Source organism: Equus quagga, chromosome 14, assembly GCF_021613505.1.
Source record: "Equus quagga isolate Etosha38 chromosome 14, UCLA_HA_Equagga_1.0, whole genome shotgun sequence".
Classification (NCBI taxonomy): Eukaryota; Metazoa; Chordata; class Mammalia; order Perissodactyla; family Equidae; genus Equus; species Equus quagga.
Window position 1 is genome coordinate 21,232,575 of NC_060280.1, and position 481,445 is coordinate 21,714,019.

The following is a 481,445-nucleotide window of genomic DNA, read 5'->3' on the forward strand; positions in this document are numbered from 1 at the left end:
GAAATAGAACCGGTCTACATCGAGAGGTAAATGATGATACTGTCTCTACTGCCTGTAGTCTCAGATTAAAATGAGAAAGAAAGAGTGCTCTCTTGTAGAATCTCCTAAAATAGCAATTTTATTGAAGTATAATTTACAGAGACACAATTTAAGTATACAGGTTGATGACTTCTGACAAATGTATGCACTTGTATAACCACCACCTCAATCACAATATACAATGATTTCCTCACCCCCAAGAATTACCTCTTGTCCCTTTGCTTTCAATTTCTTCTCCAAAACTCTACTACAGGTAAGTGCTTCACAGAACCTGAGAAATGTCAATGACTTCATAAGTCCCAATCCACTTCAGAAGAAGAAAATTTTCCTGCAATTTATATAGACTGAGAACCTTTTAACAACACAACAGTTTAAGATCTTTTACAATTTCTCCCAGTTCAAATCCCTGCCTTCTAAGTAGCAATCTGCAATCCATAGTAAGCAGGAAACTTCCAAAAAGAAGTCTTATGAAAGGAGTTTTTGATTGTTCCCACAGAGATATCCTTGATCCTTATTTTTTGACACACTGCTGGGGGAATATGCTTTTTACCGTTCCTAATATTCCTCAACCTCTTTTTGGAGAGACATCCACTAGTATAATACACCTGACATCTTTCTAACCCTTCACTCCCTCCTCCCCTAGAAGGATTAGATTAGCTGATGGTAAATTGGAGGGGAATCTAATATCCAGTGCAATAGTATTAGTTTGTCAGGGAAATTGTAACAAAGTACCACAAACTGTGTGGTTTAAATGACAGAAATTTATTGTCTCAAGTTCTGGAGACAAGAAAGTCAAGATCAAGGTGTCAGCAGGGTTGGTTCCTTCTGAGGGCTATGAGATCTGTTCCATGCCTCTTGCTTAGCTTCTAGTGGTTTGCTGGCAATCTTTGGAGTTTTTTGGCTTGCAGAAGTAAAACCCATATCTCTGTCTTTATTTTCACATTCTATTCTCCCTGTGTGTTGTTTGTGTCCAAATTCTCCCTTTTTTTAAAAGAAGAATATCAGTCATATTGGATTAGAAGCCCACCCTACACCAGTAGGACTTCATCTTAACTAATTACATCTGCAACAACCTTATTCCAAGAGAAGGTCACATTCTGAGGTATTAGTGCCTAGGACTTCAACACATGAATTCTTGAGGGACAATTTCAACCCATAACAGCAATCCCAGGCCTTCTTCTTCCTGCTTTCTCTTGATAGTGAGCCTGTCCTCAGTGCTCCTGGCTGTTCTTGGCCATGCTGGAAGCTGATGGGCAAAGGCCTAGTCTGACTGGAGAGACCTAAGTGTTTCCAGCACCACCAGTGACAGAGAAGGAAAGAGCATCAAATTCTGGGACCAGAGCACAAAAACACATGAGTCCACACATGTGTGCCACATTCTCTAATATCAGCTCTTTCGTTTGTACAGGTAATATTTGCTCTCCTATGTACCTTCTCTTTTTTGTCATTCCCTCAGTTGATTTAGAACTTGGGAGCGGAAAATGATTATCAACGTATGCCCTCTCCAGTAAGGACTCTAACAGTGCCACACCACACCTTCTACATCCAGGTGATTGAATTATCTGAATCTCTTAGAGTGGAAATACAAAGGAAAAGTCTCTGCCTGGACTTATCATAATTAACTTGGGAGTCTTGAAGCCCCTAGATAAAAGAGACTTAGATAAGGAAGTGGTCAGTATGCGACATGCCTTCCATGTGAGAAAAGGAAAGAGATGGAGGAAAGCAGACCATTTTGACGGATATGCCGTGAGGATTGCCCCAAATTTCTTGGAATACTAGACTTCACAAAGAGTTGCCATTTATTGGGAAAGGAACAGAGGAGAAGGAATAGCTTGAGGATAAATATGATAAATTCAGTTGGGGCACACTGAGTTTGAGAGTCTTGGGAAAAGGCCCGTGAAGAAGTTCATCTGTCCTCTAAAGAAGGTTGTATTTGGAGATAAGGATACTGTCAACATACAGATAGCAGCTGAGTTCATGGGAGAATATGAGGTTACCCAAGGGGACCATGGGTGATGGGGAGAAGAGTAGAGGGCAGAGGATGGACCCTGGTGAAAAGCAACGTATAAGGGGAAGGATAAAAAGGAAGAGTACTAGAAACAGTGAATGAAAACTTCAACCTCCAGAGTGCAGAGCTCCCACCACAACTCTAAGATAGCACTTTCCAAGACTGGAGTGACACCTTTAAATGCCCTCTCTCTACAAATGGCCATGTCTACACTGACTTTAGCCCAAAGTTATTGCACTGGTTGGATTATACACCCATAATTGATGCAAAGAGATACAAACAGGGAAACAGAACCAGAGAAATTCCACAAAGTGACTTCCAGGCAGGAAAGCAGGAGGTTTCCTTCCTCTGGTCAGTGAAGAACCCAGGAGTACGAGGTCAGCTTGTAAAGTGTTCCCTCAAAACTGTCTCAGAATTTGTCTGACACTATTAACACGTTAATAATAAAATATATTAGCTAAAATATTAATCATGAATCATTGTTAATGGAGTGCAGAGGGCAGGGAATCAATTTAGAAGCCATTGCCATAAGCAGATTGGATCACAAGCACCTTCAAAAAGGTCAGCAGAAGAAGCAGTACCGTGGACACCTCCTTAGGAGACATTACAAAATGTGTGTAGATATATTCTTTGCCTGAACCATCATTTCATGCCTCCTATCTATCAACTATTGTTGAAAGGAAGTCCCACCGTCCCAGGATCCTACTCCAAAGAAATGCCAGCTTCCAAATCCTACCCTAGTACTCATGTGGTAAGACTTACATTATGAGAAGAGTCAGCTGAGATTTATACAAAGTTTCTTCTGTATTATCAGGGTTGGAGCTCTTAGTGGTCATACAAGATCATGATCTTTGCTCTGGTTACATAAAGTGAAAATAAACAGAATCTTTTCTAAGACACTAGCATCAATGTTTCCAAAAGTTTAAAGATCCATCGACCAAGACAGGGAAGTACCTTTAAAGGAAGTGAGCTGAACTGCCTGACTTGTCAATAGTACATGTCTGTTGTGGAAAAATTTCTTTCCAAAGTGTTATTTTACAAGAGAGAATTCAATGAAATGTGATCTTTGGCTGAAATATATCTCTATTTAAATAGGACTCTATAATTGGTGAATGAGGTTTTTAAGTAGAAACTATCTTCCAAAGGTATTCTTACCTTGAAAAATCTATATTTAATTGAAATCAAGCAGATATCCATATTAATGATATATTTAACTTTATAAATGGAAGTAAACATTGGTTCCTTATATTTGTGGGAGTTCTTCACTATAAAAGTGATAAAGTTAATGAGAAATATCATTAAGATATCCATCACGAATGTTCCCAAAATCATTGGTTGGTTATTTACAGATTTATATCTGATTTAATTTAGGAAAAACAACGTGTTCTAGACATTAGTTTTCTCATGGCTTCTTTCACTTCCTTGTTCCTCAGACTGTAGATGAGGGGGTTCAACATGGGGACCACCACTGTGTAGATCACAGATGCCACTTTGACCTGATCAGCTGAATAGCTCGATTTGGGCATCACATAAACAAACAAAACTGTCCCGTAAAACAAAGTGACTGCTGTGAGGTGGGACGTGCAGGTAGAGAAAGCCTTCTTCCTCCCTTCAGTTGATCGCATATTCAGGATTGAGTGCAGGATGTAGCTGTAGGACACAATTATGGTGAACAGTGTGCTTATAAGGACTGAGGCAGAGGAGATGGCAGGAGAGATTTCAGCAATATAAACATGACCACAAGAAAGCTTCAAAAGTGGGAAGAGGTCACAGAAAAAATGATTGATTTTATTTGGTCCGCAGAAGGATAGATTCATCAAACAGCCTGTAAAAGATGAAGCATTCATGCATCCACCCAGGTAGGAGGCCCCCAGTAGGAGGAAGCAGACCACGGGGGACATCTGTGTGGAGTAGAGCAGGGGAGAGCAGATGGCCACATAGCGATCATAGGCCATGGTGGCCAGCAGGAAGCACTCTGTGGTCCCAAAAGTGACATCAGAGCCAAGCTGGGCTATACAGCCAGTGACAGGGATAGTAGTTCTTTCTCTTAAGAAACTCATAAGCATGATTGGCGTGACTGATGTGGAATACCCAATGTCCACAAAGGCCAAATGGCTGAGAAAAAGGTACATTGGGGTGCGAAGTTGTGGGCTGCTTTGGATTAAAATGATTATGCTAATATTTCCCACTATGGTAACTATATAAACTGCTAGAAAAATCACAAAGAAGATGGCACGCAGTGTGGGATTATCTGTTAGTCCCAGAATAATGAACTCTGTCACTGTTGTATGGTTTTCAGTCTCCATTTATCCATTTAATGGTGCCTATTGAAATCAGAACCAGAGGAGATTAAACTGGCTAAAATGACACCGCATTTAACGTATGTACCTAAACATAATCTTACAAAGTTTTAAATGGTAAATTTGTCTCACTTATAGAATATTTTGCGCACACAAATTTTCCTTTCAAATTCCATGGAAAGCTTAAAATTGAAGACACAATTACCTTAGGACCCAGCTATTTTACTCATATTTGTATACCATGGAGTAAGTCTTTCCCTTGTGAACAAGAGATATGTAAAAGAATGTTTACAGCAATATTGATTTAATAACATAAACTGTAAATAAACTAATTGGTCATAGAAAAGCCAGCTCTTGATTTTCCATCCCCATGCCAAATGAGCCTCTACCCTATAATGTCCGTCTTAGTAAATGCTATCTCCATTTTCCAATTGATCTGGACAAAAAATATGATCTCAACTTTGATATCTCTTTATTACTTGATTCTTTTCCTGAAATAAAAAAGAAATCACATCCTTAGTTATAATAATTGACACTAAGGGCTAGAAAGTGTCCGTGTTAAAAATGAAAAAGCCAAATAGAATTTATACTGTTGTTATGAGTTAAAAATCCTGACCATTTTGCAAAACCTTCCAGGGCTTATCTCCTATACCATAGAATTTCATATTTATAGGATTGCATGAAGCAATAAGAGTAGCCTAGATATTTTCATTGACTAGGATTAAATGAATAGTAAACTGAAACATTTGGGGACCTGCATTACATAAATTTTGGTTTCATCAATCTGTTAAGCAACTATAAGGAAATAAGAAAAGGGGCCATGTGATAGGGAAAGGGGGAATAGTCAGGGAGGTAGGGATGGAAGCAGCTAGCTAGGAAAGCTAGGGAATTAGATTGAAAGAAAGATGAGCATTTCAAAATAATATTCCCTTAATTCAAACTAGAGCACAGAATCAAGGCCAAGGAGAATATACTAGTCACATTCAGTCATTCCCATTGCTCCTTCAGTTTAAAGACCAACATATTCTTAGGAATAATCTGCTTTTTCCTCAAGAACCTCCATCTGAAGAAGAATTAAGAAAACATACATACATACCTGTTAGCAACCACGCACATTTTACTCAATGTTACATGTGAATCATGACAATGGTATGAATAGTCCTAGGATTATGTATCTGAGTTCTCAAATTCTGACTTTTTAATGACAAAAAGACCCAAACCTGAAATAGATTTCATATTTTTAAGGAAAACAGATGTACGACAGACACAAATGTTTTCAAAGTTGGATATGACTGCCAGCGTGGAAGGCAAAGTGATGGGCAGAAATATCATGGGCTTGAAGCCATGCAAACCTGGGATCAGTCTCTAGCTGTGCCTCTCACTGTCTATGGAATCACAGGCAAGTTACAAAAATTTTTGATCTTCACTTTCCTTATCTGTAAAAAGAGGATAATAATACATACCTCATGCGATTTTGTGTTAAATGATATGATCTGGGTGGAAACACCAAGCCCTGTTTATCCAGCAAATAAATGCTCGATTACTAATAATTTGCGTGAAATAATCAACTTGTAACTTCTGGTATATATGAGAGAATAAAATATTTCCGTATCCTTAAAAAGCAACAAGTATAAGCTAGTGACACATCCACTGCAACACTAGGGATAGGTTCCAAGCAATTGTTACTCTACAGCAATACCGTATTTAAGAGGGATTTATGTCATTTGAGATAAGGCTCAAATCATTTACTTTACCTACAATTACAAATTAATTACCTCCCTTGTTTTGGAAAACTACATTGAGAATCCATTGGGATAGAGAAATTACATGTACACATCTGTTGGGACTGAGAAATAACATGTAAACATGATTATGTAAAAGTGTATGCATGAAATATTTTCTAAATACCCTGAGGTTCCATTTACTTTTTAATTAAATGAAAAATTGAAAGTTTCAACTTAATTCAATTGAAAAAAATCATAACATTTTACTGTCGTTGACATTTATCATTAGATTAACATGGCTAATATGGCTGTGGCAATTTGTAACATTTCTGAAATGTGGCTATATTCAGTGGTGCAGTTTTTCACATAACCTATGTTTAGAGTTAATTTGGGTTTGCTAGTAGAGTCTGGTTTATAAACATGCATCCAATGTAATTGAAATATTATTTTCAACATGGTAAGTGATATACATTTTTAAAAAATCATATGTATTTTATACGTATGTTATAGATTTGTCCTACGACACTTGAGAAACACACCATGCTTGTTGGGAGTAGATATTTCTCTAACACATGCTCTTCCCTCTCCCCATTACCAACTCTGATCCATCAACATTGACGCTTCTAATATAACAATGAAACTCACACTAACATTTTTCTTATGACTCTGCCACCTACAGCTGCCTCGCTGACTGGCAGGTTGTCAGAGACACATGGCCATAATTGTTTCTGGTTGTGTTCCTGAACCATGACCGTGTAGCAGAACATTCTCTAGGTTGAAGGTCAGGTTCCTTTGATTCTGGGATTGAGGGAGCTTCAGAACAAAGCTAAACTTGATAATACACATTAGAAGGATCTGACAGCTCAAATACCTCAAGTCCAACAAATTATGAAATGGACATGCTGTGAGGTTCCACCTCTCCTAGAAAGACAATTCCTTTACGTGTTAAGGAAGCCCAACTGTGGCTAATGAATGATACAAATAGGTGGCCATTGATTCCACAAAAACTTCCCAGATCACATCTGGGAGAACTAGATCCCTTTCACCCTGTCCTCTTCCTAACATTTTGTTCACACCACTTGATAGTACCCAATATAGTTGAAGATCTTGCTCTTCCCCTGGTGTGAAGGTACAGTGTCTATGACTAATTATTTTTGTATCCCTCTTTAATGGATCAGTGCTGGTAATATAAGAGGCACTAAATAAATATTTGTTGAATTAGTATTAAACCATTAAAAAATCTTTCTATGTATCAGACACAGTGCTATGAACTAAAGATAAATAGGTAGTCCCACATCCTTATTTTTACTCAACTACAAACCATTTTATGGTCATATTCATTACTCCACCCTCTTCCAGCGGAAGACTAACTCCTTGTTACCTTAGATCTCTGGGTTTAAGTTTATTTCACCATTGAAGCCCCTCCTGATACCATGGACTAAGTTATATTCTCCTGGTGAACAGTTTCAGATAACCATGAAATATGTTTTGCACTTATCACACTTTTAATTATACAGGTACTGTTGTATGTTATTGCTCAATATCTTTTTTTGCCTACTGTCCTACAACTTCCAAGAGTGAGGGGTCACATCTGCCTTGTTCAACACTTCATTCTTAAAACATTGCAGAGTGCCTAGTGCACAGCAATACTAAATGAATGAATAGTGAATAAATGAAGGATCTACTCAAAAATTTTTATTTTATTGTGTTAAGAACATTTAGCATGAGACTAATCTTCTTAACAGGTTTTTAAGCATACAATATGGTATTGTTAACTATAGGGACAATGTTCTCCAGCAGATCTCTAGAACTTATTCACCTTGCTTAACTGAAATTTCATGCCTGTTGATTAGCAACTCCCCATTTCACTCTAACATCAGCCCCTGGAAACCATCATTCCACTCTTGAGTCTACGAATTTGACTATTTTAGATACCTCATAAACTGGAATCATGCAGTATTAGTCCTTCTGTGACTGGCTTATTTCGCTTAACATAATGCCCTTCAAGCTCATCCACGTTGTCACGTACTGTAGAATTCTCTTCTTTTTTAAGACTGAATAATATTTCGTTGTATGTATATACCAAATTTTTTATCCATTTATCTGCTGATGGACATTTAGATTGCTTCCATATCTTTGCTATTGCGAATAGTGCTACAAGGAACATGGAAATGCTGATATCTCTTTGAGATACTGATTTTAATTTTTCTAGATAAATATCTAGATGTGGGATTACTGGATCATATGGTAGTTCTATTTTTGATTACTTGAGGAACCTCTATACTGTTTTCCATAGCAGCTGCACAATTTTGCATTCCCAGCAACAGTGTACAAGAGTTTCCTCTTTCTTCACATCCTCACCCACACTTGTCTTTAGTGGTTTTTTTTATAGTAGCCATCTCATTGGGGTTTTGATTTGCATTTACTTGATTATTAGTGATGTTTAGCATCTGTCCATGAACCTCTTGGCCTTTTCAATGTCTTTTTTGAAGCAATGTCTCTTCAAGTCTTTAGCTCATTTTTTAATTAAGTTATTAGTTATTTTGCTATTGAGATATATGAATTTTCCATATATTTTAAATTAACCTCTTATCAGATGCATGATTTACAAATATTTTCTCCCATTGTGTAGTTGCCTTTTACTCTGTTGCTTGTTTCTTTTGCTGTGCAGAAGCTTTTCAGTTTGAGGTAGTCTCACTTGTCTATTTTTGGTTTTGTTCCCTGTGCTTTTGGTGTCATATCAAAGAAATCATTAAAATCAATGACATGAAGGTTTTCCACTATGTTTTCCTCTAGGGTTTTTTTTTTATTACAGTTTTAAGTCTTATATTTAAGTCTTTAATCTATTTCAAGTCGATTTTTGTGTATAGTATGAGATAAAGTTTCAGTTTCATTCTTTTGCATGTGGATATCCAGTTTTCCCAGCACCATTTATTGAAGAGACTATCCTTTCCTCACTGTGTATTCTTGTTGCCCTTGTCTAAAGCTAGTCAACTGTATATGCATGGGTTTTTTGGCTCACTAGTCTACTCATTGGTCCATATATCTATCTTTATGCCAGAACCATACTGTTTTAATTATATGTTGTATGCTGTATGTTATTATGTATGTTGTATTATGTATGTTGTAGCATATGTTGGAGTCAGGAAGAGTGATGCCTACAGCTTTGTTCTTCTTTCTCAAGACTATTTTGGCTATTTGGGGTCCCTTGTGGATCCATATAAATTTTAGAATTGTTTTTTCTATTTATGTAAAAAATTCCATTGGGATTTTGATATGAATGCATTGAATCTGCTTTGGGTAGTATGGATACTGATATTTTAACAATATTAGCTCTTCCAACCCAAAAACACAGTGTGCTTTTACATTTGTTTTCATCTTGTTTAATTTCCCTTGTCAATATTTTGTAGTTTTCAGTAAACAAGTCTTTCACTTCCTTAGTTAAGTTTATTCCTAGGTATTTTATTCTTTTTGGTGTTATTGTAAATGGGATTGTTTCCTAATTTCCTTTTCAGATAGTTCATTATCAGTGTATAGAACTGCACCTGAGTTTTGTATCCTGCAACTTTACACTTTCAGTATATGTGTGTCCTTGATTCTAAAGTGAGTTTCTTGTAGACAGTATGCAGCTGCATCTTGGTTTTTTGTTTGTTTATTTGTTTGCAGGGAAAGATTCACTCTTAGCTAACATCTGTTGCCAACCTTCCTTTTTCTTTTTCCTCCGCAAAGCCCCAGAGCATAATAGTATATCCTAGTTATAAGTCCTTCTAGTTCTTCTATGTGACCAGCTGCCACAGCATGGCCACTGACAGATGATGGTGTGGTTCTGCAACCAGGAAATGAACCTGGGCTACTGAAGTGGTGAGAGTGCCAAACTTTTAACCACTAGACAATCAGGACTGGCCCTTGGATCTTGTTTTTTTACCCATTCAGCTACTCTGTGTCTTTTTCTTGCAGGGTTTAGTCAGGGGCAGAGAGAGAAAAAGTATGTGGGCCTAACATCCTAGTTTTTTGGTGTAGAATGTGGGAGCCTGAGATTTAGCAGACTCATTCTTTACTACTGAACTTATAAGAGTAGAAATTTAAAGCACAGGAAGAGAAAACTCTAGATGCCCAAATGGTCAGTTGTCTAACGAGCCCAGGGGTGGGGGGTCTCCCTGGGTCTCTGTCTAGTCCTGTGGCCGGCAATGTGTTTATTCAGGATGGCAATCTTTGAAGTGGATGCCTCAGCAATCAAAGCTTAAGTCAGGCAGCACTTGCAATACAAACAAAAAAGAAACCAACCTTCAAGCCTTACAGTACACATGTAAAATAAAGCAGTGACAGAAGTAGCAATGAACACCATCTTGATAGATACTATAAAGAAGGATTTTGGCAAGTATATTCCATGCCTGCATCAGCCTGGGTGTTTTAATCCATAATTCTATGACCCAGTAATACCAACCAGCTTGCTGAAAGAAAGTTCCACTGTGCCCTAATCACCAACTCTTACCACTCCCCAATTAGATGGGAATGAAACTTTTGTAAGACTTCAGCATCTCTATTTCCAAAGATTATGATAATCTTGTATATGAGAGGTCAAGATCTTCCAGAGAAAAATGACGTGGACTATCAACACTACCATAAATTCCAGTTCCATTGAGTATATGATGCTTTCCAAGACATGATGTTAATTTACAAGATGACATTTTAAAAATATGTAACTTAAGAGAAGACAAAGAAACCCTCTCCAATCACAGACTTCCTAAATAACGAACAAAAAGAGAAAAAGTGAAACTATATTCTACAAGTATCCTGGTCTTGAACTATACACATGTAATGTGGACCCAGCAAATTTTCATTAAAATGATATATTTTGTGACTTTAGAAAATTATAAATTAAAATTGGCATTAATCAACATACTGACATTTTTTATTTAAGATAGTTCTTCACATAAAATGATAAGACTAATAGAAGACGTAAATATCTATCACATGTTCCTGGAGCTATCATTTTGCAGTTTCTGAAACAACATCGGCTTTCCTTCAACATGACCAGTGTGTTCTAGCCATCAGTTTTCTCATAGCCTCTTTCACCTCTTTGTTCCTCAGACTATAGATCAGAGGGTTCAACATGGGGATTACGACTGTGTAGAACACAGATACTACTTTAATATGGGCAGGTGAGTGGCTCGACTTCGGTATGACATAAACAAATGTAACTGTCCCATAAAACAACATGACTGCAGTGAGATGGGAAGTGTAGGTAGAGAAGGCCTTATGCCTTCCCTTGGTAGAGTGCATCTTCAGAATCAAATGGAGGATGTATAGATATGAAACAACTATGATAAACAGTGTGATTACAATGATTGACCCAGCTGAGATGGCAGGAGATATTTCAGCAACATAAATATGGGTACAAGAAAGCTTCACTAGTGGTGGGAGGTCACAGAAGAAATGGTTGATTTTATTTGGTCCACAGAAAGTCAGGCTCAATAAACAGCTGGTAACTGATGAAGCATTCACACATCCACCCAGATAGGAAGCAACCAATAGGATGATGCAGACCTTGGGAGACATGTGGGTGGAGTAGAGAAGTGGGGAGCAGATGGCCACATAGCGATCACAGGCCATAGCAGCCAGCAGGAAGCACTCAGCTGTTCCAAAGATAACATCAGAGCCAAGCTGGGCTATACAGCCAGCAACAGGGATAGTAGTTCTCTCTCTTAGGAAACTAACAATCATAATAGGTGTGACTGATGTGGAATACCCAATGTCCACAAAGGCCAAATGGCTGAGGAAAAGGTACATTGGATTGTGAAGCTGAGGGCTTCTTCGGATTAAGATGATTATGCTGATATTGCCCAATATGGTAGCAATATAGATTCCGAGAAAAACCACAAAGAAGATGGAAAAAAGTGTAGGATCCTCTGTTAACCCCAAAATAATAAATTCTGTCACCATTGTGTGGTTTCCAGTCCCCATCTTGTTTCGAATGATGTCTGTTAAATAAAAAAATCAGTGGATACTAGAATAAATCGAATGATCTCATATATTTACTTCACATCCAGTCTATTAAAAAATCAAAATATAGATCTCACTTTTGTCTAATGCTTACACCTTACAAAATTTTTCCAAACTCATTTACATTATGCATGATTTGAGGATGTTAATGTCCATTATCTTGAGGCCAAAGATAGTCACAAAGGGACCAATGACTCAGATCAGAACAGTTAGCACTCATATTTACATCATTTGATTAATTTAGGTTGTTTATTGAACACTTACAATAATGATGTTTTGAGAGCCAGAATGGTCAAAGTGCTTGACCTTACGCTGGTGTTTAGCCATATCCAATTTTCTTCTATTTCTTGGTCATATTGGAAACCTCACTTCCAAGCTCCCTTGCAGTTAAATGAGGCTTTGAACAGTACATTCCAATGGGCTATGAAAGAAAATATCATGTGTCTCTTCTAGGTCAATTTAAATTACAGTTGGCAACTCTCTCTTCCTCTCCCACAGTAGCATATTCTGCATGCCATGACTATAAGATAGTGATACTTCCCACCAGCCTGGGATTTGAGGGAATATGGAGAGCAGAGACTATACTGGAAATATACTGGAAGTGCAAAATAAATCTATGTTATGTTATACTACATTGAGTTTCCAGAGTTAATTTGTTAGAAGAGAATAATATCACCTAACATGCTTAATATAATTACAGATTGGCTGTAAAAGGAGAGTCTCAGCAAAGAAATAAAAAATACAAATAAGATGCAAATGGAAATCTTAGAACTGAAAAATATAACTCAAAAAACTTAATGAGTGGGTTCAACAGCAGAATGGAGAAGGCGTAGGAAAAAATGAGTAACATTGTGGCTGGAACAAAAGAAAGAACCCATTTTAACAGTGAGAGAAAATAGATAGAAAGTAAACAAAGACTCAGAGAACAATGGGACTACAACAAAAGATCTAACATTTGTGTCATCAGAGTCCCAGAAAAAGAGAAGAAAAAAGGAGGGGCTGATAAAGTACTCAAACGTATAATGGCTTAAAATTTTTCAAATTTTGCAAAAGACCCAAACCTACATATTCCAGTAGTGTTACAGAAAATGACAAACAGAATAAACTCAAAGACATCCACATCAAGATGCATCATAATTGAATTTCTGAAAACTAAGGATAAAGAAAAAATTTGAAAGCAGTAAGAAAGAAATGGCACCTTACCTATAAACAGAAAACCAGTTCAAATGATAGCAGAATTCTTATCAGAAATCATGGAAGTCAAAAGGAAATTTTTTAAGTGCTAATAAAGGAAAGGGTCAACTATGAATTTTATATGCAGCAAAAATACCTTTCAGGAATGAAGAGGAAATTGAGACATTCTCAGATGAAAGAAAACTAAAAGAATTGGTTACCAGCAGATCTACCCTAGAAGAATGGCTAAAGGAAGTTCTTTAAACATAAAATAATTAACATAAGAAAGAATCTTGAAACATCAGGAAAAAGAAAAGTAAAACAGGAGAAGTGAAAATACAGATAAGCACAATACATTTTTCTTCTTCCCCTAAGTTTTCTAAATTATGTTTGATGATCACAACAAAAATTATAACACTGTCTGATGTGGTTCTCAATACAGGCAGAAGAAATACTTAAGACAATTATGTTATAAATGGAGGAGAGTAACGAGACAAAGAGTCATAAGAGAGAAAAGGCTTCTACTCTTCACACCCATTCATTCACATGATCATTCCATAGATTTTTGACATTACCAATGTTTACTAACTCCATAATAACACTTCATATATCTCACTCTCTCAGTATCACCTACAGGTCTATTATTCAAAATTTCTTTGACTCCACTGGAAGCACCAATCATTGATGAAAGCATATGTTCACAGTCGTCTCCATCCCTTATGAGTTCTCCACATCTCTACTTACCCAGCTAGGGTTTCACAAACCATCATTATAACTATTCCTTTGGTTACATCTCAATTTTCTTGCTGCTCTTCTCTGTTGTTCGCACCTAACAAAAGTGACTTCTGGCTAAACGTAACTTTCAGCTTACTCTACATTTATATTTTTAGACCAAATTGTGTCTGGAGAAAAATACTGACTGATCTTACTTTAAGTTGTGACCACAAATTTCAAGTGAGCCTACACAGATGCCCAGTTACATGATATTTTCCTAGTAAATTTACTCTCTTATCTTTCCATTGTAACCTCATATTTAATAAAGAGTGGGTAAATTGTGGCCTACAGAGATTAGAAAATTTTATCACTATTGCATATATTATTAATAACTAAGCTTGAAACTAGAACCTGTATTTCTTTCCCTGATTGATGACTACAGTTGAACAGCACATAGCTTCTATGCAATTGTCCAAAGAAGAAAAGCAAATATCAGAATGCACACTTCATTCATTATATCTGGGAAAAATCCAAAGGCACAAATTATTTTTCATTTAAAAATATTCATTGAGCATTTTCTATTTATCAGACTCTTGTGGATGTACTTACGAGTTTCTGCTAAATAAGACAAGAACATAGCCCTCATGTGTCATACATTCTATAGTGGAGGGCAGACAATTCAAAAAGAGTAAAACGAAATGTAAATAAGCAAGAAAATTTTAGACAATGATAAATGCTATGCAGAAACTTAAAATAAGGTGATTTGATTTAGTGTTTGTGGCTAATTTTAAATTGGTCACGAGTAAGCTCTCTGTGGAAGGGGCATTTAAAAGAAAGCATAAGTGACACAAACAAACAAACCATGCTAAGTTAGAGGGGAAGAACATTATAGTCTAAACAGCCAGTGCAAGGGCTCTGAAGTACGTGATAGCTTCGTACATTTAAAGAACAGCAAGCCAATGTGGATAGAGTGACACAAGATTAACTCAAGAATTAGGCAGAAGCTAGATCATTTACAGCTTTGAAAGCCACGATAAAGAGTTTAAACATTATTCTAAGTGCAAGAGGAAGACAATGCAAAGTTTTAAACAGAATGACATGATCTAATTTACATAATAATAAGATAACTCCCTACCTTATGGGAACTAAATTGTAGAGTAAAACAATTAACAGAAAGGCATGTCAGAATGTAGTCCAGGTGCATATGGTGCTGTATTGGGTGGCAGTAATAAAGATTGAGAACAGTGGACAGATCAGAGAAATATTTAATGTATTAGAGGGGAATTTGTCACTGAGGCAAGAGAAATGTGAAGATGATGCCAACATAGGATTTTTTTTTTTTAGATTGGCACCTGAGCTAACAACTTGCTTATCTTTTTTTTTCTTTTTTTTGCTTTTTCTCCCCAAATACCCAAAGTAGAGAGTTGTATACTTATAGTTGTGGGTCCTTCTAGTTGTGGCATGTGGGACACCGCCTCAACATGGCCTGATGAGTGGTGCCATGTCTGCACCCAAGATCCGAACTGGCAAAACCCTGGGCTGCCCCAGCAGAGCGCGAGAACTTAACCACTCGGCCACAGGGCCAGCCCCAGGAATTTTTTAAAAAATAAGGAGCTCAACTAAACTGCAACTACCTTAGTTTTGAGGTCATCCCAGCATCCCAGTAAGAAACAAGCTAGAACACCGGAAAAGCAAGTACCAAACAATGAAAAGAATCAGCAAGTATTATCAAATCAAAAAAACTTTGAAACGTCAAATAACACTTCAGAAGTACTATCAAATGTCAGAAGCCTGCAACTTGAGGGAGAAAAAATGTCATTGTTTTTGAAAGGAACAGAGTTGACCATGTGTAGACTCTTGAATTTCCAAAAGGAATGTTTGCTACTTTTTAAGAGATCTCAACATTAAATTTTTTTTTACAAAATATAATAATAATTATCAGTACCCTATTCTCAGTCAATCTTAGGATGAAAAACTTGTTCTCTATGTGGTGATGATTACACCAATGTATTTAATCAATTTTTCATATGAATTAACTTGATAAAATAACGTAAGAATGCTAAATCTCTGGCTTCATTAATTAGTCTGAGGAGTATGTCAGAGGTTTAAAAAGCATAAATCTGAGGGGCTGGCCCTGTGGCCGAGTTGTTAAGTTCGCGCACTCCGCAGCAGGCGGCCCAGTGTTTCGTTGGTTCGAATCCTGGGTGCGGACATGGCACTGCTCGTCAGACCACGCTGAGGCGGCGTCCCACATGCCACAACTAGAAGAACCCACAACGAAGAATACACAACTATGTACCGGGGGGCTTTGGGGAGAAAAAGAAAAAATAAAATCTTTAAAAAAAAAAAGCATAAATCTGAAACAAATCTTATATTTTTATAAGAAAATATATACATGAAAGACTCAAATGAATTCAAAATATGATAGGAGTGCCAGTATGATATAGAAAGCATGGCATACAGAGCTGCAATGAAAATAATATTTCAGAGCCAAAAGCTCTGGGTATAAATTCCAGGTCTGCCACTTACTAGCTAAGTGATCTTGGAAAAGTTACACAACACTTCTGAGACTCAATTTCCTTATTTTTAAAATTGAGATGATAATGTTTACTTTGCATGGTCGTTGTGTTAAGTGAGATGATGTATGTTAAAACACCTAGCAATGGATGGCAATGAATGAATAATCCATAAATGAGAATCTACTTCAAATATGCAGCTATTAGCTTCTACTACAAATACGAAAGTCATTTATAAATCCATAACAAAGAATGAACGTTATCTGCTGTTCAAATATTATGATGGGACAGACTCCAAGAATCATACCTGTACAGCAGAGCTTATTTATGCAGGATTTAGGACCATTTGGAATATAAGACCTTAAGTACCTCAGCATCAGATATGCACATGTCTGCTGACATCCTATTGAAAATCCAATGGGAGAAAATCCATTGAGATTGAGAAAATTACATGTGTTTACATCTACCTGCACAATTATGCTGGCTGAGATGTTCATTAAGGTCTCAGGGGCTTCATTTATTCTTGTCATTATTTGTACGTAGGTTCTAAAACTACATAATCTAATTAGTTTTGAAACTTGATTTGGACCAACATAATTAATGTGGACTATGTTTTGATCTTCTGTGGTATTTCTGAAAAGCAGCCATGACCGGGTGCCTGAAACTATTTTCTTGAGCTCTCTCCTGTGATTCACATTTAGTGGCACCTTAGGGAGATTCAGGAAATCCATGATGCTTTCTCTATGTGAAAGTGACCCATGATTCAATTCAGCGTGAGCATTTCCCGCTTATCATATACAGCCCCTCCCTAATCCTGGACTCTTTAAGTAGACGAGATGAGTTAAAGTTATTTCTTCCTTTCCCTGACCCATGTTTATCTCTATCCCATCCCTCCCTTTCTAGGTAAGCCAACAGTGTCTTCCTTGTTTCTAATTTCCATGTAGTTTTTCATGTGAGTTATTGTTTGTATTTTCTAAAATTGCTTTTTTTCACTCAAAAATCTTTTTTAGATAATTCTGTGTATTTATTAATCTCCTTCATTCTTTGTAATGATTCATAGTGCTCTACAGTATTTAATTAGTATTTATTGAACAATATCCCTCCTAACACTTCATTGTGCTTGTACACTAGTAGTTCTCTTGGATGTACTCCAAGAAGTAGAATTACTGGGCCAAAAGGTTTGCACAATTTAAATTCTAATAGTTACTACCAAATTGCACTTAAAGAAAACTAGCATCATTTTTTAAATGATGTTTCATGTTAACAATCTATTCTATCAAACTCATTTTGTTGTTTATTGTACCTACCCATTTCTGAAAGTCTTGCGTTATGATTATGGGTTTTTCAATTTCTCAAATTCCTATCAGAGTTTGCTTTAAATATTTCAACGCTGTGTTATTAGGTATATAAATACTTAAGACTGCTATAAATTACATGTAAATTATACCTTTTATTTTTATAAAACCTTTAAAAATATCTGTGTCAATCTACTTCCCACCAGCAGTATCTGAGAGTACATATTCTCTCACTCCTTAGTTAAGCTTTGATATTATCAAATTTGTTCATTTGCAATAAACAACGTGATCTAATTCAAGTTTTCTACTTACTGCAGTTTCCTTGTTCTTCTTTTTGTTGTTGTCCTGTCATTCGCTTTAGTTAGATTAAATCAGTTTTCTTTGTACTATTTTTAATCTAATAATACAGAGTGTATGCATCTTATTTATACTCTTCTAATAATTTTAACTCTTCAATGTTTACGTTTCCTACCAATTCTGGAATTAATTTCTTTCTACATCAACCTTCAAGTTAGAAAGGAATCCGAACATGCCTTTACTTCTCTTTCTTCCTTCTCTCGGCACTCCCCATCTCGCTTGTTAAGTCATTAAGAAATTTAGCTACAAACTACTATTTTTGATCAACAATTATTTAGACTAATAAATTAGTTTTATTTGTCCCTTTGATCACTCCTGCTTCTTGTGTTTCATATGTCCCCTTAGGTTCTCTCTCTCTCTTCATTCAGAAAGATACACAGAAAGTGAGTAGTCATTACTATTGCTAGCACTTTATTTTTGTCATTATTAGTACCTCTGAGTTGATTCTGACTACTAGCGACCTTGTGTACAGCAGAGCAGAACTGGGCCCAGTGTCTTTGTGCCATCCTCTCACCTGCCAGCACTGTATCAGACAATACTCCACTGTTATTCACGTGGGTTTCATGGCCAATGTTTTGGAAGTGGGTGGCCAGGTCCTTCTTCCTAGTCTGTTTTGTCTGGAAGCTCTGCTAAAACCTGTCCACCACGGGTGACCCAGCTACTGTGAGAAATACCTGCCACATAGCTTTCAGCATCGCAGTAACATGCAGCCGCCACAGTATGACAATCAAGAGACAGGTGGTGTGGTTCCCTGACCAGGAAATGAACCCAGGCTGTGGCAGTGAGAGCACCAAATCTTAAAGACTAGACCACCATAGTACTTTATACTTGGTTAGATTTACACATATCTTTATCAGTTTTTTTCTTTGTTCATCATTGCCTCTTGCATCCCTCTCCTTCCTTCTGGATTTAATTTCTTTTTTCTGATTTGATTTCTTCATTTAGTGGCTCCTTCAGCAATGGTATGTTGATATTAAATTCTTTCAAGTGTTTTTCCTTGCAAATATCTTCATTTCACTCTTATTCTTAAACAATCAATTGTCTGGGCATAAAATTCTAAATTGATAGTTATTTTTACTCAGCACTTTGAAGATATTTTCTAGTTTCCATTGCTATTGATAAACCATTTGTCAGTCTAATATATTTTAATAGGTAATTTGTCTTTCTCTCTTGCTGTTTTTAAGGAGCTCTATTTGCCATGTTGTTATAAAGTTTCACAGTAAATTGGGGCTTTCTTTTATTTATCTTGTTTAGGAATTTTTGTTCTTGGATCTGAAGCTTAATATCTTTCATTAGTTATGAAAAATTTTAGCTATTATGTTTTGTAATATTGCCTGTCCACTATTCTTTCTATAATCTTCTTCTATTATTCCTATTAGGCATATGATGGACTTTCTCATTCTCTTCTGCATATTTCATAAATTCTTTTTCATTCTATGTATCTGTTTGTCTCTGTGTATGATATTCTGGGTAATTCCAAAGATCTATCTTCCAGCTCGTTAATTCTCCAGTTATATATAACCAACTGTGTAATCTATTTTTTTCTGAGAATATTTTTTATTTCTAGAATGCCTCTTTGTCTTTTACCCCCAAATCTGTCTGGTCCTTTCTTTAAAAAAAATAGTTGCTTTCTTGAGTTTCATATTCTTTTACTTTTTAAAAATATTAACAGATATCATATTATGTCTATTAGGTCATTCTATTTTCTGAAGTTCTTAATGGCTTAAATCTGCTCTTTAATGTGTCTGTGGATGTACTCTTGGTTTTTTCTGTTCATTTTTGTTTTTTGTTGTTGCATGATTTTAAATTGTGAGCCCTTCTTTCTTCAGTGAGTGTTACCTTTGTCTAGCCTGGATTGAGAGTATGTCCTCCAAATAAGTTCTGTTCTTTATTTCTGTCAGCTGCCATCTGTATCACTAGCTCAGGATAAATTGTGATACAATTTCTCAACTTGAAGGTGTACAGATAAGGAAAACAGTATAATTTGAATCCTAAAGCTATGTTTGGTGCAGTCTTTGGTCCAAAATTGCCAAGACAGATTTTTCACCCTCCAAAAAATTTACCAGTCTTGCAAATGAAAAACTGATTTTCTACTACCATGCCAAACAATATTTCACTATATCCCTTTCTGCAAGTGACTATTATGTACAATTATAATTTATAGAACTCTGCAAGGCTTGGGTAGCTGACCTCACAGAAACTTAGTATCCCAGAACCTGGTATGCTCTCTCTGAAGATGAAAGATTTTAACAGCAAGGGGATCAGAGCTTACACTCTCAAGAGATGAGAGATGTGAATGAGTGCATATACTGATGGTTGTGTTTTGATATGTGTTGAGTTGAAGGAATAAGCAAGATCCCATCACATTTATGTGTAGCAGCCAATAAAAATGCCCCCCTCTTGCATGATACAGGAAAACTCATAATTTTTCATTTTACAGTCAAATTTCTTTATTCTATGATACTGGAAACCAAGAGTAGGTCAAAAGCTCAGAAGGCTCTGTGCTTTAAATGAATCTCTATTTCTACTTTAGGCTTATCAACCTGGCACATCCCAGGCCTATGCTAAACTTTTCTGTAATTTTTACATTAGTAGCACACAATATATGGACAGAATATAGTGAATTTCGAGTCAGGAGGGCCACATTCCTATTCAAATTGCTCTGGAAAGTGATTGATAAGATATAATAGAACTTTCAAGATCATCTGTTGTCAAAGAAAGATTGAGATTTTGATTATAGTTTGGACTTTGATTGATTACTTGTTAGGACTGACATCAATCCCCATATCAACAGTCAAAATTTCCCAGCTACAGAATTAAAGTATTTGTGGATAAAGCCTCAATCAGGGATTTGAGTGTCCTTTCCGTAAAGCTACAATCTTGACTGGTGCCTAAATTTGCGGTTCTCACAAATTTTAGTTATTAGAACTTCTTTGTTTTGCATTTATATTATTTGTATCTGTTATGTTTTTATAGATTTATTTTGTACTAGGGAAAAATTTGCCACAAAGAAGTTAGGAGCTTCTGGTTTGACATTTGCTATTTTGGGCAGCTAATTTGTAAAAGTTGACAGAAAAATCTCATATTCCTGTGTGGTCAGAGATGGCGTTGGCCAATCTACAAGTGTTGCTCACACACTGACCATGGGCCAAGAACTCAGCCAGGGAAGAAGAAGACTGGCATTTAATCAAAGCCACCTATGTGTGCCACATCATTTACCAGGTGTAGAAGCAAAGGATATTTAGTGTTTACTTTCTGTAAATACAAAAAATGGTGAGAGAACGCAAATTCACAAATGCCCTAATGGACCGTATCCTAAATCACTGTCTAGTAGCATGATATCCTGAGTGTGCTACCAAATTATCTGTTCTCATCTCTTCTTCTCTACTACATGGTATAACTATCCATTTACATTTGGAAAATAAGAAAAAGAAAAACGCTTTAGCTCATTCTGATGAGTTGTCTGCAAGCATGTCGGAAAGTCTAATCTTGAAAACAAGGACAACTTTGATATTCAGTCCTCTTGTATTAACCTGTACTAAGAAGCAAATGATGTTTGCAAATAAAAGCCTTAGCCACCAACCACTTGGCTAGCCAGATACACTCTGAGTGAAGCAACATATTGATGTGGGTATAATGGGGCATGTAATATTGCTTTATCAAGAGTTTGCTTCTGTGGTTGACTTCCCACATCTTGCAAAGATCTTTGCAAGAAACCACATTCAGAAACATCATATAGACATGGTTGAATGCCTCAAGTCTTGGTTAATGAATAACTTTCTTTTAAATTGGCTTATTGCTGGTCTCACAGTCTTCCTATTTTGGTTCTCCTTAGTCTCTCTAAAATTTCAGGGAAAAACTCTGAGTCTCAAAATGCCTATGAGCAAGAATAAGCTGATTTTACTAATTGGAATGATCTGTTTGGAACAAGGGAAATCTGCAACTCTGTCTCTCCCCAAAGGTAAGTTCCGCACAAACTCTATAACTACCTTTGCCTGAAGGAATAGCCTCTGCTGGCAATGGGCATCACATCTTCACTCTATATTCCTTTGGGAAAAGAGGAGAAGCAAATGTATTTTGGAGATCTAACTGATTTTATTGTAACTTTTTTGACGTTCTCTCCTGCAATCCGCATATGAAACGGGGTGAAACATTTATGGAATACAACTTGGAAAAGTTGAATTGATCTGAAGAAAACTAGGATTGTTCAATTATTTGGACACGCTATACAATCCCATCCTCTTTCATGGAACAAATTCTAGAAAGAAGCATAAATTTGGAAACATTTGTAATCTTTTAGAAAATTATGTTGCTGGGAAATATGAAGCATGTTCACTGTGGTGTATTATAAGTGGTCTTTTTTTCCTCAAGTAACATAAGCTGAGAACAGTTCTTAGCAGGCTTCTCCATAGTCATATTTGTGCCGGTGCCAAGAATCATCATGTTTTCTATCCTTGCTTAAATGAGTTAAGGAAATAGTAAATTTTGTGTCTAAGGTATTTGTGATTTTTTCAGCTGAAACAGTTAAATAATAAATATTTGATCCAATGTCATGCCTTCACTGGGTTCAGAATCAAAAGGCTTGGTTTTACATCCATGCTTTGCCATTAATTAGCTGTGCATCTCTTTGATTTTTTGTTGTCTCAACTGTAATGTGGGGATAATAAAGCTTGATTCATACGCATAGAATGGGGATTAAATGAGAAATTATTTGAAAGAGCTTTGTATATTTTAATTATTGATCTAAATAATTATGCTCTCAATGATACCTTCTCAAGAAAAACATTTTGTTCATCCATTCAACTCTTCTAAGTGTCTACTGTATGCTAGCAATAGTACTAAACTTTGGAAATACAGAGATGAATAAGACATAGTTTTGTTTCCTCAAGTATTTCATAGTCCAGTGAGGGAGACAGATGAACAATTCACTATCACAACACTACATGGCAAAAACCATAAAAAGGGAGAGGAAAGAGTACTACACATACAGGGATGAGACACTTAGCACAGTTTGATGAAATCAAGGAATACTTCTCAGTTGAGGTGATCTTTAAACTTGAAGAATTAGGATTAGAGGATTCCGCTAGGTAAAGTAGTGGGTTGAGGTGCCAGCCCCATGACCAAGTGGTTAAGTTGGCGCACTCTGCTTCAGCGGCCCAGGGTTTCACCAGTTCCGATCCTGGGCACAGACCTAGCACTGCTCAACAAGCCGTGATGTGGCAGCATCCCACATAGCAGAGCCAGGGGGACCTACAGCTAGAATGTGCAGTTGTGTACTGCGGCGGGGGGCAGGGGGTGGGAGGTGGTTGGGAAGAAGGAAAAAAAAAGAAAAGAAGAAGAAGACTGGCAGCAGATGTTGGCTCAGGTGCCAATCTTTAAAAAAAAAAAAAAGTGGGTTGATTGTGAGGCAGGTATTTCTAGGCCCTCTTAGAAAACATGTAGGAAAGAATGACCTGCAATAGGAACAGAAGATGTGTCATCCTTGAATTTCTGAGGAGTCATTAAATATCTTTAATCTAGCCCATCTATTAGATGAGTAGTCAAAAAAACCATTGAGGATAAACAAGTAAAGGCACCGTTTTCAGGGGTAAAGTCTTTTCCACCAAGAGGAAAGAGCTCTTTCTTCCATTACCTGGCAATCCTTCTACCTTAACACCACTCTGGTATGTGAATCAGGACAATGTCTTCTCTCTACTCCACTCTCCTTGAAAAACCTGCCACTTTCCACCCTCATGGAGAATTAAATCCAATATCTGACTGTGTGCCAGGCGGCATAGACAATGGTTTCTGACTCAGTCTCCTGGGTGGAGTCGAGAAGAAGATGTACACACATTTACAGTCTAAGGTGTTACAGTCTATGGCATCATCCATTCAACCAATTAATTGAGCAACTTCCATGCATCGGGAACTGTGCTAGATATTGAGGTTATAGACGTTCCTAACATTAAGATTCTTTCTTTAAGGAGCCCACAGTCTAGTTGGATTGAAAGACATAGAAATAACCATAAAGACATGTGATACATATCATAGAAGTACAGAGTGCTGCGAGGAATCTCTAAGGGGCCAGAGTGCTCAGAATCAAGGAGGCTGCACCCCTGCTAACCTAGTGGAGATCTACATCTGAGGCCCTTAATCTTCTTATCAGAGAAGTAGATCTCTTCACAATATGCCTGTTCCATATGACCAAAGCTGAACAATCCCCTATACTGCAAATCACGGCAAATTCCACAATTAACTTAAAGCCATTTTGTAATCTTTATACATACTCCATGTCCTACAGTTTTTTCTTGCTCAGAAAAGTTTCCTGTACCCTGAGTGCTAGGAACTATCTAATTACTAAATTTTTCTCTTTTCTTTTCCCAGCTCCCACTTGTGGGCAGAGTTTGGTGAAGGCACGGCCTCAGAATTACTTTAACATTTTCAGTCGCATTGTTGGGGGAAGCCAAGTGGAAAAGGGTTCCTACCCCTGGCAGGTAAGTCCCAGGGAACATTCTCTTGTGGGTGGACTATGAGCTGTCTTAGGATTGGATCTCCCAGAGTCACATTCTGCCCATCAGTGCATTCCATTCTGCCTAGCTCATCACCAGAGATTCCATGAGTGTGTGCAAGGCCAATTCCCTCATGATGTGTACCAGTTGAGTTCCAGAAAAGGTGTATTTAGAGTAGCCACATGCACTATTGGCTTGCTCCAAAAATTAGAAATGCCATCCCAAACTTCCAACCCCAGAGAAAGAAATCCCACTTCAAGAGCTGAAAAACTTTTGAATTTACAATTTTAAAAATAGTTTTCTGATTCGATATATATATTTAAAATATGTGTGTCTCAGTATAGTTTAAGACAACCAGGAAAGACAAAGATGTCATATCCATAAGTCTGTTTTTTATGTTTTGGGTATAAGGCTTGTACCTATACCATAGGACCCCTCAGGGAATAGTCAAGAGTACCACCTTCTTAGTAGCTAGTGTCCTAAGAATTCAAACTCAATCTAATTTTCTGGTCCTCCCATGCCATAGAAAGGCCTTTCTGCTTCTGCACCTAGCCTATGGTGTTTACATGTACTGCCTTTGAAAGTCTCCAAACTTTCTTTACCGTGGGAGCCATGTCATACTCTTGCTTCTTAATTTTGCAAGTAAAGGGATAGCTCTTTATTTTTACTTCCCTGAGTCAATCATATTAACTTTATGGCAGTGGATATTTGGTAATTGTTGGTTGCTTGAGTTTGTGTTCAGTGGGTTGATTGAATGGCTGAGTCATTGTCATTTGATTAACTGATGAATTGATTATTTGGTAGAAGAGTTGATTGATCAGTTGCTTACTTGGTCAATTGGTTGGCTAGTCAATTCAGAAGTCCATATTCAAATCATAGGGGTGACTCATTGACTTTTACTTACTTGCTCTTTATTCCATTCTTAGGCTTTATCTTGTATTGAATATCATTTTATATTGCTCATTGAATAATTTTTGTTCAAAAAGGAGACAATTGTAATAAATCGCATCTTTTCTAATTTCAACAGTGGATTTAAAAGTATGTAATTGTATCCTGTAAGTTGTTTTAGAGTGAAATCAAATTCATAAACAGGATAAACCAAAGATAAAAAGTATATTGTAGAGGGAGATTTAAAAATAGGCTTGGATGGAAACTAGACTTTTGGTGGTAAACACAATTCAGTCTTTACTGAAGCTGAAATTTAATGATGCACACCTGAAATTTACACAATGCTGTGTGACCTCAATAAAATAACGTTTAAAAAACAGGCCTATAGGAGTTGTAGAGGTCAAATAGTTAAGAGTATGAGAAATTTGTAGGTGCATACTATTTCTCTAAGATGCTTGGAGGAATTAGAGCTTGTGTTGAAAGACACCCTTAGCTCTTACCTGGCCTGTCTCCCAAACGTCTTCATCTGGACTCTACTGTATCTTATGCTTTGTTTCCTTTCTCTTCACTCACAGATATTGTTAATATTGTTACAGTAACAGTCTGGGTCAAAAGTATTATAAAAATAAATAGATTAGATAGACAGATAGATAGATAGGTGATAGATAGATGATTGATTGATATATAGATAGATAGATACCAACAATTTTTACCGTCAACTCTACTGAAACCTTATAGCCAATCATCTGAAATTAACTACCTCTCTTGGGGACCAGGGTTGGGAATGTTCTATCTCCAGCACTGCTATTTTTCTGAGCTGTGATGAGGTGGGTTTTTCTCCTTCACAGTCCATGGTTTCTGATATTTATGAATAAGATATCCAGATCTGTTTTTCAGAATATGCTCAGTTTCCAGGTTTTGGGGGATCCCAAGGCATTAACTTGCTCCCATTTAAGGTCTTTGCAATTCAGGTGTCACTGAAACGAAGGCAGAAGCATATCTGTGGTGGGACCATCATCTCTCCACAGTGGGTGATTACAGCTGCTCACTGCGTTGCAAACAGGTAGGGGAAGGCCGAGCCAAGGATAAAGGACAGTTTACCCTTCTCCCTTGGCATCAGCAGCAACAACTCTATCAAAACATACATCTGTGTGACATATGCTGTAGTAGGGGAATATCTTAACTTCATAACACAAATAGGGCTCAGTGACACTGTCAGAGGATACTCAACTTGGTAGAAAACATACATCCCTTGAAGGAGCAGAATACTTTACTTACTTAACATGACTGGAAGTTAATAAAGGATAATATCTAATTGAGAAAAGAAGTAACACAAAGATAGATTTGTGAAAGTTCTTTCCTAGTTTTTTTAAATTTCACAGAAAGAAAATTATCCAGTTCATTATGTATCTTAAGAAATGGATAAAAGAAAACAATGGGAGGCCAGTAAAACACAAAGAATTCTCCATGTCTTCTTTCCTCTTGATCCTGCCTCTCTGTGCTTCATTCCAACAACTTCCATCCTTGACCCAATTTCCTATGTGCTCCAAAAGTTCTACTGTTGTCAGGGCTCTTGCTACTCACCAGGCTATAACCAAGATCATGCCCTCATATTTTCTCTCTTTCATTTCAAGTCTGCAAACATCTCCTGGATATTTACTTGGTGCTAGACACTAGTGGGTACCAAAGATAAAAATATGAGTAATACAGAATTTCTGCCCCCAGAGAGTTGATAGTCTAAGGAAGAGTCAACTGATGATTTCACACAATGTGGTAGGTGGTTAGGCTAGAGAGATGCTATGTTTTAGGTTAGGTACATACAACAGCCACGAGCCCAGGGAAGCATATCAAGAGAAAATTATACCCTTTCTAATTTTATTTAAATCATCACTCCTGGGAATGAAGTCTCCCAAAAGATGGCAAGCCCAGAGCTCTTAATCCATCTCAATGCATCCTACGAAGTTCCTTTCAGACAACTTTATTGTAGGAAAAAAGGTAGTAGAATGGTTTTCCCATGTCGCGCCGGGGCTCTAAGTTACAAACATAAAGGAGTTAAGGATCCTTACCTCCCATTGTTATAATTTGTCCCAAATCCCTGAGTATTCATGCTATCTGGGACATAAGCGTTATGGTGCTCATGTGTCTTTCACAATATACATTATGCATTAGATCTCTGACATTAAAGCAGCATACCTAGTGTGCATCACAAATCATTCCCAAAGGATCTCACTGATAGTCAGTCCAGACTAACCCCCAGAGATGCTGAATAAAGTCCGCTAACAGCTTTAGACCCCTAAATTGCAATGTATATACTTTTTTAGACATTTTACAAATAACATTGCTAAGTATTCAATTTATCATATCATTGGCTCTATATGAGGCCACTCTTTATTAGTATCCCACTTGAATTGGGAAACTCTGCATTTTTACTGAAAGTGTTGGAATCATTCTCACTTTCTCTGTTTAGCAGCCTCACACCCCTCATTATCTACCCATGTCATTTTGAAGAGGCCAGTTTGTCAACCATTTCATCTATACTCAGAGGCTCAATGAAACCCACCATTTTACTGCTTCCTCTTCATAGAAATATTGCATTAACTTTGAATGTTACTGCTGGAGAATATGACTTGAACCACACAGAGCCAGGAGAGCAAACTCTCACCATTGAAACCATCATTGTACACCCACATTTCTCCACCAAGAAACCAATGGACTACGATATTGCTCTTTTGAAGATGACTGGAGCCTTCAATTTCGGTAAACATTTGAGGCCAACTCTGAATTGTCTATCCCATGTTCTCCATAACTTCTGTTCCATAGCACATTCCCTACAGTATATATTATGTAGCATATGCCCAACAGTTCTGGGTCATGGACTTTAAGATAGAGATTTGGAGTGGAGGCTTCCCTATCTGAAACTCTTTTTGCTTGTGGCTTCAGATATAGTATTACGTGGAGTCAGGAGAGGATCTTTCTTTGTCTGAAAAGTGACCCCTGGAGACGCCAGGTGAAACTATCACAACTCTTACAAGGTCTCTGGGGAACCACCTAGATGCCAATTGGTGAGTGGCTTATGGTGTCCTCTCCTCCATGGATGAGACAAGCCCTACCTTGCTCTTTTCTTTAGGCCAGTTTGTGCAGCCCGTGTGTCTTCCAGAACCAGGGGAACGATTTGAGGCTGGATTTATTTGTACAACTGCAGGCTGGGGCCGCTTGACTGAAGGTAAGGTCTTCTATGCCACTACTCTTAATCAGACGTCAGAACTTTCTGGTAGACAGTAAGAAAATAGAATTTTTTTAGTTATTTTATTGAAGTCATATTGGTTTATAAAACTGTGTAATTTCAGGTATACACTATATACATCAGATTCTGTATAGACTGCTCCATAGTCACCACCAATAGTCTAGTTTTTATCTGTTACCATACATATGTGCCCCCTTACCCCTTTCACCCACTCCCCCATCCCCTTCCCCTCTCTTAACCACCAATCTGTTCTCCTTATCCAGGTGTTTGTTTATGATTCCACATATGAGTGAAATCATACTATATCTATCTTTCTCTGCCTGGCTTATTTCGCTTAACATAATACCCTCAAGTTCCATCCATGTTGTCACAAATGGCACAATTTTGTCTTTTTTTATGGCTGAGTAGTATTCCATTGTATATATATATATATATACCACATCTTCTTTATCCATTCATCAGTTGATGGGCACTTGGGTTGCTTCCATATCTTGGCTATCGGAATAATGTTGCAATGAACATAGCGGTGCATAAATTTCTCTGTATTGTATTCTTGTAAAACAATTGTGTAAACATTTTTAAAAACAGAGAATATCACATGGTGCTTAGAAATTCAGGTGTTTCCAAAAGGCACAAGCCTGAATGGGGCATCTTCAACTCAGAAATGGTGAAAGAGTGCTTCGCTGGGGCTCTCATCTGTGTGTTTTCTAGATGGCATCCTCTCGCAAGTCTTGCAGGAAGTGAACTTGCCCATTTTGACCCAGGAGGAGTGTGTGGCAGCTCTGTTAACCCTAAAGAAACCCATCAGTGGGCAGACCTTTCTCTGCACAGGCTTTCCAGATGGAGGGAGAGATGCTTGTCAGGTAGGTGGGAGTGGCTGAGCTGACAGGGCCCTGGCAGGGCTTCCCTCAGCTTTGTCATCACGTGAGGGACTGAAAGAAGGCTGTAGGTAAGACTAGATTCTGGAAAGAAGGGTCAGAAGTGACAGGGGAAGTCAAGTCAAAATATAGGGACAATTTAAACAACCTGTTTTTACCAGGCAGTATGAATTCAGAGGAGGTCTTCTGCTTTTTCCAAAAGACGAAATCATAGACATAATGCAAACAATGAGCTCAGGGTTCTCCCCTGCTGGAAGATGCCTGGCACTTTCCTCTATAGAGATATCCAGTTTGTCTATAATGGGAACTTTACTTTCCCTCCATTCTTCCTGCTGACCAAGACCCGAGGTCAATTTTACTACTGGGAAAGAATTCTCTGAGTCTATAGGATGAGACAGGAGAGGGAAATACATCTGCTTGATGAAAGCCTAGGATGGGGGAGGAGGAGGTGGAATTGATAGGCTCCAATGATATTTGAGCAGCTATTATGAATTGTAGTTGGCTATTCTTCCAGGCTCCTGAGTCCAAATTATTAGAAATGAAGAAATATCATTGATTCTTACCTAACATCTTTGTGGGGGAAAAAGATTGAGTGCTTTGGGGAACAGACACTGGCAATGATAGTAACTGAGGCTTTTTCCCCCTACAGGGCGATTCAGGAGGTTCTCTCATGTGCCGAAATAAGAAAGGGGCTTGGACTCTGGCTGGTGTGACTTCCTGGGGTTTGGGCTGTGGTCGAGGCTGGAGAAACAATGTACAGAAAGATGATCAAGGATCCCCTGGGATCTTCACAGACCTTAGTAAAGTGCTTCCCTGGGTCCACAAACACATCCAAATTGGTAATGAAGCCAGCACATAAGGTTAACAAGCTAGGGACGGAGAGAGAATCAGCAGAGTCCAGACAAGTGAGGACCACTGAGCAGACAGGCTCTGCTTCTGTTCTTCGTGTCTCACATAAGGATTGTGATATTTACTAAGTCCAAAGCAAGAGTAAAATACGACGTGTGGTACAGCATACAAATATTCAATGAAATATGAATATATCCATCCTAGACTTTGTCAAATTTGCCTTTAATTGAAACTATCTCCTCTGGTGATATGTTTTCACCACTTATTTCTCGACTGTGCTAGCAAGATTCAGCAAGCTATAGCATAAATCAGCAGTTATCAGCCAGGGGAAATTTTGTCCCCCAAGGGACAATGTCTGGAGACATTTTGGGCTGCCACAACTGGGAGAGGGGGATGCCACTGGTATCTAGTGGGTGGGGACCATGAATGCTGCTAAGCATCCTACAATGCACTGGACAGCCCTTACAACAAAGAATGATGCAGCCCCAAATGTTAGTAATGCTCTGGTTGAGAAGGTGTGGCATAGGCCTAAGTACTACAAGTCTGAAAAGACCCAGTCTAGTAGATTGACCAGTAAGTTAATTGAAATTTGATTTCTGCCTCCAAATTCAACTTCACTGTTTTCTTAACTGGTGGCTTCCAGCCTCAATAGGACTTCTTTCCCAAAGAGGGAAATTCAATTAGTTAAATTAATTCAAATTCGTTCCATAAGAACTTGGGTTTATTTTCAAGTGTATGGCACAGTGGCAGGTATCCAAGCCCTCACTTCAATTTGTGGTTATCCCAGCAATGCTTTTGTGATTGTGGAGAGTTATTTCCATCACTAGTCTCTCTTCTCATGTGAAATGAGAGAGGTAGAACAGATGACCTCTTCCTGATCTGCATAACCTCCAAGCTAATCATGGCCTGATTCTTAATTAGCCCACTTAATAAAGTGTTTTAGTCATCTCACTAAAACACCAAGACCACTCTCCTGTTCTGTCAATTTATCCCTTCTGTTCTTTCCATAGATTAGAGTTTTTTTTAAGGTATGCTTTTTTACTTTGGTGAGAAAGATTGGCCCTGAGCTAACATCTCTTGCCAATCTTTCTCCCTTTTTTTTTTTTTGTCCCCAAAGCCCCAGTACATGGTTGTATATCCTAGTTGTAGGTCATTCTAGTTCTTTTATGTAGGATGCTGCCACAGCATGGCTTGACAAGCAGTGTGTAGGTCTGTGCCCTGGATCCAAACCAGAGAACCCCAGGTTCCGAAGCAGAGCGCATGAACTTAACCACTCAGCCACAGGGCCGGTCCCACAGATTAGATTTTCATTAGTTGCATATTGACTTAAAAATCTCTGCACTTTTGAGCCAGGGAAATGCTAACTTCTTGAAATATTGTTCAGGATACCACAAACCTTGAATTGTATCTTTCTTTTTCTTTCCCAGGGAAGCGGAGAAAGATCTCCAGAGGTGGGTGTTTCTTGAAGCTTGCTCCAAGAGCGTGAATTAATATCTAGCATTTCTGAATATCTGTTCCCTTTGTGATCAAAAGCTTTCCTCTGCAAGAGCTCTGCTTGCTCGTAAAACCACCTCTTGAAGCACCTACAGCATTCCCTGCCAGCCGGGGCAGTCCCTTGCCCAGCAGGAGCCCCGGATTCCCTCTCATCTCACTTCTTATCAATCCAGAACTCCATCTCAATTCAGTAAACATTTGCCAAATCCTAGCTTTGGATCAGAGACTCGAGGGAGGAGGGTGAGGTGGTAAGAATGTGGTCCATAAACTGTCCACCTTACCCTGAAAGTGTCCTTCCTTATACAGGGGACTCAGTCACCCTGGGTGTTACATTGCAAGCCTGCAATGAATTTACTCTGTGACTTTGGGTAAGCTCCTTCCCACCTCTGGACCTCACTTTCCTCATCCATAAAGAAAAGAGTTTGATTTGTATTGTAATTGTATTGTAATTGTATCTAAGGCATCTTTAGCTCAACTCTTCAGTGGTTCTGTGAGTCTCTGGAACTATATACAAATAAGTAATGTGGGAAAAGAGCCCCCTGAGAGCTCAGAGGAGTGAGCAGCTGCTTCTAGCTGAAAAAAAGACAGGGGAGGCATTTGAGCACAGACATCTTTTAAGCTGAACCTTAAATGACAAAGGACGAGTAGGATTTTCTCAGGTGGAAATGGGATACAGGTAAAGAAAACTGTTCCAGCTCAAGGAATCATCCGTATCAAAGGAGGAATATTAAGGATAAAGATGGGAAAATTTAGGATGTTAGTAGAGGTCAGTACGTTAGTCAAAGCAGCTGAAGTGTAAGATATGTGATGGGGAGAAGATTAGATTGATAACTTGAGACCAAATTATGGAAATTTTGAATGCCAGTCAAAAAAGTTTGAACTTTATTGAGTAATAGGAAGTTGATTAATTAGATAAGTAGAGCTATCCTTTAGTGATATAAGAACAGCACTAGATTGGAGGATAAGTGATAGATTGGAGGGGAAATAATTGAAGGTGGATTTATGAGATTGTGCATGAGAAATGGTGGCCTGAACTAGAGCAATGGCCGGAGAATGAAAAGGAGAGAATAGAAACCAGAAGAATGAGGGCTTGGTGGGCGCGTAGATGAATGGTGGTGAGGGAGGGGGAGGAATCAAGGATGGTACCAAAGTTTTGAGCATGAGAGACTAAGAAAAGGGCACATAAAAGTAATCAAATCAAAAGTGGAGGCAGTTTTGCAGACCCAGAGGAATTCCACTTGTCACATGTTAAGCTTCAAGGGAGCTCTCTAGGAGACAGTTGAAAAATCAGGTCTGAAGTTCGGAAACGTAGAGACAATAATAATTGAAACCGAGGATATGAATGAGGCCGGTCAGAGGGATCGTGTAGAAAGATGAAAACCAGGGATAGAATCTGGGAAATACCTGTATTTATAGAGTGGAGTTATGGAGTCAGAGAAAGAAGAGTGAAGGAGAAGAAACCGTAAATCTCAAGATTAGGCAGGATCTAAATGGAACAAAAAGAATAAGGCATCATAGACGCGAATGCAGGAAGAGGTTCCGTGAAGAAAGGAAGTGCACATAAAGAAGAACCAGGAGCTTCCAGTGTCTGCGCAGGTTCTGGAAGGAGGGAGCTGTTGTGGCTAGGCATCACTGTCAGCCCTGATTCTCCTGGCTTTCCCTTCCAGCCTCATGCAGTGAGCAGGATCATGTGGTCAGCAATTCTGAGGGGCAGCTGCACTTTCCAGAAACCTCCTACCTATATTATGAAAGCAAGCAGTGAGTAGCCCCCTCTGCCTCTCCTCTGCTGACTCCCACTCCGAGTCTGACTGAGCCCATTAACTGGACTGTGACAGCCGTTTTCTGTGTAGACATAATACCCTCTCAATGTGTCTGCCGCAGACTGTGTGTCTGGACGCTGCTGGTACCAGAGGCAATGCATGTGTTACTCACCTTTTCCCATTTGGATGCAGAGTCCTGTTACCACAATCACCTGTCAATATATTCTTTAGAAGACAGACTTATTGGTGAGTAGATTTTCACATCATCAAATGGACATTAGTGTCAGGAGGGCTTAATGAGGCCTGGTGACAATATGTCTGGCACTGAGGCATCTGCAAACAACATACTTCCTGTCTGCAATTTTGAGACTCAGAATTGATAGTGGAAAGGAACTGAATCAGAGCCTGTGTGATGGCTGTAAGGCCCCAGTGCATTTCATTTGCTGCATCTGCTACCCATGGAACCAGGCCCCTAGTCTCATTTGTCAGACCTGGAGCCCTTCAGGTGTAAAATGTAGACATATTGCAGGGCCTCTTGGGGCCTCCCAGGCAGAATACTGCTTTCCTAGGCATGAAAATGACCTTTACCTGCCTTAAGCAGCTAAGAAAAAAAATACCAACGCATAACCATGAGTAGGAGCCAAAGGCTACTTACATAAGAAGCAGAAATGGAGGAGCATTTCTGTGGTTCTTAATTGGAGGTGATTTTGCTCCCCAGTAGACACTTGGCAACGTCTTAGAAGCATTTTTCATTGTCACACTGGAGGGAGCGTTACTAGCATCTAGCAGGTAGAGGCCAGGGATGCTGCAAAACATCCCTAGAATGGTCAGGACAGCCTGAACACAGAGAATGTTCCAGTTCAAACCTCATTAGTGCTGAGGTTGAGAGACCCTGTTTAGGTAATCCTGCACGATTGTGACAGGTTCCATTCTCCTTAAGTCTTTTAATGAGTGCTGTTTCCTAGACTCTGAACAAAAAATATTCCATCTTATGTTGCAGGGAAATTCTGTGGAGAAAGCCTCACTTCATCAGTTCTGGTTGGCGCCAACTCTATCAGGCTGAAGTTCAGCTCTGACGCCACAGATTATGCTGCTGGGTTTAATCTCACCTATAAAGCTCTTAAACCAAACTACCTTCCTGGTAAAACCATTTACTTCTATCACACACTTTCCAGGTCTTTTGTAGAAGTTGAGGCCCCATAAGAATTAGGTGGCAGGCGGGGAGCTCTCTCCCAAGGCCCCCTGGGCTCTATAGTGGAGAGAAGCACAAGGTCAGCGCGGTGCGGACGCAGGCACTCCTCCTACGTCCTGCTAACTCATGAGTTAAGAGGGTCTAATGAGTTCCGGAAAATCAGTGCACAATGTCTTCCTTCTTGGTGGCTCTGCCTGAGAATTCAGCTCAGGCATAATTTGTGGGAGACAGGAGGGAGAATAAAGAGGATTCCTCTTTGCTTGGATGATGCCATTGTTTGAACGTTCTCCCTTGTATTTCAGATTCAGGTTGCAGTTCCTTAACTGTCCTTTTTGAAGAAGGCCTCATACAGAGTCTTCACTATCCTGAGGACTACACTAACATGGCAGACTGCAACTGGATTTTTCAAGCCCCCAAACATTACCTAATTAAGGTACTGACTCTGGTTACCTTTACTTTGCTGTGGTATCTCCACAGAACACCTAACATAAGCACTATGAGGGCAGAGATTTTTACCTGATTGATTCACAGCTGGATCCCTAGTGCCTAGTATCCGGCACACGAGACTGGGTAAGCACATAACAGACCAGCCTATTTTCCCCTGTAACTACCCACATTTACCACTAGATGGCAACAGAGCACTTTACTTTTTGCGGGAGTGCTGCCTTAATCTGTGTACTTGGTAATTTATCAATGTCTAGTCACTTCTAGAAACAAGCAATTCTTCTTTATTAATTAAACTGCTGACAAAACACTTTGTAAGTAATGGATAACAAAATTCGATGACAATAAGGGCCAAATCATCAAGCTTTCCAAGCAGAGGGGACAGGGCAAGCACAGAGGAGCCAGCATAGAACAGGTTCAGGGACTTGCTGGTATAGGAGTCATACGGTGCCTGGAGGGGTGGTAGAAAGTGAGGCTGAGGTTAAAGTATAAAGGGTTTGGAAAGGCAGGATCCAGGGTTTATTCAGCATCTGATTAGTGTTTGTGGTCATTTGTTTGTTTGTTCATTAAACCCTAGGGGGCCATCTGCAGAGAGATGCTCCTAGAGAGCTGAAGGTGAGACTGCAGCCAGAGTGAGGTTGGAACCAGGCATTTAGTTAGGAGTCTTTCTCTTAAAATAATAATTGAAAGCTAGAGAGTGTATGAAGGAGAGAAAGTAAAGCAGAAAATAAAGGGAGAGGAGTAAGGGTGGACAAGACCTCAAAGTTCTCGTATATTTAAGAGGCCAAAAGACATCTGAGACACAGGAGGAGAAGCAAATTGGTATGATGCTATGGCAGTCCAGAAAATGGAGGTTTTAATTTAAAACAAGACAAACCAAACAAACAAAAAATTGTGGCCGCTAGTTTGGATTTAGCACAAAAAGTTAGAATTTAAAGAAGATGAAACTGATCATTTGTTGTCCAGTCCCCACTTCATCCCCCAATAAAAATGTGGAATAATTGCATTGGACAATTGAACAATAGACAGGAGGGGGGAGTGGTGGTGTCTGAAATATCAAGTTGAGTTGGATGTTAAGAGCAGACAAAAGATCACACAGGTTTTACAAGAGAGTGGGAGAAGATGACACAGAGGATGCAAGCATAGATCTTCTCTTTCTAAGAGCTTCTGAATCCCAAACAGAGTTGAGGCAGAAGTTTCAGGAAGAAGCAGAATTAAGGGAAGATTTGTTATTTGTGATGGAGGATAAAAGTTTAAGTATGAGCGTATTTCTGGAAAGAGAAAGAAGAGAAAATTTAGTTGAAAATCTGAACATGCCAGAGCTGGAAGTGATTCAAAAGCATCTATTCAATGAATATACATTGAGTGCTGTGCCTGGGTGAAATGATGCTCTCATACCTATGACAGCATCATCTCGCAAGACTCACCCAAGACAGTAATTTGGAAATTAGTATCAAAGTCATAACTACATGCATATTATTTGACTTGGAGATTAAAAAGTCTATTTCCGGAAAGTATGCCAGTAAAAGTTTAAGAAATGTTTGAACAAATCCTGTTTCTCATGCATCTCCTTCTCTCCATGGCTATATTCACCATTAATGATCATTTGTTTCCACTTTTGTCCCATCCATGCAGTCCTCTGTGTCTTTTGCCAAGTGCTCAGGCTCCACTGTATCCCCGTCATCTGTGTGTTTAAAATCCGAACTCCTACCCTGTCAGCCCCATCTCCCATGGCTCCTCACTTCAAATTCAATTTGCCAGTGCTACCAAATTGCTCAAAGATCACTCTCTGCTGTTTCCTTTCTCCTCCTTCACATGGCTCCCTCTATCTAGATACTTCCCTTCCCTTTGCCTAACACAGAACAGGCTCCCCTTTCAGGAAATAATATAAAAGAAGGAAAAGGCAAGTGTATAAGTATATTCACATGTTTAAGAAAGAAAAACAGTGGGATTTTCATAATTGTTCAAGGATGGAGATAAATGGAATATTATGCTACCACTCAATATTATAATTATAGAAATGGTGGAAATAAGATTTGTCATGATTTATTCTTGGTGAGCCCAGGCTGGTCCCAAGTAATCATCTTTCTTTTCTAGAGTATTACACATCATGTGTTTAAGAATCTACTCTAGAATTTTGCTGAAGTTTACATTTAAGCTTAGTATCCAAAATCAAATGTCTCTAACCCATACTAGGATTTCCGTTTTCACACATGTCCATGACTTCTCAAAGTTCTCTGTGTTGACTCTGAGACCACCTTTGCAAATGCTCTTAGTAGCTCAGATGATCTTTTGTTTTACATCAGCACTCAACACTCACTGATATCTGTGCCATATCAGAATTTGTCAGTGAGTCATAGAGATTTGTTGGCGGCAAGACAAGGCGCATGGGAATAGGGGCCAAATATATCCTGCCAAGTAGAAAGACACAGTCTCCAAGGGGAACAACCACCTTCAGTCTTGATTCAGGAGAACTGGAGGTTCAAGATGAAATATCAGGGACCAAGTGTACAACAGTAAGATGTTCAGAGAAGCAGCTGGGTGTCCACAGATTTCTTGTATAACCCAAAGCCTAGTTGCTTCCAGTGAAAAATCTCCATGGGGTGGCTCTTCTGGTCTCTTAGAGCTGTGAGGGAGCTCAAATATTTGCACATTTCCCCACCCTTATATTCAGCCCATATTTGGTAGCTTAGATATCTCAGAAGGTTTGGGAGCCCATGATGTAGTATCTTTTCCTAAGTAATTTAACCCATTCATGAATGCCCCACTCACTTGCTCATCTGAGGTCACATTCCAGAGCAAGTTGAGCAATCCACATTTTTCTGATTAATCAAAATCAGGTAATTCATTCATATTATTTACTCTGGATGTAATATTGAGTCTTCTCAGCTTTCCTTTCAGAGCCTGGAAATAGAAGAAAGTGGAGACTGCTCTTCCGACTTTGTGACCGTGCACAGGGATGTAGAAGGGAAGACGGAAATAGGTTTGTTCCCCCAGAGCCTCAGCTTCCCTAGTTTGCATTTGGACCCATTCCTTTCTAAGGATAAAAAGGATCTGGCTCAATTTTCCTTCATTCCTCTGCACTACCTCCATCCCTCCCTATGGTCTCATCACCATTCCTTCTCCCACATCAGGGCCAGGAAGAGTGAGATGGAGAATCAAAGAACCATTTGAACAGAAAATGTGGAAAGCCACAATGAACTAGGGGTCATGCCGCAAGGGGAAAGTGCCATTGAGATAAACCCAGTGGCTAGAACCAATTCCCTTAGTGGCATTCCCAGTGGGAGCATTTGGTAGACAAACAGAATTGAAATGTTGATGGGATTAAATACATATTAAGAAGAAGCAAACTGCTTTTCTATTTTGAAAATGAATTGTGACACCCACCAGAAAATTTATTTCTCAACAATTACCTGAAGGACAAATTTTTTCTTCTATCCAATGCCATATCTACTTGCTGTACTCTTGACCCTGTCTTGCCTGGGCTGGGTTTGATCCAGCTCGGTTGTGTGGCTTTGATGCACCCGCCCCTGTGCTGAGCTCCTCCGGTGTAATGCTCATCAGTTTCCAGTCGGATGGAAATGTGACCTTCAGAGGCTTTCAGGCCACAGTCTCGTTCATTCCTGAAAAAGGTAAGAAGATAGGGGCACCAATGCCTCGGGTTTCAATTCTCATCCTCACAATGCGGTAATAAAGGGCAGCCTTTAGAGCCCAACATGGATACAGTCAATTCTCATTGTCGGCAGCAGTTCTGTTCTATGAAGCCACCAGGAACACTGAATTAGTGAATATGAGCCACTGCTCCTTGGGGGGAAAACAGAGCTAGGTTCCTATGATCCTGGTTTTATATGAGTTTCTGTTTAAAGTCACCTTATTTAACATATATTGTTGATTCATTAACATTGAACTCACAGCCAATATAGTGAACTCACCACTATAACTTGTGCCTGAACAAGGCTTACCTAACACACTTATTTTCTCCATAAGGCACATCCCAGCCTCCTCACACTTAGGAACACAAGAGGCACTTCAGCACTGTTTAGGACAATTTTAAACAGCCAAATCACCAACAAAAAACACAAAAATGCAAGAAAAAAATTGGTGGCACTAAACAGACCATGGAAAGAACACTTGTTTAGAGTATGAAAGCTGAAACAAGAAGGCAGAGTGTCACCTCGTTAGACCTCAGCTAGGAACACGGGCATCAGGTGACTCAAATTTTTCACTGCTCTGCACATGTCCATGAGTGACTGTGAAAGCACCATGAGTACTGGTTTTGAGTCACAAATAAATGTTAGCGAGTAGATGAATTTGCAAATATAGAATCCATAAAGAAAGAGGATCAACTATATGTCTGAATCTTGGCCTATTTTTATAAATGTGTGATCTAAGAAAGAGTCATCTAAGATATTTTCTTCAACCTTCCAATGGGAGAATAATACATGCCTGGTAAGAATGTAGTGAGGATCAACTCAGTTAGGGTATGCTTGGCCACATAACAGAGGCTCAGAAATGCGAAATATCTTCACCAACCCCCAGTCCCTAAACACCTGAGCTACACAGCTTCCTTCCACGCCCTCACACCCATGAGCATTCTGTCCAAATTCCACAAAGCCAGTTATCGGCTTCTCAAGTTGTTCATTCTTGTTAGGCGGTAAGCAACTGCTTATGGCAAAGCAAGGTTATAGTTAAAATACTGCACTTTACAGTTAAAATACCCATAGAGTTCAGCTGACTGAGATGCCCCAGAATCCTAACAATAATAATTTTCTGATAAGTCCCAAATACTGGCCTTGTCTGTGATCTGAGCAATTGTATTATGCTTACATCCAGATTTAAACATCTCCAGATCAGAGGATGAGTCAATGTTTGTGGAGACACAGAATGTACTATCTGAAGAATCCAATGCTTCTGGTAAGCTCTTTTTGGGAATGGGACCAAGAGATACACACAGAGTGTATCAGCCGGGGTTCAACCAGAAATCCCCAAAAAGATACGGTGGAGTCCTAACCTCCAGTACCCCAGAATGTGACCTTATTTGGAGACATAGTCTTTATAGAGGTAATCAAGTTGAAATGAGGTCAATAGTGTGGACCTAATCTGACTGATGTCCTTATAAAAGGGGAAATTTGGATGCAGACAGAGACACACACACAGGGAGAACATCATATGAACATGAAGCCAGAGATCAGGTGATGCATCATCTACAAGCCAAGGAATGCCAAAGATTGCCAATAAACTACCAGAAGCTAGGAGAGAGGCATGGAGCAGATTCTCCATCACCACCCCCAGAATGAATCAACCCTACCAACACCTTGGTCTCAGACCTCTGGCCTCCAAAACTGTGACCCAATAAATTTATGTTGTTCTAAGCCATTCAGTTTGTGATATTTTGTTATGACAGGGCTAGCAAACTAACACACCAGGAACTGGCTTACACAATTGTGGGGGCTGACTAAGAAGTAAATCCATAGGGCAGGCAGTCAGAAAGGGAAGGACACCAGAGTTGCCCAGGCGTGGGCTGAAGCTATTCTCTACAGGCAGAAATTCTTCTCTCTTTTGGGGATGCCTCAGCTCTGCTTTTAGATCCTTTCTAATTAATTAAGTGAGGCCCACCCAGATAATCCAGGATAATCTTCCTCACCTAAAGTCAGCTGACTAGGGACCTTTATTACATCTGCTAAATCCCTTCACAGCAACATCTAGATTAAAGTTTGATTGAATAACTGGGGGCTGTAGCCAAGCCAAGTTAACACATCAAAAGAGCCATTGAATAGAGCTCTGTGGGCTGTGGTCATTGTCCCTCTTGCTCAAAGCAATGCTGAAATATTTCCAGTCACAAGAATCAAAATTCCCATCCCAAGTCATTCATTTGGTGGGAATTGTTAAATCACGTGCCAAATTGTGGCTTGACTCATAAGATCCATCCACTGAAAAACAGTGAGGATACCACTACTTTTTAATGCCATTAAATGACATTAAGAAATGACCATTGAGAAGTGCTGAACTTTCTCTTCTTGTTTCCGCCACCACATCCACTGATATATGTGTGTGCAAGATCTTGGTCCATGTGGACAATGTGGTGAGGGGAGCAGGCAGAGGATGAGGGTACAGAAACTTTTGTAGTTTGTCATTTTGATAGTTTGTCAAGAGAAAGATCTAGCACATTATTTTTAATTTTAGTTTTAATTTTTTTTTTTTTAGTTTTACAAAGTATCTGACATGTAAAACACAGGATAATAGAGAGTATGGAAGGTGAATATTCCTTTTAATGAGAAGAGATGGATGCAGTCTGAGTCGTTCTGTTCTGGCTTCTTGGACCTCATGATACGTCGATGCCCTCAGTATAAAATCCTGGTAAAGTGTGGCTGCCGCAGTTCCTTCTCTTGCCACCGTGGGGGTACAGTCAGCAAAGTCACTTTTCTCAGCTTAAACCAAGCACAATATTTTCTAAGGAGTCTCATTACAACACTCTGCAAGATTTATTCATCATTTTGTCCCCAGCACCTACCGCAGTGCCCAGAACACAGCAGATGCCAAATAAATATTTGGTGAGTAAAATTAAATAGTCCACGAATAGCTCCTGATACAAAACCTCAATAAGAGAGACTCCTGATTTTCTCTCTCTGAACTCACACCTACTTTAGGGCCTTCTCCGTTTGTACAAATACGCATAACAACTTGAGAAGGACAAGAAAAAGAGTTTCCATGTGCCCTGTTGTAAATAGCACACCTAACCTGGGTTACGTAAGTCATTCAATGTGCAATTTTATCCTTCACTTTTTATTTTGAAATTTTGCAAATCTACAAAACAAGTGAAAGAATAGTACAATGAGCACCTATTTATCCTTCACTAATATTCATCGATTGTTGACATCCTGTCACACTGGCTTACTACTCATTTGGTGCCTTCTCTGTACAAATCTCTAGGGCATAGGGTAGGAGGGTACATAGAGGAACAAGATATAGTGCCTATCTTCAAGGAATTTATATCCTAATAATGAAAATTAGGTGTACAAATAGTTGATATTGTATGACTTCCATTTACTTAAAACTAAAATCATTCAAAACTAACATATAGTGTGAGATGTCAAGAGAGCAATTACCCTTCGGAGGAGGAGTGACTGGAACAGCTCTTGATGGGTCTTCTGGGATTCTGCTAATCTGTTTATTGATCTGCGTTCTGGTTATGCTTTTTGAAAATTCATTCAAAGTACTTTACTACTTGAGTATTTTTCTGTGTGTATGTAATATTTCAATAAAATTCACAACAAAATAAAAAAGTGTACAGAAAACCATAATACAAGAAGACACTGAAATAACTTCTGGATGAGATGATTAGGAAACTGGCATTTAATTTGGACCTGCAAGGGTAAGTAGGATGTCAACATGATTCCATGTGCTGTGGGGAACCTTGGATGGTTTTGATCAAGGGAGTGACACAACCAAAACAGCACTTTGGGGAGGTTAATTTGGGAGTGTGAGGAGGACAGGAAAAGATTAACTGCAGGGAGAGTAGTCCAGGTGAGCAATATTGAGGATCTGAGCCCAAAGGTAAAAGGTGGATGCAAGATATATAGGTACAGAATCTGAAGGGTTTGGAGACTGCATAGTTGGAGCAAAAAAAAGGGAGACGTCAAGGGTGAGCCTGAAATGTTAGTGGTTTTCTTGAATATAACACCCACTTTCAGTAGTGTGTATATATTTTTTTATCTCTCTAGAATATAATAGGTATTTCTAATTAATCCGAGTTGTCTATTAGAGTGCCTGGCACAAGGGTGATGCTCAGAGATTGTAATCTGGGCTTGATGGTGAGGAGGATCCGTGAGTAATAAACATGGGTCTTCTTGGCCCCTTCCCAGGTGGCCTCTGCAGAGCTGCTTAACCGTCCCCTTCCAGATTTCTTTCCAGCCAGACTGTGGGAGGCAAGGAGGCCACAGCCAGCTCATGGCCAATGTAGGTTAGTCTGCAGATTGCCACCAGGCATCTCTGTGGAGGGACCATCCTTGGGAAGAGCTGGGTAGTCACCGCTGCTCATTGTACCAATATGTAAGTACCCTCAGGGAATGGAACATGGTGGGAGCTGATGGTTTAAACTAGGTAATCATTCATTCTTCAGCTGCCGCCTCCAACATCCATCAGGGTCTGCTGCTACTTCCCCGTTCACCGCAGTGATGGGCAATCCATCTCCCCAGGCAGAACTTGAGCTCCTGGAGTGCTCAGGAAAGTTTTGCCCCCTCATTGTGTCTCTGCCATATTTTAACTAAACATGAGGCTGGCTGTTGGATAGGGATGTATTTATTTTATCGTATCTCCTTTCCTATGATTTTTCAATAAGAATTAATATTGAATTTTGTGAAACACTTTTTAGCATCTACTAAAATGATTAAATTATTTTCTCCTTTGATTTATTAATGTATTAAATCCATATTAATAGAATTCCTAACATTCCTACATTCCTGAAACAAATCCCACTTGGACATAATACATTCATCTTTTGACATACTGCTGGATTCTGTTTACTAATATTTCACTTAGATTTTTGCATCAATATTCATAATTGAAATAGACCTATAGCAGAGGTTCTCAAAATGTGATCCGGAGACTGCTGGGGACTTCCAAGATCCTTTCAGGAGGATCTGCAAAGTCAAAACTACTCTTATAGTAATGCATAGACATCATTCTTCCTTTTTACTCTCATTCTCTCAAAAGTGTACAGTGTTTTCCAAAGGCTACATAACTTGTGATATCTCAACAGACTGAATGTAAAAAGCAGAAAATCCCGCTTGTCTTTTATTTTAGCCAGACATTAAACAGTTTCAAGAAAATGTGAAACAATACCAGTCTTATTTAAATTTTTTCTTTTTGAAGATGTAGTTATTTGAGTAAATATGTTGTTCATGTTAATACTTAATAGTTTTATTATGGTTATCTTAAATAAATTAACAAATATTTCTTTTAACTTATGCTTTAATTTCTAATATGCTAACTATTGGTAAATATCACTCACAGGAAGAGAAGGTCTTTAGAATTGTCAATGATTTTTTCAAACTGTAAAGGTACCCTGCAACCAAAAAGTTTGAGAACCGCTGCCCTATGGTTTTCTTGTTATTATCTGCCTTTGTGAGATGAATATCAGTTTTATTCATGAAAAGAACTAAAGAGATGTCCTTCTTTTTTCATTGGGATATAATTAATGTATAACATTATATTAGTTTCAGGTAAACAACATAGTGATTTGATATTTGTATATATTGCATAGTGACACCACAATAAGTGTAGTAACATCCATCACCACACCATAGCTATAATTTTTTTTCCTTGTGATGAGAACTTTTAAGATCTACCCTCTTAGCAACTTTCTCTTAGAGTTTTCCTTCTTGCTCTATATTTTGCATACAATTTATGACGTGAGAATAATAAAACATAATGTCATGAAATTACATATTTTAAACATCTATTCATTGAAGGCTCAATGGTAACTTTCTCAATTTCCTTCAGTATTATCGGTTTTTAGATTTAAAAATTTCTCCTTCAGTCAATTTTGATAATTTATAATCTCCTAGTAATAGTTCAGATTTTCCTACTAACTGCTTTGAGTGGTACAAAACATTTCCTTATAATTAATACCTTCTGTCTTTGTGATATTTTCCACTTTCCTAATTTTGTGTATTTTTAAAATCTTTTTTTAAAATTAGACTAGCTAGTGTTTTGTCATCTTACAGAGGTTTTATTTTTATTCTAGAAAACACTCAAATTTTTTTAATGAACCTATTTCCTCTGACTGCACACTCTTGAGTCATTTCAGCTGACCTGGACAGGCAAGCTGAACAGGGCCAGGGACCGAGGCTCTGAGATACTTCCTGCCAATGGCTGATGGGCACAGCTATAATCTGTGCTGACAGCAAAATGACGCTGCAAGACTTGATTATGTTCCCATTAGAGCTCTTAACCCATTGAGTGATGTCAGACAGATTGCTTCATGTTTCTGAGCCCTAGAATCTTTTATAGACAAGGAAGAGAGAACATTCTCTATAGCTTTGCTGTGCTGGTGGAAGGGTTGGCTGCTGCTTTCATTGCCATGGTCAAGATGGTGGCTTTGCTTTCCCTCTGATCCCAGGGCTCCTTAGAGAGCCACTTTCTAACTTCACATATTTCAGTGAGGCCATATCTGAGATTCCTTTTCCTCTCACCTTCTGGGGACTAGCATGCAGCTGCCTGAGTGGTGAATGCAAGCGTCCATGAATTGGCCAAAGGTTCTCCCCAGGTAAGAGAACCCTGAGCCTCCCTTCTCTCCAACTAGCCATGACTGCCGCAGCCTGACTTGACTGTAATTCGCAGTGTTAGCTAGGGGTTGGTCATAGATGTTTCTGTCATGGGGTACAAAATTTGGACTGAAATTTTTTCTCTTTATAAGTAGAGACATGGGAGTGGGGTGATTCAAGAGCCACTTCCAAGTTTGTCCACTGTGTCTAGCTTCACAATGGAGGCCCTTTCTTCTCCAGAAACCTACCACTAAAGAATTGTCTGTGGGCCAGCCTTTCTTTGTTTCCAGCCCCAACAAGACTTAGAATGAGCAAAGGCCATTTAGGAAACTCTTCCTGAGGCCCATGTCCACCTGGTGCCATGCTGGGCACTTGCAATACAAGGGTGAGTCAGACACCATCCCACAGGGTCACCAGGTACCTCTTTCAGGGGAATTCAAGCACCCAAGCTCCATGTGCCTTCCTTCTTCAGGGGATCTATTTAATGCTCCTTTTGACTTATCAGACAAGGTCCATCCAGCGCATTATAATCCACCCTGCCTCCTACAGCACTGCTGTGGCCTATGAGTTGGCACCATTGCAGCTGCCCATCTGCTTCAGTTCAATTGGCGTGTTCATTTGGCCTGGCTGCCTGATACAGGCCAAGGGCCGCCTGCTTCCAGGGTGTGCACAGTCACAGGATGGGGCCCGTCATCCAGGTCTGTGATCAGCTCTCACGCTGGTGTCCTTGAAACCTTACATCTCTGCAGCACTTCATAGACTCCTTACTTATACACTTCCTCTCACTTGCCTCTCACATTGCCCCTGTGGGGTGAAAAGGTGAGGACACCCCATGTTCAAAAAAAATAAAAGAAACTGAGACTTCTGAAGTTGAAGTGACAGTGACACAACTGCTAGGTGAGACAGAGCCTGCACTAGATTCACCTTAAGCGCAGTAATCTTTCTGCTGCCCCCACATTACCTGTCTCAGAGAATGAGCCAATAATTCTACACCATCCTGATGCCATGTTGCCCTTCCCTACCCTATGATTAATCACTTGATTCATTCATTCTTTCAGATGATCACATGCAAGTCTTCACTGAGTACCATCTTCTTGCCAGACTATCTATTAGGCTCTTGGGCCGCAAAAGCCAATAAAACTCAACCCCTGATTCCTAGCTTAGGATTTGAGAACTGAGTGCAGCTGCTCCCAGTAGAAGGTGATAAACGCCGTAACAGATGTAAGCAATAAGTTCAGAGGAAACGCTGAGAAGCGAGTGACATCATAGGAATAGCACAGAAGGGGTTACTAAGGAGTAAGCATTTATGCTGTGTTTTAAAAGAATCAGAAGTTTTTCGGGTAAACAGAGGAGGGCAGGCATTCCATTCAGAGGAATTAGCATGAAGTAAGGATCAGAAAGTCTAGCAGAGGGATATTGAGGGCCAAGGGGGCAGATCTGTGTGACTGGTGCTTTGACAGGGAGAATGGAGGGGAAATTATTTAAAATTACAGCTTGGGTTCCAGTTGTGAAAGGCCTTATTTTGGTGCTAAAAAGGTTGGACCCTATCTTGCAGTCAAGTGATGGAAACTATTGCCGTTTGAGTGCAGAGGAGAAAAAAATTAATCAGACTTGCACTAAAGAAAAGTCAGTCTAGCAGAAGTCAAGAGGATGGATGGATAGAGCGAGAGTGGAGGCAGGAAACAGTTGAGGAGATGCATAGATATAAGAGCCCAAATAAAATATGATGAGGACTACAAGAGTGACAATGAGGAGAAAGTAGGTTCACAGAATCAACAAGATTCAATGACAATTATGTTTTAAATGGAGGAAAGAAAAAGTCACATGAACACAAAAATGACTCCCAGGTGTCTAACTCCAGTGATTGCATAGCTAAAAGCTAATAGCAATAATAGTTAGAATTTATTATTTACTCTGGGCCAAATCCTTTACATGCATGATCTCATACAATCCTCTCAGTAAATGTGAGAAATAGGTACTATCCTTAACCCTAATTTTACAGATGAATAAACTGAAGCTCAGTGATCAATTCCTTTGCCAAAACAACTGGCCTAACTGGGATTCAAACTCCGGAATGTCTGAAGTCAAAAGAAACTGGTGCTCCTAACCACTATACCATACTGCATCTACTTCTACTGTTAAGCAAAAAAAAAAAAAAAGAGACTATCACAGCAGTAGTAGATTTGGAGACGGTGTGAGAGGGTGAAGATGAATTCAGTTTGTATCTGTTCACTTTTTGAGGTACCCGTGGGATTTCCAGCTACAGATGTCCAAGGGTTAAGAGTGTAGCTTGGGATGAGATGATCTAGGAGATAGCAGATACGAGTGAGAGTTGCAGCCTTGAAGAAGGCAATTTTCAGAGGAAAAGGAGTACAAGGACGAGAGGAGAACTCGAAGAAAGAAGCTGAAAGGAGCAAGTAGAAGGGGAGGAGGAGAACCAGGAGAGAGCATGAAAGCTGAGGAGAGAGTTTAGGTTTCAAGAAGGAGAGAGGGTTAATACTGTAAAATGCTGGACAAAAGCTACTAATATAAGAACAAAAAAAAAGAGGCCTTTTGATTTGGTCACTGGAAGGTTGTGGGTAATCTCAGTAAGTCAGGATTCCATGGTCTGATTGCTAAAAATGGAGAGTGGATGGGAGGAAACAAAGAGGCAACAACAGAAATAGATTTCACTTTCAGGAAGAATGGTCCCCAGCACAACTGCAGCCTCAGGGCTCTGCCGCCTGATGCTGTTGGGCTTCAGGAGTCATGGATGCAGGTACTAATATACTAGCATGCTTCCAATAACAATTTATTTCTCAGCCTTAGTCTTCAAAGGGACTACGTTTTCTCAAAGTCATGTAGTAGGCTCCTCTTTCTTATTCCCACAGCTATCGTTTCTTATAAATGTTTCTGATAATATAATTTTCTTTGACAGCTTGCCCAGAAACATCACATACCTTTTAAACCACATAGTAGAATCCACTTTCCTCTTGTCTATGTGGATAACATACCCAAATATCCCCTGAAATAATATTCTGTTTTTGGTTTTCTTTATTGGACCTTAATTGACTTTAACAAAAGAGATGCCTTGCCTTCAAGGTGGAGAGAAGTCCAATAAGCTACTGCAGCTTAACATCGCATCCTTGCCTCTGACGCATGCCAGGAGTGCTGTGCAGCCCTCTCTCTAGGGATGCTCCAGAGAGCACTGGGTGCTGACTCCCCTCCTGAGGGAGGTAAGGATTCCTGCTGAGAAGGCTCTCTACCCACCGTCTCTCTCCTCTCTCACAGTGCTTGTGGGGGACTAGGGAGCTGGCAGCCTGTGGGAAATATTCTGGTTATCACCTGGTGGCTTGACAAAAGGGCCTCTACTGGAGCTGCTTTGACAATGGGAGAGGCTAGAATCTTCAGGATCCTGAGGGGCCCAATATAGACAATTTTAAGAACCTTCTTTTGAGAATTGAATGGTTCTTAAAAAAAAAAAGCTTCCTTTGGTTGTTCAGAAACATTCTATTCCCACATAGAAATTAAGGAAAAAGGTCCTCCTTTTATATTTTCAGGATTTGTGTTTCCTTTCTCTTTGCATCCAGATTTGAATCACTATTGGTCATGGACTGAGGTAGGGCAGGCAACTCTACAGTTTCTCAAGATCTATCTCATCCTATTTGGGGAAGTGGACTATAGTTAATGTATCATACCTTCTTTATTCCTCCTCAACCCTCACCACATTTATTATTAACATTCAGTTAAAGAAGTTATATCAGCAGACAAAGTATATCACAAGATTAAATCTACAGTTTACATATCAAGACTGATGGCCCACAAACCCCTAACTGTGATCAGGGGTCCTTGTCAGTTTGCAGAGAGAAGGCTGTGGCATAATCAGCTGTTTCAAGGGTCCAACCATCCTGAACCCCAGCAGGAATACTCTCCTGTCCTTTCCCAGAACCTCTTTCTATTCTTTTTCTGGATCATCACCACCTGGTCCTATTTTTTCTCCCTTCACCCTCAGAGAATAGCCCAAACATCTGAGGAGAGCTTGCACATTTCACCATGGTGAGCACTAGTGCCACTGCTTGATCAAGCCCTTTTCTATTCTAGAATGACTCTAGGGGCCCCTAGGTCTGCCTCCTGGAAGTTTCTGGGCACTATGCCATCTTTGGGATAACCAACTAGAGCCTGGGCTATAGACTGATTCACCACCCAAATGCATCCATGAACATCTATGATTGGCTCTGCCTGCACCTCCATGACAACGGAACTTTAAAAGAATAAGTTTTCTGAGTTGATGAAACTCCTTCCCATAATGTTCTCCACAAAGATGGCACTGGCCTATCTCCCCACAGGTCTCAAAGGAAGCCTTGAAGACTACTGTCTCAAGGGACGCCATATAGAACTCATTTCTCTTCATATTAGCAAGGATGTTCAATACTTTGCAGACTGGGATCATGCTCAGTGCAGATAAATTTATTTGTGGGAATGAGCGTTCTTACTTTCCTCCTCTGTTTTGATAATTTTTAAAAATCTATCAGTATTTGCTTGTCCATCATGAGGAAATGGAAACTATCACATATTGAGTGACAATTGCTGTTATGGGTATTTTACATTCATTTTTTTCATCAAAACTTCTTTAAGAATAATATTGGCTAATACTAATCTATAACTTATTATGTATTAGGATTTATTTTAACATTTTACATTAACTTATATAATCATCATACAACCCTACGAGGTAAGCATTATTATCAGTATCATCCTCATTTTAAAGATGGAGAAACCAAGGCATGGAAATGTTCAGAAATAATTTCCAGTCAGATCATTCGTAAATTGGTTAGAGCAGGGATATGAACCTCAGCAGTCTGGTACCAGAGTCTTGCACAGCGCTATGCTGCCTCTCAGGTAGGCATTCTTGATGTAAGCATCCCCAACAAGCAGATGATGAATCTGAGTATGAGAATGGTTGGGCCATACAATGAGGATCCACACTGACCTTTGTCTAAGAAATCCTGTTAGCAAGTAGGTCCCATGTTCAGTTCAGTTCAAAAGAATTATTTTTTGAATTAAGAGCTGGCGTTTGGGTCAATTTCCTTCTCCAAGGACACTCCAAGGAACCACTGAGACACCTTAGAGTTTCCTTCTTCATCTACATTGAGTATAATCAGAAAGCCAGCTCTGTAAAGGAAGCAATCAGCAAGTAATTACCAAACACCTGTGATATGCCCAGGCAAGCTGGATAAGTACAAGAGAAGGCAGAGATACGTCCCTGCCTCAAGAGCTGCCCAGTTTCACTGGAGGCATAAGATAAATGGATCCTTTTATTGATAATAATATCAATTAATATCCTCAGGATAAATGTATCCTTTTATTGATAATTATTATTGATAAATGCAATAATCAGGGAATAATGGAAGACAGAGTATGGTCATGGGCAGGAGCTGTGCCTGGACATCTGGTGGGAGCTGTTCCAGAGCAGGTAGAAAAAGTGGATTGGAGTGATACAGAAATGCTGCACAGAGAGGGAAGGACTGGGTCTGCTGGACAAGCTAAGGAAATTTTTCTGAAAATATGTTTGGTCGATGTACTTGTTAATATTTAACAAATTTATTATGCAAGTTAAAACTTTTTGTAGGTGTAGAAGGTAATTTGAGTTTCCCCAGGTCTCATCAGCCTACGGATAGAAACAGAACCACCTTAATAAGAACACTCCATGTTCCACTTATTCCTGTTCCACCTGTTGTGAAGGATCTCAATCCTTGCAAAATGCCCTTCTAATGTCCTGTAGCCCTAAGAGGTGTCTCACATGTAGTTGGGAACAAGTCTGCTCCCATGCGGAAGTGCGGTTCTTCCACCTCCCACACTAGGTCCACCAGGAACTGCATTTCCCTGCTCAGCCCTCCTCAGAGCCTCCGCCACTACACTCCTCTGTGTGCCCCACTCTCCTCCCAGCTCCACCACTGAGTTACTGGATCCCTGGTGGAGTCAAAACTGTCATGTTCTTTGGTGAAATGAAGCAGAATGCTACCCTCCATGAGCACTGCTCGGGCCCTACTGTTTAATAGGGACTTTAGTGAAACACTTCTTTCAGTTTCGATTTAAAGACCTCACATTTCTTTCCTTGGGATGAGTCTGATATTTGTACACCCCTGTTCTCAGCAGCATTATTCCTAAGAGCTAAAAGATGAAAGCAACCCAAGTGTCTATCAATGGATGAATGGCTCACCAAAATGTGTATTGCAACAAAGATCAGGCATCATCCTCAGGAGCATCTCATCCAGGTATGAGAGAGACCTGTAGAAGCATTCTCCCCATCACCTCTCCAGTAAGCAGAATGCTCATGACTGCTGGGCAGGGTAGCAAACACCAGCGTTGAGTCCTGCTCTCTGATTTCTCTTCTTTCAGGCTCCATGCTTACCTATCTCATGTTAACACTGTCTATCTTCAGAGTAGACTATACTACAATGGTTCAGACCATTGATTTCTTAACTATAGACACATGGTGGTGCCATCCACAGACTACTGCACCTAAACAATGTGATCAGACACAGGTATTCCTAATATACTTAATCATGTATTTATAACTAATGTCCTGGGTTGTTATAAGGCTATCCCAATGCCTGCACATAGTAGGCACTCAACCAATGGTTGCTAATAAGGCCATACCTATCACAGAAAGCTAGTCTCATTCATTATGCTCTGATTCTTGGTCATACTCAAAAATTCTAGGGCCATGTGAGTTTGCCCCTATATACAATCAACACACATAGCAGACATTCTGTTTTTTGTAGAATAATGTGTTTATTTTGAACAAATTAACACATGTGGCTTAGGGAGGATTTGAACTATTGATATATGACTATAGCAATCTCAAGTTTTCTCATCCGAAACCCATACTAACAAGACTGTGGCTCCAAATTGATTTAACTGAAACCAAATTGACTTGAAACAAGATTGTGAACAGGACAATTTAGTTTAAATGACAAGTTTGGTCAAAAATGAGTGTTTCCAACCATTGCCTTTTATTGATCATTTTAATACACCCTAGAGCATTTTATATCTCTTTTTGCATCTTGAAAAAGTTTGGTCCATTTTCCCTACTTTAAGGCAGGGGAAGGGACTGACTTGCTTTTATGCAACTCATTTACATCCAACACAGACTATAAATATCCAAAAATAAGAGCTCTAGAAGGATGTATCCAAAGGGGCTAGTAAGGATTTTCTCTGGGTGGATAGGATATGGGTGTTCTTTAGGTTCTTATTAGGCTTATTTCTTCATTTATTCAGCAAACATTTGCAAGTGTCTCTATCTGCATCAGGCATCTAGGCACAAGGGATACTTCAGTGAGCAAAATAGACAAAAGTCTAATTGGGGCAGGGAGAGAGATAATAAGCAAAGAAGTTAAAAATATAGCAATTGGTGATAAATGATACTGAGAAAAATAAGTCAGAGATGAGGGATAGTGAATGCTGGATAGGGGGGTATTAGCAATTTTAAAAAGTGACATTCAGGGGCCGGCCCCGTGGCCAAGTGGGTAAGTTCGTGCACTCAGCTTTGGTGGCCCAGGGTTTCGCCGGTTCAAATCCTGGGCGCAGACATGGCACTGCTCATCAAGCCATGCTGAGGCGGCTTCCCACATGCCACAACTAGAAGAACCCACAACTAAAATATATATATATACATACACAACTGTGTACTGAGAGGCTTTGGGGAGAAAAAGGAAAAAATAAAATCTTAAAAAAAAAGTGATGTTCAAGGAAGAGCTGTTAAGGAGACATCTGAGCAAAGATCTGAAGGGGGAGAGGGTGAAGGTTATGCGTATATCGGGGATTCAAGCATTCCAGGCACAGATAATATGAAGTGCAAAAGGCCTGAGGTGGGAGCGTGCCTGATGTGTACAAAAACCAGCCAAAGATCAGTGTGTCTGGAGAGGCATGAACATGGGGGAATCAGAGAAGTTAGGTGCGAAGGGCAGCTTGTGCAGGACTTTATGAGCTAATGTAAAGACACTGGCTTTTACTCCAAGTGGAATGAGAAGACATTAAATGGAGAAACAGGACCTAAACTCATTTTAACAAGATCACTCTGGCTACTATATTGAAACTACTGTGGGAGAGGGCAAGGGAGGAAGCGGGGAGCTCGCTTGGAGACTAGGGCATTAATCAAGGCAAGAAACTGACATCTGAATGGCAGCAGTGGACAGGGTGAGAAGTCAGATTCTGGATATACGTTAAAGTCAGAGCCAACAGGATTTCCAAATAGATTGAATGTGAGGTGTGAAAGAGAAAAGTCAAAAATTATCCCAGTGGTTTGCCTAGAGCAACTGGAAGTATGATGTGCCATTTCCCAAAATTAGAATTTTTGAACCGTGTGAGTTAACAAATGTGGCACAGGAAGGCTTCGAACTATTTATATAACTATATTAATCTCAGGTGTCCTCGTCCTGAGACGACTTCCTCAGATGACTAAGATTTCAGAATTCTGGGGGAAGATCAGGAGTTTGTATCTGATAATGTTAAGTTTGAATTGCCTGCGGCCATTCAAGAGGAGATGTCAAGTGGGTAGATGGATGTACGAATGTTGAGTTCAGGGGGAAAGATCCAGCCTAGTTATATAAACTTCAGAACCATCAGCATATTGTTGATATTTAAACTTGTGACACAGAACGAGATCATTAAAGAAGCTGTCTGAAATTTGAGTCGTGGAGAGCTCCAACATTTACAGGGAGTGGAAGTGAGGAGGAATTGACTGAGAGCTGACCATTACATTTAGCAATGTGGGGTACTGGTGTCTCAACAAGGGCAGTTTTAAAGGAGTGGTGGCAGTGAAAGCTTTTCTGGAGTAGATTTGAGAGAATCTGATGAAAGAATTGGAGACGGCAAGTATAGATAACTCTTTCAATAAATTTTATCATCGCTAGGAACAGAGAAATGGAATAGCACCGAGAGGTGGATATGGATGTCAAGAGAAGGCCTTTTTTTAACATGGGAAAAATTACAGCACATATGTATACAGTAGGAGTTATCAAGGAGAAAGAAGGAACTGATAATGAGAGAAAGAGAGAAGAATTGCTGGGGAAAGTTCTTTAGCAGGTAAGAGGGGACAAGAACTAGCACATACAGGAAGCATTTGGCTAGATGGGAACATGGCAGGTGAGACACAGTAACAGGACAGAGAAAAGAGGTGTATTTTCTCTATTTCTATACTTCCTGAATTCTCTTCCACCATGGAAGAAACTTACACTTGCTCTTCATCAAAATGCAGGCTGTGAAAGACTGACCCCTCAATACAATTGATCACACCCTTCCTCCAAAGCATCATTTCACATCTCTGGGCCTCAGCTTTGTTGGCTGAAAATGGAGCACTTCCTTAAATTTGAAGTCAGGAATTGAGTTTAATTTAGCGTGGCATCACAAACAAAATGTTTTGTATGCATTGACTGCACCACAGGTTGGCGTGGTCTAGGGGGAAGAACAGTAGGCTGGAGTCGGAAACATGGGCATGCGTCCTAGCCTTGCTATTTTCAAGCCCTGAGACCATAGACAAGGCATGGAATCTCTCTGATATTCTTTCTCCACATTAAAGTGGTTATAAAAGGATCACAACAATTTCAAAGGACTGTATTCCATTCCAGGAAATGCTTTATAAACTCCATAATTCTATGAAAATGAAAGTTTCATAATTACTCTCAGAATGGAGGCTTTAGTCCAGCTTGCTCTATCTTCACTTGTTCTTGCTTTCAAAAAAAAAAAAAAACAAGAGACAGAAATTGTCCCCACAAACAAAACTCTGTTCTGAAAAACTCCTGCTTTTGTCCCTATAAGAGACATGGAAACAGAGGCGGGGGCAAGTTAGTGAACACCCAAACTCTTAGCTGTGTTCCAATGAATGCTTCCTTTCATTTCTTTCTTTTGGACATTTTCCCCTTCTCCCTTCCTGGAGGCCGGCCTTTCTCCTATTATATGTCTGAGGCTCGCAGCCCCAGCCTGGCAGCCACACCCCATCTGTGAAGGTGGAACTCTCTCCCAGAAATTGAATTTGCTGCCCCTACTTACTCCCTATTGTCTCCACAGCCCAAGCTGTGAATTCACAATTCCTACCTTCTGGAGGCTCTAACCCAGACGGTGCCACAACAGATGCTGTTTGGGAAGAGTTGAAGCTACTGCTGTAAATATTGGTAGGAAACTTAACTAGCATAGTTGGTGTAGCTCTGCAGACATAACTGTTCAGAAAGGATTCCCCTGGGTGTGGGAGGGATGACAGGAATAGGACTTTGCAAGCTGTTCTTTTGACTCTTCCCAAACACACTGTTTCTGGCGAACTCTGGTCACTCGTGGTGTTTCCAGCCTCTTGCCTTACAGTCTTACTCCATCAGGCCTATGTCAGTCCCACATTGCCAGGAGCATGCAAGGTTTTACATGCTACATTTTTGTTGTGCAATTCAAGGTTGAAGACATTCCAAAAAGCAAAGTGTTACCATTGCTTTATGCCCATCTGCAGTGCTCAGTGAGGAATTCTGATCAGGCAGCATCAACATACTTTTGTTTAAAATCCCTGAAGAGGAAAACCAAGGAACTTCCAATTTAAGAAATCTTCTGCCTTGGGGCCAGCCCGGTGGCACAACGATTAAGTGCGCACATTCTGCTTCTCGACAGCCTGGGGTTCGCCAGTTCGGATCCCAGGTGCGGACATGGCACTGCTTGGCACGCCATGCTGTGATAGGCATCCCACGTATAAAGTAGAGGAAGATGGGCACGGATGTTAGCTCATGGCCAGGCTTCCTCAGCAAAAAGAGGAGGACTGGCAGTATTTAGCTCAGGGCTAATCTTCCTCAAAAAATAAAAAGAAAGAAAAAAGAAAAAAAAATCTTCTGCCTTGGCCATGGTGTTGAGTGCTTGGAGTGGGTTACGTGCTCCATCAATGTACTCTCATAAAGCTCACCCCAGGCAACCAGATTTGTCTGCTAAGATCCTTTGTTAAGGATGACATTTTCGCATAATACACAAAGGAAAGGCGAGAGTCAGAACGAAGAGGAAGGGATGGAGTGGTCAGGCTGCTAGTGTGGCCTGGCAGAGACAAGCTGAAGACATGGCCAGGCAGCAGGAGGCTGCTGAGGGAGGTCATTCATGTTAAAAAACGAGACCCACAACTACAGCAAGGAGAGGATCAGAACCAGAGAGGAGGGCCACCTCCTGGCTTCTCTCATCCAGATCACAGGAAATGTATTTTTGCAATAAATCCCGGGATAATTAAATAAGCCCTAAGAAACAAAAATACAAGCTCTTTTAGTGTAATAGTTTTCTATTGCTGCTGCAACAAATTACTACAAATTTGCTGGCTTTAAACAGCATAAATTTATTCTCCTATAGTTCTGGAATCCAGAATTATAAAATCAGTTCTCTGGGCTAAAGTCAACATAATCAACCAGGCGGATTCCTTCCAAAGGCTCTGAGGGGAAATCCTTTTCCTTTTCCTTGCCTTTTGCAGCTTCTAGTGGCCACCTGCATTCCTTAGTTTGTGGCCCCTTCTTCCATCTTCAAAGTTTGTCACTCCAGTTGCTGCTTCTATCTTTATATCATCTTCCTCTCTATCTTCTCCTGCATTCTTCTTATAAAGAATATTGTCATCACATTGGGCCCGCAGGACAATCAGGATAGTTTCCCCATCTCAAGATCTTTCACTTAATCACAGCTACAAAGCCCCTGTTGCCATGTAAGGCAGTATCCACAGGTTCCAGGATTTTGGAGGTGGGTATATTTGGGGGGCCATTATTCAACCTACCACAATTTGGGCTTAACAGTGAGGATCCCGTAGATGGTTATTTGTTCAGGGGGTAAAATGGAAACAAAGCATTCTCAAGGTTAAAAGCCGAAGAAAAGGCCACAACAGCCTAGAAATTGTTTAGAGAACAAACACTGAGGATCAACTTGGTCACGGCATCGGTTCCCCCAAGGGGAATCTCAGCAGTGAGGGAGGCTTGGTCCCCCACAGGAGAAGCTGTCCAGTGGGGGCAGAGTCTCATACAGGCACAAACAGTGACAACAGACGCTCATTCTTTCTTTTTTCAGCAAACACTTGCTGAGGCCCTACTCTTTGTCAGGCACTATGACCAAGCTGGGGATTTAGAGAGTGAGACCTGTGCTCACGGTCTATTTCAGGAGATTAGTAGAAGATGAGCCAAAACCCAGGCAGCACACGAGCATGTGAGGGACAGGTACAAAGTGTGCAGGAGTGCTGAGGAGAGAGGGGAATCATGCCCTCTCGAAATTACTGGGAGCCCAGTAAATGCCTGCCTTTTATCCTGTTCCAAGATTAATAAAGGAGAATATGCTGTCTGCCTTTCTAGTAACACAGAAGGACTGTGCAGGGAAAATAGGAGAACAGAGAGTAGAGGCAAGTACTAACAAAACCACAGGAAAAAGTGAGGCACCCTTAGATCCTAAAGCCAAAAATAAAGACTTTTGATTGAATCAAAAGAAGAAAATGAAGTTTATTCATTCATTCATGCATTCATGCAATAAATATTTATTGAGCATCTACAAATTGCCAGGCACTGTTCTAGGTCTGGGGTACAGCAGGAGTTAAAAGAGACAAAGCAATTCCTGTCCCCATGGAGTTTACATTCTGGTGGGGAGAGACAGACAGTAAGCAAGTAGGTAAGTTATGTGATATGTCATCTGGTGATATCTCTTACGGAGACAAATTAAGCAAGGAAGGGGCATGGAGTACTGACAGCAAGGATCGTTCCTCTCTTCAGTATTTATGGAGCATCTACCATGTGCCAGGGAGTGTGCTAAATCCTGCAGGGCAGGGATGAATTCATTCATTCATTTGTTAAATATTTATTGAACGTCATCTATGTGACAGTCATTGTGCTAAGCCCTGGGGAAACAAGGTCTCTGCCATAATGGAACTTCCAGACTAATGCGAGAGTCAGCCATTTAACAATTAAATATTCAGGATGTATAATTACAAACTGAAATAAAAGCTATGAATAGAATGTAATGTGTACATCTACTTAAATAGGCAGACCGGAGAAGACATCTCTAAGGAAGTGATGTTTGAACTGACACCCAAAGAATGGATAAGAGTGAGAGATATAAACAGTTGTTATAAACTATTGTAATTAGAGCAGTGCGGTATTGCCACAGGATTTGGGCAACTAGATTAATAAAAGAGAACAGGGAGACCAGAACCAGATTCGTACATATATGAAAACTGACATATGACAGGGGTGGCATTGCAGGTGAGTGGCCTGCAGGTATGAGTAATTCAATAAATATCACCAAGACAACACGTTATCCATACAGAGAAAACGAAATTGGATCCCGGTTTCACATCATACACAGAAATCAGTTTCAGGTGTTGAGAGACTTAAATGTGAAAGGAAAAACTTGGTCTTGTCAGAGAAAATATGGAACACCTTTATGACCTTGGGTAGGAAAAGACAGGGGCCGGCCAGGTGGCAAGGCAGTTAAGTTCGCATGTTCAGCTTCTCAGCAGCTGGGGTTCCTCGGTTCGGATCCCGGGTGTGCACATGGCACCGCTTGGCAAACGCCATGCTGTGGTAGGCGTCCCACGTATAAAATAGAGGAAGATGGGCATGGATGTTAGCTCAGGGCCAGTCTTCCTCAGCAAAAAGAGGAAGATTGGCAGTAGTTAGCTCAGGGCTGATCTTCCTCAAAAAAAAAAAAAAAGAAAAGAAAAGGAAAAGACAAGTAACAAAAAGCACAAACCATAGAGGCAAAAGATTGAAGATTGATACATTTGACTACATTGCAATTACAAACTTCTATTCATCAAAGAAGAAAGGAAGTAAGGGAGGGAGGGAGGAAGGAAGAAAGGAAGGAAGGAGAAGGAAAGAAAGAAAGGTAGAATAAGTTGCATGCCGGGAGAAAACGTTTGTAACTGATATAATTGGCAAATAAGAGGTCTCTACAGTATATATATAAAAGACTCCTAAAGATCAGTAAGAAAAAGACAACTCAATAGAAAAACGGGGAAAAGTCAGGAGCAGGCATTTTTTTCAGAAAAGGAATCTCCATAGGAAATAAATATATGAAAGATATTCAACGTCTTTAGCAATTAGATAATGTAATTAGGTTCACAAGCCATCATTTTACACTCACTAGATTGTAAAAAATTAAGACACCTGACAATAATATTGTGGCACCTGCGAGTGCTAGGGGAGGTGTCCACCACGCATGTGCCCGCGGTGACGTGTGTTTGGGGGATGGGGGTAGGTGGGAATCTCTTTCTCGTCTTCTCAGTCTCACTCAGGCCCAGCAGGCAGGGATTTACCTTTGCCACCGGTAATGGAAGAACTGATGGGGGAAGGCGAGGTTCTGAAATGTACTCTGAAGAACCCCCATAACCGTCTATGCCTGCCATTCTGCCTCCAATTGGTCTAGTGTTGGGTCTTGTCATCTCTCTCCCAAAAGAGAAGAAATGAATTAGCGCTTTGAATGAATGTCTTCTTTAGCCTGATTACACCCTCCCCACTCCCGCAAACACCTGGCCCTGGACCAGGCTCAGAGTGGGAACTCATTATGTGCGTCTAATGAATATATTTATACGCTCTTTGAGGGAGGCTGAATGCCCATTTCTTACACCAGCATCCCCTTCCTCGCAGTCACTCGATCGCCCCTCCCTTCCTCCAGTTCTGCCACAATTTAAACAAGCTAAGGGGCGAGAGTCCTCCGCCACGGCTGCTCAGAGCGTTTGAGGAGACGACCAGGATGGAGAAGGGGTCACGTAATACCAAAGGATGTTTCACCAGGAGCGAGGACGCCCCTGCTGCACCCGGGACCTCAGGCCGGCGGTGGGAGCCCCGAGCTTGCGCGCGGCGCTGGGGCAGGGCGGGAGCAGAGCCAGAGTCCCGCGAGAAACAACCTTCTGACCCTGGGCCCTCGCGGGTCGGGTCGGCGCAGGCGTGTCCGCCGCGCGTCCCCGCGGTCCTGCGCGCGCGTCGGCCGGCCGGTCTGCGAGGCTCTCCCGTCCGCCAGGCGGAGCTGCGGGGTGGGGAGACGCGCGTCGGCCTCCCGGCCGCCCCACTTCGACGACATGTTCGGCGTCTCGTTGCGGGTGGGTCCCCAGAGTCGGGACGGCCCGACGGGACGAAGCCCGAGATGCGGAGGCGGCGGGAGCCGGGAAAAGTCCAGAAGGGCCCCGTGGCGCCGGAATGGGGGACAAGGGAGAAAGAGGCCCGGGATGCCGGCGTCGCGTCGGGTGCGGGCGGGCCGCGAGGGGCGGGGAGCGGGGCGGGCCCCGGGCGGAGCTGGAGGGGCGTGCTGCGGGGCCGGTTATCTCGGCGCCTGGTGTGAGAAGAGGGCTGGTGGACCTTTGCCGAATCCCGCCGAGTCTGGCTGGTGTCGGAAACGTGCAGGCCGCCTAGCGGGGCGGGGTGGCGGGGTGGCGGGCTTGGGGGCGGATACGGGAGGCTGGTCGAGCCGTGTGTAGGTGAGTTCACAGCGGTGAGTTTTTCTGCCTTGGAGGGTGTTGATGTCCCGAGGCGCTAAGGTATTGGAGCATCCCCTAGTGAGAGCTATTCACCCCACCCCTACCCCTGCCCTAGTAGGACCTAGATGGGGGAGTTGGGTGGTGGGCCCCATCCCTGGCCCAGCTTAAAGCCACAACCACCTCTGGGAGGACACGGTGTCCATCCCCCTCTCTAGTTCTGTCTTTGCGGGGTGGGGCCTTGATTCCAGATTGTGTTAGAAGCAATGCCATCACCCGCTCCACCTCAAGGAGGAGACTCCCAGGGCTTGCACCCTTGGCTTTAGCCAGGGTGGAGGCAGATGGGCAGGAAAAGCCTGGTGACATTAGTACTCCGAGGCCATCTGCCTGGACTGGTCCAGGAGACCTGCAACATCCAGCCTTGTCTCACTGCAGCTGACCCTTCCCTACCCTTCAGGTCCACTATAGACTCAGCCTGCCTTCCCCTTAAGTACCTTTCCTTCTGCCTAGTTTCTTTGAGGCACAGCCGAGCTTCTTCTCTGCCTTCCGTGTGGGTTGGGTGACGCTGTGCTTGAGTTACCCTGCCTAGGGCAGTCAGGACCTGAGGTGCCCTGCTCACATTGTGTCTGGCTAGGACCCATCCCTGCTCCTTGCCATCACCGTTATCGGGGTTACAGTGCTCCTGTTCACCCTGAAGAGCATGAACTCAAGAAGGAGACGTCTTATCACCTTACAGAACCCTGAAACCAAGTACCCACTGCCCTTGATTGAGAAGGAGGTAATTGGTCAGCCCACCCCCTCCACTGTCAGTGGGTGAAAGAGAGGAAGGCAAGAGTGGTGGGGAATGTGGTGGCCAGGAAGGCTGGGCAGTGGGACAAGCATTTCATGGCCTCCAGTTTGCTCCCCACTCATTGTGTGTGTGTGTACACGCTGGGATAGCACTAAATGGAGTTCCTTTCCCAGGCATCTGAGCTGCCCAACAAGACTTCTAGAAAGCTGACAGAGCCTGCTTCTGTTTTCTGTTTTATTAGCAAATCAGTCACAACACCCGGAGGTTCCGCTTTGGACTGCCCTCGCCAGATCACGTCTTAGGGCTTCCTGTAGGTGAGTGGGGTCTGGTGTCATCACCAGGACTGGGGCCTTGCAGGCACTCTGCTGCTACCAGAAACTCAGCTGGGGTGCGGGGGTTACCCTGATAACCTTTCCTGAGACACATGAGCTCAGAGAACTAGGGAGATGGGCTTGGGGACAGTCCATTCCCTTTCTCATTGTTCAATTTGGGCTGATACAAAAGTGTTATCTCAATGAGCATTGAAAAGAAGTGAGTCTAGAGTAAGAGGGTCTAAGATCTCATTGCAGGCTCCTTGCTGGGCAATCTTAGGCAAGTCCTTCCTCTCTGAGCCTCAGGCTATGAAAGAGGGTTTCCCAGGCCTGCCTGCCATTTCAGTTTTTGTGAGGGTAAAGTGATTGAGGGATGTGAAGATTCAGAAACTGCAGAGTACTGTGCACATTGGGAGGGATGGAAGGAACTGATGTTCCCCTACAGTCGGGAAAAGCCCAGAATGTGTGGAGAGGCAGGAGGGAATCAGGTGCCTCCCACCACCATCACGTGGATTCTCAGCAGGGGCCTCATATCCACATAAGAAGGGACCCATTGTGAATACCAGCCCTAGCATTCCTAGAGTTCTGAGTTATCTCGTTTCTAGTCTGCAACACCACAGATGGCTGAGTCAGTCTTAGTGAAGTAGTAAACCTCTGCTAGGTCCACAGCCTGGGGATCCAGAGCTTTGTACAAACTGCTAGTGTTACTCTCCTGCCTCGTGGAGATCCTAATCCATGGCCTACTTGTCCTGTGTGCATGGGACAAAACCTCGACCTTACCTCAGGCAGGTGATGAAATTACACACTAGGCAGCCAGCCTGGCCCCTGAGCCTCCTTGCTGCTTCCTCTGTCTTTCTCCATCCGTGAGAGCTGTGTCAGCCTGCCTTCCAGTCCTCTGCCTGACCTGTGGGACCAGTCCTGTTAGCAACGAGGCTAAAAGAAGGAAAACTTTGAGAAAAAGAATTTCTTAGAATCTGCCACTTAGACCCACTCTCTCCTCAGCCCTGGTGTAGGCAGTGCAAAGTTAGTGAGTCAAGGTAATTTAGAGGCATCTCGGCGAGGCTGCTTTGAAGACTCAGAGATTGCAGATGCTTCCCAGCTCTGCTGAAATGAAGCTGGTTAGAGGTGGGGCCTAAGGGACCGGCTGGGGCAGCCCCATTTTCTCTGGGCACACTGCCACCCCAGGCCTAGGTTGGCTGCATCTAAAAGAGCCTTTCTAAGGTTTGCAGTTTCAGATTAGTTCTCACAGGGAAGCTGCCTCAGGCATTTATTCCTGAGTATCCCTGGTGCCTGTCAATGAGCCTGACCTTTCTTAACCCAGAGTGTTTGCACCTCAGGCTTCACTGCGTCCTCAAAGGCAGGCTTGTGTTCCAGAAGCAACTGGAAGGGCTGGCCCCTTCAGCATTCTCCTCCCCCTCCCCAGTCCCCCAAATGTCTCACTTCTGTCTGTGTATCTTGTGCGTACACAGTTTCTACTCCCTCAGGTACTCTGGCGCAGAATTTCCTCTTGCTTCTCTCTCATAGCAGCTCTTGATTACAGCTTCTGCCCTCACCACTAACTGCCTTAGTCACTGAAGGCTCCCATGTTAGATGCAACAGAAATCTGAGCGGCCCAGCCCATCATGTGACACTGGGATGTAGTCATGATCTGTAGTTCTCAGGCCGTAGCTGGTCCATTCATTTCTACCCTTGAGGGGCAGAATTACATGGTTCGGGGGTGGCCCCATGGCCCAGTGGTTAAGTTTGCGCAGTCTGCTGCAGGCGGCCCAGTGTTTCGTTGGTTCGAATCCTGGGCGCAGACATGGCACTGCTCATCAAACCACGCTGAGGCAGTGTCCCACATACCACAACTAGAAGGACCTACAACGAAGAATATACAACTATGTACCTGGGGACTTTGGGGAGAAAAAGGAAAAAATAAAAATCTTAAAAATTAAAAAAAAATTAAAAAAAAAATCCTTACTGCTTTCCCTCAGCAGAGCCATCAGGCGAGGAAGACACAATGTTCTTTCTAGAACTCCTGGTCCATGGGTGTCCAAATCCTGGGGGCCTGCATACCTGTGAGCCCAGGCCTGTTCTGTACCAGGCAGCAGGATACAGATGAGGGGGCTGTGACTCATTCATAGACCCCAGTGATACATCCGCTTTAGGAAGAAATGACTTTGTGAAGGCAATATATTTTGCTTTAAGAAGGAAACACTCCTTTCTGTAGTTTTTAATACTCAGGCTTCAACTTTAATTAGCTCTTCCTGCTCCACAACATACTTTGACACAGTAAGCACGTACGGGCAGTTGGTTTCCTGTACGTGAAACTCACAACTACGCTATGATGGAGGGAGGGCAGGTTTACCGTCCCCATTCACCGAGAGGTGAAGTGACTTGCCCAGGCTTGCACACAGAGTGACAAGGGCAGGCCTAGGACCCAGGCATCCTGAGTTTGGGTTCCTTCCCTACTTGGCCCTCCTCCCATGCACCTGCCACACTATGCACCCACCTCCCTGAAGCTCAGTCCTTTACGGGAATCCTGGGTCCTGTTTAGGCCGGCCATGCTTAGACTTAACATTTGATGCTGTTTCTGCAGGTAACTATGTCCATCTCTTAGCCACAATTGATGGTGTTATGGTGGTCAGGGCTTATACGCCTGTGTCCAGTGATGATGATCGAGGCTTTGTGGACTTAATTATAAAGGTAAATGATGCCCACCATGTCCAGCTGCCTCACCCTCACAAGCCAGTTAAGGGTGGTAGGGTGGAGAAAGGACATGTCCTGGACATGGCTTTCCAGCAGTGGCATTTAACAGTGAAGCTGTCAACCTGGTGATGTCTTTGGGGTTTGCTTACAGCAATTATGAGTGCAGAGGATTTTTCTCTGCATAGCTCCAGTGTCAAACGCATTTTTGAGTCGTGTGCAGCTGTGGTCTGAGGGTGTGAAAACTGTGCTGCCTTATTTTTCAGATCTACTTCAAAAACGTACACCCCAATTATCCAGAAGGGGGGAAGATGACGCAGTACTTGGAGAACATGAAAATTGGAGACACCATCTTTTTTCGAGGGCCAACTGGGCGCCTGTTCTATCATGGGCTAGGTACGGGTGGGGGCGGTGGGGGGTTCATACTGGACCTCCATCTGGGGAGGAAGAAGATTCCTGCAGTTCTTCCATTGTTCTAGAAAATTCCTCAGATTTGAGTCCCATCGACTTATCCTTAAAGTCTTCAACATTCATTCACACACCCACTTTACAAGATTGTAAGCCTCATTAAGGTAGGGGAGTGACTTGTTTTTCCCTCATCACTGTATTTCCAGCACAATGCTCGATATATAAAAGGTGCCTGCTAATGCTGAAAGATGGATGGATGGATGGAGTCCATGCTCATTCATTTATTCACATATTCATCATTTACTCACTCATTGACTGCTGTGAGTGGGAGTGTTCTGTGAGGCTCTATATAAACTTCAGTGTGCTTCCCTCCCTCAGAAGGAAAGGGCCAGTGATTCCCCAAGGAGGTCCAGGCTCTATTCCCACTTTGTGCACTGGTACAACAGGGCTGGCAATGGAGGCTACCCTGGCCTGCTCCTCTGACCTAGAATGGTGGAGCCACTTCCTTAGGAGGAGTCCTTTCTCCTTTCCTGGGCGTCCCAAGGAAAGTCAGTGATCTTTTGCAGGCTCTCAGGCAAGAGCTGCAGAAGTCAGATGTATCCTCTTGTGTTTCCAGGGACGTTTTCAATCAGACCACAGAAAACATGTGAGACTGAAAAAAAGCTGGCCCATCACCTGGGAATGATTGCTGGGGGCACAGGTAAGAGGCTTCTGGGGGCTTCATCCACAGGGTGAGCCCTGAGATGTTTCTGACTTTGGAGTCATTTGATCCTATAGGGTGTGATGTGAGAGATTCCTTCCCTGGCTGTTTGAGATGGGAACTCATGGGGAGCCTCGAAAGTCAGGCTGGGGAACATGGAAGAATCTGGGGACCAGACTGGGCAGGCCCACACATGGTCCCCAAGGGCTCCTGGATCCTGTTCAAGCCTGACTCCCCTTCCTTTGAAAATGAATGCCTGAAAGAAGAGAACCAACTTGTAAGGAGACCTACAACGTGCCAGGCACCATAACAGTCACTTTTAAAACTACCACATTTACTCTTCATTAATTCTGTTTTATAAGTGAGGGCACTGCAGAGCTCAGACGAGTACCTGACACACCCTGGTCAGACAGCAAGGGCACTGGGTGTGAAATCCAGTTCCACTTCCAAAACCAGTGCTGCTTCCGTCTTGCCGCATGAAAATGAGAAAGGGCTTTTGATTTATTGTTGTGTTAGAAGGGAAGACCAAAATGAAGGGCAGTTCCTCACTTTGAGTTTTGGGGACAGAAGTGAGAAAGGTAGAATTGGGGCCAAGGAAAACATAAGCTGCTACAGACCAGGGACTGTGGGCGTCAGAAAGGGAGGGAAAGCTGGCCTGCCCCCTAACTGTGTTCCAGGGATTACCCCCATGCTGCAGCTCATTCGCCACATCACCAAGAACCCCAGTGACACGACCACGATGTCCCTCATCTTTGCCAACCAGGTCAGTTCTGCTGAGTCAGCCCTGCGCCAGGAGGGGCAGGATGGAATGTTTGCTGAGCATTCATTCCTTCCCACTGACGGAGCTCAGGCTGCTAGGGGCCTGCGGCCGTGCCAGGGCTTCATAGGCTCAGCTCAGGCAAGGCTGAATCCAGGCCTGTTTTTCCATGTTTTTGTTTTTTTTTAACTTTCTGTCTCCCCAGCTAACCCTATGCACTAAACTTTTCTTCCTTCCTTAATAAATCGTTCTGTGTTTTTCTGAGTATAAAATCATAGATGCCCTTGGTGGAAATTTTGGAAAATACAGAAGCATATATTTATTTTTTATCTTGTTTGTATACATGCTATATATTTACAGTTATATATATATATTTGTTTTGTTTTGTTTTTTCACTCAACATTACCACATAGGCATTTTTTTCTCATTAAAACTCTATAAATATTTTCATCATAGTCTATCAAGTTGTACCATAATTTACTTAATCTTCTACATTTAGGTTGTTTTCAGTTTTCACAGTTATAAGTGATAGAGTGATGAATATTGTGCCTAGGCTTGATGACTTTTAGATTATTTTCTTAAACAGAATCCCAGAAGTGGAATTACTGGGACAAGCATTGTGAAGTTTTAAGATCCAGGTCTTCTGTGCACTATCTCTGAGCCTGTGACAAGTTCCTTTTGGCTTTGGCTCCCTTTTCCCCAATGAGGCTCCAGCCTTTGTTTTCCTCTCCTTTAACTTTCCAGCCGTTGTCTTCTATATTATACTATGTATGTCTGCCTTAGCCCCTCACATGCCCTGCAGAAGGTCCTGGGCCCTTACTAAGCCTGTTCCAGGGGATCTGCCATGTCTGGTGCTCAGTATGGATGTAGGAGGTAGGGCTGGGACCTCTGAGTGAAGCCACCCCACCCTGTGGGCTCAGCCATGGCCTTCGAGCTGGAGGGCAGACACTGCAGCTCTGCGGGAGCCTCCCAACTCCTCCACCTAGAGGAGAGGGTTTGCTGTGCAGGAGCCACAGCAGAGCTCTCCTCTGTCCTGGGGGTCTGCAGCGAGCACTCGGCTAGAGTGATGGCAGCTTGGGCAGGAATGTGCTGACCTGTGTGCTCAGTCTGAGGAACAAGCAGGATGGCTCTGCAGGGGCTTTGCTCATGTTGCTTCTTTTCTAGACAGAGGAGGATATCTTGGTGAGGAAGGAGCTTGAAGAAGTTGCCAGAACTCATCCAGACCAGTTCAAACTGTGGTACACCCTGGATAGGCCTCCAGTTGGTACGATCCCCGTTGTCCCCACTGTGGGTCAGCTCCAACCCTTGACCCACCTGAGGAACTAGTCCCTAGGTTTGTTGGTTTGCTTTTTAGGACTGAGCTTAGGGGCTGAGACCTTTGGCTCTGTCTCCCTGTGGGAAATGCAGGAATTTGAGGGAGAGAGGATTTGGGACAACCTGCTGGTAAGGGCAGTCTGGGACAGGTGTCTGATATCTCAGCAGCACTCCACACACTGCAGTGAACATCAGGAGGGACACTGAAGCACTGGGTCATGCAGAATACCTATCCTACACTGCATTCTACACGGCATCCCACAGCCATCACACACACTGTCTAACACAGCCATGGACCTCTTCACCTCACACTTCACCTGGACAGCAGTTCCTCACATGCTGAGCCCCAGTCAGCACCCAGCCACCACCATGCACACCACACCCCACATGGCCACCACCTTGTCAACCAGCCCACTGCCCAGCAGAGGGCACTACCTGACTGAGCCAGTCCATAAACCCCACAGCACACGGCCCTGCACAGCTCCCGTTCACTGCCTTGATTCACACCACACCTCAGTACATCGCACCTCACTGTCATGATCCCCATCCTCGCCAGTGCTTACTGCAGGCAGACACCAGCAGTGAGCCTGGAATCTGAGGAGAACACTGAAGAGGGCTGCCTGGGCACCCCCATGTCCTCCACTTCCCAGCTTTCTGCAGGTAACAGCGGTGCCGACTTCTAAGCCATGGAGAGCAGCCTTGCCTCCCTCTCCCTGGCGTGAGGGAGGGTGGGAGGGAGGCCAGGGGTCAGGAACTTGCCCTTCCCCGCCCCCCAGCTTTTTCTGCTTCTGCTTAATCTCAGGCTGGAAGTACAGCTCAGGCTTCATTACTGCTGACATGATCAAGGAACACCTCCCTCCTCCTGGGAAGTCAACGTTCATCCTGGTGTGTGGGCCTCTAGCCCTGATCCAGACAGCTGCTCACCCTAACCTGGAGACACTGGGTTATACCAAGGACAGGATTTTCACCTACTAGCACCTCCCTCACTCTTTGCAAACTTGCCTGGTCTCTTTCATCTGTTTCAAAGTGAGTTCAGTTTCAGCATGTTAAACTGGCATGTGTTCAAAAGTGCCCTGTGATGTATCCTTGGGCACAGTAGCACTCCTCTCTGTTGGGTGAGGGCCTAAGAAGAAGGGTTCAAGGAGCTGGAGATAAAGTGGCTTCTGAGGCCTCCTTGCTTGGGAGGCTTGAAGGAACTCCATTTCAGTATCTTTTTCTCTAGTTTAGTGAAATAAACTTCAGTACAAAGCAGACAGCCCATGAGGTGTGGCTCTGTGGGGGACCGACTAGGCAGTTTGAAGGCCTGTCCTCCATATCAGTTGGCTTTTGTGTGTCCATGGGAGGTCAGAACTAGCAAAAGTGCCAGGGCAGAATTCCAGAAGAATCCAAGTGGGGTCACATCAACTCCCAGTAATCTCTCTTGAACCTCGCTCTCCAGAGTGTTCTGTTTTTAAGCCTACTAGAAGGCTTAGGCACCCTCCACGTGCGCTCTTCCTTCTCTTGTGGGAGGCCCTTGAAATGGGAATGGTGTTGAAAACACACACATCAGGGCAGTAGTAAAGCCATAGGGTAGTTGGGCTTCAAGAATCCTAGACTCCCTGTACCTTGCACAACAAATGGAGGCAAGGGGCACATTTTTTGTGTTTGTTTTCAGCATCCTCTAAATGCCAGGCCCCATTCTGGTATGCCAGGGTAGGGGTGGATATGTACAGAAGCTTCTGAACTTGCAAACAGAACTAGGTCCCAGAAGCTATTCATTAAATCCTTCATACCACTAAACCCGAGTGATACAGGTAACCACTATCGCCTCTGCCGTTCTTGGCCAGGATGATACGCTGCCGCTCTGTGTTACCTGTGAGTAGGTAGAACCGCTTTTACACTTTTGTGGTTTATTTCATATAATTCTCAGAAACCAGGGATTCTGTGGGGATTTTGTTCTGCAAGTTATAGATGAGGAAACTGAGGGTCAGAGATGAAGTTACTGTCCCCAAGTCATTCAGCCGGTAGGTAGCAGACCTGGGCCTGCTTAATTCCAAGTCATTCCCTTTTCACAAAAACTGGCATAGTAGCAGCATTGCTTGGATCTCTCTCTAAACGTGTATGTCTGGGGGGGGGGGGGGGGGGCAGGGTACAGGAGAGAGAGAAGAACATGGCTCTAGAGAACTCTCTGACTTACAGCCGTACAGTGTCCACAGGATGCCAAACCAGGGATGGCCTCACAGAGGGCCAGCAGAGTGGGGGTGCTGGGAGGCGGCTAGCCGCCATCCATCTGCTGGTGAGCTCATCCTCAGTGAATCCCCTACTTGGAGAAAGAGGCTCTGCTGGGCACCGCACACAAAGTAAGACCTTAATCCTCAGATATTTTTCATAAACACAAATCTTACCATGCTTATTCCCTCTCACTGCTTTTCACCCTGGTCCCCACCTGACCGACCGCCCATGTCTCCAGGACAAATTCCAGGAGCCTGGTTTACAAGGCACTTCTTGATCTGGCTACAGTTGACCTCACTAGATTTTTCCCTTCTCCGAGCCTCCCACTCTGACCCTATTCTCTGGCCCCATGCTTCTCAACTCAAGGTGATTTTGCCCCTCCCAGGAACAACTGGCAAAGTCTGGAGACATTTTTGGTTGTCACAGCTAGAGGATGGGTGCTATTGGCATCTAGAGGGAGAGGCCAAAGATGCTGCTAAATGTCCTACAGCCCATGAACAGCCCCCACCACCATAAATTATCCAGCCCAAATGACAACAGTGCTGAGGTTGAGAAACTTCGGTCCAATCACACCACTTTGGGCACTTCCTAGGATGTGCCGGGATGTTTCAGGTCTGCCTCCTGGAGTGCCTTTCCCCCCGGCACCCTTGGGGAACCTGATTCATCTTTCAAATGCAAGTATCACCTCATCACTGAAGCCTTTTCAGTCTCCGCCCCCAGCCCTCCATTAAAAATGACAACTTGCTGTTTTGAGCTGTGGAGACTTCTACGGAGCATCTGTAACGTTCAGCGCACTCTTGTCTCCCCCACTAGACCATCACCAACTGTGTTTCTTGGCATCGTGCCGATATCTCTAGCCCTCCTTAGCCCAGCATGGAACATACTTAACCTGCGCATTTGACGGAGTGAGTGGCTGGGAACATAGCAGCATGGGGACCAGTATTGTGTCTTACTCCTATCTGTATAGGAGCCCACTTGTGGCAGGTGCTTGCTGAGTGTGCATTGAAGGTGCATATGGTATGGGAGAAAGACGACACATTACTTCGAGGTGAGCTCGGGCTCAAGGGCAAATGGCACTGTAGGACACAGACCTGCAAATGAAACACCAGTGAAGGCTTCCTGAGAAGGTATGTCTTTTCTGGGCCTCGACAGACAGGATTTGGCCTTGTGACAGAGACGAGGAGGAAAAGACATCCCATAGTGAGGGAAAAGCAGGAGCACAGGCTGGAGTGCAGGTTCATGAAGCCTGAAGAGTCAGAAAGCCTCAGGTGCTGACTAAAGTTTTGAACTCTACTCTGGTAATTATGGAACTGAGGAGTTCTCAGCAGAAAGCTAACAGGATTAAAACAGTGCTTTGGGAAGGTCAACTTTGGGGATGGGGTACTTTGTCTGGAGGAGACCAGCTGTGGAAATCAGATGAGGCCTAGGGCCAGAGCCTTCACAGGGAGGAAGAGGAAGGGGCTGGTCACTAAGGGGGAAGACTGGTTGAGAGGGGACTGTGTGGGCGAACCTCCCTGAGGGAGGTACCAGGCTTGTCTGGGAGATGGTGAGTTGTGGTGGAAATGTTGACTTGGGTTGCCCAAGGGCCTTCCACAAGGGGGAGCTGTTTGATCATCTGAGGCTGATGCAGGGAAGGCTTTGGAGACTGTTCTCCATGTGTCAGCTATGGGGGAAGGAGAAGGCCCTGAGTGTGTGTTTGCTGGAGACGCCTCTGCTCAGATGCTGGAGGCCTACAGCACTGAGGACCCGGAGACACCCACTGTAGAGGAGGGTAGACTCAGGGCAGCCAGGACAGTGGGAAGGAGTCTCACTGCTCCTTCCCTCCTCTCACCCTAAACACCCTCACCTCAGCCAGGTTCCTGTGCACTTGGGAAATATGTGCTTCTGTATGGAAGCAGCACAGGAGGGGCTCCCTAGTATCATTCCACCCAGTTCAGTCACTACAGAACATTTTCTCAGAACCTTCTTCCAGCAGAGCTTTTATGAACTACTAGCCCTTCCCCTTTGGTGTAAGAGCCTTGCAGCTGTTACCAGGAACAGCACAAGCCATTGAGTCTGTGCTGATGTCACATTGCCCTTCCCACAAGAGTGGTCTGCAATCCACGTATGAAAGTACAAAAGGTATAAAAGCTGTGGTGAGGAGCACAGCACGGTTGAAAACACATAGGGACACTGGGGCCCCCTCCTGGACGTCTGTTCCACAGCCCCGCTTCACTCCTGCCAACACCCATGTCCCACATGCCCTGCCAGCCACAGTCTGGGCTCTGGAGGTGGCTGTGTTCCAGTTCCCCATTGAAGCAAAGGCTCAAGGCCCCCACACGTGCCTGTCTGGGCTCTCAGCCATGAAGAAAGTCATCTCCAGTCCTCACAGTTGGGAGCAACCAGGCGAGAGTCATTCAGCAGCTGGTCCTGGCTCAGCATAGTCTGAAAGGACACAGTCAAAGGGGCAGTTGAACAGGGTTTTGGTCAAGGCTGCCTATGTGGGAAGCCACGTGGGAAGCAGCAGGGCACTGGGTGTGGTCCCATCTGACAGTACCCTGTAAGTTCATGGTGTCCCAGGGACCCCACGTTTTGAGTCAGAATAGACGCTATCAAGATAAGGATAGATTGCTCATAGCTTAGAGGTAAAGTTGCTAAGTCAGGGCCACCAAAGGTCTATTTGAGGTGATAAGGGCAAGGCTGGGTGGACTCATTTCAGTGTGTGAGCCAAGAAAAGAAAATTGAATAAAAGTGATCCTGTTTGGATTAAGGGAGACCCCCCCCTGGTCTTGCCCTTGGATACAGCTTTCTTAATATGCCTCGATAGATCAACAAGCAAAGCACAGTGATGGGGGCCTCAATGGGGGCATTCACTCCAGCCAGTGGGCTTAGTGATGGGGCAGTCCAGGAACTAATGCCCTTGGAAGGTACACCGCCTCAAAAATGTGAACCTTCTCTGTCACTGGCCTTTTACTGCCAGCTCTAGTCTGCCTGTGAGTCTTGCAAGGAGGATATTAGCCCTGCTTTTCAGATAACTAAGCCAGGGCTCAGAGAGAGGACTTGCCCGCATCCCAGGGCAGGGGCTTAAACAAGGTTGGCCTCACTCCAGAGTGGCTCCTCTCCCCCTGAGACCAAGCTGCCCCCCCATGGTATGGTCTGTCCTCATTGGGGAAGCCAGGATGTGTTCACATGCCTGTGATATCCATGGAGTCAGAGGCATAATAGGAAATACGTGTGTCTCATTAACAGAGAGGGCAGAATAGTGTCCCCAGGCCAAAGATGACTAGGCAGGTGACCCAGAGCTGCTGATTTCCTCACCAGCTCTAAGCCTGGGAAGAGGACCTGAGATCTAGCTTCAGCTCAAGCCCCATGACCCCTCCCAATGCCCTTAGCAGCACAAGGCCCAACAATGTGCCAACAGAGGCCTCTGAGCCACTTTCTCTCTCAGGGCTGGCCCCAGCACCAGCACCATCCTTTGCTCTACCCTAGCAGAATTGCTGATGATATAGGCTCTGTAGTAGGGACAGGGGCTGTCCCAGGCCTTGTGCACGACCACACCAAACCAGGGTGCTTCCCTGACACCTGTCCTACTATGGAGAGAGGGTCAGAGTCCTACCGTGAGACGGTGAATGTCTTGGGAGAGGAGCCCTATCTGCGTCACAGTGCCTTCTGAAGGAGCCATCTGTAAAATGGGCAGCAGCCCAGTCAGCACACACAGACTCAGCTTGTCATTTGCAGAGATGGCATGCAAGTTCTGTCCTGCTCAGGCATGCTTCCCTGGAGGAGTGGGCAAGGAATGGGCCAGGCCCTGAAGAATGACAGGTGAAGCACATGCTGCTTCTGCCCCTAGGGGAAAACAGCTTTTTCCCTAGGGGCACAGTATCCCACACTGCCATGCACACACACTCTGGGGGCCCCACTGCAGTACCTACACTAAGGATACACGGGGCAGGGCACAAACAGGCATATCAGAAACAGCCCTTTAGCATGTGTTCAGTGCTCCAGCTATTCCAGGAGTAGAGAGGAAGGGATGAAGGCCTTCAGGATGCTGAATACACTGGCAGTTTCTGGCACCAGCATGACTCCAGACCCTGATACCCTGGTATAGGTATAGGTGGGCATCCTCAGGGAGCTGCTCATGGAGCTTCCTCACTGTCAGGACCTGCCCTCACTCCCCTCCTCAGGTAATGCTGGCCTGCTCCTTCTTCCTTAAACCTATTTAGATTGTGTAGATTTGGAAGCATCCTCTGAGGGCATCAAGTATAACCATTTTACAGGCAGGAAAACTGACACAAAGGCCAAGAGGCCTTGCTTGAGACTGAACAAAGAATTAATGAGATAATTCCATTCAGAGCTGGAAAACCGGAGCATGCATGGATTCTCCCCAGGACACGATAAGAAATAAGGGACACAGCTGCCCTGATGGTGGCTCTACAACAGCAATGCCCAGGTGTCAGCCTTGAGGAGCACCTGTCATGCAGTGGTCCTGGGCACTGGGATCAAACACCGGCCAGCTTGTGTCCACATCTCACTACTGAACTTCAGGGAAGGCCAGGAGGCCATGGCCTGAGGTTACAGGCCACGTTTGAAGCTGCTGGTAGTTTAAGAAGCAAATCTTAGCATGGCCTCCATCTGGGACAGAGTCAGAGAGCCCTCAATGGGGTCATCAGGCCCTGCCCCAGCCGCCAGTTATGATGCTGCTATTATGCTTCGGCAGATGAGGCCCAGGAGGACCCAGTGGAGCCAAAAGCTGCCTTGGGACAAGCAGGAATCTGCTGAGCAGGAGCTCAGACTGCCAAGGCGTGTCTCTCCCTCCCTCCTCGGCCAGACAGGGCCCATCTGGAAGACCCATTATCAGTTAGTCAGCCTCTAAAGCAGGAGGACAGGTCTGTTCCGGCGCTGCCAACAGACCAACCCCCAAGACGGTTATGGGCCAGCTAGTTCAATAACAGAGAAGCTGGCAAAACACATGGTAAGAAGAGGTCTTTCCAGCAAGGCCTCCTTCTTGTCTCCCACCACCCCCTTCACTAGGTGGCTCATGCCGCTGAAATGGAAACCAACTTTGGGGTCTGTACCGCAGATGTGATCTACAGTCAGGATGTGCGCGAGACATGAGGTTACCCTCGGCTTCACAGAGGGAGGTGGAGCCTGAAGTGGTGAGGCCAGAGACCTCTTGTGAAGGACCCGGAGGTCCCTCATTACTCCAAACCCTTGTCCACGACACTTGGCCAATCCTGCGTGTGCAGTGGCTCAGTGCTGTCGGCTCTCAAGCTGCACAGTGAGCAGGACTCCTCTCCAGCTGTGCCCAGCTGTCTTCCCCAACAAGATTAAAGATATGCTGCACTGTTTGCTTTCTACATAAATATTGTTTTTATTACCAGAAAGAAGTGACCACCTCTGTAGTAAGGCACAAGACAGTTACATTGTCACTGCAACAGAAATCCCTGCTGCTGTCCCTTGGGTCTCAGCCAAGACTCTGTGGCCACAGGCCTAAGGCACTTGAGATTGTCCCTTAACTGAAACACAGTGGAGGGGCCTGAGAGCTGAGCCTCTTGGGACCGTCCATGGTCTCTGGACCTGTGTCCAAGTCTGTGTTTCCACTGGTGCTGAAGACGGACATTAAGAATTACTAAAAATGTACGCGCATCTTTAAGTGTTTTTCCTCCTGAGTCCACCTTTGGCAACAGTCCCCAAAGCCTGGCCCCTTGGCAAAAGTGCAACTCCATACCCTGGCCACCCTCAGGGTTCAGAGAGAGACTGGCCCAGGGGTACACAATTGCTGGAATGTTCTCTGCGAGGCATGCACTTGTGCGGGGGGTGAGGTGCAGTTACATGGTGACACACATGGTGTTACTGTGAGCTCTCAGTGTGCACAGAGAGGACAGGTGACAAGGGCATCAGCTAATCTGTCCCACCTGGTCCAGCCCATCCAGTTCAGGGGCATCAAGGGGGCTGAGGCCCCGGTAGCCACTGTAGACCCTGTGACTGTCACCAGTACTGTCACTGGGCTCCATTGGGCAGATGTAGTCCGTCGATTCATCGAACTTCTTTTTTCTTATATTTCCAAAATGTGAAAATCCTAGTTTCCTTGGCTAAAACACAGCAAATGCAAGATCATGAGAAGGAGATTATCAAGCTGGTGTGCAGACATGACTGACAATACATTTAAGAGCAGCCCCATGAGGCAAACTGCTTCTAGAAAACAGAGCTCCTGAAGCAATTTCTATGCTGGGGAAAGACCAACAGATAAATAATCTTGAACAAGGAAAGCTGCTTCTCCAAGACTGTGTCTGAACCTCATGCCCTTCTGTCCCACTGATCATGTTCCTATTTCCCCAAGGGGACGGGGAATTCCTAGAGGATGCCACAGTAGAAGACCTGCCCCACCACAGCTGCTGCCACCACACGGGGGAGCACTCCCTTCCTTCCACTCATAGTGCCTCGTGCCCTCAGGAAGCCACACTGGACAGCCCTAGGTGGCCCTTCCTCCTTGCTGTAACTTCACCCAGCACTGTGTCTGCTTGTCTCCCCCAGACACGCTTCCTGTCCTGCTCGCCTGGGGAAGTCTGCATTCTAGCTGGACCTGAGGCATCACCGTGCTGCTGAGGACAGGGCCAGTCTGGGCTCCAGAGATTCGTCAGTGGGCCTGCAGTCTGGGAAGGCCAGGGTCTGAGGATGGTGTGGCTCAAGCAGATTGAATGGGCTTTGTGGGATTCAGAGACCCCCAGTGAGTGGTGCCTCAGGACCTCTGGACAGCTACAAAGCCACCAGGGCAGCTGGCAAGAGGATCACTGTCTGCGTTGGCAGGACAGCTTTGACAAAGATCCCCCAGGGCAGTGTGGCATGAAGATGGGCCTGATTGAAGAGAAGCAGACTCAAGAATTCATCTGCGTTGTAAGATAAGTCAAGGCAGTATTGGGGTAGAGGACAGACTCCTAGCTGCCTGAGAACAGATGCTTCCTACACATAGTTTCTGTGTAAAGAAACCTGCACTCTCTTAGGCTCAGGAGTGGCAGGGAGCTGGCCTGACAAAGACTAAGAGACAATGAGAACAAGGTCCCAAGGAAGAAGCCAAGAGCCTCCTTGTCCAGGCAGCACACCCTGGTTTGGCTCTAGGTATTGAGTCAGCTGCTGCACAACATGAGCGCCAGAAGGGAGGCCTCTGTGACTACCCCAGAAAGGGTATGGCAACTCACCCGGACTTTGGCTGTGGTGGTCAGTGGTGTGTAAGCTGGTGAGGTCATTTTCTCACGCTTTTCCTGTTCAGCCTCAGGACCAATCAGGGCATTGAATTTGGTGGTTAGGTGGCGCCTGAGGAGCGTCTTTTGTGGTGGGATATTGAGAAGCATAGCCAAGGTGTCCCCAGTGAAGCGTGGCTCCAAGATCTAAGAAGAAACCACAGACAAAGCCACTCAGTGGTGACCTCAGATAGCTCCAGGTAGTGACACTGAGAAATGGGCCCCTGTGGGCCCGGGTATCCCTCCAGGGCAGGGCTGAAGCTCGTCCACTTATACTGTGTCCCACTCCTCTCTCTACCTGGCATAGGGTCTGGCTCTGAGGAGACACTAGCACATTTATTGACTGACTACCTCATTTTCACAGACCAGCAGCGAACTGTGACCTGGTGGATAAGGCTGTCTCCCAGGGTCCACTCTGGAGGACATCCAAGCCACCCCTTCCTCATTTCCCTGCTGACTCTGCCACTTGACAGATCTGAGTGACAGTACAGATCCTATCATGACAAGCAGGAAGTTATATTTTGGTGCCCCCCGGCCCCCACTTCCCCAGCCCTCATGTTCCTCTGGCAGCAGGCGGAGCTGCCTTGTTAAGGGTGGATTCTCATGCAACCCCTTTGTCCTGGAATCCTCTGGGTCTGCTGCCAGGGAAGTCCTTCCAGAAGCCATTGTGTGTCCATGAAGTCTGTTAATTCTTAACCACAAATTATCAAAATACTTTGAGACTTCAATTTATGCAAGGGTTTCAGATGAACTATCAGTGTTTTTTCTAGGATTTATGTCTAGCCCTTAAGACATCAGTTTGCACCAAGACAGATGGGCTAGTCCAAAGAGCCACTCACAATGAGACCTCCGTGGACACCACTCCCACGAAGGTTGGGCGCATACTCCGCCAGGTCCACGGATCGCAACCACTCCATCACCCTGTGGTTGGACCACTGCACAACTTCTGAAGGAGAAAGGTTACTCTGTGAGAGGGAGAAGGAGAGTGTAGATGTTAGGTCTAACAGGCCCTACCATGGTTCTCCGTGGGGACAGCCCCTGTGAATAAGCCTGCCCCAGATGCCTCGCCAGAAGATGACCCTCACGTCAAATGACCCAGGCAGCCAGACCAGCTGCCTGAGAGCCTTCCAAGTTTCCAAGGAAAAGAGCTCTCCAGTGAATCTTACAGGACCCTCTACACTGAGATATCTGATTCCAGAATCCTGTTATTCCCTAATTCTCTGGTTAACTTTGGAACTAATAGTCCCTAAAGGCATACAATCATTCATTCAATGATTCAACAGAACTATAAAGAGGACTATCATTTATGAGCTGAGTGTCTTATAGATAAAAGATCTTCCTGGTGTGGGCAAATATTTTAGGAGGGCATACATTAAGATCCTTGTGCCTAAGTGCCCTCAAGTGGCATCTGGGTCTTGAAAATGCCCAGCACTGTGCCTGATATATAGAAGGCATTCAAAATATATTTGTTGAATAGGGGAAATAAAGGAGATGGAGGGCAGAGATATGAGATTTTAATCCCTCAGGAAGCTAAATTAATCTTACAGCAGGGTTAGACTTAGTTCCTTAGAATATAGGAGATGATGTATGACTGATAACCCTTTAGCTTGAGGGCCCACCAAAAACTCCAGAGTTCCTGGAAAATATCAAGGATCCTCCAGGATCTGGGTTGCCATGTTTACCTACACTATTTCTTCTCTAGCAAAACCTGCTCATGGATCCCCTGTGCACCGGGCACTGGAGGTTGGTTAATTTTATATCTACCAGTAGGGAGAACTACTCCAAAATGTCTGGCTCCGTATGGGCTCCTCCTTCCTCTCCTCTCCTCTGCCTACTTTGACACCCATCTTTCCATTTCGTCTTCCCCCTCCCTCTCCTTTGCACCATTTCCTCCTCTCCTTTCATCACTATGATGGCATTGAAAGACTCGCTGCTATGACCCTCTGAACCACAGCCTGTGTCTGCCAAGGAAGGTGGGGGCTTGGAGGTCTAGTGGCTGTTGTGGGTCATATTGTACAGGGCACAGAGGTGTTTGGGGCACCTGGAAGCACTAGCAAATGAAAGAATCCCAAGCACTGTGGTCTGAAATGCAGCCATTTCATGATGATGTCATCCTTGTTTTCTCACACCCAATCTTACAGGTGTCCTGGCTCAGGGCTACCTGGATGGGTAGTACTGTGCTGCCCTCACCTCATCAGCTGGCCTCCGGTGCAAGCAGTGGGGGTTGAACTTGTTGACATGGAGCACATGAATGGCACATTTGATGCTGAGATGATGTAGTTGGCTGGTGACTTTTAAAAAGAGTAAATCATTCTGGAAGAGGAAAGTTTTGGTTAATGAACCAGAGTTTCCAAAGTGACAAAAGACCCCTGAGGTTCCTTCCCAGACCAAACACAGACAAGTCTACCACATCTCAGGAAGGTGCACATGGACACACCAACAGCTTTTCTTAGCACAGTGGTTTGTACTCTGCTACTTGGGACCTCTTTATGTGGCAAACGATGCTATTTTAAGACCTTAAAAATATGAGGGAGGTGGTGGAATCAAGTTTAAAGTAACCACTATAGGGACACCTGAGCTGAATGCCCACAGGGACAAGTGAAATATTGAAAGGAGAAATCCTCACCACAGTTAAGTATTGCAGCATTCGTCCATCAACTCTGGATTCATGAAATTGGTCTTTGTACTGGGGTAAGCCAATATCATCGAGCCAACCTACAAAAACAGGAAGAAACAAGTGTGTTAAGATTCATGAGAATGGGAGAATGTGGATGCCAAAAAAAAAGAAGGCATCAAAATATCATTTTGAAGCTCCAGCTGTATTCCCCATAAGGTTTAATAATCCATCTGCCTTTCCCAAGAAGACAGCTGTCTTTGAAGTACTCATTCACAGGGAAACTCTGTCTACCCTGAGGAGCTGCCAGAAACCTAACATATGCCTGTCCTTACGTGTCACCCAAATGTGGTCTAGCAGTGCAGACTTCTCCTCCTGCTTGGTGTTGATGGCTTTCACTGCTAAAACCAGCTTCTTCCTGTGAAGAGGGTGCTTGATTCCTAGCTCCTGAAATTGGAATATGAAGACAGATGTGAAATTTTGGAAATCAATTTGGCCCCCACAGGATGCCATGTCTGAGTGTAGACATTCCACCTGGGTGGAGTGTGGCAAGGGACCTCTGCACAGCCCCCAGGGATGAACTTGGAGTGACAGAGGGAATCTCTCGGGCTCCTCCATCCACTGTGTGTGTTGGGCAGGGGGTGGAGGAGCAGGGGGCCTCACCTCCCCAGGCATTGGTTTCGGGAGAAATGGGAGCTTTCTCACCCAGGGCTCAGCCCTTACCTTTTCCATATCCTGAGGGGTAGCTGTCAGTAAAATGTGGCCAGAAGTCACCCACTGCCTGGCAAAGATCACATACTGACCCAGGCCGAAGTCCTCCAGCCATGCGCACACCCGCTCTGTGCTCCACTGGGCGAAGGGGGCATTGGCGTCACTGGGAAGCAGGAGAACAGCATGTCCCTGTTAGTGGGAGGGGCTGAGGCTCGATCTGAACATAACAGATCCTCACAAAAAAGGGAAGTACATTTCAACAAACAACCCCCATCCTGGGATCTTGTTGAGCAAAATTCTGCTACAACACAATCAGTTGAGGTTTGACTCCATTTGATTCTGGAGTTTCCTGTGATAACGCCTGGCCTCAATTTCAAATCTGCAGCTGCTGAGAGCATGGGGCAGCTATATGATCCACGTGAGGCTGTGTTTATGTGTGCTGTCAGTCCATGTGCACGTGCACATGTGCCACAAGCCCTGAGTCCTGGCCCATCAGGATGAAGATCCACAACTGAATCATGTTTTCAACAGGATTCAACACCATTTTTAGGAAAACACTTAGAAAATAGGAAAAGGTGTCAGTTCTCTAACATGTAAAAATAAATAAATAAAACCACCAATTAACATCAGCTAATACCTTATTTATTAATGAAATACTAGGGGCATTCACATTAAAGTCAATAAAAAGACAGTATTTTTTACCAGTACTAATAATACTGGTCTGAGAGTTGTAGCCAATATAAGAAGAGATGAAATAACAAAAGAAGTATAGCGATTAGAAAGGGAGAAATAAAAGAAAGCCATTCTTTTCAGATGATATGACTGCCAACCTAGGAAACCCAAGAGAACTCAGTAAGGTAGCTACTGATATAGTACTCACACACATAATATTTATGACATACACTAATCTACAACTTTCTTTCTTTCTTTCCTTTTTTGGTGAGGAAGATTGGCCCTGAGCTAACATCTGTGCCAATCTTCCCCTTTTTGCTTGAGGAAGATTGTCGCTGAGCTAACATCTGTGCCAGTCTTCCTCTATTTTGCATGTGGGTTACCACCACAGCATGGTTTGCTGAGCAGTGTCTAGGTCTGCGCCCAGGATCTGAACCTGTGAACCCTGGGCCACTGAAGTGGAGCACGTGAACTTAACCACTATATCACCAGGCCGGTCCCACAAATCAATAACTTTCTATATACCATCAATGCAGAGATACTAGCTTTTCTTAAAATAACTTAAAAATCCCACTCATAGCAACCAAAATTATAAAATATCTAGGAGCTGCATTACATTACAAGGACTGTGTGGGTCTTGTGTAACTGTGTGTGGGGATTGGGGGGCGGGGCATGGTAACTGTAATGCTTAACTGAGTGACATAAAGAAAGACATGAATAAGTGAAGAGCTAGATCACGTTCCTAGACAGGATGACTGGGTATCACAAAGCCATCAATTCTTAAAGACATCAATTTTTCATTTAAAGTGTGAATATACTGGCACACTTAAAATCCCAATAGAGCCTTTGGGGGGGGAGTGATAAACCAACTTTATATTCATTTTTTAAAATAAACAGGGATTTATGGAATACAGAAGACTATTAGAATACTACTAATATAGAAGATATTTCAAAAGATTCCTTCCAGGAAAGTACCCCTAAAATGCTAGTTAAAAAAATTTTTTTTTGAATGCCTAGTTGAGTTGTTCTTTAAGTGAAGAAATTCCTTAACGGGCCAGAATGACAAGAAAGCATCCTTCTAGAACAGATGCTACAGATGACCTGTACCCTGGAGTAGGTGCTGGTCACTCATTGCCTGGAGTGAGGGTTTTCATGAGCCACGAATAGGTGTAGATACAGGTTTTGTGAGACCTAGAACTTATAAAATCTGGGGAGCCCTCTTTAAGAAAAATATAAAACTTAAATATAAAATTAGGAACAAAGTGAATATTTAAAATGAAAAAACAAATCTCAAAAAATTACAAATTGGATCAAATGGAAAAACATGATGAAATCCAGAAAAATGATATATTTATTAATTAACTCCTAGATATATCTCTAACTAGTTTTTTACCTTCATATTTTGGGTGCATACTCTTTCATTCTTTTTCATATGTCAACAACACTATAATATTTTCTATGAGAACAGGAGGTTACGTCTTTCTTCTAGCATGATAGATCAATATTTATTTGTTATTATGATAGTTTTTAAAAATTTTTCCATAATTTATAATTGGTATTGTCAAGTGAATTTTTAGAATCATCAAATTTAGGAAAACCTCTATCAAGTGTCTTTTAGATTTGAGCTGTAAAATTACATAGCATTCAAGTTTTCTAGTGCTCTTGGAAAATCTTAAATATTCTCTCAACCGATAACATTTATTTGATGTCCCTGTGGCTGTTGCATATTATGAGTTTCATGTGATGTTTGTTGATGTCAGTCTATTGTGCAAAATCAGCAAGAAATTTTAATCTTTTTTCAAATGTATTCATATGATTCACTCTATATGGACAACAATCTAGGAATCTATTCACTATTTTTGTTTGGAATTGATCTCTTGTTCTTAGTGAATTACTGCTTGTGGTATGATCTGTAATTTTTTTGTTTATATATTTTTTCTTAATGGCAGAATAATTTCTCTTAATTTTGATACTCATTTTCTCACTGTTATTTCATATTCTATTAGATTTGTTTCATTCATTTTCTGATTTCTGGGAATTAGGAAAGACAAACTATCATAGGGATAGTTCAGTTCTGAAAGGGAAATGTATTTTTGAGATAATTTGAAAACCTCTGTCCTGTAGACCTTTTCAAAACATCCCAGAGCTCTGATGCTCATCTTCAGCATCTTCCTATCTCCTACTTTGTGAACTACCTTCACCCTCCTAAGCCAGTGCTGTTCACACAGCATCAGACCCAGCTTCTCCATCGCCTCAGGTTCTCTCTGTGACAGGGTCTCCCATACTCGCAGCCAGAGCCATGGCTGAACACACTATTAAGTAATTTAGAGATGAAAGAGAAGGTACCTTTCATGTACAGCCAAACCACTTGTTTTATTGACATGAACCAAAAGATCTTTCCAAATTTCAGTTAAAATGTGGCAACTGAGATTTATCAAATACACCTTTCCCGTGGTAGAGGGAGAATATATGGTGGATTTATAATTGTATACACTTCATTAGTTAGTGTATTTCTGACAAGGGAAAACTTCTGTTTTGATTAAGCATCCAAGAGAACCAAATCTGCTTAGGATTTTACAGATCTGAAGACTGGAAAGAATTTCCACAGACTAGCTTCTGGTTTGTACATTTCAAATGTTGTTTCTTTTCCACTACCCCATACTGCTGATACTGAGTGCCAGGGGACACGTTCATACTGGGACATGATCTCAGACTTTGCCTCTTTGTATCACAATGCTGGGCAAAGTGGCACATTGGGAAATACATGTAATCCTGGAAGCCATTTTTACATAAGACAGCTAGTTAACTAAACCTAAGTAAACTTAACTAAAGATGAAGTGGCTGCAAACCACATACACATATCCTACTAAACCAAAGCTAAATGGATCCCCAACTCAATTTCTCCTTAGCCAGATCCTAAAAATACCATGGCCACTCCAACATCACATGACAGAAGAGAAGGTGTAGACCAAGGGAAAGTTGGAGTAAAGAGTCAGCAGGCTTAAGACTGGTTGTGTTATTTAACCAACTCTTATGGGATGCAGTAAAAGTGGTTCTAAGAGGGAAATTCATAGCAATATAGGCCCACCTCAACAAACATGAAAAATCTCAAATAAGTAATCTTAAACTATACCTAAGAGAACGAGAAAAAGAAGAGCAAGCCCAAAGTCAGCGGAAGGAGAAAAATAATAAAAATTAGAGCAGAAATAAATGAAATAGAGACTAAAAAAAGCAGTAGAAAGGATCAATGAAACTAACAGCTGGTTCTTTGAGAAGATAAACAAAATAAACAAACCCTCAGCCAGACTCACTAAGAAAAAAAGAGAGAAGGCTCAAATAAATAAAATTAGAAATAAAGAGGAGAAATTACAACAGATACCACAGAAATAGGATTATAAGAGAATACTTTGAAAAACTATATGCCAACAAATTAGATAACCTAGAAGAAATGGATAAATTCTTAGACTTATACAACCTCCCAAAACTGAATCAAGAAGAAATAGCGAATCTGAATAAACTAATCACAAGGAAAGGGATTGAAACAGTAATCAACAACCTACTAAAAAATACAAGTCCAGGACCAGATGGCTTCTCTGGAGATTTCTATCAAACATTCAAAGAAGATTTAATACCTATCCTTCTCAAACTGTTCCAAAAAATTGAAGAAAGCATAATGCTTCCTAATTCATTCTATGAGGCCAACATCAGCCTGATACCAAAACCAGACAAAGACAACACAAAGAAGGAAAATTACAGACCAGTATTGCTGATGAAAATAATAGATGCAAAAATCCTTAACAAAATATTGGCAAACCAACTACAGCAATGCATTAAAAGGATCATACACCATGATTAAGTGGGATTTATAACAGGGATGCAAGGATGGTTCAACATCAAAAAATCAATCAATGTGATACACCACATTAACAAAATGAGGAATAAAAAATCACATGATCATTTCGATAGTTACAGAGAAAGCATCTGACAAGATCCAACACCCATTTATGATAAAAACTCTGAATAAAATAGGTATAGAAGGAAAGGACCTCAACATAAAATATCTAGGAATAAATGTAATCAAGGATGTGAAAGACCTATACACTGAAAACTATGAGACAGTGAAAGAAATCGAAGAAGACAGAAAAAAACAGAAAGATATTCTATGCACATGGATTCGAAGACTAAACATAGTTAAAATGTCTATACTACCTAAAGCAATCTACAGATTCAATGCAATCCCAATCAGAGTCCCAATGACATTCTTCACGGACATAGAACAAAGAATCCAAAATTTATATGGAACAACAAAAGACTATGAATAGCCAAAGCAATCCTGTGAAAAAAGAACAAAGCTGGAGGCATCACAATCCCTGACTTCAAAATATACAACAAAGCTATAGTAATCAGAACAGCATGGTACTGGCACAAAAACAGGCACACAGATCAATGGAACAGAATGGAAAGCCCAGAAAGGAAACCACACATCTATGGAGAGCTAATCTTTGACAAAGGAATCAAGAACATACAATGGAGAAGAAAACTCTCTTCAATAAATGGTGTTGGGAAAACTGGATAGCCACATGTAAAAGAAGGAACGTAGACCATTAACTTACACCATATACAAAAAGTAACTCAAAATAGATTACAGACTTGAATGTAAGACCTAAAACCATAAAACTCCTAGAAGAAAATATAAGTAGTACATTCTTTGACATCGGTCTTAGTAGCATCTTTTCAAATACCGTGTCTACTCAGACATGGAAAACAAAAGAAAAAACAAACAAATGGGACTACATCAGGCTAAAAAGCTTCTGCAAGGCAAAGGAAACCATGAACAAAATGAAAAGACAACCCACCAACTGGGAGAAAATATCTACAAATCATATATCCAACAAGGAGTTATTCTCCATAATATATATAAAGAACTCACACAACTGAACAACAACAACAAAAACAACCCAATCAAAAAATGGGCAGAGGATATGAACACACATTTTTCCCAAGAAGATATATAGATGGCCAATAGGCACATGCACAGATGTTCAACATCACTAATTATTAGGGAAATGCAAATCAAAACTATAATGAGATATCACCTTACACCTGTCAGAATGGCTGTAATTAACAAGACAAAAAACAGCTGTTGGAGAGGATGTGGAGAAAAGAGAATGCTCATACACTGCTGGTGGGAATGCAAACTGGCGCAGCCACTATGGAAACAGTATGGAGAGTTCTCAAAAAACTAAAAATAGAAATACCATATGATCCAGCTATCCCACTACTGGGTATTTATCCAAAGAATTTGAAATCAACAATTCAAAGAGATTTATGCACCCCTATGTTCGTTACAGCATTATTCACAGTAGCCAAGATGTGGAAGCAACCCAAGTGCCCTTCTACAGATGAATGGATAAAGAAGATGTGGTATATATATATATATATATATATATATACAATGGAATACTACTCAGCCATAAAAAAGACAAAATTGTCCCATTTGCAGCAACATGGATGGACCTTGAGGGTCTGATGTTAAGTGAAATAAGCAAGACAGGGAAAGACAAATACGGTATGATTTCACTGATATGTGCAAGATAAACAAACACATGGATAAAGAGAACAGATTAGTGGTTACCAGAGGGGAAAGGGCTTGGGGGTGAGCAAGAGAGGTAAAGGGCCACATATGTATGGTAACAGGTAAAAATTAGACTTTGGTGATGAGCACAATGCAGTCTATACAGAAATTAATAAACAATAATGTACACCTGAAATTATGTGATGTTATAAAGCCTTATGACCTCAATAAAATAATTGAAAATAAAGAAACAAAAAATACCTTACTTATGAAAAATTTTCAAAACACATGCCTTGTCAACACATTGATTGGACCCTCTCTGGACCCTGGAAGGGGCCCATGCAAGTAAGGGACCTTGCAGCTTAAGCTTCCTTACATTCATGATAAATGTGATGCTGACCATGAATATGGGAGAAAGGCAATAAAAAGGGGCCAGAGGCAGGGAAGCAGTCTGATTGGAGACTCTCAGAAAGCCCCCAAGGGAAATACACTCAGGAGACCAACTCTGACAATCCCTCCAACAAAGATGGGATCCCATCATGTGGCTTTAGTGTCTGCCTGATTTAAAGATTACATCCACTGCTTTTTCTTGAAACAAACAGAACTCCCATTACATATCAAAATAAATCCCCAAATAGATGATTTTAAAAGTTAAAACAGGGCCCTGCCCCATGACGTAGTGTTTAAGTCCAGTGTGCTCTGCTTTGGTGGCCCAGGTTCACAGGTTCGGATCCTGGGTGTGGACCTACACCATTTCTCAAGCCATGCTGTGGTGGCACCCCACATACAAAATAGAGGAAAATGGGTACAGATGTGAGCTCAGGGATAATCTTCCTCAGCAAAAAAAGAGGAAATTTGGCAACAAATGTTAGCTCCGAGTGAATCTTCCTCACCAAAAGCAAAAAAAAGTTTAAAACATTATTTTTTTAAACTCACAGTTCAAAATTGTAGTTTAAAAAGATCATTGAAAACTTGTAAAACAAAATAATGAAAGAAATTACACAGGAAAAGTTGATGAATGTCATTATACATAAATCTAAAAATTCCATATATCAAAGTAAAACTGCAACTTAAAATTTTAATAACTTGTCACAATTATTAGACATGGCTTCATATCTTAATATATAGAGAACAGATAGAAACTTTTAAGAAAGACATTAAATAACTAAATAAAGATGGGCAAAAATGAAGACAATTCACAAAAGAAGAAATAAAATGACAAACATATGTAAACTAAATTAACAATAAAAATGTAGTTTTTGAAGGTCTATAAAACTGAGGAAGTTTAAACAAAGAAAACCTATAAAGACTTAATGCTAAGAACAAGGTTGTGGGTGTAACAGGCACTCGCTGTACAGCAGTGCTGACTGGAATATAAATCAGTAAAACCTTACGTGGGGGAAAAAAGACAATAAAATTCATTTGTCTATAACCTGAGAGTTCGTTCCTACAAAATGTCATTATCAAATGTTAAATTTAAAAAACAACTGTTTCATTGGAAAAAAGAGGATTGGGCCTGGAGAATTTCAATAACAAAGTACTTTTGCTATAGGAATATTGGTGACAATATTTTCTTAAGGCTATATCTGAATATCTATAAATTATAAACACCAGAGGACATCAGCATATAATTATGTCAAATTTCTGCTTAAGAGTATATAAAGGCCTTTCTTTTCCACAAGCAAACTCATTTTGTTACCACAAGCACTGTTGTGATAAACATTACAATCTCCTCAGGACTTCTTCATTTTCATCTCTTTATCATCCATTGTCATGGGTAACAAAGCACAAAGATGTCTAAACAAAGTAGCCCTGTGGCTGTAACTGCAGTTTTTCCATCTGGCAGAGAAAGTTGCTGATGTCGGCTACCCGGTGCCAGAATGACTGGCAGAATGTAAAGGGCTCCCTAACCATGCAGTCCTGCTCTGAGAAAAAAGGCCCAAGGGTCTTAGAAAGGTTCTTCTATACTGACCAATCTTTCCCCTTCAAGAATCAGTCCCAAAGAAGTAGCCAGAATCGGAACAAAAATTAATTATTCAAGCTTTATTTTTTCATTTCGGAAAAATCAGAAACATTAATGTCGAAATTCTGAAAACTGCTAAGTAAATTTGAACAGTGCTATCATAATATATAGGTCAGCTTTCTCTGGCTCACTTTCTAATGGCTCTGAGTTGGTCTCTGCCTTCTCAGGCCTTGTCCTTAGATTCTCTTGCCTCTGAAAGCTGACAGTTACTGAGCAGTTCCATTTGTGCTGAGGAGAATGAACACTGACTCCTTGATCCCCGGGGAGCAGGTGCAGGTACAGGTCTACACATCCTCACCTTTCTCTGCAAGGTATCTGGAGGATAGATCTGGGGACACCCATCAAAGCACAGACGGATCTAGAAAGGCTGTGTGTGTGTGTGTGTGTACACGGGAGCACCTGGCAAAGCCTAGAAACCTGAGGGCGGCAGGGTGGGGAAGGGGGGCGTGCATCCACGTGCTCTCTTCCACGGTGCAGGTCTGTGAACAACAGATGCACCAGGGACACACTCTTCTTCCTTCGTTGGGATCTAGACCGTATTGTTTCTGAGAATATCTGAGTTGTGCAAATCTTGCTCAGCAATTACCTGCACTTGGCACTGGTGTATGGCAATCTCAAAGGGATGAAATTTAAGAGAATGAAACCTTACTTTTCACTGTTTGGTTAGATTTAAAATGTCACAATCCAACCCTGAGGAAGGCCCCCAGAAGCCTGATCTTGGCTGAGCGACTGAGACTTTAGGAGATATTCTGCTGGAGATGATGTGCGGGAGGGATCATCCGAAGGGACCAGAGGACATGGAAAGGGAGTTCTCCAAAACACAGAAGTAAAGATTCGCCTCGGGCAGGTCTGAAGGGAGACGCTCTTCTCAGAACAGGGAGATCTAAGGAAAGGGGTTGAAACTAGGAACTGGATGGAGGGTGCCCGTCATGGCAATCTCTGGAAAAGTTTAATTCTTTTATCCTTTTTCATTAGGACATGATGAGACTGTCATGAGAAACTTCCCATTTTCATCCCTTTGCACCCTCTTCAGTCAACACACTTCAGGAAAGTTTGGTACAATGTATTATGAGGTACAACAGTAGGTGCTGCCTGCTCCAGCGACACCTTCTGTGGAGGTCTGTGTTGAGGAGGGCACTGACGCAGAGGCAGGAGAGAGGATGCTCTTTCCCAAATATACTGGAGGAAGGGGAACCTTGAATGGCTGACAGCTGCCGTTGGGGTTACACATGCAGTAGTTCATATAATCTTCATAAGAACTTTTACAACGTACTTGTTTTTGACCCCCTACTCCACAAATGAGGAAACTGGGGCATAGAGAACTAATGTAGCTTGGGTAACTTGGCTTAGGGCTCACTGCTAGGAAGTGGGTGAGACCTTAAGAACAGGTCTGTCATTCCAGAATCTGTGTTCTCAGTGGCTGCACCAGAGCTTCTCAATCCAGCATGCAAAGGCACTGCTGAGAATGATAGAGATGTGCAGAGCTGCTGAGGTCCTCAGAGAAGGCAGAGGGTCCACCTCCACCCCAGCCACCTCTGCTGTAGGGAGCCTCTTGTCTTTTCCTCAGTGTACCTACAAACACGATGGTACCTACTCATGTCAAACGGGAAAGGTTGAGAAGCTCTGCACTAGGGGCTCCTGCTTTCCATCTCTGGATGCTAGTACCCACTCCACCCTGGCCAGGATTTCATATAGATCTTTGTAGATGGACTGGAAGGAGCCTTACCTTTTCTGACCCTTGGAGTCTCTGGTCCTAGAGAGTCGCGGCCCTGCGGTTGCCCGGAGGCCACCTCGTCGAAACTCTGCCATCCCGGGTGCATCAGTGTTGAAATTTCCTGACTGAGTTCTTCGGATTCTGTGTGGAGAGGCATCCATGGAGACTGTCAGGGGACAGTCTGCAAGCACGAAGTCACTGCACCCCCTCCTACACAGGGCTACGCAAGACAGACCTAGAACTCTTGATGGCTCTGCCTCCTAGTGCCTCCCCAGAGGTCAAGGATCATGACCTGAGACAAGCTCCTTGGCCAGATCCAAGCCTCAGAGGCCAGATCCTGCCTCTAGGATTTTGCCTACTCCCCATGGGCATCAAGGTTAAGGCTGATGCCTGGTAGGAGGCCCCAGTCTTCAAAGATTTCTCAAGACACAGACTGACCCCTAAGAAGGAAGAACTTGGTCTCATCCATGTGTCTGTCCTAAAGCACATGTGGTGTAAGCTGCAGAGAATGTGTTCAGGGTCTGAGGGATGGGTGGGATGGATGCCTGGAATGAATGACATGTAAGGCAAGAGGCTATATTTAATAGATGCCTTTCATAGTTCTCCTTCTCTGGGCCCTAAAAAATAACTTGAATTCTTCTCTCTAAACATGACAACTTTGTTTTCACTGCTGTCCCAACATTTAATTGAACAAGGGTTTACGCAGACTCTTTGGCCAGTCAAGAAGAAGAGTAATTCCCAGGAATATAATTATGATCATCACCACCAACTTACTTTCCCCAGAATTTCTTGATGCCTTTGGGACTCCGTTTACCATCTGGTGTCAGGGGAGACTGGGGGCCCGACTCAGTACCAGATGACGTGGATGAGAGGTCATTGGCCATGGCAGTGTCGTCCCAACCACTTTCTGTGTCTCCTGAGATTGAAAGAATGTAATGATGTGTGAATGAGAGGAAGGGACACACCCTCTAGAAACCTTCTCCCCGAAGCCTAGGCCATCTTCCAGGGAGAGTTGGGAGGAGTCTGCCCAGCTCTGCCTTTAGGGCAGAACTTTACACCAAGACCTCAGTAGAGGCTCATGCACTGTCCAGGTTCTGGCTCTGAGGAATCAGTGAGCTTAAGGTTTCAAATCTTGGTGAGCTAATGTTTTCGAATTCTAAGGGTTTTGGGTCCCAGTACTGGTAGGTAACTCCAACAAGGAGCTTGCTCTCTTTTCCCCAGGGGAGATGCGGACATGCAGGCAGGAGGGGGACCTGCTGACTGTTCGGGAGGGGAGGGTGTCAGGGTAGGGAAGCAGGGGCTTTCTCACTCTCCACCTCACCTGGAAGGGTACAGTACCTAATACAGGGGCACTGACACTCCGGCCGCGATCTCCAGCCAACCAAGAAGCAGAGAAGCCACATGAAGAAGCAAGAGAGGCCAAAGTCCAGCCCACCAGAGTTATAGGGAAGCAAAGAAATAAACAAAAGAGTCATCGAGCAAGAGAGAAAAACTCAAACAGAAAGAAAAAAAAATCCCACGAGGAAGGATAGAGGGAAAGGTGACTGAGCTCGGCCCACAGGGTCAGCGCAGTGAGGAGGCCTCATGTGAGGGGACCAAATGCTCCTGGTGCCACTTCCTGGCAGGCTGAGGGATCCACATGCAGGGAGAGGGAGGGAGAGTAGCAGGGACTGAATATACTGGGCCACACGCAGCTCTTGTGCGGGTGCTGGGCTCACTTAGATCAGACTAGAATAGTCTGAAGCTGCTGCAAGTGCATAGTCTGAGTGTCACGAGGACATTCTCCATACTCATCCAAGGGCTTATCTGGAGTTCCTGCAGCCAAAGGCAGAACTGGCCAAGGGAAGAAGCCAACACCTGGGCTGGGACAGGGAAGAGCCACGGATGAGAAGTCAGGGGTAGGAAGAGCTTTGCCTGGACCAGAACATTCCTTCCTGGGCCACACTGGTCTGCTGCTGTTCAGAAAAGATAGCCTATGATACATGAAAAGCAGCAAAACCCTCCATGGTTTCAGGTCCTAAACACCAAAAGGATCCCTGTGGACTGACATCCTTGCCCACTGGCCACTGCCTCCATTTCTCTAAGGAAATGCTCTCCCTTGGAAGAGTGCATAATATCATCCTATTGGTAATAGGGAGGCTGCAGAGAGGAAGGCAGAGACAGGAGAGAGAGGATCAGGACAACAGAGGAAGGAAGAGTGAGGGACAGGAAGCAGGGAACAGGGTGTCTAAAGAGGAGGGAAAAGAGGAATGATGGGAAGGCAGGAAGGGGTCAAGAAAGGAGAAATTGAAAAAGAAGGAAAAATAGAGTGGACTACTTGCAGCTGGAAAAAAATGAGGGTGGGCACACACCCTAGTTTTCTGGGGCTCTAAAGCGTTTACTGAAGGAAACAGAGCACCAGTCAGTGAGCCATCATCTCTGAAAGGGGGACCTCCCTGAGGGACGACTTGTCCCATCTACCCCACCCCCACCATTCTCCAATTGTGGGCTCAGTGGTGGGCACAGGGATCTTGTGCAACAATCGGAAATGCTAAGGCTGCTGCTCCGGGGCTGCCAGCCCAGGGGCCTGGACACTCACTCAGCTTCGGCAGGCTGCTCCCTGCCGGGTCAGGCTGGGAGGCAGTAGAAGTAGATTTGGCAGCCTCTCCATTGGGCGTGGCTCCTGAAAGCTTCCCAGGTAATGTGGGGTATTTTTGCTCTACCAGGAAAGGACTGTCCTATGGGAAGAGGAGAGAGAGAGATGCTGAATTAGCCGTCAGTCTCAGACCCATCCTAGTTAGGAAATCTTTGGATGCAGGAAGCACTCCCTGTTCTCCAAGAGCCATTTTTCACTCAGGCCGACTCAAAGACCCCTCAAAGATCATTTAGTCTAGGACAGGAAAGGGGACCAGAGTTCCGAGAAAGGAAGAAACTTCCCCAAGGCCACACGGTGAGATAGGGACAGAGTCAAGCCTAAATCCAGAGCTGCCTGCAACTAGCTCTAAGCAGGAAGTGAGGCATCTTGCAAAGGAAGACACTGCCATTTAGCCTGCTGCTCAGAAGCCCAATGAACTGACAGCCATGAACTACCCTTTGAGTTCTTTGAATATATAAATCAGAATTCTAATCAAACTATACCTATTGCTTCATTACATATTTATATTATATAATATTACACATTATATATTAATTTTATTTATGGATTATGATAATAGTTATTTTGAAAAACATCAGGTTAAGGCAAATTCAGAAGATATGCGCACTCTTGGGGAGATGACAACAGGAAACAGGCCAGAGAGCTACATGCTCACACAGAGGTCCCTTAGGAACTTGGGATCAGAGTTTGCAGTGCAAGGGGCCCTGTGCTCAGACCCTGGACGTGAAAGGGTCCCAAAGAAAGAAGTCCATGTAAAGGGGAAGAGGAACTGCACTTACTCGGTCAAGAAGGATATAATGGCCCCTCAACCCCAGTGGAATGCATTTGAGTGAAAATAAGAGAGAAATTGAAGTAACATTACCGAGGGAATCAACTGTGGATCACTTGATTGGACCCAGAGGAAAAGTAACACGAAAGACAAAACCAATTTCAAAACTGACAAGTCAAAAAAGTCATAGGAGGTTTCAGTGACTGAGGTATCTTTTGAAGTCTCATTTAGTAAAGAGCCCAGTGCCCAATAAATTTCTGAATTCAGTTTGTTTATAAATGCCTGTCCTAGAAATTGTTTGAAATCCAACTCATTCGCTGAACACGGAGTACTAACCCCCTCTTAAGCTCAGAAAGGAGAGACATGGGAAAAGTAGACTAAATTCTCAAGGAATTCTGAAAAAACTGGCTAGTGAAGTAGAAATAATCAGATCCTTGAAAGATGGAGACTACACAGTTTTTAAGTTCATGATGACTCATGAGGTCAAGATTGGACCTGATCAGACATGTGGCTAAGAATGCCAAATGCTAGTCCATGCACCAGCTGCTTCATAATCACCTGGGACACTTACAAAAACCATATAAATTCCCAGGTTCCACCTGATCCTACAAATCAGCCCCCCTGGGAGTCTGTATTTTTATCAAGCATTTCAGATTACTCTGATGCACAGTCAGACCCAGGAATCACTGACTGTAGGGAAGGCAGCATTCAAAAAAGCTGCAGGACTGAAGGGCATGACTCCACATTCGATGTTATACAGGAAGTACGGCAGAGAGGAAGGGCTCTCAAAAACAGATTTCCGGTTGAGTCATCCCACATGCCCACCTAAGACAGGGCAGAGACCACCAAGGCCACCGAAGTGGGCTGCCCTGGAAGCTCGCTGAGGAGCTGAGATGTAAAGAGGGCAGTACCTAATCCAAGGATGGGCTTCAAAAGGTGGCCCAGACCTGTAAGAAAGACAGAACAGAAAAACAGAAGGAACTGAGGGCAACAGAAAGGGCTCTTCGCTCTGTTCAGCCCAGAAGAAAAGCTGGAAAGGAAGGACTCACTGCCGGAGAAGGTCGTGCAATGTCAGGACGTGACACAGAGGAATCAGAAATGCTTGGATCCAGGCCTGCTTCTGCTTTCCCAAGAAGAATAAGCCTGGTTATAGGGAAATGGAAACCCCAGCCAGAGAGCAGCATGTAACTGATGACCCAGCTGCCCTAACTTAGCACAGAGAGAGTCAGCACAACAGAGTAGGAACAGCACAGGCTGTGCATCAGACCGATTGAGGCAAAACTCTTTCTCTTTAGCCTCTCAGAACCTCTGTATTATTGTTTCTAAATAGGGAACAATAATTCCTGCCTCAGGCCTAACACACGAGGACAGCACATAAATAGAGGCACAAAAAATATCCTGTGCCCAGGGCCTGGAGTGACAGCAATGACTACAAGAGCAGTCCCCAGATGAAGGAAGGCACAGGTCAGACCCCATCTAGAATGTCACATTCAAGTGTGGTCCAGGGCACAAGTTAGAGGAGACATTGAGAAACCAGTGCTGATCCTAAGGACCCTGGATAGAAACTGTAAAGGCTTGTGATCTGTGCACATGAGAAGAGGATGTTTAACTCAGAGAGGGCCAGAGAAACTTAAATTCTAGAGCTGGGAGGAGCAGGGCAGACTGACTTATTGCATGGGCTCCCGAGGGAGAGCCAGGATCAGCAGATGTACATTTTAGGGAAGTCCAGAGACGTATCGAATAGACAGAGGTGGAAAAGAATACAGGGGGTATCTTACAATGGAACGAGCTCTCAGGCCCACAAAGCAAGGGCCGGACACCAACGTTAGGGACGCTGCAGAAAGATTCTTGCACCTGTGGCTGAGTGCACTCCCGTGTTTTTTAACCACAACACATCAGCACAGAAAGGATGAGAGCTGTCATATTCCTCTAATTGTATGCTGAGATCATAATATCCCCCTTCCCAGCAATCAGATCTACACTGCCTTGTTAAAGATGAATTTCTCTGAGCCTATAAAATGGAGGAGATAAGAATAAATCCTACCCCACAGATAATGGAGGTGAAAGCACATTACACAGCTGGGTGCACATGTGAAGAAAATGGGAGAAGAAGTTTTGTCTTTCCTCTTGCTGTCTTACCCCCTACAGTTAACGTATTTTAAAGGTACAAAAGCTGTAACTCATCAAATGAAAACACTCTAGCAAACAATGCAACCACAAATACGTGACAGGGACACGCAGGTAATATACCTTGGGTTCTACCACTGGGGAGAGTTGGTTCCCATCGACAGACTGTGGAATGGCAAGAAGGATGTCAATTATGTGGAGAGAAAGAGACCTGTGTTAGTCACAAACAACAACTCAGGACCCCCTGCCTGCTTAAATCTACAAGGCTCATCCCCTCCCTCCCCATCTTTATGCCAGGGAACCAATATCCATGAAGGAAACACAGCCCACATCATGGACGGATGCCCAGGGCAGCTGCCAGCAGTCTAATGGGGGGAGCAAGAGGCACGTGACGATGGGAGCAAAGACACTGAATGGGCCCGTGGCTCTGCCGGCTCCAGCCTTTATGGTGTTCCATTGTATCATGAGGGCTGGTGCACTGCTAGAGACCAGAGACTGTGCCGCAGGTCTCAGTGAAGGGGCTCTGTCAGGGCGGGACTCCTTGGTCTCCAACGACCTCGCTCAAGACCCTGCGACCCTCCCTCCAGCACGGGGGTATTGACTGCTCTTGTAGTCATTGCTGTCACTCCAGGCCATGGGCACAGGATATTTTTTGTGCCTCTATTTATGTGCTGTCTTCGTGTGTTAGGCCTGCGGCAGCCATTGATCAATGGCTACCCCCTATAAGTGGCGACAAAGCCCTCCTCATATCTTTCTAGACTCTCAAAAAAGCTTCCTCTCTCCATCCTGTAAATCATTCCATAACTCGCTCCTGTGATCATCTCCTGTATCCACATTACTTCCTCATTCAAAATCTCTGCAAGGCTTCCCAGTGCTCTGGGGATACAGGGCCGGTATTCAAGACCCTCTCAGGCTTGAACTGATTCCTGGCTCTGAACTTACCTCTTCCTGCTCCCCACCACTTCCCAAACCTGCCTGTGCCTGCCTCACCATCTTCTCTTGCCAGCTCCAGGCAGCATTTCCTGACTTGCCCTGCTCTGGGATGCCTTGGGCTGCACCTGACTGGTTTTCTCAAAATCTTCATGTAATTCCTGCCTCCCCATCAACTTTATAAAACCCTCTACAAAGTAGGGAGCAGGACCTCTCCTGTATATCCCAGCACTGCTGGGCACAAAGAAGTAACTCGGTAATCTTTACGGATAGACATGGGCTGACCTTATCCACAGATTCACTTCTCAGGTCTTCTAGACTACAAGAGAGTTTTTTCTGAGCCCTGGAAAAACACAAAAGAAAGTGAAGAAACAGTTACTAGAAAGGAGGTATATGGTATCTATCGTTCATGCAGAGTTTATTCCAAATGTTTAACCAGGAGTCTCTTAAGTGGGCTTAGGGTCAAGGTCAGGAAAAAAACCACACTCTCCTCATAACTGTTACACATGAGATGAGGCTTGCGCATCTTGGGGGAATAGTCTGGTCTGACAATGTGTTGGCGAGGGCATGAGAGCATCACTTAATTCCAAATCAGAAGTCCTTGGCATTCCTTGAAAATCTAGAATACACTCAATTCGAGCCTCAGTGGGAGCTGACTGTTGTGTGGTCGTAAAAGAAGACTCGCAGTCAAAAGAGAGGAAAGGTGCCAACACTGCCTTGTCTGTGAGCCTAAGAGTAATCCAGGGAGGAGGGAGCTGCGCCACCTCAGAGTGGAGACGAGCACATCAGCCTCCACAGCTCCAAAGCATCACCTGCGAGGATTCTCCAACCCTCTGCTCTGGCTCTGTACGCCCTGACTAATCTGCTCAGAGGGATTTACTTTCTCATGGGCTGTTTTGCAGAGAAGGGCACCAATTAGATAGAGAACAGGCAATATCACCAGTGGTCACAAGGGTTACCTTGCGATAAGTCTCCTTGGCAGTGATATTTCTCAGTTTATACGAATAAATCAGTATCTGGTAGTACATTAGTCTCTTGTGAGTCTGGTCAGTATGAGTTACTCAATGTTGACTTCCTCCTGAGTGAACGCGTAAACCAAATTTCTTATTCTACAAAATTAACTGGGCAAGTGTTCTCTTGTACACTGCCATACTTCTCTAGGGCTAAAGGCTCAGGGGAACAATGGCTCTCTGGAAAGTGGGGTTCTGAGAGTGTAGGAGCTCTAGAGACTCAGCACTATTCTGGGGAAGCTTCCATCATGCTTATGACCATCTTTTTCAGACACCCTGGCTGAAAGGCAGCCTGTTCCTGGCGGTGGAGCCTCCATATCTCCATTACAGGGGGCCTACCTTGGAAATGAGTTTGAAAATACTGACATAGGGAACTAGAAATAGGTTCATTTTAGAGGGAACCAGTGGCAGCCAAATGACTCCATAGGCCGGCCCATTATAAGTTCATTGCCGTGTGAAGCCTCCCCAACACAAATGGACCAACTTCCCTGTAGGAGAGATGACTCCCCTTAGATGGCCTGGATTGTCACAGGGCTAGAATCACCCTGAGACCAGGAAGCCTCCTTCCAGAGAGGCTGAGAGAAACAACAGACACACGGCACAGGATGCTCTCAGCTCCAAGGAGCCACTGGAGGGCACAGACACGTTGCAGCCACCTCTACTTTGAGGCTCCAACCTCTGGCTAGATCTCTTCTCAGTGACTATGACCCAGACCTTCAGCCTGGGTCCCTGGAAGGGACTCTGCGGCCAGGGAAGGTAGGCATGGTTCATGAGTGCTCCATGGTTTGGGCCCCACTGTGGTCACTGCTGGGGCCTGGAGTGATGCCCTGACAATGGAAGGGTGGGTGTGCGCAGGACATGGTGGCCATGCTCACCACACACGGCCAGTCCCTGCCATGTCAGGACCCCGAGAGGAGCCTGAGGGCACAGTGGCTCCAGGGAAATGCTCGGGCCTCCTACCTGGTTTCCAGTGATTTCTGCGGTAGTGGAGGTGGCCCCACTGTGGGAGAACTACATCTCGGAGGCATCTGCACCAGAAACAAAGGAGTCACTGTAGAAGACGGTTACTGTGTGGAGACCCCCCACATCCTTTCCCCTTCTTTGGACGATTCCTCTTGAGGAGTTACATTTCTGCCCCTGGGTACAGTCACGGTGGCTATGTCAATACAGGTGGTTTGCTCTTTCAAGATGCCAAGGAGGTGGGCATAGTGAACAACCTGGGCCAACCTGTCTCTCCTTCTTGGGCCTATGTTCACATCCTGGAAGTAGAGCCCTGAGACCGGAGTCCCTGGGGCTCTGGCCGCCCCTACCCTTTCTGAGCTTGGTTCTTCAGCTTGCCTTTCATTCAGTGAGCAACTGCACACACTTTCAAAAACCTTCTTTTTTAGCGTAGGTTAGCCAGAGTAGTTTGCAATGAGCAACACTGCGATTGACATAGTCACTCAACAAACAGGAGTAAAATCTACTGCCTGCCAGGTTCTGTGCTAGGTCTGGAGCAAGCACTTCCCACACCAGGGAGGCAGATAAATTAATTAGGATAAAAGATCAATGTAACATGTGCTATGGCACTGATACCTAGAACATAATATGGGGATACAGGGGAGAGAGAATACTTCTCATTGGTGGGAAGGTTAGGAAGGCTTCAGAGGGGAGAGCACTCGAGCTGAATCTTGAGGAATGAGAAGGGCTTGGCAAAAAGGCAAGAAAGGCAAGAGCATTACAGGCGGAGTGAACACGAGCTAATGGTGGTATATAAGGACACAGTCTGGTGTCTTCAGCGCTGCACTAACTGCAAAGACCACCTCTTTTCTCTAGAGCCCAGTACCTTTTTGGGCCACTACAGGAAGAACCCTGGCATTATAATACAGTTGTTAAAAGCCTGGGCTTTTTGGTCAGATAGACCTGTGTTGAATTCCAGGTTCTGCTATCCACTTGCTACGTGACCAAGAGCAGATTACTTACCCTCTCTGAGCCTCAGCTTCACCACAATAAAATAAGGATCCCAATGGGGTGTCATGAGGTGTAAACGAAGTGAGCTATGAACAGTGCTCATCACAGCGCCCACGCAGAGGTACCGAGCGTCAGTTACTGCTATTTTATTATTGTGAGCAATCTGGAATGCTTGTTCTGATGTGATAACGGGGTCACTTGGTGACACTTTTTCTCTCCCCTTAATTAAAAAGGTTGAGCTGGACCACAAAGATCCTTTTCAGTTTGACCATTCTGGAGTTTCACAAACCTTTTAGATTCTGGGCTGAAGCCCCTTCTCCACGTTAGATCTGTATCTATGAGTTTATTTGCTATTAGTATCTAGCCTATGTCCAGAGAGATGCAAATAATAGGATCAAATTTTAAACAAGCAAAAGAGAAAGAAAATCTGTATGCTGGTTACAGCGGCTGGAGGGGATGTCTGAGAACTAGGCGTGGACCACTTCAAGAGCCGCAGTGCTCTCTCTAATTGAGGAAGACACACTCATTCATTCAGCAAATATTTGTTGAATTCTACTGGGAATCAGGCATTATTGCAGACCCTGCAGAAATAGTGGTAAAAAAACGAACACCACCTTTGGTCTGTGCTTACCTTCCAGAGAGGAAAGACAAAAAAAAAAAAATAAGCAACTGTATTAAAAAAGAAAATTCCTATCCTTGAAAGGCCAGTATCCACTATGCTGTCCTTGTCGACCAGATGACAGGCCCTTTCCACCTCAATTCTCTCCCCAAGGCCTCTGGGGCAACTCTATTGATTTAACTTTTCACCTGTCAAGATTTATACCTGACAGGTACCTGCGAGATTCTCCCTCAGCCTCAGCATAAGCTCCTAGGGCCTCCTGAAACCCCACAGCATGGATGGAAACAGCACCTCTGGCTTAAATAAGTCTTCAGGGCCTTTATTTGCAGTGTTCCACTTTCTGAAACTTCCTTCCAGTTCTTCCTCATTGATTGAGAGAGTTCTTTCTGAAGGCCCTGAAAGCATCAATGCAGAGGATGATCACCACCATATGATTTGTTTAGAAACCTGTAATTGTACCACAAAACCCTAACATTGTTTCCCAAAAAAACACAAAAGGGACATTAAGAGTGTAATTCGGAACATTTTTCAGGGCAGTGGAGCAGGGACTGCCTTAAGGGTCATCTCAAGGTGAAAGCTCATGTGGAACAGAGAGACGGTACCCCCTAGTATTCCTCTCCAACCTTCTCATTCCTTGGCCACAGGCAATCAGGCTCCAACTTGACCCAAAGGATTAGAGAAAACATTGCTGCAATGTGGGTGTGTGAGGCCAGAAGTGGCCCTGGGTGCCGACCAGTCAGTCATAACCCAGGCTGGGACTCCGCTTCTCCCCAAGATGAGGCAGAAACTCAGCCAGAAGCCAGAAATCAGAGATTGCTGAATACCCTCAAAGCAGCCCTCTCCCATGTAACATCTGCTTCCCGGAATCTGTGATGAGAGCCTAGGTCAATGGCCTGAACAAGGCAGGCAGCCTGGCATATGCCCCACCAGGCCCATAAGACTAACGCTGCATGCGTGTTGCATCCAGTCTGGGCAGCAGACATAAACACATACAGTTCTCCCTGCCCTGTGACTTCCTGTGGGGACCCAGGTACCCAGAGACTCCAAGAAGATCCCAAAGCACTTGGAACCTACTGGGGGAGCTTGTAGATTCTCTGGGAGGCAGACAAGATCTAATCCCCAATGAGGGTACTGAACTGATTTGCAATCCAGGTTTGACCACACTGACTGAATCTGAGGGCTTTCCTGGGAAGATACAGAGAAAATCTTCAAGGGTAGGGATTCCCAAGGGCTCAAGTTGAAGGCTTTATTTTCTTGGTGATCTGGATAGTCCCTGGGAGTTCTGAACTGCCTGCCATTTAAAATTTTTGGAAATCAACAGCTGCCAATTTGCCACTATCCAGAACAGTCTAACCAGCTCCATTCTCCAGCAGAGAATCTTCTCCAAACGAAGATGAAGAATCTTCTGGCAGGACTGCCCCTAGATTTAATACAGCAAATGGAATGAATGTCTTTGGGAGAAAATGGTAGGCTCCCCCTTGCTCTTACCTTGAGTTACCATCACAATCTCCTTCACCCTTCGGTACTGGTTTAACAGCCCTGTAAGTTCCTCTATCCGACGGTCCTGTCACAGTGCGAGAAGCATATGTCAACACCACCACTGCCACCTCAGGTGATTTCATTTTGGGGCCCAGGCTATGTTCTGGGCACAGTGAGAAGAAATGCTGTGTGGAACAATGGAGTGTTCCAAAAGGAAACACAGTGTCCAGGCCCCTTCCTGGAGCCTGGGTTCTCAGTGGTCTGCTTCCTAGGCAGCTGCAGGCAGCACTCTTGCATCTACCTGAAGGCTATCAGTCCAGCTCTCAGCCATAAAACAATCCCTGCTGGACGTTGCCTTCAAGGGGCTTACACATTTCCAGAAGGAGGAAACTCACTGTCTCCCTACGCTCCTGAGGTAGCCATTGAAATTTGCCTCCTGATCTGGGCGTTGCCCTCTGGAGCTACACTCATAAAAAGACTCAGATAAAGCTGTTGTACATATTGCAATATCCTCACCTGTTCCTTAGGAGTCTGAGGTTCCTTCTACAACAGAGGAAATTCCTAGAGGGGATTATTTCCTTTAGCAAAGGCCTAGGGACTTGGGAGGCCACACAGATTTTCACGTTAGACAAAGTTAGGTGTGAATCTTGGCCCTGTCATCTACTGTCACCCAACCTTGGGCAAAATTACTTAAGCACTTTGAGTCTCAGTTTCCCCAATTAAAATGCAGGGTTGTGATCCTCACAGTTGATATGAGGTGCTCTATAGTCACAGAGGCAGCTGTTTTATGATTATGCAGGAAGAATGTCAATTATGCAAAGAATATATGAAGACACAGTAAACTGAAACCCTGCATGCTGCCCAGTGTCCCTACGATGGGTCTATCACTAGATCGTGCACTTGGGAGATTGGTGGACTGTTCTTGAGTTTTTCCAGGAGTCTAAGCAGCAGCTATGACATTGGCAGTAACCACAGTGGTATTTTTTTCCTCACACCAGCACAGACGGGCACAGCCTTAATTTGCCTTTGGGAGATTCCATTTAGGCAAAGTTCCCAGGCATCAAAGCCAAGAACAAGTGGCTGAGCCAAGTCTCTGGTAGACAAAGGCTGTTCTTCTGACACATCCCTGAGCCACTGGCCTGATGGGCATGGCCCTGTCCAAAATATCAGAGACAAGCAGGGACCAAACAGAGCCAAGGATGTCGGCAGGGAAAGGACAGGGCTGCCCAATGACCGTCTTACCTTATCTTCATTGGCAACAAGCAAAGTTTCCATTCCCATTTTCAGACGTTGAATTTCTTGGTCTAAAAGAATTTAGGTGTAGAAAGAATCACTTACATAAATGCAGACAACTATCCCCACATGCTAAGATGTGAAGACTTTCCATGTGAATAAATTGACATGGTCTCCTTTATGTCTTTAAAGAACCCATGATGGTGTCTGACATAGAGTCAGTCTCATGAAATATTTGTTGGAATACCCAATGAAGGGACCTAATATTTTGCCTTCTCTTTATAGACATTTGTGGGAAAAATCAAAATGCCATTTGCTCAAAAGTGACACAGAAAAACCCCCAAATATTTCACAACCAACAGCTCACATGAAAACAAACATTCATCCTTTATAACTTGAGTAGGCATATACCTGGGCTGCTAACTAGTTTTAGGGAAAATCATAAAGTCCCATGGATTGTAGCAGAGGAGAATTTAAAATAAGGGGAAAAAAGTCTACAGCTGAACACAGACTGGAAAAGTGACTATGTAAAAGGGTTGGATGCTTGGCCTAATTTAGAGGTATAGTCAGAATTGACTAACAAATCTTTAGATGCATCTATAAATATATTAAAACAAGCCCTACGGTTAAGGAAAACAATCTTATTTCATCATAAACCTAAAGAACTTCCCTATGGGATGAGGGATCTGTGTCAGTCTGTGGTGAACAACACATGGCATTCTCTCACTTTAGACTCAACAAGGACTCTCTTGACTTCTTCCCAAACTAGTCTAGTGAGTCAGGTCAAAGGCCAATGCTGAAAGGAGCTGGAGGTCATTCTACCAAATATTTGTAGGTCTAGAAATTGGCACATAGTTAAGTTTTCCCAAAAGGACCTACACCCATCCCCAAATTGGGTATTGCAAAAAGAGAATAAGATGCCTCGATAAAAAAGTACAGGAGAAAAGGGAACAGAAGTATAGGCACCCCATTTCCTTTTCAGATGCTTGCCACATCCAACAAGAATAGGAAGAACAGATTTATAGGCTTTGTGTGAATAGTTGTAGGGATTCATTTTCAGAGGAAAGCAAGGATCAGCTCTGCAGCCCAGTTTGGGGTTAGGGGAAAGCCGTAAGCTCCAGATGAAGACTGGCAAACCTTGATGCTTTGGGCAAGACCCAACTGAGCAGCAAATGACAAAAAAAAAAAAAACCCAAACAAACAAAAAACAGCTCAAGAGATGTCTGATGATAGAATGGCATAGAGCCTGGAAGGCTTAGACTGTAAGGAAGCATGGGGTGCTGTGGGAAGTCTGCCTGGCCCAGAAGTCATGGCCTGGAGTGCTCTCTGGCACAGAGAGGCTAGAGTATCTTAGGGAGACCCAACTTCCACATTAGGCCCTGGAAGGTAGATGACACACTCAATGACCTAGAAAGACACTGAGAAAGGCTGAGCGATGGATGAGAATATTGGTCACTAATTTCCATCTCCAGCTTAAGCCATTGTTTCATGGCTATATGGTTTGCCATCTGAGTCAGGGATCCAAGCTAAGCAGTGCTGAAGCGAAGGCGAGACTCAGTAGTGGGGCCAACCCACAAGGCTACATAATCTCCCCCAGCTCTGCAGCCTGGTGGTAAGAGGAGAAGTTAGAAGGTGTGTCATCATTTTGTATACAAGGCAAATAGCTGTAAATATTAAATATGTGTTAAGAGTATTTGAGGATTTATCCTCTATTTTTAATCAGCAAGACTGGAACTCCTCAAGGACCATTCACTATTTTTTCATGTATTCAATAAATACTTCTTAGGAGCCTATCATGTGCCAAACACTGTGCTAGGCTCTGCGGATATGGTCTTAAACAAGACAGACACAGTTCCTGACCCAGAGTGAGGTCAGCAGTCTGTTCAAAGAGATCTCCCCAAATATAACACAGATAAATTATAAAAAGTGCTATGAAGGAAACAAAGAGTGCTCAGTTAGAGAAAAATAGGATTGGGGGCACCTACTTGAGGTAGGGTAGCCAGGAAAGGTCTTTCTGAGAGGTAACATTTAAGTTGAGATTCAAAGAATGAGAAATAACTGACTTGTTTCTGTAACCTTAGGGCCTTATACGAGAATCAGGCAGGGATCCATTAAATGACTGAATGAATTGCCACAGCCTCCCCTTTAGTGATGACACAAAAACAAATCCTTTCAATCAAGTGAAAGAGTAAAAACTCCAGAGGTGGCTGCACAGAGTTTCAATGATCAGACTGCATCTGAGAAAAGCCTTCGGAGCTGTCTTCTGGACAGGGCAGGGGTTCATGGCAATGATTCCGCAATAGAGCTGTGCTTTATGGGCCATTCACGCACACACATGCATGCATCCATTCACTTGGACACGTTCACATGCATACACATGTACATGCACATTAGCATGCCTACTCACACCGGCATACACATACTCAATCATAGACACACAGAAGAGAGGGCCCAGGGGCCACTACATTCTGTCACGGTGTCAAGCTAGGTACCTTTTTCTGCATGGTTGCTGTGGAGAGCTGCAGTCCGGGAGAGCTGGCTGTGCAGACGCTCAATTTCTGCATCCTTCAGGGCCACCTGCTCTTGAAGCTGGGCTACCTCAGCCTGGAAGAACAACAGAGGATCCCTACTAACAGACCATGATAAAGTGCTTCAAATCAGAGCCCAGGACCAATGAGTCCTAGGACATGTTAGGAAGTTAGCAGCAGAGGTGCCAGAGGTCAGCAGTCAGAGGTGCTCACTACCCTCTCCACAAGGTGGAGCTCTGCCGAATGAACTCACTCTTCCTGGCCAATCTGGACCTGCCCATGGCGCTGGCCATCCACCTGCTTTTTCTCCTGCATCCTCTTACTTGACCAGGCTATTTCCCTGCCCTGATCTCTGAAGCCCAAACACCACTGAGATCCGAGGAGCTGGAATTGTGTGCTCCTCACACAATGGGAGGGCTGCCCTTGATCCAAAGATGGATATTCTCTTTCTGGGCATGGTCTTCCTTCTCCCAAGATATTCCTGCAATGGCATGTGTGCACACTTGTAACAAGCGTCTGTATCTTTCATTTTTCCACCCCACACAGGAAACACAGTGGAAATCAAATCACCACCAATAAACAGAGTGAGCCAAGAGTCCCCTGCCTCAAACACTCTCCCACCCTTTATGCATAGTCACTGCCTCTGCCCAACCTCCAGGGACCTGTGAACCCTCACCCACATGTAATTACATGCAAACATTCAGATGGGTTGAGCATACATACTTTTATAAATAAAGCATGTAAATACAGCCACAGAAGTGCATACACACATTCATATATGTACACACATGGGGAGCTGCATTGGGTGGTTCCCACATCTCTACTAAGTACAACAGTTAAATTTCACACATAACAGGCATGGTTGTCCATCCCTTCCCATAGTCATTAGAAGATCAGAACTGTGGAGGTGCCATCCCAAAAGGCACACTGGCTTTGGGGTCAAACTTGGATTCTCTCATTTCCCAGTTGGGTGACCTTGGGAAAGTGAATTAACACTTCTGAGTCTTGGATCATGTATAAAATGGGAAAAATAGCATTTACCTCATGGCGCTGTAGTGAGGATTAAATAAGATAATGATCACAAACAACTTAGCCTAGTGTTTGCTAGGTAGTAAGTGCTCAATAAATGGTACTACTACTGCTGCTCTCATCTACTCCTTCTTCCCTTATAGATAATGAGCTAGTCCTCTGAGCAACAAAGCAGACTAAGAAAGGGGGTGAGAACTGACCCCCAGCCAGTCAACCCCTTCCCCGTGTGGTAGCCCAATCTTGTCCCTCCTTCATCTCTCAGGGTTATGCAACGGGCTTGTCCTTTCCCACTGAGGCCCGAGTTAATCTCTGAACAACTCCAAGTAAGCAAATGAGCACAGGCCCTGCTGTTGGCTCCTCCACCAAACAGGCCTTGCATTCAGTTTTAGGACACATTGACGGAGCACCCACTCTCCATCGGCCCCTGTGCTCACTGCTTTCTTGCATCAAACCTCAATCCTCATAGGAAACTATGGGAGGAAGCAACATCCCTGCATGTCACCGGGGAGAAAACAGGAGTGGTGCAGGACTCAAGTCCAAGTCACAGACCCTTTCAGTGCCCAGGCCAGGATGCAAACCCGCCTGCTCCAAAGCCAGGGCTCCACTCACCCTACCCCTTCTGCATCTGAGTTCAGAGCTCAGATGACAGCCACTCTTATAGGGCTTGGGCTCCCTGAGCCCACCTCGAGGGTTTCTGAATAAACTTTCCCTGACATCCCCCAAAATGGAACAGAAATGACCACGTAAAGAAAAAAAAGATGGCAAGGGGTGGGGTTTCCTTACTCCAAAGTTCCCTGTGAGCCACTGCCTCTCTGCCCTGGTTTCCACCCACAAAGGCAAGAGCGCCAAGCCCAGCTGTGCCAAATTGCTTGCTGAGACTCGTAGGCATGCAGCAGCTTTTCATAGCTCACTCTGGGCCTCAGTGCCCATGGGCTGACGATTAATGGCGTCAGTGGCTTCTGAGGTGCTTGGCCTTGGGACTCTCAATCCAAATGCCTTTCATTTCTACAAGGGCCAGACTATTCTTGGAAGATATTCTCTTAAACTTTCTTGCACCTTCCACACCCATTTCTCCCTTTCTTTGCAGACAGGGTGAGAGCTGGTCTCTGTTAGGAGCCTGGATGCCTGATGCTCATCCGCAGTGGATGCCAGTGATGCAGGCCTACGGAGGCGGAGCACAGAGCATGGCATGATGAGGTCTCTCTTCTCCCAGGCCTGCCTCTGGGTGAGGTCATCTATTTAAAATCCTACAGGCCAAGTGGCAAGGCCCAACCTTGTGTGTGCCAATTTCCACAGAACAGGCCAGAAATGACAGGTGTTCTGTTATCCTTAGAGTGGGAGCTGTCCCCATAGCTGGGAAGTCCACCACAGCCCAGAGGCTCTCTACCTGACCATGAGGGCAATGTGTGCAACTGCCAAGGCCACTGAGGCTAGGGCTGGGTGGCAAGAGATCTGAGACAAAGACATGGAGACTGGTGTCAGGCAGAGGTGGGCACTCTGGCTGCTGGGCCTCATTAAACCCAGGGACCACAACCCACTGTCGCTGCACCAGAAGATCAGCCACCTTTAGGGACCCAGAAGCTTTACACAGAAAACTAAAGAACTTTCAAACAGTACAGGTTTTTACTGCAGGGAATCAGGATGAGGTGGGGGAAAAAAATCATGAGTTTTAGAATGACACAGATCCAGATCTGAATCTCACCAGGGCCACTCTGAGCCTCAGTTTCCTTACCAGTAAAATGAGGATAATAAACCAATAAGCCTTGCTAGGTAGTTTTATGCATCAAATGGGAAGATGTGTGCAAAGGGGTTGATACACTCTGGCACATAGGAGGTGCTCCACACCTGGCGGTTATTAAATAACCCGCCATATCTCGAAGATCTACATGCCAAGGCAAAGAGCTTAGGTGATTTAAAAAGAAAAGAGTTGTTTGCTTTTATAGGAGAAGGTGTATCTTAAACTTCAGGGGTTTCACCAAGACAGGACTCGCTTGAGTGGAGCACTCTGATAGAAGGTTCTGAGCTATGTGAGGAAAACAGTGCTCCTAATGGTGACTGTGAAGCATAGAATGTATAAGGGTACAGGTAAACAAAAACGGGGCTGTGGATAAATGTGTTTGGATTGCCTACGATTGGTGCTGACTGGCTGTAAGACCTTGGGAAAGTTACTTAACTGCTCTGTGCTTCAGTTTCCTCATCTGTAAAATGGTTAAGAAAATTATTTTATATTTATGTATTATTATATAGATATAAACATCATGTTCAGAATTTTCTTTTAGTAGTGTGATTTAAAACTGTATATAAATTATCAACACTGGAAATTAAGAGAGAGAGAGGGAGTGAGAGAGACTGACACCACCCCCCCCCCCCCCCCCCCCCCGCCTCAATGAAATGCCTGGAAGGAAATATTAATAGTGGTAGCTCCTGGGTGGTATATGAGTGATTTTTATTCCTTTAATATTTTTATGGTTTAAAAATTCTCTATAATGAGTATTAACTTTTTATGATTATAAAAACAATAACTTGCAGAAAAAATAAAACTAAAAGTACAAACTAGAAGTTAATAAAACTCCAATAAGAAGTATTTTTAAAAAAAACTCTAGGAAGCGAAAATGAGGGGCTGGCCCCGTGGCTGAGCGGTTAAGTTCGTGCGCTCCGCTGCAGGCGGCCCGGTGTTTCGTTGGTTCGGATCCTGGGCGCGGACATGGCACTGCTCATCGAGCCACACTGAGGCAGCGTCCCACATGCCACAGCTAGAAGGACCCACAACAAAAAATATACAACTATGTACCGGGGAGCTTTGGGGAGAAAAAGGAAAAAATAAAATCTTTAAAAAAAAAAATTTTAAAAAAAATTAAAAAAAAAAACTCTAAGAAGCGAAAATGAAAATGCCTACAGGGGCCACCAGGTAGCACCCATGGGTGGCGCTGCAGAGACCTTAGTGAAATGGCAGGTGTGCACCCCACCCAGAGGCAGCCCTGCCCAGGCTCCCTCAAGCTGAAATGCTGCTCCAGGATTGTTAGAGCTTCCTTCCCCACCCTACTTCCCCCGACCCCACCCCACCCCCCAGGGCAGCCTAACTCTATTTTAATGTGAAATTCTCTAAAGCTTAAGTGACAGCTAATTTGACACTTTTAAATACAATGTTCTGGCCAAAACAATAAATGTGTGGGCTGAATCATCTCATCTATTAGAGGAAATGAAGAAAGAAACAAAGGAGGGAGGGAAGATATTTATTGCACAAAAGAATTTATCGCTGGCATCCTTTAAATAGCAAGCTCCCCAGTTCCACAGAAAACATGATTTGGTTAAAAAATATTCAAAATATATATCATTTTTTAGAAATACATTCATTGCTAAAAATAAAGCATGCGTATTTTTAAAAATGGATTATTAGAGGGACTGCTAAATGTAAAGTGATGCAGCCAATATAACACTGGCATTCTTCTGCCTTAGGACTCAGCACTCACTCACAGAGCCCCTTCTTGGCCCAACATGGGCCTGGTGGTGCCATGGGACACAGCAAGAGGAAAGACACTCGGTTACTTCAGCAGCACATAATCTCACGGGCTTTCCCCATGAGAAGAGCCCTCCTGGATCAAATCTGTCTGCTGCACCATCTGCCCACTGTTGCGAGTGCACGCAGTAGGGTCAATTTGCAATTCTCAAGCTTAGGCTACTGCAAACCCAGAGCTTGATCACAGACTCTCCCCAACGGACATCAACACCGCTCCGTAAACAACAGAACAGATTTTTACCTTAGTGGCCTTCAGCTTCCACTCATACTGATTCCGTTCATTTTCCAACTCTTCCACCTTGATTTTGAGGTGCCTGAGCTCTTGCAGTAACTCCTACAGGGATGAGAGAGAAAAACGAAGTTCTGATGGTTAAAGAGCAGCACATTCCCTGGATCTACAGCCCTGGTTAAGCTCATGCAGCACAGAAGATGCCAGAGGCGGGAGCAACCACATCACGCTCCACAATGCAGCACAAATCTTGAAACATGGTTCTCATTTCAGGAAAAGCTGTGTGGCCGTTAAAAAACAAAGCCAGGGAGTTTCAGACATAAGAAAGAGAAAACTTTTTCTTATTTTTAGAACCTGTTCTGCCCGCCCATCTCTGACATCTGCCTCCTCTGCAGGGTGTGCCCAAATCATGCACATATGTGTAGGGGGCAGGACAGACAAGACTTGGGATCTAGAGGAACAGAGATGCTGAAAGGAGGCAGTTTCTTACAAAGCAGCAGAAGAGGCTAGTTGGGAGCATCTCTCTGTGCTGGGGGTCAAGGAACCTAAAGAGGGTCCATGATCCTGGAAAGCTTCACAGAGGAAGTGACAGCCAGCAGGAAAGAAAGAAAACAGGAAGGGAAGAAATGCCAAGTATCAAATACAGAGGCCAGTCTGGGAGTTCCATTCAGGGGAGGGGGTTGGTTTGAAGTAAGGAGGGAGGGAGCAGGCATCCAGGGAGATGGCAGAGGCAGGGGCCAAAGGGAATAGGCTGTCGGGCTGGATCAGAGGATGAATGGCATGTGGTGGGATATGCGGCTGGGAGGAAGAGGGGCCCTACTGAAAAGGCTTTTAGAGGAGAACATCAGGAGTTCTGCTGCCATTCTTTGGACGGTAGGGAGCACTGAAGGTTGCTGAGTTGGGAAGTGATATTTAAACAACTTGCCCAGGGTGGAGCTGGAATTCAGGCCCATTTCTTCTGACTCCAGGGCCCCTGCTTTCTAAACCACCCCTTCAGTAAAGACAAAACCACTAAGCACCCTTGTCCCAAACCAAGATTCCTTTAATGGACAATTGGTCTTGTTAACTGGTTCCTACCAGAAAAGAATTAGCATAAAAGTGATTACTTCCATAGACTTTCTGAACTCTAGACTCATATAACAAACTCCCTACTTAAGATCTCCACGTGGATGGCACATAGGCATCTCACAACTGTCATGGCCAGTGCAACTCTTAATTCCCCTTCTTAGACATCCCTGTTCCACTAAGTGGCATCTCCATCCGCCTCATCACCTGTGCCAGAAACCTGGGATCCACCGCTGACATCTCCTTCTCTTTCCCCTACATACACAATTCATCCCCAAGCCTTGTTAATTCTACCTCCAAGGAAATAACTTGAATCTCCATTTCTCTCCAACTCTACCACCACTTCTCTGATCTAGCAGTTAGTGTTGATAGCCTGGATGGTCTCTTCATTGGATGCTCCTTTATCGTCTTGCCCTTTTTGAATCCACTGACAACCACTGCATCCAGGGGACAATACAATTAAAACACATCTGATCCCAGCACTTCCCTGCTCCTCAAAGCTCATAAACTTGAACTCAGGACCAACACAGCCTGGGCTGACTCAGGCCCTGCCTGCCTCTTTTTTTTTTTTTTTTGAGGAAGATTAGCCCTGAGCTAACTGCTGCCAATCCTCCTCTTTTTGCTGAGGAAGCCTGGCCCTGAGCTAACGTCCATGCCCATCTTCCTCTACTTTATATGTGGGATGCCTACCACAGCATGGCATGCCGAGCGGTGCCATGTCCGCACCCGGGATCCGAACTAGTGAACCCCGGGCCGCCGAGAAGCGGAACGTGCGCACTTAACCGCTAGGCCACCAGGCCGGCCCCAGTGCCTGCCTCTTGTATTACTCTCTCCCCCTGGTTATGCTCGAGCCACACCGCATACTTTTTAGGCCTTTACACTTGCCACTCCCTCTGTCTGGAACCATCTGCAGGTTTATTCCTGCCCATCCTTCAGGCCTCCCCTGAGCAAAGCTATCCCCACCTCCACACTCCACCAAGCTCCCCTGCTATACTCTCTCGTGGCATCCTGTGTATCTCCTACATCATTTGCAATTAAACGTTAACTAGTATGACTGCCAGTGGCTAGTTCTCCTCCTATATTGTAAATTCCATGAGGAGTTTTGCTAACTCCAAGTCCGTTTTGCTAACTTCTAGCTAGTAGGTCTGCATTATTTCTTGATGAATGCACACATGAAATTCAGGTCATCATTTAACATGCCTGGAGTCTTTGCATTCTGAGACAATCCACCAGGAAGTTACGTTGCTTACAACTGAATTTTGTAAGGTGATATATTAATATTTTCTTACAGCTGAGGTCAGTATTTGTTGATGCCCTTTTAAAAAAATGTCTTCTAGGGGCTGGCCCCGTGGCCGAGTAGTTAAGTTCGCTTGCTCTGCTGCAGGCGGCCCAGTGTTTCGTTGGTTCGAATCCTGGGTGCGGACATGGCACTGCTCATCAAACCACGCTGAGGCAGCATCCCACATGCCACAACTAGAAGGACCCACAACAAAGAATATAGAACTATGTACCGGGGAGCTTTGGGGAGAAAAAATAAAATCTTTAAAAAAAAAAAAATGTCTTCTAAGCTAAGGTTATTGCATCCAAGATCCGCAGCATTAGACTCTAAGGCCTGTTGTGACCTGCAGCAGATCCAAGATCACTTTCTGAGAACATTTCTGGCCCTGCCTAAGGGAGCGCCAGGTCTGCTGAGGGCAGGACCGGAAATGTGCAGGTTATTGCCCAAGGGGCTGCCACTATGGGGACACAGAGCCTGATGATCTCCAGGGTCTTGTGACCTCTTTGGCACGTTCTCCTCCTAAGCTGTTTGTTGTCCATCATCAGCTCTAAAAACTGGTGTAAATTTTCACTTTTAGCAGTCTTTCTAGGTTACCCCACTCAACATGGGGCACACTCCAGCACCCCCTCAGGAGTTTCCTATCCAAATCTACGCTTACATCTTGACTCTCACTTATTCCCCTTATCCTTTAACGTAGACAGAAATTTTCCCCACTGAGCCCCTCCCCTAATGCCTAAGTCTGGGTAGAGATCTTCAACATGTTCTATAGTTGAGTTTGGATCATGGTAACTTCCGACAGAACCAAGGCAGACCCTCTGCAGTGCTCATGGCTACCATGACATTGACCTTCCCTTGGGCTTCTAAGTCCTTTTTGATGGCGGGCCTTGGAGGCGCAGGCTCATGTCTGTGTAGCTACCATCACCAGGCCTCAACCAGGTCACACAGGACCCAGTCACACCAGTGTGAGGGGACAAGTCCAGAATCCTAGTCAGATATAGCCCACAAGGCCCAGAGGTCATGAAATCCCTCTAGTATGTTTATGTAGGGGAATTTTTCATGGAAATTCAGAAGATGACTTAATTGTCACAGCAAATGGAAACTTGTGTTCTATTCTCTCACCAGAAATAAACCTCTTTAAAAATAAATTTGAAAGAATTCTTTCATGATGCTATTTTTTTCTTTAAAAAAAAAATCACATGACATGAAACTTCATTTAATCTCCCAGCTCAGGGAGAAGAATCAGTGTCTGAATTGTACATAGGATGGGGAATTCTGAGGCTTCCTTTTGTATAAATGCCCATCACTCAGGGCACCTGACAACCTCACTCCCAGCCCAGAGTGAGATGAGAGCTGCCGCCTGTCCGAGTGTTGGCCTTATTTGCTCAGACTTGGCTCGTGAGGGTCAGAGAGCTCAGCTCACGTCCTGAGAGGGTGAGTCCCAAGCTGTGCCCAGAGGTAACAACAGATCCATGTTAAGCCACGGCACTCTGTTCTGGTTAGGAGAAACCCCAGCCCCTCCACCAGTTAAATGCCCCACACACATGCTCTGATATACTTAAGTGTGGCTCCTACAGGTGACCCCTCCCCACAGGCATTGTCCTGGCTGCAGGGCTGGGGCTCGGCCGCACCATCACCGGCCACCACCTCCTCAGGGTTGTCCCTACTGAGTAAGAAGCGCTCTTGAATCTGCCTGTGGATGTCCAGCTGCAGCCTACACATCTGCTCCTGCAGCTCACTGATCACATTCAGAACCGACTGTAGGAAGGAGAGAAAGGAGAAAAAAAGCATTCAGGGTCAGTCAGCTCTCCGACACAGAACTCCTTAGGAGAGTAGCATGGAGGGGAGGAAGTGTGCAGAGAATGAGCGACAGGTGGCACCCCACAGTCACTGTCCATGACCACCTGGTTTCTTCACAGGAAACAAAAGCCATGGCATTTTTCCTGAGGCCTGCCCCATCCATAGGCCTGTCTTGTAGTTTGAACAAACCCCCAGCAGCTCCTTTATGCCATCCTGGGGGATCGTTCCTCATGTCAATCTCTGAGGCATGGAGTCTAGCAATAGCAGAGATGGGTGCACAGATGGACACATCCCCTCTACACATACGCCCACGCTACACATGCCAACTCCACCCTAAACATGTCAACACCCATGCACAGGTGACATACACCACGCTCATGCATGCTAATATATCCCCAACCCCAAACTCTCCCTCACACCCTATAACAAACCTGACTCCTTCACTTCCCCCTCCAAACCTGACTTCTTTGTAGCCTCAAGAACATTTTGACCTTTTATGGCAACTTTGAAAAATAACTGCAACTCTTGGAATTCATACTTCCTCAATTCTGAGTTCCTTTCACTAGCAGCTCTACTGGGCTTTCCTTTGTCTACTCCATAGACACTTAGTGTCCCTCTGCAGAGACCCAATGGCTTTCACTGGTGAGTGAGGAGAGACACACAAATAACCACAACAAGGTGGAAGTGCTACAGCCAAGAATACCACAGTGCTCTCAGGGAGCAGTGAGTGACATTCTGCCTGGGTCAAGAGGAAGGGAGGGGGTGAGTCTAAGTGATGTCAAGTAGGCACATTCTAGACCCCCTGCCTGGGTGTGGGAATAAAGGAGATGAAGAGTCATGGGCCTGGGTAACAGGGTACATGATGGTGCTACTCATGGCAGCAAGGAACCTCAGAGGCTGGGGAAGACCATGGGCAGCCTGTGCGGCAGTGATATGACTTTAAGGGGGCAGTTGGCAATAGAGCAGAACAGAGCCATGGCTGGGTGGGGTGGCAGCCAATTAAACTCTTTAGCCCCTCCCTGCCCACCTTTACTGATACTCTAAGCCCTGCATCTGAGACTGAGAGGTCTGCCCACTGGTACCATGGGAACCACCCAGGCATGCTAGAAAGAGGTTTTCTACCCCCAATAGTGACAGTGCTGTCTAAAAGAAGAAAAGGTCCTACCCCATGTCTTGATGTTTTGTGAACCTCCTTTTCCAATGTAGAAGGGAAATTGAGAGTCTGCATGGCAGCTTGGGGCTAAAAGGGCACTGGGATAAGGCCCGCATGCCAGTCTGCTCTCCTTTCTGGTGACACCATTCAGAGTGGGATAGCCGCGATGCAGTCATTGCTGTCATTAGCAGGTCCCTGGCCTTTCAGCCACTCTCCCCTTGAGCTGGCTCACTTGAGTTAGCCCACAGACAGCCCCAGGTTGTCTTCCCCCAGGGTCATCTGCTAACAAGGTATTTCTCTACTGAGACCAGAGGATTGGTTTGAGAAATCAAGGTGATTCTTGTGAGCCTGAGTAAGTGCCCTGGACCTCAGATCTTCACCCAGCTGCACTGCTCCTGGTCCTGAACCCTGATGGGACACTGACCAATGGACTGGGACCATACCGGTCCTCTGGGTTCTCACCAGCAGTCCCAGTACAGACCCTGGGCTCTGACTTGGCCTTTGCTGTGTCCCTCTGGGTTGTGAATCCCTGGCTGGCTTAGCTCAGATGCTGACAAGGGTAAAGGGCTCCTGCCTGACTGGCCCCAGGCACTAGGAGTCACAGCCTAGCTCTATCTCTGCTGCTCCTGGACTTGGCCATCACTGGGGGATGCCACATGAGAAAAAGACCAACTACATTTAGTTTGTTCATGCTTTTTCTTCTGAGAAGACTCAAAGTCTTTTAGTGCTTTAATTGTTTAGCAAGTAGGTCCCTAGGAATACTGACGAGGACTGAGAAGCTGGAGAAGAAGGAATTAAAGAGGGAGGAGAGAGCTGGAATCAGCAGCCTCAGGTGGAGGGATCAGCTAAGCACAGAAGTGAAAGCAAATTGCGGTCCAGGTAGGTTTCTAGATGAGAAACAGGAAGTTGAGGGAGATCCTCCCTAATGGGCTTGATCTTCTATGTAAGGGAAGAGACAAGGTTGCCTGGGAAAATGACACACCAGTGAGGCAAAAGCAGGTACAGATTTAGAATAGTGACTGTGAGCCATGACTGATGGTAAGACATGAAAAGAGGAAAGTTAGGGGTGGAGAAAAGCAATATGAAGGGGAGGGGAGGATGCAGCCTAGGCTGGAAGTCAATTAGAACAAAGGTAATTTTTTTTTTTACATCTAACCTTCCAACCAAGAACCTGGGGCAAAAGGACGGTGGATTAATCAAGGATGGAGTCAAAAGCAATTCCTCAAGGTAACAACTGACCATCATCTCCCCAAAGAGGGAGACGGCCTGTTAGAGGCATCTAAGCTATAATGGGCGACAGCATGATACAGGGAAAAGCGCATAGGCTTCAGACTCGTCCAGCTGCTGGGTTTCATTCCAGTCCTTCAATTTTTCGTATGTGACTTTGGACAAATTATGAAACTTTTTCAAACTTGATTTTCAAATTAGTAGAATGAGGGTCTCACTACCTCACAGGGTTCTTGGGAGGATTAAATCAAGCGAGACTCAGGTAAAGCCCCTGGTGGGGTGCCTGGCACACAGGAGGCATCCCATAATGTGAGTTCACTTTCCTGTACTGCTTCTCCTTTTGCCATCAAGTGTTTGCTTCATAAGAAATAAAAGAAACTGGAAGAACCACAGAAAACATCTGAAGGTCACGCGGCACAGTTAAGGCCTATGTGACGTTGATCACTGACAACAAAAGCCCAGCCTCTCCGCACAGCCCTGGCATGCTCTTATTGGTTGCTCTTTTCCAGAATCTCTAGTCTCTCCAAGCCCACTGGCCCTGCCTGTCTTCAGGCCTGCTCTTCTCTTCTATATAAGTTTCTAGAACTTCACTGCCCTCTCCCTTCTTTGTTCCCTCCATCCTTAAACCTCTCAAATGAAGAGTCTAGATCTGCCATCCCTGATTTTCACCACCTCGTTCCCTGCCCTCGATCTCCAGGAAGAAAGCTCTGTCTCCACCACACGAGGGTACCATTCCTCCTCTGTGCCCCGCCCCTGGCCAAATCACAGGTAAGTTCTCTGTCTGCAAGCTGCTTGGCTGCTTCTGGAAGTGTTTCATTCCTCACCTTCAGCAATTTTGCACTACTCAGGTTCTTCTGATCGCTCTTTCACTCTTTCTGATCTCCTGTGTATCACTCCAGTCTGTGTAGGTTTCTATCCATTCCAATGTCAACTGATCCATATAGTTTTTCTTTGGCTTCCTGTTATCACAACGTCAAAGCCTTCTATATCAGCATCCAAATTAGGGACTAACTATGCTAAACAGGCAGGAGGGCTAAGAGCAGATTACTGCTGCCTTCTACAAAAAAATCTTCCTAGAGTTAGTCCTTAGGAACTATTCTTTATCATTTAGGTACCGATATACCTATTTTAGCATTCATCCTATATTCCTCCATCTTATCCACAAGACTATCCAAGCAACATTTTTACAATGCCTCACTAAAGTGCAGGTTTACCAGTCTACCATGACGAGATGTGTTCCTGGCCAAACCAATGAGGTCAACGTGATATAACTCACTCTTAATGGACATGGATCCCTACTTTGCCTTCCTGCTTCTCACAAACCATCACAGGGCTGACCCCAAACTCAACAGACTAAATATTATAGAATCCATCTTTCTTTCCCATTCTGGAAAAAAAAAAAAAAAAGAAGAAAATGGTTCACTTTCCAGTTTTCTAGCAACTCACTTGCTAGAATTTTCCTGATTCATTAAAATTCACTTACAGCAAGCAGTTTGGAGACTGCTGTCCTAACTTCTTTGCGCCTATCAGAGGCATCAGTGGAATTGAGCCCATTCTTTCTTTGATCTTCTTATTGAGAACGTAACTTTTTTAAAAAGTCTTTCTATTGTCCTTAGTGTGTCCTTTTGTTTGGGGTTTGCCCTTCCTGATGCTGTTCATGCAGGTGCATTTTTATTTGTTCTTTCTATCTTTTGTACAAGCCCCTTTGAAAACTAGTTTCTCTCAAGGTACCTCTAAGCTCTTCCTTTTTACTGGTATTATTCGTGAAACTGTACAGTCAGACATATTGTTAAGTATAGTTCAATATTCATGAGTCATCTTCTATTTTATTTCTGAACTTTCAAAGTCATGATTTACCAAAGTCTACAGTGCATGTCTATGAACTCTCCCCTCCCTCACTTTCATGAACTCTCAAACAACAATAACCACCCTCTTCAAGGGACCCATCACTTTTACTTCATAAACCAGTTTCTCCCTTTGCTTCAACATTAGAGCTACAGTGGCATTTTTCTCAGTTTCTTTCTCTACCCTCTCGCTAGAAGCTATAACAAGTGGGGAGTGGGGTGGGGGAGATTTTTAGGAGCTATCCAAATTGCTGCTCCCCTCTCTTGCTGCCCCTTGTCTGCCCCAGTCAATCTGGGGACCTGTATCAGGAGCTCATCTATTTTCCTCCTCTGCTCAGTGTGACTATGTGGTGCATCCCAACATTTCGGGGACACTCTCCTCTAATTCTCCCTATACATGTGGTGATGGTATTTTCCAGTCTGTCTATCCTCAGGCTCAGCATTTCAACTTACTTTTGTAATTCTTTTTCTCCAGGGCTAGCCCATCTCCCCTCTTAACAGGGCTGTTTCTCTTATGGGCAGAGCCTTTTGCAGCTGTGTTCCTTTCTTGGGTGCCACACCATGAAGTCCAGGTGACATTTATGAAGTTCTAATTGCTGTTCTGTGTTGTAATCTCAGCCTGCTTTGTTTATTACTCCTGTTTTGCCGACCTTCAAAGTTCTTTTTTGTGGTTCTTTGCTATGTGAAACTTCTGGGCATCTCCCATAGTCACAGTCTTTCCCACCCCACATACCTGTTAAAATTGTTCACAATTTTACTTAGTTCTTTCTCTCCCTCTTCCTTCATGCTCAGTTTGACACTGTCCTTGCACTCTTACACATTGCGGGTGAGACTATAATCTCTATATTCCATAGGACAATTTGGAAATATCTATCAAAATTTCAAGTGCATGTACCCTTGATCCATCAATTCCACTTCAATATCCTCACACATGTACAAGATTATTCAAGCAGCATTATTTGTAATAGTAAACACTTGGAAACAACTTAAATGCCCATCAAAAGAGGACTGGTTAAATAAGGGCATAGTCAGAGAGTGGAATAATACGCAGACATAAATACAAATGAGGAGGCTTTTTTAATGTAATTGGTATGAAACAAATTCCAAGACTACTAAGTTGAAAAAAAGAAAAGGTCTAGAATAGTGTGCATTTGTGCAAAAATGGGGGAAAGAATACTTATGTGTGTGTATGTGCGCACGCACGTGCATGTGTCTCCACATAAAATTTGCTTGTCCGTGCATAAGATACCTCTAGAAGGATACAAAAACTGATAACATTCGATTGCTGGCTGGGGGACAGGCGTGGAAGGAGACTCTGCTGTACACACCTTTTAGAACTCTTGATTTTTGAATTGTTGAAGTATACTTCCTATGCTAATAAAAATGAATAAATAAAATAAAATAAGAACACAAAATATAAAAACTCCCCTTGTCAGGCCAGCTCTCCTCTGAGCAAATACAATCTTTCCAGCCCTTGGTCTCTACTCCAAGTTTATCGTTCTGGTCGCCCCAGTTCAGAAATCAGAATCTCTCCCTTCCAATTCTTCCCTAACAATTGGAAGAAAGAAGGGATGATAACACTACCCGAGCTCTAAGACATTTTCTACCAGAAAATCCTAAAGATTCTTTCTGGTTCTCTTCATGTTTGTGTATTTCCCTGATCAATTAGGCTGATTTCACTTCCCAGCACATGCTGGATCGTTGCTCTCTCTTTACAGGCTGCTCTGGTGCTACGTGCGTGCGTGCAGAACCCTTTGGATCTCACAAAGGGATCCTGTCACAGGCTTTGCTGCATTCCCGGCGCTCAGGGAAGCCAGACTCCCTTCACCAAGGAAGAGCCCTCCTAGGGACACACCTTTGATATGGCACACCACTCAGAAGTTTTCCTTTGCCTCTGGATCTCTTTCTTTCATGTTCTATCCTCCTAATTCTGGTATTTACTTTCCATGTCAGTCACTCTTCTGCAGTCCTGCTTTTCAGTAGTAAACCTAAGTGAACCACTCTTGGGTCCCCTGAAATGACCCAGAACCACTGCAAAACGCTCACGAGAGAAAGGTAAATAGGAAATCCAGTATTCACCATATCTCATTTGGGTGCCACTAACTGACTCCTGAGCAAGGCTGGCTGTCAGGATTGTCTCTATTTGACAAGAAATCTGCACGTTAAAGTCCTCAGGTTTATAGACAACCATCCATAATCACTTCTACAACTTAGAACAAGCAGCAGGAGATTGGCTTAGCCTGAGATCAGAACCAGACAGAAAGAGCAGTCTGCATGCTCTTAACAGCATCCTTTTTTTATTGAAACATAAAATGGAATTTGAGGATAAAGCCTGAGCTACACGGAGGAAGTTTATTTCAGATTTGCCTACCTTAAAAAAAAACCAAAACAGGTCCTGCCTTTTCCAAACCACAAGGAATCAGGCCTCAGGCTAAACACATTCACTAGAAAAACCAGGGGCAGTGTAGAGGCAGCATTCCCTTTATCCATGGAGCTACAACCTCTAGTGACCTTAGCTAGCTAAATGTCTCCCTCAAAATAAACATCTCTGTGCACGTGACAAAAGTGCAGCTTAAGCAGCACTCTGCGTGGTTTTAAGCCTCTGCTGCTCCAGATAGTTACAAACGGTGGTGGAGGTTCTGGGCATACCAGCAAAGATTATGTTCAATTACAAGCATGAGAAATTTGTTTCAGGTCATGTGGCTGTTCACTGATTATCACAGGTTTGAACAGCCTAAAACATTCCTCTGCATGGAAACCTAATGTTTGTATTAGCAACTGGGAAGGGCTGTTATCTGGTAGGACTGAGGCTAGCAGCTCAGGGTCCATGTTGCCTCATGCATGAACAGCCTAATGGAAAACAAAAACCAAAAACTCAGATTGAAAAACAATCCTTCAGAAAAGACAGAAATAAAGCAAACAGCAAAATGACTGCTTTAGCTATACTTGGCCCAGAAGTGGGAGCTGTCCTTCCTTCTCATCTTTCCTAGAAAGAAACTGAGCTGCCCCAGCTTGGTACTAACGCTGCTCTCTTCCACAGATGGATTGACTTTCACACTCACACACCCCCATGTGTGGTCCATGCTCCCTATAGTGACTGATTCAGAACCAGGCACATGACCCAAATTGGCCCAATCAGACACAACCCTGGGGATTTTTCTGGAATCTTTGAGAAAGAGAACCTCTATCTCTCTGCAAGGGTTGCCAGGCTGGTAAAATCTAAAGCTAATGGCCATCTCTGTCACCAAAGGGGAGAACCTTCCTGAGAATAAGTCTAAAACAGAACCAAGTGATACACTGAGGCTGATTTCTAATGACATCGTGAGGTCACCTGGATCTAGTAATACTGGACTTTCAAAATCCTGGATTATTCAAGTTGTGTGATCTAATAACCCTCGCTCCTTTTTTCTTTTAATTTAAGTGGTTTTGTGTTGTCACTATCACTTTAAGCCTTCTCAGAGTTTACTGAATTCTGCCCACAAAGCCTTAATGTATGTTCACATGTAATCACACATCTTAAAACATTGGTAAAGTAACTCTAAACCTGGAGAAAATTCAATTGCTTCTTTCTCAACATTTAATAAGTAGAGTCTATTCAACTAACACTTCACACAGATAAGTTTTCAGTCTGCATGACCTTTGCTATATGCAAATAATGTATGTAAGTCTACATTTCCATTTCCAGCATGCTTAACAAGAAAGTATTACTATCTCCATTTTACAGAAGAAGAAACAGAGGTCTGGGAGGTTAAATTACTTGCCTAAGATCACAAAGCTACTGGGTAGCTGAGCTTGGATTACAGCCAGGAAATCTGATTCAAGAGCCTGAACTCTAAATAACTAGATGATATTGTCCTCTGTTTAATGGAGATACTTTCTTTTGGCAACGATACTTCTCACTAATGAACATGTTCTCAAAAGTAATGCAAGGCAGATGGCCTACACATTAAAAATGCCTCAATCACCAGTGTTTACCCAGTAAACACAGAAATATGATAGGTTTCAGTACACAACGTTAGCACTTAATAGAAAGAAACAATACCCATCTTTAGATTTTGAAGATGCCTAAATGGAGGAAGGGAATGAAGATAAACCAAGTACCTACTAAATGCAGATACTATGATAGGGACTTAACTTTTGAATTTTATTTGGACTCTACCACACAGTTACCCATTTTATAGAGAAAGAAATTGAAGTCCAAAGAGATTAAGTAGCTAACTTGTTGAAGTTCAAAGAGCTATTAAGCAGTTAAGTCAATAATTGAGCAAAGCTGTTTGTCACCCTAAAGCCTATCTTCTTTCCACATCTCACATGGCCAGGTGCGAATACAGGGACTTGTAGGTAGAGGCACACGGAAGGTGGCTATCTAAGGTTAAAGCAGGGAGTTCTCTCTCAAATAAGGGACCTCTGAGCCTAAAATTCATCCAAATATTTATCCAAAAAAGAAGTCTGGCATGCTCTAGACAGATAGAAGGGCATATGGAACCTGAAAACAAAAACGATATAGGAAAACATTCTCTTAGAGAAGGCCTGTGCATGGGCTCAACCATATGGCCTATCAGGAGAAAAGAAACACATCATCTAAGGGTTCCATCTGGGTCAACGAAATGCATATCAAAGAATGTCTCCAAACTCCTTGGATATAGTGACAGTGGCCTGTTGGGCAGCTGACTTCATCCAAGTACACCGTCCTTACCTTGGCTCTCACGGAAGACATCTTGTGTCCCTCCACATCTTGTCTGATGCTTCCCCCACTACTGCTTCTCTTTCTATCCTTGTCAGCAGCTTGAGGAAGGATAAAGCTTTAGAGCCAAAACTGGGTGGTTTGGGTATTGCTGAAATCTGCAGCCACAGCAAAACCTGATAACTTGGTATTAACAGATCATTGCGTCTCTACTACATGTTTCTGGCACCCAGCAGTTGCCAGGCTTAGCGTTGACCAGATGGCCCGCGTCCACATTAGGGGAGTGTCGCCTGGTCTGAGCTTAGGATAGTATGGGTCCCTGGAGAATTTGGTACATCACACTCACCTCTGCCTTTCTCTGCTTCTCCTCCTGCTCTCTCTGTTCCTTCTCCATGCCAACTAGCTTGAGCTTCAGCTCAGACACTTCAGTCATCAGATCAAGCTTCTGGGTCTCAAGAGATGTACGACTTAGCAGCTCCTGCAAGCAAAAAACAGATATCAAAGTGATAAACCTCCATGGCAACAAGGACAAGGCTAGCTCCAGCCACACAGCATAAGGCAATCTCTAAGTTGTGTGTTGGACAACACAGAGTTGAGATTGCTGCATATGAGCCACAAGTCTATTAGGGACAGGCCTGGGCTGATACTGGGTCACTCATGGGTAGCACAGCCCCTGCTACTATCCACTGTGCTCTGAGAGACAATGGGAGCTACATTTCTCAAAAAACACATTTGTCCATAGAAACCTTTATTCTTTATTTCCTAGCAGAGAAAAATGGAAGGGTCTACTCAAAGAGCTAAATTTCTCCATCTCTATTTTTAAGGCAAAGCAGCAGGTGCTCTCCACCAGAACAAACAAAAAAACAAGCTTATGTTAACAGCATATTATGTTAACATAACATAATATATATCTTATATTACATGTTATGTTAACAATATATTTTTCAAAACCAAAATTTCCATATCACCTCCTGGGCTCAATCAGTGCTCAGCCCAGTCTTCAACACATCCCAGTGTAAGACCTCACTGCAATGAACCCAGAAGGGAGCTGCAGCATATAGTAGATATGCAATGAGTATTTACTGAATGATTATATTAGAATTCTGTTTATGTGATATGGATCTTTCCCGGCCACTATGGGATGTAAGCAAGAAATTATTCTTTCCTTACTGTGAGGACAGACCAGGAGAGGTCATTAGTAGTCCTGCCACCACTTGAACAGTAGTAGACCACAACCTGCCATTAATATATACACTTAGACAAAAAATAAAGGTGAAAGGCAAAACACCTGCTCAGAGCTACCAGGAATTATGAAAGACCTCAGAAACCAGGAGCATTTCCCAAAGTCCAGGGGCAACGTTTCTCCATTGGCAAAAGGCAATGTTCCATGAGCTCCAAAATCCTGACACATGGTAGACACTGGATACACAGGTCCTAGCAAAGAGACTATAATATGGCAACTGGGAGAGTAATCAGGCAAATGAGCAGACAGAAAAGATACAATATCCTGCCATGGTCTGAACATTCTGTACCATCTTGGGCAACCCAACCCTAGCACAAGAGTGGTGATCTCAACATTCTGACCCAATAGCTGTGATTTCACATATTCTGAGCAGTCTTCAGATCATAAACCAAACCAAGTAGGACAGAGATTTTAACTTGGAATACATGATTCCCCAGGCCAAAGACCCTCAGTACCTCAGAAATCCAGGCCACACACCGTCCATCTGCTAATCTGAGGGGATGAGTATCTAGAAGTCACCAGTTCAGCAAAATGAGCTCACTGAGCACTGGGCTGAGGAGGACAGCTCTTCCTGGGCCAGGCAGACTTGAAGCTGGCATAAAGAGCAGAGGCAGCAGCATTGCCAGCCAGAACCGTGGGCTACTTGGTCACGAGGAGTCAGCCAGATAAGTGTGTCCAATATAATGGAGAGGGGAGGACATCAATTCACCGAGCGCCTCCTCAGTGCCAGACACTGTGGGGTATTTTACCTACATCCTGTCAATAAACCCACTCAGTGATTTGATAGGAAATAGTTCTTCTCGATTTTACAAATGAGGAAACAGACACAGAGATTAGCCTGTCTTGGCCACGGACACATGTCAGTCAACAGCAGAGTTAGTTTTCAAACCAAGCTTTGTTTGATTCCAAAACTCATTTCTGTCTAATGCATCACATTGTTTTCCAAACAGAGGAAGAAGTCCCAACTTTAAGGGTAATCAAAAATACACGCCAAGAAAAGCCAATGAACAAATACTCACTGGGCCCAGGAAATAGCCACTCAAATGATCAAGATTTTGTTGAGCACATACTATCTACTAGGGCCTGGTCCTAAGGCTATGCAGATTATAAAAGACCCTAAAAGGTTCTTCCTTGGGTGAAGAAGATAATTTCTGGGTCTTGAGTATCTTAAGATATAATCCCTGATACCACCCACTCATTCCCACCGCCTTCTTCCTCTTCCCCACCTTCCTCTCTGCCTCCACCACTTCATTTTATGTTTATCTCTCCATCCTTTCATCTACCTGCTTTGTTCCAAAAATGATCTGAGGAGGCAGTTTGCAAAATAGACAATTCAAGTTAAAAAACAAATCATAAAAACTAAAGCAGGTAGGAAAAGAAGTTGAAGCCAAAGTTCAGTTGGTATAAAACTCACACCCTAAAGTTCTATACACAGCTAGAGATAGACTACAATGTGTATGCGAGCTTCCCAGCCACCAGTGCAAAGGGAAAAAGGAGCAATTCTACAAATCAAGGTCCATGAGATAATAACAATTGCTTTGGAGTACTGAGAACTGAGAAGATATGCTTGCATGAGACTTCAATCATTTATTCAACAAATATGTTTTAAATATCTACCAGATGCCAAGGCCTAGGGATATGACAGTCAAAAACACAGCCCCTGTTGAGTGCCTGAGTATCTTAAGACAATATTCATGCAGTTTGTCTACAGACCAGCATTTAAGTCACTGCCTTCATGGGGTTCAAAAAAGCCTCAGAATCTATCCCTCCTGAAAGCTAAGAATCTACTCAACTTCCACTATTGCCAAAACCCCTCTAGCTGCTTTAACTGCTGGGCTATAATTGATCACACCATCTTGCAGCTGACCAGGATAATATTCTACTTGGTTGCACTAAAGTTCCAATAGCCATTCCAATTGGTCATGCCAGGGTTCCAGTTGGTTACACTAATATTCCAAGTGGACATTCCAGTTGGACACACCAAAGTTTTAAGCTTAATTTCATATAGTCCACCGATAACAAAACTTTTACGTACTTTCTCCTAGCTTATATCTATTAGCATGTGCCTTTCATTTCATTATCATTACCCCTCATCCTTCTCATTAATAAGTACTGTCCTACTCCCTGAACTCAAAACCAGCCATCAACAAGATTACCCCAGTCCAGTTCTACTTTCCCATCCCCAGGCCTGGCATGGCCTCCAGCCAGTATTATGTACTGTAACCTCTATCATATGTGTCCTAGTGGGATTTAACTACCCTACATTCTCAACTGCTCCTTCTACTTCCAGCATAAACTGAATTTTGACTTTTGTATGATACAACACATCCTTCTCAGTCATCTCAAGTGGAGATCACTCTGCTCCAACAACCCAACTTACTCCAACAACAACTTACTACAGAACACCTTTCTCCCTGTTTCAAGATTGCTTCCAGACCATTATTTGTCCCTATTGATCGTCTACGTCTGCCCTCCTCATTCAGTTATATCACACTCTCCCCGAATATCCAGAACCCAAGACAGTCTCCCACTTTCCTTGAGGCTTTTGTCTTTTGGTCAACAGATTCTCTTCTTATTTTGGGTGCATTCCATCTCCTCAGTAGCTTCAACATCCTTGTTAATCAATGTTTCACTCAGTATCCACTCTGGCTTCATGTTTCTTGACCTCACCACCAACAGGCTTTGCTTCTACTTCATTTCAGCTTCTTCACAGAATGGCCATAACGTGGCCCTCATCTTTATCCAGAATGCATTTGCTCTTCTAAAATCTTCCACTCAAATTCTCTCCTCTGGCCACAATCCTCTCACTTTTCAACTGTCCCGTTTACTCACTCAAATAATCTTTAATTTTTTCTTCTGTGGTCACTAGTTACTTAATAAACCCCTATTTTCCTAGTTTATCAACTTCCTTTAAGCAATATTTGCCTCCTTATCCACTCAATACCTCGAGGTTAGTCATTTCAATTGTATCATATCTGCATCAGAAAATCCCTCATCCAACTCATCCCTGCCCTAGACCTAAAGTGCATTTGTTTTACCAGAGCCCAATCCATGCCAAACCTCAGTCTTTTCCCTATGTTTCTACTCCCCATGGCCCGAGAATTGCTGGTAAAAGTCACTTAATGATGCCAATTGGTTTCCATACAAATTTACACTATCTAGTTACAGCTGATCTTCTAATACCGCCTGGCAAAACTTGCATCCATCTCTGGCTGGTTCCTTTCAGAGATTGTTCCAAATCTTTTCCATACTCCTCAAGTCTTAAATGCCACCCTATCCCTCTGCTCTCCTCAAATAACCTCACCGATTTACTGAAAAGATTTCTTTAAATCATCTGACCATTACTTGAAATTATATCCTTTCTATTTCATAGTTTTCCGGAATTGTCTCTCATTAATATCTCTGAAATCCACATCCGAGAGAAAGCAAGCCCACGTCTCCTTCCCAAGGTCAGTCTGGCACAACTGCACATGGCCACCTTCTCTGTCAGGTTCTTTCCCCTTTAAGAACTGTTGCCTAGCCTATTGCCTAGCCCAGTAAGTTTCCAGGTTGCACATAAAAAGCATACGTTAGAGAACACAGTGATTCTAGAGTTTGCTCCTGAATTGCCCCATCTGACTCACCTTCCTGTTGTTGACCATTTCTGTCTCTAGACTCTTCACGCCATCCTCACACAGCTTGATGAAACCTCAGGTTACCTCCCTGGTTAACCATTAGCGTTTGGCTTTGTTCTCTGAGTTCTGGTCCTGTTTCTCCCACTAACTGGTAACTCAATGACGCTTACTCACATGGTCCTAGGCTTTCCCTCACCTCTGTCCCGCCTTTGAGGAAGTTCCCACCGAGTCTGTGCTGCTTCAGGGGAGGACCATTAATCATCCACTCTGACAGGCATTTAATCTCTCCCTCACCATCAGCTCCCATTCCTCAGGCTATAAACATGATCAAATTTCTGACATTCTAAAGAACCTTCCCTCCTGACTTTGCCTATGCCTCAAATGACCACCGTCAACTCTCTGTGCTCTCACTAGGCAACTGCATGCTCTGTGCATCGTGTGTGTGAATGCTGGCTCTCTCTATCCCCTCCTTTCCCCTCCACAGCCAAGCTCCAGACGGAACAATTGAACCCTGGTGCCTCTTCTTCCTTACCTTCCTGTCACTTCTCAACAAGACATCTGTATGTCTGCAATCCAGCTTCTAACTTCACCAGGCAGGGCACAGAAATAGCTCTAGGGACCAAAGTCCAAACATTCAGATGCAGCTTACACTTCTCAGCTCTCAACCGACTCACCCTTCATCCACTCACCAGTATAAGCTACTCCTTGCCACCCCATCTTGCCTTTCGGTTTTCCAGACCTTTCTTTTTTGTTTTCCATCTCCTTTGCTGGCTTGCTTTATTCTGTCTACCCTTAAGAAAAGCATTCTTGGATGCCTAGCTCTCATCACCAAGACTGGAGTTATCTCTGGATCCAGCCTATTTGTCTGGAGCACCAAGGCAAGGCTTGGCCCCTCCTCAGACCTGTAGGGAGGGATCCTGCTGGAATCTCTTGGAATAATACAGCTACCATAATATGTGGGGAGGCAGGGGGCTGGAGAAAAGCGGCAAAGGGTTCATAAAAGCATTAGAGCATAATAGCATAACTGCTGTCCCAAGTGTTTCAAGGTTGCCTATGTAAATGAGAGAGGGGAAGGGATTAGGAGAGGGTGGCATGGGAGGTGGGTGGTTTGTTTCTCTTACTATGAATGACCATGAAACTAGGTAATGAAAATTTAGGAAAAAAAACAACGAACAAAATTATCACTTACCCCTCTCACTTTACCACTACCAATAATCTCTTCCAGAAGGACAAATACATGAAAAAAAGCTTACGTCTGAGAGAGAACCATCATTTCCTTTTTCCAAAGCTCAGTCTCTGACTGGAGCCGATAAAAAGAATTTGCCTTTCAACTTATTCTCTCCTTAAAGGGCCACATCTTGAAGCAATTACCTCCATTTTTAAGTGTGGAACATAACCCAGGGAGTTACTGGCCAATGACAGAGGACCGGAGCCAGACTGGCAATCTGAAACCAGAATGAAAGAATGTGCCATGGAAAGACATGAAAGGAAAAATGTGTCCCTTTGCCCTTTGAAGTAAGAGGCCTAGGCCTTACTGCGAAGCCTCTTTCATGAATAACTCTTTGCAGACAGAGGGGCTTGTAGTCAACCTGGGTTTGAGTCCAGACTCAGTCCCCATTAATAAATCATCTCTCTGAACCTCAGTCCCCTTATCTGTAAGAAGGGGAAAGCACGCTACTTCACAGTGTGGTCTGGAGATCCAACACCAAATGAGATACACTTGAGGAAAGAAGTTATTTCTGCCTTACAAATCTCCCAGGAGGAGTTTTAGGGAATAACTGGCAAATCCCTGTTTTCTTCACTCATGACTCAAGTGTCTTGCCTCCTTAGACAGATCTGTGCTCCCACAGGACTGTGTGCATAGCTCTGTTTAATATTCTTTTTGAGACAGAAATACCTCCTTAAAGGTACTCTTGGGAAATTTATCAGCTGGGTGCTGATGACGCTCTGTCGAGTTCACACATCTGGGCCCATTGTTCCCTCACTCAACTCAGGGGCAGAAAGTGGGCCTGTGTCTTAGGTCTGTATCCTCCTGCTCAGTGTCTTGACTTACACTGGCCATTTGTGCAATAGTTCAATTTTAACCAAACTGGAATGAATGTACTACGGCTTTAAGAGGCGGGCAATGTAGAATCCACATTGTCATCTCTATTCTCTATAAAAAAAGAACACAGGTTCATTGGCTTTCCCAGATCAACAGCAAGTAGTGAATCTATAGAAAGTCATGTCCACTGACTCCAAATCCCCTAAATTTGTCACTCTTCACACCTCAGCTAAAAGGTAGCCAAAAGAACAAGGCTACCCAACAGCCGGAGCTCTAGGTCAGGTAGGAGGACTGAAATAGTACCTGGTGTCCTTCGAGGCTTCCCAAAAGCTGAGTTGTGTCCTCACAAGAAGGTTTGCATCTTGTCTACTTTTTGGCACTGAAGATTGTTTCTGCTGTTGACATTGATCACACTGTAAGTAACCAGTCTCTGGAAAGTGCTCCATTTGGCTGCCAGCCCTGTCTAAAACTCCTTATCCACTAAGAGCATCAGCTTCTTCCCTGAAACCGTCACCCTCTGGAGAAGGGTCAGTGATCAGGAGCAGAGGAGCTTGCTGTGCAGGAACCTGCTAAACACCACAGAGCCCACGGAGGCCACTTTAGTAAAAGCCACCAGGGACTTCAAATATAGCAACAGACCATGGGGAACCTTCCCTGTGACAAGAGATTTTGTTGCCAACATGGTCTTAGCCAGTCACAACAAGGAGGGTGCTGGCCCATGCCTGTGCTCCTGGGGTGCTATTCTAGGCCCTGGGCTTGGACAGCTTAGTGTGCAGCCCTCAAAGATGCAGCTGGGTAGCTGGGCAATGCCTTGATCTGCTTAAGGAATAAGGGGCAAGGCTCAGCCCCGTGAGCTGTAGACCCACATCAGTGGCTCAGACTATCCCAGACCAGTGAAAACTGCCTCTGGCTCTGGCCCTTTGACGATCCACTTGTACATTACCTGGGAAATGTCTCTTCCTAATGGGGAAGGTTCCCTGGGGAATTCAGACATGCTCAGTGAGACTGAGACCATATCTGAGTAGGTGCTCCCATAGGCAGCCCCAAGAGATGCTCTTAGCTGCCCCTTCCCAACCTGCATCCCGCAGTGGGCTGCAGACAAGAAATATTTTGCCCTCAAATGTGTCCATAATCTATGGGCCACTCATATGGACCTACCTGCGTGCTGATTCTGTTTGGTTCTGGTTTTCCTGTCTACTCCAAGGGTCTTCATGCTCTCTCTTTCTAGAGACTGGATGGGTTAATATATAGAAGAAAACAGATGGAGCTGAGAGATCAGTGCTTAGCAGAGGCCGGGCGAAGCCAGGCTTGGGGGTGTGTGGCTCATGAGTTGGGTGGAGAACTAACTCCCTCCCTCCTGGGCTCCTGGAGGGAGGCCAACACTGGTCAGGAGAGCAGCTGGTGGGAGAGACAGCTCAGTGGGGTTTGGAGCCCATGGAAGCACAGAGTTGGGCTATGCTGGTTGGGTTTGGGTTTCTTTCAGTCTCCCTAGCGCTATTCCAGCCACAGAGGGGTCGAGTATAGACTGGAGGCTGCAGATTAGAGGTCTGTGGACCAGGTTTGGCCTGAAGGTGTGTATCATGTGGGTCACACAGTATTTTTTTTTTTCATTTAAATTAGTTGCCAACGTCTTTAAAAGAGAAAGACATCTTAAATCTGGATTTCCAGCTTCTTGCAAAAAATGGGAATATCTAGCAACACTGGGCCTACATGGGCAGTCAGCTAGAGTTGGTAGTGGCTGCCTCCTTTAGACAGCAGGCCTTCAGTGTACAGCGTCAGCAGGAGCAGCACACCCGAGGGAAGCAGTATCAATGGGCAGTCAGAAGGTCCTACGTTGAGACAGTGAAAGGACCTCTTCAGAGCACCTCGAGCCTTTGAACAGGAGGCCAGGATTTTCTCAGGGCAAAAATGGTCTCTGAGAGCTGGTGGAAAGAAGCAATCCTTTGCCTCCATTCTCTGCCTCAAGGTCATGAGTCATTTTTACTCCCACCACGAGAAGCCAAGAGCCCTGAAGTCCAGGATATCACAGTGAAACCAGGCAAGTCTCTGCCTGCCCCCAGTTCAGAGGACACATACGTAATCCAAGCCACAGATAGCATCGCATGGACGCTGTGGTGCAAGAATTAAGTGTTTTTTCAAACATCATCAAGAAGATTTCAGGAAAGTATTAACATGGACAGCAGAAACATTCAACTTGGGATTTGGAGCTGGGAACCCAAAGATCTCAGGCTCAGACACCACCAAGCCCAGTAAATACATGAGTGGGAGCTGAGGATCAAATGCATCCTATGACATGATCTCTGAATTTGCCAAGACAGGAGTATTCCCCATGCCTTTCATTTTACCCGTGAAAGACTGAGAGAACACAGTGAAAGTTATGGGCATAAAAACAACTTGGTTAAGTTTAAGAAGATCTTTAAACCCCAGAGGTGGCAAATAAGAGCTACCACATTGCAAGATATACCAAGCCAAGACATCCACCTCTATGGTACATGCAAACCACATGCCCGCTACCTCACCCAAAGCACATAAGAAAGAAGATTGAGAATAAACAAGATATAAAGGGTAACTGAGCTTAAGATTTTTTCAAAAGTCTAAAATCCAGTCCAAGGGATAATGCTCAGAAGGACAACACAGCCTCCCCCAGGTGGTGCTGGGAACCAACATCAGACTCCTTGGCACAGAGACTCTGAAAAGAGAGTGGAAACACTGCCATGGAGATGGGTCCAGGGCAGTCCCGGAAAAGCAGTCATGGTGGGTGGTCAGAGAACTCAGCACTACAACGCAGCCATTCTCTGACCTCTGATGACACGGTCACTCGCCAGGCACTGTCTTCCTGAAACATCAACTTTCTGACATTTTTCTGACTTGTGCCCTTCCACATGCAAATTTTCCTGGTCTCTTTCTCAGTTTTCTCGTAACACTCCATCACCTTCCCCCCTCACGCCCACCTCAAAACCACACCTCGTGCAGCCTTTAAAATACAGTCTAGTTGGGTCCTATGCACTCCAGGTGAAAATGCTCTCCTCCTATTTGAGATTTTTTCCATCAGGATAATTTCTTTCCTGGGTCTTCAAAAGGAAGATCAACTTTAATAAATAAATAAAAAGACAGACAGACTCAACTTCTATTGCAACTCCAGATTTTCAGGGCATACGATGAGCAAGAGAAATGGCACATGATTTAAATAGAAAATCAAACGGACCCAAGAATGTGGTAACTTATTAATCAGCAGTGAAAAGATAATGAACTAATAACAGCTTCTGAGCTGTTGGAACTAGTTTTTATAAATATTTGCATAAAAATACTGGCTTACTTTTTTTTTTGTTCTTCAAATGCACTCAAACAAAACTAAGAAACACCTGGAAACTAAGGCATTTATTCTGAGACCAAAGGTCAAATTCAAAGCCTGTGTTCATTACTATTCTGTGGAGAAATAATCTGAATTTTACGTTGGATCACTGCAATAAAAAAAAGTTAGAGCTTGGGGGAAAGATGATAAGAAGTCATCTAATTGGACCCACTCATTTTTAAGGAACTAACTTGTTCCTAAATAGTGAGCACCTTTTCTGTGTCAAGTGCTGTACGAGGTGCTACAGAGCACACACACATCCACTTCAGTCATGGTTTATTTTTCAAAATAGCTGAAAATGCAAGAATGATGCAAGTAAAGGAAACCTATTAATTAGATATATATTAAAATAGATTTCATAAAATAAAATTTCTAATTAGCTTCTCAACAGATTCTAAAAAGACTTTTGATAAAAACTTGACACCCCTCCCTAAAAATTGCAGCTCATTATTTACAATAGGGTAAAATTGTTCAAGAGTAGAAGAGTCAATTATGATTCACTCAAAAAAAAATCTATAAATAAGAGTAAAGACAACTATACAGGAAAATTTAAAAATGAAAAAAACCTCACTCTGATGTTAAGCATACAAAATCTGAGGACTAAATTGTACCTCTGGTGTGAATAGAGCTTTGCAAATTATATGTACACATAACAAGGAAGACGGGAAGGAAAGAGCAGAAGACATTTAAGAGATTCTTTTTTTTTTGAATGGTAGGAGAGCAGCTAGTTGTTTTTTCATTTTGATATGTATTAAATTATATTAAAATATTATTATGTAATAAGTTTTATCAAAGAAAATTACACAGAGTCAGAGGGGAAGAGTGAGAGGGAAGAAAGGGGCACAAAATAAGCTGATTGACTTTCTAAAACCCCAGATGCCACCCACAGTCAAACTGTGGTTCACGTGAGAAGATGAGGGTGACAGCGCCAGCAGAGCGCTCCTTCTCTGAGCCAGGCCTAGAGAAAGTGCCACCTGGGAATCTGTCTAACCAGCCCAACAGGTTATTCATCTCAGGTCTCAGGCCAGCCCTTCCCCACCCTCCCTGCTCTGTAACTCTCAATGTTCAGGCTGGTTTCACCTGCTGTATAAACAACACAGTGAGCAGTCAATCCTACCCCCAGGCGGAATGCGAAAGTAAGCAGTGAGAGCTGCCCTGGACGCAGAAACGGGCTTTAACGTATGAGCTGCTGTAGAACCCAAGGACCTGCAGCCCCACCAGGCCTTACCTGTTGAAGCATCTCTTCAGCAGCATTGAGTTTCACCTGGTGTCCTTCCAGACACACTTCCAGGTCCCGAATTTTCTCTCCTTGGGCTTCCACTTGGTCTGTGAGGACACTCACCTGTTCCAGGAAATAAAGCAATGGTGGAGGAGTGGGAATGGCTCCCCGCTGGAGGTGAGCCGTGAAACCACACCACTGATTCTCATAGAAGAAGAATGGCTTTTCTTTTTGGTGGGTAGCAGGTAGGGAAAGAGTCCTGGATGAAGGAAACTCCAGTTGTTTTCTTACCTTGCCAGGGAGTCTCAGCCACCGCCTTAATGACGTTGGTCACATTTCCTGCTCTTGACAGACTCAAGAGAAAAACACCCAACAGCCATGAGAGCTGCCTCCGGGCTGGACTCTTGCTCCTTATTCCTCTTCTACAGCTCAGTCAGGCAGCCCCGACCTCAAGGCATACCTCAGCTGGCTTGCCAGGGCTTCTGCCACCTCATGTGGAAGAGCAATCCAAACTTCTGTGGAAACTAACCAATGACCTTACCTCTCTCATAAGGCTGTGAGGACTGCTCACCTATCAGGCGAGTGTTCTGAAGCAATTAAGGAATGCGGGACGTAAAGGGCATGTATTAGCACTGACAAAACTTGGCTCCAGAAAGGTTTTTGTGCTTCACAGGCCAAAACATGACTCTAAGTCATAAATATACACAAGCCGCGTTGCACATACATGGCAGGAAGAAAGTCATCTTTCTGAAGAACTCTGAGGATATCTATTGGAATTATTAATAAAAATTCATTTACAATGTCATTTAAATTATACCCTAAATATATACTGAGAGGATTATCACAGCCTTCTGTATTAGCGAACTGTCTACGATCCTTTTTCTTTTTCTTTATTAAAGAAAAAGTAGGAAGATGAAGAAAGTAAATGGGTGGCCTCCAAAAAATAAAGAAATCAATGACTGGTAAATTGAGTCTTTGGACTCGGTTTTTAACCAATGGTTGAGTCATTGCCATTTAAATACAGATTATCATAAATTTTTTCTCAGTCTATAAAGGAATGATAGCTGGAGCATGAGTTAATATGAACTCAGCTATGAGTGTTTAAATAAACTTTATGAATTATAAAGCTCCCCTTTACAGAGGAACCAACCTAAATTAATATGGCTACTTTAAGCTTTCCATTTTTATGTTCTCACGTGATTAATGAACTATTGAAACATTCCCGGAGTTGATGCATGCTGTGCTAGCATTTCAATTATAATCTGAAAATGGACACCTGTTAACTAGGCCCATCTTGAACACAAACCTTTTATGGTTTTTCATTTTTTATTCCTTGTTGCCCAACACTATCAGCAGTACTAGCCTTTTCAACTACTAACTTTCCTTTCAAAAGGGCAGGATTCCAGGGGGCAGCCATTGCTCCCCAGGTTCCCAAGTTTCTGTTTGGGAAGGATGTGTTATGGTTAATCCTATTATGAGGATTAACACTTGTATAGTCTGCACCACGCCTTGGGGCCACGCGCTGGCAGGACCCAGAGCAATAATATGTGATCTCTAGCATTCTATAGCTTGGAGCTCAGCCTGGCCTAAGACTTAAGAAACACAGGGCGGTAAGGTCCTTATGAACCTTGATACTTACCCTAAGCATTATGAATGCAGAGTTGTAGAAAATTGGGACAAAATATTAAAGATCTTAGAATGTGACCTTCATTCAATAAAAACAAATTTTTTGGAGCCTCTAAAATTATGCTCAGCATACAGAAGTATGGGGGGGATAAAGAAGTGAAAACAAACCATATGATCCTTGCCTTAAGAAGTTACAGACTAATGATGATATAAAAGATTTTGGTTTTAATTGGTTTTACCAAATCCTGGAAATAATGTATTTTGTTGTGTGTGATTTCCCTTGTTCTTTCACAAGTAAACCCAGGAAAACATTCTGGGCCAAGGGCTCCAATTAATTCAGTCTAGCTGAGCTGCCTTGTGAATTAAGTAAGAGGTTCTGCCACGCTGAGGGTCTGTCTAACCAGCTCCATGGGGCCACCGTGAAATAGCGGTGATCACATGAGAGCAACTCTGAAAGTCTGTCCACAAGCTCCTGGCAGAAAAGAAACCACTAGGATCCACTTCTGATTTGTCTGATAAATAGCTTCCCAATTGTGTTAGGATTATTTAAATAAGAATTATTCAAGAATTAGGAATTTTAGAAAACAATGAGTCAAAGAAATGATCACATAGGACTTCATTAAATCTCAATCCTCTAAATAGGAATGTTATTTTAGCCAGGAAGTTTCCTGGTTCAAAAGTTTGCAATTTCATACTGCTTGCTGCCAAATTCTAAATTGGACCCTCTTTCATCAATCATGTCATTGGGGTAGAGTTTCAAATTACACATCCCTCAAAATGGCTGCGCTATACTGTGCTGTAGATGTAATCTGGCACCTGCTTCCTCTCTGAAGGCAGTTCCCACCAGGCTTCTTTGAGATCACCAACTCCAGCCACAGGGCCCCTTCCTGTTCTTCCCACAAACCAAGCACACTCCTCCTTCAGGGTGTGTGCTGGACCGACCACCTCCTCTGCCTGGAATGTGCTTCTCCAGGTGTCCATGTGGCTCTCTCCCTAGCATCCTTCAGGTCTCATCCTATGAGGGAGGTCTGCCCTGACTACACAATCCGTATCCTGCTTTATTTCCCTTCATAGTATTTATCACCGCCTGAAATATTTTGTGTATTGGTTTGTTTATTATCCACACCCACACCCACACAAACGGAAACTAGAGAATAAGGGTTTAGGAAGTTTGCCTGTTTTCTTCACTGCTGCATCCCTAGCACCTAAAACCAGTGTCCACCAAGTTGTAGGCACTCAAATATTTTATGATGAACAAAATCAACAAAGTGAAGCAAAAAAAAACTAGGATGCAAAATTGTATAATTATATATTTGGTCTGAGCCTAATTATTTAAAATAGGGGCAGGATGGGGAAAAAAAAGGATAGAGAAAAAGGCCAAAATGTTAAACTTTTTTTACCTTTTCAAAGTTTCTAAAATTATCATTTATTTCTCTTATAGTCATAAAATGAAGTGAAATGAATAAAAGAAATAAGGTAAAATAGAAGGAAAAAAACAAACACACTGTAGCCTCTTAACTCTAGTGCTAACTCTGGTGCTCGAAAGTTCCAGAACCCTACCTGCCTCCTCTTCCATTCTACTACCAGTCTTGTCCAAAACCCTTCAAGCTTTTTTTTTTTTTCCTGCTTTTTCTCCCCAAATCCCCCAATATATAGTTGTATATTTTAGTTGTGGGTCCTTCTAGTTGTATCATGTGGGATGCCGCCTCAACGTGGCCTGCCAAGTGGTGCCATGTCCACACGCAGGATCCAAACCAGCGAAACCCTGGGCTGCCCAAGGGGAGCGTGCGGACTAAACACTCAGCCATGGGGCCGGTCCCCACCCTGCAAGCTTTTTAAGGAGCCAGGATTGGGATGTTAGCCTTACTATTCTCCAAATCGTCAATCACAGTGTCTGATGCATACCAGATATTGATGCTTGACTGATGCAGGTGAGAGCTAACACAGCAAAGAGCCCCTACTTCAGCAAAAGTCCTCCCAGAAGAATGCTCAACTTTATGTCCTACCAAGGAATGCAAGTTTTCAGAACTGAAAATGTTCCTTTGACTATCATTCTCCGTGGGAAGTTTTGGAGTTCTTCCCTTCAAAGCAAAGGAGTCATCAAAGGCTTATTAGCCCATGTTACCAGCTCCAGGGGATTTGCAAGAGATCAGTCTACATCCAGCTCCAGATGATTTGGGCCTGATCCCATTAGTATCCACCCTTAGGCCTAAATTGCTCATGGTTTTGTTTTATTAGAAGGACACATCTTATCTCCCTTGTAAGACTCCTGGGCTCCTGAAGGACAGGGTCTCATTAATCAGCCTGGCCACAGAGCTTCCAGTGTATAGAAGCAAGAGCTCGGTGTCCATGATAAATAAATGAATGCATTCATGGCTCCCAAAAGCCAAGTCCAGAGTTAAACTGTGCCCCTAGCTGCTTTCTGCTTTGTCTCAGGAAGTCTTTTTAAAAACATATAGTAGGGGCCAGCCCCACGGCTGAGTGGTGAAGTTCGCACATTCTGCCTTGGCAGCCTGGGGTTCACGGGTTCAGATCCTGGGTGCAGACCTACACATCACTTATCAAGCCATGCTATGGTGGCATCCCACATAGAAGAAATAGAATGACTTACAACTAGGATGTACAACTATATACTGGGGCTTTGGGGAAAAACATATACTATGGGAGCAGGATAAATTCAACAGAGAAAACCCCTTGCACTTCCCTCCTATTTAGGGCAGCTACAGAATGGGAGCTAACTGGATAAGCTGGTTCCCACCAAAAAAGACCCACCTGTAATATGAGGGACTCCTTATCTCCTTCTAGACGTGCCAAGCGTTCCTGGTACGTTTCATTACTAGCAGCACCGTGGTGATTTACCTGGGACTAAAGGGAAGAAAAAAAATACACTTAAAAGGTTGGAAAAACATCTTACCAACTTCCAAATGAAGTATGCAATTTGTGAGGACGGTTTCACTGATTATATGTACAAAACCACCCACCTAAACAGGAAACCACAAGATTTCAAAACTACTACAAGGTGGACCAGACCAGATACCATTGATAGGTGTGTCTTGAAAGTTGGCAAAACCACAAAACCACCCCCTGGATGACCTCACCCTTGGCCAGGAAGGTCTTGATGTAGCTTCAGAACCAGTGGTGCTTGACTTGACTGGACACGTTGGGTCTGGTTTAGCTGGAGGCACAACCTGCCAGAGGTACCAACAGCAATAAGGGTCTACTCTTTGAGAGACTGGGGAGCTGGTACCATTCACCAAGGATCTATGTGGGAACAACTCCTGCATAGATCTTGGTATCCCCTAACTCTCACGCCAGGGTTCTCCAGAACCAAGGCACACCTTACAGCACAGAGGCCTGTCAGAACATGGCTCACACATGGAGGGTAGGGGAGGCCACCTGCACAGCCCTTCAGCTACTCACTCGTCCCTTCCAGAAGTGGCCAATTCCACCCCCAGTAAGGGCTCTGGCAGCCAGGCTGGCATGCTGTGTTTCTGCAGAGCTAGAGCTGAGAGAAGCAAGCTGAGAAAGCTGAGATGAAACGTCTTGAGAAGAACCCAAACGACAGCCAGAGGGATCTCAAAGGGCTAAGCAGGGGGAAAACACAGGAAATGGAAAGTACCCAGAACTATGGAAAACAGAGGAAAAGGAGAAGATTTAAAATGGCAGGTAAGAGGCAGGATCTTATAACACGTCCTGAGCTGGAGACAGGAGCTGCTGTCACTTTCTGGGTGTGTCTGACCTGGTTGCAGGCATGGAGAAGGGAGGTAGCTGCTAACAGAACTGAGCTGGCCCAACACTACCAACACTCCCTTCTTCCATGCTAAATGGAATGCCCACCATAGACCATCCAGGGACCTGGCAGTCTGAAAAAGTAGACCTTACTGCTAAATGGGGAAGTGACAATCATAATAATCTGAGCTAGTCCAGGGAAACTGATGTTTCAATGTTCATGAAGCAGGTATCTTCCACTCCAAAGGAAAGTCATGATTGTGCAAACAAGGGGGTCAGAGAGGAGCCCAAGCACAGGGGCCCAAGGGTGGTCCCCTTCTCCTGAGTCCATTCCCCACATTCCAACATTTAAGATAGGCTTTCCAACCCCTCCCTATTAAGAAAGGGCACCTCCTTCCTTCCCTTGTCTCACCTCCTCCCCAGTATACTGCCCAGGTGAGGGCGGGTGGCAGAGCCAGTCTTGGTCCCAGCATTCTCCATCCAAACCTGGAGTCTCACTTGTGAGAGAAGCACTGGCTGTTTGTTGAAGGTGCAGGGGGAGGGTGAGCACAATGGCCATTTCCCAGGGTGGCTGTGCCAGGCACAAGCTAGATAGGACACAGCACCTTGCCATACCACTGCCTTTTAATCAAGCCTCTCTCCAGTCTGCATCTTGTTCATTGTTATGGAAGCTCTTTCATACCATAGACAAAGGCCTTAACAATCACAGATGGCTCTTTGTGTTGATGGCAGTTTATAGTTGTTACATTAATTAATATTCCAGTCCTCCCATGGTCAAACTCTGATTAGTATGCGAGGATATAATTATAACCTACATTTTCTCAGAACCTGACAAGAAAAGAGAAGAAAATAATTCTTCTGACCAAAACCTCACGAGGGTGATTTTCAGGGGATAAAGAAGATAGAAAAGGACTCAGGCACCCATGTGAAGCTCTGCATGTCCAAACCCAGTGCCAGAGTCAGCATGTGCATGTGGCACTCAGCACTGGCAGCTGCCACTTCTGCCAGTGAAGCTGAAGAAGAGAAGATCAAAGGGAAAACTCCTTCCACAAGACTCCAGAAAGCCACCACACCAACTGTGCCTCAGTCAAGGAGCGCAGTGTGCTCCTCATTATAATAAAAGATCTACCCACACAACCACCCAGAGAGGTGGCTACTTTTACTAGTTGACCAAAAAAACCCACAAAACTCCAGTAAGAAAGTAAGTTGACATCATAAGCTCAGTTAATACACAAAATGCATGCCATTGAGTCTATAACACATACTAGAAGTAGACTGCAAAATCTGGATCCCCTCTAGCAGCCAATGGAAAAAGGGAAGCACAGTGAGGGAAAAGATGCAGAGATCAGTATGGCAAAATCAATTGCTTGCCTAGGAGAAGCAGAACTCTTCCTATGGAGGGGAAGAACTTCCATTGTTTTCACAGACTCTGTGTAACAGGATAAACAACATCCATGATGATATCCTCACAGTAAACAGAGCCCAGTAGAACTCACTGCTTTCCTGTGATGCCCTCAAAGTAGGTCAAAGGCTAATGGAGAACCAGAGCCAAGGGCCAAAGCAATTCTATGGAGACCAACTCAATGTGGTCCCAGCACAGTGCTGTAAATACACAGCAAGCACTTATGTAGCACTCACATGTGCCAGGCACTATTTAGAGCACTTCACATGCATTAACTCATTTAATCTTTCCCACAATCCCATTAGATGGGTACTATTTTTATTACCATTTTACAGATAAAGGAACTGAGGCACAAAGTGTATGAACAAGGTACAAATGGATAATTTGCGCAAGTTTTGTTGTTAATGCCGAGTCGATTCTGACTCCCAGTGATCCTGTGTATAGCAGCTCAGAACCCTGCCCAGCATTTTTGTACCATCCTCTCACCATCTGGCACTGTATGAGACAATGCTCCGCTGTCATTCATAGGGCTTTCATGGCCATTTTTTTTCAGAAGTGTCCAGGTCCTTCTTCCTAGTCTGTCTTAGTCTGGAAATTCTGCTGAAACCTGCCCACCATGAGGGACCCCACTGGTATTTGAAATACTGGTGGGATAGCTTTCAGCATCACGGCAACACACAGCCACCACAGTATGACAGCCGACAGACAGGTGGTGTGGTTCCCTCACCGGGAAGGGAGCCAAGGCCGCAGCAGTGAGAGCACCAAATATTAACCACTAGACCACCTTGCCCAAGTTACTGTGTACTAAATTAGTAAACTCTGTGTTGTTATAACTTAATTGAGGAGCAGATCAGTACAAATTTTGTTTTATATATTGGGATTGTATGAAAATTCACTTAAAATAAGGTTTGAAACCGCTGTCTGAACCTCAGTGTCCATTAACAGAGGAGTGGCTAAATAAACTACGGTTCATCAATACTATGGACAATTTGTAGCATTTTAAAACATGGGGTAGATATTTATGGACCATCACAGAAATAATAGGCATCCTGGATAGTGATAACAGCCAGATCCAAAGAATCATACAGGGTGATAACAGAAAACAAAACTCTACAACTCCATAGGTATTGATAAAAGTATGAGAATAAATAGATCCAGTGTCTGGAAGGTTACATAACAACACTTACCAGTGCTCTCTTCTGGGGAAATGTCTGGGCTACAAAAAGTTGTGGGTGGGAGGTTTGGTCAAGGTGAGCTTTTACTTTAACCATAATATTTGAGCTACTTATAAAAACATTTTCCTAAATAATTAAAATACATTTTAAAATCAGAAGCACTGAGTTCCTAGAACAGTGGTTCCTTGTACATTTCCCTCCCACAACAGACTTGAGGACACCTCCTCTCCCAGCAGTCACACTGGCCCACATAACAGTGATGCTCATGGCAGAAAGGGTCCTTCTCTTTCCCCAAATCACTGTTGTAGAATAACAAAGCATCTTTCTCTCAGTCTACCAAAATCACTGTTGTCCTCTAGCAAGCTTTTGAAAGGTATTACACAGCAGTGAAATGAAGATAATGTCCCAGTCATAAGTCTGCAGTATCACCATCCTTTGCTTTTGGTGAAGTGTAGAGTTGTATGTTTTTACAATCTAGATAAGATTGACATCCTCTCAAGAAAACTGCAGTCCCTTAGCAGGGGACTGACCAGGATAAAATGTCACCTCCACTTGGAGAAGAACCCGAAAGCATCTGTGAACAGGGTCAAGAAGAATATTTTAGAATCATCATGCTGAATGCCAACATTCATCAGCCAAAGGTGAGGGTTTGGGTGAAAAAATGTATTCTCCTTATTCCAGTAATTGGGCAACAGGTTCAAATGACTTGCCAATGTCATTCTTGGATTATAAAATGGCTGTATCATCAGGGCATAAAAGGCCACATGGTTATGAAAATGTCATTCCAATTATTTAGAAATGTGTCTAAAAAGAGAGTTGGGACACAGCTCTGTTCTGTCTTACTTTAAAAAAGAGCTTGTTCTGTCAGAAGGTACACCTGTTTCCATAATCCTAAGAATGGAATTGTAATAGAAGGCTTTGATGCATGATGAGATCATACATCAGGATGCCTGAGTGATTCAGGTTTGACAATCTCTGAAAAGTCTTATCCATCTTCTCTACTAGGTAAATCAGTGAGAGCGGTTGCCCAGCTCTCCATGCATGAAGTCAGAGTGAGAGAACCACGCCAGCTTCTGCTGAGGAAAAGGAGGTCAAATGCAATTATGAAGGATGCTAAATTTCTATTCCTCCCCATTCTGGAATGGCAAGTGAATTTAAAGGAGACTTCTACCCTATGAAGCATGCTCATCCTATTGATGACTATAAATAAGAAAGAGGTCCTCTTTACTCAACTAATGATGTTAGCCCCTAGGCTAGACCTGTCCAATGGACTAATGATGTGCTATGGTATGATATACGTAGATTTGGTCAAACTTTCTCCTCTTCTATTTTGATGGTTATTTCTACAAATGTGACAGGGGCAAAATGAATCTTCTCATCCAAACTATCCTTAGTCAGAGCTGTTCCTGAATCTGTAATTCAGGTTAGTTACCTGGTATATTATGAGGGACCAAGCGATCTGTGTACTCTGTGGAGATAAAATGGCAACTACAGATTGCCATTTCCATGTCCTCTTGCATCTGGAAGAATTCCACAGTGAAACGTACTCCTTCTCTTGTATCACAGAACCAAAGCAGGATGGGGAGTTCTTCTTGTATATATATCATAACTCAGAAATTTTACCCAAGATTACTGAAGCCAAACCAACTTTGCTCCATCAAAGCTTTGCTCTCAAGAGGCTGGGCAAAGTCTTGGATGCAGTAATCCATCCTCTAAGACCCAGATCTCTTGCAGGCAAATATAAAACACAGCCCAGAATTGTGAGATCAAAGTCTTCCCCAAGCCTTGAGAGTGATGTTGCTGGGAATCCTCAGGAACAGAGACAACACAGCACCTTGACCCTTACAGGTTATGGATCTGTTTCTAGAAGACCCAAAATGCTATTGCTACTGGTGCTCAGCAGGCCTAATATACAGCTCCAGCAATCAACAGCCTAAGGTGGGACTACTTTCTTAGCCATCCCTAAGTGGAAGAGAGAAGCTTCAGGATGACGTAGCAACCACGCAGCGTGTTCCATGGTTGGGGGTCATGGAGTTGGTCATGATAGTTAATCAGCCTCAGAAATTAGGAGGGCAGTGAGAGGATGGGGACAGGACTGTGTGTGTCCAGGAAGGACAGAACTGACCAAAAAGATTGCAGCATGGATAGTGTCTCTACATAAAGGTCAGTTTAGGCTATCTAAGGACACCAGCCAATCTAAACTGAGTCCTGCCCCTACCTCTCCCACAGGTCAGTGAATAAGGAGTTTACTCTTGGTAAGTTCCTCATGCACAAAGAGCTGGATGCTAGCAGATTCAAGAAGTAAAGTAGGTTTTCAATATCTTGGGGAACATTGCATTTTAATGAGGGATGAGATTATTAGGGGATACTTAAGGCTGAGAAAAGAAACTTTATCACTATTTTTTAAAAAACTCAGACTAGGTTTTAACTTTTTACCCTTGCTCTCTTGCTAAGGAAAGGGAATGGAGAATACCAATACAGACAGAGAATTTTCCTGAACCCTGGAATCTATTGTCTAACTGTCCAGAATAGACTGGGATCATCACCTTTACTATAACCATGTGGCACAAGTGAGGGCTGCCATCTTCTTAGAGATATTCTCACCCCTCCCAGCCACCTGATCAAAGCCTTGATGGCTGGAATCCTTCCTCTCAATTTTTAAACTTAGGAACATAAAATGGTAATGGTTGTGCTAGGAGGTTCTGATGTTGTCAGTGACCATGTCCTCTTCCTTGTAGAGGAAGTTGGTTTGCAGCAGGAGTTAGCTATGAAGCCAATATGCATAGAAACACAAATGAAAGCCAAGAAATAGAGACACTGGTAGCATTCTCATCCCTGGTTCATGCTCTCTAAAAGTAGCAATATATCCCTGCCCTTCTTATTGGTCCCCTCTTGGCCTGCACAGGTTTAAATGGAGTTTCTGTTACTTGCAACCAAAGCCCTGGCTAAAGCATTTGTCTCAAAGGGTGATCAATCGACTAAAATTTACTCCTTTGGAAACAGACTTACCAGAAAGAACTCCCTGCTATTTGGATGTAGTACTGAATTACAAAGGAATTCTGCTTACTGTTGCTTGATTTGCTTGAACTGACAATTTTTAAGACAGAATTGTCAGTTCTGAGCCAACCATATTTAAAACCAGGATAATCAAGGGCGAATGGGGATATCCTTTGTGACCTAGGGTGTGTCTGTGTGGGATGTACTGGGATAAAAAAGGCACACTATCTCCTTTGTGTGTGGAATGGATGGCTTTCTATCCACCACCTGTTGGCCTCCATTCTTATTTCACACATACAGCAAGAAGGTTAAGACAGGGAATGATAGAAGATGCAAGAAGCCCATGGGCATCAACTAGGGGTGTGTGTGCAGGGGGGATAAAGAAAAATAAGTTAAAACACAATAAAATAAATAGGAAGCTGAAGTAGGGCTAAAAGATGTAAGGGTGAATGGGACATGAATACATAAAGGATAATAAGAACATGAAAACAAACTACCGTTTAAGAAGTTATGTTGAAAGAATAACATGTCCTACAGAGCTATACAAATGCCAGGCCTGGGAGCTGAGAGGCCGGAAGCTGCAGGTTCCCTTTTCCCATCCTTTGCCCAGCTGGACCTCAAGGCAGCAGATCCCTGGGGACTTTGTTGAAGGGCTTCCATATTCATGTACAGAATTCCTACAGCCTCCTCCTCTGCAAGGCACCACGCTCACTGGAGAATGAGAACGCGGAATGATTAGGAGGCGGGGCTGCACTAACCAGGAGCCATCTCAGGTAGGCCACCTCAGTTGGGGCTTCACATGCTTTAAATAGAGAAAATTATACCTCACAGAGAGACACAGAGGGTCAGTCAGGTAATTAAACTCAAAAACGTGTGGGAATAAAGGTGCAGGAAGCTCTTTATAGCAGGATGCTCTAACATTTCCTCTGTGTGATATAAACAGTTTTTGAATGATTGTGGAAATACGGAAATCATTTAAATGGCTTTGTTTAAGCTAAAAGACCAAATCACAGTTAGAAGCTGTTCATCCCTTGTACTGACAGTTTTAATTAAGTCATTCTTTTTGTGCAAGAGAACAAAAAGAAGCAACGTTTCTGATCAGGACACCTATGAACCATCTGTGAAGATCTGTACAAATAACCCAAGGGAACGATACCAAAATACTTTCAGGCTGGCAAGAAAAAAAATGTCTGAGCGACACATAGAACCCACTGTTAGCTAAGAGCCCTGGAATCAGGCCTGTGGCACAAACAGCTGAGGACGTGTTCGCTTTTCCATTGTCCCTGAAAAGATGCCATGTTTTGAGTCACATCTAAATGGCCACAATTTTTTCCTCCTTACGAGCATTTTACTACGTACTATAAGTACTATGTGCTACCAACATGTTTATTATGAGCACAGAGAGACTTTCAATAGCTAGTAATGACCAATCATAAAAAGCTGAATTTTCATTTTTGTTCCAATCTGGAACTCAGGTCAACTTTAGGTTAAACATGAGCCTTCCTGCCAAATCACCCGGGCAGCCTCCTCAGAGCCATCACTCTCTGACTCTAGTGGCTGGTCAGATTCCACGATGCCTGCTCACTCTTGGCCTGGCCCCTCCATTGTAGCTTGGCCAAGAGACAGTCATATTAGGTCTCCACAGAGTTCTGGATGCTGTCAGCACTTGATGCCATGACTAGGGGCCATGGAGAATCCCCAGGAGTATGACTCCTTCACCGCCTGGCCAGCATGTGCCAAGAGAACACGGCCTCCACATACACTCTGGAACACTCTTAGGGATGCTGGGTGAGGGCAATTCTGCAGCATTCCCTGGCTGGCATATCCCGGGAGACCTCATCAGCATTGTACTTCACTGAACACAGGGAAAGAACTGATTCCAGAACAGTCAAGAGGGGCAGATGACATGGGGGTGTCATTTGGTATGCAAGCATGGAGTGTGAGAAAAACCTAAGACAGTCAGCTTCCCAGTGTGACAGCTCTAGCCATCATGTTATTCAGAGCCAAGAGCTGCTTCTCAGAACTCCTACCTTGGGGTCCTCAAAACACAGCTGCTCTCCTTTTTCTGATATCGAGGTCTGCAGGCTTCACCAGGTAGAGTCACATTTCCTTCAGTGCTTCTAATAAGTTATGGATTCCAGTTCCCTCAGGATCTTGGCCACAGTATAAACACTGTCCCAACTGATCAGATCATGTTAAATTATATGATGGCTCCTCGCCTGTAAATACACTGAGATTTTGAACACAACACAGTGGATAAGCCTTGGCCCTGAATAAGTCTTGGGATGGTTCCCTCTTCTTTAGTCACTAAAAACATAGATGACATGTGTTTCAGCTAAAAAAGAAAACAAAAGAAAATATGTAGTATTTCCAGGCTGCCTGGTCAAGGGATCTTATCAAATCCAAAAAACCAATTTCAAGTGAGCCATGGCTTCCGGGCACAGGGGAGATGTCAAAGTCACTAAGATTATACTTTAAGTTCAAAAGCGCCACTCACATACCAAGCTTTTTAGAAACCTAGAAAATGTAGACCTTAAAAATAAGAGGACCAAGCAGTAGGAGTGCTTATAAATAGAAAAACCTTCACTAGATTCTTTGGTTAAGGAGTTTAAGGGCTTTCCAGCAGTTATAAAACCAGTTGTTCCCGGAACCAGTTCCACTTTTTCTAGGAGAGGAATAGTCAAGCTAATCTACTATTTTTGGCACAGAGTTAAAGAAGTTTCTTCCAAATGCAGAGTAGAGTGCAATCAGATCCTTAGCTACCAGGAGTCCAACAAGAGATCCTATCCTGACCTTGACCTCCTTTTGCCCTCCACCTCTTGGTTTCAAGTATATATAAGGGGAAGTGAGGTTGCCATTATCAAATTATCTAAATGTCCACCTTTAGGGAAGAGCAAAGCAAAGTTCATAAATAGCAAATGAAACAGCTTAGTTGAACAGTGTTCATGTAATCACGCTTCATTCATCTATTCAATGACTCAATTCTTGAACACCTACTAGGTACCACTCTCTGTGCTAAGTGAATGATTTAGTCCCTGCTCTCAAAAAGCTCTGTAGTCTTACAATGAGATGTGATATGCATTGTCATAGAATTGTATATAAGCCAGCAGCAGTGGCATAGGGGAGGGACAAACGGACTACACCTTAAAGGGAGAGGAGAAGCTTTTTAGTAGAGTCACCACTTGAATGATTGAGTCTTGAAAGCTATGAAAGTATTCCCCCAGGAGAAGGGGGGAATAGTATCTTTGGAACGAGTCTTCCCAATACAGATAGTCTATCCATGAAGCCACATCACTATCCTTCAGACATTCTGATTTCCCAGAACTAACACAGAAAACAAAGGATACCTTGAAGACAGTCTATCTATAAGCTCTCCAACCGAGGAGCTGGTGTGATGCACATGAGGGCTCCTGAGTCATCACCCTGGGGAGCAGGATTTGAAGTGAGAGAAATGCATTTGATTTACCAAGATCTTGCTCCAAAATTACAGCCTTGGATAACCTTTGTCCCTGCTAAATTCTCTTGATCAGGTGGCTGGATGCATAAGGGACCTACAGCCCTGGGCTATAGGAGAAGTAGGTATTTGAAGTGTGCTGGTAGCTTGTGAAAGGATGATATTAAAGCCAGGAGGAGAGTAAAAGCAGGAGGCTCTTTGAGGGATGCTTTTTCCTCATCTTGCCAACTTCAATAGACACATTGACTCATTATTGTTAAAAACACCTTCGGAGACAGAGGGGCAGCATCAGGTGCTGGGGTTGAGGGTGGAGGGGGCGCTGAGACTGTTTTAGTTCACCTGAAGGCATCAGAAGTAAACTGACCAGTTTCTCTTGGACTGCCTAGACCGTCTCTCTGAGGAGTCAACAATCAAATAGGGATGAGAGAAAGATTCATAGGTGGAAAATATGGGATTAGGTGAGGGCCAAAAGGAGGAGCTGGTCCTATGGTCACAACAGTGCCATTAACCCTACAAGATTCCCAAATGGGAATGAATTCCAACAAAAATGGACGGGAAAGGTTGCTTGGGAACTAGAGGCAGTAAGAACAACATTATAGAATGAATTTGAAAGCTGCCCTTTAGGGACAAAGCCAGCATGCAGCAGGTTTGGGAGTGACTAGGAAGGAGTAGAGATGGTAAGTTTTTAGCCTGCTCTTTCAAGATTCCTGATGGTGAAAGGAAGGTAAGTTATAAGGCAGCATGGAGAGGCAAGTACAGGGTCAAAGATAGTTTTGATTTGTTTTTTCCTAGGAATCGAGAAGAAGTATTTTCTGCCAAAGACAAGGGAGAAGTGGGCAGGGCAGAGTTGAAAGAAGAAACAGAGGAACAAGAGGAGGTGGAAGAGGATTGGGTCAGGAGGACAGGATACTGGGATAGCCTTGGCCAAGAGAAAGGATCCTGGCCCATGAAACAGAAGGAAGTTGAAAAATGATGGCTATGAACAGTTACATTTTGTGGTGAAGGGGAGGGAAGATGAGGGATTCATCTATTTGTGGCTATTTTTTTTCAATGAAGTAGGCAGTGACAATAGTTGAGAGGGATGTAAGTCTGGGGACAAATGGAAAGGTGTGAAAGAGCTGCTACAGAGAATGGGAGAGGAAAGAATGCAGGGACGAGTCAAGGGATCCCCAAGCACTATTGCCAGCCCTCAGAACTACCAACGGCTGTGCTGCTCTGGAGGATCCACAACCTGGTCAGCAAATGACCCTGGTATAATGCCACTTTGTTAAACCCTGCTGGGAAAGAGGCCTGAAGACCTCTCCAAGGAGCTGGCAGACAGGAGTCACAGGTGCTAGAGGTCAGAGATGACAAAATTCTACTTCCTAAATTATAATGGGGAATATGATGGGTGGGCATGTTGAGTGCATTGGCTAAAAACGGGAGTTACCTATAGGAAATTACGGACAGCTAAAAGCCTTGAGTAACCATACCCACTGTCATTCTCCTCGTGGTCTTAAAAAATCTCTCTGCCCAGAATCCAAGGTTGGGCACATGGCTCTCAAGTAACCAGAGGCTGTTAGTTGTGGTCGAGGTCATCATAACACTAACTAACACTAACATAACTAACACTTATGGTGCATTTTCTAAGCACTTTACATATATTGAATTATTTATCCATATTTTATAGTCAAGGAAATTGAACTCCAGGGAGGTTAAATCAATTGTCCAAGGTCACATGGAGCTTGATATGAACCCAGGGAGTTGGATCCAGGATTTGTGCTCTAAGCCAGCAGGAACAGCTTTCACAGAAGCTGCTGCCTACTTCTCTAGCTTTCACTGCAGTCCGACTTGAAGGCAAGGCAAGTCAATATCTGTAGCTGGGATGCCTGTGTGTCTATTTGTCATTGCAGCTCTTCTGGCCCAAGCGGCCAACCTACTGGACCAACCATTTGAGCACCAGATGACACAGAATAAAGTCTCACATTAGCAGCTTGAGTTAATTTCACATTCTACTGCAGAACCCAAGCCAATTGCATGGAGGATCCATGGTGATTCTATTTTCTCTGTGACTTTGGGTTGCAATTTGGCTTAAACACTGAGAGTGCTAGAAGCCAGCAGTAGTGTGAAGATGCTGACAGTGCTGGGATTTCTGTTCCTGAGAAAATAAACTCCAGCTCGGAGGGCATGGGTGGGCCCCACAGACCCTGCCTGGAACTATTTTTAGAGACTCTTTCCCGACCATGTGGGTTGGATCCACTGATCTCAAAGCAGGGCAGGGGTGAGCTGTTTGTGAGTTAGTCAGGAACCAAACAGCTGAGAGGCAAAGACCTTCTGGATGTTTGTGACAGAAGATTACCTTGTCCCTGGGCTTTGTCTGTTGGGGAAGGAGCTGGAGGACCAGCCCTGGTCAGCCTTCACTCTTAGCCACAGCCAAGCTGGCCAGAACCAGCAGCCACAGGAGCCTCTGGTTACTCACGGTGGACCAGGTCACAGCTGCCTCTTCTAGATCTTTGGTTTGAGACCTTGACCTAGAACATGGAAAGGGGCCTAGAGGTGAAGGAATGAATGGCCTGAGATGCATTGCTAGGAGAAAACCAAACTGGTCCCACCTGTTCCTTTTCAATTTTCCCTTCCTGTAATGGCCAGTAGCAGTTAACATTCACTGAATGTTCCCTGTGTGTGTGGTACTACACTAAGCATTTTACATACATCGTCTTACTTGATCCTCACAAAACCTATATGTGGCAGGCACCATTATTCCTTATTTTACAGACGAAGAAGTCCAGGGTTTGAGGTAATCTACCTAAGATCACATAGCCAGTAAGTGCGGCAAAACCAAGATTCCAACCCTGGCCTTATCTCAAACTGCATGTTCTTAATTATAATAGCACATAGTATCCAATCTCCCAAAGGCCACAGAACAAGGTCTCTTTTCTGTGCAAATGCTTCCCCTCTAGCTCTGTGCCTCCTTGGCTATAGGCATTGCCCTCATTGCCCCCAAATTCAAAGACTCTGTCTTGCTCTGAGGCATTGCCCTCTTGGACCAGTCAAAGGGTAAAGGCTCCTGGCCTGTGTGCCAGGTCACACCTCATCCAGGCACCTCTTCTTCTAGAACCACCCCTGCCCGGGAAAATGAAGGAGACAGTGATTCCACTTTCACAAGCCTGGGCTGAGAGAAACCTGCTCTCTAGGCCACCTTGGCTTGAGGAAGCATTTGAGAAGGGGTGGGTGAGCGGGGCGGACAGGAAATCCTGAAGACCCAGGCTGCAGGAGCCCACTACAGAGATGACGACTGGGGAAAGGAGGGCCTTGATGGAGTCAGCTGAGTGGGTGGGAATTAGGGAGAAGGAGGACATTGGGGAACAAGCTCAGCAAAGGGAGGGGGTATACTTGGGAGGTCAAAGTAGATATAAATGAGTAAACGATGAAATTAAACAGCTAAGTGTTCAGGGGGTTGCAAAAGGTCTCAAAGGCCGGCAGGTGGAAGAGCCTGGGTTTTATCTTCCAGACTAAGGGCAGGGGCTGGGGGCTTATGATCAGGGTCGCAAGAGAAAAGGGATTTCTTTTTTGAAGAAGATTTTAAAAAGAAGAATCTGGCAGGAGTGTTTCGGGCAGAGAATAGGAAAGATTCTGATTATACTGCCTAGGACATATCTGATACTTTGTGCTTTGTTTTCTTTTAATGCTCCTTAAAATTCTAAAAGTAGAAGAAAAATATTTGTTTTGCTATGACTCATCCTGGGGGGGGTGGGGGGGGGGCGGGGTCTGAAGTCTCCTTGCTCAGAGCTTCCCTCAGCAGACTTCCAACTGTCCAAAGGAGCCAGAGCTCACAGCCTGGGTCTTGGGACAGAAAGAGCCTTCTTACATTGCATCACAGGCAGAGTCAGTCCCCGCACAGACAGAACTTCTGCACAAGGTACAGAGTTACATTTGCCCCAGTGGCTGGGACACGGCACAAACGATCCCAGGCACATCTCAGCTGGAAGACCACCTCGTTAAAAAGCTTCATTTTGGATACAGGAAAATTAAGACTAAGTGATGGGAAACGCAGTTCTTACCTATATCCCCCCAGTATCTCCTCAATGAAACTTTTTAAACGCTTAAGATGATGGATGGAAACTTCTGCCAGAACGTCTGGTCACCTCAGCGTGCTGTCTTGGAGCTGCGATGCCCCATTCCAAAGCTGAGCAGGGGCTGAGCACAGACAGGATTTCTGCTGGGTTCTAAACCAATAATTGCCTACCTATTTGGCAGAAGATATGAGGAAAGAGAACTGGACTGGGAGAGAGAGAACAGGTTCAAGATCAGGCTGCACCGCTAATAGCTGTAAGACTAATAACCATGAGCTTCTTAGCCTCTCCCGGGCTTTGTTAAAGGAGGAGTTTGTGCTAGTTGATCCCGACAAGCCCTCAACCTCTCTACCTTTGTTCAGCTGCCTCACTTTTTACAACACAGCTTCCCACACACCACATCACAGCTACAGTAATTTTCTTAAAATACAAATTGGATCTCCCAACATATCCCATGTCACTTCCCTGCTACAAGTCCCCCTTATACAAACCACATTCCCAGAAACCCTTTACCACAGCCTTTGCTGTCCTGTGTGATCTGGCATCCGCCTGCGTCTCCCCTCCGTCACTGAGCTCAGCCACACTGGCATTCTCTTAGTCTTGAAACTGCGTGGCTCCCTGTTGCTTTAGGACCTTTGCACATACTATCCCCTTTGTCTGGAATGTTCTTCACCTCACTCACTCCTACTTCTCTTTCAGATTTCAGTCAAGTGTTACTTCCTCAAAGAATGCTCCCTGACCGCTCCTTCTCAATCTTCAATAGCCCTCGTGGGCCTTCCATTCTTCCTCTCTGCACTTAGCAATTTGTAATTTCGAGTCTATTTACTGGAACTGTTTAACCTTCATCTCCTGCAATAGATGGGAGATGCCCAAGAGCAGACACTGGTTCTACTTTGCTCACCACTGGACACCTAGTACCCAGAACTCAATAAATACTTGCTGAATGAGCGCTGCACAGGGCACACACAAAAGCCAGCAGGCCCAGTGTTTGGTTATCGCGGTTGGGGACGTCCAGAGCTGGACACTTCCTGTCTCTCTTGTTCTTCCCCAGTTACAATGTCAAACCTCTTATCTGTCAGCTGCTTGTGCCCTTCCTGCCTCTGAAAAACATTCAGCCTCAGTGTGAAAATAGATGGAGACCCATCAGAGCCAGTTTAAAGACGGTCACAGAAGAGGAAGGAGCCTGAGTTCTGTGGGTACAGATGCTACTCCAGAGCCCAACATGCTTTCATCGCTTGCTCACACCACACGCTCATGCTCATCCCCTAAAGAAGGGGCACGAGGAACTTGCAACCTAAACCCCCGGCCTCAGAGCCTTCAGAAGAGAACTCCCCGAGAGCCTTCCCCCTGGAGACAGAAGCTCTTTCAGCTGACAGCCAACCACTGTCCACATTGGATAACATCAGGACAGAGAATCAGCTCAACAACTTCCGAATTCAGTGCATTTGAATGGCAGCAGCTTCCTCTCTGTGTCCTCAAATTGAAAAGCAGGGGACACCTTGTTCTGGTCACGGTGCTTGGAGCCTCCAACGGTTTAAGTGCCAAAGCTAAAATAACTAACTTTCCTCACTCCATTCTTGCCTTTCTGTACAGAGGCTCATTCAGCAGAATATCAGAGGAGAAACAAAGACAGCTGACTGTTTTCTCCCCAGTGTCTATAATTAGATTCTCATGGAGAACTTGGCCACAACAGGGCTTTGCCGGACAAATACCTCCCCCCACGTCACCTCCCCACAAAGTGTCTCACCCCTCACTCATCTCCACGGAGACCCAGACAAAGCAGCCAGTCACTTACCCTCTTCAGCCACGCAAAATGCTTGTAAACGTCAATGTCCCCATCCATGCTGGGCACCCATGTCAGCAGTTAGATTCCTTGGTTGAAAAAGCCCTTTTTCTGGCTGGAGACCAAACTCTCTCCTCTTCCTTGCCTCTGCCCCCTCCCCCTCAGAACGTCAAGCTGTGTTCAAATTTCCCCACTTCCCTGGCCTGCGTCCTTCAGCCTTTCCCTAAACAGTTTCAGATACACAGCAGCTCAGACCAGCCTGTGCTGCTCCAGTATCCTCCCCCACCGCCCCCACAGGCACACACGGGCACCAGCTCTGGGATTCAGAGTCTGCGGAGCAATCAGACCCAGCAAAAAGGTAGGAAAAAAAGAGACTTGGACAGGAGTTGTAAACACACCACACACACACACACACACACACACACACAGAGGAACATTCTTTTCAGTGATAATACCAGAGGCTGCCAGAGGGAAACAGTCTTGAAGAAAATTCCTCGTCTGGCTTCCCCTTTCTGGAGTGGCTGGAACTCATTACCAAGAGACCCCGATTTCCTGTCTCTGCTCCATTCTGCATTTACTCACAGGCTCCCAGCTGCTCTCAGTTTATTTGGGACTGGGGAGAAGACTAAAAATAAGCGCTGCTCTTGGAGGAGCCGCTGGTTCCCACACACAGCCTGACCCCCACCCCGAAGCCCACGCCTACCCCTTTTCCAGGCCGGCGTCAGGCTGTGCCCTGAGGAAAGCCTGTTGTTTCCAAAACGGAACAGACTCGGAACCAGCTCCAGTCTGGGTTCTTGTCACTGCTGGGGGTTTGTCGTCCTTGGCGCTGGTGGCATTATCCCCAGAGACAGACTGCCGCAACCTCGGAGACCTCTGCCACTCGCCCACAAGGGGGAGTCTGGCTCAGAGCTGCTGTAAGCCACCACCACAGGGCTTCCTGGGGCCGCACTCTGTGCCGAGATGGGGTACAGCTTCTATCAAGTCCCAGACCTGCCTCGCTGGCTGTCCCCTACTCCAGACCAGCTGCTTCACAAGCCAGGAAGAGGGAAAGGGTACGGCCACTTCATGTGTGTGTGTCCCTGAGACTTAAGGAGAGCTCCAAGCAGGAGCCTTGGGAAGGCAGTAGCTGGCAGACAGGGAGCTGTGTCTGTTTTCCTTTTGGCAGGTCACGTGCGGGCTTTCCAGGGTGGCCTCACCAGCACTTCCCAGATGCTGCCCCCTACCTCTTTTGTGAGCTCCCCTAAAAACAGTGTTTCTCCCTTGCCCAGCCCTTAACATGCGGCCTTTGGCTATGAGTGATTATGAAAGCGATCTTTGATGTGGGCGCAGTGGGAACTGTGGTTACATGCAAGGGTTCTGAGCTCTGCTGCCATAAATGACTTGCAGACGCACATCTTGTGATTGTGTGGGCCTTCCCAGTGCCCTTGGGGGTCACCAGGAACTCCCAGCCTGAAGAGAAGGCTGTCAGCATACCCCTCGGCAAGGCATCAACATCTACCACCATGGCCCAGAAGCATGGCCGGCCGAGAGACAGCAGAAACACGTCTGGCAGCACAGTCCCTGACAGGCTGGCCTGGCTAGCCCACAGAGATCACAGAGGCAGCAGGAGGAGAGCTCCGGCTAACAGCTGGCATGAAAGGAGGAGTAAATTCCCAGAGACACACCCAGATCAGAGGCCAGAAAGGAACCGCAAGCTCTGCTGCACATGCCCTGAGCTCTAGACCCTTCTTCCCACCTCTGGCCCAGCTCCACCCAGCCAGGGTTCCCTCCCCAGAACTATGATAGGATATGTTCACGGAGAATACCTCTGAGGTTGCAGGAGTAGGTGGGCCTTTTTAGTTTCTTCTGTCTAAAAGCCTGGGAAAGTCAAATGAAGAATTCATTCGGTCAATACACATTTGCCCAACATCCAAGGCAAATGAAAATGACTTCCTGCCCCAGGCAAACAAAGAATTACCACGTGGTATGTGGTAAAGGTGTTTCTGGGGCTCCAGGGAGAAGAGGCAGGAGAGCTGACTTGGGAGCTGGACTGGGAGAGGTGGGGCACAGTCCCAGCCACTGCTCCCCTTGGAGGGGGCTCAGTACCCTCTGGTAGGTTCCAGTGCTAGAGAAGGAAAGAGGTGACAAGGCATCAACATGGCTGCTTCTCAGCCTTGCTAACTCCTACCTGCCCATGGGGAGCAGCTCAGGGGCAGACCCTCCTCTTACTCCTCCCCAGCACCCACGTTCCTCTCCACTTCGCCCCCTCCCTGTTGTACTGAACCACAGCTGTTTCCATGTCTGTCCTCTGCACCAGACTGGAGGACTGCATCTGAGCCCTGATTCACTGCCCTAACTTCCATGCCTAGCACAATTCTTGGCACATAGTAAGAACTTAAACATTCTCTGAATGAAAGAATGAGGCTCAAATGGTAAGACTGGCAAGACAAGACCAAAATTCTACTTGGAGAAAATGAGTCTTGAAGGCCTGTTTCCCCAGAGTAAAGATGCTCGACTCAAAGAGGAAAGGACAAGGCCAATTTCATCTATTAGCTCAACTCCTGCAGGACGACTGGGCAGGAGAGGGAGGAGAGGAGGGAGAGAGGAAGGAGGGAGGGAGGAATCTGGCCAAGTTGCAGCCAAATTCTTGACATATTTTTATAGTATCCTCAAGTAGCAATTCTTACCTCAGCCCTTTTTTTAAAAAAATACCAAAGTACATTTTATTTATATTGTAATTCAACTCAAAAATCCACAAAATAACACTCCAAAAGACCCAGGAGCAGGGCATGTGTGAGTGGCTGGTGGGCTAAGTGAGACGCGACAGAGACAGGAGCAACAGGCATCTTTTCACTCGCTAACCCCCAGGGGGCAGCTGGCCCAGGCAGCTCCATCACCATGCTGGCGAGGCAAACTAATGACTATGCCACCCCACTCAGAAGGTCAGCCAGCCAGGGGCACCTCACAGTGGTCCACAGATGGGCTTCAGGGGATCATATAGGCCTCTGAATATGTTCATAAAATATATACAAAGTACTATTTGTATGTATAAAATCACTATTTCTCTCAGCAAGTTTTCATCAGATTATCAAAATGATCCATAACTCCCAAAAGATTAGAAGCCTGGGTTTTATCTGGCCTAAGCAGTTTCTCTGAAAGGTTTAGGCTGCCCTTATTAAGGCAGAGGGTGGGGGGGGTTCCTGCCTCCATCATACTGCGCCCGTAAGGTAGAGTCTCAGGGATTCCCTGGATCCATGGCTGAAGAGAGAAGTCCCCAAGAACCACACAGGGTAGACAACCAGGGGTCATTACAGCCACTCTGACAGCCCTCGGGGCCTACCCCAAAGCAGCCCACTCACCGGCAACCAGACTTAAGTCATTACTATCTGGAATATGAGGCCGCCAGCTGAGGGCAAAGGGCAGGTGACTGGGAGACTCAGCATTTGGGGGGTCAAAATGCAGCTAAGAGGCCACAATGGGAGAGTTTGGACAGGGGAAGTCATGCAGCTTGCCCTCCTCCTCATCCCAGGGCCTAGAAGGGAAACCCAGGAGAGTCACCCACCTGGCTGGAATCCCATGTATGTGTGGGAATGACTGGGAGTGGGGTTCCCAAGCAAAAAGGGTTTTGCTCCTCTTGCTGGCTGCCAGGATCAGCAGCATCTAATAGGGCCAAACTGTGGACTGAGAGGTGTCTGGTGGGTCACATGCCATTCTATCAACCTATCACCTGCATCCTGAGCCCTGGCCTCTGAGCCACAGTGAAAAGAGCCAGGACACCCCTGGTAAGTGAGATACAGGCTTGTGTCCTTCAACAGCTGCACTGTGCAGTGGGTCTGCCTCTGGGCGCGGTGCTGGGAAGGGAAGAGCCCAGCCTGAGGACACTGCTACTCTGGGCTGGCAAGCAAGACCCACTTGAGAAAAGGCATCCTGGCCCCCACAGCCCAAGTCCCCATGGTGCATAAGCACAAGAACCCACCTCCAAAATGGGCTAGAACAAGAGTCAGCAGTCTTGTCCTGTAAAGGCCTCGATGGCAAATGTTTTACGCTTTGTGGGCCACATGGTCTCTGTCATACTCTCAACTCTGCAAAAGCAGCCACACCCAACACGTAAATGAATGAGCGTGACTGTGTTCCAGTAACACTTTATTTGTGGACACTGAAATTAGAATTTTATATCATTTTCACATCACACAGTATTCTTCTTGTGATTTCTCATCAATCATTGATAAACATAAAAATCATTCTTAGCTCATGGGGCATAAGAAATAGGCAGCGGGCCAAACACAGCCCATAGATTGCTGACCCCTGGGTTAGGACAATGCTTCCCCATCTATAATGAATCTCCTGGGCTGGAAGACACTCTTGTAAAAATGCAGATTCTGACCCAGCAGGTTGGGAATGGGGCCTGAAATTGGGCATCACTAATAAGATCCCTGGTGATGCTCATTCTGCTGGTCTCAGGACCACATTTGAGTAGTAAGAGGTTGGGAAACCACTTTCAGAAGTTTCTTGAAGCACAAGGGTACTGAGCAAGTTTGCCTGGAAGCATGAATCCTCTGGAGCCTGCCTACCTACTAGCGAGTGCCTGAAAGGGCAGAAGGCTCCTGGTGGTGTGGCTCTGGCAGGCCTTCGTTGCGGGTGGAGAGTGGGTGGGTGTCTACATGCTCAGACCTCAAGTTATGCTAACCTGGCAACATCACCCCCATGTCCCCTGGGCCTGAGCAGGAAATTTAGTGGGGAAGGATTTATTTGCTCATTCACCAGTGTTTGCACATTCTTGGTCATTTATAAACATTGGTTCTTAGGGACTGAAATAGTCTCAAGTCAGGTCTGAAAGGAGCCAGATCTCTAGATCTTAGTAGGGTACAATTTACTGTGGGGGGTGGGGGAAAGCCAAAATCCAGGAAAATTAAAACTGCTAAGTTTACAGTAGCTAAAGGCCCCCAATCTTGGATGCTGTGTCAGGAAAAATGTATTCAAAATCTCCCAAAGTACAGGAGGCTTCTCTAGGGCAGGGCCTGGCAGCTAGGACTGGGGGTTGGGGGGTCAAGAAACACCTCCTGGAAGGAGGGAGCCGTCCTAATATCATCCCTCGAAAGGCACTAGAATTAAGGGGTTGGGGGAGGTCTTCTCACCTTTGACAACAGAACACCAGGCCTTGCTCCCAGAACCAGCCCTCAGCCCTCTGGTCTTCCTCCCTGACCAGAAACAGTGGGGCCTCCAGGCCTAGCCTTTGTCCAGTGGGTTCCAAGAAAAATGGGAAAGAACTCTCTTTGCCAGCTGACCCAGGTATACTGTCTAGCAGCTTCACTAGTGGGAGGTGTTTATGTCATCTTTCCAATTAAATTAAATAAAGCTATTTTTCTCCTCTAAAGCCCATACCTTCTCCCTTGGGATTTAGACTTCCCAGAATTTGTCCCTGGCTCCCACCTAGTGGCTTCTTCCAGTACTGCACAGACACAAAGAACCCCACCCAGCCCCAGCCCCACCCAGGGCGTGAGTCCATCTGGAGGGAAGCACAGGAAGGAAAGCTCTGACACCTAAGACATTCTGAGCTCTCATTCCTGTTCACACCTATAGGGAGAGGGTGAAAAACACTGGAAATTGGCTCAAATAGGCTCAATTTTTTTTTCTTGAAAAATAAGCACCAAATTTCCCCTTCTCTCTTCTAACATCCAGAGAAAAACATTTTCCTATAAAGCCCTTTCTGTAACTTTTCAAAAGGAATATGTTCAACATGCACATATCCTGCCCTGTCTTTTGTTCCAGGTCCTGGGTGGAGAATGGAGATACAGAGACGAATCACATGGCAAGAGAAACTCAAGCTCACAGTTTATAATTCATAAAACAGCTTTCTCTCCCCACCTTTTTTGCAACTCCTCTGGCTTTTCAATATGGTAAACAGATTTGCTTCTTTGGCCAGAGTGAAAGCGTGGAGGCTGAATCTGGCAGGAACACAGGTACTTTGTCTGAGGAGCTGGGAGCTGAAGAAGCCGCCATATGTGACAAGGTGCTTGAACTGATGAGGGGAGTGGCCGTGGGCCTCCCGGGCCTGGGTCTCTTTCTTTGTTTCTTAAGAGACTAGTTAAGAAGGTAACTGAGGTCACCTGAACCTATGTAGGATGTCAGAGATGAGCACATATCCTAGATGGGGCCTCATTTCCCAGCCCAGCCAGGCCCAGCAGAGGCTGCCCATTGAGGACATCCCATTCCACTGCTCCTGCGATGTCGGCCTCCACTGAACCCTGACACAGGCAGCTGCACCTAGAGAGGCTCCCTAACCTGTCTCCACTTTGGAAACCTAAAGGTCTAGACTGAGGAAGGCAGAGGCTGGTGCCTACCAGGAGGGTGCTCAAAATAGCCCCTACACAAATGACAGGACTGGAATGCTTGGCCAGCTCTTGCAGACAGATTGTCAAACCAGCTGTCATTTCCAGTAAGAAAATTGAGTCCCAGAGGAGGGAAGAAGAGGTTCACCCAAAGCCACACATACCAGTGGCAGAGCGCTGGCCTTTTAACTCATTCCTACCTCCCACACTGCCTCACCCCGGCTCAGTGCACTTCCATCCGCCCAGGCACAATGACCAGGACACCTGCAACCTCGCAGAGAAAAGCACGGGTTCCTGCTGGGTGGCCAAGGCCGCTCCATGAGCCCAACTTCCAAACAGAGGCCCAGAGTGCAGCCCCTCTGCAGGTTCTCTGCTAACCCCTCTCCTACCCTGGAGCCTGGGCTCTGCCCTAACTTGCCCTCACGCTGCTGCTGCTGAGTTTGCCTGCCTTGCCTTGGACTTCATCCTGAGCCCCTGAAGCCTCAGGTCCTCACCAAGGAGCCCCCTGACCCACATCCAAAGCTACTAAATAGCAGGACAGACTGGCGCCTTGTAGGAGGTGAGGGGTCTATGTGTCAGACCATTAGAGAAGCACCGAGAGCTGCTCCATCTGGAGACTCTGCTGGCTCTGGTATCTTTTGGGCATCGCCCAGAGACCTGCATCACTGGGTCCACTCCCCCTCACTAGCTGGCTGTCCCCAACCCTGCAGGGCCCACTGGAAGCTGGCAGACTAGCCACTCTATGGGCTTCACCCTCCAGCTCAGCCATGGATGTACCCAACCGGCATCCACTCAGCCAAGCCAAGCAGGAGTGGAGGAGCAGTGACACCACTTCCAGGCCAAGAAAAAGCCCCACTCAAGGGACAGCCAGATTCCTGGAAGTGGTCAAAGTGCCACCAGCCCCTTCTTGTCTGTCAGGGCCACTGATGAGCATCTTTCTCCTTTCCAGCCTTCAGGACCATCTGGTGGGATTCAGGGGTTCTTGACCAGACACTGCCACTCTCTCCTTGAGGGCATCATTCCACACTTCACCAGAGGTCTAGGAGGCAGCCACAGGGAGGGAGGGGAAGGAGGCTGCCACTTTCTGGAACTTGGCTCCATTCCTATCACAGCAGAGATGCCTCAGCCATCCAGCCTGGGCCTCAGCTCCATCCGCTATGAGTACTGATCCTGAGCTTGGCCCTGACTGCCAAACATGAAAGCACCAAATTTTCATCCCGCGGGTCACACTGTTCTGCTGTACCACAGCAGAGGACAGCCTCACTGATGCTTCTCTGCAGGCAAGGCCCCAGTCTGCCTTGAACTCCAGGAAACTTTCCCTATACAAGAACCTCATCTAGAGTTCCCTGGTGCTCCACCAGACTTTCTGGGGATGGGTCCAGAATTCAAGTAAGATACTGCTCCCAGAACAAGGAAATTGAGGCTCCTTGTTGCTTTCCTCAGAGAAGCCCCAGAGGGTGTCCTCAGCTCAGAGAGACCCACACATATCCTTCCAGGCCTGGAGCCCACCTTTCCCCATTCTACTGGTGGCCAAGGAAGGCAGGACCCCGTTTTAGGCCCAGAGCCCTGGAAATTCACTCACAACCTAGTGCCACTGAATCCTGGGCAGGTCTGCTCTACTTGGTCTACAGGATGAGTTTGGTCTGTTTATAACTATCTCTAGGCAGAGTCCTTGCTGCTGCCAACCATTCTGTGCCCAGCCTTGCCGGCACCCAGGAGAGGAGGAACTAGGCCCACTGTAAAGGAACACAGCTGCCTACAGTCTTTCTGACTATGATGCACTAGGAACCAGGAACTCCCTCTCCATTTAAGACCTAAAGATGAGGGTTCAGAACTAGCCTGACTGCTAGTTGTTCTATTCTAACACCAACCTCTCCCCGACACCCACCGCTGCCTCTCCAGCAGCCCGTGTGTGTGTGTGTGTGTGTGAGTGTGTGTGAGTGTGTGTGTGTGCGTGTGTGTCTACCACAGATGCCAGCACCTGTGCCTGAAGAACTAAAGTCCTTGATGAACGGCAACAGGAGAGGATTCTGTTTCGTACCAACGATCCTCCCCTCTCACCACAGCTGATTGGCCTTTGGGTGGACACCTGACCTGAGGGCAGCTGATACATAGCTGTGCATAAATCAAAAGTCTTTAATTTCTGTTTCTTTGCACTTAACATTTCTTCATAGGCCTGGAGGGCTTAGCTCAAAAATTATGAGCTAGGTGAATCAGATTCTCTCCTTCAGGAATTTGAGTTAACACACACACACACACACAAGGAGAAAACACAAAAAGAATTTGTCAGTCAACAAGAATCAAACCTCAAGGACATGTGGCAGTTGCTCTGAGTTATCTTCCTAAGGGTAATTCATTTCCCCCACTTCATCATGGGTCCTTCCTGACAGAGGCCACCTCCCATTATGGTGAATAAAAGTGCCAATACTGGTTTCCCAGCCTCCCTTGCACCTAGGGTATGCACATGCGAACAAATGCTGACCACTGGGACCATACAAGAAGTTGGCTGGAGGATTTTGAGAAAGATTTTCCTTCCTAAGGAAAGAAAACCAACATGTCCTACCTCTGTACATGGTTGTATCTGTGCAAGGACACGTTGCCTGGAGCTCCAGTAGCCATCTTGCAACTATTAGGTGACACACCTAGGGAAAAACCAATCCCCTGAGGATGGTGGGGCAGAAAGATGGGACGAGCCAGAGCCCTTGAGGTCATCCCAGAGCCACTGATTTAACCCTGGGACCCCACCCCCCCCACCATCCTCTGGATATCTTGTTAGCAACATATAAACCTCCTATTGTTTGTTACTTTACTGGAGAAAAAATCTGACAGATATGTCACAAGGCAGAGTTGGACCATGTCAGACCAATGTATGACATAGCAGTAACTCTGAGGTATATGGCAAAACCAGTGTCTATAGAAGAGAATAGCGCAAACACATGAGGGATACACAGGTATTTTGAATGAAAAAGCACAGGACTGCCTGCCTCATCCCTCAAGCTCTCTTACTAGTGTCAGTTCCAACTCTAAGCCACCTGGCTTATTTTTTAAGTAATTCAAGTGAGTCTCAGTGGTTCAAAGAAGTGCTCCTCAAACTTTTTATTGTGCATATGAATCACCTATAGAAGGCTCAGTGGGTGAAGGGTGGGGGGGGGGTCCATATTTTTCATTTTTTCAAATTTTATTCTTTAAACAAGCTACCAAGGGATGCCAAAGCTGCTGGTAGACTATAATGTGAGTAGCAAGGGATTCTAACTAAAAGTCCCAATCTAAAGCCAATCTAAAAAATACCAGTCGGTTTGTTCACTGCTCTGGATTCTATTTCCATACAGATAAGACCTCCTAAGGAATGTGAGTGCACCCAGATTGTAAAACGACTTCAGGTCTGCAAGACCCAAAATACACACAGACTTCTCTGTCCAGAATCAAAACCTTAACTTCCAGCCCTGGGATCCTGGAATGTTTATATGAACTTTTGACCCCTCAAAAGTACACCAGGCATAGGTTGCTGATGGCCATAATTACTCTAAAAGATTCATGAATGCAACAAACTGTTGGGAAAATCTCTCCCAAGGAAGGCATTCTCCTAATCATTGTAAATAGCCCCCAAACAGACCTGCAAATCTGAAGGCAAGCTGTTTTCTGCAATGCGTCTTGCAAAAACCAACAACCAAGTTGACTGCCTTTGGATCAAAAATATTTTTTAAGAATCTTTTTCCAGTAAATTATAAAAGTTAGATCCATATTTCAAGCCACACACTAAAAATTCTTGCAGATGAATTCGAGTTAACCATGAGATACAAAATCAAACAATAAACCTACTGGAGGAAGTTACAGCTGAATATTATTTGATCTGAGGTTGGGAAAGGCCTCTCTAGAGATGAAAGAAAAAGAAGAAACCCAGACAAAAAAGACTGATAGAGCTCATTATAATCCTTTCAAAGTCCCTATCTCAAGAAGCACCATAAACAACATTTTAAAACAAAGTGAGGAAAACAAATGCCACAAATAAAGCAAAGGGCTAATTTAAATATATATTAAAAAGCACTACAATCCTAATAGAAAAAAATTACAGAATATGAATAACCCAGGGTGGGGTAGGCAGACCCAAGGAACCCACAGTGATCTCTGAGGTGTATGGGGAGAAAATGTTAGAGCTATTTTTTAACCTGTCCTTTAAAAGTCTTTATTTGGGACTATGGTTTGTAATTTACATATATGAGGACAATACTGTGTATGTGAATATATATATAGGGAGGAGAATTTTTTTTCAGTTAGGGGTATGAGATCAAAAGTTTAGAGATCATGGGGCTGGCCCCGTGGCCGAGTTGTTAAGTTCACGCACTCCGCAGCAGGCAGCCCAGTGTTTCGTTAGTTCGAATCCTGGGCGCGGACATGGCACTGCTCATCAGACCACGCTGAGGCAGCGTCCCACATGCCACAACTAGAAGAACCCACACCGAAGAATAAACAACTATGTACCGGGGGGCTTTGGGGAGAAAAAGGAAAAAATAAAATCTTTAAAAAAAAAGTTTAGAGATCATACTGAAGAATAAGTACTAATAAACTGATGAAAAAAAATGTTTAACGTTCCTACTAAACAAGGAAATACAAAAATGATAAAAAGAAAACATTTTTCCTATGGAATTAGTTAAGCTGGTTTTTTGGTTCTTTTGGTAAAGAAGATTCACCCTGAGCTAGCATACGCTGCCAATTTTTCTCTTTTGTTTCCCTTGAGGAAGATTAGCCCTGAGCTAACATCTGTGCCAATCTTCCTCTATTTTATATCAGGGTGCTGCCACAGCACAGCTGATGAGAAGAGTAGGTCTGTGCCTGGGATTCGAACCCTCGAACCAGGCCACTGAAGCATAGCGTGCAGAATCTTAACCACTAGGCCACAGGGCCAGCCCCCAGTAAAGCTGTTTTTTTTAATCTTAGTGATTGTTGTTGATCACAATGCACCTCAAACCCTGCCAGTGAAAATATAAACGAGTAAAATCTTTCTGAAAAGTGGTTTGGAAAAAAATGTATCAAAAGGCTTAAAGAGATTAATACTTTTGGATTAGATTTGCCAGATTTATCAACCGCGTCAGACATACTTATAAAAATTATTCATTACTTACCTAAAACTCAATTTAACTGAGCATCTTATATTCTGTCTGTTAATCCTACTTTAACTCTATAATTCTATTTTTAGGACTTTATTCTAAGGACATATCTAGAGATAAAGACAAATTTCTGGACAAAGACATTCTCTGCAGTAATGCCATATATTAGTGAAAGATTAAAAATAACTTAAATGTCAGTATTAAAGAAATGGTCACATAAACCCAGGCACATCCACACAAAGTAAAAGCCCATAGTCATTGTAAACTATACAGAGAAGAATAAAAGTGAGCCGTTTTCTGTACTTTGGGCAGATTGGGCTTTTGTTGGGGAATATACTTCAGTGAATCTCTTGGTTCTGTGATGGTAAGGTCCTGGGCAGAGGTGAGAGAAGGCATTTAAATTAAGAAGGTGTTAAACTGCTCTGCAGCCTGATAAAAGGTTCAGGGAACAGTGGAGAAGGCTCTGTCTGGGAGTTTCCAAGGGGCCTCAGGCACATGGTGACAGGCCAGCCCAGGACAGAGACAGTCAACAAGTGACTCTCAGAAAGGGATTACGGCTGATGGACATCGGGAGTGTGACATCCGGTATCCAATATTGGGTTTTAAGTTTTGTTTATTGCATTGGAATATTCCTCATATAAGTTCACCATCCTTTACCTGCAATTCTGACACACAAAAAAGCTCTAAAAACCAAAAGTTTTCTTTTTTCGTTTTATTAAAAAATAATGTCGGTGTCTAACTTATTTGGCAGCAAAACCTGATTTGAACTGGCAGGAGAATATTTATAGTCTTTATCTCACTTCATGCAAATATTCATAAATTTTGCTGAAAAAAATGTTAATGTGTCTCCTACCCTGTAGCTGTTAGAGAAGGTATATATTATATGATACACATGCACTGTCTCACCTCCCTAAAGTTTAGTAAGTTCTGAGTTCTAAAACCCATCTGGACCCAATGGTTTCAGATTGAGGGACTATGGACCTGTAATTTTCTTGAGGCTTCATAAAATTTTCTTTAAACACTGCAGCCTGAGTCAGTAGAGTGAGCAGGAATGGAAGGAGGGATCAGCGTCCCTGCCTGGGGTAAAGTGGGCTGTAGAAAGCTGCAGCTGGCCAGAGAGGTGGGCAAAGAAGGTCAGAGATGATTGGAGAGAGGCCAGGATCAGCATCGTAAAGCTGGAAGTACAGTAACAGCTAGAGAGTTCCTGATGGAACGCGAGGGAAGCAAAGAGGAACTCTCTGCTGTGGGAAAGAGAAAGAGAAAACTAAACTACTGAGGTGACCCCCCACTGCAACTCCCAATCATGCTTAAAAGTGAGCAGAAGGGCAGATGAGGACTCAGTCTGTTATCAGCACAAGTCTGAGAGGACCACCAAGGGCTGTCTTCACCGGGGAAGAGATGAGGAGCAGGTTTTCAAGCCTAAACTACCAGACCCACCTGAGACCCATCCAGCAACCTTCTCCACCATCCTCTCTGGGCAGCATCTGGTTCTATTAGTTTCCCAGTGCTGCCTTAACAAATTACCACAACCTTAGTGGCTTATAACAACACAAATGTACTATCTTACAGCTTTGCATTCCACTTTAGAGACACGAAGCATTTCTAGAGCAAGGAGGTCTAAAGAGTAGGTGCAGCAGTAAAGGAATGAATGAGGTGACAAGGTTCTAGTTTGTTCTAGTTTGTTGTAACAAACAAGGAGTAGGGGGTACAGCCAAGCTCCAATTATAAATTTTATATATATATATATAACTCCAATGTTGTATGTTATACATATAATCCTGGGGGAAAAATCTTCATATTTGCTCTTCTGTGGCCCAGAATTTCCCCTTCTCAGGAGAGAATGACTGGGCGCACAGGCGGGCTGACTGTGTAGTTTAAGTTGCTGGACTGGGCTCCACCCTCCTGCTGGGAAGGACCACTAGCGGGGGTTGGCCAAAGCAGGATGGGAGGCCAGAAAAGGCTAGAAGGTGCGCCTGTGAAGTAACAGCCCCAGGCAGCAGTGGCATTCCATAGGCTCCATGATTACATTCCCCAGTGGTTCCCCAAACAGGCCATGGGCCTACTTACCAAGCTGTCCTCGAACCACTCCTTTATGTAGGCAGCTGTGGGGCCTGGGATCTGGCTTAGGAGGGATGCTCTTTCCTGAGGATGGTCCAGCATCTCCAGGGCCAGCCTCAAGTCCTCGACGAGATGGAGCACTGGGAAGGGGTTCATGTAGGAGGCCGGGGAGGCCAGTCCAGGCTCACAGGTACCATCACTAATATCTGCACCTGTTTTAGTGCCTGGAACAAGAGAGATGCAGGAACCTCGTGAGAAGGGTGGATGCCATGGGCAAGGAACTGGTGAACAACAAAGGTAATGAAAGAAGAGGGGGAAAGGATGGATTAGAAGACCACCTCTGTCTCAGCAGAATCACTTACAAAGTGAACTTTGCAGAACTCATCTTTAATCCTGGGCTGGGCATGATAGGAAGAGACCTGTCAGAGGTGGATAACTGTGCCCATTGGAACTGATATATGGAAGCTCCCATCCTTACACAACTGAGAAAATATAGCCAGGCCTCACCCGTGACCAAAAACACGCTAGCTAAAACAATGAGATGCCATTCTTCAGCTTTTGGATTAATAAACCTGCTTTCTTTTAAGTTAATGTGGTGGACCGTCTGCACAGATGGCCACCAAAACTTCCTCCCATCTTTCTATGTGCATTCCATTCCTCTCATCATGGAGTGGTTCCGGATTCTGGGCTAGCCTAGAGACGCTCTGGTCAACAGAATGCAGTGGAGGTGACACCGTGCCAGTTCTGGTGACGGTCTAGTGAATTGGAATCTGTCTGGATCCTCCCAACTGGAAGATCTCTATATTCCCCTTAGCCTGTATTAATTACTATGTACAGCCTCATCTCCTCTACCCATTATGGGCTGTGAAGTCTCTGCAGGCAGAGTCCCTGTCACAGTCAGCCGAGTTCTGAGCATCATGCCCCTTGCCCAGATGTTGAGGGGGAATCTGACTGAATGTCTGCACATATGCTTGGATGAAGAGCTAAGAGGAAGAGTGCTCAGATTGCCTCAGAGATCTGGGATATTGGGGCAGCTCTTTCTAATTTGATATGTTCCAAATAGGACTCTTTTTGCCTTTCTAAACCCCACCCCTACTTCTTAAAAAAAGTCTTCTTTGCATAAGTACAGTAATATATTTTTCAAACCAAAACTGGGGCAACACAGTCTGACAAAGGATTTCTGTGCCTCTTTCAGCAATTAGAAACATTTTAGAAAATATGGTTTAGCCGGTGGAATTTCTAGGGCATTTGGTTTGTTTATAAGGCAAACAGGATAAAATATTTGAAATCAGGCCACTGCTGGAAAATGTGGGCTGTAGGGCCACCACATCCATGGTTACCCTGCCGGCCTGCCATCTAATTCCCAGTCCCTCCATTCTTCTAAGAGCCAATTTCCTACTTGCCCCGGCAGTCTTTGGAATGAGAGACCCACACAGAAGGAAACAATTACAGTTTGATTGCTGGTTTGCTTTCTGAAAGTGGAGGATAGAGGGAATCATGGCTCACAACCCACAAACAAGTCCGTGACTCTAGGGAGCTAGGAAACTGCCCAATGACCCATACTTTGATGTGTGCTCAGCAATTCTGGCTCCTACAAATCCAATTTAGGATTGACTAGGAAGGGCCACAGCCAAATTGCAGGGAAGAAAATAGACAGAAGCAGAGCAAGACTCCCAATCTCCAAATAATGGCTGAGCAATCTTTCTCCATCCTGGACACATTCCAATACACACACACACACACACACACACATTTATAAATGTAGGATAAGTCAGGCCAGGGGTAGATGGAAAGACTGAGATTTTCACTAACTTTTTATCGCTCTGTGGCCTTGGACAAGTCTCTTCCTTTCTTTGGGCCCCTCCCAGACCTAAAGCCTTGAGATTCTTCCCTACCGTTCAAATGGTGTGTGTATGTGTGTACATGTGTATGAGTGCATGTGTATCTGTGCCTATTTTTACATGCAATGTGTGTATACATAAAAGACTTTAATTTCTATTTCTTTGCAATTTATATCAACACAGGTTCAAAAAACGGTCCAGAATGGTGAAACTCCTAAGGCCCAGCATGAGCAAAGGCAAAAATTGCCCAGAAGACTCAATTCCACATTCCACACACATTCCCTGTAGATGATTAGCTTCTGTGGAAAAATTACAAGTTGTTCAGTATAGTAAAGGAGGGAAGGCTCATAGCTCACTCAATCAGGAAAGCCTGCCAGTACAACTTGTAGATCAGAGTGTGAATGGCGCCCCCTGGGATTGTGCAACTTAGCAGTCCTGGGTACTACAGACGGAAATTATAGGCCTTCTTAGTGATGAACTTAAATATACAAATCCTAAGCATGAATTTACAAAACCAAATCCCAGAGTGTGTAAAAAAGGTAACACACTGTGACCACCTCCCTTGGGAAATGACAGATCAAACAGCCCCAAACAGGGAATAAAAAATAAAGTAATGATATATCAGAGCAACAAAGAACATACAGAGAACTACGCCCCAAACAACTAGAGATGGCACGTCGTGTTCAAGCACACATAAAGCATTTTTTCAAAACTGACGCCTGAGGAGGCCATACAGGACGTCTCAACAAAAATCAAGAATTGTGGGGCCTGCCTGGTGGCACAGCGGTTAAATGTGCACTTTCTGCTTCGGCAGCCCAGGGTTCGCCAGTTTGGATCCCATCACCAGCCTTTAACGTCACAGCTGAAATCATTCATAGGCCAAGGTGAATCATCTCAGTCTTGACTAGAACTTTCTCTGCCCCCAATCTTTAAATCTTTAAAAAAAAAAAAAAAGAAATCCCAGACATTAATCAAAGTTGGCAGAAAGGCCTAGACAGAGCAACCTCTTTTTTAACTGTCTTAAAACAGACTCCTTTTAACTATTTCTCATTGATGGGTACAGCTTGCAGATAACCACAGAAGTAACCTCCTGCCACAGCAAAGAAGGAAGAATAAGTGGCCTGCTGTGTTGTGACCAGGGGGTTCTCTGGTCCTATTACAGGAGTGGTCTCACAGCGCAGCCCACAAATCAAGGCCTATACAAAATTAGCGTATGTGGCAGTTGCTCTGGGTCATTCAGAGAGATGTAATTAGGCAATGCATAGTTCAATTTCAATTGTCAACAATATAATTCAATTATGGTATTATTTGTAGGCTGCATCACAGGGGTTAACCAGGAGAAAGACCAGATCAAAGGTTAATATCCTACTGGAAGCTACAATGGTCTTTTGTACCAGAAACAATCATTTTTTACAAGGATCCTGAGGTTTTTAACAATCACTTCTTCCCAACTTTCTAGCATAAAATTCTAGGGTTCCAGTCAAGTACAGTCACACCTGGGATACACCCACTCAGGTTTCAAGAATTCAACTTTACAAGGAGTTTCATGTAATGGTCCTATTTCTGCTTACAAGGCATTTCTGTTTCTCACACCCCAGAGCCGCTGAGCACCTTGAGATGAGAGTCACCACACTGAGGCTCCTGAGGCACATGTTTGACACTTGGGCACCACGATGTCCCCTCTGAGTATTTCTGGGCTGCTTGCTTATGGGAGTGATAATCTCCTGTATTGTCCACACTGTTTACAGTGATTGGAGGAGGGGGATACATTTTTGCATTAAAGGTTTAATTACACAAACATTAATGTCACATGTCCAAAGGATACTCTTTACGGAAAGAGTTTTGGAAAGTCAACAGGAGCCTATCATACTATAGAGTAATCAATAAAGGGAAATAGCTTGTTATGCACTGTTATGATTATGAATAATCATTATTGAAGGACTTATGTCTGTTTTAGTAGGAATCCAGGTTGTTTTTGCATAAAAAGTTGCTATTTGGGGCATGCAGGAAGCCCGTTAAAATTTCTTCCATTGAAATAAGTGGTAATTGTGTTTTCATAGTGAGAGACTACAGTCCTTGGGTACTCATTTGAGTACTTTAACAGATGCAAAAGCAACTGTAGTATGGTAGTGGTGTTGGCACTACTTGACAATGTTGGACTTCAAATTATAGTCATACATCGCTTAACAACAGGAATGTGTCCTTAGGCCATTTTGTCGTTGTGTGAACCTACACAAACCTAAACGGTATAGCCTACTACACACCTAGGCTATATGATACTATCCTATGGGACTATCGTCCTATATGCAGTCCGTCTTTGACCAAAACGTTGTTATGAGGTGCGTGACTGTAATTAGAGAATAGAAATAAGGACAGGACGATTTAAACGTTCCACAATAACGTAATTTCTGCAGGATCTGTGGTATTATGATGTGGTGCCACAGTTTTCAAACTTTCTTTTAGGGGGCTGCCTGGTGGCACAGTGGTTAAGTCTGCATGTTCCGCTTTGCCAGCCCAGGGTTCACTGGTTCGGATCCTGAGCACGGACAGTGCACTGCTTGGCAAGCCATGCTGTGGCAGGCGTCCCCCATATAAAGCAGAGGAAGATGGGCACGGATGTTAGCTCAGGGCCAGCCTTCCTCAGCAAAAAGAGGAGGATTGGCAGCAGATGTTAGCTCAGGGCTAATCTTTCTCAAAAAACAAAACAAAAAAACTTTCTTTTAGCTGTGGCACTCTTTAAGCAAAAGAAACCTTTCTTGGGACATGTAAGAGAAAGGAGAGCAAAGCCACTCTGGCTAAGGGATAGGGCGCAAGAACAGAACTGGACCCTATTCCCAATGAACTCGTTTCTTCCATAGATAGCCCCACAGAGCCCCCAGGGCTCTACTACACATCATCATAAAACCAAGGCAGGAGGCCTGCCCGTGGCCGAATGGTTAAGTTTGCGCGCTCCGGTTTCAGATGCTGGGTGCAGACCTGGCACCGCTTGTCAGGATATGCTGAAACAGCGTCCCCATGCCACAATTAGAAGGACCCACAACTAAAATATACAACTATGTACTGGGGGGATTTGGGGAGGAAAAAGCAGGAAAAACAAAAAAGATTGGCAACAGTTGTTAGCTCAGGTGCCAATCTTTAAAAAAAAAAAAAAAAAACAAGGCAGGAATGAAAGAAGCCCAGAAGAGACTTGGATGGCCCTGGACTCAAATCTTAATTCTGCCATTTACCAGCACTATGACCTTGGTGGTAAAAACAATAATGTCAATACTAATATCAACAAAACACACAATAGCTTACACCAATTGAGCACTGGCTGAGTGCCTTATTTGCATTAATTTAATCCTCCCAATAACAAGAGAGAGGTACTATTATCACCACTCTCTTATATGTGAAGAAACTGAGTCCCAGAGGGGTCAAGGAATTTGCCCAAAGATCCCAGAGCCAGCAGTAAGTGGCTGAGCTGGGATTCAAACCCCAGCAGTCTAACTCCATAGTCCACATTAACAACCATAAAAATTCCTAAACTCGTTGGTCCAGTTTGGCCCAACCATCTCAAAAGTGAGGATGGTATTAATCATCTTGAGGGAAAGTGTCCTGCTCAAAGGCATTCAATAATTATCACTCTTTTCATCGTGAATAGCCTAGAACATACGCTCCCAGATACTCACTAACAACCTCAAGGTTGAATTATCTGTCAAATATCTCCTGTCAAACATCTGTGTGAGGCAATTACTACTTAAGAGATGGTTCACAGGACATGGCAACCACCAAGTCTTCAAAAAAATTAGTGATTTGTTATTCCAAAAGAATAAGCCAAACAAAGGCACACACAGAGAAAATAATAAATGAAGTTCAGTCTGCAGCCACATAGAGGATATGAATAGAAACCAGTAACTGCCTCCTAACCCATGAAGTGAACCTATTCACAAAAGTAAATAAAATATACATGTGACAAATATTTATTAAACACCTATTATGTGCTGCAGACAATCGAGGCCCTGGAGATGGAGCGGCAGAGCCCCTGTCCTCATGGAGCTTGCATTCTGGTGCAGGAGGCAGAGATTAAACAAAGAGATAAATATGGATGCAGTAGGTCAGCAGGTGATAAGTGCTCTATAAACGAATATAAACAGGAGACAAGGACAGAGAGCAATGTGGAGGAATGCTATATTAGAGAGGGTCGGGGAAGGCCTCTCTGATAGGGAGACATTTCAGCTGAGATCTGATCTGAGTGAATCTGGAGGACAGCATTCCAGCAGAGGGGACAGCAAGCACAAAGGCCCTAAGACAACCAGTGCATGTGGCTGAAGAGAGACAAGCCAGGAGGAAAGTGGTAGGAGATGCAGCCATAAAGGCAGCCAAAGGCCGAATCACTTAGGACATTGCTGGCTGTGACACGGACTTCAGATTTTATCCTGAGGTGGGAAGCCATAGAAGAGTTTTGGGGAGAGGAGTGATGTGATTTGATGGATGTTTTAAGGATTATTCTCTGGAAGATACTCTATAAGGGGCAAAAGCAGAGCAGAGACCACTTGGAATATGATGTCTTAATCTTGTAGACCCCGGGCAAGTCTAGCGAGCATGCACAAGCCTTTCATGAAAGCCACAAAACTCAAATGGGTGAAACATGGGCCTGAATAAATAAGAACTTCATTGTGTCCCTAGAGAAGACATAACATGATAAAGATTTTTGTCCCTCATTAATTTATCAAGAGCTAATGTTTCATAGTGCTTACTACATGCGTGCACCGTACTCAGCACCTTATAAGTATAAGCACAGCAACCCTCTAAGGAGAGTACTATTATTATTCCCATTTGAAATATGAGGAAACTGAGGCCCAGATCATGCAAAAAACTTGTTGTAGAACTCAGATTTGACCCATGCAGTCTGACTGGTGCTCCTCCCGACCAATATGCAAAGAATGCCTTGGAATGTCTTAGACTGCCTCTTTACAAAACTCTTGCACCTGTTCCAGACAGACCAGCCCAGGGAGCCCTTCCAGAAAGAACCTGCCAGGATGGAGGACTAAGAAAATGGAAGAAGGAGGAAGAATTTTGTGCTGGAAAGGTAGAAGGATGAGTCCCCTGGCTTCCACACACCCACATCCAGGGCCCCTCCCTCTAAATCCATCGCAGATCCTCACAGCAGATCCTGGGCCAAGGCAAGGCCCTGAGGATCCAGCCATGTATTCCTCTCTCAAAATCAAAGGGGATTTGCCAGAAGCATCATTTTAGGAATGCCTGTGTAGAGAAATTAGGAGGCAGGCAGAAGGACTGACCCTGCACAAGGCTGCCTTCTTTAGGAGGTGTCTCATTCATCCCTCACAGCCATCCAAGAGCTCTGTGCTCTGCCAGGGGCTCTCTCAGAGTCTCCACATTGCTCCTTGGCTGGGGACTCAGAAGTGCTGATGAGCTGAGCCAGTCTAAGAGTCTTGACCCTGTGGCTCTGATCTTGATGCACATGAGCCCCTGGGAGCTTCTAAAAAGATTGCTGGAAATCCATGCTCTTGACTGTTTCCTCTCAATAAGGACATCCCAATCTATGGAGCTTCTGAAAAGCGAGACATTAGTCAAGGCTCCAGAGTTCCCTTCCGTCCACTGAGAAATTAAGAGCCTGACGGATGACAGCTACAACATGTTATAATGCCACCAATAACATGGAGAAGCTTCAACACACAGACAACTTCCCCAACCACAGATGCGAACACCCAGAACCCTCAGTGAGTCAGATGTATTCTGCAGGATGGCAGGAAAAGCAAATGCCTGATAAGAGGTAGCATCGGGTACACCATGCACGTCTGGGGTTCTGGCCGCACTTGGCCCAAACCTTCCTCCTCCAGGTGTAGCTCCACACAATGAAGGCAAAGTCCCGAAAACACACACGAGTCAGCAAATAAGGCCACTGACCTGTGTCAGGTAAGGACAGAAAGACCTGTGTCCTTTGGGAAAGATTTTCAATGCCAGGTTTGTTCTAACCAATCCTGGCTACAGTTGCTCCCATCAAGGAGTTAATCAGCCAGAACTGCCCACTGGCAGTCTTTTCCAATTAACCAGTTTTGCTGGATCTTTTCTAGAGAATGTTCCTAACTGGCTAATGCAAACATGAAGCCAAACAGTTGAGATGGATGCAAAACAATATGGCAAAAAGAACATTCTTTAGGTGATGAGTTGAATTAATACAAAACTGCCTCCTGATTCCCAAACGCACCGGAGCCCACCTGGGGAAGTGAGCTGACACCTGCACCAGGTGGCAAAGTCTGCTAGACTTCAAGTTTCAACTCGACTTTGATCAGCCATGATGAGCTCTGAAAAACTTACAGTAAAATGAATCTCACTGCACCCAAATTGCCAGGCAGCCAGGATCCAAACTGCAACACAGCTACAGACATGCTAACATAGGGGACATCCACACCGTCTCAACGGAGACCTAAACTCATGCTGGACATGAAAGATTCTACGAGTTTGTTCTCTTAAAAAAGAGATGGCATGCACAATAAAATAAGTCTAACGAGGAGCTTCTCTCTGTGCTAAGAAAGAAAAGGCAAATGAGAGAAAACAGTTTCTCAAGTGTGGAGGACGAGGCGTCAGTCATTCGGATTCCCTGACCATACCTGCAATGATCCCGTCCATCTGTTCCAGGGCAGCTTCCAGCGCATGACTAGCATCAGAAGCCATGACTCCTTTTGCCTGTTCAGTCTCCTCCTTCTCCTACTGAAAATTCAGATACAGAACAAAGGAAAAATTACAGAGAGTTCCACATTATGCACACAAGACCGCAAAACCCTCTTATTCCATCATCATACAGCGCATTCTCCTAAGAATCCTAGTAGCCAGCCTGTGGTTTCTGCCATCTCTGGCCTCTCCCTCCTGGCATGAGTGCTCTTTTTCCACAAATCTTTAGTACATGATTCCATTCACTTCTGTAATTAGAAGCCACTAGGGCTCTCCAGAGTGACCTGTAGCAGCAAGACGGCAAATGCCACTCCTTGTCATCATTATAGTCCCAGGCTCCAGAAGCTCCAGCCACCATTGGGGAAGCCTCCCCTACATGTCATGTGGGGGAAGCAGCACCGCCAACGAGGACTCTATCAGGGTGTGCTGTGCAGCAGTGGGGATCAGGATGCTCCAGCACACATTTAACTGTCTTATATCTGCATTTGTCCCACATCTGCAACACTTTCCCTGGGCTGAGATCCAGGCTGAGAGGCCTCAACTGCCACTTCTACTTCTCAAATGGTCAAATGTGCCTGGCCTAGGAAGGCTGTGGGCACACTGTCGCAGGGCAAGTACTGTCCCAGGAACCAGGAGCACTGTCTCTTATTATTTTAGTTCTACTCTACCCAGCACCATTCAAGATGCAGAATCCTACCTTATTAGCCTGGATAACTTCTCCCAGGATACAGAGTCTAGCCACTCATGCTGAATCTCCCCTCTGCTCGGAGAGACGGCAATTAGTTCCATTTCTGGACAACTCTGCTTCTAAGAAAGGTCTTTAAGCTAAACTGTCATCCTGTAGCCTCTTCTCAAGTTTCTTGCTTCCCACCCCCTCCCTGGGTGGCAGGGAGGACTTACAACAGGACTTGTAATCCTAAAAGACTTAACTCACGTCTATACTCATTCAGCAACACCTATGCGAGTGCCCAATGGGCATAGGTGCTGCGGAGAACAGAGGCCCAGCTCCCACAAGCAAGAATAGCACAGGTCAGGAAATAAGGTCTGAGGCTCTCGGCTCATTTTCCCTGTGAATTTGCACCTTCAGAGTGAAGAGAGGAAAGTGATCAGCCACAGAAAAGTGGCTTTGGAGATGCTGTAGATAAGGATCTTAGGACAATAAAGAACCCCACTGGACTGTATCAGACAGTAGCAGTTAAATAGGCCAGGTTCAAACGCAGCTCTGCCGTTTACTGTGTGAGCTGAGCCTCAGTTTCCCCATCTGTAGAATGGGGACAGTAAGAGAGCCTAACTCACAGGGTTGATGTCATGACTAAATGAGCAATTAATATTTTGTAGAAAATGCTCAGTACATTCTCTTGCACATAGTAAGAGCTCAATATATGTTAGCTATTTCTGTTTGTAAGTGAGGAGATAATCTCAGGATGCATTTGTGCCAAGAGAGCTCACTGGATGAGAGACTTTAAAATGGGGTAGGCTCAGGAGAGTGAACCCAGCTAAGCCCAGGAGGTTGGCTCCCCTGGAGGAGGCAGGCACGCAAAGAGATAAGCAACTGAGTTAAGCAACTGAGGAGGGGGAGGGCAGGGACTCACAGGTGCAAAGGCCGAGGAAGGGCCAGGAAAGGGCACTGAGCCTCAGCAGGCCGAGAGCCATTGCACAATCAGCTCAGGGGCATGAGAACAGAGCTTGCGGATGGGTGGGAGCCTCACTGGCACGTCAGGACTGTGGCAGGAGCCAGGCAAGGTGACAACGGGGAACAGAGCTGCTCAGCAGTGAGGTGGGCAGCCCAGACGGCTGCGGAGCAAACGAGGGGAGCAATACAAATCTTGGGGTCTAAATGGAACCAAGCCTGCTGGAGACGAAAGAAGAGGTGGCAGGAAAGGGGGAGGGAGCCGAGCAGGGCCATATTCAGCACATTCACACCTGTTCAGCCACCTGGGATCTTAAAAGCTGGGAATACTTCCCTCTGAGGACTTCCCATCACTCCCAGGAAAATTTCCAAACTCCTTATCATAACCCACGAAAGAGGTGCAGTAGGATCAGGCTAGGCCAAGCCCACATGGCCCTCCCCACTGCTCCTCATGCGTCAGCAGCACTGGTCCCCTGTCCGCCCCCCAGCACAGAGGGACCCTTTCCTCCTCTGCAAGTTTACACCTGCCATCCCCTCCGCCCTGAGCTCACTTCCCCAGGTCTCTGTATGACTGATTTATTCTCATCATTCAAGTCTCACCTGCAAAGTATCTTCTCAGAGAGGCCTTCCTTGCACACCCTCATCTAAAGCAGGTCCTTCACAGCACAGCAATTCCAATGTCTCTCATCCATATATTTGTTTCCTGCTAACTGGCCTTGCTAACCCTCTCCATGGAGGCAGGGGGCCCTGTCTGCCTTGTTTATCCCTGTGTCTCCAGGACCTAGCAGGGTGCCTGGCAAAAGGAAGCTTATGAGGAAACACTTGTGAATAAAATGATGAATCCATAAAGCCAACATTCCCTGAACCCTGCTGTACTGGGCCCTGGGGGGATATTGATAAATCAGACCTAGTCCCTGCCCCATGGACCACACAGTCCAGTGCAGAAGACAGAAGTATGAACAAACAATTATGACACAGGGTGAGGTGTGCTGAAAGAGGCAGGTATGCAGTTTCCTTGGGTCTTGAAGGATGAGTAGGAGCTTTCTCAGGAGATAAGGGGAGAAGGCTATTCCAAGCAGTGGGGGCGGTACAGGAAAGGGAGAGAAGCATGTAAGGGCAGGATTGGTTGACAAGATTATACAGGAGCATCCAGCTGCTCCAGATGAGTCAAAACCTTCCACGGGATTCACATAAGCCTGACAAGGGCAATTAATGAGAGGAGCTTGGGAATCACACCCACTACTTCAGGGGTCTGGGTACCAGTGCACAACAAATCAACTGGCCTCAGATGTAAACACAACAGAGATTTTAGAAAGAAAGATCTCATATTTCCGCAGACTGGCCCCATCTGGAGCCTTACCACCAGGGTGAAAGTGGGAATGCAGTTAGAAGGTGCCAAGCCCAGACTGCCCAGGCTGTATCTCCTGCAACAGAAGGGCCATAAATGATGGCCCATGGGCCCTCTGCCCAGTGATGAGTTTGTACCTGGCGAACAGCAAGCTGGGTGGACCCGTGGGAGCTGGCATAAAGAGAAATATGAGTCAAGGGTGTATCATATTTACAACCCAGGAGCCTGGGGCTGGTAAGATTGGGAGCACTCGGGAGTAGGGAACCTGCTTTGGGCAACTGATGAGCTCAGTTCTACACCAGCCGAATCTGAGGCAATGATAGAACACCTGGCTAAGAACGGGCCTTGCCAGCCTCTGTTACAAGGTGACTGTGAGGCGTCAGTGGGGTACAGAAGAAGCAAATATACCACGGGGGTGACACTTCCTCTCCCTCTGTGAACACGGACACTCTTATTGGAACAGGAAAGCTGCGAGGTCACCAACCATTCCCATTCTGGCAGCTAAAGCCATTTTCTTCCCTCCCCACTGTTGAGGTTAGAGCTCCCTGTCAGTAACACACGATGGGACAATCCCTGTCCTCCAGGAACGTGGGGTCTCAGAGGAAAATGTGTCCTCTGGCAGCATTCAGTGTGTCTAGTGTCTTCCATGTCTCTTCATCCCCACAGAGACACAGCACCTCCCTCAGGAGCCTGGGTTCATCAGGGATGTAGGGTTTAAGTGCACGAAGCTCCAGAAGCTTGTGCCAGGAGGCCTCCTGGAGGGAAGTGAGGTGAAGAGGCCAGAGTGCACATCCGGAAGATCCAAGAACCCAAAGCCACTGGGAAAGAGCCAGAATCCCTGGCAAACTCCAACCAGACAAGCAAAATGCAGGGCAACCTCGAAGCAGGTGGTGGGAGTGAAACTGAAACCGTGTTCCCGATCTATGAGAGAGGAGCTAGAGCAGCAGCCTAGGGGCCTGACACAGCCTGGAGGACAGAGGATAGGCACTGGGCCCCGAGGCCTTGAAGGAGGGGTGCCCACCAGCCCAAGAAGGAGAGGAGCAGGCAGAGGAGGCCGCTGCTCTTAAAGTGCTCAGTAGTGACAGCTGTTATATTGGCTGAGAGCATTTTTATTCTCTCTGGACACTTAGACTAGTAAGAGTTTGACCTTGATGAGCAGGCAGGCTCTCATACCAAGAAACTGGCTCATCTCTCGCTACAAAGATAAGGCAGGGAATGTTGTTTAAGAAAAGGTGTGGTCTGCTCATCATTCATCCTTCCCTCCACCCACAGGCCTCTCTAGGTGCTGTCATCTTCCTATCTGTGACAGTGTCTGAGGCTGGGGCTCCCCCTAATACAGGACTTTACCCTCCTCTTTGCTACCAGCCAGGGGGAAAATGACCCCGTGGCTGTTGAGACCAGTCAATGAAGAAGCAACAGCCAGGTTTCAGGATGACAGTGTCTGGTGATAGATGTCATGGCCAACATGAACTGCACCCCACAAAGGCCAGTTTGGCACATTAAGTTTGATCAGGGTGCAGGATCTGTACGTGTTCTGAAGTAGAAAATGAGGCACAGTTAGCTGCCCATCACCTGCTGCACTCTGAGGCAAGCAGGGATTTAGATACTGTATCATACTCTTGTGTTCAGCAAAGGAAAAGCAGGAGTAGGCAGGAACCACTGATTAAGATAAGTCATGGCCAAGTAAGCCTTAACTTATCCCACCCATAATCAATTATAAGCTTCCATTCCACTTTATAAACTACTTTTCTCTCAGTAAAAATGTTTAGGGTTGCAAGTGCTTTGGGCAGTTTCACCCTCTGGACGGAGGAAAGAATGAGGAACAGATCAGAGTCCCCAGCACCCCTGCTCCTCCAGGGTCTCCTGTGCCAGAGCTGGGCCTCAGCAGCTGCATCCAGCTGGGGGCCAGTGTCCCCCAGCAGAAGGCAAGGCCCAGGAGGGAACCCTCAGCCAAGAACCCACCATCACCAAACATCTCAGACCTTTCCCTTCCCTAAACGGCCAATGGGTGGTAGAGTCTCACCATATCACAACAACCAAAACCTTTTCCCCATAATTTACAGGTCGCCCATAAACCACAGCTGCCCTTAAATGGTTATTTTAAGAAATAGCTCTTGCTATCCATCCCTAAGCTTTGTAGACAGCCTCACAAAAGGATATAGGAAACTTACTTCTTTGGGACCAAGAAGCCATTTCCAGAATTAAAAAAAAAAAAAAAACAGATGGAGAAAGACAAAGGAAATTGATGGCAGAGCCTAAATTCTCAATCACATCCCATATCAACCAATAACAACTTTCTTTTTAAAGGACAAAGAAGAAAGCACATAGGTTTATAGCCAGGCAATCTTGAGTTAAAACCTGGACTCTGCTGCATGCATAATGACTGTGGGTCTTCAGACAAGTTATTTAACCTCTCTGAGCCTCAATCGTCTCATCTATACAATCAGTATAAAACTAATCAAACTGTTATGGGAGAAAGTAAACAAGATAGACCTCAGGTAAATACAGCATACTGAATCCAAACATCTAATTTAGCTACCCACTGGAACTACAGTAGAGGAATTTATTTTGAAAGACATAAACCCACAAGGACATGGAGAATGTGATAGGACATCAGGGAGATGCCAAGGCAACAGCTATGCAGCAAGAGTAGAAGGGCAGCCGGTCGGCGTTGGAGCGCTTCCAAGAGCTCTGGGACAGAGTTCTGCCATCACATGAAATTAACACAACACCTGATGCATCTGAACATCTTAACAGGTTTATATAACTGGTGAAGAATTTGTTTAATTCAATGATAAGAAAATAGAAAACCAGGCAAATGACAAAAGGACTCCACCGAAACCAAAAAGAGTCATCACAGACCTCACAATGAAACACCACACTCTGATCTAAGCGGAACTGTATTGGCAGAATGGGGGATGGAAAAATGCCTGTGAGAAGTGGGGGTAGCACTGGAAACAGAGCTGATTCCTCATCTTCCAGAGTGGGCACGCACACGTCACTAGATAAGGACTATTGAAAAAAAATAATAAAGTAGCAGAACAAGCATTTTTTTCAGCGATATGGATTAAAAAAATACTAAAAGAATTTTAAGTGGCTGAATCTGAGGAAGGACACAGGAGATGGGTAGGTGGGGAGCCGGGTGTTTTAACAAATGGTACACAATTATTTGACTCAATTGTGTAGATATATAGTAGTGATAAAAATAAAAACAATCAAAAAGATTAACAGAGATCATATGTGTGGCGCGCCCAGCATAGAGTAGAGATTCAATTCATGGGTGCCCCTTTCTCTTCTTGGGCAGGTATCTGTTAGCTGCTAGCTAAGAGTTTATCCAGGGGCGGGCCTGTGGTGCAGCAGTTAAGTTCACACTTTCCGCTTCGGTGGCCGGGGGTTCACTGGTTCAGATCCCAGGTGCGGACATGGCACCGCTTGTCAAGCCATGCTGTGGTAGGCATCCCACATATAAAGTAGAGGAAGATGGGCACGGATGTTAGCTCAGGGCCAGCCTTCCTCAGCAAAAAGAGGAGGACTGGCAGCAGATGTTAGCTCAGGGCTAATCTTCCTCAAAAAAAAAAAAAGTTTATCCAACATTATCTCCCTTAATCCCCACACACCACTTAGGAATTATCCCCCCCACTTCCAGATGAGCAAAGAGATTAGGCAATTTGCCTGAAGATCTAACTTACCTTTTAAAATGGACCCAAGGTTGGGGTAGGGAGGTATACACAGCAGTGAACACAGGAAAACCAGGCAAGAGATGAAGGTAGTGTGGACCAGAACAGAATGACAGTGGGAGATGTTCTAATCCTTGATATATATCGAGGGAAAACCAGTAAGCTATACTGATAGATTGGACATGTACATACGAGAGAGGAGTCAAACACGGCTGCGTGGTTTTCACCCTCAGCCTCTATCTGGGAGAGTGGGGAGGACCGCAGGAGCAAGAATGTGGGCTGGGGGTTGGGGTGATGAAATCAGGAGACTGGTTTTGGAAATGTTTAGTTTAAGATATCTAGGGACACCTAGGAAGACATGCTGAGTAGGCATTTGGAAATCCGAGTCTGACGTTCAGAGAGAGAGGTCTAGGCTAGAAGATAACAATTTGGGAGCCTTCTGCATAAAGATGGTATTTAAAACAACTAAATAACTGCAGGAAGCAACTTAAGTAGTACAGACCAAAAAAAAGCAAGAGGCCCCAGGACTCTTTAGAATACTCCAACATGCAGCTGTCAGGGAGAAGAACCGACAAACGAGACTGAGAAGCAGCAGCCAGGAGAACTGAGAAGGTGGTGCCCTAGAAACGACTGAGGGGTTCAGGACGGAGGACGCAACCAGGAGTGCCAAGTGCTGCTGAGTCAGACCAGAGACTGTCTTCTCTTCACACTCGCTGATGGTGACTTCATCTGCTCCCACAGTCTCACCTGTCCCTGCGTTACCTCATCCGACAGACTGCAGCAGCCTCCTAACCGGTAGCCCCACCTCCAGGCAGCCCTCTCCATTCACCCTGCAGTAAAGATTAGCCTGACTCAATGGTCCTCACACCTTGGTGTGTATCAGAATCACCTGGAGAGCTAGCTAATCAAGCACAGAGGCCCAACTGAAGTCAGAATGAATGCAAACACAGCTCCCCGACTGGTACTCTTCTGCTTGGAAAGTCTCAGGGTAGAGTTCATGCCTTTTACCGGATGGACTCAATCTACTCGGTTCCAACTTTAACTTCCATCAAACCCTCTGGCAAACCTCTGCCCCATCCCAAATGTCTTATCATCAGTGGACAGATTCTGTTAGTTACTTGACTGAACCAGTTGCTTCTCTGCATTTTGCCCACACCAGCAGCTTTCCCTGCTAAATTCCCATCTTCTCTTCAAGGCAGTTCTTCCAGGAAGCCGTACTTGATCCTGCCCACCTACCTGTGGTCTCTGTATCTCTTTAAACTTGCAGAAAACTCCTGCAACCCTTCCCTGTGTCTGAGAGCCTGAGGGCATCCATTCTGAAAGCCGTGAAGAAACTTTTACAGATTAACCGGTAAAATAAAACTATCCATTGTCAGTGGGAAACTAAAGCTTGAAACAGTGGGCGCTGGGCAGGGGAGGTGGCAGCAGGGGGTGCCCTATTACCCCCACACACCTAACATCCACCTCCCTCTCCATGTCCTCACATTCAGCACCCCAACAGATGGTCCCCCCAAACTGCTCTCTATTCCACATCAGTGATGCCACCACAGTTCCCAAGCCAGAAACCTGGGAGTCATCCAGGCCTTCCCTTCTCTCACCCACATCCAATTGGTCACCATGTCCAGTAAAGTCTCGGTCCTCACCCCCTCTCAGATCTGTCCCCTCATCTTAAACTGTCCTGCTTCAGGCCCATCAGAGTGACTGCAGTGGCTTCTGAGCTGGTTTTCCTGCCTGCAGCTTCACACCCACACACACCCCTCATCCTCACACTGCTGCCAGGACCACAGGTCTATTTCACAAATCTCATCAAGGCACCCCAGTACTTGTCCAACCCTTCACCAGCTTCCTGTCACCCAGGAAACGACCCAGAGAGGAAGTTAAGGGCCGACGAAACACTCAAGACTGTATACTCTGTAATCAGGCCTGCCATTTGGATCCACATTCTTCCCAGCATGGGCTATGCCCCTGGACAAGTTCCTTAGCATCGCTGAGCTTCATTTTCCCCATTTATAAAATGTAGGGGAAGATACACACATTGTGGGATTGTGGGCATTCAATGAGACAGTGTACATAGAAGTCCTTTGTACATAACTGGTGAGAGTTCATAACCATGGCAGTTACAGTTCCCTCACCCAATCTGGCCCCACCCTGAGCACCAACCATTAGATGCAACAGCCAAGCTATTTGCACATCACTTGATTTTATTCTAAGCCTAGCTCAGTATGCAATATTTTAGCCCAAACCTCCACTCCACCTGCTCAATTCCCACTCCTCAATTCCAGCATCATGATTCCAGGGATCCTCTCCCAGCTCCCAGATGGAAGTGACTGCCCCCCTTCCATGACAGACTTCTCCTGCAGCACCCAGAACTCTCTAGAGCACTGGCCACTGATGTGGGTGACTCCTTTGTCTGAGTGGTAAGCTCCTCATGGGCAGGGCCACTTCTCTGAGCCCAGAGCTTAGCCCAGGACCTGGCACAGAGCAGGCTGTCAGCTCAGGTATGTTGAATGGATGAAAAGAACCACCTATCTACAATGGGACAGACACATGATAGACATTCCCATTCCAGAAGGGAGAAAATGGAAGAAATAATGAGGCAACTGGTCTAAACTAGAAGCTGAGAGGCTCCCAGGGCTGAAGAGAAGCAGCACACCTGGCCTGAGAGCAATGGCAGGGCCCACAGACACTGACTTTGTCTCAGGACTGAAGGACAAGACCACAGGCATTACCTGTCATCGGGTCAGAGGGGCCAGACACAGAGAGACATCCTTTCACGACCATGGAGAGTCCTAGCAGGACAGAGGGCCCAAGATGCTGAGAAAGCTGCTACCAGAACTGCTGAGTGCCTTTAGTGAATACCTGAGTTGAATAACAGCGAAGAGGTGGAGCCTTGATTTCTTTTGTCACTGAATAGAAGCTTAAGTAGCCTAAGAAAAACTGCACAGGAGAAAATAAAAGAAAGCCACGGAAGGGGAACAAGCACGCTTAACTTGTCCCTGTCTAATCACAACATCAGTAACTCCTAATAATAAACATTTGTTTAAAGCTTTGGCTTCAAAATATTTTTCACACACAAGGCTTCTCATTCCCACCTAAACATCCCGGATCAGGCCGTTCTGATTAGTCAGCCAGTTCAGCTGAGACCAGAAGGGCCGCGATCCATCAGAACTGCTGAAAGGGCCCTGAGCCCAGGTGCAGGCTGGCAGTGCTGGGTGGTGGCAGGGGACGAATGCAATATTTCTTGCTTAGCATCTTTTACCCGCTGTGGCAGGTTAGTGAGTCGTGCGCACTGGGCATTCCCAGCCACTCCCTGTTGGACAAGTTCCAAAAGATCCCTAAGAACACTTGTGCTGGAACCCAGCTCTACCGAACCTGCTGGAAGGAGTCCTTTTGCTTTTTGGACCTTCCATTTAAAACCCGGCCAGCTCCTGTCACATGTCACTGCTCCTCCACCAGCCTCATTTGGCACATCCAAACCCAGATGCTTCCACTTAAGCATTGACCCAAAAAGCTCAGGCCTTTCTCACCAAACCACAGACCTTTAAACAGGATTCCATGATCCCCAATGGCAGTTCCACCAACATGTAATAACAGCAGGGGACGCATCACAGAGCTGAACACCATTCGCTAAAGAATGAACGAATAGCACCAGATACTGACACCTCACCTCCAGGCGTCGTGAGGCCGGCCTCCCTCCCAGCTTAGCTGAGCCCCAGACTCAGGAGCAGGAGCGACATCCTCCCTCCTACTTGAAATGCAGGCTTCTTAAGAGAAACACCACTCCAAAGACAGGAGCATGAGACACCGCGAGCCCAGCCCACAAGGAGGAGCACAGGGTCTGGCCAGGAAACGGGTGTGAGAGAGTCTGAGGCTGTCACGGCTCACACCCACACAGCACATCTGACCTTCTGGGCTTGAGTAGCACTGAAGAGCTGATGTCGAGTTTCCCACAATGTCTTTGCTTAATATTTTTAAACACGTGCTTTACCTTCCTCTGACTGTTCTCACCTCCCATTTCTGCTCTTGACATTCTGTCCCCGAGCAGGTCCTTTTGTTCAACTCAAGGGCTCACTGTGGTAAAGAGGCCACAACAATCCATAACCAGGGCCATGGACCTTAACTTTGTCCTCTCTATCTCATTTAGTCTTCCTGGCCATCCTGTGGGGGATATATTGTAATTATCAGCCCCATTTACAAAAGAGGTAATTAAGACACAAAGATGTTAAGACATCGCCCAAAGTCACATAGCTGCTGAAGTCCTCACGTGGAGTCCAGTCTGTGTGACACCTAGGTCCCTGCTTGCTCTCCCCTACACACTGCCTTGCCCTTCAGATTTGCCCAAAGCAGTGAAGAGCTGTGTGTAGGGAAGCTGGTTTCCATGTCCAAACCAAACAGAGCTCAAAACTCCTGGAGCCAAGAGACTTACTGCTAAAACCTCTCTCCTGCGTAGCTTATCTTCATAGGGACGCTGCCCACTGCCAACTCCTTTCATCTCTTACAAGATGATATTTTACTTGAAAAAAGATACACCTAACAGAAAATAATTGTCATAAAAATACCCGACCCACAAAAAGCAACATACATATTTTTTAGATTTGTTTATTCATTTCAAATACTATTTGCCCCCTATTATCTGCAAAACTCTGTGGTAGATGCTGTGAGGAAAAAAAACAAATGCTAAGACTAAGTTATTTATCTACCAAGAGCCAAAAATCTTTCGTCTCTCATCCACATCAACTAGAATGTGAAGGTCACATGTAGAATTGGGCCTCTATCTGGGATCCATGAATCAAAGCCAATGAACTTTGGCTTTTGCCAGTTTGGACTTCAGAAATTCATAGATTAATTAAGAGTCTAATTTTAAAGCAGTCATGGTATTCCTTTGTGAGAAGAAAAACATCATTTCCCTGAACTCCCCAACAACTCTAAATTGAATTCAGATGGCAATTATCTGCTAATGTCAAGTCTACGATGTCACCAGCTCAATGGGCAAGTAATACGTAAAACATCACGTGGAAGTTAGTTTCAAAGACAAGCTGAGTTTCAAAACTTGACCATTTACTGATCATTTTATGGACAATAAGACTCACCTCTTCATCCATTCATTCAGTAGATGAACATTCAAGGGGAAGATTATAGGTGCCTGGCACCACAAAGGCCTGGGGATTCCGAGGGAGAGACACACATACCCCAACAACACAGCCCGAGGTTCACTCCCAAGAGAGGGAAGCTCAGCATGTTCAGGGTGTGGAAGGAGGAGGAAGGAGTGACAGTGCAGGGTGGGCAATCCCAGAAGGCTTCACGGAGCAAGTGAGATTTCTCCAGATGGGCAGCAGGCAGAAATCCAAATGCATTGCAAGAGGAATAAAGAGTATACCCAAAGTATGAAAGAATCTAGAGGGGAGCAGGGGTGGTGCATAGAGCTCTGTGTGTCCAGAGAACGGGGAAAGATTGGCAGCAAATGAGGCTTAGACCAGCTTGTGAAGCGTCTCTCACCTAATCTCACCCGTAGAACTTGGCTTTATCCATCAGGCAATGGGAACCACCAAAGGGAGCTACCTGGAAGCCACCACTGTCCTGCAGCAATAATGTAGAAGGATGCAAGGACCTGAGGGAGGGATTCTTCTCAGATGACCTGGCCGGGCTCTCTAGATTCCCTCTCCCTGTGTATAACCAGGCTATGGCAGCCTGACCTCTCCAACTGCCCACCTCAGGAACCCTCCGGCACCCTTCCCCCACTTCTCTAACTCAGTTTCCCCTCTCACCAACCCCTCATTCTGGACAGTAAGGATGGGGCCTCCCTACTCCAGGTCCATCAGCCCTACTGCATGTCAGCAGTCAGTACACAGGATCATCACCTGAAACTCCACCTCTCTCTCTAACCCCCCCCCCCCCCCCCCCAGCTTGCACTGAACCTGCTCCCCAGCTCGCTCTGCCTCTCTGGTCAGGACTTGCCCTGACTCTCCCCCTGCCTGGGGAGGCAAGTTCAGGTGTCTCTTCCTCCTCCTGCTCCAGGATGCTAACCAACGCATACAGCACCATCAGACACTCGTGCACCCAGATCTTTAACCTCGTGTTTCCTTCCTCTCAGACTCCTCCTCAGCAAGCTACCATGCATCTTTCTTTGGTGAGAACTGGAATCCCTCAATTCCCTTTCTCTCCACCTCAAAACTCCCCTCTGCCCTTGGATCCTCTAATCTATCATCACTGAGGTCCACCCTCTCAATCATTCCTTCTGTAAGCTGCATCTGCATCTCTCCGCCTATCCTGCTCCTTCCTCTAAAACCACAAATATCAAATCCTCTGCTGTCATAAAACACTTCCTTTCTCCCTGCATCCCCCATGGCTACCATCTCATATTTCTCCTTAGCTTCACTGCCAGAGCGCCACCTCCCATTCTCTCTGACACCTTCTGTTGATGAGACTCCCATTTCTGGGCACTGATGCGGTGCTCTCATCTATCAAGCTACCTCAGCTCTAGTCTTTGCAGGGCAACATAGTGTAAGCTGGAGAGTCAGACTGCCTGGGTTAGAACCCCATTTCTTTTTAGTTGTTGTTGAGGTCACATTGGTTTATAACATTATATACATTTTAGGTGTACATCATCATATTTTGCCTTCTGTATAGACTGCATCGAGTTCACCACCAACAGTCTAGTTGCCATCCGTCACAGTGCACATGTACCCACTTACCCCCTTCGTCCTCCTCCCGCCCACTTAGAGCCCTATTTCTGACATCATTCGCTGTGTGTCCTAGGGCAAGATGCTTACCCTCTGTGTCTCAGTTTCCTCTTCTGTAAGATGAGAATAATAAAAGTACCTACTTTAAAGCGTGGTTGTGAAGGTCAAATTAGTTAATACAAGTAAAGCACCAAGACCCGTGATCACTGTCGGCTTGGATTGCTTTCTTCGGCATCTCATCTGTGCCAACACCCCTGAGATACTCTCCTCCTTTAGCAATTGGGACAAAGTGCTCTCTGGGTTCTTCCAGGTCCTCCTCCTTCATTAAATGTCCTCTCTCAGCTTCCACTCACTACCCAGAGGCAGATTCTCTGATCAGTCTTTTTTCTTTCTACAGTCTCTCCCTGGACAATCCACATTTCATCTCCATCTTCATGACTCATAAAACAGACTGCTTTTGTAAGCTCCAGACCAAAATATCCAAATATTCATCGGCATACTGGCAGCCCCTGAGATTCAGCGTGATCAGAAATTCTCTCAGCATGATCCCGCCCTCGCTTGGCAGCTCCTCGCCTCCTTGGACTGTATACCCTGCATTCCCCTGTGACCCTTCCCTGACCCCTCCTTCACCTTCAAACAGCAGAGAGGTCCCTGTGGATGGGGAGGGACACTACTCTCCATCCCACCCTTCCCACTCCAGCTGCCCCAGCCTGTGGTCAGGTATAGAGAACCAAGGCAGTGAGAGCCTCCTCTCACCTGAGCAACCCCTCGCCTCCCCTACAGCAGTCCAAACTCACGAGTCCGGCATCCAAGGCATTACTTAGCTGACCCCAAATTGTCCTGGACACATGGTGGTAATAATAATGGCTGACATTTATTAAGCACTCACTGTGCACTGAGTTAAGCATTTATATGTATCTCATATCTCGATATTATCACTGTTATTATCCAAATTGTACAGACAAGGAAACTGAAGCTTGGAGAGGTTAAGCACTTGGTCAAATCACACATCCAGGAAGCAGTAGAGACGAGATTTGAACCCAGACTGTCTGACTCCAAAGTTATGCTCCAAACCAACCTGCAACACTGCCTCACCACACCTGGTTACCTCCAACCGCATTCTTCTGGGTTCCTGATACTCCAGCCAGAGAGCATTCTCATTTTACTGTGCCTTCTTCATGCTGTCCCCTCAAGTTAAAGGTCCCTTCTCCAGTCTCTGCCCATCCAAACTAACTTTTCAAGGCCCAGATAATTCTCCTTCCTCTATGACAGCATCCCCACCCCTCCCCGTCCAAGAGACCTTTGCTGAGACCCACAGCACTACTCACACCTTCATTTAGTTTGTTTCATATTGCCATGGGAGTACCCAATGGGAGCACACTGACATTCTCTCTCTCCAGGACCTCCTCACCTGGGGGCAGCTAAGTATCTGACTGGTGAGAATGAGAGAAGGAACTGAGCATGTGCAGCTTAGCCCCATCCTTCCCTCTCTGTCCAAAGCCGCCCTGCCAGACGGAAGTGGCCTGCCCCAAGAGGAAGCCTGCATTCATCCAGGTCCCTGATAGAGGGAGGGATGCTAATTCAGCAACAGGATGCATTGGGAACCCTATTGGCCACATTCTCTAAGCACCTTAACTAGCCCTAGACATGAAATCTTGTCTCCATCTGTGTGACTCCGGCTCTTATTTTTCAATTGTTGCCAAATTCAAAGAGTATATAAGTAGTACAAACAATCACCACATCCCCAAGCCATCCTGAGTTACTCTCAGTGAAGGACTGGTCAGTGTCGGTCTGTGTGGCACTCTGGTGACTGAAACACTGTCTCTGAGGGTATGAGTACTGATCACTGGCAAGAAGGCCCATATCATCCTGGGGTGACATCACTACCATCCACATGGCACCCTCCGTTTGGGATCCTGGCTCCCCAGCAACCTGCAAATGACCCTGTAATTCACTTTCCCAGGTAGGGAAATGCTAGGAAGCCAGTCTGGGAAGGCAGGCATTTGTGTTGTGGCTGCTGGACAACGCCTGCCAAAGTAAATTAGCCCATTGGTGTCTGGTTTATAGACTAGCCTAGTCAGTTTGGTCAGCATGAATCAGGCCCCAGGCCACAAGCACCCTTCAGTGAATGGATAATGAGGGTGTCTGACCCTGCAAACAGCACCCCTAAGGAATCCTCACCTCCACTCTCTCCCCTGTCCACACCCCGCCTGCACCCATGGCACACAGACCTTACTGCACTGACAGGAACCTGCTGGCAGTGTGTTTCCTCAACCCCAGAACATATCCTTCAATGAAAGCTACCCTCATTCTCCTTCTCACAGCAGAGAACACATGCATCCACACGCACACAAATTTACCTCCAGGGAGGAATAAATGGACATCAAGTCATTCACTGCCTCAACCTGAGGATAGACAGAGTCAGAGAAATGCTTCAGATGCAACCTGAACCTGAATAATTCCAAAAAGCTTCATCTCAAAAGCACTGCCTAAAAACTACAACAGGCAAGGGGTCATTGTTGAAGCTGGGTGATAGGTAAGGAGAGCCATTATACTATTCCTTCTACTTTTGTGTATCTTTGACTTTTTTTTTTATAATAAAAGATTTTTTTTAAACCCCACTACTTAAGAATCTGGGCTTTTCCAGAGGGGAACACAGGCTTCTACCTTCCCTTGCTGGGGACCAGCAGAACAGAGATGTGAAGCTAAATTCTTGATGTCTCATATGGTGCTGTCTACAGTGCCATTCAGACTCCCTGAAGGTCCTAACATCTGACCAAACTCTCATCTCATTGTCGTTCAGATCCTCATCATCTCTCACCTGGATTGCCAAAGCTGCCTCCTCTAGGCTGCCTACTTCTAGCTGACCCTTCTTCAACCCATCTTTCCCAGTGAAGGCAGGATATGTTCCATAAAGCTCATGACATTACTCCTCCACTCCCAAACCCTCCATGGCTCCCCACTGTTTCAAGAACAAAGCCACATTCTGTAGCTCAGCCATCAAAGTCCTCCAGTAAGATCCACCCTGCCAGCTGCACTTCCCACCATACTCTCAGGTCCAGCCACACTAGGCCTTCCAACTCTCTATATCCAGAAGGATTTTCCTGTTTTCTCTATTTCCTCTGTTTGGGATGCTTTTGTCCATCTATACTTTCAAATCCCACCCATTCTAAGGCTTTCTCCAAATGCATCAACGCCAGAAAATTTTCCTGACACCACTACCTCCAGTGCCTGAAGGTACTGGATGCCTCCACTCTGCTCCTGTCACACTTGGTACCCACCTTTATTATCTCACTTACAGCTCTGTTTATATGATTCCTCAGTATGTCTGTCTCCCCTTCTAAAAAAGATGCTGGAGAGTAAGGAGTACGTTCTGTTCACCTGTCTATCCTCAGAGCCCAGCAACGAACCTGACACAGGTAGACACTCAGTAAATGTTGGCTGACACAAAATGTGAAATGTGTGTATATCTGAGTGGAAAGCAAAGGGAGAAGAGACATGTGAGAGAGATAGAGCTTAGCCAGCTTTCTGAATAAGGTAGGGAGTGGTCCACAACAGCCTCTCCTGTCTCGCTTTCTCCATACCTGAGGCCCCTTTCTAGCAGCCTGACAGTCAGAGGCAAAGGCAGCTCTGCCATAAGCAGAGTTTGGCCATGCTTGGCCCGGCCTGAGCAAGAGACATAATTGATTAATGTAATTATGTTCCCAAAAGACCAACAGGAGAAGAGGATGTAGCTTTCCCTAACAGATGATAAAACCAGGCATTTCTCCTCATTCTATTATTTTAGAATGCTAAGCAACAAGAAAAAACACAGATCTAAATTGGCAAGTTTTCTCTATCATCTAGAGTGTTCGGGGACCCCCTGCATAGCTTTAGCCTGCAGCCAGCTACCTTCTGCGAGCCTCCCAAGCTGCCTAGGGAGGAGCACAGGCCCTAGAATTTGGCAGGCTCTGGGTAAATACTAATTGAATTAATCAAAATTTATTCTGTAGTTTGAACCTTCACTTCAACATTTGTTGAACAGTTTAATTTTGAATCAATGCAACAGTTTTCCCTTTGCATTAAAAAGTTTAAACCAGTAAGAGACCAAAGAATTTCCTTCAGGACAGGCTGTGTGCACTGGCAACAACAGCCTGGCCCCGGCCTCTGTCAGAGGAGAAGCGAGCTTCCTCTGCAGGCCTGGGCAGGAGCGTATTAGCAGGGAATTAGCAGCTCAGTCTTCACTGGACAGCTGAGGGCCACATGGGAGCCAGATGAAGACACTGCACAGAACCCATTGCTGCCAGAGTGTCCAGACTACAAGGCAACAGCTCAGACAGGACTTTTCTGGGCTGAGCCTTTGGACAAGGCCAATCAAGCTTCCTCCACCAGCTGGACTGCTTCTACCTTCCTCTCCTGGTCGCTTGGCAGGACCAGCAGCAAGTGCCTCTCCATCCCTCACCATGACACTGAGCCTTGTCCACTAAAGATTTTGGAAAGATCCTGTCATGGGCTGAATTGCGTCCCCCTCCCTCAAATTCACATGTTGAAATCCTAACCCCCAGTACCTCAGAATGTGACTATTTAGAAATAAGCTCTTTAAAGAAGTAATTAAGTTAAAATGAGGTCATTAGGTGGGCCCTAATCAATCTGACCGGTATCCTTATAAGGGCACAGACAGATACAGAGGGAAGACCATGTGAAGAGAGAGGGAGAAGAGGACCATCTAAAAGCCTTGGAGACATGGCTCAGAAAAAAACAAACCCTACCAACACCTTGATCTTGGACGTGTAGCTTGCAAAATTGTGAGAAAATAAATTTCTGTTGTTTAATTCACCCAGTCTGTGGTACTTAGCTGTGGCAGCCCTAGCAAACTAATATACACCCCTGTCTGATCCTGGACACATGGCTGGGCAGGCTGGGCAAGCTTATCGGAGGAAGACAGCCTCTTCTCCATAGGCTTGGGCCTCTGCTCTCATCCACTGGCGTCTCCCCTCCCTCTCAGTCTAAGGGAGACTGCTTCACATCTTCAGACCTTAAGCAACAACCGGGTAAGGACAGTTCCTAATAGTCCTTTATCTATATTCTTTCTAAGTCAGCCACACCTGGGCACCAAGACCATTTAGTGAGGCCAGACTTTGGTACACTACAAGGAGGAAACCCCAAGACCCCGCAGCCTGACCAGCTGTCAAGCTGCATTCAAGGAGCCAAGAGCCCTGGGCCCAGCCCTCTTCTCTTCAACCCAATTCAACAACTCCAGCTTACGACGGGGGAGGGAGAGACAGGGCTGGGCCCCTAACCTCAGGTCACCAGTCACAAGACACTTGCCACTCGGATCACTTCCCTCACCTAAGAGCGCCTAAGCCAGAGAGTAGTTAAGGGACTTTCCTAAGAAAAGTGATCCAGGAATCCCCCATCTGCACACACAGTCCTGCAGACCAAAGACAAGCCAGCTGGAGAACCCCATTGCACTAGGTCTCCCCTTCCAGGGCGCCCAGAGCTCTTGTTCTGAAAGTCTGTCAGTCTGACCCCCGGGGAGTGGGAGCATCTGCAAAAGCTCCTGGGTGCCTCTCTCCCATCTTTTTCATCTCTTCTTTTCCACAGTGCAGGGCCATTATGTTCCCACAGGAGATACCCGAACATTTCCTCAGCCTCAAAGTGAAAGGTGTAGAAGTCTGTGTGATTCAAAAGGGCCACAGAAGCGGAAGGCAGTGCCAACACCAGAGTCCCCACGCCTCAGCCCAGTCCATCCCTGAGCCTTCTGTCACTCCTTTCTCATTTCCCTGAGGAAGGAGAGGAGCTAGATGCAATAGAACAGTCCAAACTTTGGAGTCAGACTGACTTTTGTTTAAATCCTGGCTCTACTACGTAAAGCTGGGTTAGTTTTTGTTTTTTTTTGAGGAAGATTAGCCCTGAGCTAACTACTGCCAGTCCTCCTCTTTTTGCTGAGGAAGCCTGGCCCTGAGCTAACATCCATGCCCATCTTCCTCTACTTTATATGCAGGACACCTACCACAGTATGACATGTCAAGCGTGCCATGTCCACCCAGGATTCGAACCGGCGAACCCCAGGCCACCGAGAAGCGGAACATACGAACTTAACTGCTGTGCCACCGGGCCAGGCCCAAGCTGGGTTAGTTTTGACCTTGAGTAACATGCATTAACCTCTCAGGTTATTACGTAATGAAGATAATACCACCTGCCTCACACAGGGCTGGTCAGAGGGTTAGGAAAGAGGACAGAGGAAACCACGCGGCTCAGTAAATATGTGACACCCGGCCTCTCCCCTCTCAGAGAGCACGCAGTATTCCAGAGACACATTTAGCTAAGACCTTAATCAGGGTCCCTTTATGAGGGCCTAAATGTTAGGATCAGGGAAAAATATGACATTGACTCCCCTTGAGAAGCTGCCAAATCTCTGGGAGCTGAGCCTCAGTTAGGTGGACGCTGTGGGTACAAACACAGTGAACCTGCTCTGAGATTTCTGTGACCCTCCAGTATATCTGACAGGATGGCCAGGGCCACTAGGCTGCCCAGAGCAGAAGTTTCCTGTCGATCACATGCCTGCTCTTACAGCCCCTTGGCGCCTTCCTCAGCCATTCTGCCAGAGTCTCACCAGGCACCCCATTTAGGGTCAGCAAGCAGGCAGAGTTTATGATGCTCATGTGCCATTTGGGTACCTGGGGGCAGGCACCTGGCAGAAAAGTCACAGCTTGGGAGATGGATTTGGGAGACCCCAAACACGGAGGCTGAAGCTGGGCTCTGGGGGTGGGGGAGAGGAAGGGCCAAATCCTGACCACATTCGTAGCTGGTTTCAGCCTTGAAGCAGGAGGTTCCCGGTCCCAGGTCACTGACATCGGGAGATCCCTTATTAACTCAGAGGTGGCCTTGACAGAAGACGACCAAGTTGTACTTGTGTCCCAGAGAGGCCAGAAATTACTCCTAGTGGACACCACACTCTTACAGAACACCTAGAGCCAAGCAGGCACTGACTCCTGGAGGTACTTAAGAAAGGTTTCCATGCACAGTGTGTAACAGTGATGCCACGAGAAGCATGTCTCAGGTAGCATGTAGGATCCTCCTCATGAACACCACTCCTCATTCACTTGTCACTAGGTTTATTTAAGGACTAGATTTGTGACCCTGGAGCACCCCTTAACAGTTCTCAAAGTGCTTGTGATTAGTAAGCAGGACATGGGGGTAGAGCTTCATCCCACCTGAAGTCCTCTATTAACATGAGGTCCCAAGTTACTGTAGTCCAGATGCTACCCTATCTGGCACCATGACCTTCCTAGGCGGTCTCCTCAGGCTTTCTCTTTGGGCTGAGGGAAACCTTCCCACTAGGAAGCGTGAAGGATCCCAGGTCCACCCTGAGGACAGAAGCAGGTGCCAAGGCTAGATGTGGGTCCTAAGCTCTAGAAGGGAGGCCAAGCTGGACAGAGGATGGGGCCCTGGGCAGAGCTGATCAGCAATAAGGACTGGCTAGCTCTACAAGATAAGAAATAACTCCAATTTCAGCAGATAGCCACCACCAGCACCCACCTGCTCAGAGCCTGACAGGCCACTGTGGAAACAATGCTTTCCTTTCACACAGGTACCCCAGCACCCACTCCACACTCCTGCACAGGCAGGCTGCAAGCAAAAGCTTCTTGAACTGTGCCAGCCCCTCCTTTCCACCCCCACAGCCCCACCTGGGTTACTGCCCAAGGTTCTCTGACTCTCATCCCTCACCCCACCCTTCCAACCCACTCTAGAGCACCATCTTGCTTAACATCCCTCTAAGGCTGACTCCCTGGGCTCCCCAACAGGTGTGGTGGGTTGCAAGTAACTTGTCCCTAATGATAAAGCAACTAAAGCCAAAACTCTTTTTGTATAAGTTAGAGAAGATTCAGGGTTATCTTGCCCCATTCTAATATAATTTATTGAGTGGGAGAGAAAATAGAGGAATCTAGCCATGAAATCAGCAATTGCCTATAGCGCTCAGCAAGTAACAGTTTCTTTAACACCAGGAACAACTGTGCAACTTCCAACCATTTTAGAGATTTACTTCCTAAATATGTATGTGTGTGTACACATAAATATTTACTGGGGCTGTGTATCATGACAATCTGGCCACATCCACCAAGTGCTTCTCACAGGTTAATGTCATCTGACACATGAAGACTGACCATCTTCCTGCCTCAACATGAGGAGCTGGTCTTTGTAGTAAATTTAAGACTGAATAAGCTGGACTCTCAACATGGTGGCAAGAGACAGAACAATATGAGTCTGGGGATCAAGTAGGCTGGGCATAAATCTCATTTCAGCCACTCACCAGCTAGGGAACCCTGGGAAAGTCACTTATCCTGAACCAGTTTCCTTCTTGGTTAAAGTCCTAAAAGGCTCCCATAAGATGTAAGCAAGCACAGATGACTCTTGTGCTCAGTGCCTAATGCATAGCGGGTACTTAATAAATGATGATTTCCAATCCCTGTTCCCCATTTAACCTCACTTACTCTTCAGTTCAAGCCAAACCAAACCACTGGCTGTTTTCCACACATGCTGCTTAATTTACCATCCCATGCCTTTCTTTAGGCCTTGCTGTTCCCTCTGCTAGAAATGCTCTTCACCCCATAGGAAGGGGTGTCTCAGGTCCCTGTCTTTCCTTCAAGACACACCTCAAATGCCACCTCCTCAGCACGCCTGGTGCCCCAACCTCTCCTTTCTCTGAATTTTCACTGTTTCCTCTGTGGTTATTACTGTCTATTTTGAGTAAGGGGTACATTCCTTAAATTCTACCCAAGCAAGGAATGTCTTACTCATCTCATGTTCCCACCATCAAAGTTCTCAGCACAGAGGATGCTCAAAAATCATTTGGGGACTGAAATAATAAATGAGGTCACAAGTCTGTTTACTCTAGAATACTTAAGAATTATGCTCTACCTCTGCTCCTAAAAGGGTGCGTTTCTCTAGATCCAGTGGGCCAATTCTGACTTTGGGGTTTCCATGGCCTCCCTTCCTACCACCTTGCCAGGCTCTCCTCCCTGCCACCCAGGCCAGGATTGTGTGCCCCTCAGGCATCCATGTTGCTTAACCACAGCACTCTCCATCCTCCCATCCACACCCCACCCAAAACCTCAACCTACTTGAACAAGGCTCTGCTGCCCACAGCTCTTCCCTGCCTCCTCCTGGGGCTGGAAGCTTGTTCTGTGGCCCAGGCTACAGACAGACAGTCAGACTTCCTAGTGTTGTGCCCAATGCCCTCCTGGCTGGCTCCCTCCTACACTCACCATCGCCTCTTGGTTGCTGTGAGCCCAGTGTCTCAGACCACATGGCTCTGGTTCTCCAGGACGCTGTGTTCTCAAACTCTTCAGGAGGTGTCCCATGAGTCTGTCAAAGCCTTCATGCCCTCGTCAAGTGGCGGGGCCAAAGTAGGCATGAGCAGAGAACACACACAGCACAATCACTTCTTCGGGATCATAGCCTCAGAGTTTCAGCCCACAAAGGCATTTCCTCAGAGCCTTTCTCTCCCACAACCCGTTACTGAGTGGGACTTCAGCCTGGAACTTGAGATAGAGAAGCTTCCGCCCAGCTTTACAGCTGCCCTTCCCCAGCCTTCCACCCTCCTTCCACCTTACATTTGCTGCAAGTCACCTCTCTGCTCAGAAGCCACCATTTATCCCCCTAAAATCCTACAGCACTTTGAGTTAGACCTATTACCTTTGAGCAAACCCTGCCTCCCCTGTTATTTCACAAACTCCTCTCTTGTCAATACCACTTGGACAATACCCTCTTCAGGCAGACTCCAATACACACTCCAAAACAGCTGCCTGGCCCTAGAGGTACGCTTCAGTTATTTGGAATTTCTTACATCACATCAAACTGAAATATGCCTTCTCTTTAATTCCCTCTATCGTCACCACCATGGACCCTCAACTCTGCCCCCTCTGAGTAACACAGAACATGGTAGCTCCCTTACCCATCTGAAAACTGCAATCACAGCCTGTTGTCTTCCTGTCTGTCCCAGGTCCTTCCAAAGCTTGCAGGACAGGGGCTCCAGCTTTGCAGCAGTAAGGGTCCTTCCTCCACCTGCTTCCAAAGTGTGGCGCCCAGGGTACAACCTCCAGATATAGCCAGTTTGGGCCAGTGCAGGGAAAAGTAGGATGATCCCCCAGCAAAGTCTAAACTCAGGACTTCTAATAATGCAGCCAGGCTAAGCCAATTTATGTGGGTTTTTCCACATGGTCGGGGAGGAGACACACCAATTGATTTTTGGAGCCTGAGGGCAGGACTTTGCGCTTACCCTGCCACGTCTCATCAAGCTGGTCTGGGCTCTGAGCTCTGTTTGTCACCCTTATCCTGTACGTTGGTGACCAGCCATCTGAAACCAGGCTGTTCCCCACTCTGCTGTGCACTTCTGCTTCCTGGACCTCCGGCTCACCTTCACCATGGCTGTGTGACACATTTCTGTGTCACACCTGGAGGCTCAGAACATGCTACCTCCCCACTGAAATTTCAGAATAAGCCCTCTGGATGATGTAAATCAATCCTCTTGACAAAGTATTTTTGCCAGGCTTCCTGAGATGAGGATGATAACAATAATATTACCATTTATTGACCACTGTCGATGTGTTAAGCACTGTAGCCAACATTTTATATGCATCACCTCATTTAACCTTCACAAGAACCAAAGGAAATAAGCTTATTATTGTTCCCATTTGACAGCTAAGGAACTTAAAGCTCAGAAAGGTAGAGACTTGCTCAAAGTAGCAAGAGCTAGTCTGTGTAGAGCCGGGATTTAAATGGAGGCCTGTCTGATTCCAAGTACACATTCTAGAGCTACCAGAGTCCTCAGAGATCAGGGAAGCTAAGTCCTCATGGTGGAGAAACCACTGCCTTCCATGCTGGAAGGAGCGGGGGTGGGCAGGAGGAGTCAGTTTCCTCCTCTCCAGAAGCAGGACAATAATCCCCGCCTGAGGCATTGTGCAGCTCCAGTGAGCTGGGCAGCGAAAACCTAGACAGACACACAGGACGCTTGTTGTTGTTACCGGGTGAGCAGCGTTGCATCAAAGAACCAGATGTCTTGGCCGGTCGCAAGCAGAGCTTATGTAATATAACTTTTTCATGACATCCCGTCAAGGTCAAGTGTCAGAGCCAAGAACTATTTCTTTGCTTTAGTAAAATGTTGAATTGGAAAAATCTGCCTTTCCCACCCAAATTCAAGTTCTAACTTCTCCCATCCCCCTACTGTCATCCTCTTTCCCCAATTCCCCGCACCCCTACCCACCCCTGGTTGCTTATTGCATTTGGAGTTTGATACCACATGCCCCAGTAGGCCCGAGATAGTCCTGCCATCCCAGGATCCCCTCCAGTTGAGCATTTGTCCGCCAACTTTCACTCTCAAAAGTGTCCCAGTTTGGACAATAAATTAAATCTAATATTCTGGAATCTTAAAAGAAACATATATCGCTTTACTTCTCTGGCACCTGTTTCCCTCCCATAAAATGAGAATAACACTACCCACGTCATGAGACAAACCCTTTGTAAAACCCACCAAAGCCGAAAGTTCCACCCTATCCTTCTCTCTGGAGGGAGCTTTCTGTGGGGCCAGTCCGCTACGCCTCTGTTGCCTCCACGAAGCAGTCCAGCGAGCTAGCTATTCATGCGAAAACATCTTTGATTCAGGGAAAACAAGGTCTTGTGCTGGTGGAAGGAAACTGTTGGCCCTGAAGAGAGGAGTTGCCACGTATGCATGCAGAGAACAGAGGTGACCCATGTTTGGTCTACCTAGTCGGAGCTGTGGCTCTGCCCTTCTCTGTCCCCTTAATCCCTACAACAGACTCTCTCTCTACCTCTCTTAGAGAAGTTTGCTAAGACTTCTTGGGACACCCCAGTACAGTCACAGGAGTGGCCCTGCCCAGCCGAAAGGCCCAGCTACATCTGAGTGGTACATTCCAACCACACACACAAGTCACTGTGGATTTATGTCTTTACCCGGGAGTCAGAGCAGGAGTTCTGACTATGCCCGCAGAACACTCCCAGTGACCAGCAAGCACTGGCTATCCCCAAGCAGGCGAAGCAGCCCTGGGATTTGGATCGCCTCCTCCCCTATGGCTGTCCTCACCAGCAGGAGGAAACAGAGATACCAAAAGCAGAGCCACCTAAGAATGTCACAGCAGCTATAGGCTGGGAGGGGCGGGGAGGCCATGATAGGACCCATTCCCCATAGCCTCATCTGGGTTAACAATCTCTTCCTAGAGATTTATTAGTAGACTGTCCCCATTCGCTCCTGCTTAAGTTGTTTCTGAGACATGGACAACCAAATCTCAAGTCTGCAATCTATGGCTGACCCTGATACTTTACCGTGGCTGAGCAGTAAAAAATCAAAAGACGAAAACTCAAAACAAAATGAGGTAGAAGCTTGCCAGACCCAGATACACAGCTCAAAAGAGCTAAGAGGCTTGACAAGTTTCCCCTCAAAGTTGAATCCCAGCATTCTTTGTGTCTTTGTTTTCATTTGATAATTACCACATGCCAGGCAATGATCTAAATGTTTCACCCAGCTCTGCTTAGCACCCAGCTCTCCTTAGCAAAGGAGAGCTGCCACGGCAAAGGCCATGGCAAAGGCAGAAGTCATCCTGCGAGGCAGGAGGCTTAAGAGCCTGGCCAGGCAGAAAGGTGTGAAAGGGAGGAGTGAGGAGGGGAGGAAATCCACCCTCAGGGCCACTGAGTCTCTTGGCAGCAGGGCAGATCCTAGATATGGTCCTGTCTTCTCATCTGACAGCTGTGGCCCTCACTCAACCATCTGGATGCCTGACACCGGCCCAACACACAGGCCTCCGCTTGGAAAAGGTCCTCACGCCTGGTTGCCTTCCCCAGATTAGCTCTCACCACCACCCCCACTCCCGAACTACACAGGCAACTTCTTGTGACTGGTTGGACGTGTCCCTAAAAGTTTGTCTGGGAAAAAAAAAAAAAAGGTGTTTTAGTCTTGGAATACATCTTGACATGGAGCTGACAGATTGGTAGTTGCACTCCCAGAAAAACCATTTAATACACACGTATCCACCCTGAACACTAACAAGTGTAAGCGTGCCGATACCATAAAAGCACTCCCTACTTCCCATCAGCCCACGTACAGTAGGCCACAGGACAGAAAGGACTCAGGAGCCTTCACACCCCCATTGGCAATGGCTGCCAGTAGACACTTCCCCTCTGAGTCCTTGACCTATAAGACTCCAGCCTTATCTGTTCTGCAGACTGAATTCCTCCCAAACCCGGTCTTTTTCCCATTTTTCTTGCCTAACGGAATCTCCATCTGGACCTTCTGGCAGCTCTCCTCTGGCCAAACCCACTGTGCTACAAAGGGTAGAGCCCCAGGCTATAGGGCCAGGTGGCCTGGGTTGTGCACCAGAAGCTGGGTGACCCTGGGTAGGTTTCTTTGGGCGTCACCATCCTCATGGGTAAAAATATAAGGGGCATGCAAGAAACTACCCAAGGCTCTCTCCTGATTCCAAAGGAATCAACCACCCTCATTTCCCTTCCCCCTTCCAAGAAGCTCCTCCATGCTCTCATGCTGCTAACAATTGCCTCATTCTTCCCCCAGCAAACTAGCACAAAATGTCAGTGTCCAATTTGACTCTTTTCTCTCTCCCTCAAATCCAATCAGTCCCCAAATCCTGCAGGGTTTCTTGGCAAGCTCACTCGCCTATTTCCTCCTCTCCATCCCTACTGGATTGCTTTAATTTAGGTCCTAATCTACCCCAATGGGTTATTCCAACAGTGCATTCTCGTAAGTTCCTTCCTGTCCCTCCAACCTGTCCTTCCCAGCCCTGAAAGCACAGCTTTCACTGTCTTTTCCATACCCCTTCAATGTCATCAGAATTAAATTTAAATTCTTTAGCTCCACTTTCAAGGCCTTCCATGATGTCTCCCCAGCCTGAGACTCCAGCCTCACCTCTCCCAATGTCCCCTCCCCAAGCCACATTATGACTCTAGCCATGTGGGCCACGCCTGGTTGGGCTTGCCCTAGTCTTTCAGGTTCTGCTCTTGTTCCTTCCCTCATCTCTGGCACAAAATAACCTGCCCCATTCCCCCTTTACTGAGGCAAACACTGCAAAGCCAGTCAGCTCAAGGCCCATGTCCACCACAAACTCTTCCTGGAATTCTGCTAAGTGTAGGGCTACACACAAAGGCTGATGCAGCCCTAGAGGAACTAAGAGTTTGGAGGGGGTACGGACAGACATGCAAATAAAGTGTCTAAGCACCAGAGCAGAGATCTATATTTGATGCTATACAAACATAGTATTACAGAGCAGAGTGAAAATGATTTAGGGGTGGAGAGAGGAGACGTGTTTCAAGAGTTTGATCTGGGGGCCGGCCCCGTGGCCGAGTGGTTAAGTTCACGTGCTCTGCTTTGGTGGCCCAGGGTTTCACCAGTTCGGATCTTGGGCGCAGGCATGGCACCACTCATCAAGCCATGCTGAGGTGGCATCCCACATGCCACAACTAGAAGGACCCACAATTAAAAATATACAACTATGTACCGGGGGGCTTTGGGGAGAAAAAGGAAAAATAAAATCTTTAAAAAAAAAAAAAGAGTTTCATCTGCATCCTGAAGGATTAATGAGTTCATTCACGTAGAAGCAACCCAAGTGCCCATCAACTGATGATTGGATAAAGAAGATGAGGTATATATGTACAATGGAATACTACTCAGCCATAAAAAAGACAAAATCGTGCCATTTGCAACAACATGGATGGACCTTGAGGGTATCATGTTAAGCGAAATAAGCCAGACAGAGAAAGACAAACACCATACACAGAAGATAAACAAACACACGGATAAAGAGAACAGATGAGTGGTTACCAGAGAGGAAGGGGGTTGGGGGGTGGGTGACAGGGGTAAAGGGGTGCATATGTATGGTGACGGATAAAAATTAGACTATTGGTGGCAAGCATGTTGCAGTCTATACAGAAACTGATATATAATAATGTACACCTGAAATTACACAGTTAAAAACCAATACGACCTCAATAAAATAAAAATAAATAAATAAAATAAGAGTCCATTCATCTCACAGAGCAGAGATTAAGGGGCTTTCCAGGAAGAGGAAATAGCGTATGCAAAGGCAGAAAGGCAGAAAGCCTAGAAATTGTTGAGCCACTCAGTTTGGGGAACACTGGAAACAGCTGGGGAACTAAATGATTGCCTGCCTCTGCAAAGCCTTGAATGCCAAACAAGGATCTTAAACTTTATCCTTTCAGAGAGGCAATCCTAACCCATCTTGTCAAGACCTTCCATCCACACATGCGTTACAGAGGCCAAGATTACTACACGACATGGAACATGGCGATTAAAAGCATCGTGCACAATGAATGCTCAGTTCTCAGTGTGCATAAATGTGTATGTGACAGAGAGAGGAAATGAAAGCGAGAATTAACGAGGAGCACCCAAGCAAGAATTACCCAGGAGCACTAAACAGAAATCATAAATTTCCTGAAGACAAAGCTGAGTATCAGAAGCCCCCTGAACCTCAAAAGTCCTCGAAAAGCTCTGGGTCTAAAACAAAACAGATTGCTCTAGGACAGCGCCTCCTAGATTATTTACCAGGTGTGTGAGTTAAGAATGGCCTAGTGAAGATCCCCAAGATCGAACAAGACCTGGCTTTCAGAGTATACAAATGATACAGCCCACCCTTCTGAGACTACCTGTGGATTCTGTGAAAATTGAGACCCATCGGTGCCATCAAGTGTTGAAACCAAAGAATGATGCCAGGAAGCATAAGGTGGAACTGCTCCGAGGAAGCAGGAAAGATAGTGACTCGGAAACAGACACACACAGCTGCCAAGCGTTTCAGCCTGGTTGTGCCCACACCAAGTGGTGACAGTGCCACGTCTTTTTTTTTTCTTTCCTGAGTGTCACCTCTTGAATGGGGGTGCACAGCCTGGAAACCTAACAAACGTTTAAATGCCTCATCAGTTGTGTCCACTTTAGCTCTTCCTTCTCACATTTTGGAATCGGGAATCCACCAGAGGATTTTAACAGGGGAGCATCATCAACAGATTTGTATTTCAGGAAAAAAAATTTCCGATGGCTGACTGAAAAACAACTTCCAAATTTTACCCCAAATGTTACAGTCTAAAAGGCAGGCCATTCCTTGTCCAAACACGAATTTTCCCAGAATTGTTCCTTCCTCCTCACGTCTCCATTGTCCAGTGGGTCTAGAAACTGACACCACCCACTCCCTGGGGCTCTGGCCCACTGATTCTATCTCTCTGGAGTCTCTCCTACCTGTCCCACCCTCTCAGGCCCAACATAAGGACTCACCACTTCTATCCGGATTGACCTTCCAGTGTCCTAACTGGCCTCTCCACCCCCAGTGTCTTTTCCCTCTGGTCCTTGCTGCCCGCACTGCCAGAGTTCAGGACGGCAGTTCCCACCTGGCCTTCAGCCGAATTACCTGGGGGAACTTCATAAAAACATCCCCAGAGTAACTTTATTGGAAGAGTTTAAAAGCTCCCCAGGTGATTCCGAGGCATAGCTAGGTTTGCAAACTTACTGCTCTTAATGCTGGCTATCCACAGCCAAGGGATCTCACCACTGGGAACTTCGCAGAAATGCGGAATGTCAGGTCCCACCCCTGACCTAGGAATCAGAATCTGCATTTGAACAAGATCCTCAGGCAATTCTTAAGCTTGTTAAAGGCTGAGAAGCACTGCTCTAAAGTGTTGCCTGACCATTCATTCCACAAACATTTACTGGATTTTCCCCATTTCAGGCTAAGCCTTGGGAGGTTGGGAGGGTCAAGAGCCAAGGTCCCTGACTTTAAACTCACAGAACCATCAGTCAACCCCTGCTTGAAACCCATTATTGATTCCCATGCTTTCAAAGTCCAGACTTCTGCACCTGGCCTTCATGGCCCTCTGGGGCCACATTTCATCCCTCTCACCAGCTTTATTGTCGACCACTCACCAGAGGAGCCAAGCTGGACCATTTGCCACTTCTCATGGCTAGCCTAGCCAGTGCTTGACTGCCTACACAGCTCCCACAACCCAGATCACCCTCCACCCACCTCTGCCTGGAGAAACCCAGGAGAAATCCTTTGAGGTCTATCACACACACATCACCCGCTTCTTGAAATTATCCCAGCTTTTCCCTGCTCAGATGAAAGACAGGAATGCCCACAATTCTTTGCTCTTACCTCCTTCATAGCCTTTATCTGATTCTACGCAGTCTTAACATCAGTGCACCTGCCATAGCTACCCTACTAGTAAAAAAGAGACCAGGATTCTCAGTTTGTTTCCTCAGTAGCAAAAAGCTAATAACTGGCACATCCACGAACCTCAAAGTAATAATAATAATAATGTACTAAATAAAATCATGGATGAATGCAGTAAGTGAAAAAGTCACCAATCTCCCTCATCGTCCACTTCAAAGTCGTTTAAACATCAATTTAAACAGAATACAAATGGGCTGCCTCTCTTAAACCCAAGAGAAATAATCTCTAAATCAAATAACATTTTGTGTTATTTGGAAACACAGAGAATTTGGAAACACTTCGGATCTGTATCATAATCAATTAAGGAACTGGGAGGAGACATGAAGAAAGAGACAGGAAGTAGACCAAAATATGGAAAGGGAGATGGATCTATACCAAATATCCAGCTGCTTGAAAAATATAAATAAAATTTGTTTTGTAAGAGGATTAAACACTGGCTAGAACGACTCTTTCAATCCTACCCAAACTTGGAAGTTCTGGTCTTAAAATACGTAATCTTATTTTTACCTGAGGAAAAGCCAGGGGTCTGGAGACAGGATGTCCTGAGGGAGAGGAGCCCACTTTCAAACAGGACCATCCCCCCTTGCAGTCTAGCGGGACGCAGTGGCCTGAGATTTTGACAGGCATGTTGGATTTTCGCAATTACAATGTAGAGTTGGTCTCAGCCAAGGCCCTGTGTCTGGACATACGCTCTGGCAAACACATTTGCTTGGGCAAACAGACGGTAAGCTTCCCCACCACCTTGGCCTCTCTAGATTATGCGGCTGCTCCAGAGCTCTATCATACCACACAGAACTGAGCTGACCGACCACCCTGCGCATCTCCGGGGCATCCTGGCACCTGTAGGGCCGCGAACTGTCCCTAGATCCCGGGCAGGGTTGGCTGGAGATTCGGAGCAAATCCACAGGAGTTATACCCTCCTCCCATCTTCTAGCCAGAGAAGGGGGGAAGGGTCCCCGTCCTCGAGCCTAGGACACACTCCGGGACCCATACCGGCACTGACCCGCACGCCCCAAGTGGTTCTTGGATCTGGGGGCTCTCTGTTCCCCAGGCAATGCCCCTGCGGGGACTCCCAGTCCGGACAGCGCAGCGGGCCTGGGGGTGTGGGGAGAGCCCACTGACCTGGGTGCAGGGCTCCTCTCCGCGCGGCTCAGGTGTGCGGGCCGCTCCCGTGTCCCTCCCACCTCCGAACATGAGGGCCGAGAACCGAGCTGCAGGCCACTGACCCACCGACCAACTGACCCACCAACCAGCGGACCGACCGGCAGCGGCCGGGTCTGGAGCCCACGTGACGGGGGCGGGGACCCGCGGGAGGCTCGTCCCGGAGAGCCCGCTCCCCCACCCCCTCTGGGACGGCCCCTCGGCCACTCCTCCTCTCTCTTGGGCACCGTTGCGGCCGGTAGGGACCGGCCTTACAATCACGCCTCCTTGAACCTACTTCAGCCCCTATCCCGCCCCGGCTTCGACCCCTACCCTGCCCCTGCCCCCGCCCCCTGGGCAGTGCTCCGAGTCTCTCAAGCCCCGCCTCTCTCCGGAGGCTACACCCACTCCCTGGAGCCCTCCCCGCTCCTGTCACCTCCCCCTCCTGCACCCTTCCGGGCCACCTTCCACGGGGAGGCCACCAGGCGGTTCCACCTCCCAGTCCCCTGGGCTTCTCTAGCCCTTCGGTACCGCTCCTCGGTCTCAGAGAATGGAAGCGAGGAAGCAGAAAGGGAACTTGAATCGACAATTACAAGTAGAGAGAGAAGCCGTGGAAAAAACGTATTAGAGGCACACCCAGCGCAGCAGCCCAAAGGTGTTCGGACTTCCCCAGACCCCTACGATCCCGTTCAAATTGAGGTGGGCCCGAGGGCAGCCTCATTCCTTGTCTCTGTGACCCCCTCAGTTTGGAAAACTGAGTCACACCCTAGGGTCCGGTCGCTTGAACCACGCGACCTGGCGTGGAGGTCCCTCTAGCGGTCGGTGCCAACCACAGACACTGGAGCCCGTTCTTGTGAACAGCCGAGGGCAAGAAACACTCCCCTGTGCCCAGCACCAAGGTGGGGTTCCGTAGGCTCAAGAAAAGCTTTGGCGATGTCTGACCACAGGAATGAATTCTAGAATCAAGGTAGGACTGGGCCCTGGGGACCCAGTTCAATGCCTTTCCCCACTGTATGGCCTGAATCCCATTTGGTTGTACTGCTAGGTTGTTGCCCTGCCTGGGCCTCCGAGGGCTAGTTGCTCAGTTCACCTGATTAAAATCCCTGTGGGCCTCAGATGGCACTGACACCAGGGACTCTGGCATAGTCCCCAGCTCTGGCAGGAGTCACTAGCGTCCTGGCCTCAGTTTTTATCTAAATTTCTACAGGCTGGAGTGTTGACAAATCCCACAAGACACATCTTTCAAATTGCTCTGGTGGTCTGAAGTTACCAGGGTGCCCAGAAGACTTTTACCTGTGAACAAAATTTAAGCCACACTGGCAAATATGAGACTCTGGTCACCACAGGAACCCGTCCAGAAGCAGACCCAGGGCAAAGCCAGCAGAGGAAGGCTGGGGCCCACAGGAGTTGTGTTACAACAGGACACCCTTCAGTTCTTTCACTTCCTTAAAATAGCAGCAGAGAGGCCTTTGTTGACTGAGGCTGTCACAGTTCACACGGGTTCATGGGTGTTTCCAAGTCGCACATGTTATTGTCCCAGTGAACCCACTTCCCTGACCCCGGCCCCTAGTCTGTTCTTAAAACTATACAATTACTTTCAAAATATTACTTTAAAAAATAGTGTAACTGACTTTCAAGCTTATTGACACTTTGTAACCACCTTGGGAGAGGGTACTTGAAAAATACTGCCTGGGTCCCACCTCCAGAGGTTCAGATTTAATGGTCTGGGGGGTGGCCTGGCATTAGGATTTTTAAATGCCACTCAGGTGATTCTTATGTGCAGTAAAGTTTAAAAACCACTGGTATAGGTCATAGGGACTTCAACGCTCTCTAAAATCCGTGGGGAGCTGAAAAGTTCACCTGAGAGAAGCCCAAGGAAGTGTTCACAGGCCTGCATGCTGGCCAGCTCTGGTTCTCAGGAAACAAAGTGGCACATTAACTGGAGCTTCCCAGAGAGAAAATGTCTTGACCTAAAAGAGTGATTCTAGCTGCAGGAATTTAAGGCACTAGAGTGGGTTACTAATGGCAGGTACGCCCTGCAGAACTGTCAAATGAAAGCATACCACAGATGAGAGGCAGACTGCGTGTTACAGGCAACCTCTCCTCTAGCCTCCGAAGGAAGTCTGTGTGCAGAAACTGCACGTAATTCCACTCGCTGATGATTCCACACCGCCCTCCTCTGTGAGGCAGCCCACATGCCTTTTTCCCTGTGAAATAGGTAATGCTATTTTACCCGTGGGGCAGGTAATGTCCCCAAACCCATGAAGTGGGTAATATCACCATGTTTATTTATTCATACCTGCCTCATTCCACAACGGACTTGGGCTTTCCGTATCACTTTATTAGAACTGTGGGCAATTGTGCTGTATCCACGGGGTGAGTAATTCCATTCTGCCAAAGATCTACTCAAATGCTACGGGGAAAAAACAAACGAACTCTCTTCACTGCCTGTGGTCCCAGGCTGGGCTTGGCAGAGTTGCGAAAACAGCTGCAAATGCACAAAGCAAACCCTCTCATGTGACCAACCTGGAAGGACAGAGGCCTTGGCACATGATACAGACTGGCACCACAGCCTGCACTTGTGACCCAAACAGGCTGATTAAACAGACGCGTGGGAAAGATTTTGAAGAAGCCCCTCTGGACAGGCACAGCTGCCTTCTGTCCCCTGCGCCACATGGCACGCCTGCCGTGGCAGGGAGTCACTTGCCTGCTATCTGGCTTCCATCCAGATTCCAGAATATTTACCAGGGGCCTCTGTGTGTTGGGAATGGTTCACAGTAAACCCAAGCATAGGCAGCTCTCCCTGAAACATCGATGCTGAGGGTTTCTAGGCAAATATAACCTGCTGAGGTTTATTTGCTGAGTGTCAGTTTTATTGTATTTCAAGGAAGAAGAAAAGCGGGGGAAAGTAAGACAAGATGAGGGTAGAGGTGGGGTCTTCACGCTTAGGCTGGTTTTCTGGAAGAAGTAGCTTTTGAAAGGCCTTTTCAAAGGTCTTGTGCAGACATGAAAACAGGCGAAAAGGACAGATCATTATTTTTAGCCTGAAATAATGAACGTATTGCTTGTAAAAGGTTGAACAAAGAAATATACAAATTTGATACTTCATTGGGCAATGGGAAGACTATGAGCTTTGCAGTATTTTCTAGTTCCATCTTTCATTTTGTAGCTGTTACTTTGAATGGCTCATCTAAACTCTCCTCATCTTTAAATGGGAATTATAAAGAATTGTTCTGCATATCTCACATGAGTGAGATGAGAATTAAATGCCGTGATGTGGGGGCAAACACTTTGTAACTGGAAAGTGGTGTTCAACTGGTAACGTTCCTATGTTATTATTTTATCTACCTACCTTGGCGGAGGGGCAAAGCTAGGGGAAATGGAGCTTAAACATCAATAAGAAATAGTACTTTCGTTGGGCAAAGAAAAATGGAAGAATATCAATAAGCATTTGTGAAAGAAGAAAGAGCTTCAGCAAAAAGGCCAGAGGAGAGAAAACCCAGGAGTATTAGGGGCTGGTCTACATTTCTAATTGCTAAAGAAGGGCGAGAGTTAAAGTAAACGCTAGTAAAAGAAAAGGCTGGAAGTAACAGGATCAGAATGTGGAAGGCCTTGAGAGCCAGGAGGTTTGGATGGTTAATGGAAGTTGTTGAAAAATTTCTGAATGATAGACTCTCATCTAAGCTTTTGGAAGATCCCTAAGGCCATAACATCTGGGAAAGGATGCATATGCATTCCCACTTCTGGACCCTATCCTTGTATGTGATTGGAGGGACACTATATTGCAAAAAGGTTGTGGCCTCAATGTCCTGGAAAGCAGCATCCGTGGCCGTGGTGCTGTCCATCTCAGCTGTAAGGCATTACTCCAGAGGCTGCTTTCTCTTTGTCTGGACTTTGTAAATGATCTGGTTTCCATCATTCCAGGCATAGAGCTGCTTATCTCTGGGGTTGTAATGGATCATGGAGTGACTTCTCGGCCGCCTGGGGAAGAACAATTTGGGCAGATCCTCCTCACTGATAGTGCCCAGTGGATCATAGACACAGTTGATGCGATGGGGGCCGTGGCCACCAGAACTATAAACCACATAGAGAACCCCACACAAGAGGAATGAGGCTTCGGCATCCTGGCTTCTGCATGGAGTGTCCCATGAGTGTTCCACTCCCAGTGTGCCAGGCTCAATTTTTGTGATAACCAAATGCCCTTGGATGCCTGGCCCTGAGTGGATGGCCCAGAGCCCATGCTCATCCACAGCCAGGTCAATGTAAGTCGAGGGGGAGTGCTGGTAAACCAGTGCTCGGCCTGCCCCTCCTGGGAGCAGCATTCGATCTTCCACTGTCCTCTTCTGCAGATTATATTTGATTATCTCATTGGGAGTCCCTTGGTTGTGAAAAAATAGAAAACCTTTGTAGATCACTTGGCCTGTTCCCTGCCAGGATTGTGTTAGGATTAGCTTCCGGGGGGCTGGCTTGGTGCTGTCCTCCACGAATGCCCGTATGTTTGCAAATTCCCAAAAAGTGTTGCCTCTGGATCCAATGAAGAAATAAACCTTTGGAGAGTCGCTGACAGCATCTTTCATCCAGGAGCCATCTGTGTCCGTAGTCTTCTTCACTATTTTCAGAGACTTTATGCCCATCAGCATGTTGTCACAGCCTAGCCAAACAGGAGAAAAAGGACAGGTTACTTTATAAACATGAGATGTTTTCTTTTCTCACAGATTGCTTTTTTTTCCCCTTTAGTGTCTACAATAAAATTATCACACAGAGGGCTGGCCCGGTGGCACAGCTGTTAAGTGCACACGTTCCGCTTCGGTGGCCCAGGGTCTGCTGGTTCGGATCCCAGGTGCGGACATGGCACCACTTGGCAAGCCATGCTGTGGTAGGCATCCCACGTATAAAGTAGAGGAAGATGGGCACGGATGTTAACTCAGGGCCAGTCTTCCTCAGCCAAAAGACGAAGATTGGCAGATGTTAGCTCAGGGCTATTCTTCTCTTCGAAAAAAAGAATTATCACACAAAGATCAATCATAATTTATTGTAGGATTCAATGAATCAAAGAATTAAATGAATAAATGGATCTCTGTTCAGGGAGTTGCCATCCAGTTATAAGAGTGAGCACTTTCTTCAAAGTGATAGAAACAGCTATTGGCTGGGTCAGAGACTCTGTCACCCTCTAGAGCATTGGGGTTGACACAGTGACAATAACTTAGGTGTGAATCCACCTAATTCAATTCCATTTACCACGATTTTATTGGGTATCTACTGTATACTTAGCTTACAATGCTTTCCTGGAACAGTGCTAAGTATTAAGAATGAAAAACATAATACCAACATTATACCTTGAAAAGATCATCTTCTAATGATGGCTTCTGCTCCTTAACACTACCAGAACATTCTAAGAGTTCTACTCAACCATTCAATTATTTATTCATGAATGCATGCATGCATCTAGTCAGCAGACATGGGATACCTACAAAGGGGAAGATCCTCAGCTACATGTCATGAGCTGGGGGTGCAATAATAAATTAGAAATGCTTCTTGCTTAATAGGTGCATGATTGACTAGAATATAAAGCTTAATGTGAAATTTTTACAAAAGAAGGACAGAAAAGGGAGATGTCACTTGAGGCAGGGGAGAATCTGCATTTGAATTGGCCCTTAAAGGATTATGAGACCTGTGGGAAGAACATTCCTGACAGTTAACAAAACTACACTTGGGAAAGTCCTCCAAGATTAGAGTTAGTAAAGTAGTGTAGAGTTTCAACCAATGCAAGCTAAATACTTGATATTGTCTCAAACTATGTGCTTAAAACAAAGTAGTAAATTGAAACCAGCTCTGTGCCTGGAACCTTGAGGGTGAGGCTAAGGAATATGGATTTTATTCTATAGGCAGGTAGGGAGCTATTGAAGTTTTTGAGCAAGAGTGAAACATAGTCAAGGCTGCTCTACAAGATTCATTAAGCTGGCAGTCACACATGTGATGGATATATGGGAAAGAGACCAATAGGGAGGGCCTTTCTATAATCCAAACAGGATGATAAAGGTCTAAACTAGGTGGAGGAAGATGAAGTGAAAAGAAGAGGTTTACATTTTTTTAGCTCCTCACTGCCACTTCAGACTATTATTCTTCCACTTTCACGCAAAAATCCTTCCTGCTTTGTATCTCAGACTGTCAGTTCCTTCTAGCCTAAACCATTGACTGTAGTCCAGGACACTACTCCATATGCATCAAAAGCCTGAGCACTTCAACCTCTTCAACTCCATGACAACCTACTTTCAAACCACTTTAGCAACCCCCTCCCATGGCCATACTCTGGGTCCCCCCATCCCTCAGAACTGTTCTGTATTAGAAATCTAGAACTCTAATATCCTACTCTCTACAACAACATCTTATCCTTCTATTTCTTACTCCTTTGCTCTCATCTCCTCTGCTCTTCCATTTCCTCATGCCCTCCAGTCCCTTGACCTCTGCTTTCTCCCAGGCTGTCAGCCCTCTCACCCAATAGCTCTCTCACCAACACCGTCACCCACCAACCCCTAGTTATTCCACAATATCCACTCTACAAAAATCCCCGGTCCTGGATCAGTTCGAACATCTGCCTCCGCCTTGGAGAGTTGTGTGTTGGTGGAGAAAATCTCACAATGGTGCATATTAGTGCCACTACACACAGGAGTCTCCAACCTCAGCTGAGCCCTGTGTAGTACATACTGTACTGCTTTCCATGGTTAGCCCCCCATCTTCCACAGAGCAGCTATCTTAAATCTCCCCCCACCCAACCACTCTCTTCATAACAGCAAATTAACTCCTTTGAAAAAATAAATACCCTCCACTTTCTGTTCCTCATTTATAAACTTTCCTCAGTTGTTCCTAACCTTGCTATCCTCCCACACATCTCAGAAGAGACCTTGTCATTCCTCCTGTCCAAAAAAAATACATTCACTTGTGCTCTGGTCTCATCCTCTTCCGGCTTCTTCTAGACTTCCTCCATGAATTATCCCCTTTCTATTATCTTGGATTTCTCCTTCACTACTAGTTCTTTGCTTGTAAACATCTTGCTTATATTAAAAAAATAATTCTTTCTCAATTAGGCACCCTTTTCTAGTTATTTCACTCTTTCCGACATTTTGTACAGCAGATTCTCCTACAGAAGTCTATACTCGCTGTATCTACTTCTTCATCTCCCATTCTTTCACTTCACCATAACTTTCCAGAAACTACCCTTCATAATGTTACCAGGAGCTTCTTAACTGAAAACTCAGAACTTTTGTGTTCATATCTCACTTGACCTTTCTGTAGCATGACAGTATTGATCAGTTCCTCCTTCCTGAAGATTTCTTTTCCCTGGATCTTTGTGTCACCACTATCTCTGTCTGTGCCTCCTACCTGTTTCTTCTCTGACAGCTTATGGCAGAGACAATGTCTGTGTTCAACAAATGTCATTTCATTTTCCTCTTCCCTAGTAACACATTCGCAGCCTCCGTTGTAGTTAGGCTGCACCCATCAACCTGGGTTCTGTCTAATGGGATGTGGATAGAAATGGTATAAGCCATTTCCACCTGGCCCTTAAATATTCTATCTTCAAGATGACCTTAGAGTCTTGAAATTCTCATGGTGACCAAGTTAAGGAGGATATAGGTCAAGATGAAATTAGTTCTACTGGTCATTTTGGGAAAAGTGGGTCATCAGTTCTAATTATGGACTTGTTGAGACTGCTTGTTAGACAGTCAATTGTGAGGTGAGCAGCGTCATGGAGGCAGGGAGTGGTGGCTTTACTAGAAGCTTGAGGAACCCTGTGGGTCTCCCTCAAATCCCACCAAAGTCTGTATCATGGGTAGGAGAGAATGGTCTTAATAAGAGCTGGGAACTCTGTGGGCCTCCCTCATTGACTACTGCACAGTGAGGTGGTGGAATGATGTCAGGTATATAACAGTCTCTCAAGGAGAACTGAGCACTCTGGCGGCCTCCCTCAAGTCATTCCAAAGGCTTTGGTGTAAGAAGCTGGATGTGCCAGTGAGTTGTCATTTTCTTCTTAATAAATGCTTGGGTTTTCTAGGCGAACTGGAGGCCAGCTAGAGTCAGAGAACAAGAAACAGGGTGAAGAGAGAGAAATGGGACACAAAGAAGAAAGGTGAGCAGCCAGAGAAGTTTCAGAGGTTCTGAGGTTAGTACACATTTTAGCAAACTGCTTGTTACTGCCAGTGTTTTGAGTAGCAGTTCTACCTAAGTTCCTTAATGAATTCAGCACCCACTACTATCCTACCTTTTCTTGTCTCCTCAAGCCTGCACCATACCCACCTCATTCTCATATGATCTTGCCTCTTATTTCACTGAGAATATAGAAGCAATCAGAGAACTTTATCATCTCCTGAATCACTTCAATAGTCTCCTACATGGTGGCCACACTTCCATCCTTGACTCCCACAGTCCACTTCCTGCAGCAGCCAAAAGGATCTTCTTAAAATGTAAGTCATATCATGTCACATGTCTGCTCAAAACCAGCAACTTCCCATCTCAATCAGAGTCAAGCTCAAGTATTTACCTTCCAGGCCATATATGGGCTGTCCCCACACTGCCTCTCTGGCCTTGTCTCCTACAACTCCCTCACCTTGTTCATTTTATTCAGCCATACAGATGTGGATCAAGGCTGCTCCAGAGAGAGAAGCCCAAGGCATCCTGGCCTACATGCCAATCTATATCATCTTCCAGGAAGTATAAGGCATCCTGACCTCATTCAATCTGATTTGTATCCAAAGTTATAGGACCACCCGATAACAAGACCCCACCTATACTGATACCATTTTAATGACTTTTTTACATGATCTTTCCTTTGTCTTGTAAAGAAATAACTCACATACCTATGCCTTATAAATTTAGCCCTACCCTCAACCATTGCAGCTCTTCACTGTCCGTGGGTGCTGTCCCCATGCTTGTAGTTCTTTACTGCCCATGGGTCATGTCCTCATGCTGCAGCTCTTCACTGCCTGTCCCCATGCTATTCTCTGAATAAAGGAGCACTAGTACAAGACCTTGAGAGCCCAAGAAATCTTTCTTTCAACTCCTTGGCTCACCGAGCCCACATCACTACTGGCATCCTTGCTATTCCTCAAATTGTGCCAGGCATACTCTGCCTCAAGAAATTGGCACTCTTGGTTCCCTCTGCTTGGAACCATCCTCCCCAAGATATCTGCATGACTTCCTCCCTCACTTCCTCTAGGTCTGTTCTCAAATGTCCCCTGATCATTAAAGTCTTTTCTGACCACCCTATGAAAAATGGCAACCCCCTTCTCCAGCTCTCCATAACCTCCTTAACCTAGTTCATTGTTCTCCATAGTGCTTATTATCTTCTATCTGACATATTATGAATTCACCTGTTAACATATTTATTGCTTGACTCCCCTCAATAGAATGTAAACTCCATGAGGGCATGAGCTTTGTCTTATCTGTTTCATTTATTACTGTATATCTTGCCCCCAGGATAGCAACTGGCACATCATAGGCCATAGTTTGCTGATGAATGAACAAATGAGTGAACGAATGACTTTTCAACCACTAAATCTAACAGCCAGTTGTACCTGAACCCATTTTCTCTTCCTTCCCTTCTGCTCCCTTGAATTTTGCTGTGGTTCTTGTCCCTTCTCACCTACTCACAGACCTCATACCTGAAATTATCTCCCTTCTCCTGCCTCAATTGTCTCTCCCTCCCTACTGAATCATTCTCCTCAGTAAACAAACAGGCTGTAAGATCATCCATCCTGGAAAATCTTTCTAGTGTGACCCCAATCCTAGGTTCCACTTTATAATAAAACTCCTTCAAAGAGGAGTTTCCTCACCTCCAATTATCCCCTAAACTGCTCTAAGCAGCTTCAGTTCTCTGCTGGTCTAAACTTCCCTGCCCACTCCACTGAATCAGTTTTTGTCAAAGTCACCAACATCCTCCATGTAGCCAAATCCAAGGGTCAATTCTCAGTCTTCATCCTAATCAACTTCTCAGCAAAATTTGATTACTTGATCACTATCTCCCCTTGAAACTCTTTCTTTTCTTGATTCTGGAACACCCCTCCCCTTGTTTGTCCCTCGCATCTGTCTGGGTTTTTTTTTTCTTGGCATCTGCTGCTGGTTCCTTCTCATCTTCTACCTTGAAGTGTTCTGTCCTCAGACCTTTTCTTTTCTCTAACCACAGTCACTTTCCAAGTCTCCTCATTCTATCTCATGGCTCTGAATATCCTGTGAATTCTAAATATTGATGAATTCAAAATTGGTATCTGGAATGACATCCTATCTGGATGTCTACTTAGCCCGGAACTCATGTATCCAACTGCCTACTCAATGTCCTACTTAACCTCTAGAGAAGAACTCTTGCTTTTATCCCCAAATTCTCTTTCTCCCTACTCTTCTCATTTCAGGCAAGAACCATCAACCAAGTTTCTTGCCTAGAAGTCATCCTTGGTTCCTTTCCTTCCATCTCCCCATCACTAGCAAGTTCTGATAGTAAAACCTACCTTTAAAATATGATGTTATGTTTAAATTAAAATCGTCAAATACATCACTCTCCTCCTCTCCTCACCTCTTCTTCCCCTACACTCGGTGAAGCCTCACTGCCTGCCTAGACACTAAAATAATCTCTAATTTGTCTCCCTGATTTGACTCTTGCTTACCTACAGCATGTTCTCCACAAAGCTGCAGGAGGGATCTGTTTAAAAACATAAATTATGTGACTGACCTGCCAAACCCTTTCTCCCATCACTCTTGGAATAAAATTCTAACCCCTTACTTGAGCCTGAAGGACCATCATGTATGGCTCTTCCCTGTCTCTGGGACTTTCTCCTTTCCTTTCCTCCTCTTGCTCACAGTGTTGTGATTTCATTGGCTTTCTTGCTATCCTGGGAGCATGTCAAGTTCATTTCCGCCTCAGGGCTCTTGCATGTGGAATTCTTTCTGCCTGGAATGCTTTTTGCTTGATCTCCTCACCTCTGCTCCCACTCATCCTGCACATCTCAATTTCAATATCATCTCCTTTAGATGCTTCCCGTGACTACTGTATCTAAATTTAAAATGACCTACTATAGCATCTTTCTGATTTCCTTGAGGTCACTTAGCACATTCTATAACTATGTTATCTGTTTTTACTAGCTCTTGTCCTTCTCCCCAACTAGACTATGAGCTCCGCAAAAGCAGGGCCTGTCTTCCTATTGACTGTTGTATCTACTGCCTAACTCAGGGCCTGTGGGTTCATACATATCTATTGAATTAATGAGGAAAATAGCTTCATTCAAGCAGATGTTTTTCTAGGGTCTAAATAGTGCTGCACATCCAGAGTTCTGACCACAGGCCTATCTTAACTAAATAATAATTTGTAAAGCAATTTAAAGCTTTTAAGATACTTTCAAATCCATTATTTCATTTAAAAATCTAATACAAGGCTCTCAACAAGGGAACATACGGCAGGAGTGGGGTTGGGGAGCAAGCTTAGCTGAGAAGAGCTGAGTCCCAGGAAAAGTCATTTTAGTGGGTGTGGGGACCTGGAATTGGCCACCCCAAGATATGTCTCTTTGGCATGAGGATTATTTGAGGCTGATTGCTTTTGATAAACTGGGACAGGGATGGAGGCTCTGAGGAATGGAACTTGCCCTTCCTTAGGACACATTTACATTTGTAAGGTAAATCTCTGTCTGTAAAAGTTGCCTCCCTCTCTGTACCAGGAAGAAGAAAGGAGATGACCTTCTCTCTAGAAACTCTTAATCAATACCAAAGGCAACGACTTAAAATCTGCATTTTATTGTGCTAGTCTGGTAACCTCCTGTAACTGACTTCCCTCCCCCTCCCAACGTTGGCATTTCTTAAGGATTAAGCATCTTTCCTTAGGCTAGGAACTGATTGCTGCGCTCACCTGTGACCGCCCAGCTCCAGCCCAGCTCCAGACAATCGACTTGCCTCCTGCTACGCCCACCCACCGAGATAGCAGACCATTACCTGCTGTGTCCATCAAGCACTGTGCCGACAGGGCAATCTTGTGATTATTGTGGGAGGGACATTTCAGTCACATGTGAAACACCCCGTTTGGGGGTATATAACCACTATGTGCACCCCACTTCTTCGGTGCCCTTTCTTCCTTCGGGAAGAAAGGCCCCGGGCCATGGTTCCTCAGAAAACTTTGTTTAATTTTCTCTTGCTATTCTGTCTCATGTGAATTTAATTCGTTCTCCAGCCAGACGAACCCACATTTGGGGAAAGGAAATGTCCTCCTCCCCTACATGGGCATGTCTTCATTGACTGCTCCCGGTGGCCTTGACTGGCCCACAGTGTGGCCAGGGCCAAACTTTGGGGCCAGTTGTTGAAGTCTCTCAGCCATCAGTTGCCATCATATCCCCGTGTTGACATGATTTGCCAGACTCAGGGATTGCTTCCCTGTGGCCTCTGGGTCAACTTTATCCTGGTTGACCTGGATTATAGGAAGTCAACCCCTGGGGAAGGCAGAGAAACCTGGGCTAGCTGGCAACCTTACAATAAATTTCCAATATCTCAGCATGGCACTCAAGGTCCTTCATCCACATGGCAGGAGGAGCTAACAGAAGGATCCCCCTCCACGCTGAGCTTTGGGGGCTATGGGCTATGATGGGGAAGAGGGAGGAGTGGGGTGCCCTGTTTACCAGGGCCCAGGATATCTTTTTTCATTTCATAAACTGAATCTGTCTCATATGAATGCTCTGCTTTTCCTGCATTCGCTGGTGATCACAGAGAATGAATGAATGAGGGTTTAAGCCTGTATGTGATCATAGATACCTTTAGTGGGGAAGAGGGTGGGGGTTCCATGGGACATTAGAGAAGCTCAGAAACTGTTCCCTGTTGCAGAATGAGTGCAAAGTTTCAAGAAGTTAATAAATATCTACAGATATGTATAATATTCTTGGTACTATGATAGCTACTTTATTTACATTAACTTATCTAGTTCTTACAATAAGCCTAAGTGGTAGATATTTTAATCTCCATTTTTCAAGTGAAAAAAAAATTAAGGACAAGGTTAAGTTACTTGCATGGGCCACACAGCTCTGGGATCCTCTGAGCTCAGTGTGAGCTTGGAGGCAGGGCCAGTTAGGATACTTGCAGTTAGCGCCAGGGTCAAGGTGGATAGGTGTATGAGTGGGAAGGGGTGGAGAGTGTGTGAGTCTGGGTGTGCCTGGAGAGGGATGGGTGAGAGGGATGGGTGAGAGCAATGGACTCCCTGGGACCTAATCACAGGGTGATATGAAATCTGCCTTGACTAGGAAGCCCCCAGCCTGTCCATCCCTCTGGGAGGAAAGTCAGCAGGCTTGCAGCCCAGCTACAGAGGGACTATGTCTAAGAACAGACACATTCAATGCCTTACCCATGAGAAAATGTTCATTTAAAATACAGCAGAAACTAACACAAACATTCTTCTTTCTCCTTTTACTCCTCGTTTGTAATGCAGAGTCCTTGGAGAAATAGCAAAATAAGAGAATGTTGATAGATGGTTTGGATCAAGGAAACACAGTTCCGGGACGAGAGAAGCAGAGAATTTTCCCTTGTGCTCCCCTCTGCTTCTCCTATCCTTTCCTTTGTAGATGGAACCTGGGACTGGGAGTCAGAGACCTGAGTGGTCTGTACTAGGTCTCTTTTTCTCTATGTGTCTCCCTAAAAGTCCATTTGTCAATCCGGCCTTAGCTTTCCCAGCCATGAAACAAGGGGTTTAGGCTGGATGCTTTCTATAGTGTTTTCAGGGCAGATATTCTATAATTCTTATAAATTCTGCTTCTTTTGGAATTTGGGGAGAATATACTTCCAGTGTTTGAGTAAAAGGGTAAGTTAAAACTCCATGCTGTGCTTCTCTTGAAAGAGATAATTAGCAGGAGGAAAAAGCGGAGGAATGATAGGAAATAAATTTAAACTCTCTGAGTCCAGCCAAGATGCAAAGCATTTAACAGAGACAATGACATTTTGCAAACCAGAGAATGAAAATCTGCGATTTCCTCCTCAGGCAGAATTGCAGACAAGCAATTAGGACAGAATTTGGCCCAACGCCTCACAGTGAATTCATATACAAATATCACTTATTTGATTCTTTTTAGTACTTTTCCCTTATTTAATAGCAACACTCTCTAGACTTGGTGAGACCTGTCCCTGTGTAGGGGAGTGACCCCTCCTTCTGGATGTTGGTAGAAAATGGACAGGGGGTTAGAGGTGGAGGAGTGGGTGACAGGGAGACAGGTAGAGAGTCTGTAAGTATAATCTAGATGGGAGATATCCAAGTAGTGATGGGCATGAAAAAATGGGTATGGATTCATGAAATAGAGAAAGAGAGGTCAGGTTTTGTTAACTGATTAGATTGAGGGAGCTGAGTGACAAACTGGACTCCAGATTGGGTTGACAGAATGCATGAAATAGCAACAAGGAAGGAAGAGCAGGTTTGCTTGGGAAGAAGAGTGATGAATTCATTAAAACGAAGAGAATTCCTGTAAAACCATGAGTATGTTTGACTGCTTCTTGAAATTCTCTGTTATAAACCTTGACTTTTTCAACCACCTGAATTGTATTCATGTTAATAAATATTTGTCAATACCTGTCAAGTGACAGGTACGACGTTACACACTGGGATGACAAAGATGACACCTCTTAGATGAGTGACAAGAGATTTTCACATGTTGAGGTTCATGGAGAAACTATTCTAGTTCAAAACTGATTAGGTTTGAGCTAAAAGCCTGATTTATGGCCTATCAAACATACATTGTACATCTGCTCAACCATTAAGTAAAGAATGCACTCTCTTAAAATAAGAATGCAGACTTCTCCTCCTACTCCCTATTGGTAACACCAGGATCAGTCCCTTTCCTGACCTGCTAATTTGCAACTGAATAGCTCTTTGAAATTTTGATGAGAATGTATCCCGGGTGTGTTTAGTGTATGTTATTTGTTCTAAAACCTTCTAAGACTGTACTGAAAACTATGCTTCTCCGGACCACTTTCTAAGGCTTTCCCAGGTTATAATCCTCACTCTGGCTCAAGTAAACTCACCTTATTTCTCTTATCTATAGAAGGGTTTATTGATTATTTTGTGTCAATGTGAGTAATCAATTATAAAGCTTCAAGTAATTACGACAAAATTGTCAATGTGGACTTTGTTCTAGAAATTAGGGTCGTTTCATACTTTTTGCACACAGTATAAGTTTTAGATATCTCAGCATGGCACCCCAGGTCCCTAATCTGATCTCCTTTGTCACTTACCCTCCACACTGGACTGATGGCTAGTCATCAAATTTGCCATGGCCTCTCACAAGTTTTAGACTTTGCCCATACTTTTCCTTAGCTCACCTTTGCTAACTTGGGCTATGTCTACTCATCCTTCAAAGCAAAATTCTCTGACTTCTGCAGAGCTGTTAATTGCTCTTTCTTATGTGTCCAGAACATTCTGTGCTACCCTCATCCACGGCAGTTATAGGGCTGAATTGGAACTGCATATTCACTTTGTTTCCCTGCAAGCACTTTAGACAGGAGCTGTGTCATACTTGTATTTTTATCCACAGTGCCTGGGACACAACACATATCCCCCCTCACTATTCAACTCTTACTGCTTACTCTCCAAACTCAGGAATTGGTTGGATTCAGATAATGCAGTATTAGTCAGTATCCAAACTTGCTATCCCAATTCATGCTATGCCAACTTAGAAATCAGATAACAAGAGGTACATATGGACATTAGCAAGTGCTATTTTACTGTCCAAGAGCCTGGGTGGCTGGAGGCAGAAAGGCAGGAAGGCCAGCTTATATGAAATGGTACTCAGGAAGCCATGGGAGGATTTGGCTTTGCAGAAGGGCTATGAATCCAGGGGGAGGGCGTACGCAGGGCCTGGCATACAACAAGTGCTGTATACGTTTTGGTGAGTCCCACAGAACTCTTTAGTAAATCCTATCAAAGGCTTTTCTAAGTTCCCAATACTAAATTCAAAGTATTCCGTGGCACCCAGTACAGAGCCCTGACAGCTTCCCTTGTTGGTGATTAGCAATAGATAGTGGGGAAAAGCACAGACTTGAGGCATGGCTGTGTGTTGCTCAAGAACATCAAGTAGAGAATTTCACTGGCGTGCATAGAAGCTGGAAGATGTGTGAGTCCAGCCTGCGTCCACTATGGGGTCTCTACAGGTGCAGTCCAGAAGCTTGGAGTCCAACACAGTCAACCTCCTTCAGATGCATCCTACAGAGGAGGCCAGCTTTCCATAAACCTCTTCCCATAGTTGATTTTCTTCCATAGTATTTATCTTCTATCTGACATATTCCAAGTGTATCTGTTAACATATTTATTGTCTGACTCCCTTCAATAGAACGTAAGCCCCGTGAGGGCAGGGCTTTATCTAATCTCTTACATTCCTGTTGTGTGTCCTGTCCTAGAACAGCATCTGGCACATATTACAATTTTTTCTGTTTTAATTATGAATATGGTAAATATCAACAGATATAACCTGCATCAACAAAAACTCTGATCCTGAATAATTTTTAAAGATGTAAAGGGCTCCTGAGACCAAAATTTGGAGAACTGCTATCCTAGAGAATCCAGGCTGGTCAACACTCATGTGAAGTGAAGCATGAACTGGTCAGTCGTCTGGGGAATTTCTGATCAAACAGCCTGTGTTTTGCATCAATTATCTGACTGTTGCAACATCTTAAGCATTCCAAGGTTATAATTATGAACTTCTTGCTTTTATTTATTTTTCATTTAAAGACTGAGCTGGTTTTTGTTTGTTTGTTTTCCCGTAATATTCTTACCAAAATAAAAAGGATGGAAATGTTCTCAATGTCTAGGCATGGTACTGCCGTTCTTCCATTTGCCTGGTTAGAAAACAATCATTTTGACATTTCGCCATGGATTCTTCCTGTGAGATAAATCTCACTTCATCCTGTTCTCTTCATCCTTTCTCAAAGTGTGACAGGCTAGGGTCTGCTTGCCTCAACCTGAACTTTGCAGTGGCCTTCTCAGTGGTTCTTCATTCTTTCCTTAAAACGATCAGTCACACTAATGCCCAATCCACTGCATATAGAAATTTGCATACTTAAAAACCAATCTCGATTACTGCCCATTTCCAGGAGTGTCAAGACTAATAGCCTTAAGTGGATGCCATTAGAGGTTCTAGTGGAAGGGTGGGCTCCAGAGCCAGATTTGGAACTGCTTTGGCCAAAAGAATGTGGTAAAATGACCAGACCATGGTATGCTTGTGCCCTCTTATTCTCAGGCATCTGCCTCCATCATAATGGCCCAACTTCGCCTATTGAAACATCAGAGGCCACGTGGAGGAGAGCCGAGCCCTCCCAGCCAAGGTTATCCTCAACCAGCCATCCCCTAGGCAACGAGCCACTAATTGCAGATGTATGAGGGAGCCTGCCAAGAGCAGCCAAGCCTGGCCCAGACCAACAGATCTGCTCAGCCGCCCTCTAGACTCCTGAGAAATTATCAATGATTGTTGTTCTAACCCACTAAGTTTCAGAGTGGTTTGTTATGCAGCATTGTTGTGGCAACAGATAATTGGATAAATGATACAGGATGTGGGGGAGGGTATTGTGAGCAGATACAAAGGCTGAGATGACTTGAGTGTGTCTAGAGGATGGTGCGTAGTCCTGGATGCAGCAGGAATGTGGGAAGAAGACAGTGCTGCATGAAACATTCTGAGCCACAGTTTCTTCATGTGAAAAGAAGTCATAATAGTATCTACCTATCAGGGTTGTCATGGGCATTGGACCAGGTGACAGACAAAAGGGCTTAATGCAATCCCTGGCAAATAGTTGCCTCCACTTTCTAATAAACTTCTCCACAAGGTCAGAAAATATTGATCTCTACTCTGTTCCAGGCACTGTGTAAACTTGGGGAACACAGCACGAATAATACCGGATGCATGAAGTATATTTTATGTTTCCAGAATAGCAGATCAGGTACAGCAGAGAGCATCAGGCAGATGGGGACAGACAGTAGTGGCACAAGACAGAGCTGAGACACGTTCAAATATGCTGTGTCCAGTTGTTAGCTCAATATCTACTTTTACAATAAAAGTAATACAATAAAGTACAATAAAATACAATAAAAGTAAATACAATATATAGAGTACATATAATATTTATAGTTTTTATTTAATTAACAAGTATTACTTTCATAAAGAAAAATAAAACAAATCATTTAAATAAAGCTAGGTTGGGGTCAGGTTGTAAAGGGCTTTCTTTACGTTATTTCATGGGGTTTGCTTTGCCCTCTAGGTTGCTGTTGCCATCAAAGTTCATAAAGCAATGACGTGTTAACACTATCAACATAACCATGGTGGCAATATCAGATAAAGCCCTGAAAAAGGGAGAGACTGATATGGGAAGATCAGTTAGGAGGCGCTCGCTTGCAGTAATCAAGACTAGAGATGATGAGAGAGTAGTGCAGATAGAAAGAATAAATTTAGAAGATATTCAGAAGGAAGAATCTACTGGAGGTGATGAATGGTCACATGAGGGCCAAAGGGATGCTCCTGAGATTTCTAGCACAGAAAAGTGTGTGTGGAACCCTTCTGTTAACTGAGAGACTAGGGTAGGAAATGGAGGAGTATTATTGTTTAAAAGTAAACGAAGAAAAGGCAGAGAATTAAAAACTAAGGAGGCGGAAGAAGAAAACAGACCCTTATTGGCCAGGATTTGAAATAATGATTTAAACCAAACTGTTTGTGAGTAGGAATCATCATAAAAAAGCAATCAAGAGACTGGTATGGTCTTCATGTGTGTCCCACAGAGAGCTCAGAAAGAGCTGAGACTTCTGGGCCCAGGCAACTAGTTTCAGAACAGGGGCTTCTACCTGGAGTGCCTCTGTGACAGCCCTGGAGACGGCCTGCCTGGCTCCAGTCTCCCCCTCCTATGCACACTCAACCTCTCCTACTGCTAGTCTATTCTGTACACTGTGGCCAGATTGACCTTCCTAAATCCTTCATGTGAGGCCTGACACTCTCATGCTTCCCACTAGTAAGCAGAATGGCACGATGGAGAGAGGTTAGTGTGTGTAGGAGTCAGCCTGGCTTGGTTTGAATCCCAGCTCTGGCATCAATTAGCGGTGTGACTTTGCACAAATTGTTTATCCTCTCAGTTACTGATTTCCTCATCTATAAAATGGGAGAGAATTATAATACCTATCTCACAGGGTTGTTATGAGAGTTAGATGGTATAATCCAATAGGATATACCAAATGCTTAAAGCCACACACACACAAGCACTGTCACAGTCTCCTGCATTTACACCTGTGTGTAAACCCTCATGCCCCTCCTTTGTGGTAAATACATCTGTTGCAAATTAGAGTTTTACATCTCTTAATGTTTTGTTCCACTCATCACAGACTAATGGACCCTGGGAGCTGGCTCACAGATAGGTTTTATTTGGCTTCCAGTGGTTTTTTTGTTCACTTATTTGTTTTGGATTTTGTTTTGTTTGTTTTTAACGGCTTTGAATATGGGACCTGCACATCATCAACACTACCTGAACGGATCCCTCAGGCATTTAAATTTGCAGCAACAGACTTTCTTCTTTGAAACATGATCTAACAAAAGATATGAGTTATTTAATTCAGCAGGGAGAGGGTTACTTGAGGTAACTTGCATTCAGCCTTGCAATAAAAGGAGCTGAACTAAAACAGGAAATAATATAAAATCTGCTGTAATGGCTTGTTTTCACTACCTTGAGAATTTTTCTTCACAAGCTATTTACAAGTTAAATAGAGGTTAATACTCCTATCCACACAAGAATGCAGCCTGTGGAATCTGCCAAAGACTATGAGTTGGATAAATCCTCAATCTGGGTATCGGAGGTAATGATGCTTTGCCATAAATTGCCAAGGGCAATGCAAAATTTCTTTTTCCTAGTAAAAGTTGCAGAGTCAAAGACTTGGAATGATTTTTAAATATAAGTTAGATTGTTTTCAAGTAACTTTCACTCACTTCATTCTATGTTGTGTGTTTGTGAAAGAGAAAGAGTCGGGGGAGAGAAAGAGAGAGAGTGTGTGTATTAGAGTTAAGATTCTAAGAATTTTATCTAACCCCAAAACATCCCTGGGATTGTGGCCTTCACCACATGAGCATCATTTGGGGATCACCTCTAGAAAAAGGCTAAAGATTTGAGAACAGCTCTATAGGAAGTGGCTTAATTACAGAGCAACTCTATTTATTATTCCTGGTATCTGGCTGTTTGTAGTTGCCTGAGAAATATTCTAAGAATAAATGAGAACCATTTAGACTGATGTTAGAATTTTCTGGAAGTCTTCTTAGACATAATGTAACCACGGGCTCTCTAGGACCAGTTCAACTGAGCCCATCTTACAAACAGAGTAATTAAGAGTGGTTTTTCAGGAACTGAGACCCTTCGTCCAGTTCAGGCCAGTTGAGACCACCAACGCCTCAACCGGGCCTCTGCAAATGCCTGTTAAGTGATCTTTCTGACATCAAAGGGCTGAAAACTCCACCCTCGGATCATACTAACACCACTATTTTGTGAACGTGCATCCTGTGGAGAGGCGTGAAGCTTGACTACACTTGCACAGATCATCAATTACCTCACTTCTTCTTACTTCCAATCACCTATCTCCTCACTTTAGAACACCCTGTCCTTCATCCCATAAATTTTGCCCCAATACCTGGATTGAAGAGACAGATCTGAGATCTGATGCCTCCTGTCTCCTTGCAGATGGACCTAGCAACAAAGCTGATTTCTTTTCCCAAAAGCGGATGTTGTAATAATTGGCTTTTTTAATGTGCATTGGGTAGGAGAACCCCATTTTTGTGCAGTGACAATAAGGTTGACTTTTTTTTTTTCCTTTTATCTTTTAAAGATTGGAACCTGAGCTAACACCTGTTGCCAATCTTCTTTTTTTTTTCTACTTTTTCTCCCTACATCCCCCCAGTACATAGTTGTATATTTTAGTTGTGGGTCCTTCTAGTTGTGGTGTGTGGGAGGCTACCTCAGTGCGGCCTGATGAGTGATGCTGTGTCTGCACCTGGGATCCGAACTGGGGAAACCCTGGGCCGCAGTAGTAGAGTGCACGAACTTGACCACTAAGCCACGGGGCCGGCCCCAAGGTTGACTTTTCCAAGGAAGTTCCATCATCCTTTCTGTACAGGTTTTCCAAAGAAAGTCTCTTTCTAAGATAGCATGTATGTATGAATGAAACTCTGTGATGTAACCTCTGGCGACCCATTCCTAGCCCATAATCCCAAGGCATTTGCCCACACAAGGGTGCTGACTTGAGTCTTAAGGATTTTAGTGAAAGTTTCATAGCTAGCTCAGTCCCTGAGGCTAAGGTTAGAAGATAGGAAGATAGGAACCTTATAGGACGAAGGTGGGTACAGGTAATGAGTTGCACCAGCTGGGCCCAGCAGAATTTTAAGATGGCCTCTAAAATGCCCAATACCTGCTGGACATGCTCTACATAATCCCATTCCCTTGAATGAGGGCAGGACCTGGCAATATGATAGGATAGCACCCCATGACTAGGTTACATTATAAGATAAAGCTAAAGGGATTTTGCAGATATAATTAAGGTCCAAAATCAACTGATTTTGAGTTAATCAAAGGGAAGATTATTATGGCCAGGCCTGACTTAAATCAGATAAAAACTCTTAAAAGAAAGACTGAGCAATTCCTGAAGAGAGGGACTCTCTTCCTAGTCTTGAAGAAGCAACAGCCACATTGTGAGCAGCCTACAGAGATGAGCAGCCTCTAGAAGCTGAGGGCCTCAGTCCTAAAACCTCAAGAAAGTGAGTTCTGCCAAAGCCTTCAGTGAGCTTGGAAGAGGACCCTGAGCTCCAGGTGAGAATGTAGTCCAGTCAACACCTTGACTGTACCCTCATGAGACTCTGAACAAAGGATCTGGCTAAAGTGCCTCTGGACTCTTAATCCACAGAAACTCTGAGATAATAAACGTGTAAGCTGTTTTAAGCTGCTAAATCTGTGGTGATTTGATACACAACATTAGAAAACTAAGATAGGAATGGTTGTTAACAGAAATGGCCAAAAAAGTGTGTGTGTGGGGCACAGTATGTAAAATACAAATCCGTGCATGGCTGGGGAATAAATTGGCATTCCAAAGTCTATCCTTGGGCAGAGAACCTCTGAAAATAGTAGGGCAGGGGAGTGCTAATCACAAGAGTGATTGTTTACACGTTTGTCTTCCCCTAAACTAGGCTCAGAGGGGCCTCTGCCATCAGTATTTCTTCTACAGGCAATTTTTACAGCCTCCTCCATGGGAAGCCCTGACCCAGGATCTGTGAATACAGAAATGAAGACATCAACATGTTCATGGTCTGGTTGAGGAGTCAAATCCACACAGAAGAGAGTGTCAGTGCTCCCTTAGAGGACTGAATGAGGGACTCCAGAAGCACTCTGCCTAGCAGGGGGCATTCACAGAGTATCCACAGCATTTTTGAGACATAAAGGGTAGGTAGGAAAAACAGTATATATACATTTTTTTTAAATGCAACTGCATGTAGGTAAGTTATAGAGAAGAAGCAGCTAGAGCTCAGCTTGGGCCACTTTGTGAAGGACCTTCCCATACAAAAGGTTAAGAGATTTGAATGGATGTTTTTGTTGTTGATAATTGATGGCAAATGACAAAAAAGTTCTACACAGAGGACTAATATGATCCATTTTGTGTTGTGGGGAGGTCTGTGTGACAGCAGGTAGACTGTGGGAGGCAAGACCAGAGGCAAGAGAAGCAGCAAGAGAGCTCGTGCAAGATGTGGACATGTTCTACTCAGTCCTCTATCCCTACTGTGTAGCAGACGGCCCATCCTACAGCACAGGGCAAAAAGAGTTTGTTGAATCATAAACTGATAAATCATCAAATGAGGGCTCCAGAGGCGACAGGCATAGAAGCCACAATCTACGAAAGTTAAAAGAAAAGTTTTCACTCACCATGGAGCTGGGAGAGCAAATATTTCAGGCCTTCCAGGTCTGAGAAATGAGGGAGAGGATGAGGGTTGAATAAGCAGCAAGTTCAGACTCAAAACCTCTGCTAAGGGGCCGGCTCCATGGCCGAGTGGTTAAGTTCATGTGCTCCGCTGTGGCGGCCCAGGGTTCGGATCCTGGGCGCGGACATGGCACCGCTTGTCAGGCCACGTTGAGGTGGCATCCCACATCCCACAACTAGAAGGACCTGCAACTAAGATATACAACTATGTACAGGGGGGGTTTGGGGAGATAAAGTAGAAAAAAAAAAAAAAGATTGGCAACAGTTGTTAGCCCAGGTGCCAATCTTAAAAAAAAAAAAAAAAAAAAAACCTCTACCGAACTCTAGCTGAAGTGGAAAGGGCAACCTCAAGGCCTGAGGGGCTTAAGGAGTCCAGGGACCAGGAGGAGCTCAGGGATCCAATTCAGCACCACTATTCAGGCTTGGGGTCCTGACTGAGCCCTGGCACTAAAGTTCAGGCACATTCTAGCTCAGGCCATATTAGCACCCAAACCTCCCCATCAGTTTTTTAGGCAGCCTCCATTCATCTACTGCCTCATCCTTGCCCTTCTCCTCCCTTCCCTCACTTCATGCTTACCCTTAGTTGCTCCCTCTCAGAGGATGGTTCATCTCAAGATAATGTCAGGGCTAAAAAGGATCACCCATTTGACCAACTTGATCAACTAACTACTTCATATTATAAATATGGCACTCTCCTGTCTGTCTTCTGAATCAGAGATAAGATGTTCTTTGTTCTATCAAAGCCTAATAACCCCTCTGTCTGTGCTGACATCCTTCTATCCATTCATTCATTTGTTCACTTAGTTATCCACTGACAAATATTTGTAGAACATAGACACTATTCTAGGCACTAGGACAAGGCATTGAACGCAAAATGCAGGATCCAGGCTCTCAGAGGGCTGACTTTCTAGATAGAGAGGCATAAAATAAGCCGTGAGCAAATAAGTGAACTAGAAGATTTCAGAGTAATAAGTGCTCTTCCCCACCCCCAAAAGAAATAGTAGAGTAGGGGCCAGTCCAGTGGTGCAGTGGTTAAGCGCACACATTCCGCTTCAGTGGCCTGGGGTTCACTGGTTTGGATCCCGGGTGCAGACATGGCACTGCTCATCCAGCCATGCTGTGGTAGGCGTCCCACATATAAAGTAGAGGAAGATGGGCATGGATGTTAGCTCAGGGCTAGTCTTCCTCAGCAAAAAGAGGAAGATTGGCAGATGTTAGCTCAGGGCTGATCTTCCTCAAAAACAAAAGGAAATAGTAGAGTAATAGGTAACTGTTCCACAACTCCTCATGGGTTTCTTATCTAAACATATTTCAGACCAACCACCCAATGACCTAAGCCAAAAACCCAGCAAGCATCCTGGACTCATCTTTCTCATTCATTTTTCACTTTTAATTGTCAGTCACCAAGCCACGTGGATTCCAACTTTCAATGGCTCTCAGATCTATCTGTTCTCCATCTCACTGACACAGAGTGCAGACATCGTCACTTCTTGCCCAGTTTACAGCAGTATTTCCATGGCTGGTCTCTCATCCAGTCACACCCTCTTCCTTCACATCATGCCCCTGCTTAAAATTATCTAATGGTTCTCTAGTTTCTCCAGGCAAGTTCAACCTCCTTAGCTTAGCATGCAAGGTCTTTCCTTATCTGGGTCCTGCTGAACTCTTTAATCTTGTTTCCCTACACTCACCTGCCCCATACAGCTTTCACTCAGCCATATCTGCAGCTTGACATGTCCAAGTGTTACGTGCTCTCATGCCTTTGTTATGTTATACCTTCACTGGCTCTCCTCTTGGCTCATCCTCTGATATCTTTGTTCAAAACTCAGATCAAGTGTCACTTCATTTAGGAAGACCCTTCTTCTAATGACCCATGGAGTTCTTACAAGGATTACAATGAGAAGAAATGTGAAACCACACAGCACAATGATGGCACTCAGTTTATGTCTTGTTTCCCTGATTGAGTTTCTCTCATTTGAGGCAGAAAAAATTAGCATATAAATAAAGTTTCCCTATTTGCAATGAAACCATCTCAGAATATAGACTCTGAGGTGGGGGAGCTGTCTCTCTCCTAGTTTTAATAAAATGGATTCATTCACAGGAGATTTTCCTTTTCATTTATGTTTCTGTTGCTTGATACTTTTATTATAACTTGATCTCCTAACCATTATTATTATTTTTTTTGAGGAAGATTAGCCCTGAGCTAACATCTGCTGCCAATTCTCCTCTTTTTGCTGAGGAAGATTGGCCCTGAGCTAACATCTGTGCCCATCTTCCTCTACTTTATATGTGGGACGCCTGCCACAGCATGGCGTGACAAGAGGTGCGTTGGTCTACACCCGGGATCCGAACTGGTGAACCCTGGGCTGCCAAAGTGGAACGTGTGAACTTAACCACTGTGCCACTTCATAACCACTATTTTTAATGGCTTGAAAGTGATTCTGATAGATCACAAGACAGGAGACAAATCCCCTGGATATCACCACTCTCCTGACAGCACACACAGTAATAATTCACTGCAGTCCCCAGCCCTGAGGTTTGTTATTGCCATTTCCACTTTCAGACTATTGCCTGGCACATTTGCAGCTGCTCCCTACTCCAGGGCACTGGGAGAATCCAATCTGCCACTCTCCTTGGGAGGATCTGGGACCATACAGCTCCACCAAGCCAAGGTCTAGCAGGAGACGCCTTTCCTGGGCTGCCCCTGCACTGTAGCCCTGACCTTCTGTGGGGCCTTTAGCAACATCCTGTGAAAGGAAAGCTGCTTTCTGAGAATGGATTGTCCTTCAGACACCTGTTCCCTGCTAAGGTTTCTCTCCCAGCACACGCACACGAGAGCACACATCCAGGTCTCACTTTCATACTCGGTCAGACCCCTACGTGTGCTGAGTCTGTGTCTCTGAGTGTGAGATTCCCGAGAAGGGGTAGGAAAAGAGGCAGTTCTCTTACTTGCATTCAGGAGAGTCCGGATCATTTTCTCTTCTTCAGCTTCTTGGACTAGCTCTTCTGCCAGCGTCTTGTCCTCTGACTCTCTGCACCCGTCCTCTTCCCGCAGGTACTCTAGGTAGTCAACCTCCCGTTGGGCACGCTCAACTCTCAGTGCCAGGTTATGCACCGCACTCTTATACTCACTCGTGTAGGTCTGACACCTTCCCAGCAGAGCAGATATATTCTTGGAGAACTCTTGGAAGTCTTGAATGTATGCCCTCGTTGCTTCAGTACATTTTTCCAGTCCTTGCTTCAGTCAGAAAATAAATTCCCAAATTATTGCTAGGTATTTAAATTGCCCAAATAATATAAGTAGCTATCATTCATAGAAAAAGATTTTAAAAAATACAAATAATTAAAAAGGGGGAAAATAAAAATCACCCATAATTCTTTAATTCAAAGTACTATTGATATTTTACCGAATTTTCAGTTTTCTCTTGCTATATATAGTTATACATATAGACTATAGTCATGCATATATAAATACATATTTTAAATTGTGATTTCACTATATGTATCTTTTATAACACATTTTTATTTTTTTAATTTTATTTATTTATTTATTTTTGAGGAAGATTAGCCCTGAGCTAACTACTGCCAATCCTCCTCCTTTTGCTGAGGAAGAGTGGCCCTGAGCTAATATCCATGCCCATCTTCCTCTACTTTATATGAGGGATGCCTACCACAACATGGCTTTTTGCCAAGTGGTGCCATGTCCGCACCCGGGATCCAAACCAGCGAACCCAGGGCCGCTGAGAAGCAGAACGTGCGTACTTAACCACTGTGCCATCGGGCCGGCCCTATAACACATTCTTAACTTGCTGATGTATTGTGAACATTATTTCAATACCAATTAATACATAGCTATACCATAATTTTAATGATACAGAATTCCACTGAACTGATATCCCATTATTTATTCTATTAGACTCTTTTTGATGGATGTTTATGTAGTTTTCAATTTTTTGGCATTTAAACAATGCTAAAAAAATCTTTGTGTTTACATCTTCGTGTACTTATCGGGTTACTTTCTTAGGTTTCTAGAAGTAAGCTCCATCCCCAGCACCTGGCACAGGACCTACCACACAGTAGTACTCAATAAATACTTACTGAATGAAAGGATAAATGAATGAAGGATGGAGATGGGATTGCTGAGTGGAAGAATATGTATATATAAAGCTTATTTGACAGTTTAGGAAAATGCTTTCCACAAAAATTGTAAAAATGTATACTCCAAACAGCAGTATGTAAGACCGTTCATTTTGAAAGGAAGAAGAGCGAGTGAGAGAGGGGTGAGGGGAGAGACAGAGAGGAGGGGTGAGAGGGAGGAAGGACAGGAGGGAAAGAGAGAGAGCTAGAGACAGGGAATGAGAGAGAAAGAGAGAAAATAATTCCCTAAATCTATCCTCTTTTTTCTCACCCCTCTGATACAAATCCCCCAGGGTGGAGACAGTATCACTTTGTTGCTAAGTGTCCACACTGGCCAACAGTGAGTGCTTCCCGGGACTTGGCTTCCCCTCCAGGGCACCGCCACCAGCATGGGAAGATCCGTACAAATCACATCCCTGTCTTTTTCAAATCCATGTTCACAGCTGTGAAAGTATTAGTCTGTACTTTATACCCTTGTCTGCAGACAAACTCTTCAGGTAGTGAGGAAAAGTTGCAGGCCCTAATCCCAGGGCACGTTGGTGCTAAATGCAGAGGGCCCATCGTTGAGCATAATGCTGGCACTTGTAAGGAGGTGAGCCTGGAAATGAGGTGTCTCAGGAGAGAACATGTAACGCAGCGGTAAGAGGCCCCTGGCCTGGCAACATCTCATGCACTGCGTCCAGGCCTCAGCCTGCTGGCTGGACAACGTTAGGTGTAGGGACCTGAAATTGGCCACCCCAAGATATGTCTCTTTGGCATCACGATTATTTGAAGCTGACTGCTTTTGATAAACTGGGACAGGGAAGGAGGCTCTGAGGACACGTTTATATTTGTAGGGTAAATCTCTATCTGTAAAAGCTGCCTCCCTCTCTGTACCAGGAAGAAGAAAGGAGATGACCTTCTCTCTAGAAACTCTTAATCAATAACAAAGCTAAGCACTTAAATCTGCATTTTATTGTGCTTGTCTGGTAACCTCCTGTAACTGACTTCCCTTACCCTCCCAAAGTTGGCATCTCCTTAAAGATTAAGCATCTTTCTTTAGTCTGGGAACCAATTGCAGCGCTCATATGTGACCCCCCCCCCCCCCACGCCAGCCCGAGGCAACACACCTGCCACCCTGCCCCGTTCACTGAGACAGCAGACCTATCTGCCATTTCCATCAAGAGCTGTGCTGACAGATCAGCCTCACGACTATTGTAAAAGGGACATTTCAAACATATGTGAAACACCCTGTTTGGGGGTATATAACCACTCTGTTCACCCCACTTCTTCCGTGCCCTTTCTTCCTTCGGGAAGAAAGGCCCCAGGCCATGGTCCTCATAAAGCTTTGTTTAATTTTCTCTTGCTATTCTGTCTCATGTGAATTTAATTCGTTCTCCGGCCAGACGAACCCCCATTTGGGAAGAGGAAATGTCTTCCTCCCCTACATAGGAAATGTGCTTAGCCTGCTCTGAGGAATTATTTTATCCTGACTGTAACTAGACAGCCAAACAATTTGGACTTGAAGATTTCTCAGGAAAATGTTGAAAATAAGTATTGAAGACCAGAATGTCTTTGAAAGAAGATAATTCATCAACATTTAATTTGTACAAAACCAAGGCATTAAGCATGAAGTAGTCAAAGTCAACACCAGAAGTATGTCAAAGGCTGGGGTGGAGGGTTACAGTTGTCCCTGGGAGCCTGTCTGTGCTGCAAAAATGTTGGGTTTGCAAATTTTAATGAACTGGCAGCTGTAACATCTGGAGAGGAGGCCCCCAACACTTTCTCTGTTTTCACACTGCTGAAATCGGCTCATTCCTAAATCCAAGTCCAGTTCAGCGAAAGAAGCTGAGACTTGGCCTCTGGGTACAACAATATCATGACTTTTTACAGTAACCTAATGGTTTATCATAAAAAGATGAAAAGAAAAGCTAACATCCTCTATCATCCTGATACAGTAAAACATAAGTGACCAAAATTTTTAATTTTCATATTTTAAAAATTGAACTATCAAATAATAACATTTTGGACATTTATCTCCATGCCAAGCAATGTTCTAAATCTGAATTAATTTACTAAATGTTTAGAACAGCCATGGGAAATAGATTCTATTACCATTCCATTTTACAGATGAGAAAAACTGCCGGATCAGAGCTCAAAGGGAAGACCCGCTCAGGGCCTGGGAGTGGGGCAATCTGGGCTCTGGAGCTGGTGCTCTACACCATGAGACTATAAAAAATTTCAAGTGTAACTTTAGCAATGTAACTAGCATTCACTATCAGGAAAAATGTATCCCAGTAGATAGGGAAGCGTGGAGAAGGTAAAGCGACTTCCAGGAGGCAGGTTCCCTGGATTAGGTGCACAGATGCCACCTACCTCCAAGACTCGGAAGCGCTGGTAGATGTAGTGCACCATGCCTGGGTCCTGGGCACACTGTGGCGGGGGCAAAAAAGCCACGAGGAACAGAATCAGGAAGGCAGAAGCTCGCTGAAGGGACAGCATCATCCTGGAAACCACTCAAGGTGGAATCTTCTAGGCTGTGCTTCTTGAAGAAGACTCCAGTGTCCAAGTGGTGGTCTCCTGCTTTCTAGACGCTGCCGTAACAAATCCTCTAAAAACTGCCGGAGAGCAGAGTCCGCTTGTTATTCTACCAGATGCGTGATCTCACTTTGCAAGCTGGTGATCAAGTCCAGCTGTTGGCAAGCTGGTCCCTGGAGGCCTTGCAGGCCGACTTGGGGTAGAGAGCTCCCTCGGTCCATCCGTGGGCATCACCTTTGACACACACTGGCCCTCCCAAGCCTAGTGGTGGTACCCTATTCCAGGCCCGGGTGAGTGTTCACTGGGGTGGGGGCGAGGAGGGCTTCTCCCCTCTCCCCAGCTCTTTCTTTTTTCCTTTTGCTTTCTTTCTCCCTAGTGGACTCTGCAGTCCAATCACAGGCCTGACCCAACACACACCACCCCCAACTTCTCAGAGTTGGAATCTCAGTTTCATCTCTGGCAAAATTTCCCAGGATCGTTTTCCCAGAAGTCCTGTTGGGAGGAGACCCCACCCCTCCTCCAGAGTCTCTTTGCATTCCTGCAGCTCTTAAAGGCACAGTAAGGAAAAATGAAAGCTCTGATACACCCCTGCCTCTGAACAGCCAGTGCACAGGGCTGATTGCCCTTTGGGGAGAGAAGTACAATGGGCTACAGGCCTGGTCACCCAGCACTGATAGCTGAAAAATCTGAAGACGGAGCTCAGAAGAGTTTTGTTAAGAGGCACAGCAACAGCTATGGAGGCTTCCAGAGCCAATCCATCAGGAAATAGGACACCCGTGTAAGGAAGTCCTTGAGGTTCTCAGTCCCCAGCGGCAAAATTCCCTTCACTTGTAGCTGTAGGTCAGCAATACATAGGACTCAATTCCCGCAGGCCTGGTCCAGATGAAGGTAAATCACATCCCTAGGGCAACGTGGGAAATCTTCCCATTTTTTGCCTTTGCTGTCCAGGCCTTTACTCAACCTCTCCTTCCATGGGTGGGCCCAGGATACCCAGGGTTCTTTCCCAATCACCTACCAAAGTGGGGAAGGTTGGGGCATCTATGGGATGTGGGAAGAACTCTGGCCACGGGTCAGAAGATCTGGGTCTGCATTTGGTCCCTGCAAGAGACACTAAAAGACTGTGTGTGGCCCTTGCACACCCTTGTCCCCATTAGATGTTCCTCTCTACCTCTCTTCCACATGACCTTAGTCCCTAATGGTTCCTCCCTATTCCCTTGGCAAAAATCACAAACAATGGCTCCTCATCCTTAAGAATACGTCCTCCTGTTTCCAAGAACCGTCTTTGAACTATTTCCCAAACTGGCTGAACTTCAGCTAATCCCTCCTCTTAAATCCTCATAAAAAGTACTGCCTGACTCATCCTCCTTCCCCAAGTGAGAATGCTCTTTTGGAAACTTCTCGTGCCTGGCGATTTAGAGCAAAGTCTTATGCCAAAGGTACTCTGGTTGATTTTCTTCCTCGAGCACCTCAGGTCCTAACTTTGAGAGTATGAACTAAAACGGATAAGGTCAAGAGGAGGAAAACTCTGATTGCATCACAATTAACTTTTGGCAGGTGGCATCGTGGGTAATCCTTTTCTTGGTTTTCTACAGCATGTTTACGTTATTTTTACAGTGAAATACACATTCAATACGAACGAAGTCTAAAGAATCATTGGAGCGTCAGTGAGAATGCAGTGGGAGGTCTCCGTACCAGCACAAGTCTTCGGGCTGCTTCCAGGGCTGTCGTTGCCCCCATGTCTCTGGAGTGGACTTCAAAGAGCTTGGCCTCAGAGCCCTTCAGTCCAGTCCTAGGAGGCGTTCCCTCTCCACCCCCCAGTGACTCAGGCCCCATACCGCCGTCTCTTCAGTCACCAGCTTCGTAGGGACAAGCCTGGCCTCTCTGCTCTAACCGCCCACACCTGCTCTTAGTTGACTACTTTTCTGATCCCAAAGATGGCAGAGCCCACAGCTGGCTCCCCTAACCCATTAGGATTGATGAGCCATCCAGCAGGCTCCAAGTGGAAGCCCTCACATTCTTGCCACCAGAGGTTTCCTAAACAGAAATTAAATCACTTTGGAGGTAGTCACAGCTTTGACTGACATACAGCAGCCAACTGTGGCCATCTTCTTCAGGGCAGGCCTTACTCAATGGGTGCTGTGTTGCGAGGATGAAAAAGATGGCTTGTTGCACCTTAGTCTACAGTTGGGATAAAATCGTTTGCTTGGCTCTTTGCCTTCCTTACATTTAACCTCTGGCCTTGACCATTGCTGTAAGCTCACTAGTGAGGACAGAGGCCAAGCACAGTGACCTCCTTTTTCTCCCTAGCAAGTGCCTGACCCTTCTGCTTTCCTGTCCTAGTGTCCTGAGAGAGGAAACTTAACCCCTTTGACAGCCACCACTACTTCCTCAGAGTGGTTGGATCTAGGTCACTAGTCCTTGATCTGCAAGCCCAACTCTGAGTGGACTCTTTTCCCTGAATGACCAGTCAGAACAGGACACATCAATGCCAAGACCAGTCAGTCCAACGGGGCTGATCTCATCCAGCTTTCCACATCCTCTTAGAATTCTCCCACCTTAATCACTGGCAGCTCCTTTTACTGCTGTGCCCCCATATTAACTGACCCCCTGACTTCTAGAGCCTTCTCTGCTCCCAGTAGCCTCCATTTTACTAAGAGATGCTGGCCAACTCTGAAAAGTTTGTGAGGAGGAGACTCTGCCTTCTTGAGGAGGCAGAGCCCAGCTCAACAGAGTCCCATCTGGGACACTAGAATTCATCATTTAGATCAGAACACGATGTCTCCTACTCTTTTTTCTTCTCCACTCTTTCTCCAGCTTTTTCATTTTATCTTTTATTCACCACTCCCGCCCCCACCCCCAGCCCCAATAGCTCCTTGCCTTAACGTCATCCTCCAGTCTTCCAACATTTTACAAGAAATTGCATTGTTTACTGCCTGAATGATTAGAGCAGCCTCAAATTCCCTGCCTATGTCTCTTTAGATAAAACATTGGCTGATTTTATGCCAGAAGAAAAGCTTTTTACAATGTGACCTCAGACAACCCCACTTGCTTCAGCTCTTACCATTCCCCACATTCAACCTCCACAAGAGCCACACCTAATTGTCCCCAAACTCCCTATGAAATTTAACATCATGGTATCTTTGCTTATGCAGGTCCCTCAGCCTAGGTGTCTCTCCCTTTTGTAACTAGTGAACTCTTAGTCATCCTTCAGGTCTTCCTTTCACCTCCTTACCTCCATCCCAGGCAGAATAACCCTCTCTTTCCTCTATTTTCATAACACGTTGAAGTCCGTATCTTGGAAATTTGAGGGGAAGGCTCAACTGGACATTGGTGCTGTGGTGGAGAGGTGGGCTGGCTTCTTCTGGGGGCAGCTGTGTGGAATGAGGATGAGAAGAAGTGGAACCTTGATATGGGCTGAATTGTGTCACTTGCATTCAATTCATATGGTGAAGTCCTAACCTCCAGTACCTCAGAATGTGACTGTTTATGGAGATAGGGCCTTTTAAAAGGTGATTAAGTTAGAATGAGGCTGAAAGAGGGGGCCCCTAATCTAAACTGACTGGTGTCCTTATAAAAAGAGGAAATTTGGACACACATAGAGATCCCAGCAATGTGCGTGTACAGAGAAAAGACCATGTGAGGACACAGCAAGGAGGCAGCCATCTGCAAGCCAAGGGGAGAAGACTCAGAAGAAACCAAACCTGTTGATGCTTTGATCTTGGTCCTCTGGCCTCCAGGAGTGTGAGAAATGAATTTCTGCTGTTTAGGCCACCAAGTCTGTTGTCCTTTGATATGGCTGGCCCAGCAAACACATGAGCACCCACTGAGTTGCAGAAGGAGACAACATGGGGCAAAATGGGGAGACTCTCCAGTGGGGGTCTGCAGATGTCCCTGGCAAGAGGTAAATTGATAAGGGAATTTCTTGGGTGATAGACCAGTGATTTCCAAGTCCAGGCCTGAGGCTTGAGCTCCAAACCCTATTTCCACCCGCCTACTGGACATTTGTACTTTGATATAGAATAGACAACTCAAACTTGGCTATTTCTATTTATCTTTCTACTTAAACTTCCTTCTGTATGTTCTCTCTCAGCAAGTAGCACCATCATCTACCTACTTCTAACTGCAGAAAGGTAGGAATTATTCTAGACTCTTTCTTTCTCTTAATCTTATGTTTAATCAATTAGTCACCTAGACCTATTAATTTTATTTAATTAATTTATTTTGTTTTAGGATTGGCACCTGAGCTAACAACTGTTGCCAATCTTCTTTTTTTTTTTTCTTTCTGCTTTTTCTCCCCAAATCCCCCCAGTATATAGTTGTATATTTTAGTTGTGGGTCTGTCTAGTTGTAGTACGTGGGACGCTGCCTCAACGTGGCCTGATGAGTGGTTCCATGTCTGTGCCCAGGATCCAAACCAGCGAAACCCTGGGCTGCCGCAGCAGAGCGCACGAACTTAACCACTCGGCCATGGGGCCGGCCCCTAGACCTATTAACGTTAACACCTAAATATATATCCATTATCCCTTCTCTTTCATCCTTTTATCCTACTTCTACTTTCTTAGGGCTTCTTTATTTTCTATTTTTATTCATTTATTCAACAAGTATTTTGGGGTACCTGCTGTGTTGCAAGTATTGGACTGTGCACTAGGGATAAAATGACAGACACGATAGACACATTCCATGCCCTCATAGAGGATGTAGGGGAGACAATCACGTAGATGCATAGTTGTACTGGCTTATAATTATTTTAATTTTGCAGTGATAGGGGTAGTACACTGAATGCCATGACAGCATGAAGGTGGAGCACCTGAGCTCTGTGAATCAGGGAAGACTTCCCCAAGGAGGTGATATCTTCCTGAGACTTGAGGGATGAGTAGGAATTAGCTCTATAAAGTGGATAGCAGGAAGGCAAAGTGGGAAAGGCTCTAGGCAGAAGCAATAGCATGTGCAAAGACACATAAATGAGACCTTAGTGGACTTGAGGAACAGACGAAAGTTCTGTATGAACTTCCAATGACTGAATGATGGGGCTAGGAGAGTATTGCAGGTCAGGATCCCCGGGAAACAGACTCTGAGACCAACTTGCCTGCAAGACTTTTCTTGGGGTGTACTCTCTGGAGCAGTACCTGTGGAGGGGTGAATGAAGCATGATTGGGCAAAGAGAGAGACTACACTGCGGTGTAGTTGTAACACAGGACTCAAGTGATCCCACAAGAAACTCTGAAACTAGGAGGGCCTTTGGATATGTCGAGAACTGAGGCAAGGGGACCACACCTTGGCACTCCCACATCTTGCAGTCTTTGGATGAGGGCTGTTCCTGAGGAGGAAGGGTGTATATTCAATCTTGGATGAGGCAGCATCCTTTGGCCGAGGACAATGCCTGGAGAGGGACTCAGCTGTGAGCTGTTAATGGCAACACTCACACAACTTGGGGAATGAGTGTCCTTGTCCCAAAAGATAGACTTGGGCAACATGCCACAGCATCTACTTCAGCAGGATAAGCAGAGGCCAGACCTCGCCAAGTTTGTAGGGTGTGCCAAACATTTTAGGTGTTATAGTAAGAACAATTAGAGAGTTTCAAGTAAGTGAGTAACATACATAGCTTTGCTTAGAAGTCTTGATTGCCAATTCCTCCCCAGTACAGTCTAAATTCCTTAGGCTCAGAGAAGGATTTGCAAGTAAGTTCCATCTAAATTAAGATCTATATAGCATGAACAAAGGTAGGCAAAGGAGCAGGGGGTGTGCGAGAAACAGTCCCGATGGAGAGGCAGGCACACTGACAGCAGTTTAAGTTAAGCGTACCTCTTGCTGGCAAGGCTGCTTCTCAGAATTGAGCAGCTTTCTTTGGACCCAACCTCTGCTACTCCGCTTACTCTGCTTGTCTTTGCTACGTCTCCCCCTCAGTTCGCAGCACCGTGTTTGGACACACACTTCTGCCTATATGAACTCCTGAAATGATGGCACCTTTCCTCCTGGTCTGGGCTCATATTTGCCTCCAGAACTTGTCCATTACCTAAATCATGCTCCTACCTTGCCACCTGGACAAATCACCTGACAGCCTCTCTGAAAGACACTTGGAATTTGGCATGGATGATGTAAGAACCTCGGCTCCATTGGAAAGGCCCACTTAGTGGATTGTAGCATTGGCCTGAACTCTTACAGTATTTTGAAGGGCTCATGCCCTCCAGCCTTAGCAAGCTGGACATGTGTGAGGTCATTTCACTGTGGTTCAACATATCCCCCATGCCTGTGAAGACCACGTCCTCAAAAGTGTCAGATTTACAGGGTATGCAGAGCTCTGGACATGACCCTTTATTTCTCTATTATTGCTAGAGAATGAGATATTCTTCATGAACAATTTTCAGAAAACACAAATTTTCTGCTGGAAAATGTCAAAACATTTTTTTAACCTTAAATATTTTCATGGAAATCTTCTCATTTTGAACTTTACTTTTTAAAGCCATTTATTATTTTCTTAATGACATAAGGTGACATTATGAAGATTAGCTATTGTATTGTGTCCAGGGATCTCACAGAGATTATTAAAGTACGTAGAGCTATTCACCTTGGTACTTACCAGGTGAGGACAGCTAGAGATTTTAGTTCTTGGATCTGCTTTTTATATTTTCTCTGACACTTTCCCTTCTCCTCTCTGTCCCCATCCAATCCTTTTTTAAAAAACAGACTTATTCTCATGGCGTTTCGTAGCATGTGAAATAGTTAAATTTAGACTCAGGCTTCCGAAATTAGCTGAGGTGCCTCCTAATTGTATTACTCAGCTGCTCTGTGTCTCCGCCTCTCCTGGGATCCTGACATGTTTCAATAACTTGTCCTGGCTGGCCTCTGCAATAGCATCTGTAACTTAATTTGGGCTCATTATTCTGATTTCAATCTGCAGCACCATCCCAGACCATGGCCCCTGGAACCCTGTCCTCTAGGTTCATGGGCCTCAACAGTGTGTAGGGGCACCCCACCCCAGTGACCCCAGTAGAAGAGTCCTTTGGGACCTGCTCAGACAGACCAGGGGTGGAGGACAGACTTCACCCTGTCCTGGAAATGTCACTCTGTTCTCTCTATCTCTGAGAGTTTCCCCAACATTGTCTGCAACTCCCACCCCCACTGGGATTTGCCCCAAAGTTACCCCAAGGAAAGGACAGTTTTAACAGGCAGAGAAGGTTAGGAAGGACTTTTCAGGGTCTGAGGGTTGTCTTGTTTTTTCTTAGGCTATAACGAATTCATCTTCCCTGAATAGTCAGCATATTTTCATCCCCATGAAGTCCTAGAGGCCGTTCCACATTTCAAGGAGGAAACCATCTTCCTTTCCACCTTTCCCCAACCCAGAGAGACAGCCAAAGAAACCTGAACCCTCCAGCCTCCACGGTGGGTGTCCAGGGAGAACTTTGCAAGGATAATCAAACCTCGAAAATTTGGACCACTTTGGGTAGGGGAGGGGCACCGAATGAAGAAGGGGGCCTGAAATACCAAAGTAATTGTTAAAAAAGTCAAGGCTAGTACCTTTCAATACATGGGAAAACCAAAGCTAGAATCTTTAGGAGACTGGTTTTAGTGCTGGAAAGAATAAGAAGAGTTTATAAATGTGCCAAGTGATGGCTACCATGTCTTTATGGAAGTCTTGAGCCAATGTGCTGCAAAAATAAGAGGATATGGCCCTGCCCTCGAGGAGCTTATAATGTACCAGAACTCACACTCTCACACACACACATCCCACACAACTAGAGAGCAATATAAGAGAATCCAGTTGTGAGGATCGGGGTTGCTTGTATGTGAACACGAGGTGCTCAGGGGACTTGAAATAGTCTCCTTTCCTAGGTAGTGTAATTTTCCCCTCAATGTATTGATTTTCTTATTAATTTGCTCCTCTCGTCTTTTCAAATCTTTGGATTATATGGAAAAGAAGGAGGTAGGAGTGAAGCCATAGGGAGTGGTCTGTGGAATTCCATGAGGACTAAATGGTGTTTCAGGATGTAATAAAAAGGAATAGTCATATTGTAGAAGAGATTTAAATTAGATACTAAGAAGAGTTTTCTGACTGAGAATTTTTTGGTAAGAGGTTATTGAAGCAAGTTTCTATTTTTTGAGTGGATAATGAGATATTTGGGGAATCATTTTAAAACCTTTAGAGATTTGTGTGAGAATATAGGGAGTCAGAAGAGAACCCCCAGAAGTCCCCATAAATGTAACAAAAAAAATGACAGTCATATATAAATGTTTGTGATATCGCCAACCATCGTTGGATACACTTTAGCTACTTTTTGACTCCACACACCCTTTGCTGTGCCACCAACCTTTCCATTTATCAATAACGCCATAATTTGACATGAGTGAGAAGATCCCACGATGCTCCTTTCGCCCCCATTCACCTCTTCCTACCCTCCTCCCTCACCCTTGGCCTGAGTCTACTCAGTGCACAGTCTTCTCAGTTCTGGCCGTCCTCCTCCAACTCCCCAGTGCTGTACTAGAAACGCCTTCTGGCCAGAATCCTCTCAAGTGGCTGGCAGTGGTGCTGTTCCCTGCCTGAAGCAAAGAGCCAGGCTCTGTCTCCCCGCAGCCCCCAGGACCGACAGCTGCCTGCCCAGCATTCGCCTGGTGGAACAGTCATAGCCTCAGTGTGCCCTTTGAAATAAAAACCATGTGCACCGGAGAGTCCCTAGAACTCTCAAAACCTCCCATTGTGATCACTCTAGTTTGGCTTTTGAAACCCACTGGGGCTTACCTAGGAATTGATTCTCCCTGGAGGCCAATATCTGGTCCTACCTGACACTAGTCAAATGCCGGACAAGCCAGGTGTGGCTGGTTGCGCTCAGATGGCCTATTCAGAGTTTGTTCCTACAGTACTTGGAAACCACATTTCTGCCAAAAGCTTCTGAAGTATTGCTGATATTCACTCAGCTTGGGGAGGGTTTGGGAGTAGAGGGTGGACAGACTACAGAGGGGAGACGGGTTAATGAGCCACACTGATGGGGATAAATGGCCATGATTAGTGTCTTCTGGTGGTGTAAAAGGTATGGCTGCAGCTGGAGAAGACTTGCTGGCCAGGAGATGACATTATGTTGCCGGACGGTCACCTGCACAGGACTCCTTCCTAAGTAGGCCCCAGGGGTGGGGCTGGTCAGCACATATGGGAAAGCTGGCTCTTACACAGGCTCGGTGTCTTCCCCAGCATGGGACCTATCTTGGTCTCTGCTGCACAGGTTCCCCAGAGAGTTCTGCAGAGACCTATGAACATTGAGCCCACAGAGAACAGAGCCCCACCCCTTAAAGCTGAGGGGTTACCTGCTGTCCTCAGAGAGTGCCTGCTTGGGTGTTGTCAGTTCAATGTTCCAGGCCCAAACGTTGAGTCAATTTCTTGTAAAATATTTGTTTGAGCCTTAGCCACTAGAGGGCAGAGGCTCTTCAGGCACCTCTGTCCTGATGTTATCAGGAGCACAGGGCTGAGCCGGCATGAGCCATGGACAAATCCGTGAGCTTGCCAGGATAAAGATTTCTCCTGTAGCCTGAGGCTAGGGATTATAGGCTGTTGCTTGAAGAAGTTAGGCCAGAGAAGGAGGCTGCTCAGCATCCTCCCTTCCCGCCCCTGACTATGAACCAACCACACAGACTGCCTTTCTCTCTTTTCTTCATCTTACACCTACTTCTTCACAGAGAGCTCTCTTTGCCCTCCCTCCCTCCAGCTTACTTGCAGGACCATGATGAGCTCTTTGAGGCTATATTGAGAGAATCTGTACTGTTATTTAATCCCAAATGGAATTTCCTTTCTTCGAGAGTGCCAGTCCTGGCCACACTAGACATCATTGATTGTTAAAACAGATTTAGGAAATTCTCAAAATCAAATTCCTCTTAGATCATTTGTTAAAAATGGAAACCCATGGAAAAGGGAACTGAGAAAAAATGAAGGGGTGAGGAGAGAGCCAATGTCCTCTGGAAATCATAACCCTCCTCCAGGGTTAGTTTGCATTTGGGTTTCTGGGCAATAGCAGTCTAGGAATGCCCAGGCCCCACCCCAGCTAGACAGCTTTTTTAGTGCACAAGCAGTTCCTTCAACTCAGACACACTCAGATATCAGAAGTGGAAGAGCACAGAAGACATTGGACCAACTTCCCTCATGTGAGAAGAATCTGGGAGCCACAGGTGTGGCCTCAGCCCCAGAGACAGGAGCAGAACTCTGGGCCCCAGCCCCAGTCCTCGGCTCTCTCCGTTACCCCATGCTGCATCTTGGTCTTTGCTCGATGTTCCTCAGGCTAGTAATCCAGTTACAAAGACTATGTGAATGGCAACCTTTCACCAAAAATGGTAGCCCTGACAAACCCTACACATGATGCTGTAGTCTCTGACACCATCCTTTCTTGAACCAACATATCATGGCCCTGGAGAAGCGGGATCACTCTTAGTGATGCCTTTTCCTGTCTGCAGACAGGGTTGTAGAGGTGAGTGTCATGTAGAATCTTGCATAAAATGAGGGGACGAGGCTTCCATGACTGAGGGCCATGGGTATCCAAGGAGATAGAAGGTTTTGAGAGAACTAGGCTACTTGTGCTAGGTGGGCAGGTGCACTCATGAAGCCTTGCCTTATCTCCGGTATTCCCGTGCAGCGATTTTGGTAAGACCCAGAGAGCACCTTGCTGCAAAGAGACGTAGTAGGTCAAGTCTCCCAGCTCTGCATGGGGCCATGCTCTCCTCAATCATTTTTCTCTGCCTAGGAGAGACATGAAGGCCTGCCCTAGCCTCTTCTGAGCTGCTCCTGCACAATAATGGCATTTGTGCTTGTGTGTGTGCAGTGACCTGGGGATGCCAAGAACCATGAAGTAAAAATCATTGAGGGGGCTGGCCCAGTGGTGTAGTGGTTAGGTTTGCATGCTCTGCTCTGGTGGTCCAGGATCCACAGATTCAGACCCCCGGCATGGACATAACACTGCTCGTCAAGCCATGCTGTGGTGGCACCCCACATAAAACAAAGGAAGATTGGCAACAGATGTTAGCTTGATGAGGATTTTAGGCTGGTTACTTTTAAAATGCAGACGAGAAGCAGGCTCCGAGGAGTGGAATTTGCTTGCCCTTTGATCAGAGACAGTTGCATTTGTGAAGGAAATCTCCATGCCTCCCTTCCTGTGCCAGGAGGAAGAGGGGATGGCCTTATCTCTGGAAACTCTTAATGGGAAGGCGAGAACTTAAGTTGTTTACTGTCTGGCAACCTCATGTAACCGACCCCACCCCCACTCCCAAAATCCTCCTTTGTCTTTAGCTGAGGATAATATTTAAGCAGTGGCTTCTGCCATTTACTCAATCCGGTTTGATTCTTATCTAAAAGTTGTGGGACTGCCCAATGGCCAGACCCTACCGGCAGGGGTACCATTTTAACTTTTTTTTGTCTTGTAAAGAGATAACTCACATACCTATGCCTTAAATTTAGCCTTACTCTCCACCCATGTTTGCGGCAGCAGAAACCGCAGCAGCAGCGGTTCCTCCTGCCTGTGGGTCCTGTCCCCACGCAGCAGCTCTGACTGCCATGGGTCCTGTCCCCATGCTGGCAGCAGCAGCAGCTCCCCATGCCAGCGGCAGCAGTAGCGGGGGCAGCAGCAGCTCGCCATGCCAGCAGCATCTCTGACTGCCCGCGGGTCCTGTCCCCAAGCAGCAGCCCTGACTGCCCATGGGTCCTGTCCCCATGCCGGCGGCAGCAGCAGCGGCTTGTCCTGCTCATGGGTCCTGTCCCCAGGCAGCAGAAGCTCTGACTGCCCATGGGTCCTGTCCCCATGCTATTCTATACTATTCCCTAAATAAAAGAGCACTACTGCCAGATCTTAAGAGTCTAAGAAATCTTTCTTTCGACTCCTTGGCTCACCGACCCCGCATCAAGCTCAGGGCCAATCTTCCACACACACACACACACACACACACACACACACACACACACACACAATCAGTGAGAGGCTGGAGCAAGGCAGAAAGTTCAAGGCAGGGCTCGTCACGGCCACACTTTTGGTGTGCACTTGAGCTCTTTGGGGGATTGCCAAAGTCCACTTAAGCCCAGAGGAGTGGTAGCCAAGTACAGTCACAGGTGCACTGCTCTTCTCCCGCAGGTGTGCTTGTGATCTGGTGCACTGGGGACTGACGAGGGTCTGGGCAGGGACCCCTGAGGGCCAGGAGTGTGAGGTCCCACCAGAAAGGTGAGGTCTGGAGGTTACAGGCTTGGTCAGTGACAGAACAGATCCTCAGCTCCACAGGCAGGACTGTCTGCAACCAGCACTCTGCCTGGAGGGAACTGGTTTGAGTTCCTTCTGCATCTTCTAGGGCCAGCTGGTCTGTACCACTGCTTCTGTCTACGGGACAGGGCAAATGTTTTATGATTAAAACCCAAAGCAGTGAGATCATGCACTAGAATAGTTTCAAGTGGTGGGTAAAAGTTTAGTTATTCTTTCTTCCTGGTCCTTAACCCCTGTATAAGTACAGCTTCCAGCCTGAAATCTGCCTTTCCCAAACCAGTGATTTTGCCTTGTCCTCTGGAGTCAGAGAAGGTCATGAGTTCTTTCCTTATTTACATAAACCCTTCTTCCACAAGGACCTGGCCTCCCCATGGAAGCCTCAGAAGACTTGACAACTCCGCTGGGGTTTCCTGAGTCTGCTCTTCTCTTCCAAGCCAGACAGGGCCTACTTAGGGGCAGTGGGTCCCACTGAGGCTTCACGCCTGGTAACAGTCTTTAAGAAGGCACCTGTGACAGCTGCTTTTACACGGCCTGGGAAAGTGGACCTAATGGAGCCATTCAGCCAAATGTCAATATTTGGTCTACCAGATATAAGAAGTGTTTGAATAATTTACTAAACTTTTCTGGTTTTAAGTAACTCTTTAAAGTCACAGACATACCCTTAGGATTTCCTCTGAGTCCACTGTTTTATGTTTTTGAAATTCCATTTTTATGTCCCCTAAAAATTCAAAATCAATAAACTTTGAAACGTAGAAGAAAATTAAGAATACTGCATTTGGGATGGCTCTAGATGACGTTTTCCCCCACTCCCCTGCACGTATACTCAGTGGTTGTCCTCGTTCTTATTCTGTTTGGTGACAGAGATACATTCTCCTCTGTTTTGAATTTGGGGGGAACAAAAGGACCACCTTTGAGAGTGGGGAGACTCAAAGCCAAGTGGCAGTTGCTGCCAAAATGGTGTTATCTTGACCCAAAGCCCCAGAGGGCTTGTTGAAGCTGCTAAGTGGAAGAATGGAGTCTCAGCAGGCCAGGGAGCTGCTGTGAAAGGTCAGCAGGTGTGAACAGCACTAGTTAGGGCCGGGACCCACCGCAGCAGGACAGGCAGGCAGCTTCCTGTGCATTTCAAGTGTGGAAAACACCAGAAGGCCAAGTTTAAATGTCTTCTTGCTAATTTTACTCAAATACAATCCTTTCAAAACCTGCCAGTGCTGTTCAAGATGTGTGACACCAGCATTGCAGAGAACAAAGTAAAACAATATATATTTTAGAAAAATATTTCCTTCGGTTGAAGTACTTTCAACCCCCGGAGTTCTAAATTGGAAAATAGCATGTAGCTGCTCCTATTCCATCTTATATAGTAGCTGAGACACCCTTTTTCTCTCCAGGGAGCCGGGCCCAGGGCTGCGTGGGTCTTATTCTCAGTAAAACATTTATGCATTCCCTCTTTCCATTCAGAAAACAAAACTTAAAAATATCGACCATAATGTTGGGCCATAACACAAACTCGCTGGTTGTCTAAGAAAGTCCGTGAGCCTCACTGGGTCCTCAGATCAATGAGCCCTCGGCAGGGTTTCAATCTGAGTCTGTAGACACGCAGGCGGGGGGCGGGCATTTGTTTCCCTTTAAGAAATGTGCTTTTCGGCAATGCTCTCCCTTATTGGGTTCTTATCTTGCCTGCACTTTCCAGTGTGCTTTGTCATTTGAAAACTTTATTTTAGACAAAGATTTTAATTTAGTTCTAAGATTCCTGTGGGAAAAACATATTTAAAAATAATTACTTTTTAGAGATGAAGGTAAAACTTGTTTCTAGAAGGTTTATCTACCAGTTTATTTAGCCCATCAGCTCATCTCTGAAGCCCTGAATATAAATATCTTCAGATATTTGAAGAAATGATTTTATCATTATCTGAAAGCTTTGAGTTTGGTGAATTAGAGAAATTGCCTTTCTTTGATAAATTCAAATCTGGATTCTGTCATCACGCAAAAAGAATTTCATCTAAATGGTGAAAAAGTCAGTGTCTTGGAGATGATGTTCACTTGATAGGAAAAACTATCAATATTACTATGTCAAAAACTGGTTTGGAAATAGCTTTAATGCAATGGATAATTATTGGAATAATAACTATAATAAATTTAGTATTGACCTAAGAATTTTTTTTTTTTTTTTTTTTTTTTACTATCTTTACTGTTGGGATCACAAGTTGAATTTTCAAAAAATAAAGAAAATGCATAAAAGTGATACCATGCAGTGTTGTTTATCATAAATAACCCTCATGTTGATAAATATACTCTTTTAACTGTCTGGCAATGCTCATCCAGCCCTCACGGAGAAATTTATCTTATGATAGACTTTTGGGAGTCAATAACAACGACTTAAGGGGACAGTCTCTGTGGCCCAGGTCCTTTTGGCCTATTCTTCTCTTATCTACCAGGAGGAGGTACATGAGAATCATCTGCTGGCCTGTGGATGAGCTGGGACACTCTGATGCCACTGAGGCTTGGCCAAGGTGACTGGACTTCAGGGCTGGCTCCTGATCGTTTAAGGCCTTGGGGGCCATCTTCAGTCTTGGTTCTTAGTCCTTGCCAGGCCCAGAACTCCTGGACACAGTGAGGAATCACTAGAGGTAATATTGCTGGTTAAGTTTTGCAGCCCTTATGCCAAAGGAGCCTAGGCAGTAGGTGACAAGTAAACCTTCTGAGTGGAAGAAGAAAGGAGTGGGTTTTGCCATAGGCCTTGGAGAGCCTTGATCTGTTCTCTCCAGAGAATGAACAAAGGGAGTTTTACACCTGACATCATCGACACTGGAGGCAGGTTCATGGCACAGCTCAGAACTTCTCTTTGCCTCACATCTGGGCCTAGAGATAAGCACCAGGCTCACCTTCTGTAGCTCCTGGAATACCAGCCAACCCTCCCTTTTCTGTTTTCCTTGGAGTTGTCCTGCAGGTCTTTCCTGGGATATTTCCCCAACTGGTGGGGTAATTTTTCTCTCTGATTATTTTCCTTTCCATAGCTTTACTATTTCACATCTTCCATGAAGGTCAGTCTATTTCACATGAAGTTGGATAGAAGGTGGAATAGGATGTGCTATAATGGAAGGGTCCCATTCATATGTGCCTCTTCTCTGGAATGGGCATCTCAGGGACGTACCAGAATTCTCTGAATACTGCCTATGACTTATCTCTGGCTTAGAAGATAGGTGCCAAGCAGGACCCTTGTGGCAGCCATCATTGGGTCTGTGACTAGCGAAGTGCCTGCAGGTGATTATTAAAGGTTATTGAGACGTGTCACCTCTCTTCAGCCCTGAGAGAGGATTGGAGGAGGAAGAGTCAGAAGGTCCCATCAGTGAGAAAACCTGAGTTTCAGAGAGGTCTCACTGGCCACTCTTAGCCTCTGGTTTTGCTCTGTGTCAGCAACCAGCTCGGGAATCCTGTGTGTGAGAGAGAATCTTTGCAGAGATCTAGAATGGGACAGTAAAGCAACAAGTGAGGCCATCCTCTCTGGCTTGAGTATGGGTGGCACTTTCAGGGAACTGTCTGGACACTCCCAATAGCCCTCACTGGCCATCAGTGAAATGAGTGGCCATGGGCAGCTAAATGGCCTGCAGAATTATCAGGATCCAGATACAAGTTTCAGACATTGTTTTTGGCCATATGCCATAGGTGGCCATGGCCACATCCATGTTTACGTCTTTTTCTCAGTTCATTAAGTCAGTTTCTATAACTTTGCTTTGAAAGTTCTAGCAAGGTGGCTGAGTTACAAGGAGACCAGGGTGGGAGTAGAGCAGTGGACTGGACCCTGACTATTCCATATGGCAGGACTGCTGCAAGAGAGGGGGATCAATTGGAGAAGGAACCATGGCAACACTAGTGATGTCGGGACCTCATGTGAGGGGACACCTGGCATGAGTTGTGCTCATTCCAACCAGATTTGATAAAACCCCTTTCTCTTAATTAGCTGCAATAATTCTTTTTGAAGCAAAGTCTTCAGAAGAGGGACAGACAACCTCTACTTAGTATATTTAGCATTTTCATCTCTAAGTATGTTCCCAAGCATGGGAATGTCTTGTTTCCACCTTTACTCTGGCTCAGAGATGCGGGGGAAAAAAGCATCCATCTCAAGCTTTTGAGCAGTCAAGTAGAATGACAAGAATCATGTTTTTCCTCCAGGGTTTCTTGTGACATCGGCAGCTCTGTATCAGTCATGACCACTGCCTTTCTTTAGTTTAAGCTCTATTTAAGTGTCCATGGATAGCCCTTCCCCCATCCTCTGCCCCTTATTACTCCTCCCCTCCCTTCCACCCTTGTGCATGTTAAATATTGCATGTGCTTTTAAAGCAACAGCTATCCAGGAAGCCCTCTGATTCAGTGGCACCATCCCCTCCTCCACTCCCATCGCCACTATCTCCAAAGTGGCCCCAATGTACCACACTTTCTGGTAGTCATTCTTGTGAAATCCCTTCCCCTTGGATCTAGCCTGGCCCTATGACTTGCTCTTGACCAATGGTCTGTGGTGGGAATGACTCTGTTATTTCAGAGGCTATTTAGAAGAACTTTGCAGCATCAACTGGGGATGCAATGTTAGTTCTGAAGGAAGGCAGCTGCTACGTAAGAAGTCTGACTACCTTGAGATCTCCATGTTGTGAGGAAGTGCAAGCTAACCACGTGGAGAGACTATGTGGAAAGAGACGCCAAACCAGCCTCCAGCTGTTTCAGTCAACCCAGTGGAGGAGCCAGACATGTGAGAAAAGAATGCATCATGGATATCCCACCCAGTCAGGCATTCAGATGATACTAGTCTCAGCTGCCATCTGATAGCAACCATGAAACCCTAAAAGAGAGCAATCACCTAAGCCCAGCCAACCCACATAATCATGAGAGATAATAACTCTTTATTTAAACCACTAAGCTTTGTAGTGCTTTGTTAGGCAGCAATAATTGGAACACCCACCATCACAGGACAGGATGGCCATGAAGAGCAGGACAATTTCCAGATCTAACTTTCGTCAGTCTCCTTGGCTTAAGTGTGAGAGTATTACTTTCTTCTTTTCATATGAAATGTAGTTCTATTGATGGCCATGAGGACTAAGTCATTCCATTTAGAGTCATGATTGTTGGAGCATTCTGGAAACATCCACATTGTAGAAACCACCCTCCACTCCCCTCCCCCATTCCTCCTCTGGTCATGTATTAGTGTACTTCCTGGACATCACATCACCTGCTAAATGTGCCCAGTTCACTGGCTGGGAAGATGCTTTTGAAGCAACACACATCCAGGGCAGATCTCCTTGAAGACAAAGGCAGCAAGAGGAGGGGGCTGAGCCTCTGGGCCAGGTGGGTGGGGGAGACATTGGTCTCTCCCCATCTCTTGGAACCAGCTTTCCCCAAGGTGTCTTCCTAAGGTCTAACCCGGGTGTATCCCTTTCCACTGCCTTTTCCATTTTTTCCAAGGTTCTTTAAATTTCCTTCTCTATCCTGGGAAAGATGTTGGAGAATCCCCTTCCCCCCAAGTCCAATGAGACAAGGTTGGAATTTTTCAAAAGGAACATTTACTAGGAAACTAAAGGGAAATCAAAGAGAATACAAGAGAACAGAGGCAGAGTTGCAGATGGGCTCAGGGAGTTTAAATTTATAACCAGCTTCTGGCTGTGGCTGGACTGGCTACCCCAAGCTTTCCAGCCATAAAGCCACTTGCCTGCCATGTGGGCAGGCTGCTGCCTACTGGCCCCTATAAAGCCACCTTCAAGCCTGTAGCATACTCATTAGTACCCCGGGGCTGCTAGCTCTCTGAGTAGAAGATCTTGCAGGGGAACAATAGGCATAGCTACCCCCGCATCCCCCACCCAGGCTCCCAGCGCTGAGGACATGTCAAAGTTTATTGGGATGGCTGCCTGATATCTATTGGGGCCAGTCTGCTTTCTCTGGGACCATTCTTCTGGGCTTATCTGCCTAGCTCTAGAGAGAATATTTCTGCTGACTATCCTGCTGGCACTAGTCCTTCATGCTTTGGTTCTAAAGACTGGTATGTTGGAAGATGTCTGAATGAGAAGGAACAGGCAGAAGGGAACATTGGGCAAAGAAGTTTGAATTCTTCTCATGTCATCAGATACAGGCAGAACCTTGGGTTCCCTTTAGATCCTGGAGGTTGAAAGCCAATCAGAGATGGAAATAGATTAGGCAGGCTGGGGAACACGTGAAGCTGAAGTGTAGTAACACTGCCTCACACAACCAAAGGCCTCCATTCTTTTTAGATCTGACATCAGGGTAGTTCCTTCTATCAGGCAGCTGTGGAAACAAGAACTTTCTGAAGACATGCAATGATCCTGCTTCTACCCAGTTAGTCCCACACTGAACTGTTACTTCAAATGAAGAGTCTGCTGCAAAGGGATTGTATGAAAAGGGAAATGTTATCTTGGAGAAGTGGTGCAAATGTGTAGATGGGGTACCTTGCACTCATAATGGGAGAGAGAGGAACACTAGGTAACAGCCTCCCCTGGGAGGGTTATGCTGAGGCCTTTGGTTTCACTTGTATGGAGGCAGAAGCAGTGAGGATGAGGAGCACAGCTGGTAGTAGGCTGGCTGATGTGGTCACAAAGGAAACTGAGTAATGAATGAGATATCCAAGGAGAGCCCTTGACCTTCACTCTTGTAGGTATTTCCGTTCCCCAAGCGCTGTGAAAGTGATATATGTGTCTAGAAGTGAAAAGGAAACCTGTTTGTGGCTGCCCAAGGCTGTGCCTCTGGGCTGTTGCATATGGAAATACCCCAGAAGGCACTCAGGCCAAGAGGGCCCAAAAGTTGTGCCTTCCATCGGGGACAGCTGTGTTATCTCTCCATGAACTCAGCTCACACAATGGTACATCTATTGCTGAGGCTGTTCCCTCAGTGGACAAATGTGCCTGGGGAAGGGTATTCCAGATGCTTACGCCAGTGAGATGAATGCCTCTCTAACACGGATGACAAGTAACTTTCATTCTAATGCCAACCCCTGTTGTAAGGAAGTGGCTGCTGGCTATCTAGAAAACAGTGTTGGAGATTCTGACTCCTCAGAATCTGGGTTTAGCAGGAGAGAGGGCCATGATCAACTGGTACTCACAGCCATGTGCATGGGAGGGAGCAGTGAATTTGCTGTGAACTAACTCTCCTTGCACTAGAGTTTCTCCAGGGGAATGGCATGCCTATCCTATTACTCTCCTGGGGCTATTCCTTGCAAAGCTGGAGCACTTCTTGGGTGAAATTATTTTCTGGTGACAGTTATTAGCTCAAAGGTAGTCCAGTGTGAATTAGATCTGCTGCCTATTTAGCACCTGGATATATTTTAAAATATTCTGTCCTTCCAGGGCATTCAAGCAAATATCACCTACGAGTGATGCTGCCAGGGCAGGTGCTATGACTCCATCACTAAGGGCTTTGTTGATCACTAAGAGTCCTGGTAGTCCTGGTTACTTTTAGTTGTCTCGCTATATTAGTTGGTTTCTTCCATAGTCTGATCTTGGTTCTCAGCAATGAGATGTGCTTCCCCTACAGCATACCACCTTAGGCCACCTGAAGATGGCTGGACTGTTCATGTCCACCAAACCCAATCTGGAAAGATGGCCAGTTATTGCTGTGGGTACAGCTGAGCATTTGGTCACTGGAGTCGTCCGGATGTTGTTGGATGGGAAAAGTTCCTTAAGATCTTTGTAAGATGGTTGTCCTACTGTGTCCTTGGCACAAGCAGTCCTCTTACTCATAGTCATCGTTTCTGTAGGAAGAAGAAATAAAAAGAATGTTTTGGTTTTCATCCATATATTTTTAATGTGTATCAAACAAGTGCCAGGTGCTGTGATAGATGCTGGAGATACAGATACCGTGAGTAAGACACACCCTCTGCTTTCAAAGGGCTCACAGAGGGAGAAATTACAATGTCAGAAGCTGAATAATAAGGTTGCAAAGAGGAGGGAAGGATGAACTTTGAGGGGACTGAGGAGCTCTACAAGAGGACTCTGAAAGGTAAGTCTTGAGCTGGGCCATTTAGGCTGAAGGGGAGTCCATCACGAGAGGAGGTAAGGCCTTTTAGGCAGAGGAAAGAGCCTGTGTGAAGGCACACAGGCAGGAAAGGGCACATGGTGTGTTGGAGGAGTTGTCAGAACTTGGTGTGAGGAGTGGAGCAGGAGGAAGTAAGGCTGAAGAGATGAGAGAGGTTCTGCATGGTGCCACATCAATTCCTTGTTTCCCAGCTGTGAAGGATGGGCTTTTTCAACAGAGCCCCAGACTTAGGGTAGCAATATCTCTTGTGTTTCAGACTCAGCCCAGCATTCAGCTTAATTTAAACACAGGGCATCTCCCAGTATAGATTAAGGGTATTAATGCTGCAATCACAGAGAGAAAGAGAGCTAGAGTCACTTCCATGGACAGAACAATAATAAAAAATATGCTCATACACTATGGGAGAGCCACAAACATTCTTGGACTGGACTATATGGACTGCGTTTCAAAGATCAAATGTTCACGCATGAGGCTGTAACTTAGAGAAAGTAATAAAAGCCAGAGTGTATACACTGTAGAGGGAAAGCTGTGTCCGACTATGACCTTTGGCTTTGAAGCATGTACCTGGGTGTGGGCACACCCACACCCCTGGGAAAGGGAGTTCCTTTCTGAGTCGAGGAGGAAAATGTGAATGGATATTTGCCTTATATTGTAATTCAAGCACGACTTTCCCAGACCAGCTGATATCAGCCCTGGAGCATCTTCCGAATGGCTCTACTTCCCAACCAACCACCCAGGTCAGGCCCTGGTTCCCAGGGTCCCTTCTCTCAGCTGTGAGACCCACTCCCGCTGGCCTAGTTTGCCAGTCCCTGAGTCCTTCCTTATCACAGAAGGCGAATTGTCAACAGGCTCAGCCCCACCAATGAATGTGGTCTGGAATTAGTTGTCTTGTTATTAGCCAAGGAGACCACGTACCACATCCCTTCAGTTTTGAATACCTATTGTGTTCCAGGAACTAGGATATGAACTCTACAAATCCTTAAAAGAACCCTAGGAGGTTCTCTACTGGAGGATACAGAGATGTAGAGAGATTAACTTGTCCCAAGCCACACTTGTTAAGTGTCAGAGTTAGGATTTGAACCCAAGACTTCTAACTTCAAAGTCTAAGCTTTAGCAATTACATCGTTCCTAAACTCACTCTGTAAGCCCACTTTATACATCTGAGATTCTGCCTGGTTTTCTACACTGTAAATCTAGCCAGATGATGTAACTTTAAGAAACCCTAGCCCAAGCTAGTAGCATGCAACAGGTGCCATATCCCACTTATGGCTTCCTATCTTCTTATTCTATTTCTCTGGATGCCTATGGTTAGTGACCTGCATGTGTCTCTCATTTGCCCCCTCAGTTTATGCACAACCTCATTCTTCCCTGTTCTGACCTTTGTTTCACCTCTCCATTTGAGCAGTCCCTTCAGCCTGCGTTGGGTAGAGCTTTCCCAAAGTGCCGGCCGTAGGGACCACCTCTATCCCTGGTTTGTTACAGCCTTATCTGAAGTCTCCTCAAAGGGCTGGGCTATGACCTCAACCAATATTTCACCAGTCCCCCTACCCAGGGATACCGCTAGCAGAGGCCATGCTGCCAATGGCCAAGTCATAGCGCAGCTTCAACCTGACCTCCATAGCTGGGCTTTGCTCACTTGGTGAGTTTCCATTGTGTATGCGGTTAGTTGGAATTAAGCTCAGCCCGTGGCAATACTGCGGAGTGGTCTACTGGTTCTCTCTTCTTTAGTTGGCTTTGTTTTTGGGTCCTGATCCTGCCTGGTCCAGGATCCTTTGTTTTCCTGCAAAGCACAGGGGACACTAAGGCCCCAGAGTTCTTTTGGTCTGCGAGCCTATAAGATGATGGGATAAAGGAGTTTCAGTATGTCTGGAGGAGTGGTGAGGTCATCTCTACTACTGGTCTCGCAAGAAAAGCTTCTTGGAAACAAACTTCTCCTAGGGAAAGTCACGTATGCAGTCAGATGTGAAAAAAAGTAGTTTAATTGTTCCAAGAGAAGGCAATTTTAAGTATGGCATGGGTGAATTGTGCTGTGGTCCAACCCTTTTTGTCTGTCTTTTACGGGGGAAAAACTCAACTGAACCAACAAAACAAAATAAGCAAATTACAACACCTTTCCAAACTCTTATAATTTAACGAGCTGTTTCTCAGCCAAGATTTCCATAAAATGAGATATAAAGAAAAATTTTTCTATAGTTCAGAAGAGCACTGACCCAGTAGGATTTTGGTGAGGGGATGGGGTGGTGGAGACTGTGGCATCAACACTGGAGATAGCAAAGGTGACGCAAGCACTGTGGCCACAGGCTGGCCTAGCTGGTTCCAGGGCTGGCGCCAGGCCCACTTCAATGGGCAGAAGCCGCAGTATGCCTGTTATCAGATCCAGTGGCCTCCCAGGCAACATCACAGGTTTGGAAAGTATCAGGAACTTCAGTGGCATCAACAGGAAGTAGTGGTTACAGTCTTATCTAACCAGAGGGGATTCTAAGTGAATTCAATTGTCCTGAGACATATAGATGTGATTTGAATTAAATTGAATTGAAACCAAAGATGAGAACTGTCCCAATGAAAACTGTAATGTGAAGTGACATTTTGATAACAAAAATGACAGCTGATATGAGACAGGCCATTGAAACTGACCCCAAATTAAGAACATGAAAAGACTGAGTGGATCATTAGATAATATCTCCCTCTGAATTTGAAAATGGGTTTTGATTACAGGAAGTATCTAAGGGCTTTGAACTAAGAAGCTTGTCAAAAATTGAAGTGACTCATTACTTGATTCAATCTTCTATGTGCTTAATATTGTTAAACTTGCATTTAAAATTTTATTTAAAAAGCATAAAAATCTTACCATTTTGTTGACTATTACTTAGCTATTTAGCACAGCTTGGCAAATATATGAAGAAACATCATGCCCTGCCTGCTTAGAATCTGATTAGCTTCTCCCTTTCCCCAAAGCAGGCATTCTTTATTCTCCACTCCCTCTCTCCACCCCTTTAAGAATCAGTATGCTAAAGAAATAAAGTGTGAATTTAACTAGACTTCCGGTCAGGGGATTGGGGCAACAGTTGGAAAATGAGTGTCCATTTGTCTAATAACTCCTATTTATTGAGCACTCCAGCACCCTGAGAGCTTTGCACACCTTATCTCATTCAATACTTCCCTGACCCTCTGTGACAGATATTACAACTACATTTTTACAGAGGTAACTGAGTCTGAGAAAAGCCAAATAACAAAGGGAGTAAATGTCAAAGCCAGAATCTGCGACCATACCTTTATGGATCCACATGTATGCTCTTAGGTACTACGCCCAGGGTGGCAAATTGTTGCAGCTTGGATGCCAGCTCCATTACTGTGCCTTTCTAAAAAGGATTCTCAGTTCAGAAAAGAATTCTGAACAGTCCAGACCTGGTAGGAAAGTGTGTTAAGATCCATTGTCAAGTCAACCTTGAGGGGGAGAGGTGGTGAATGGCAGCGGATGTGACACGTGAACTGTTACTGAGAGAGGTGCATCAGAAACAAGCAAGAAGCAAGGGCTATGCGTGAGGTGCCATTCAAAAGGAAGAAGAGTGCTGTCAGAGGTTTTCAGGGGAAGGAGCAAGTTAGGGAATTACTGCAAAGCAAAACGTACCCTACCTGATGAAGTTAGGTGGAGGTTATTTGGAGTTTCTTACTCCAAGTTAACAATTCATTGTATTTATTTATTAATTCATTCAACAAACATTTATAGAGCACCAGGCAAATGTGCTGATCACCAGAAACACAAAGATGACCAATGCACACCCTGCTCTTGAAGAGCTCGCGGTTAAATGACTAGAGAATCAAGGATGATGAAAAAGAAAAGAGAGTAAATGAAGTCTTCTCAGGACGCTTGAGCATAACTGCTGTGCGTGTGTGCATGTATGTGTGTGTGTGCACGGAGAATTACATCTACCCAAATCAGGGAGGTAAAAGGAAAAAAGTTATGATAAAAAAATTGGGTAAGGGTGAAGGTTGAAAGGTTCCTAGGATATATGTGATTCACTGGATGGTGAAATGAAATTCCATTTAAAAAGTCTGGGGTTGTCCCCCACTGACAGTATGGCTAGCAGAAGGCAGCCATGAGAAGGGACTTGTCATGTTCATTCATAGCTCTGGTGAAATTCCCTTGGGAGGCAACTCATGCCCTTTGCCATGTCCGTGCACAGTTATCCCCCTACTGCAATTTGGAAGTCAGATCGCAGACGAGCCATCTGTAATCTCAGTTGCTACTGAGGACTTGAACTGATATTCAGTTCCTGTTATTTGGAAAAGTAGCCGAATTATAAATGATGAAGTAATGATACATTTGTGTAAGTTATATTTATTTGAGTGCAATAACACATTTTGTTATCACAATTCTGCTTTGTTTATGTTTTTAAGGTAAATGACTAACAATATGACATAGTAGAAAATTACTAAATTTATGATTTTAATGGGTATATTTAGGAGAACTTAACTAGCTAAATTTACAGTCAATATTTAAATGCTTAGGAAAATCCAATATTCTAAATTTATAAATTTGATTCTTAAGATGTTGAAATGCTTAAGGTAAACTAATCTAAATGTGTAAGATTTTATTTATCAGCATTATAAGAGTTAACAGTGCTTGAGAACAATTTTGTTTAACACTGACCATGATAGATGTTTGAAGAGTTTGATATAATCACATTTTAAATTTGTGACTTTAGTTTGAAATGTTTAAGGGAATTTAGTCACTCGATTGCTTAAACAGTGTCTAAATATTAGGAAAATTTTATTTGCTAGATTTATAAGGTTTTTTTCCTGAATTTGAAATGTTTAAGAGAATTTGATTAAGTGTGAAATTGGTGTTTAGAAACTTAGGGAAATTTAATCTGTCAAATTAATGAGTTAATTGAGAATTGAGCAAAGAACAAGCGAAAATGAGTGTTTTAATTTCAAAACAAAATGATTAGATTCATAAATCATTATAATAGTTAAGGGTATACAGCCTTTAGTATCTATTGTTCTAAGAATATTACAGATAGTAATTCATTTACTCCTCACCACAATTCTCTGAGGTGGGTTCTATTATTATCCCATTTGACAGATGAGGAAATCGAGATACAGAGTGGTTAAATGACTGCTTTACCAAGTCCCGTGGACTGAACTGCGCACCCTCCCAAGTTCATATGTTGAAGCTCTAACCTTCAGTGTGATGGTTTTGCAGATGGGGCCTTTTGGGGCTGATTAGGGTTAGATGAGACAATGAGAGTGAGGTCCTTATAAGAAGAGACACCAGAGAGTGCTTTCTTTCTCTCTCTCTCTCTCTCTCTCTCCATCCACCACGTGAGGACACGGTGAGAAAGCAACCATCTGCAAACCAGGAAGACAGTCCTCACCAGAACCCAACTATGCCAGTGCCCTGATCTCTGACTTCCAGCCTCCAGAACTGTGAGAAAGTAAATTTCCATTGTTGAAGCCACCCAGTCTATGGTATTTTGTTGTTATGGCAGTGTGAGACGACTACAACACCAAGTGTATTAGTTTTCTAGGGCTGAGAGCTCTAGGTAAGAATCCTTCCTTGCCTATTCCTAGCTCCTGGCGGTTGCAAGCAATCCTTGGCTTTCCTTGGCTTATAGCTGCATCACTCCAATTCCTGCCTCTGTCGTCACACTGCATCTCCCTGTGTGTCTCTCTGTGTCTTTACATCGTCTTCTTATAAAGACACTAGTCGTTGGATTTAGGGTCCATCCTAATCCAGTATGACCTCATTTTAACTTAACTAAATATATCTTCAGACTCTATTTCCAAACAGGGTCACATTCTGAGGTTCTGGGTAGATAGAAATTTGGGGAGACATTATTTAAGCTAGTATCCCATGTCACCAACATCCAGCACATTGATAAACCCAATGTCAGTTGTCAGTCCTCATCTTATTTGACCCACTGACAGATCTGATCATTCCCTTCTCCCAGTAATAATTTCTTCTCTCTTGTCTTTGGACATCTCTTGGTTTTCTTACCACTTCAGTGATGTTCTCCTTCTCAGTCTCTGTTTCTCTTCTTTCCCTGCCTTTCAGTATCGGAATGCCTGATTCTTAGTCCTTGGACTTCTTCTCCATTTATGTCTCAACCATCTTTATCACTACAGCTTGACCTGTCTCTGGAACTCTAGATCCCTGTATCTACCTGCCACTTGATGTCTCCCTGTAGAATATCAATAGATGCTTCACATTTAGTAGGTCTAACTCCTGACTGCCCCACACCGGTGCTCCACCTGCAGTCTTCTTTGGCTCACTTCATGGCAACTCCATCTTTTCAGTTTCTCATACCCAGAACATTGGAATCATCCTTCACTTCTCTCTGTCATACCCTACATCAGGAAATCCTATCACATCTCCTTCCAAAATATATTCAGAATGTAACCACTTCTCTCCACTACCCCAGCCAGCTTCTACACTGGTCCAAGCCTCTATTGTTTCCATCTGGATAATACCAGTAGACTCCTATAGGATCTCTCCACTTTTCCTCTGCCCCCATAGAGTCTATTCTCAACACAGAACCAGAGGGATCAGTTATAAGCTCAGATCATGTTACATCTCTTCAAAGTCCTGCAATGGCTTCCTGTTCATCTCAGAATACAAATCAAAGTCCTTATGAAGATCTAGTAGGTTCTATGTAACCTGAGCCCTGGCCACCTATTACCTTTCCGATCTCACCTCCTATTACTCTCCCTCTCACTCACTCTACATCCCCCAAATTGATCTCACTGTTCCTTGTTCAAACTTCCTTAAGGTCTTGTATTGGCTGTTCCCTCAGGCTGTATATCTACATGGCTTGCTCTCTCATCTCCTCCCACTGTTTGCTCAAATGTTTCAATTTTCCTTGAGGCCTATCAGTACCTCTATTAAAATTAACCCCCCTTTAGGGCACATGTGACTGGTGATGGATGGCAACTAGACTTTTGGTGGTGAACATGATGTAGGCTATACAGAAGTCAAAATATAATGATGTACACCTGAAAAGTCACGACATAAACCAAAAAAATTAACCCTCCTTTAAAAAAAACAACCAACCAATCAACAAAAGAAACCACTAGTACATTTCTGATCCCCCTTACTTGCTCTATTGTAGTTTTCATAGTACCTATTACTTTCAATATTACATAATATTCTCATTTATAATGGTTATTTTCTGTTTCTCTCCCTAGAACATAAGCTCGACTAGGGCAATAAGTTTTGTCTATTTTTTTCTCACAGATGTATACACACGTAGGTAGTCAATATTTGTTGGCAAATAAATAAATGACTCAATCCCCCATTTCCCTCTGCAAAGTGATTGTTTCAAAGGAAATGTGATTGATCATTACTTGAACAGAAAGCCATAATACAATAAATGGTGCAGCTAATGCAAAGAGGCATCTTGAGAGATAAGCAGCCAGCATGATTCCAAGCAGGAAGGAATTCTGAGCTTTTAGGAAGAAATGGTCAACGGTATCCAACCCTCTTTTTGTTGTTGTTGTTTTTGGATTATCTTTTTTTTTTCCTGCTTTTTCTCCCCCAATCCCTCTCAGTACACAGTTGCATATTCTAGTTGTGGGTCCTTCCAGTTGTGGCATGTGGGACGCCCCCTCAACATGGCCTGATGAGAGGTGCCATGTCTGCGCCCAGGATTCGAATCAGTGAAACCCCGGGCCGATGAAGCGGAGTGTGAGAAATTAGCCACTTGGCCACGGGGCCAGCTCCTCCAACCTGCTTTTAAACTAAGACCATTCTCTGGCAGAGACATTTATGAGAAGTGTCTGAGCTTTTGTGCTGCCACAAATCTCACCTGAGGCAATGACTGGGTGCTTGATTGTATCATCCTAACTCTTATGGGCATTGCCTGGCACTTGGAGAACTGGGTGCTGGAAGGACGGTAGGGTTTATTTACTCTTCAATAAAACGGAGCTTCTTTGGCTCTGAGAGCTACCACTGGGCTACTATTATACATTAACAGAACCACTATACCTGTAGATTTGAAAAAATGACATGCAGGATCCATCTAACAAATCAGTATTCATTTAACAAGTTGTAAGATAGAAGAAATTGGAATTCTATCCAATAAGAATTTATTCAATGCTGACTTTGTGCCAGGCATTTTGCCAACTACTGGTTATACAATGATGAATATGCTCGGTCTCTAACATCAAGAAGCAGTTGGATGTGCTGTGGATGACACGTACACAGATAATATCAAGTGGCACCAAATGCTATGTTAGGGGTAGGCACAGATAAGAGACATTTAAGTCATAGTGAGAGGATCTTCAGAATGCTTCCTGAAGAAGAGGACATTAAATCAGATGCTTAAAAGATGAGCTGGATCTAGCCAGGCAAAAAGGAGTAGAAAGAACAGCACAAAAATAAGCTAAAGCAGTGGCAAGGGCGTGAGGTGAATAAGAGCACAGTGTGGACCCCCAGTAATTGGGCATGGCCTCAGCATAATGTGCAAGGAGGAGATGGAGGTGGGTCCTAGAGAACCTTGAGTGCCAAGACAAGGAACCTGATCTTGGTCTTCTTCTGGACAAAGGGCAGTTACTGAAAGATTTTAAACAGGGGAGGAACATGGTCAGACTTGTGTTTTAGGACTTGGACCCTGGAAGCAATGCAGACACTGGACTGGAGAGCACACAGGAACAGAGAAAGCAGAGCTGAGTGCCCATGTTGGAGCAGTGGAAGCACCCTCTTGCTGTGAGAGCCTCCATTCATCCAGTCCCTATAGAAGCGTTGGTCAGTGAAGATAGAAAGGAGATGGTTGGCTTCAGCTCCTGAGAGATCTATTTGTCTGGTCCCCAAACATGACCAGAGTGGTTTAAATTCAGCATTTCATAGAAAGTGACAAATGGAGCTCTGAAAAAGAACAAAGAGCTACAAATATAAATACCAAGGAGATCCTGAATGAATAGTCGTATACCACCTCCCAACCCCCAGCTGACCATAAACATTAGTGCATAATAAAATGGATGCTAGATCTGTTCACTCGGGAACTTGACTTCAGGATATCACCATTGCCACTTATGGATTGTGGGCATTTTCTGGTTAAAGGGTAAGACCTCAGTGTCCTCTCACTCTTATTTGCCTGAAGTGAGGGAGACATTGGAGAGAAGTGTGCCCTGCCTACTCATGTGTACGTACCTTGCATCTCTCCTCTGGGTGTTTCTACCCACTGTGTGCTGACGGTATCTATGTTAATTCTCCCTTGGGCACTCTCACACTGACAAGTCCCCTCCTGCCTGTTGACCAGAACATACTGGAAACTTCTCTGCAGACCACAGAGGAAAAGCTCAATCATCTTCTGTAGCAAAGGTCACAATGAGCCCGAATCAGCTAAATACATCAATTGAGTGAATAATGAAAGACCCTACATTTCACCATGGGGAGGAAGCACAATCTCAGACCTCAAGCGGTTCACAGTCAGGAGAGAAGACAGATGTATCTGATTAATGACAAAGCAAAAGGCAGAGGTGAGAAGCGGTCAATGTGAATCGCAATCAGAGCACTTCTTGCTGAGAGGGGTGTAGTTCATTGGAGACTTCATGGAGCACGTGGCACTTCAATTGAACCCTGCGGACTATGTAGGATTCATATGGTGAGACTGTGGAGGAAAGGTGCTCTAGACTGAGGAGTATCAGGAAAAAAGGTACAAAAAAGAAAACTAATTTAGGGAATATAAATAGGTATGGCCAGGCAGTGGAAGCTTTGGAAGGAGGGAGACCTGGTCAAATCTGGGTTCTCCTTCCTAAGAAGAGTGGCATAGAATGAGAAGCAAACAACTGAGGAGCTGTCGAAATCACTTCCACAGACCACCTGAGGCACTGGGCGACCTCCTTGTTGGGCACCTGTCCCACCTGATTGGGCGATGATACTTGCTCTGGCAGATATGACCCAGCAGATGGTCATTCACATCCAGAATTTACATAGGTCAAAGGGGCAGCTGTGGAATTGGTAGCCTACTGTGATCCCATGAGGGATAAAATACCCGACCCCATGACACCTTAGGGAGAGGTCTTCACCCACCTCCCCAGGCCCTGCATGTCTCCTCTCCTTCTCCAGGTGTCTCATGGATGTGTTTTTCTTCAACTTGGGAAGAGTTCTCAGAATCAGCTTAAACATCGAGATGTAGTTGTACAGAATAAACACATCTAGTAGACTGAACAGAACTTCATCTTGAAAAATTAATTAAACACGTAGTAATTTTAAAAAATGTATTGTCTTGCAGCTTACTTTTCTCAGAGAGAGATCCTTAAATGTGTTTGTTGTTTGAAAACAGATTATGAGATAAGAAACTTTCTTTGCCCTAAAGCTTTAGACGTTCATATTGATATAAGTTATTAATAATGTCAACATTTTGGGTACTATTCCTACCATTAGCTTTTCATCTCAAAGATCCTCACAAAGTCAAAAAAACAAAAAACCTGTCAGCACAATTAATTTTCTCTAATGTGAGTACCTGTTCTCTTCTAAAAAACAGTAGGCCATGAAATGTACCTCTCCAGAATGCTATTAACATTGGGCCTTTGTGCGAATTAGACACAGGAACCCCTCCAGGCTCACTCACCACTTGGCGAGTGAAGAGAGGACTGACTTCAGCTTCCTGCCTCTCCCCGGCCTGGTGAAGGATCCACCAGTAGGACAGTTTGCATGGCCCTGGGGAAGAAGCTCTTTGGTGGGCTATTAGGGGGCTCACATTATCCAAGGTAAAGCCCAGATCCTATCTTAGTCCAAGAGGCTGAGACCATGAGAGGCTGTATTATCCTACATAATGATGCGAAGTGTCTTCCTTGCAGGCAGTTTCCTACTGGCAGGGACAATTACTATATTAGGTGGATGTTTCTTTCCCTGGTTATAGAATTTTCAGTTTCACATGATCTGTTTTGTCTTGTAATCACTCATGTCATCCTCAAGCTCGGGAAAGTTTCATTAATGCTGCAGCCTGGCACTAGCTGTGCTTTGGGGAATTGAAGAGGGGGTTGTGTCCACGATTGGGGTAAGCAGTGCAGGGAGAGACTGGCAGCTGGAGAAGCAGTTCTGAGACATCTAGAGATGACCAGCAGAGAAACCTGGAGCGCAGCTGGGAGGAGAAGGGGGAAGCAACAAAGGAGATTTGTGAGATGTAGACAAACATTCTTCAGGGAATCGTGGAGCTGTGTGGGGAGAGGAAATCAACTCAGGGCAGACACAAAGGGTAGAGGCTCAGATCAAGAAGAACCTGAGGGCCTTGGACTCTTATCAAGGGGCTGGAAATAAGGGGACAAGGAAGAAAAGTGACTGAGGGTGCAGCAAGGACTGGGAAAGGGAGGCTAATCTTGGATGAATTTTAGGGGTTGCTGTGTTACCAGTGGGGTAGCTGAGCTCTGCCTCTGCTGGAAGCACATGGCCCGTCAGACAAGATGAGTCCACAGAGGGGTCAGGTTGAGGAGACTGCACTCAGCTTCTCTCCCCTGGTGCTCCTGATGAGGGGGGCGGAGACCAGAAACACAGGGGCAGCTGCCCTCCTTGCCCTGACCCGACTCCCCAGGACTCTTGCGTCCCAAGCACACTCGCCTCCTCTCTGCTCTTCCCAGGTCTGTCTGCTTCTCGTTGCAGGTCTCTGTTAAGTGTCACCTCTCCAATCACCCAACAAAAATTAGCTCCATTCACTCCTATCACATCTCTTTGTTATATTTTCATCCTCAACTTATCATGACCTATTTTCTGTTTATTAGTTTGTGATTTGTCTCCTGCCACCAGAACGCAAGCTCCATGGTGGCAGTAATCTTGCCTACGTTGCTCAACACTGCATTCCCAGTGTCTGGAAGAGCACATGGCACATGGCAGGTTCTCAATGAACATCATCTGAATAAATACGTGAGTGTAGAGATCAGGACAACTGAAGACTCTTGTGGGAACTGATGATAAATATGCTAATGGCCAGCCCTTGGGGGTTAGAGCAACACAGTTTGGAGTGTCTTCCCAGCTTACATTGACAACAATGCCCACTCAATCCCGTCATCTGCAGTGCTCCCACCCACAGCAATGAGTCCCTGGAAGTCATGCTTATAAGACACAGCTCTCTCTTTATCCCTTCCCCACCACACACCCCACTGCCTCAGCCGTCCGAACCCAGGGTGGGCTCCTGAGGCTCCTGGAGTGAGGGTGTCATTATGTCTACCCAAACCACATGAACAGAGAGGGAGGAGGGGTGGATCCTCAAGGAAAATGGGGTTCTTTTCTCAGAAGATGAGAGAAGAAATGCTGCATGAGCAAAATCCTAAGGTTTCACTTCTGAGATTTTCACGCTAAGATCACCAGGGAAAATCATGTTCCAATTAGAAGGAATCACATCTCTGCCTCTACAAAGTTTAGTCTTATCAAAGTACAACATTTAAAAACCCACAGAGGGGCCGGCCCCCTGGCAGAGGGGTTGAGTTCGCACGCACTGCTTCGGCGGCCCAGGGTTTCGCCAGTTCGAATCCTGGGTGCGGACATGGCACCGCTCATCAAGCCAGACTGAGGCGGCATCACACATGCCACAACTAGAAGGACCCACAACTAAAAATACACAACTACGTACTGGGGGGCTTTGGGAGAAAAAGGAAAAATAAAAAAAAATCTTTAAAAACCCACAGAATATAACATGACTACTATGATAGAAAAGACTATTCCATCAGCTTTTAGGATTTAAAAAAAAAGAGCTGTCAGTGAATCAGTTTTAGCGCATATTGTTCACTGCCTGTCCTACTGGTTTTGAAAATTATGGTTATATAAAAGCAGATGATTAGGTTGGAGAAGAAACAGCAGAAGCAAAACAACTGAAAGTAAATTAGCAAAAAACTCACATGACAACTCATTTGGGAATGTGAGGTCATAAGGGATGGTGAATTAGTGCCAGCAGAATGAAAACAAAAGAATTTTCTGGAAAATTATTAGTCATTGTTTAGTTTTACAGTCTTAATCGAGCTGAAAAATAACAGCGCAGAAGGGAAAAACCTTTTAGAACCAGCACAGCTACGTGATCCATAAACTGACCGACCATGCGAGAAACTGGTTGTGTCTGACTGATACAGCTGCATCTTCTTCCAAGCTGTCTGGCCAGCAGAGAAGCAGGTTTGAGAGATTTGCTGAGATGTGTAGACATGGGCAAATTCTTTTCTTGGAAGTGGGGGGAGAAAAGGAAGAGTACAGCTGGAACAGCTACAGGCTGCCTGATTCAACTTGATGATGAAGAAAGAGAGCCTTTCCTAAGGGAGTGGAGAGAGGTCCACACCTGGACAGAGTCCCAATAGTCTTGGTATCTAAGCCCAAGAAGCACTGGGGTAGAACTGTGATTTTAAAAGCACTGTATAGAATCAGAAAGATCTCAGCTTAAATCTGTGTTAGTCAGCATTTGCTGTAATAACAAACAACCCCAAACCTTAGTTGCTTACAGCAATAAACACTTATTTCTTGCTCGTGGGTTTGGGGGTCAGCTGCAGCTCTGCTGGGCTCAGCTGGACTTGACTCCAGACAGGCAGAGGTCTGCTTCTGTGTCTTCTTTCCAGGACCCAGGTAATTCCCATGACAGATGCCAAAGGCTCAAGGGGGTGAATAAAAATACATGATGCTTCTTAAAGCCCTTGCTTGGAACTGTCCCCCCACCCATATGGGTCAAAGCAAGTCACAGGGCCAAGTCCAAAGTCACTGGGGTGTACGGCTCGCACAAGAGCATGGAAGGAGCATATAGCAATGGATAAATGATGCAATCTACCTCAACATGCTAGCTCTGCCACTTATTTGTCTCGTGATGTTGCATCAGTTAGTCAGGCCTCAGTTTCTTCGATCTGGGGAGATAATACCATTTCCCTCACAGAGTGAGGGTTAAATTAGATGATGCATGTGCAGTGCTCAGCACAGTGCCCTGGAGAGAGTAGGTGTTCAACAGAGGAATGCTAACATTGTATTATTACTATTATTATTTTTTTCCTTTTCTCCCCAAAGCCCCCCAGTACATAGTTGTATATTCTTCCTTGTGGGTCCTTCTAGTTGTGGCATGTGGGATGCTGCCTCAGCATGGTTTGATGAGCAGTGCCATGTCCGCGCCCAGGATTCGAACCAATGAAACACTGGGCCGCTGACAGTGGAGTGCACGAACTTAACCACTCGGCCACGGGGCCAGCCCCAACATTGTATTATTATTAATCTGAAGTATCATGTTATAGACAAGGCATGCCTGCCTGTCAGGAGTGCAATGACCAGCACTGGGCAGAAGGAAGGACACAGTGATTGACAGGTTAGATGGGCACAGTCCAGGGCAGCAGGTGAGGAGGTGGTGATCAGGCAGGCAGGTAAGGGTTTAAGGTGCTGGGAAGGCCAGGGGCACATTAGACCCAAGGTTCACGAACACTGGGTAATGAACGAATGAATGGATGATTGCGTGAGACGGCTCAGGCTCCCTTTCAAACAACTCTGGGAGAGCAGTTGGTCTGAGTGGTTGTGGCTTTATCTTCCCACCCCTAGGGCAGCCTGGTCACCCTTCTTCCTCCAGTAAGGCTGAGTTTCCCCCTTTGGACCAAACATGCCAGGCCTCACTCCCTTGCCTTCCATCCCCCATGTCTAGTCACCTCTCCCCTCCCTACTGTCAATCACATCCGGTTCTGTACTTCCCCTGCCATGAACCAGCTCCATCTTTGAACCATCTCCAGCCCTCCTCTGGTGCTCTCCATCTGCCATCCTCTACATCCTTGACTTTTTATTAAAACCTTCCATCCGTCTCCTCACCTTAACTGAATCCTGGTTCTTCCTCGAAGTCAAGATTCTCTGCAGCCCTCCCAAAAGAAGGCCGCTTAATCCCTCGTGTTCCATGTAACTCAGGGTGGGGTGGTAGCATTGTCTCTTTTGTTCCTTGATGCCTTTGCCCCTCCTTCTTATAAAACCACCTGTCTACCTTAGACCTCTCCCCCCTGCTACCACCGGTAGCATCTTTGGCCATCCCCCTTCATCCAAGAAGACTAAGGTCCCAGTTTTCCCTTCTACCCCAAGCCCTACCACTGCCCCACACTAATAACCAGGCAAAGTAAGTGTCTCACCTTGGTGCTAACTCATCTCCCCATGAAACCACAGCCAGGCATTATGGTGACTGCGGTGACAGCAGCAGTGGGGGCGGGGGGAGACTCAGATCTCTGGGGAGGCCATAGAGACATGGCCTCTAACTCAGTGTGCCCACTGCGGAATTATGTTGGAACACCTATAAAAGGTGAGTTATTTCGAGAGAATTTTTTGTGCTGTAGTGGAGGAGATTTTGCCACTTTATCAAACGATTTCAGTAAGTCTGGAAAACAAAACCATGCGCTATACAATGCTGAAGACACAGTGGGTACAGTTGCCATTTTCAGTATTGATTGAAGTAGAATAATCGCAGCATGAAATTGCAATAAATAAAGCCTAGGCTTCTTGCTGAAGCCGGCACCAGCACACACACGGGACGCTTTCTTCTTTGGAGCAGAAGGGGTGTGCTGCCGCCCTGTTATCCGCCTTGTGAGGAGGGCAGCAGGGATTGGAGCCCTGAGCGCAGAAGCTACGGGCCAACAAGGCATCTGTGTGCACTCCGCTCATTTCACAGGAGCCGGCAAAGGCAGTGATGTTTCCTGCAAACCTTGAGCCAGGTCCCCGCACCTGAGTATGGCACCCTCACGTTGCAAGAGCTGTTTTTGGAATAGATTCGAGACAGAAGCAGGCAGCTCTGAAGCCCTTCCGGAGGCCTCGGCCTCCTCTCCCCTCTGTCCTTGTTCCCTGCTGCTTCTCCATCTCTCACCTTCTCAGTTTTACATGTAAAGTCACCAAGTCATCTCGAAATGTAAAATATCCCAAAGTCTGCGGGACCCCGAAGCCCAGCTGCATTTCTCTCCTTGTGGACCAGACCGTACAGTCTTTTCTTAAAAGCCCCTCCAGACAGAGTGATCCCTTGCTGTCAGGCGAAGCGTGGGATGCTATCAGTGAGAGTTTTTCCATTCAGCTTTTCAGTGGGTAGAAGTCTAAACACACAAATCTACTGAAATAGGGCACTGATTGTCCAGGAAGGACCTCCAATCTGTGAGTCAGGAAACAGGCTCTCACACCTCATGCTGAGCACGTGGGAAGCTGGGCTCTCCCTCCCCCAATTCCTCCATCTCTCTCTTATTCAGCCAGTTCTGAGCCCTACTCACTGCTGGAGCCTACACAAGGGTCTAAGGACTCAGAATGAATGAGCTACAGTCCCTGTTCTCAGGAAACTCAGTCTATTCAGAAAAACAGACACAAAATGACAACATAGCATTATGGGAGCTATCACAAGGGTATATACACAGAGAGGAGGCTATGCTTGAGTTGAAGCCAAAAGAAGTAGACATTTGCAAGGCACTTCCAGGGGGGTATCTCAGGCAGCCAGAATAGCACGTGCAAAAGCAAAGTGACATCACAGAGCACAGTGCCTCTGCATCCTAGCAGTAGCTCATGTGGTGTGATGGGGCATGAAACTTCAAGGGGCAGGAAGACTCCAGACAGAGAGAGAGGGGCCCGGTCGTGAGGGTTTCTGTGTGCACTGTAAGGAATTTGGGTTCTACCCCATAACAGGAAGCCAGGGAGAGCTAGAGGGAAAGAAAGAACAGGTGTGAGGTGCCAGGGTGAGACACGAAGCAGGCAGGCAGTTCCCAGATGTATTCGCTGGGGCACAAGGGAGCTGGCTGCATCTGTCTCCTACTCAGAGGGGCTCTGATACTAGATCGAGACTGGTCAGACCCCAACACATACCGTTCCACTGCAGTAGAAAGCTTCAGCAGTCTGCCAGCCGGTGTTCTCTCACTTGTGCTGCAGACTCATACATAGTTCCATGTCACCAAACCCCATATGCCAAAGCAAAAGGACACCAGGATGCATGTGCCCCTGGACTCCAGGAGTAAAAGCCATGTCGTGGTCATGGCCAGGTCATGCTGGGACACAGGGTGTACACCCCAGGCAGTGCTGGTGTCAAGGCGTGCCCTATGCTTCCCTCCCTAGCTCCTCTCAAGGATTCGGTCATTACTGTCCACTGGATGAGCATCATTTCATTATTTAGGAGTCATTGCAAGAGGCTCAGGGAGCTGACCAAGGCCAAGGCAGGCTCACAGACAGAAAGGCAGGGTAGGAACTTTCCTGCCTACATTACCAGGAAACGGGGAGGAGAAGCCAGGAAGCTCCAGTGTACCAGCCTTGTGCCTCTGGACAGGGAGCTGAGGGTATCCTATCCTGCTTCCCCTCGAGGGAGTCAACACAAAGGGGCCATGTAGCTACTGGGTGTCAGGCAGGAGGGCCAGGGAGGGCTCTTCCTTCCCTTGTTCTGGGAGTGCCCAGATCCAGGTCCTTAAGGGACCACCCTGTGGCATCTGTGGTACCGAATGCTGAGTTAGGAGTCAGGAAGCTGTCATGATGTCACTGGACCTGCAGACCTCTGGACAGGAGGACCAGCAGGCCCTTCTAAGAGGTCCCAAGGCAGGAGAGTCAGGGTCTTCACAGTGTTTCGGGCCAGGAACTCCATAAGCCCCACGATGCCTGGTTTCTCCTTTGACAATAATGACAACAATAATAGTTAACACCTATTGAGCATACACTAGGTACCAGGCATGACTGACCATGAACTTGAACACTGGACATCCCAACTCCATGACATCACTGGTTGGGAGATTCTCATTTCCTCTGCAGCCCTGACTTAGGGTTGGGCACAATTGTAGGATCAAGTGGGTGCTCTCCAGGCTAGTCAGACACTTGGACAATGCCTGCCTGGGGCTGGCTCCCAGCTTGGAGCTTCCACGTAGCTGCTGCTCACGCAGAGGCAAAAGCCAGCCCTGTGGCTAGTTCCATGCTGGCCATAAGAGCTGGGCTTTCTAGTAACCTTAGCAGAAGGAAGATGTGCTGTGGGCAGGAGGGCAGGACGGGCTGAGCCCAGACAGTAGCCAGAGGACTGGTGCAGCAGTCTAGAAGAGTCAGTTCCCAAATAGGGGACTTCCTCAGGGCCCCACTGTATAGACAGTGCCTCTGGAATCCCAGCTTTAGGTACAGAGTCTGAACAGCTGATTCAGCCCAAGAACATTTTGGAAGAATTGTCTCTCTGGGATCAGGGGCCCAGGAAACTACTGTATCCCTGTGTTCAGCCCCCTGTCCTCAAAAGCGGGTTTGTGTGGAGTAGAAGAAACAGAAAATGGCTTGAGACAGAAACTTGGGCCATGACTGTGTCCAACTGTGAGCCCAGGAAAATGCACGAGAGACAGAAAAGGGCATTGAGAGATGTGGGAGGGAAGCATGCTTGTCCAGGAACTGGCAGGAGCTGACGGAGGGCAGGGCCAGGGGACAAGGGGCACAGTGAGACTGTGGTCAGTGGCTCCTGGGTGGGTCATCACGGAGAGAGGTCAAGGTCTAAGAGGGCAGTGGCTGTGAAGGTCAAGGCTGGACAGCGAGGCCTGAGGCATCGCACCCAATGGCAGTGCCAGCCCCTGGCTCCACATGCTCTCAGAGGCTGCTGGGCCTCACGGCAGCACATTTTAGACACTCCAGTGCTCTCTTCTGCTTCTCTCCTATCCCTGTGCATACTCGTATGATAAATCACACCAATTATTAAAATTTACTTAGCATCCATTTAGTGCCAGACACCGTGTTAAACATGTTACATTATTTTCTCTTTTAAGTCTCACAACAGCTCTATTTGGTAGGGTCTATTATTGTGCTGTCACAGAGTTGAATAATCTGAGGCTCAGAGAGGTTCAGAACCTTGCTCAAGGACACACAGCTCAGCAGTGGTAGAGCTTATTCAAACTTTTAGTTTTTAATTATTTATTTATTTTTTGCTGAGGAAGATTTTCCCTGAGCTAACATCTATTGCCAATCTTCCTCTTTTTTTTTTTTTTTTTGGTAAGGAAGATTGGCCCATAGCTAACATCTGTGCTAATCTTCCTCCACTTTGTATGTGGGACGCCACCACAGCATGACTTGATGAGCTGTGCATAGGTCTGTGCCAGGATCCAAACCTGAGAACCCTAGGCTGCTGAAGTGGAGTGAGAAAACTTAACCACTACACTACTGGCTGGCCCCCAATCTTCTCCTTCTCCTTCTTCTTTTTTTTTTTTTGCTGAGGAAGATTTCCCCTGAGCTAACATCCACAGCCAATGTTCCTCTTTTTGTATGTGAGCCGCTGCAACATTATGGCCACTGACAGACGAATGGTGTAGGTCAGCACCCCGGAACTGAACTTGGGCGCTGAAGTGGAGCATGTGACCTTAACCACTAGGTCACCAGGGCTGGCCAGAGCCTGGGCTTTTAAATACGACTTTTGGGGGTTCCTACATGGAAAAGACCTCATCCCTGGCTTTGAGTTAGTAGATGGTGGCCCATGGTCCCTGCAAAATCCCAGAAGGGGAGACCCTCCCATCTGTCCCCAGCCGCTGACCTCTAGGCCCAGGTAGCAATCCTGCTCTGGAAAACCAAGAACTTCGTGGGAGATCAAAGACAGCCAGTACCGCCTGCGTCGGGGAGGCAGCCACCACAAGCAGAGAACATCCCTTGGCTCTGCCTCCACAGGAAAAGCACACACAGGGGCCTCTGTTGGCTCTGGAAATTAGGCAATTTTTCACTTAAAACCATCTGAAAACAAACTTCAGTGCCTTCAAAATTATACATTCACAGAACATTTCTAGACTCTGGAATAGGATTAGACGGTAATGATTTAATTGATGGTTAAGTGTGTAGATAAAATGAATGTGCTGAATCCTTTCTGTAATTATCTCTCTAAGGAGCCCTGGCAGCTGTAATTACCATCTGAGGCCAAAATTACAAACCAGCTGTAGTTTTAAGCAAAATGTGTTGCAGCCCCTGCCGAATGTCTAAGTGAAAGTGGGTCACCTCCAGCACAGGGGCCCACCAGGACACCTCCGAGAAGCATAGCGGTTGCAGAGGTTTGTCTCCCAAACCTCGGGAATACGTTCTCACAGTTGTTCTGCACCCCGGGCCCTCACCGTTGCTGCACACTGCTCTCTGTCCCCTGCTGCTGGCCATCCTTCCTCCTGCCCCTTCCTCACCGGGAAGATTTCTCAGACCAGCCCGCTCACCCTGGGGGCCGAGAGCAGGCTGAACAAAGGGTCACCCCTAAATCTCAGCTCAGGGATGATGGCAGAGCTCTCCTGGGCCTGGAGGTTAACCGCTGGTGTCACTACAACTCAGAGTCTACACCCTGTTGGTGGCCAATATATCAGATTAGGTTATAAATCGACTTCTGGCCACCACTAACCAGAATGGTTGTCTCCGCTGATCAAATTAGTCTAATTATGACTGAATTCCTTGCAGAAGCTGAGCTCCTGCCTGAATAATTATGCAAAATTCATGTATTGATACAACAACAACTACAGAATTACAGAGTACCTCCTATGTGCCAGGTGCTGCATGGGGGACTGGGCACACACTGGTGAATGGAGCAGATGTGGCTCCTGCAGTATTGGACTGTGGCTCCTGAACTGTCCTTGACTTGACCAGAAACCTGCCAAAGGTTCTGGCCCACACAGTCTCACGCATCTGGATCTGCATCTGGAGATGACGTAGTTGGGTGGAAGAGAGTGTCAGGATGGCGTGGGCATGCTACAGGTGAGGAGAGAGCACACAAGCTGTTGATTTTAGCAGAGCTTGTTGGAAACAGTGGCCTTGGTTCTCAGGCCTCTGCTCTGCAGCCTTTTTCATGCATTCAGCATTCAGCACTTCCTGAGATGCCTACCATGTACACAGGCGGTGCTCCTCTGTGGTTCATCCCTTCTTCCCCAAAACCATGTCCTAGCCTTGCTGTGCAGGGCTCTCACTAGCTGTGAACAAGATAGAACATAGCACCAGGTGACACTTACTATAACTGTCATCAAACAATCTGTTTAATGATTGACTTATGTCTGTCTCCTTAGCTGGACTGTAAATTCCATGGGAGATGGGACCTTTATCTCCAGTGCCTGGCTGAATGCTTACCACCTGTTTAGAAATAGTTGGTTTATGAATGAAAACAAACCACAAAATGCTGGAGAGGAAGAAGACAGATGTGACTGACACACTTCACTACTAGAGGAGGACAAAGGTCTCTAATTCCACCCCTGAAGGTGAAAGGGTGCTCAACTCCAAAGATTTTGTCAGATGAAGGCGCTAGGTGGTGGAGTCTGTGGAATGATGAGCAAATCTAGACTTCCACAGGGATACACTGGAATTCATTCATTCCCATTCCCATTCATTCATATTCTCTCTCTCGCCCTCTTGTTTTCTGCAGGAGACTGTGTGCTTCTGGAAGGCAAGCACCATATACGTTCATTGCTGAATCCTCAGCGTTTAGACCTTGCAGAGTACTGAGGGGTCCTAAATAAGTGTTTATTGAATGAGCGCAGGAATGAAACCGAGAGCACTGAAAGGTTACCTGCAGTGACATCGATGGCCAGAGGAGGGCAGCAAAGGGTAGCAGAGCTGATGGCAAAGGCCCCATGAAAGGGCTATTTGCTCTGTGGGGATCACTTGACACTGGGGCAAGGGTCCTATTACCCATGTGAATATTTAGGGACACTGAGAGCACTAGGACTGGAGAAAATTTCTGACAAAAGTCCAGTGAAGCTCAGCATCATGAAGGAGGGAGATCAATTTTAGTGGGGAGCTAGAGAGGTTGGTGGGGTAGAGGTGTATGAGAGAGGAGCTAAGTCCAGGATCCCAAGTACAGTAGCGTCGCAGTGTTGGCAGCACAAGCCCTGTGCTGAGTGCCTCTGGGAGCATCTTTAGCTTTGACTCTGTTCCTTAAAGTGACAAGTGTCCTGAAAGTCAGGCCTGACAGAATCTCCCATCCTGGTTTGGGCTCAGGAACAGTGGGGGAGAGGGCTGAGACCAGACCAGGGCTGGTTTGGTGGAGGGATATTCTCAAGGTCATCCACAGGTGTGGGAGCTGGCAGAGTGCTAGGTCATTAGAAGAGCTCTTCATCGCAGTCAATTTTCCCTGGAGTGCAGAGTGCTGATGGCACTCCCAGAGATGTGAGGAGAGGCAGGTGGGGAACAGGCCATCAGCTGCCTGCCAGGATCATCTGTCACCTGGAGAGGTTCTCAGTGGGGATGCTGCTCTGGTGAGCTTTGGGATCCAGACTTGATCTGCTGCCCTGTGGTGACTATGTTGGCTTGAGACTTTTGGAATTGGCCAGAAAATGGTTTGTTTCCAGGAAGGCAGATGATGGAGCCCAGGGTTGTTGTGGGCAGACATCAGGGGAGTGGGAGAGTCACAGCTGGAGGTTAGATGGATTTTGCTAGGGGACAATGAGATGGTGTTTTAATCAGTCTGAAGAAGGGCTTCTGCCTGAGCTTGGAAAACAATGTCCTCCAAATCAGGGGAAGGCCTTTGGGCCTTGGTGGATGTGACATGGCCAGCTAACCGAGATGGTAGGACACACGTCCCTTTAGGATGCTACGAGTGTCAGTAGTTTTGGGAGGTCCTTAGCCCAGGAGAATATGAAGAGGCACTTACCCTCAGGTATTTTTGACCAAAGCTTTGATGGAAGCAATTTGCTGCATGATGGCTTGTAGTGTCCCACTTGTAAAAAACACATGGCCCTGTGTCAAGTGCCTGGTATGTTCCTTGAAGAAGCCCACCTTCCCAGCATAGACAGAGGACCAGACTTCTAGGTTCAGGACTAGAAGAGGCCCCTCTAGGGACATGGAGAAATAGGCAAAGTTCTATATTTCTAGGAAATGGAAGTGGTACAGAGAGGCAGAAAGATGAGGATGGGGCAAGGTGGTGCTGAGAGAGACTAGGTAGTAAGAAAAAGGCAAGACTGCATCTGCCTTACTGGTTTCTTTTTGCCTTTTTTTTTTTTTTTTGGTGAGGAAGATTGGCCCTGAGCTAACATATCTGTTGCCAATCTTCCTCTATTTTTGTATGTGGGATGCCACCACAGCATGGCTTGATGAGCTATGTGTAGGTCTGTGCCCAGGATCCAAACCTGTGACCCCCAGGCCGCGAAAGCGGAGCATGCAAACTTAACCAGCATGCCACTGGGCCAGCCTCAGTTACTGCTTTCTTTTCAGCTTTTCTACATGTCCACCTAACATATTAGTAATCATGTGTTTCTATGATACCTCTCTGAGTATCATTTCTGATTGCATAGTCAGAATAGCGTTCTAAAGAAAGCTATTTTCAAATATTTCAAGTGTCTCCATCTAAGCTCTTAGCAATAGACAACGTCTATCATAGGGGTGGAAAAGTTATCCCTTCTTCCCTTCTATGTTCTTTGGCTAGCCTAATAATTAAATTGACATAAAACAGATTAACAGGAGAAAAACGAATTTAATTTCCTACCTACGGGAACCCAAAATATATGAGGCTCAAAGAAGTGACGAAAGCAGAAAACATTTATACCTTTTAGATAAAGAAATATTAAATGTGTGAAGAATTGACACAACAAAGAAACTTAGGCTTGGATATTAATTAGCAAAGAAGCTAAGCAGAGTTTGTTTACACAGCTTCTTAGCCCTGAATTCCCTACCTCTGGCAACAAGGATGTCTCTCTACCTCCTGGTGCAAGGAGAGGAACTTTCACATGGGAGACTTATTTCCTGCTTTCAGGGGAACAGAGAGGAGGGTCAGAGTGTCCTTCTTGCACTGGCTGTTTCTCAAGTAGCTTTAATTCAAATAATCAATATGCCACTTTGGCATATTTTGGGGTGGCCTGCCCTAAGACCCCTCACCACCTTGATTTTTTTCTTCTGAGTTTTTGAAAATCTTTATTCTAAGGGTAATGGTAGAATCTGACCATATCCAAACATTATCCCTTCACTACCAGAATCTCTCTGATGATACAGTAGTTTTCCTAAGGGTCCCTCATTACTTCTACTTTGCCAAAGAGTTCTTGTTTTTCTATACATTTTCTTTCTTCTTCTCCTCCTTATTTTAATATATTCTTTTTCTTACCTATACTCACTGTCTATATTTATCAGAAGATGCCTTGTGATGTACACTGTTAATTGCCTGCCCAGTACCCATTGCCCCTAATTTCCTCCTTCCTAAGTGAACCTTGAACTTGTCCAGGTTCTCACCTCTCCCCATGCACCTAAGTGTCTCAGGGGTAGGGGATCCATCTCCAAGGTTGGACCTGTTTGGCCCACATAATCTCGATCCTTTTGCCAGTGATTGATTCAAAAATCAGCATACTCTGGGGGCCATCCCGGTGGCGCAGCAATTAAGTTCGCATGTTCTGCTTTGGTGGCCTGGGGTTTGCCCGTTCGGATGCTGGGTGTGGACATGGCACCACTTGGCAAGCCATGCTGTGGTAGGTGTCCCATATATAAAGTTAAGGAAGATGGGCACAGATGTTAGCTCAGGGCCAGTCTTCCTCAGCAAAAAGAGGAGGATTGGCAGCAGATGTTAGTTCAGGGCTAATCTCCCCCCGCCAAAAAAAAAAAATCAGCATACACTGGCCATGGCATGTAAGGGGAAATTCTGTTGGGGGCTTGAGGGATATTTTCCTTGCTCCTAATAGAGAGCTTCAGGAAGTGCATTTTCCTCTGGTTATTTTCATGTCTGGACGCAATGCCTGGAACTGCATCCATCTTGCCACCAACCTGAAGATGAATCAAAATGGAAGGCAGGCCCAGCAGCCTGGAAAGATTGACCCCATCATTAACCACTGAATCTACAATCCCTGATCCCCATCCTAGCTCTAACTCCATAGCCACATTATACATTTTCTCCTTATTTAATCCAGTTTGTGTCAGAATTTCTGTTCTTTACATCAAAAGTATTCTGATATATCTTGCCAGCGAAACAACTCAAGAACTTGTCAAAAAAAAAAAAAAAAAAAGGAACTTGTCAGATCCTCTGTTTTCAATGAAAGAGGACTTCCAGGAAATGTCTCCTCCAGGAGCTTCTCCCTCACAATGAGACTTTGTCTCTGTGTTAGTGCTAGGATTTGTTTCAGGAGAGCATCACCCCTCTACCCGTGATACTCCCATAGTGGGGTCATTTCTGTAAGCCCCATACATCTGCTTCTCAATGAGTTTTTAGCCTCAGGTGCACAGCTTTCCAGGCAGGTACAGCACATTAATCTGCCTGTTTCCACATGGTCTGTTGACCTGCTTGGGTGAATGTAGACATTGCTCTGGGTTATTTTATTTGTTTTCTGTGCGGGATGCATTAGGACACTTAAGGCCACTTATAGCTGGGCATTTGGGCTTACCTCCTGTGGCACTGCCTGTCCTGAAACTCTTTTTCTTTTTTTTTTCCCTGTTTTTTATTGCAGTAACATTGGATTATAACATTATATAGCTTTCAGATGTACATCGTAAAATATTTCGAATTCTGCATAGATTACATCATATTCACCACCCAAAAACTAATTATAGTCCATCTCCTCCCTCCTTCCCCTATGGTAACCACCAATCCAGTCTCCGTTGCTATGTGTTTGTAGTTGTTTTTATCTTCTACTTATGAGTGAGATCATACGGTATTCGACTTTCTCCCTCTGACTTATTTCACTCAGCATAATACCCTCAAGGTCCATCCATGTTGTCACAAATGGCTGGATTTCATCATTTCTTATGGCTGAGAAGTATTCCATTATGTATATATACCACATCTTCTTTATCCATGTGTCCCTTGATGGGCACCTAGGTAAAACTCTTTTTCACATCCCACTTATTACCATTCACAGCAACTGATCTCATGTGTTATCTGTTTTGCATTGTTTCCCTTTTCCTCCTGGTGTTCATTTTTAAATCCTCTTGATGAGATCAATTAATCAATCACTAGTCCCCCATGTCTTTGTAGGATCTTCTGCTTTCTTGCCTAAGAATGATTTCTTTTGGTATGTTAAGTCATGGTTCATAACCTCAGCTAAACATCAACCTGATCTTCTGAGGCAACTGTTGATCATTTTTGAGGTGCTTCTTGGTTGCCAGAGTTCCAAAGGGCAAGAGGAAGAAGTAATGAAAATACCACCTGTGTTCTCAAGTCCTTCATTTTCTCACCCAAAAATCATCTGAAGATGCATCCATGTTTGCTCCTAGAGAGTTGTCTGTGTCCACGAAAATCAGTGAGTTTGACCAGTTTTGGCTGACTTACTACATCTTATTCACCATCAGGAAAGCACGTTGCTATCAGATCTTTTGGGTCCATACACAGCCGCTCTATGCCTCTCAACAGGGAGTCACCAACCAGGGTCTTTTTAAGCTTCTCCCTGAGCAGCTTTCCTTACACTCAAGTGCTTGGAGTTTCTCCTTCATCTGTGCTTCGATTCTAGAAACTCTGGCTTCCTCTCAGTGGGATGAATCTCATTTCTATTTGTATTGTTCTGCTCATTCTAGCCTCTTTTCTATTCAGGGAGATTCCTACCATTTTAAGGTTTCATCTTAAGCACAGCTAGACTGTGGCAAACTATGTGAAAACCAATTCAGTGGCCCAAATCCAACATCCATCAAATGTACTTCTGGGCAGTCCCAAGTTCATACGTGTTCTGGTGAGTCTTTGTGTTGCAAGAAACAGAGGCTCACTCAAGGTAGCTCAATAAAAGGCTAGCTAGGTGTGGCAGTGGTGATTTATTTTAAAAACACTCATGGGGCAATAATGAAATGGATTCTCAGAGAAGTTCAAGTGCAGACAGCATGGCAGGAGGGGGTCCTATAATGAACCGAGCAGGAGTTTTGTTCTGGGTCCAAGGTAACTCCTGAAACCTCAGCATCACAACTTCTGGATCTTGGCTCTGGTCTGCTATTAATCAGACTCAGTTCTTCTCTGTTCTCTCCTCTTTTTACTGATTGGCTTCTTAATCCCCTATTGAGCATATTTTCCCGCTCACTGCAATTTCAGTGTACTGTACCTATAGTCTAGTTTTTCATGGTCTACCAAGACCTCTAAAGCATCTCTGTATCTCACGGTTCTGCTGATGCCTCATTTTCTTGATATCTACCAAGACCAGAGGTAGTATCCAATTGACCCAACCCACCTTGGGTATCAGGCATGTCATATGTCACTGGGCAGCTGAGAGACTGGCTGCTGGGAGCATGTGCCCCTCTCGATCCAATCATCTGTGGTCAGGGATACATTTTACAAACCATGGCGGTTCTCTGACACTTCCACAGATATTACGGGTGGAGCTGTGTGTGTATGGAGGGAAGGCTGAGATGGGGCAGGCACTGGGAGTAACTTGTTCAGTGCAATTCCCTTGAGGGGTTCTGCCGCTCATCTGTGTCCCACCCCTACTTCATTTTCCTGACCTCTCATTTGCTAAAGTCTCATCTCCAGCCTTGACGTCTCTCTGCTCAGCCTCTCCAGTCTCAGTTCACGGCCTCATCTCTCACCTCCTAGCCTGTGACTTGGTGAGCTTGATTGTAACTCCTGTGACCTGGCCTGGGGGTCCACACTCAAAAAAATGCTTCTACGGCAGCCTTGGCAGGTACAAACCAGCATTCTGAGCACTGGCCACCCCCAGCATCAGTGCAGGCTACTTGAGATCGGACATGCTCCCGTTTCTTTTTTTTTTTTTTTTTTAAAGATTTTTTTTTTTTTTTTCCTTTTTCTCCCCCAACCCCCCCCCCCCCGTACATAGTTGTATATTCTTCATTGTGGGTCCTTCCAGTCGTGGCACGTGGGACGCCGCCCCAGCGTGGCTCGATGAGCAGTGTCATGTCCGCGCCCAGGACTCAAACCAACGAAACACTGGGCCGCCTGCAGCGGAGCGCACAGACTTAACCACTCGGCCACGGGGCCAGCCCCATGCTCCCCTTTCTTACCAGCCTACCAGTGGCTCCAACCGTGACTCCCCTTCGCCTCCTTTTCCTTGTTTCTTGGAACAGGGAAACCTCCCCAGAAGGTTTAGATTCACATTCGAAGCGAAGGTCTCACACCATCATGAAACTGGGTCCAGTGACTTTTCCTTCTCTTCTACGTTGTGTGCAGGCTGCCATGCCTCTACTAGCTTGTATAATTCCAGTTTGTAAAGTTTTTTCCATTCTCTCCTCAAACTTTGTCCTCTCTGTTAAAGCTGGGTTTTTAGGAACATTGTTCAGGCTGCTTTGTCCCTTTGGATGTCCTGGAGTTTGTCTGGCTGAAGCCAAAAGGACAGTGAGTGTTTGCATTCTGAGTAGTGAGGGGTGCTCTCTCGCCTCAGTGTTGGGCCCTTTAGGACTTAAGAATAAATGCTCAAAGACTGTCCATAGCTGGACTTTCTGGAAGCCAATGGAGGTAGGGGCTGTGAATTAGAGCTGGGAGGAGAGGACTTAGCAGCAAGAAGCTTCTGCTTCAAGGGTCAATGCTGAAATCAGAGAGGAGGTCAGAGAAGAGGTGTGGCACGTCCATTCAAGTGTCAGAGGCGGGGTACGGGAGGTGCATGGGATGACAGGGAGTGGGGCTCTGATCTGAGGGGTGCAGTAACAGGAAGAGGCTAGGTTGTCCAGACAGTAGGATCATAGTTGATGGAAGAATAAGAGCAGGGTCTGAACGCTGGCAAAGCCTCAGCAGGACCCAGGAGGGGAAAGAGGCCCTTTCGAGGCTGAGCCAGGTTGGAAGAGGGCAGAGATGCTTCCAGGACAATGGAATGTGGAGTAAGTATGCAGAGAAAACCTGAGGACCTAGAGATGTGGGAAGAGAGGAGGCAGGTGATGGGCTGGGCCTCGGTTATGGTAAGTGGGGGAGGCAGTAGAGGGCATGGCATAAATGCTGGGTGCTCTGCCCTTGCATTGAGAGCAGCGCAAGGCTTCTCTTAATCCTGCCTGTGGAGTAACATCTGCTTCCATAGGCTACAGTGTCAGCCATGATAGTCATGCCTGAAATAGGATGGAGGAAGATCCTGTGTGCTCTGTGAGAAGAGCTGGGCACAGGCCAGGGCCACGTGTCTCCAGGTTAAAGCCCACACATCAGTTACACTGCCCCCTTCCCCCGCATCTTCAACATGTCTTTCCCTATCAGCCTTTTCCTCAGCCTATAAAAATGCTCAAATGTCTTGCTTCTGAAAAAGCAAATCCCACTCTCAAAACCCTTCATCTTTTTCTATCGACTGGCCTATCTCTTGCCTTCCTCCTTCAGCCAACAATCTTGAAGGAGTTGTCTATATTCATTAACTCTAATTCCTCAGTCCTTGTCTGTCTCCGATCTGAATGTCACCAGGTACCATGGCTCTGCTGAGACTGCTCTCCCTGCGGGGAGGAGGACAGACATAAAAACTCAGTGTCACAGCCCAACCAACCCTTGCACTCAGAAACACTAGTGTGCTCTCTTTCTTAAGATAGTCGAGAAATTTGAAGAGAAGTAGAGGAATGGGACATAGTATTGAGGAATGATTTTTAAATTTTATTAAGTTTAATTTGAAGTTGATTTGAACAGATTTGGCTCAGCCTTCCTCTGTGACCTGATGCTGACCGTCTCCTTGTGCCTCTCTAGTCCTTGCTCCCTCCCCCACTCCCTGTTTGAAGGATACCCCATCTGTCTGAGTTCCCTTGACGACTGCTCTTCCAGAATATTCTTTTCAGTCCTCACTCTTGGCCTCTGCAGGGAGATGGCTGCAATGTGAAGAACTCACCTGTCTGAATAGAGGTCCTTCTCTTCACAGGGTGGGTCACAGCTGAGTCTGGACTCTGTAATACTGATACATAGGCCACTTGGGAAAACCTGCAACCTCCCCTAATTTGGCGAGAGCTTTGTTGGTGAAGCTCAGAGCTTTCTGACATGCTCTTCCTCAAGGGATCTGGGTCTTAAAATTCAGGCTAATTAGCCTTTTGTCAGCAGATTGTGGGCACAGTCATTTTCATTTAAAAAACAGGGAATCAACCTGCCTTCTTCACATGGCCTTGGGCCCAGAATAGAATCTGACTGGCTGTCAGCTAAGAAAAGGGAGGAGATAGATACACTGTGTGTGCGTGTGTGTGTGTGTGCAGGTGTACGTGTACATTTGCGTATGCATGTGTGTGCATCTTTCTATCAGGGGTAGATGATTAAAATCTAAGGAACTTAGTTGTGAATGCAATATACCTTCCAAAAGAGCATCTTTTAGAAGGTAATAAGTGAATGGTACATTTTATCAAATTCTGCTGCTCTTGGCACATACTGAAACTCCTTAATCTCCTCTCCCTTTGCCAGTTCCCCCTCCCTCATCCTTGCACCAAACACCCTGTCCCTTCTCTACCATTCTGTGGTTCAGTGGATGGCAGGACCATCCATCTGGAGACCACGGAGGCCTGGTTATCATCCTGAACTCCTCCCTCTCCCTGACCTCTCATAAACCTTCACAAGGGCACTCTTTCTCACCCATCCCCTCCACTTCTGCCCTCTTCAAGCCTGAACAGGAGCACAGCTCATCTTGACCACTACAGCTGTCTCTGCCTCCAGCTTCATCCCCTCTCACCCATGCTCCTCCAGATGGTCAGCGTGATCCTTTCAAAACACACATTTGAGCATGCTGCAGCTCTTCTTAAAATTTTTCCCTTAAAATTATTCTGTCCCAGCAGAAAGTTGCAATTCCTTATCATGTTGAACAACCTTTCCTTCCCTTTCTGGCCCCATTCCTATCCTCCATGCACCCTGTGTGTCAGTCATGCTGAACTCCCTGGTGTCCAGGCACCAGGCTTCCTCTTTCACATGTTTGTGCCTTTGAATGTGTTAGTATTTCTCCTCGAAATTCCTTTTTCTCTCTGCTCAGCAGGACGATTCCTACTCACATTCAAGAGCCTGCCCCAGCGAGCAGGTCAGTGTGTCTCTCTGGTCACCAGCCTTCCCCAGTAGGTGTTGGGAACTCTCTCATCTGTGTTCCCATACAAATTTTAAAAACATCAATTAGACAATTTACTGTCAGACTCCCCCACCAGACTCCGTGAAGGTGGGCACTGGGTCCTCAGCACTTAGGACAGTACCCAGCACCTGGTGGGGCGAAGGAGGCCACGTGGAGCCAGTTCCCTCAGGGAACTCTTTCATAGCAGTGACACACACATCCATCAAGAGTCCCTCTTCCTTCCTCTGTGGCTTTACACAACACTTTTGTTCAATTATAAACACACAGTTGATATCTCCATGCTGTTTATCATTGTAAGGCTAAGCACAGCTCCAAACCAGAAGGTCAAATATTTGTGATAAAAATGGTCTATTTGTACTCATGCAAATGAGGCAACACCAACATGGGCAGGCTGCATCCTACGCAGAGAAGCCAAAGCCAAGGGATGGTGTTGTTTCCTGACAAATATATATGATGAAAAGCCTAGAATTCTGGTCTTTTGGAGAAAGAGTACTTTGGCTGGCCTTAAAAATGCATGCATTTGGCTATGATTTCACATTTCCCTCTTAATAGTCCCATACTGCATCAAAATTATATTGGCTTTTCTAAAAGTGCATAGCTTTTATGTCAGTGTTCTTCATAGCATGGACCCATGACCCATTAATGGGTTTGTGAAATCAATTTAATGGTTAAGAGCAGTATTCCTTCTCTTAATAAAATAAAAATTTTTCAAAAAATGCATCACAGGTATGTGTAGTCTTTCATGAAACTTTTGTTTCAGTTTTAAATCTTCATGTGTGTCATGATGTGAAATGTATTTCTCACTGTAAATCATAGCCAAGATCATTAGAGGCACCCTGCTCCATTCCATGTATAATCGAGAACCTAGTGAAATACTGTGCCACCCCTTACGTTCTTGACATCCAAGTCTCTGTGAAGCATTGGAAATTCCAAAAGCGAGAGAAATGACAAACTTGGAATATCCCAGAAAAGTTATCCTTATTTGACCCCTGCGATAGCATCAACAAAAACCAGCCACTGAAAAGCTGGGTGGGGTTATGTTTTCTCACTTGTTCAACACTTGGTGAGCATCTTTCACTGCCAGAGACTATGCTGGGTGCTTTCATGTATGTTATGTCACTTAATCACCACAACAGGTATTTAAAACTAGGTAGTAATAGCCCCACCTTATGGAAGAGGAAACTGATCGTTGGAGAGATCAGGTAATTTGCTTAAGGACAGAAGCTCTAAGTGGCAGAGCCGGTGTTAGCTTCCTCTCCCTGTTAGACACTAGGAACAGCACAACAGTCCTAGTCCACCAGGAAGTTTCACTGAGTCATGCCTTCTTCTTTGATTAAACGAATTTGCTCTCTTCAATTTGTGTCTGCTTCGACCACAGTAGCTCTTGCATTTAACTGTTTTACGCATTCAGTTTCCAAATTAGATTTAACTTCAGGAAAGAGTTTAGGAAAAAAATCAAACTGGACACCACAGAGTTAAACAATTAATTCAAGCCTTTAGGTGTACGCTTAAATTTGCTGAGAACTAACTTAAATTTGTACATATATAGGTGCATATGAACAGCAGCTTACAAGTAATCTAGAATCATACAGGACTGCCATGGAGCCTCTAGACTGGGGGCCAGACTCAGCAAGTTCTCATACTACAATCCGAAGGCAAACTCATGTCAATCCTACTGAAGATTTCCTGGAGCTCTGAAGGTTACCTTGTCTCCTGCCAGCAAAACTGACTCCAAATGTCTTTTATCTCCCTACCCTACTCCCTCTCTCCCCCCAAACCACCCAATTCTCTTCTCTGTGGCTGGCTGCCACTCCACCACTTCTGTCTCTCCCAAACCTACTCTTCCTTCAGCTACTTCAACCACAGCCCCTTAAACAACCTCCGACCCCACCCCCACTTGACAGCTACTCAGCAGGCATGTCCCACTCAGCAGCAATACAGAGCTTTAGAAACAGAGGCCACCTAAGGTTCCCTGAGCACAGAGTGGGTAGGAGTGGTGGAGGGGTCCTGGCTTTAACTTCCAAGCCATCCTCTCTAGGATGGGAATGGGTGAAGCCCTGTGTCTGGTCCAGATCTATTTCTTCTTTCACAGCCCTGGTTCCCCATCATTCCCTAGCTCATGAGGTCCCCTTCTGGTCTTTGCAACTGATTCACTAAGCAAAGAGTTGTGAGTCTCTGTCTGCAACTGCTCAAGGACTCTCCTAAAGCTGAGAGACCATCCACCTCAACTATAACACAGGGTCAGGGCTGCATTTCCGGTGTTACTGCTGTAATTAATGCTGTCCCCAGTTCCTGCCACTGAGGAAGTCCATACTATCAGGGCTGTCTCCTGGGCTCTCGTGAATTCAATCACAATCTGTAAAGACAGTGAAGGAAGCTCCATCTGTGCTGGAGGCTTTAGAGAATTATTAGCTTGAAGCAATAAGAGGAACATCTTCCGGGCTGAGTAGTCCTCGAAGACTCCCACGTGATTCAAAAGCCCTTTTCTTTCCTATTATTCCCTTTCTTGCTTTCAAGCATCTCTTCTGACAGCAGCAACTGGAACTAAAAGCTATTTCCCTGTAACAAAGTGCAGCTTTCTCAAGGCCTTTGCCATTAACTCTTTCATGCCCACTGACGTGTGAGAGAGACGCAGGATGGAGGTAGAGAGGGTGGGGCACTGTGTGAGGTGGCTTAGATTCTGCTGGACTCATCAGTGTGACTGTGGCAGTGTCCCAGATTTCCCCTTGTTATTCTGAGAGTGTAGGGTTTCTCTGAGTTACTATCTCTTTCTCTGCAAGGATCCCTGGCTCCTTATTCCTGACATAAGATTTAGTTCTAGGTAAGCCCACATTCACATGATACTTTGGTTCCATACTTGAGGAGCGATGGAAGTGTCACATTATTTTTAAGCAGTAGGATAAGAGCCATTAGTGCTAATCCTGGGAATAGACATTCTGCAAACTTACGGAAGATAAAATTTAAAATGCAAGTAACAGATCAGATTCTGTCACCCCCAGCTACTCACCCATGAACACAATGTTGACGTCACCCTGCAAGCTCCAGGAGGAGAGGCAGAACGACAGTCCTGTGGCTGCCCTGCCGGGTTTCAGGGTCCTGTGATACAATCTTCCATAGCCAAGGGGCCTTGGTTGTCAACTTGTTCTTGGACCTTGTGTGCTGAAGTGAGTCCAACTCCTGCACCCTTCACCTCCACCACCAGGTTGACCCGTCTGCCCAGTTGGGATACTGTTTGGATACTATCTCTATCCTAAAAGTTTGCCATGAGGAGCTCTGCCATCATTCTCTCCAACACCAGAAGCTCACCTGATGCTCTCAGTTCCCTTGTTGGAGGCTGGATCTGTGGCCACAGTCACTGTCACTGGAGGGCCCTACTCTCTATCCCTGTATAGAAGCTTCCAGAACTAGGATGGAAACACCAGGTGCTCAGCCTTGATATCTTGATTATGGAATCTGGGCCTCTCTGCAGCTAGGGCAGTTCCTCCACGTCCATCTTCCCCTCATGGGTAGGTGCCACCTGTTTTAATCCAGCCATGTTTCTTGATGTGTCCCTGACTCTAGTCAAGAAGGAGAGAGAAAGCAGACAAGGCCCAACCAAAAGCACTCTGTTTGGATCCACATCCCCCTTCAGAGACTTCATTAAACATGAATAACAGAAAGGAAAATACAGAATGTTTACATTGTTTAATTTTAGTCAATCTTAATCCCTCCAGATGGCATTTGCTTTCTTGATTGGTTTTATGATCTTTTTCTAATAAACTTTTTCAATATGGACACTTACTAACACTAGGTACGGTATTTAAGCACGTTCCACTCGGGTCCGCAGCTACATAGGAAAAAACCACACCTTTCTCTCTCTGCTCCTCTTCCCAACTGCTTCTCCTTTTGATAATCTGAGCACAACTCATGTAGTACACCCTACACCTGAAAGTTAAGACTGCATTATGTAATTGCTCAGATTTGCAAAGCCCCTGGCTTTTTAGAAACCCCCTTTTCCTTATTTTTAAGCATTTCAATGATCAATGTCATCACATTTCATGTTCTAAACTTTATTTAAAATAGGGGAAAATATATAATTCTACCACTACTGATCACAGACTTTAAACGTACAACTGAGCTTTAATTTATAAACAAAAATAAAATAAATAAGCATTGGGTCAAAAGATAACGTTAGAGTTGCTAATATACTGTTATTCAAAGAGTATAGATTTTCATATTCATTCTAAACAAATGAATTGCAGTACGTGATAGGAGAGGTTGATGGGGAAGGACAGTCATGTGACTGATCTTCACTCCTGAGGACCTGTGCCTGTATCGACCTAAGGGAGCCATCATAAGACAGAGAGCTGCCCATGGCTCCTTCAAGTCCATGTCGGATTTGAATTTCCCTTTGGCAAATAAGATATACATGCAAAAGGAAAGCAGTTTTTTCCCTAACTTTATACAGTATTTGCGTGTCATTAAGAGCAGAGAGTCTCTCTTTTGGCCATAACTGTTTGAACACATGAGCTAAGTAACCAAACATTGATAACACTTCATTAGGAAAACTTTATTGAATGTCTACCACGTGCCATGTACTTTATTAGGTATTGGACATACCATAGTGAGCAAGACAGAAGAGTTGATTTCATGGCAACTTTGGGAATGATTCTCTTCACTCCAAGGGAACATCAGTTGGGACAACAGTGGGTATTTACCTGTGCCTAGATAAGATAGTTTCTGTTTCAAGCAACAGAACTCCTACCCCATATTGCTTACATAACAAAGGGAATTTACAGGCTTACATATTCACAAAGGCCAGAGGTAACACTATGTTTGGGAAAGGCTTGATCCAGTAGCTCAAACATATGATCTCTATTCTGCTACCCATGGGCTTGTCCTCACCCTAAGCCTGGCTCCTCTAGAGGTCACAGGGCACAGCTGCTCCTGGGGTATATGCTTCTTTGTTTGCATCTGTAGAGGATCAGAGTTTGCCACCCCAAAATTGTCTCTTTGGCTTGATTATTTTTAAGTAAAAATACTCAGGAAGAAATATGACCTTCTCCTAACTGCCTAAAAGGATTTAAGGTAGAAGGCCAGCTTCAGGAGGGAACTGATACCATAAATAACTATAGTATAATATGAACCAGATGTGGTAGACAGAGAGAAATCTAGCAAGGCCCATTTGATCAAAGTCCTCTCCATGTCTCATTGTCTTTGCAAGGCATTGCAAATAGTTGTTTAACAAACATTTGCTTTTCCATCTCCATGTGAATTGCCTTTGAAGTCTCAAACCACTACTCCCAACACCTTCCTTTGTATTTAGCTGAAGATGTTATTTAAGGTGGTGGCTTTGGCCATTTTGGCAAGCTACTCAGTTTTCCTGGCTTTCTCTCATTTATGCACACTATTAAATTTGTTTGATTTTCTTCTGTTAATCTGTCTTATGTCAATTTAATTCTTAGACCAGCCAGAAGAACCTACAGGGCACAGGAATATTTCTTCTTCCCCTACATATAGAACAGGAAAGAGACAGCATGAAGCCAGGTACCTGAGGGTTACTGTAGATCTTCAAGAAGAACAGGATTGCCTTTTGACCTTGTTCCCAGCACAGACATAGATGAATCTTGTCAATTTGCTGTTTTCTTGTTTAACTTAAGGGGTGACTCGGGTGTCAAGGATTTATGAGTTTGTTTTGTAGAAGAAAGAGAATGCCTTCAGAGAGGTCACAATCACCAGGTGGCCAGCTCTCAGTAGTTGTTGAAGCCCAGAAGTCAGACTGCCCAAGAGCTTATCGGGAGGAGCACCCCTTTGTTTCTCTGAAGCTGTTCCTGCCATGCCCCTTAGCTCTATAAAACCCCCTGCTTTCTGTTCTTGGGGAGGCAGATTTGAGCAAACCCAGGCTCCTGCCTTCTTGTTTTGGCCAATTCAAATAAATCTTTCTCCATCTCCAAGCACCGACGATGGAGTGTTTGGCTTGCTGTGCATCGGGCACATGAACTGGGGATTAAGAGGTTCAATATCAAGCATCTTTGTCCAAGCATTTCCACCAAATGTTCTATACCACTCTCTTGACTGAATCAGTATATGCAGTGCTAATCCCCACAGTTGGCTTGATTGGTTTAGCCTGGGACTAGGTCTTAGTCCCATTACTGGAGCCAAGGATGGAACCAGGCTTCTCAGAATCCCCAATCAGGAGTCAGGGACATCAGAAAGGGGGATTGATGCTGGGGAGGCAAGTAACAAACATTCACATTGTCCGTGTGGTACCTGTAGTGCTTGGCAGGATCCCTGCAACCTCTCCTCCTGCCTTTTGTTCTTGGGGTGTGAGAACTAATGTCATCTACCTCAACACAGCCAGCTGTCTACAGAATGCATTGTATGTTAACTTGACTTTACTAGTCTATTGTCTTCATTAACATTCTGGAGACACTTGCCAAGACACATAAAAGTTGCAAATAACATTATTGTTCATTACAGGAACTTCCCAACAGACCATCAACTCTTCCTTAGAAAGCATCAATAAACAGTTTATACTCCAAACTCTTTGAATCCTGATCTCAAAATCCTCACCTTGCTGTGTCCACCTCAACTATTATATCAGGATCTTTACTCAAGCCTAACCAAGCTCCCCCATCCCCTGTCTTGTCCCCTTTGTCACACTGAAAGAAGCACATTAAACCATACTTCAAAATCTCAGTAAATCAGATCTTGCTCTTTCCCTTCGATTACCAGGCAAGCAATAAACTCAGCTTTGTCTTATCAACAGGTTGTTCTGGTGATATTTGGGAGGCAGCATTCAACAGGCATATCTCCTGAAAGACTCATTTCCAGGAGCAGTGGCCATCCTGATGTTCTCTGTCCTTTGCCAGCATATTCTACCCTTGCTCCAGGCCCCTTAACCCAGGAAGTATTCTCTTCCCTCAGATATCACGTGGGTGCAGTCCTTTCAGAGGCTGGCATAAACCATTCTAGTTCATTTCATCTGGGGGGAAGAATTGGCCCATCAACTCATTGTAATAGCAGTCACCTATGAATGCCATTCCTGGAGATGCAGATTGCTGAAGGCTCAAGCCCACTGTTAACCACTTTCTTATTTAATTACTATTCAAGTGTGCAGCAGGAAGGCTCCAGGGCAAGGACTGCTGGGGCAAGGTCATACGTGAATGAGGGGAGTCAAGATGCAGTTGACTTTCTGTTCAGGGAGAAATGTTATTTTCTATCACATTACCCTCATCTTTCATACCTCCAGTGTTTACCCTAATGCTTCCATGTTTTGTATGATTATTATCTCTACAGACCTTTGGAGAGTCACTGGTTTTCTATCCCAGCTGAAGATGAGAAAATGCTTAGTATCCTTTTTTTTATACAGATAATTCAATACAAAAGAGAAGACTTGCTTGGGAAATACCAATGCTTTTGGCTTTGTTTGCTGACCATTCCCTCCACCAGCTGGAAACACTATGCCCCATTAACACTAACCATGTCTATTTGTCCAAACTGCAATCTGGCCACTTACATCAACTGGCAGAGATTCTAAGAGGTTTGTTAATATTTTTCAGATCCCAAACACGTAGCACATTCTTATGTTCTTTGCAATCAGTTTTGTTTCAGTGGCCCTGCAGGTGTTTATGGATACTGGCATGCTAAATTCCACCAATAAAAATAATTTATTTTTTGGAAAAAAACAATTATATAAGTCCTTTATTTTGTCCAAAAAATACTTTCTCACTATTTTTCTGTTTTTCATCTTTAAAGGTAGATGGAGCAAATCATTACATTGTGTAAAACTACTGCTAAAATGTTTTCCTGTTGAGAAAAGCCAACTTGTAGACTAACGTCCTTATCACCTCCTGTTCAGTTCTCATTCAGGGTGCAGGAGTCTGTCATTCGCCATAGGGATCTCTGTGGCATTTCTACTTCCTCTATCTCTTATGAAAGAAGAAAATGAAGTACTCTAGGACCTGGCCACCCATATCAGCTCGAGAGGGACCTTCATGATTTACCAAGGTGCCTCAGTTACTGTTCTGAAAATTTCTCAGCTGCACTCAAAATGCAAAGCCATATCATCAGATGGCAGTTCATGAGAAAAGTAGGGGACTGGAATTGGCCACCCCAAGATATGTCTCTTTGGCATGAGGATTATTTTGGGCTGGTTACTTTTTAAAAACTGCAGACAGGAAAGAAACTCTGAAAAGTAGAATTTATTTACCCTTTGTTGAGAGACATTTACATTTGTAAAGGAAATCTCCATCTGTAAAGGTGTCTCCCTCTCTGTACCAGGAAGAAGTGGGGATGACCTTATCTCTAGAAACTCTTAATCAATGCAGAAGGCAAGGACTCAAATCTGCATAATAACCTGACTCTTGTTTACTGTACTTGTCTGGTAAACTCCCATAACTGACTCCCCCACCCCCAACATCCTCCTTTGTCTTTAGCTGAAGATGATATTTAAGGTGGTGGCTTCAGCCATTTTGGCGAGTTGCTCACTTTGCCTGAGCCTCTCCCATGTATACATGTTATAAAGCTTTGTTTAATTTTCTTCTGTTATTCTGTCTCATGCGAATTTAATTCGTTGTTTGGCCAGAGGACCCAGAGCGGGTAGAGGAATTGTCTTCCTCCCCTACAGTACCAAGGGAGGAGGTGACTTCTTCTCACGTCCTTCTAAACGGAGAAAAGGTAATCAAAACTTAGAACTTAATAAGGACCATCTCCACTTGAAGAGCCTACTGCAAATTCAGTCTCCATAACTTTTACATCTTGCCCTGAACTGACTTCTACTTTAGATTTCATTGAATGGAGAATTGTGGAACTTTAGAACTAAAGGAACCCAACCGTTTTCATTATATATCTCATTCCATTCATTCTTTCATCCATTCATCAAATACTAATTCAATATCTATGTAACAGGGATAGTATTTCCATTTTCTATAAATTGTGTTGTTCCATGCAATGAATCAATGCCATATATTCCTGCAAGCTGTTAAAAAAAGAAACAGGCCCAAAATGGAGTCACTCGTGCTAAACCCATTTCACCAAACCTAACTCAACTGCAGCTTCAGCTTCTTCTAGGAATGTCATCTTAACCAGTCAGTCTGGAATTACCTGGTCAGACTAGTGAGGAAATCCTGATAGACCCCTGCTGTCCCCCAATGGACGGTGACTGTGCCTGAAGCAATCCACTCTTTGCCAATAACTTCTTGTCCCGCCTCCTTCTGCCTATAAAACTCTTCCATTTTGTACAGCTCCTTGGAATTCTGTTTGCTAGATGGGATGCTGCCTGATTCATGAATCATTGAATAAAGCCAATTAGATCTTTAAAATTATTTAGTTGAATTTTATTTTTTAACAAAGCCAAGGGCAAATAACACAAGGTCAATGATCAGCTAGGCCCTCATAAAACAAGAGTCTCCAAGCCAGGCCTTGTCAAGAGAAAAGAGACACATCTAAATTCCAAATGCTCCCTTTACATGTTGAGAGGAGACCTCGGATATCTGAACATAAGGTGTAGGTAGAGAGGAATCATGTTCTTGATATAAATGAAGTTTCCACCAGCTGGCAAGAGAAGGTAGAGAGGCTTTGGCAGAAGAGATAGGGAGAGAGGAGGAGGAAAGGATCTGATGTGAGGTCCTGGCTTTACCCCTCAGGCTTGAAACTCTGTGTTTCAGATGGACTGAGGAGGAAGGTGAAGGCGTATGTGGCCCCTGAGCCAACATGAGGCTAGAGGAACAATGTTGAAATGGTGACATAACTCTACAGGCATGAAGAGGGTGCCTGTAACGGCATCGAGTTTCCTGCAGCTTCCACGTGTCCCTGAATGCTTGGAGGATGTGGAAAAGAGGTGACAGTATTGGCTAACAGGATTTCAGGAGGGTTCTAGCAAGTGGAGAAGTAACCCTGAACAAGGGGCTGCAAAGAAAACCTCCTAGGCCAGGTATTCAACAGGAGGTGCTGCCAGACCTCAGAGATCCACAGGGCCACAGAGATCCAAGAGCCAAAGTGGGGCCTGGTCAGCCTGAAAGGGGGCCAAGCTCTTGAAGAGCATTCCTCTTGCCTGCCTTGTGCTGAGAAGAGAGGCCACAAGTTACACCAGCCCAGATCCTCAGCAGCACAGGCAGTGATGGAGGCATCTGATGGCCAAAGACAAGCAGGACAACATGCCCAGTCAGATGAAAGCAAATAGATCACTCCCTGCCACCAGGGCCTTTGCACTTCCCTGCACCTAGATGCCAGCTTGGGAAGGAAGAAGGAGAGAGGAGGCCTCTGGAAGAAAGGAAATAGTTCTAGCAGGGAATTAGAATGTTACATTTGAATGAATATTTACATCAAAGAGACTGAGATGACCTGGAAAAGACTGAGCAACATTAATTAGCAAGATCAGGTTTATTTTTTTTCCCTTCCTGTTCCTTACCAGGATGGTACTCATTTTAGATCATAAAGAAATTTATATTTTCTTGCACTATTTTAAAGTACGTTACACATTTCTTGTTCTTTCAGTTTCCACCCAGAACAAACATTTTGTTCTCTGAAACACTGAGCCATTCTGTTGGACTATGAGTGGGGGGAGCATGTTACAACATGGAGATGCTGTGACAGCATGTGGTCCTCCATGTACTGACTACTCGTCTCCTTCATGGCTACCCCAGGTTTATTATGCTCAATTCAGTGACCCCATGCTTGAGCCATGCCTTCAGAAGGCAAAGCATGTGATCACTGGCCTCACTTCACTCCATACTGACCTGACAGGGACTGGAGTTCATGGTATTGCCAAAGATCTGCAATCTGGGGTGCCTATGGGCAACTCAAGTATCTCCTGCTTGCTGAGTGGTAGCACTTCCAAGGGCTTTTCCCCAACCTATGCCTCAGTCCACATATTGTTTTTGTTTTCTTAGATTTTTTCTTAGTTTCCTTTTCTGCTGGTCTGGCTCTCATCGGAACCCAAGCCCTGCAATGCACCAAACTCCCTATTTGCAACTGGATCTGCTTGGCTTTTGCCAGTCACCCCTCCCCTTTATGGGGAATCACTCTTATTTCCTAAATCTGTTGTAAATAACAATTTGCCTAGAGTGCTAGAGCCTCCGACTCCCTCAGTTCAAAATCTGGGTAGCAGTCAGGTTTGCGTGTGTCAATTTCCCCGTCCTGCCAGGACCCTTCTCAGAAAGTCTACTCCCAACACTCCTGCTGGAGTGGGCACCGGCTCACCTTTCCATGACCCCTGACCTACAGTGAACTGGACTGGGGTGGACACCTAACTCAACCTGGGCAATTAGATGCTTTCTCCCGGGAATGTGTGGACCTCGAAGACTCCAAGTGGCCTCTGCTAGGCACTTGATGGATAATACCCAAGCCGGTTTGAAGGGCCTGCTGGTGTAACTCCCAGCTGAGTCTGGGTAACTGACATGTGCTCTAGTTCTATAGCTCTAAGATTACACCCTTTAGGAGGTAGAAGGTGGCAGATGAGGACTCTGTTCATGCCAGGTGTACCGTGCCACACCTGCCTCCTAGTTATGCTGGGAATTGTATAACCCTTAGTTGCAGGGGGTATCAGGCTCAATGAGGTGGTCCCAGCAGACCGGCAGACTAGCTGGGTGCAGAATCCTGTTATCCTTATACATACATGTAGAAAAGGCTGAGCTTAGAGAGAGGAAGACCTATCCACACCTGAGCACCCCTCGAGCAGGACTTTGGGGCTTAGAATCGTTCACCTTTGTCAGTAATGATAATGTTGCTGATCTTCACCAAATATGCTGATGGGATTTTCTGTCTTATATCTCTGTTAGAGAAGTAAATTTCATTCCAGCAAATGGCGTCTGTGTCTGGTCTTCCCATCAAACGAAGATTACTGCTTGTTAATACAGAGGATATGCAGCACTACACAGGGATGTAATGAAAACCTGGAACTATTTCTATTATTCTCCCTGGGGCTCCTGATGTAGGTCAGCTCACACACAAGAGGGTGGGAAAGGTGCTGGGATATGGCCAGGCCAGCACCATCTTCTCTTGGATATATGGAGGAAGGGGCTGTGGTCGGAGCCCTGAGAGCTCCATCAACTCCAGAGGCCCCCTGGCGGCGACGCTCCTGTTCCCAAGTCCCAGGAGGCCCGCTCTGATGGCGTTTATCCAGCTACCCAAGCCTTTGACATCATAGAGAGTAAAGGGAGCCATATTGGCTGACCTTTGAGTGTGCAGTGAAGCCATCCAAATACCTGAGAGAGAAACGGGTTTTTTGAACTCATTGGCTTTGAAGACTCCATCTGCCACCTGCCCTGGCAAGGTCAGGGTGTGTTGGATGCAGCCCCGAGCAGGCTGCCAGATCTCTGCAGGGCTCAGGGTTCAGTCCTAACCTGGTCCCTCAGCCCCCAGCAGTGAAGAGTTTCTGCCAGGCCAGCCTCTCTTCATCCTGAATCCTAACTATCACATATCCTCTCCCCTCCCCTCCTCATTCATTCATACACACGTGCGTATGTACACACACACACACACACACACACACAGACTTATTGACAACACTGGGACTTAATTTGCTGTTTTTGTCTTAAAGAAGAAACTTTAAAGGTTCATAGAGCATATAAGAGCAACTTATCTTTAAGGCCAGGGAAGAAAGGAGAAGGAACAGAATTTAAATATGTGCATCTATGTCCAGCCAAGTCGCAAGTGACCCCTTGCTCCCATCTGAGGTGATGGCTCACCGCCGGGTGTGGGGGGTGGGGGGTTTTCCAGCCTTTTATCCTCCATGACAAACACTGTGGATGGTATTTCTTTGTGTGACAGTCACACGAGGACACAGCAATCCCTCAGAATGTAGGACACACATAATAATGATCGTAACTGAGAACTTTCCTGAGCATTTATTTATGTGCCAGCCACTGTGTGTCACACAGCTTAGACTGTTTAATCCTCACAAGCAGCCTGTGAGATAGGGGCTGTTCTGGCCACTCTACAGATGAGAAAACTGAGATTCAGAAAAACAAACACCTTGTGAGGCAGCACAGGGATTGAATCTAGGTCCCTCCAACTCCGGAGCGAGTGCCTCCCGCCGCCAGCCTCCGGCACCCTCCATCCTCACAGCTGTTACAAAGCGCGGTGACCTCTCCCATAGGGCTTTTCATCTCCTCTGGTACCAGTGCCCCAATTCTCCTGGTCACATGTTTATTTTTAAAAAGGCAAGTATCGCTTCCCCTCTCAGGTTGGATCTGGAGTCCTGGGCATGTACTTCAAAGAGACAGGAAGCAACAGGGCAGGGGCAGCCTCCTCGGTTTGCCCTCCGTACAAGGGGCACCGGCATTTCATTTCCTTAGTTCTGTTGCAACAGTTGAGAAACGGCCATTGTATTAGCCAAAGTAATTCTAGCTGCTGTAACAAACGACTCCCAAGTTTCAGTGGGTTTAACCCTGAAAACATCTATTTCTCACTTACATAACTGTCGAACACAGATTTTCAAAGAGCCAAGCACTCAGAGTTTAAGCAAGATCTCCCCCGTGACCAGAGTCATATAGCACGTTTCCCTTGGCAGCGACGGAAGACTCCAAGGCCCGCTTTCTACGCATTCCTTTGTAGAAGGTGCATGCATGGCCCCCCGGGGACCCAGGCTGCAACGCGCCACCCATGGTGGCTCTCTGGCAAGGTCATTGAGAAAGAACTGCACGGGCACCAAATTAGGGCTCAGCCCCACGCTGCACTCCTAATCCTGTCCTTGCCCATTTCCGGTGTCCTGAGAAGCGGAGAGCTTTGACACCCCGACACTCCAGATTACAAATAAGAATTAGAGTCAGCAGTGACTTACAAGGGTGCAAAAAGTCTATTACAACTGCTCCAACTGCCACTGCTAGTGACAGGCTCACACAATTTAACGAGCCCACAGACGGACTCCTCTCAGAATTCCACCAGGAGCTGAAGAAGTGAGATGCAGTGCAGTCAGCATTAGTCCCCCCCGCTACTTCTCAGGTGGTTCACAGGGTCTCCCTTAGGGATTAATTTTGAGTCCAGGAAAGAAAGAGTCAGCTTCTCTGGCCCAGGGGCAGAAGTGGCCTCAGGGAGCTGCAAATTAGGGGGCCCTAGGCTCTTCTTGAATACACCCAGAGGCCCTGAAACTTAGAATCAGTTCATACACCTTGCCCTGCACTTCTCCCTCCAGCACTCTCTCCAACAAAGGAAGACTGCCCCTTCGTCGCCAGGCCCGGGTGTGGGGCCTCTCTCCCTCTCTACAGCTGCCCCGCATGTTCACTTCAACCAGACTCACCTGACTGTCAGTGGCAGCAGAACCCACATTGGGCAGGGCTCTAGCCTTGGCCTCTCAGAATGGCTTTGCAGGGAGCAGAGCTGCCTGCACTGGGAGAACATGGAAAGTCCTCTGCCTGGAACCCATGCTCCCCAGTGACCCTGTTTCCAGGAGCTCAGTTCTCTTCACTTATGGAAAGCAGAAGGAAGAAATGCTTCACAGACAATCTCACCTAAGCGTGATAGACACCTCCCTCCATGTGCTCCTGTAGCACTTGATATAGATGACAATACTTATGATTGTGCACTTAAATGATTAATTTATATACCACCTTCTGTCTCTCTTATGGTCTACAAGCTCTTCAATGGAAGAGATGGTTTCTTATTCACATCTGTATTTTCTGCACTTAATATGGCATTTGACCGTCAGAAATATTACTTAGTAAACACAATTTGTTTTTTGAGAGAATGAGTTAGTAAATAAATGAGTGAGTCAACGAGCAAAGATGAACGGGGGAAGAATAAATGAGAAGTAAATAATGGAGGAGTGAGTGAATGAATGAGGATGTGAGAGGCAGAATGATGGCCCATTGCCTCCAGGTAACCACTCTCCTCTTCTTCCTTGAAAACAAAACCCTGGTTTTTAGTTGGGCACATTTCCACCTAACAAAAAGAATATATTCTTCACACATGTCTGTGTGACTAAGTCAAATGTAAGTAGCAGTGTTGCATGAGACATCAAGGAAAATCCTTAAAAAAGGAATGTGTGTACTTTTGGTTCTTGCCCCTTTCTACCTTTCTATGGCCTGGAAGATGTGTGATGGCTGGAGGTTTGCAGCCATGTTGTACAACAAGGTGACCTCACAAAAAAGCCACACTGGGTCAGTAAAGCAGAAAGATAGAAGAAATCTAGGTCTCTGTGGATCACAGAGTCACTATAACACCCTAGACTACCTTCCGCTGGAACTTTTTTATGTCGGAGAGAAATATTTCCATTTCATTTGTTGTTTCATGGTTTGTTGTTTTTAGGATTTCTATCATATGTAGCTGAATCTGATACTAATAAACTTGCCCAGAATCATAGGTTAATGCTAGACCCAGTCCTAGAATCCAGGCCTCCTCTCTCCCAGTCTCGAGTTCTTTCTGATGCCAGGCATAAGTCATTATATGGTGGCCTGAAACTCCACACTCATCCAGATGCCCTACAAATGTCAACCCAAGCCCTAACACAGAATCAGAGAATCTTGATCATTTTTAAAGACCACCAAAGTGAGGGATGATCTTTGATCAATGTTCAAAACCTACCACACTCGTGGGCATTACAGAATCAACCTCAGATTGAATATAATTCCCAACAGCCCTAGGAAATTCAACCAGAGAAGCCCAACTATGACTGTAGACGCTTTTAACTTGCATTTGTGGTAGCCCCTGCTTTTGAACAGTAAAGTACTTATTCTTCCACAAAGTGAAGCACGTGGGGGTCGAGTCTTACCTCCACCAAGGAATGCCAGTGCGCAATGGGTTTCCGAGGATATGATAACATTTCACTCCAGTGGTCTCTGCCCAGCCTCTCAGCTTCGTTGCCTACTTGACACACGCCGATGATCTCATTGTGACCTACACTGTGAAAATGGCCCACAATAGTTTTTTCTTAAAATTTTGGTATGTAAGAGCAAGAACTACTCAATTAAACTAACAGAGGAATTATGGAAGGGGTGGTTCTTTTCATTCCCTAATTTAAAATACAGGCCAAGCTTAACAGACAATAGTACTTGGGACCCAATATTATACTCAGTGGCACAAAGAGGAAGAACAGAGTTTGGCCCTCACACACCTCAGCTTTCGTAACACTGGCATAACTTAGCTTGTTCCCGAGAACTCTATGTTCAAAGACCTCCTTGATGCATGCTAAGGATGCCACCTCTGGTTCTAGAACTAGGTTGATCTCCAAGTCTTCAAATGCATGCAGTGAAAAGGAGGCCATCTGAAAGGAGTTTCTTGCAATAAGGCCTGCTCAAATTCTTGCAAGAGGCAAACAAGTACAGGTAAGGGAGAAGCTCTGTGTCTGACAGTTATGGTTTTGGGCTCATAAAGAGGGTAGAGTGGAGACAGCTCCTGGGTCTTCTTGCAACTCCTCTCTTCACAGAACATGTTTTTTATGCTCTTTCCTCTTTTCCAAGCCCAACTTTGCTACTTATAAGCAACTTGACTTCCCCACTGTAGAAAGATACTTAGCTCCTTTAACCTCAGAGCTAATATTTCTGAAACATTTCCTGGGTAGGCCCCTACCTTGGTCAAATTATTTTTCCTTAGCAGTTTTTAGTTACAAATCCTTTGCATAACTAGAATGATACGGCTCATCTTTCAACTCTTTGGGATTCAAACTCATAGACTTTCTCTCTTTCTTTTTCTTTCCTGTGAAGATGAGTGATTTTTCTCCTATTTGTGTGCAGGGAGTAAGGGGGAGACAAGGGTGGGGAAGTAGTGTGAAGGATATTTGAGTTATGCACATTAAAATCAGTTGCTTGCAGATGCCCCATGAATTCTGCCATGGATTTTTCCAGGCCAGATTCATGAGTTTACTGAGAATTAAATTGAAGCAGAGCTCACATAATCAGATTTGTTGATGCGGGAAACTTGGCAATAGCTTGAAAAATGCTGGCCTAGCCTTCCACGGTTGGTGGGCAATGTCCCCTTCTGTGGCCTGACACTATTGGTGTTGTGTGTCAACCAGAGGAGACAGGATGAGGTCTACTGCCTAGCATGGGCTGTCACACCCATGGGCAGCTGAGCCAACCCATGTGCTCCCTGGGTTGGAATACGGTTATGCTTCCCCCAGGCATAAGGGCACTGAAGCTGCCTTACTGACATTTCAGGGGTATGTGGGAAAATTTTTAGCTACAAATAATATTTGTGAGATTATAGCAGAAGTCAGAATGATTTTTTTAATAATTGTGCCTAGACCACGTGGGAGGTTCCCAATTAAAAACATACTTTGCATTTCAGTCTAATGACTGGTTTAACATGTATAATTCCCTGTTGGTACTTGCTTTGCATATTAAAATAACTGTTTTTCAAATCTGTCCTTTAAATACACAATTGGCTACAATGAAGGCTATAAATATCTCTTCTGTGCTGTATTAATTAGAAAGTCGAGCATCTTATACATTTTAATGTACCCTGTCATCCATACTGATTCTAGCGTTTTTAAGAGAACATTTCTGTGTTTGCTTTCAGATTTAAGTGGATGGAAATGATCTTTATTAAACATATTGCGAGAAGGAAAAAAAGGATGAAGTTATGTATTTAGAAATGTTGATGGTCTGGCTAAAGTAATCATTCTGCTGTTTTGAGTGGAATCTTTCCAGTGAAGGCCAGGCAGGATTGCTCAAGAGAGAAGACTGAGTCCTGTGGGGCCACAATTCTCCAAGCTGAGATCTAGGGGGCATGCAGGGATGGAGAGAGTAGACGTGGGGGAGGGTGGAGGATGAGAGAGAAGTAAGAAAGGGGGAGGAAAGAATGGGAAAACTGAGAGGCACTTTGGTAATCTGATTCTACAGTGTGGTTTGGAAAATAGTGACTCCTTGTCAATCTGCCTTCCACGTGCTGCTCATTCGACTCATTTCCTGCAGCTTGGGACACCAGGTAAGCACTTGTGGCTGCACTCCCCCTCTGCCCTCCCTGCCCTGGGCACAGCAGACTTGCACTGAGAAAGAGCTCCAGGAATCTCACCGGTCGTAGTCCATGACCGCTATGGACAAGTGGATTTGATCAATGTTCTCAGGAGGGACGTCAAAGACTATGGCTTCGTTGTAAACAGGATTCAGAGTGTTCCTCTTGGTGGATGTTTTCCTCTTCTTCAGTCGTCTGCCATCACACATCAGTGAGACTTTCACGTAGGGATCTGTACAAACCGTGACAAGCAGGGGTACTGTGAGGATACGTGGAGATTTAGGCCAGTAGTTTTGTCATTGTGGAGTTTCATAGACTATGGTATGCAGGAATCTTTCACCTGCCTGCAGACTGGAGTTTGAGAAGTTTAATTAATATGATGCCTGGGCAGTGATTAGAGTTAGGATAATTAAGTCATTCATTCATTCAAGAAAAAGTATACGACACTGTCTTCTCAAAATGTGTGGAATTTAAAAATAGTGTGAAAACATCTGTTACCGAATTAGAAAATGCCCCAGCTAGAATTCAAGACCCACCTGGCTGCGACAGGACGAGAAATGCAAAGGCTTTTCCAAGGCCTGGGGAAATGGGCTGCAGGTCCCGACTCTGAGACACCCCAGGGAATCTCTTCCTAAAGATCTGGGCTTTAAGAAAAGGAGAAGCTGAATTCCCAGAGGACAGGGAGAAGTTGGGGGGATAGATTTCCTTAAGTGCAGGGACCTTGAGCCCCCAGGGAGAGAAAGGACACAGGCTTGCTTGTGGTGCCACGCTGGGATGCGGTGACAGGTGACAAGGCTGGTCTCTGCTTCACGTGGCACCTTCCTGGTTCCACCTCACTATCCTCCTGCTCCATGGGGAGTTCCCCTTCTCTCTTCGCCTCCATAACCATGTGTTGTCCTGATTCCTGCACACTGTCCAGGAGGGACTCAGAGGGCCAGAAGGGGCCACACTGTTTTTCTCTGCTTGGAAAAACACTGAGTACAGGAAGCAGAATACATTGCATCTGATGTCCTTTGATTTCAGTGACTAAGAGCCAGGGGACTGTGTGTTTTGTGACCACATTTTGGGAGCCTCTGCAGAGGTTACTTGTGAATTCGTATAGTAGGAACTGCATGTCAGGGCACGTTTTGTTAGGGATTACAACTTAACTGCACATGCTTGACTCACTGGAAAACACCAAACTGCCTAGTTCACTGACAGGTCTTTTATAAGGACATGGGATTCTTCAGTCTTCCACGAGCCTGAGATGGTGATTGCTTATATCTGAAGAAAGACCCAGTTAGACAAGCTCTATCAGCATGTGCACACTGTAGGTCCAGTTCCCAATTATGGTGCAGAAGATCTAAGAGCAAATAATGACGATAACAATGACAGCGAACATTAGGCAGCATTTAGCATGTGCCAGGCACTGTTCTTATGGCTTCATATGTTTTAACTCATTTAACCTTATAACCACTCAGTGAGCCAGATACTATTATTACCTTCATTTTACAGATGAGGAATCTGAAACCCAGAGAGGTTAAGCGGCTTGCCTAAGGTCATACAGCTAGCAGGTCTAGGACTGGGATTAAACCTAGGCATTTGGTTCCAGAGTCCGTGCACTTTATTACTATCCTAGAAACTTCATAAGGTACTACATTAGAACCATATGAGGAAGTCTGAATTTGACAATGTCCCACCTGATGCTCCTGTTATGTCCATTGCCTTTAAATTCCTTGCTTTTATAATGGTAATGGTCAGCCTGCCAGCCGTTGGAAGATAGCAGAGGGAAAACATCAGCTCTCCAAGATCCACATTGTCCTGTTGAGAAAGCACAAACTGACATGTTAGGAAGTGTCTCCAGCCCAGTGCGCCTAAGGATCAGCTGCAGGGCAGCACTGGAAGGACGGCAACACTCCTTTTGTTCACCTGGCGAGTCCTGGTGTCTCTCCCCTTCCTGTCAGTCACACGGAGAAGGATTAATTCCTGCACTTCGGGAGCCCCTCACCCTAAGGAAGCAGAGCCCATTTTTAGATAGCAAAGCTGTGGAGGGTGACCAGGGCTCTCCCACCCTCTATCCAGCCACTCGCAGCCTGGCACAGCCTCACACAGGTCCCTGTAGCCCAGAACACAGCCCTCAGAGCAGATGCCCCAAGTTTGCTACAATACCCTGCACACTCTTGCAAACCTGCCCCCCAACACTCACACAACCCTCCACCTGCCAAGGCACTGCACACAACCTGGTCAGACACCTGTGCAGACTAGCACATGGCTCCCCTGGACCCTGGAAACACCCAGTCTCCACGTGGCTCTGGACAAGGATGCTGCAGGAGCCTGGGAGAGGCAGCCCCTGATGCCACACATCCACGGACCTGGACATACCTGAATATGTGCGTGGCCCTACCAAGCCTTGGACAGGGACCCAAGAAGTCTCCACGCAGGGAGAGATGGGTGGGGACCCAGTTCCCGAAGACCCCCTACTGCCGCCCCGGGCCCTCCCACTTTGTCGCAGCTCTTGTTTTCTCTTGGTGTGTCTCTAAGGAGCCCCCATTTCCCTCTGCTGGGGAAGACATCTCGGGCAATGTGCAGTCATTCAAATAGGTCAGAAGACATGATTTTCTTTCTCTTTTTTAGGCTAGTGAGTGTGTAAATAGAAAGGACAAAAAAAGCCAGTTCATTCAGTTTCAGTTTTTGAGCTCCCTGAGGTTATTGAGCTGGGTACCTGTGTCTAATTAATACAGTTTCACACTGACAAAGCTCTGGGGAGTCCGGTTTTTGCCCTCAACATCCACAGCCTCCCCTCCCCTTCTCGATTCTCCAAGGATGCTTCTATTTTTGGAAGCACAGATTCAGCTCTGGAAGGTCACCTCGCCCAGCCTCCCTGCCTTGACCGCTTCTGCAGGAGGACGAGGAAAGGGAATCTGTTTGGTCGCTAAGGAGATGGATTGCTCTATCCTCGTGCATCTCTTGCCTCGTGTAAATAAATGACCTCACTTTGCAGCCAGGCTCTGCTGGTTCCTGGAGCTCTGACCTCAAGAGACCCAGGTGGCTGGGTCTTTCCCTCCGGGGTGGAGGTCAAGGAGAGAGAAGAGAATTCTACAGGAGAGGGGATGTCACAGGGGGCAGGCGCTGAAGTGCTTTGTGCTGTGGGTTCCCTGCTGCTCTCACTGAAGAGGGAGGATCTGACCCAGCTTCCTGGTGCTGGTAGAGGAGAAAGAGAAGCAACAGCTGGCCCCACAAATTATCCTTTCCCTTCCATACTCCCCGGCCTATTCGTTTGCCCGTTGACTTCTGTCTGCCATAAGCAGAAAGGCCCAGACACATATTCTTCCTCAGAGGCTTTTTCCTGAACTTAGCTTGCTCCTCCTCTCCTCTCATCCTACCCAGAAAATCTTGGTTTAACAAAGTAAAATAGGAAGAACAAAAATCATGCCTAAGAAGCTTCATCATCATTAATTCTTTAAGCACACAATTCCTGAGGGCCCACACTGCGTAAGCTCTGTAGGGTTCGAGATGTGAAGATGCATGCAGTCCACTTCCTGCCCTCAAAGCCAATGCACGTAATTGAATGTGATGTGTCAGGCTACTTTTATGCTAAGCGCATTTCTTTTTTCAACATGAACCCTGTTCACAAATATTTATACTATATGGCTGTTTGCTCATGAGTTAAAACTGAAAAAAAAAAATCAAGCTTCAGACTCAATGATGTACACTAGGGCTAAAGTCTACATTTGTACTTAAAAAAAAAAGGCAAAATAGAGAAATAATTATCGAAGAGAAAACACTTGGTTTGATTTCCCCCTGCTTTAAAAAGAAATCATTTAAAATTTTCTAAATTATGAAAGTAAAAATGATAAAATTCAAATACAGAAAATTTTAAGTAAAACAGTAAAAGACTTCCTTTTCTCATGTACATACCACCTATGTCACTCTTTTCTCTAGAGTAACACAGTGAATAATCATCCAGATTTTTCTTTTCATTCATCGATCATTCACTTATTCTTTTCACATTTGTTGTTGTAGTGGTTGTGTTGAGCACTGCTCTTTTCCAGATGCTGGGAGCTGATTCTGCAATGGTGAACCACAGATATGGTCCCTTGAGGAGAGATGGGCCTGGTGGGATAAGGAACAGGGGTTCATGGCACCTAATGCTAACTGCTTTCTCCCCATCTGCTGATGCCGATTTGGGGTCAAGAACTTGTAGATCCTGATGTTTGTAAACACTCCCTTAAATCAGTAGTTCTCAGCTAGGACCAATTTTGCTCCCCCAAGGGACATCTGACACTATCTGCAGAAATTTTTGATTGTCACAACTGGGGAGGCAGATGTGTTACTGACATCTAGTGGGTTGAGCATAGGGACATTGGCTAAACCTCCTATAGTGCACAGGGGAGCCCCTGACTGCAAAGAATTAGCTGGTCCAATGTGTCAAAAGTGCCAACGTTGATAAAACTCTGCTTACACAGAAGTGCTTAGATTGTTAGAAAAAATTTTCCAGAATGCTGATAAAAGTCAAATATGAAAGGGTGGTGGAGTATTTGGCTGCTTTACCAGCTTGACAGGAATCAGATATGTAGAAGCGTCACTGGAAGCCGCGTGCCCTAGAGGGTACAAGGGGAAGGAAAATGTCACACAAAGAAATGCTTCATTTGCTCCTGCTTTGTGTGGCCAAGTTCAGTATTGTTGGCAAGACATATTGGGAATTTATAGCAAGCATCTGCAACTTCTCTACCAGCTAATCTGTAAACTCCTTCTACGATATGTTTGCCTGTAGTGGTCTATGATAGCTGTGGTTTTTTATCTAACTAGTACACTTTTGCATTCCTCTTCTTAGGTTCTTTTGGTGACTCTTTCCCAATTCCAGTAAGTTCTAGAAGGGTTGCTAGAGGAATTCAGGCTGACAGAAATATTCATGCCCCTGTCCACTGTGGTCTGTTTAGGGATGAGTACCTAACTCAAGCAGGGCAACTTAAAGACCCCCTTGGGATTGAAAAATTGATACTGTGAAAGAGACATTCTCATTTTATTGGGGTCATTCACTGGGAAGATACGAAACTAGAATTGTTGTAAGGTTCTTGTACTATAGATAGTACCAGTAGTATAATATCACTTTAAGTTAGGCTGTGGATGTTAAAGATGTATACTGCAAACTGAAAGGAAATCACTAAAATAATACAACAAGGAGTTACAGCTAATAAGCCAACAAAGAAGATAAAATAGATACTTAAAAATATTAAATTAATCCAAATGAAGGCAGAAAAAAAGGAAAAAGGAATAAGATGAGAAGAGGCAAATCTAATAGAAATAAATAGGAAGATGGTAGATTTAAACCCAATTGTTTCAGTAATTACATTAAATGTAAATGATCTAAGCATCCAACTAAAAGGTAAAGATTGTCCCATTCAATAAAATAGCAAGGCTCAATTTTATGCTGCCAACAAGAAATCTACTTTAAATATAAAGATATAAATAGATTAAAAGTAAAAGAATGAAAAATGGTATGTCACACTAACACTAATAAAAAGATATCTGGAGTGGCTAAATTAACATCAAAGTATATGTCCAAACAATGATATATGGTACCAATGACAAATTACCAGGGATGAGGACAGTCATTTCATTATGATAAAGGGGTCAATTCATCAAGATCACATACGATTCTAAATATTTATGCACCTGATAGCACACCCTCAAAATACATGAAGCAAAAACTGATAGAATTGTGAGAATAAATAAGTAAGACCCAGTTATAGTCAGAGAGTTGACTATCTGAACAACACCAACACTATCAACTAACTCGGCTTAACTAGAGGCATTTAAAAAATACTCCACCAGGGGCCAGGCCAAGGGCCGAGTGGTTAAGTCTGCTTCGGCAGTCTAGGGTTTCACCGGTTCAGATCCTGGGTAAGGACATGGCACCGCTCATCAAGCCAGGCTGAGGTGGCGTTCCACATGGCACAATCAGAAGGACCTACAACTAGAGTATACAACTATGCACTGGGGGGACTTTGGGGAGAAGAAGGGAAAAAAGATTGGGAACAGATGTTAGCTCAGGTGCCAATCTTAAAAAAAAACAAACAAAAAAACACTCTACCAAACAGCAGGAGAATACTTTTCAAGTACACTCAGAACACTGAACAAGATAGACCATATTCTGGGTCATAAAACAAGTCTCAATCAAATTTGAAGAGATTCAAAGTATATTTTCTGACTGCAATGAAAAGGAATTAGAAATCAATAACAAAAAGATATCTGGAAAATGTCCAAGTATTTGGCAACTAAATAACACACTTGTAAATAACCCACAGATCAAAGAAGAAATCAAAAACGAAATTAGAAAGTATTTTGAACTAAATTAAAAAGAAAACATATGTGAAAATTTGTGGAATGCAGCTAAAGCAGAACTTAGAGGGAAATCTTTCTTCCTTTCTTTCTTTTTGGTGAGGAAGATTGTCGCTGAGCTAACATCTGTGCCAATATTCTAGAGGAAAATTTATAGCACCAAAATGCCTATACTAGACAAGAATAAAACTCAAATCAATGACCTCAGCTGCCAGTCTAAGAAACCAGAGGAATAAAAACAAATTAAAAACAAAATAAGCAGAGGAAACAAAATAATAAAGATTCAGTAAAATAATATAAAGATGTAAATTTTAAATAATAGAGTAACCACTAAAAGAACTAATAGATATATGTAACAAGCCATTATTGGAGATAAAATGGAATCATAAAAATACTCAATTCAAAAAAAGGGAGAAAAAAAGGACAAAAGTGCAGATGAAACAAACAGAAAAAATAGATTTAAATATTACCATATTGATAATTACATTAAATGTATATACCTAATAGCTTCAACTGAAAGGATAGAAATTGTCAGATTGGACAACAAAGCAAGACCCAATTATATATGCTATTTAAAGGAAATCCACTTAAAATATCATAGCAAAGATAGGTTAAAAAAGGTTGAAAAAGTTAGGCCATGTAAACACTAATCAAAAGAAAGTTAGAGTGGCTACATTAATATCAACAAAGAGTTCAATATCAAAAAAGGAAAATTACCTGGGAGGAAGGGAGCATTTCATTGATAAAGGGTCAAATCATCAAGAGGACATAACCTTAAATGTGTATGCATCTAATAACAGACCCTCAAAATATATTAAACAAATCTGACAGAATTAAGAGGAGAAATAGGCAAACCCACCAACAGAGTTAGAGATTTCAACACTGCTCTGTCAGTAACTGATTGAACAAAGAAGCAGAAAAGAAGTAAGACTATAAAAGACTTGGACAACATTATCAACCAAGTTGACCTAATGATACTTATTCACTCACTAATACTGCATTCAAAAACAGCAAAATCCACAGTCTTTTCATATCATTTACCAAGATAAACCATATTCTGGATCATAAAACCTCTCATTAAATTCAAGAAGATTGAAATCATACGAAGTATATTCTTTAACATGAAAAAAATTAAACTAGAATTCAATCATAGATATATGGAAAATCTCCAAATATCTGAAAATTAAATAATACTTTTCTAAATTACTCAGAGGTCAAAGAAAAATAATCACAATGTATATTAAAAATTACTTTGAAGTGAATGAGAATGAAAACACAACATATCAAAACTTGTAGGACATTATAAAAGCAGTGTTTATAGGGGAATATACAGCATTAAAAAAAAAGTATCATCTCTAAACAGTGATCTGAGCTTCAACTTAGAAACACAAAAAAGAGGAGAAAAATCAAACACAAAGTAGATAAGCAGAGGGAAATAATAACTATGAGCAGAAAATAGTGAAACATAAAAAATGGAAATACTATAGAAAAATCAATGAAGCAGACACCTTAGCAAGACTGATCACGAAAGAAAATGAGAAAATATTAATTTTCATTACCAAAAATGGAAGTGGACATATCTGTACAGCTACTATAGACATTAAAATAATAACAGGATATTATGAACAACTTTATCCCAATAAATGTGACAACTTAGATAAAATGAACAAATTTCTTGAGAGACAAAAAATAGCATACCAAACTAAAGAAAAAATAGGTAACCTGAATAATCATATATTCTAAATAAATTGAAGTCATAGTTAAAAACCTTCCCACAAAGAACACTCCAGACCACTTAAGGAAAAAATAATACAAATTTTACACAAGCTTTTCCATAAAATAGAAGAGGTAGAAATACTTCCTAACTCATTAGATGAGGATAGCAATATTCTGATAATAAAACTAGACAAAGATATCATAAGAAAACTACAGACCAGTATCTTCATGCATAGACACAGTTATCTTTAGTAACACTTTAGCAAATCAAACCCAGCAACATATTTAAAAGAACATGTATTCTGAACAAGGGAGATCCATCCTGGGAATGTGAGGTTCGCTCGAGATTTGAAAATCTTAATCAAGGTAAATCACCATATCAACATACCAAAAAATAAAAATCCGTATCGATAGATACAAAACAATCCTTTGACAAAAGTCAATAACCATTTAGGACAGAAACTCAGCAAACTAGGAATAGAAAGGGACTTTCTTCTATTAGGAAAGGCATCTATAAAAAGCTATAGCTAACATTATACGGAATGATGAAAGATGAACACTTTCTGCCTAAGATCAGGGAACACAGCTAGGATGTCTGCTCTCACCACTTCTATTCAACATGGTACTAGAGGTTCCAGCCAGTGAAATAATGAAAAATAAAAGACATGCACATTAAAAAGGAAGAAGTAAAACTCTTATTTGCAGATGCAATGATTGTTTACGTAGAAAATCCTCAAGAATCTTAAAAAACTTACTAAAAGAACTAAGTTTTTAGCAAGGCCAACAAGTTCAATACAAAAGCAACATTATGTTTATATACTAGAAATGAAACAAGTGAATTGAAATTTAAAAATACACTTACGTATACACTTAGAGACAAATTTAACAAATTATGTGCAAGACCTGCACACTGAAAACTACAAAACACTGCTGCGACAAATTAGATACGACAGAAATAAATGAAAAGATATTTCACAATCATAGATCAAGAGACTCAATATTGGGGCCGGCCCCGTGGCCGAGTGGTTAAGTTCTGACGCTCCACGGTGGCGGCCCAGGGTTTCGCTGGTTCGGATCCTGGGCGTGAACATGACACCGCTCATCAAGCCATGCTCAGGCGGCATCCCACATGCCACAACTAGAAAGACCCACAACTAAGAATATACAACTATGTGTCCGGGGGCTTTGGGGAGAAAAAGAAAAGAAATAAAAATCTTAAAAAAAAAAGAGACAATATTGTTAAGATACTAGTTCTTCCCCAACGGATCTGTAAATTCAATTCAATTCCATTCAAAATCCCAACATACCTTTTGTAGATGTTGACAAACTGATTCTAAGGTTTATATGCAAATACAAGGAACTTAGAATATCCAAAATCATTTAGAAAAAGAACAAAATTGGAGGACTTAACATTACCTGATTATGAGACATAGAATAAAACTACCGTAATCAGGATAGTAAGGTACCAGCAAAAAGACAGACATATTCATCAATGGAAGAGAATAAAGAGGCCAGAAGCAGACCCTCATTTACATGATCAAGTGATTTTCTAGAAAGGAGCCACACAATTTAATGAAGAAAGGATATTCTTTTCAAGAAACAGTGTTGGAATGAATAGTTGGATATCCATTTGTCGGAGAAAAAAAAGAACCACGACTTTTCCTTCACATATGAAAGAATTTACTGGAAATGGATCATAGACCTAAGAATTAAAACTATGAAACTTGTAAAAGAAAACATAGGAGAAAATGTTTGTGACTTTGGGTTAGACAGATTCCTTAGATGGACACAAAAAGCACAAAGCCTAATAGAAAAAACTGATACATTGTGCTTCGTTAAAGTTAAAAACTTTTGCTCTTCAAAACACATTGTTAGGAACGGGAAAGGTTAAGCCACAGACTGAAGGATTATATTTGCAAAACATATAGCCAATAAAGGACTTACGTCCAAGATACATAAAGAACTCCTACAACTCAGAGAATCAACCTGACGAAAATATGGGCAAAAGATCTGGAGAAATACTTCATCCAAATTAAAGTAAACGATAGTGAGATACCACTATGCACCCACTAGAATAGTGAAAATGAAAGACTGACAATATGAATTGTTGCCCAGGACGTAGATCAGCTGACCCTCTCATAAGCTGCCGCCGGAAAGGCAAATGTTACAACCATTTTGGAAAAACACTGGGGCAGTTTCCCTTAAAGTTACACATACTCTTGCCAAATGACCCAGAAATCCCATACCTAGTTATTTACCCAAGTGAAATAAAATCACACATCTGTCCAAAGACTTCTTTGAAACTGTTCTCAGCCCAAGCTGAAAAAAAAACCCTAAATGCATCAAATGATGAATGGATAAACAAAATGCAGTATATCCATATAGTGGAATACTACTCAGCAACCAAATGGAACAAACTACAAATAGAAAAAACAATATGAATAAATCCCAAAAGCATTAGGCTGAGTGAAAGATGTCAGACATAAAAGACAATACATTGTATGATTCCTTTTATATGAAATTCTAGGAACAGCAAAAATACATAAGGTGACATAAAGTGATCACTGGGTGCTAGGGCCTGAGGGTGGGAGGAGGATACTGGCTCTAAAGGGGCACTGGAAACCTTTGGGGATGATAGAAAAATATGTCTGGCAAAACTTACACACTTAAAATTGGCTAATTTTTATTGTATGTAAATTAAATGTCAATGATGAGGATTTCAAAAAGCCTGAGAAGACAAGTTTTCAAAGGACTACATTTTTGTCTTCTAGTTTTACTGCCTTGAGTTCAGAGAATATGCCTTGATGGTTTTAAGCATTTAAAATGTTATTCTATTCTGTTCTATTCATTTATGCTCAAATGCATCTGAAAATAACGAGTGTTCTCTATTTGTAGGGGGCAAATTTCTATGTCTATTAAATCAAGTTAATTTTGTATTCAAATCTTCTTCTTCCTGTAATTTAATATATTATATGCTTTTGTCTTTTAAAATACGGTTTCTTATTATTCCATTATGTTTCCCAGCCAAATTATTAACAAACACTTAAACTATGGTTAAAAAGTTCACATTTCTTTGCTCACTGTAGTTTCTTAAAACCCACACCATCTTCCCTTTTTAGATACACTTTTCATTTTGTTGAGTATGTCCTTGAATATTTTTTTTTCCAGTGAGGGTTCACAGGTAGTTAAAATAATCTTTATTGTGGTCTAATTCTTACGAGAAAGTTGGCTGGGCATAGAGTTTAGGTTAAAATTATTTCATCTCAGAATCATTTTACATCATCATTGTTTTCACTGATCTTGCTTGGTCCTCAATGATGGATGTTAATTAGAATTCTTTCTTCTCGCTTTATTCTCTTTTTCTTCAGCGATCAGTTGATCTGTTTGTTTATTTTGGACCTTCTCTTTTATGATGTTGGTTTTAGTCACATTCTAGGACATCCCTAATTGTCTATATTTACAACTGAAGGGTCAAAGCAAAAGTCTTCTACTGCCTATGCCTTTTGTAGTCCCTTTATGTCACTGTATGGAGTCTCAAGAGGGGTTAGACGCAATTTCATGTTTTTCATCTGATGTATCTAACTGGAAGCTCTGATTAATTCTTCTTTAATACCACTTATATGATATTAACATCACCAAAATCATTGAACTTTGGCTTTAGAGAAGGTTACACAAGTTAGGCAAAGAGAGTCATTATCAACAAAATTTGATACCCCCATCTCCTCAATAGTTTTGAGTACCACTGTGTTGGGGGTCCCCAAGACCACCCTCAGGTTTGATGATTCACTAGAAGGATTCACAGGACCCAGAAAATTTGTTATATTCAGAGTTTATGGTTTATTGCAGGAAAAGGACACAGATTAAAATCAGCAAAGGAAAAAGGCACATAGGGTAGAGTCTGGAGAAACCAGGCATGAGCTTCCAGTTGTCCTCTCCCAATGGAGTCACACAGACAGCACTTAATTCTCCCAGGAGTGATGTGTGACAACACATATGAAGTACTGCCAACCAGGGAAGTTCACCTAAACCTTGATGTCCAAGGTTCTCATTGCAGGTGGCAAGGATTGCCCATTTGACTGACCTTAGCTAGTCAGTCTCCATTCCCCTCGTCAGAGGTCAAACAGCATGGCCCAGGGTCCTAGGTGAACAAAAACAGTGTTCACCATAAATCACATTGTTAGCATAAAATATCTGGTGTGGCCCAAGGTCTATTATACAAAGAACTCTTATCAGGCAGGACATTCTAAGGGCTTAGAGGTTATCTCTCAGGAACCAGTCAAGGGCCAGTCCTTTCTTTGGAATGTGCAGGGTGTAAGCACTCCAAGCTTGCTGAGTTAACAACCCTTTACTGAACACATACAATGCTCTCATTTCAACTTGCTTTTTCACACATATTTTCCTGTACTGAAAAGGGGAGAGATCGTTGTGGTCCATATGCCTGCATACCCAACCATCACACATTCTCACCACTCTCTGTCACTTTCAGAGACAAACAGTTGATGTCATGGAAGATATTCTGGAAGGACGTTAGTTAACAGCAGAGCACGGTGGAGATGTTAGGTAGGATGAGGGCTGACCATAATGCAATTAAGCTAGAAATCTATAACAAAAAGATAACTAGAATGTTTCCATACATTTGGGAACTAAGAAATACACTTTCAAATAAAGCATGGGTCCAAGTAAAAATGACAATGAAAATTAGAAATATATTGAATGTAATGATACTGAAAATAATACATTTCAAAACGTAGAATTCTGTGATATTGTGATTATAATAAGAAATATATATTTGGTCTTCATCCCTGCTCCTGATGTAGGGCTCCTGAAACCCTTATAGATTCTTAAGTGATAAGAGCACTAGGAGCATCTTCTGTTCTGGTGAGACAACTCTGAATGGGGTCCTGGATGGATCCTGGATGGCAGCTGGTCACCAGAAAGACCAAGCCATCATTTGAAACTTGAAATTTTCAGCTCCCTCCCCGTCATCAGGGGCTAGAAATGGAGTAAATAATTGATCATGCCTACATGAAGAAGCCTCCATAAAATCTCAATAATTGGGTTCAGAGAACTTCCAGATGGTGAACACATCCATATACTTGGAGGGTGACACACCCCATCTCCATGGGGTTGGAAACTCCTGTGCTTGGGATCCTCCCAGACCTCACCCTGTGTATCTCTTCACCACGCTGTTCATCTGTATCCTTTATCACATCCTTTAATAAACTGGTAAACATAAGTGCTTCTCTGAATTTTTTAAGCCTCTCTAGCAAATTAGTCAAAACTGATGAGGGAGTCGTGTGAACCTCCAATTTGTAGCCAAATTGGACAGAAGTTGTGGGTAGACCTACTACTTGGATTGGCATGTGAAGTAAGAGGCAGTCTTGTGGAACTGAGCCCTTAACCTGTGGGATCTGATGCTATTTCCAGGTAAACAGTGTCATAATTGAGTGAAATTGTAGGACACCCAGCTGGTGTCACAGAATTGCTTGGTGTGGTAATAACCATCACACCTCTGGTGTCAGAAGTGTTGTGAGTGTGGTAGTAGCAGGGGAGTAAAAGAGAACCAAAAAGGAAAAGCACTGTAGGTTTTTCCTACACAAATGCTTAAAAATCAGATTAAGGGAAAGTTTTTAGCTTTAAATGCATAAAATGGAACAAAATAAGGCTGATACTCAGTGATCAAAGCATTCATCTCAAGAACTTGGAAAAAGAACAATAAATTAAACCCAAAGTGAGAAGGAAATAATAAACATAAGAGCAGAAATTAATGAAATAGAAAACATATATTCAGAGAGAATCAATAAAGCCAAAAGTTAGCTTTTGAAAGGCTAAGAGAAATTGATAACCTTCTTTCAGACAGACAAAAAAGAGGGATCAGGGAAAAAGGCACAAATAACCATAACATGGTTGAAAATGCAACACCATCACAGAGTTTTACTAAAAGCATTAAAAAAGATAATAAAAGGGGGTTGGCCCCGTGGCCGAGTGGTTAAGTTCGCGCGCTCCGCTGCAGGCGGCCCAGTGTTTCGTCGGTTCGAATCCTGGGCGCGGACATGGCACTGCTCGTCAGACCACGCTGAGGCAGCGTCCCACATGCCACAACTAGAGGAACCCACAACGAAGAATACACAACTATGTACCGGGGGGCTTTGGGGAGAAAAAGGAAAAAATAAAAATCTTAAAAAAAAAAAGATAAAAGGATTTTATAAACAATTTTACACCCACAGATTTAAAAAATTAGATAAAATGGATAAATTTTTCAAAACCCAAGACTTATAAAATTGATATAAGAAGACAAAAAGACTGTATTTCTATGGCTCATTAAAGAATTTGAATCTGTAATTGAAAATCTCACCATAAAGAAAATTTTAGGCCCAGCTGAGTTCACTGGTGAATTCTATTAAATATTTAGGGAAGAAATAAAACCAATATTATGCAAACACTTTCAGACAAGATAAAAAGAGGAAATACTCCCTAAGTCATTTTTTAAAGCTATGACGTTTTGGGTGCCAAAATCTGAGAAGGCCATTACAAGAAAGGTAAAATTATAGACGAATTTCACTTATGAACTGAAATTAAAAAAATGAAATAAAATATTAGAAAACTGAATGCAGAAAAACATGAAAATGATAAAACGTTACTAACATAGGTATTTTTCTCTCAAGTTTACAGGGTTGATTTAACATATGAAAATGAAAAAAAATAACTGTCCATAATAACAAAATAGAAAAAAATCATATAATTGTCTAAATGACTAAAGAAAAATATGATAAAATCAAGCATCTATTTAAGATAAAAGCTTTTAACAAACCAGATACAAAGGGGAATTTGCTTATCTGATGGAGGGCATCTAAAAACAAGGCTACAGCAATGGTGTACTTAATGGTGAAATGTAGAAAGCTTCCTAATTAATGTCAGGAATAACACACATTGCAATTTCTAGTCTACATTATTCTTGAGGTCCTAGCTAGTGAAATAAGGCATGAAAAAGAGATAAATGGTATAAAGTTTTGACATGAAGAATTCATTCTGCCATTATTAGATGATATGATGTATAAAGAAATGCAAAAAACTCTACAAATAAATTATTAGCATTAATAAACATGTTTATTGATGGACTGATGGACATGAGTCAGTAAAAAAAAATAAATTTCACTTTTATATACCAGAAAAAACAAGTAAAAAAATAAAAATAGAAAAAAATTCACTTAAAATAGCATCAAAAAACATCAATACTTTGGAATAAATTTACCAAAAAGTGTCCAATATTTCTTTTTTTTTTAAAGATTTTATTTTTTTCCTTTTTCTCTCCAAAGCCCCCCAGTACATAGTTGTATATTCTTCGTTGTGGGTCCTTCTAGTTGTGGCATGTGGGACGCTGCCTCAGCGTGGTTTGACGAGCAGTGCCATGTCTGCACCCAGGATTCGAACCAATGAATCACTGGGCCGCCTGCAGCGGAGCGCGCGAACTTAACCACTCGGCCATGGGGCCAGCCCCTGTCCAATATTTCTTTATAGAAAAAAGATAAAGCAAGGAAGGTCTAAATAAATGAAGAGATATACATGTTCATAGACTGGACGACTCAATGCAGTCATGGATTACTTACCAACAGGGACACATTCTGAGAAATGTTATCAGTAGGCGATTTCATCATTGTGTGAACACCAGAGTGTACTCACACAAACCTAGATGGTACAGCCTACTATACACACCTACACTATATGGTATTAATCCTATGGGACCACCATCCTATATGCGATCTGTGGTTGACTAAAATGTTGTTATGCGGCACCTGACTGTGCTGTAAAGATATTCCCCAAACTGATCTACAGGTTAAATGTAATTCCACTCAGATTACAATTCGGCAAACTGATTCTAAATTTAATTTGGATGTGCAAAGTGCCAAGAGCAGTTGAGATTCTCTTAAAGAAGAACAAATTGTGAGACTCTCCCCCACTGCATAGAAAAAGTTATCAGAATGCTACTAGACTAGTGTAAAGAATAGACTGAACTAGGGTAACATTTGTGCAGGGCAAATAAGCCAATGGAGTTGTATGGAGAGCTCAGAAACTGACTTGTGTGTATGGACATTGGTCTTATCTACTGGATCTCTTCATGTACTTCTCCACACCACTCCTAGCCCTGCTCTATGCCCTAAAAGGCTGTCTCCTATAGAAATAAATGAAATGTTATGTATTTATTACGAGACTTAAACGTCTGACAGAGTTTGGGATAAATTAGTCATAGGCACATGGACACACACACATACATACACACACACTGCAAATAAAACCAAGATAATTCATTTGTTTATTCTTCATCCAATAAACATTTATGGAATGCATTTATTTGCCAGACACTCTTCTGGGTGCTGGGAATCCATCAGTGAACCAAACAGGCAAAAATTGTTTGCCCTCATGGAGCTTATGTTTCCTGTACGTGAAGATAGACAAGGAGCAAAATAAATTATACACACACAAATACATACATGAATATATATAAATACACATACAACACACACATGTATAATGAAATGGAGAAAAAAAGTAGAGAAGGGAGATAAGTAGCATTGAGGGGTTAAATAAAATAGTAAACAGGGAGGACTTCACAAGTAAGTGCCTTTTGAGTAAGGACCTGGAGAAATGAAATGAGGTGAGGAAGCTAGTCATGCAGCTAACTGGGCAAGATTCCACACAGACCAAGGAGCCAGTGCAGATGCCCTGAGTGGGAGTGTACCTGCTATGTCTGAGGGAGGGAAAGGAGATAATGAAAAAGGAAGAGAGTAAAAATGATGAGGTCAGAGAAGTTGTGATGGACCAGATCATCTAGGTTATTGAAAGGATTATGGTTTATGCCCTGAGTGGGAGTGGAATCCATTAAAATGATTGAATCAAAAAGTAGCACACTGTGACTTTATTTTAACAGGATGACCCAGGCTGCTGTGTTAAGAAGAGTCTGAGGGGATAAAGGAAGAAGCAGGGCCATCAGTTAGGAGGTTATTGCAATGAATCTGGTGAGAGGTGATGTGGCTTGGGCTAGAGAAAGCAGTGGAGGTGAGGATGTCATTAAACTTTGAGGATAAAACAACTGGATTTTCTTATAGATTAAATGATAGAAAGAGAGGAGTCAAGGATGATTCCAGTATTTTTGGCCTGAGTTTATGGAAAGCTGGAATTGCCAATAACTCTCATTTCTAAACAGAGAGGGAAAAGGCACTGGGCTATGGGAGAAATCAAGAACTCAGTTTTGCAGGTTAAATGTGAGATGCCTACTTGACATCCAAATGGGGATGTCAAGTAGCCAATTAGATAGGAATATGGAGATCAGAGGAAAGAGCCAGAAACAAATGACCAACTCCTGGGGGGAAAAGAGAATGTAATCACAGCACAATACATGGTTCAGCTGTAATTAAGTTTACATAATAATGATATAGACATGAATAATTATCTCCACAAATCTATAACTATTTTGAGAAGATAGGGGAAGGAAGTATGTGTGTGTGTGTGTATGTGTGTGCAGTGACCTTATGAGCTAAATCTTCCATAATAAAATTCAAGAGAAATCTTAAACTAAGCTAAAATGAAATCAAGCATTTTATTTAAAATAAGAAGGCATATTTTTAAAGAAACAGTTAAAGTAGTTGAAAGTGTTTGCTTCTGAAAAGTGGGAACTGAGGTTAGGGGAGAAATGTATTTCTCATATATATGTGGTCTTCGACCACAGTTCCTGGCTCACAGCTCCCCAAACCCTTGGAATTTCTTGTTTGTGTTAATGCAGCTGACTTTTGGACCCCGCTCAAGGGCAGGGGCTGGCTGCCAGGAGAACCAGCCATGTGATGTGAGGATTGGAGATTTTAGTCCCAAACCCTGATTTCTGGGGAAGGGAGAGGGGCTTGAGGTTGAATCTATTGCCAATGGCCAATGAGTTAGTCAATCACAACTACATAATGAATTCTCTATAAAAACCAAAAAAGACAGCTCCTCAGTCATTTTTTGGAGAGATTCCGGGATGGTGAACATATGGAGGTGCTGGGAGAGTGGCCAGCACAGAGAGAGCATGGAAGCTCTGCATTTCTTCCCACATACCTTGCCCTATGCATCTCTTCCATTTGGATGTTCACCTGTATCCTTTATTACAGCCTTTAATAAACTGGTAAATATAAGTGTTTCCATTAGTTCTGCGAGCCATTCTAGCAAATTAATTGAATCCAAGGAGGGTGTTGTTGGAATCTCTGATTTATAGCTAGTGGGCCAGAATTACAGGTAACAACCTGGGCTTGCAGCTGGCGTCTAAAATGGAGAGTGGTCTTGTGGGACTGAGCCCTCAACCCATGCAATCTGATTCTATCTTTGGGTAGACAGTGTCAGAATTGAGTGGAATTCTCTGACACCCTGCAGGTGTCTGAGAACTGCTTGTTGGTGTGGGGAAGCCTCCACACACATGTTGGAATTGGGTCCAGGAACCCTGGGTGTAAATGTAAAGCTAACTTAACTGGTATTTACAGTCCCTGAAGCCTGAACATACATATAGTGTAACTGATTGAAGCTGAGTTCAAGTCTTAGCACCTCACTTACTAGTATGCAACCTTAGATGAGCTATACAATGTCTCAGTTTCCTCATTTGGAAACTGGGATTAATAGCTAAAGCACAGGGTTGTCAAAAAGAGTAAATGAGAAAACATATGTATGCACTAATTACTGGCTATGAGGTAGCTATTATCACTATTGCGCTTGATTACAAGTTTCTCACTCTCACTGGTCTGTGTTCTCTTCCAGGGGAAGTCCCACTTATCCACCTCTCCCAGCGCTGACACTTAGGAGTAGCTGAGTCAATATTTCTTGAATTAATAAGTTAAGGCACAAATAAATGGAGGCACAAGAGCTCTTGGATATCTGTTTCAGTCTCAGTAGTCTAGCTTCCTGGGACCTTGGGTCAAATTTCCAGCAAGCCACCTTGCTATGGGACATCTGGTCACTGCGCGCCCCCCCCCCCCCGATATTCCCCACCACTACCAACTCACTGAGAAATCTTGTTCTTACAGTCTCTTTCAAAAGCAAAAACTCTTGTGAGATACAGCAGCAAGAAATCATTATTTAGCAAGTGAAGAGGAAATTCTAGTTGCAACATTCCTCTCAAGTGTCATTAATCCTCACTTGTAATAATGACACTGATGGCCCAAACCTGCCCACCTGTAACATAGCAACTGCTAATGATTTGATCATTCCATTTTCCCAGAAACTCCAACTATATTCCTGATATTTTCTCCAGACATGACAAAACTGACAAAAACATGCTTCTTCAGTGACAGATCCTACCAATAATTAGCATGCATTGTTAAAGTAACTGTTGATTGCACTTTATTTATAGATATTAACATGATTAATTGCATTGGAAGTGTGCCTGGAGGATGACACTTTCTGAGCTGGTGCTAGGGCATGAGTGAACCCAGCAGCCCTCAAAGGGTGTTGGGAGAGGGTTGCGATTGGCCTACTCCTTTTTGTTTCTGAATTGCTCCCTCAAATGATTCTAGGTCTGATTCCATAGGACTGGCCCTACATTAGAAAGTATTTACTTTGACTAATAATATGTTCAGCTAGGAATAGACAAGAGAATAACTTCACATATGTGTAAAGCACTTTATGGTTGACCAAAAGTATTCACATGACTATCTTATCTGATCTGATCCAGTGCCCTGGTTTAAAATGCCGCTTATGTCTGGATGAGTCCAACATTTGTATCTCCACTCAGCTTCTTCCCTGCATTATAGACTCATCTATCCAAAGGCTTTCTTTGGATGTCTAGTTAATTGTTGAATAGGCATCTCAGTCTTAATATTTCAAAAATAGAACTGCTTTCCCTCCCCTGCCCTCCTACCCGAGTCTTCTTCATCTCAGTTTGGTAAAAACATCCTCCCAGAAGCTGAAACTCAAAATCTGGCAGTCATCATATCTATATTCCTCCTCTTCTCTCACCCTCCCACATCTGCAAGTCATGTTCTTTCTCCCTCTAAAAATAGCCAGAGCCTGTTCAATTTTTTCCTTCTTTATAGTGCTACCCCGTCCAAGATACTATCACCTCTCTCACATGAACTACTGCAGAACAGTGAAAGCAAAAGAAGTGAGTCCATGAGGCAGGATGGCTGCTATGATATGCTCACATCATGTGATTCTATACGGCTCACAGTTGCTCAGGATAGAGGGAAGCCTCCACTGCTTGCTTACATAGCCTTATGCCTACAATGCAATATGACCTTGAGTCTGGGATTCCCAGTCTGGTCCAGTGCACTGGTGACTACTCAGAGAGAGCTTCAGAAAAGACTGATTCCACCTGTGGAGAGAAAATTGCAGTTCCCTACATCCCCACATAATTGGGACTTTCCCTCAAAGGTTTCTAAAGTATGACAGTGGCTGGAGAGCTCCTATCCCATCTCTACCACACAAGAAGCTGGCTGTATCCTAGAGCGGCAATGGCAGATAGGACTGATAATAATAATAACACCAAGAGGAATTTAATGATAAGAAGAACAATAATAGCTCAATCCAAGCAACCACTTTGCCTTCCTATGAAAAACAAGTAGCTTTGGCTTGTCTTGAAAGACCTGACAGCTGGTTTTACTCTGCTGCGATTTGAATCTTTCATATTTCAAAACACTACCCAACACAGTCAGGGAAGATATGGTGAGTTTGGCAGACACTCTCTTCTGGGACATACTTAGCCAACAGCACCTCACTGAGGGCTTACTAGGTGCTCAGCTTTTCTCAGCACTAGGGGGAAAAGGAAAAGCTTAGTGACTGGCTTGGGCCCCATAGGAACTGACCATCTGGGATGAAAGGCAGAGCTTTCCACAGGCAGCAGTCAGGGCCCTAACTGGCAGAGAGGGCAACTATAGACCCAAGAGTAAAGAGCTGAGCCCTTTTCCTGGAAAAGTAAGCTTGGTGCTTATCTCAGGATTGTTATGAGGATTGATTATTTAAAAAGTATGGTTTCAGAGGCCCTAAAAAATCATTAAGTCTTCACAGGTTCATTAAAAACAGGTGATACTAGATTAACATCACTTTCTTTTTTGATTTGGCCTATTTGACTCACATATTAGGGCCCTTTTGTAGGCACAGTAAATGTGGACCTCAGCACAGCATCTGGTAAGCTGTCTCCTGATCTCCTTGTAGATGATCTGGATAAATTTAGGCTGGATGATAGTAAAGCAAGGTGAATTCATACCTAGTTGGACAATCACACCTAAAGGGAGCTGAATAATGCAACTCAGGTATTATCCAGTTCTCCAATTTTATCAATAATTTAGAAGAAGACATAGAATTTGGGTGTGACACAATAGTCATAATTGGAGTTCAGAATCAAGATCCATAAAAATCCTGACAGCTAGGTGAGATGGATAATGCCTAACAATATAAATTTATCAAAATAAATTATTTGATGGCCTAAAAAGTCAATGACGTCACCTCTGAAGTAGATGCAATGTAATGCATATGAAAATAAAAGGCTTTCTGGTTTAATCTTATTTTGAATCAAAATGTGATATAGCTACCGGAAAATAATTTTGCTTTAGGCTGTATCAACAGAGGTACAGTCTAGAGAGGCAGGGTGTACACCAGTTATAACACACCTGAAATATTAATTCTGTCAATTTTAGAGATATGTGATCACCTAGAAGACAGTGAGAAGACGACTACTGGGGGGCTGGGGAGGGTAGCGGTCAGGATCACATCAGGAGCTATTAAGCTTTAAGGAAAAGATTCAAGAAAGACAAGATTCTTCTCAACACATATTTGAAGTGGTGTCACAAAGAAGAGGGACTAAACTTGTTCTGAATGGTTCCAAGGATTAGAACTAGGATCAATAAGAGGAAGCCATGGGAAGATTTAGAACATTCTTCTCTATCACAATACAAAACCATAGTTTGTTAGTCTCTGAAGGTGGTAAGTCCCCCGTCTGCTCGGTAGGCTCTTCTGCTTTAGAGGAGAATCAAGTACCAAGCAGACGGTTAAACAAACGTGAAGTCTTTCCCAGCCCTGATATCCCTGATCTCAGATGTTAACTGGTAGCCAAGAGGAGACAATAAAGTTTTGGAGCAAGGCAACTGTGTTATCAGAAGTTGGATTAAGGAGAAAGGATTTGGTGGAATGTGCAATTGTATCTGAGGGGAAGGTCTGGAGACTGGAGGTCAGAAACAGTGAGGGCTGTTGACTAATAATGCTTAATTCAGCATCCTAGGAACGTGCATGATTTAAAAGGGGACATGGGCAAGAGGAAGTGAATTCCAAGCCTTGGTTCACCTAGTGCAGGAATCTTGAGTATTGGAGAATTCCTGAACATAATTCTTTCTCAACATGCTTCCCTAATAGATAAATTGAGATTCACATGTGATTTTTTTAATTTTCCCAAGGAGCATGTCTAATCAGAGTGTCCTTGATGAAAACAAAGATAGCAGATTTCAAAAGTTAAAGGGCTACGGAAAAGGCTTTAATATTTCATTTGAATGTGAAATAATCTTTTCTGAAAACACTTTTTTATAGATCCATCAATTCTCACTAGAAAAAAATCAAAAGTAATTGGAGATGAAAATGTGTTCTTATTTAAAGAACAAATATCATTTGGGAATATCAGAGCATCCTTAGAAGCTTGGGCATTGTGTGCTGGCTCTGACTGCTACGTGTTTCATTGGCTTTTGAAGAAAGCGAAACATTAAGATGAGCTGGAAACAGTTACGAATTCACCCTGCATTCTAAGCACCCTTGTCATCCTGAAAATTTCCATCAAAACTAAGGATTCACAGTTTACAGGAGAAGGGAGGATCAGGTTCTCTAGTAAAGATGCACTCTAAAGGGAGGCACGGCAGTAAGTGAATTAAACCCACATGCTCAGTGGTATGAACAATCATAAAGAAAACACATTATTTTTATTCTACCATGTATGTAAACCTGCTCCAAAGATAATCACAGGACATCAGGTGTTTTTAACCTTTTATTGGAGACAAGCAGTAGGCATCTCACCTCTCTTCTGTCCCCATCAACTGTTCCTCCATCTCTACTACTACGTAACTCTTAGAGCTTGGTACACGGGTCACCAAGTCATTTCATTTGACATTCAAAACGTGTCTTGATTACAACTCTTCCTCTCCATTCCCTTTGCAACACTCTGTGAAAGATGACTCAGAAGCAATGCTACCTCTTCCAATCCATCCCCCAAGTAAACGCAGATCTGATCATTTCACTTTTTGCTTAAATCTTTCAAAAGATTCCAGATGCTGTTAGGTTCAAATGTGAACCTCTTAGCACATCCTCTAAAAGACGACTCCGCCAACTGTTCTGTTATTAACATGTCCAATTCTCCAATTGGTCAGATTATTCTTAACTCCCTACACGCTCCTTACCCTTTCATTCCTTAGTGTGCTGTTTCTTCTTGCAAATCATCTGGCTCACTTCTCTGTTTACAAAATGTTCTTTTGTATCTTTGAAGCCCCAGCTTGCAAGTTATCCCCTCTGTGCCATCTTCAGGTCTCTCCAAGCCTGTGCTCTCTGTTCTAGCAACTTTGTCCATATTTTCCTTACCACATGAAATTAGAGATATTTGTGTTAGACTGTGAGATGATGAAGGCAGGAGTATATCTCCTTCTTTTTGGCACTTTTATCCGGGGCTGCAGCCATTTACGGAGGAGAACCCCAGGACAGAGAGGTTAAGTAACCTGCCCAAGGTCACATAGCCAGTTAGTGCTGGAGCCACACCCTAACTGGACAACCTGACTGCAGAACCTACAGAGCTCCCAAGTGGGAAGCCCTTGTATAGCCCACGAGGATCTTAGGGGATGGTACAGGGGAAGGTGGTGAAAGTCTCCTTTTTTGTGTGGTGGAGACTTGCGGAGGCTTGGAGAAGCTGACCTGGGAACTGCAAGTCTCCAGATCCTTCCCTTCACCACACAATGTTTCCAGCCTCAGGGCTGACCTCCTCACACCTTTTACCAGCTGGAACTTGTTGCCTTTGCGGCCAGTGGGAAAAAGAAAATAAGAAACAGAGATAGGCTCCCTCGACTGAATCCTATTTGGGTCTTTAGCAAAAAAGGATCTGCCTTTCCTCCAAGCCCAAGCATCAGACCATTTCCTTCTGTGTCCACTGCAATTTCCTAACACTCTAAGAAAATAAGAGATTTTGTTACAATAAAGGGTAGTGTAGAGGTAATCAGGGGACATCTCAGATATACTTCCAATAAGGGCAATAATAATTCTCTCTCTCTCTCTTTCTTAAAGATTAAATGAACTAACATATGTAAAGCATTTAGCACAGTATTTGAAGTGTATGTGTTAACTCATTATCTGTGTTGCTCGCACACCTCTTAGAGCAATGCCTGGACAAAACTATAGGCCAATTCTTATATGAATATAGTTGAAAAATCCTCTATCATATATTATTAAATAAAATCTGTTGATATTAATAATACTCCTTGACCAAGTAGGGTTTCTTCCAAGATGCATGGATGTTTCAAAATTAGTAAATCATATTAATGGATTGAAGGAGAAAAATCATGCAAACATCTCACTAGAAAAGAGATAAAATTCAACACCTATTCCTAATAAAACAACAATGTAACACCAAGAGCTGAACATTAATCAGGATCAGGACAAGAATTTCTACCATCACTCCTATTATTCAACAGTTTGGGAAGTTCTAGCCAAGGCCATAAAATAAGAAAAACACATAAAACGTAAAGTTATTACCAAGAAGGAATGAAATACGATTCTTCACAGAAGATATGACTGTTAGTTGGAAATCAAAGACAATCTAGTGAATAACTATTGAAACCAATGAAACAAGGTGGCTTATTCTAAGTATGTAAATATAAATAACTCCTAAAAATGACAAATCAAAAGATAACCCAATAAAAATGGGCAAAAAGCTAAAACATAAATTTTATAAAAGATATATGAAAAGCAAGAAAAGGTGCTCAACATCGTTAGCCATAAAGGAAAACCACAATGAAATATCATTACTAGAATGGCTAAAATAAAAAAGATGACAACACTAAATCTTGGCAGGAACTGGAATCAACTGGAACTCACATGCACTGCTGGAGGGAATGCAACACGGTACAGCAACTTTGAAAAACTATTGGCTTTTCTTATAAACATATACCTGTACTATAACCACGGAATTTTACTCCTAGGTATTTACCCAAGAGGAATAAGAACATATGTTCACAAATACACTTGTACAAGAATGTTCATGACAGCTGTATTCATATTAGCCAAAAATAAAAACAAATTTAAAAAAACCCAGAGGCCAAAACTAAAAACAACCCAAATGTCCAAAAGCAGAAAAATAGATAAATAAATTCTGGTAAATTCATACAGTGTAATATTACTCAGTAAAAAAAGAGAACAAACGACTGATATCCTTCACAATACGGATGAATATCAAAAACGTTATGCTGAGCAAAACAATCCCCCCCCACACATGAAAGAATGAAGTATAAGAACAGGAAATTATGGTGATAGAAATCAGAAAGAGGCTGCTGTTTGGGGTAGAGGTGGAGGGATTGCCTGGAAGGGGGCAGGATGGAACCTTCTGGGATGACGGAAATGTTCTATAATTTGTTTTAGATGGTGGTGACATGGGTGAACACAAATGTCAAAACTCCTCAAACTGAGCACTTAAGATCTATGCATTTTATCAAATATAAATTATACCTCAATTTTAAAAATCTTTTCTACATATACCAGTGAATAAAACAGACTTAAAAAAAAAAACTATTCCATTCTCAACAGCAGCAAAAACATAAAGTACACAGGAAAAATCTTAAAGAGAAATGTATCGAATCCAGATAAACATATTTTACAGAATGTTACTAAATGGCTTTTTTTAAAAGACTGGAGCATATTTAGATATTTTATGTTCCCAAATGGGAATATTTAATATTGGAAAGACGTACATTCATACCAAAATTGTATATAAATATAAGCAAATTCCAAAGTAATGTCACAATTCATTTTGAAACATCTTTCCTAAATGATCTAAAGATTTACTTGCAAGATTAAATGGATGAAATAACCAATCTTTTTATCATTTATAAGAATAAGATGGGAAATTTGTCTTACTAGACAGTAAAATGTATTATTAAGAGGCTATAATTATAATATCAGCATACTGCTACCAGACAAGTGAAGAAGATGAATGGAGAAAAAACTATAAAGTACAAAAATAGACCGAAGTATACAGACAGTTCCCTATTTTGGTACATATTTGGTACATATTTGGTACATAATTATCCCATAATTTTGGTACATAATATTTGGTGCATAATTATCCCATAAAAACATATGGAACACAAATATACAAAAACTGGTAAACAAACTTAGCTGTTATAAAGGGGTTTCTATTCTTTAAGCACTAAAAATTCTATTAAGACTCTACTCACACATTACTTTAGTAGCACAATTTTTAACAATATGTTCCCAACATTTTCTTTCATTCACGATAGATCCCAGAATCAACAGGCTAGGTGTACGAGAGCATGTGTTTGAGGATAGCAGTGAACTGCTTTCAAATTCTAATTATTTTCATATTTATCCCAATTTTATTACATTTTGGAGGCTAATATTTTTTGTGTTTGTTTGTCTGTTTGCTGAGGAAGATTAGCCCTGAGCTAATATCTGTTGCCAATCTTCTTCTTTTTGCTTGAGGAAGATTGTTGCTGATGTAACATCTGTACCAATCTTCCTCTATTTTATATGTGGGTCACCACCACAGCATGGAGGCTGACGAGTGGTGTAGGTCCATACCCAGGAACCAAATCCAGGCCACCGAAGCAGAGTGCACTGAACTTAACCACTAGGCCACAGGGCCAGCCCCAAGGCTTATACTTTATGATTAATATCAGCACTTTTTGATTTCCCATCTTCTGTGTATGTGTGTTTGAGCAGGAGGAATGTTTTTGCTTTCTTTTAAAATTCCTTTGCTTAGACATAATTTACATCCCCCAAAATTCACCTGTTTGAAGTATAAAATTCAATGAATTTTAGTACATTTACAGAATTTTACAACCACCACAATCTAATTTTAGGACATTTCTATCACCCTAAAAGGAAACTTTATGCCTATTTATAGTCACTCCCCATTCCCACCCCCAGTCCGAGACAACCACTAATCCATTTTGAATCTCTGTAGATTTGCGTCTTCTAGACATTCTATATTAATGGAATCATACAATATGGGTTCTACTGTGTCTGGCTTTGAAATAAGGGCAAGATGAGATACAACTTTTAAACAATTATACAGCTACCACTAATCAAATGAAGATAAAAATACTGCTGAAACTGACCCTTTTCAGTAATGCCACTTGAAACAGTTTTCAAGAGCTTTATCAGCGGATGCATCAAATGCCAAATTTGGGTTATAAAAGACAGTTAGGGACTGGGCTGGTGTTATAGTGGTTGAATTTGCCCACTCTGCTTCAGTAGGCCAGGGTTCACAGGTTTTGATCCCGGGCGTGGACCTAGCACTGCTCATCAAGCCACACTGTGGCAGGCACCCCACATAAAATAGAGGAAGATTGGCACAGATGTTAGCTCAGTGAAAATCTTCAAGCAAAAAGAGGAAGACTGGCAACAGATGTTAGCTCAGGGCCAATCTTCCTCACACACACAAAAAAAAAGATGGTTTAGTTACATCAATACATAAGGCTCAAATGTGCAGACTACACAAAAGTTAAAAATCCGAGTATTTGTTACTTGACAATATTGGTGGTTAGGAAATGTTGGTTTATTCAGATGGGGTTGAGATAACTGATTATTTGGGGGTAAATTGGTTAAGATCACTAGCATATATGTTCATCAAATTTGTTCCAAGTAGATTCAAGTTTTAAAGTAGAGATTGGAGTTTAGATGTGGCCTCTGGAGTCAGACTATCTGGGTTTGATTCCAGGTGCTGCCACTCATATGTGACCTTGAGCAAGTCACTTCACCTTTCTATGTCTCAGTTTCTTCATTTGTTATAACAATATCATATGCCTCATAGGGTTTTTGTGAGGAATAAAGAAGATAGCATATATAAAGTTCTTACAACAGGGCCTGGCAAATGGCTAAGTATTCAGTAAATGTCAGTCCTTGATGTTGCTGTTCCTGTTACACAGGTGATTTTTGTAATCTCAGGACTGCGTGCGGGTGGAGGTGAGACTTTCTAAGCATAACTCTAAAGGCAGAACCTCCAACGGAAGAACATTATACATGTGAATACATAAACATTTAACAATGCCAAAAAGCACACAAAGGGGGCCGGCTTAGTGGCGCAGCAGTTAAGTTCACACATTCTGCTTCTCGGCAGCCCGGGGTTTGCCGGTTTGGATACTGGGTGCAGACATGGCACCACTTGGCATGCCATGCTGTAGTAGGCGTCCCACATATAAAGTAGAGGAAGATGGGCATGGATGTTAGCTCAGGGCCAGTCTTCCTCAGCAAAAAGAGGAGGATTGGCAGCAGATGTTAGCTCAGGGCTAATCTTCCTCAAAAAAAAAAAAAAAGCACACAAAGGCTGACACCTTTAATTTCAGACATCTTAAAGATTATAAAGAAAAAACAAAAGTCAACTCTAATACAAAAATAAGTAAAAGAAAGAAACAGACAAGGCACAAAAGGAGAAAAACCAATGGTCAAAAAACATACAAAAAGATGTTTATCTTCATCAACATCGTAAGAAACACAAATCATGTCAAATTATCATGTTGTATTTTCACTATTAGATTAGAAAGTAAAATTATAACAGGAAAAACCTGTGAGATCTACAGTAACTAAAACAGTAAATACAACAGTTAGAAAAAGCAAAAATTAAAACAGGTGAGAAATCCCCTGAAAACGTCAGTAAAGAGAAAGCAATGAAAAGCAGAAACCAATGAAAACTGGTGAGAATATTTTACAAGGAAAACTTAATTAGCTCATTCATTCATTTATTTAAAAAAAAAAGGTGTCACCCACAAGATGTCGGGCACAGCACCAGGTGCTAGAGCCTGGAGGGAGCAGAGGTGAATGAAAGAGTCCCCTGACTCCGTGTGTTTCCAATCCAGTTTGGTTGGAAGTTCAAATAAAATACAGCCTACTGTTAAACATAGTGCAAACATTACCAGAATGTGCTATACTATGAAGTATTAAAATATTTTTAGGCTTGCAAAGATAAAAAATGAGAAATGTGAATTTTTTTTCATTTTTGGCTGAGAAAAAAATATGATGTGTTTTTCTTCATAAATTGTGAGGAGAATAAAAGATGTACTTTTCAGACTGGGGTGTCTATTTTCTTGACAAGTCATTTGTTCTGTGGAGCATCAGGATTTGCTACCCAAAATGCATCTCTTTGGCTTGACTATTTTTAAGAACAAAAGATTCAGGAAGAAACTTTGACCTTCCCCCTAACTACCTAAAAGAATTTAACATAGAAAGCCTGTTCTAGGAAGGAGCTATCACCATAGATAACCATAATATCACATAAACTAGCTGTGGTAGACAGGGAGGAACCTAGCAAGGCCCATTTAACCAAAGTCCTCTCCACATACCATTGTCTTTGCAAGGAATGGCAAACATTTGTTTACCAAACATTTGCTTTTCCATCTCCATGTGAATTGCCTTCTTTCCCTTTGAAGTTCCAAACCACCACTCCCGACATCCTCCTTTGCCTTTGGCTGAAGATTATATTTAAGATGGTGGCTTTGGCCACCTTGGTAAGTTACTCAGTTTTACCAGGTTTCTCTCATGTATACACGTTATTAAACTTGTTTCATTTTCTTCTGTTATTCTGTCTTACATCAATTTAATTCTTAGAACAGCCAGAAGAACCTAGAAGGTAGAGGAATATGTCTTCCTCTCCTACAGTTCCTATTCTCCCACCCCCATTTGAAGCTTTCTAAGTTATTTCATCAGGTTTTTTTCCTTCACAGTCATGAAGACAAAACTGCTTACATTCCATTATCATAGCTTTCCATTTTGTAAGCCTCCTAGTTATTGCAGGGTTTCACTGTCTAATGTAGTGAAGGTGGGGTTAGGGTGCAGTAGGTCTGGGAGGAGGGAGCCTGGATACCGAAGGAGTATGCTCACTCAGGCAGTCCAGGACACAGAACAAGAGACTCCTAGCAATCCAGAAACTCTGTCCTGGGAGGCAAGTCTTCACTGACTGGCTAGAAGGTTCAGTTTAGGACAGATTCTTTTTTCTTCTGTTTCTCCCTCTAGCATTTTCTCCCTCATCCATCTGTCACAGCTGCAGAGCTCCCCAGCCATGAAGGAATCTGACCCCAAAGTCTATTTTCATCCTAATGATGTCTTACATTTAACAGAAATAAATGTAACCACTGAAGACGACTAAGTCTGCTCACGCAGGTTAGAGTTTTCAACTGGGTCACAAAAGATCTCAAATATCCGTATGAAATGTAGAAAGGCCAGTGAAGGTGGCAGAGAATTTCCAACAAGCCAGTGAAAAACTGGAGGAGATCACTGTTTTTGCCGTACTCCTCTAATGTTTCAAATTAAAGAGTCGGTTTAAAGTTAAACAGATCTAGAGTTTAATCCCAGCTCTGCCAGCATTAGCCGTGTGAGTACGGGCAAATTACTCAACATTTGTTTCCACATCTGTAGAGTGAGGGTAATAGCATTTACGGGGTTTTGTGATTATTAGAAATAATATATGTCCCTGACACTAGAAATTCAACCAAATGTAGCTATTATTTACCAGCCAATCAGACCTCCTATTCTTTTTCAAACCTCTGAACTTTATCCAAAATGACTCTGCTACTTACTTCAGGGAGAAAACAGGAGTCATTAACAGGAACTACCTCAACTTGCTCTCTCAACATCCTTACAAAGACACTCGTATTTTCATTCTCCTTCCTGCATTGGAAGTTGTGCTGCTCATCCTACCAAGTGGGATTGATCTCCCAGCCCACTAAGCCCTCTCAGAAACTTAAGGGATTATCTCTGCCCTTCTCATTCATCACCCTTTCTTCTCCAATGGGTCCTACTTAATCAGTGTTTAAACATATTCTCATGGCCCTCTTCCTACTACTGTCTGCCACTTTCTTGTCTGGCCAAACTTCTCTAAAGGGCTGTTTAGGTAAAACTGCTCCAATTCCTTATCTCTTACTGTCTCCTCAACCCACGTCTACCTGGCTTGCGCACCAGGTCTCTACCCGAACTGCTCTCACAGGGTGCCCTCTGTGTTGCTAAGGACATTTCTCTGTCTTCATCTTGACCTCTTGGAGGCATTTGCCGTATATGATTACTCCCTCCTTGTGGAAACACTCTCTTCCTCTGGATTCAACATTAGATTCTCCTGCTTCTCCCCCTTCTTTTTGATTCTACCTTTTCAGTTTCCTTTGGGGAAGCTTCTTTGATCTTTAAATGTAATAAGTTTTCATGGTTTGGTACTAGGCATTGCTTTCTTTCCACTCTAGATCATCTAAGATGATCCTTTCCCATGCCTTCAACATGCTCAGGCTAGCTTTATCTTTATGTTTCAAACCCATGCATCTAACAGCTTAGCCAACATCTCCATTTGGATGGCTCATAGACACTTCACATTCACTATGTACAAAACATGACATTCCACTCTAAACCTGTTTCTAGTATTCCCCAGTCCAGTAAATGGCATCACCATTCACCTTGATGCTAATGTGTGAAACCTGAGCATCATCATTTTCCTTTTATGATTTCCTTGTGTTACAAGCACTCAATTTGATTGGACCATGTGGATGAGGGCACAAAAATTTAGTTAGTTGTTTTCTTACTAATTTCTCTAGCTAGTCTAGTGAAGTCATTCAGAAGCAGTACCAAGAATGGATTCTTGGAGGCTGATTAGGAGGCTATGCAAAAAATCCAGCAGAGAAATGATCATAGCTTGGGCCAACACAGTAGCAATGGAGATTCAAGCTAAATGTAGAAAATGAGATTTACAGGAACTGGTGACTGATGGAATGTTAGAGGAGAGCAAGAGAGGGTACAAGGGAGCCATTCTAAGTTCCCCAATATAAGTAACTGGTGAAAAAAAGCTATAATGGACAACAAAAAATGCGACCTATTCAATGAACAACCAGAAAAAAGACAGAAGAGGCAAAAAAAAATCAACCATGTTAACTTTCTATTTTAGAAAGCTAAAAATACTAAGATGGTAGAAATAAATCCATATATAAGTAATGACAATATGTGTACATGGATTAAATTTCCAATTAAAATTTAGTTCTATGCTATTTACAAGAGACATTCCTAAAACATAACAACACATTAAAGTTGAAAATAAAGAAATGAAAAATATATATGAGGTAAATACTAACCAAAAGTTCATATAATATTGGACAAATGGCCTTTAAGGTGAAAAACAGCAGGGATAAAGCAGGTATGGTATACTCTGCTGATTTTCTACCCAACATCCAATCTCTCCATTTCCCAATTAATGGAACCCCAATTTTGTTTGAGGCAGAAATGGGCCCAGTTAAAAACACTCAATTTTATGGACTCTTTTGCAGCAAGGGATGATCAGTGATCCTTTCTGGCCAAAACTATGTAGGTGAAAATCTACTGGATGGTACTTCTGAGAAGGCTATATTTTCCTGATATAAAGTAACAGTCTTAGCTGACACATGAGTTTTGTCTTTCAACCTTCCACTATCTTCTTGTACGTATTGCCAAATTTGAAAGCAAAATTGTAAGAATGGTAGAGTAGGAAGTTAGAAGGATCTAGGTCCTTGAAAACTTCCTTGAAAAGCATGACCAGCTCTGAGCTGTCTAACACCAGATTTCTTATTTCTTGAGAAAAATGACATTCTCTGTCACTAAGCCACTCTAGTTGATTTTCCATAATATGTAGTTGATCTCATTTCCAACAGACATAATGATATAAGGAACAATTTGTCAGAAAGATGTAATGATTCTGAACCAGCATATTATGTACCAGAAAGAAAAATCAGCAAATTCACAATCACAGTGGGACATCATAACACACCTCTTTCAGTAAATGATAACCCAAGTAGACAAAACATGTAAAGAGAATGTAAATTATTTGAGAAACACAATTAACAAGCTTGATCTAAGGGATATGATAGAGGTCTAAATTCAATAATAGGAGAAAATACATTCTTTTTACACATAAGTATACCTAATCAACTACATTGTTGCTATTATTATTTGAGCAAGCTGTTATCTGTTGGATCAACTAAGAATAAGAAAAATAAAAGTTTTTATTCTAACATCACTTAATTCTTTGATGCTCTTCCTTTCTTTATGTAAAACCAACTTTCTGAGCTATATTATTTTCCTTCTTTCTAAAGAATTTCTTTTAATATTTTTTGCAAGGACAGTCTACTGGCAACAAACTCCTTCAATAATTTATTTCTCCTTCACTTTTGAAGGATAATTTCTCAGGGTATAGAATTTTCCATTGGTGGTTTTCTTCTCTCAATATTTTAAATATTTCACTCCACTTTCTTCTTGCTTGCATGGTTTCTGAAGATAAGCTGGATGTAATTCTCATCTTTGCTCCTCTATGTGTAAGATGTTTTTTTCCTCTGCCTTCTTTCAGGATTTTTTCTTCACTTTTGATTTCCTGTAATTTAAAAATGATATGCCTAGGTGTAAATTTCTCAGCACTTGCTTGCTGTTCTCAGAGATTCTTGGATTTGTGTTTTGGTGTCTGATGTTAATTTAGGGAAAATTCTCAGTTATTACTATTTTAAATGTTTCTTCTATTCCTTTCTTTCTTCTCCTTCTGTTATTCCCATTATGTGTATTTGTTGTTATCCTACAGTCCTGGGATATTCTATTCTGGTTCTTTTTTCAGTCTTCATTCTCTTTGCTTTTCAGTTTTGGAGGTTTCTATTGAGATATCCTCAAGTAGAGAGATTGCTCCTCAGCTGTGCCCAGTCTACTCATAAGCCCGTCAAAGGCATTCTTTATTCCTATCATAGTGTTTTTTAATCTCTAGCGTTTCTTTTTGGTTCTTTCTTAGGATTTCCATCTTTCTGCTTACACTGTCCATCTGTTCTTGCATGCTATTTATTTTGTCCATTAGAGCCCTCAGCATATTAATCATACTTGTTTTAAATTTCCGGCCTGATAATTCCAACATCCTGCCATGACTGGTTCAGATGTTTGTTCCATCTCCTCAAATTGTGTTTTTTGCCTTTTGGCATGCCTTGTAATTTTTTCCTGATAGCCAAACATGACATACAGGGTAAAAGGAACTGCCACAGGTAGACCTTAGTAACATGATGGTGAGGTGTGTGGGAGGGGAAGCATTCCATAGTTGTATGATTGGGTCTCAGTCTTTTAGTGAGTCTGTGTCTCTGAACTGTGAACTTCACAAGTGTTTTTAATCTTTTTTCTCTCCCTTTTAGGTGGAAGAGGATGGCTAGAGCTGACTGGAGTTGGGTGTTTCCCTTCCCCCAGGTCAGTTAGGTTCTGATAATAGCCAAGCAGGTTAGGCTCTGGTTAAACAGCTTCTCCCAACGGCAGGCCTTGCTAAGAAGAACAGAGTGCTCTGATGTATTTCAAAATGGTTCTTTTCTCCTCAGCCTCCCAGAAGCAGGGATTTTTCTCTGATATTTACTGTGGAAACCTGGTTGAGCTCCTGGAGGTAAATCTCACAAAACTCGGGGCGGGGGGGGGGGAGCGGTGCTCAACTATGACTGGGTGCCCCTGGAGTTTTTAATTCTCAGAGTTGTCTACACTGAGCCTCCAGCAATTCATCAGGTTTTCCTGCCCGACACTGGTTCCAGCAGTAGTTTCCATCCATGAGTCTCTACTCCAGGAAGCTGTTATTCTCTGTGTTCACCTCCAGTCTTGGGGGGTTGCCCTGTGTCCTCACCTCTCTTATGGATTGTAAGAGTTGGTGATATTTCAGTTTGTTCAGCTTTTTACTTGTTGTTAGGATGGAGTGGCAGCTTCCAGGCTCCTCGCATGAAGAACTAGAAACCAGAAGTTGAAAATACCTTCTTTTTAAGGAGCCAGTTATAAAAGCTGACCACATATAAGGCTACAAAGCAAGTCTCAGTAAATCCAAAACAATGATATTCTTCAGATCATGTTCTCTGGGCAAAATGCAATAAGATTATAAATCAATGGTAAAAAGCCAAACAAGCCCACAAATTTGGAAATTAAAAAATACACTTCTAAATAATTCATCAGCCACATGAGGATTATAATGGGAATTAGAAGCTACTTAGAACTGAATGACTCATAGGATGCAACAAAAAACTACACCAAAAAGTTAGAAAAAGCATAACAGACTAGCCACACCAAAACACAAACACAAAACAAAAAAGAAAGAAAAGGGGGAAACATCAAAAATAAAGACAAAAGGGGGCCAGCTTTTGGTGCAGCAGTTGGGTTCACGTGTTCTGATTCAGTGGCCTGGGGTTCACTGGTTTGGATCCTGGGTGTGGACCTATGCACCACCAGTCAAGCCATGCTGTGGCAGGCGTCCCACATAAAATAGAGGAAGATGGGCACAGATGTTAGCTCAGGGCCAGTCCTCCTCAGCAAAAAGAGGAGGATTGGCAGGGGATGTTAGTTCAGGGCTAATCTTCCTCAAAACAAAAAATAAAATAAAGAGAAAAGGATTAACAATACAAAAGCTGGTGCTTTGAAAAGCCCTAAAAAATTAAAGGCTTCACAAAATTGATCAAGAAAAAAGAGATAAAAAACAAATAAGCAATGATAGAAATGAAAAAGAAGTCATAATTATGCCTTTATTAGAAACTTTTAGAAATGTTAGAGACTGTTATAACCAACTTTAAGCAAAGAAATTTGAAAACTTATGAAATGGAAAATTATCTAGAAAAATCTAATTACCAATGTTTGCATCAAGAATAGATCATTTGAGGGGCTGGCCTGATGGCATAGTGGTTGAGTTTGTGTGCTCTGCTTCATCAGCCCAGGGTTCATGGGTTTGGATCCCAGGCACAGACCTACACACTGCTTGTTAAGCCATGCTGTGACGGCATCCCACATACAAAATAGAGTAAGATTGGCACAGACATTAGCTCAGCAACAATCTTCCTCAAGTGAAAAGTGGAAGATTGGCAACAGATGATAGCTCAGGGCCAATCTTCCTCACTGAAAAAAAAAAAAAGAATAGACAACTTGAGGGGCCAGCCCATGGCATAGTGGTTAAGTTTGGCACATTCCACTTTGGTGGCCCGTGTTCACAGGTTTGGATCCCAGGCATGGACCTACACCACTTGTCAGCCACACTGTGGTGGCAACCCATGTACAAAATAGAGAAGGATTGGCACAGAGATTAGCTCAGGTAAATATTCCTCAGGCAAAAAGAACATTGGCAACAGATGTTAACTCAGGGTGAATCTTCCTCAAAAAAAAGGATAGATAACCTGAAAAAATTTTAACCGTTCAATCAATCAAATCAGTTATTTAAAATTCACCTCAAAAAAGTTCCCTAAGACATATAATTTGACAGGTAAGTTCTACCAAATCTTCAACGAACCAATATTTTCTTATACAAAACTTTCTAGAGAATAGATTTAAAAAAGGAACTTTCTTGAATTTACCTTATGAAGCTAGTATAACCCTGATAGTATAACCAGACATGGACAGTATAAGAAAGGAAAATAATACACCAATTGCCTTTATGAATGTAGCTGCAAAAACACTAAAGAAATCATAAGCAAACAAAATAAAGCAATAAATGAAAAAATAGAAATCATGACAAAGCAGAGTTTATCACCAGAATTCAAGGATGATTTAACATGAGATAATATAAGATTATAAGCCACTACATAACATGATGGAAATGAAAAATGGAAAACAATATTATCATCTTAATAGACAGAAAAAACACTTACTAAAATCTAACGCTCACGCATGAAAAAGATATTTAGCAAACTATGAATCTTTAATCTGATAAAAGGTGTCTATCAAACCCTCACAGAGAACACCATACTTGACGTGAAATGCAAGAAATCTTCCCTTTAAGAAGAAGACAAGAATTCCTGTTCTCACCGTTTCTGTGCAATATTGTTCTGGAGGACCTAACAGTGCTCCTGATAAGAAAAACACCAGTGGCAGGAGGAATAAAGAGAAACAAAATTATATTTTGTTAAACATGACAATCTAAAGAGAATCTGAAAACTAATTTAACTAATAACCAAAAGCAAAAGTTTGCAGGATATGAGATCAATATTCAAAGCTCAGTAGCATTTTTCTTTGCCAGCCCCCAAAATTGTAATTTAAAAAAAAAAGCAACTTTCACAGTGGCATCAAAAACTATCTTGTACTGAGAAATAAATCTATAAAAGTTATTGAAAACTTAAGGAGAACATTATTATGGAATGACAAATAAAAGAACACCCTATATAAAACCTAATTGTCATTCTTTATCCCTTTTCACACCACTTTTTTTCTTCTTCATAGTACTTATCACCTCCTAACACAAGTAGTTTTCTGTTTATTATCTGTTTTCCCCTACTAGAATATAAAGTCCTCAAAGCCAGCACTTTTTCTGCTTTTATTCTCTGCTGCATAACACTTTCTGGAATAGTGCCTCACACATAGTATGGCTCAATAAATACTTTTTCAATGAATTAATGAATATCTAAATCAATGGAGAAATAAAATGTCTACAGGTAGAAAAAAGAAATATTATAAATAGGTCAATTCTAGTCAAATTAATATATAAATTCAACGCAATATAAATAAAAATGTCTACATTGTTTTTCATAAAGCTGAACCTAAAATTCTTAAGGAATAACGAAGGGCTAAAAATAGCCAATCCATGTAAGAGGGAGGAGAGGAAAGTTGAGAACAGAGTTGAGTGGGATAAGACTCACACTGCCAGATTCAACAATCACTAAAATGCTACAGAAGTTGATGAAATATAAGCTGATGGAATAAAGAAGAAGTACAGAGAAAAACCAACGTATATATGAGAACTTGTCATATGTCAAAAGTAGACTTACAAATTCATGGGGAGAGGCTCAACTATTCATACATGGTGTTGGGACAATTGGTTCTTATGGTAGATTGATTGCAAAAATGGCTCCAATTCTCCACCCCTATCTGTACATACCTTTTCCAATGTCATGTTTTAGCTCCTTTCATAAAGGGGTGGTCTATTTCACCACTCCTTGAAGCTGGGTCAGCCCTGCAAATTGCTTTGGCCAATAAAATGAAGCTGAAGGGAGTGTCAGTTCCAAACCTAGGCCTCAAAAGGCCTTATGTGCTTCCACTTTCTCTCTTACTTCTGCGCCTCTCCTGTGAGAAGCAGCTTGGGGAACCACATGGAGCAAAGCTAACTACAGTTGTCCCAACAGAAGCCCCAGACACGTAAAAGCACCCTGAGATAAGCAGAGCCGCCAAGCCAAACTCCATCGGACAACAGACCCACATGTGAGGCCCATTAGGCCCGGCTCAGATCAGCAGAACAGCCATGTCTGGGAGCAGAATAAATATGTCACTGAGGTTTTGTGGTTATTTGTTATGCAACATAACTGTCGCCATAAATAATGGATATAGACATCCTTATGGAAAAAGACAGGCTTGGGTCTCTAACACTCATACTGTACACATAAAAACAAAATCCAGATAGACCACAGAATAAACTATAAAATACAAACCTTCAGAAGTTTTAGAAGATACTCTAAGATGCTCTTTTTATGATTTTGGGTAAGGATGGACCTCTTAAAGCAGTCTAAAACTGTACACCATAAGGAATGAAGAGATAATTTTGGCCATATCCAAAGCAAAGGCTTCTTTATGATAAAAGATACAACATACAAAGTTAAAGGTTAAGCTTTAGACTGAGAGAAGGTATTTACAACATGCATAATTGAAAAATAACTTCTTATAACTAGAAAATAAAAACATCCTAACAATTAATAAACAAAAGTAGCCCCAAGAGAAAAATGGCTAAACTATACAGTCAGGCAATCCATAAGAAATTCTAATGATTATATATATTTATGTAATAAATACATATAGAGAATTGTAACTTAAAATAATGAGATACAATTTAATACTTGTCAGATTGTCAAAATTAACCAATTAACCAAGTTTTTGGGAATATGTACAGATACTAAAACCCATATATTTCTGCTGGTAGTATAAATTAGCATAACTACTTGGGGAAGCAATTTTTAAATTCCTAATAAAATTGAATTTTGTGTATACTCCAAGCCTTAGCAATTTCATTTCTAGTAATGCCCCAAAGGGACATGTATAAGGACGTTCATTACAGAATTTTTTTTAGCAGAAAGTGGAATTGATCTAACCATCCATCAGTCATGAGGAATGGATAAGTAAACTAATTTATTCACAAATGGAATTCTAAACAACAATTAAAGGATCTATATGTACAGGCATCAGTGTGGACAAATCTTGAGAAAATAATATTAAAATTAAAAAAAGCAAATTATAAATTGTGATGCTACTTGTGAAAAATTTCAACACACATGAAGCAACATTATGTTTAGTTTATGGATATAACCATTTGTACTACAATAATAAAAATATTCATGGATAGAATACACACCAACTTCAGTGGTTATCTCAGGGCATTGGGAGGGCTTCGACTATGTGCCATTTTATATTTATAAAAATATCAGAATTAAATATGACAAAATGTTAACCTATGAACATATGTTATTCTTTTGCATTTTTCCATATGTTAAAATATTGAGAATAAAAGAGAAATAAAATAGAAAATGGAAGGAATTAACAGTCCTGGCCATCCATTCTCTCCCCACCCTAGTCTTCCTCACCACTCACTCAACCCCAGCTCCCAGGGCGGAATATCCTTAAAATTGTGGATATTTTCCCAAGATGGATGTGGCTGGTGACAGATAAGCAATGGCTCTTCCTGGGTTATGTCTTGATTTTGTTAGGATCCTGCCAACGTGCCTTTTAGGAAAAGTAGGAGTAGTGGGTTTGGGGTCTCTGATTATCCATTTATCTGAATATTATTCTATCAAGGCTCTCTTTCTCATCGCTTTACTATTTTGGGGACACTCTCATAAAAGTGGGGGTCCAATTACAACTGGTTTATCTGCATTACCTTGCTTGGGGAGCAAAGCTTGCTAATATCAATAATTTAAAACATTTTTATTGTCAAGTCTTGAAGACCACTGTAACTTAATATTATTTTTGTCTTATCCTGTATTTGCAGACAGCCAGACATTGGCTCTCTTTTCCTAATCTCTCAACATAAGACAATACCTAATATAGTTCTTGACAATTTCCCTAGACATCTTACAGTCTCTTCTCCACATAACAGTCTGAAGGTTATTTTTAAAATGCAAATAATTTCATGTCACTCTCATCCTAAAAATCCCTCTGTAGGTTTCCACTGCTGTATAGGGGGAAAAAATCCCAAATACTTAACATGGCTTGTCTTTTCATCATGAAATGCTCTTTCCAGAACTTCTCCTTAGGCCTCTTCTCCCAGTTATCTTTTTTTTTTTTTTAAAGTTTTTCTCCCTAAAGCCCTAGTACATAGTTGTATCTCCTAGTTGTATTGTAGGTCCTTCTATTTGTTCTCTGTGGGACGCCACCTCAGCATGGCTTGACGAGCAGGGCTAGGTCTGCACCCAGGTTTTGAACCAGCGAACTGTGGGCCGCTGAAGCAGAGCACGTGAACTTAACAACTATGCCACTGGGCCAGTCCCTCCGAGTTACATTCTATTCACACTTCAGCCTCAGCATAATCACTCTTTCTTTGGAAAAATTTTCTCTTACTCCTCAGACCAAGTTTAACCCTCTTGTTACAGGTTCTTGGAGTATCTGATATTTTTTCTTGTAGTATTCCTCACAATTTTAATTAAATTGCAATCTGTGTAATTATTTGTTGAATATCTGCCTCCCCTTTTAGTTGGAACACCAGGAAGGCAGAGACCCTAGGACACAGCAGTACAGTGCCCGGCACAAGGAACCATTCAACAAAGAATCGTGGAACTCATGAATTAGTATGTTTTAAAATTACAACTAGAAAACAAATGAAGTAAGCATAATTATTCTCCAAATAACAGAACCTCCAAGTGGAGCTTCAAGTATTGATGATCACAATTACTTTTCATTACAGCTGCTGTGAAATGTGACAGTTGTCTGTAAAAACTGATTTTATAAGGTTCAAAATGTAGTTTTGTTATTCCTTCTAATGCTCTCAAGTCAGAGGTTTAAATAATTAAATCACAGGAGGAAAGGTGCATTAGTGGAGGACAGAGGGGTAACGTGCAGCAGGACATCTTCTTCTTGTCCCCTCCCTGGGGGGTTGCATTACATGGAGTCAGAGTCAGGTTGGAAGGGAGAGAAAAGAGCAGAAGAGACAAAGTTCCCAAACCAGGCCAGGGCTGCTTAAGCTGTGGCCTCGATGCTAACTGCTCACGGTTCAGAACACTGAAATACAGAAGTCATTCTCCCAAGGGAGGATCTGGATGCCGAATGTCAAAGTTTCAAAGAAGGTATTAAAATTAAATTTCAAGAATTAGAAAGACAACTCAAGTTTGAAGACACAAATGGTAGATTCACCAAACATTTCAGTCTTTTTTTCCATGCTAGAACCACAATTAGGATCCAAACAATTAGCCTCTTGAAACTGCTTCTTCCATCATTTGATAGGCTCATTATCATTTGTTGACTTTAACCACAGGGACCAATTTCAGCCCCTGGACAGGCTCAAACACATCATCAGTAATCTCAGCCTAGACCTGGGACAGCTGATGAGCATAAGAGAAACTATCATCCCACTAGAATGATTTAGATTTGATTTCCAAATGAAATCCACGGAAAAGGCCTGCGGGTGACCAATCAGATTCAAATAAGGAACATTTCATAAGCTCCTATTTGTACAAGGCCCTGGGCCGGATTCACTGTGGCAGACACAAGTCAATAAGGAAAGGAATGGGCCAAGTTCCACTTAACCTTGTTAAGGTTCCTTTCTTTTGTCTATGTATTATTTGACTAGATGATCTCTAAGGTCAATCCTATCAATTCCACTGCCCCATCCTCATTCTTTAACCCATTTATAGCCCATAAGAGATGTCCCAAGGCAGTAGCTGAGTATCTGTTCAATTGATGGATCAGACAATAACTGGAGTAGGAGTATATGGGAGAAGGTGGGGTAACCTGCGCCAGATGGATGCTTCTATTCTTTATGGCTAAGGAAAGCAGGGAAGAATTTAAGGGAAAGGTGGGATTTGAGTTGAGGTCAGAAAGATCAACAGAAGAGAGAGAAGAGGGAGAGTGAAAGGTAACTCTTACCCAGTGCTTCCCTAACATTTTGTGTGTCGCAAACACAGAAGCCACATCTATAGTACACACTAGGGTAAACCAGCTAGGTGAGGAGGCAAGGCTGGGAGGCAAGGCGAAGGGGAGCCCACCTGGCCTCCCAGAAAGCCGAGGGGAAATCAGTATCTCAGCAAACCTGCAGGTTGTCTGTGGCACACCTGTGTCCTACAGAATGCCAGCTGGGAGGAGTCAGGAATCTGATGCAGGAAAGAGAAAATTGCCTCTTTCAGGTTTCAGGTAGAGCCAGATGTGGAAATGTGTGAGAGGAGAGTAGCGGAGAGAAAATCTAAGAAAATGTACTTTTATCTTGGTGTGGACCTTTAAAAAATAGCATTTATTGAAATGCCCACTCTATTACAGGAACTAGTCCAAACACTAACTCATTTGTTCTTCACAGTAACTCCACAGCTAGATACAAGTATTAATATCTTTTCCGTATGAGACAACTGAGGCAAAGAGAGAAATGGTGGTCATAGCATTTATGGAGGAGAGGCTGGGAGAGTGTTCCCAGGAGCAATGTTGTCACTATGGGTGGTGAGATGATAGCACCTAGTAAAATGATGGATATATTTCCATGCCCCTGCACACCAAAGGCCGGCACCTCCACCTCTGAGAACAAATTGTAAAGCATCACGGTAAGCCCAGCACATGAGCAGCTTCCTGCTAATAAGCAGCAGAGAACTATGCTGAAAAAAGGAGAAGAGGTGAGAACACCAATCAGCTGGGAACATGGCCTTAAATTATCTAACTTACTCAAAAGCTTTTCGGAACTGAGGAAGGGGTCATGCATCTGAATAAAAGAAGGAAGTCCAAGTCTCAGGACCTGGGATCCAACAGGAAAGCCCCGGTGCAGGATCCCTCAGCATATGTGTTCCAACTCAGATTTACGGGGTGAGTGGGGGTAGGTGACAAGACTGGAGAAGAAGACAGATGTTGGTTCTGCCAGGGTTTGGATCGTCAGATTCACCATGGCCTGAGGACATGCATGTTTGCAAACTGGAGGCCTGCTCAAAATAGTCTACAGATATGTTTTGTAGTTTATCATAAGAGCAATGGGGAGCCAATGAAGTGTTTTGAGTTTTTTATGTGGATCACCATGGCTGCAGTATAAGGAACGAACTAGAAAGGAGACAAGGAGGTGACCTAGACCAGAGGTGTCTAATGAGGGTTCACAGGCCCCAGAGATGTGCAATATGGTGCTCTGCAGTAGGTAAGGAAATAAAATACCTTCTCTTTATTTGTTATTTTAAATATAAAGTCTACTCACAAAATACAATAAAGATGGACACAGGCAGCCTCACTCAATCCTAATCAAAAACATTATTTGAAATGTGGATATTTATTGACTATTATTAAGGATTAACCATACCTGGTCTATATTGTTACTTGAGATCTTTGCTAGAGGCAGTGTAAAGCCATTATAATCAAGAAGATTGTGAAAATTTTAACGTTGATGAAAATCAGTAAAATAGTACATGACTATAATGGATAAAACAGAAAATATACGTATATTGGCAGTGCATGCTCAATTATGTATGTATGTATGTATTCACTAAAAGAGGTGCATTGTATCAGTCTGGGTCCAAACAGGAGAAAGAAACCATCCAGTAATTCAGACAGGGAAAGTTTAATATGAAGAATTATTAGCTGTAACAGAGAACTGGAGTAATGAGGGACTGGCTAGCAGGAAGCAAAGAGAACTTGGAAGAATATAGGAATAGCAGGTAAGGAGCAGCCATTCCCCTTGGGCTGAGATAGAGCACCCAAGGACAAGATCCTCCCTGCCCTCAAGGCTGAGACCCAAGATACTGTTGGAGAGGGCACAGCTGTCGCTCACTGAATGACAGAGAAGTCACTGTGGTGTTGCACCAGGAGAACTTACTGGAAATCCACCCTCTGGAACTTGCCAGAAATCTGCCACCTAGGTGCTAGGAAGAGCTATTCATGGGACATTGTCTCATCAGAGGCATTCTGCTACGAAACTACCTGAGGAGGTGCCAGGGAAGCTGCTGGCACTGAGTGCTGCAGAGGTCAAGTGCTGGAGGGCCATCTGTGTTGAGGAGCCTGGCATGGAAGCAGCTGCCCATGCTGCAGAAGCAGGGCACTAGGGAAGCTGCATGGGTGCTGGAGAAGCCTGGTCTACACTGCAAAAGCTGGGTGCTGGGGAAGCCGTGCTCACTGCAGATTGCATGAGCCTGAGGAGAGGAGGACACCAGAATTAGGGATTAAAACCCCTTCCTCTTGCATTGTCTCTCCAGCCCTCTCTACTGACAGAGCTTCACATTGTGCCAGGGTGGAAAGGAAAACTATTTAAAGGTCCCAACTCTATTTTTCCAGAGCAGGCAATGAAGGATAAATTTAGAGCTGAGAGGAAATAAATTTAGAACTGGCACATGTAGTATAATAAAATTTGGGGCATATACCCCCAACATAAGCATTTTAGTTACTTATAACTTATATACATGTAGAAAATTCCAGCAAGTTATTTATAATAAACATCTACAAAAAAATAGGAAATAACAAAGATGAGATAATATAAACAGAAGTTCTAATATTTTATTCTTGCACCTCAACGTATGCCCCCCGACTTTAAGAGCACTCCACCTAGTCAAACCAACGAGGGACCACAGCCGAAGTACTTACTCTGAGATGCCTTTCTCATTTTTCCAGCTCACAGTAATTTCTGTGTATTTCACATCTTTGTATGAGTCCTGCTCCGTATTGCGAGGTCAGTGTTTCACAGGTGTACCTCATTTTCCCTAACACGTCAGGGGGCACATGCCACATTATTCTTTACTATTCCCCATAGGACTAGGCAAAAATTACAGAGTCATCATAAACTTGCTAATGGTTGGTCAACTATTCTTTTTTTTTAAACTACTTTATTGAGGTATAGTTGACATGCAAAAAGCTGTACATATCTAACATATACAACTTGATGAGTCTGCAGATAAGTCTCCACCTGTGAAATCGTCCCTCCAATGTACGCCGCAAACATATCCATTATCACCAACTATTCTGAAACAACACCAAGATCTACCAAACACTACATTTTTCTTTATTATTCAGATAATAACCAGCCAGAGACATTGTATGTTTCCAAACTTTAAACTACAGATGTCTGGGTCTTATTGTTTAACTCAGCTCATCTAGGGACACAAGGCAAGGAGCATTTAATAAAATGCATTCGTTGACGGCAGTTTGAATGTCTGTGGCACAACTTTCTGATAAATCTATGTAAACCCTCTTTCAATCCCAGTGCACACATTCAGGGCAGCTATGCAAACCCAGCAGCCTTGCTGGAGAGACATTTATCTCCTCTCCATCTCTGATATGCCTAGACAACACTTGTATAGAAACTCTTGAGATTGTGCGTGTTTACGTTTCTCTAGGAATGAAAAAGCCCACTTCCTTTAAAATCATGTATGTCAGAAATCTAAAGATTGCTCTACTTCGTAAAATCTCATAGCACTTCCCAAACACACATATCTCCCAAACCCCTTAAGGATGGCCTGTCAGGTCAATTGGAAATTTGGCCAAAGAGCCACACAACTGCTCACTTCCCGGGCCCTCCTCATGCTGATGGCAGACCTACACCTTCAGAAAAAGCAAGGTCTAGTGTTCCCTCCGATCCCCTCACCTCATCCTGTCCTCTCTACTCCTCTGGGGTTTATTTCCTGGAAAACGCATTCACAAGGCAACACCACCAGCTCACCTATGCAGCAGGCTCTGGCATAGAATGATTGGTGGCTCATTATTTTTTTCTTCCTTTCTCCTCACTCTCAGGCCTGTGTGTCACACTCCTGGTGATGTCTGGTAACACAGACAGAATCCTGCCAGCCCTGAGTATTCAAATATGACTATATCTTTCAACTAAGCCCACTGTTTGTCTGAGGATACTTTGCTTAACAGAGTGGCCAAATGTTGACAAAACAGAGCTTAGCCTCATCTCAAGTTTCCACTTCCATCTTCAGAATCGATGAGGATTCTGGAAAGTGCATCATTAATCCCATTACATCATCTTATTGAAGACGCTGGTGTGGTGTTTACGAAAGTAAATGCTTTCTTTCCCCATAAAATCAATGATGACAGGCTAAGGCTCCGGGCAGGGAGCGAGCAGTCTCGAGCTCCAGTCCGACATGCAGCTCCCTCATGGGGAGCCTGTAACTTGGGAGCTGCTCTCAAAAGTAGGCCAGCATCACCACTGCATTGTGCATTAGGTGACTGCCACCTGCCCAAAGCCTCAGGGCCCTCTTGCCCTGACTGCAGGAGCTTGATCCTGGCTAGCCACATTCCCAGCCAATTAGCACAAAGAGCAGACTCTTGAAAATGTAGCCACTGCCCCAAACAACACACAGATAATACTTTGCTGTATCAAAGATCTTAGGAACTATTGAGCTTTTAGTTTCTTTCCCCACCAAAGTTAATGATATTCAACTATTAAGAAATAGGCAATACATACTCTTTGTTTCAAAGTGCAAAATAATCATTAAAAATTATTTTTAAAAACCTGGCTGTTCACATGGAAGAAGAATTTTTTTTAAGGTGACCACTTTGATCTGGATGTTTTTAAGACAAGAGCATCATATCATATAAATCACTAGTTTTATTACCAACCTGATGCTTACCCCATCTATATGCGACTGTCACTCACGATTAGGCTAAGGGTTAGTGATGGGATCAAGTCGGGAAACCACTAAACACGGTTGTTTTACACATTATTTAGAAATGTTTTTAAAAGCTGGAAGTTTATCTGTTTGTTTTTAAGCAGTGTCAAAATGCACCTAGCATTTGCTTTCTCTCTCTTGCCACACTCTCATATCTTCTGGAAAATTCATGCTCTCAGTTGAAAGTTGGTGGGTGGCAACAAGCAATGCCAGTCACGAAAGGAGGAGCTGGGGAGTGGGCACTGAGAGGAGAGAGTGCTGGGCATGAAAGAAGACAGAGTGAGGCTTAGCAATAAGCCTTAAGCTAAGGAAGATGAAGTCAGTATAGGCCCCTCGCATTTTGGAGGGGCGTATGTATCAGGCAGAAGTGGGCTGACAGGGATAAAGGCCTGTAGCCTGCAGGACAGACCAACACACGTAGGCCGCTCAGGCAGGAGCCAACTTTGGCCGGCCTTGAAACTGGTATTACTTAAATACCTCTTCAGTGTTTATTAGAAGAGAAGTTGACAGTTCTGATGGGTAGAGAAAGACGGTTGTTGGAAGCAGTGCTGGTCTCCACTCTATCATCTGAACAGTTGAGCCTGAAGCTTGCAGTTAACTGGACCTACATTTCAGAAGAGAGGTTAGTGAGCATTCATCACAACCTGAGCTACTTGAGAATGTCATCAGTCTCTCTAAGTGGCTTATTAAAGTATTATTTCCAACTGTGTGTAATATTCTCCTGGAGAGAAATACTGATTAATAATTTCCTCCACCTCAGTGTTTTAGCATCCTTTCCTGATTAGTTCTCTGGAAATCTGTCTGGCCAGGCTGTCTTTTATTCAGGCTCTGATGAATCATCTATTCATCAAAAACTACACTGTGGGGACAAGGCATTAGGGGTGGTCTCACTGGCATGAGTGACTCACAGGGTGGAGGGATCTATAATGAAAACACCAGAAACACTAGCGGCTCTCATATGTGTGCTATACACAAATGGTCATACAAATTCACTTTTATTCCAGAGTTGATGAATGCATTGTTCAAAGCATATTTTTATACTAGGACAGATATTCCTTTTTTTTTTTTGAGGAAGATTAGCCCTGAGCTAACATCTGCCACCAATCCTCCTTTTTCTTGCTGAGGAAGACTGGCCCTGAGCTAGTATCTGTGCCCATCTTCCTGTACTTTATATGTGGGATGCTGCCACAGCATGACTTGACAAGCAGTGCGTAGGTCCACACTCGGACTCGAACTGGAGAACCCCAGGCCTGCTGAAGCAGAACGTCCAAACCTAACCATTGCGCCAACGGGCCGGCCCCAGGACAGATATTCTCAAGTGTGGTACAATGGAAGAAACAGGTTTGGAACACAGACTTTAAATAGGCTTACCCTCAAACTTTGCCTCCTTCCTTATACTGTGTGACCTTAGGCAAGTAATGAACTCCTCTATACCTCAATTTCCTCTTCTGTAAAATAGGCATAATCCTATTTCACGTTTTTGAAAATTAATTGGGAAACATCTACAAGCACGGAACCTGGGACATAAGACGTGTACATTACTCAAGACCCCTTCTTCCTCCTTGGAAACTGCCTGGGAATCCAGCCCCACGCGGGCACGCGGGGGATGAAGGGTTCAGCCTCAGTGTAGCGTTCCTTGATGGCGCTGATGATTTATAGGAAAGATCCTTTCTTTCAGGTAAGATTTTTTTTTTTTTTTCCAGTGTGTATACTCAGTACCCAGGAGAGAACCTTGCATAGGGATGGGGAAGAAAGTGAGAAATAAGGAAGTGACATAAAATGGGTTGGTTTTGTCAGGACAGATATTGGTGGGGTGCTAGCCCAGGTCTCTGGAGCCTCTTCTGAAATGAGGGGGAGCCACCCTCGGCGACATTGGTCTGGTGCCCAGCGGAGGCAGGGCAGCGCAGCGCACTCTGGTCTGGGCTCTCCTGTGCTGGCTCCAAGTCCCTTTGGCATCCTGGTAGAAGGTTTCTATTTTTCTGTATATTTTTTTAATTGTGTAAAATATACATTACATAAAATTTACCATTTTGACAATTTGGAGGTATACAATTCAGCAGCGTAACATATATTCACACTGTTGTGCAACCATCCCCACTATCCATTTCCAGCACTTCTGCATCATCCCAGACAGCCTGTATCCATTAACCCATAACTCCCTATTTCCCCCTCTCCCAGCTCCTGGCCACCCTGGTAGAGGTGTTTAACCCCTGGTGAGGAAAATAAGAGTGGGGGTTGGGGGACAGAGGGGGACAACGGGCAGGGGCCCACTTGAAATTTCCTACTCCAAATCCACTTCTGAATTTTCTGACCCCTTTGGAAGCCACTCCCCAAAAGCTGTGGGGGAGCTCAAAACCACATCAGGGTGTGTGATCCCTTTGCCTAAGAGCCCAGCAGTACCCCTCCCCACCCCACCACTGGTCTGCTTGTGGAGTTCGGCTTTTCTTTCCTTCTCCAGGGTCAGTCAAACTCACCTCAGCTACTTTTCTATAACTGCTAGAATTGAGAAATATACAGACCAGAGTCAGGACCAGAAGAACTGATGCCCATGGCTGGGTATGAAATCTGAGACAGTAAAAGAAGCCCATTTTTTAAAAGGACCAGCTCAATTCTTAAACACTACCCATCCACAATCTGAAAATTCAGAAAGATTCTCCTCTGTAAAAAAAAAAAAATGTCTGATGGTTCTGATACCTAAAAGGGATTAAATGCTAAAAATAGCTCAAGGCATTGAGAATGCGGAGGGAGCGTACACTTCGTGAAGCAGAGGACAGTAAAATCTGGCATTAAATGCTAACAAGAGAGGAGTTCTCTTACAAAATGTTTGGGATCTGTGAGTCACTGGGACACTCCTCCATTAAATGTGAAAGCAATATTCTCTAACAGCAGCATGATTATGGACTGTACTGTCCAGCCCAGTGTGTTAAGAAAGTACTAAATGCCCAATAAAGGATCCAAAACTGATCTGAAATGACAGAAATGCACTATGGATTAGATTCTCCAACGCCTCTCTGTTTGCGGTGAAGCCCTGCTGATGGCCAGGTGACATTTGCAGGGCCATCTGGTGACATTTCTTTTTGGAAATGGATTAATAGAAACCGGGGAGGGTGATGGAGTTGGTGCAGAGGCCAGTGCAAGATTCTCTGGTGGCTTCCTGGAGCCTGTGTACATCTTTGGAGGGGGGATCCCCTACTTTTTTCTATAAGAGTGTGGTCAAACTATAGTTATTAAACATCACATGACCTGATGAGGGATTCCTTCTATGCTGAAGAGTCCTTTTTGATTCTGAAAGCATCTACTAATATGGAACCCAGGTATTAACGAAAGTCACTCATTAGGAAATTTTCTCTCCTCCCTCCCCTCACTCTTCCAGGGAGAAAGAGGAATAAATGCAGCTAAAGACAAGTTGCTTCTTCTTGGAACTGCTTCTTATTCTGATGCAACAGACTTAGCCTCTGCCAGCCTGTGGTTTGCTCCTCCAGTTTCCATGGGCATCCCAGGGCCCAGCATCAAGCCTGACTTGCAATGTCTGTTGAATGAACAAATGCTTTGCGGGGCCTTGGACCATTCCCTAATGCTCTGCCCTCACTGAGTTGTTGATCTCTGTCTCAATATGGCAAGGCTCCCAAATTTCCTCTGTTCTGCCTGCCATCCTCTCAACAAGCTGCTGTCCACAACCTGTGGTGAAAGAACAGTGAGACCGTTCCCTCCAGACCTAAGTGGAAGCACCACATATCTGCAAACTTCCGTACTCCCCAGTGCCTGCAACATCCTTTATGGTAGAGATGCTGGTCCTAAGATATCTGAAGCTGCACATGAGACCCCCGCCCAGTGCACAGCCCTGCAAGCATTATCCTGCAAGCTTTGATTGGAATATTTTCAGGAGAATTGTTCGAAAGTAGTATTGGTTAATTGGTCAGTGCCAGATTCTCTTTTGGACACACTGACTGTGATTGCTCAGCCTCCAAAGAGAGAAGCAGTCAGACAACTTCCTTTGAAGGCTGTATACTGGACTTTTGCTTCCCAGGGCTGCCTGGCTGCCAAGGAAGCCCTGATCTCAGGAAACATGGACAAAGGGAAGTGAGCCCTGTCTAGCTGTCCAGGGACAGGGGCCCCACACATCTGCAGAGGGGGTCCTCTGAGATGTACAGCTGTGCATTCTGTTTCTTCCCTGAAACAAATTAAAGCAAAGAAGCAGACCAAATTGCGTCACAACCATATAAAAACTGCAAATGAAGAGCCATAGACAGAGATTATACAGGAAAGATATATCCAAGCTTTAACAGTGGCTGTCTCTGGGCAGAGGGATTAGGGTGACTTGGTACTCAGGGTTATCCACCATTTTGTTTTTACTCAAATTTTCCATATTGAGAATATTACCTAATAAAGGAAAAAGCCAACAAATCATTTCTGAAGACTAAAATATGTTCTAAAATTTAAAACAGACCAAAGTTAAATTGTGACTGAGTTTAACAAGTTATATATTATAGTTAATATAAAAGAAATCATCCGACAAGTGCACCCCACAGGACCACAAGCTACATGAAGATGGGCTATTTCATACTCACTCTCAGCACACAGTTCTGTCCCATACTTCACAGAGAAGAGAGAGCCACAAAATGGGGCTACATCTGACTTCCTGCTTGTGTAGGGCCTCCTTCCCACTCACGATCAGGGAGGAAGTGTCCCAAGAAAAGCCGGTCCACCAACTGTTCCAGATCCCATCCACTCTCACCTTCCAATGGGCTCCCGGCCAGGGGGCCTCCTCTACTGCTCGTCCTCTCTTGCATCTTTAAGCATCCCCACTTTACTAGCTCTTATCTGTCAGCATTTAAAGCATCTTATCACTCTCATCTTGACATCCCCCCACTGCCATTGCAATCCTTCTCTTTTTTGCAGCCAAATGTGTCACAGAGCTATTTCAACAAGCTGCCTCCCTGTTCCCTTTCATTTGCTTCTCGGTCTACTCCACTCTGGCTTCAGTCCTTACCAATAACTTCCCTTACTAGAGTCACCAATGACTTTCATGTGGCAGAATCTAATGGGGTCTTTCCAGTCCTTTCTTAATTGACATCAGTGCAACTTTTGACCCACCTGACCATTCACGGTTCCTTGAAACATTCTTCTAGTGATTTCTGTGACACAATCAACCAGTTTTCCTTTTACCTCTTTGGCTGTCCCACTTCAGGTTACTTTAAGGTCTCAGAAATTGGTCCCACACCCTCTTCCTTGTTCACTCTAGATTCAACTAGTAAGTAACATCATCAACCTCCACGATTCAAATACCATTAACAGTATATGTTGACAATTCATAAATTCATATTTCCAACTCAGACACTGCATGTAAGCTCAGCCTAGTATATCCAACTGTTTTTTATTTGTCCACACTTGAATGCTTCACTGAAAGTGCAAACTGAATATGTTAAAAATGGAACACATGATCTTATCTACACCAAAAAATAAGTACCTTATTTTTCACCTAATACTTCCTATCTCAGTAAATACCAACACCTTCCTTGAGGTTGCTTATGCTGGAAACCAGAAAATCATCTTTGACCAATTCCATTCTTAAAGTCTTACAGAATATTAATCACTTCTGACAATGACAGAGAGACAGGAAATCAATTTATCCTCACATCTTAAATAACTAAAACTTGGAAGAAAGTATATGAAACAATAGTTTCCAAGACACTGGACATCAGACAATGAAGATACATGATACTTGAGTGACAGGAAACAAATGAAGTGAGTCCTATAATTGCCCCAGCTCACTAACTTGAAAGAGTTTTCAAGATACACCACAGAGAGGTGGGAACCCAAGCAGAGTCTTGTGGGCTACCTCAGTTGAGGAAATGGACTTGGGAGTCTGGAAATGCCAACCCAGCTAGAATTTACAGGGCAGAGTACCAAAGAGGAAAAAGATGAATAGTGAGAGAGATCCAGAGATCTGTACTACAAAACATTGCTGAAATAAACTAAAGAAGATATGTTAAATGGAGAGATATATAATCTTGGTGATTAAAAAAACAATATTCTTAAGATGTCAATTCTTTCCAAATTGATTTTATATTCAATGCAACCTCAATCAAAATTCCAGCAGCATTTTGGTGTTTTCGTTTGTTTGTCTGTTTTGTTTTGTGTCTGTATGTAAATAGAGAAACTGATTACAACAATTCATATGAAAATGCAAAGGACCTGGAATAACCAAAATCTCTCTGAAAAACTAGGACAAAGGTAGAGCCCTTATATTAATTACCTGATTTCAGGACTTACTATAAATCTACAGTAATCAAGACACTGTGGTATTGGAGTAAAGACAGGCAAATAGAGTGATGGAAAAGAATAGAGTCCAGAAATAGGCTCTGGATATGAAATAGACTCTGTATATAGGATCAATTGATTTTCTTCAAAAGAACAAAAGGCAATTAAGTAGATAAAATATAGTTTTTTTCAACAATGGTGCTGGAAAAGATGGATATCATATATATATATATATATATATAAGGAACTCCAATCTATATCTTACACTATATATAAAAATTAACTCAAAATAGATCATAGTCATAAACGTAAGAGCTAAAACCACAAAACTTCTAAAAGAAAACAGTAGAAAATTATACTGTATAAATTTGGATTAGGTTAAGATTTCTTTGACATGCCATTAAAAGCACACTCTATACAAGACTAAATTGATAACATGGACTTGAGCAAAATTAAGAACTTCTCCCTCTCAAAAGGCATGTTAGGAGAATGAAAATACAAGCCACATCTTGAGAGAAAATATTTGCACATCATCTATCTGATAAAGGATTGGCATCTAGGATACATAAAGAACTCTCACAACTCAATAACAAGTGAGCAAATAACTCAACGAAAAAACGGACAAAGATTTGACCAGACACTTCACCAAAGAAGACAAACAGATGGTAGAGAAACACAGGAAAAGATACTCAACATCAAAAACCTCTAGGGAAATGCAGATTAAACCACAATGAGATTCCATTTTACACCTGTTAGAATGTCTAAAACTAAAGACCAACCCTACCAAGTCCTGGTGAGAATGCAGAGCAACAAGAACTTTCATGCACGGCTGGTATGGGCGTAAAACGGCAATACCATTTTGGTAAATAGTTTGGCAGTTTCTTAAAAAGGTAAACATACACCTACCATATGATCCAGCCATTCTACTCCTATGTAATTAAGCAAGAAAAATGAAAGCATATGCCCATCTGAAGCACATGAATGTTGATAGCAGCTTCATTTGTAATAGTCCAAAACTGAAGATAATACAAATAATCCAATAATAATAATCCAAATAAGCAATGGATAAAAAAACAGTGATATATCCATGCCATGGAATAGTACTCAGCAATAAAGGGATTGAACTATTAACACATACAACATCATGTACAAATCTCAAAATAATTATTCTGATTGAAAGAAGCCAAACAAAACAGAGAACATACTGTATGGTCTGATGTATATAAAACTCTAGAAAAATCTCAACTCATCTATACTGACAGAATCCAGACGAACACTTGCCAGGGGATGGGAGGATGGGTGGCGGGAGGAGAGACAGGGAGGGATTACCAAGGGGCATAAGACAAGTTTTTGGGGTGAGAAATATGTTCATTGTTTTGACTGTGGTGATGGTTTCACAAATGTATATATATGTCAAATAGTGTCAAATTGTACACCTTAAACATATGCAGTTTATTGTATACCAATTATTCCTCAATAAAATCATTAAAAAAGTATTTCTGAAATCTGCTACTGTTCTCCTTGTCCATTACCAGCAACCTGATGAGAAAAATCATCATCGCTTTCCTGGCCTTCTACAATAGGCTGACTCTTTCCTCACTGTCCTCTCTTGTCCATTCTTTGCACTGCAGCTAGCATGACTTTTAAGAATATAAATCTATTTGGGTCGCTTTGCTGTCCAAATCTTTCAAAAACTACTCATAAGATAAAGACTCAAAGACTTATTCTTGCCTACAAGGCCCTACTTAGTCTTGGTCTTGCCTGAGTTCTAGTCTCTTTTCCATCTTTTTAACCACTCTGCACTTTCTGCTCCTGGAACTGGTCAAAATTGTTCCTGTCTCAGGACCTTTGCACATGTCAATTCCTTTTGCCTGGGACTTTGCCCTTCTCCAGGTGCACTCATAATCCTCCTTTAGCCTTAGCTTCAAAGCTATCTCCTCTGAGCATCCTTCTTTAATGCACCAGCCTAGGTTAGGTCTTGAACACAGCACTTGCCTATGTCTCCTTCACAGTACCAACCACACATGTAAATAATTATCTGTGCAATTTTTTGTTTACTATCTGTCCCTTCTTCCCACATTCCCATCTCCTAAGACCATAAGTTCCAAGAGAGTAAGGATCCTCATGTACTCGATGCCTCGTGCATTGCCTGGCACATAGTAGGTATTTCAAAACATTTGTTGAATAAATGATAGAGACAGAACAGTTAACAAAGGATGAAACCAGATGGAGACGAGGCTAGAGAGGCAAGATCTTGCAGCCATGGCTCCTTGCTGAAAGCTGACCAATGACCCAGCACTACCACATGTTTTTAGCAAAGCAGTGTCCTAGATTCTCAGTGTAGCTGAGTCTGTGGAGCTGGGAAGATTGAGATCGCAAACATGGCCATTTTCCAGAGCAGCTTCCTAAGAAACAGCCTACCTTCCCCTCCCTCTCACTCCCCCTCTATGATTATAGACTCCCCTTAATTAGAGCATTTCGGCATGGAAGTATAATCCAATCTGAAAGAAAATTTCCCCTGAGAGCCATCTGTCAGAATTAGACTACACTTAGCTACTGGACAGTAAGGTTGTATTGTAAATACCACAGACTCTTCGATTCTCCAAAGGCTCAAAACTCATTTTCCAAGCAAGCAAATGCCAATCCCTGGGACAAGGCTTTCTGTCAGGAAACTGGCTTGCTATTTTGGACAGTAATGCTTCCACAGGTAGAAGATCATTAAAAGCAGTCCCAGGGGGACATTCTACCCCACTAGGCTCACCTTTCTTCAGAGATGAAATTGCTGTCCTTGACAACTCTATTAAGTTCTCCTTCACTTGTTCCAGGTTTGCAGAAGATTTTTTTCGTTGAGCTAGGTTGTCCCATGTATTCAGCTGTGGAGACATCTGATTGTGTAAGGAGGTACCAAGTGGAGTCCACTTCAGCTGCCTTCCAGCCAGCCACCCACTCAGGAGCATTCAGCTGGCCATGCTGACACCAGCCTTTGGTACCCATGCCGAGGCAGCAAGCAGATTCTTGCTAGGAAAGGAGTATGTGTTGGCAGTGGGGGGAGAGAAAGAGGGCCTCTTCTCTCCTTCATCATTTCCCTACATCCCAGAGGTCATGTGACTCAGGGTCTCTCCTGTGTGCCCATAACCCTTTCCTATTGTTCTGTTCTATCACACTCCCGTAGACCCCATGTGTCCTGCCTAGATCCCCTTTACCAGGCTGGTGCACCCATTTCTTAGCTGCTATGAGTGTTGGCTGTTCACAGTTCACGGCTGCATCATTCTTGGGAAAATTCCCCTCAGCTGATGGGAGCCACCTTAAAAATAACTGGCAAGTTACACCCGCTCCCCAGGGGGTGCCTACAGCCAATGACAAAGGCAGGGTAAAATGCAGCCCCCTTGTCTCACGGTGCAGTGGTGCCTTTCATGCTCCACAGCTGCCTGTGGGATCAGGCTCAGGACAGGCTTTAGCTGAACTCCTGTCTCTGCTTATTCTGCTCCCTTTACTTCCTTACATTTTTCACTTGAGAGCAGTCCCTCAATAAAGCACCTGCACAAGAATCCCTCTCAGCCTCTGCTTCTAGCAAATCCTACTTAAGATACACACACTACATTGGAGCTATCTTCATTTTGTTCATTCATTCACTCAAAAAGCATTTATCATCCACCTCTTGGGTTAAGTACTAAAGATACAGTCACGGACTTTGCCCTCAAGGAGCATCTAGTCTGGTGGGGTAGGCAAGGATAAACAGATATAAATGAACGTGATAAGTGCTGTGAAGAGGTAATGCAGAAAGCCTTAGGGCACACAAGAGACCCTAATCTAGTTTGGGTGGATATAGAGAGGACTTGCTTGATGAGGTGAAGGTTAAGTGTAGGACTTCTAAGATAGATGCCATTCAGTTGAACAGAGAAGAGGAGCAGAAAAAAAGGTCATTGCAGACAAAGAATAGTGTGTGTTCAGAACAAATATATGAGTGAGCACTGGAAGGAATTAGCTGGAATAACAGAAGGGAGTTGGTTGTCCAAAACCTAAGGCAGACATTGCTATTGGATCCTGGTCTTCTCATTTGTGGAGCCTTGACATTGCTTCTCAATCCTTCTTCACACAGCCCACTAGTCAGCTACCACCAGTCAATTAGAGTTGGTCCTCAAGATGAAAATTCTTTGCCATCCCTTTCGCACTTAAGTTTTTATGTTTTGTCTTCAACTACACATCTCCAAATCTACAACCTTATCCGCATCTGCTCCCACATTTTTCTCATTAATTCCTATAACAAAGAAAATGTTGACCCTTTGTTTATCTAAAGCCAACCTCTCTACCTGCATTTTAGATCCTGTCTCTTACCTCTCAGGGAACTTACTCTACTGGTTATCTTAACTTTTATATCCACATCTTCAAGCTCTACCTTTACTGACTCTTTTCATTAGATCTTTCTATCATTTAATTAGGTCTTTATTTTCCCCCTCAAAAGTGATTTCAAAATTTTTATTAATTTATTTTTAATTTACATGCAGTAAATATCACTGTTTTGTTAGACACTTCTATGAGTTTTGACAAATGCATAGCGTCATGTACCCACCACCACAACTATGACAGAGAACAGTTCGTCACTTCTCAAAAATTCCCTCATGTTGCCCCTTTGTAGTCAACCCATCTCTCTACCCCCAACTCTGGGCAATCATTGATTTGTTCTCTGTCCCTATAATTTGGCCTCTTTCATAGCATATAAATGGAATGATACAGTAGGTAGCCTTCTGAGGCTGGCTTCATTTTGGCTTAGCATAATTCTTCTGAGATTCATCCACGTAATTGTGTGTACATTATGCACACATTGTCCCTTTCATTGCTGAATAGTTTTCCATTGTATGAATGAAATAGTTTATCTTTTTACCCACTGAAGGATTATTCTTTTCTTTTCTTCCATTATTCTTTTTCAAATTCCAGCTACAACAATGAAAACGTGGGTAGATTTTATAGAAAAAAATATCAGCATCCTCTGCTATCTTCTTTGAGCTGTGGTATTGCTTCTGCATATGTACCCAGATATCCCAACAGAGCCAACCTGCTTTCTCAGTTTTCTGCCCTCCCCTTTTTGTGCACCCCAGTACTTCCAGATGGAATACTGCAGTTCAGTCTCAGACTCAATTAAAGGATCCTGAGCATCTCCTTCTGAGCCACTGGGGCAGACACAATGGACTAGCCAATTTAATATCCATTTCTTATCCCTTAATCCGGCCACATTGCAGCATAGAGGCTGAAAAGTTAAAAAAATATGCTTTCAATACCTTTCTTGAATGTAAGGATGTTTATGTGACACAGCTTTGGCCAATTAGAAGCAGAATAAGCAGAAGACATCAGTGTCATTTTTAGGACAGCTTTCCTTTCCTGATAGAAAAGAGTTTTAGAGGTAGCAAGCACTGCCTCTTTTCCTTGCCATTTTCCTTTTGTCTCAAATACAGAAGTGATGTCTAGAATCATATATTTCATGACTATCTGATTGAAAATACTTAGAAGTAAATTGATAAGTTTAAAGAAATTAAAAAAATATATATCAAAAGTGTGAAAAAGTATCAAGTGATTATACAAACGACTTAAGTTTGGGGAATCAAATAAAGCTTCTGGGAATGAAAATTACATTAATAAATGGGAAACTCAATGGACTTGTAAAACAGCTAATTAGAAACTGCTAAAGAAAGATTTGCTGAACTGAAAGACCTAAAGAAATTATCCAGGATGTATCACTAATAGAAGAAAGAGTAAACCAACAAACAAAAATGGAAGATGGAGTGAGTAGGTCTAAAAATATCTAAAGGGATTTCCAGGTGAAAAAGATAGAAGGTGTCAGGAAGAGACAATATTCAAAGAGATTCTTGCTGGGAATTTTCAGAATTGATGAAACTCATCCTCAGATGCAGGACACCCTTTGAATCCTACACAAGATAAACAAAAATTTTCTCAAAAGTCCACACCATTCAAATCATCATCAAATTGCAGATAATGAGAAAGTCTTAAAATATCACTCAATGTGACTTAAATATACTTAAAATATGACTTAAAATAAAGAAAAGAAAAGCATATTACAATTAAATTGCAGCTGATTTCTCAAAACCAAGAGTTTGGAGGCAAGCAGCTAATAGACTAATTGCTGAGAAAAAAATAATTATCCAGATAAGACTTGTATACTCATATTTTTTCAATTATAAATGTGAAACAGGGATATTTTAAGACAAATAAAAACTGACAGAGTTAACATCAACAGACCTTTACTGAAGCAATTTCTCAAAGATGTACTAAACATGAAAAATAATCTAGAAGGAAAGCCTGAAGAATTGGTAAACAAAGAAAAGTGGCAAATAGGTGGTAAATTTAATAATTGTTAATTATATAAAACATTAATTATGATATCTGATTGAAGGGTGTAAAAAGGCAAGGCAAGATAGAACTAAAATGTTGGGAAATAATCGCACGTTATCTGGAGTAGAGGGACTGGACTGGAAGGTTCCAAGATATACATACAGTTTTGGAGGAGGTTTAATACAGGACTAAAATAAGCACAATATAAATAGGAGAAATAATCCAAAAATACTAATAACCACAATGACATAAATATACTAATCTCACTTGTTAAAAGTCAATGATTTTCAGGATGGATTAAAAAAAAAATTCAGCTATACTTGCTTACAACATTTACATTTAAAATATAAGGATACAGGAAATTTGCAAGTAAAAGAACAGAAAAAAATATATAAGACCAAATCAACTAAAAAGAAGATTTTGTATTTCTAAAAATACCAGACAAAGTACACTTGAAGGCAAAAAACATTTCTCTTGGTAAAGAGGGACACTAAATAATGATAAAAGGTTCAAATGGACAGAAAGATATAAAAAATACTCATGTCATCACTATACACATATATATGAAGAAATTGAAATCTAGCCTCATAGTAAGATTTCTAAAATGTTTTACCAATAACTGATATGTTAGACTGACGAAAAATATCAGTCAAGATATGAATGTGAGTAATGCATAGTCTTTTCAAGCACATATAGCATATTTATAAAAACTGAAGTGTAAGAGAACATAAAGAAAATCTCAACACATATCAAATAATCTGTAAAATACAGTCTATATCAACTGATCATATCCTCATTGTTAGAATAACAAAACATAAAAAAACTATATAATGTGAAATTAAAAAAACACTTTTCAATAACATATAAATCAAAGAAAAAAATTATATTTGGTATTAGAAAACAGATCAGAATGATAATGAAAACAGTAAATATCAAAATTTGTGAATATACAGCTAAAGCAGTATTTTAAGGGAAATTTATAGTTTTAAACTCATATTTAAAGTTTCAGTTATGCAAGATAAATAATTTCTGGTGATCTACTATACAGCATGGTACCTCTAACTAACAATGCTGTACTGTATACTTAAAAATTTGCCATGAGGAAGATCTTATGTTAATGTTCTTACCACACCAAAATGATAATAACAATAATAAGTAATAACAAAGGGGGTGGGAGGAAACTTTGGGAGGCGATAGATATGTCTATGGCTGGATGGTGGTGATGGTTTCACAAGTGTATACATATTCCCAAACTCATCGAGTTGTATAGATTAAATATGTACAGGTTTTTACACTTCAATAATGTCAATAAAGCAGTTGACAAAAAGTTTGACGAGACTGAAAATTACCAACCTAAAGATATAAGAAATTAGAAATAACTGAATAAACCTAAAGAATAAAAAAGAAGGAAACCACAGTCAAAAGAAATAAAAAACAAAAACTAAATAGAATCAACAAAATTAAAAGTTGGTTCTTTGAAAAGACTAACAAAATCGACAAACTTCCAATGACACTGATCAAAGAAAAAGAGAAACAGGGACAAATAATCAAAATTAGAAATAAGAAAAAGGACATAACTACAAAAGAAGTAGAAAATAAAAAGATAAGAAAAGATTAAGAAGAACTTCAAATCAATACATTTAAAACATAAATGAAATAAGTAAATTTCTAGAAAAATCTTTATCACTCAAATCAATTCATAAAGAAATAGAAAACTTGTATAGTGCCATAGCAAATATAACTTGAATATTTCATCAAAGAAATGAAATGAATTTTCCCAAAAATAAACACTTGACCCAGAAAGTTGTATGGGTCAATTCTACTAAACATTGAAGGATAAGATTATTTCAATCATACACAAAATCTTCAAGAGAACAGGAAAAGAGAGAATGCTCCATCACCCATTTTGGTAATGAAAGCAGATGAAGAGAGAACAAGAAAATAAAATCAGAGGCTGATCTCACTCATGAATTTAGTTGCAAAAATCTTTAACAAAATGTTAACAAACCAACTAGCTGAACACACACACACATATTCATGTATATGTATGCATATGAAAAACAATACATATTGAACAAGTTAGATTTATCCAGGAATACAAGTTTTCACCAAAATGAGAAAATAAAGCAATAAACTTTATCACATTACAAGATAAAAGGAGCAAAACATATGATCATCTTAATAAATTCAGAAAAATCATGTGATAAAATTCAATATCCATTCAGGTTTTCAAACACTCTATAGACAGTGTCCTACCTCTTGGTGAAAATTCAAAGCATCCTTTTAAGAGCAGGAACAAGCCAAAGATTATTCTATTGGCCGTTGTACTGGCAGACCTGGTAAATGCAATAAAGCAAGCAAAAGGGATGGTGTGGGGAGAAAAAGAATCAAAAAGAAAAGAAGAAACAAAACTGTCTTTGGTCATGCAAAGTATAACGATCAATGTGCAAAACTCAGAAGAATCTGTGATCAATGTATTAGACTTAGAGTGTCGCAATATCAAGTGTGGAAGAGAGCACAGACTAAGATGGGCTCACAGACTGCTGCTAGGATTGTAAACTGGTCAAACCGCTGTGAGATAGAATCCTTTTGGTCTCCTAACTCCATTCCTAGGTAACTACTCTAGAGAAAGTCTTGCACATATTTACCAGTGGACATGTACAGAAAGAATACACATAGCAGCATTTTCTAAAATAGAAAAAATTTAAATTAATTCAAATATCCATTGACAAGAGACTAGAAAAAGAAATTACAGTAAGCCACACAATGGAATGCTAAAACACCCCTGCCGGAAAAAAAAAAATGAACTACGGTATGTATGTGAACATAAGTGATTCAGTACACATAATATTGAACATAGCAATTTGCAGAAGAATACATACAATATAATTTCTTTCACATAAATTTCAAAAAATAGGCAAACCTAAACAAACTATTCCTAAGTGGTAAAATGACTTAAAAAACAAGGGAATTATAGACATGAAATTCAGTGCATTGATTACCTGGGGGGTGGGGGAGGTTAGGGATGGAGGAGGGGCACACAGGAAGCTTCAAAAAGATTAATAATGGGGCCTGCCCAGTGGTGGACCAGGCAAATTCATGCACTCCACTTCTGCAGCCGGGGCTCACTGGTTCAGATCCCGGCCGTGGACCTACACACTACACAGCCATGCTGTGGCAGGCATCTGACATATGAAATAGAGGAAGACAGGCACAGATGTTAGCTCAGGGCTAATCTTCCTCAAAAAAAAAAAAAAAGAAAAGATTAATAATGTTCTCTTTCTTCAGCTAAATTCTGGACTGACTAATGCACATTTTGTCGTTAGGTTAAAATCATACATATACATTGTATATACACTTGTATGTGTCATATAATTCATTTGAAAAAGCAAAGGCTTTGTCCTGGCACCTACACTAGGAGAAAAGTTACCAAAGACTCTTTGTCAGAGAACTGTAGCTTTATTAATCCCTTCCTTCATATGTTCTGTTCCACAGTTCTGCCACTTTTCACTCCTTCTGAATAATCTAGACATCAAGGGGATAACATGTCTGAGAGATCATAAGTGGGAAAAACGACAGGGTGGGATTCAGTGGATGCTCATGAAGACACAGCTCATTAGAACCCAGTAATGGCTGGACTCCACCCATATCCACATTATAGGAGAAACTTGGCTTCTCTGTTGTCAATCGGAAACCAGGGCTTCCCACGGGGTTTTTCAAATTGTTGGCCCCTTAGGATCTGCTAGCCAGCCAGCCTTAGTGCTTTCAGCACTACATGGAGTGGTACTTAGTTGGAGCAGGCTCTTAGCAGGCTCTTCCACCAGCTTGTGGAAGCCAATGTGAGCATTTTTGCCAACTCCACCTTCAGCAATGTCACATTGGTAGCTTGAAATTAGCCCTGCTGGGAGTACTCACACCATAGAAATAAACAAATGCTACAAATCAGGTCCGCTTTCTATTCCCCACCCCTAAGCCAGTTGTTACACATCTACCAGGACACGACTGAATGTGACAAAGCCATAGAATCATGCAATAATAACTTAGGACTCATGGTGCAACAGAATGAAACAGGATTAAATTAATAAAATTCTTCAGTCACAGAGACTCTCCTGCCCATTTGTATTCAACTGTGAGGAGCAAGCAACCTGGACTTCCCTGAAGGCTTATAACTTCCCCTGAGTGGCTCCAGGTGCCCACCTCCATCAAGTCTAGAAATGGCCCCAGGGCCCTGGAAGACAGGACGGGGAAATTCTTAAATCAGCCACTGCAAAATATAGGACTTTACAAAATGACTCACAAAGTCAAATTTTGAGGGAAATGTAAAGTTTTAAAATTCCTAACATTAAAAGAAAGTCTATGTGACTGTCAACTGTATCCTGCCCTGTTATGAACTGGGATCCATATTGGCATAGAGGGAATCTCATGACTTCTACTGTTACCATGTGAAAACTCTAGCATCTCCTCCAAATTAGAGTCTAGCTGAGATGATTATAGGTGCCAGAGAAAGTCTCTGAACCAGTTTCTAAGCATGCCACCAAGAGAGATTCCTGAAGTGCTCAACGCCTATTTGTCAGGAAGCCAGTGATGAGTGGGGTACACTGAAAATGCCAAGCGTATAGCCAATACTTACCCTGACCAGTGAACTCATGCTCTCCTAACTTTGACTTTCCTCCAGATGCTATCTTCTCTCTTATTGACTGATATACATCCCACAGAGAGGCATTACACTATTACTGATTGATCTGGTTTCAGTAATTGAGAGGTTTAATTAAACTATCACATTTACACTCAATAATTGCCATTTTGTTCCTTCACAGGAAGGTGTGAGAATTAATTTTTATTTGATTGCCAATATTTACAAAACTCATAATCCCCATGGAGAAATAAAGAACAAAATAAAAAAAAGATTAGCTTATAAAAAAAGAGATTAGATTATGGGTTCAGCTCTGCACAACAACCCCCCCGCCCGCAACCAAATCAGTCCCTAGAGGCTCACCAAATAAAGAACTTCATTTTATTCAGCAGGTGCTTAGTAATTATTTCACTTCCAGACTCCACTCTAGAGGCTGGGCATAGTGAACATGCCAGATATGGTCTTTGCACTCACAGAAATGTCTAATGGGGAAGAAAGAAAATTGAACAAATACATAAAAAGGAGGTGCAATGAGTAATGATAGAAGTTAGTTGGAATCCATTGGCTCCTGCTTGGTGCCCCTGGAGCCTTTGGGGTTTTTGTTTATTTTTCTTCAAACTGAAAAGAGCTTTCTTAGTCTCTGGCTTCTAGTTAGGTTCAGACAACGAGGAAGGGAGGAAAGTGAGGCCAGCATATTTATTCCCCTAAATACCTTCCTTGGATAGCCATAGACTGGCAATAACCCTCAACCAAAAGCCACAGTTCTGAATATGCTTTTATTTTGTTATTGCTCTTAGAAGATTGTTTTTCTGGGTATAAAAATTGAAGCCATAAAACTCTCAGTTACTTTGATTTTGGTATTGTGAAGCTATCATTCCATAGTCTTCTGACGTCCAATTGCTTTTGAGAAGTCAACATTTAGCCCAATATTTATTCCTTTGTATATAATTTTTTTCTTATTGTTTTCAAGGTCTTGCTTTCCTTTTTAGTGTTCTATAGTTTAACTATAATATTGCTAAGTGAGCATTTCTTTTTATTTATCCTGACTGAGATTTACTGGGATTCCTGAATATGAGATGGTGTCATTATAAGAAAAGGAAGAGAGTCCAGAGCTGTCCCTCTGTCTCTGCCCTGTCAGGACACAGCAAGAAGGTGGCTGGCAAGCCAGGAAGAGGGCTCTTACAAGGAACTGAAGCTGCTGGCACCTTGACCTTGGAATTCTCAGCCTCCAGATCTGTGTGAAATAAATTCCTGTTGTTTTAGCCACGTAGTCTATGGTATTTTTTTATGGCACCCAGAGATGACTAATACAGGATGCCTGTATCACACCACACACACAATTTCATTCTGGGTAGATTAAAATCATAATTAGGAAAGTCAAAACTTTCAAACTTCTAATAGAAAGTATAAGAGAAATATCTTTATGACATAGAGTAAGGAAGGATCTTTTAAACAAGATGCAAACATGCTAATTCACAGCAGAAAATACTGATATTTTACTACATTAAGCATAAGAACTTCTATTGATCAAAAGATACCATCAAGTGAGTACAAGGACAGCCATAAATTGAGAGATGATGTTTGTAAGACACATCACCAAACAAAAGATTTGCCTCCAGACTATATAAAGAACATACATGAATCAATAAGGAAAAGATAATAAGCACTTCACAAGGAAGGAAACACGAATGACCAATAAAACATGTCAGAAGATGGGCCACCTTGGCAATCAAGGAAATGAAAATTACATACCATTTTACATGCATCCATGCACACTCATGTTAAACTGTGTCAATTGCAAGAGTTGGTGAGAATGTGGAGCTTTAGGAATTGTCATACATCACCAGTGGGAAGATCAATTTGTACAGACTCTATGGGAAAGAACTCGGCATTGCCTAGAAAAGTTGAACGTGTGTGCAGCTTACCTCAATCAGGCATACACCTCATGTGAATCAGATGTGCACAAAAGTGTTCTCTGCAGTACTATTTGGAATCATAAAAAACTAATAACAACCCAAATAGTATCAATACGAGAAAACTAATTTGTCATATATAACACAATGGGATATTATACAGCAATGGGAATACATGAACCACAGCTCCATCCATCTCTATTGCTAAATGTCATAATCAATGTGGACTGAAAAAAAATTCAAAGAAGAGCTATGAAAAGCAGAAATAGACAAAACCAAATAATACATTGTCTTACAAATATGCCACAATATAAATAAAATTCAGCATAGTGGTTTCCTTTTGGCAGGAGCGAACTGAGAGGGAACGTGAAGGGGGAGGGCACCCCAAGGGTCAGCAAAAGTACTGGCTATGTTCCCTTCTTCAGCTGAGGGGTGGGTCCATGTCTATTCACTTCATTATGCCCTCATTAATCTGCATGTGTGCATTACATACACTGTGTTACATACATGCTATACTATAAAAACGGGAACTTGGTAAACCTCAGACCTTCACGGCAGTCTCTGTACAAAGTCACATTCAAACAAGCACAGTCAAAACAGCCTCAAATAATAATTTTTAAAACAGTATTTTAAAAAATATATGGCAGATTATGAAATAATCTGTAATGCCATTTTCAGGACTTCTCGTCTCCTGCTGGCCATCCAAAGGCCTAGATCAATGCTCAGAATATTTATTATTTGCCTGAGGAAACAACGGAGAATTTTGAGGTCTTTAGCTTTATCAGTTTTCCTCCTTGATAAATAATTTTACATTTTCCTCAACTCTGTGGAAATCCAGGATTCTCTGACAATGGACAGGAAACGCTTAGTCCTGGGACAAGGCTAAAATGGCAGCGATCTCAGGGCCAGGAGGTCTCTCCAGGCTGCTGTTCTATATTCTCATCCCACAGGAAACTGCTTTAGGGGACCTTCCCACCAATAGCAGCCATATCCAGAATATTATCAGCCACTTGGCGCTTAGTGTTGCTCTCTCCATAAAGTCTCTAGAAGTCAACTCACAGCAGGACTCCTGCTGAGCATTATAATAACCACTCCAGCTATTTTACAGAAACTGCTTGTCAAAAAATATAACTTGGTGTCACATTAGATGGTGTAACTAACCTCTCTCTACCACAGCTCATCACTGTCCGTTGGCGGTGTCTCAGCTTAAACCCAGGAGGACCTGGTAAACTCTAGTGAGAAGGTCCATTCCTGAGCCATTCTTATCTTAGATAAGCAGCCTGCCCACTTTACTTCTTCAAAGTTTCTCATGCTGTCTCCTATTTTGCCAAGTGGGATTTGGGATACAATCCTTGCTTGCCCCAGCATCCATTTTTGGATTTACAGAATCACAATCTTTCAAGTTTGAAGAAGTCTGTTCCTTCCCCCAATCTCCCAAACCACCTTAGTTTCAGCAGCTGATACTTTCTGCACCTTCTCCAGCTCCTTCTTTCCTTTTCCCAGCATCATGTCATTATTATCATTATGATAAAGGCCAGCCAAACCCCATGCTACACTTCACTTATCTGAGTAGCAGGACAAAGGTGGCACTGGTATTTTGTGGTACACAAAGAGAAGGTGTCTGTTGGGACAACCAAAGTGTGGGTGAGTTCCCAGTTCACAAAAGTGGCTGAGGATGAGAAAGTCCTAGTACAGGTATTTGGTCACTGGGCAGAGATTCTGTGTGTTCTCTTCCTGAGCAGAGTGAAATCACTTCACTAAACGGGCTCCAAACCCAAAGCGGACCATCGCCTGAGCTCAGGAAGGAGTATGGTGCTTGATGTCTTTGGATGCCAAGGCAGAGAACCAGAACTATGCTGAGCTCAGAAGGACTCGTATCCCAGAAGACGAGCTAACAAAGTTGTCTGAGGGAATTTGGACAGATGAAAGAAACAAGTGGCTTTAAAATACTAGTTACCTAAGAAAGTCCAATTTTCCTTTCTAATTCAGCAGTGTTGAGACATCTCTGCACAATAGTGAAAAGGATGTAAATGGGGTACAAATATCACTACTGCAATCTCATGTTTAACATGTAAACATAGATATATGGCATCACTATATAGTACTTCTGCCTTCTCTCCTGAGCCCTAAATTGGATTTGATCTTCTGTAGACTAATTTTGCCAATATCTGTGGCATCCTTTCAGATTGACATCCTTGTAACTTTGATTCTATATTTAAAAATGTGGTGCCAACTCTTTTCAACCTCATTTCTGGGGTTAAATTTGAAGATCTGATCTTGGGAAATGCTACTGAGCTGACCTGAGAACATGGGAAAGGACTAACTGCTCTCAGAGAGTCAGGCAACGGTCTCTTAGCTGCAGATTACAGTTAATATAGGATGCCAGGATCCATTTAGCACAAGCAACCTAAGAAAGTTCTAAAGAAAGTGTGGTGAGGAGGGCAGATAATATCTACTATCTTTTAGGGAATAGCTAAGAACTAGAAAATAGAAAAGAGAGAATGTTATTCTGTAATATCGTTTTCATAAACAATTCTTGAAAATTGCAAAAGGAATATTGTTAAAGACCTGCTTCCAGAAAGGAGGTTCTGAAACAAAAGCTCTGTGTACACTGACATGAATTTTATACTTTGCCCCCAAAATAAAATAAAGTGTAAGTATTCTGTGTGCACGCTGACCAAGAAGCCCCCCAAAATGAAGAAATGCTGGACTCACATTGGTGACATATTCGATATCCTTCCAAAGGATGCACTCCCTGGGGAAATCAGCCAAGTCTAAGAAGTGATCCACCACCACTTGGCCAATTAAGTCATGGCGGGAAAACCTGTCAAAGTCGTACACAGAGAAGTGAAGCTTCCGGGCTGCAAGGTCATGGTAGGGAACGGGAAACAAAAACACTTCATCAAACACAGGGTTCAGGGTCTTTCTGTGAACTTTAGTCTGGTGTTTTGTTTTCCGATCGGGAAGCAAATAGATCTTGACATAAGGATCTGAAGTCCCAGAAAAGTCCTTGGCGGGCAAATTGACAGCTTTGTGAATCTTCACTATGAGCTGTTCTAAGTCACAGTCATATTTTAAAATGAAGTTCAGCTTCCCACAGGCTTTGCTGTTACTCCTTCTCCCATCATCATTATCCAATGACCTCTGCTTATATAACTCCGGTTTAATTCGACCAATTCCAGTCAACTGTTCTTGTTTTTGAAGCTGTTGGATATTGAAGTCCGGGTTTGACAGATTGAGTTGTCTTCGGATTGAATTATGCCTTGAGTGAAGAGCAAGAGAGAACAAAGTTATAACCTCATTAGCTACGGGTCTTTCAGAAACTTGTGCCTGGGATGTAGGTAGACTGTTCTGCACCATTAAAAGCTTAGATCTGTGGGCTTTTTTTTTTTTTTTTTTGGCCTAAATTCAAAATGCTCATCAGTCTGAGTAAGTCATTCCCCAAGGCTTGAAGCACAAAATTGAGGCCTGGTATCAGGAAATGAACTTACTAACATGTGACCTTGGAGCTTTAAAGGTTTAATGTACTTTCTAAACTAATATGACATTAAAGAGGTTTATTCGGCTGGTGGAATGTAAAGATTTGTACAAACTGGTTTAAAACTAAAATTATTCACCTTTATATATAATATCATACTGAAATTGAAATAGTTCGCTATGTGTTGTCTCAAGAAGAATGAATCTTTCTCTAAATGACACAGAATTTCCTGTCACTGGCATATAGCTTTATAAGGATATAAATTCACACTGGTTCAAATCAAATCACCTCATCACAAGAACAGTTTTTGCCCACACGAGAACGTATGTGACAGAAAGTATCTGCTTGCAGTGGAGTGTGCTGGCTCTGACAGGTGCAAGTGACAGCTCTGTGATTGAACTGCTGTTGTACCACGTGGGTGATCAGTGATCAAGAAGAAGGGTTTTATTTCTGTAATAAACACTAAGGGTATAAAAATTAAAGGTAAGCTACTATAAATGTATGTAAGGATTCAGTTACAAAAGGCTGGATACTGATATTTGCAAATTAAATATTTGCTAACAGAATCTACTCTTCACCCCATAAGCTTATTGGTTTGGGTTAGAAGTTTCCCTGAAATTCTCTTTGAAACCTGGCTTATCTGTGTGGGTCCTCACAAATTGAGAGAAGTAGTCATTACATAAAAGGTTGTTTTTAAGGTTATTTTTGTTTGTTTTTATCTCAGAGTTCAGAATCATTATATTTTTTGCAGTCTCTCCATAATCTTAATTAAAATAGCCTCTCTTCACCAGAAGGAAAAAGGAATCTCTGAGGAATTAGTAAATAGTTAGAAAGGCAGAGTAAACATTTGAGTTTGCCTTCTTTTCCTTTCTTAAGACTACTTTATGAAATAAAGATGTAAAAATGGGATTAATAGACCCCAAAACAAGTTTGAAATGATTCTCCCTTGTCATACAGATGTTGCTATGCTGAACATTCTTCTTTATCCTACAATACCCTCCTGGTCACTAATCACCCACGTGGTACAAGAGCACAATCACAGAGCTGTCACTTGCACCTGTCACAGCCAGCAGGCTACTGCAAGCAGACACACCCCAGGCACATACATTTCCACATGTGCAAACACTGTGTGGTCTGAAAGTTTATGTTGTGAGATTTTAATTTCTTACAGAGAAACCCACAATCTTAAGTTTTCTCTTATCTTACGATTGATTTGTCAGGAGAGGGAGGAGGCAGGGGATGCTGCTAAGTGGCCCCCTGTGCTAGTACAGCCAGGTCATTCCCTTGTCCAGATGTTGAACCTTCGTAGTGCTAGGATGGAGCTTTAATCTTGCTCTCATGGGATTTCTGGGCAGAAAGGACTGGCAGGGAACAGCAAGTGTCCAGCCCTATGCAGAGGCCATAAGGGGCTGGTACCAGCTCTGGTTCCTCTGCTGTGGATTTTTCTCCCCAGGCTGGATTCAAACAAGGGCCATACTTGGGTCCAGAGTCAGTTTCCACATACAATGGGCCATTCTGGGTGCTGTCCAGTTTGTGGTTCTGTTTAAATACTAAAAGTGCTCCCTTAAGGCCCTCTGGATGTGCCTTCTCTGGACCAACACCTGTGATGGAACACCAGTTCTGTGTCTACACCAGCCCCAATCCCTGACACTCTGCTGCCACTTTTCTCCCAAGGTGGTTGCTGTGCAGATTCTCTGTGCTTAACAACTTACCTTCGAGTTTTCTGAGTACTGGCTTTAGTTTCATCACAGCAACATTTTCTCTTAACCCTTATGTGTAGGATTATGCCTGTCATGTAAATGTAAATTTAAATTTAAAATATATGAATTGGCTGCTCAGCAATGGAACATATTCTGTTTTACTTGTACATTTTCTTAAAAATGAACTCTGCAGAGAAGTAAGTCCTATGTGCTTTGCTCTTCCCAACCACATTGGATTGCCAGGGGGTAAAAGGGGTGGATTGGGGAGGGCATTAGGGAGAGATTTGTACTTCAAAGACTGAAGCAGGATCCCATCCCCTCAGAACCCAATTGCGCAGGACGCCTCCTTTCAAAATTACACACAGCTGAAGGTTCTTTTTAAAAATCAAGCACAGATACGAATACTATTATCTACCCAAATGTTTTACATGACTAGTCTCATTCCCAGCCCTTTCCTCCCATTCAGAATCACACTTACTATTGGGAAAACAGTTGAATCCAACCGTAAGGTAGTGGCTTAAAGCAGATAGCAAAGATTGTAACAGGCCATGACAGTTCTCACTCCCTGGGGCTCTCTTTCAATCGCTTTCAATTTCCTTTCAGGAGAGAGTTGGCCATTACTGGAGTTGGAGTGGGGGTGGAGTTAGACCGGAGAAGCCCAGAGCAGCCAGAGAACCCGGGTAACTCGTAACCTCCCTGCATAACCTCCGCAGCTCTCTGAGCTGAGAAATGAGAAAGTAGAGCAGAGAGGCTGCTCCAGGGACATGAAGGAGAAGAAGAGGTAGAGGAAATGGAAAATCAATATTCCATAGCTCTCATAGGCTACTCAAATAGAGGCGGGAAGAAAAAGCAAGTTAAAAGCAGGAGAGAGGAAAGATACAGAACAGAATGTTGTGATCTGAGCTCCTGCCACCCGAGATGAGGGATTCTAAAATGGTCAAGGGAAGTGGTCCTTGAGTGCAGTGAACTAGAGGCCCCCCAGGGTAAGGGTCTAGAATTTTAATGCCACTGAGTTACGCTGAGTGAGTGTGGCAAGGAGTGATCTGTATCTGAAGCAGACAGTCCTCTGAGTAGGTCTGGAGAGTCCTGTATTTTGGTGTTCTCAGGACTTACGTGCACAATGAATGGAAGGAGAGGAGGTGGGCCCCGAAGACAGGAGGTGATAACGGAAGCTGAGAGATGGTGTCCTCTGTAAATCAGTCATACCCTAACGCTGTCTTAGGGAAGCTGGCCACTGGGATTGGGACTATTAGCTTCCTCCACCCCCCATTCTCTCTCAGTGTGGGCAGAAGCCATTCTCCTGTCACAGAAGAGACAAGGAAGAGAACTTAAAGATTGGACTTGGCTGTCCCAGACCTGAGCTGGAAGATTGGTGGTTGAACCTAGAGAAAGTCTAATTTCAAAGATGATTAAACAAAATCTGTGAAGCAGATTTCCCACAATAAACTCAAAAACACACTTTCATGCCTGAAGGATTCTGAGCCTGCTGCTGAGTTGCAGCCAAGGGTCAGGAGAGGCATGCCCAGAGGCAAAAGGCTTTTCCTCCTCTCCTTTCCCCAAATTTGAATTAACCGGTTCCAGCATCCCACTTTAAGTCTCCAAACAAAGTCTCAGTCCCAGAACCATCACCCAAAAAGCCAACTACCTTCATTGGATCTTAAGAAAGAGGACATTACTATAATTTAACAAATTTGAAAGTGCAAAGCACGGGTCAGGTAGGGTGGAGGCACAGACGGGCAAAGCCTAGTGACTGCCTTCAAGGAATGACTGGCAGCTGGCATGGGGGTGGTAATATGATGAGATAGTCATGCACTAACTCTAAAGCAGGACAGAGGGGCATAAGAACTGACCGGAGGCTAGAGAGCCACAGAAGCAAAAGGAGGCCTCTGGCTTGGGAAATTGTCATGGAGGAGATGACACTTGAGCTGAGCCTGCCTACTTAACTTGGCTTCATACTTAACAGCCTCCAAGCTGATGCTCTAGACCTCAATAGGGAAGTTAACTGTTTCCATCTCAGCTCCTGGCACTCCAGCAGGATGGAATCTCTAGTTCTTCTGCTCCAGGAGCTTTCTCTGCACATATGCCAACCACACCTTCCATCTAGGCTCTGTGTAAGAGCCAGCGCTCAGAATCCCCAGCATCCCTTCCATCTGGGTTTCCTGTGCAGCCACGGACAAGTGTACACTCTTCTACCCTCCCTTATCTCAGTGGTGAAACTTGGTCTATCCCTTTCTCAGTTCTGGGGCATCAGTGTTGACAAGGCTTCATGGTCCAAGGAGAGGAAAGAGTGATTTCAAAACCATCATGGTTTCTTTACTTGGTTCAAGTAAAAACAGGGAGGTTTGGAAACAGAGGAGACAGGACTCTGTTTCCCTTATGGAAACTCCCCTGATGATGAAGAGGAGAGAGTTGGGTTGTCCTGAAACACAGGCAGACACAGAAGAAGGGGAAGTCCCAGATAGGGACAGACACAGTTAACGGACTAGTAAGGCAAGAAGAAATGGGAATCTGAAGCTCTCTTGTTCTGAGATTCAGAGGCCTCTAGAGAGACTGAGACAATGAAGACGTAGGCCTTGGCCAGTGGAGGTGAGTGGTCAAGTGCAGCTGGATACACTGAAGCATGACCTGCTTCTTCCCGCCCACTCCCAAGTTAAACAGGTTGAAACCTTGGTGTCATCTTCCAGTATTTTATCCCCCATGACTAAGATGAGCCTATGTCCACCAACACTTTCTCTAAAGTAGCTCACATCTCGTGCTTCTTGCCTTTCCCACTGCTTTCAACCAAGTTCAGGCCCTCATCATTACAGGCCTGAACTGGCCCCTGTATCTGGTCTTCACCTCATCTCACACATCTTATACACTCTTGCCAGACTAATCTTCTAAAGAACAATTTGAGTATGTCAATGTATGTAATTAGTGCTCTTCTTGTATATTTCTCCAACTAGACTGTGGGCCTTTCTCTGAGGCCAGGGCTATATCTTTTCCCTCTATTACTAGCATGTCATACAGAACTTTGCACATAGTACGTGTGTCTAGAGTAAACCTATGAATACCACAAACACGCAAGTTTCTGATAATTAAATCAGTAGAGAAACTACACATTTACACCAAGTTTCAGGGTCTCACGAAAGTTGAGAGAAGTCTAAGCAACTTCCATTTTTGAAGCTGTCAGTCTATTAAAATCTGAAGAAATGACTAAAAGAATAATTCAAAAACATGAAGTTTTAAATGTTTACATCTAACCAATTCTCTACTCATAGAGTAATTACAATATTTAATCCTAGTGTATTACTTACTGGAGATGTGGTCAGTAATGGGACCCAAATTGAGTGTGATGATTGTCTTCTTCCAATTCTGTATTTCTGTGACTCTGTGGATTGTTTAGTTCAGAGACAAGATCAAAAAACTGTCAGGCTCTTAATGAATGTGAGACCTGGGACGAATGGCCTTCTGCCAGCCTCACACCATTATAAGCCCTACTCAGTTTATACTTTGGGCCCTTTGCCATTCTTGCCAGCAGAACATGAGAAAAGTGGCCCTACAGTGATGAATGTATTCTGTCAGTCATTCATGGAAAAAGTCTGCTATGTGTCAGGAGTTGCACTAGGGGTTACCCATATAGGGAGAAACAAAACGGATGTGGTCTTTGAGCTCACAGGACTCACAGTCTAGAGGGGGGTATAGGCAATAAACAGATAATCATTTAGTTAGAAATAGAGTTCAATCCCATGAAGAAGTGAAAGCCAGGCAACGTGTGAGAGAGTTAAGAGAGGGAGGGAGTGGAGGAAAGAGCACACACTTCAGAGAGGGTGGTCAGGGAGGCGTTTTGAGGAGGTAACATTTTAGCTGGGACTTTAAGGCTACAAAGGAGTCGGGCATGGCAAAAAAAAAAAAAAAAAAAGTAAAGCATTGTAGGCTGAGGGAACAGCATGTGTGAAGACCTCGAGACAGGAAAGGGCCTGGGATACTGAAGGAACTAAGGAGAAGCTAGTGTAGCTGGAGTGTGATAAGCTTTTTCAGGCAAAGTCTCCTACTGAGTCCACATCAGCAGTGTCCTCTGGGGTTGTGCCACATGGTGGCCCTGAGCAGGAGGTAAGCCTGATAGCTGAGAGAAGCAGACTGTGGCAATAGGATGCAGGGCTGTAACAGGCCTGATAAGGAGTTGGCGGTGCGGTAATTGAAATTTTTATAAAACCAAAGTGTTACATAGGAAATTTGAGAAAGCTTAGAAAAACAGGTTGGACTTTCATCTTGGGACGTGAATCAGGAAATGGATTAGACAGCCTTTCAAGGTTCCTTCTATTTTGGGGATTTTCATGTATTTGGAGTAGAAACCCTTAAAATGTCCCGGTATTAAACAAAACCCACATTCTTAGGATATTAGGTCATTACACAAAAGGAGTTTCATCTAAATTCAAAAGAAATAACAGGAATTTTGGAGGATTCTAACAGTAATTGAGCTAATTAGAAGCAGAATTCCAATGTGCTTGATCTTAGAAGAACAACAGAAAATCATCCTGACCAGAAAGATTCTTAGAAGATGAAACAAAGCTCATCTTTAGGACATTCCAAAAGGCACTGGTGGGAGCCACACACACATCCCATCTTAAGAGGCTGAGGGTGACATTCCAACGGAAATGCCATGACAGAAGCTATGCCAATCCCAGTGACAGTGGAGATGGCCTTAAATGGGAGTCTAAGCCTTATGCACTCTGGGCCTAGGAGGTATCCTGAGAACTTTGGGACGAGTGACAATGGCTGCAGAAGGGAAGCAGTAAGAAAGAAAGTGACAGCAGTGAGAAAGCAAGAAGCATAATAAGAAAGAAGGGAGAAGAAAGAATAACCAGAAGAGCAGACTGTTTAAAGCCATCTCAGCAAAGAGTACCTTCCCCTCCTCAAATATGGCATCAAAAATGTTACCTAAAAGAGAATGTTGAAAATGTTTTGGAGCCTGAAAGAAATTTGATTTGTTTTCCCATTTTGTCAGTAAAAGGTTGTGTGTGTGTGTGTGTGTGTGTGTGTTTATAATATCACAGAATCCCTAAAGAATTAGAAGACCATATACCACTGTTACTATGGTAAGACCATGAGTCAAAGATATGTATTTCCAGACATAACCCATAAAACTAGGTCAGGAGCAATTTACATAAGGATGTTTTAAATGCATAATGATGCAAATTATCAGTATTAGGTCAAATGCAGTTGGAAAGAGTTTAGTTTTTTTTATGATAATTCAGATATTACTAAACTTGATTTTGGCCATCAGAAAAGATAATTTAATTACATGACTCCAAAACTAAAATAAACCTAAGGGTAAAATTCATTTTTCAGGGATAATTCCTTCACTCTCTTCTTTTTATTTTTTCTCCTTCTACCCAATTTCCACAAATCAGTGGTGAAGATATCTACAGTTATTATATTTAAATGAACTATATTTCTTGATATGCAGAGTACTTATATGGTCTTCTAGAATAAATATTGTGATAATTATAGTGATATGATTGCTACCAATTCATGAGAATTATAGCAGAGTCCTCAGATCCATAATCTAAGAAAAACAGTACTGTTGCCCTGTATGGATGGACCTTAGATCAGAAAAATTAACATGCAGAGTAAATCCGAAGAGATAATTTCAATGGTGACTCCATCTGAAAGGCTCTGGTTATTGAAGTGCTGAAAGGATTTTATTATGAGTCTGCACCATCGCACAGACTCCACAGCGGCACTAAACAGAGCTCCAGTTATATTTAAGTCTTAAATCTGAAGAGAAATCCTAGTGATAAAATCCGAGGATTTCTTCTAAATCAAATGGCAAACAACCATCCATTTCCTTACAGAGGAATATTTTAGGCTCAGCTCTCTGATTCAGAATTGGAAATGATGCTAAAATAGGTTTCTGAAAAAATTAAATTATAAACTGTCATATTCTATCCCACTTAATGTGAAGGAGCAGAGCCTCTAGGATAAACTTGATTAACATAAAAAAGGGTAAAATCTTATTTCTGTTTCCAGAGAACAAATAAAAAAGATTTTTAAAAACTACCCCCCCACAACATTGTGCTCATACTTTCCAAATAACAGCACATGTTATTCCTCTGGCTATCACTCAAGTTAATATTTTCATTTTAAAGAAAGCTGCTTTCTGAGTTTCTTTTCCTGAAGTCTCTTAAGAAGAGAGAATTTTCATATACTGTGATTCAGAATTGGCTGTTTAACCTTAAAGCCACCTTTATGTAACATCTGGGTCTTGGGAGAGGCTAGTCTCAATGATAATGATGATGCTAATAGGAATACCAAAGGCAAAATGTTAGCTCTCGCTCTGTACTTACCAGGTACAGGCCTGTGCAAAGCATGTGATGTGCACGCTATCATTTCATTCTTAAAACTACCTACACGTTCCTACTATCACTATTCCTCTCTTACAGAGGAGGAAATGGAAACATACAGAGGTAAAGTAATGTGTCCAATATCACACACGTAAGTAAAGCCAGTTCCTTGACCCCCGGAGCCCTTGCCTTTTATCACTGCACTCTATTATTTCTCTACTGCTGAAGAGCATAAAGCATCCAGCCCACAGAAAGAGAATGACCAGGTCTGGGTACTCTACAGGCCTTTCACAGGCTAGAGATGAACGATGACCTCCAGACACTTTGTGGGTTCTAAGGGGAGCTTGTGTGTGACAGCAAGGCTAGGTCAGAGGCACAGGGAATAAACTCTATAGCACCAGGAGGGCAGCATGGAAAAGTGGTTAAAAATGCAGGCTCTGGTGTTGGTTGAACCAGAGTTCAAACCTTAACTTGGGTGTTTACCAAAATATGACTTTGTTACTTAATCTCCCTTAACTTAAGTTTCTTCTTCTGTGAAATGAAAATGATAATAGGATCCATCTTAGACAAAGTTGTGAGCTATAATAAAATCACGCACATAAAGTTCTTAGATAGATAGTACTTGACATGGTAAGTCTCAGCAATGTTAACTGCTATTATTGTGGACTAAGTAGAGACTAAGCAGAGCTCAGCAACCTCACAGGAGGATAGGAAGCACTGAGTTTTCCCATATTCATGTCTCTGATACTGACTGGACATGTGAAAGGTTCCAGGTTCCTTGGCTAATCAATGCCATTGCAGCCAAGAGAGGGGAACATGGTGGTCCTTGCCTTGCATTCAGAAAGGAAGGGGGAATTACTGACCGAGCCGATGAGGTTGGCTCTGTGACTTGGCGCTGTACACGGACGCCATGGGTACAGTTCTCCTGGCCCCCCACCTGGGTGGAGAGGGGAATGTCAGGGGAGGTGTGGCTGATCTTCATGGAGGAGTCAGGGCAGGGTGTGGGAGGGTCTAGGAAGCCCTCACTGTTATCCTGCTCATTGGTCTCTGTGTCCGTGTAGTTAAGAGGCTCCTGGTTGTTGTCTTTGCTACAAGAGAACAGGCCTCGTTCTCGCCACGGAACCCAGCAGAGTTTCCAAGACACGAAGAGAGACACGCCAAAGAGGGCGAGGCCACAGGCAGTGACCACAAGGGTCAGCAGGCTCACTGAGATATCTGCAAAGAAGCAAAGATCAAAGGTCAGTGTGATTGCTCCTCCCATGCTCACCCATTGCACAGTGCGGGCAGAACAACCCTCTCACATTCATCCCTCGGGAGCCAGCTGTGGAGGGCAATGAGGGTTCAGACACAAGCACAGAGAAGGTAACAGGCAGGCCATGTTTAGAAACAATAAACAGCCTGCTATAGCAAGAGACGGTACATTCAGGGGGACTAGGTACGCCCTGCAAGTCAACCAAGACCCTATCCCACAGCAACACAAATCATGGCTACTTTGTGAGTAGAGTGGTTTCAACTGTCCTTAAAAATTCCTCCATCATCTCAGAGAGCTGTAGAATATAATTTTGGGACAATTTAAGCAATAAGTATTTAAAACAAGAGAAACTAGAGTGCTTTTTTTTTCTATTTTTGATATCAACTTTTACAGGTCTATCCAAAATGAAGCTCAAGTCCTCTGAAGCCTCAAGAATACCCACCACCCAGTGGTCAGGTGCCAGGACCCAGAGCTGACTGTTACAGTCTGGTTTCCCCCTAGCAGACCTGGCACAAGTGTTCGAGGGCAAGTGGATTATTTAGAAAGTGAAGAAAACACAGGTAGGGGAGTAGGGAAATAAGCCAGGGAAGGCAGCCTGAAAGGGAGCTTTATCAAGCCAGTTACCACCATGGGGGACTGTAGGTTAAGCCTGCTGAAAAGGCCACACACACCTCAGGCACCCTACTCCTGGGTCCAGGGACCTGGGCTATTTATAACATCAGCTCCTTTCAGTCACTGATTTGAGGGCAGCTCTCAAGGGGCATTTTCAACCTACAGTACAGGTGGCAAAGTAAGTTTCAGTGGCCAGAAAAATCCCACATGCAAGTAAATGAAAGGGCTGGCCTTTGGAGGTCAGCAGGCACGCACTTACATGGTAAGGGTGAGGGGACATGGCGGGACAACAACAGGATCTGCTACATGGACCACAGCCCTGTGGCCTCAGCTAGGGTCCAGGGCAGTGCAGTGTCCAGAGGCTGTGCTCCTAAGTCTCAGAACAAAGCCCAATCCATGCCAGGCTTCCACCCCACCCTACGGTAGAGCCAGGCAGGCTGAGGCATCAACCTGAAACTTGTTTCTGGCACTATGATGGCTATAAACTCCTTACTTAAAAGGACATCTCTACCTGCACTTACTGCCCTCCACTACACTCAGGAGCCTCAAAGATTCTCCCTAGGTTTTGCCTTTACTACCCATCATTAATATTTGCATTGTTTCAGCCAAAGTTTTCTGAATGTCCATTGTATACCAGGGACTGTGCTATGCTTTGGAGATACAATGAAGAACATGACAGACACATTTCATGCCATCATAGACTTAAATTCTAGTGAAAGAGAAAATCAGGAATTAGTTATTTAATATTCACAGTTTCAACTATCCACAGCACACCAACAATCCGTGATATGAGAAGGCTTGTATTTCTGCCGAGGCATGTGTGTGAACCCCTCCTGCAAATCACTTACCCACTGAGTCAAGCTGACCACCTACGATACATGTGCTTTTCAACATGACTCTGAAGGTACTTGATCATTTTTATGAGATGATAAAACAGTTTCTTCATGAAAAATTGCTCTTGACAGAAAGCCAGCTGCCAGGGCTGGTGATGGATCTAATGTGCCTCCTCCATGCCTCCCAATCAATGTTTGCCTTTGTGGTGAAACGGTATTACATCTCTGTTTGAAAACACTGGGGTTCCAGTTTCAACAGGGGTAACTGAGCTCAATTCTTTGCTACTTTTTTCTCCTCAAGTCCCACTGAAATGGGATAAGCAAACTATATAACAACGGAAAACAAAAAGAGGTACCACCAATCCATCAGTGAATCAGTAACACTGAGGAATTTCTGGAATTGTTTTAAAGAAAAAGCCAATCAGTGCTGAACATTTAACACAGGCAAATGAAGGGACACTGAAGGAAAAATAAAAATTAAAAATCCCAGGCACAGAGCAACAAAGGCAGGGATGGGGGACAGGGAGTAGAGTCAGAAGGGGCAGAGTAAAGAGCACTAGAAGCTACACCTCATAGAGCCCCAATATGAGGTAGGGGAGAGCATGGTTTGGCCACAGGGTCCACTTGGTTCTGCCAGCTCACACAGTAGAGTGGAAAATTTATTGGCGCAAACTTCTACGATAGGCAGTAGTGCTGGAGGCAGGGGAAGGAGGAGACTGTCCCAGTTAATCTGGCTGCCACAGAAAACATCTACCTCCACCCCCTCCAATGAAAGCTAAAACCAAAACAGGCTCCACAACACAGTGAAATCCCTTAATACATTCTGTAATCCACACAGAGGCAAAACTCCTTCCCTACATCCTGTTAATCACTTCGGCATTGTCCTAACACAGACACTGCTAAGAGACCACCAGCAAAGGCTGGAGGAGGGGTATACCAGAAGGCAGTAGGGTTCAGGAGTATGATGTAATAATTATATTATTCACCAATTATTCAGTCTCCTCCACTACAGTGCCCCCTCCAAGGGAGAAGTATAAATCCCAATGCCCTGACATTGGTCTTTGCCATGTGGCTTGTCCTAGTCAATGAAATATGAGTAGATATGGCCCATGCCACGTTGAACCAGAGGACTCTTGGGCTCCCACCTTCTGCTGTGAGAAGAGGTCTTAAATAAGGATTGATCTTTCAGCCTGCGTGCCACAATGGTATAGGCTCAAAGTCCAGAATAAGGAATAACTTAAACCCGACCCATAGATGGTGGCAGAACTGCAGCTGATCCATAGGTCCACGAGCAAAAACCTAAATATTTGATGTCTTAAGTCACTAAGATCTTGAAGGTATTTGTTACCATGGCAAAAAAGTTGACTAATAAACATGACCATATAATTTATTATCCAAGGTTGTGCCACTATTAAGAGGGAAAAGTGGTAATACTGATAATCACATGGAACAAGAGACTTTACACAGGATTGTCCAGGGTAAACAAGGACATATAGTCACCTTGGATTTAGAATCCCACCTGAGGTCTGAACTCATCAGCTTGGTACAAGAAGGCCTCTCGGGGTTTACTTGGCATAGACAATATTCTTAATAAATTAAAGCCTGGGCCCACTTTTGCTAGTAACTACAAGGTACTCAAGAATGACTCCAGCTTGTTACCTGACTCCCAGCTCACACACCCAAAAAACAGGTTGTTCACATATGCAGTCATGGGCGATCCATGAGAGCAGGGATCTTGTCAGTCTATCTCAGCACTGAATCTCAAGATCTAAAAGAGTGCCTGGCACACAGTAGGTGTGCAGTAAATGTTGGATGAAGCCCATCTGAGGAGCTCTGTAGCCAACTGCTATGTCTGCCATGAATTTTGTTGTGATCTGTAAACTCCAGGAGGGGCTAGTCAAAGTCATAGTCATGACAGATTTTTGTGCATATCGTTATCATAGAAAATTTCTGGCAAATGGCAAGAGTGGCTTTTTCTTATTCACACAAAGGCATGATGTGGGTTAGCAGTGGGCCAGGGAACACCTGCCAGGAGAAACCAATGGTGACCTACACAGCCACACCAACCACTAAGAGTCATCAGCGGGACTTCTGTTTGAAAATAGCTCAGTGTGTCCTCTAGACACTACATTTATACATTTCTCTCTTTTTTCCAAAAGAAATGCTAGAAAACTGTCATGGAGTCACTAAGGCCACACCTACTACCCACCTCACACCTACAACCACAGGAAAGGGAGAGGGAGAATCCGCTTAGAATCACAAAATAGCTTTGTTTAGAAGAAGAGAAGTTATTTCTTAAGTTAGATGGTAGGTATTGATTGATGGTAGTAGGTATTCTTATTGATCTTTATACGTCTTAAATCCATATACTCTTTGGCCTTTATGGTATATTTCATAACAAAAACTGAAAAAAAAATAGTGACATCAAAAAATTATTATTCTAAAGATAATTTTCCTAAAGAATAGGAAAGTGTAATTGGTCCTTTTGTCTAAGAGTCAAGAGAATAACCAGATGGTGATTCAGGGGTGAAAGGAGGCAAATGGCAACCCAGTTCTGATCCAGGTCCTTGCAGATGTTGCTGCTTGGGGGTGACCGTGCATGAAACTACTCAGAGCTCCCGTGGAGAACATCCTTCCAGGCAAGATGTGGACTGGAATGCTCTGCACTCACGCCTGGTCGTCAGAATGCTCTTCTACCAGCTATTAGCCCCGGCTATAGGACATGACGTACTGCAGCAACATCCCAGGACACCACATACAAGACCCCACAACACTCTTAGATCCAACAGATGTTCCAGCTGGACATCTGTCATTCTAAGGGACCCCTGCAAGCCTACAGACTTGTTATAGAATAACAAATATTATTATCCAATGAGTGAAAAGCTTGAGCACCCATCACTGCACATGGACAGAGGAACAATAGTTGCCCCCCTAAACTGTGAAGGGCCAGGAAGATCACATAAACCAACAATGATGGAAAAGTCATGGGACAAATGGGTCAAATCAGCAACTCAAAGGGGCTAACCGAGCTGAACCATCAGAACAAATGCCCTTGACATAAAACAAATTAATGCAATAGGCAAATTAATTCACATACTCAGTGAGATTTATAAAATAGTGGCTGAGACTAAGAAGTACGGCTGCAGCAGTACCCAGAAACAGACACCCTTGAGATCCCACTTGACCTAAGAAAAGGAGGTGGTAGCCCTAGAATTCCACAGCCAGCCACACGATTATAAGAGGACAAAAAGGCACTTTCAGAAGTCAATGACTCAGAAAATATACCACTCATGTACCTTTTCCTGCATAAAACCTAAGAAAATTCTCCAAACAAATAAACATTTGTCAGAATAGAGAACCAAAGAAGGGAAGGACATACTATGTAAGATGTATACTTACATACTATTTATCACAGGAGTTAGTGATAAGCAAAGAAAACAGTAAAAAATGTATTAAATCTAAATAATTCCTGGGTATGAAGTTTAATGTAACTGTTCTTAGAGCAAAGGAATGATAAGTATACACACACTTAAATTCCAACAATTTCAATAAAACATAGGGGACAGAAGAAGGAAGGAAGTAAAAACAAAGTAAATGTCCTATATTGTTAGCAGGGGAAGATTACAGATATTTCAACTTGATGTTGATAATGAAATACAGGTACAAATATGTATATAAAATATTTAAGGGGGACTTTGATCATAATGGCACAGCTGCATATATATTTATATCCTCTCCTTCCTGAGACTCCCATTAAGTGATTAAAAAAAATAAATAAAAAGTATAAGCCCACAAACACAAAGAGTACAGCACAAGATCATCAATAAACTAAGAAATTTTTCTGAAAGACAGTATGCTGATAGACAAGTGGTAGGGGATGCAGAAGGGGGACAGACCTGAGGGGTAGGCAACCTGACCTACTGAACTCAGGCTCAGGACACAGACATTTCCAGCATGGTGGCAGCTAAGAATGAGATGTGGGACTACAAACATGGGCATGGATTAAAAATCTTCACCAAAATATAGTCCAATCTGTCTAGGGAAAAACCAAAGCAACTAGTGTGAGAATTAGTGCCCAAGAGTAGCATCCTCCATGTTCTTACAAAAAATGGAGCCCCTTGAATCCCCTTAAAGTAAATCTTGTCTGTTAAAATCTCACCCACAGATACACAGCCTCATAGTCAGCTTTTCTACTGCCTCCTTATTAAATATGACTAAGCTGCAAAAGAATCACCAGCCATGGAGGGAAATCTTACAGCAACCAGATCAATGTATAGAAGCAAAAAAAGATGTTCCCAGAGAAAAGAAGGATAAATCAGGGAGGAAACAAGAACTTTAAAAACATTTAATTCACAGAAAGTTTCCAGAAGGTATTCCATCCATAAAACCAGAGGAGACTACTAATAAATGGAATGGAGAATAAGACAGTATTCTTAGAAATAAGATAACATGATTGACAAAACAAACAAAAAAACTGATAGAAGGTAAAGTCAAGAAGTATCTACCTGAATGTGGACCAAAGATTTAGGAAATTTAAGCAAAAGATATGAGATACAGAGTATGCATCCAGGAGGTCTAACATCTAAGTTTTCCAGAAGATTAGGACAGAGAAAATGAATGTAAAAATCATCAAAGAAAATTTTTTTTTTAACTCCCTAGAATTGAAGGACAAATTATAGGAGTCCACTGAGCACCCATAATAAAATAACCCAACAGTAGACACGTGGTTACAAAATTTCAAAACACAAAAATAGAGAAAGTCACAAAAGCTTAAAAGACAAGAATAATATAAACACAAAGAAATTAGAGCTATATTGGCATTGGGCTTCTCAGAAAAAACACTAGATAATGGAATAATGCCTGAAAACTTGAGGAAAAATTACATTCAAGTTAGAATTCTATACCCAAACATACTATCAATGAAGTAAGAGGCCTGAAAAAGCCATTTTCAGGCTTACAAGAAGTCAGAGATTACTCTCCATGCACCTATAATAGGAAGTTACTTCAGGGTGGTTTATGAGATTAAAATGAGACAGAAGAAGGACTTAGTGTACAGGAAACAAATTGCACTCTGATCAGACCAGTGAACTCCCTGTGTGAGAGCTGAGTAGCAGGCCTAGAGAGGCGCAGCCCAGCCTGGAGCGGGAAGACAGGGCTCTCAGAAGGAGGTCTCCTCAGAAAAAGATGATTTGGAAAGAAAGAAATGACACTATAGAGAGTTCAGTTTCTAATGATATCATTATTTATCTTCAAATAGTGTTAAAAAAAAAAGGAGAGAGAACAAAATTAGGAATCCTAGGAGGAAAAGTTTTTGATAAAAGGAAAAATAATCACAGTATACCTCCTGCTTCTATGCTAAATAAAATTTTACATTTATAATAACATACACACCATTTATTGATTTTCAACTCTTAGAACCAAGCAATAGACAAAGCATGGAAGATTTAAATATGGTTGTAGAACAGAATGTAAATCCAACTTTGACAACTTAAAAATAATAGAAAAGATGTTAGAAATTAAGAGGTAGAAAGAAGAAGCTGAAAGAAAAATTACAGTTTGCTTTCTAAAATGAGGGGAAAAGACACACTGTCTATAGTTGATAGACAATATGTATATATTGATGTTTTCATGGTAAAAGTGTTTATTTTTACGTTGAAAGCCACGTGGAGATATAGCAAGTCATTTCTGTTGGGATGAAATTAGAGGGACTTTCCCTCCTAGACTGTTTTTACAAAGAGCAAGTATTAAGAAAAGAATGAAGAACACTTTTAAGCTACTGTGGTATGTAAAATATATATGGTTTAGCACATTCTAGTGCACTTGGGTCTATAATCCGAAAACATTTCTGAATACAGTCCTTATTTAACCCTGCTCCGCGGTTTACAAGGAACAAATGAATGAAAATCATGACAATCATTACAACAACGATAATCTCAGTTCTCCAGCACAGTTTTCCTTCCAAGTCAAATCCATAAAAGACATCCATCCTTGTCTACTCATCTTTGTTCAGACTTCTTGGTTCATGAACAAAATATAAGGGGACTGACATAGGCTATCAACTTTTTAGTTTGCTAATACCAATGTTAAAACACACAACTCATTTCATACAAGAAAGAATCTTTTAACACCAAAAACAAATAACATTCTCTTAAATTACTACATTGTGCTTTATGAATAAAACCACTGCACTGTCCTTATCTTGTCAATTTGCTTCAGACTTGTGAGAACCTTGTAAAGGATAAACAGGGGACCAGAGATTGGTAACCATTGTCCTAGTCCCACACATGTCAGCCTTGTCCCATCTCTACTTCTTAAGGCAACAAATATAACTCAGGGCAAAACATAGAAATGAATGACATATTTGGTACCCACCCCAGCCTTCCCATCCGGAGCTCTCCTCTTTCAACTGCCCTCCCAACCTCTTGTTGTCCCAGAGGACTGGGATTTCCAAAGGGAGTATATTGAAACCTAAGGATTTGGTGTCTCTCTCTAGTCATCTCATGGCCACAGGAAATCTGATGGTGATGACAGAGAGGAGCCAGTGCACCACTCAGGATTAATTAAATGTGGTTCTTCCAGGACAGGCAAAGGAAACTTGGAATCACTACTGAGTTGGGAAGTGAAAAAGGACAGAGCTGGAAAAGCGGTGCTGAGCATTGAGACTGAGGTGGAGTGGGACCTAAAAAGGAAGAGGAGACTCGTGGTCAGGAGCTGGGATAATAGGAACTGGATTAAAAGACTGGTGCAAAATGAAGGAAGGCAAGTGGCTCAAGATCACTGATATGTTCATTTACATGTCACTTACCTTTCTTGCAAAAGGATTTGAGGCAGCTTTAAAAATACATACAGCATGACAGGATAAAATAAACTTTGTGAGGAAATCAGGGCCAAGAGAAATAAAAGGGAAATGAAGATTAAGTCAGGGGTCAGGTAAATAGCCAGAATGCATGTATGAGGTTTTGTAAAGTCGCCAGAGATGGCTACAGAACTGGGTCTCAACGCCCCACTTGTCATAGAAAAGAATGAAACCTAACCAATTACATGATTCAGCATCTAAAACACTACACAATGAAGAAAGATTTATGATACAAGGAACACTTGAACATTTGAAATGTAATGATATTGGAGATTATTGCTAATTATTTTAGATATGATAATTGTATTGTGGTTATGTTGTGTAGATACATATGGAAACATTCAAATGACATGATGTTTGGAATTTGCCTCAAATTATAGATGAAACAATGACCATGGGTTAATAATTGGTGAAACTTGAGTAGTATGTATGTGGAGTTCATGATATTATTCTTCTTTTGAATACGTTTGAAAATTTCCTAAACAAAAAGAAAAAATAAAACATTTTGGCCAGGGAAAAATGTTGATCCCTGACTTCAATCTTGGATATTCTTATTTAATAGGTCTTTGGTGAAGGCCCTTAATCTTCACTTTTAACCAGCATCTCAGATCTCAGATTAATCTGATGCAGATCGTCTAAAGATAACACTGAGCAAACCTGATCAAGTAAATATATATATATATATATATATATACACACACATACAGTGCTTATATGTCCATATAGTGTACATATATATAGTGTATATACATACATATAGTGGTTCAGAACACAAGATGCTGTCCTAAACCTAAAACAATTGTGTCTTGGGGGCCAAATAAAAACACTGGGAAATTTAGTTAGACAATCAGGCGGTGGAGAACCTGAGGATATCACATGGTACCTTGCAGGGAAAGTGGTAACGGAATTAGATAGAGGAAACAGGCAATACTAGATGGCTCTGGTGGTGAGATGTTCAGTGTTTCAGGGAATTGAACCAAAGGGGAAACACTGGATTAGAAGAAACCTTAGGGATCATCCACAATAGCTCATGTCAGAATTCCCTCATCAACAGTCCCTTCCATGTGACCACAAAGCCTTCATTTAAATTCATTCATTTTCTGTATTTTTTAAACTCATTACAAAGAACATACATTACTTTGCAATTTAAAAAGATAATAACAACAATAAAATTGTTGCACTCAAAAATCAAAGCATTCTGGAGTTATCTAGCGAAAGGAAACTTAGCCCCATACACACCTCAATAGCCCAGAGGGCATCTTCCAAATGGTGACCCTGAGGCATCTTGGATAAGAAGCAAGTAATAGATTTTAGGCTGAAATCAGATGTTTGGGTGTTTAAATGATGGAACTTAAGTTGTCTGGAAAATGCAATCTTGCAGAGACCTTGCTCTTTACTCTCTGTAGGCACCATAGCACAGTAGTTACAGACACAGGTTCTAGAATCACACAGTCATGGTCTGCAGCCCAACATCAGTTGTGTGGCCTAAGATCAATTCTCTGGATCTCGTTTCCTCATGGCAACGTTGGGTTAATAATAGTATTCACCTCATGGGGTTGCAGTGCGTGCTTAGAAAGGTACTGGTGCTCAATAAATGTAAGTCATTGGTTTTTGTTTCTTCATGAGGTATCTCAGGATTCAGCTGCTCCATATCCAGACTTAGTCTTACTGCTAAGAAGTGGTCATCTTGCTTAATAACTAGTGAGGCCTCCTGCAGCTTTATGAAATGGGCTGGCAACAAGCAAATATCAGGTGCCTAATAGGAGCTTATTGAGTTGAATTACTGAGGACTAGAGAAGGAGATCCTATTGAGCACCTGATATTTACTGCAGACTAAACCAGGAGTACAAAATAAGTAACTAGTCCTTGCCTTCACAGAGCCGCTTGTCAAGAGAATTTCAGTAATGCTATCCACAATTCACAGAGTGCTACTGAAACCTAGAAGTGGAGGATACATAACCCAGTCTGGGATTCAGAGAAGGCTTCCCATAAAAAAGGAGTGAGCCAAGTCCTCCTTATAACCACTTCTCTTATATAAAGACCAAACCCAGGTCATTTGGCCACGTGGTCCAAAGACTGCATCAGGAGAAGAGGAAGGCCAGGACTTGTGTGTATGGCCACCCATGTTGCACAGGGCAGAACTCATTCAACTGTACAAGGTGGCCCTGGGAAAGAGCTTGCATGTTCCAAGGGCTCTAGGACCAGCCTTGCCATCTTTTATATTTTATGACCTTGGGTAAGTCACTGTCCCTCTGTGGTTTTCCTCATCTGTCATAAAGGGCCTGGATGGGGTTCTCCCATTCTACGGTTCTTGTGAAACTCCCAAATGACCTTGAGTTCACAGCAATGTTTGTATCTAGGGCTAAAACCATCATAATAATTCCCATTAGTGGCCACAAGCCAATGGGTGCTATCCAATTGGAAGCTATGTTTTAGGGCTATTCCTGCTTTTCATTCTTGCAACAGATATGATGTTCTCTTAGCACCGGCTCATGGCGCAAATTGCAAGGATTAAGGAGCATTAACTTGGGCCTGCAGGGGCCATACATTATTAAGGTACTGAGCCAGGTAAACAGAGCACTCTACTGCCTTAACTCTAAGAAGCCCGTGGACTAGTGAAAAGAATTAGGGCGCGGAAATTGCAAATGGCATTACCTGCATTTTCCTGTGATGGACATAAAGGAAAGAGCACATTTACGTGTCTCTGGCCCTGAGATTCTTTCCTCAGAAGGCTGCCCAGATGATTCTGCCTGTGTTAACTAAGCAGCTGGCCTAAAATTAGCATTGAGAGAACACTTTCTGTTGCACCTTCTATTTGCAAAGTGCAGCCTCATCAGTGTGACCCGCTCCTCTTCACACTGCCATCACCCCCTCTGCCTCAGCCAGATGGGTCAGGGGCTGCTGACGTCACACTGTGGCTGGAGCTGCAAACACTCAGAGCTGGGTTTTAGCTCTTGTGTCCATAATACTGGACTTCCCCATCCCGCCGCACCTGAGCCTCTTGTCTGCATAACAGGAAGGCTCAGGAATTGCCATCAGGTTTGCTACTGGGTTTCCAGTCCCTTTTTACTCTCTACACAAATTATTTAACTGGAAAAGAAATCCACTTAAAATATTTTACCACCCACTATTGCTTCATTTAAAGTGCTTGTGAAATCTACAATGTTTTCTGTATCATGGGATTCTGGCCTGTGCCGAGTAAATGGAAACACTCAGATGTGCTAGGATTCTTGTGAAATAACAGAAAATCTGATGTGCAGGGTTTTAGACAATGCGGACTTTCTGCTTGAAAAGAACACCATGAAACAAAACTCAAGAACATCGGGGCACCGGGCACAGGCCGAAGAGGTCAGCAACCCTCCTTGGTGTGTCTGTGGGAAATGGGAGCTCCAGCTCACCCAGCAGAGGAAGGGGATGGGAACTGGCAGACCTGGTGTCCAGCTCTCACCTCTTGCGAAACTTCGGGTTGCCTCTAACATTTCCTAGGCTATTTCTCACCTCTAAAATGGGGGAAGAAATTCCTCCTTGCCTGGCTCATTTGAGAATCAGGTGCACTTGCATATTTATAAAAGCCTGTCATAGTGCTTTCATAGCCTGAAATTCTTTTTAAGCTTGACGGTGCTGCACTGGCCCAAAAATTCACATCTCCCATGGGACCCCTTTCCAAACTTTGTCAGGCCGAGTCATTTCCTAGGCCAGATCTGATCTTGCTTTGATCCAGTTAGTGTCAAATCTCTCATCTACCCTGTGGAATAAGATCAAAAGTTTGCTGACAACCATCTTTGTGAACTAGAAAAATCTCACAAAGCAATGTGTAATGTTAGGGTGGGAATGCTTCTTCCCATTCCTGGCTCCCGTGAAGAGTGACTTCCTTAAATGTTCCTGGGCACTTCTCCCACCTCTTACTTCTCCATTCAGAGGGGAGGTGGGTTACCGCATTAGATATCTCAGGACAGCCCTACTTCTCCATTCTACTTGACATCTGTCTACTTCTATGGGGAACGGCGCAGTATTGCAAAGTCCGTTATTGCTCTGGACCCCAGAATTAGGCAGACTCCCTCTACTGGTTCTTCCTCAGGCACAGCTGGCCACCTGCAGGATGGGGCCCTGACCCTTAAACATATGACCTGGCTGAAAGCAGACCTGGTCAGATGCTCTTTTCTAGCTGTGCCTATACAGGTATGGGCAGAGGACTCTCAGGTGTCTATTAGCATGGAGGGAATTACATGAGGTGATATGCTTTTCACAGCACAACAGCTGGGTGAGAGACAGGATATATGAGGAAATGACCCAGAGTCTGGGTGCAGACTTGTTTTAAAACATATGTGAGACACTCCCTAGAGTCTCCAAATAATTCCTGGAAGGAGGACATAAGGTCCTGGCGAGCCCTGCTGAGCTGTTAGGGGCAATGGGCGAATGAATTTTACGTATCTTCAGGCTGTTGAGGTTACAGGCATTTTGTTATTAGAGTTCTATGATTCTAAGACAATATTTTCTCTTTCAAATTAGAAACTTTAAAAATCCTATAGGAAAATAACTCAGCACTTGATGTGATGCCCCTTATAAGAGTCAAAGACCCTCTTCCAACATCTTATTAACCTTGAAACTATGCCCTAACATTTAGATACTTGACGCGTTCTAAGTCTCCTAATAGGGAACTACATGCTGTGCATCTTCCACTTACCACTCCAAACTCATTCCCCTTTGGGCCATGTGAGGCTGACCCCCATATGCACTATATCAAGGGACTCCCCTGCCTTTGGCTTCTGTTGAGTTGAGCCAATAGAAGGCCCTAGTGGGATATTAGAGGGTGGGAGGAGAGTGAAGTTAGAGTATTCTCCCCAGCTTTCCTCCTGTGAGGTCACCATGTTGCATGTGTCCTTCCACTGAAGGCCATACCTCCTCTTCCAGGTTCTTTCAGGTCTGTGGGTGGCACTGGCTCCCTACTATTACGAGCCCTGGAGTACTGTCCTCTCCCTTGCCGGTTTCCCTGAATCCTGACCACACCTTTGTGAAAAGTCCCTGTATTAAATTCTCCTCAATTACCTAGTTTGACCATGCTGCCTGTTTCCACTAGGACCCAGATGGATTTGCTATCGAATGAATTGTTTTCTATTCCACGCCTTACCTTGAGTCCCTTGGGTAACCTCAGGGAACCTGAACTCACATCCGGGCCTGATTTTCCTGATATCCAAAATAAGATGCGATGGGATAGAAGGGCCCTTCCAGATCTCATATTCTTGAATTGAGAGAAATTTTATATTTAAAATATCTTCTACAACTAGCATGATGTCTGGCACACAGGAGGCACTCAATGTTTAAATAATAAAATTCTAAGCTATGTATCATTTCCATTTTTATATACACTAAAAACTGTGCTTCAGGAAAAGAAAGTGCCAAAGAAGCCTTGTGTTTGAGTACATAGAAAGTAAGCATTAAGACTACTTTTTCTTCATGGTTGAAAATGACACAATATTTTATGTTTCTCTGAACATTTAAGACTCCACGGAGGCAGTGCAGTGTAATGGAAGAAGCATGGAAGAAGCAGGCATCATTTATTAAATTAATTTCACAACACACTGTATTGAGCTGCCTTTATGAATATTACATAATTGGGGATAGAGTGACCTATGCAGAGGGTAACAGAAAAACTAAATTTTCAGGAGAAGCTCTCATAGCCAGATGTGTCCCCATATAATAGTCGAGCTCCTATGGCCAACACTAACCCCAGAAGTACCTCTCCTGGAGAAATGGTTCCAAGCTGCAAGGCTGCTTAAAGTCAGAACAGAGAGTGGACTCCTGGTTCAAACTCTTCCCTATGTTTTTTTCTCGTCTGTCTGGCTTGAACCCGGGTCCATGGCTAAAAACACAGATCTCTTCCAACATACAACCTCTTACTAGCTTGGACTTCTATGCCTGAAACCCTAACGTACCTCCAGGTGATGGATCTGCCTGTGCTAAAAGCAGGATCAGGCTTAGATTATTGGCAACTGATTAAAAGCATGGGCTCTTGTGTCTTTGTATTTAACTGTCAATTTTCTACAAATTATATGTTTTTAAATCAATTTCCTTTCCGTAAATATTTCATGCTGCTGAAATAAAGGTGGCTTCTTTTAAAGTACTAATTTTCATCAGCATTCATGTGTAGAAATTGGCATTTATTCATCATCAGAATGATTAATAATACTGGTATATGACAAAGAAATGCAGTAATTGTTCTAAAGGGCATTGACTATAAAGAAAAAGACCTTTGGATTTCAGTACAAATTACCCTTAACTCTATCTGGAAGATACAAGGAATACCATTTCTTCTCAAAAAATGTTCTCCTTTTGCATGCCCTCTCCACGAGTCACAGAAATTCTGCCTAACGGCAGTGGACAAAACCATAGCTATGAGCAGGTACTCATGTTTTTTTGTAAGACATTTCTGCTATTCACTTCTCTTTAAACCAGGTAGATTTTTTTCACTATTTTTATTGTGGTAAAAATCTACATAACGTAAAATTTCCCATTTTAAGCGTACAGTTCAGTGGCATCAAGTACATTCACCCTGTTGTGCAACCATCACTACCATCCATCTCCAGAACGCTTGCATCGTCCCATATACCCATTAAACAACATCCCCCCATTCCCTTCTCAGTCCCGCACTCACGCAGCCCCTGGTATCCACTGCTCTACTTTCTGTCTGTAAGATAAACCAAACAGTTCGCTCTATTTTAATGAAAGTTGGTCACTAGATAGGCTCTTGACCTCCCAAAAGTACATAGAGAATAACTGGAGATGGTCACAGGCAGAGAGCACAGGTGGCCTGCTACACAAACACAGAATATAGAGGAGAGTCTGGGGCACATCTCAAATGATGCTTTGGAGGTTGAGGAGGGAAAAGGGCTACAAACAGGTGTTTTATTAACATTCTCCAGATCCTCTGACCCTGGGTGGAACTGTGCTCCCCTGTGGACACCCAGAACTTCTCTCACTTTTCTGGGCACTCATCAGCATCCTGTATCACTAGGAGTCCAAGCAGCTTTGCCCTGAGACACACTCTATACAAGCTGGGCTCAGATAGGAAAAATGTTTCCCTAAAGACCAAGAATGTGAGCACTGGAGATAGCAGCGAGGACGACTCCAAACAGCAACAATAGAGAGGGGGGAAGTGGAAGCTACATGACTAGTGGTAAGTCAGGCGGGGGCCTGGGAACAGAGCAGAGATTAGCAGGGACCCAAGGCAAGGAAAACAGGGGCAGCACTGGAAAGAAACAGCAAGAACAGCAAGTTTGGATTGGAGGGATGACAAAAGCAATAGGCTCAGCTGAAAGACAGCAAAGCCAAAGGAAGGGGCTCATTCTATCTGGGATACTATTATCCACTGAATCCTCCATGGGAGACTCACAGGAAAACACAAGTGGAACGACAGGGGTCCTCCTATCTCTTGGCAGGTAAAGACTAGTGATAGAGCGGGCCCAGGTATAAAAAGCTAGAGTAGCCTCACCTGGGCTCACGAATGGGCAATATTCGGGGATATTTGGGTTACACAATAATAAATGAAACAGAAATAAGTATTGAAACTATCGAAAAGGTTGAGACATTATCATAAAAATACAAGAGAATTACTAAGCAAAGGGAAGAAGATAAAGAGTTAGACGTTTAACAGATACACGTAACTCCACAGCTTTACTAAATGCCAATAACAGGAAGGTGCACAGTCCCTGTAACCCTCCTGCTGGAGCACTCCTAATAGAGTACTGCCCATTCCCCCAGAGTCTAGGGCACCTCCCAGGGTTCCCGGGGCCCTAAATGTCACATACTTATTCCCACTGATGTGACCCTGGGAGTCTGTGTCAGAAGATCCTTGGACAATCCTGCAAAATTAAGTCTAGGGAGCATCTTTGCCATTTGCCATGATGTCATGATGCTTCCTTCTACTATGAACATATAAAATGCTAGATGTCACGTGGAAAACATGGTACCTCAGAGCTCAGACAATTCCACCTCCATAAGTAACTTCTAAAATATATAACAAAGAAAAAGGATGAAAGCAAAAGGTGTTTGATTGTCTTTCTAACTTGCATACTGTCTTGGGACTTTCTGGATGTTTGCTGCTTTATAATTTCTTGGAAACTATAGGGGCCCCTATCTCATTGTCCCAAAATGAGAAAAAAAAAGTTGCAATTAGGTGTCATCACTATTAATGAAGTAAGGTATAGAATACGGATGCAGATTAGCTCAAGGGGAAGAAGCAATGACCAGGTTATGAGCAAGGAGTCTGACCCCCTTCTAAGATAGGGAGTGCCTCAATTTCTCCTCAGATCTTTGAACAATTAAGATAGAGACCACAACCACCAGTGAACTGAGAAGCTAATGTGAGTAATTATATCCAATTATTACTTAACGTTATCTTTAAGGAAAGTAAGCAGACATTGCTAAAAACCCCTTTTGACTGGTTTAGGTCATAGAGTTCTGAACCTTATACTTATGAATTTATAAAAAGAAACATTAATTTAATATGGGCCTTGAGAGAGAGAAGCCCCCTTGATCTTTTGCTTCAAAATTCCCCTAAAATAAGATCTACTACAGATAGCTTCAGCTATAGATTGAATGTTTGTGTTCCCCTCAAATCCATATGTTACATTTTAACACCCAATGTGATGGATCCTCTTTGGGAGGTGATAAGGACATGAAGGTAGAGCCCTCATGAATGGGATTAGTGCCCTTATAAAAGAGACTCCAGGGGCCGGCCCGGTGGTGCTGCGGTTAAGTTTGCACATTCCACTTCTTGGCAGCCCAGGGTTCGCCGGTTCGGATCCTGGGTGCGGACATGGCACCGCTTGGCAAAAGCCATGCTGTGGTAGGCGTCCCATGCATAAAGTAGAGGAAGATGGGCATGGATGTTAGCTCAGGGCCAGTCTTCCTCAGCAAAAAGACAAGGATTGGCAGCAGTTAGCTCATAGCTAATCTTCCTCAAAAAAAAAAAAAAAAATACTCCAGAGAGCTCTCTTGCCCTTTCTTCTATGTAAGGACACAGTGAGAAGATGGTCATCTATGCACTAGGAAGTGGGTCCTTACCAGACACCGAATCTGCCTGCACCTTGATCTTGGACTTCCCAGCCTTCAGAACTGTGAGAAATAAATTTCTGTCGTTTGTAAGCCACCCAGTCTATGGTAGTTTGTTATAGCAGCCCAAAGGGACGAAGACAGCTTGGCACCTTGAGGATGTGGAAATACAACCCAATGGCCTGAGTAAACTCATTCCTTTTGTTTCTCAATGCTCAAACTCCATAGTGAGGTGAAGGGGAAGGTATGGAAAGTGATGGTGAAAGGGTCAAGTAAAGGAAAAGAAGTACGGAGAAATGGGAGGAGAAAACAAAAGATTCACCCATATGAAAGTATTCTGAGGTAAACTTTTGCTTTCCAAGACATTAAGAACATAGAGCAAAGAGACAAAAAGCAGTAGAGAAGCTAGGAAACATAGAGGATTAATCTAGGAGGCCCCCCAAAGGAGAAAACTGAGAAAATGGAGGGGAAGAAATTATCATAAAAATAAAATAACATTTCCCAGAGTGAAATAAATTCATACGGTTCTCAATTACACATTCCAGGAAATGCTGAGCAAGATGAATGAAAAAGGGCATGCACCCAGACAGATGGCCGTGAAATTTCAAAACGACAAGGCTGGAGAGATTACCATAAAGAGATCTAGAAGCAGGCTGCCTTCAGACTTCTTTTAAGCAATTCTATAATGCAAGAAGACCATGAAACAGGATCTTTAAAATTCTAAGAGAAAATTATTTTCATCATAGAATGTATGCTCAGCCAAATTATCCATAAAAATGAGGGCAAAATAAAAGCACATTTAGAAATGCAAGCACTCAGTATTTATATCCTATGTCCATCTGAAAAATTTACTTCAGGATGTATTCCAACTAAATGAAAAAAGAAGAAATCAAGAAAGAGAAATTAGGGAAACTAATAAACAGTGTGCCTAACCTTCAAGTGCCAGTGATATGGGGTCCCAGGACACCAGCTCTGTGCAGGTTAAAGAGTATTTCTAGATGAGAGCAGGAACTCCTGAGGAGAATACCATCAAGAAGAAAGTGAGTTCCCAATACCAAATGTATGGTCAAGATACTGGATATGTTTAATAATATAGTGAAGAAATATGTTTCTTTTGTTTACAAAATATCCTAAGTATTCTATGATCGAAAATATTATAAAATACTTTGAGACACAAAATTCCATGAAAATAAGTCAAATATCAAGCCAATTAAAACACAACAAGATTTTGAGCAATTGATGGCATATAACTACAGACTTTGGATGCAAGGAACTGAAGCATTCAAGTGGCAGAGGATTAACAACATAAAACTGTATTTCCTTTTCTAGAGTCCAATCACACTTCATGGCTCAGTAGTTAGTGATTTTCACAAAATCACAATATTGTAATAGCAATAACAATTGCTCCACCTTTGAGTGCCTAACAAGTGCCAATGCTGTGATAAGCATCGTCCATGGGCCACTTCCTTGCTCATCATGAAAACCCTATGATTACCACAGTTTAACAGATGAGAAAACCTAGGTACAGAAATGAGAAGTAACTTGCTGAAGGTTACTCTTAATCACTTTAACATTACAAGGCCCTCTTAGCTATTGCAATCGACACAGTTAATTGAAAAAGTCAGTTAAATATTTTATTTTAACGTGAACATTTTAACCTAAGATACTAATCCACCAATCTTTTGATATAAGGTAAAGTTCTTTTTTTGAATATGGGTCCTCGGACTGTAGTTTTGCATTGTCTTTCTTACATCAAAAGTACCCATAATGCAGTTTTTGTTCAACTAGTGTTTCTTTCAAGCAGAATAAGAAGTTAAAGATATTTGTAAAGCAACCTGGGAGGAGAATCCTTCCAGATTTTTGTCATTGGTTTCAATCATTGGTTGCCCCTCACTCCTAATTCAGCAGCATTTCAAAAAGTAACTTGCCTTTAATGAATCTTAGAAAGCATTTAATTCCATTCTCATAGAAACAACAATTCTCTTACCATGTCATATTTCATCAGTATATGTAATTTTAATTACATTATGTAATCACAATAATAATTGTAACCAGAATAAACAAGTTTTGGAACAAAAATAGCTGCTTCTTAGCATTCAGCTTAATTTATGGGAGCAGAAACAAATGAGAATAGCAGTCACTGGTCTGCTATCTGAGAGCGCTCAGCCTGTCATGGTATTTATTGAAGTGTTTTCTAGAAGAAATGGAAAGCCCTGATAATTCCAGCCAGTCACATAACTGGAAGCTGGTTAAGAAAGTTTCAAATGTACCATAAAACACACAGTTTGCTGGTATTAATGTTTAGAATTAACATATAGACAAAACATGGATGACTTTATAATTATGATACAGAATGTAAAAATTTTACCATCACAGTCTAATAAGAGCATAATAGCCAACAAATATCCTCATTTTACAAAGTAGAGGATCCAGAGATAATGTCTAAGGTTGATACAATAGGAAATGGAAATTAAATTTTTTTTAGAGTCTAAAAATGTAACCAATAAAAAATCCAAAATAACATAACAAGTATAAATTGGGAATGGGAAAATTCCTCAGCTTGTTTGCATAGATTCTAAAGTTGGTAAATAAAAAACTGAAGTACAAGTACATTATTTACAGTATGGAGATAATTACGAGAAACATACAACTGGAAAAGATGAAATGAAAATGGTCGTCTCTGAGAGTGGACCCAGGGGTCAGAATCAAAGCTTTTCTTTCCCTTTTTTTCAGTACTGTGTGATTTTCATTTAACATTGTGTATATATTACTTGAATAATTATAATTAAATATTGTAAATAAAATGTGGAGAAGTTAAATGTAACACAAATAAAGAAAACATGCTTTAAATTAGGAAGCTGACATTTCCAATTCTGACTAAAGAGGATCACTGAGGGCCCAGACAGGACTCTGTCTCAACCAAAACAGATGCCAAAAAACACATAAAAGCACCTAGGAAGGCTTCTCCTCTCAGAAACATCTCACAGTGCTGTCTACAGGTCACCCTAGGGTAGAGGACCCAGATGGCAGCCCAAGACGTCCCTGGGTCTGCGCCTGCACACAGTGCTCCAGGAGGCGAGTGCAGGAGGAACTGTAATTAGGCACCTCCTGTCATCAGGCACGTGAAGCCAGGGTGCCTAGCCTGCCATCTGTCTGCCTGCCTCCCTCTATGAACTCACACCTCATACCTACCTGGCCAAAGGGTATTTTATAGAAGCCTGTGATTGTGGTTCCATTTTTTGCCCTGAATCAAAACCATGGAATTGGCTGTGCACACGCTGAAAGAGCTTCTATATACACGGACTTGGCTTGAAAAGAAAAATGGAAAGATGGCTTCAATGCTGTGAAATGGGTTCTGGGTCTCCCTCCAGCTCAAATATTGTTTGATTTCACTTGATCTGTTTTATAATACAAAAACAAATGTTGCCTTTTTTCATTTTATAAATGCAAAATTTTATTACACTATTAGGAGAGAAGTTTCTTTACCCCAATCAAGAGTCAGTGGACGCCATGAGAATTTTAACTTGAGGAAATATTTGCGAGCCAGTAGAAGACCTCTTATGACTGAAATAGCAGCCAAGGTGCTGGATTTTATAGCCAATATCCACAACAGGAAAGAACAGTTAGCAACTTAAAGCAATTTTCTGTTCATATTCCTTGGCAAGCAAAGTTGTGTTTAAGTAGGTCCCTGTTCCATAATTACAATGGTCAGTACAGAAAACACTCATAGAGCCTAGGTTCCTACAGTGGGAAATTCGAATACACTTCCAGACATGCTCTTGGGGAGCAGGATGAAATTATTTAACAATTTGCTTGCAAGCATAACAGTGAGAAAACAGGAAGAAAGAATATAATTGTGCATTGGAGGCATATTACTTACTCACTGACTGTCCAAAAATTCTACCAAAGAAACAACACTCCACAGCACTGCTGGTTTTAAGAAGAATTTACATAAAAGTGTGGCTCAAATTGTAATATCTTTGCATATGGCAGATAGTCACAAACTTCCAGCTACAAAAACTCACTAAGTGAAAATAAATTCTATACCTGGCTTTGGGCAAATGACTCCAAAAATTTACTCTAGTGGCCACAGTCAGGCTGCCATCAGATTTTAATTACAAACTGACCACCCTTTTACAGTACAGGTATAGAAGAAAACAGAAACAAAAGAAACAATAATATCATAACAGATATCATAACAATTAGAAATAATAATATCATAACAGTATTCAGAAAGGCTTCTTGATGCCAGAGTGCCAAAGGGTCAAAAACAATGTGGCTGAAATCAAGACAAGGATACAGCACAAGAGAGGTGGCTTTACATGTCAGAATATCTACTGATGCAAAATGCAGAGTTGGCAAAGAGGGTGAGTCATAAATAGTTTCCCAGACGTGACGGGGAAACCTGTTCTATTGCATCTGACTTCATCTGTTTAGGAATCCCTCTTCAGTGATGCTCAAGGGCGGGACACATTTGTCAGGCACGTTACTGCTATGCTCTGGTTTAGAAGAGCTGAATTTTATGCAAATATGAAAATGTACCTGAATATCATATCTGTGCTCCTGCATAAAAGAAGGGACATAACCCAGTCACATATCTGCAAGTTCAGAAAACTTGCCCCGATTCAGTAGTGGGCTAGAGCCAGCTCAGAGCAGCTCGTAAGAGCCAATTGTTAAATTTTCAGGGACTTTTGAGAGCTGGTTATTAAACACAGTCATTATTTAAAAATTGAATTATATAAACTTACAATTATATACATTATGTTGAAAACAAAGGTAATAAATATTCAAAAGTCATCATTGCCTGCTCATTTTGCTACATTTTACTATTATCTATGTTCTCAACATTATTTATATTACATCGCATCTGTATGGTGGAAATACTATACAATGACGTGCTTGTATACATCTTTTCCAACTCCCCATTCAGTGATGTCATGGTGGTAGGTTGAAATGGGCCATGGTGGAAGCATTTACACCAAAGAAATTTCAAACACCACAAATCAGGGGTTGATTTATTATTTTGTTGGTGGACTATTCTTAAGAAAGTGATGGACGGGCCTGCCCAGTGGTGTCGTGGCTAAGTTTGTTCACTCTGCTTGGGCAGCCCAGGGTTCACGGGTTTGAATCCCGGGTGCAGACATATGCACCGCTTATGAAGCCATGCTGTGGCAGGTGTCCCATGTAGAGGAAGATGGTCACAGATGTTAGCCCAGGGCTAATCTTCTTCAAAGAAAAAAAAAAGAAAGTGATGAAGAAAATGTCAATATTACAGATTAAAAGGGTACCATGTCTGTAGCCATTACATTGTGAATACCACACAAAAGATTGAAGACAACTTCTTCCAGTATTCAAAAACCATTAGCTGATTCAACAAAGAAGCTGCTTGCATTATTGACAAAAGTGTGAAGTTAGGATGTGTCGTTGTTGTTTCACTTTCATCTTACTTTTTAACATAAATGAAACTACCCACTACCATGCAAGTTGGACCTACACTCATTTGTTAATTGCAACCAAAGGTTGCTATGGATACAGAAGTTTGACCAAAATCAAGGAAAGCATTCTGTAAGAATCAATCGTGATGTAATCAATAAAATGTAATGTGTCTTTTATTGTGAATTTTGTGCTGCACATTCTTTATATCATAAAATTTATAATAAACTTATGCGTGTATATTTATGCATACATTTTCAATTCTAGAGAACTGGTTGTTACACAGGCAGCAGTGTACCACTGCCCTGAATTCAGGCAGCATGGAGGCTGACTTTGTCAAGGAATTGTACAGAACTGAGTTTCTTCCAGTATGCCCCATTGCTCTTTACATGAGGTCTTTATCTGATGCAGAATTTCCATTTTAGTGCTCAAAAGATTTGCTTCATTGGCCTGCTTTTTCAGCATAAGTGGGCTGTCACCAGATGGCAACAGAGTTGGGCTTGACCCTGGGCAATTAGACACAGAGGAAGATCAGAAATTTCTGGGTCACAATCATATAGAAAACAGTAATCTGCTTATAAATCAACTAAAGAATTCCTATACTTCTCTAACTGGGTAACTTTCCTCACAGCAGATGATTTTAGCTTTATAGCAGTAGTTCTGAAATTCACGTGTGCTTGATAATTGCCTGAGAAGCCTGTTAAAAGTATAGATTCCTGGGGCCAGCCTGGTGGTGTAGTGGTTAACTTCACGCACTCCACTTTGGCAGCCCAGGGTTCACAGGTTCGGATCCTGGGCACAGACCTAGCACCACTTGTCAAACCACACTGTGGTGGCATCCCACATAAAACAGAGGAAGATTGGCATAGATGTTAGCTCAGGGCCAATCTTCCTCACCAAAAAAAAAAAAGAAAAAAAAGTATAGATTCCTTGGCACCAGTCTCATGGCATAGTGGTTAAGTTTGGCATGTTCTGCTTTGGTAGCCCAAGTTTGCAGGTTCGGATCCTGGGTGTGGACCTATACCATTCATCAACCGTGCTGGGTGCTGACCCACATATAAAGTGGAAGATTGGCACAGCTGTTAGCTCAGGGCTAATCGTCCTCAACCAAAAAAAGAGGAAGATTGGCAATAGATGGCAGTTCAGGGATAATCTTCCTCAGCAAAAATAAAATAAAATAAAAAAGTATAGATTTCTGGGCTGTGCCTCCAGAGATTCTGAATCTGGATGAGGCCCAGGAATCTACTTTTTTTTTTTTAAAGATTGGCACCTGAGCTAACAACTGTTGCCAATCTTCTTCTTTTTTTTTTTTTTTTTCTGTTTTTTCTCCGCCGATCCCCCCAGTATATAGCTGTATAATTTTTTAGTTGTGGGTCCTTCTAGCCGTGGCATGTGGGATGCCACCTCAACATGGTCTGACAAGCGGTGCCATGTCCACACCCAGGATCCAAACCAGCGAAACCCTGGGCTGTCAAAACACAACACGTGGACTCAACCACTCAGCCACGAGGCTGGCCCAGGAATCTACATTTTAAATAAATACCCCAAGTATCTCCGAATGCAGGTTGCTCATGATTTAGTTTGAGAAATGCAGTATTATGAGACACTCAGCTTAAACATAGCAGCGTATCTAAGCTCCCCACTTTCTCTTAAGCAGACTCTCATTGGCTCCATCAACTGGCCATAAGGAGGTATCTTCCTGCCTCCCTGGCTTTTCTCTTCAGCTGACATGAGCCTCATCCCACCCACCCTTTCCACAACTCAGTTTCTTTGTTCCCAGTGGAAAAAAAGGACTTCTGTTGGTCACCATAAGCAGCCTCATGAAAATTCTTACTGAAGTCAACAGTAACTCCACCAATAAAGGAAGCATAGGAAGTTTATTATGACTTTGTTTTAAGAAGCCAACTTGGGGGCACCTTTTCTTTTCTAGTGCTCACAGATCATCTGCTAAATTGGCTTCAGACTTTGCCAGGGATGGACACCAAGCTCACAAGTCTTGAATTTCTAGATTCCACATATCCTCCACTGTGAGGACTGGGCCGTCTGCCCAACTCTATCTGCTGGCATTGCTCCTGCCTCACTGGATGTCTCCTGGCATCTGTTAATACTCCCTCTCCCCAGGCAGGGAGAAGTCTTCCTTCTTGGTTTGAACATAAATTAAAATAATACATTTCTGATTATTCTCTGGATGTTTCCAAAATACCAATTTGTTCTTGCCATCAGCATTCCTGAAAATATCTTCATGGCATATGCCCCCTTAAAGCCATAGATGTGTATTTGCCTGGGCCCTTCATCTGTGTACCCACAACCCTTTAAGTTTGTGCTCAGCACTAGTTTCTGAGATGGTGGGGTCTTCCCCCTTCCACTTCTCCATTTTTATGAATCTGAATGTGAGAATCTAAAAGATCCTTTATGTTTTTCATTCCTCCTGAGCTATTTGGAATCTGACTACATGAAATTATACCTAGTTTTATTCAATTAAAATGTTTCCTATATTATAGAACACAGGTCCAGCTATATCCAGCCAAATCAACTCAAATATCATATCAAGGGAAATACAATAGAGCAGCACCCTCTTGAAACCAGATCCCAGTGTTGCTGCTCTGGTTGCTGTGGGAGTGAGGTATAGCTTTAACTTCACCACATAGGTCCAACTGCAGCCAAGACAATGTTGCAGAATCTCAGGGCTCAGAGTTTTAAAACCACTGTGCAGATTCAACATTTACCTCAGTTTGAGACTGGCTTTTCCCTACCATTTAAGTAATGTATAGCATTCCTAGCTTTTAACAAGTTTACAGTATCATTGGCATAGTGCCTTTCTTAGTGAATCTTTACATGCCAATGAGACAGAACCCTTCAACTCAAAATAATCTCAGCATAAATTCCAACAATTTGATGATAAAATTCTGCAACAAAAACATTCGTTTTCACATTGAAAACTCAAATCCAGTATATACTTTGGGGGAGGGAATGGTAACTTTCAACTAAGCATACTCTAAATCTTTAAGAAATTATCCACTAAGCCATATTGTCCACATGCCTGACACAATACATATCATAATAACGACACGATTTCTTTGCTATTGCAAAAAATGTCCTTTTGTTGTTGTTTGAGAAAATCTTCAGATTCATGATGTAGCAACCAATGGATATAATCTTCCAATGCCCTTTTTCTTTCTTTTCACTTGCTGTTAAGTTGACTTTTGGTCTGTTTTTTTTTTTTAAAGATTGGCACCTGAGCTAAAAACTGTTGCCAATCTTCTTCTTTTTTTTTTTTTCTGCTTTTTACCCCCCAAATTCCCCCAGTACACAGTTGTATATTTTCAGTTGTGGGTCCTTCTAGTTGCAGCATGTGGGATGATGCCTCAGCATGGCCTGATGAGCAGTGCCATGTCCATGCCTGGGCCGCTGCAGCAGAGCCCGCGAACTTAACCACTCAGCCACGGGGCTGGCTCTCTGACTTTTGGTCTTAATAGGACAACAGGGAAGGTAAGATCTTGGCACTTTCTGATAACTATAAGGAGAACGCTCTGTAGCACAGAGCACACGAGGAACTCCCATTTTGCAGATTACACTAATATCTTTCAGGCTTTGAAAATGCAATTCTGTGCCATAACTTGATGACAATTTCCAGACTTCAGCCAGAAACACCCATCTACACAGGTTATTCATTCATTCTCTTATCTAATCAAAAATTTATCAAGTACTTATTGTGCTTTAGTCATTGGGTTAGATAAGGGGAATGGAACGATGAGTAATACACAGACCTTTCCATCAGAGCATTCTCAATCCAATGAAGGAGGTAGATATATGAACAGATAATGTTTTGGTCTTTTTGAGGAAGATCAGCCCTGAGCTAACATCTGTGCCCATCTTCCTCTACTTTGGATGTGGGATGCCTGCCACAGCATGGCTTGACAAGCAGTGCGTAGGTCCACATCCAGGATCTGAACCGGCAAACCCCAGGCCGCCAAAGCAGAATGTGCAAACTTAACCACTGCATCACCAGGCGGGCCCCTGGAGAGATAATGTTTTAAGTGTAGGTACAGTGATAAGGAAAAGAGCACAGAGAATCCAGGTGAAAGAGACCCAAAGCTGAGTGTTAAAAGAATGATGAGGAAGAATCCATCAGAAGGGAGGGGACAAGTGGGCAAGAAGAATCATTCTAGACTGAGCAGGCAGCTTAAGGATGGAGGCGAGAATCTGCACAGCACCCTCTACTGTTAGTAGAAAGCTAAGGATGGCATGTTGTGTGGCTGGATGAGTCTCTCGTATGTCATGCTAAGGAGCTTGGACTTGATCCTGTAGCTGTTTGGAACTACTGAAGTTTGACAAAGGAAAGCAGCAGGGTCTGATTTGCTTTTTAGAAAGAGCACTCCAGCTTCTGTGGAAGCTCGATTTGGGTGGTTCACAACAGAAGCAGGAAGCACATGAGGAGCTCCAATAGTACTAGAGAGAAATTTGAATTGTGAAATAAGGTAGTGGCCATAGGAATGGAGTTGGGAGACAGATTTGAGAAACAATTATGAGATACATGGCTGGAATTGGTGACTGTTGGATGAAGGGAGGCAGGGATGTGCTGACAGTAATGGAAGTTTCTGGAATAACACCCAAGTTTCTGATTTGAGTGACTGGGGATGGAGGTGGTGTCTCCTATTAAGATGGAAAAAATACAGAAATCAGTCTGAGTTTGGGGGGATGATTTATTCATTCATCTACTATTTGGGTACCTTCCATGTTTAGGAAATTGGTCCAGGTCCTACAAACATTATAGTGAACTGGACAGATAAACAGAGCTTACATTCTAATGGGGGGAGGTAAACACTAAGTAAGTAAATAAAATTCTATCACAAAATTCAGCTATAAGTGCTCTGAAGAAACATAAAGCCAGAGAAGGAACAGGTGTCCATGGTGCCTTCTTGAGAAAGTGATGATTGAGCAGAGACTCAATGAAGAGATCAGTGAGCCTTGGACCTGCAGGAAGAATATTTCAGGCAGAAGAACATCAAGTGTAAAGACCAAAGTGATGACTCCAGTTTCAGACATGTTGAATTTGAAATGACTTTTGTCTATCCAGATGGAGACATCCAGGAGGCAGTTAAATACACAGGTCTGGAGCTCAGCAGAGTCTGGGCTGGACTATAGATTTGGAACTATCAGTATAGTGGAGGCTGGTGAACCTTGAGAGTGGAAGGGATGACGCGAGGAAAAGAGCAGAAAGTGAGAAAAGCAGTGGCCAAGGTAGGTAATTAAGAAACACCAACATCTAAGGGGCAAGTAGAAAAAAAGAAACCCATGAAGGAAAAAAAGAGAATGGGATGCAGTGTTGCAAAATTCAAGAGAGGAAGCAGTGATAACCATTTCAAAAGCAGCAGCATTCCACTAATGGAAATGTGGCTGCTGGGATTAGCATTAGCAGGTCATTGATGACCAGTTAGAACAGCCTCAGAGGAATGTGGGTGTGGGAATTGGACAACAGTGGTTTGAAGAAGATGAGGAGGAAACCCAGCAAGTATAAGACATCTTATGAGAAGCGTGGCTGTGAAGAGACAGAGGTTGTCTGGAAAAGTGATGGGCAGCAGAGAGAACACCTACACTGGCAAAGTCCAGAGTCTGGCAAGTCAGGAGAAATCAGCTGGAGCAGTGCTGGCAGGCAAGGGGCACAGCCTGAACTGGAGCAGAGGCTATGCATGCTTTGCCAGCTGGCTCTGTGCAGCCCTGCCTCCCAAGAACTAATTCCAGTCCATGACCTGGACTTTACAGGATCAGAAGGGAAGCTGTTAGATCACTTAGCATTTCTCCCTCCAGTGGATTGCAAGAATCTTTAGGAAGCTCGCCCAAATCTGTGTGAGGGATCACGTTTAACAGCAGACACTGTAAGCAAAACAAAACAAATGATGTTTGTCAGTTGAGGGGCCTGGCCATGAAGAAGGGATTGGAAGCCATCACTGGGTTTCCTGAGACGGTGGCCTTATGTGCGGATGCTGTATCCTGTAAGGAAAAACTCCTCATTGCTGAATTTATACCCCAGAAGTTCAAGGTCAGGTCCAGTTCCATGCAACAGGTGGCATGTGAGAGGTGAAGCAAGGGAAAACCTGAGTAGCAATGGAGACAATAGCCTAGCTGTAAGGAGAGAAACTAACCAAATAAATTAACATCATGAAAATATGAATTTAACAGAGGTATGATCAAAGATTATACAATCACTACCAGTGTAAACTACAGAAACATGGATTGGGATAACAAATCCTGTAATATCAGAATGAGAGAGCTCCACTGGAAGCAAAAGAAAAGTCAGGCTCTGACTAATCAAATGCAGCTCTGTGTAGTCCAGCAGGTAATAAACTTACCATAGGACTTTACCTCAAAGGTCATACAAGCCAGAAATGAAAATAGATTCCAAACATTTTCAGATAAATTCAGCAATAACAAAACCATGGTTGTTTCTTAAATGATATTAGCTGATTTAGAGACATCTGTCATCTTGGAGATTGAGCGTAGGCTGGAAAAGACCTTACTTATCTCTCACCCTTACACCCTCATTCATACACTTCCCTTGGGACCACCATCAGCCTATGTTTTGTCCATGGAACTCACTTAGAATGGCACTTTTGCTTTTTGGAAAAAAGCCAACCTCCCAGTTCCTGTAAGCAATTCCTATGATACCAGAGGCTGAACGCTCTCTATTTTATTCTAATTGCCTTCACAGGAAATGCATACTGAGTTCTCTCCTCCACCTCAACTGTGTTCTTCTTACACTTTGACCCCTCTTGGATATGCACAATTGAGCCATCATTACCCAGCTATGCACACCAAAATGTAAGGATAAGCAGAAGGACCAGAATCACGCAAACACACACACACACACGAAAACAATTGGGAATAACAAATGCAGTCACTATCAATTTCAAAATATGATTTGAAATTGATTTTTAATTGTTTTTAATTTCAGACCTGTTTTAAAACTCCTTCATACCTAAAACACACATTTCTAAAACCCAACTCAATCTCTCTCATTCCCTCAATCTGCTCCTTCTGCATTCTGTATGACCTAGCTGCCTAAATCAGAAACCTCACACTTCCTTTACACCTCCCTGCCACTGTACTCCATATCCTATGGATTCTATCAGAAAATAGATCACTATTACCATTAGGATAAAATTCAAATTCTTAACATGGCCCACAAGACCCCTATTTACCTTTCTGACTTTGTCTCTTACCACATAAACATTCCCACTCTAACTCCAAAATTCAACTCCACCAACCTTAAACTCATTCAGGCTCTCTAAGGTCATGCACCACTTCAGGCATTCAAGCCTTTGCACTTGTTCTTTTACTAAAAACTCTTTCTCTGAATACTTTGCTCAAACTCTCACTTCTATAACATGTCAGAGCTTATTTATTTATTCTCTGGGGAAGCCATCTTTCCCACCACTCCTGCCAAATCTGAGTTAGGTGCCCCTCCTATGTGCTTCCATATCACACCGCACTTCCCCTTGTTGCATGGAGTTGTAAATGCCTGTTTACTCATCTATAGCCTCCACTAGAAGGTACTCTCCTTGAGGACAGAGCCCAGGTCTTTCTCGTTCACAATAACTTCAGCACCAAGGACAGCGTCCAGCACATGCTTGTTGAGTGTCGAGTATGGTGAATGAACAGCTAGATTACATTGCATTCTCACTTATGAAGAGCAACAGAATAGAGCCAATATAACAAGTTTGGAGGATAAAATGCAGCAGGAGGGGATAACACGAAGACAGGGAAGAGAAAAAAATTATAGAATAGGGTATCAGAGGGGAATGGAAAAAACAAGAAGAGAAATTAGTGCAAGAAGTAAGAGAAAGCAAAAATAAAGGATGAAGTATGAGTCACTTGCACAGATTTTTCTGAAACTCAGAAAAGTCTTTCTTGAGGGGAGTAATAAGGAAACTAACATTGATTGAGCTGTAAGTGCCAGGAGGCCCTCTCCGAAATCCATAACCTCATTCATACCTTACACTTCCCCTATAAACATTATTATCCTCATTTTGCAGATATGAACATTGAGACACTATGAAGTTTGGCAACTATCCTCAAGGTATACAACTCTTAAGTGGTGAAGCAGTGTTATAACTCAATTTACATAGACTGCCCAGGATATGTACTTTTTCTCTGGAAGTGTTCATTTAAGAAGTATTTAAAAGTAGAACAAAAGTAGATTTGATGGTAAAAAATTCTAAGCAGGAGGCTGGCCCCATGGCCTAGGGGTTAAGTTCAGAGGGCCCCACTTTGGTGGCCCAGGTTTGGTTCCCAGCCATGAGACTACAACACTCATCAACAGCCATGCTGTGGCAGAGACCTACATACAAAATAGAGGAGGACTGGCACAGATGTTAGCTCAGGGACAATCTTCCTCAAGCAAAAAGGGAAACATTGGCAACAGATGTCAGATGAGGGTGAATCTTCCTCAGCAAACAAACAAACAAACAATCTAAGCAGCTAATCTTTTTTGGGGGAAGGAAGATTGGCCCTGAGCTAACATCTGTGCCAATATTCCTCTATTTAGTATGTAGGTCCCTGCCACAGCATGGCTGGATGAGTGGTATAGGTCTGCGCCCAGATCTGAACCTGTGAATCCCAGGCTGCCGAAGTAGAGCGTGCAAACTTAATCACTACACCACTGGGCCAGCCCATAAGCAGCTAGTCTGACAAATAAAGCTGTGATTTACCTTGTTATAGCTCAGCTCCTGCTTTTTCTCCTTGAATTTTTATCTTATAGGTCCTTTGAGAGCAAGCAGAACATTCTGAAGTCAGCATTAGCCAAAATCCTATGTAGAACTGAAGTCAAGATCATCTATTCCTTCCTGGTCCCCTCTAGGGACATGCATGGCCATCAGGGACCCAGAGCATGTCTGTACAATGGAGTCACTCTACCCCACCCTTTGCCCCAGGCTCCAAATGTGGGAATAGGAGTGCTGCTATCGCACCAACCAGCAGTCCCAGCCCATGCTACACAGTCCAGCACTGGCCTTTCCATGTTCTAGCAATATCTCCAAAATGTATATTTCTGGAAATGCATGGTTTGTAGCAGATATGGGCCTTGGCTAAGGCACCTATCAGGACCTAAGGAAGATGCTCCCTAAACTGACAATTAAAAATGGGCTTGGAGCTAAAATATATATTGTGTTATTTTATATTGGAAAAAAGTGTTCTCTATCTTTTTCCAAATTTCTATAAAAATAAAATAGCTTTGCATTCACAGATGCAAGGGAAGGAAGGCTACTCCTCCAGCTAAACAAAAGCTCACACAGTGGCTATTATGCTTCAGTTCCTTCATTTATATAAGTCTTCCCTCTCCAGGTAGGCAGTGGCATCCTTAAAGGCAGAGCCCCTGCAGCCTTCCCTCATCTCCTCCACTTTTTGAATTTACTAGGTTTTGCAGATTTTTATCTACAAATATTCTCCACATTTGGCGATGTATATATATATATAATTATAATATATATATATTCATTCTTGTGCATCTAAACATCAAAGCCAATACTTTCTCATGGAAGCAAATTTTTACAAGAAATTAATTTTATCTGATTCAATTTATCATCTAACAGTGGTTACCAAGGATACCAAATAGCCGAAATCACTTGGCTCCAACTTGCTTGTTAATCAGAAGGCATTAACAGAAAGCTACGAAGAATTATTGTTGTCTAAGTAATCTGGCCAGAAACAATGCCCTTTCCCAATGTTCCCAAGTCCTGAACTCAGTTAAAAACATTCCAGCCTATAATAACCACTAAAAACATGCAAAGTTTTTTCTAGGATTTGAAATTCAGTGATTAATATTTAGAGAAATGACCGCTAATTGTTTCACTTTAATTCACTTCCTGATGAAGCACTGAACTGAGAATGGCCACTGATTTGATCTTCTTATCAACGTGAAAGCAGATGATTCTCACTATGGCAGTTAATTGAGCATTCAGGTAATCTAGCTGAATGTCTCTTAAATCAAAGAGCCCATCATTGTACATGTATTAATACAGAGTAGCATTAAACAGACGAGCCTTGAATGTGCCCTTGAGGGGCAGAGAATTAAAATAAAAACACCCAAAACAAAAAATGCTCCCCATTGCTAAAAGGTCAACATGGTTTCTTTTAAAAAGTACACAGAAGATTAAGCACTGTCTATAATGTATCACTGCACATTTAAAGAAGAACCAAAGAATCGACACTTTCTCCCCAAAAGGCACAGGCAATCAATTTTTTACTAATTGGTATATTTCTTTACACTTTAAGAATACTAACTATATGTCACATTCATTGCAATTATTCTGTCCCATTTTGTGGTTTGTCTTCATTTTGTTTATAATGCCTTTTGTAAAGAAAAGTTGCTGTTGTGTTTGTCAAAATCTATCCAGGTTGTCTTTTATGGTTGAAGGCTTTGCTTACCTAAAATATGACAGAAACTGGTAGCTGCCACCCAATTTCTATTTTTTCCTTTTTCCAGAAAAACGCAGAACTTAAATTGTACTTGGAATGATAATATATCAAGCCAAAAGACTACATTTTCCAAGTATCCTTGTATGAATGTAGGTATGGCCAAGAGACGAAATTCTGATCAATGAGATGAGAGCACAAGTGCTGAGTGGGACTTTCAGAAAAGTTACTTAAAAAGAGCAAACTCAAGTTGGAGATGTTGTCTTTTGTCTCTCCCAGGAATGCAAATATGAGTGCTAGAACTCCAGTAGCCATCTTAGCCCACGAGGTGACTTGTGAGTTAGAAGCCATGCAGTAAAGAAGGCAAAATAGAAAGACAGAAGGAACCTGGGTCTTATGACTACCTGGAGCCTCCCAGACCTGGGCAGCCTATCTCTAGATCTATTTAAATGAGAAAATTGTAAAAATTTACCTTCTACGTTTAAGCCATTGTTATTAATGTTTTTCTGTCATACATAGAGAATCCTGATTATAAATTATCTTATCATTTCCTTTAGAATTTTAATGATTTTATTTTCTGTAAAATTTAAAACATATGAAAATTTAGGGGAGTGGAGCAGGAATATAGCATTTTTCCCAAATAGTTAGCCAATTATGCTAATACCATTTACTGAATAATCCCTTTTCTCCTCCACTGATTTGAAATGTCATGTTTACCAAATACTATACTGCTATGTTACTTTGTTGTTGTTCCATTTGTGTGTGTTTTTTTTTTTTTTTGTCTACTCTTTATTTTCTCTGGGAAGTGGGAAGTTCAGTTGTCTGCAGAAAGTTAGGAGTAGATGTAGAGCTTCAACGATTTGGGGAAGGACAAGGAAGAGGCCAAATGATGGAAGAAGTATCAAGCAGCCCTGAGGGCCCAGCTGAGATAGGATTCTCCCTGTTACAGCATTACGATTAACAGGGTGGACTCTGCATCCAGAATGCCTGTGTTCCAATTCCAGCTTTGCGACTTACTAGCTGTGTGGAGTCAGACAAATCACCTAATCTGCCTATGCTTTGGATTCCTCCCCTGTACAATGGAGATAATATTAGAACCCACCTCAAGGTTGCTGTGTTAAATGAGTTATTATATAAAAAGCTTAGAACAGTGTCTGGCATTGAGTTCTATTACGTATCATAGTTATTATAATTAATAGTTATAACTGTTACTGTCATCATCATCATCATTCTTAATATTAATATAGTGGCTTTTTTGTTTCCTAAGGTGTTATCAAGAATAATGTTGAATTTTATCAGATGCTTTGTTGGCATCACCTGAGATGATTGTTTGTTTCTCCAAAAACTTATTAGTGTGAATGAGACACCATTTCAGACTCACTAGCATGGTTATAATAGAAAAGATAGATAATGACAAATGCTGGTGAGGACGTGGAGAAATGGGAACCCTCATACACTAATTGATGGGAATGTAAAATACTGCAGCCATTTTGGAAAACAGTCTGGCAGTTGCTCAAAATGTTCACCATAGAGTCACCATATGACCCAGCAATTCCACTCTACATATAGACCCAAGAGAATGATAACACACATCTGTGCAAAAACTTGTACCTGCATGTTCTTAGCAGCATTGCTCATAATAGTCCAAAATTGAAAACAACCCAAATGTCCGTAAACTGATGAGTGGATAAACAAAATGTGGTATATCCATATAATGGAATACTAATCAGTAATAAAAAGGAAGGAATTAATGACACATGCTATGGTATGTCCCAACCTCAAAAATAGCATGCTAAGTGAAAGGATCAGTCACAAAAGAAATCACATATTGTACGATTCCGTTTATATGAAATGTCCAGAAAAGGCAAATCTATACAGACAGAGAGTAGATTAGTGGCCTCCTGGAACTGGGATTAGCAGTGAATGGACATGACGGATGTTACTTGAGTGATGGAAATGTTCTAAAACTGATTTACACGGATGCTTGCACAACTTCAAAAATTTACTACATAATCACTGAACTGTACACTTAAAGCAGATGAATTATAGGATACGCAAAATATGCCTCAATAAAGTTATTTTTTTAATGAGGGAATGACACAAGGTAAACTAAGGAAAATATGTGAAGTTTATCTTATTTTGTGTAAACATGGTCAAAAATTAAAATATATATATATATATATATAAACAGAAAAGTATTAATCTGGTAATACCTTTACCATTCTTATATTCTTGAAATAAACCTCGCTGGGTTACACAGTATATCATTCTTTTACTACAAAGCTGCATTTATTTTACCAGTATTTAACATAAAATGTGTGCATTTATGTGCTTAACTGAGATTGGCGTAAGGATTTTCTTCCATTGTCTCTCTCAGATTCGATACCAGTTGGATACTGGCATCCTAAGTGAACTGGAATGCTTTCTATATGTTTTCTATGCTATGGAATAGTTTTAAAAGTATATGAACTGCTAAGCTTTTCCAGAAGACAATTTGATAACTTTGTATCAAAATATTTAATGTGCATAAGCCTTGATCTAGCAATTGTACTTCTGGTAAAAAAAATAACTAACAGTGATTCTTCCTGGGTAGTAGAAGTGCTAGGGACCTTTATTTAATTCTTGTGCTCATTTAAAATGTTTTTTTGTGGGGCTGGCCTGGTGGCGCAGCGGTTAAGTTCGCACATTCCGCTTCTCAGTGGCCCGGGGTTTGCCGGTTTGGATCCTGGGTGTGACATGGCAACGTTTGGCAAAAGCCATGCTGTAGTAGGCATCCCACGTATAAAGTAGAGGAAGATGGGCATGGATGTTAGCTCAGGGCCAGTCTTCCTCAGCAAAAAGAGGAAGGTTGGCATCAGTTAGCTCAGGGCTAATCTTTCTCAAAAAAAAAATTTTTTTTGCAATGAGAATTTAAAACAAATTTACAGTGACTATTATAGTTCCAGCAAACGAGAGGATAATGCATTACCTGATATTTTGATAGACTTGACCTATACAAAATCTGGGCCTATAGCTTTTTATGAGGAATAGTCCTTTCAGCTTCTTCTAAATATTTTTATACCTAATCTGAGATGTTTATACCTTCCATTCAATTTGCATTTCGACATCACTGGCATATATGGCATTTTCTTATGCCTTTTAATCGCTTCTATATCTACTGCTAAATTCCTTTTCTCATCCCTTTTGCTTTCTATTCACATTTTCTCATAATTTTTCTTGGTCAGAATAGATAATTCAAAGAAACACATCTCGGCTTTGTTTATTAATACCACTTTTTCTTTGTTTTTTTTTTAATTTTTCACTTTCTAATTTATTAATCTCTTCTTTTGGTTTTTCTAATGCTTTGCTCCCATATTTTGGTTTACTTTATTTTTCCATTTCTAGGTTCTTAAATTTAATGCTTGGTTTATTTGATTTCTATTGCTCTATTTATTTACTATAACAAGTTTAAGTTAAGAATTTTCATCTAAATATAGCTTTTGCTGGACTCTACACTTTCGATATATGTGCTTTCAGTTCCATGGTATTTTCAATGTCTATAATTTAGTTTCCCTTCCTTATTTTTTTTTCACTCAAGAGATCTCTGAAAGAGTTCAATTTTCAGGTGTTTTGATGTCATTGTTTTTACTTGTTATTCATTCATTGATACTTTTATTGCATTATGGTCAGTAAATGCAAGCCATGCAATTTTGATCTTTTGGAATTAATGTTCCCTTTTTATGGCCTGATCCTGTATGGCTCAATTTTTTGAAATGGTCCATGATTATTATTTTTCTGTTGGTGAGCAGAAATTTCCATAAGTACTTCATACAAATCAAACTTTTAACTACATTATTTGTATCTTCTATTCATTTATTTTGTCTATTTGATACGTCATACTATTAGAGAAGTATGGTAGTCTCCCACTATAATTTTCATGTTTCTAACTTCTGAAGTTTTAAGAACTTGGTTCCATATACTTAAATACTGCTTCATTCATTAAAAATAAAAGTTTATGACTGCTAAGTCTTCATTGTATATTATACTATTTATCAACCTAAGGTAAGTCTCATTTAATGACTTTTCTGTCACATTCAGCATGTTTATTATAGGAATGTTAGTTTAACTAGCATGAGGCTTTGGAAAAAGAACAGATAAAGACAATATAAAATCCACAGATATTTTGCACTTGTTATTTTAATATATTTAATGGAACTATTTCCTGAATATTTAAAGCATCAGGTAGTGCAGAGCCAACTCTGATCCTCCTGTGACATTTCCTCATGCCCTAAGCTGCATTACTGAGGCCACTGCTTAACACCCACTTCTCTCCATGAGCCTCCCTGGATCAAATCTGATGACTGGCCATAGCTCTGACCACAGGTCCTCAGACATCACCTTTTACTATAATGGCATACACTACTGAGCTCTTGTTTTGTGAGTCTGTCCAATTTAACTTCCCAAATTCCCACACACTGAGGCACTGGGAAGATAACTGTGATTGAGTCACTGAAGCATAAGACAACACAAAAATTAAAAGATCAAAAAACCAATGTAATGCAAAAGAGCTGTGATTTTAATCTTTATCAGCCGGCAGAGTGGATCTCTCAAACTGAACCTATGGGGATTAGACTCCCCCTCAAGAAGCCTACAGTAATCTAGTCATAAACGGCCTCTAAAGCACTGTGGAGCTAGAATCAATGGATGCTGCTACCAACAGTATGTAGAAGGAAAAAAAAACACTTCGGGGGATTTCTGGCTCTCTTTGTAGACTCTCTCTGAAATAGAGTCCATAACACGATGAATTTTAGCTCCCTCAAAATTAAAGTAACACACACAAAGCACTTTAAAAGCCCCAGAAGGATGACCTATAAATTCAGGATATTACAGTGACTTTAAATCTAAAGTAGCAGTCCAGTGGAACAGATTAAAGAAGAGTGAACAACACTGCTTTCTCATTCCCTCTGAAATAATTTGGGAAGCCTTCAGAGCGAGCTCAGTATAACATCAATTGACATTCATATTATTTGAAAAATTCAGAATTGAACATATGTTTGACTTGAGGTTTTCTGAATGAAGTGTTAAAAGTGGTTCTAATGTGGCCCCTCATTCATGTCTTTCTTTGTTTCCCAGGTTTTTCTGAGACGTGACCATACTGGCAGGAACAATTATTGATTTGAGGAATCAAGCAACCATGTTCTTCTGCAACCTCACAGCCCGGTTAGAATTTTTGCAGAGTTTATTTATGGTATGGTTATCCTAAATTAAAAATAAATGATAATCATATCACATGTCTAACAATAAAGAAGACCATGATTTTAGTTAGCACCGGGATGCTACAGTTATACCCTACAGCTAAATTTTCTACAGAATTTATTATTAGCTGTACTAACAGCATCTATACTTACTAATAATTTGAGATAACTCCCACTGTAGTTAAAAAAAAAAATCAATGATAGATAGTAAATGCATTTTGGTGCTTGCATTTCCTTGCATAATATTTTATAACAGTTTTATACAGATGACTGGAGCATTTATTTTGACAATGGGGCGGTAAAAAGTAATTTCAATCCATAAAGGCCATAAATACACGTCATTTGCAATCCTGACTACACACCAGACTCATGTGTAGAAATATTTCGGATGTCACCCCAGAAGATTCTGATTTAGTCAGCCTGGGGACAGGGCAGCTGTGCCTTCAAAAGTTCCCCAATTGATCCTGATACATAGCCAGGACTGAGAACCACTTTCCAAAACCCTTCAAGTTGGAAGGGGTCTTAGAATTCGACTGTTTCTCACCCTCCTTGGTTTCCAGTAGCTTCTTCCCAGTCCATCAGTCAACTGCCTGGGACACCTGCATCAGATCTCATTTGCTTCCTCAAACTTAATGTATTTAAAATTAATCTTATTGTCCCACAAAACATGCTCAACTTCCTGTAGTAAACCTAATAAATCACATGACCATCCTCTCAGGCACTTATACCAGAAATCTGGGAATTAGGATTCCTCTACTTCATATTAGTGTACTGAGTATTTCACCTCAATCTTTTTTATATCTACACTCTCTTCTTCAACTCCATTGCCTTAAAATATTCCTTCCGTACTTCTGTCTAGATAAACACTAATAGTCTTCTACTTCTCCTGTTTACTCTAAACCCGCCAGCTTTGAATCTCATTGCCTGACTGCACCAGTACACCACAACTCCCATTCTTGTTGCAGCCATCTACCATTGCTCAGGCCACTTCCCCCCATTCCTGGCTTGTTGTCACTCTCTCCATTACTACTTTCGTCTAAATTTTTGGTTAATTCGATACTTCCAAAACTCTGGCCTTTCTGTTCTTTTCTTTATCTCCTGCAATAACCTGGCCTCCCCCCCGCCCCCCACCTTAGGGCCTCCCTTTGATGATCATACCCTAGACCCAGTCATCCAACAACTTCAGCCCTTCCATAATCTCTGCCCCCTTCTCTTCACTGCATTCCCAACAATCATCTCAGCCCAGAGAACCTACAATCCACTAATCCTACCACTTCCCCCATGTCCACTTTACTCTCCTTACTCACATGAAATTCAATCATTCTAATCACTCCATTCTATCCACCATCAACAATTTTGCCACTATTTCACTGTCATTTATATGTAAACTCTGGTTAAACACAAACTCCTGCATCTTCATGCCTGTACAAATACAGCTGCATGTCATGGGAGAAAAACTCACACCTACACCGGTGGATTCCACTTTAAATTCATAATCACCAACTTCAAGTAGGCCCTTAATGTTGCTTGGCAATCATACTCCAATTCCCCAACCCATTCACTCCCACTCTCCTGGACAATCACTTATACCTCTCCTCTTTCAAACCTCCATCAACTCCTACCCCATCCTCACTCTCAGCTGAGAACCCTGCTGCTCCCTTTTTCACTGAAAATGGAAGAGCAATCAGAAGACAAACTCCTATAAGATTCCCAAACGAAATCTACCCACCTGGGCCCAGAAATGCTGCCTCGACTCCTCGACAATGAATGAACTGTTGAAAAACCCACCTACTCAAGCACATCAGTCCAGCAGTTCAACCCTCTGCATCATTCTTCCCTTCTCTCCAGCATGCAAACATGCAGTTATCTTCTCCTTTAAAAATCATCTTTTGAATCATTTTTATCCTCCCTTTTCCTTTTCAACAAAATTCAAAAAAGTAGTGTATATTCTCTTTCTTCAACTTCTCTCCTCTCATTTTCTCTTGAAGAGACTGTAATCAGATTTTTACCAACTCACTTGCCCACTGCTCTTCTAAAATCACTCAGTTCCAGGTCACTGATGAACCTCCAAGTTGTTAAATGCAATGGTCAGTTCTCGGTCTCATCTTACCTGACAACAGCTGCATTTCACACAAGGGATCACTCCCTCCTCCCAGAAAGACTCTCTCCACTTCCAGGCCACCACACTCCTGATTCTCCTCCCACTGTACTTCTGGTCCTTTTCAGTCTCCTTTGTTGGTTCCTTCTCATCTCCCTAACTTCTAACTAGCAGTTTGACTTCTTTTCTATCTTCATCGGCCCCTTGGTGAGCTAATCTAGTTCCTTGGCTTTAAATATCATCTTTATGCTGATGGCTCCAAAATGTACATCTGCAGGCTTGACTTCTTCCTTGAAGTCCTAGAGAGTATATCCAAACGCCCACTGAGAGAATATCGCTTCACCAGTCCTCTCCTCATTATCCTGTATCATGGATTTTTGTTCTCTATCAGATCATTCTCATCACCTTAGGGCTGTTACCTCTTACAACTTAAAAAGAAAACCAAAAGCCCTTTATCTCACTTCCCTCACCAGGGACTACTAACCCATTTCTCTCTGCTCTTGTCTGCAGAAAAACTTGAAAGAGTAGTCTGTACTCACTGTCCCCAATTCCTCTCCCATCAGTTTCTCTTAAGGCCACTCCAATCATGCTCTTGTTCCCACTTCTCCATCAAACAGCTTGTCAACATCACTTCCTAGACCCCTAACTACAGTGGTCAGTACGCAGTGCTCATTCTACTTGACCAACTGGGAGCATTCAACATAGCTGTTCAGTCCCTCCTCCTTGATACACCTTCTTCTCCATCTTTTAGATCAACACTCTTGCTTTGATTTTCTGGTCCCCCTTTATTAGTCTTCCTTGGCTGGTTCTGCTCTTCTCTCCATCCTTTTAGTGTTGGAGAGCTCCAGAACTCAGTCTTAGTCCTGTTCCCTCCTTTAGTCACACTGCCTTCCTAGATGATTTCAGCCAGACTCATTTTAAACATCACCTCTAAGCCTACAACTCTCACATTTATATGTCCTATCCAGCCATCTTTCTCAAATTCCAGGCTCATATATCCAACTTCCTAATCTGTGGCCCCACTAGGCTCAATAACAAGCATTTCCAACTTAACACATCCAAAACTGAACTCCTAATCATTCCCCTCAAACTTACTTCTCCTACAGCTCTCTTCTCTTTCTCAGGCCAAAATTTTGGAGTCATTCTTGATTCTACCATGTCTTTCACATCCTACATCCATCCACCAGAAAACCCTGTCAGCTCTACCTTCAAGCTACCTGGAATCTGACCACTTCTCACTACCTCCACTGCTAGCACTCTGGTCCAAGCCACCACCATCTCTCACATAGATTACTACAACAGCCACCAAACTGCTCTCCCTGACTCTACCTTTACCCTTGGATGGTCTGGTCTCTATATGCTGGTCAGAGTGATCCTTTCTATTCCTAAGTCAGATATTATCACTTCTCTGCTTAAAAATTTCTAATGGTATCTCTTCTTACTCTGAGTGAAAGTTACAATGGTTTATACAGCCCTACTATCAGCCTGCCATCACCTCTCTGACCTCACCTACCACTCCCTCTTCCTTGCCAACTCCACCACAGCCCCATTGGCCCTGACTAATACCTGAACATGCCAGGCATGTGACTGCCTCAGGACCTTTACATCTGCTGTTTCTCTGCCTGGGATGTTCTTCCTCCTGCTACATACACATTTACTTCCGCATCTCTCTTCAATCTTTACACATACATTGACTTCTCAGGGATGCCATTTCAGTCCCCACAACTTATTCTCTTTCTGTGCTTTATTTTTCTCCTTAGCACTTATTACTATCTAACAGACTATGTAATTAGTTAATTTATTTGTTAACATTTTTCTCTCATTAACATGTAAGTTCCATAAGTGCAAGCTTTGTATTTTCTGTTTGATTCCCTACTATATGTACAATACTGTATCTAGGTACCTAGATGTGTACAATAGCTAGAACAGAGCCTTGCACAGAGGAGATGCTCAACAAACATTGGATGACTGAGTGAATAGCATCTCCAATCAACCTTCATCCTGTCTCCAGAGTGATCTAATTAAGAGACAAATCAGCTCACCTCAATTTTCAGCTTAAAATCTTTCAGTGGGTCTGCAGTGCTATAGCTAATGCAAACTGAAATGTCTTCAGTACCCAGGCATATCCCATAAATGTGCTAAGTAAAGTTTACATGTGTGGGACCAGGGTCAGGGGTGAATATGAAAACTGGAGAGTGTATGACACACCTAAGGACACTCAATTCAATTATTTTAAAGAATTGTGCTGGCTATTTGACAGCCCTTGTATATACAATAAACAACCATCTCCACAGCATGGCTTGGGCAGGCCTGCCATGCTTACTCCCTCCTGGGCCCTGTAACATCAGAGAAAACAGAATGTGCAAATCCACAAACTGAGTGGTTGCAATGCAACTGAACACAGTGTTTTTTCATTATTAAACAAATAGGCAAGGAAGCAAGATGTCACTGTTGGCATAGGCTGAAATTATATCTGGAACCCAGATGTTTGAACCAGATGACTAAACTTGCTAAAGGCAGTTTTTACAACTATAAAGGGTAATTATACTTGAGTTGCAGGGTGAGATGATTGGGGATCTAAAATAGGTAATCTCCCATGCAGTGATTCTGATCTGTCAGCACCTTACCTTGGTCAGGAAGAACATCACCGCCACCCACTTGAGCTTTTTTCCCACGAGGAACCAGGAAGACTTGAGAAATGCACTCACAGAACTTCCTCCATCCTGAAATCTCCCGGATGACTTTGCTGAGAATGGGTCCTTTGGGCTCATCACAGTCAATTATACTTCGTTTAAGATTTCTGTATTAGAGCGCTGTAGCCCAAGTCCTCTGTGGGACTTTGACAATGAAATACAAGGCCTTTCACCATCTGACCAGTGTTTATTAGAGCAGACTTATCTCTCAGCATTCCCAACACACACTCCACTTACTATTACCGAAGATCCACTCTCTCCTGGCTTAGGGCCTTTGTAAATTCCTAGAATGCCCTTCCCACCCACACATTCCAGGCAAAATGCTCCGCCCAAGAATCAACTTCTCTAGGAATCCTCTGCAGATCCACTCAAGTCGGCTAATTACTTCTCTCCTCTTTCATGCACTGTATGCAGTACATATCTCCTTTCCTGTCTTTATTTTATTAATGTAATTATTGTCTTATCTCAATTCCACAGGGGCAGTCACCATGTCTAACGTATCTTTGAATTAGTGATGCCTAACCTAGTACCTGGACTTAAGAGGCACTCAATGAATGTTTTTTGAATGTAACTTAATTGTAATTAGAAAAGAGCGATCAGATCAGTGTGGCTAGATGAAAGACTACATAAGTGCTGGGAGGGGAGGGAAGTTGGAAATAAGGAAAGAAAACACAAAGAAAAAGAGATCCAAGTTACAAAACAATTTTTTCCATACTTCATATAATAAATAAAGGCAGCACTTTGCATTGGAAAGAATGTTACAAAGGATCCCTATATATCAATGCACTCCTAAAATTTTAAAAGGCCGTCTAGCATAATGGATTGATTTTAGTCAGACAACTTGAGCTCATTGACTCTTCAGTGCCCCTTCTATGAGCTAATTTGACAGAATATGTATATTCTAACTAATGCAATTTGGTAAGATAAACATTAAGATTCCCAAAAAGTAAATTGGTACATGGTCCAGAGTAAACAGAAAATTCACATAAGAGGAAATATAGGTAGTTTAAAAAATTAAAAATATTCAATCCTACCAACCAAAAAATACAAATCGAAACAACCAGGTGGCCACTTAAAACCTGTTAAATTAGCAACCTTTTGTTCATATTATACCATCTAATACTAGTGGATTTACTGTTGACATGTAGCAGGGCTCAGTGGAAAGCAATTTGAACAAATTGTTGATAAATTATTATTAAGAAACTTTCCCAAAAGGGAATGGGATGCTATACATATAAAATTTTATAGTAATGAATAATTAGAAGATGGAAATGTTCGAAAAGAATAGTTAAGTAAAAAAGATTTATCTACTCTTTGGAATGCATATAGTCATCACAATAATGATTATTTATCATGGAAAAATTATAATAATAATAGTAACCATGGCTAATATTTATTGAGTATTTACCATGTGCCAGGTCCTATGGTAAGTATTTCACATACATTACGAGATAGGTACTAATATAGGGTTGGAGATTTAGCAAATAAAAACATAAGATGCCCAGTTCAATTTGAATTTCAGATAAATGACAGATAATTATTTAGTATAAGTATGTTTCATGGAATATTATCCATTGTTTATCTGAAATTCAAATTGAACTGGGCATCTCATATTTCACCTGGATACTAGTAATCCATTTTACTGATGAGAAAACTAAGACACAGAAATTAAATAACTTGCCCAGGGACATACAGCTAATAAGCAGTTATAAATGCTAAGTTTACAAAAAAGTAGAATAGAAAGTTTTATCTACGAATGATTACAAATAGGTGAAACATATGCATGCCCATGGACCACAGCTGAGAGGAAACATGGACAGGTGACACTCCTACACCAAAATCCATTTATTGAGCACTTACTCTGGGCACTGGGCTATAACAGCCTTCCACTCCCGTTTTACAGATGAATGAAGTGAAGAGTTAAATATTTTGCTCAAGGCCATAAAGCTAGTAAGCTCAGGATTAGATTCTGACTCCAAAGCTCTTGCTGATTCCACTTTGTCATCTTGATTTCCTGGATGAGTTTTTTTCTTTTTTAATTTCAGGTGCAATTCTATCAGTGTTGATATAAAAGTTTTTGTGTGACAAAATAAATGCATAAAGACACATGAATATTTCAAGGAGATCTGCAAAACCTAGTCACTGAGGTTTGCTTTGGTTTAAAGGGAGTCCTAGAGCCAGCCCAATGAAACACTTGAAAGAAAAGTCATGGTGCACATTTATGGCTTAACTTGTGATTTCATTTAGAAAGTAGAAATACATACTTCGTACTTCTTTTAAAAGTGAGACTGCTCTCCCACTTATGTCTCTCACTAAGCTCCTCCCTTCTCTAAACACTTCAGCATGCAAACTTGTTAGTTCCTTCAAGTCAGTCAGTTAAGAAGGGATTATGAATTTTTTTAAGCCAATCATATGGGAAAGCACGCGTGCACATACACACACAAACGCGCCGATATACTTTTACAGTGAAAGCGATGCCTATGCCCCTTACATAATAGGAAATTTCAGGGTGTTTTCTCTTGGGTGTCAGCTTAATTTTTCCTTGAGAGTTTAGTCCACATCAAAAAGTTTGTGCTTTTGATTGTTTATTTTGAAAGAGGCAGCTGGCCACAGGGCTGCCTGTGATGTCTTTACCACAATTTGCTTTTGTTTTTCTCTCTTGATAATTACCTCTTGACTAAACCACTCACTGGTCCATGTAGAGGAATCCCACAGAGATGAAAACACACTTGTTTAAATAAAATATTTATGAAGAAGCCCTAAAATGTCACGGAAGTAAATGCAAATCAGATCTTCACATATTGTGCATCCAATATGTCACTCATTCCTTAGAAGACTCTCTATTTCCTGATTGCAATTAACATTAATTTTTAAAAGTTAACCCCATTGTGCATATCTCACCAATGTCTATTCATGAGAATCCAGTGTTCTAAGGTTGATTCTCTTTGGATTAACTTTGAAAATTTGAATTAAGGGTAATCATGAATCTCAATGATTATTTTGGAAATTTTTCCTTAGAAATTATATTTAATTATGATTTTACATGTACATCTTCTAAGTGTACATGTGATCCCACTCTAATTCAATATAAGATGACAATAGTGAAGGTTCCACATTCTGGCCTTTTAATGAAATACTATTTGGACACAGTTTTCTCAATTTGTTCTTTTTTTCCCCAAATCGAGAGGACTTAAGAGATTCTCATGATATTTTTAAAGAGCTCTCAAAATAAAAATTTGCAATAATATTGTCAAAAAAAGTTAAGAATCAGTTCATTTGGGTAGTAAGTGCACAAAGGTAACAGTCAAGGCCCCTGACTTTTGATACCATCTTTCCTAATTTCGTAAGAAAAAAATATGAGCTGATCTGAGAAGACTTAGGTGGGTTCCTCCTTCACTTGATGGTTTCAACAGTTGTCTTCCATCTGGCTGCACTTTAGAATCAACGGAGGAGCTTAAAAAGTATACTGGTACCAGGTGCCACCCCCAGAAATTCAGATTTAATTGGTCTAGGGTAAAGCTCAGTCATTGGTAGCTTTTTTGTTTTATTTTTGTTTGTTTATTAGAGCTCCTAAATGTCTCTAAGGTGCAGCTGAGGTTGAGAATCATTGGTCTAGAAAAAGATTTTCCTGAATAGGGTTAACATCCGCTTGAAAAGAGGAATCATTAATGACATGTCATAAGGCTGTTCCTCACACTCTGATCAGGTGAACATTTTCCAGTTGACCAGAAAACGAAGAAAAATCTCCAGAAATACAAAGCTGGAAGGTCAATGGAAAACCAGTGTCCTGAATAAAAGAATTCGCAATGAAAATACTGAGCTGAATCTTTATAACTGAACAGAATTTAACTTACACTTAGAGATTAAATCCATTATAGAAGTACAGAACAGAGAAAGTAGGCCTAAAGGTAGGTCTTCCGAAAATGCCTGGAAAATTTTCACTGACAACAACTCCAAGGTTCTTAGTATATGTGCTGCGCTTACCTCAGAAGCTACTTTGACTTAACTCTTTTTTAAATGCAACCTATGGCCCTGTGCTAGTTTAGCTCTGCACTTCAGTCTATTCATATACACCAATCTCTTTCCAGCAATGCTTCTCAAACTTTAATGTGCCCATGACTCACCTGAGAATCCTGTTAATACACAGATTCATATGTGGTGGGTCTAGGGTGGGGTCTGAGAGTCTGCGTTTCTAATGAGCTCCCAGATGCTGTTCATGCTGCCAGTCCACAAACGAACACTTGGTGCAGCAAGGTCTTAGAAGACGTTACAAGGATTAAATGAAATGACCTACATAAAGTGCTTGGCACAGACGTGGTTGGCACCCTACAGAAGAAAAGGACTTATGAGGAAAATGTAAAGCACGGTTAAAACCTAGAAATCCCACGATCCAATCCTTTTTTCTTGTCCAGATGTGGAAACAACAGTTTGAGAAGAGTTAAAATCCTAACCTCTTAATAGCCAAAGTGTGCAATGGAGAAGAGACTAATTGTTTTTGACTACAAAAAGTACAAACAAGATCAATGAGTGGAAGTTAAAGAGAGCTTTTCATTCTACACAAAGAAAACCCTTTTAACATCCTACAATCAATTGATGCTCTTGAGGAGAAAGTGAAGTCCCCAGTTACAAAATAGAAGCACAGACCAGTTGACGATGTTAAAGAAGACATTCACGCTTCAGATCACTGTGTAACTAAGAGACATCACACACTTAATATGTACAAAAGTTTTTTAAAAATAAAACAGCAACCTCTTTATTGAATCTCTACTCTCCTCCCCCCTGTTCCTGCTGAGGTTTTCCCCTACACGGTAAACGGAGGTGCTTAGGTCAAAAAGCCTTGGAGTCACTTTTAACTCCTCTTCTTCACCTCTCACATCCACTCCATCAATAAATACCAGTGCTGTACCTTCAAACTGTGCCCATAATCTGATTACTTCTCACCACCTCCATTACAACTATCCTAGTCCAAGCCACTCTCTCCTCTGTCTAGATTACTACAATAGGCTCCTAACAAGTTTCTCTGTCTTCCTCCTTGATCTTCTACAGTATGTTCTCAGCATAGCAGCCAGAGCGTTGCCACCTCTCTGCTCAATTCCTTCTCACGGCTTCACATCTCATTCAGAGTAAAAACCAAAGTCCTTAGAAGGGTTTACAAAGCCCTACGTGATCTTCCTGCCCCTTCCCCTGCCCACAACCCTCGACCATATTTCCTGTCATTCTCTATCTTCTTCACTCTGCCCCAGCCACCCTTGAGCTCCCTCTTCCTTGAATCACATCGAGGACACTTCTACCTCAGGGCCTTTGCAGTTGCTCTTCCTTCTGCTGTGAAGGCTATTCTCTGAGATTCCCAAGTTTATATCCCACATTGCCAATATGTAAAACAACATAAAGACGCCTAACAGAAGCATTCTAATCACTCTCTACAGAAAAAAGTGCTCACACTCTGCTTAAAGATCAGCATTTTACTGTCCATAGTTGGTACAGATGAAGTACTAGGTGAGGTATTCAAGTTCCAACAGTGACTTAGCTTTATTTTTTAAAATCACACTTTCATTAAATCCTCTTTCAACATCAAGTTGGGGAAGACTAGGTACCATATTCCCACATCAGGGGGCTGCAACTACCTGGGCAAAGAATAACTTCTCTGATGGCCCACTAGTCTGGGACCCAGGCTTATCCCACCTCTGAAAAAACGAACAAATATCCTAGTTGCAGTGTCATTCTGCTGTCCACAGGGAATTACAACTGTTTTCTCCCTTTAAAACCAAAGTTCCTCCTTTGAGCTTGAAAAAAACCTACCTACCACTGGGTAGCCATGGATGGACAATAGCGAAAGCCCAAGCCTGGCATTCAGGTGGGTCCCTTTACAGAAAAGGAAATCGCCCACTTGCAGAGACAGCTCTCCCCAGGAACCCTCGTCCCAGGCTGCTGAGCGGGGTCATTCTGGTTTGCACTGCACAATGGCAGGGGCATTCGCAGTGCTGTGCAGTGCAGCTGCTCCAGCCACGCAGCTCTTAGGGCTCAGAAATTAAAGCCACTCTTGGCTTAGACAATCAGCTTCAGAGGGATGGAGATAAATGCATCTGATGTAAGAATTAATGTGGGCAAGGAGAGGAAGGAGGGAAGCGAAGAGAGACTCTGGCCTGAGCTAAGTGCCCTGGAAGAGAGGGTGCACTTTGGATGTTGTCTTCAGCCTCAGTTCCTTCAACTTGCACTCACAGTCCCCAACTCCTGCCTCATGAGCAGGCCCCTTCCTGACACAAAGATCTGGGGGGGCACAGGGCTACCTCAAAATCCCTGTACTCTAGGGTAAGAAAGCACAACAGTGCTTTCAGGAACTCAAAGAATAGCAAGGCACACTCTTAGCTATGGCTATTTCTCAGCCAAGGAAACAGGTATGTCTCCTGCAAGAAGTCTTCTCCACGATTCTTCCTCAAGGGCTGCCCAGTGCAGGGGCTGAGCAAAACCTAAGAAGATGGAGTCCAGCTGGTGGATCAAAAGGAGCAGAGACATAAAATCAGCCAAAGAGATCCGGAGAGTTCAACACGCGACTCAGCCAGAGGCCTCATCCCTGTTCTCATGCAAAGCCAAAGATGATGCTTACGTGGGATGACAATGGGAACTCCAGGCACAGTCACAGGCGAGCAAGTGGGACGTTTCAACACTAACGCTCGCTTTGGGTGAAGCACGCTAGATAATTTTCTTGTTCCTGCTGCTTAAGGACAGAACTTTCCCCACTTTGAACATGAAATGAGGTGCTCTCATCCATGTCTGCGGTCTGCGCAGCATAGCACACCCAGCAATGAGCCACACAAAGGCTGGACATTCAACCTCCAGGGAAATCATTTGGGATCAACAGTATCTCTCAACTTAATTCTTCACTTTGAAGTAACACATTAGTGATCACCTAATACAGCTAATTAATGTAACCACAGACAATGGGGAACAATAATCTTTCTTTTTCAATAGAAAATAAGGCTTTGAGTGGGGAAAATCTGACATAAACTTTTAACAAATGACTTCTCTTCACCCCACAGACCTATTTTGAATATACTATCGATGAAATGCTATTTAAGTCGGTCTTCGTACATCTTCATGATTCAAACAATTCTATAACATATCCTTTGAATAAATGGATTTCTATGTAATGGATTGGCTGAAAATGAGGTAAATTAATGTGGGATAATTTGCACAGCAATAGCTTGTTTCCAATATTTATCCACAGGAATATCAGGGGAAAGGCCATTTTCTCACCCCATCTTTAAAAATCCAACCACAATATGCTTGCTTTATTTATTTATTTGATACTTGGGTTGAGAGAATATTCGAGAAAATGATTTCTCCAGGTGAGAAGAACCTCAAGTAAACATTTGGAAGGAATGTGTCTTCCAGTAATCAGGAGTGGATGACAAGACAGGGGAGACCCAGGGCCCTCGGGGAAGGCAAATGGCTCCACTAAAACTCCCTCCTCCAACCTTAACTGGTCAAATGCCAAAATAAATGAACTTTCCAAAGTTAGGAGCGTTGCAACTTTCACTAGGGGTAACTGCAGGTGCAGAAGCCGTGACCAGCGAGTCCACCGACGCTGGTGTACCCAGCGGTGGCAGCTGGTCGGGCCGGGCACCCAGGCCCAGGCCGCCTCCACGCCAAACGACCCGCAGGGAACCGGTTCAGGCCCGGCTGCCCGGGACCCGGAGCTCCCTGTCCCCGGCCCAACGCAGGATCCCGCCCCGCCCTTCTCACCCCAGACCAAGGAAGGGAAGTGTGCGCTCCGGAGCGAGGATGCAGAGCGCCCAGTGGGATTCAGCCGCCGGCTGGGGCCGTCCCCAACTCCCAACTTCCTAGAGTTTCTCCGGCCTCCTCCCCCCTCCCACGGCTCACGAGGCCGCCGCGGCCTCCCCTGGCACAGAGCGCAGAGCCGGGGAAGTGGAGCGCGGAGCTCCGAGCTCGGGAGACGCCCCCAGGAGACCCGGCGGTGGGAGCGCAGGTGGCGGGCGTGGTCCCTCCAACCTTGCCCCAGCCCACTGGGACCCGGCCTCCGCGCGGCAGCCCCCGCCGGGGTCCCCGCCCAGTTCTAGCTAGCATCAGGCCACTGCGCGCTGGTTCCTGATCCCCTTCTCTAGGTTGCTGGCCACACCTCTCCTCCCTCCAGTTCGCGTCGCTCTTCTCCTCAGGCCCGGGTGCGGCCCCAACTCCCAGCCCAGGGCCCTCCGGTCGCGCCTGGCAGCGGCGGCGGCACTCACCTGGGTCGCGGAGCCGGGGTCTGGCGCGGTCCCGCAGGTGGTAGATGAAATCCTGGCAGCTGTCGTGCTCCAGGGCCCCACGGGCACAGAGCTCGGCCAGCAGCTGCAGCGCCTGGTGACAGAGCGCGTCCCTGGCCCCGGGCATCGCCCCCCCGCATCCTCGGACCGCGCCGGGCAGGCGGGCGCGGGAGACAACCCTCCGCCTGCCAGCTCAGAGCCGCCGCCTCCGGGCCGTCCGCGCTCGCCGCCAGGGACCCGCCGAGAAACGGCCCGAGCCGCAGCCCCAGCCGGCCCGGCCTCCCACCGGTTGCATGCAGCTCTTTGCCAGCCGGTCGGTCGGGCTTTCTCTCTCTCCCCCGCGGCCCCTCCGTCCCTCCCCCGGCGAGGAGGAGAGGCGGCGCCGCACAGCCCGGCGCGCCTCTCTCCTAGCGCTCCGCCCGCCACTTGCAGTCGCCGGGGGCGGGGCCGGGTCAGGGGTGCGCGCCGCGGGGCAGGACTCCGGCGTCCCCTGCCTGGGCACCCGCGGGGCCCCGGGGGCGCTCGCCCGCTCCTAGAGGAGCGCGGGACTGGGCTCCGGACCTCGTGCGCAGAACAGCCGCGCCCAGGCTTGGAGTGTGAGCGGGTGCGCGCTCCGGGCGCTCTCGCCACCCCACCCCTGTGTCCTGATGCAAACCAAGCTCCCCCTCCCACCGCCTCTCGCCGGGTGCGTCCACAGCACGTTCTTGGGTGCGTTGAGTAAAAGGTACAATCTGGATCACACCCGCTGGATCTGGAGAACCGAGTCCCTGCTTCGAACTTGAAAAGCTCTGTCTGGGCATAAACCATGGGCCTAAGGGTGATAGACGCCCAAATCCGGAGTTTGGGGCCGAGATTCGCCAACAAAGGAAAGATTTTCCAAGCGCGGGACCTTTTCGACCATCTGGATGATTTGGAGAAGGTGGAGGTTCTCAGATGAGAACTAAGGTCAAATAAACGGCTCCGGAGAAAGGCGCCGGATTTACCCGGAGCTTCGCAGATCCTGGCTGGTTTTCTAAGCAACTAATGAGAGAATTGCCAACGTGGCTCCAGCACCTACCAACGAAGGGTATCAGAATCTGGGATGTTTGGAAGGGAACAGAGGGCACCTCTCATACACCCACCTCTTCAGCCTTTCGGGCAATAAGCCCAGAAATAACCACGGAGTATTGAGCTCTCTTGTGTGTGTGTGTGTGCTGGGCACTGTGCCACAAGCCTTTTAGATATATAATCTCATTTAATTCCTTCGCTAACCCAACAAGGTCTGTACAACTGTTAGCTTCATTTTACCAATGAAAAAACAGACTCAGAAAGGTGTCACCTGCCCAAGTTTGTACATGGAGAGACAGAGTAATCTTGACTTTTTTTGTGTGTGTGTGAGCAAGATTGACCTTGAACTAACATCTGTTGCCAGTCTTCCTCTTTTTGCTTGAGGATGATTGCCCCTGAACTAACTTCTGTGCCAGTCTTCCTCTATTTTGTATGTGGGACATAAACACTGGAGTGGTGTCTGTGTCTACCACCGGGATCCAACCCACAATCCCTGGGCTGCCCAAGCGGAGCCTGGGAACTTAACCACTAGGCCATCGGGCTGGCCTTTTCATTTTTTTTCATTTTTATTTTTTTTTTCGCTTTTACATGAGACCAGTGTCCAGGCCCCCTCTCTAAAACAGGTAGACTAGAATATCTACAACTAGCACTCTTAGCCACAAGATTGTGCCATTGCTAGGGACATCTCATGGCCCATCGTATTGTGCAGAACGGTCATTCTGGACACCATAGAGTGTTCACCCAACAGGCAAGCTTTGAAATCCTGCTGTAAATGGTGCTAGGGCCTCGAGGACCTTATATTAGAACAACAGAGAAAATGCAGAGTTGTAAAGGTAAAGCTAACTCCAGAGAGTTGTGAAAAAGACAAGTAGACCGTGCCCTAAGGAAGTTAGATAAGAAGTAACCAGCCGAGACAGAGCCTGTGGAGGAGGTATAGCAGAAGCTGGTCCTTGAAAGGAGGGAAAAGACCGCGTGACAGTGGAGGGGAAACCAGAGAGTGTGATGCCAGGGCTGGTGTAGTAATGGTGGGGAGCAGCATGTGTTAAAGTGTGTAGAAATATAACAGTGATGCAACTATGTCAGAAAGGAACTGAAAGTGATAAATTCCCTTAAGAAATTACTTTGATAAGCCAGGCAAGATATGACAAGGGCCTACATCAGGCCAAAGGCATTGGCTAATGGCCAGGAACATCCAAATCTGGAAAACATTTCAAGTATTAATTGACAAGATTCCAATCAATGGAATGAGAAACAATGAAAGACATGGAAGTTTCTGGGTCATATGTGGGTCGTACGTGATGAGTCCCTGATAATACTTAGCATTGCAAACCTAGAGTTTAGGAGAGGGAGGAGACTGGCAATCATCTGTAGAAAAGTAGAAACTCAGTTGCCACATTAGGTGGGTTCCTCCAGAAAAGAAGAGCTGGAAAAATGGGAGAGAGCCTTGCCGTTTAAAAAATGGTTTACTAAGGAGGAGACTGAAAAGTAACAATCAGAGAAGGTGGAAAATCAGACAGAGGAGAGTCATGGGGGCTAAGACAGGAGGAGCATTGATGGAGGAGTGGTCAACAGCATCAAGTGTCAATAGAACTTAAAGAGACAAAAACTAAGAATTATCCTTTGGACATAGCGGGCAGTAAGACATTCATAATGTAGAGGGAATAGCTAATGTGCAACCAACCTTGTGCAAGTTACTTAAGATTTGTGTGCCTAAGGTTTCTCATCAGAAAATACCAGTATGTGTGTCATTGGGTTGTTATAAAAATTACAGCGAGTACTTGGAATAATGCTGCAATGTAGTATGGGCTCAATCAATATATGTTTTTGTTGTTGCTGTTGTGTGGCTACTACAATATGTCAGGTGCTAAACACACTTTCTTAATTTATTCCTCACAACATCCCTAAATGGTAGGTATCATTTCCTATTTCACAGATGAAGAAAGTGAAATCAGGTGGTTAAATAGTTTTCCCGGAGAGAAATTGGCAGATTCTTTCCAGAGAAAGCTGCAACCATCCCTCCCGTTCCACATGTCCTTTTGCAACGTGGCTTTACCACTCCTTCTCTCAAGAAGTCAAGTCTGTTTCTCTTCCCCTTGAATCTGGGCTGGCCCCATGACTGACTTTAATCAGCAAAATGTGTGGAAGTGATATTCTGCTGTCAGGATGGATGTTGACAAGGATGTGGAGAAAAGGGAGCCCTGGTGCACTATTGGTGGGAATGTAAATTTGTGTAGCCTCTGTGGAAAACAGTATGGAGATTCCTCAAAAAATTAAAAATAGAACAACCGTGTGATCCAGCCATCCCACTTCTGGGTATATATCTGAAGGAAATGAAATCACTATTTTGAAGAGATAGCTGCACCCCCATGTTCTTTGCAGCATTATTCACAATAGCCAAGACATGGAAACAGCGTAAGTGTCAGTCAATAGCTGAATGGATAAAGAAAATGTGGTGTATATATATAATGGAATATTATTTAACCTTAAAAAGAAAGAAATCCTGCCATTTGCAACAACGTGGATAAACCGGGTGGGCATTATGCTAAGTGAGAGAAGCCAGACAGAGAAAAACAAAATACTGTATGGTATCACTTATAGGTGGAATCTAAAAAAAAAAAAAAAGCTGATCTCATAGAAACAGAGTTGAACAATGGTTGCCAGGGGTTGGGGGTGGGTGAAATGGGTAGATGTAGGTTAAAGGGCGCAAGCTCTCAGTTATAAGGGTCTAAGGATCTAATGTACAGCATGGTGGCTATGGTCAATAATACAGTATTGTGCACTTGAAATTTGCTGGAAGTAGATCTTAAACAGTCTTACCACAAAGTTTCAGGAAAAGTCAAAAGCTTAAAAGGTGATGGATGTGTTAATAACTCGATCTTGGTAATCATTTCACAATGTATATATATATCAAATCATCATGTTGTACACTTTAAATATATACAGTTTTGTTTGTCAATTATTCCTCAATAAAGGTGGAAAAAAATAATGAAAAAAGAAATCCTGTACGTCTTTCATGCTGCTCTTATACCGTATCCTCACTGCTGCTCCCGAGACCCAGCTTCTGTTCTCGGGAGATGGTTTGGGATTCCTAATGGCAGAACTTCCTATTGATTGCCATTTTGTTTAATTCATTTCCTTGCCGGATAGTTGCCTTTAACAAAAGAAAATAAGATCTGACCATCATGACTTGTTCCTAGTGAGCCCATGCTGTCCTCCCAGTGATTAGCACTCCTGTGAACTACTCACAGAACTCCTGTTTAATTATCCCAAACAGGCATTCGTCCTTACACTTGCTTTAGAGCCTGAAGGATAATTCACTTGGACCAAGAGACTAGAACTGAGCTCATGTTTTGTGACAACCACTCTCTCATCTTGGGCATCAATCTCCTTTTAAATCTGTGAGCTTGGTCCTTCCCTGTTTGGAGGGAGTTTTTCTTGAGAGATGAAGTGACAGCAAATTTTGGATTGTGGTACTCCTCTTTGCCCATGTGTCTCTTATCATTGTACCGAATAGCAGGGTGTTCTGGGATTTTCAGAATCTTATTCTTCCTTCCTGGCCTGTGTGGGTTCCTTCCTGGTTTTATGATTGCCAATTATAATTACAAAGTTATAACTCCAATTTCTTTGACTTTAAAGAAAGTAGAGATTTATTAGCTTTAGTATTTAAAACCTACACCATAATAGGAATATACTGAAAGGAACAGAAGGCGACGTTCCGGGTCAGAGGGCCTGGCACTCCTCCACAGTCTCTCCTTAGTAGACACTCGTGGTTTTACATTTGTTCATCTTTTCAGAATGAGGCCAGAGGAGAGAGCAGAGGTCATATTTCTGCTGATTGAGAAAAACTAGACCTCAGTACCCTCAGCCACCAAGTAACTTTTTGTTCTTAAATACTTTTTGCATCACTCGAGCTGCCTTTCAATGTGGCTGATGTGCCTCACCCTGCACAGGTCTGGGAAACTGCTTAAGTCACTCTGGATGCTGGAAAGAGAGAAGAGGCTAGACTATGTCATTGTGACTGTGTCACAGTGGTCGTGAAATATCCAACTAGCTAAAGTGGTGCCAGAAGAAAAGATTCCAAATAATCAGTAGCTTTCCTTATCTTCCACAGCAAGCTTTCCTCCATCCTCAGTGCTGAAAATGGATCTAGAGCAGGTTGACCTGCACTCAGCTGTCTGCTTATTAAGAGGAGGAGTCCATGTGCATTTTTATGGGTGAGAATATGGGTATTAAGCACTTAAAGAAGAGTTTCAACAATCCCTTTCTTGATCTTTTGCTTAACAATAAATGGCTTGGACAAAAATCTCTGGTTAGAGAGAGAGAGAAAGAGAGACACAAATATCCATTTATTGCCTCTCTAGCCTTATTCAGAAGACTGTAAGAATACCACATGTTTTTCTCAGCCTTCACTGGGTCCAAAGAACCAGGCTTCAGGTTATCCGCTGAAGGGTTTAGTTCTTAATCACATTTAACCAACCAATCAATTAATTAAATGTCTACTGAGCGCTCACTAAATGCAAGGGTTTTTTTTGTTTGTTTTGGTTTTGTTTTTTATTTTTTTGGAAGACTGAGCCCTGAGCTAACATCCGTGGCCATCTTCCTCTATTTTATATGTAGGATGCCTGCCGCAGCATGGCTTGTCAACCGGTGAGTATGTCCACAGCCGGGATCTGAACCAGCGAACCCAGGCCACTGCACCACCGAGCTGGCCCAATGGAAGGGTTTTTCGATACAACTTCTGGGTTGAATATTAAATTTCCATATTTAAGTTTTCGTATTCCTCTTATGTTGTGTGTTATTATTTAAAGCTTTATCCTCATAGTATTTCTTATACCTTGTTATCTCTATTGCAAATTTCTTGACTTTTCTTTCCCACCTCTAAACTACCTCTCCTAATTTTCTTCTTTCGAATTTTCTTTCCATAAATCCATTCTGCAAAGTTTTTGTCCAGAAGCAAAGCAGAATTTGGAATCCTAGAAGTCTATTTCAAAGTTATTACTATAATTATAACATTACTATTATTTTTACTATAGTTTTTTGAGCTCATACTATATGCCAGACACTCTAAAAAATGGTCTAAATATATTAGCTCATATAATCTCCATCACAACCCTATGTGGAAGGTATTGTTATTAATTATCCCTACTTTTCAGCTAAGGAAACATAAGCACAGAAATTAAGTATCCTGCCCAAGGCCACACAGCTAGTCAGTGGTCATGATGGGCTATGTGACTCCTGGGCCCTGCCTTTAACACCGCCCTCCTCTGCAGGTGAGTAAGCGGATCCAGGAGAGCACAGAGCCTACATCCTGAAACTGACCAAGCCCAAGCGGCCAAAAGAGCAGTGCTGACACTGTGCTTTCACCAACTCTGGTGGATGCAATCAGACCTACACCTTGATTTTGTTTTCTGCATGTGAGAATGGACAGGGTCTGGCCAATGTACATTTATGGCCTGTGGGGTCTTTCCAGATTGGCCTAAGCGTCCACTTATAGCTGACATTTATTGAGCAATTGCTGTGTACCGTGAACTGTATGCTGTGCTTTATGCGCTAGGTTTAATTGAATCATTACCACAACCATTTGAAACAGATGTTGTTATTATCATCCTGACTTCAGAGATGGGAACACTGAAACTCTGAGGCCTAAGTCACCTGCCAAGCTCACACAGCTAGCAAGCAATGGAACGAAGATTCAAACTCACGTTGGGGAGACTCCAAGAACTGAAATTTAACTATCACACAACATGCTTCCCCATGAACTTCATATGAGAAATGCCTGGCAGGATTTTTCAAGTTTTATATACATTCTTGGAGACTCTTATGATCTCCCTGGACAACTGCAAGGAAACCAAATCCACACTCTAAAACAAATTATATGTAACTTACTAAAAAGTTGATTAAAACCCAGGTGATTATACAATAAATTACAAGCAAAACACCCTATTCTCCTATTCCGCTAACCCAGTCCCGCTTGACTAGGAAATGAGCAATCCCACTGTGGTCAGGATCCTCTCCTCTGGTTTTCTCCTGGCGTGCATTCTTTCACCTTCTCTTTTGCACTTCTGCCTTCCTTGTAGGCATTGGAATTGCCACCCTCCAACACGGAGACCTCAACTTCTCCATTTGCAACTCATCAAAGCTCAGATTTTGCATAGAGAGTTTCCATTGACTAGACATAAATTTTTCTCCCATTCAATAAGTGCAAAATAATTGCCATCTTTACGAACACATATTTTTTTCTCTCTTCATACCTGGGAAGCACTTTACTAAGTTTCTCTGTTAACCTCATTTCTTTCATTTTCATATGGATCTCTAAAATACGTGCTCTGTGTGTGTGTGTGTGTGTTTTTGCCAACAAGAAGGCAAAAAAAGAGTAACTCGTTTTCAGGGCTTGGCCAGTATAGGAAGTAATGGACTATTTGTTGCAATACCAAACAACGTCTGTGGGTGCATATGGACGCAGCAAATACGCTACTTTTCCTTTGAATCATTTTATTCCCTGCAGAAGAGTATTTGTTTCCAAAGATGGTTAGAATTGTTCAGGTTCATCAGGGCACAGCAGTAAGCGAGGGGGAGGGCTTACTTCACATTTCATGAAGGATCTTTTGGGTTCAGACCTCTTCTGAGAGAGTGCAATGTATTGAAAGGAAGGGAAACTCATCAAGTTTAGATAATGAAGGTTTTATGCAAAATCTGAACTTTAATGAACTGTAGATGGCTGCCTGACTTTGAGGGTTTAATTAGAAGAAGAAGTGTACCTTTTAAACTATAACTCCCATTGATCAGAATAAAAGGACATGCCTTAATTCTCTTTCAGGTGTTAAAAGAAAAAAAAGAAAGAGAGAAAAATCATTATATATCAGTTGTCCTTTTTGAAATAGTTCTATTTAAAGCAACATAATGCTATCTGTAAACTGCTTTAAGGGTACGGTCTCAATAAAATAGTAAGAGTTGGTCTTGTTCACTTTTTGTTTTAAAATGTTTGGGGTATAAAAAGATGTATTCAAAGCTTATTTTGTGGTTTTATTTTTTTAGCCTTTTACCATGCCATATATGAGGAAAATACCTTGCATATATTATTCAAGAAAGAAAAAGTAGACAAGTTTTCTAAAGTGCTTTTTTCCTCTCGATTACATTCCTATCTTTCTTCAGTCTCCAGTGGTTTTTAGGCTCAACTGGGGGTGAAACTCGCTTGAAGTAAATCTGATATACGAACTTCAAACACAGATGCAGAAGACGGTTGTTCCCTTCAATGTGGATATCCAGGGACAGAGCGGGGAGGGTGGAGAGAATTTCGGACTGGAGAGGCTGGAGAACAATTACTTGAACCATCTCATGTCCTCTGAGATCCATCTTGGTGTTCTTTTCTCACAGGCTGTTCTCTTTCATTCTCCTTTACTGACATCTCCTCTTCTACCTGACCTCTAACTGTTGGATGCCCCAAACTTGGTTCTTTGAACTCCACTCCTTTCTTGCTATACTTTTTCCTAAGCCATTCCATTCAGTCCTCAGGTTTTAAATTCCCTCCCTATACTGATTAATCTCAAATTCATATCTCCATCCATGATCTCCCTCTGAACTCCAAACTATATGTTAATCTGCTGGGTAACCATTTAAATGTGTAACTTAACCCTCACCTCATTTTGTTTCTTCCCAACCCTCCTCATTTAAGTAAATTATCCATTTAAATGCTCAGGTCTAAACTAATGCATTGTTCCCTTCATTCCTTTCTTTTCCCTTTCCCTCCTAATTCAATCCACCAGCAAATCTTCTTGCTTTAAATGTGTAATATACCCTCAGTCTGCTTCCTTCTCTCTGTTTCCACCCTGTTACCTAATGCAAGCCACTATTAACTTCTGCCTGGACCTGTAATACCCTCTTATAGCAGACAGTATTGCTTGCTCACCCAGCATCTGTTAATCTCCAGAAGAGCCCTAATGTTTTAAATGTAACCACCTTCTTCCACCTGGCCAGATGCTTCAAGGAGTCTGGCTCCATTCCCAGATCCTGGAGGTAGAACCTAATTAGTCCAAGACAATTGTGGTAATATCATCCTCTTTATGAGTGACTGCTTTGGGAAGGAGCGTCTGATGAAATTATGGTCAATGAGACATGAAGGAAAGTTTATGGAGGGTTCCTGATTAAGGTTCCTCACTCTTACAAGAGGATGCAAGGAATATGGAGCCTCCTTCTCCCTCTGGACATTTTCATGTCAAATCTGATACATGGAACAGCCACAGCCAAACTGCAACAAGCAAAGAGGATGGAACAAACACATGTGGAAGGGCACAGCCTCAAGAGCTCTAGTAGAGTGGAGCTGGAGTCTTGATGGCCTTCCTCCACAGTCTCCTTCCTCTGTACTTCTTGTTGTGGGGGGCAGTTCACTTCCATATTAATAAAGCCACTTCGAGACAGCATTTTCTCTTACTTGTTTCCAAAGGCTTCTGTGTCAGTCTGAGTTCCTAGGTGCCAACAATGGAGCCTACTAGATCACTTAAGTAAAATGCGTGAAAGAATTTCCTGGAGTGAATCAGGTTTGGAGTCCAGGAACAATGCCCATGTTACATCAGAAGACAGTTCCAATGGAGGCCTTACCACTCTCACCACTGCTGGGTGCAGGCACAGCAGCTCACATGGATAGAAGCTGGGCATGAGACTCACCACTAGCAGCTTTACTTCTGCCGCCGCTGAAAGCTGAATCTCCCTCCACCATCTTCCCCAGAATCAGTTCTCTGCAGCACCCCCTTCTTCATGTCATTTTTTCCTGAATTGAAGACTCAGTCAGATGAGTCAGACTGGCAAAGCTCAGGCTACTTACCTTCATCCTAGCTGCAAGGGAGGCTACTAAAGAGTTATTGGCTTCCACTTTGGGGTGACAAGGCTCCCAAAAGGGATGCATTAGTTATCATTGTTATGCGACAAATTACCGAAAATTTAGCAACTTAAAACAACCAACATTTGTCATTTCACAGCTTCTGAGCATCAGGAATCTGGGGGCAGCTTCACTGGGTGGTTCTGATTCAGGGTCTCTCATGAGACTGCAGTCAAGTTTTCGGCCAGGGCTGCATCATCTGAAGTCTTGACTGGGGCCATTTACAAGAAGGTTTACTGATTGGATGTTGGCTAGAAGTCTCAGTTCCTCACCATGTGGGCCTCTCCATAAGGATACCCAGATATTCTCAAGACATGGCAGCAGGCTACCTCAGAGTGAATGATCAAAGAGAGAGATAGAGCCCAAGATATAAGCCATAGTCTTTTATAACCTAACTTTAGAAGTGATATACCATCACTTTTGTCACACTCTATTAGTTACACAAACTAAACCCTAATACGGTGTGGAGGGGACTACACCAGGGTGTGAATAACAGGATGTCAAGAGCACTGGAGGCCATCTTGGAGGCTGCTTACCACAGTGGGAAATTCTCCAAACATAGAAAGGGTGTGTAAAAGGAGCTTGATGGCCAGAAAGCATGAAAAATGTTCATTAGTGCAATGCTTTCCAATCTTTTTTACGTCGTGGCAGACATGGCAAATGATGCTATTTATTCAGCAAGCTCAGGTTAATGGATGAGTCTGTAGACAGACCAATCCTGTGGCTTTGGCCAGCCCCGTCTTCTCCTGGTTACACTAAGGACTGAAGGGATCAATATTTTTTACACCTATAACCTGTCTGTGAACTAAAACATCCTAACTGATGCACTTCCTAAGCATTCTTCTTTCTTCTGGTCTTGCCTCCTACAATCCTTTCTCCTCAGAGCAGCTATAGTGACATTTCAATTCATGAGTTAAGTCACATCAATTCACTGCTTAAACCTCAAATGGCTTCCAGTTGTACAGGAAATTAAAAACCTAAACTCCTTTGTTTGACCTATAGTGTCCAATATATCTGAGCTTCCCTCTATCTTTCTGACACTTACTCTCCCCTTTGCTTAGTATGTCTCAGTCACATTGTTATCTTTCTGTCCCCAAATGCAACCAGGTTGTTCTCAATTCAGCCATGTTTCACTTGCTCTTTCCTCTACCTTAGACATATCTCCTTGGCTGGCTCTTTCCTTTTCTTCACATTGTAGCTTAAACATCACCTTCTTAGAGAGGCCTTCCATGCTTACCCTATTTAAATGCTCTATTTAACAATACTCTATTTCCTTCATATCACTGTTAGAAACTATCTTGCTCATTCTATCAAATCACAAATTTTTATTGAACACTTACTATGTGCCAGAAACTGTTCTTGGTGCCAAGTATCTATTTGCTTGTTTTTTGTTTATTCCCTTCCCTTATTCCACATGACAGTAGGGACTTTGTCTGTCTTCGCTGAGAGTCCAGTGTCCAAGACACTGCCTAAAACTCATGAAGTGTCCAGTGAATATATGTTAAATGAGACAGGTAGATAATGATGAGGAGCACGTAATCCAGATGGGCCAGGGTACTAGTGAGAGCAGGGGTTAATAGCTTGGCAAACACATAAGAGCCAGTGTCAGATGTCAATGAATCAAGTGAATCAGGAACTCAGAATCCAAGTGAGCAGTCTGGATCTGGATACATGCAGGACAGGAGTAAGACTGTGGAGAACCAGAAGCAAGATGGAAGGAACTCACTCATGGAAACAAAGTCAAGCTTCCCTCCACTATCATCTCTTCTACTGTCAGTCTTCTCAATGCAGACCCAAGCCAGCAAAGTGGAGGGACAGCTGTTGAATAGTGTTTCTATAAAATTCACGTCTAGCTGGAACGTCAACAATGTGACCTCATTTGGAAACAAGGTCTTTGCAGATATACTTAGTTAAGGATCTGGAGATGAAATCATCTCAGCTTTAGGGCTGGGTTCCTTCTAAGAATAGGAGAGAACACAGAGAGATACACAGAGATAAAGACAGAGGCAGAGATGGGAGTGATGCAGCTACAGGCCAGGGAATGCCAAGAAATTGCCAGGAACTACTAAAAGCTAGGAGAAGGCAAGGAAGGATTCTTCCCTACAGCATCCAGAGGGAGTGTGGCCCTGCCAACACCTTGACTTTGGACTTCCAGCCTCCAGAATTGTGAGAGAATAAATGTCTGTTGTTTTGAGCCACTAAGGTTATGGCAATTTGTTACAGCAGCCCTAGGAAAATAATATCACAGCTATGCTGTTATTTTTTTTCTCTCCATATAGTAAGTGTTCAATAATTCAGTCAGGCAAGTTTGTAGCCAACAACTTGCCCAGTATTTGGCACAGAGGAAATGATTGAAAAAATTCTTGTTGAAATAAATGTTTGATGATTGCATGACCTGCTATAATTTCAAAAAACGCTAAGGAGAAATATATCAAAACCTTTCAATGATTCTGTCTGTGAATGAAGAGTCAAAAGCACCTGAGGAAACTGACCTTTTCCTGCTGGCTGAAATGAAAATACATTCCCTTTGTCTGTAAAATTATACAAGAGCTGAGGTCAAAGTGGCTAAGAAAACAGAAAGGCTTGGAAATGTGTCTGTCATTTTTGTGCCAAGTTTGAAATATCTTACCTTGAATTTGTATCCGAGATTTAGTTCTTTACTACCTGTGCTGCTTCTTGTGTAATGAATGGAGCCCTGGGCCAAAAGCAAAGTTACCTGGACTATTTCAGAAGGTTTCAGGCTGATGAATTGAGCACCTCCTGGATAGTTATGACTGTGTTGGTCACTGTGAGCTTTGAAAATATATAAGATCAGGTTCTTACCTTGTGAGACCTCCCAATCCTGGGGGAGGGACAGACGGGTGACACCTAGTTAAACTACAGGGCCAGGTTAAAGTTTTTTATAGAATTACAAAAGAATATAGAGGGATGGAGAGAGTAATTCTACTAAGAAGCATTTTCCTATTATCTGGTTGTGTTGCCATAAGAAAGTGACTCTCTGGATATCAGTGTCTCATTGCCAAAATGGACATATTTGACAAGACAAGGTCCTATGGGGCATTGACCATATAACGTTGATCTCGAATCAGTCTGTCTCGTGTGTGTTAGTCTCATCTCCCCTGTTAGACTACAATGAGGGTAGGAATCATGCCTCAAACATCCCTCTAGCCCAGTGCTCATGGCACTGCCTGGCCCATGGTAGGCATCAGTTAAGTGCCTGTTGATTGGGTAATGACTGAAATTCCTCTTCCTCTCCTAATCTAGTATTTCGAGATCAGGTAGAATTCCTCACCCCAAATAGACAGACTTCAAGCAACTGAATTTAAAGATAAATATTAAATACCTGCAGAGAGCTTTTCCTGGCTTCGTGCCTCACGCTTATGAATCCTGTCAAAGGACTTGAGAAAGGTGTGATGTCGCAGTCGTACTTTGATAGTAATCTATCAAAAAGCTCCGTCTTCTGAACTGATGTAAGCCCTTCACCTCTCAGTCATTCTCTCTGACTCAACCCCTCAACCATGACCACTGTGTTCCTGTATATGTGAATGTGTCTTGAAGGTGTGAGTGTTCATAGGTGAGTGGAGTGTGTGTGTGTGTGCATGCACACAAAATGTAAAAGAGTAAATGTGAAATTTAGTAGTGTGTGCATGCTGGATGTATGAGAGAGACTCTGAGTGTGTGGTTACATGTGTTGATTAGTCCAGAGAGAGGAAGAGAGTTCTTTATGCCCGCAGAATTCCCAGCCCAACCTCAAACCAGCAGCCTTCCTTCAAGTTAGCAGGTTTACTCCCGAGAACAAGCCTGGGGGGGCCTCATACCTCCTGCTTGTCGGTCTCTGGGCCTCCATTCCATATTCCTGCCAGGAGGAGTCTATTCACTGTGAAGCTTCAGATAAAGATGACCATGGAAAAGCTACCAGTCTCAGGGGTTTTTTTAGAGTATTAAAAAATAGCAAGCAAGCAAGCTTGGCTTTCTCTACTGAATAGATTGTGTTCTGTCTATTAGAAGAACTGTTGTCTGGAAAGTTTTTTTCCACAGACAGTTGTTTTCAGTTTATGACCTGCTCTGCTCCCAGAGAGACAAGAGAATAAATCATTTGTTTTTCAAAAGAAAAGACAGAACCATAAAATGAAAAACAAAGGCCCAATATGCTGATTATTTCGCCCAGGTTAAGCCATATTTGTCTGAGTGAATATGTATGAGTTAAGGCCCAACAGGGCTAAGGTGTGTGCAGGTCCAAGTCTGGGCCTCCAGAGACTATTCCATGAGTATTAATATTAATCTAGAATTTTCAGGGAACACAAAACAGCCTTATGTCACACCACTAACGCTGTTTCTGGGTCAGGCTGACTCCTGAGGCAAGAGGAACTTCTCTGTACTGGGGAAGCTTGAGGTTTCTTTTCTCGTCACCAACACCCCAACACCCCCTAGAATTTACTGTTCTATCACAAAACCAACTGCTAACATAGTGCAAACCCATTTGTGGAGCTGTTGCTGTTCTAAGCACTTTATAAGCATTAATTCATTGGATCCTCAAAGTAATGCTATCAGGTAAGTGCTTTTATTATCTTCACCTTACAAGTGAGGAGGCTGAAGCCTGGAGAGAGTAAGTCACTTGCCCACCGTGACACAGCCAGTGAGCAGGAGAGCTGGAGTCTGCCCAAAGACACCACACTATCTGACTGACCAGGGCCCTGTCTCAGGCAAATTCTAGAAACGAACTTGTATTGTAATATTAAATAAAATCACAATTTAAAATAGAACAGGACTTTGGCAATTATGTATTTGGAGATTAATTTAGTTTTAGAATTATAATAACACAAATATAAAGATGGAAAACACCAGGAATCTGTTATAACAGCCATGACTATAACAAAAACTTACTAATAAAAGCAAGCAGGCTTCAAAGCTTTCTCTGCCTCTACTGTTTTGTGCTATCAACTTGATATCTCTGGATACAGTGCTCCACCATTTGTCTATATTATGCCCTCAGCTATATTGAATATTGGGAATTGAATTCCCTGGAAGCATCCAGAAAGAGACTTACTAACGAGGAGCCTGCTGCGTGTGCTTGGAGAGGGGAGGGGTCCAAGGAGTGGCTCTTTGCAGCCTTTGGTAGGTGAAAGCCTGGATCTCTCAGTATTCTCCACTCTTAAGGCCCTCTCTACACTCTGGTGAGCGGCTCTACTTCAAGCCTCCCAGACTTTTGACCAATATTCCTATGTAACTTTCTGTGTTTTCATAATATGTCATTGGAAAGGAAGGGAAAACAAGTCAGAATTGTCTCACTAGGGTCCATCTGAGCCTTTGTGTTGTCTCTTCTGAAAAACAGATTTACATTCATATCTTAAGAACCAAGTGGAATCATGAAAATGGATGGTTTGGGATAACATCCTGTGTTATGTTGCTTTATACAGTGATGCATCCTTAAACATATCATTGTATTTCCTAGACTTTGACTCTATTAAACATTTGATTCCATTCAGAATCCCGTATCTGAGTCATCACTCCAATTTATCAACTACCTGTGATGTACACTTGATTGTTTTTCACGCTGAATTAATTATCTGTTGTTACATAACAATTACCCAAAAACTTAGGAACTTAAAGCAACAAATATTTATTTTCTCACAGTCTCTCTGGGTCAGGAATCCAGGGGTGGCTTAGCTGGGTTCTGGCTCTTTCTCATGAGGTTGCAGTCAAGTTGTGGGCCAGGGTTGTGTTCTCATCTGAAGACTTGGCTGGGGGAGAATCCCCTCCCAACTCACTCATGTGTTTGTTTGCATGTTTCAGTTCTTTGTGGGCTGTTGAACTGAGGGCCTGAGTTTCTTGCTAGTTATTGGCTGGAGACCTCCTTCACAACCTTGCCATGTGGGCCTCTCCATTGGGCAGCTTACAACGTAACAGTTGACTTTCATCAGAGTAAGTGTGTAAGAGAGAATGCCCAAGATGAAATCCACAGTCTTTCTGTAACCTATTCTATTCTTGGAAGTGACATCCCATCACCTCTCCTGAATTTTATTTGCTAAAAGTGAGTCACTAAATCTGGTCCATAATCAAACAAAAGAGTTTACACAAAGGCATGAATATCAGGAGGTGAGGGGGTCCATTTTAGAGGCTGTCCACCACATTCATTAGGACAAGGTCATTCTTACTGGGAATTATTTATATTCAAGCATGTAATCTAGTACTCCCCAAATTCTCCATGTTTTGAGTCAAGTACTTTGCATAATAGCCAAATAAGATGGTTCAAGCAACTATCCCAATACTACAGGAAGTACACCTACCTCTACCACTAGTATAGTCCCTTGGATTTCCAGGGAGGGTTTGTGTTCTGAATAACCCATCCAAAATTCTATTTCTTCATTACAGCCTGCTCCTCATAGGTTTTCTTTGCTTCTGAGTCTTCAGTGGACTCTTTTCCTCTTCCTTCATACCCACAAAGTACCACTAACACTAGGTTATTTTAGATAACAGATTTCTACTGACGGTTTAAAGATAATAGAAGGTAATTATAGTCAATAAAGGAAACACCCTCAAATTAAGAAAGGACATCATTGTTCTTAGAAATATATTGGCCATTCTCCATCATTAGGAATTTCTCACTGGGTAGGATCCTCTAAACTAGCTTAACCTCCTGATATGTTGCTAGGGCTTTTCACCCTCTCTAGCTCTGTCATACATCTCCTATTTATTCCTAATCCTCTAGAAACTCAAAGTTTCTTCTTAGTTTGTTTACTGTGAGACCCTTGTGCTGATTTGGGACCATCCTAATCCAAGTCTAAGATTCTAGTAATGTTGACTCTCAGATGGGAAGGAGTTGAAGCATCTGTCTGTCTTCTGGGGCAGCTTCATGGTCCCTATGTAAAATTTCCCACTTTCTACTCAAAGACCAAATATGTCTGCATACATTGGGACATTGAGAAAAGGCAGCCTTGGCAAAGACACAAAAGTTCCTATTGTGCCTTTCCCCTAGGATGACAAGTGCTTCCTCATCTAATATTTACACAATCAAGTAGAGCTGTTCAAGCAGTAGGTCAAGAAAATTTGTTTCAATGTGAATTTCTGTGTCTATCTAGACAAAGAAGCATTTGGCAGCTTCTATTTATAAAATGCTTTCAAAGTTCTTCCAGGCACCCTGTTACAAGAGCATGATCTCATTTTAGAAAGAATAAACTCTATATTCATATAAATATAGAGAAACAAACCTAGAAGGAAAAACACAACCAAGTGCTAGAGTAGTTACATCTGAGGAGTGAGGTTATGTTGAGGAGGAGTTCTATGAGACGGGGAATAGAACTTCCAAGTAGAGAGAGGGATTCTTACTTTACGTAGTACATGTGTCTGTATATTTTTAAATAATCAAATGTATTATTTTTGTCATTGCATTTAAAATTTAAGAATAAAGCATCCTGGCACTAAACAAAAAGAAAAATTGTAGACAAACAAACAAAGCCTAGCTTCATAATACTCTTCAGCAATGCTAAGTACCAGAAAATAACGGAACCATATTTTACAGTTTTGATGGGAAAAAAAAAGTACACGAGAAGAATTTTGTCTTCAGCTATTTTTCCATTCCTGACGGCAACAGAAAGATATCCTCAGATATTCAAAGGTTCTGCAAGGATACCATGCTCTTACTCACATAGAAAAAAATTGTGTGTAATATATGTGGTTCTATATTCCAGTTAATCAGGTAAAGACTCAAAATAAAGAGTCAAAGAATGTGTAATTCATAGAATAAAATGATTGAAGAAGAATGGAAATTTCAATAAAAGAAAGCATTAATCTATTCGACAAATGTTTACTGAATATCAATTATGTGTCAGCACACTCCTAAGATCCTAAATGCATCATCATGAAATAAAACAAAGATTTTTGCTCTTATGAAGCTTTCATCCTACTTATATAATACACTACATGGCCCCATTTTAAGAAAAAAACAAAAGAGGGATACCTGGTAAGGGGCCTCTAGAATATGGGGAAGGGAGTGGCCAGGTTACAATTTCTGCAATGACATTTTAGAGATAGACGTAAAAATCTTAAATAAACCAATGAAAATGATATAGCAATATATTAGAAGAATACTATGCTCAGAAGAGTGTGCAGATTTTATTCTTGGAATATAAGATTCACTTATTAGTAGTATATTTATTAATATTGTCCATTAGTAATAGGTCAAAGGAGAAAAGCAATGTAATCACTCCTACAGATGTCTTATAATCATCCCATAAAATTTAATGCCTATTTCTGAAAAAAGTCTTGGAAAATAGGCAAAGGGGGAAATTTCCTTAACATTAGAATGAAAACATGAGGCAGTCTATACGGAAACTGAAATAAAATGATGCACACCTGAAATTTACACAATGTTGTAAGCCAATATGACTACAATAAAATAATTTTTAAAAAATCTAGAGGCATTGTTCTGCAAGCTGAAACACCAGAAATATTTCATTTATAATTGAGGGACAAAAATTATAATTAATTTCTTCATTATTATTTAAAATTACTTTGTAAATTTGAAATACAATAATAGAGTTAAAGGGAAATAAGCTGCAGCTATTAAAGTAAAGAGAAGAATACTTTACAAATTATTGATTTGTTGATCTAGGTGACCCAAGAAATTTTTAATAAAAATTATTACATATTAGAACCAATTAAAGAAGTTAGGAAAATGTTCAGATACACATATAAATATAAAATATTATATTTTTCTTTTCACGAGGAATAGTCAAAATTATGATAGTGAAACTATTTTATTCTATATATCAAAATAATTAAGCAAATTTACAAATATCCCTAATGAGAAATTTGTGAAAAACAATTTAGAGAATTGTATGTCATCTATATGAAAAAAACATATGGAGAGATACAATGGAAGACTAAATGGAGAGATATACATATTATAAAGGTAATTATTTAATTCTTCTCAAATAATTTAAAGGTTTAATGTGATTCCAATAAAAATTTTCTAAAAGAGTTCTTCTAATTTTTCTTGACAAAGTGAAAATATATCTCATTAAACAAGTATATAGTTTTGAATAGTAAAAAAGTTTCAAAAAGATAAAATAAAATAAGATGAAAAGAGTAATGAAGAGAGATTTGTCTTACAAGATAATAAAGCCTACAATAAATTTTCAGTTATCTAGAGGCTGTGTATCTAGGGCAAGAATTGACAGTTTGATCAATGAAGCAGTATAAACATTTTAGAAACCAACACTCTTACCTGTAAGAATTTAATATCTAGTTACATTTCCATCATAAATCAACATGTAAAGGGAGGAGTATTCAATAAATGATGTTGGAACAATTGGTTAGGTCTTTGGGGAAAAATAAAGCTGGACTGAAATCACTTAGTGACGTGCTTAAAACTAGACGAAATAAAACTAAACCAAAGAAGATGAAACAAAACCAGAATAAACTACCAATGAGCATTTCATAGACGGAAGGGGCAATTTTTTCTAAAAATGAAAGACATGGAAGAAATCACAAAGCAAAAGACAAACAAACAAACAAAAATCAGTAGATTTAATTACTTAAAAATCTAAAACCTGTTTCTCATACATTGCTATAAAATTAAAAGAAATTTGACAACCTAGGAAATTATTTGCAGACGAAGACTTAATACTCTTAAAATATTTTTTTAAATTGCTGTTAAATCAAGAAGAAACACACTTTACCTCAATAGAAAATAATAGATAAAGGACACGAACAGATAATTCACCAAAGAAGCATGCAAGGCTGAAAAATATGAAAAAAAAAAGTTTGATCTTTTTAGTTGTGAGGATTGTGGGTTAAAATATCAATGAAGTAATGATTCCAAATTCAAAAAAAATTTTAAAAATCTGGGGGCCGGCCCGGTGGCCGAGTGGTTAAGTGGTTAAGCTCTCTGCTTCGGCGGCCCAGGGTTTCACTGGTTCAAATCCTGGGCACGGACACGGCACCACTCATAAGGCCATACTGAGGCGACGTCCCACATGCCACAACTAGAAAGACCTACAACTGAAAAAAAAAAATACAGGACTATGTACCGGGGGGCTTTGGGGAGAAAAAGGAAAAATAAAATCTTAAAAAGAAAAATCTGTAATACTCAGTGTTAGTGAGGGTTATACTAGCATTAGGTACAATCCTGTCTGGAAAATGATTTTGGAAACATATACCAAAGTTGTTAAATATTAATATCCTTTGACTTTAGTAACGTTATTAATTGGAATTTGTGTTTTTAAAATAGGAGCTATTTTTTAAAAACAGCTTAATTATCTAACTATAGGGAAGAATCACTAAATGTTGATAGGTTGATAATTTTTTTCAGTAATTGTTTCATATTCTCAAAGAAATTGTTTAATAATATTGAAAAATATTCTCAATGTAAATGAAAAATTAGAATGAAAATTGTTTATATACCATGATTATAAATTTGTTTATATCTATGCATGCATACATGCAAATGCCAACACATATGCATATATAAAAATGACCACAGGAAAATATTCAAAACTTAATTTTATCTTTATGGATGGATTACTAATTTACTTTCTTTTATTCTCTTTATTTTTCTGTAATTTTGAAAATACTGAGAATGTTATATTTTTATAATAAAGAATTGTTGAGAAGAAGGATAAGGGGATACTTTTAAAATCTAGGAGGCATTCATTCATATACTGCTTCAACAAACCTTTACTAAGTGCCTGCTAGTGCCAGACACTGCAGGTCCTCAGTATACAAAGGGTGAACAAAACAGGCATGAATCCTTCCCCAACGACCTTAGAGGCCCCGTACCTCTCAAGATTTGTATTTCTGGTTTCCAGCCTCTCCTTTGCTAGTATTATCTCAGTCAGAATAAATAGGCTACATTTTTTTCATACTCAGCAGAAAAGAAATTAGCTTGCTTTCCCACAAAGAAAACCTAGCAACCAATTCTCTTAACGTCCGACCCCTTTGCTCTAACAGGCAGCCCTCCTCTGGAGTTAACTTTCTTCCTGAAAGATGACTGTGTCATCAGCAGCAGCCAAATTGCCAAATGACACTTTCCTTTCTCTCTGATGTGTTCCCAGTCCAGGAGCTCTGTTTAGCAGAGTTCTGTGCTGAGGCCCTGAAACGAAGAAATTCTTTCTTTTAAATAAGCTCCAAGCTGAGCTCTAGGAAGAGCTACAGGAAGCTACCTTTTGCACCAGCTTTTGCTGTTATTTCTACAGTATAGTATGTGTGTATGATCGTGATGCGCTGGTGCATAGGTGCTGTCTACACATAATATATGTGTACTAGATTTCCCAAATGAAACTTTACAATTTATGAAAAATATGTTTAATAAATGATTCCAAAATTAACCTTCACTAATGCTTCTGCCCTTTTAGTTACTGATGAGCCGGGCAAGAATTTTAAAGCATTATTTTTCCTCCAGCTGGAAACAGCTTCTGTCAGGCAGTCATTCAACATTTAGCGAATCCCTTCTAAGGGGCAGTAATGATCCTAGCACTGGGGATATTGAGATGAATGAGGCAGTCTTTACCCTTAACCGCCATATAGGAGGTTGAGCAGACGTATAAAGAATATTGCAATACTGTAAGTAAGGGCTATGTTCAAGGTACGTTCAAGAAGTGCTGGGCACCGAAGAAGAGATCATCTAGTAAGTTCTCTTAAACATACACTATTTGTGCTAAATTTGCAAAGACGTGCAGAAGCTTGAATGACACACAAAATGGAGACAGGCAAAGAAGGGGCACTTGACAAGTGAAGAAACTCAGCAAGAACACTATAATGTGTGTACCAGGATGATTTATTGACCTACTGATGGTTGTTTTGTTTCTGCTGCTGTAAAAGAATTGGAAAGAATGTAAGCTCCTCGTGTTTTTTTCATCACGCTCTCTCTCCTCCGCATTCTGACAAGTTATCAAGCACTGTTCTAAATCCCTCTGGTAGCTATTAATTCAATAAATCATGATAATACTATGAGGGGGAAACTTATCATCTCGAGCATACAGACAAGAAAACTGAAGCACAGAGTAGATAAGTAACTTACTGGTTAGTGACAAACCAGAATTCAAACAGAGGTCAAAGCCTATTCTACAATCACCACCCAGACAAAGGATTTATACGCGTAATATATGAAGATCTCCCACAAATCAAGAAGAGAAAACAGAAAAACAGTCACAAGATATAAAGTTAATAGAAGAAGAAATCTGAATGGGTAATAAACATGCAAAAAGAAGTTCAAACTCATTTAGATTCTGCAAAATGCAAAGTAAAGCAACAAGACAATGCCATTTTTCTCTCGTCAAATAGGCAAATATTAAAAAGTCTGACAAAATCAATTATTTGCAAGGATTTTTGGAAAATAGAATTCTCATACATTACTGGTAAGATTATAAATTGGCATAACAATTTTGGAAAGCAACTGTAGCAGCTAGCAAAATTAAAACTATGCAAACTTTATGACCCAGTAGTCCAATTCTAGGTGTACAAACTGGAAAAAATTCTTATGCATATGCATCACAAAACATATATAATGAAAGTAATTAATCTATTGTTTGTGATACTATAAACCTGATGACAACCTAAATGTCTAGTACGAAGGGAACAGACAAAACAGGTTTATAATCGTGTTATGAAACACTCTACAGGGAATAAAAATTTTGAACTATATACAGATTACCTATGTCTGTAAGCAATTAACCAGAGTTAATTCTGCTTTGTGGGAGAATAAGCATTTGTTATATTATTCTTTGTGTTTTTCGTACTTTAAAATTTCTTTGAAAAAAGCACAATGTCTTAGGAAAGAGATTCTAAGGATCTTTCCAATCTGTAGGAAAGGACAATCTCTCTTCCTGTCTTAAGGAAGGAAGCATAAATCCCACAAGACACCCTAATCCCACTTTTTGCCACTTTTTCTGACTTTGTAGAGGCAGACAATTAAATTTTTGCATTTTGAAAAGATCTATGATCATCTGACTCCTCTCCTCACCTCCATAGGCTTGGATTGTTTGTTATAGGGTTAAAGAGCATCTCTTTACAAAGCCATATGCTGTTTTATTTGTGCTATTTTGCTATTTTCAGATGGGCCATCTTGAACCAAAGCTGATCTTTTTTTATTGCAGAATGTTTATGAAGGGCACCAGAAATAAGAAAAATGCTTCACCACCCTTACATTTTTCCACCAAGTCCTCTGAAATCCTAGCCTTACAGTAGGCACAGAATCTGACTCAAATACCCAGTAGACAGCGGTTTAACCAGCTGTTTCACAACCATTCGATCAAGATCGTCAACTTCTCAGCAAGAGGCCTCACTGTCCAATGCCCAAGCTCTTTGCTGGTTCTACAATTACAAGTCTGTTGGTAGTAACTCTCCAACCTCTGTACCACTTTTGGTATTAATCAGAATGCTTTAGATTATACTGAATACTTGGTGTTAATCAGAATAGTGTAGATTATTTGCCTTAGGTGTTATTTAGAAATAACAGAACCTCAAGTGAAACTACCTTAAACCAAAAATGAAGCACATTGGCTCATTTACCTGGAAAGTCCAGTAGTTAATGGCTCCTTCAGGCATAGCTGGACCTAGGGACTTAAATAACTTCATTAGATGTCTCCTTCCCCCTCCTTCTTCTTTTCCTCCTCCTCATTTTTTAGTTCTGCTGCTTTCTGTGTTGGCCGTATCTTCTCCTACTACAGATAGACTTTTTCAATGGAATTAGGGAAGATGATTGTCAGCAGCTCCAACTTTACACTGTCTGGGCTTAGTAACCTGAGTGGAAAGATAAACACTTTTTCTCAGTGTCCATATATCAATCCCAAGGAAAGCTTCTGATTTCTTTGTTTGGATCTTGTGTCTATCCCTTGGTACAATTACTGTTACCATGAGGTGTGGGCACTGTGATGATATCCTGCCAGAACCAAAAGGAATGGGAATGGAGTGGTCTCCCAAATGGAAGAGGGTGCTATTACCAGACAGTGAGGAAGAGATGCTGGATAACAAAACTAATTGGTACCACAAATCCACTAGACATTCTTTCTACTTATCTCTAAACTTTCACTTACATACAACTTCCGTCCATTAGTGGTTCTCTGGAGAATTAAAACTGAACCTTAAAGAAAAATGGCCCTTTATGAATCATCCTTCTATTGAGACCAGCATGGTGGTAGCAGGATCAATATGATGGAGGATGGCAGTTCCAAAGCTTCAGGTGATGGTCCCATAGCAAAGGTAGCAAAGTAGGCAGACACCTAAGGCATATAAGAAAGTAGGCATGAGAAACTAAATGATAATAGAGAAGTCTTCAGCATGAACTGGCCCAGAAGTAGTGTGGGACAAACTCCTTCTTCTCCCAAATATATAGAGAAAGAAAAGTTTTGGGATGGTGTATTAGTCAGAATTACCCAGAGAAACACATCCAATAGGGGATATATATATATATATATATTTATACACACACACGTATATATCACACACACACACACACACACACATATGTATATATATGTATTCTGACATGCTTCTTTCCAATGGATATATATGTATATATATTCCATTATATATATATAATTTCCTATTAGTTCTGTTTCTCTGGGCAACCCTGACTAATAAACTATACTATGCTATAATATATTTATTATAAGGAATTGGCTCATGTGATTATGGAGGCTGGAAGCAAGCTGGAGACCCAGGAGAGCCAACGTGTAGTTCCAGTCTGAATCTGAAGGTCTGATAACTAGGAGATCTGATGGTGTAATTTCCAGTTTGAAAGCTGGCAGCCTTGAGACCCAAGAAGAGCTCATCTGAAGGCTGGAAAAGACCATCTCGAGTAGTCAAGCACGGGGAGCTCCTTACTCAGCCCTTTTGTTCTATTCAGGCCTTCAACTGATTGGATGAGGCCCACTCACGTTAGCAAAAGCAATCTGCTTTACTCAGTTTATCAATTCAAAAGTTAATATCATACAGAAGCACCCTAATAGACACAGCCAGAATAATGTTTGACCAAATGTCTGGTCACCCCATGGCCTAGTCAAGTTGATACATAAAATTAACCATCACAGATGGAGACAAGGAGATGTCCCTGCATTTATATGCTTGAGATTTTCAGGTAGCACACCTCATAAGTTTTCTTCTGCCTCTCTTTTTTTCTCACTCTCCTCTGCTTCTTTGTTTGGCTCTTTTCTCTATTCTTTCTTTCACTCTTCTTTACTTCCCATGCCCCCTTCCCCTCCTTTCTGAGATGCTTCTTTCCATATTCTATGTTTTCCTAGAAAAACAAAAGGCTTTTTTTTGATTAAAAAAAAATCTCTGGGGCCAGGCTGGTGGCATAGTAGTTAAGTTCACATGCTCCACTTTGGCAGCCCAGGGTTTGCTGATTCAGATCCTGGGCACAGACCTAGCACTGCTTGTCAAGCCCTGCTGAGGTGGTGTCCTCATAGAAGAACTAGAAAGACCTACAACTAGGATGTATAATTATATACTTAGGCTTGGGGGAGAAAAAAAGAAAAAAGAGGAAGATTGGCAACAGATGTTAGCTCAGGGCCAATCTTCCTCACCAAAAAAACAAACAAAAAAAATCTCTAGACTTTTCAGAAAAGATTGTCATTGTTTTGGTACAGTTACTGGACATGAGAAAACTCTCTATAGCTGTGATATGATGAGAATTGTTCCTCCTGTCTCACAGGATATGATTAAAGACATCTATGAGGAGAACAGAAACATACGCATAACAATATTAGGATATATCTAATATCATAAAGGTATTTCCTTGAAGGAGGAGAACGCTTGGAAATTTTTGGGAGGAGGCCACTTCCTTGAGCACCCTGTCTTCTTATCACAGAGCTGATGGACATGTGATCAAAAGACACCAAAATGCCTTCTGAAGACCTGAATGAGGAAGGAAGGGTGTCTTGAGTGGTTAGCCCAGCTATTCTCAACAAACAAGAGGATTCTGAAGGCTGTGTCACTGGAATTTATACTGTGCCTGACTGGCTAATAACCCACTTGGCCCAGAATTTCAGTTTTGAACTCCTCCATACCCACAGTCATCCCACATTTCCTGGGTGCAGCTTCAGTTCCATTGTCCACTGTGGGAAAGACCACTGCACAGCTTTCCTCCTACTGTCTGCCAGGGTGGCATGCTTTAGCCTGATCCTGACTTCACAGCTCTCCAGTCAAATGAAAGTGCAGGTACTTTTATATTCTCCCAGGAGAAACACCTGCCCTCCCTGCGCGTGGCCGTCCTGTGAAAAGAGAGATACAGAAGGTTGCTGACAGCCTCTTCCTCAGCAGCTGATCACCAGGCAAAACGTCAGAGCAGCTGGTGCTCATCAATTCACCCTCTGTGATTTCAAATACCAATTAAATTGTGAACTCCTAATTGCCTCATTTCTAGCCACATTTTAAAGTAATTAATAAGTAATTGAGTAATGGGTTAATAATAGCCTTAATTACTTTTCCAATGATCGGTTCCTGCATATAGTCATATTTATGACCTGTGGGGAGCGTTGCATTCAGTCATATCTTGCTAATAACCCCCAAGCCAGTCCTGTAATCATTTCTTACCAGGGAAATTTGCTTTCATCCCCCAAAGCGGCAAAATAAATAAACAAATAAAAAATTTCAACCTTCGAGCTTTGATTTGTCAGGCATCTCTTTAAATTTTTTCCCTCCTCTTGCATGTCCTGTCCCTTCCTCTCATCCAATTTATTCTCCCTCTGAAACTCAGAGGGAGGTGTCAACATCCAGGAGTGATTTCTAATTGCAGCGAAGCCTTGCCGCATGACTGCCCTGAACACACACTTCCTTCGGTGGTAAGAACATTTAGCTGGACTCCCAGTTTTGTTTCATCATAATTATAGCTTACATTAGCTATTAGATATGAAGGGACTTATTAACCTTTGGGTTTTGGTTCAAAGGGAAGGATGGCCACTGCAGAACTACCCAGACCATCAGGAAACCTGATCTCCCAAAGAGGCTGACACTTGCTGGTCTCGTCATGACCACAGAAGCTAAAAGCCAGAGTGTCTAAGTCATTTAGAAATGGGTCAAAAGAACACTGGGTTGGCAAAACGGGTGAAGGAGTCAAAAGGCACAAACTTCCAGTTATAAAACAAATAAGTCATGGGATGTAATGTACAGCATGGTGACTACAGTTAATAGTGTATTGCATATTTGAACGTTGCTAAGAGAATAGATCTTGAAAGTCCTCATCATAAGAAAAAAAATTTTTTTAACTATGTATGGCGATGGATGTTAACTAGACTTATTTTGGTAATCATGTCACAATGTATAAAAATATCAAATCATTATGTTGTACACCTGAAACTAATATAATATGTCAATTATACCTCAATTTAAAAAACACATAAAATATGGCAATATAAGGTTATTTTCTCTTATTAAAAACAAAAAAGAAGAAGAGCATTGGAAGTCTCTGTCAAATATCACCAACCTCCAGTCTTAGTGGTTCAGGTATTTGGAGATAGGAACTCTAATTCTAAAGATGCAAATAAGAGTTTAGCATTATGATTGTGGAGATGAGACAACTGGAGAAAAATTTACAGGGCTTGGTTTGTATAGGGTCTTTTCAGGCAAAGTGGTCCTCTGGTAATTACTTCTTTCTCCTATATTCACAGCTTCTCCCTCTCTACTGGTCTTTTTCATCCAAAATATAAACACACTAAGGTACTTCCCTTAAAAAAACAAAACCAGGGCCAGCCTGGTGGCACAGTGATTAAGTTCACATGCTGAGTAAGTTGGCGGCCTAGGGTTCACAGGTTCAAATCCCAAGTGCAGACTGAAGTATCCCTTGTCAAGCCATGCTGTGGCAGTGTCCCACATACAAAATAGAGGAAGATTGGCACAGACGTTAACTCAGAGCCAGTCTTCCTCAGCTAAAAGAGGAGGATTGGCAACAGATGTTAGCTCAGAGTCTTCCTCACTCACAAAAAAAAACAAACCAAAACCAAAATAGCTCTCCTCTGCCCTTCCCCTCTTTTTTAGCGACTACCTTGTGTCACTGATAGGCTTTCCATCTGCAGTGAGTCCCAAGGAACAAGTCCACTCCCATGTGCAGACAGTTACACAAGTATTAGAACAGTGTTTCTCAAGGAGGTGGTGGGGGCAGTGTGGGGTGTCAGAATCTGGGGAAGAAAGGTATCAAAGGTGGACACAGATGGGAACAGCCACTGGATGTACCCTCCCTATCTCTAACATCTGCTCCCAGTTGGGAACTACTGCTTTGGAATTACATCATGTTAACTTCTCACTTTGGAGTCTTTTGATCAGTCTTCTACATGATGAAATCAAAGCTCTGTTCCTGTCAGATCCAAATCTGGGAGACATTAAGCTGAATATAACATAGAAACTCATTCCCTTGGTTGGGTCCCCCAGAAACAGACTTTGCAACGAAGATTTGATGCATGAGGTTTATTGAAGACTGTTCTTGAGAACAATACCTCTAAACGAGCAAGAGAGACTGGAGTCTGCTAAGAAAGAGGTTAAAGTGGTATGAGGTTGCACTGAGATTTCAGCCAATCTCATGGGAGCCCTGAAGCTGGGACGGCCCTTCAGAGATGTCCTGAACTGAGGCAAGGGGAATGAGTTCTGATATCCCTGCATCTACCAGTCATTGCATCCAGGCTGCCCCTGGGGAGGGAGCAAAACCTTTGACAAGGACAAGTTCTGCGGAGGGTCTCAGCCATGAGCAACCAGCAGTCAACATTCCTGACAGTTGGAAGAATGAGTGCCTTGCTCCTGGTAAAGGAATCTGGACAACAGGATGCGGCATCTAGTACATTCACCCTTCCTCCCTCTAAGTCACTCTACTCAAGCCGAGTTCGGGTATCTCAGCCTTGCCCATCCCTTCTGATACATGAGTATCGTGGGCTTCTCACAACACTGAGGTAACTTTGTTTATTTGCATCAACCTGCTCTGGCGGGGGCAGGATTTATTTTTCCCTCTCCAGGAATTTGGCTCTATTCACTTCCAATAACACGCAACTACAACTAGACTTTTTCCCCTCAGAGACTTCCTTCCAATCTCAGGTACTTCCTCTAAAACTTGTTCAGAAGGTGACTAATCAAAGTCAAATGCAATTCTAAGGAAAGAGATTGGAACTCTTCCATACCCTTTGTCTATCCTTCTCTTTAATTAGAATTCAGTGACTTCCTGGGGCCGCCCCGAGGCCAGGCGGTTAAGTTCCCGTGCTCCGCTTAGGCGGCCTGGGGTTTTGCTAGTTCGGATACTGGGCGTGGACATGGCACCACTCATTCAGGCCACGTTGCGGCAGCGTCCCACATGCCATAACTAGAAGGACCCACAACTAAAATATACAACTATGTCCTGGGGGGATTTGGGGAGAAAAAGCAGAAAAAAAGAAATATTGGCAACAGTTGTTAGCTCAAGTGCCAATCTTTAAAAGAAAAAGAATTCAGTGACTTCTTAATTGTCAAAGTCAAAGGACACCTTTTAGTCCTCAACTTGTTTGACATCTCAAGAATATAACTTTGTTCCACGCTTTGAAACTCCCTTCTCTCCCACCACCACATTTTTTTGACCTACATTCTCTCCATACTATGTTTACCTCTCTGGCTCTTATCTCTGAGACTCTAGATTCTTCTATCTATTCCTAAAGCACCAGTATAGTATCTATACCATGCTAATAGCCCCAAAATTGTATTTACTATTATTATTCTTTCTTTACACATCAACCATATGTTGTTGATGTCCATGTCTATAAATCTGGCTCATATATCCTTGCTGAATAATTTTTCTATGTATGTGTAATGTGTGGGTGTACATATTGGACATATTTGGACATTTACATTCAAATATCTTGGACAAGTTATACACAATATGTCCTCTTTTTCCCTAAACCCAATTCTCCTCCTATGTTCCCTGCCTCCAGTAATGGTGTCACCAGGCACACCCATCACCAAGCCATTCTAGGCCCTGGCTTCTCCTTCTCATTCCATGTATAATCAAGCTAAATCTGTTTATTTTACCTGTTAAGTAGTTTTTGAGTCTCTCCACTATTCTCCACATTGCTACGGGCCCTTCTAGAAGCCTCATAAATTCTCACCTAAACCCCTTTAATAGCTTTCTGTTGGGTTTCCTCACTCCATTCTCCCCTCATTCAATTCATTTTCCACACTACTGCCAGAATGATCTGCTTGAAACACACACCTAATCTTATTGCTCCCCTCCTTAAAAGCCTTCAACTTCCAAGTGCCTTCCAGATAATGTTCAAACTCTTTCTCGTGTCATTAAAAAAACCTCATGATCTGGCCCATACCCAACTCTTTAGCCTTATCTCTTCCACACTCCACTGCAGACATGCTAGATCTTTTGTAATTTTCAGAATCGATCATGTTTCTCATACCACCACATCTTTCTTCTGCTGATCCATTAGGAATCTACTTTCCCACATATGAAAACTTTTTCAGAAGTGAGTTATGTTTTCATAGCATTTCTCATCTGACCACATTATCAAACTGTGGGGGAGGAAGACATTTCCTCTTCCCAAATGTGGGTTAGTCTGGCCGGAGAACAAATTAAATTCACATGAGACAGAATAGCAAGAGAAAATTAAACAAGCTTTATGAGGAACCATGGCCCAGGGCCTTTCTTCCCGAAGGAAGAAAGGGCACCAAAGAAGTGGGGTGCACATAGTGGTTATATACCCCCAAACAGGGTGTTTCACATGTGACTGAAAAGTCCCTCCCACAATAGTCACAAGATTGCCCTGAGGGACACAGCAGGTAGTGGTCTGCTATCTCGATGGGTGTAGCTGAAGGCAAGTCTATTGTCTTGAGCTGGGCGGTCACAGGTGAGCTCAGCAATCAGTTCCTAGCCTAAGGAAAGATGCTTAATCCTTAAAGAAATGCCAAGTTGGGAGGGGGAGGGAAGTCAGTTACAGGAGGTTACCAGACAAGCACAATAAAATGCAGATTTAAGTCCTTGCCTTTGGTATTGATTAAGAGTTGTTAGAGAGAAGGTCATCTCCTTTCTTCTTCCTGGTACAGAGAGGGAGGCACCTTTTACAGATAGAGATTTACCTTACAAATGTAAATGTGTCCTAACAAAGGGCAAGTTCCATTCCTCAGAGCCTCCTTCCCTGTCCCAGTTTATCAAAAGCAATCAGCCTCAAATAATCCTGATGCCAAAGAGACATATCTTGGGGTGGCCAATTTCAGGTCCCCACACAACGAAAAGAACTATAAGGGTGAGGGCCAGTTGGTAAGTTTTACCTGAGTATTCTGTGGCACATATGATTGGAGAGGTGGAGACGAATGGAGACTCTGGTCAATCCCTAGAGATAAAGAAATGCACCTTCATCTCTTCAAAGTTGAAGTTAGAGAAAATCCAACCGATGCTTCTCTAGGTCGACAGATACCAGAATTACATAGGATTTGAAGGAATCCACCCCAGTGGGAAAAAAAACTATGTAGCTCTTCAAGTGGGAAAAATCATGGAGCAAATAAAACAAATTAACACTTCAAAACAGAGTATTGAACTGAGTAACTAGAGCAAATAGGACAACATTTAAAAAAAAATTAATGTAGGAAATAGGAGAAGACTTTAAAGAATTCTAACTCCTTTCTCTGTTAGTGGGATATTGAGTTGATAAAACACGGCATGCTGCCCCACTGAAGAGCAATTTAACAATAAGAAAGTGTTTTTCAATATAAAAATTGTATTTGCCAAAATGAAAAATTCAATAGAGGCAATGAACAGAGGAATGTATGCTACTAAACGTTGAATTAAAGAGTTTAATTGTTGAAACAAATAATCCTCCCAGAATACAGACCAAGGAGAAAAAGAGAGAAAAATTATGAGAAAACTCATGGAAGATAAATCCAAGTGCTATAATCTGAAGAATGAGAGGATTGAAAGGAGAGAAAAGAGTGGATGGAGGAGAAATGACAATAAAAGTCAAAATGGAAGAAAATTTCTCTGAATTGGAAAACCAAATACTGGCCAAGATTATTTAAAAAATATCTACATACACTTAGACATACCCTGGTGACATTTTGGAATCAAAAGATAACATCCTTAAAGCTTCCACATAGAAAAGAGCAGTTACCTAAAAAGAAAAATAATCAAATTGACACAACCAACAGCTTCATTTATAATACTGGATAAATAGTATCAATGGAGCAATATCTGTGGATTTTAAAAGAAAAGAGATGGCAATTCTGCATCACCATATCCAACCACATTTGTTCCTTCATGATGGCAAGGAACTTTTAGACATACAAGCACTTAGAAAGTGTTGCATCCGTATTTCCTTTCTGAAAGAAAAAATACTCACAAAAGTACTCTAGCCAAATGAAAATGCATTAGCATAAAGATCTCAAGATGGTGAAAATTTAATATACAAGAAACAGTAGCAATCAATGAGAGTAGCTCTAATTCAGTCTAAATAACAGTTGGTACTATGGTCCTGAAATATGTGGGGATTGTTAAGAAAGAATTCTTGAAATAGAAAGGACATAAAGTAAGAAAAAAATGAATAACAGTGTAGGAATAAATTCAAGAGTGTAGATTCTCAAGCTTAATTCCTACTTCTACCTCTTTCTAGCTATTATAATCAAGAGCAAATTATTCAACCTCTTGCGCCTTGGTTTCCTCCTCGGTATAAGGTATAAGGAGATTGATAACAGCATCAGCTTCATGGGGTTATTGTGAAGGATAAATAAATTGGTACAAATAAAGGGCTTAGAAGAGTAGTTAGCATATAGTAAGTGCTTAATAAACATCCTCTATCATCCTCCTCATCATCACTATTATTATTATATCATTGAGAGGACAGAAACATAATTATTATTTCATTCTTAACACTACTAGGAAAAAACTTCAAAATGTTTATTTAAATTAAGGAAACCAATAGAAAACTAGAAATAGGTTATAGAACTTTGAAATCAATTGAAGAAAAGGGGAACAAAGACAACTTGATTAATCCAGCTAATTAACCAAGATGACAAATATGAGACAGGAAGCTTGTTTGAGGGGATGATTATAAACCAATTTTTGGACACACTGAAGTTGAGAATCTTCTTGGACAGTTAGCTGGTTATTTGGGACTTGAGAGAGCTCTGGATTAGGGACACATATTTTTGAAAATGAGAGTCACAGTTATAGTTAAAGCATGGGAGGATTTCAAGAAGGAGGATCAGAGTGATGTGTGGCAGAAAGGTCTGATAACACAGTTTGATTTGGCCACGAGGAGTTCACTGGCAACTTGGTGAGAACAAGCCTGGTCGCAGTAGACTGATGAGCTGATTGGTGTTCTGGCAGCATGGAGAATCAGATGGCTAGATTCAGTAAGACTACCTGGGAATCGCTAACTCAGGGAGGAACAAACATGTCTCTGTGCAGAGTTAAAAATCTTAACACATGAAATGACATTCTAGGAATGGAACACAGGCCCTGAGGCAAGAAGGCAGTCAGTACTTTGTTCATTCAACAGATACCTATTGAACACCTCTGTGCCACATGCTGCTGGACTCTGGGGATATAGTGATGAATAGAACACACCTTCCCTTCTCTCATGTGGTGATAAGGCCTCTAGCCAAGAAAATAATGAAGTTTTTCCTCAACCCAGAAGAGGGAGAGATTTCTTTCCAGAGGTTAAATCAGCAAGAGAAATGCTAGGATATAAGAAGGCTCAAACTTCTTTCTTTACCTTGCCAGAGAGGAATGTTTATTTTTATCAGCCTTCAGTCTGTCCTGAATACAGGATATTTAGGATATAAAGGATGTATATAGGATATACGATGTCAACTCTATTATACTTTGAGTCGCAGAATCCTGTGCCTCCCGTTAAAAGGGACTCCTTTTACTGGAGATGTAGACCACCCACTTAGTGTTCATTCTCCATAGATAAGCAGACAACAAAGAAAGCCTCTCTTTCCTGGCTCCCTACAAACTAGGTCACTTGTGCAGAAGGAAGTCTGTGTATTTCTTATGGAAGTCCCTTCCCCTTCCTCCATCCCACCCACCTCAAATCAATGTTAGGGAGGAGACTCAAGAAGGGTCAGGGAATACCCTTTCTAGCAGTTCTTGTGAATGCTCTACCACAAACCCAAACTTCATAGTTGTGTAGAGATAGTAGTTTCCTGTCTGTGTAGCATCACATTGTCATACAATTGTGTCACATTCCCCTTTGAAGGGGGAGCACAGTGACCATTTCTCATCAATTGTCTTGAGTGAGTGATGGAAGACTGGGAATTCCAAATTCCACGTATAAATTCTGAAGACATAGTGTATTATAGGACTAGGGATGGGTGCAAGGAAATCTTTACTCAAAAACGTAAGGGCAGAGGGTACCAAAAACAAAGGCATGCATAAAGCCCAGGTGGGAACATGAACTCTGAAGAGAGCCAGAAGGATCTGTCCTAAATTTGTTAAAATCCAATGGGACTACAATTGGATATTAAATTTGGGGTATGGGTCCAGGAGACAAAAATCAGAGATGAAGAAAGCAAGAGCAACAGGCACAAAAGTGTTGGTGATTGCCTTTATGAAACTGCTTACAGTGTAAATGGGGTAAGATTTGCAGAGTTTCTGAGATCTATTGAAGTTGCATGTGACCCCCATGAGCATGAAGCAATTTTCTTGGAGTATAAGTCAGAATAAGACTGTGTGGGTTGTAGAAAAAATGAGAACATAAATTTGTACTAGCTCCAATGTGCATCACTTAGATTCAGTCTGTTCTAGTTTCCTGGAAAATTGTTACTGTTGGCTGCTGGATATTTCATTGAGTGGACACATTATAGTCAACTTACCCATCCCGCTATTGTTGAAAATTTATGCCATTTCTATTTTTCACTAATTGTACTACGATTAACATCTTCATAATTCATCTGTGTTTTTATTACATATGAGACTATATCCTAAGGATAGATATAGTTGCAGAATTTTAAGAAGGAATGTAATCTGATCAGGTCAGTATCTTAGAAAGATAATTTGGATGAAAGGGAAAAAGAACTGGAAATAGGGAAACAAAATAGGAGACTATTAGCAATAACTCAGGTAAAAATAGTAATTACTGAACTAAGGAATTGGCAGGACAATGAATATTAAAGGGAGAACTGATAGAATTGGATGCCTAAGCAGATGTAGTAGGGAGAGAGAGGAGGAATTCAGGTAATGCCTTGGTTTCTAGGAGGTGAATGTGTTGAGTTTAAAGTGTCTATAAATATCTTGAGTGAGATTTCAAGTGGTTATTTGAGATGTACAGCTCTAGAACGCTGCGTATTTACAAAATGGAAGCCACACAGCTGTTATTTGTCTGCATACAGGTGAAACTTGAAATTGTACTTGCATAAAGATGATTACCCAGGAACGTCATGCAAAGAAAAGAGGTCAAAAAGACCAGATTCTTGGGAAACACCAAAGTAATATGGGAGGACAGAGGAATAAGACCCTTTTTCCTTCAAAATAGAGGTCGTTGATGTAGAAGACCCAAAATATGATGTGATTACAGAAACAAAGTGGGAGAGCTTCAAAAATGACATAATATTTCCTAAGTATGACATCTGCTAAAATAGGTTCAATAGGATAAGGATTAGAAAACAACAATCGGTATTAAACTTTTTTCTGGCTCTTAGATTTCTTCAGTAGTTCCTGCTCTCAAATTGGATAGAATTAGATTCTCAGTGAATTATTGAAAAATAAAATGCATACTTATAAGTGATGCTTCTCCTATGCCTAAAATTCACAAAATTATATAATAATAGATGTAGTTCTGCTATAATCATTTTGACTATTGACTTATTTTATATGTTTATACCGCATGACACGTACTTGCTTGCTTTAGAACTTATGTATAAATTTAATCTTTTCTTTTACTAGGATTCATCTTTGGTCCTTTACTGTACACACTAAAATATTTTGTCTATTGTCATTTATTATTAAATATTTATTGGATTTATTTAACTTAATCTAAGACATAACTTGGAGCACCTAATAGATACTCAATAAATATTTATTAAACGAATAAATCAGTGAATCAATAAACTTAAAGTCTTAGTCCACAGAGACTGACTATTTTATCTTCCTCCAAAAAACATAATGCTGTGCTACATAGCCTGGGACAATGTTGTAGCTAGAGGCAAGTGGTATGATTGAATGAGGTGATAAACATAATAATTAATCACTTACTGTGTGCTAGTCACTAGAACAACATGTTACATACATCTCTCCATCTACCAGAATCTGCACTTCTGTTCGTTCTCTTCTTTCTCTCCTGTAGACGAATGCTTCCTGTGCTTATCCAAAGCCACTACCTCCACTGATGAACTAAGTGGTGTGCTCATAAATGTTTAACATCCAATTCTCCTGGAAAAAAGCTCAGACTTGCAGCATTTACTGATTTCTGTGGTGTAAATAGTCCCACTATGGCTTATTTCAAGCTACCAACATGATGGGTCTGAACTTGGACTTGAGAAGAGACGCTCATAATCTGCTCTTGGGGTCCTGTAGCAGGGCTCAAGAACACTACTCCATGTACTAGATCTCATCCCTTCTTGTCACTCAAGGACATCACTCTTGAATTCTTCCCGCTTGCTCCTGAAATAACAATCTCCCTCTCTTCTGGAACTTCCTTATCAGCTTGTGAACCTACTGTTGTTACCGGACACAAAAACAGGTTCTGTTACCTGCCACACAAGGGGGACCAAAAATAAAAAACCAGAACACTAGGCTTGTAGTAAGGAAAGGGTTTTTTATTATCAAAAGGCAGCCAGAGGAGGAGATGGGAGCCAAAACTCAAATCCATCTCTCTGAAGGGAAAAAGGCAGAGGTTTTTATTTGGGATTTTAGGTAGGGGAGGGGGAGTATGTGGCCTTGCACGTGGGTGCGTCCCACCAGCTTGTGTTTGCCTTCTGAGGCTGCTTTTAAGGAGGGGAATGGTGAGATAAGGGCATCTGCAGGTGGATATCCTTGGTTGTCTGCCTCCATGATGGATGGTGGATTCTGTAGCCAGGAAGCTGAGGAGTTGGGGTCTGGGAAGCTTCAGCTTCTTGATAGTCTCTGGACATCAGTTTCCCTGTAATAAACTTCAAGGACCTGTAATTAGCCAAAACTTTAGTGCGAGCTCAGTGTGAAGTCACCTGGGTTTTAAATAATTTGTAACTTCTATTTGCCTCCTGAAGCTCAGGGATATAAAGGTTAAAGAAACTGACATTTACATATGAAAGTAACTTAGGGAAGCAGGAAAAGGGGATGGAAGCTTTTGGTTTTAACCCCATATATGGTGGGTTTAATGTAGGGGAACAGATAGTAGGGCCAGTACCACAATTATTTCTCTCATTAAAAAAACAAAAAACAAAAAAAACCTCTCTTAACCCTACATCTGTTTCCAGCTACTGTGCCCTTTTCTCTGCTCTCCTTACAGTATATATATATATATGTATGTATGTATAAGTAGTTGTATATACTTGATACATATAGTTCTTCTCTTACCATTCTTTCTCAAACTCATTCACTCAGACTCTGCCTCCATAGTGCCACCAAAATTATTCTTTTCAAGACTGATAATGACCTCATTGTTGCTAAATCCAATAATCCAAAATTTAATTCCATATTTAAAATCCATTTGATTCAAATATAATTCCACATCCTCATGTTACATGACTAATCAGCAGTACTGGGCACTTGGCTTCCAATACTACTTCAGTCTCCTGGTTTCTCTCCACCCCTACTGATGACTGCTTAGCATCCTATGTTGGTTCTTCCTCAACTCCTGGTTTCTCAATGCTGGAGTACCTCAGGGCTCAGTTTATGGATTTCTTTTCCCTATTTACATTCCTTCCTTTGGGGACTTGTCTCATGGCTTTAAATATCATCTATAAAAGGACAACTCTTAAATTTATGTCTTTAGCTTATACCTCTTCTCTGAACTCCACACTCATATATACAATTGCTTTCTCAACCTCTACACTTGAATGTTAAATAAGCACCTCAAATTCATCATGTCCAGAAGTGAGCTCTTCTCTTGCCCAGCCCCATTCTGCTCCACCTGAACTCTAGACCAACCCAGCTAATGGCATTCTTCTCATTGCTTAAGCCAAAACTTTAGAGTCATAATTTATTATCCTCTTTCCCTCGTATCTCACATCTTTTCAGTAAATCACTTGAGCTCTGTGTTAATCTAGACTCTGGCCACTTCTCTCCACATTCATTTTTATGATCATCTCTCACCTGGATTAGCTTTCTAACCCATCTCCCCCTTTCCACCCATGTCCCTCTATTATTCATTCTCAAGATGGTAGTCAATGCACATCTTTTAAAATTTAAATGAGATTATGTCACGCCTCTATTCAGAAATCTCCAATAGTCTTTCATCTCATTCAGAGTAAAGCCATGATTCATACAATGACTATTAATACTCCAAGTGATTTGGGTCTTGGGTTACCTCTCTGATTTCATCTCCTACCTTGCCTCCTACCTACTCTTCTCAAACCACGCTGGTCTCTTTGCCATTGCTTGAATATGCTTAAGGTTCCTTGAGCCTTAACATCATTGTAATGGCTGTTTACCATACCTGGACACTCTCCCCCCAGATGTTTGCCTGGTTTAGTCCAGCACATTTTTTAAGACTTTGCTGAAGTGTCACTTTTTCAGTGATAACTTTCCCCAACCTTACCCTAGAACTCATAGTCTTTCTTAACTTGCCCTGTGTCTCCATAGCACTTCTAATGTACTGTAACTACTACGTGTTTACTGGAAATGCAAGTTTCTTGAGGCCAGGGATTTTTTAAAAAAATTTTGTTCATCAACATATCCCTAGCACTAAGAACAGTTATTGGCATGTAGTAGGTATTCAATAAATATTTGTTTAGTGAATGAATGATCACATTTAACTCTCACAATGTGATGAGGTAGGTGTTATCAACTTTCTTAGGTCACAAATGAAGAAACTGAGGCTTAGATATATTATCTAGCCCACATTCAAAGAGCTGTTAAGTGGTGGAACTGAAATTCAAATTTATTAGTATGCTGAATAGAACATTAAAAATTGCTAATAGAATCTTAAGTTCTTTAAACTATGAACGTTTGACTACAATAGACAGAATTTTTTTTCATTATCTAAATAAAATATTGATTACACACAATACTTGTGAATAATAATGATTTCTTTCAAGGGGTAGAGAGATTGTAAAAACTGATTCCAATGATTTGGAGTAGGTGTGACCACTTAGTTTCTATTACTAGTTAATGAAAATCATCTTAGTAAATCATGCATGCCTCTCAGAATATTGCTTGGCTAATAGGTATATTCAGGTAGAGAAATCTTCCCTTTTGAAACTGAAATTTGAGATGGGGTGCCACCTATTAGAAGATATTGTGCTGTACTAATATACCTCTAAAATCTCGTGCAATTAGAACCAAATGCTTAATGTGCGTGCTATCCTTTTAGTGAAATATTATTCCCCTGACTGTAAGATATCTAGATATTTGAGTCAATGGAAGGAAAAAATTGGGCAGAAAGAGTGAAGGCCCTCAAACTTTTAAGGAGATGTTTAGAGATGTATGTTCTGCCAAGAGGGTGTAAGGCAAACCAAGGTCTAGAGGTGAGAAAGCACAGAGTTTTGTTCATGGAGCAGGACAAAGTGTAATACAAAAGTGGGTTGTAATGAAAAGTTGAAGGAAAATACGGGAGGTAATGGCAGTGATGCTAAATCATTTCTTTAGCACTAGGATACCTTGAGGATTTTTAAAGATGTGATGTATATGTAATTGTGTGTGTGTGTGTGATGATGATGATTGTGGTTGTAGAAAACCAAACAAGAAGGAGGTTAAACTGTAAAATTTGTGACCCCCTCCATTGACCTTATTTCTTTACTTATTTATACTGCACCTTAGTTCAAAAAAAGAATTTAAAAGATAGCTGGCCAATAGGCTGTTGCAGCCTTTTGGATTGAGGAAGGCAAATGCTGAGAGATGTTATAGAAGATGAGACACAACCACTTGAAGGAAATGGGAACACGAAGTAAGTAATGTAAAACATAAGCCAATGCCATGGAAAGAAATGCAGCTAGCTAGAACCAGTGTAGGTAAAGTAAGTATATGCATATGTGCACATACACACAGACACCACACTAAGTTGCATTGCTAGAATGAAAGGCTCAACACATTATAAGCTGTCATAGTATGTACTGACCATCCTGGTCCATGCAGACTTCCACACACTGGGTGGTCACAGTCTGTATTTGTCATTGCACATGCAGAATGGCTCATGCTGAGCTGTTAAAGTACACAGTGGCTGCATGGAGCATGCAGGCTGTTAAATCATGCGTTGTCACCATGCATACAGACTGTTAGAATAGAGGCAGGCTGACACATGTTGGGCTGTCACATTGCATACTGGTCTGCTAAGATGTTATAACATCCACTGGACAGTCATAGTACATGTAGACTGACACAAAATGCTTACCTCCCCTCAGCCCCCATGTAAAATGGCTACTGTGGTTTGTGCAAGACTGTCATGGTATATACTGAGTACTCAAGGCAGAAGGTTGTCATAGCGCATGCCAGATGATAGATCCTGGACTGTCACAGTTTCTATTGGCTGTCATGATACATACATCCTGACATACTCTGCATTGTTACAGCAAATATAAGAGTATCACAGTGTGTGAGACTAACACATACTGGTCCTCCACAGTGTAGAATGGTTCTTGAGATACATGCAAGCTGATATATGCTGTGCTGTCATATTTATACTTGTTTGTCATGGTGCATGTAGATTGATACATGGGGCTGTCACAGTGTGTAATGGAGTGACATGGTACACACACTGACATACTTTGGGCGTATATGGGCCATTATGGTACATGTAAGCAAAAAGATTAGGCTGCTTTAATGTCAACTGAGTTGACACGGTGTAAGCAGGCTGACACATGCTTGACTGTCATAGTGATAAATAAGGTAGCCACATGAGTTTCCTATTTAATGGCCCAGTGATGTATCCCTCTAGCTCCTATATTAAACAGCCATAGAAGTGATACGAATATTGCATGTAGTTCAAGTTGTTATAAGGTTCATACTTATTGGTTAAATTAATAAGTCCCTCCATTCCAAAGGAAGTACCCAAATACTTGAGCTATCATATTCCTTTCTATAATACATACAGGGAAATATCTTTGGTTTTTCATTTTTCCTTCAGTTACTTGATTTATATCTTTTTTACTTATCCAGGCAGATGGCAACAAACATATTGTGTTTTCCCTGACAGATAATTTGGTCTCTTACACACAGAGTATACTATGTTTATATCAATACATTGCAATATTTATCTTTCACCTCTCAAGGCTAAATATATGTGCAAACTTTAAAGAAATCATTGATAATTTTAAAATGTTTTAATTATCAAAATAAGATAATAAAATATATTTTATATATGTAAACTTTTATACATTGAGATTTGTGAGAAAAAACAATGTAATGTCATTTGGTTTGCACAATAAATAGACGTTTTCATGAGAATCAAATATAATGCAATGGGATAAAAAATACAAATTATAATATGATGTCTACTAAGGGTTCTAACATCCCATCCTCACGTTTCTGTCAACATGAACACTGGATGCGCTGCAATGTGCCTAAGGCATTTACACGTCTATTCTGGTGGTTAAAGTCCAGGTTCTAAAAATAAGCACATCCTAAGTCCAGAAACGGTCCAGTGAACAGTAGCGAAGGGGAGAAGAGAGTGTGGAGCATGACCAGTGCCGTAGTGAGCCGTTTGAGAAAAAAAGCTGCTCAAGGCAGTGGAAGTGAGCATGCACTGCTGGAAAATAGATTTAGAACTGGATGTGGAAGTTTTGTAGTTGATTTTAAGATGATAGGAAATCTCACAAACCATTTTATTCTTTCTTTGGCATATATCTTCTATTTTGAAACAATCAAACTTACAGAAGAGTGGTACAAAAAATCTTTGAGAGCGAATTGCTGACTTGATGCCTCTTAGCCCCCTTAATACTTTAGTGTGTCTTGCCTACAAGCAAGGATGTTGTCTTAATAATTGTAATACAAACACCAAAATCAGGAAACTGATTTTGTGGTACACTACCATCATCTAAGCCTCAGACTCCATTTAGGTTTTTCCAATTGTCCTAATAACGTCCTTTATAGCAAAAGAATCCAGTTTAGAATTATGTGTTGCATTTAGGTACTAGGAACTATGTGTTGCATTTGCAACTTCTGAAGATTACAGGCCAGTTATTTTGCATCATGCCTGTCCATTTTGGTGTGTCTGATGTCTCCTCCTGACTAGAATCAGGTTATGCGATTTGGCAGATTTATCAGAGAATAAGGCTGTGTTCTTCTCACTGCATCCTACCAGGGGACACGGGGTTTTAATTTGTCCCATCACTGACGATGTTCCCTTCATCATTTCTTTAAGGTAGTCTATGCCACACTTCTTTACTGTGAGGTTACATTTTTTTCCTTTGAAATTTGTAAGTGTTTTGTGAAGAGGTTCTTTGAAACTATGTAAACATCCCATTGTTCATCAAATTTTCTTTTTATTTATATCAGAATGGACTATTGTTTCATACTTTATTCAGTAGATTATAATCCTTTATTCTCATGATTTATTTTGATGCTCAAATGTGATGGCCTTCATGATGGCTCCTGTGTCCTTTTGACATGTCTCATCATTCTTTGAGCACTTCCTTGCTTTCTGATATAAAAAGATGTTCTGGGAGGTATGAGCCAAGATGGCGCCGTGAGTAGTCCTCTTTGTCTCTCGCCCTTCGAGTCTACAATTATTTGGACACTTATCGCTTGACAAAGGATATCCAGACAGCATCTCAGGACGTCTGAGACACCCACGCGACTATACATCGGAAGGCGGATGGACTTTCCTCCGGGAGGATGTGGAAATAGGTGAGGGCTCTCCGACCCCGACGGGCAGCCTGGTACCCGCAAGCGGCTTTCTTCCAACGGACGCCCCCAGAGGATCCACGCACGTCTAGGGCAGGAGCGAGAACACAACAGAGGAGCGACGGTGGAAACAGGTGACCAGAACCCTACCTAAACCCCCTGCAATTACTCCTAAACGCAGAGGGAAACTTTGGAGTTGCACACCTGAGCCCGCGGGGAGAGTCTCTCCCTGCCATTGGCGGGGGGATCCAGCCTGGTGCTCGGGGCACCCGGAGGGTCCCAGAGAGAGACACGGAGGGCACGGAGATCTCCCAGCTGCCGTTGCCCGCCCTGTGGGACTAGGGATTGCCGGAGATCTCGGAGAGGACCGGGGCGGGGGGAACTTTCAAAAGGCCGGTCCTGCGACCCGGAGGGGAAGCGCCGGAGCTCCGCCCGGGCAGCAGACAAAACTCTCTGTCTGCCATTAGCAGAGGGGCCACGCTGAGCATTCACGGCTCCGGCAGAGGCCCGGAGAGAATCCCTGAGGGCGGGGCGACCCCCAGCTGCCGTTGCCCACCC

The 481,445-nt window shown here is 43.1% G+C and overlaps 7 protein-coding genes across 32 annotated transcripts; 2 read left to right on the plus strand and 5 right to left on the minus strand.

Moving 5' to 3' along the window:
• Positions 1 to 3,414: 3,414 nt before the first annotated feature.
• On the minus strand, positions 3,415 to 4,359 carry LOC124225406 (olfactory receptor 481). Its single transcript, XM_046638063.1, has one exon. It carries the CDS (start codon positions 4,351 to 4,353, stop codon positions 3,415 to 3,417), a length of 939 nt encoding a protein of 312 aa, XP_046494019.1. The 5' UTR covers positions 4,354 to 4,359.
• A 6,804-nt stretch (positions 4,360 to 11,163) lies between these two features.
• On the minus strand, positions 11,164 to 12,035 carry LOC124225272 (olfactory receptor 481-like). The gene is given in 2 exon segments (XM_046637831.1): positions 11,164 to 11,208; positions 11,211 to 12,035. Coding segments are annotated over 2 exon segments (870 nt in total).
• A 9,967-nt stretch (positions 12,036 to 22,002) lies between these two features.
• On the plus strand, positions 22,003 to 43,251 carry OVCH2 (ovochymase 2). The gene is made up of 16 exons (XM_046685527.1): positions 22,003 to 22,090; positions 24,493 to 24,602; positions 26,477 to 26,568; positions 28,090 to 28,262; positions 28,633 to 28,728; positions 29,461 to 29,612; positions 30,277 to 30,466; positions 31,904 to 31,927; positions 33,638 to 33,728; positions 33,852 to 33,976; positions 34,731 to 34,871; positions 35,225 to 35,355; positions 38,256 to 38,349; positions 38,867 to 38,998; positions 40,176 to 40,280; positions 43,229 to 43,251. The coding sequence occupies exons 1-16, from the start codon at positions 22,003 to 22,005 to the stop codon at positions 43,249 to 43,251; spliced, it is 1,767 nt and encodes a 588-aa protein (XP_046541483.1).
• A 16,025-nt stretch (positions 43,252 to 59,276) lies between these two features.
• LOC124252111 (NADH-cytochrome b5 reductase 2) lies at positions 59,277 to 69,280 on the plus strand. Of its 3 annotated transcripts, none has more exons than XM_046685257.1 (9): positions 59,277 to 61,064; positions 61,696 to 61,839; positions 62,093 to 62,165; positions 64,744 to 64,850; positions 65,117 to 65,246; positions 65,875 to 65,958; positions 66,636 to 66,721; positions 67,880 to 67,979; positions 68,832 to 69,280. In XM_046685257.1, exons 2-9 carry the CDS (start codon positions 61,762 to 61,764, stop codon positions 69,002 to 69,004), a joined length of 831 nt encoding a protein of 276 aa, XP_046541213.1. In that variant the 5' UTR covers positions 59,277 to 61,064; positions 61,696 to 61,761; the 3' UTR covers positions 69,005 to 69,280. The 3 variants fall into 3 exon arrangements, with proteins under 3 accessions (XP_046541213.1, XP_046541212.1, XP_046541211.1); XM_046685256.1 differs by having other exon boundaries at positions 59,277 to 60,689; XM_046685255.1 differs by having other exon boundaries at positions 59,277 to 60,426.
• PPFIBP2 (PPFIA binding protein 2) lies at positions 65,240 to 209,395 on the minus strand. Of its 23 annotated transcripts, XM_046685232.1 has the most exons (30): positions 209,242 to 209,394; positions 177,484 to 177,580; positions 169,041 to 169,255; positions 140,067 to 140,156; positions 139,741 to 139,833; positions 135,352 to 135,465; positions 124,217 to 124,348; positions 114,738 to 114,920; positions 110,834 to 110,926; positions 106,011 to 106,122; positions 103,528 to 103,589; positions 102,295 to 102,370; positions 101,098 to 101,201; positions 99,198 to 99,265; positions 97,513 to 97,570; positions 96,421 to 96,462; positions 93,345 to 93,483; positions 92,105 to 92,137; positions 91,541 to 91,682; positions 90,779 to 90,907; positions 80,795 to 80,945; positions 80,407 to 80,518; positions 80,084 to 80,172; positions 79,648 to 79,770; positions 78,297 to 78,422; positions 77,416 to 77,604; positions 76,135 to 76,311; positions 73,836 to 73,901; positions 72,565 to 72,664; positions 65,240 to 66,214 (listed from the first exon to the last, which is right to left on the minus strand). In XM_046685232.1, the coding sequence occupies exons 1-29, from the start codon at positions 209,311 to 209,313 to the stop codon at positions 72,593 to 72,595; spliced, it is 3,159 nt and encodes a 1,052-aa protein (XP_046541188.1). In that variant the 5' UTR covers positions 209,314 to 209,394; the 3' UTR covers positions 65,240 to 66,214; positions 72,565 to 72,592. The 23 variants fall into 23 exon arrangements, with proteins under 23 accessions (XP_046541188.1, XP_046541192.1, XP_046541187.1 ...); XM_046685236.1 differs by lacking the exon at positions 73,836 to 73,901 and having other exon boundaries at positions 209,242 to 209,393; XM_046685231.1 differs by lacking the exon at positions 65,240 to 66,214 and having other exon boundaries at positions 69,432 to 72,664.
• A 2,126-nt stretch (positions 209,396 to 211,521) lies between these two features.
• Positions 211,522 to 239,295, minus strand: OLFML1 (olfactomedin like 1). 2 transcript variants are annotated; one of them, XM_046638380.1, is made up of 3 exons: positions 238,724 to 239,295; positions 235,364 to 235,469; positions 211,522 to 213,910 (listed from the first exon to the last, which is right to left on the minus strand). In XM_046638380.1, the coding sequence occupies exons 1-3, from the start codon at positions 238,850 to 238,852 to the stop codon at positions 213,120 to 213,122; spliced, it is 1,026 nt and encodes a 341-aa protein (XP_046494336.1). In that variant the 5' UTR covers positions 238,853 to 239,295; the 3' UTR covers positions 211,522 to 213,119. The 2 variants fall into 2 exon arrangements, with proteins under 2 accessions (XP_046494336.1, XP_046494335.1); XM_046638379.1 differs by having other exon boundaries at positions 235,181 to 235,469.
• An 18,645-nt stretch (positions 239,296 to 257,940) lies between these two features.
• On the minus strand, positions 257,941 to 438,308 carry SYT9 (synaptotagmin 9). Its single transcript, XM_046637647.1, has 7 exons — positions 438,085 to 438,308; positions 386,233 to 386,584; positions 376,581 to 377,127; positions 309,420 to 309,540; positions 307,801 to 307,972; positions 305,561 to 305,690; positions 257,941 to 258,844 (listed from the first exon to the last, which is right to left on the minus strand). Exons 1-7 carry the CDS (start codon positions 438,227 to 438,229, stop codon positions 258,836 to 258,838), a joined length of 1,476 nt encoding a protein of 491 aa, XP_046493603.1. The 5' UTR covers positions 438,230 to 438,308; the 3' UTR covers positions 257,941 to 258,835.
• Positions 438,309 to 481,445: the final 43,137 nt, after the last annotated feature.

Excerpts from the sequence above, each read along its gene's own strand:
- LOC124225406 (XM_046638063.1), bottom strand. The coding sequence starts at position 4,353 with ATGGAGACTGAAAACCATACAACAGTGACAGAGTTCATTATTCTGGGA.
- OVCH2 (XM_046685527.1), top strand. The coding sequence starts at position 22,003 with ATGCCTATGAGCAAGAATAAGCTGATTTTACTAATTGGAATGATCTGT. Across the intron at positions 22,091-24,492 it reads AACTCTGTCTCTCCCCAAAG|CTCCCACTTGTGGGCAGAGT; the intron begins GTAAGTTCCGCA and ends TTCTTTTCCCAG. Across the intron at positions 35,356-38,255 it reads CCAAACATTACCTAATTAAG|CTTTCCTTTCAGAGCCTGGA; the intron begins GTACTGACTCTG and ends GAGTCTTCTCAG.
- LOC124252111 (XM_046685255.1), top strand. The coding sequence starts at position 60,373 with ATGTTTCACCAGGAGCGAGGACGCCCCTGCTGCACCCGGGACCTCAGG. Across the intron at positions 65,247-65,874 it reads CCTGTTCTATCATGGGCTAG|GGACGTTTTCAATCAGACCA; the intron begins GTACGGGTGGGG and ends TTGTGTTTCCAG. Across the intron at positions 67,980-68,831 it reads CCTGGATAGGCCTCCAGTTG|GCTGGAAGTACAGCTCAGGC; the intron begins GTACGATCCCCG and ends GCTTAATCTCAG.
- PPFIBP2 (XM_046685232.1), bottom strand. The coding sequence starts at position 209,313 with ATGTTCGGAGGTGGGAGGGACACGGGAGCGGCCCGCACACCTGAGCCG. Across the intron at positions 114,921-124,216 it reads AGAAGCAGAGAAAGGCAGAG|TCGGTTCTGAATGTGATCAG; the intron begins GTGAGTGTGATG and ends TCCTTCCTACAG. Across the intron at positions 103,590-106,010 it reads CAGCAACCATGCAGAAAAAG|ACCAAGAAATTCAACGTCTG; the intron begins GTACCTAGCTTG and ends AAATTCTTTTAG.
- OLFML1 (XM_046638379.1), bottom strand. The coding sequence starts at position 238,852 with ATGATGCTGTCCCTTCAGCGAGCTTCTGCCTTCCTGATTCTGTTCCTC. Across the intron at positions 235,470-238,723 it reads AGCGCTTCCGAGTCTTGGAG|CAAGGACTGGAAAAATGTAC; the intron begins GTAGGTGGCATC and ends TTCTGACTGAAG. Across the intron at positions 213,911-235,180 it reads CCGGACTCTCCTGAATGCAA|GCTGTGACAACATGCTGATG; the intron begins GTAAGAGAACTG and ends CTGTTTGGCTAG.
- SYT9 (XM_046637647.1), bottom strand. The coding sequence starts at position 438,229 with ATGCCCGGGGCCAGGGACGCGCTCTGTCACCAGGCGCTGCAGCTGCTG. Across the intron at positions 386,585-438,084 it reads ACCCCGGCTCCGCGACCCAG|ATATCTCAGTGAGCCTGCTG; the intron begins GTGAGTGCCGCC and ends GCTTCTTTGCAG. Across the intron at positions 309,541-376,580 it reads ATATCGAATATGTCACCAAT|GACAATGTGGATCTTGGAGA; the intron begins GTGAGTCCAGCA and ends CTTTCTCAACAG.